This window comes from Podarcis vaucheri (assembly GCF_965113315.1).
Source record: "Podarcis vaucheri genome assembly, chromosome: 10".
NCBI lineage: Eukaryota > Metazoa > Chordata > Lepidosauria > Squamata > Lacertidae > Podarcis > Podarcis vaucheri.
Window position 1 is genome coordinate 37,608,540 of NC_138748.1, and position 490,841 is coordinate 38,099,380.

Below are 490,841 nucleotides of genomic sequence, written 5' to 3' on the forward strand. Positions count from 1 at the left end.
TTTTCCCTCACACAGAGCGCCAAGCCAAGGGGGCACAAAATTGAGAAGATTCATAATTGAGAAGATCCATTTGGGGGCACCAACTTTTGGGCTCACACAGGGAGCCATATTGCAGAAGAACATCAAAATCCAGCCCTGCCAAACTGTAAACACAGCCTCACCTGGCTGAATATAACCACTGTCTCTGGCCTGATTTCTCTGTACTTTCAGAAATTCATTACTTAGCTGTAGCCTGGGCTGCTCACAAACTGCCTACGCCCCAGCTGGAACCCCAGCCTGAGCCTGTAATGAAGTTGGCCAGAATGCCCTGAATGTGTACTACATGGTTGCCTGCAGAGCTGTCTTTCCCATAGGGCTTAGTGGTGCTTTGTGCCAGGGCGTCGGCCTCTCAGGGATGCCCCAGCAAGTGGGGGAGCAGCGCAGCCTCCCCTTTCCCTGCATGCCCACCAGCTGCACCCCACTAACCATAAGGCTGGTGGGCACGCAGCTTCCCCTCCAAGCCTCCGAAGCCTCTGCGGGGATCGCTCTCCTTCAGAGGAGGCTTGGGAGGGGCACAGCTTCACTCCCAAGCCTTTGCGGTGACCACTGTCCTGCAGCGGCATGGGAGAGAGTTGCCCCCCCCCCATGGCTGGCAGTGCGCCGGGGCAACCGCAACACTATCCGTGGTAATTTGGGGGCGCTGGGAGGATATTTGCACCCTGACACCGCATCTGCTAAAGACAGCCCTGGTTGCCTGTTCTGATCTAAAGCCTCACCTACCAGAAGCTTGGTCTGAACAACAAGAACTGAAGCACTCTGCTAAGTGCCTTTTGTTGTTATTCACCCTTTTAAAAAATTCTGCAGAAGTCCACAGTTAGAAGCATATTTTTGGCTACATGCTGGGTACAGCCCTGCCAGGCCACAGGGTGAGGTGTCCTGCTTCAGGGAATAGGAGCCAACTCCTAGGGGTCACATGGAGAAAGCTTCACATTTGCTTAAATTGCACCTCACTTGCCCTTACTTGAGGCCCTGAGGATACACAAAATGCAGCCGAATATGCACATTTCCCAAGGACTGTTGGAGATTAATACACAATGGCTAGGGAATGTACCAAATGTAATTGAGATATGAGCATTCCCCAAGGCCCATTCAGGATTATGCATAATGGCCAGAGGCTGCATGAAATGCTATCAAGATATGCATATTCCCAAAGGCCTGGTATATTGACCAGGAAATGCACACAATTTCCTCTCCATGGGCAGATTATGTGCATATTCTCCAGGGAGTGTATTGAATATGTGCACTAGCCATGGTTCTTAACATTAACCACTCAACTGACAATAAATACATGGGTCAGAGGAACGCAGGGCTCTCTTTCCATGGAACAGACTGCTTGTGTCTCATTCTTCTTAGGAATGAACAACAACTGAGCAGCAAATGAGATTTCCTCTCTATGACAGCAGTCATTTATCTATGGCTTGTATTATTATTAATTGAACATCGTGAAATTTGCAACTGTGAAATGTCCTACTTTTTATTTTTAGACTGCTCTCACTTTAGTACAAGGTCAAGAGGCACATGCCAGCCTACCCTCACATCTCAATTACAACAATAATTTTTGTGATTGATTGAGATATTGATTTCTCCATAGCTATCTGAAAGCAGCTTTTTCCTGTGGGAAGAGCACCAAAGGCAGGAAGACCACAAAGGGATGAGTGAGCACTAGCTCTTATAGTTCCTAGAAAAATCACAGACTCCTCATATTGAGTTGTAATATAATTACCAGAGGGGAATATAGTAATAACATTATTATACTGCATTTGATGAGTTGAATCCTGATTCAGAGGGGATTAGCTTCTAGTTGTCCAAGCACAAACACATAGCAGCAACTGAACAAAACTAATTTCTGGCCTAATCCTACCCAGGAAGTTCAGAAAGATACTGCAGCTGATGGTATCCTAAGCTGCTGCGAGGTCCTACTGAATCAATAGGGACACTCTCCCTCCATCTTGATTCTGGTGTTGGCCATCCACTAGGGTGACCAAGACTGCCTCTGTCCTATAAATGGACCTATACTGAAACAGATCCAGACAATCCATAAGAACCTCGCAAGTTGATTCACCACCGTATGCTCAGGCACCTTGCCCAAAATAGTTTTTTGGTCTCTCCCCAAAATTTTGGAGGATGTGTCCCACCCATCAGTCTTGGCTTATTAATGCACAGCTGTCAGTGGGTATTTACGTGTCTCTTGGAAGAGTTTCAAATTCATGTTTTGCAATGTTAACTAGTGTAAATCCAGCAGTTGCCAAGAGGAATTTTCAAAAAGCAGCTATTTGTTCTTACCTTGTCTTGGGTTATGTGTTTCTGCTTTAAGTAAATTACCTGTAAGACATAAAGATAATTTAATGGCATTCTCATATTGATTTTTTTTTATTTACTATTTTTATGTGCAGCAAAATTGATTTTCAGTCTCTGCAATCATTTGATGTTTAGCTATAAATGGATGCCATTCAGAAAGCTTGCTACTTCTGCTTTCAGTGAGCAGCATCACACAGGGCTCTAAATCTCCTAGGGACACTCGCCTATAGACTTTCCCCCCTTCAATGCAGTAGAAGCTGGTGGTGCTGAGTGATGGGAAGATGGCAGAGAGGACACAGCCCCACTCTTTCCCCACACTTACTTATTTAAATGTATTGGTTTAACCAATTTATAGCCTACATTTTTGAAAAATTGTATCAGAGTGGCCCATAGATAAATTATGCAAATATACAAGAATACACACAGTCACATACTTTAAGCCAAGACAATCAATAGCACTATCAATTATAAATTGACATTTGAATACTGTACATTAAAAGAGTCGAGCATAGTATAATTTTAAAAACAGGTTCACAAATTTCCATGTTCCAGACCATGGTGGTTACATTACACCCCCAGTACCCGTTTTTGCAGAATTTACACAGAAGTAGACCTCCATTGTAGTCCTTCTGTACAGTAATACACAATATCCCGCAAATTTACAGTTTTCTTTCTATACACAAAAAATATACAGAAAGCACCTGGAACAAAAACAAATGCCTCAGAGAGTCTATTGATTGTGCTGTTGGGATGTGCTTTTGTTCAGGACATTTGTAACATATTGGGGTCATTTCTCCTCAGCAAAAACAGATCCAATGACGCACATTTAGGTGCCCAGAGTTTCCATTTTTAAAAGAAAGAAAAAAACCAACTACTTCTGATGCCACGTCCATTGTTTGCTTTTGGAACATTTTCTATCCCCAAGAAAGATTGAAATGTAGCTTGAGTTGGAAAAAACCATCCTGAAAACTTCTTTTTTTGTTGTTAAATGAACAGGTACATATTTAAGGGCCTACTTAAATACTGGGAAAGATTGTAATCATGTGAGAGTCAATGCCTGATATAAAATCAGCAGAACGGGGTGGGTGGGTGTGGGGTGGGGTGGGGTGGGGACCCAAGTGAAGTGTGATAAACCAGCAATAAGAGCCACAGGGCTAAAACTTATTTAGATAGCCTGTGGCATGTTGGAATGCTTGGGTTAATCAAAAGAACAGAAAACATGAAAGACAATTCAGTGTGGTCACCACCACTTTCTGCAGAAGAAAGTGTTCCTTCTGTGACTGTGTTTAGGGCTGAGAAGTCTTTAGCACTTTTTGTCTCACCCACCTTTTGTGTTGCTCCTGGTGCCCACCCCCTCGGTCACTCATTTCCAGTGTGGTCTCTGACCATTTGGCTTAACCTCACACAAAGTTGTTGTTGCTGTTTTCCCAAATGAGTTTCTAGTTCCTGAAGTTCCTTTTTGTGTAATAGCGGTGGCGCTGTGGGTCTAAACCACAGAGCCTCTTGGGCTTGCTGACTGTAAGGTCGGCGGTTTGAATTGACGGGGTGAGTTCCCATTGCTCTGTCTCAGCTCCTCCCAACCTAGCAGTTTAAAAGCACACTAGTGCAAGTAGATAAATAGGTACTGTTGTGGCGGGAAGGTAAACAGCGTTTCCATGCACTCTGGTTTCCATCACAGTGACCTGTTGCTCCAGAAGTGGTTTAGTCATGCTGGTCACATGACCCAGAAAGCTGTATGTGGACAAACGCTGGCTCCCTCAGCCTGAAAGCAAGATGAGCACCACAACCCCATAGTCACCTTTGACTGGACTTAAACTTCCAGGGGTCCTCTACCTTTTAGCTTTTACATTTCACCCCTACTGGCAAACCAAATTTTCAGTTCCTGACACTCATCTGCCTGATCAGTTTCCCTTGCCAGCCCCAGCTGAGTATTTTGTAGCCTGGCTTTCAGGCCCATTTACTTTCTTGTGAGATAGGAAGCCTTTCACAGCACACACCAGCTACAAGCTCAGTGGGTCACCTTAGGCAAGCCGCCATATTTGAGCCTGCAAAATGGGGACAATACCATTAGCCTACCTCATAGGCCTGTTGTAATGATTACTAAAATCGTGTATGTACATTCAGAAGAGCCATATAAAAAGTAACTTTAAATATAACTACTATATAGCAGACTATATTTAATCATATAAAACAATAATATATTTCCACCCAGACATTTTGAGATAACAAATGCTTGCTGCTGTTTTTGTGGCTGGATGCTGTATTTTAAATTGTACTTAGTTTAATATTTATGTTATTTAGTTTTCGTCCTTTCTTCATCATTCTGGCATCCAACAGAATGTCTTAAAGAATCACCACCACCACCATCTTTCTTCACACTGTGGTATGTGAGGTAAAATGGCAATCGATAAAAGCACGTTATTTTCAGGATGTGGCAACTCACAATGGCTGTAGAGGAATCCTATGGATTTAATGGGGTACTCTTGGCTGTGATTAGCATTTTGTTTCACCAGTCTTAAAAGGTTCAGAGCAGCTGCCTGTGATGAACTGCTAGTGGCATATTCTCCCCATCCCCACAGCAGGGGGAAAGGGCACCTCCTAATGTACGGTCAGTGGCATTTCTGTAGCAGCATTTGCTGTGCTGCCTGCTTCCATCTGCCGAGAGGGAACGGGCATAAACAACAGGTGCACACAAGAGAACTCTGCCACAAGCAACAAGGTCGAAGGCAGCAAAATAATCCTTTTTAGAAATAAATAAATAAATGAAACGCTCTGCCAAAAGACCGTATTAAAAGCACTAATCTGTGCACGGACAGCGCTGCCCGTGGAACACACAGAGAAAATAAAAGCACACGAAAAGCACATATTTGTGCGAGACTTCAAACTTTCCACCCATTCTCTTTCACAACAATGACCTTGAAACAGCAGCACAGGCTGTCACCCCTTTGAACATCTCCCAGCACACCTGACCTTTTTCTGCCCAGTCATTTCCCCCCCTGGTTTGGAATATATTTCACCTTTCCTGCCTTGTACTCAAAAAGTCTCTTGGGCTTGCTCTGGCTTTAGCCGCTTGCCTCATGCTACTTGAGCGCTCACATTAGCAGCTGTCAGAGGATCTCCAAATATCAAAATATCATTTTGCTTCTGTTTGCAGGCGAGAGAGAGAGAATCTGTATGCGAACTGTCAATAATAACAGGTGAGCCCTTGACAGGAGAGGAAGAAGGGGCTTAGATCTTACAACATGTATGAAACACCTATAATCACATCCTCTGCCTCTTGTCTAACCATCTTATCAGGATCGCTTTTCAAGCTGAACTTATGAGAAACGTGACTGGAAAATTTTGGCATTCAGTGAAAACTTTGTATTGCTCAATCTTTTTCTGAGCACCCAGTGTGATGTAGTTGTTAGACTAGTTGGAGACCTGAGTTTGAATTCCGATCTTGTTAATGAAGCTCACTGGGCCAGTCACTGTCTCTCAACCTAACCCACCTCACAGAGTTCTTGTGAGGATTAACTGAGAAAGTGGAGAACCAGGCACACCACCTCAAGCTCCTTGGGATAGAAATGCAGGTCAGAAATAAAATGAGGACATCAGACAACATCTGAAAGGGAAAGAATTGCGCAGGGACTTTACATTTGAAACTAAACACGGAGAGATTTGGAGAGCAGTATAAAAAGCCTTGCATGGGAAGAGGAACAATGTACAGACTTGTTTACACTGGCGGCCTTCTGCTTCTAATAAGTCTCCATAAAGTCTCTATAAAGATAACAGTATACTAATAGATAAACAGAGCATTGGTGCTGGTTCTTTATTGCAATTTGAACATGCTGATTAATCACTGTTATTTATCAATGGTATATTTGGGAGGTGGGCTGTTCAAAGACATAATACTTCCTGTGAGGAGTCACCAGCTAAGGAAAGTGGCAGCGTCTCTCGTCCATTTTCACATAGTGCCCGTTGCACTTTAATGAAATGCTTTGGCTATTCTACTGAAAGTATGTATTATTCATCAAATGATGCTGATCAGACCAATAACAGAGAGCCCACGATAATAGCTACTGTTATGTGTTCCTATTATTCACTATACGGGGATCTCATCCATTGTGCAAAGGGATGTCTCATAACTCTTGATGATGTATAGCACGGTGAGTGTGAAGGATCTGTTTTACTTAGCGACTCACAGAATTTAGTACTTCATTAACAATTTCAGTAATAGTGTTGTCAGCGTTATAAAACCAGCCTTGGTTGACTGATGTTTTCTTTCTAAAGTGGCTTTAAATCTGAGAAACCTGCTTCCTCGGAAATGTCACCCTGTTGTGTAAGATCTCTTTCCTTAAAAAAACCCCTCAGCTGTTCATAGGTTGATTCTGCCTTTGCTTTCTGGGCCAGCAGTTGGGCCAAATAGCTGATACTCAGGCTTGCCTGCAACAAAATAGTATTTTATTTTATTTTATTTTATTTTCCCACAAGGATTTTTGCTATTTTCCCAAGTAGCAGACATTATTTTTGAAAATGTAATTTTAAAAATTAGATGCGGCAAGAAGATACTGGTTTAAAACAGTGAAATTTTTCTTGAAAAAGAGGTGCTGGAACTCACCATTAACACCTCCTTTGTTCTCTTATAATGGCAGTGGCACCCACCTGAGAGGTGCAGGAACTGAGTTCTGTTGAGTTCTGGCTGAAAAAAAGCCCTGGTGTTACACGTGTGTGTGTTTGTGTGTGTGTGTGTGTGTGTGTGTGTGTGTGTGTGTGTCAGTGTCATTTCCACAAGACAAGTCAGGACTGACAAATGTATTTTTGTCCTCCCTGTTTCCTTGGATCATGCAGTGAGAGCTCCCCCTCCTGTTTCAACCTATTTTAACTGTCAGATTGAGGTCAGGGTGGAAATGAATCCCACTGCATCCATTCCAACTGCAATATGTGCTAAAGTCTGTTATTTAACGGGAGCATCAAAATGCATTTCAGCTGGCAGCCTAAGCAATCTGTGAAAGGAGTGGTGAGGAAATAGAGCCCCTCCAGATGTTGTGTGACTCCAATTCCCATCATTCGCAGCCAGCATGGCCAATGGCCAGAGATGATGGGAGCTGTAATCCAGCAACCTCAGGAGTCCCTCAGGTTCTTCAACTCTGCATTAAAAATTTGCTTTTCAGATTATAGCCTTTGCTTGACAGTTTACCTTGAGTTCCTCTGATTCTGCCGTTACACAAGGGTAGCCTATGTAGTGCCCTCTAGCTGTTGGCAGACTGCTATCTCCATCCCCAAAGTGAGCAGGCTGGGGCCATCTTGACCTTGCTATGGCATGCTTGGCCACCATATTCAGGGCCAGTGAGGATTTTCTTCCTGCAGACAAACTGGTGTTTGTCTGCCTCAAAGCAATTGTTACAATTTATGGTGGATAAGGCAGATTAGGAATTGGGTTCAAATTTTAGCTAACGGGTACCCTATCAAAGGGGTTTAAGGAGGTATTTCTGTCCGGGAGCCCACTAGGGTAGCACCAGGGCTTTTTTCCAGACAGAATTCAGTTCTACCACCTCTCAGGTGGACGCCATTGCCATTCTAAGAGATTGAAGGAGGTTTCGGCACCTCTTTTTCTAAAAAAAAAAAAAAGTAGCACTGCCCTTACCCCAAGGAGAGTGCTCCAATTTGACATGTCATAGGGCAACCTTCCATCCAGGGTTGACCCAGCTCACTCACCTATCAGCATGCGGGTGGGCTGATACAGAATCCATACCCAGTGCCTACTTGGGTGTAATCAATAAAGCTGTGGCCTATTTCAACCCAAATGCTGGTGTCCTTAGTCTTATTCCTTCCCTGGGGCTGCCTTGACCGGCCTGTGTGCTTCTGCAGCTGGGCACACAATGTACTTTCCGATTCTTGGAGTGGGATGGGAGTTGTCGGAAAGGCCTTTTGTGTCTTCCTGATACAAAGGTTAAATCATGTGGTATGCCCAGGTAGTACAGTTGATCCTATAATTCAGAGGACAGGCCCCATAGAAAAGGCTGAGATAAACACTGTTTTGTTGCCAGTGGAAAAGCAATTAAAGTCCTGAGCATTGTATTTTATGTAACGTTTGTTTTAGCAATCTAACGGAGCCTACACAGTCGCACGACGTAAAATCTGTATTAAAGCAACATGACAATATAAAAAGTGTATCACCACTTCAACCACTGTAAAATTATCTTTATATGCAGAGGCATTTCAACAGCAAAAGGAGGTTCTTCCAAATTACAGGGCAAGCAAACAAGGAAAACATGTGAGAGATAGCTGATACAAAAGCATGCCAAGGACAGATGTTTGAAACTTCCAGATCTACTCCTTGTTTCAGCAAATGAAACTACTCCCTTAAGAGCGAATGGAGTATTGTCCCAGTAACCTGTTTGCCCTCAGCTAGCCCCCACCTGTTTACCTTCTCACTTACAACCAATCCAGGGGGTGGCACTGTCTGTCACGGTGGCGCTGTGGTCTAAACCACTGAGCCTCTTGGACTTGCCAGTCAGAAGGTCGGTGGTTCGCATCCCCACGTTGGGGTGAGATCCTGTTGCTCCGTCCCATCTCCTGCCAACCTAGCAGTAAGCATACCAGTACGAGTAGATAAATAGGTACGCAGTGGCAGAGCTTCATGCTCCGGCACTGGGGGGGCAGGGAGCAGGTGGGGGTGGGGCTGGTGCACATCCTGGGGGCGGGGCATGCCACCCCTGCAGGGGCGGGGCATGCCACTCCTGCAGGGGTGGGGCGCCCAGCGTAAGCAGGGCGCAGCCACGATGGCACCCCACCGGGATTGTGCTGTCAGGGGCAGTGCGCTCCCCCGCACTCCTCTTCCTCCACCAGTGCCACTACAGTGGGAAGGTAAACAGCATTTCTGTGCACTCTGGTTTCTGTCACAGTGTTCCGTTGCGCCAGAAGCAGTTTAGTCATGCTGGCCACATGACCCAGAAAGCTATCTGTGGCCTGAAAGAGAGATGAGTGCCACAACCCCATAGTCGCCTTTGACTGGACGTAACCGTCCAGGTGTCCTTTACCTCCCCTGCCCCCTGTCTGTCAGCTTCCAACTCTTTAGTCTATGCATTGCAGAATTAGGTGGGTCTGCCTCTCACTGACTCTGGCTCCCTCTACTCTTGGCCTCCCACTCTACAGTCCCCATACAGTCCCCATAAATACCAGCCGTCACTGTGTTTCAGAAACTTTTATTTGGGAGCATTTGGAAATCTACTGCACTGCTGTTCAAGAAACCCATTATCTCATGCTCTTCTGGTAATTAAGATATATCCTGCGAAAGCCATTGTTATTGTAACCTTTAAAAATGTTTTGTTGATTCCAAACTAATAACCACCACATAAATTGGCACCAAAGCAGCTTTTTGCATATGTTGCTTTGGATATGTTATCTTTGTTATGCAATTATAATATTTTGGACTAGAATTGGACTGGTGAAAGCTGAGGAAGTGGGCAGAGGTACACAACTGTTGCTAAAAGGAACACAGGCATCTTGCAACTGCCTTCTGAATTTATACCCTGCAGAGAAGGGATAGAGATCACATCCACACTGTAAATTTAAAGCAGTCCCCCACCATTTTAACAGTGTTTTTTTTTTAAATATATTTTAAGGTTTTATTATGTTTCTATATATGCTGGAATCTGGCCAGAGTGCTGGGACAACCCAATAAGATGTGTCGAGTTTAAACAGTAAAATTATCATTATGGAACAGGATGTCCCTATTTTCACCAGAGAAACATGGGAGGTGCATATACTGTATTGGCCCAAATATAAGCCGCACCTTTAAAGGGGGTGGGGAGAGAAAAAAGACAATACCCGAATATAAGCTGCTCCCTTAAAATTCCGCAGACACTCATTCCATAAATGGCAAATGTAGAAGAAAATCCTACAGAGGACCCACAAATGAAAGTGATGAATGACATTAGAATTAATTGCACAACAGTCTCAAGCTCGCAAATCGGCAACAAAACATTTTTTGTTCCGTTTTACCGTATGTCTATTTCAGCGGCGATATCATAAAAGCCCATTTTTGTAAGTTTGTGAATTTAAGTTGCACTTTTAACTTTTCACGGTCAGAAAATAGAGCAAGTGGACATGACTGAACCAAGATGGACTTTCAGGACAAATGGGGGAGGCTTGATGGGCCTCTCTGGGTCTGTGGGCCAGAAGTTCCCTGCTGACAATCCAAAGGCACCTCTGGGGACATTTGTAAGTTGGAAAACTGCAGCCTCTAGAACTGTTTGGAGGGTGTTCCTAAGCAGCCATTCACCGGACAGAGTTCAGGGAACAGCCAAATGAGAGGCGGCCGCATCCCGTCCTTCAATGAAACAAATGAAAATCAGTAGGCAGGAAGAAGAAACAATGTGCAGCCTCTAATCCTTTTCTATAATTGATGGTCTGGCTCAAGGTAGCTAGCTGATTAAAGAGTGGTCTTGATTCATTTCTATGACAACAGCATTCCTTTAGAGGGGTTCTTTCATTTACCTTGTATCTTCAGGGCAATTGCAAGTTTCAATGGAGTTTCAAAGAACACCCCCCCCCCAGCTATTACCTGGCATGGTCCTAGGTAGATCTCCCCATTCAAAAACAAAACCTGTAGCCCATGTTTATAGCTAATTGATCAGTTAATTTTATTATGATTCCTTGCCACCTTCCTGAAGCGTACCTTTGGAAGAGCCAAGGTTTCCACTCTAGTAAACATCCCACCAGAGGAGCCAACACCTAGGGGCCATGGGGGCTACGGCGCCCACAATAAAATATTTGAGGGGGCCACCCCCCCCAAGTTGATGGGCACTCCTATTCAAATGGTGTGTGTGCACTGCATCATGTGGTTGATTACGCAGAGCAAGGCTTATCTGGGCCCCCACAATGTTTTATCCAAGTTAGCATCCCTGCATCCCATGAACAACAAACTCTTAATGTAAACAACTATCTGACTTTTGGAAGGCATCTGAAGGCAGCCCTGTTTAGGGAAGTTTTTAATGTTTGATTTTATTGTGTTGTTAATATTCTGTTGGGAGGCCCAGCCAGATGGGTGGGGTATAAATTATCATCATCATCAAAATGGCACCATCCATGTACAAAATGGAGGCATCAGCAGGCTGGAGAGGACCATGTGGTTTGTTGAAGTACAAAAAAGACTCTGACCTTGAGAACCCTAAAGGATCAAGAAATAAGGACTGAGGGTGCTCAGTAGGCACAAGACGCTGGGAGGAGGGAAATGAGAGCTGTAGTAGGGTGGTGGAATAGAGCGGCTGGGGAAAGGGCATGGCTGGCTGGGTGGCTAGAATCCTGAACAGGAGCATTCCATGCTGCCACAGTTTTTATTTTTTATTTTTTTGCAGACCCCACTTACATCCATTAAGGTAGAACTTTAAAATCTGGGCAGGAATCCTGCAGAGGAGGATTCTGAAAGCAGCCTCGTAAGAAGCTGAGAAAGCTTCCCCATCTACAAATCTGGGGGAAGAAGAAGAAGAACTCCCTGTGCCTAATTAGCTGCCTCAAAATGACAGCTTTGCATCGGGGAGAGGAAACAGTCAGCCTGGTTTTTCCCCTTCCAAGCCCACACCACCCTTTTCCCTTTTCAGTAATCCAGGTTTTTCAGTGCTATTCCTCAGTGCAGCTCAATTTGTTCAATTAACTTATCTCAAGAATAACTTTAGGCTAGTTAAACTGATCTAGGGAGTCTGACAATTAGCTCGAGTGTAGTCAGGCACACACTCTGCTTCACTCCCTCTTACTGTCATATCTTTTTCTAACAGCAGTGTCTTTTAATAGAAATGGAATAGTTGTCACCTAATTACAACCACCACACCTTATTAGCTCCCTTCAGTCGTTCTCTAATCACACAGTTATAATTGTGTGGGATGGGAGAAGCTCTTTGCACATCTCTCTTGAGTCCTCAGCCACAACCACGCACACACGAGGGCTGAAGGTGAGAGCCAGTTTGGTGTAGGGCTGAAGGTGAGAGCCAGTTTGGTGTAGGGGTCAGAGTGTTAGACTAGGACCTGGGAAACCAGGGTTCAAATCCCCATTCAGCCATTACTGAAGCTCACAGGATGACCTTGGGCCACCTACAGTCATACCTCATGTTGCGATTGCTGCGGGTTATGTCTTTTCAGATTGTGTCCCGCGGCAACCCAGAAGTACTAGAAAGGGTTACTTCTGGGTTTCGCCACTCACGCATGCGAACACGCAAAATGACATCATGTGCATGCGCAGAAGCAGCGAATCACGACTCGCGCGTGTGCAGACGCGGGTTGCGTTCCGTTCAGGTTGTGAACGGGGCTCCAGAGTGGATCCCTTTCACAACCAGAGGTACCACTGTATTGTTTCTCAGCCTAACCCAGCTCGCAGAGTTGTTGGGGAAATAATGGGGGAAGGGAACCATGTATGGCACCTTGAATTTCTTACTTCTTAATTCAATTACATTAATAAATGAATGCAATAATAAAATAAGTTCTGACATGGGCAGCCTGTCTATGGAGGCCATAGCTCAGAGCATCGGGTCTGCATAAAAAAGGCCCTAAAGAGCTGCTGTCCGTCACTGTAGACAATGAGCTTGAGGGACCAGTGTTCTGACTCAGTATAAGGCAGCTCCCCGTGTTCATACATGCAGGTTCTCTCTATGATTTGGAACACAGTGCCAACCAACAACAACAAAAGTCTCCTGCATTCTTTATTTTGCAATCATTACCTATCCATTCAGGAGAAGAGAAACTGCATTCTAACATTATGAAATAGGAGAGGCCATTTCTATAAAATTCTTGTTGCTGAGGGTGCAGGCTTTTGGGGGGGGCGGTCCTTACAATTACAGTGGTGCCTCAGGTTACATACGCTTCAGGTTACGGACTCCGCTAACCCTGAAATAGTGCTTCAGGTTAAGAACTTTGCTTCGGGATGAGAACAGAAATCGTGCTCCGGCAGCGCAGCAGCAGCAGCGGGAGGCCCCATTAGCTAAAGTGGTGCTTCAGGTTAAGAACAGTTTCAGGTTAAGAACGTACCTCCGGAACAAATTAAGTACTTAACCCGAGGTACCACTGTACTTTCAAGGTGGCCAAGGTTAATGTGATAAGTTAAAACTATAATATCTGTATACAAATATCTACACCAAACCACCTTAAGCAGCATACAAGTATTGTACAACAGCATTAAAGGTAAAGGGACCCCTGACCATTAGGTCCAGTCGTGACTAACTCTGGGGTTGTGGCGCTCATCTCGGTTTATTGGCCAAGGGAGCCGGCATACAGCTTCCAGGTCATGTGGCCAGCATGACTAAGCTGCTTCTGGTGAACCAGAACAACAGCATTAAGGCTCAGCTAAAAAAAAATTGTCTCAAGGACTCAAATACACTGAAGCATACTTTTAGAAGGCGTGGGAGAATAAAAAGACCTTCGTCTGGCGCTGAAAGTATCTTAATGCAGGTGCCAAGCGAGCCGTACTGAGGAGAGGGTTCCTAAACCAGGGCACCCCCTCGAGAAAGGCCCTTCCCTCTTTAAGCAGGACAACTTAGAGAAGAGTGCGTGGTGAAGAGCTTAATGTAGGGTGTGTGTGGGTGGGTGGGTGGGTGTGGGTGTGTGTGTGTGAGAGAGAGAGAGAGAGAATTTCAATGATACTAACAAGGTGTACCTCCTTCTTTTTCTGCACATAGATTAGATACTGCTCCTACTTCAGTTTTCATGCTTTAAAAGCTCTTTTAGATGTGAAGAGGCAAAAGTTTGGATTCTTACTTTAATGCTTCATATTTAAAATGCACGGTGCATCTAAACAATAAGCAGAATTGCTGAATTTTCAGGAGTGGAGCCCTCTGTTTTTACACTGGATTACGTCCTCTGTGACTAACACCATCAGATGGGATGTCTGGATGAATGTTCACTGCTTGCTTTTATCCCATGATCTGAAAGGCACCTGAGGAAGATAAGGCAAATGGATGGCCTTCAGTTTACATAATAAAGCAATTTTCATTATGATGTAGGATTAAGACAGAACTGTTCAGCTTTCTTTGGAAACGTGAATAAAAACAATTTCAGGATCAGGAAGGTCACATCCAAAACATACATTTAAATCACCACTGTACCACTTTTAATGCCATAGTTTGATAAGGGTGCTGACCTCACAGAACTATTCCCAGCACACTTAACAAACTGCAGTTCCCAGAATTCTCCATGACTGTTAAAGTGGTATAACAATGCTTAAAATATACGGCATGGATGTGTCTGAAATATCTCTGAAATCATTTCCCCTCTTTGCCTTACCTGAACTTCTTCCACAGCCTCTGTCCTCTTAGGTTGCATGGGAACATGGCGATCTTTTTAAAATGGCACTGTGGGAGCTTCATAACATAAACACTTTGGGACACAGCCTCAGTAAAATATGTATGCAATTGTTGATTCATCTTTTTTTAATGCCTAGTTTAGTAAAAGCTTCCTTGCCCTGTTTGCTTGAAATATTCATTAGGGAACATTTTTGTAAACTCATGGTATTCACACAACAAAATACATCTCCAGAACATTCCCTGAGGTCTTAACCTTAACTGAAAAATCATTAGCTGAACCACTAGTAAGGACTGCTATAGAAAGCAAAGATCTTCCTCCCATTTCCATTTCGTTTTGTGTGAATATTTGTACCCTGTTTTTTCCTTCCAAAATGGGAGCCAGCAGCAGGTACATTCCTCAGTTGCCTTCAAGTTTGTGTAAAATGTGGTTGATTAATTAATATAGCCTATATGCAGGTATTTCCTACGTAAATTGGGCCTTCTTGGAAAGTTTATGATAAAGACACATGGGAAGCAGTGGGCGTGATCCTGAGCCACCCATGCTCACATGCATTCAGTCAGTGCACACATGTTGTCTGAACAGGACTCCAGTCTTCTTGTTGGAATATTCAATATTCCTCCTGTATAAAGCTAACTATAAATACCTTTTGCTTCAACTGCTTTTACTGAAAATTAGCAGTAAATTACAGGAGCCCACACCCTTCTACTGAATAGTACATTAGTCCATAAATAGCACTGCTCACTTTGAGGGGGCCACTTGTGAAATTTAGTTCTATTCAAGTTAATAGCATTAGTTCATGGGGCTTTTTATTTTTTTTAAAATTGAGTAAATTCTTAGTTCTGTGCTCATAGCGTTGCACGTATCTGATAAACTGATGTGCTTGACTTCAGCAGAAGAGGTCAAGGGTTTCAATGTTTTTCATTTTCACACCAAATTGCTCTGCACATTCACCCTGGAATAAACGATAATGTGAGATACAGGATGCAGTGAGGGGGAAGCATCAGTACAAAGAAGAGAAAAGCACAAAAGGGAAGAGGGAGAGCAGGAGAGAGGTGGGGGAGGCACTCGGAGTCAGAGCTATTTTTGGCAGCAATTCCCGTGGATGAAAGCATATACCACAGGACTGCTGTTCAGTGGTACTCTCCATTTTCCTGGAAATAGGTCTTCTGTTATGCATTTTCACACAACCTAGGGAGAACTGCCCATGTAACAAATGGTAGGCTTTGATGTTGTAAGGGAAAACTGCAGAAGACCCATGTATCGAGTTGCCAAGGGGAAAGAGTGGGGCTTATTAATTTATTTTATTTATTTAAAAACGGCCACCTAACAGACTATGGGCTTCTCCATAACAGCTCCCACAGTACTTTGTGGATGTTTGGTACATCCTAGCTACTGTAGCTTCTTACATAGCATGCGCTGTGAATGCACAATTCATTCGGACGCAACCCATCTGGATATTTTCCTGTGAAAATGAAATGAACAGGACGGGGATGATTATAGTTTTGTGCCAGTCCCAGGGGGTTTACTCAGGAGAGCTTCAGTTGGGCAACCAGTGTTTCTTCTTCTTAAGCGAAAGAAAGGTTTCTGGTTCGTAAAAGAGCCACTGTGCCTATTCCATTGTTTTCAGAAAGGGAAATTCATAAGAAAAACCAAGTTGTAGCTACAAAAGGATTCAAGCATGTTAGAATAAAGACAGTGAAGCAGGGACAGATGTTGGGTAGCTACAGCCAAAGTATTTTGGCAATCTCGTAACTATTCCTGGAAAACGAAGTTAGGACAGATACCATCCCAACTGATGTACAAAACTTCTCCCTGCTGACTAATCTTTGAGGCCTCCTCTTAACTTTCTAAATTTGCTATGCTCAAAGAACAATAGATAGAATTATAGACAAAACACAACATTTGGGAGACAATCCCTGTTGAAGCGACTCTCCATTTACTTGAACTTGTTTCAGTCTTCTAGGAAATATTTGCAAACAAATTAGGGAGTCCTCAGGGACAGTATTAGGAAGTGGTACAGTGTGGTTTACTTATGGAAGAAATCATCCTGGCTCTCTTAGTTAAGCCCCTCAATACACAAAACAGTCTGTTTCATTTCAGTGAAACTGTGTTCTTTTTTTTCCTACTGGGGATACAAATAATAAATAACAGCCTTATTTAAAGATTGTTGAAATGGGCTCCCTTTCCCTGTTTAGGAGTCTCAGAGCCACATCAGTCATCCTTGGAAAGCTGAGTATGTTATTACAAGGCACAAAGATTGCAAGAAAGCCATTTTACTTTTTAATAGTATAATCGTTGGGATAACACACATGGCTGAAGTAGATTATGTTGAACAACCTGCAATTCAGATAAAACAGATGGAATCGTGGTTTCACAATTTTGCTTAAGAAGGAGTTTATTGGCCTGTGTTTTCCTTTTTTTATTTTTAAAGCTGCATAGCAAACTCTGTGTTGCAAAACACTGTTGTCTTCATGGAATGAGGGGTCATAACATTTCAACCCTTTGGTATAATAATTTTAGTTTCAGCTGAGGTGGGGTGGTGGTGGAAAACAAACCATTAAAAATAAAAGTTGATGGTCCTTTAGAAGAGCAAATGTTGCAGAGAATTCCCTTGGCATACTACTACTACTAATAATAATAATAATACAGTGGTACCTCGCAAGACGAACGCCTCGCAAGACAGAAAACCCGCTAGACGAAAGGGTTTTCCGTTTTGGAGGCGCTTCGCAAGACGAATTTCCCTATGGGCTTGCTTCGCAAGACGACAGCCCATAGGGAAATATCCGGGACAGCGGGGAAGCGCAGTGCGTCTTCCCCACTGTCCTCGGACCTCCTCCGAAGCCGGGCGGTGGGGCGGGAACGCCTCCTCCCGCCGCCGCTGGGCTTCGGAACGCTGCTCCGAAGCCGGGCAGCGGGGCGGGAACACCTTCTGAAGGCGGGCGGGGGGCGAAAGTCTTTGTCCCCCCTGCCTGCCTTCCCAGGGGCTTTTAAATCGCCCCGGACAGCGGAGAAGTCCTCCGCTGTCCCGGGGCGATTTTAAAATGCCGCCCGCCAGCATTTTAAGATCGCCCGGACAGCGGAGAAGTCCTCTGCTGTCCCGGGGTTTTTTAAAATGCTGGGGGTGGGAAGAAAAGCCCTTGTCCCCCCCGCAGCCTTCAGAAGAGGTCCGGGGACAGACTGTCCCCGGACCTGGTCTGAAGGCGGTTTCCCTAGGAACGCATTAATTGATTTTCAATGCATTCCTATGGGAAACCGTGCATCGCAAGACGAAAAACTCGCAAGACGAAGAGACTTGCGGAACGAATTAATTTCGTCTTGCGAGGCACCACTGTAATAATAATAATATCATAAAATAGGTACACTGTGGATCCCAAGCAGAGCTCCCATCCAGGGGCAAAGAAGCTTATTTATAGCAGCTGAGTTATCAGAGAATATATAGAGAGGGAGATTCTGATGAAGAGTTTAGACGCGTATTTTATCTAAGGGTTGTTGTTATTTTTTTGCTATCATGCCTTTGTATTTATTCTTGCATTGTTTTAACTTTTATTGATAAATGCTCGTGCATTTTTGATGTCTTATTCCATTATGTCCATGAAGGACCTATGATTGCATAACTAGTGAGGAGAGAGTGCAGGCTTTGCCAAACTGGTGCCATCCAGTTTTTGTGACTGCAATTCCCATCAGCCCCAACCATGAGGGTACCAGCTCAGCAAAGGCTGAGATAGGGCATCTAGAAGGAGTGGTGCAATCATTGGTGTACTGGAGGGGAAAGAGAGGAGCACAATTGTAGGTTGTTTATTTTAGCAGAGCATGAGAAATATTTGGTGTTGTTGATCATCTTTATAAATGACTAGGATGAAGAAATTGAGGGGATGCTCGTCAAATTTGCAGATGACATCATACCGGGATGGGGTAGCTAATACCGCAGAAGACAGAATTGGGATTTAAGATGACCTCAACAGATTGGAGAACTGGGCCAATGAACAAAATGAATTTCAATAGGGACAAATGTCAGGTTCTGCACTTAGGCAGAAATAAACAGATGCACAAATATAGGATGGGGAACACCTGACTTGACAGCAGTACATGTGAGAAGGATCTAGGGGGTCTTAGTCAAACCAGAAGGTGAATAAACTGGGTAACTTTGGTGTGGCTATGGACTGTCTTCCAATACCAGTTGCTGGAAGTCACAAGAGGGGAAAGTGCTCTTGTCCTCAGGTCCCGCTTGCCAGTTTTCCACAGGTATCTGTTTGTAGAGACATCACCTTGCCAACAAAGGTCCGTATAGTAAAAGCCATGGTTTTCCCAGTAGTGATGTATGGAAGTGAAAGCTGGACCATAAAGAAGGCTGATCACAGAAGAATTGATGCTTTTGAATTATGGTGCTGGAGGAGACTCTTGAGAGTCCCATGGACTGCAAGAAGATCAAACCTCTCCATTCTTAAGGAAATCAGCCCTGAGTGCTCACTGGAAGGACAGATCCTGAAGCTGAGGCTCCAATACTTTGGCCACCTCATGAGAAGAGAAGACTCCCTGGAAAAGACCCTGATGTTGGGAAAGATGGAGGGCACAAGGAGAAGGGGACAACAGAGGATGAGATGGTTGGATAGTGTCTTTGAAGCTACCAGCATGAGTTTGACCAAACTGCGGGAGGCAGTGGAAGACAGGAGTGCCTGGCGTGCTCTGGTCCATGGGGTCATGAAGAGTCGGACACGACTAAACGACTAAACAACAACAATCTGTTTGGCCACTGTGTGAACAGATTACTGGACTGGGCAGGCCATTGGCCTAATCAAGCAGGCCAATGTTCTTATGGGGGAATTTCTATGGCGGCTGCCATGATGAGTTCTTGTACTTTTTACTTGGGCAGCGTCTGGGTAAAACCCCACAAGAAGCCTCTTAACAGTTAAAAGGGGTTGTTTGGAAACTTTGTTCCTCTCTCCAGTCTCTTCCTTGACACCTGATTGTTGTGTGCATCAGGTCAAAAATGGTGAAGAGCATAAATTTAGACGCAGTACATTCCAGGAGAATTGCAAAGAAGGAGAACAGATTTTCTTTCTCCCCTGAAAAAGCAAAGCTAGCAATTTAAAAAATAGTAAATAACATGCTTATTAATGCTATCTAAAGCTCACTTGGTTATTATTATTAGATTTGCTGGGTTTTTCTTTCTTCGTTTCTATGGTAAAAGTGACAGAGTTACTGAAAGAAAATTACTAAGTAATGCCTTGCATGATGATCATCACTGGTGTGCCCACTCCCACGCTAAGCACAGATAATCTTCTAATTCTTTGACATTGTCGGAGTGGACTTTTCCAGAGAAAATGCAATCTTGTCTAATGTGCATGCAAAAATAAGTGCTGAAATAATTAGCAGAAAATGTGAGATCTTGGCTGATAACTACCCAACATTAGGCAGGTGGATATCCCTAGGCTGACTGCTTTACAGCTAGTCGAAAGAATATTTGGGGAGAGGGTAAAAACATGTTTAAATACAAATTGTCTGATTTAAATGGTTTGGGTACTGGGTTGCTCAAATTCATTGAAAAGCAGCAGAAATTGTTTTTTATCCCTTGGACCAAAGGAATATCTCCTCTGACAACTGCTTCTTACAAAGTAGTCGCAGCTAAAATTATTCAGTGGAAAACGTGGGGTCCAAATATTGTAAAGTGGGCTGAGTTTACAAGGAAGATTCACGGAACAAACCAAATGCAACTTCCTGATGAGAACTCATTTTTAATCATATGGAACTCTATCTCCAGCAGCCTGTTATGTCACTTGAAGAGGAGGAGATTAACCATTAAGCTACCACAGTGGTCCTGCTTGCAGTCTGTGTCTGATAGCAGATGTGTACAATCATTGGCAACCTGGGGCCCTGACCATTGGCCATGCTGGCTGGAGGGGGGGCAGGCTGATGGGAGCAGGAGCCCAACAATATCTGGAGAGTCACAGGTCCCCATCTCTTATTTCAAATATTTGTGGATCATGATCAAGTTTTCACGCTGATATTATTGTTAACAAATGTTAGCTTAGTATAATTTTTGTTGTCAAGTATATTTCCAAAATCCTGGCATTGTTATTCTAGAAGCAAAAAGTCATTTTTGCTAAATCCTCTTGTTCAATAAGTTGTTTGGTGATGAGGGGCTAATTGCACTCAATGCTCTGTGCCAATTGGAAGCTAATGAAGCAATACACTTTATATTACAAAGCCTCCACTTTCTAAAAGCCCAATTTTGCCAAAGGATATTCAGACAAAGCCATTTTTGCTATTCATTATATCAGTTCACTTGGCTCACGTTCAGTCACCTTTCTTATTAACCTCCTCAAAACATTAGAGGAATCCTGAAATGTGTTGAACAAAAATGTTAAATATTATGCCTGAAACTGCCTCCCTGTCTCTGTTGATTAAGCAGCCTCCTCCTCCTCCTTCTAGTATTTTCCTGTCCTCTTTATCAGTCTTTGCCACCAGCCACCCTGCCCTCAGTTTACCTACGCCCAAATGCTCTCCATACGATTTACTTTCCCAATTTATAATTTACCGAGCGCTAGCACTGAAATGAACCCATTCAGGTATCCTTTCCCTGTGTAGGGAAAACATGTGAATCTGGGTGGCTTTGAACTCTACGGTTGGCCATGTGGTTGAAGGCTCCATATAAATGTCTCCTGGTATCTAGGGAAAGACTCAGTGATAGGGTCTTCTGCTTGCAAAGTATGAGAAATTCCCCATATCTCCAGTTTCATGGTGATGGAGTCCCTGGGCAACTGTCAGTCAGAACAGACAATAGTGTGGTAAATGGACCAATGGTCCAATTGAATAAAGAGCACATTCACATGTCCATACAACATGTCTAGAGGTTCCTTGTGGTAAGCTTTCAAAGGGGGGCTCATATTATTTCCTGGTTGTCTGAATCCACCATTAGATTCTGCTTGTTGGCAACTCAAGCATAAATATAAAAAGCCTGATAATGTGCATTCTTTGACTAATTTGATGAATCATCCCTCTGAAGAAACATATAATTGTTCCTTTAAAAATGTCGCTATCTGTTTATAGACAGAGATTAAAATCTATTCCTTTCAAGAACACCAGTGATCAGGCGTTCTCTAATCATAGCTCACTGCTTTCGATATATATATATTTGGAAGAAAATGGAGCTTTCTTTCACTCAGTATTTAAGATGCTGTCAATCCAAGAAGACAAGACAATAGAAGTAATTAATACTTTTTGTACCTTTTGTCTGTCTTTGGAACACAGAAGAACTCTGGTGTGTGTGTTTTTAAAGAAAAAGAAAGTAAAATATACCAGTACATATAAAGAGTAATTTATTTATAGTTATAGCAAAACCTCAGAATTATAAACATTTCTAAATAGGCCTGATCTGCTCACACTCTCACCCTGCATTCACGCCTTAAGATCCTGGCAGATGTGGATCTTATAATGTTTCTGTGAATGTCTTTTTCATACTTCTTGCCAAATCTTCATAACTATATCATCAAAAATAAAGATAAAGTTAATTTCATTTAAAAAATATTATTTTGATTGATCCCTCAGTTCAAAGTTACAGATTACTGCATTTCACAAATTAAGTTTGCTACTTGTTTTCCCCTTACACCTCCCAAATCTATTGTTTCCTTTCCTCCCAATTGGCTTTCAGATATCAATTCAACCTTATGCTACTACTATCAAGCCTTGGCATTTAAAATTACTTTTCAATGTATGCTTTTATTTTTCTGAGGTTAAATAATTAACAATGACACAACTAATACAACTAACTGGCGTGGCACCATGCTGGAGATACTGTGCTGGAGTAACTCTGGTTTTCCTAACCAAGAAGCTGGAATAGCAAGCCACTCCACAAGATGAACTGTCCATTAGTTTAGTGTGCAAAATGGGAAGGAACACAACCTTGATGTCTCGTATTCATCCAGTTTGGCTCAAAGAGGACAGAACTGGTATATCTGCCTGGTTTGGAAAGTTCCATGATCAACTCTACCAGTTTAATCAGCAATTAAAAATCAGTTGACTTTTTGCATTTTATAATACTGTTTAATGTTCCCCTGCCCCCCAACCCTTTCAGATAAGGAGTATTTGTTTTTCTTCAAAATTAAGTGGGTTTGGACTGTACTGAACCAAATCCAGTTATACAGACACACATACATGTGTGTACAAACGAACACCAATCAACATAGAGGATGAAAACAATCTAGCTCACAATCTGACAATTACTAATATTCTTTCTCAAAATGGAAAGAAAATCAAAAGCAAACTGTAAGCTTTTATTCAAAGGAATTAATATTTCATCAATATTCTGCAATTGTATGTGTTTTTCTTCTTCTTTGCCCTACATGGGACTTTACAAATCTATTGTTAATTTACTTAAGTGTTTTGAGAGAGAGAGAGCAAGTGAATAGCGCTGAGTAGTTTGATAGTAATTCTATTTGGATCTCATTTGTGTAAGTATGGTCAAGGTGGGGTTGAGGATCAGACTGATGAAATGACACTAGATCATCCAGTTAAAATGTGCAGAGCAAACAGACTGGATTTGACCTAGAGACTCAAGCTTCACATCTTGACTTTTCTCCTTCAAGCTGATGATTAATGGAAGGTGATAGGCTTGCCTGCACTCTTTCTCTAACCAAGTTAAGCCAGTATACAGGTACAGTGCTACCTCAGGTTACATACGCTTCAGGTTACAGACTCCGCTAACCCGGAAGTAGTACCTCGGGTTAAGAACTTTACCTCAGGATGAGAACAGAAATGCGTGCTGGCAGCGGGAGGCCCCATTAGCTAAAGTGGTACCTCAGGTCAAGAACAGTTTCAGGTTAAGAATGGACCTCCAGAACGAATTAAGTTCGTAACCAGAGGTACCACTGTATCAGGAAATGCAGAAGTTGGTGTGTACATAGTGCAACATTGATCTCTAGATTATGTCTATAGCTGCATACACAACTGGGACATTAAGTGTGGGATATTTGGCCATATTCAGCCAATTATCACATCTGAGGTCCAGCTACGAGGGCCTTCTGGCAGTTCCCTCACTGTGAGAAGTGAGGTTACAGGGAACCAGGCAGAGGGCCTTCTTGTTAGTGGCGCCTGCCCTGTGGAATGCCCTCCCATCAGATATCAAGGAAATAAACAACTACCTGACTTTTAAAAGACATCTGAAGGCAACCCTGTTTAGGGAAGTTTTTAATGTTTGATGTTTTATCGTGTTTTTAATATTCTGTTGGAAGCCGCCCAGAGTGGCTGGGGAAACCCAGCCAGATGTCGGAATAATAATAATAATAATAATAATAATAATAATAATAATAATAATAATATCTCAATGTATTAAACTGAGATATGCAGTCCTTTACCTGTTCACTCAGTGCCTTTGCTTCTCTCTTTGCAGTGCCAGTTACCAAAGCAGAAAGGCTCCAATTAACCATAGTTTACTGTTGTGTCCAAAGCATGAAATTGTAGTTACCAGCTTCAAGCCAAGATATTAAATCATGCTTTAAAGTTGGTTTAAAAGCCTGGGCTTGTTCAAAGGTTCATAACCATAGTTTCCTTGTTCTGAAACTATGGTTTAATATTAAGAGATATAATTGTTCGAACCAGCTCTTCACATCCACCTGCTACAGCCTCTTGCATGTAATGGGTGGGTGTGTTTGTGGGTGACTCCTGCATGGAGACCTTTTTTCTGCACACATATAGTTTTTTGCTGAACCAGTGAGTGGCTTCCTTTATAGGCAGGTCTATGAAGTTCATATAAAAAAAGCTGCAAATTTAGTCTGGTTTGTAATTATCTTCACTGTCCTTGCTGAAAGATTTAGTATTTCAATTTACATCCTGGTTCTGTTTTGTGGTCTCTACTGTGTGTATGCTACACAAGGATTTCTGCTTTTTCCGTTTTTTAATTCCCCCCACCATTGAAATATCTACTGAAACCAACAACTAATTTTCCACTTGAACAGCAGCCAGTTGTGAACACATTTCAGTCACTAACCTCAGATGAATTTAAGTCACTGACATAAAGATAAATAGATTCTGTGTCTTGTTACCAGTCCTTGAGCCATCTGTTCTTCCATTTGTTTATTCTCTTCTCTCTTTTCTTTTTTGTCAAATAGAAGATATTGCCTCCAGCTCTTACCTCTAATTTTATGGAGGCCAAATGAATATTTGAGTATCATTTGTCTGATATTTACGTCATGCATGAGTGGTGTTATATATATTGTTGTCCTGCTGCTCTTGTTGCTTTCGGTGGCTTCTCATTTAAGATATACCAGCTGCAGTGATATAAAACGAGACAGAGGTGTTAGCCATGAGCTGTTAAATCCCAACAGAGCTTGAATAACAATAGAAAATAATATATCAAAATACATATGCATTACGTTTTAATGGTGACAAATTAACAATGCTTTCACCCCATTGCTTTTGGGGAAGGGTCGCAGGTCAGTGGTAGAGCATCTGATTTTCATGCAAAAGGTCCTAGGTTCAATACCCGGCATCTCCAGGTAGACCTGGGGGAGACCCTAAGGACTGTCACCAGTCAGTCTAATTGAAGTTGTTGAGGTGGGTTTTTTTAGGATATTGCTCCCCACAAAAATTGTTGGGTTTAACTTGCATTTACCCTTAGGTGCTGAGGAGACAAACTTCAAAGAAACAAACTCTCCATTATTATTGGCATCTCCTTTCCTGGGCTGTCAACCTGTTGCCCCAGATGATGGAGACTACAACATGCAGCAGCAGCAGCAACAGATAGCATGAGAGCTGAGGCCTGATTTGATGAAGTCAACATGCGCGAGGCCCGGCCATTTTGCCTGTCATTCTTAGAATCATTAAAATTAGATGCAAATTTTATGCAACGATTTTATGCAAAGTTTATTGCAAATGGCATACTTTTCATATCGCCACATGGATGACAAATCTATACAGGTGTTAAATCACTCTGTCTTTCATATCTGAAGGCCAGATGAAAAATAAATCCAGAAAGCTGAAATATATGTCAGGAACATTGTAAAGTACAGTACACAGTAATAAACGTTGTCTGTCAACTTTTAAGTTCACAACATATGAACAGGAATACTTGTTGTGTCCAAATATATTTATACCTGATTTAGACCAACTGACATTAACTGAGATTTTACAATGTATTCATCTCAACTGGAAAGAAAACATGCCTGCACTAATGTGAAGGGTGAAACAGATCTTCTGGTCTGCAGTTGAGGGATCCCCGCTCTCAGCCCTCCTCCACCTTCCATGCCTGACCCACCGTGCACCACTTCCCCACCACCACCACCAACACCAACGAACCAACAACTCAGGGGCTGCCAAGGCTCATAGAGAAAGAAGATAAAAGCTTCTAGCTTATTGGCAGTCAGCGCAGCACTTTCAGGACTAGTGACACATGGTCACATTAAACTGTCCTTAGAAGCCACATTCTGCACTGGCTGTAGCCTTCAGACCTCTAAGAGCAACCTGTGTAGAATACACTGCAGTAAACTAGGTAGGAGATTGTCAGAGCATGGTCAATTGAGACCTGAGTATCCCAGAATGGCTGAACCACTACTAGCCAAAGAACCATCTTGGAACTCCATTGACAGGTTGGACTCTTAAGGGTGCTCCAAGGCTATGGACCTGTTCCTTCAGCTGGAGTTCAACCACTCCTAAAACAGTTAAGAAGTAACAAAAACTGTGCTATTCTTTCATGATACCTCAAATCAGCACTGTCTGATCTTAGAACCATCTCTGTTCCTCACCCGGCCCACCAATGTATTAACCATGTTTCAGTGTTCCTTTTCCTTTTCTATGGCTTCCTGTCATCTCATGATAACACCCAACATTTATTCCCTGCTTATGCTGCCAATATATTTGCTTACAACGTTTACAGGTATGCACTTTTCCAAAACAAAAAAACTGGCATTTCCTTAGAGTTAAGCAATTTCTTTTTTAAAAGCTTCCAGATCAACATGGAATATATTTCCAGAAATGACTTCATCCACTGCTGAAATATAATAGTAGTCTCCAGAGAGAAATTAAATTCTGGTTTTAAGAATAGAAAGAATGATTGCATGTTGGTTTATGACAGGGGGAAAGAGAAAGCATTACATCCATTAAAAGTATAAGGAAGTTAAGAGAGCCAAAATCCACCTTCTTGAAATTTGACAAGAGCAATGGGGAATAAATATGCATGAAACACAGTATGCTTTGACAAACATAAAGTATCTGTGATTCACACCTAACTGACTTAATGTATTTCCAAAGCCAAAAAAAGATTCATTTGCTGGAGAGTTAAAGCCAACAACCCAGTTCCATGAGATGTTGTATGAGAAGAGCAACTCTTAGGATGGCGCAAGGAGGAAAGTGGTTTCAGACCTTTCTGGGAATGCTAGGGATTGAACCTTACAGCTTCTGCATGCAGTGCAGGCGTAGATCAGCAATAAAGAACTAAATCACCCAATGACAATGAAAGAAAGTATTTATTCAAGGAAATAAACCACAGCTCAGGCCTAGTGGTCTCAGCAACTCTTTCCAGGAAGTCTTCCCCCCCCCGCTCTCTAAGGCTCCTCCTCCAGTTCCTTCTCCAATAGCCTAAGGCTTCGCCTTCATGCCTATCTTTTTTCTGCATCTTCTGGGAGACTGGGGGGGGGGAGCAGGTCACAGCAGGAGGGGAGATACCCTGTCTTCGTCCACAATCTCTTGACCCTCGCTCCTCTCTGGCCTCTGAGTCTGCACTGTTCTCTTCCACAGCCTCTCCCTGCTCACTAAACCCTATAGCTTCTACTGCTCCTTACACCTTCCCCTCCCAGCCAGCTCCTCCTCCCTCTGAGCACTAATTCCCTGGCTCCCAGACTTCTTCCCCTGGGGGTTTCCTAGGTGGTTCCCTGACTGGTGCCTCCCACACTCCTCTGCATCCAGCCAGGCCATGACACTATGGTCCTTCCTGCAGTACTTCCTTCTGACCCTCCGTAGCTCAGCTGCAATATGCTAGGTTAAGAGTTTGTGTGCATCTGCCAGGGTTGGAGAGTGACAGCAGTGGTTAATCAGGTAGAAGCTTAAGGCCTGCTGAAGCAGACTCCAAATTCCTTCCTGGGCAGGTGCAATGGAACTTTACCCTCTCCTCCCCATATGTGCCCCCATGTTCTCCTCTCTGAATCTGCTCCAGGGGGTTAGGAGAACCCACAGAACAGCACACAGGAGGAGGCAAGCGGAGATCATTTCCTCACACAAGAAGAAATGTTTGCATTGATGGAATGGTTGACTTAGCTCTGCGTTGAATACAACCCATTGGTTTCAAAGGGAACTAACTTTGTCTGCATCCAAACCTGTGGGCTTGAGATGTGGGCTTGCAGTTATTATCCAGTAGCCTCTTATCTTTATCAAGTTTTGTAACTGTTCAGAAATATCCTTCAGCCATAACTCCACTCACCTGGAAAGACCCTCACATTTCAAACAATGAATTGCTGTTTTTCTTTCTTCTGTTGTTGGGTGTTTGTTATCAGTATTTCCAATCTGCTTTTTTAATAATTTTATAAATGTAGTTAGCACAGAATATCATTGTAAAGCATCTGCAGTGCTTGTCAAAGCCAATTGAATGACTGTTATTCTTATTACTATTACGACTAAATGGAAAGCAGCCCCTTCCAAAGTATCTGTATTTTGTAGAGTTGGGCTTGAAATTCAGTATTTTACAGTGAGAGTCACAGCTAGTATAGACCTGACAGCAATGAAGGCCATCTATCTTTTCCCTCCCATTTTCTAAATGCTGTTAGGAGAGGTCCTTTAAGCATCTTTTTCTTCGCTGAAGTTATTTCAGTAACCATTTCAGTGTCTTTGCCCTTTCCTGCTCTTTCCAGTGAATTAGTCAGGTCTCGCTATTAAACGAGGAAGCATAATGGATGCTCATTAAAAGCAGAAGTAAAGCAATTAGTGTACTTAAATCAAAACATCTACACAGCATCCCAGTGGCTTGATTTGGTTTGCCGAGGAGAGTTCGTGTTGCTCGTCTGCAGGTTTTCATCCTCCAGCTACTGTGAAAAGATAATCTCTCCTTATTTTTTCAGCAAATGTCAAGCCATCCCATTTCTGTTTACAGATGAGTGGGTTTCAATCTCGAAATGTTTATTCTCAACCCCCATTACTGCTGAAAGATTTCTTTAGCTACCCTCGTGGAAAGTAAGATTGTCTGCCATTTGTATTCTGAACCAAGCTAAGGGAGAAAGCTCTGGGAAAGGGAATTGCTATATATATGATTGGATTGCACCATTGGGAGCCATTCCAGCTGTCTTGTCAGTTAAAGACTGCACACTTCACCATAGGACAAAATTAATGTCCATGAAGTAAACTGCTCAAATGAACCCTTTTGACTGTAAGACTGCTATTCTAAGCAATCCAAGGAAGTTATATATGAGGGCCAATAGCAGAGGCTGATGCTGAGTTTCTTTGTTCCCTTCCACATTAGAGAACTCTAATGAGTGATTTGTCCATGGAGTTTTCTCAGCAGGGATACTGTAGTGGCTTGCCGGTTCCTGCTCCAGGTGGATCATGTTTAGTCAAAACTCTCCACTATGACCTGTCTGTCTTGGGTGGCCCTGCATGGCATAGTTCATAAGGCAAAGGTAAAGGGACCCCTGACCATTAGGTCCAGTCATGAACGACTCTGGGGTTGCGGCACTCATCTTGTTTTATTGGCCGAGGGAGCCGGCGTTTGTCTGCAGACAGCTTCCGGGTCATGTGGCTAGCATGACTAAGCCACTTCTGGCGAACCAGAACAGCACATGGAAATGCCGTTTACCTTCCTGCTGGAGCGGTACCTATTTATCTACTTGCACATTGTGCTTTCAAACTACTAGGTTGGCAGGATCTGGGACCGAACAACGGGAGTTCACCCCATCGCAGGGATTCGAACCGTCAACCTTCTGATCAGCAAGTCCTAGGCTCTGTGGTTTAACCCACAGCGCCACCCGTGTCCCTTCCAGCATAGCTCATAGCTTCTCTGAATTATTCAAGCCCCTTTGCCACAACAAGGCAGTGATCCATGAAGGAGAATGTCTGATTAATGTGTAGCTACTATGGTTCTCGCCAAAGGTTTCTGGACTCCACCTCCTATCATCCCTGGCCAATAGCCATGCCAGTTAGGAGCTCAGTTCCAACAACAGCTGCTTTGGCTACCTAAGTACATGGAGCTCACAGAAGCTGATCTAAGCCCCAATGCCCTTAAGAGATGGTCAGGTGTTTAAGACCAGGAGGCTTAAAGATTATCGTGCCCTGCATTATTGTGACCATTGGGGAAGACTTTGCTCCTTGTCACATCACTGGTTCAAGACATGTGGCACTCAGACTCTGGAACTCCTCCCAAGATATTGTGTTGACTCTTTTTCTGATACTTTTTAATAAAAAAACAGAGCTGTACTGAAACGCCTGGGAAGTATGAAAACTGATTCCAATTCACATTTGTCCAGAAGGTGTGGATCTTGTTATCTTAGCATTAGAATTCCCAAAGATCTACATATTGAAGTATCTTGAAAATCATCCACCTGACAAGGAGACATATAGATGTTGCTAGCCAAAAAATGCTGCTTTTTAATGTATATTAAAATTACACTGTTGGCCAATGTTGTGCTCAAGCAATGTCCCTTTCTTGTATTCTTGAGTGAGAGAACAACAGATGATTTGGAAGATCAATAATTAGAATTACACCTCTGTACCTTTTTTACCAACATTTTTAACCTTCTTCTACTCATTCACTTTAAATATTACCTACTCTGCATGCTGTGATTTCTGTTCAAATTCTTTCTTTACAATAAAAAAACTAAAATAAATTTGAATATAGGATGTTGTAACCTGATGCAGATATTGTTGGTCCATTTAATATTAAAAGTCTGTTTGGATGCATGGCAAAGTGACACTTAATCCACTGTGCATAAATGAAAATAAAGAGTGATCTGGGTTTCTCGGCTCAGCTTTCTGGCGATTGCAGGGTTACAATCTCTAGCAAGGGATTGCCACGAGACTCTTGCTTCTTCCCCCTTCACACTATTTGCATGATTTGATTGCTTATATATTGTAGTCGTTAGTATAGGAAGCCTTATATTGTGGCTTTGGCTAGGCTTGGGTCGCTATGATAATGCTGTAACAAGTGAAATATGGTCCTGAAGACAAATGTTTGTGGCTTGGCTCACATTGTGGCTCGGTCTATGGAAAAACCACGAATGTCTGGGAGCCCTCAGACAACATTATGGTGCTGTCTAGACTCTCGCTCTGCCGTTTCTCAGGTTGCAATCAGTCTACCTGAGGCCATAGATGAACTGTTTTTGCTAATATGCTTTGCATAGGGCACCTTGAGCTTTGCTTTCCCTTAGGCAAAGCAGAGGCTATTTCGGAGAGAATTTCATTGGGCACTACCGCATATAGCAAAGGTTAAAAAAAGGTAAAGGACCCCTGGATGGTTAAGTCCAGTCAAAGGTGACTATGGGGTGTGGTGCTCATCTCATTTTTCAGGCCAGGGAGCCGGTGTTTGTCCACAGATAGCTTTCTGAGTCATGTGGCCCAGCATGACTAAAGCGCTACTGGTGCATGGAGGACCGTGACGAGTGCCAGAGCACATGGAAACACCGTTTACCTTCCTGCTGCAGCGGTACCTATTTATCTACTTGCACTGGCATGCTTTCGAACTGCTAGGACAGAGCAATGGGAGCTCACCCTGCCACGCAGATTCGAAATGCCGACCTTCTGGTTGGCAAGCCCAAGAGGCTCAGTGATTTAGACCACAGCGCCACCCGCATCCCTTGTACTGCATATAGCATACTTGGTCAAGAATGGTTGCTCACAGAAAGTAATTAGTGTTTCTTCGGTTCTTAAGGCCATAGAGATAATATATCTTTGCCCATCCTCTGATATGCATAGAAACTGAATGAACAGCTTAGATGCATCTTGTAAACAAGCAAGCATTTTAGCAGCGGTGTTGCTGTCCTGATCACCATCTATCTGAATCTCTGCAGCATACCAGGATGGAACAAGGGTGGATGTCACTGCAACAAGTTTGGTATAGTGAAAATGCACTAGCAGGAGCACCAGACTGGCTCTGCTGGTGCATTTCCACTGTGCCAACTTCCCTACTGCCATTCCACCCCTCTCTGGATATTAAATTCATGAAATAATGATGCAGAACAGTCACTGAAAAATATTGCTGCCCCTCTGCATGGCAGTGCATCCCCGGTCCTGAAGAATCTGCATTGGCTCCCAGTACGTTTCCGAGCACAATTTGAGAGTGCTGGTGCTGACCCTTAAAGCCTTAAACGGCCTTGGCCCAGTGTACCTGAAGGAGCGTCTCCACCCCCATCGTTCAGCCCAGACACTGAGGTCCAGCGCTGAGGGCCTTCTGGTGGTTTCCTCGCTGCGAGAAGTGAGGTTACAGGGAACCAGGCAGAGGGCCTTCTCGGTAGTGGCGCCTGCCCTGTGGAACGCCCTCCCAGCAGATGTCAAGGCAATAAACAACTATTTTACTTTTTAAAGACAACTGAAGGCGGCCCTGTTTAGGGAAGTTTTTAATGTCTGACGCTGTATTGTTTTTAATATTCAGTTGGAAGCCGCCCAGAGTGGCTGCGGAAACCCAGCCAGACGGGCAAGGTATAAATAAATATATTATTATTATTAATTATTATTATCATTAGACAAAGGAAACTCCTTCCTCTATCAAAAAGAGAACAAGCAGAAGATAGACTGATAAATATGCACCTCAGTAGAATCTTACAGCAGTACTGATATAACAGTGGGTGATACATTAGATGAGATTATTTCATTCACCATGGAGCATCAGAAAGAGGATTCATCTTCTACCTGGTCATGTAACCCTGGTGCCCTGCCTAGTGATGGATCCCTGGGGTCTGTATTCTTTGTACCAGGATGGGATAAAGTAGTCCCATTTCTACACGGAGAAGCACAGTGAGAAGTGTGAGTTCCACTCATCCTGCAACACCAACCTACTGAGTCTTCCAGCAACACCTATGAAGGGTGTGTGGGTTGATACAGACAAAGTCTTCCAATATGGATCCCAGCATATTGGTAAATTCGAAGTGAGAAGCTTTTGTCACACTTTTCTTTTCTTTTTTTAAAGTGGCCTAGCTCTTCAAATCTGAAAATTAGAAGCACATTCGTCAGGAGGAAAAACAGAAAGGCAAATGTTTGCTAAAGCAACACAACCTGTGGTCACTCATGCAGCATGCTTCAATTTGCTATACAGATTGCTTTTTATTCTTGTCTCTGTTTGAAGAAATTAATTTTGTGATTTCTATTCATCCAGCCTCCTAATTATGCATATGAGACTGTGCTCCATGTAGAATAACCAAACTTGTATGCATTTACTTTTAAGGAAAGCCATGATGGAAAATGGCCGGATGTAATCATGATATTTATGTTGAATTGTAGAGTGCAAGTATAAAGAAAGATAATGGGGTGGGGGGAAAATACTAGGGAAGAATGTTTGGGGGAAAGCATTCAATTAAAATGGCCTTATACCTTCAATTACCTGTTTGCAAGTTAGGGATGGTACTTTAAATTGTTCCTTGTGGTTAAGGATGCACAAATCTGTCAATTTTGGTTTCTCTCAGTACTTCATTCTTTCAGTGTTAAGTTTAGTTCACCACATGTCTGCATCAATTTGCTTTGGGGGGGGGGAGCCTTCATCAGGATACTATGTTGGCTACCCCTGCACTATATTATTCCTCTGTACAGAATTGCAAGTCTGAAGTCTTACCGAAATCATTGGCTCTATTCCCTTTCCAGTCAGTGGTCAGCTTTGCAATCTCTGTGACAGATAAACTGTAGAATCTATTACATGAAGGGTTCAAACTGCTCACTCCATTTGATCAGCATCAGCTGCCACAGGGCAGGCCTGAATTTGTGCTAGGCAAATTGAAGCATCCTACCACGCCATATCTTGTGATGAAATACTAGCAGTCACTAGTACTGACCCATAATAATGCACTTCAACCACTGCAAAATCCTGGGTTAGACTGCATGGCAGCTGCTCTACACGCAAGTGCACTGCAAATATCATCTATAATAAGATTTAACGGACATAAACTTATACAAATATTAAATGATTTATTTCATCATCAATGAAATAATATGAATTATTTATATGTTATCTTGTAGCAGCCCACAGAGCTGCAAATAAATATTGTCAGAAAATAATCAGCATACGCACTACTGGCAAATATTATTCCATCATCTCTGCCGATGCCACTCAAAAAGACAATTTGTTGACAATAATTATATAAATGGCAATGATTTGTCAATGATGACTAATAAAAATGACATGGGAACATATTTCCTAAAGGAATGATGACTTCAGTGTACAAGACAGATAAGTGAACAAGTGAAACTTTCTGCATTTTCTATTTCTGGTGAATCACCAAAACTTGGGAAAGAGTTGTGAAGACTTATTTGATTGTCTCCACTCTCCAGCAACTAGTAAGTCCTGTTTTGACCAAGAGAAATGATTTCTCCATAATTAGCAGATGGCAGCAAGTGAAAAGTTGCACCTGTTGTTTGGCTCAATGTGCTCATTCAAGGCCACCAGTGCCAGCAACCCTGATGGCCATGGACAAGTCTCTTGACCCTTCCTGCTTGAGACCATTCCAGATGCTATCTGAAGTTCACAAAGTAAAGCTGGAGAAAGGTACTGCTGGCTACAATCATGCCTTGGAACCTAGGAACTAAAGGCCAGATCCAGGAGTGGACAAACTACCTGTTGGAACTTTTAAGGCATAAGACATGGAGACAAATGGTAAGTGGAGCCAGAGTCAGTGCAGGCACAGCCAACTCATTCTAGTTTTGTCCTTCTCCCTGTTGAGTGCTGCTGCTGGGAATAAGGAAAGGAAGGTGGCAGACAGTGCTCAGGGCTGCCTCACCCATGAGGCAAGGTAAGGTGACCACCTCAGGTGGCAGGATCCACAGGGGCAGCAGATTCTAATGCAGATCTTTATTCCCTCCTCCTTTCTGATGCAGATCTTCACTCACTCATTCTTCCCTGTTGGGGAGGGGGATATTTTGTAGTTGGCCTCAGGTGCCAAAATGTCTTGGGCTGGCTCTGGTGGTTCCACATTAGCTCATTAGCCTCCACTGAGTGGGACCACTGCAAAACAATACCATTCATACCCAATTCTACAGATTTTATACTGGGCTCTGTCCTCAGGCCTGGTCTCCAAATGCTGGAAAGCTCTCAGTTCCACCACCACCCCTTAAATGTTTGCTTTATCTCTGGCCTAATGGCTCTGCCCTCAGGCTCGGCCCAAGTATTTTTGCATCCAAGAATCAGCAGCCCTGGGGCTAAGCTTCCAGATCTGCCTCTCCAAATGTACCTTTCCTCCTTTGCTCTGAAGACCCTCCCTCTAGACCTGTCAAATGGCCACTTCCTTAGTCATCCCAGGAGAGTAATTGAATCGAAGGTAATTCCAACTGCAGTTTCATTGCAAGAATTCCTGTGGGAGATCTCTCTCCTCCCTGTGTACTCCCTTACTGTATTTCCATAATCAGCAGGTTTGGTTTAAAAATAATCCTGTTTGCCCCCTAACTTCTGAGTCATTTCATTTCCTCTAATTATATGTTGAGACACTTAGTAAATAAAGGGAACAGCATATTTTTTAAAAGCTTTTAAAAGAAGCAACACCCAAAATAACCACCCTAAAAAGTTAATGATGGTAAATATATCAAATACTTGTCAGTATAAGAGCTGATTCAAACATGCAGGTGCTGATGTGATGTAGTGCTTGCATGTGACCCCGCAGCCTCAGAGTGCACATTTGGGCTTTGCTCTTTAGAAAGTGACTCCCACATGATCATTTCCTTCTTTGGGGAAAGCTCCCAACCGAAGGGATTTCCATTTCATTCCCCCCATGCTGAGATTTTTTAAAAATGCAATATAGGGTGACTTTCAGAGACGCAGCCCCTCACATCTGTTTAAGGTAGCCATGTGTCCTGCATAACAGAGGGCAGCCCTCTATTTGTAGGATTGTCCTTTATTGATGTCAGTTAGCCACATTCAGTACAGTGGTACCTCGGGTTAAGTACTTAATTCGTTCCGGAGGTCCGTTCTTAACTGAGACTGTTCTTAACCTGAGGTACCACTTTAGCTAATGGGGCCTCCCGCTGCCGCCACACAATTTCTGTTCTCATCCTGAAGCAAAGTTCTTAACCCGAGGTACTATTTCTGGGTTAGCGGAGTCTGTAACCTGAAACGTCTGTAACCCGAGGTACCACTGTAAATACAAAAGTAACTTCCAAGAAAGCTTGGTTTAATATACAAAATAGAAGTGACAGGATATATAAATACTGCTTCAGATAACAAAAATACAAATTAAGCAGGCAGCAGCCCTCTAAAACACACACACACCTCTCGATCTGAAGAGTGACTCCCTAACTATTTTAAAGTCTACAGAATGTGGGCATGACAATTTTGCCATAAACCCACCCCAGAAGTAGAAGGGGCGGGGAGGAAAGTATACCCGTCCTTAAAGTGAAGCAGAAGGGGGCTGAATCCTGAGGAGTGCTGCATAACTTCTGTTCTGTCACAGCTAGAAGAGTTACTGATTACTGGAAAGTCTGGGGTTTAAATCATATTCTTGACTATTGTCTCCTAGTAGGGAAGGGAGGGTGAAATATACTCAGAGTCCTGTGGCAATTCCATGCTCTTTATTGCAGCTTGTAAAACAGTGATTGAATCCCCCCCCCCAAACCTCAGGCTTTTATATGCATTATTTACATAATTAGTCCCGTCTGATTGGCTGATTCTGCTTCCCTCCTGAAGCCTGATTGGTCTTTTCCTGCAGGCCAGTCAGTTGTTGCATTCTACGATCCTACCAGCCTAATAGGCTGATTAACTTCTTCCTGGATCCTACTTGCCTATTGTTTTAGGATCCAAGGTTGGTACATAACAGAGGGGCTTTGAGATGACGAAATCCTTTCTTTCCCCCAGAGTTCCTGCCCATTTTTCACCTTGTCCATCCTAGTGAGAAATGGCTAAAAACGGCCACCCTGTTTGCTTCTCACTCTGTGTATGCTTTGCTTAACAAAAGGGTGAAAGACTCATGTTAGTGAGTAATTTAAATGACCCTGGCCATCTCTTTGTCTGTCACCTGTAGCACAACAGCTTGAAGATGTCCATTCAGGAGTTTGAAGAGAATTTGCTGGCAGCTGGATTTGCATGTGTTGACCAGCGGTAAAATCCCATTTTAAAGGTGGATTTTACTAGATTATGCATTTATTCACTGCCAAAGTCAAAGTTTATATTCTAATAATTAACAGATTTAATTATTCCACATTGCTAAATGAAACATAATTACTTATTTGGTCCAACTGATAACTTTGTCCATTATGATGAGAAGATGACTTAGCAGGGTATGCTCATGAAAGCAAGAAGCCTGAATGGATACCTCTGATGAGCAGCTTTGTTCCCAAATTTAATAAATTGCTGTTAGTCTTCCATTATATGCTCCAGATTTTATCTTAGATCCTATCTTGCACATTAATTGTCTGGCAAAGGAACTCATGGGTTCAGGCTGGAAAATGATGGTAACATTTTAAATTTTTCGTGCTTTTAGTACTGAAGAAATGGAAGCCCTACATCTAACTGATGAAACAGCTTAGAGGTTCAAAAGGGTAAAGTAAAAAGTAAGTTTCATTCTGCATGACCCACTTGTATACTAATTCCCCTTTGAAATCAAATGAGACTCTAATTTTCTTTTGAGTCTTTCTGCAGCTCATTCAATTCAGTTTACTAATCCACCCAGCTGAAACAATTAAGGAACATGAAAGCACATAATGGAGTTCCTCTTTGTTGGTCATTAAAGTGTGATTTACTCAAACTTAACTCCACACCATCACATATTCTAATATAAAAAGGAAGTTCTTCCAGTTCCACAAACAAATGACATCATTAGGCAAGCTGCTGTTACACAAGACTACAATTCATTAGCTTCATCGTATAATGGACTGTATGATTTAAAAGTATTTTCCTCTTTTTTAAAAATAATAATAATAATAATACAACTTCCTTTGCTGGAATATCTTTATTTTTTCTAACTGGTTATACATGAATATACCGTACATGAGAGAGAGAGAGAGAGAGAGAGAGAGAGAGAGATGTGTTTGCTTGGTTTGTGCACACATATTACACACTGGAAACTGGCTAATATTAACTGCCAACAGCCCTTCCCCTACCACCCCAAACCATTGTGGCTGTGATGTGATGGCACAGAATGTTCACAGAATGCTATCAAAGAGGAAAGTGCAAGATCAGTCTGGATGGGAGAAAAACTCCACATGTATTCTAGGGATCCTTGATCAAAATGCTTTCAGCAAGTCCCAAAATTGCAACTTGATGAGGAACACGCTGGATTATTTTAAACGACATAAAAAGAGCTGCCTCTTACAAAGCCAGACCATTGGTTCAAGCTGGACTGACAAAGGTTATCCATGGTCTCAAGTGCAGCCCAGTCCTTCTACGTGAGACTCTTCACAAGAGAGGCCAGAAACTGAATCCAGGATCTTGTGCGTGCTAAGCCAGTGCTCTTTCATCCTTACGACAGCGTAAGGAATTTGCAAATATCATGCATGATGTGTGAAACTGATTATTTGAATCAATGTACCTATACGATAGCCAGAAATCTATTTTCTCTGTCAGGCTTGGTTCTGGAACAGGCTTTCCCCTCAGCACAAAATGCCTTTGTACTTCTGGGATTCAGGACAAACTTAATGAGACCATTTCCAGACAGACTTGGGTGCTAGCACTATCATTCCACAAATTGCATTGCAGGGTCAATATGGAGTCCATTGGGTACAAGACAGAATACATGTAAGCCACCACAATGCAGAAGGCAGGACTTTTGTGGCCAGGACTACAAAATGAGCAATGCTCTGCATTCAGGCCATCTACTGAAAACAGATTTTATAATGACCAGAGGTGCACAGTCACCCATTTATATCCCATGATGTGTCATACACCACAACAGGAAGTTGACACCAACAGTGTTGTTTCTTTTTATATATTTAATAATATCCAAGGGAAGTATCAGTTAATGTGATCATAACACTAAAAGTAGAGCATAAATAGAACCTCTTTTGTAAAAAGAACCTTATTTCATATGCATATCTTTTCAAAGTCTTTTTTCTTCTTCAAGCATTTACAGCTACCAGCTGAGACAATCACAGCTCTCTTAGACAAACAACAAACTCATGTTTTATTACTTTAATTTCCTAAACAAATTAAACTATGGTAAATGAGAACACATGGAAATAATTTCTGAATGGCTGAGAAGGAATGCAGACTTTAGATTCTGATCAAATGAGCTGTCCTGGACTGCAAATTAAAAGCTGACAAAATGTTTTGCTCAAAATTATGTGTTAACTGCATGTTGAGCATTTCAAATTATTACTGGGTTCGATATATGAAAATGCTATGGCCACAAAATGTACCCGTTGCCATAGTTAATATCAGTGTGCCGCTCAGAAACAACTTATAATTTCCAGCAGCAAAATCCCCAGGTACTGATCTATTTACTTTTTCTTGACATTTAAATCCTCCTCTGTTTTGGTCCTGTGTCCTGCAGGATGTTTAAATGCTTTTCCGCTCTGCATTGGGCATTGGGACAGGGGGACACAGCTCCAAAACAGCAAACAAACTGTTGTATTAATGACTATGTTCCAAAATTTCAGAGGTCCAAAATCCACAGTTGGGCAATATCTTTATTGGGACCAACCAAAATGAGACAAAAATGCAACAAACCTTCAGGTCCTCTAGAACTCTTCATCAGGCATTGCGCAATAATGCAGCAGCTACTGGCCAGTTGCCAATGTCAATGGCGGAGGAACCCTCTCCGGCACCCGGGGCGGGGCAGCCCATATGGAGTGTGCATGTGAGGCATCCCGTATGGACTGCACATGGTCGTACAGGCTGCTGCTTGCATGTGTATGTGTGGTATCCCATATGGAGTGTGCATGCGCTGCAGCCCATACAGTCACCATGCAAGAGGCAGCCCATACAGACTCCTGTATGGATGACACGCGAGAGCGGCAGCCCGTATGGACGCCGCACACCCTCGGCCACTCTACAGCTGTGGGGAGGCAGGGCCCCCCCCCCCCGAGTGGCACCCGGGGTGGCCTCCCCCTCCGCCCCCCACTTCGTACACCCCTGGCCAATGTCCCTTTTCTGGGGAAGGTAGTAGAGAGGGTAGTGAACCTGGGAGAGGCCAAAATTCAAGGCCCCTTGCCTCTTTCCTTCCGTTCTGCTCAGTTCCCTACGTCACAGTTGCAATGCCCTGTGGCGCCCGTTCAGCTTGGCACCCAGGGCGATGGAACTGGTTGCGCTGCCCTGAATCCACATCTACCTAGGACCATCTGCATGGAAAGCAGATGCGCTACCAATGAACTGTGGCTCTTCCCTAGGTTGATAAAGGAAACCTGGGGCCACCATACCTAGTCCCAGCCAATGGGATTGTGAAGGAAGTGGGGTGTATAGTAGAGGGAGCAGGAAGGAGGTTACACATGCTCTATAGCCATACCATAAATGCAATCCAGTGGCAAGTCCCTGCTGGTCAGCCAGAGGAGACAGTAAGTGGGGGATACTTGCCTAATCTGAAGGTACACTATTGCTCCCAGAAGCTGGTCTCTGTTGGCTAACAGCAAAGGGAATAGCTACCTCATAGTGGAGTTTCTTAGGGGTTTAGGGTTTATAAAGCAGACTAGTGCTATATACAGTGGTACCTCAGGTTACAGATGCTTCAGGTTACAGACTCCACTAACCCAGAAATAGTACCTCAGGTTAAGAACTTTGCTTCAGGATGAGAACAGAAATCACGTGGTGATGGCATGGCGGCAGCCGGAGGCCCCATTAGCTTAAATGGTACCTCAGGTTAAGAACAGTTTCAGATTAAGAACGAATTAAGTTCTTAACCCGAGGTACCACTGTACCTTAAGAAATTCAGAGGAGTGTTATAGCCAGAGCTAGTAGTACACATTTTGTCTTCGTTTAATGGAAATGCCCATTAAAATGTGACCATCAATGAAATTGTCAAACATCACCAGGCTTGTTGTCCACATTACTTGTCTGCCAACTCAGAGATACTGGGAAAATACATCTATCTTGCGGCTTTCATTTTCTTGTGCTCGCTGTGAGACAAAGGTGGTTTCTAACTGAATAAATACTTAATCAATGATGAATTACACCCTGCATGACTCTAATTGCTCTGGCTACTCCATCTAATTTAGTATCTAATATAGATTGTCTTGAATTAATCAGCTTGGCAATTTGTTCAATTGCGATATTTTTAAATAGAACAAATCAGCTATCAGCACATATTGTTCAAGCGCATTCAATGAAAACACTGGAAGGTAACATGACATCTTCCAGAATGGTCATCGTACTCCAGGAGACAAGCTGCAAACACTTGCCTGTCCCAGTTTGTGACAATTTGCAAATGAAACATTAGAGGAGCTTGAGAGCTCCATAAATCTACCAATTATTCTTCAGTAGCAGTTGGCACTTGACCTAAATGCAAAGGAGAGCTGGGAATACAAGCGTCACCCAAATTCAGTTCTTTTGAATTGATATGGATTAAAGCCTGGGGCAAATGAAAAGGAACTCAGCTATATCATAAACCCCACTGGTAAGTTCTCTTTGGCAAACTAATGAGTCATTCCTTCCTGAAGATCTGAATTTTCCAATTCCTTTGGGCATCCAGAGAGTGTAGGAGAAAAATATGTCCCTAAAAAAGAATGAATAGAAGCCCTGTGTGTAATTTGGGTGTGGAGAAAGGGTTGCAACTTCTAGCATCTCTACAGAGGCCTGTGGAACTCCCAACTGGCAGTGCACAGAGAAGGCAGTAGTCAAATCGGTGTGCCATTGATATTTGCAGTGTGTAATCAGGAATATTTCTTTTTATGCACTTCTTTCAACATTTTATATACCGCTCAACACTGCAGTTTCTAAGTTTAATGAAGTTACAAAAGAGATACAATAGAGACAACATCAGTTAAAATTGTATATAGTCAATAATACATGGGAGAAAAGGGGGAGGGGATTGCATTCAGTCATGGAGCACACAAGAACATCTGGGGATAGGCAAATACGTCAATTTCAGCCTCTCAGTTTCCCAGTCACATTTCTTCATGAAAAATTGCTAGCATTTTAGTGTGAATTTCTCCTAATATACACATTTGTGTATGCAATTTTACCTGATATACACATTTGTGCAAAACAATTTCCATCAACGCTACACATTTTTGTGTTATTTTCACTAATATATGCATTTATATGCACATTACCCTACTACATGCATAAAAACACATTACTTTGCTGAAGAAATTAACCCCTCTCTTTTCTTACCTCACAGGGTTCTTGTTTGAATGAAATGGTGGAGTGAACACTGAACTCCTAGGCAGAAAAGTGAGACATAAATGTAATTATTTGACCCCTCATTTTTAGACTGCTCCTTTCCCATTTTTTTTGGTAAAGTAAATAAATAAATTTCTCCTACTAGGTTGTGCTGCTAATGTTTCGATTAATGTTGTATTTGTTAATGCTTATAAGCTACCCTATACACTGTTCCCACAGTGGAAGGACAGGTCACACACACGCACACACACACACACAAACACACACACACACTGCTTAGTCAGCTGAGGTCAATAGATTGAAAAACAGACAAGTGTCATGAATGCAATCCAATTTCCCTTCCAATTTCATTAGACAAAAGCACCTACAACATATAATCCAAAACACAGTGACTCCATGCAGAGGTGTTTTTAGGGTAGCATGAGCAGTTCAGCTGCACTGGGTGTTGTGCTACAGGGGGCACCACAACAATGCTGCAGAATGGAGCAAGAGAGGCGGGGGCACTGAATTTTAGCATTGCACAGAGTGCCGATGAAATTTGAGAGCCCAACGTCTTCTACTGGTCCATGGGTCTCTTTCATTTGCTGTGCTGGAGAGCAGGAAGGGAAGGAACTATATACACAAAATAAGGGTCACTCTGTCCTCTGTCACTGGCCGCCATTGATCCTTCCACTGTCCTGATACATTCTTCCAAGTGAAGAAGAGCCTCACTGCTCATTGTAGGGTTATTAGTTTCAGAACAGTGATTCAAGCTGGAGTGAGATCTCCTAGGAGCAGGTGAATATGGGCTAAAAGCACTTTTCACGTAAAGTGCAGAGAATGGGAATAGGAAGAAAATGAGGTAAGATTCTGTTCATGGCTAAATTATGTTGACTGCTTCTGGGGAATCCTGGGGCAGGAAACAAACACATGGACTGAAATGCAGCCATCTTTAAAAATTTGCATTTCTTTGAATTTTGCAATGCGGCTCCCCAGCCAAGTAATGTGTATAAAAATGCATATACTAGGGTAAAGTGTGCTTGTAAAAGTATGTATATTAGTGCATTGTATTGGGGGGAAATGCATCTATTTGTCAAGACTGCTATAAAAATGTATTTATTAAGAGAAATTTGCACTAAGATGTTGATGAATATTCATGAGGATTTTTTTATTTTTAAAAATCACAAATTGCTATGTAGAGAACTGAATTCAAGAGTGTCAGTTTCAATTATCTCGGTTTCGTATTTTTCCAAATTTATTATCCCTAGTCCAAGTGAGTCGGCTCCAGCTAATAATCTGCCCACCACATTTCTGCATGTGCAAATTGTCTTCTAATTCTTAAGACTTTAGTCTGGCATAAAAATGTGCAGTAGGATTTTCTGCAGGAAGAATAATCAGTCCTCTGTTTTGTTGAGTGATGAAAGAATGATGCTTCTGTTGATATTTCTTTTAAAAGGGGGTGGGGTGGCTGGGTGTTCAGTTTAAAAAGAATGCTGGAAACTTAGTTATTCTCCAGGCCAACTAATCTGGAATTTACCATGAATCCAGCCTAAATTAGCTGAATATATATTCCTCCTGCAATATTACTCCCTTATATAGTCTTGCTTATTTCCTCTCTGCATATATTGCACTGTTGTCTCTTTCCCCCTTATTTGTATGTGATAACTCAATTTCATTGCTTATATGAGATTAATCTAAACATTGCATGAATGTTAACCTTATTACGACCATCAGCATTCAAAATGGTTGCCCAATCTGATTGCAAAAACATTCCCTAATATACATTGCTAAATAGGACATGGCAACAAACTGATATTAAAAAGACTTGCTATTGTATTGTATTGTATTGTGATCATTAATAGCTGCACCAAGAAAGGAAAAATACATTCATGTATAATATTATGAATTAAATACGACATATAAAATATTCATTAAAGCCCAGAGAAAATATTACCACAATTAGTTCCTTCCTTTAATGCGAAACATCAGGTTGCCTTATAGGAATGAGTAAAATAATGGGTTATTTAGTAGGAAATGCATTATTGCTGTGTGATACTACCCGCTTATTGTCAAACCAGTTCTCAGACATTGGTATTGGATCCCAATGGTTTTTATTAACATATATGGGGTGAATGCCAGAGCTCCAACTCTTGAAGCCAGGTGGTCAGCAGCTTCAGGTCCAGGGGCTAAGTGGAGCCTTCCAAACCTCTCTGTCCAGCTCTCAGGCCTCCCTCCAACCTATTCTCCTCCTTTCCATGATATAGTCCTGCTCATATTGAATGTGAATTCTAGTGAAAACTTCCATAATGTTCTGCTGGCATTAACTGTGTCCAGTTCTGGGCACCACAATTCAAGAAGGACACTGACAAACTGGAACGTGTCCAGAGGAGGGCAACCAAAATGGTCAAAGGCCTGGAAACGATGCCTTATGAGGAACGGCTAAGGGAGCTGGGCATGTTTAGCCTGGAGAAGAGGAGGTTAAGGGGTGATATGATAGCCATGTTCAAATATATAAAAGGATGTCACATAGAGGAGGGAGAAAGGTTGTTTTCTGCTGCTCCGGAGAAGCGGACACGGAGCAATGGATCCAAACTACAAGAAAGAAGATTCCACCTAAACATTAGGAAGAACTTCCTGACAGTAAGAGCTGTTTCACAGTGGAATTTGCTGCCAAGGAGTGTGGTGGAGTCTCCTACTTTGGAGGTCTTTAAGCAGAGGCTTGACAACCATATGTCAGGAGTGCTCTGATGGTGTTCCCTGCTTGGCAGGGGGTTGGACTCGATGGCCCTTGTGGTCTCTTCCAACTCTATGATTCTATGATTCTATGATTCCCCCCTCCTTTGTGCACCTCCCTTTAGATTACAGTGCTGGGGAACTGCTTCGACTGTCATTATATCAGCACCAAATGTTTCAACTTGACACATTAACGTGGAGTAAAACAGATGGTCTTCGGGTCCTTTTCTATATGAAGAGGAAGATTAGATTTAGCTACTTCTCTCTAGTGTGCCCCTTAAAAAAAACTGCCTGAAGAAAAAAATTGTTTAGAGAAAACTTTCAAAAAGTTTTCTTTCTTTCCTTTTTCTTTCAATTCTCAGGTCTCAAACATTTGTGGGTTATTGCCTTTGTGTTAAACATTTAATCAAATGAAAAAGTGAATATGTAATTTCCTTTGCCAGATTAATGTTGTCACCTCTGAGCCTGGTTTTTCACATTGTTGTGTTTTTTTTAACCTGGTAAAGTCACAGCGACATGAGACTTATGAATCACCTTCACACGGTGAGCATCTCAGTCTGAATATATTCCTGTGTCCGTAAATAAGTCAGCTTCGACATTGTGGTCTTGTCTTTTCCAGGACCTGGCGAATAGAGCAGTGTGGTGTGGCTGATATTTTAAAAATCATAGTAATATAAACAGGAGCAGCCATGCAGTGGGGCAGTGCTGCAGAGCTGCCACCCCAACACTGGCATAGTTGTTGCTTAAGTACACAGCGCTGGAGTGGGGTGGGTCAGAGCAGTGGCGAGGCTGGGTCTCTGTGGGTGCACTCACAGCGGAACTCTGTGGAACTCCAAGCCGTGTGTCCACAGAGCACCACTTCCCTCACCATGCTGCCCCGGTAAGCAGCAGTCAGGAGGACAGACTCGCAGCACACACCCTCCCACTGCACCAGCCACTCCTGAGTGTGAGCTCCATTGTGTTCCCACAAGGAAATAGAAATCTGACACATCAGGACATGGCAAAGCTTGCTCACAATGCTGGATAATAGGACGCTGTCTGACACCAGGTCAAACTATTTGCCCACCTAGCCTAGCACCGTTGGCTGGTTTTTCATGACAAGGTGAGCAATATATATGTTGTCATGTTACATAAGACGACCCACCTTTCTTCAGAAGGTTTCAGGTAGCCTCCTTGTGTATTCATAAATGGGCACACATTACAAATCGGCGTATGACTCCATCCTCAGATACAACCACATGAAGGCGTATTCAGAAGGAATTCAGAAGGAATTCTCATTCTGTAAAAGTTACGGCGGGCTCTCTTTGCTAGTTTTTTGTTGTTGTTTTTAAGCAGAGACAGCATGGCCTTTTGTCAGGGATGCTGCAGTTGTACCTGCATAGAGCTGGGGTTGTTGGACTAGATGATTTCGAAGGGCCCTTCTAACTCTAAAATCCCGCCAGTCTATAAACCACCTCATATTGACTTGACTTCATCAAAAGTAAATGTGGCGAAACCAGCCTCAAATACACCATTCTTTTGCCTCTGAATTTCACTGGAAGTTTGGCAGCAAAAGAGACTTATAATCTGTTTACTTTTCCACAATGGAAAATATTGTGTCCAATGTAAAATATCTTCCCCACAAGCACCTACAGTTGTGCAGAACAGGCTGAACCTGATTTTAACTGAGGCCTTGCCTAAGAAACTGGCATGGCCGCTAAAAGAATAAAAATATTTTCTCCCTCTTTTAAATCTTTGGCATGATTCATTGTGGTAGCTCTCTCGAGCAACCTTCCCCCATGAAGTGCCCTCCAGATTTACTGGACTACAACTCCCATCAGCCACTTCAGCATGAATAGATTTTGTGTGGAGGGGTGCTTAATCAGTACTATGAAAAATATGTTCTTTTTTAGTAGAATTTGGCCTTCCTTTATCTCAGTTCAATATGTGATTTTATATTTTTCAGCTCTCTGCTTATTAAGTGCTATCTGAAAGATAACTAAGTCTGAAGGAAAAGGAACCAATAATTATGAAATGATGACCACTGCATACATTCAGTCTCTTATCTGAATCTTTGTTCAGTACACAATTTGAAACGAAAGCCACAGCTCCAGAATATTCAGTTAGTGCACTTTTCTGTTACACTTCAGCCCTAAACGTATTTACTTGTGAGTTCTATTTTATTTCGATGAGATTTGCTTTAAGTACCCATCCTTAGGCCTACACTTGTACAGTAATAAAGGCAAGCAGAACATATCAGTTCCATTCTGTAATTGTTCAAGGAGTTTGATAGCTGGTTGAATTTTGGTTAGCGGCTCAGATTCTGGAATGTCAAATTTTGGAATGAAACAGCTTCTTCTCAGAACCCCTCCCAGGTGTGAGGGCCTTTGAGAAATTGATACATCACTTTTTCAAAGCACTTTTTTTTAGTGCTCAAAAGTGTACAGAAAATGAAAGACAATAAATAATTCCTATATAATACCACTTAAACAGATTTAATCGCTTTAATCTGCTGCCTTCCAGATGTTCTGGACTTCAGCTCAGGCAGCATGGTCAAAGGTCAGGAATGATGGGTACTGCACATAAAAAAATATCTGGAGGGCAGCAGTTTAGGGAAACGTTAAGTCATTAAGGGAAAAAATTACAACTGTAGCCAGAATGTCATTCTGTATATTATGTTGCATTTTAATTTGATTCCAGTTGGAGAGGAAAGATTTTATTGCTCCAAGAGCAACAGTCCTTCAGTATTTAGGCCTTTGAAAACTTGTTCAACAGCCCTGTGGGGGGGGGACTTATCTATTCTTCTTTGTTGAAGTTCTCATTGTTTCCACTGGTTTGCAATTAATATGCAAATGGAGTTACTAAACTTTGCATCGCTTCTGATGACCTTTCTTACTTGTGTTCTTAAGAAATTGTAGCAGAAAAATCCTTTGATCAGTTGGGATTTTGTATCCGATAATATCGTTCATATGATTTGCTACATATTTCCAAAGATCTTATGCAAAGCCAGGAATCCTTTCAGACAGACACCTCACTTACCTGTTCACCCTCCTGGTCACTGAATGCATGGAGGAGGAACTGAAGCAGACACCATCCCAGACCTGATGACTGAGCCCATCCTAGCCTCCAGGCATTTGGCAGAATGTGTAAAAGGAAATGCTGCATGGGTACAGTTTTATGTAGCCCTTCAGTGGTACATACATGTGGCAGTCAAGGACAGAGTAAGTAGCCATGAACCTGTTCTCCCTTCACAAGTTCAGTATTTACTGTTTTGAAAGTCTGAATGCATCTAGATATGACCCGAAATCAGCTCATGCTAACTTCCAACTTTTGAAATTAGTTGTTCCATATATTGTTTAACTATTTAGTAGTGTATAGTAGAGCCCAACCCATTTCCAAATCTCTCACTCCAAAGAAATCACTCTGGTATTCGGCCTATCCCTTCATAGGCTAGCTCTCTCCTCCACAAATCCTGGCACTCCGAAGTGATCATAGTTCCATGTCAGAGACTAGGCTGAGGAGTACAGCTCTGATGAGGAATGGTGGGAGCCTCCCCCTTCCCCCTGCTCCTGACCAGGATCCTGAAGCTGCCCAGGAGCAGTGGAGCAATATAAATTTGGAACAGTGGATTGCAGAGGGGCATAGTTCTGAAGACAACAGTTGGGAAGAACTGGGGGGGGGGAGGCAGCAAGGTGAATCATAGAATCATAGAGTTGGAAGAGACCACAAGGGCCATCGAGTCCAACCCCCTGCCAAGCAGGAAACAGAAGAACTGGAAGAGAGAGAGCTAACAGACTCTCTCGCTTGAAAGTGTTGAGCCGATCAGTCCAAGTCACATAGAGCAGATAAGGTGGCTACACAAAAAGCACAGTGATTGCGACATCAGGTTACAAGCAGTGGAAGTGACTGGGGGGGGGAGTGGGGGGGAACCTTAATTGGGAGCATCTTTTCTCCAAGATGGACTCTATGCTCTCAAGGTGTGATCATTAAAATATATTTAAATGGTAAGAGACTATTTTTGCTTTGTTCTGATTATCCACGGCCAAAGAGATGGAGGAAGTTGCTTTCCAGAAGCCTGAGCTTCCACAACCAGCTATGGTTTTCTGAAGCCACATTGTGTGTGCCCTAATTCATGACTTTGTCAAGTGGTGCACATTGCAACTGCTAGTTTACATGTTCACACACCTTCAAAGGCAACCCTGAACAAGAGCCAAGAATGAGCTTTCACAATGGGCAACTGTGCTTGGGAATTATGGCTTCATGTTTCAGCTCAGCACTACCCACAGCTGGCCCACCCGTTACCCAAGGTGAGGCAACTGCTTCATGCAGCAGGATCCACAGGGACAGCAGATCTGGACTCAAGGAATGCACTGCCACATAATCCTTGGAGGCTGGATTTGCTGTCATCTCAGCAGCACCCCACCATGCTGTCTCTACAGTGGACTATTGATGAATAGGAGGGGCTGCTGGTCTCTTCCCACCCTTGTTCCAGATGTAGATCTTTATTCCTCCCTTGTTCTTGATGTAGATCTTCACACACGCCTCCTTCCCTGGTCAGGATGGGTGCCATTTTGTGGTTTGCCTCAGGGGTCAAAATGTTTTGGGTTGGCCCAGACACTACCAATTCTGCACATAGTTTGGCTCACTGTAAGATGGCGTGCCAAGCTACATAAGACACCATCTTTCTGTGAATCCTAGAAGACCTGCTCCCTGCCTGGCAGGCCTTTTCCTGCCTACCCAGCAGGATGGGCCTTGACTGACTCCAGCTACAAAAGCTGAGACTGCTGAAGAGGCCAGAGGCCATCTTGGCTGTCTCTTAGTCATCAAGCCTGAGCTGCCATCACCCGCCATAAACCACCATTGGCAGGACTGGCAGCAACAGCAGCAGATACGTTCTATGCTTATGACAGTATCTTATTCTCTTGTTAATTATCTGTTTTAAATGTGCATTTTATATTTCACTTCCTTGTAATGTTTTCTTTTGAAATGTTTAAGATTTCAAAAGTTTGTTTGTTTTTTGTTAACTTTGCTACATTAAATGTGCATTCTGTAGCTGGCCTCCTTTGTAATGTTTTACATTGGTTTCCTGTTAATTGTGCTGTTTTGAATGTATACTTTATATTTGACTTTCTCCAGTAATGTTTTGTTCTGGATTGTTTTACAGTGGTGCCTCAGGTTACAGACACTTCAGGTTACAGATTCTGCTAACCCAGAAATAGTACCTCAGGTTAAGAACTTTACTTCAGGATGAAAACGGAAATCGTGTGGCATCAGCGCAGCGGCAGCGGGAGGCCCCATTAGCTAAAGGGGTACCTCAGGTTAAGAACAGTTTCAGGTTAAGAACAGACCTCCAGAACAAATTAAGTTCTTAACCCGAGGTACCACTGTATTTGATATTTTATAGTGATATTTTTAAACCACTTTGAGGCTTTTTCTAAAAAATATAAAGTGGTATCATGAAATGAATAATAACAGTACGAACTTCCTTCCTGTACACAACTCCCACATGGCCAAACTAAGTTTGTAGGAGAGATTCCTCCTGAAGCTTAACTGCAGCAACAAGTCCTACATAATTTGTGAAGTGAAATAATGGTGCATAATTATGCTGCCCATGGAAGACATCCAGAAGTTTCTGAAACTCCCAAAATTCTAACCTATTTATAACAGTGTGCATTTACCAGTGACATTGATCCATACCTCACTTGATTACTAGGAAAACATTTGCCCACGAGAACTGAAAATATCACCATTGCTTTCTCTGAAAAGCAATGAAGCATTCTGAATTTCCAGATAAGCTTTTCACTGGGGGTTTTATGGCATAAACTCACGACTTCTTTTCAACAGTGCTTCATTTGCAATACAGAAGTAATCTCTCTGTGTGTTTTACTGAAAGGACCTGTTCCAAACCTTGACAGTGTTCTGTATTTATAGTAGCGCTGTGCTAAACCCTGATCCCCTGTTAACATTAAGTTGTTTGCTCTGGATGATAGAGGCATAGGGGTTTTTTTCTGCCTCTTTCGTCAGGAGGGAGAAAACTTCAAATAAATTTATCATTGTGAGATGGTGAGAGAGCAGGTATAGTGGTTACCTTATTAATTTACCAAAGTGGTTGAGAGATCTTTTATGTTGCCCAACACCTACCTACCTACCTTCCTACCTTCCCAAAAAAAAACACAAAAACCCACCTGCAACTTATTTAAGATTCTCCATACATGTTCTCAGTGCGGTGGGCTTCCTAAGTGTTATATTTTTGTGTGCAATTCTGCCAAATCTATGCATATTTGCAAAACCATTTCCCATGCTATAATGTTTTTTCCGCTTATGTGTGCATTTCTATGCACATTTTACTCTAGGGTGTGCATTTTTATATACATTACTTGGCTGGAAACTGCATTGCAAAATTTGAAGAAGTGTGAATTTTGAAGGATGGCTGTATTTCATTTTTCATATTGTTACATAAAGTAAGTTACATAAGTACACCTTTCAATGAGAACTGAATTTCTTCCCCATACCTACTTTCAAAGCAGAAGGTGCCTCAGAGACCAACCTAAGAAGCAGCCCAGACTGGACACCTAGGTAGAATCTACACACATATAAAAAATGCTGTGAAAATGCTTTATAAAAAAAAGGTTTTGAAAAATACATTGAATTTTGCATAGCTCACTGTTGTCATCTAGTGTCGCATTTGTGTATTGCACTTTACAACACATTTAAAACATTTTATTTGCAGCTGTGTAGCTGAGTTCCTGGGACGCGGGTGGCGCTGTGGGTTAAACCACAGAGCCTAGGACTTGCCAATCAGAAGGTCGGTGGTTCAAATCCCTGAAACGGGGTGAGCTCCTGTTGCTCAGTCCTTTCTCCTGCCAACCTAGCAGTTCGAAAGCACGTCAAAGAAGTGCAGCGGGAAGGTAAACAGCATTTCCGTGCTCTGCTCCGCCAGAAGCGGTTTCGTCATGCTGGCCACATGACCCGGAAGGTGTCTGCGGACAAATGCCGGCTCCCTCGGCCAATAAAGCGAGATGAGCGCCACAACCCCAGAGTCGGTCACGACTGGACCTGTTGGTCAGGGGTCCCTTTACCTTTAGCTGAGTTCCTAGTTTCAGCTAACTCCAGTTAGAAAACGTTCAGCTCTCACTGGTTTTTTTAGTCTGTTAAATCTAGAAAAGAAACCCAGCCACTCTGTCTATAAAAGTAAGGCCATCCATGCCTGAAAGTTATTAGATTCTGCCCCACACCAAATCAAAGGTTAATGCAATATTCAGTGGGATTTTCCACCCCACTCCCTTGAAATGCCCAGCACTCTTTGTAACAAATTACCCACTACTGGATCATTTCTGGATTTTATCCAGTTATCAGTGTTTGTGTGTTCTGAAGCTGCAGAGGTAGAAGACTATGAAATATTCCACATATGAATATTACCGCTTGCACAGAAGCATATATTAAGTTTGTCAGCAGTGCCTTTTCCCCCACAGAGAAGTTTCCATATATTGCCGTTTCATAAAATGGGACAGAGAACGTCAGTCGGGGCATGCAGAATATTTTGAATATATTCATAGCTAATAGGGCAAGAAATAGAAAAGGCCCTGGGTTTTGCCAAATGTGGGTTATGGTCCCGCTGGGATTGTCGCAAAGGAGGAGAGTGGCTATAGCCCAGTTACTTCTGACTGGAGATGAACAGAAAGGGCTGCACAGGAGGTAGGTAAGAGGGTGGAGAAGCATGCATTGAATTGCTATGGCAGCCTCCCAATTACCTACCACGTCGCTGAAACTGCTAATGAGGTTCGGTTTAATGTTTGTGAAGTGCAAGCACCGTTTAGCAAAGAAAGCACTACATTGCATGGAAATAACCTCTCTGCTTTGAATGGACTCCATAGGTGGCCACCCTAAAATAGAGGGACTAGATGAAGACCTGGGAACCTGGCACATCTTAATTTACATTAATTAATTAGTCAAGGCAGCAAGCCTAAACACACTTAATAGCAGGCATGTCCAAAAGTCCGTTTCAGGGACCTAATCCGTCCCGCCGGTTGGTTTAATCCGGCCCCTGTGGCAGTTTATTTCCTGGGGTAATATCCCAATATCCCAAAAACACCTCATCAACACCAATCCTTAAAAAAAGCTCAACTTCAACCCTACAAAAAGGTTAACAACTTTGGTTGGCCCAATGGTCAGCCCTCACGGCCCTTCACTTCATCAAATTTGGCTCTCTTTGAAAAAATGTTTGGACATGGATAGGATTTATTTATTTATTTATTTATTTATTTATTTATTCATTCATTCATTCATTCATTCATTCATTCATACATACATACATACATACATATATACCCCGCCCATCTGGCTGGGCTTCCCCATCCATTCTGGGCGGCTTCCAACCAAATATTAAAATACAGTAATACATCAAACATTAAAAGCTTCCCTAAACAGGGCTGCCTTCAGATGTCTTCTAAAAGTTTGGTAGTAGTTGTTCTCTTTGACATCTGATGGGAGGGCGTTCCACAGGGCGGGTGCCACTACCGAGAAGGCCCTCTGCCTGGTTCCCTGTAATTTGGCTTCTCGCAGTGAGGGAACCTATTTAGATTTTTGCTATTTCACATCAACTGAAAATGCTCCTGTTTTGTGTACCATTTGGCCCCCCCATAACATTTTTAGCCATAAAAAGGAGGAATTGCTAGCGTAAAATGTCAGCTGATGGATGGGGACAGCCTTGGCAGAGAGCTGCTGACAGCATCCCTGCACAATTCCACAGAACCCTGTACGATAGTTGCAAACATAATGGAAATTGAAGGTGTTATAACTAGACATTCGCCATCATGACCTCCATGGATTGCTTGTTTATCTCTGTTGACCTGCCCCATGCGGAGGTGGGGTGCTCAGAGAATGAAGCCACCTGATACCATTAAGCAGTATTTTGCTGGAAATGGCAGATCCTTTCCCCCGTGTGGGTTGGAAAGGTTTGAGTTCCTTATGACATTTCTAAAATTAGGCCCTTTGTATGTTCTTCGACTGATTTTTTTTTTCTTGTCCTTTTTAGATTCTTGACACGTTTCTCAAAATAACCAGGGCAACAGCTTTTTGAATCATTTCACTTGGAAATTAAAATGGAAATCTCTGCTTTGAAGCCACACTCATCACAACTGATGCCTTGAAGGAGCTTACGTGTTGACTGCAACTTATATCATTTGTCAGCTTCTAATATTTTGTTTTCAGGTTAGAAAGACAATCGGACTTTCTCTCTCATTTTCTTAAACATAGCCATTGCACATTTTAATTAGAACAAAGCTATTTTCTGCCCTGTAAATTAAAATGTTATGGACTTTACATTTTCCCTCATGAAGAGTACCAGGGCAAGAGAAGCAACAGATGCTGATTTTTGTATCCTATCTTTGGGAAAGCCCCACAATGTATAGCTTGCTTCATTTTCATTTTCATTTTAGGAATTGTATAGACACAAGGGTCTTGCTGGGACAATCAAATAAATGTTTGGGTTAGTTTGCATATTTTGGTTGTGTGCAGTTAACATAATTTGTAAATCATTTCTAGTAATCTCTAAAATACCAAGCTACATTTTATTTGAAGCATTTAAAAGCAAACAACTGAGTTTTTCATGAAGGGGTAGAAAGGGTACTTTTCTTCCCCATAGTGACATTGATACCTAAGGACACAGGAAGGAGGTTTCAGAACAGGGCCCACTTGCTAGGACATTGTATTGGTAAATTCATTCACTTTAGTCTCTGAATCCATGAGACCTAGAAACTTTTTTTAAAAAAATATATCAATCTCGACTCTCAGGATCCTAGCAAGACTCCACAGGCTAAGTGAATACCTTGCAAGATTGCAGGCTAAAGTCCTGCCAAAGTGTATTTTGAAGGCTGAAAGTTCAGTAAACAAATAAAAGGCAGGCGCATAAACAGCCTTTTTAATGTGCTCACTGGAGTTCTTGTGTTCCTGCACTTTATAAACAATATACATGGAAAACGCATTAAAAGGGGTAGAAATAAGAAGTGAATAAGTGGTTATAATAACGGAGATCTCCTACTTTAGGTCACAGCATGAACACATGAATATTTATTTTAAAGGCCACAAAACAGAAAAGTGCCTATGCTTTTATTCTCTTGCATGTTTGCATAATCCCCCAGAGCCCCTTTAATGAAACCAGTCAACTTTTCCTCTATCCCGGACTCTGAAACTTTGACCTGTCGCATTCTTAGTTTTGGTGTTTGCAAGTTCTGTGGAGGAGGCACAACCACGCCGCTTGGGAAGATCAGGGTATTATGGCTTGTATCCTCATGAGTACTGTACCTCAGAGCATGTCAGTCACTAGGTGCTACTGCTCCATGTACTAGTTGCAAGGAAGAAGGCTAGCAGAGGACAGGCTGGGGATGGTGGGAATTGTCCTGTTCATCCTAATGGACAAGCCTCCACTGGCAATAATGTAAGTACAGTGGTACCTCGGGTTACAGACGCTTCAGGTTACAGACGCTTCAGGTTACAGACTCCACTAACCCAGAAATAGTACCTCGGGTTAAGAACTTTGCTTCAGGATGAGAACAGAAATCATGCGGTGGCAGTGGTGGGAGGCCCCACTAGCTAAAGTGGTACCTCAGGTTAAGAACAGTTCCAGGTTAAGAACGGACCTCCAGAACGAATTAAGTTCTTAACCTGAGGTACCATTGTAGTTTTTTTTAAAAAAGTCTCGATTTTTAAATCTGTATTTTGCAGTGAATTAGAGTTTCACAATGTTCGAGACAATGAAGTCAAGTCTCTTCTGTCTCCCTCATGAGGAAAGAAATGCTGCCAGCAGTGCTTAGTACATGCCATCTAGTGAATGACAAGCAGTGTTTGTTTGTTTGTTTGTTTGTTTAATTTATTTGTTTACTGAGAAAATACATTAAACAATGACATACAAATACCACAAATACACATAGAATGCATATGATGCATATAGCCCCTACAAATTAAACAAAACATCTACCCACCCCGTGACTTCCCTCCACCATGACTCAACTTCCCTAATTTTAAATTTGATTATTTCATTGCATTCCTAGAAATCTTCCTCTTACGACCATCTTACTTTTACTCTTTCCTTTAATTTGCATACTTAAACTATACATACTAAACATATACTTTTATTCTCACAACCACTTTACATATTTAATCTATGCATATTAACATATTCTTTTTAGAACAGCATTTTTCCATGTATTCTTCAAAACATTTCCATTCTGATTTTAATTTTTGATTTGTTTGAGATCTTATGACTGCTGTTAGTTTTGCCAACTGTGTATTCACTTAGTTTACAAATCCATTCTTCTTTGGAGGGCACTGTCTCGCTTTTCCATTTGCTGGCTAGAACTATTCTGGCAGCTACTGTAGCATATAGAAATATTCTTTTCTTGTTCTGTGGAATATCATTCCCTATGATGCCCAATAAATATGCCTACAAGCAGAGTGTTATTATCACCTCTCTGGGAGTGCATGAGGCACTTCACAGGCAGTTGCCCAGATTTCACTGCAGTCTTAATAGCAACTACTTTAGCCTCTCTCCCAGCTTGTGACCAGAATTCTGGAGGATTGCAGTGAGGAATAGGAGACAAAAACCTGTATGAACAAGTTAGCCAACAAGACACATGAGTTTAGGCATCACCATTTAAACTTATTCTAAACTTGCCAAATGCGGGTTGTACCAAGTATTATCATGGCTGTCTTTTAAGCAGCGAAGGGGGAAGATACAAAGTGAAGGTGAATATAGTGCATGGAGTTAAATGAAACCACAACCTGTTGTGACCTTGGTCTAAAGCTCAGAATCTGAGGAGGTGAGGCCAGGCGAGGCCAGGGCTGCCATATCATGTTGCTGGGGAACTAGATCAGCCTCCTGTTGCTGGAGCCAATTCAGAGGCTGGTGGTGCTGGGACCCTCATAGATGCTGTTCTCCAAGCCTGACTCAATTGAAGATTCAAGTGCTTCTCCAAGTGCCATGTCTGCCCAAAGGCATGAGGAACACACCAAGACACAGGCCATAGAAAGGGGATGATGTCTGTTTTCAGGCTGGGTGGCAGCAGCTGCCCTTTAATATCCATAGTCTTCAGGCCAAGGAGATAGAGCAAGGGTGGGAAGCCTATAGCCCTTCAGGTACTATTGGACTTCAAATCCTATTAGTCACAGTCCGCATGGCCAATGGTCAAGGATGGCTGGAGCTGTGGCTCAACAATATCTGCAGGGCCTAAGGTCCCCCACCACTGGGATAGAGCCTGGGCAGTGTGGATTGGAGGAAGAGATTCACAAGGCCTCAGTTCCTCTTCACCCTTTGATGGAGCGAGTTGTTCACTTGGAGCTCTCCATGGTGCTGCCACTGTCCTGTGATTCAGAACAAAACGGGGGGTGTTCTGTTTGCCAGGATTGAATGACACTACAATAAAGACTCCTTTCCCTGCAGGACATCCTCTTTCATAGCAAGATCATAAATATTGTGGTGAATGAACCTAAAGAGTAGGAAATCCTTGCAGAACAGATAGAACACAAATACAAATAACTTCATTTGTTTTAAGTATTTAAAGTATTACTTGATGAGGAACCACGTAGGGCATTGCCTCTATGACTTTCCATTCAGAGACAAGAGCTGTAATAGCCTTATTGCAGCCAGCCCCCTTTCTCCTCACAGTCCCCTCTCTGAACATGGCCCTATCTCGCAGCTACACTCAAGAAGGAAGTGGAGGCTAATACAGAAAGCAGGAGCAGATATTGGCTTGGTCCTTCCAGAAACCATTGTAAGAAACTCTAGGTAAGTAAGATTACCTACTCATTATTTTACAACAGATTTCCTTATTCACATCTATGTTTAACTTATGCAATAGAAATTTTCAAGTAATAGTTTCCTCCTCTTCTCCCTGTATGCTGTAATGCATAACCAAAAGCACGACAAGTATCCTGATGTAAATAATACCTTTTATCTGGATACTTATGATTAAAGAAAGTAGGGACTATAGGCAAATTGAAGGGAATTGGGTATGCTTAGCCTGGAAAAGAGAAGAGAAGACTGAGAAATGATATAACAGCCATCTTCAAATATCTAAAGGGTTGTCAAGTGCAAGAGGAAGCAAGCTTGTTTTCTGCTGTTCCAAAAGGTAGGATCCAAATTTAAAGAAAATCCTAACTAAATATTAGGCAGAACTTTCTGATGTTTAGAGCTAGTCTAGAGTAAAATGAACTATCTCAGAAGGTGGTGGACTCTCCTTTGTTGGATGTTTTTAAACAGAGCTTGGCTAGTCATCTGTCAAGCGATTATTTAGTTGTGATTTCTGCATGGGGGGGGCGGTTAGACTAGAAGACCCTTTGGGTCCTTCCAACTCTACAGTTCTATGATTTTATGATCATCATCTGTTAATATTGGCCCTTCATAGCTCAAACAGAAACCTGAAGTGTAAAACCCCCAGATCCAAGAAAAACATGTAGATTGATGGATGTTAACGAAAGAGTGAAACAGCATTCCCGGGATATCATAATGGGTGATATCTAATTATGTCTATCCAATAATGAAATTGGCATCTGCTCATTCAACAGGACTTCCCCTTCCACTCCTTTCCCTATATGTCAACCAAATCTGTTTCAAAAGGTTGAGGGAGCCTCTTGGTAGAAGACAGGAAGGGGAAATCTGCTTGTGCAACATTGGATATTATCCTTAGTCTTATTTTACCAGATATTAGATTCAGTGAATGAAAATGAATCACTCCCTATTAAGGCATCAGTCCCTTTAAATTGTGAGCTCTTTCAAATGCATCTGGGAGTATTTAGGGTTAGCATATACGGTTTCAAAAGCAGCACATACCGAGTGTCCTGCTGGCACGGTTCTTTCTTTCTTTGGGGTTTAGACTGATTCCTTAGGTTAATTTCTTGCTTGAATTAGCAAGACATTAAAAGAGAGAGGTGTGCTGAATAATTAAATTAGATGATATTTTATCATCCTGAAAATGTGAATCTATTTATATAAGCATTATGTTTGCAACACTAGTCAATTGTCTTGAGCAATGAAATAGGGGTTCTCAAACAAGTGAAAAAATGAGATTAAGAACACACAGATACTAGATAGCAAGTTTTTTAAAATAAATATATATATACACAAGGTCCACATTGCATATAAGAGTAGGTCATTTGAATTTCAGCTAAGCACAAAAGCATCACATTTAGGGATGAGGAGATACCCAGTTCTTGTAGTATCTACATTAAGGTGTGAAAAAGTAGCACTTGTAGCTCAAGGAATGCTGCTTTGAAGAAGAGGATTTGCATCAAGGGTTTCTAACCTGATATACTTGGTGAAAGATGCACTACTATGGAGTTGATTTCAATTCAAAAAATGCTTTTGGAAATGAGAGCTTTGGACATGAGTTGAGAGGGAGAAGTGAATGAGTAGAGAGAATGATAGGAGGTGCAGAATCTGCAAGCTCTCCTATGTTCCACGACATTTAAAGAGGCTGGAAAGATTAATCTACATTTGTTCTATACATTCTCTGTCCTTTCTTCACTCATGCTTACAACATGTAAAAATGTCCTAGTTACATACATAACAAAAGTAGTCATCAATAATAAATAAAACATCAAAAATGCACAACCAAAGTCCACACAAATCATAAGATCTAAAATACAAAAAATATATAAATAACAGCAACCCCCCACCCCACAACAATAACCTCTAAACAACACTCCACCCCAGTTCACAGCCTCAGCTTTTGTAGCTGGAGTCAGTCCTTCCCTCCTTCCCAGAACAGGTAGAAAAAGGCCCGAAAGGCAGGGAAAAGGTCTTCCAGGATGCACAGCCACACACTGAACTGAAGTCCACTGATTTTGATAGTCTGTTCTTAGATGTTGGGATGTAGGAGAAATTCAGTTTTGTTCACATTTAAAGGTGAATCTACCTGATCTGCACTTCCTGAAACAATACACAAACCAAAAAACAATCATCCTTCTAAATTCACATTTCTCGGATCTTTTCAGTGCAGTTCTTCAGTTAAGTAATGTGTGCAAAAATGCATGTGCTAGTAAAAATGTGCATAAAAATGCATATCTCACTGAAAACAGGAGACAAAAACGCATTATATTAGGGAAAATGCTTTGAATTGTATATATTGGCAAAATTGCATTAAATGTGTCTGTTAAGTGAAATTTGCTCTAAAATGCTGGGAAATTTTAACAAGGACTTGGTAAACTGATGTGCAAATGTGGAGAACTGAACTCATGATTGGAAAAATGAAAAACCGAAACTAAAACGGACAAATTTGCCAATTTTTAGCCAGATACCACTGTCTGTCTCTAATGCCACTCAGCATTCCATCACACTCCCATGCTGTCAATCCTTCTTCTACACCAGGGGTCAGCAAACTTTTTCAGCAGGGAGCCGGTCCACTGTCCCTCAGACCTTGTGGGGGGCTGGACTATATTTTTGGGGAAAAGGAAAAGAATAAATTCCTATGCCCCACAAATAACCCAGAGATGCATTTCAAGTAAAAGCACACATTCTACTCATGTAAAAACACGCTGATTCCTGGACCATCTGCGGGCCAGATTTAGAAGGCGATTGGGCCAGATCCGGCCCCTGGGCCTTAGTTTGCCTACCCATGTTCTACACATTCTTCTACGTATCACATATTCACGTAGAGCAGGCATCTTCAACTTTTTCAGACCCAAGAACCACTTTTATAACCCATTTCTTTTAACACAGATTTGCATGGTGGTAATGCTCCTGCTGTGGCCCTCCTTGGATCAGATTGCAACCCATCAGTTGGAGATCAGTGGCATAGAGCATTTAAACTATACATGCCTCATTGAAGATAGTTTGGTTTTTTTTCCAGAACAAAAATGAAAGATGTTATAAGTTCCAGTTGATGTCAGTGTTGACTTCTCAATAGTGAGCAGATTCAGAATGACTTGGGCCTGTGTTTTATTCTACAGTTTTGCATGCTGTTTTATTTGTTTCCCATTGTTTCTCATTTTGATCCTATGGAAGAAGCAGCCCAGAAACTGTTTGAGTTAAGAATGAAAGAAAATGTAAAGAATCGTCAGAACAGAGGTTCATACGAGCCTCGGTGCAAAGCTAGAGAAAACCTGGCAATTTGCGAAGGAGTAACGTTTATTTCCACATAGTCTTGTAGCTTTTACTGAACAGTCATTTATAAGGAATAATGAAAAAGAGCCTCTTTAAAAATACATGAAGAGCAAATGTGTTTTCTTTATCAGCTTCACAAATTTGATGCACGTTCTAATTTCTTTCTGTTGTACCTTGCAGGGGTCCATTGATCTTCTGGCGTGGGAGGACTGTTATGGTGGGAGTCTGTTTCCCTCAGCTAGATGACAGCATTAATTAAGTTGTGCTCTGGGAAAATGAAAATAGTGTAGACGCATATTTGCCTCTCTGCCAATAAACACTTCAGTGCTAAAGTACAGGACGTTTTCCACCAAAATCAATTTGATTTGGCTTTTTTCTTTTTAATGCCACTCATCTTTTCTTTGTCAGATATGAAGAGCAAGAGAGTGTTTTGAGTTTTTCAGACTGGGTCTGTGGTTTTATTGTCCTCATTCATGCAAAAGCTTCAGTCCTATAGCAAACTTTGAACCTCAAGGGACTTATTTACATAAATGTGGAAATCAATTGCATGAAAATCAGTTGCATTGACTTCCAAGTAAGTATGATCAGGATTAGAGTCTTAAAATGACAAATTCCACAAATCTGCTTACCTTCCGTGGTCAGCAGCATTGTGATCAGGACACAGCCATGTCTGCGACCTGGGGAAATTGCCTGGGTGGATTCTAGTCTGCCCACAGATTGGCATGGGTTCAGCATGAACACTTTCCTTGTTCTCTTATCATGGCAATGGTGCGCCACCTGAGAGGTGCCAGAACTGAGTTCCGGTGAGTTCTGCTGGGGGGGAAAGCCCTGATTATCATCATCATCATTAGTCTAGATCGTTCTTCTTCTTTTTTTAAAATAGTACAGCAAACAGAACATCAACAAAAAGGAAAAAAGGAAATTGAGAAGGAAAAGAACACAGTTCAAAAACATTGAAAACAAACATACTTGTTGTGTAGTACTTCCTCCACCCACCCGCAGCTTCCCTCCGCCACAATTCGACCTCTTTAAATCTCTATCTCCACATTTATCCTTGCATTCTCCAAATGTATCGTTATTTGTACTTCTTTTATCTCTTTTCTTTTCCAATCCATACATATGCTTTACATTTTTATTCTAAGCATATTAGCATATCTTTCTTAGAACAATACTTTAACATATAATCTTTGAAACATTTCCATCCCTTTTTTAATTTTTGATTTGACTGATATCTTATAATTGATGTTAACTTTACCAGTTCTAAATATTCATTTAATTTGCATATCCACTCCTCTTTTGAGGGCAAGATTTGAGATTTCCATTTAGAAGCAATCACTACTCTGGCTGCTGTAGCTGCATATAGAAAGATTCTTTTTTTTTACTTGCAGTATATCTTTCCCTATCAAGCCTAGGAGATATGCCTCTGTTTTTTTAACAACTGGGATTTTCAACATTTTCTTTAATTCGTAGCCTAGATTGTTCTTTGCTATGCAAGCATCTCTAAGCAACTTACAACATATTTTAAAACATAAGCACCAGTAAACTACATTATAACATTAACATATCACTTCAAAAACACATGCAATTAAAAATAATAAGAGAAACCCAAGAACCACAAAAAGCTTTGGCCCCACACTAACAACAAAAGCAACATTATCCTAGTCCATAAAACATTGTGCGGGGAAGGGTAAATTTTCAGCACGTGCTGAAAAGATATCAGCAAAAGCACCAAGCAGATGTCACTGGGGACAACACTGAGCAGATGAGGAATCACAAATGAAAAGACCTTCTGCAAGGGATGGAAGGATCTGCCAATTTTGGTTCTCTCAGTTTCTGATTTTCCCATTCTTAAATTCAGTTCACCACATTTTGCAACAATTTCTTTTTTAAAAAAATCTAATGGAAATTCATCAGCATTTTAGTGTTAATTTCTCCTAATAAACACATTTTAATATGCAGTATTAAATGTACACATTTTTGTACGCAGTTTATCCCAATGTAATGCATTTTTTGTGTTAACTCTACCAATATATTCATTTTTCAGCATGCTTTCCCTTAATGTAGGAATTTTCAAAAATACATTGTTTAGCTGACTAACTGCACAGTACAAATTTCAAAGGATAGGTTGTATTTTGGTTCACATATAGTTTTGAAAAGGGCAGGTTTGATATATGTGGCTTCAAATGAGACCTGAATCCAATTCCCTACTCCAGGGGTGTCCAACAGGTCGATCGGGATCTACCAGTTGATCCCCGGGAGGTTCTGGTCAATCGTGGTCGATTGTGGGCTCCCTTTCCTTTGCGGTGGCAAGAACTCCAGTCCCAGCCCCTTCCCCCCTCCTCCATTTCCACACGCTCGCTGGAACCTAACACGGAGCTTTCGCTGTGAGGCAGACTGTTTCCTTAGCAATACTTTTGTTAGCAACTTTTCCCCTTTACTAAATTTTGACATGTTCCCCAAAATGGGTCGTTTCTCCCTAAAAAAATGGGATTTTCCTGCCAGAAAGGGGTAGATACTGCCAGTTTTTTATTCTGTGAGTAGATCACACTCTTTGGGGAGTTGGACATCCCTGGCCTACTCCCTTCATACCCTCTCCCTTTCTATCATCCTCTGAGCTTTCCTAAGAGAAGAGCTTGATGTGTGCATGATTCAAGATTTGCTTTCATTGCTTTATCACCTTCCTTTTAAACCCCTCTGCATATCAGCACACTTGGATGATGTCCCTTTTTGAGCTCTTAACTGAAAGATCATTTAAATTTAATCAAGCAAAGCTGACTCTTGTTGCAGCAAGAGGTGCTTGTCTTTTAAGAGTTTATTTTTCCTTCCCCATTAAGAGTAATACGGCACAGCCAAACTGGCTTAAAATATAAACAAACATGCCTTTTAGTCTCAACCTGCTGATTAAAGTTTGCCATTCAAGTAAAACTTTAGTTAATTAATCTACCAATTAAAGGTTTTGGGATTAGTTTATTAACACCAACATGTATTAATAAATCCTTGCCAATAAAAAAAAATTAAGGGAGCAGGGAGCAATCTAATAGTGTAGGCCTGAAACTTCATTCCTTATTCAGGCCTTGAATGAGAAATTAAGAGGGAGGGAGAAAATTCCAAGTGCTCAGAGTGATATTTATTCCAAGCCCTTGGAAATCCTTCCTCAGGGGCATGTTTTTAGCGGTGGTTCTCACTGGATACATGGGATACAGTACAGCAGTCACGACAATATTCCACACGCTGGGATATAGCTAGAAATGCACCTCTGAAGAAGGATTCATCTCAAAACATGTTGAGCTTGGACCCAAGTCATATTCCAAGCACATGGAATATTTCTCTCTATGTGTCTTACAGTAGTGACTTTTTGGTTGGTTTGCTGCCAAAGCCTTGAATAATTTCATACTACAAGCCTCAATGATACGCTTGAAATACCTCTACTCGCATGCCCTCCGACATTTCTCCGATGAAAATAGGGATGTCCCATTCCATAATGATGATTTTACTGTTTATACCCATCTTACTGGGTTGCCCCAACCACTCTGGGCAGCTTCCAGCATATATAAAAACATAATAAAACATTAACCATTAAAAAAACCCACTTCCCTATATAGCATTACCTTCCGATGGCTTGGGGAGTCAGATAATTCCAAAGCCTCCAACATTTATCCAATGAAAATAGGAACATCCTAAGGAAAAGTTGGATATTCCAGGATCAAATCGGAAACCAGGGTGGCTTCTCTAAATCAGGGATGTCCTTGGAAAATAGGGACACTTGGAGGGTCTGTACTTTTCATATTGACATCTACTATGATTATTTGTGCCTGAAACAGTAGGAAAGAAGACAAAGAATCATATGTGCAATTGACTTACTTTAGTTTGGATACCTACTCTGAAAGATCTATTTATTTTATTTATTTATTTGAGACTTTTATATACTAGTTTTTATCAGAATAATCTCAAAGCAGTTTCCACATAAGAACATCACTAAAACATCATACAATGCAATTAAAGCATAGTGGGCAGTTTCATTCCAATAATAATACATACATACATATCTGGGATGATCCAGGCAAAAATAAATCCAAGTTTCATCTTTCAAAAGGCTTCAGAAAATACATGGGTCTTCGTGGGACCGTTCATGTTCCAAGGAGATGGAATTCTATAGTAGGGTGCCACTACAGAAAAGACTCTCTTCTGGGTCCTGCACAAGGCTGCTACAAGTGGATGTCACCCTTAGTCTAGGCAACTGTGTATGGTTTTTTGTTTTTTAATAGCTCTGAATATTTTGAATAGCTTGGAAGGTGGTATTCACTTAGGGTCACTTTGGAAGGGCTTTACCTCGGAGATTCATGTCTGAGTCCCAATCCAAGTCTTCTGTGGAAAGTCACTAATGGCTTTCTATCAACACACAAGAAGCTAGTTGCCATTTTCCCTCTTTTTATTTGACTGATATCACTTGTGTGGAGATGAAACAGACAGAAATGTCAAAGGGTGTCTCTAATTTGTCTCTGCGTGTGAAATGCCAAAATGGGATAAAGAAGGAGGTGAGAGCACTTCTGCAATGCTAAGCAGTTCTGTAAAAAACTTTGCTATACATTTTTTTACCTTGTCTAATTTCCAATTTGCATATAAAGTCTTTTTTATGCATGTCTCTTCTCAGACCAAATTAGGAAAGCTAGCTGTACAGTTTCTAGTATTTACATGCAGAATAACACAGCATCCACTATTTGTTTTCCTTTTCTGATTCCCAGCAAACTAATGGAACAAACTGTTTCCCAATTTCTTAGTTGTGGAGAACATGCCATATTTCATCTGAACCAGTCTTTTATTCCTTACAGGACGCAGGTAGTGCTGTGATCTAAACCACTGAGCCTCCTGGGCTTGCCAATCACAAGGTTAGTGGTTCGAATCCCTGAGACGGGGCGAGCTCCCGTTGCTCTGTCCTAGCTCCTGCCAACATAGCAGTTTCAAAACACACCAGTGCAAGTAGATAAATATGTACCACTGTGGCGGGAAGGTAAACGGCATTTTCGTGTGCTCTGGTTTCCGTTACGGTGTTCCATTGCACCAGAAGCGGTTAAATCATGCTGGCCACATGACCTGGAAAGCTGTCTGTGGACAAACACCAGCTCCCTCCCGACCAACGTGAGGATTGACTTGGGTGTCCACTCAGGAATCCACAGATTGCTGGATTCCCTAGATAATGTATGGAATTCGTATGAGGTGGTCTGAGAGCAGGTAGCCAGCCAATGTGTTAGAAAATAATGAGATAAGAGAAAGAAGACCATCACTGGAAACTGTCTTAAGATCTCAAGAACTCTAACTGTAAGACTTGCTTAACAGAATCTTAGCTGATAGGAATCAGTATTCACTAGGACTAGCTAGATGTGTTTAACCTGCTTTATTTCTGTACGCAAATGTTCCTTTGGGATTGTTGTGTGTGCAGTGCCGGATTTATGTATAGGCTAAGTAGGCTGAAGCATAGGGCCTCTAAATCCAGGGGGCCTCACCAGCCTGCCCTCTTCCCAGTGCCACAGTCTCCCCTCTCCAAAAATTGGAAACCCAAGATTTCATGCAAGGGCAGGGCAACTCATTAGACTCAGGGCTACCCAGTGGGCCCAATTTTAAACAGTGGGGCACAACTTAAATTTAAAATCACCATGGTATTTAACAATAATATCTTAGAGAAGAAATTGTGAATTGTAGAATTTTAAATACCCGTCATCATTCTTGGCTTCACTCAATTTTGTTTATAACACTCTTCCATTTTCTTCTAGTTGTGAGGGTGGGGGTGGGGAGGGGCCTCACAAGTGGAGTAGCCTAGGGCCTCTTTTCATCTAAATCCGGCCCTGTGTGTGTGCATGTGCCTTTTCAGATGGCAAGATCTTTTACCTGAGAATAATCTTCTCCTAGTAAACTTTTAAACTTGGTTCATAAATCCTTGTCTTCTATAATACATGCCACACTTAACAGCCAAACCCTACAATCCCTAGGCAGTCCAAGGTGCTTAGGTTATTTGGTAGAGGCAGTCAGGGGAAAATAAAGACTTTGGATTGGTGGCAGCAGGAAAGTTTGTGGGAAGGGAAGGGAAGGGCAGAGTGGGGTGCTCTGATTGGCCTGATCTCCCTTCCACACATAGGCCAGGGACCTCTGGATTGGAGCAATCACCAGGATGGTGGATATGCTAGCTCTTGAACATCCCCTCTCACAAAGTGGAGCTAAACCAGTCCCCTGGTTCTCCGGAGATAATGAAACATGTAAGACAGCAACTTGCTGGAAAACTCAGTATGAGTCTGACTGAACACAGGCTGGAATACAGTATGTTTGAAGCCCTATTCTGTGGCAGTGGAGGCAGCAAAAAAATAAAAAAAGCTCTTTGGCCTCCATTGCATCAACAAGGAGCTGTCCAGTGAACCAGTGGTCAGGAGTGTTTTATACTCTGGCCTACGTGAAAATAATTTAGACCACTCGACAGCCCGAGTTGTAAACAATTTGCTCTGATAACCAATTTTTGGACAATGTACTGGTGCGTGTGGTGGCATCTCAGCTCCAGAGGTTATAGGAGAAGATTGAGTATCTAAATCCATTTGGGATGGAGGCAGATTTAGTCACCTTGGTGGATGATGTACGCTGGAAACTGGATAGGAGAAGTGTGTCCCTGTAGGTTCTGCTGCACCTCTGAGTTGCTTTTGATACTATCAGCCATGATATCCTTCTGGGCAGCCTTGCTGGGATGGAACTTGGAGACACTGCTTTACAGTGGCTCCGTTCCTTCCTGGAGGAGTGAACCCAGAAGGTGGTGCTGGAGAACTTCTGTTTGATGCCTTTGTCATTGGCCTGTGGGGTTCCCCAGGGTTCTGTTCTGTCTTCCGTGGTAGTTAACATTGCACAATAGAACTTCCCATTCCATTCCTCTTCCTGTGCACCTCTTGTACCCTCCCCAAATTTGACTTAGAGGGTTGAGGACAATCCAGACCAGATTGGGGAGAATGCACATGGGGAGAGGGGAGAGGGAGGGAAAGTTCTGTTGTGCAGCTGAAAATCTTTGCACTAGGAGATCTACTTTGTTGGATACCACCCATAGTTTATAACAGTTGGTTATTACACTAGAGTTTTCTCATTGCATTCACTTACTGTCAGCATTGATTCTGCACATATGGCTCATGGTTTCATGAGGTCAACAAATAATGATATTGAGATTTTATGTCAAGGCCTTTCTCCAGATACAGTCTTTATTCTATTTACACTAGTTCCCAACAAAATTAATGGGTTTTTTGGCAGTTGTACCCTGGTTAAGGGGCTCCAAAGAGGCGCATCTGGTGCCTGTGCTACAAGTCTTTTTGGGTGCCTGACCAAAATGTTATTCCATATTCACCCAGGCACTTCAAGGTTTTAAAGTATAATTATTTGAAGTATCTTACATGTTGCCTTACTATTATTTCTATGGGGATGGAATTGATCCTAACATCCTAAATAGGATGAAGGATGATATATAAACATTTTAAATACCTAAATATTAGCACAGCTGCATTTCTTCAGTCACAGAGACATTCATTTTATTAACTTTGCAGGGGATGCCTTGTCATTGTGAGCCTTACCAGTTCAAATGAGTTATTATGTAATAGCTTTTAGTAAGAAGCATTCAGGAAGGCCTAATTCTGTCTGTATGGCAGATATGGAAGAGGGAGAATGAGAGAAACAGAAAAAAATGGTTTCCTTTTCTTCTTCCTCATTGGCCCGTTTCTTTCCTTTTTCCTTTCTAAATTCTAGATGCCCATGCTTTGTATAAATAAAGAATCCCATTTAAATCTAAAGACATCACCCCAGACGTTGCATGAGCTATCTTAAGCACCCGTCAGATGGTCTTGTTCCCTGCTTTTGACAAGTGAGTTCGGAGACTTCAAATAACTTATGAAAGCTTTGAGTGGCAATTGCTTTTATTTAGTAGGCTAAGCACCACTACCACTCTCATTAAACTGGACAGGCTTCCCAAAAAATGGATCACTGCTAAATAGGTACATTTCAAAGTTTCTGAATGTCATGAAATATTGTTTATATGAGGCTTTTGGGTTTCTGGTTTGCACAGAGGAAAGAGTGGGAAGCTCTGTCCTCGTTAATGAAGGATAAGGTTCTCTTAGCTTTCCTTAAAATTGGAAATGTCAACTTGTACTGCATTGTCAGAATAAGAGGCCAGCATGCATACATTTTATGATAATTGTTACGTGGTGCCAGCTTTGCGTATTTCTTTCTAGCACAGGCGTAGGAGCAGAAGAAGAAAACGCTGCCCACCTTCATGTTTGTATCTTATTTCAGTGCTCAAGATAAGGACCATTTCATTTACTTTCGACAGGTTCGACAGCCACAACGTGGCTTGGAAAGGGAAAAGGTCTTGTAGTGAGAGGGAAAGGTTTGCCTTAAACTCTTTTTCTGCACTTGTGCTTATGCTCTCTCAGTGGCTGTCTCTGGCAAACCTCTGTAGCAAAAATGTTGGCAAACCTGGGAAGATTGGTCTTTTGCCAGGCCAAAGCACACACACACACCCACTTTTTCTTTTTAAAAAACGTCATGGGGCAGGCCAAAAAGGGCAAGGAAGGAATTGTCAGTTTACATTTCTTTGTACAGAAAGTATTGATCTGATGTGTAGAGATTTTTCCTATTCTGCTTAATTCAAGAAGCTTCTGGAAGTTTCTCTGTGTGAAAGAAACAAGCAGAAGGTTCATGATGTTTGGGCTATTCCCTAAGAGAAACTGAATACAGCTGGTTTAAACTGGTTCTGTTATCTCTTTCTGTCAAGGTCATGATGACTATAACAGTGAGGCCAGAAGGAGCCTGGGTTTCACGCGCTCTCTTTCTATCTCTCTCCGCCCCCCTTCTGGTGTGGTATTCTATATGTAGGGTTAAGCTTTAGTCTTATTATAAGTTATTGTAAGTTTAAGTTAAGTCTGCTGCAACTGGATTTCTTATGGACAGTGCCAGTCCTGAATGTATTGGATTTGTGACCATTATTCTCATTTGCGTTCAGTAGAGGTAAAGCTCTGCTGGATGAAATACAATTGCCTCTGGTCTATTTTGGGGAGGAATCCTGCAACGTTTTTACTCTGCTAACTATACACTGGAATCTACTCTGGATCAATACTGAGTAGACTTTAAATGACAGGAATGTCCATCTTTTCATGGGCACGGCAAAATCTATTCATTTTCAGAGATGGGGGGCTTTCCATTATGAGCGGTTATGGCCAAAGGGTTCCATTTCCTTTCCTTCAAAGAACAACAAGAATGCTTTGACACTGCTTCAAAAGCAACAGGGCTACAAGGAGCAGTTTGGCAGCATAACGATGTCCTGTGGTCCAGTGGGAGCAATGCTGCATCATCATGTAGCACCAGGGGCATTGTGGGGGGAGAAAGGTATATGCCCCCACTGGCCAGGACATGGTGCCATTTCCATTGGGCCATTGTGTAGGAGGACATTGCAACCACTTCCAGCTTGGTGATTACAGTTTTGCCACTGCTTCCAAGTGGCAAGGGAATAACTAGAACCCTCCACTGTCTCTTCTCACAATGGAAGGCCCCCAGCTGTCCTCAAATGAACAGAATTAATAAAAAATGGCTGCACGTAAGGGAGGGTCATCTTAGTGCTATTTCCTACATAAGGGTGCTTAAAGAGGTCAATTTAAATTGAATACTGCTGCTGCAAATACAGTATTTCCAAGTATTGCTGGCATTCACCACATGGTGCTAAGGAATCGAATGGTTTGCTTGAATGACTCATACACTGCGATAATAATTGATAATATGGTGTTGATTAGTGTTTTTGTGCAACAATACAAACCACAACTTGAGCTGTTGATATTTCAAAAACAATGGCTGCTCTTTGGGATGCATGAATTATCTCTACAAAGAACATAAACATCCAATCTGGTCAGCCCACATCTGAAAACACTAAGAAAAGGTCATCTTTGCCAGCAACAACTCCTTGTGCAATAATCTTTCTTGGCACTGGATTTTCATCTTTTGAACTCTATGCATCTGACTGTCTGGGTCTTATTTTTACATCATAGGTACCAGGTGGTGATGGTACTTGATTTGCAATTTTTATTTATTTCTTAAACTTATTAGTTAGTTGGTTTTTTTTTACTAAAACTCACAGCAACTTACCGAGAAAAATAAACAAACACATACATCAAATCCAGCATAAACCAAAAACAAAACAAAACAGAAAACTATAAAATGCAACCATATTTTTAAAAGGCAAGATTAAAATATCCCACCCCCTCAAGAAGTCCAAGGATAATTAAAAGCCAAAGTATATCCAATTGTACTTAATTATACTCGATTGAACTTAACTTACTGAGACAACATCAGTTGCCTTGCTTTCATATCAAATCTGAAAAACCTGATTTGCATATACCAAGCATTTTCTAAATGGTATATTTTATTCCAGGCCAACTTTAGGTAAAATTCATAAAATTTATGCCAAGCTTGAATTATTTCATCCTGTCAAATATTTTTAATTCGATCTCTGTACACCTGCTGTAACAGATGAGATGGAGAATCACAGAATGGTCACCAATCATTGGGTAGCGAGATGTAGGAAGATAACCATCAAACCAGTAAGCTACTGTGGATCAGGGGACAGATCTGCACGAATATACCATTGATCCAAGCACCATAAACATTTATCTAAACACCATATGTGCCAGAAGAACTATAAAAATGGATATTAGCAATGCAGGTGACCCCATTCATTCATTTCTCCATTCATATTTGAATGGAGCCATTCATTTTTGAATGGAGCCATTCATTTTTGAATGGAGCCATTCATTTTCTGGAAGCCATTCATTGTTGTGCTCTACTCTTCTTACAAGGAGTTCAGCCTGGGGCGCCGGGTTCAGCCCCCTACTTTATCCCCACAACAACCCTGTGAGGTTGATTAGATTGAGAGTTGTCAGAGAAGAAACTAAGAGGGCCCAAGAACTGAAAGAGGAAAAATCCACTGTTTTCAATAGGAATTTTAGACAAAAGGTGAATGGTAGACAGTGCCCAGGATTTTGATTCATTGTTCAAGAAATCCAATGTTATTGCAAATCTGTGCTCTCAAGCATTAAAGATTTATCATATTCCTTGGTGCTCAAAATATTAGAAGCTCATGAATCTTACATCATCTTACATTTTCCACTAACTTTGCCAGCAACAACTCAGTGTATCATTTATAAATAACTTCAAAAGAAATAGTTGAGCTGACCTGATTGTTCTTGGCCCATAATGAAATTGGTGATGGACTTTTATAAAGATCCCATTATTGAATAGTTACACTTGGCTTGTTTATAAGGGAATGTGGAGCTCTTTGGGAAGACTTACAGTGGTTCTTTTACTTTGTCATATCCAGTGAATGTTTTATGACTCATGCTTTTTCCAAGGGGGGGGGGAATCTATATCTAGATTATCCTCAAGCCATGGTGTGCATTACAGCCCTGATAGTTCTTCTTCAGCTCAGATTGCGATTTCCAGCTGGAAAAGTACTCTTTGCCTGTGCCACTCCTACCTTCCCACTAATTAATAAATAAATAAAATTAGACTTCTGACTCAAACCTGGAGAAGTCACTGTTATTAATCACTTTATTATGATACATGCTTTGTGGTTTAAGGAAAGATGTGCACAAATCTGGAGCAATTTTGCATTGCATGCAGACTAAACTCTGAAAACAGAGCACAACTTTCCATAACTAATATTCAAATATTAATCTGACCAACTGACTTGGGAAGTCAAAGATAACCAAATGTGTTTCTGACACATTGTGTTCTGTAGTCTGGGCAGTGTGGAATATGGAAGGTTGAATATACAGCAGAATGGTGGGTCATAATGTTAGCAAGTGCTGATATATTCCAGCACTGGTTTCTTCTGTCTGTCTATTTCATATAGGAGGAAAATGTTTTTCAATCTACAGGATTGCACGTCAGACTAAAGCAAATGATATGAGGATGTGTCAGAACTCTTTTCAAATGTGAGGGAGAAATAGCTTGGCTTATTGATAGTGAAACCCATGAAACTGTAGTGAAGGAAGCTGCTGATCACCTGAGATATTATTTCATATTGAAGCAAGGAAATACAAAAATAATGGTGCATATCAGTGGGAAAGGAACGGCTTAGAGTGATATTTCTAAGCTTGCAGTAATAAGTGGGCCCTAGTAATTTTTCTTGATAGGTAGATCTATTGATTCAGCTATGATTTAGTGCTGCTGCAGGTAAATCAGTAAATTCACTTCACCGTGTAAAATGGTATGCTATTTTCTGTGTAACAACGACAAAGAGATAAAGCATAAAGAAAAGAGTTACTGCTCAAATGTTTTCAAATAGATGAAATAAAATATTTGATCTTCAGAATTCTTTCCTTGCTTTCCTATAAAAATATTTATGGCAGAAAACATGCACAATTTTTAATGTATCCTGAATTTTCAAGTTAGCATTATATGAAAACACTATAAAAGTTTTTTAAAATGGTTCCAACATCAGCCACTGAAATCCATTTTAAAGGACCACAGCTAAAAATGGCAGCTGGAAACAATGCATTTCTTGGTTATCTGCTGAAAGGTGAGCAGCCAGGAAGCCAGGTACATTTCTATCTTTAACAGAGCTGTTCCAGCATATTGGCACCACAACTGAAAAGGCTCTGTCTTTCATGCCTATCCATCATATAGAGGAACTTGGAGCAGAGACTGAGAATTAAACTAGGAGTCACCATCAATGGTGTTGGGTCAGTGGACACATTTGCCATCCCAATCAATGAAATACAGGAACCTACATCAACCACTACATCTGCACTCACAGAGAGAATCTCTTTGCACCTGTCCTCTGTTCAGAAGTGAAGGGAAAGTGGGTGTCTTATCTTGGTAACAAATGAAATGGTGGCATGTCTGAGGGCCCATGCTCAGTGCAGGAAAGGTCAAGCCAGTGCAAACAGGAATTGAGCTGGAAGAGTGAATAGTTATTGGTGCATAATGGATTTTGAAGTGGGATATATATTGAGTGCCATAGGAGGTCCTTGCAGGCATGATGGTTCCCCCGGGCACTGCCTTGGTTAATCCTTGAATTAGACTCTGAGAACTGAGCAGATTCCTATGGGAGGAGGCACTCCTTAAAGGTATTCTGGTTCAAAGCCATTTAGAACCAGCATTTAAAATTAATTCAGGAAGCAAATAGGTAATGATTGCAGATTGTATAATATTGGTGTTATGCATTCTCATCCATGTGCTCCAATTAACATCCCGGCAGCTAGATTCTACACTAATTGCAGTTTCTGAGTTGTCTTCAGTGGCATGGTTTCAAGTTGGCTTGCTTCAGATAAACAAGAGTTAACATTAACCACAGTTTGCTGGTTTGGATTGGGCAACAAACAATGGTTAAACAAAAATAGACACAAAACTTTCCTTGCAGACATTCAGGAAAAGGGGAAGGACCAGGGATTGCCTAGGCTCATTTTTGGCACACTAAAATATAGTTTAGCATGGCTCCTGAACATGAACATTGTGTGTTGGTCACAGAATTGTAGAGTTGGAAGGGACCACGAGGATCATCTAGTCCAACTTCTGCAATGCAAGAATCTTTTGCCTTATGTGAGGCTCAGACTCAGGCCCCTGATATCAAGAGTCTCCTGCTCTACCAACTAAGCTATAGTATCTGGGTTTTCCATCATAATATAGTTATTGAAGTGGTGAGCCATAACTTGTGATGTTCCTCTTCCCATGCTGACTTTCACTCACTGGATGCAAATTAATGTAGACAGCTATTAAATGCCAGGAAACATTTACCATATGTTTAATATCACAAAATCTGCCACTTATTTTTAATCTGTTTGCCAAATCCAAAGCAAATATAATAATGCAGCATAGTTAGTAAAAAAGAAATGTAATTAAATGCAATGCATGATCACAGATCTGTTTTAACTTCTCTGCGTTACCCATTTTGGTTCATAGCCTAATGAGGTCTTGTCTTCACTGTAACAATTCATACATGGGTGAATTTAATTTTGACTCCAATTATTTATTAGCACGTTAGTGACGGCCCATTGTGTCCCATGTAATTAGCCATGCAACAGTTGCTAGGCCAAGGCTCAATCCCCTGAGCTCATGCCAGCATAGTGGCGCTTCAACAGAATGTGAAAGAAGCTTGATTATAAAAATAGCATTCTAATCTCTTGACAGTTCATATTCTATTGGCAGATACCCTCAGATGCTATGCTAATAAAAGCTGCAGTCTTGCATTTGGTGCATAATAAGAAGGTTGACTATGAAATCTGTGGCAGTCTAGCCTTTGATTTTAAATTACCTTTCTTTGGCAAATGTGAAAGCACTCAGCCTATGGAAACAGCCTCAGAGTGGCTTTATGTGTGTGTTACCACATCATACCCCCCATACACGATGCTCCCCATTTGGTCTGAGCACACACGAAGGGTTTGGATAGCAGCTTTGGATCTGGTCAGTGCATGGATGAAAGACAATCCTTTTGCCACCTTGGGTTCCATGATGGAATAAAGGCAGGATAAATACACAAATAAGTAAGTGTTTCCAGTGCTATGGATAGTCTCTCCAAATTGCACCATTGTCAACTTCTAATCTGTATCCTCCAACTCCCCACCCCCTACTGTTCTTTGCCTTCCATCAGTTGGTGCATAAGGTGGCCACCTCACTCTGCCTAATGGTAGGATGGGACCTGCTGAGATAGTAGAAGCACTTCTGAGAGAAAACAAAATTCTGAAAATGTTCTAGACTCCAGGCAGGAACACAACTTTCCAAAAATTCCATTCTTCATCAAAGGGACGTAGCTTAAATTGGCCTTTAGCACATTTACTGCTATAGAAGGTGCAGCTCTTCTATGGGAGCTTTAGAACAAAATACGTGCTTGAGAATATCTGCCTTATCATGTATGGACAACTCCCTTCCTTGACTATTGGATCTCTACCACATCTAGCCCAGGCCTTTGACATTGTGTCATCACTGTCTGCTGCCTCTGGTTTCTCTCTGTGTGCCTTCTGTTCACCACCGTGGGTGCTACCTTGCCCTATGGGCTTTGATTGACTGAAAGTGGACACTAAGAGACAAGGGCCTCTTACCTATAAACCTATATTTTCAGTGCCATCAAGATACCTTGTGTTGGGATGAAGGAATGCATTCTCATTTTTCTGTTATTAGACCTTTTCTGCACAATCCTATCAGAGACATTCATTTCTTTGTGTGAATTATTTAATCAAAGGAAAAAGGAAGAGATGTTAGAGGAGGGGAAGGCCTGGGCTCTAAACTGGTTGAAATCCATTAGCCCAAATGGGAATGTGTACCTACATTCACAACAGTTCTGTGGGCCCCAGTTGAGCAGCACAATGGGAATATGGATCTGTATCAATATGAAATTTGTCCTGAGAGCTAGACTGTGGCATTATAAATATTAAGTGCGGAATAAACACATGGAAACATATACTCAATGAAGTCATGCTTCATTCAGTTATAACCTCTGCATTCAGGTTATATCTGATCTAGAGAACTGGAATTGCCCATTGGCAAGTGTTTTTTCTAGATTGGTGTCCTGACATGTGCCTTTATAGGATGTTTGGGGGCTATTTTTAAAAATTACATGGCCAGAAGAAGTTTGACAGGTACAGCTTCTGTTGTCACTGCTGCGCTGTCATTATGGAAGCCTTTCTTTCCCACTGTCATGCAACTATTTAAGGCAGAGGTCATCTTTGAGTCAGAAGCTGTCAACCTTAGCCATGAATCTTTTTGTCAAGAGTGGATCTCAGTGCCCTACACGAGCCTTGCATTTGGCATCCCAGGGCATTAATTGCTTTTGAAACTCCAAGTTTAGGTCAAATTAACGATATTCAAATTAATTCATGTTTTGCAAATTACTCAAGTGTCCTTAACTGCTGATTTATTTATTTTTTTAAAAAAAGAAAGTTCAGTAATTACTAAGATCCCATTCTGTTCACTTGACATGGGTCACAGTGAAACGAAAAAGTTGCTTGTATACACTGAGAAAAATGTGTATAAAACATTTGCAACATACAGTATATTTAAAGTAGTAGTAGTAGTAGTCATGGCTTTTCCCAAAGTCTCCTGGGAGCTGTAGTTTGTTAAGGGTACTGAGAGTTGTAAGGAGACCCCCATTCCCCTCCCAGAGCTACAGTCCTCCACCCGCCACCCACATGCCCTAGTGGCCTTCAGTCATTCATGTAGAATGAGAAGCAAGATATAAAATTATACTTCTTGTCCCAGAGTTTTAGCCTTACAACTTGCCAAGCATCTCCCGGCCCTGCATGCTTTCACCCCCAGCAGCTGATAGCCTTGTGACTAAGTCAGTGGTTCTCAACCTGTGGGTCCCCAGATGTTGTTGGACTACAACTCCCATCATCCCTGAGCTCTGGCCTTGCTAGCTAGGGGTGATGGGAGTTGTAGTTCAACAACATCTGGGGACCCACAGGTTGAGAAAGGCTGGACTAAGTGATTTTGCAGTCTCTGCAGCTTGGCTGGAAGAACTGTCCATCAAGGGGGAAGTCCCTCCTCCTGAACAGAATCCAGGGGAGAGAATGGCAGTTGGGAATTGTCAGTTGGGGAAAATGGCGCGCTCTCTCTGTGTGACATATATATAGATTATTACAAAGGTTGAGTGCAGCTTCCACTCTCTGCTGAGTTGTAGCAATATCCCAGGGATTCCAGCCTCTCAGCCATGGCCTTTCCATGGCTGCTGCCACCAGCCTCCTCCCTTGGGCAGCTCATGGTAGCTGCTGGAGAGCAGGCGAGGAAGAGGAGAGGCTGCTGCCACTGAGGCACAGCCCCACATGATGTGCTAGCTCTTGGTCCTCAGATACTCTTAAGACATTTGGGGCAAGCAGAGAGCACAGATGCCATGGGCAGGAAGAAAGGGGGAGTGAAGGGGGAGTGGAGCGGAGCAGAGGACAGCACAAGGAATCCTGATTTTTTAAAATAAAATAAAAAATATTATGTGTCCATATCTAATATTGCCCCTCCCTAAAATTTATTTATTGGTGTGTGTTTTTCCTTCTGTAAATCTACCAAAGAATACAATAAAATAAAATCAGGATTAAGGGTTTTTCTCAGGATAGTGGAGGGCTTCTGTGCAGTGTTCCGCTGGTGTTGTGGTAGCGGCATTCATCCTTTTAATCGGTATTGTTGTGTCTTTGTGTGTAAAAATAGGGGGTTGTGTGTGGAGGTCAGCATAATTCATGCTGTTCCCTGGCTTCTTTCTGCTCCCATTAGAAACCTCCATTTTCTTGGGAGAGAATTTGCTATTAACAAATGTCTTAAGAGTATCTGAGAACCAAGATAAGCTGCCATCAAAAGCTGTCCACATTTTACCTGCTCTACAGTTAAAATTTTCCTCAAGTTTTATTTCTCGTACCTGGTCAAACCAGATAAGAAAATACACACATGAAATTTATATTTTTAAAAAATAATGACAAATTGTACAACGTGCTTCGCAGTTTAACGTGATGCATTTTAATAGGAAAAAACCCTAGAATTTTAGATGACTGTATATACCCCAGTTCATGAATGACTTCAGCAAAGTATATCATAAAATGTTGAAAATGTTGCATTTTCTCCTGCCATGCTTGAAGATTAATAATCCAAATGATAGAAAGACATCTGTGACCCCATTATATAAAGCAGATGTGGAAATGGATGACATTTCTTATTTTAATTACTTTATTTATAATGTAGATAGACAAGTGGAATGTTTTCTTTCTCTGTGAGGTGAATGTAGACACTATTATCAACTTCAGAAGCACTGAGCCAACAAACACCTCTGTGTGACAAAAGGCTGCTGCCAGTCAGTGTAAACAATACAGTGGTACCTCGGGTTACATACGCTTCAGGTTACAGACTCTGCTAACCCAGAAATAGTGCTTCAGGTTAAGAACTTTGCTTCAGGATGAGAACAGAAATCGTGTTCCGGCGGTGCGGCAGCAGAGGGAGGCCCCATTAGCTAAAGTGGTGCTTCAGGTTAAGAACAGTTTCAGGTTAAGTACAGACGTCCGGAACAAATTAAGTACTTAACCCGAGGTACCACTGTACTGAGATAGATGGAACAGTGGTCTGATTCAGTAGAAACCAGCTTCCTCAGGCTCAGTTCATTTACAATGTGATCGTATACAATGTGTTTGGGAGAAAGGTGGGATACAAATACCTTAAAATCACAATTGCGATCATAATAATATAGCATACACGGAGACCCACATTGATGTAAGTGTAGCTAACTCCCTCTACTTTTGAGGTAAGAATTATGCACGTCCAGCCCCCATGCTGATGACACAAAGCTCTACTTCTCCTTTACATCTGCAGGTATGGCAGTGGAAGTGCTGGAAGTCTTGCCTCAGTAATGGACTGGGTGAGAGCCAACAAACTGAAGCTCAATCCAAATAAGATGGAGGCACTGTTAGTGGGTGGTTCCCTAGACCAGATGGGTGGGAGGTTGCCTGCTTTTGATGGGGCTACACTCCCTCTGAAGGGGCAGGTACGTAGCTTTGGGGTGCTCCTGCATCCTTTGAGGCTCAAGTGGCCTAAGTGGTAATAAGTGCCTTCCGTCAGCTTTGGCTGGTGGCCCACCTATGTCCCTATCTGGACAGGGATAGCCTAACGTCTGTTGTCTGTGCTGTGGTGTTCCAGATGTTGCCGGATTCCCAACTCCTATAATTACTGAACATTGGAGTCAACCAACAAGGGTCCGTTTTCTCATGTTACAAAATGTTTTGTAAGGAATAGTTGCTGTCATAAACTGGCTGTCATAAAGCAGGAAGGAGGAAGAGGATTCCAGTGAGTATTCATGGGGCAACAGAGGATGGTGAGGGGGGTGGGGGTCAGTGCACAGGAACCAGAGCAGCAGGAACCAGAGCCAGAGCCAGAGGGGCCCAAATCCCCAAACACGGCAGTCTATGAGACATAAGGAGCGGCGTGTGGTATGATCTAGGAGGCTGAGGCAGGCAAAGGCTGGCCAGGTGGGGCTTATTAGCTCTGGGAGGAAGTGTGTGATTCCTCAGCTGGAGTAGGCTTGGGACAGGTGAGGGTCACATGCCTCATCAAGCCCAGATCCTGCAGTCAGCATGCAAGGTATACAAGGGAAGCAGAGCTGAGGTGCTGTGTCTGCTCAACTTCCCACATTGGTTGGACCACAGCTTGGATGTTATCGGGAGCTCCTTTGGACTGTGCTTGTGTGGGACTAACATCCTAGTGCCCCGATCCCTGGATTGGCTGCCGAGGCGGGAATTTGACCTGACTGGGCTTTGGACCTGTTGGCCTGCCGGATTATGCGCTAATATCTGCTGTGGGATCGTGTGCACTCATGGGACATATCAGGTAACCCGTGGTTCAGGACAGTTGCTGGCAAAAGTAATGGCCTAAAAAGTGTGATGGTTGGGACCCAAGCAGCAGAAATGACCCAGGAAGCCAGCTGCAATCCCTACCACTGTATTGCTCAGGATCAGACCCTGTTTCTTAAGAGAACCCTGAGGAGCATGGAGGATGGTGCAAAAAACAGGGACAGGCTGTTATGAATGCAGAAATCTGGCATTTGGCCTTTAGTGGTTCACGCTACATATAGTCAAAAGAGAAGTGCTGAACATTAAGAGCAGAATCTTGTTGTCTGGATAGCCCAGGTCCTCCACACACACTGTCCAGACTTGCAACCTGGGGAGGTCACTTTGGTGCTGCTAACACAGCAGTTTGACTTCAGCCCCTGGAGGTACACTCCATTGGCTCAGAGACAGAAGGAGGCCAACAGCAATCTGTGTTCATTAGGATTTATGGAAATCAGAGTATGTGTCCCAACCAGGCAGGATCCAAAAGTTTTAAGGAATAATATACTTCTGTTGAAGTAATCAGCAATTGCCTCTGCTGAGACCTGGTTTAATAAAACTTTCCATCTCAGTAGTACAAGACTTGGCTAAGTATTTGTAATTAGAGTGGATTATTAGAAAATAATCATTAATGCTTGTGTGCTCTTTTAAGATCCAATACAAACTTAATCTATCAATAGGGAGTAAATTATATAAGGATATCATTAGCATTTTTATGTAAGATTAAGGGAAATGGTTTTCTTTCCTTTTTTTTTGGAAAGAGAATTATAAAGCAATTGAATAATTGGTGTAACTAAACTCTTGCATCTTTTACATAGTTTTTTTTTAATTCAGCTAATATTTACTTTCACGTGGAAAAAATTGTTACCTATAATGACTCAAATTCTATATCTAGTGTTAAAGTTGTACTTTCCAAAAAGGAGAAAATAGTCATTTTAGAACCATGAAGGTAATCATAGGGCGATTAGCTACCTACACAATCATGCAATAACAACATGTTGGCAGGAACAAAGTTTTCCTATCATGGACTGCCAGTGTCCATGACCTGACCTTCTAAGCTGGCCATCTCAGATGGATCCTTGATTTATCTGTAGATCCAATGTGTGGATCTTGGAGGTTCAACTTTGAAACTCTGCACTCTTTTGAAAGTAGCTTGGAAACAGAAGACAGGAAACTCATGCACAGAAAAATCATTTTTTTCACTGACAAAATTCCCTTTGGCATGTGAAAAGCACTAGATTACTAGTGTATTTGTTTCCAATGTCATTGGCATGTTCTGTACTGCAAAAGTAAAATGCAGCATGCGTTTGGGGAGAAGGAGGAAATGAAATGCAGCTGAAGGGCATAGCTGATGCAGTTCAGATCAGGTTGTCTTGGCAGAAAGGAGTTAAGAGTAAAGAGCAGGTGAACCTAGCCTTCCATCTTAATCTCCTCCAACTGACTCAAAATAAGTAGTGTTATCTTTAAGACTGTCATGAAATTAGGAAATAGTTTGACTTAACGCTGAGGCAATCCAGACTAAATCAGGGTTGATCTGTCTGCCACATTGCACCAATAGCCTATCCTTTGCCTATCCCATCTGCTTGCTTTGGGTTGAATTCAGGAAAGTCATTCAGCATGAAGAATACCTTCTGCAATAGAATGTCTTTTCCTTCTCCTCCCCCAGAAGACTGAGGGAACCCCCAGAGAAGATGGCAACTTCCTATGTTCTTTGCAAAGTCTACTGAAAGAAAAAGCCATCTACTGATGACTTAAAGTCAATTTTGCATTAGGAAGTCAATTTTCTTATACTGATGAATATGTTTGTTAGCAGCATCTACCTGATGGAATATGAATTCACATTTTAGCAAGCAGGTCAACAAAGGAGGTTAACACTTCTGTTGAGTCTTCCTAACTACATGTCCATATTTCAAAAATTTAGCACTTTATCCTGCATTACCCTTGGTTGATATCTCCTTACACATTCTCATATTTGTACAGCTTATTCAAACATTTCTGATATTTGCTAAGACATATCTCCATACCAGATTAAAACAGCCATCTGAATCTTTATTTTTTAAAAAAATGTCTTTGGAAATGGGGGGAAATCTACTCTACTGAACTACTGAGATATGAAATAATAGCATTCACTACATATTATTTTAATCAAATTTTAAATTGCACTTCTGAGCCTCTTCCTTCCATTACTTCTCATTTAAATAATTTTCTCTCTTTCACCAATAAGAAACCACCCTTTTCTGAAAAGTGTACCTGCAAAATCTTGAACCCTCAAACGTGTTTTGATTATGGAACCTCATTTTACTAACCCATTGTTTTTAAACAAACTTGATTGAATTATTTTAAAACAATGATCAAATATAAAGTGTTGTCTTCCAAGACAAAAAAACCCCCATAATGTTGAGTCTTGTAAACAGTCATCCACATGGCCTCAAAACAAGCTTGGAAAGTATTTTACATTACAAATTAATCTCACATCAGTACTGTCCCTTTTATAGCAAAACAGAGTTAGAACATCATCATCATTCGAGACCAAATGCCAGAAAGACAATTTTGCATTTAAATCATATATGAAAGCACACATATTTTCTCAAATACATTACAATAGTCACAGACCCCAAAGTCAGATAGTATAAAATACTACAGCGGAAAGTATGCACTCTCTATATTCACACCATTTCCTCAAAACTCTTGTTAATAAATAGTTTGCAACAACTCCCCCCTCTTTTGCTTTGAAGGATATCCTTTGTGAAACATAATGCTTGGCTATGTAACAATTTTGCAGCAGTAAAAATGAAAGAAGATAGTTTCATCCATCCATTTCCCATATGAATATGTCTGTGGCTTGTTTTGGAGGATCCTATATTGACTTATTAAATCAAAACATGCACAAGGCTTTGCCCATGGTCCATGCTTGTGTAACTATTTTTAATGATTATTTTTATTCACCAAAAGTCTTGATTAAGGGTCTCTAAAGGGACTCACAGCAAATGATTTCTATAGAGGCAAATAACATAGAACTCTCAAATGTTGAACAGCAGTGCATAAGGATTTTACACAAATGATCTAATTTACACAAGTGCTATAAATTAACAAAATAGAGCACCACCCTCCCGAAGTTCAGTTTGAAAAGCAACACCTTGATCACTTTGTATCCTTCTACGAAACTCATCGTGATTAATAAGTTTCAGCCTTGATAAAGTGAGACAGCAGTGGTTTACACTAGCATCTATCCTTCCCTCCTCCCTCCACAGTTTGCTACAGTAATCCAGGAAGTATTCTACTAACCATAGTTTCCTGTTTCTTCCAAACCAGGAAGCCAACCTGTTAGCTGAAGTTGGTTTAAAGCTCTGGATTGTTCCAAACCTGATGACTATCATTTCATATGATGGCAGATTTAGTTGTGAGATGATCATCCAAGCACAGTTAATGTGTATGAATTTTTAAAAGCTGTTGGTGGCTGTTTAAAGAGAAACAGATTCATGTTTCAGGCTACCCAGAGTGGCTGGGGCAACCCAGTCAGATGGGTGGGGTATAAGTACTAAATTATTATTATAATGTATTATGACTAGCAACGACAGTGACCAAATACAGGTGGGTGACACAGTATAGACTAGTTTTTACCCATGCCCACATCTCCTATTCAACCAAGAACCAAAATGAATGTTCTAGCATTTCATTGGTCTTTCAAGGTGCTTTTTGAAATGTCTCGCGCTTGACATCTTACTGATTTCAGGCCAATTATGCAATAGATGAGAGATTCATGATGAATCATCAGTGTATTTCAATATAACCTCCTCCCCACCCAGCCCAATTCACTGTTGCTTTTTAAAAAAGTGTAGGAGAAGTGCTCTTCTGCCAGAACAAAAAATCTGCAATAAGAGTCATTAAGTGTGTAATGTATTCAGCCTCTCAGTGTGACTAAGAGGCAATGTGGGAATTGTGAAAGTGAAGAATAGCAAAGGCAATAGTTCAACTTCATTGATTCACTGGGTGTCAGCTGTTAGAGAAATTAGAAATAGGCATCTGCAAGTGAAAATATATGGGGAGGAAGAATAATGATCTGTGTATTTTGTCCATTACATGCCTCTCTTTTTTAAACAATAAAAACTCTTCCGAGATTGAATACTGTATTCCAACTTTTACTTTCTTTATTCTTCTCTATAATTTGTTCAACACATGAATTCTATTTTTTGCACTCATGTTAATATTTCATTTTGCCTTACTTAAGTCCCTGCAAGTCATTATCTGACTGTTATTAATTACTACTGGCAGAGATCCAATTTAAGGCATTGAAGTTAGGAAAATACTTCCCTCAGACCAATCCACAGCAGCTACTTTGTTTTAATATACAATTGCTAGCTGCCTCTGGTTCTCTGTAGAGCATCTTTCTGGGTGTGGAAAATGATATCCTCTGCTCAGGCCTCTGCTAGCAGAACATTTGCTCTACAGCTGGCTAACTACATCTCTCTCTCTCTCTCTCTCTCTCTCTCTCTCTCTCTCTCACACACACACACACACACACACACACACACACCATAGGTGTCAACTTTCCCCTTTTCTTGCAAGGAATCCTATTCGGAATAAGGGAATTTCCCTTAAAAAAAGGGAAACGTTGACAGCTATGACACACAGACACAGACAGACACACACACACACACACACACACAGAGAGAGAGAGAGAGAGAGAGAGAGAGAGAGAATGGGCAAGGAACAGGGAGAACAGGAAGCTGCCCGCAGTGGCACTTGCCACACTGCATACCTAAAGTAAACATAATACAAAACCTCTTCTCCCTTCCTTAACCACTTCAAATATTCCTCCCTGAAAATCACCATTCCGTTTCATTCCAAATTCATTCCTGAAAAAATTGTACTCAGTATGAACCTGTTTTTACACAACAGTCAGCATACAGTATATTGGTTTATTCATTCTGCTGTTCAACTAGTTTTAACATTTCTGGGTTTGATTCACTTCAGAATTGGGCTTTTGTCTTATTTTACTTAGGTGGATGAGTCTATGATGAACATCTTCTAAGCATGGAGATATCTAAAAGGAGTCTGAAGCTTCTTTAAATTCACAGTTTAAGTTTTCAGAACACACTTTAAGAATTTTTTTTTTAAAAAAAACCTACCATAGACAAATGACAGGACTTTTTTTTTGCTGAAATACACAGAGAATACTTTATGCTTTCTTCCTTAGGTTGGAACTATTTATTTAATCTGTCCAGTCAATCATAACAAGATCTGATTGAAAATGTTTAATTTCTTCTTTGAAAAGATTGCCTCCAAGTGGAAGAGATCATTACTACACTCATCTAAGATTCATGAATTAAATTTAAGGACAAACATTGTTATTTTTGCATTTGATCATTCATTATACACATGTGCACACACAGAGTGCCAGGTAAATAAAAAAATTATGAGGCAATCTGGAGAGAAGACCATTCATTTGGAACAAAGTTATAAGTATTTCTATTATGAAATCAGTCATGGGTCAGCACAATTCAGTATTTGCCAGCTTTCTGCAAGCTTTCATGGAGTTTCAGACTGAGGTGTGGTGAAGTAGTTAGTGTCAGATTAGGACTAGGGAGATCTTGGTTCGAATCCCTGTTCAGCCAGGAAGCTCCTTGAGTGACCTTGGATTTGTCCCTGTCTCACCTAACCTAATCTATGTCATAGGATTGTCAAAATAAAATGGGAATGGGATAAGTACTGTACAGATACACATAACCGCTTGATTCAGGGAGGGCGTCAGAAGAAGTAAGTCACATACAGAAGATGAAATGAAGTTCTATGCTGATTGACAAATTAACAGTCAACAAATCCTTGGGTCCATATGATATAAAAGTTATTTAAGGATGTCAAGTGAAATTGCTGACCTCCTAAGAGAATGACACAATCTATCATTAAAACCAGTTTCCTCACTGGAGGTCTGAAAAGGGGGATGAAAAACCCTCTCTGAATTTGCTACACCACTCATGGGCAACAAACAGGAGACATTTCATTTATCTTTCAGAAAGAGAGATTGTTTTAGAACAGCTTGAGGGGCACTTACTGCTGGCTGCAAACAATGGCATTTTCTCAGGTCTTTCACTTTTGAAAATGTAGTTTTGTGACCTCCTGCAAGCAAGTGGTGGAGATTAATGCAGCCAGCAGGAGCACCACTGCAATCCACACAGAACAACAACAAAAACAATTTAAGCGAATAAAAACAGAGAGAGAAGAAAAATGCCACTGTTTGCTGGGAATAATAAGAACCCTCAGGGTTGACCTAAGAAGGTTTGCTCTCTCAGGTGAAGAATAAAATGGTACTCCCTCCCACATACAAAACTCAACTAGACTTCCAGTTGAATCTTTCTTCGGCGCCGGTGACCTGACACTGCCCTCTGCTCGGTGGAGGCTGGTCTATGAGGACAAATGAGATACTGCCCCACTGACCACAGTTTGTCCTCAACCAGCCCCCACTTGCCTGCCTTCTTACTTATAACAAATCCAGGGTGTGGCTCTGGCTGTTGCCCTCCCTGCTTGCCACCCCGCCAGCCCCACTGAACCTGAGACAACAAGCTAGTTTAGGGTGGCCTAAACTACCCTAAAGGGACGTGGGTGGCACTGTGGGTTAAACCTCAGAGCCTAGGACTTGCAATCAGAAGGTCGGCGGTTCGAATCCCCACGACAGGGTGAGCTCCCGTTGCTCGGTCCCTGCTCCAACCAGCCTAGCAGTTCGAAAGCATGTCAAAGTGCAAGTAGATAAATAGGCACCGCTCCGGTGGGATGGTAAATGGCATTTCCGTGCGCTGCTCTGGTTTGCCAGAAGCAGCTTAGTCATGCTGGTCACATGACCCGGAAGCTGTACGCCGGCTCCCTTGGCCAATAAAGCGAGATGAGCACTGCAACCCCAGAGTCGGCCACAACTGGACCTAATGGTCAGGGGTCCCTTTACCTTTAAACTACCCTAAAAGTATCTGAAGCTTTGCTCTCTGACAGAATGACTAGGAGTGGAAGGAGGCTTAGGAACAGCTAGGGGACTGGTCCCCCAGTATCTGCTGCCTGAGGCCATCATCTCATTTTGCCTAATGGTAGGGCTGGCCCTGAGCACACACCTCCATCCTATAACCCTTCCAACCTCCCCAAAGATTCACTAATAGTTTAAGGGTCCAAAGCTGCCCAGCAGTTTCAGGAGCAAAAAAAACTGGCAAATTATACCCAATGTAAGCATTAAGTTATGACACAAACCCCCAGCCACATATATGATGATGGGCCTGATGATGGGTGGCTAATCAGGAAGAGGAGTTTGGACTGTTGATTGATATTTCACTGAAAATCTCAATAAGGATATTATAAGCCTTTAAAAAAGGCTGGAAATGGGCGACTAAAGCTAAAGCCTCTGGGCTAAGGAGGAGCCATGATTGAAGCTTATTTAAAAGAGAAATTGTGTTGAGAGGTTTTCTCTCTCTCCCTCTTTCATAAGAGCTCAGGGTCATTCAATTAAAATGATTGTCAGCCAATTCAGGACAGAGAAAAGACATTGCTTCTTCACACAATGTATGATTAGCATACAGAATTTGTTACCACCATTTGTAGCAATTGCTCCTGGCATAGATGGCTCAGAAAGGGGATTATAGCCAAAAGTGCCATGGAAACTAGCAGAATATTTCAAAATTTACCAAACACCTTTCTAATCATTGCTGTATCAAGACTATAACTAGTCCTTTCAAAATGGTCAAGTTATCCTCCTCTGCCCTCTTTGAAAAAATAGGGGGGAGGACGGGGACTCTGATATGGAGCAGTGGTGAGGCTATTTTTTATTTTACAAGAAGAGCCTTTGCCCATCTTATTGTTAAGGGTAAGACCTGCCCATTCCTGCCAATTATTTAAATTCCCCTCCTGAAACTATCCTTCCCACTTTTACCGGGGTCCTATCAAAGTAATGGTGCTGGGAACATTCAGCACATCTTACATTTTAATCCTCTGAAAAATGCACCGCACAGAACATATTGTTTCAGCTCAACGCCAAGTCAGACTATCATCCTAAGCACTCCTCTGAATGTCTTTTCCATTGAAATGGTAGACACCTGAACTAGAGCTTTTGAATGCAATCAATAAGACTGCTTTAGAGTAAGTACCCTGAGGATTGCCATAATCTTTTCTCTATAATGAAAAACAGGAAATAGGAATCGATTTTCTATTTGTGGAAGCATTACTGAATACAAAAGATATCGCTCTTCTACACTGATCTATTCTTTTTTACAATTTATTGGCCTTACAGGTTCCAGAATTAAACTCTCCAACCCAACCATGAAACAAAGATTTAGTGATCAGTCTGACAGGGGACAGAATGAGACAGAACGAGCGCACTGAATTTATGGAGTCAGGCTGGATTAATGGAGTTTGTACAGTAAGCTCAAGTTGGAATACATTTGACGTATTTTATTATTAATAGTAGTAGACATCTTGCTTCTTTCATTTGGAGAGAACAATCCTGTCATCTCTCATATGGACCCACAGAAGTCAAATCACACAATTGCCGCTACAGGCCAGATGGAACCTAGTGATTTAGCAATGGGATGTTTGCCACTCCTTTGGCAAGACACCAAGGCTAACAGCCCAGGAGTGAAGGTTACTCACTGGCTATGCAGAGGCTCTGTCCCAAGCAAGGGTGCAATGCAGGCAGGGACCTAGCGAGCCCATAGAGATCATATTGAGAACCTTGACTTCCAAGGTAAGAGGGAGAAACCAGCTGGTACCACGCATTCTGGCCTCCTAGATCCTGTGATTTCTGGATGAAGGTTAAACCAAACTGTACCAGTCCAACTGGCTACTTTCTTGACCTTCCTGACCAAGGCCCATTAGGATCCTTGCTGATACCCACCCAACCTGTGTGTGTGCTCTTCCCCCTATGAGCTTACTCTGGTATAGGGACTAAGACACAGGCACACCTGTACAGTACTGGATACCACATTTACAAGTTGGAATGTGGGCTGGATTTGTATGGGAGACATTGGATTGTCTCCCATTTGAACCTTCATGCACATGAAGACCTTCTTCAGATGTTTGACCTACCCATTTAATGTAGAATGAAGTGAGTGGCAACATGGACCAGGGCCTTCTTGGTAGTGGCACCAACATTTTGGAACTTGTCACTGAGAGCAGGTTTAAAAGAGGCAATCTTATACATTGGGAGTAAGACCCACTGAACACTTCCACAACATGTGAAGCTTTGTCAAAATCAAACTCAATAGCCCCAATTTAATTAAATTTGGCCACACTTAACTCCCACTTCATTTTCAATGAGACTTTTGAATAATTAACTTTCTTTAGGGCCAGTTTATATTCATCAGGATTTAAGCTTAAATGATTTCCTGAATCAATTTTGACTTTGAGGGCACAGAGTTTTAAGAATAGTATCTTTGCCTTTTGCACATCTCTGCAAGCATGTGAACCACACCAGATAAAGACGGAACAGAGCTGAGAGAGCAGAATATACATTTATTTAAGAATCTGGAGATCAAGATCTCTTCTGAACTATCGAGGAATACAAACGCATAGTCCAGTCATTGTATTTTTATGGCTCACAGGAAATACTCAGGTGAGATTCCAGACCTATATCTTCATATATTTGGTTTTTCTGACTACTCTCATCTTCTCCAACTTCCTCATCTCCCATGAAAATATTTACTTGTGGGCTCATAGCCGAAATGGTGGCCATGCAACTGGCATTTGGAAATACCATGTCACAATCATTCTCTCCGGTAGATTGCTGTTGTTCTGATTTCTCTTCTTCTCTTTTGTCGGCAGCAGCTGCTTTTTCCGCCGCTGCCCTTTTCTTCTCCTGGCGCATGTCTTGGTACACCTGATGCATGATAAACTGTGTTGTGTTCCTAGGGGCACGCATTCCTGGTGCCCTCCATCCACACAGATTCATGGGGCGCAGTCTCCCCTTTACAGCTGCATGCATAAATGCTAACAAACGCTGGCTCTTCCGCTTCCGATTACGGCGGTGACTTCTCCCAATCCTACAACATCTGGATTTCCACTGGTGACTTGCACACCAATGCTTTGCTTTCTCCTTCTTATGTGATCTTTTCTTCTTCCAATAGCCTCCCCTTTTCTTCCATGGTCTACCATTCCCAGAGAACGTACCGTTCTTCCGTTTGGAAAAGTGACAAGCTTTGGGCTTCTGCACTTTGGTATCGTGATGGCTACCGTGAGACACTCCTGGATCACTTCTTTCACCATTTTGGTCCCTTCTTCCCATGTTGGGCCATTGTTTGGTATATCCTAGTTGCAGAGACAGCTGCTGATAACACCGCCGTCCCTGTCTCCACATTTCAGGAGATAATTGGGAAGCCTCTTCCAAAAAAATACCTTTCCAACTTTCGTTTTTTTCCTCCCTGGGAGTTTCTCCTTCCACAGCAGCCACTGCTTGTGCTGTTAGTTCTGTATTGTGTGGTTTGTGCCTTCTGCCCTTAACCAGCTGGGCACACACTCCTGATTTTCCAGTAATTTGTTTTCCTGGTCGTTTTCTGTTGCTCCCTCTTTCTTTGTGGCTTTGGTGCCACTGCTCGTAATACAATGAGACCCCGGTGTGAGATGCTGCTTTGACCCAGATTCAGTGGGCCATAGGTGTCATGCCACTAGGGGTGGTAACTTCCTTTCCTCTTGGGAGCCTTGTATAGATTGAATAAAGCATCGTCATCACCCTGGGCAACAGGGAACCAATCATAAAGCAATGGGTGGGGCTGTAACTGGACATTCCGCCAGCTTTTAACAGGGTGGGGTTGTGATAGGTGTTCTTTTGAGAGCAGCTCAGTAGAATCAAAGACTCTTGTCTTCTTTAGGCTCCAGGGCAACTGACTCCACACAACTGTCATGGTAGCCATGTTGGTGTGCATCTTTTAGCCAGACATAGCTTAAGGCAAATACTATTTTCAGATACCCCAATCCAGTGTAACAGTAATCAATAAAGACTGACCTGTGCCATATGACATCTTTAATGACTTCAACATAAGCTGTTACCAAAGATTAAGTAATGAATGAGTTCTGCTTTTCAGAACAGAAGGCAGAAAAACAAACCCGTCTCATGATTTCCCTGTCCAAATTACACAGGGATGATGTGAATAAACTGCCCATGACCCCATATTTAATTTTCTATGTCTGCCATATACCGTGTGTGTGTGTGTGTGTGTGTGTGTGTGTGTGTGTAAATATATATATATATATATATATATATATATATATATCAGATTTCTTTCCGCAGGGCCTGTAAGAGTTGTTCCGCCTGGCCTTTGGCTTGGAGCCAATTTGATTCCCTCCCTCTCTTTCTTTTTTTCTTTCCTTCTCTTCCTGCGTTGAGGCTACATTTTATTTTAATGTTGTAATATTTTAATGTTGTCTTTTAATTTTGTTTTTAAGTTGTAATCATTCAACTTGTTTTTATTATTGCTTGTAAGCTGCTCTGAGCCCGGCCTTGGCTGGGGAGGGCGGGGTATAAATAAATAAAATTATTATTATTATTATTATTATTATTATTATTATTATTATTATTATTATTATTTCAGGACAGTTCCTACAAATGATGCTTGGGTAACAGTCAACGTGTTTCTATCTACCCAAACTACTGATGCAGTAACACTTAACATTCTGTTTTGTGCAGAATGTCTGGGCCCACAAACTGCTAATATCTTAATGCACATATGGATTTTATAGCTAGAAACTCTGTTTCTTATAAATGTATGTATTTGGTTATAGTTAAATTTTAACTTTGAGTTGATAGAGCACACCCTACAGAATATGCCCTTCTTCCAGTTTATCAAAAGGTTGAAGGCAGAAGAAGCTAACTTTTAAATACCCAAAGGATTAACTACAGCCATATTGGGGGGGGGGTTGACTTGGAGCAGACAAGTATCAGGGAGAGGGTTCTCTTAGAACCCTTTCCTTTCCCAGTGCTACTCAGCTACAAGTAGGTCTGCTCCAGCCGGTTTTTCGTCGTCTTGACTATAAATGTGCTTTGATCTATGCATGGAGAAAGGCTACAGGGCAGTTTGTAGCAGAGACCTAGCAGGCAGTATAGGGGCCCCGGAGCCCCTCCTGTTCCTCCCTTCCAGTTGTTGTTGTGGTTTGTTGTTGTTTGTAAGAAAGCTGGTTTGGATTCAGTTTCAAATGTCTCTGTGTAATGTGTAGTTAGGTCTGGAGCAGAATATAAAATAACTCCCTTTCTCAGTTATTGTACGGCATTCCAATTTGGATACAAGCATTTAACAGAGAAGTTGAACAAATTCAAGTGACTTTTCTTCTTAAGATCCATTGTGACCCTAAATCCATAAGTTACTTAACCCTATGTGTTGAAACTGGTCAACATCTGATGGAAATCAATGCATGGCTCACTACAATCAAGGCATGCTGAAAGTCCACTTTAGAACAACATCTAACTCCTTCTTAACCTCTATGCTTGAAGACCTGGATAGTATAGAGTAATTCAAGATAAAATCCGTAGTTTGGGCATTGCTCTTGAGAGCCTTGAAGCATGTGACGAAAGTTACATATTCCAAATAATCAAACAGCGACTCTGCGACCATGAAAGACAGTGCTTGTTACCTCATACTCCAAGATCCTATTCTCTGGAGGCCTTAGGTATTACAACACCCTACGGAACCTGTGCCAAATATCTAAAGGATCTACTACTCCCTTCCCATTGAAGAGCCTTTATGCTCGCAAGATTAACTGCCTTCCCCTCTGTAGTGACCAAAGGTAGATTCTCACATGCCCCATATCAAGCCCATTTGTGTGCCTGCAACCAAGAGGTACCTGATTCAATGGACCACATTCTCTTAGATTGCTCTCTACACAGTAGACCTCGCCAACTGATACTGAGCAAAATGTTGGACCTCCGGCCTGTAACTCTGAGAAGAAGTCAAATGAGGTTTCTCCTGACAGATCAGGACAAAGATATCCCTGCTTTAGTAGCTTCCTTTTTAGCCACAATTTTACCCGAAAGGGTTCCCAATGAACCATCCTTTCAGGGAACAGACAGGGCGAAGCAGAATATCTAAGTGCACACAATCACAGTGTGACCTTATGACCCTTGACAGCTTCACCCTTGTCCTTTTAATTATCCCAGTGACCTGAAATGTTTTAGATTGTGATGCCAATAAAGGTCTTTGATTTGATTTGAAAAATAACTTAATGAGATCCAAAATTGCCACAATATGATCAGAAACACTTCTGTTCATCCCAGGTTCTTTTCCCCTGACTCCCACATTGCTCCGCATCCCGTTGTACACCATCCCACGGCTTTCTAACGTGTTTCCCAATCCTCAGGATTAGCTTCCAGGGGGAAAGGAGGGGCTGCAGTGAGACAGGGTGTGTGTGTTGAAAAGCCCCATCATAAGCAGAATGTTGCCATGGAGCTCAGGATCCAAGTTTTTGTGTTTATGCAGGTAACCAAGCCTATCAATAGTCTATTGATATGTATGCAATAAAGTAAGGTAAAGGTAAAGGGACCCCTGACCATTAGGTCCGGTCGTGGCCAACTCTGGGGTTGCGGCGCTCATCTCGCTTTATTGGCCGAGGGAGCCGGCGTACAGCTTCCGAGTCATGTGGCCAGCAGGGCTAAGACGCTTCTGGCAAACCAGAGCAGCACACGGAAATGCCGTTTACCTTCCCACTGGAGCGGTACCTATTTATCTACTTGCACTTTGACGTGCTTTTGAACTGCTAGGTTGGCAGGAGCAGGGACCGAGCAACGGGAGCTCGCCCCATCACGGGGATTCAAACCGCCGACCTTCTGATCAGCAAGCCCTAGGCTCTGTGGTTTAACCCACAGCGCCACCCACATCTAGGGTTTAATCTATGGCTCAGCTGATGGGGCTAAACCTGCTCCTTCATTCATGGTGGAGAGGGTTATCAATGGATACTTCCCATGATGGTTATGTTCTGCAGAGTCAGAAATGCTTCTGAATACCAGTTATTCAAAACCCCAGTATGGGAGAGTGCAGCAATGCTCTAATTCTGCATGCACGTTTTCCACAGGCATCAGGTCAGCCACCATGAGATCAAGATGCTGGACTAGATGGGCCATTGGTCTGATCCAGAAAGCTTTTCATTAACATCTGCAGGCAGTCCTGTTCAAGGAAGTTTTTAATGGTTGGTGTTTTATTGTGCTTTTAATACTTTCTTGGGAGCCGCCAAGAGTAGCTGGGGCAACCTAGTCAGATGGGAAGCATATAAATATTATTATTAGTTATTAATTTCCCTATGTCATCAAGGCCAGGTGGCAAATTTCACCCCATAAACATTTGAATGCTGCACCCTTTTGCTTTCTCAGATAAAAGGCTGCTATTCACTCTTATGAGAAAAAAGCAAAACACTGCATTCTATTGGAAAGAAATCGAAGTACCATTCCAAACTATGCCGAAAGTTCAGCTTCAGAAACTTGGCCATTAAATAAAACAAAGGCTCTGCTTCTAATATGTTCCTTCATTGATTCTTATCAGCGTGACTGAGAAGAATGACCATTTGAAAAGATAATGAATTATCTCCTTTCATTCTCTATCAGTACAGGAGCTGTCACAAATTCAGACACAGGCTTAATTTCCACCTTGCCTAGCTTGATTCTCCAGACACTTTAGGGAAGCTAAAAAGCATGAGAGTTCTGTAATCCTGATACACAGAAACTTCAGCCAGAATAACTAGATAACTTATCCAGTCTGTTGTTAAAGAGCACCCAACTTTAAATACACACACAAAATACAAATATGAGGATTTGACAAGCTTTATTTATAATATCTCAACACATGATGGCAGTAGTACTCTTTAAAATGGTGATACCAATGCAAGTAAATTATCAACATTCTAAGAACATGATATTATTTGCAAAGATTTTTTTAAAAAAACAAATAAACCAGAGGTTGGCTAAATTTCCGAGTATTTGCCGTCTTAGTTGCTAGTAAAAAAAGATCAACAGTTGTTGACAGAAACCACATGGATAGGAAAAGGAGAGGTCTAAAGATAGATGCATGTGGCTCCTATCATTTCTACTGCACATATGCGTGCAAGTGTGGCTTTGACTTTAATCTGCACCCTGTATTAAGAAGCTCAACTCTTACAGCTGAGGTAATAAACCTTTTGGGCTGGAGGCTGCATTGACTTATGGTCAACCCCTCCAGAGACTGCATGCCAAAGTGCAGGTCGCCAAAATGTAAACGAGTGTGACGATTGTTTCTTTTCTAAAGAAAACTCCAAGGGTTCCCATGCTTTTTATAGTTGGTTGACTATAGGATCAATCAGTTAATATGTATTAATATAGACATTAAAGTATTGTTTTAAAATGTACCAGGACTGGCTTAGAGGGCCACCAAAAAAGCATTTGTCATCATGGCATCGAAACGGGATCCAAAGAAGCCATTAAAAAATGTACATGGCAAATTGTGGGAGGCAGGTCTTAGTAGACTACAACTCTTGGGAACCAGTTGTAGATCGTGGGCTATGGATTAGACATCCCTGTCTCACAACAAATAGATAGCAACATTTGTGATATCTCGATTGAATATTAACAAATATTTGCCCTTGAAAAGAAGCCCCTATTTTGACCATTTTTAAGGGAGTAATGAAAGGGCCGCAGAGAATAAATGCTGGTCCTGTGAGCAAGTAACTATATAGACACCCTCTAGTCTCAATGATCTTGGCAACCAGATCAATGCCTTTGCTCCTGCATAAAATTTTGTTGCATTGTACTGTAGCAATGAAAGTAGAGCAGCAGAATGGGAAGCACTGGCTGGCTAGGCATTGGAGTGAACATCTGAGTACACATTGGAACACATGTAAGAATGCCCCTTTAAGCACAAATCACATTGCTCTCAAATGAATGTTATTTATTTATTCAATAGAAGATTTATTGCTTGCAGCCATAGACCATTGCATATAACACAAATAAAAAAAGAAAACACCTAAAATACAGACAGTGAAAGAGTGAGTCTGCAATAAATCACACCATTCAAAGTTGGAGTTAACACTTTATTAGCAAAAACACAACCTTCACAGACTTGGCTGAGTGTCAGGCCTAATGAGCACAGCAGCTCATCCCTGGTAGTTTTACGCCATGAATCAGTTGCCAAGAATGTGTGCAGCCTGTCGCTGCTCCGTCCATTTCAGCCCAATTCTGGTTCTGGGAAGCAGGGAGGGAGGGGAGCTTGTGGCAGCATGAGGAGGAGCAAACTGCCACACTCAGAGCTTTGGGAAGGTCAGTTGATTCAGTAAGTCCAAGCCATCTATCTGCTCTGACCCTGACTAATTGCTACATTCCTTCTATCTTGCATGTAATCTCAGCCTATTGGAACCAGTCACAGCCAGGACAGGACAATTCTAATTTAAGCAGAACTGACCACTGTAGGCACTGCTCTGTTTTAAGGACAGTATCTTCTTTTCTTTTTTTAAATGTATTTTTATTAAAGATTTTCTTGGTTTACAAAAGTATGTGCAATCTCTCTTTTAATTCCAAGTAACATTTTTTACGGATCAGTTTCATTTGTTGAGACATTAGGAAGAAAAGGGGGAAAGAGGTGGAGGGGGGAAAGATGAGTGGAGGTGGGGTCAGGTGGTGATATTTCTATTTTACTTAATATATGTGGGGTTTTGTGTCAGCATCGCTTGTGCAGGTTCTCTGCTATTCACTTGTGTTCCTTTGGTGGTGAGAGAGGTTGGGGTTGGCCTAGGGTGTGGTTGTTCAATTGTGGTTGGCTGTGGTGGTCTTCGTTTTCATGTGTGAGTGGGGTGGGTGGGTGTTTTGGATCAGGTTAGCCATATTGATTTGTATGTTGGTGGATTTTGTCATTGTCTTGTTGGGCTGTTTATGTGATAAAGGGGAGCCATACCAGGGTGAAGGTGTCTTCTTCTATTTGTCCCCATGTCAGTTTCAGTTTATTGGTTAACTTTTCTAGTAAGGCTGTTTCCCATACTATTTGGTACCATGCTTACTCCTGACAGGTCTCTCCAGTGTCTGGTTATGATGTTTCTGACTGCTGAAAGTAGGTGGGTTATGAGTTCTTTGTGGTGTAAATGGGCAGGAACCTCACCAAAATGCTGGAGAGGGTGCACCTCCACAGGCACATACCTCCACATGTGGTGTGAGTGCCCCAAAATCCAACTATTCTGCACAACAGCCATACAAGAAATATGTAAAATAACTAAGCAAGTATTAGAAACCACCCCAGAATTGGCCCTACTAAACATCTTCCAAGACAATAAGGACAGTATCTTCTAAACTGTCATGGACACTTGAAGTAAGTATTAGGTAGTGTGATGCTAGAGAGGAAAGCATATATGTAGAAGGTAAATACTGACTGAATGTTGGGGACAGAGTTTCTTAGGAAGTAGTGCTTCATATTTGAATGTTTTCTCCCCTTTGGTGTATTAAAATATATGAACAGAAACATTCTGTAAAGTTTCTACAATACACTTGGTATTGCTCTGCACTTATTTCCATAGTGTCAGGAACTATTGAAATATACCATTTCACAGAAGTCTTCTACTGTTGCTTTGAGTTGGTTGGTGAGTTTAGTAGAGAAGCGGGGAATTTTATTTCTTCACTATTATCTAGCACAAAATTACTGTGAAGACAATACACATACTTGGTGTACATTTTTTTACTTATACAGTATAAGGACAGTTTCCATGTTTCCTCTTTAGTACAAAGCAGTGTTCAACATTTTACAAGAGAGTATATTTATTTTTAATATTAATGTTTTAGTAAAATAACCTGATCTGGCACCTAGCTGCCCTCTATAGCAAGTAGGACGCTGGCCTATATGGAGCTTTGGTTTCATCCAGACAGGACTTTTGTTACATTTTTATGAAAAAAATTATGGAAAACCTTTACATATAGAATATGATTAAAAACAAGGTAGCATGGGTCATTTTCTATTTATATACAATTCTTATAGCTTTACTATTATAATTTTAACGTGGATAAAATTATGAACCATGTATCATTAATATTCAGTTTCTCTAATACTTATTCATTCCCTTCTCCTTTCATCATAGTTATCATGTCAGCTATTCTGCACTGATTACAATGCACTGGTTACAATATGGAAGCAGGGTATACTTTAATAGAGAATGAATTAGTATTCAGCACTGTGCGTTACTGACTGCAACTGTTTACTTATTATTTTACACCAATACAACCATATCATACTGTCAGAAGCTTTTGAAGCAGTTTGCTTTAGAAAGCATACTTGCAAAAGAAATTATGTTACATGACATTTTCGTTATGGCCTAAGCCTAAAAAAGGCTCCCAACAGGCAGACGGGGTAGACACATGTACGCATGAGGGGTTTTGCTCAGATTAATGGGATTGCCATCTAGCCTGATGTCTTCGAGAGATTTGCGGATGTAAGAATAATCCTTCATTTTGCAGAAAGTATCTTCATGCATTTCTTGTATATTGTTGTTCTAAAAAGAAAACAAAAGATTTATTAAAGCCAGTATTTAAATTCCAATTTAAATGTCAGTTTGTCAACAATAACCTAATAATTAGTAATAGCGTGCACTGGATTTGGATAGATCCTGGGGCCAAGCAGGATGCCTCAGAGAAATTTTGGTTTTTTTAGAGGTGAAGTGGGATATCAAAGAGGCACAAGTCAAAGCCCCAGGGCTTTGTGATGGTCAGATGAGAAATTGAATCAATAATAATAATAAGTGCAGGGAACTCTGAGTGTCTGGAGGCAGCTGGCAGATGGATGGCAGCTGACTGGTTTAGGTTCAATCATGACAAGACAGAAGTATTGTTTTGGGGGGACAAGGGGCGGGCGAATGTGGGGGGCTCCCTGAAAAACCAGGTGCGCAGCCTGGGAGTCATTTTGGACTCACAACTGTCTGTGGAGGCGCAAGTCAATTTGGTGTCCAGGGCTGCTGTCTACCAGCCCAATCTGGTATGCAGGCTGAGACCCTACCTGCCCACAGACTGTCTCACCAGAGTGGTGCATGCCCTGGTTATCTTCCTGCTTGGACTATTGCAATGCGCTCTACATGGGACTTGAAGGTGACTTGGAAAATACAACTAATCCAGAATGTGGCAGCTAGACTGGTGACTGGAAACAGCGGCCGGGACCATATAACACCGGTCCTAAAGTATCTTCCCTGGCTCCCAGTACACTTCAGAGCACAATTCAAAGTGTTGGTACTGACCCTTAAAGCATAGCTATCAACTTTTCCCTTTTCTTGCGAAGAATCCTGTTCAGAATAAGGGAATTTCCCTTTTAAAAAGGGAAATGTTGACAGCTATGCCTTAAAGCCCTAAACGGCTTCGGTCCAGTATATCTGAAGGAGCATCTCCAGCCCCATCGCTCAGCCCAGACAGTGAGATCCTCCTCTGAGGGTCTTCTGCTGGTTCCGTTCCCTCACTATGAGAAGCTAAGTTACAGGGAACCAGGCAGAGGGCCTTCTCGGTAGTGGTGCCCTCCCTGTGGAACGCCCTCCCTTCAGATGTCAAGGAGATAAAGAATTACACAAACTGAAGGCAGCCCTGTATCAGGAGGTTTCTAACACTTGATGTTTATATATATATATTTAAGATATGCTGTAAGCTGCCCAGAGTGACTAGGGAAACCCAGCCAGATAGGCAAGGTATAAATAATAAAATTATTATTTATTATTATTTTGTGGCACCTTAGATATCCAGACATCAAAATAATGCTGCAGACAAATAGGAGCTCCATTTTCTCTCCACCTCTTGCATATACCGGAATCTGTTCTGGAGGGTGTCCTCCCCGTCTCCAAGCTGATTTTGTGGGAAGGTCGGAGTGTGACAGGATGGGGAAAGGAAGCTACACTGCACACACTGATGTCTGTTGCGTCAGGAAAGCTGAAGTGCTGGATGTGGCCCGATGTGTCTAAGCTTACCCACTATGTTGGGAGGATAGGAGGAGGGAGAACACCAGGATTAGAGGGACCACAGAGGAGGAACTCTGTTGTGACTGACAGGTCTAGCTTGCTATCAGAGGACATGATTTTACCATTGTCCACATTCCCCATGCTATGGGGGGAAGCAGCTTTGCAAGACCATATGTAGGCTGTGCCTGTGAGTACCTTTTGTCTTGAGCGAACAGTGTTGAGTGATTAGCATCATGGACTGATGAAGCTCGCTGCGAAACCTGGATAATATCCGGAGAACAGGTCTCATCTATTTGGCTTCAATTGATCATTTGGCTTTGCATTTCCAGCTAACCACTTGAAGAACGCCTTCTGGCAACCACTCCTACATTTATTGTGTTGTGCTTCCAGTGAACGACTATTTGTTCCAGCTGTGTTATGACATATTTATTGCATACATAACCAGTACAGCAATGAGAGAGACACTGGTACATTCTATGTTTATGAATATCTCCATGCTTGGTTATGCACATTGCACTTTAGTTTGCCCATTGTCTAGTTCGTTTATGAGGGTATATATTTATTCCAGTGAAATTGTTCTTTATATTCATAAGCCAGGTCTGGTGTTGTTGGTTTGTTGTTCAATTATGGTTTAACACCTGATACTTTTTTGTGTATGCATATGTAATTTATGTCTCCAAATTTAAGAAAAGCACGAGGATGCGGAGGGGGAGAGAGCACCTTTGTAACCAATGGGTCCAACTTCTAACAAGAGGAAAAGATATTTAGTTCTTCCTAGCACGAAAGCCCCTGAACCTATTTGTATGAAATTTGGCACACTTCTTATCCAGTAAACACTATATCCAAAAGAATTTATTGATTGTTTTAGCCCACCTGCAGATGAAGAGACTGGAGGCTTTCAGGGAGTGGAAGTGGGATATGATCCAAGTTGTTATCAGTGATGTAAAGATGGTGCAAGTCAAACATATCCTGAAGAAAACAAACAATTATTAATTATTATTATTATTATTATTATTATTATTATTATTATTAAAAGGAGTGATTTCTTTGTTCTCGTTCTGAGCCACACATGAGTACAGACACTTAAATTCAGCCAATCATTTTAAACATCTGTACCAAGATTGATTCTTTTTAGAGATTCAATGAATGTCAAAGCTCCAGTTGTGTGGAACATTCGGCTTAGTGGTTTTATTTGCTTGTTTTCAGGTTTGCAAAGCCTGGCTACTTCAGGCCATAAGACTGAGCTTGACCTCACTGCAGTTCTCTCTTTATCACTGCACAATTTCTCCGTTGTTCTCAGAGCACGGAAGACAGAATCATACCATGCAGCCATACAGCTGCCACCTTACCCTGACAGTGACTTCATGCAAGGTATTTTTTTCCATTTGAGCATTAAATTTGAGTACAAAAATATGGCTTCTGTATCAGTTTTGATGTATATGTGCATGGCACAGGTTGCTTAAAAATACATGCTAGTGGCAAATTTTGATTTAAAAAAAATGTTTTGGTTGTTTTTACTGATAATGTTATTGTTTTATATTTGTAAACTGCTTGGAGCTTTTTCACAATCAAGCAGTGCACAATAAAATAAAATAAATAAGAGGAAAATAATATGTGCCTAATCCATGATCCTTTCTACATTGTCCTTAGAAATTAAGCCTCTGCCACCATGTTGTTTTGCACTGGAAGAGCTATCTCACATCACTTTATGAGAGAACTCCCTCCTGCTCTTATAATGACTCTTTTTATTAGTCAAATAGAGGGATTTTTTTTCAAATTAGTCAGCAGTTAAATACAAAACTCACTTTAAATGCTTCTTGTCTGATTCCTTTGCGACCAAGCCTGTTGTTACTAATATCAATGAATATCAAGGTTGGTGGTAATTCTGGAAGCTGCCTTATCTTGTTATCTCGAAGTATCAGTTCCTGAAGTTGTGGTAGTTTCCTGAAGGCATCTTCATCAATTTCAGATATAAAATTTGAAGTCAAGTCAATCCTTTTTAAGTTGCCTAGTCAGGGAAACCAAAGCAGGCGAAATAATTACAGCATTTCTGCCTGCTTTTAAAGACCAACACCAGGGGTGGGGGTGGGGAGGACAGACAATCACCATTCTTTGGATGCAAATAGTTCCAAATTATAGTTCACAATATGATATTATGTCCAGAAGATGTATGCTACTATGCACTTATCTTTCAGTATGAGAAAGTACTTTGCATTGCATGCAATAAAATAAAGTGTAGTAACCAATAGTAAAGTCATCCATACTTAGGTTAGCAAAGTCATCCCTGTTGACCCTTTTGATTCTGTTATAGCGAGAGTAGAAATGTGTGGTTTCCTTTGGCAAGGGGGGAAGATCTTCGAGTTCACGATCATCACAGTAGACAGAAGTACTTAGGCACATACACAGAAGACAAGTTGGGAGGCCTAAAACGTGAAAGAAGAAACCATTCACTTAGTTATACACTTGTAAAAATTTAGATTCGCCTTGTCCAGAGACACATGGAATGACTTCTGTCAAATCTAACCTGCTGCAAATTCACACAGAGCCATACCATCCTCCAGAGCCACACGGTCTAAGTATCTTGCTGAACCAGTTTATGGTTCTGTTTGAGATTTTGAAAAGCATTTGGCTCCTTTTATTCTAGTGGTTCTAGGCTTAGGCTCATGTGTAGGTATCTGAGTTCTCATGAATAACTTGCCTCTTAGTGTAGCAGAATAATCACCAGTCATGCACTTTTGATAAAAGTTCCACATTTACACTATTTGTGGAGTAATGCATAGTGATATTTTTCAGATACAGTGGTGCCTCGCAAGACGAAATTAATTCGTTCCGCAAGTCTCTTCGTCTTGCGGTTTTTTCGTCTTGCGATGCACGGTTTCCCATAGGAATGCATTGAAAATCAATTAATGCGTTCCTAGGGAAACCGCCTTCAGACCAGGTCCGGGGACAGTCTGTCCCCGGACCTCTTCTGAAGGCTGGGGGGGGAGGGCTTTTCTTCCCACCCCCAGCATTTTAAAAAACCCCGGGACAGCGGAGGACTTCTCCGCTGTCCGGGCGATCTTAAAATGCTGGCGGGCGGCATTTTAAAATCGCCCCGGGACAGCGGAGGACTTCTCCGCTGTCCGGGGCGATTTAAAAGCCCCTGGGAAGGCAGGCAGGGGGGACAAAGACTTTCGCCCCCTGCCCGCCTTCAGAAGGTGTTCCCGCCCCCCACCCCGCTTCGGAGCAGCGTTCCGAAGCGGGGTGGCTGGGGCAGGTGTTCCCGCCCCCCCGCCCGGCTTCGCAGCAGCGCTACGAAGCCCGCGGTGGGGCAGGTGTTCCCGCCCCCCCACCCCGCTTCGGAGCAGCGTTCCGAAGCGGGGTGGCTGGGGCAGGTGTTCCCGCCCCCCCGCCCGGCTTCGCAGCAGCGCTACAAACCCCGGCGGTGGGGCAGGTGTTCCCGCCCCCCCACCCCGCTTCGGAGCAGCGTTCCGAAGCGGGGCGGTGGGGGAAGGTGTTCCCGCCCCCCCCGCCCCGCTTCGGAGCACCGGGAGAAGCGATCTCCCCGCAGCCGCTTGCTTCAAAAGAGAAGACCCGCTGTCCCTGGGGCAAGCTTCATTTTGCGAAGCAAGCCCATAGGGAAATTTGTCTTGCGAGGCAACTCGAAAACGAAAAAACCTTTCGTTTTGTGAGTTTTTCGTCTCGCGAGGCGTTCGTCTTGCGGGGTACCACTGTACTGGGAAACATTATATTGAATATTTCGTGCACTTTGTGTTACACCATTCAAAACTGGGTGCATATGCAAACATGTGTACAGTATCAATGCTCCATTTTTTTGCCCTTAATATTTAATTTAAAAGTTGCAAACCACGCTTTTGTAAATTTACAATTAAATGAAACAAACACACAAGAAGTTATTAAGTGGATTTATTACTGGAGGCAATGTGGCTGTTCAAAACCAACAACTCAGTGTAATCAAATCAAGTGGATTCCCTTGTATATTAGATTGGTCTGGATATGAAAATTGCTGCTTGAATAATCCTAGTGATTCACTACATCTGTAATGTTTTATAGGAAATACTCTTATGAATACTGGAGCATTTTGTCCATACTAGATTTCTCAAGTCATAGTCAGGATGATATCTTCATTTTATATTCTACCTCCAGGATCTGTGTCTTCCCTTTAAAACTTAATAAACCTGCATACACTTAGTTTGGTAACCAGCATGCTTTTTTGATATTTGAGGAAATTGGTTCCCCCCCCCATGAGACTTCAATTTCCTTAGAATTGTTTTTAATTAGCATCTTTCATGCAGAACAATGACATCAGGAAAGGCTTCAACCAACCCTTGAGGAAAAACTGCTTGAAAGCTGTAGATTATTAAATAAAACATCAAACTACTGCTGAATGAACATAAGAAAATGATCTAAAGCATTTAAACCAATTTATGAAAGGGCTTCATTAACAGGTATGTGGATGTAATTGGGAAGAGCTCTGCATTTCCCTATTGCCTTCTGAAAAAGGAGGTAGGATTGAGAAACATCACAAATATTTATAGAAAATAGAACATAATGGTGCAAAATGATGCCATTTTATATGTCTAATGCTGTTAATGTGGGTGTTTAGGATAGACTGGAAAGCAATATTTAACATTACTGGTTAACATTACTGGATTCTTTTTAGTGGGATTTAGAGTGTTTTCCAGAAGTAAGGAATTCAGGGCCCCCCACCTGTTGCTCGAGACCTAAAGCCCCATTGACTCCACTGCCCTTGCTTCTGCTGGTCTCTTTTCCCTTACTGTTCCTGAGCAGTGACTGGTCACCCCTGAACCTGGTGTGAGGCAACCTGTGGTCAAGGAGGTTATGTAGGCAGGGACCAATAAGGTCACGTGAGTGGGACTAAGGAGGTTACATGGAAAGGGCCAAATTGTTCTTGGCCTGAAACTAGACTAGAATCTGTTTCTTACAGGTCTAAAAGGTAAAGGGACTCCTTACCATTAGGTCCAGTCGTGGCTGACTCTAGGGTTGCGGCGCTCATCTTGCTTTATTAGCCAAGGGAGCCGGCGTACAGCTTCCGGGTCATGTGGCCAGCGTGACCAAGCCGCTTCTGGTGAACCAGAGCAGCGCATGGAAACACCGTTTACCTTCCCGTCAGAGCGGTACCTATTTATCTACTTGCACTTTGATGTGCTTTCGAACTGCTAGATTGGCAGGAGCTGGGACCGAACAACGGAGCTCACCCCATCCTTGCAGGTATTTAGCCACCACACTCTCAACCACATTGCCCAGGGAGGAAGTACTAGTATAATTATACTAATTAACCTAAAATTTAGTAACATTATTTTAATTAACATACAACCAAGTTTTAAGGCTTGTTTGACTTATAGGAGGGATCAATGTTGTGTTCTGGGGTGGAGGCTTTAGTTACCGTATTTTTCGCTCTATAACACGCACCCGACCATAACACGCACATAGTTTTTAGAGGAGGAAAATCCGTAGGCATGCCACCCGTAGGCATACCCTCCATAACACGCACAGACATTTCCCCTTACTTTCTAGGAGGAAAAAAGTGAGTGTTATGGTGCAAAAAATACGGTATTTCCTTTTCTCTAGCAACTGACATCTCACTGCTTGGCTCAACTCAGCTCAGCTTCTACCATAACTGGCAAAATAACACAAAATCAGCAATTTGCTTTTCAAAACTGGAAGAAAACAGATTAGATTGCCCAATTTATCTGTCACTCTTGAATGTCCACACACTCATAAACCTGATAACTTCAGTGGGAAGAACGTAGATTCATTCCCATACTGCTTTCCATCTACTGGTGGTAGTTATAACAGCACGACGATGCCTCCCCCACCCCCTGATCACTAGATAATTTAAGAAGTCTAGATGGTAAGGAATCAAGTTTGCGTACTGCAAACCTTTATAGAAAACTGCATTACATATTCCCTGATGAAAAGGCTCCTTAGCTTGTGTTGGAATTATAGGCCCAAATCTAGACAAAGCAGAAAGTCAAAATCATGTCCCTCAACTCTCTCTTACAAACCTTCATGTGTATGGGGACCAAGAACTCCTGGTCCGTGAGGTGAAGAGCCATCAATAAGCTTAGGTGTGGATGCTTCTTCTTCGGGTTCTTCTGGCAGTGGAGAAGGTAAATAAATCTCTCGAGTTACAGATGGTACTACTGTTCCAATCTCTACCTAGGAGACACATACATATTAAAGCAGTTATGTGGTATCGGTATGCAATGTCAATTTTTATTATAATTTGCCGTATATTCAAGTTACCTGGACTTATATTAAAGGCCTGGGAGTCTCTGGTGAGGTTGGAGAAAGAATGTGTCAGTAAGAAAGCATTATTCGCTAAATGCAGGCAGAATGTATGATGGGAAGACTTTTTCTGCTAGCTCAGAGGAAATGTGAAATATCCATATCACATACAAATTAGTACTTTTTACAGCAGGATATATCATTCACCATCTTGCTGCTTTAACCAACCACTCTAGGTTCACATACTTAAAAACCAATGTATCTTTGCAACCCAAATTGGCAGATAACCTGCAGTTTTCATGAAACTTGACACCTTAAGATATTGGGCAGAGGTCACCCTACAAGATTAAATGTCTGGTTTCTGACAAAAGCATCCCACTTTGTATACCTACATGTTTGGGAGACTTAGAATAGCTCTTTGGTTTACGTAGTAAGTATCCAACACAGATTGGAAATAGTAGTTTCAGAATCCTATTTTACCAGTAGATGGCACATACTCCCTGGAACACAACAATATCAGCTTATTTTCTGTTCCATAACTCTACAAATTTATAAAACCGTACATTAACCCACTCTTCTTTAAAATTCACTTTAATTTTTCTTTACAGTAAAGCTTTCTTTCTCATACATGCTAGATTGTTTTCTCTGGAGAAAGCTGGCAACAGATTCTATAAATTAGTAACATATTGCAAAAATAAAATAAAATCCAAATGGTTGTTGTTGGTGGGCTGGTTTTTTTTAATGGAATTGTAAAACTTTCTGTATTCTCAATATACTGAAATAAATTGAGTGAAGGACTGAGTTAATAAATCATTTGCTGGGTTTTTTAGAAAAATCCCCCCCAACTGTCTGAATGAACATTTTCCATGTGTGTTTATGGGGACAACCATTGTTCAGAATTTCAGCAACAGTGCTTGCAAAGCTGCAAATACAAAGAACTTGGTTAAGAACCTGGACCACCTCTCCCCCTATGAACCAACCCTGACCCTGTAAACATCATCTGAGGCCCTTCTTGGTGTGCTTCCTCCATGAGGGCCTGAAGATAGCACCACAAAAACAGATCTTTTATGTGGTGGCTCCACATTAGTGGAATGCTCTCTCCAGGGAAACTTGCCTGGCACCTTTATTACATATCTTCAGGTGTTGGGAGAAAACATTTCTCTGTTACCAGGCCTTTGGCTGATCAACATTACATGGCCCTTTGAATATGTTTGTGGGAGGGTGCTTATTGGTTTGTTTTTTATTGTTTTGCTATGTATTCTGTCTTCTAATGTTGTATTTTTATGTTGTGAACTGCCATGTGATCTTTGGATGAAGTGATAAAAAATATTTTAGGAGTCTGCGTAAGTTCTGTATGCATGCTGAATAAGGTGAACTGGGGTTATTCCAGTCATGATTCCATGTTCCTGACCAGATCACATTATTAACAAGAAAGATCAGGGACCTACTAAGCTTCCGTGTTCTTCCTGAGGTCTTTTTTTTTTTTAATTAGGGTGCTGGAGGAGACTCTTGAGAGTCCCATGGATGGCAAGAAGATCAAACCTCTCCATTCTTAAGGAAATCAGCCCTGAGTGCTCACTGGAAGGACAGATCCTGAAGCTGAGACTCCAATACGTAGGCCACCTCATGAGAAGACTCCCTGAAAAGACCCTGATGTTGCGAAAGATGGAGGGCACAAGGAGAAGGGGACAACAGAGAACGAGATGGTTGGACAGTGTTCTTGAAGCTACCAGCATGAGTTTGACCAAACTGCAGGAGGCAGTGGAAGACAGGAGTGCCTGGCGTACCCTGGTCCACGGGGTCACGAAGAGTCGGACACGACTAAACAACAACAATTTTTTTTCAAGAAGTTAAACACATAAACTTTCCTCCTCTCCTTTCCTTTCTAAGAATCAAAACTAAGCTGACAGAGCCTGAGAGGTGAGGAGGGGTGTCTGTGTGTTTGTGTATCTCATGTTTTGACTGATAGAAAATAATTCACTGTGATTAAAAATTAAACCTAAGGTCACTCAAGTTGCTGTGATTAGGGAAGTGATGTTGAGATAAAAGAGAGAACACACCATGCAACAGAAACAGAACTAATCAAATAAAAGAGAGAACACACCATGCAACAGAAACAGAACTAATCAAAACCTCTCTCACCGGGTTTTGATTAGTTTTGTAATCCTGAAACAGGGAGCAAAGAGGCCAAAGTCACCCCACCCCCTTCAATAGATAACCTGGAATTCCTCTTCTTTGCAGAGAACAGGAACTGCCACCATCAATGCCTTCTTTTGTGACTACGGAGCTAAGAAAGTGTTTTCGGGATATCAGTATCTTGATGAGATGAGATATAAGTTCTTGTCCCTCTAGGCAGGGTGACAAGGATAATGACTGTTATCATATGTGTGTCTCTAAAACACATTGTTCCCATCTGTCATTTTGAAAAGGAGACAGCTTAGACAAGAATGGACTTTGGGACAAATCAAAAGAAGACCAAAAGAACACAGGAAATCAAGGCAGATGTTTTCTTCATGGAGGAAGTCTAGAGGGAGGAACACATTCCAGACGACTTGACCCAGCAGGAGCATTATGCAAAAGTGCTAGCATATGCCATGTAAAAATATGGCAGCTTATCCACTTGAAGAAGCAGACATGATGAGCAATTTACTTTTGATCAAGGCCATATCAGAGAATATCATCTTTTCTAAAAAGATTTTTTAATAGTAATTGCAGCATGTTTAGAAAATACAATAAAGACTGACGAGCTTATAGAAGTGTTTTTACATTTAGGAAGCTATATCTCTTGCAGTGTAACCGTATGCATGTTAATGCTGTGCTTTTATTATGTTGGAAGCTGCCCATGGTGACTGGGGCAACCTGGTCAAACTGACAGGTTATAAGCAATAATTTATTTATTTATTTATTATGATAAATCTCACTGTTTTCAGCTTCCCAGGTAGGTGCACGCAGAACTGAAGCTTCAATTTGTGGTTACTAATTTTATCACTATGGCTATTTGTGTTAAAGATCTACATTTAGATAAAAGCTTTTGCAGCTCTTATGATTTTTCTCTTTCTGAAATATCACTTTATGGCAGCAACAACTCAGGGGACTTGGTTTGGTCTGGAAGAGAGATGAATGACAAGGATTCCACTGTTTTGTTTAGTCATTTAGTTGTGTCCGACTCTTCGTGACCCCATGGACCAGTGCACGCCAGGCACTACTGTCTTCCACTGCTTCCCGCAGTTTGGTCAGACTCATGTTTGTAGCTTCAAGAACACTGTCCAACACTCTTTCATTTCTCACCTTATTCTTCTTTCTTTCTGCCTGTTCCTCTCACTTCTTTCCACAATGGCTCTTTGTTCCACATGCTTTCCCTCTCACAATACCACATGCATATATTTCTTTTCATAACTAAAGAAATCAAAATTTGCTAGGTGTACAGCCATGTTGTGGTGCACTAGTGTAATGGTGCAAATTCACACCAAAATCTGAAAGCAAACAAGTAAAGTCCTGATCTGAAAGGCAGGGCAATACAATCTCTCAACAGACAGATTCAGCTGAAGAAACCAGAAAATGGAACATAAGGGATAATGACTCATGGATGTAGTTTCACACTCCTCATGAATCCTTCATATATTCACCCTCTATGTGGCTGTGCCTTGGGCAAGAACTTTTATTTAATCCATCTAGAATGAACTGGGATGCTCACATTTCTGACATGACTCTTCCAAAGTTAAACACTGCAGAAGGCATTCCAAAAAACGAGAATCAAAGATGTGTTTCCTGACTGCTAAATCTTAAGCTTCAATAAAGTGATAGTTCTGGCTTTGTCTTTTGGGCATCAATCCAATGACAGGTGATTTAAAGCACTGATCAATATGCTACTATGCCATTTCACACAATGAGAACATGTGACCTGGAGGTTACAAGGAAAATCTGTTTCTCATTAGTTTTATCCTAAGCCATGCACTAGTCTGTCTTTTACATATTTGACAGCTCAAACAAGAGTTTAACAAGACAAAGATGTTGCTAGGTTCAATAATGCAGAAAATAGTTTTTTTATCTTCCAAATGTTTGTTTTTGGCAACACTTGAAAAATCAGAAATGTGAGATTGTGATGGGGCAGAGGAATAGTCCATGTGATGTATTATTTTCCCCCCCTCTTTGTTTATTTCCTCTGCTGTTCTAAGACAGCATTTTCTCCAAATAAATATACAGTGGAAATTATATGTCATATATGAAGGGAGTAAAAAGTAAAAAGAGGTTTGCTTCACAGAAACAATTTTCATATATCAGTAGTATATAATTTAACAAAATTAATAATACAGTGTCCCATTAAAAGGTCTCATGAACTCATGACATCAAGACACTTAGTTCATGTGAACAGAAACAGTAGGAACAAGCAATGTATCTGAACTGTATCTTTGAAGAAATAAGATATCCCCATGAAGACTTTTCTACTGAAATCAATGGGACTTAAACTCTTCCTTGTAAGTTTGACCTCGTTATGTTCTTACAGATTCTCAAATAAAGCTGAAGTAACTGAAATGCCTTTAGGGATCTTTTAAAACTTTTGATTGGGTGCTGTTTATGCTTGTCAAGAAGGCAACATTGCTACTCTTACCTAGAATGTCTAAGTGGTGGCCTACAACAAAATGTTGCATTGTGAAGTGGTTGTGTTCAGGGTTCCAGACACCTAAATCTGCTTACACAAACACTGTTCCCCCCCTCCTTGTTTGCCCAGCCTTTAGTCAGTACCCGTTGGGCTGTCGAATTTATTTGGAGGGGCCCGGTTGCTGGGGGATACACATGTACAGCATTTAAGCTCCAATGAATTCTCTTATTTCCCCATTCATGTATATGGCCGTGTCTCTCTTTCGTCCCTGTTGGTATTTAAATATAGCTTCTCAGCCTAACCTAGGAAGTGACCTATCTGTAGAAGGAGCTGGCTCCTCCTACCACAAACATGTTTATTTGTTCTCCTTTCTCAGTCACTCCATTCTAGTCCTCCTTTCCATCCAGTTGTCATGTTTTTCTCTCACTGAACCCAATTCAATGTATTTGGGCTATTATGGAACTCTTTTGGGGAATCTCTGCCCCTTTAGGATATTTTCCTCTAAAAATTTATCATACCTTCAGTTTACGCTGAGTCTAGCAATACCTCTCTTTTGTCCACAAGTAGTGTGGTTTTGGCTACATAAGCATGAGTATGGGGATTCTCAGATATGCAGTAGTACATGTTTCTTCAAAGTCAAATTGCATACTGTGAATGGTATAACGGGGGGAAATAAAGTATTAAATACATTCTAAAAACCTTTTAATGTCCATCTTATGCACTTTCCATTCAGTTTTCCTAAACTAAGCATATATTCTACAGTTTCTTCCAAAGCAGTCTGCTACTGTGTTTTCTGTGGTAAACAGGAATGAAATTTTAAAATGGTTTCCTGAGTGGTTTCTATTAAGTGCCCATTGGCTTACCCTGGCAAAATCCCCAAGCCACCTAAAGTCCTGAAACCCTCAGAAAATTCTGTGTTAATGTAATACCTGTGGAAAATGAAAATTATTCAGGGAAAACACACACCCTTGTTTACATGACCTACACTATACAGTATATGTGAACTTAACTGCATATTGGCCTCCACAGCTGATGGATATGAATGATTTTTCTCCCTTCGGCAATCATTATTTAACCATTACCTTTAGCAACACAAGCCCAAGTAGTTATTTGGATCTGCATCTCCCCCCCCCCCCCCAATTCTAAGCATGACATGATTGTCCACATAGTGTAACATGACCTGGGAAGATATAGTCAATTGCTTCCCAGCCTGTAAAAATGCATGTAGGATCACCATGTAGTATTTTTGTCAAGGCTGATAGGATTCTCTTTCATTCCCCCCCCCCCGCTACAATCAATCTCTTATACCATCACAGCTGAAAATATTTTTCTCTCATTATGTCAGCTTTTTAACTTTACCCCTTTCTGCTATTATTTAGAAAATTTTCAAGGAAGAGAAAATCATCATGTTTAAGTATGCCTTTTAATCAGAATGATTACACAGGAATTTTCATTCTTTTTAAATAATTTAAACATGTACCATCTAAGAGACTTTGACACCCGCCCCCCCCCCCCCCGCCGGTCCATTGCCCTAGTTCAAATTTAATTTCAAGGATTCTAAAGAAGGAGTAGTCATTCCCTTACTTTTGCTGCTTAGCAATTTTCTCTTCGATGCTTCTCTTGATATCCTTGCTTTTTAATTTTATCACATTATGCTAAGGATTGCTTCTATGAAAATAATGGAAAATGCTACCTGAGTCTATGTTCAATGTCCTGTTTTACTGGCACTTAAACTTTAGTAGGGAAGAGTGACTTCATCCAATCACATGTGCTGGACCCTTGCATATCTTGCCGTATTATATCAAATGTCTATCTGGATCCAGTAGGCTATGAATTCATCATTGCAAGAAGAAACAGTCCCAGCCACTTTAAAAGAGGTGATAATTAGATTGTCTTGAAAAACAAACTAGCCTAGACCTATTAACAAGTCCAAGATGGTCACAAATATCCCCTTCCTAAGTAAGGTATTTGACTGGGTGATCTAGTTCTAGATTCTCATGGATAACGCTGATTTTCTATTTTAGTTGGGTTTTCTCTATTTGAGTTGGGTTTCAGGCCTGGTTTTGGAATGGAAAATTTCTTTGTTGCCCTGTGGGATGACTTTTGCCAAGAAGTGTGCAAGGAATAGTAAAAAGGAAAAGGTGACGCCTTTTAAATTTTATTTTATCACACCTTTATAATAGGCATATTTGTTTGGCACTTTTAAATAACTGCACCAAGTTCTTCGCCCTGGCTGGTTTTATGGTGGTTTGCATTTATGCTGCTCTGTTTATGCTGGCTTTTAGATAGTTTCTCTACTGCTGGTTTTATTGTTTTAAACTTTGGATTGTATAATAAAAATGCATTATACATCTTATACATAAGACGCTGCAAACAACTTAGTTATATGGGTAGTATATAAATGTGATTAATAAATACTATCATAAGAGTACTGACACATTAGTTGAGTATAGTACATGTGTCACAATAATACATGTGTCAGTAAGTGCAATTTGCATCTTATTAAATGTGGACTGCAAATAGAAACACCCCTTTCCCCACCTGTGTGAAGGAGGATGTCTTACACTGCTCTGTTATGTCTTATATGACTTGTCTTGTTTTCAGTCTTAGACTCCTGCCTAGAACTACAATTCCCTCTTCTGCTATTCTAGGGTTGGTTCAAGCATGTGAAAGGGAATTCCCATACATCTTCATTTTCAGGCAGGTAGCTCAGCTTACTTGTTCAGGTCTGGAGTGCAATTATGGTAGTCCTCATGATTCAAGGTTTGAATCAGAGCTAATAAAAATGTTTCCACTTTAAGATTTTTATAGACATGGGAATCTTTCAACAGCTACAGGCAAACATGGACACGTTTCTCAAAAGAGACTGATATGCTAACCCCAAAGAAAAATATAAATACTATATTTCAGAAGCTTGAGGAACATTTTGAGGCTCAGCTCAAAAATGAAAATAAGTACAGACTACTCCTCAAATTGCACTCCCTTTCTAGTCTCTTTCTCCTGCTGGACCTAACCATCTCTTCCTTGTTCTTATGTTTATTTTCTTTTAACATTTCCTTTTTCCTGTTGTCTCTGCTTGGCAGCAGACACATAAATTATCTACTTGAATGGCATCTTTCTTTTCCTCAATTCTCTCCTGAACAATAAGCCCCCTTAGGATGAAATATTTTAAAAGGAGCCAAGTTCCTGGAACTTGGAAGCTAAAGAAGAAACGAAAGCCAATATACCACCTCATCTGCAGATTGGTAAACTTCCAGAATTTTCCACTCTAGTATTCTTCTTAACCATGGTAATAGGACAATTAAAGTAAACCCAGACTTCTGTTTAGATCTTCCACCTTCCTACCTGGAAGGATCACAGTGATACAAGAGACAGCAATGTACAAAGGGAGATGTCAGGAGCCAAATTCATCATCCTACAGTTCAAAATCTGCACAAGCTGTCCACTTTCCTTAGCACCTGGAGGATGGCAACAACACAGCCTATCCGAGAAGATACATAACTCAGAGCATTAACATAAAATTCCAGGCATGCATTTTTTAAAGTTTTATACCATTTGTATGAATTTGTAAAAAGAATTCCAGTGTGGGAAGAAGACCTCCCACTGACACCATGGCAAAAATCCTAGACTTCTGTCTTGGCTATAAATCACAAAAAGAAATACACTTTCCTCACAATGTGAAGAAAACACTGGTTTCACTTTCCTATATTTCCTTGTGTAATATAGCCAGATTTTCGTCCCTAAGATGCCCAACATAATATAATGTTTATTGCCCTAAACTGTCAGAAATTGTTTCTCTTTAGCATTCTTCTGTCAATCAGATTCCAGTTGCTTAACTTCACGCACAGAGACTATTCTGAAAGCAAATGTAAAACAAAATTCTCTCATGAATATCAAAACATTTTCAACTACTTCTAAAAAATTGCCTATTTTTTCCTCCCAGGCCTGGTCACTATTGACATTTCAGACAGAATCATAAGCCAATAGGTACAAGGTTAACCAAGCCAGTTGCTATGGCAATGGCCCAGTGCTGTCTATATAAGTGATTAAGGCATGTCAGTTCAGCGTTGCCGGGATCTTGGGTCTATGTGTCAGAGTCAGTCTTTGAGTCTGTCTGTGAGCTGGAGTCTGTGTTATGCCTTGAAACTGGAGCAACAGAAATACTTTGAACTTGTATACAAGCTGTATGTATATATGAACATCTGGAACTGTATTACTGAAGCTTTATCTTCTGCAGCAGTAAACTGTTTTGGACCTTAAGGCGCCTCTACATGGTGACTAGAACTGGGGACAACTTCCGCTACATGGGTACCTCACCTCAGATTTCCAATATTAATGTAATAATAGCTCCTGGCTATTCCCCAAGTGATCCACAAGAACATGAGATGGGCTCAAGCACCAGCTGTTCTAGTGTGTTATCAAAAGACATGATGGTATATCAACAGATTAGGTGATGCCAACAGACCATAGTGCAAACAGGTGAGATAATGGATGTTTGCTTTACTCTATTTTAGCATGCCATCACTCAGTGATTCCCTAATGAGATCCTCCGATATGTACCTACTTCCTGCAGAAACACACAAATTGCTGACTGTGATCTGAATTGTAAACTGAGTCGATTAAACAGAAAATACAAGTACCTCTCAATGTAACCCATTTCTTCTCCCCAACCCACCTAATATAAAAATGTGTTTGTCATCACTACAGTGGTACCTTGGGTTACATACGCTTCAGGTTACATATGCTTCAAGTTACAGACTCCGCTAACCCAGAAATAGTGCTTCAGGTTAAGAACTTTGCTTCAGGATGAGAACAGAAATCGGGCTCTGGCGGCGTGGCAGCAGCAGGAGGCCCCATTAGCTAAAGTGGTGCTTCAGGTTAAGAACAGTTTCAGGTTAAGAACGGACCTCCGGAATGAATTAAGTACTTAACCTGAGGTACCACTGTATTAACAATTGTACAATATAATACATAAGAGAAAAATAAACCCCACAATTTAGAATTACCTGTGCCTGATCAACAGACAGATTTTCATCATAGTCATATAGGCTATCCAGATCTTCCAAACCAACATCATATGTTTCAGAGTCATAAGTTACAGGACTCCTTGTAGGACCAGCCAAAACAGCATCAAAGAAAAAAAAATGCATGAAAATATTTGCAATGGCCTTCATTCTTCAGTCTCCTAGAGGAAGAGAGCATATACGTGATTATTAAAAATATAAATGCAAATATCATATGAAATATTATGCATAGGTTATTGAATACTATTAACTAGAAATGTGATGAGCTAAGGAGTTTTACAAATAATTTGATGTGTGTATACACAGTAATCGGTCACATGAGCCATGATGGAAATCAGGAGAGTGCAACACTTCAGAGAGAAACATTTTCAAATGATACTTATTCTATTTAGACATTCTACTTCAGCATATATAATTGGAATTGTTTGTTAAGTAAACAATATACATACTTGTACAACTGGATGTATAAGGGCAACATTCCCAATTATACACTACTCTAAAAGTGATAAACTTTGGCTCCATGGTTAAGAAGTCCTGATGGGATTCATATTGCCTCCTTTGCGGTCAGTGGACATCACAGGTGCATAGCTGTGCTCCATCGCTATGTTGGTCGAGACTCTTAGTGGGGTGGTTGTACAGAGCAGGTTGAATACATTAGGAAGAGTGATCACCTGGATCCAGAAATCAGAGGATACTCTAGGCCTGCTCTCCCCACTTCCCGCTCAGCTTCTTTCAATACTTTGGATTGTATTTTAGTGTTGTGGTCTCCTGTAAGAGACTGCTACCCTATAGCATCAGGTGCTCCCCTGATAGCTAGGAGTCCAGCACATATACCTAAATAGATACAGTGTGGTTATGGGATAAAGCCAGACCCCCATATGGCTGAAATGGGACTAATCTGTTCATAAGCATGGGCTCAGGCCACGAGATTCTGGGCTAGAAGTACGCTGCCTAAAATCTATACTGCACAATAACTCATCTAGAATATTCTTCCTGGTTCTGCAATGAGTGACTCCAGGTTCATGCACATGTTGTTCCAATGGGCTGAATGCAAGTTCTGGTGGCAATGTGAATGCAGCCCATGAAACTGGATTTTGAACTCACAGAGCCTCTGCAAGCTTAAGCGTGCTGGATTGGGCTAGGTTATAACTATATTGTTTACAATTGTTTTATTGAAATCTAAAGTAGATCCGGAACACTGGTTTGAATTTTGTTTAAAATACTGGCCACTGCCCAACTAGTTAGTCACCCTTAAGCCAAAGTGGAATCAATGTGCTTTGTTAGTTGCAACTAACTTGTGCCAAGCACAAATAGCTTTAGTTGGATAGGAGCCATGTGGTCTGAACATTAACAGTCTTCTCTTATCATTTTAAAGCAATGCACACCAAATTTTAAATACCCCTCCCCCATCCAATTTTCAATCTTCATTGTATCATTCACATACATTGAGGGATTTATATGGGGAAAGTGTGAATACACACACACATGCACACACTGTATTTAAACTGAGAAAGCAGCACATGACTTTTTACACATTTAGAAGCTGTGCTTAAAGAACAGCACACAGTGTATGATATTAGAAATTCATGAGACAATTTGTCTTTTGAGGTTCCCTAGACTGAAACAAACTGATATTAAGCCTCTTGAAAGAAGGCCTTTGTGAAGCAGGTTTACACATGGAGGCATGAAATTCCAATGGGAATGGTGAACAGCACAAGGCGCTCATTTTTCTCTTGTACACTTTCCAGTTTTTTTAGCTACCTAGAAGACATAACCTACAGCCGGCAGACTCTCTTTGCCTATAACCAAGGGTTAACTGTATTGCGTTTTTCAGAACTGATTTATTTACAGTGTTAAAGGTTTGTCTAAAGAGTTGCTCTACAGATATGTTATTATGCTGATAACTTAGGAACCTCTTATACGTCAATGAACTTATTTGGAAATTTTTGTAATAAATAGTATAAGGACAGTCTAACTTGGTTATTTTTTCTGTTTATTTAGATTTCCAAACAGTGTGTTGATTTGTTCATATTGTAGCTTGTACTGTTTTTACTACTGCTCATATTGTCTAGAACTTCTAATTTGCAAAGTAGTTGATTTTTTGTTGTTTACATTCTCACAAGGAGCTCTGAAGTAAGTCCCTGACTATCTAAATGTGTAAATGTAATGCTGAAACTGAGAGACTGTGTCTTTGAACACATGACTGGACCCATGTCTTCCAGATCCAAAACCATCACACTACCCACTGAACATACTGTTTTGTTTTACTGGAAGAATAAGAGTTTGGACCTGGCAAAAGAGGATATTATATCATATTACTATTTTATTGTTTTATTATATAATTTAGATTACATTTACAAATAAAGAAATATAATCTAGCATTTTGGAGCATATTTGGCTGTTGAAGACTACATCTAAAGAAAAAAAACCACACTAATCTCTCTCATATACGGTATATATGTCTCTGTATATGTGTTGTATACACACACACACACACACACACACCTGTAAATCTGCTTGGTCCACTAAAAACTGCTTGTGAAATCTGTGTGTCTCTGTACGCCTTTTAGAGTATAAGCAAAATATTGGAACATACTGTAATTACACTGGCATCTACAAGAGCTGTCAAATATTTTGATGCCAATAATGTATTACTCTCTCACAGGAAGGTACTAAGAAATAGCCATATAAAAATAACATAAGGTACATTTTTATAATTCTAATTCTTCTCAAAATATTAAAATGTGTTGCTTAAAAATAGCTTCTGCTTTTTTATATATAAAAAATCCAGATGCTAATCAATAAAGAAAGAAAGAGAAAACTTACCTTTGGCTCTTGCTTTCTCAAATGGCACAGAATTACTCAATGCAGAGCCTGTGGTATTTGACCCTAACCAATGGCAGTGGGGTGCCTGGTTTGTGGGAGGGTGGTACAGGAAGCTCTAATCCTGAGAAAATTATTGGTGCTTAAACACCTTCATATCACAATTTCTGAAAGAAATCTACGTGCAAAAGCTAATGATGTAACTGGGTGCAATTTGTTTTTGCAGAAAGAGGATTTTAAAACCCATTACTGCACCAGCTAATACATCATTCAGCATTTCCAAAAATAAACAGAAAGCTCTGAACACTTGAGCCTGTGTTTTTTAAGCCTAGTAGTAAAAAAAGGAACAACTAAACACATTGTTATATAGTTTCTGTTAGTATTAATACAATTATTTATTATTTTATTATGCCAAATGAACATTTGGTGTGCAAAGTGTGTTTCAGGAAATATTTACATCCATCCTCTTAACAAGAAACTTGAGAAATACGATAATATTTTCACTAGACATTTGAGCAACTGAAGCTAAGAGGAAATGACATCCTCAAGGCCATCCAAAGAGCTCAGGGCTCAGTCGTTTGACCCAATTATCCCCAAATTAAAACACTGCAATAACTTCAGTCTAATCACCAGAAGGATTTTCCTCTTCGCTAATTATGATTATAAATGAAACCCAGTGCAGTGCATTCCACACAATGCGTATTTTAATCCCAAAAATCGCAACTGGAAATCATTTGGTAGGGTTTCACATGTTTTACCACATTTTAGCTCCTATTGTCTCTTTGCAAGATGCTTTTCACAGTGAAACACATGCCTGCCATACTCAGAAATTGCTCTGGATTGACCAACACTGGTGCATGAGAAGATGCCAAGCAAGCGGTGTTCATTTTGCAGCCCTTGGTAGCTAGCTGACGTTCCCCGGAGTATTCGAAATAAATGTACACATATCTTTCTTCTTTAATCTTTAATCCAGCTAGTGTAGAATGCAGCTGCTAAACTGGTAAGCGTGGCAGCCCTATGGAGCCATCTGACATCAGGCTTGAAAGCACACAGTGACCGTCAGTGTGGGCCCAATTCAAGGTGTTAGTACTAACATATAAGGCCCTACATGGCTTGGACCCAGTACCTAAAGGTGTCTTTCCCAGTATCATCTATCTTGGATCCTAGAATCAGTAGGTGAGGGCTTGTTGGTACTGTTACCACACGGAGATGCCTGTTTAACAATGATCTGTGACAGGGCCTTGTCAGGGGTGGTTCCCCATTTGCAGACTGCCTTTCTAAGTGAAGAGCATCTCTCATTACTGATTTGCAGGATAATTTTTTGTTTAAAACATTCCAATTGACCCTGCCATTTGATGGCTGAAAGACATCCAGGTAACCCTGAGATTGCTGATGGGAGTATATTTTTAACTTTTTTTAATAGAATGTTCATAAACTATTTTTAGTTTTCTTTTGTAATGTTTTCTTAGTGCTTGGTATGCTGCCCTGGGCTCCTTCGGGAGGATGGGCAGAATATAAAATAAATAACAGTGACAACTGTTGCCAGCTTTGTCAGGTTTTGTACTGCACGTAGAACACAGCACCTGCTAGTCTGGTCATCTTTTGGCATCTTTCCCTACACCTCAGTCAGCAAAGTGCCTTAGTGAAGGCATGGAGAGGAACTGAAAATGTTTGTCCACAAAGTTTGTTCCTCAGTGATCCTGGGGGCACAGACTTCCTTCCGAGTAACAGTGACTTTGGTGACATGTTGGTGAAAGGGGCCCACACCATAATGCTGGCAGTCCTTCCGGGTGTAGGAACTTCAGCAACTGGGCTTTTCCACAGCCACTTCTCCTCAGCAGGAACTGTGGCACTTTTGCAATGACGGCCATTGCTCTCTCAAGGCACAGCCTTCTCAATGCCACATCCACCCGCACCCTGGGTATGAGATAGGTCTCCTGCTTCCCTACTAATAGACTAAATAACTAACAAGCTCTCTCAGTTGCCCTGTGATGTTTAGATAAAGGGGGATATAGAAAACAAATAAACAAATGGGCCCCCCTTCTTCCCCCACCCTCTTAACCTAGATGGGGCTGTCATTTCTTAAACGGGTCACAGATTGTATTGGAGAAATACAATTCATTTAACCAAATAGTAGCAAACAGAAGTGTTCAGGGTAAACAAAAGAAAATACACAAGTGCGCCCCATATAAAGAGAAGGCCTTGTAGTATAGTTTAAAAAAACAAAAAAAAGTAATGAATTCTAGCTGAGGCCTAGTTAAGCCTGAACTCTGCAAGATATTTCCTCATCTCTGAGAGGCCTGCTTGCTAAGTAATTATTTTGAGATCTCCCTTTTCTCTCTCCAAAGTACTGTATATTGTTTGTCAACATTGATGCGGCCTTGTCCTTGTGCGAATCCCAAACCAATTCCTCCCCACAACTCAGGCTGTAAAGCATCAAGGTATATTTCCAATGGCTTGATGTAGGTGAACTGTAGGTGACCTCAGACTACTTAAATCACTTTGCAGTTTGAACAAAGGGAGCTTGCACTGAATATTTACTGGATGCTGGTGGGCATTTATGTCTTTTTTAAATCTTTCCCCCTTGCAATCTCATCTCACTAGCTCCCTCAGTCTTAGTTACTTCTCTTTCCTCACACCCAACTCTAGCTCTAACCCTGATAATTCTCCCCTCAGAGTGTACATAACTCCTCCTTTGCGGGGGTGCCATTTCAGGGTGGGAAGAAGAGGGCTTATCTTGCAAGGAAAGGAAACAGGTTACTCCAAACTAGTTTTCTTCAGGAAAGCAGAAAGACAATTGTAATAAATGGGCTTCAGGTTGATAAATGGCTTGAGTGCAGCACAACAAGCAGAATCACCTGGATTCTACCAGCTGAAGCAGTAACTGTGGTGACAAAGCTATAACCGGGTATTTTATTAATTGTATTTAAAGTTCTGAAACATTTATATACATGTGGTGTGGTGCAACTTCCCAAACGTATCCTACATTTAAATATCCAGGAGATAGTGAGCTGCATTGACATTTAATTTCACTACTCAAAGGAATGGCTGCCACATGCACACAAATACACAAATCTTCCTGCAGTGGCTTCACTATTTCATATGTTAATCTTAATTAATCTAGAGTAAGGACTTGTTGACATTACTAATGTTGTTGTTGCTTCTTGCATTTTGCAGAGTATAATGGACAAAATAATCCCAACTAAAGCAATGAATTATTACATGCTTGATGCCAATAGATGACCATGTGGAAGCAATCATTAGGTGGTGCAATTTAAAGTTGTTTCCATGTGGCATCTACAATGAACAGGTTTATCTTCCTTCACAGATGTAAGGAATTAGATTAAAAGAGAGTGTTGGGCTGTGCTCATGACCTGGTTGCCAGAGGAACTAGGGAACACAGCCCAAAGAGATTGTCTTCACAGCTGCCATATATAAGCAGTCAAAGATTAATAACTGTTGGAATCTAAAGAGCTACAGTAGGTGAGGTTCAAAAGAATTAGTTACTTTTTATTTCGCAAGTAGTTATAATCCTGACAACAGCATTAGTAACTATTCCACCGTCTTCAGTTTTTCTATTGGTATGTTCCGAAGCTACACTCAACCAACTTCCAAGTCCTAACATTGCCTTGTTTCCCTAAACCAGGCCTAGTTGAATGGATTTTTCTGGAAACTGGGTTCTGAAAAAGAAAATGCAGTTTCACAAAAGATACCCAATACAGCAGATCTAAAAGGACATTGATTACAGGTAAGAATGTCTACTTCTTGTATTCAAACCTCTTCTTCATTGTAATAGTACTGATAGTGCACCATTGATATGCATGGCACTCACTGTACAGGTCCCTGTCCCACACAGTTTACAATCTAAAATTTAACAAAGGGGAAGAAAAGTGAGATAAACGTGCCTCTAACAGGGAAAGAATATATGCTAATGTATTTTTCACATCCTGGGACTTAGCTTATATATGGAATAAGTACTAAACAATCCCTTAGATACATATTCTTTAGATATGCCACTTCACTATAATTATATGAAAACAGTGTCTTTTAAAAACTAATAATATGGTTGCCTTTTTAGTAGATTGATGATGCTTTCTTGTGTTCAAATGCTTCACTTTGGATGATTTGGAATGAGAAAATCTGTTGCTGTGCTCCATTTTGTTTTGTTTTTACAACCACAGTATGTTTCAGATTATTGAACTGTAGCATGTGTGTGTGTGTGTGTGTGTGTGTGTGTGTGTGTCTGTCTGTGTGTCTGTGTGTCTGTCTATCTATCTATCTATGAATGTATATATTTTTGTAGCTTCAAGAAAACCAGCATTGGGAATAATTGCCTAAATTTAAATGAGTCTATCATGACTTGAAATAAACAGTTTTAGTAGACCAGTTCAAATTCTGCATTTGTTAGGTACTGCAATATTTGGGGGAAATAGTGAGCGTAATTTATGTTGTCCTCTCCCCTCCCCCCACAAAAAAATATATTAGAGGGCTTGGGATATGAATCTGATTCCAGGCTCTGGAATCTGATGGAATCTGATTTGGAATCTGATTCCAAAGACCTAATGTCACTCTGTTTTCCCAAAATCTGCCATATGAAAATATTTACCATCTGTTCCCAGTTGTATCAGTTGTACTTATTGACTATTGTTTGCTTTTGGCTCTCATGGGCAACATCTCCAAACTGGATGACAAAAAATAGTGGGGAGAGGGGATAGCACAAATTAAAATGGCAAGTTCTCCATTCACAACCAATGCCTCATTAAACTATGTGTAATGAAACACTGATGTCATGACAGTCCAGTTCTGCAGTTTGTGAGTCCAAAGACTGAAAATATTTTGAAAGGGAAAAAACTAAGAATTCTGTTTAAGAATTTTTTTCCATCTCTTCATCCAACAACTAGTGATGGCTGGGAGTGGGAGGAACAAAATATCTCGTGTTAGTTCAGTGCATGCTTCTTGGACACGTGGAATACTGCTGTGGTCTGCTGTGTCAACCTCTCCTGCACAGTTGAAGCCCACCATAATTGAGGATGAAAGAAATGGAGGTGGGGGTGGAGGTTGAGAGCCAACCAAATCCATGATAGGTTGGCTATTGTAGATATGCTGGTACTAGGTAGGGAAAATACTGTAATTCAGAACTCAAAATAAAAATTAATGAAGTGTTACTTGTGGAGTTGCATACCATTAGACTACAGCTTCAAAATGAAGTTGTTTGTATCGTTTGGTACTATTAGGTTGAAATCCTAAACATGCTTACAGTAGGCTTTACTTCCTAATAAGCATCATATGATTCTGCAGTTCTGGAATCAGCTGTCTCAACACTTTTAATAGACTTTACTGGTTAAATTAATCAATACTAAATATACATTAATTATATCTCATATGCCACTGAATAAAGATGCATAATATATGACGTAGGTTTTTCCTTTAGCAGTTACTTTTTCTCCTTCAGCCATGAAATATGAGACTCTTTGTTATATAAAACATAGCTCTTGCAAACTTTTCCTTTAGACTTGCCAGTGATAGATGATTTAATTCTTTCCAGCTACACAGTTGGTTGAGTAGAAATTTCTTGCATGTGGTACATAAAAAGGACAGATGGGTATGATCCTAGAGATGTGTGTCCCTTTTTACAACTGCTATGAATATTTTGAATACAAGTTCAAGGGATGCATTAATTACGTGAAGTTGTACCTTGTGATGTGCCATTTGTAATTTACTTTGTTAGACATTCATTTATACTTGAGTTGTAGTTCTTTTGCACCTTTTGCATCAACATATTCTTTAGACACAGCTGTTATTGTTTAAAAAAGTTGCAAAACTTATAAACCTTGCTGTGCTGCATCCTCAATTCTTTTCTGTTGGACTTTCAAGAATACCATTAAGTTCACATAGACAGTACTGCAACCCCCCCCCCAAAAAAAAACCCCAGGAACTGTCGGTGTTGCCTTGAATTGGTCTTATGCATTGTAGTTTCCATTTCTTGCATACAGTCATATAGCAAACATTTTCTATATTTCTGACACAGATTCTTAATAGTGCTTATCAGCATATTTTATATATGGGCAATTCCAAACAGATGGGAATATTGGTTTACTGTGGCAACTTAAAGGCAAACTAACTAAGACTTTCATAGGCAACAGCATGGTATAAGTTCGCCGACTGGAAAACCTTATGCTTTTATGTGTTCTCTTATTCCCCTCCCCAACACAAAAAGCTTGGGCTTGGGTCATTATGTATATCTGCACTTATCTTATTATCTAGTGCAGGATTGACTTTGGGTGGCAAGGTCATCAGTTGTTTCTGTTATAGCCCTATAATCTTGGACAGGACGATGATTGGCTTCTCAGAGTAGGGCTAGGAAACATGTAAAATTTGCAATTGGAGAGAAAGGAACATGGTCAAGTGTTCAAAACTAAATATATGATAAAAACTAATTAGTGAATCACATTTCTTTATTAACATCATCATCATCATCATCATCATCATCATCATCATGTAAAGTTGTTTGACTAAAAATAAATTACTATGGCTACTGTGGCTCTAGTTATGTATAATTTAGCATGCAAATCTACTTTTTCGGAAGGTAAAGATAACATTTACCAAGTAGAGATGAACAGATTTGTCAATTTCAGCTCCCCTTTCTCATTTTTCCAATTTTAAGTTCAGTTTGCTCCATTTCTATGCCAGTTTACATTTGGTTAAATAAAGCCTGCACAAAAATTTGAACACAGTTCATGTGCCTTTCTCCTAACAAAAGCATTTTTTTGCAGATATCTATGTGCACTTTTTCAATAAACAGATACCTAAGGCTGCTTCTGCTGTTCATGTGCAATGATAAGTGAAATGTGTTTGTAGCAATGTTAGTGTTTTAGGGATGTACATAACTTGCATTCATCTTATAACTCTTCCCTCAAAATTCCTTAGATGCTTTGCTAAGGTATACCTTGAAATTTCTTACAGGTGGAATTTACTGGCAATTCTGCTGGTATATCATGAGGGAATAGTACAAGTAAGAAAGTACTGTGTAAACATCACTGCTGGTGTAAAGCCATGCTCCATGCATATGGAGCTTCTGAACTGTACGATTTTACATGTTCATTTTTGTAAAGAGAGATATTTGGCCCCATTTTAACAAAATGAAGCAATGTTGCAGCTGTTAATGTATTCAATATAACACTTTCCGTGAATGAAGAGGGTGGGAAAGAGATTTCTGCTACTTATTTTTATCATTAAACATGCTATCTGGCATCTACAGCAATGCTCTTTTTTTAAAAAAAAGATAACAAAATAAGCAATTATATATTCTACTTTTGCTTAATATGTGAAATGTACTACACCTGAATCTGCAGGCCAATATGTATAGAGTGTAGAAGAAGAATGCCAAAACTTTTATGGAACCCACAGCTAGATAATACATTTGAGTAGCAAAAGCATCGTCTTAATAGAGTGACATTTAAAATAATTGGGACAGGTTGGCTGTACCAAGAGAGTATTTTTGAGAAAGAAAAAGAAGTGATGAAACACTAACAATTAAAAATCAAACTGCATGGGGGGACAGTATAATTGATCGAAAAACACCTGGAAATTCTAACAAGTTTAATGCCAGCAAAACCTGTTTACTAACGCAATAATGCTAACACTAAGCTGTCCTTAAATAACAACAGCATGAAGAAGTCGGAAGCATAACATGAGGTCAAATGGAATTGGAGGTTTGATTTCATTGCCATCCAGGCGGAGATAGCGGAGTCGTGGTAAGTTCCTCTCATAGACATGATCCCCTGGGATAGGAACTGGACATATTTGGGTTCCATTAATACCTAAAACAAAAAAACAAAACAAGAGCATAAGAAAAGTGGTTGGGAGTCATTGTCTTCCCTCCCCACAAAAAACTCACCAAGTAAATATTTTAAATATGATCCTGTAAGATTAGGACTTGTTGGGAAGCCAGAGGAATCACAGTTCAGCATTTGTTTCCTTCTATTTTTTTATCATGGAAGATGATCAGCAGTCACCTGATGCTCAGCAGTCACCAGGTGATGAGGCTGCATGTTCCCTCTTAAAACTTGGCAATATCTTCTTCACTCCTTGTGAGGAGTGGTGTCTAGTAATTTTGATTTGCCTGGTATTTGAATTTTCTAGCGTGATTGTTCTTTGAACTAGAAGCTCTTAGTGTTTCCCATCTGTAAAATGGGTAAATTGTTTTTGGAAGCAATGCCTAATTCTGTCGTGCTATCATGCATGTGTGTGATAATGTGACTCGATGTGTGATTTGTGGTTAGGCTCAGCAGCTTATGGTATGCACTAATTGTTTCTGTTTTATTCTTGTGATGCAATTGCAGTCTGGTTTGCATTAAGCTGATCTTTGCTGGCCCGGTATCATGCTTGGATGGTTTGCTTAATGGTAAGGGATCTGCCAGCACACAAAATATCTGTGTACCTTAGGTCAGGGATGGGGACCATTCTTCTGTTAACATGTATATTCCTTCTGCGGCAATCTATTGTGAATTATAAATCATTATTGTGTGAATCCATCCCTTTGGCTGTTCCCCCAGCTCAATCCTCCTCCTCCTCCTCCTCTGCCTGTGGGCTTCCATAGCCACATGAAGTTAAGCTATGGGCCACAGAGTCTGCAATATTGTCTTAGGTGAACAGAGCATTCTGTGCGCTCCACCCCCCCTTCAGTTAATAAGACCCATTTACATTTTACTTTGGATCTCTAACCATGTGCTAGAATTTGTTTTGTGGGAGCTGACCCTATGTTCCTTGTACTTGATCCTCATCCCATTATATGTGATCACAAATATGAATGCTGAATGCCAAAAGTCCAGAAGTGAATGCTTCCATTTTCGAACACGCCTTGGAAGTCAAATGGCTTCCGAGGCACATTTCTCAAGTTTCCCCATTGAATTTGCTGACAGACCTTTGGTCCTCGGTTTTCAAACATTTTGGAAGTCAAGCGGACCTCAGGAATGGATTATGTTCAAAAACTGAGGTTAGACAAAATAGGGCTTAGTCACTAGCCAATGGAATTTACAGTTTAGATCAAATGTACAGAACTTGTATTTCTGAAATACAATAGGTTCTCATTAAACCAGAGCTGGTCTGGTTTCTTCTTGCTTCCAGTGGCGTAGCGTGGGGGGTGCAGGGGGGGCCGGCCGCACCGGGCGCAACATCTGGGGGTTAGGGTTAGGGGGCGCAAATCCACGGGTTAGGGGGCACAAATCCACGGGTTAGGGGGTGCAAATTACTTGCCTTGCCCCGGGTGCTGACAACCCACGCTATGCCACTGCTTGCTTCTAATACCTATACACTTTTGGACTTGTGAATGCATGTGTGTGTGCATGGGCATGTGTGCACAGCACTGCAACATTTGTGCTATAAACGGGAGGAGTGTGGGGGAGGGGTATTTCTGTGGAAAAAACTTCTGTTTGAGATTGCTGATATGCACTTACTGTCGATCCTGTTGTTGTCAAGATAAAGGTGCTCGAGGTGAACATTGATAGATGGGATTTTGGTGAGTTCATTGTAAGATAGCTGAAGGTCAAGAAGAGATGAAATGTTAAATATTTTGGATGGTAGACCTTTATCGGTTAACTTATTGTTGTTCAGTCGAAGGAAAATCAGTTTGAGCGTTGCATCAAAATAATTTTCTGGTATTGCTTCAATGGAGTTATTGTCCAAAAACAGCTGTATTACATTAGCTGGAGGGGTTGGTGGCATTTTTGTAAGTGAATTTTGAGCGATGTTGAGTAGCATGAGGCTGTTAAGTCCTTGGAAGGTGTCACTTGAGAGAGTACTGTCCAACAGTTTGTTTTGATGTAGATCTAGCGCAGTGAGGTTTTCCATATTGTTGAAGACCCCTGCGGGGATTGTAGTGATTTTGTTTCTTGCCAAACGCAGCTGCTCTAAGCTCAATGGCAATGGAGCAGGCACTTCTTCTAACTCATTATTCTCAAGAAATAAGTAGAGCAGATTTTTCAAGTTGCCGAATACACCCTTTTCAATTCCATTGCTGGTAATTTTGTTGTTGTTCAGATTTATCCATTTTAGTTGTGTGGCATTCACAAAAGATTTCCCTGTAACTGTTTCAATGAGATTGTTTTGGAGGTAGAGATACCAGATTCTTGCTGGGATGGCTGGAATTTCTTTAAGTTCCTTGCTATCACAGTATAAGGCATTTGGGAAACTAGGAGGGCAGAAGCATTCTTGTGGACATTCAAAGCTGTAGAAGGACCAGTCATATGTATCAGGCTGATCATACATTGGCCTGATATTACGAGTCCACACGGTATTGGTCAAGAAGACTACCAATAGTCTGGAATACAATTGTACATTCATAGTTAACCTTGGAGAAAAGGGGAAAATAGTTATAAGAAAGTATACATCTCCACAGTATCTTTTTTCTGAAAGCAACAATGTGCATTCCTTTATAAGGGTGAAATGCTGTCTTGCATGGTGTCACAACTTTTTTCAAGAGAAAAAAGAAGGGTCGTATCTTAAATTCAGGGGGAACTACAAGCTATGACTCTAAGTATAGTATGTTTCAATCTGGATTTCATTCCTTTTCCAGATATGGTAAGTGTGCACACATTCAGTTCATGTTTAAAAGAAGCTAGAGACAGAGCTTGCTTCTCTTACTGAATTTCAGTAACATTTAAAAACTTGCCTTTTTCCAAACTAGGGAGAATATTTAATGTGCAAAAATCACCCAAAACATCACCCAAAACAGAGGTGGCATACAGTAACTGACATAATTGCCTTTATTGACTGCTATCCAGTCCTAGTTTGGTCCTCCATGAAGAAACTCACATCTTCTTTTGTACTCCTAGATGAGAAGGCATATGGATCTTATTTTCTAGGCCTGGTTCTCATCACACACAAGAAAAAGATCAAAGAATATTTTAACAGCTGCTTGCTGGGTATGTTCCCTAGAAGTCTAGAGAGCTGTGTTTGAAAATCTACTCCTCTTCTTCAATCGTTCCCCTGTGCCCCAAATTATTGGCTTTCCTCTTTAAAATGTAAATTACTTAGGAAACAAATTCTCCCTAGAACTTCACTTTTATTGCTTGGCCACGTATTCAGATTTCTTTGTCAAGTTCTTTTTTTAAATTGTTCACATTAAAACTAACATTTTCCATAGCTATACATTAAAAAAACCTAACATGCAAGCCAAGTTACTACAATGCAGTAGTAATTATACAGCAACAATGCATCCCAAATTTTTATGTCTGTCTTGGTTTTCTAAAAGTAAGTATATATAACATTTCAAAAGAAAGAAAGAAAATAAGCTGGATACACTGGTGCAGAAAGGTTGGGGGGGTTTGGAGGGGTTTTTTGGGGGGAAGTATTAAAGAAAATCATAAGTCATAAGCATCACTGAATCAAAGGGAAAACCAATGCCTTACATGGGTTTTGGTTGTTGTTTTTTAAACGGCTGCTTCTCTAAAGTCCAACAGCTGAAAAGAGCTAACAGGCTTTGAAACTGCTGTCCACAAAATAGCAGAATACTGCCTGAAGTAATAAAATAGAAAGAAGAGCAAGTGAGAGAAACTAAATTATTTCCAGAGAAAGTCATACTGGATTTAGCACAATGTCTCTGACATCTTTCTCTTACAAGAAATATATACCAACATTGTTATAATGAGTAACTGAAATATTTTACCTTGTACAGGTTAGGTGATGATTTCTGGTGGCTGTTGGAAATCATTTAAGTACAAAAGTCTTTGTTTCCTTTTAACATTATTTGTAGTCTGAGCTCTTGTAAATTTGTAGCATAAAACCCTAAATATGCAGCAGTAATCCCCAGACACATTACCCAAGACACCTAACATTCTGTTGTTTCTAATTTGACAATGCTTGAGAATCTAGCTTACCTCAGCTTTCTTGGATTCTCTTCTGTTCTTCCTATTGGTCACTGCGGTTAGACTGTAAGAGGTTGACTCAGGCAACACGCAGTGTTTTATGAATACAGCCTAATATATACGCATCAATGACTACAATTGTTAACCCTTAAAATAGCTATGCACCTCAGCACCTTCATGCTAAAGTACAGGAAATCTTGGCTTTCACATCAAACAGTTGCAGCCCTTAAGGTCATTCCCAGAGATGTTAAACTCAAGTTTTAAAAGAATGAATAGACTGGGCAAAAGGAATCATTACTACATATATAATAAAATGTTAATAAATCATTTTCATCTTAATTAGGGAACAAAGCATTAAAACTGTGCCATCTGTTCCTGCGGAAACCTTTTATTTGATTATGATCAAAAACAGATGCAGGAATGTTTTTAAAGATATGATTCTTGATTAGGAAAAGTAAGTAAGATTATTTGCTAAGAAATTCTTTGATACTCTTAGAATAGTTTGATATAATTTGATGCTTATTCTGCATATGTTATTTTTGAATAACTTTCCAGAAATGGAACTGACTTCTGCCACCTGATATAATTTTTATGCTAATTAGTTTTAAGCATAAAGAGTTTTGCAGTGAGAATCATATGTATCCCACATGATACTAATAATAATAATAAAACAAAACATAAAGTGGTCTCCAGATTTGAAGAATCTGTTTGCTTTGAAATTGGCTGATGCAACTACTAAAGTGGGGTAGGAGGTAGTTATTGGAATGGTGCCTCCATGCCGTTACTGATGTGCAACAACTTGCCTGTAGTGTTCTGTTGGGGCACAAGGCACAAGTATCAATAGCACTAGCATGGTACTCACCCAACCTCCACCTGCCACTTGCAAGGGCGCATGTTTCTCTCTACTGTTGGCCAATAACCACAGGCAGATTTTAAGACAAAAACATTACCAATCTAACAACCTGACTACTTGTCATTTGCAAAACATTTTTTTTTAAAGAAACTGTGATTGAAATATTGACAGCAAAATGTGTTTCTGCTTAATTAGTAGGACTTGGGGTGGAATTCAGTGTTGGGCTAGTACAAGTGTTCTGCCTGTACAAGCCTAGCAGCTAACTACCCTTCTCTACCCACTGCATGTTGTTCTGGGGGTTCTCTTAATCCCACGCGCCCCCAACCCAATTTTGATAGTGGGGCGGGAAGGGCCCTGGGGAGGAAACATTCTTGCTTAGGGTTTTTAGTGCTGGGGCATGTTGGGTCAATCCCTCCATTGGTATCTAAGTGCTCCTGTAATGCAAAACAGTTTTAGTTCTAACTCTGTGGCGTTTTGGTTTAATAAAGCATATAATTACAATGTTTTATAGCATTGAGTTCTTCATTCCTCAAAATAGTAGTGATAAAGGAAGAAAACCAATGACAGGTGTCATAGAAACACTTTCAATGTGATCCATGGAAAGTGTGCTTAATTCTACAATCAGGAACATGCTTACTTCAATTCCGTACCTACTGTGTGATTTAATTTCCCAGGTGAGGGTGTTGGGACTTGATTGTTCCCATTAGAACTTGTAGAACGTTTGTGCATCTTTAAATGGACAAGTTCCATGGATTCTAGTGGGGTTAAACTATGCCTAATCTGTCTTGTATTCAGTAATCTTTCTTGTATTCAATTTAATCAGAGAATCATAGAATTGTAGAGTTGAAAGGGGATCCTAAGGGTCCACTAGTCCAACCCCCTGCAATGCAGAAATCTAGACTAAAGCACCCATGACAGAATGCCATCCAACCATTACTTAGGGTCTCCGGAACCTTGATCATCTTGCTCACCTTCCTCTGCACAGGTTCCAGCTTGTCAATATCCTTCTTAAATTGTGGCACCCAGAACTGGACACAGTACTTCAGGTGTGGCCTGACCAAAGCAGAGTAGAGTGGTGCTATTATTTCCCTTGATCTGGACACTATACTTCTGTTGATGCATTAGAATAGTATTAGGGTGTGTGTGTTTTTTGCTGCTGCATCATACTGTTGACTAATGTTGAACTTTTTAAAAAAATCAAACCCAAAATGTGATCATAATATGGTGCCTTGCATGCACTGTATAGAGAAGCATTCATATTTGCACCAAGGAATTGTGCAAGCTTTTGCAAGGATGCAGAGTAAGAGCCAGAATAAATGTGACATTAGGAACACAGGAAGTGCCATATATCTGTTGGCCCATCTATCTCAGTATTGCCTACACTGATTGGCAGGGGTAAAGAGAGTTTCAGACAAGAATCTTCCCCAGCCCTATGTGGAGATGCCACAAACTGAACCGGGGGCTTTCTACATGCAAAGCCATGATCTCTTCCACTGACCTGCAACCACTTACTAAAATGCATATTTGAATTTAACATGCACTACTTCTTCATTTTAAATGCAAATAGCTGCTAGGTGGTAGTGTGTGATCACTGTCAAAATTGTAGCATGTATGGAGGGAATTTTTTTAACCCTTTCTTGTTTTGGTCTTGAATAAAATAGCTACTCTGAAGCTTTTATTGCGGTGGCATGAAATTCCCCATAGGTGCTTAAAGGGACTTTCCTCCTAATAGAAATACGGTTTCGGAATAGTGATCTTTCTCATAGCTGCAGCAGGGGAGGAAACAGTTAAATTCTCACTTCACACATGCTGTGATGCATCCTCTCAACAATGGGTTCTGTTTGCATTTTTAAAATTTGCACATAAATGCAAATACACTTTTAATGTCATGTCTGGTTTGACCTCTATTGGTTCATTTAACACAGGTTTGTCAATTGTCTATTTTACATACCCTCATCTTTATTAATAAGGAACACTCTAGTTTGAGCCTCTGGGCATATTCTTGAGGGAGGATGCAGCGTTGCAGTCTAAGTGTGAAGTCACAATGGAAAAAACTATGGAAGTTTGCAGAATATGTACAGACACCTAAGATGTTATGTATTGTGATAGCTACACATTCCGGACAAATATACATTCATTTAGTGCTATATAAACATTTCTAATAAGCAGACTATTGTTAACAAATGACCGCTCCCCACATCAAATGGGGGTGCCTTCTATGTGATCATGTGCAGCCCCCCGGATCCCAGTGCGACTCCTGGTAGTTCGGGCTGGCTTCATCCTCCCCAGGCTGGATACCTGGAGGTCTCTGCCTACCTCAGCCAATCTAGATTAGGGTCATCATGTAAGGGGGAAAAAAACCTTTTTCTGTAGAAATATGGGATGCCTTAGTAACATATGTATCAGAAACTGACTGCGACATGCACATTTTTTTGTGTTGTTAGATTAGAAAAACTAAATAAAAGCATTTATTAGAAGGATGCAGCAGAGCAGAATGTTCCAAGGACAACCAATCAATATGCCCAAACTTCTACAAAAGAACTCAGTCAAGGAAAGAATTGGAGGTGAATGCTCCCACTTCAGATGTATTTGGAGCACATCCGAACAAGTTTAATCTGAAGTGGTCTGAACCAAAGCAGCTGGAACTGCTTTGGAGATTTGGAAAGGTTTTCATTTTTAGGGTCCTTCCTCAGGTTGATACTTTGATGTAGCTCCCACATTTGACTCGGTGTTATCCATAAAGTGAAAATGCGAGGTAGAGTGGGTGGGGTGTAATTCTGTGACAGACAGCTTTATTTTCCAACCAGGGAATGACTTTACCAGGGCTATTTTTTTCGCTTCCTGTCACAGTGCTTTTGGAAGGATGTAAACGACCATGATAAAATACTCTTCTTTGCTCTTTGTGACTGGCAGCAGCAGTGCACAGGGTGTTTGTGGCTCCCGGAACTGTTTTGAGAACCATGACTTACAAAAAATAAGACATTTTAGTGCCTCTTTTGCCATTAGTATCACATTAAACACCATTAAGCATAGTATTTTATTTTTAGTACATCTGCTTTGCTAGAGAAAAAGTAGCTTAAGTAACTTTTCCTTACACTGAATTAGGTCTCACTCAGTAGGTGATTTTCCTGCCATCCTATTTGAGATTTGCTTAAAAAACCTACAACCTAGAGATGCCAGGATTCAACCAGGGACCTTTGCATGCCAAACATGTGCTCTACCATTGAGCTACAACTCCTCTACTACCAATTTGAAGGGTAACATCAACAGGCAGGAATGAAAAATAAATTAGAAACACAGTTGTATAGAAACTTTAGCTATTGTTTTATCAATTTGGCTGTGATATTGACCAGCTTTCTGGGAAAAAAATTATTCATTGTTATTCTAAATGAAATACCAAATCTGGTTTGAATTTGTGCTTTTATGGGTTTGTCTAGTACTTGTATCTAGCAGATGGATTATTTAGAGGAAAATGAAGCCACGAGGCTCTTTTACAGAGTCTGGGACTTGATAGTTCTAAAAAAATGTATCCATCATACACTAGAAACAGAGGCAGTGGGTATTAAAAGTGTGGATTCTACATCATCATCATCATCATCATCATCATCATCACTTAATTATTAAAAATATCTCTAAGCAGGGTACAAAAAACTGAAGCAACAACAGACAGCTTAAACAAAATATTACAAAAATACAATTACCTATAAAATGTACATCCACAAAAGTCTCACAACAAGGAGTTCATGGATACAGCAAATATCACCCTAGTATCTCACTCTACTTGTTTTTTATGGGCAGGCCTAAGGTAGATGGTACTTCCTGAGGCTGCCAACAGCTGTGTCCCACTCAGCTGCATTCTCCACACTCTGTTCCAGGTACAGAAGATTTATTGAGTTTCCCAGGGGGTCCTAAGGATGGAGAAAGGCTCTCCCTTCACGCACAGCTCTTTCTTCACCCTCTGTTTCTCCTCCTCCTCCTCCAGATCCCATTGAAGCAGTTAAAGCACCATAACTTATTTGTGTCCACCATCCTTAAGCTCTTCCTACCTCTTCTACCAGAGGTCTGCCAACAGAAGTTCCACACATTTAGCCACAACTGCTAAATGATTCAGAGGGAGTACACTTCTGGATGCAACATACAAGTGACAAAGAGGCATCTTTGAAGGCGGGTCCATTAGGGTGAATGAGGCACTGCCCCACCAGGCTCAAGCAGCCCCCATCCTGCTGTATTTGGAGCCCAGAAGGAATTTGTCTTCAAACAGATTGGCTCCCTTTGCAGGTTTTGCCTTCCTGATAGCAATAGTCACAACTTTGGCAGAGGGAATCCTAGTCTAACAGCAGGTGGGGGGTGAAGTGGTGTGTCACCCCAACCTCAGAAAAGGCGTGTTAGAGAGGTCTAGATCAGGCCTAGGCAAACTCAGCCCTCCAGATGTTTTGGGACGACAACTTCCATGATCCCTAGCTAACAGGACCAGTGGTCAGGGATGATGGGAATTGTAGCCCCAAAACACCTGGAGAGCCGAGTTTGCCTAGGCCTCGTCTAGATGGAAGTCTCTGTCCAAAAGCCAAGGCATTTGGCTGATGGTCCATAGAGCTGCCTTCAGCAGCCTGGGAGGGCCATCTGTGTAGGTCTGCATCTTGTGGATAGCCCATTAATCCTAGGCTCGACCCTGTCATGCCTCAGCCCTACACCAGGAGGCTGAGAGGGATATACACCCAATGCTTAAGTCAAATCCCACCTCCATCTGGAATTGATAAAATTGTGACCAGTTTTACAATACCAGAGTGTTTTCTTGTCCAGTTTGTTCACTTTCTTTAATGCCTTGATCCCTGGGGAGGGTTCACTGTGCATGGGTCTGTAATAATATTGTTGTTAGTGGAATTTGCATCCTACCTTTTTTCTGGTGTTTGAGCTTCAGAGACTTGCCAGCAATCACTTAGTAGGATTGGATTTATGGCTGAACTTATTTAATTTTTTTATCACCCTTCATCCTAAAATTACAGGACAGTTCACAGCATAAAAGTACAAAATGAGAACATAAAATACATAAACAAAAACAAACCAATAATCCCCCCTTTCACCACCACCCCAATTTAAAAGGTCATAGAATGTTAATCAGCCAAAGGCCTGTTTATAGAGAAACATTTTTGCCTGGCACTTAAAGAAATGTAATGAAGGTGCCAGGCAAGTCTCTCTGAGGAGAGCATTCCACAAATGGAGCCACTGCAGAAAAGGCCCATTCTCATGTTGCCTCCCCCCGGACCTCTCATGGATGAGGCTCATGAACAAGGGTCTCAGATGATGAATGCAGGGTCCAGGTTGGTTTATATGGGAAGAGGCCGTCCCTGAGGTAATGCAGTCTTGGATTGGAAGCTGTACCTATCAACAAATATCCTGCATCTAATAACCTGTGACATCACACACACACATTTTCCCCGTATGATGTGTCTGTTGGATTTTGTTTCATATTTGAAACATCACTAGTGACACCAGTCTGGTATTTTATAATTCTGAGTTGCCTTGTTTGTTGCACCTGCTCCAGGAAGGAGCACTCTGCCCTGTATTAACTGGAGGCTGCAGCAGTCAGCTCTGTGGCAGCCGAGTTCGGTTTCTAATTGATGTTTCATAATGAGTCTGTGTATAACACCAGTAATTTTGACAATCTGCTATAGTCATTCATTATTGTACACAAAAAGAACATGTTAACTTGGCTGCTGTTAATACATTTCCAGCTTTATTTAGCATGATCTATAATGGTCTTTTTAAACATATTATTGCTGTTTCTTTACCATAGTGATTCCATAATGTTTTTGTGATTCTATGCAAGTGCTTAAGAATTATGTTTCTTTTGGCTGTATAATTTAACCAGGCTGGTATATCAATCTTGACATACCGTAAATCTGTTTCATAATTTGCACAAGGACCTGGTTGCATTGTTCACAATGTAAAAAGTTGATCCTGATTAAATTATAAAATAGATAACCAAATGTCTGCAAGTGTCTCTGTAATTTCTATTCATTTAGCAGAAATACCTATGTCAATTGGCAATCTAGACAAATAGTAGAATATATGGTTGTCTAAATCATAGAATCATAGAATCGTAAAGTTGGAAGGGACCAAAACCCAAACCCATACAATGCAGGAATCGCATCAAAAGAATGCTTAATATATAATTTTGTGAAATTGATGTCTCTGTTTGGCTCACAGAAATTTCAGTGAGCACTGGATAACCAGGGGTAAGAAAACTGTGCCCCTCCATTGGTTACTAGACTTCAGCTCCCACCACCCGTGACCATTGGCCATGTTTCCTGGGGCATTGGAGTTGCATGGGAGTTGGAGTCCAACAACATGTGAAGGGCCACAGGTTCCCTAACCCTGCTTTGATGTTAGAAGCATCAAGGGCAGGAAAGCTGCACTCAGTACCACACATTTATATATTTGTTCTCAGCTCTATGTCTCCTTTGGATACTATGCTCCCTGAGTACTTGAAGGACCATCTTTCACCAGGCAAACCTGCCTGTACATTGAGGTGCTATTGATGGTCCTTCTCCAGGTGTCTTCACCTTTAGAAACTGTGGCACCTCTTTCTTCCCCAATGCAACATATTGCTGTACCCCAGAGCACTGGGATATGAGTATACTCCTGCAACATTACACTCAATGGGATTCCTACTGTTAAGAAATATGAGTTTGTATTATATTTTACTGCTTGACCTACTGTACAGTGGTACCTCAGGTTAAGTACTTAATGCGTTCCGGAGATCCGTACTTAACCTGAAACTGTTCTTAACCTGAAGCACCACTTTAGCTAATGAGGCCTCCTGCTGCTGCCGCGCCACCGGAGCACAATTTCTGTTCTCAACCTGAAGCAAAGTTCTTTACCTGAAGCACTATTTCTGGGTTAGCGGAGTATGTAACCTGAAGCGTATGTAACCTGAGGTACCACTGTATTCTTATGCTAACGTTTTATGGGCGAGCATGAGGAAGGAGGGAGATGCAGCCCAAGATAGGCGAAGAGGTGGTAAGGGAACACCTAGCTACTTTACACGAATTCAAATTTCCAGGGCCTGATGGGCTGCACCCAAGGGTACCAAAGGAGCTTGTGGATGTAATCTTTGAGAATTCTTGGAGAACAAGTAATGTCCCTGCAGACTGGAGGTGGGCAAATGTCCCCATCTTCAAAAAGGGGGGGAAGACCCAAGTAACGGGTAAGTCTGATGTGACATTAGAGGTTTCAAAGTATCTGGGCCTGTTGTTTTTCAACATCTTTGTAATTGACTTGGATGAAGGAATTGAGGGGATACTCATCAGTTTTGCAGATGATACCAAACTGGGAGGTGTAGTTAATGTCACAGAAGAATTGTTATAATCAGGATTCAGTATGATCTTAACAAAGTGGAGAACTGGGCCCATACTAACAAAATGAGGGTGACCAAGATGATCACGGGTCTGGAAACCAAGCCTTATGAGAAATGCTTGAGGGAGTTGGGTATGTTTAGCCTGGAGATGAGGAGACTGAGACGAGATATAATAGACATCTTCAAATACTTAAAAGGCTGTCACATGCGAGATGGAGCAAGCTTGTTTTCTCTTGGTCTGGAGGCCAGGACTCAAACCAATGGGTTCAAGTTACAAGAAAGATTCTAGCTACTGGAAACTCTCAGAACATTCAAGAATCCATCAGATTCCGTAAGTCTCCAGGGGTAGAACATCTTAATAGTCCACCTGCACAGGTCAAGGTTGTTGCTGTGAGATAAAACCTTAGGCTATCTAACATCACACTTGAGACCACTTCCACCACTTCAGTCAAGGAAGCTATTGGAATGCTAGGGCAGTCTCTGCATCTGGGACCTTCTTATCGTTTCTGCCATTGTTTCTGGTCTCCAGTCCAGTAAAACTTGTATAATAAAATGAATTTGTCATTGGAGTTGATTCAGAATTTCCTGCTTCTAGTGCTGCAATAAAATAGGTTTCTGCCATACAGTGTGGCTAGTCTAAATCCTCCATGCAGAACTTGTGTAGCTACATTTGAAAGTATTGATGGCAACCCTGCACACATTTGAATATGCTTATGTCCCTCTGAGGGACGCAGGTGGCGCTGTGGGTTAAACCACAGTGCCTAGGACTTGCTGATCGAAAGGTCGGCGGTTCGAATCCCCGCGACAGGGTGAGCTCCCGTTGTTCGGTCCCAGCTCCTGCCAACCTAGCAGTTCGAAAGCACCCCAAAGTGCAAGTAGATAAATAGGGACCGCTCTCCAGCAGGAAAGTAAACGGCGTTTCCTGTGCTGCGCTGGTGCTGGCTCGCCAGCTGCGGCTTAGTCACGCTGGCCACGTGACCCGGAAGCTGTCTCTGGACAAGCGCCGGCTCCCGGCCTCTTGAGCGAGATGAGCACGCAACCCCAGAGTCGGTCACGACTGGACCTGTTGGTCAGGGATACCTTTACCTTTTACCTTTATGTCCCACTGATTTCCTGGGAGTTCTATGAAGGTTATTATGAGAGTATCCTCTTATCCATAATTCAGCTCATTGGAATTAGATACAAGGCACATGGTAGATAAGTTTTGTTATGTTTTGTTTTTAAAAAAGAACTTTTAAAACTATGAAATACATAAAACAATTTATTTGATGGAGTTGTAGTCTTACAATAATTCAGCAAAATATAGTGTATTTTTTGGTTTGTTTTCATCTGCACTTACTGTTTTCTAAAAATGTAAACATACATTGACAATAATTTGCACTCAGTATTTTTATTTGCTATGTTTTATTTCTACAATCATGTTAAATGTAGCATGCAAATAACTGAATAACAATAATGGTGTACATGTTTGACTGTAAAGTAACAATTCCATTTTAAAGATTTAAACAAACCACACCAAAACATTTTTTACTGATTAAATATAAAATGCGCTAACAAAATAAAAACCTGGAAAATGTTGCTTTTTTCAATTCTTTGCATAAATCATTGTTAACTGGGGTTTTAAAATATGTTTTTGTATGTGTTATCAATTTATATAGCTATAATGATTTATTGCTTTCCTGTGTAATATAATCACAACAGGAAAGCAAATCAAAGGAATAAAAGTGGATGAGAACCTTTGATTTGAATATAGGAAAATAATGTACATATATTGGTCCAGCCCTAAAGTACTAAATACTCTATCTAGATCAGAATATGCCTGACTTCTGCAAACCTGAGTTAGGACTGCACACCTGAGTAGGACTGCACACAAGGAGTGGTGTGTGTTTATCATGCATGTACAGTGCTTTTTAAAAATATCCTTTTCAAACTCAGGCTGTACTTGTCTAGAAAAGAAACATGAAAACAATTTTGTCCACAATCTATGGGGACTTCCTAGCTTTACAAAACTTTGACCTCACAGATTTTCTAGAACAGAAGCATTCTTTTTAAAGGTGGCCAGGCTGCTTGTTAACAAGCACAATTGACATTCTGCAATACGGCATTCTAGCTTTAAAGTGTGGTAAATTGCGAAAATGGAGACGGCCACTGAATGAAGTAATGCACAAATCACTCCACGGTGATATCAGCAGCCATTCGGAGACAGCTGTACATTTCTTGAGGAAGATCAGATCTTGTGAGATTATTTGCATCCAAACGCAGATGTCTGACCCTTGAGTAGGCTAGCGCTCCAACAACTTTGCAAAAGCTGCTCACTGGAAATTCTGTAATATCAAAGGCACATTATTAGTAGCAGAATCATATACAGTGGTCCCTTGGGTTAAGAACAGCTTAGTTTATGAACAACTTGGATTAAGAATGCTGCAAACCTGGAAGTAGGTATTTTGGTTTGTGAACTTTGCCTTGGAAGCAGAACATGTTCTACTTCCTGTTGAGTGTGTTCCATTTGTAAATTGAGTCCCCCGCTGCTATGGGAAAGCATGCCTTGGTTTAAGAGCGCTTTGGTTTAAGAACGGACTTCCAGAACGGAGTAAGTTCCTAAACCAAGGTACTACTGTATCCCCCAAGTGGTATTCCCTGGAATGTACCAAGATTTTGTATATTGAAGCATATATTGGCTATTGGATTTGTCTTCTTTGCAATAACATCATTATTGTGGCATGTGATCATCTCATGAGTCATAGTCAAAGGGATCCATGTCTGTGTTCTTAGATTCATAGCTAATTATAAAAATAAATGAATTAACCTCTGATATTGTATTATTTTAAGATATTTTCTCTACAACACATGAGAATTATGCAATTCCTCCCCCTGCTGCATTAAATTATAATTACTATCAACAACTCAGTATCTCCTGAAATTCTTGGAAATTAGTGAAGTTTGCTAACAAATACTTCAAACTGAGTGCTAGTGTATTTCATTTTGTAGATAAATTGGAAGGGGTAGCAAAGTTATTAAATGAAGATAATTATTGCAAAAGATTGTGGAAACAAACTGGTGATTAACAAATTTTGGCCATCAGAACAAGTTTTTTTTTAAATTATTACAATTTTAGAATTCTAAAATCGGTCTCCTTATAACAATTGTAAATGAAAGATTTGCACTAGATTTGAGATAAAGAGACAGGGGTAAATTTATAGAGTAGATTTTGTAATTTTAAACTCGAGACCTCATTTGTGGTCCATTGTGGTCTGGAAGGTTCCCCTCAATCTTGTATGGGGTAGATTAAAGAAGTGCTCCTTTAGGGAGAGATTTGCTCAATTGAGACTGAAGGTCTCATCAGAGTTTTAGCTGGCTGGTAATGGTAACTGAAACTAATACTTCCACTCAAAAATTTGGTTTTATCTTTGCATTCTTTGGCACTAGTTAAATTTCCATTGCCACTGAGGCCAAACTAGACTTGATGCAGCAGTGGTTGGTGGGGCTGCACAGGTGGGACTGTGTTAGTTGAGCTCTTGACTTCCCACTGCCATGCATCACTGGGCCTGCACCATGCTGAGCTCCCAGCTGCCTTGCCCCCACCCTCCACGGCCCTAGCAACCAGCAGTGATGCAAATCATTGGGCAACCAGGTGGACAATGCAGCCCCACGTGCAAAGTCCCATCAAGTGCTACTGGTTTGATGACAAATCCAGGTCTGTTAACCCAGGTGGCTGCCACACAGTTAAAAGGCAGCAGAAGCACACTGTGATTTGGAGAGGAGAAGTAGAGGTAAAGCTAAGGTTTTTTACTTTCTCAACAGTTGTCTGGCCACTACAAAACTGATTAAGAGCTGATTAATCTGATGAAGCATACCAAAATCAGATAAAATATACCAAAATACAGATTACAGACATTTTAAAGAAGAATGGCATGAAGCAACTGAAAGCATTCAGAGTAAGGTTAATCCAATCATATATTACTGTCCTGCAATGAGAACATCAGTCTGCCCATAAAATGTGGAGAAATGTTTGAGTAGGAACATTTTTTATTCTTATTCTTATTTGACTGCAAGGTGCAGATTGATGTGATACCTTTGCTTGATCTCACTGGAAACACCTGGAGATTTTAAAATGATGACCTGTTGATGTATGGATGCATGAATATGAAAAGAACTTTCTATACAATCAACCATGGGTTGCCTTGCTGGGATGGGAGACCATTTTGCAGTGACACAAGTCCTCTCTTGTCTGTAGGTCTCGGAGGATAGTGCTTTGAGGATTTGTGTTCAACCCATTGACTGAGGTTCCACAGGGTTCAGTTTCATCCCCTTTGCATTTCAGAATCTTCATGAAACCACTGGGAGAGATTATCTGGGGATGGGTTTCCATCAGTATGCCAATATCTTCTTTCAGTTGTATTCTGGTGAAAAGGTTCTTACAAGGTACTCCAAAACACTGGTTATGTGGAGCTAGGGTATCTTTTCTCTCTATGTCCTGGAGCAACAGAAGACATTGTTCTTTAAACAAGTTTTTGATTCTGTTGCTGCTTAACTTACTTTATTGATTGATTGTTTTGGCTCTTTGATGCTGTTTTTAGTCTGTTGTGTTTTTGAGATTACAGTATTGTGATTTTATGCTTTTTATATATATTGTAAGCTGCTTTGAGCAACTCCTTTTTGGGATACACATTTTGTATAAATAGGAATAAATAAAGCATCTGCTTCATCAGGAGCTCTTTAAAAGTGTGTCAAATATCTATCATCTAATACATTTTATATATATCAAGCACTGCACTAATAATCATGGTCAAGCTGCTATATTTAAGCTGTCAGGCCACCGTTCATACTGGCCATGTGCAAATTTAGCAGTGTTAACAGTTACTAAGAACTGAACACTGGCTGAAGCTGGTTCCTGGTTTGGTGCTGTAGTCTAGACAAGCAGAAGACTACTGCTTAACTTCTATTCACCCAATAACCAAGAGGTTGTATAAGTTTAGTGTTTATACATTACCTTGGGTACCCATAGGCGCACATTGTTTTTCAGAGTCTTCTAGTCACCCTTTCCCAACTCTTATTCTGAAAACTAATAGCCACAAATGAAGAGGACCAATAGTGGCTGCTTGTTTCTTTACTGCCTTGCCTCTTTCCAAGTCTTCTTTTTTGCTTTTGCCAAATTGTTTTCCTTTTACTATGACTTATTACTCCAGCAAAGAAATTTCAGTGAAGCTCATCTACAGTAGGCATGTTCCTTGTGTTGATTTTTTCAAAACAAAATTTGACACCTCTTCACCCCATGCTAGTTTGATCATGCCATTAAGAATACTTTCACTGGAATAAGGATGGAAAGTGTTAGTCGCCCATTCTGTGTTATTTGAGTTCTCATGCATCTGTTGAATACCACAGTGTTCCCTTTAGATAGTTATAGCTTTTTATTTATTACTAGTAGCAGCAATAGCAACATTACAACAACACGTTTCTTGCATATTAATGGACTTCTTTTCAAATAATTTTCACCTAGTGTTTGCTTTTTAGGCCTATTTCTGGAGTCATCACTTAGCATCCTATTCATTAGATGGGTTTTTGGTTTTTTGTGTGCAAATTCAGATCATAAATGGGTGATAGCCAACATTAGTCATAAAATAGACCAATTGAAATCAGTGGACTTAAGCCCACTGATTTCAGTGGGCTTAGTTTGAGTATGACTAATGTTGCATATCACTCAATATCATTAATTGATTTTCCCATGTCTTATGCACTGTCTACTCTGGACCAAAGTAACTAGTACTTATTGGGACTGGGTACAGCCTCCTAGCCACCTCATGACCTCAATCCATGGGTTCTGAATCAATGAGACCCACACTGGGCTAAAATTGGGACCACCTGCCTAGCCCTGGATCTGGTCCCAAAGTAGTTGGGGGGGGGCTTATGTTTAATTTGGGGTGGGTTTTGGGGGGTGGTTGTGTGTGTGTGTGTGTGTGTGTGTGTGTGTGTGTGTGTGTGTGTTTTAAGCCCTAATCAAACATACAGCCAGAAGGGCGGGGGGTGTTCTCTTTCCTCCCCTCCCAACAAATAGCAGGGGGTAAATTCTGTGGGTATTCCTCTGCAGGCAGCTTCTTTGGAGCCCCATTGAAATTCATGGGAGAGCAAGCTGGTGTTCAAATGAACCCTAACAATTAGAGATGGGATTGTGCAAACAATTTTCTAAGTGAACTATGCCTACTTATGTTGCAGTAGAATGGATTTATGGTTTTCATAGATGATAGATAGATAGATAGATGATAGATAGATGATAGATAGATAGATAGATAGATAGATACGTTGAAGTATATCACAATTAGAAAAGAAAGCCAAAGGGGGCTACCAATCAAAACACCAGGTTTGTTTTGAAAGCAATGCTTCCCACAAGAGATGGTACGCACCAAGTTCATGCCACATTATTAATTGAATACAGGTTATAAAGACCACCTGCTTTCTCCATCTAGTGCATGTATTATCACCATACAGTATTGCTTAGGACAGCCAGAACTACTTTTCTGAAAGAAGAAAAACGTCATTTTTGTCACCAGGTCTGTTGTTTTCCAATGTGTCACCTTCAGGCAGGTTTCATTCATCTCCTCCAGCTCTTTGCTAGGTGAGACAGAATAAATGAAACTCCTGTTTGTGATGATTACTTGAGCCAAAGTATTAAAAAGATACAACTTCTGAGAGCTGAGATTTCTGGTAATAGTAGGCAGAAGAACTATATTTGAGCTGATGAAAGATGGACAAGTATGAAGCAAAGGGAAATGCAGGAGAACTGCAGGAAAGAATTTTTGATAACTATCATGCTTTTCATTATTTGGAAAGGCTATTTATGAAGAAATAATCTATTTGTACATGTGGGTATATATTTTTATTAATGGAAAGTATACCTATTTCTGAATAAAGGCATCTTTTGATTGGTGTAGTAGAACATTTGTTCACCAGTGAATATATTTTTTATGAAGGGAATGTCAGATCCCACTGCTCTTAATTCTAATTCTTCATATTATTATTTATATATTTATACTACACTATTCTCTATTTTGATACTGGTTTTGTTGGTTACAAGTTGGCATCCCAATGTGCATGTCTTGTAAATTTTTTGACATCATAAAATACACAAGTGCTGTATTTTAGCAGAACTATATTCAGGCAAGAAGGTTGGTTCTTCACTTCTGTGGAAATATAGCAGGGCTGGCCCACTATGACGTAGTGGCTTCTGCTAAGTTCTTATGAGTTCTTGCCAAAATATAATGAGATCTTGTAAGATCTCGTGCTCTGCAAGATCTCACTGGAACCCATCCTCACTGCTACTTTGTGGGCGCTAGCATGCAACTCAGGTAAGGGAAAGTTTGGCAGAGATAGGGCTTCAGTGGTGGAACCTTCCCATTTCTCCTCAGGTGGCAGAATGGGACGGGCCACCCCTGACCCTATAGTTACCTCTGTGAGGAAACCAATGTATGAATGCATCCTGGCAATAATATCACTCCCTGTAAGGAATACTAAGCAGTGCAGGCAGGAGGGAGTTCCATAGGTCAAACTTAAGGACACACCTGTTATTTAGCTAACATTTCATTGCATCACCTTTACCTTTTTTCAAAAAGGGAAACATTACTTACTGTTTATCTGATTGACTTGGAGGTAGTAGTTTTCGAGATGCTCATTTACTGTTGGAATGCTCTTCAGCTGATTATAGGAGAGATCCAGCTCAACAAGGGTAGATATATTGAAAGCATTGCCTGGTATTCCAGAATCTGTCAACTTATTGTGAGATAGACGTAAATACTGAAGATCTTTAAAACCCTGGAAATACTGATCAGGAATGTTGGAAATCTGATTATTGTCAAAATATAGCATCATTAAATTAGGGGGCAGTCCCAAAGGCAGTTTAGTAATCTTATTAAAGCTCAAGTCAAGATACAAAAGTGCATTTAGGCCTTTAAAAACTCCAGAAAGTGTATCTTCAGACAGTTGGTTGTGCTGTAGGTGAATGACAGTCAGATTCACTAGTCCTTCAAATGTGTTGGGATTGATTTTTGAAATCTTGTTATGAGTGAGTTGCACGTCATCCAGAGTATTGGGAAGTGGTCCAACAGCTTCAGTTAAATTGTTGTTATTAATATGAAGTTTTTTCAAACTCTTTAGCTTGGCGAAGACTCTGCCTTTTATTTTTGAATTTTCCAGGTGGTTATGATCTAGGATTAGCCACTCCAGGTCTGTTACATTATCAAAAGCTTTCTCTTCTATGCCTTCAATCATATTATGGCGGAGATACAGGTATTTAATTCCAGGAGGAATAATTGGGAGACTCTTCAGTTTAAGATTGTCACAATACATGGCTGATGGATAGCTTATAGGGCAAGTACATTCTGGTGCACAGACTGCTGTTGAGTGATCAAACATTGAAACAGCATAACCATAATCAGGCTGTGGAGCATAATACCCATCATAATCATATTGACAGAAGATGCCACTAATCAAGAAAAGGAAGAAAGGAAGAGAATTCAGATGCATCTTTGCAGTGTGTGTTGCTCCTGTTGAGGGGAGATAAAATGCATACAGTTACTTGACTGGTGATTACAATGAAGCATATCAAAATAGTAAAAACAGAAGTTCATTTTTCTATGAAGGGATCTGTATGAAAGTATAGTGAAATTCGGTGCATTGTTAATAATTATGATGGATAGAGAAATTAATATAGCTCAGAATATCTGTGTTCATATTCCAGTCAGGGATTGAGCCAGTTGGGATGCTTTGGGCCTGTCAATGTTTCAATGTAACATACCTGTCCATGTGAAGATAAAATGGCATCACCCATGTATGATGACCATGGTGCAAAGTGGAAGACAATGTCATACATTATCTGTTACAAGAACTTCTTAATACATGTCCAACATTCAACATAGATATCACTTTCACATAACCATCATGTGCTAGACCATTTTCTTGCCTCAGTAATGGACTGGATGAGAGCCAATAAACTGAAGCTCAATCCAAATAAGACTGAGGCACTGTTAGTAAGTGGTTTCCTAGACTGTATGGGTAGGAGGTGGCCTGTTCTTGATGGAATAACATTCCCTTTGAAGGAGCAGGTATGCAGCTTGCAGGTACTTCTGGATCCTCGAGGCTCAGGTGGCTTCAGTGATACAGAGTATCTTCCATAAGCTTTAGCTGGGGGCCCAGCTACGCCTCTATCTGGACAGGGATAGCCCAACTTCTGTCTATGCTCTGGTAATCTCTAGATTAGATTGCTGCAACACATTATATGTGGGGCTGCCTCTGAAGATGGAAACTTCAACTGGTGCAGAAATTAGCAGATAAATTGCTAACCGGGGCAAGAAGGTTAGAGCATATAAAGGCAATCCTGGCCCTACTGCACTGGCTGCCAATTAGTTTATGGGCCCAATTTAAAGTTCTGGTTTTGATCAGAAAGCCTTAAACAGCTTAGGACTGCAATACCTCAAGGACTGCCTCTCTCCATATGAACTGACCTGGACCTTGTGATCATCATCTGAGGCCCTTCTTCATGTCTCCTCCACAAGAGGTCCGGAGATGGCAACATGAGAACAGGCCTTTTCTGTGGTGGCCCCTCATTTAGGGAATGCTCTCTCCAGGGAGACTTTGTTACATATATCTAGGCGCCAGGCAAATTGGCTAATTAAACAATCTATTGTCTTTTAAACTCTGTGGGGCAGGTGTTGCTGTTTTTGTTTGTTACTATGGTGGGTATTGGGACATGGGTGGCACTGTGGGTTAAACCACAGAGCCTAGGACTTGCCGATCAGAAGGTCGGCGGTTCGAATCCCTGTGACGGGGTGAGCTCCCGTTGCTCGGTCCCTGCTCCTGCCAACCTAGCAGTTCGAAAGCATGTCCAAGTGCAAGTAGATAAATAGGTACCGCTCCGGCGGGAAGGTAAACGGCCTTTCCCTGTGCTGCTGTGGTTCACCAGAAGCGGCTTAGTCATGCTTGGAAGCTGTACTCGGCCAATAAAGTGAGATGAGCACCGCAACCCCAGAGTCGGCCACGACTGGACCTAATGGTCAGGGGTCCCTTTACCTTTACCTTATGGTGGGTATTTATGTGCTTTTAGATTGCAGACTTCCCTGTAATCCTTGCACGAAGGGTGTTACATAAATTTAATAAATAATACTGTATGTTATGAACATACACTTTGGCATGCATTCATGTTGTTGGATCAGACTTTATTGGGGGTGCGCATGTATATTTGTAATATTTGTAATAATTTCACTAGGAAATCAGAAAATATTAGGAAATGGATGGATAATACATATTGGAAATAGCAAGTCTTACTGTATTTTTGTTTAACATGTTTCATTTGAATATGCTGGTTAACACATGCACTAAAGCACGTTCACATACTGGATGGAACATGTGTCTTTCATGTAGTTCCTTATTTGTTACATTTTAGGTTATTATAAATATATTTGACTTCAGACTTTTCCCAAAGCAAGAGTTCTTTGTAGTAAACGTTGCTGTTGTTTCATAACATACACCTTTTTAGGATACCTCCACAAAGTGGGATACTTTATTTGGGTTTGATGGGGATAGGCTACTTGAGCACTTCAGCTGTTTACCTTTGAAATTCCACAAGTAACAATTGCATCTCAAAACTTGGGAACACACTTCAGTCTGACTGTCAGTAGTATTCCAGTCATTAGTGCAGGGAAAATGTGGCCAAAACGTATCTGCACAACCTCAGAGTGGAATCAACTGAAAACTTTTATGTGGTCAATTGTCAACTTAGTACTCATAGGAGCTTCTGTAAGTCCATACTGTTCTCAATGAACAAGAGTTTGTTTTGGTAGGGGTAGCCTTGGCAGAGGCATACAGGATAGGTTGACATAGAAGTGAGATAGAAATTTGGGGAAATGTAGCAGAATGAGTAGCACAGAAATTTAGGAAATCAATAAATAAATGCTGCCCAGAATATGGTCTGAAGGCAAATGAGGCCATCATCACCTTGCTGTAACTAAGCAAGTCTGAGTCTGGTCAGTGTCTGGAAGGGGGGATCATCTGGGAACCTCATGTATGCCCCTTGGGTTCTGTGATGGAAGAAAGGCAGGATATAAATGTAAGAAAAGGAATAAATGCCTCCATGGAAGCTAATCTTTGCAGTGCAGCTTCCACAGCTGCATTAGATTTGGACAGCCATAAGCAAATTTCATGTTCTCATGTTACAAGTGCATATTCTTTTGCCACTTGATTTTTTTGCCTTGGATAAATATGCCTAGCAACATCTTAATGGAATGGCTGGATCGTTTGTGTGCTGCACATGAAAATAAAAATTTAAAAACCTATTGCTTGTACTAATTACTTGTGCAGCAAAAGCTTTTTTTGCCCTAGGCAGTGATCATTCTGAAACACTGCATCCTCTCCATCCCAGAGAAATTTTAAAATATTGCCCTTGAGACCATAACATATAAATGCACCTTATTATTTAGCTGAAGCAATTTATTTTTAAAATAAAACATTTCTTTGTAGATCTTTGAGAGAACTAATAGTTGGATGTACAGAAAATGTTGGGCCTTGGTATGTATTTATGAAATATAATTTATTTATTCAGTGAATCCTTGCAAATTAGAGGTAATTAGGACCTTGGAAGTTTTGACAAGATAGAATTTGGGAAATGAAAGACATATGGATGAGATGGTTGAGCTTCCATTGGAGATACTGGAAAATTTTCATTGATTTTAGTGAAGTTAGACAAATACTGAAACAAAAGGTTTTATATTTTAACTCCTAACCAATATATTTAAAAGATCTAGGATGGCATAGTATGTGGATGACTCCTTCAAGATTTCTCTTTAAAATTTGACTGACAGTTCATCATTGTGCTTTGTAGTCCTAAGTATTACCATTTCACATGTGTGTGAATCAAGAATTGGGTCATTAGTAAACTGGTACTTTATGAACACTTCTCTGACACATATATTTGAAAATCTTCTAAAAATCTCCTTAAAATTTCTGTTGCAATCATTACTTTGACATTTGGTATCTTCTTCCATGAAAAAAAAGAAGCCTATTACTTTGCAGTAAGCAAGCAAATTACTTGTGTGCTAGTTTTAAAAGTTTCATTATGAAGACTCCAGAACATATGCATGAAACAGGGAAGCTAAACTGTAAACTGCTGCACACAAAACTCTCCAGCATATAATATTTTGTATGGTCTTCTTTCATGCATCATAATATTCCAATTATAGTGGAGTCAAATTAAGCATATTGATTTAAATTTTCAAAATTATATTTATTTAATTTTGTTAACATAGTAATCAGTAGTTGGATATATAGAAATTTCCGTTTGCTAGGATTTACCCCCCTCTCAAAGGCTTGGTCATTTGTACTGAATGTCCCTTCTCGTAGAAGCCAACATGTTCTACAAAGGAGTACAACAATAACCCACAAAACATGTGGAGCATTTAAAAACAAACTGTGAAGGCAACTGCACAAAAGCAACTGTATTCAGTTTGCAAATTGGCAAAGTTGTGGCATGTTCTCGTTACTGCTTCCTTCAGCTGTTTGATTGTTAGTGTTAAAGCATGCGAGAGCACTTACCTTTCTGACTTGAAGCTGCTTGCTTTAATTCCCACAGCAGATTCAGTAAGGGACTGGATCAACCAATATATGCTATAAACAGTGTCAGAAGGTAACTGGCTGCCAGATCCTCTGTGATACAAGGGCTTGGGGGGAAAAATCCTAGTCACGCTGTTGTCTGAGGCTATGTCATCATGGGATTCTGGTGGTGCGGTATGTAAAACTGCTGCTGTCTAATCAAGTGCAGGTGGACACTGAATTGTAAAGGACAACCCATCTGTTCTCCCTGTGGAACAGGATGGAGATAACCCCTTTAAGGAACCTGAAAAAGTTCAAGCTGACTACCACAGCATGAACAACAGAATTATAAAAGGGGGAAAACCAATTTTAAATAATGCTCAAATTGCAAACAGACATTGCATTTTCCCTAGCTCATTTTATAGCCTTCAGCAAAATCTAACAAATAACTCTCAAACCTCAGTGTAGCCACAGTTCTTAAGCCAAATGACTCGTTCCTTTTTTCTTGTTTTTCTTTCTGCTAAGTTATGCACAGTACATAATGGTTCAATGAAAGCCTTAGCAGTGGAAAAAATATATAACCCCAAATGGTGAAACTACATGAGGTTTTTCCTTTACTGTACTGTAAAAAAAGTATTAGTAAAAGGGAAGATTGGATATGATGGGTCTGGTTAAATATACATCTAACCATAAACCATGTACATTTTATTTTATGGCTTAACCTAAATATTTATATAACAAAAACTCTCTCTGTCTGTGTATGTGTGTGTGTGTATGTATGTATGTATAATGTTGAGATAGAAATAAATGGTTGGCAGCTTCCTTAAAATTATACTAACATTTGTCCCTTTTAGGACTTAAAGACATTCAGAATCTGGAAGCAATCAACTGAGTGTTGTCTGTTTCTTATTTCATGGATACTGTTCAAGAATGCTTCCTAAAGCTTGGATGTGAATGCTATTGAAATAAGACACTGCCAAATATAATGCTATAAAAATAAGGAAAATAATTGGCAAAACTTTAAATATTCTTTCTGGTTCCAATATATCCAGAAAATTCCCATCAAAGATCTCCATTTTGTCTGAGACACATTGCTCCTTTAAAAGAGCGATCTTTACACCAACTGGTTTGGTGAGGGACAAGGAAGACGGGGCAAAGCATGATTCTTTCAGACAATCTAGAACAAACTTATTATTGCATCAGATAATTTTTTTTTACAGATTGCAGATACCATTGGTGTGGCAGATGTATACAATAAAATGCCTCTGCTTTGTGTATTAATAGCATAATAACTACATTTATCTTCATGGGCTCTCCCGCTTTGATCTTATGCTAAGTTTACCTTGTCTGCATAGGGTGTTAGACAATCAATCACCCTAGGGCTATCTCTAATGTTGGTCATACTTGGAGTAGACCTACTGAAATTAATAGACCTTAGGTAGTCATGTCCATTAACTTCAGTGTGTCTACTTTGAGTATGACTAACATTGGAGGCAACCCATAGTATTTAGACTTGCGTTTAGACTGTTGCTTTATATAAAGAGAAGATAATTTGAGAACAACAGTTCTTATAAATGTAGTGATCACTTAGTCTCTACTCTCGCCTGAATGCTGTATGGCTGCTTTATTGTATTTATAATGCAATAATGTTCAACATATTCTAAAATAGTTGTGATTATTTTAACTTAGGTTAGTTGCCTTGAAGAAATGAAGAACAATAATGGTCTAATTCAATTTAAATAGATAAAAAAACAGAAGCAAAAAGTGTGTGCAGCATATCAGCCACCACATATCAGATCTCCAGGGCCTAGCCAATGAGAACTTTAATCACAAGCTTCTATCAGAAACTTTCTGACAGAACCGCAACAAACTGTTAGGTCTGCACACATCAAGCACCTGATCCTTTCCATTAGTTTGGGTGGACTTAGAATGAAGATACAAGTCAAAGCTATGGTGTGAAAAATTGCCATAAACCCAATTTTCTAGGGAATCTGCAGCAATACAGTAGTAACTCTACGTCATTTCTGTGGACATGTCTATTACGAGTAGTTAAGAGGGAAACTGGGCAACTCTAGCTTCAGTCCCAGCACCCATTGTTGACTAATGCAAGCCTTTCATCAGCTCACCATAAAGGTAGGTTAAGGAGGTACCTGTTTGGCCATCCTGCCCACCCCGGTTGCTTTTTGGAAGGGTGAAGCCAACAGAACCCAAGATAATGAGGAGGGCAGTAATATGAGGTAGGTTGGCTACATGCCCTACATCCAAAGGTGCCTCCAAGTACTTGTTGGTGGGTAAATGTTGTTATCTGCCCACACTACATGACCACTCAAGTTGTGACAGAATAGCAGTTAGCCAAATTAAATAACACCATTTTCAACAATAAAGAGCAGCATCACATAAACAAAACAAAATGTTTTATTGGCCAATCATAGGGCACCAAAAATTCCCACTCAGCCCCCAAGTGAGGCACATAACCAATCCCATGACCATGATTTCCAGACCAGACGTAGCAAATGCAGTGGGAATCTAAGTAGTAATGGTAGCTCTCCCACTGAGGAGGACTGGACTGTTGTGAAAAGAATTATTAGATACTTAAAGGGAACCATGGATTGTATACTTAAACTGCCAACAACTATCCAAAACTTCTAGGTTACACAGATGCTCTCTGCACCAGAGACAGAAAGGATTACAAATCAACAGGTAGATTTCTCTTTATGTTTGGAAATGGTCCTGTTTCCTGGGCCAGTTGTAAACACTGATCTGTAGTTTTGTCTTCCACAAAATCAGAATACATAGCTACAATTGAGGCATGTAGACAACTGGTCTGGATTGAGCAACTGGCCAACTAACTATGGGCTTTAGGTTGTTTGTCCAGTTTCTCCAGGCCCTCCAGCTCTTTTGGGACTACAATTTCCATCATCCCTAGCTAACAGGACCAGTGGTAAGGGATGATGGGAATTGTAGTTCCAAAACAGCTGGAGGGCCAAGTTTGGCCATGCCTGATTTAGGAGAACCAAAGCTGTTTGAAATTAGTATCTCAAAGTGGGATTTTATTTTTCCAAGAATCAAACACATTGGGGTAAAATACCACTATGTGTGTGAGGTAATACAAGATGGACTTGTTGAGTTGGCATATTGTCAAACCAAAGAGATGACAGCCAACATTATCATCAAGCCACTCCGAAGAGACAGTTGTGAGAACCTTCAAGCCAAGATTCTGGGTGGTTTATTAGTATTGCATGCAATTGTTTATATTTGCCTGAGAAGAGGTTTGTGGGAAATTCAGCATCATATTAACCAGCATGCTCAGCTCTAGTTAATGCATGAAGGGGTTAAAACCACAGAGTAAGCTGTTTTACTGAACTCAGCTAGGTTGTGCCCCCTTACCTCTGGTGATGAACAGGTAGGAAATTTATTTGTTCACTTTCTTTCCTCTGTTTGTTCTCTTCCACCATGTGAACCAACCAGATAGGGCACCTCAACTTGATTGCTCCAAGCTCAGACCGAGTGTTACGAAACTTCTTACCATATTTTGTAACCCAATTTTTCTGCCCATGAATCTGTCCTTTGAAAGTCTGTAAATAACAACCATTTTTACTTACCAAACTGTATAAAGCAAAAGTGCTACAAATGACTTAAAACAGGATATTTAAAAGGTCTATAAGCATATATTCTTATGCTTCACTTTGCTGCATGTTTGTGTTTTAAAACCTCTGCTGGGGATCTTTCTTACTGCTGAGTATTCTGCCTCATGTTTGGATCTAGGAATCCAATGGATTCTCCTTCATTTAACCAATCATAAACCGACACAATCAACCAACTATCTTGAGTAAGTGTCCTGATCATACCTAGAACAATGAGAATGAGCAACTGGATTTTGGGTTTTTTATTGGCAAAGCACTTAATTGCATCAGCTTATAAAGTGCAAGTGATATACACAGCACTCCCTACTAACTACAGTTGTATCTTGGTTGCCGAACACCTTGGAACTCGTACGTATTGGCTACTGAACAATCGAAAACCAGAAGTGAGTGTTCCACTTTTCAAACAATTTTCCGAAGCTGAACATCCGGCACAGCTTCTGATTGGCTACAGGACGTTCCTGCAGCCAATCGGAAGCCATGCCTTTGTTTTCGAAAGGTTCTGGGAGTTGAACGGACTCCTGGAATGCATTCTGTTCGAGAACCAAGGTACCTGGTTAGGCAACTTACCAGCAGACCTGTGCTCCATCTTCAACAGCTGGAGCAACACTGTGGCCCTGCCCACCTGCTTTCTTAAACCCCCTTGTCTAACATGGATTACACAAGCACCTGAAAGCTCATCAACAGCAGTTTCAGCTGTTCCCATCACCCCCTTGAGCATGGAGACAGCGGATTGGAGTGCTCAGAAAGGATCCCAAAGATACAACTCTCTCTGGGAGTGTTGCAGGCTCCTCAGCTGCCTCATGGAACCCCACAAATCATTGGTCCCCCCCCCTTGATTCTCTTCCTCCCCACATGCTTCCTTTGCCCACACATCCTCCCACTATTTAGGCATCAAAAACACTTTTTTTGTATTGTTGCCATAAGGAAAAGTATAGAGAAGCAACTATATCAGAACTACATGCAACTGTATCTCCTTGGGTGAAGTCTTACCAAAGTCTTTATTCAAAATGGCACCTGACACTCAAAAAATGGAGAAGAGCACCACCCACTCCTCGTGATCCTTTCTGCTAATTTGGGCAATGATATCTTGAGTAGAGTCTGAACGTATAGAGAGTAACTGCAGTGGGATAGGCATTCTAATATAAATTATGTTATTGTTAATGAAGGATGAATGACTTGCTTTTAGGTGTCAGCTTTCCTATTAGTGGTCACTCACATGTAGCACTGGGTGATGGTAATGAGTCAGGGAGGGCAGGTACACTTAACCAGCTGCTACTGCTGAGCAGTGTTCGAAAAAGAGGATGCCTTCCATGTTGTGTTGGTTTCTTCCTCCTTCCCTTTTCATTTTGTCTAGCTCAACCGAATGCAGCATCACACCATCTGCCTCTATCTTCTTCCTCAGGACCTCCCCAGCATAGAAGAAATGAGAAAGCGGGAGAGATGAATTATTTTCTCTTCTTTACAATTTTAGGGGAAGGAATGCACTTCTGTCTTCAAGTTTAGGCTACACATTTCCATTTCCTTGCTAAATCATTGAGAAATGAAGGATAAACCCTGGGATCGGATGTTGGGTTGCTTACTTGAATGAGCAAATAAAACATAGCTGCAAAAAGCTTCAGTGTACTGTGTGAAATTTATCAGTTTATTCTAAATTGTTCTGCAGTCATTGGCATGCAGGTATTAGACCATCTTCTGCATTGGACTGTTTTCAAGGAGCATCACTGTCAATTCGGAACGGTGCTAATCCCCCATCCTCTGTGATATCTCACATCATTTGCCTGTTCCCTAAACATATTGCAATCTTAAATACTGCTCATAACTCTTAACATTTAAAAAACTTTTTACCCATTTAGAACTTTAACATCATACTGAATCATATAAATGTTCCATGAAAAACAATCTGCCTCCAATCGTGCAAGGCATTCATTATTTTTAATGGGAATGTTCCCAGACTGTCATTTTGCTTGTCTGATAGCCACACTTTACTTGCATTTCAAATGGAAAGTATTAGAGTACATAATATAAGTGTTAGAGAAGTTGTGGTACTCTTGGACATGTTTCTTATTCCTAAAAAGGAAATGGCAGCTTTGGAGATTTACAAAGTGGTACTCCTAGTACAACCTATTAACAGACCACAAGAGTATTAATCTGATCCCTGTATCTTTTTTATGGGAATTCAGAATTACTCATTGCATTGCTTCTTTCTTGAAAATGTCTAAAACTCCCTAATGTTATCCCATTTCTCCCCTCTCTTTATTAATGTCTAATTTCACAATGTTTACAGAAACAGGTTTTCTTATTCATTTGTTGAGAAAAATTGTGTGCAGAAAGCTTCTAAAGAGCAGGAAGAGAGATATATTTTGAATGTGAAAAGGGCAAAAAGATTAGGGGCGGATCCAGTTAACCCAGATATGAGGGAAATCTGCACGCTTAGAGTTGCATATGCAGAAGAGGGCCTGGTGAGATCTGTGGCAGATTCAAATAGAGTGAAGCATGTGTCAGAGGTGAATTTACTGTATGTGAAACTATGGGTTGTGCCATGTGGTTCTTGGCTACATTAACTGTTTTTTACCAACAAAAAAAAGGATCTGGATTTCAGTTGGCATATATTAGTTTGTCAAAAACCATTTAGCCCTTATTTATTCATTATGAACAGTCACATAGAGAAAGTAAAAGATGCTTAGAAAATACAATTTCATATCTTCAACTTCAGAGAATAAAAGTGGTATAGGATAAATTGAAGCAATGGGGAGAGGCAGACATCTTATTTTTATCACACAATCAGTGCAGGAGGGCTTGTGTATAAGAGCAGTCTGTAAGTACCAGGGACATGGGTGGTGCTTTGGTCTACTGAGGCTCTTGAGATTGCCGATTTGAAGGTCGGTGGTTTGAATCTGTGTAATGGTGGTGAGCTCACATTGCTTTGGCTCAGCTTCTGCCAACCTAACAGTTCGAAAGCAAACCAGTGCAAGTAGATAAATAGGTACCACTGTGGCAGGAAGGTAAAAGGTGTTTCCACTCACTCTGGCTTCCGTCACGGTCATTTGTTGCACCAGAAGTGGTTTAGTCATGCTGACCACATGATCTGGAAAGCTGTCTGCAGACAAACGCCGGCTTCCTCGGCCTGAAGTGAGATGAGTGCCACACCCCATAGTCACCTTTGGCTGGACTTAACCATCCAGGGGTCCTTTACCTCTACCTTTTTACCTGTGAGTATCAGAAGAATCTGTCGATGAGGCTTTTAGCTCATTTCTCATTTGGTTTTGAATCCTGCAACAATTTTGGAACAGTGTATTTCTCACTTATAAATTTAATGATTAAAGGACATTTCCTTCAAAATCTGATATGCAAAATCTGATATGCAGGAAGAAGAGTTTTAGAAATAAATACTTGCATATACTGTACTTGCTTTTCACTAAAATCACTGACACTTAACAAAATAATTTTCCAAGTCACAGGCAAGATTTAGAAAATAATTTTTGTGATACAATTATTTAGGTATGATATATAGGTGTTTAATATGATTTAACCAGGTAGATCACATTCTAATTCCCAAACCAGTTTGATGACTCCAGAACTGGTGGATTTCCTTCAGAATACCCCTTCCCCAATATCCAGCACCTAGTTAGAACACAAGTCTTTGTTTAATTTGCCTGCTTTAGGGGAAACCCAGCCAGATGGGTAGGGTACTACTACTACTAAATTATTTATTATTTAGAAATGTAAATGTAAAGTATGCAAATATAATGATCCATTTTATGGCCATCTACTCCCTTTAAGTTCTTCAATGTATTTCTTTTTGTCTCCTAGGTCCTATTACAGAATATTAAGAAAGTAAGGAAATTAAAATGCCCAATTTGCATGACAATAGGTGGTAGTCTGCTGTTTTACTCAGAGTAGACCCATTGAAATGGATAAACATGACTACATTAGGTCCACTAGTTTCAATGGTTGTACTCTGAGCAAAGGTTAGTTGCCTGCTTACCCTGTGCTGTTTTTCTCTTTTCACGTCTTAATATACATGTAAAGAATTGGAAGAGAAAAATGAGCCAGGTGTATCATTCAAATCATCCAAATTTGGATACATGTGAGCAGTATATTTCCTTTCTTCTGAAGGAACTCTCATTTTAAATGTTGGTGCATTTGGTGAAAACAGCAAGGTAGTGAATTAAAATTATCTGAAGTGTGAAACATCCAGGACTTCTTCCAATTCCGGGGGGTGGGGGGCGGGCACACATTTTGTGGTAACTGTACAATCATGAATGTATGAATGCAGAACATGATAATGTTCATTATTTTAAGACACATCTATCTATCCCATCGTTCATGGTGAATGCAAGAAAAACATCTGATCACTAGAGGCTGCTGGGACACAGTGTAAGCAGTTAACTGCCTGGCCTTCTTACAGGATAAGGGTGCTCAGAAGTAAGAGACAGAGGGAAGGGCTCTCCTCATCCTATGGCCTCATTTGTTTGTTTTATTATTGTTTCCATCTCTCTCTCTCTCTCTCTCTCTCTTTTACACACACACACAAACACACAAACAAAAACAACAACAACAACAACAACTTGGATATCCTCAGTTCTACCTTACCCATGGGACACGGGTGGCGCTGTGGGTTAAACCACAGAACCTAGGACTTGCCGATCAGAAGGTCGGCGGTTTGAATCCCCGTGACGGGGTGAGCTCTTGTTGCTCGGTCCTTGCTCCTGTCAACCTAGCAGTTCGAAAGCACATCAAAGGGCAAGTAGATAAATAGGTACTGCTCCAGCAGAAGGTAAACAGCGTTTCCGTGCGCTGCTCTGGTTCGCTAGAAGTGGCTTAGTCATGCTGGCCACATGACCCGGAAGCTTTACGCCGGCTCCCTCGGCCAATAAAGTGAGATGAGCACCACAACCCGAGAGTCATCCGTGACTGGACCTAATGGTCCGGGGTCCCTTTACCTTTAGCTTACCCATATCCCACCTGTTTCCACAAAAACTCCCAACTCTAAGCCTTACCTAGATTTACATTCACCATTACTGTTCAGACCTTGTTACATAATTTTAACAGTTAAACATGCTTTGTGTCTATGTTTATATTTCTTTGTTTTCATCAACTTTTTCTGCTAACTCAAGATCTTATTGCATTTCTTCAAGAAAATTGTTTTCTTTTCCTTTCCTTTTAAAAAGCAGTTGCTAAATTTGCATTAATTACATTAGATTTTGGCATGTTGCTTTATATCAGTATACTCCGGGTAGGGACGCGGGCGGCACTTTGGTTTAAACCACTGAGCCTCTTGGGCTTGCCGATTGGAAGGTTGGCAATTCGAATCCCTGCAATGGGGTGAGCTCCCATTGCTTTGTCCTAGCTTCTGCCAATCTATCAGTTTGAAAGCACAGTGCAAGTAGATAAATAGGTACCGCTGCCTGTTTCTGTGCACTCTGGTACTCACCACGGTCCTCCATGTGCCATTCGTGGTTTAGTTATGCTGGCCACATGACCTGGAAAGCTGTCTGTGGACAAACACCAGCTCCCTTGGCATGAAAAGCAAGATGAGCATGCACCCCATAGTCATCTTTGACTGGATGTAACCTTCCAGGGGTCCTTTACCTTTACCTATTGTACTCCAGGTAGGAAGGGATCTCTCAACCCTCCATTTTTTCAAAATTACAGTGGTGCCTCGCAAGACGAAATTAATCCGTTCCGCGAGTCTCTTCGTCTAGCGGTTTTTTCGTCTTGCGAAGCAACCCTATTAGCGGATTAGCGGTTTAGCGGCTATTAAAGGCTTAGCGGCTATTAAAGGATTAGCGGATTAGCGGCTAAAAGGCTTTTAGCGGCTTAGAAAAAGGGGGGGAGCGAGAAAAAATCGGAACACTTGCAAGACGTTTTCGTCTTGCAAAGCAAGCCCATAGGGAAAATCGTCTTGCGAAGCAGCTCAAAAATGGAAGACCCTTTCGTCTAGCGGGTTTTCCGTCTTGCGAGGCATTCGTCTTGCGGGGCACCACTGTATCTGAGAAAACCCTTTACCCCCTCAAAGATCTCTTTTTGCTGTTCCCACAGAACTACCAGGTGACTGTTCTGCTGTTCTCCCCCACACACCTTAATGCTTTTTAAAAAATAATAATAATCATAGTATTGTGGATTTGAATACTGCACCTAAATTACAACTGCAAACAAAAACAACCAATTTCCATAATGATATTAATTATTCTAGTGTAAAAAGTCCAAATTTCATTTGGTATAATAGAAACTGAAGAAATTTTGAGGAGTTAAGAGTTTATTTGTTACTTTCTGGAATAACCTTCTTCATGATATTAGTGGAACACCACTCATTCCCAGCAACTGGTGATCGGAATTTGAAACCAGCATGGGTAGTAGCCATTGATAACCTTCTCTTCCATGTATTTGTCTAATACCCTTTTAAACACACCAAATCTGTGGCAGTAAGATCCATAATTTAAATATATTGTGAAAAAGCACTTCCGTCAAGGCCATATCCAACATTCTCTGACAGAGTTTAAAGGTACACAACAACAGAATCCTACACAGCAGTTGCACTAGCAGAGGCAGCAGCTGATTCTTGTTGTGCAGTCTGTTCCACAAGAACACCGGTAGTTGGTAACAACGTGAAACAAGTACAGTATACTGCTATCCTATTCTTGGCCTGTTTTCTAATAAGGTGAATAGAAGTCTGAGATACCAATCTTCATTGAGAAAATATCCCAAGGGAAATGATTATTTTCCCCATCTCGCCACCTCTGTTGCTTTATACCAGAAGAAGAGTTTTCTGTTGACTCATCTTGTTTTACCCTCAACTGATGTCCCAAAACATTTATCTGGTAAGCTCTGTATAGCTCTATACAGATAATCTGTATGCTCCATCAGCTCAGTAAGTTCCCTAAGGTATCTAAAGCATTTTTATCAGAGAAGCCAAGAGCAGGGATGATAGGAGGGTGGCCACAGGGTGAGTTTTCTGGTGGTTGGTGAAAAATATTAAATAAATTCACAGTTGTTGTCAACATGTTGAATGTTTCACTAGAAGGGCTGAGACTCTCTTCAATTTTCTAGCAGGAGCCTTAGCAAAGAGATATATTTTGGATATCCTTTCAGCTTTATTTATTTATTTGTAAAGTTTTGAATTGTATTATATACCATACTGAAATACTATTTTACTTTAATGAGGGGGATAATGGAAATCAAGGAAAATCTCTTACCTCTTAAATGCAAAACCTTCTCATATGGCCAAACTGTGGTTAATACGATAAAAAGAAAATAGTTTATGGAAACATAACCCTGCCATTTTTTTACTTCTTTCATAAAGGTGAATTCCTCTTTTCTTCTCCAAATGTGTTTTAGTATCTTATTAATAACCAGAGGTGAACATTTTTTCTTAAGATTTTCTCTTCAGAAAAAAATATATTCATATGTATTTGAAAAGATATATGTAAAAACAATTAAGATAACCCATGTTAACTTTAACTGTTGCTTTTTATAATAGCTATTAGTTTTCTGAAGCTATTCTGACATTGTTTTGTACAGGAGAGGCTATATAACACACAACAAGGTTTTGGAGTTTGCCAGTACTGTTTAATATAAAAACATACATACATTGAAAATATTGTATTTTAGACAATTAAGAGGTATCCAAACTTTTCTTTGACATGTGGAAAGATATATAGTTAACTTTGAAGACAGTGATCCCAGAAATATACATCCTTATTTTGGTATGCTTGCCACTAACTGAAGCCAGTTATAGAGATGAATGTAGAAGGTTTGCTTTCAGATGACTTTTAAAAGAGAAGACTTCTAAATCTGCTCATCAAGTTCTGGCCAGTTATATATTCTCAGATGTAATTCTAGATACTGCTGAAAAGGAAGTCTGCATATCTCTCTACATTCTATTTTAAAAGGTTGTTGAAACTCAAATGCTGTGAAAAGATGAAAGTGCATTGTTGTATTTAAGAGCAATGAATTAATGTTGTGGGCTTATGCCTGCTTAAATTTACACATGCCTGCAGTTTCACTGCGTACATCCCCTTGAGTGGGTTACTGCAGATGCTCAGATGAATGGAAATCATATGGGTATATTGTTTGGTGGCTTATGACACAGAGAAGTGGTAATGAGAGCAAGGAGAAACAAATTGCTCCTCTACAAGTTAGCTGTTGTAGTCCAGAAATAGCAGCATCCAGGGATACAATAACTCATGTATTTTGTGCAGCAGATGTTTCCTAATCTTGCATAAAATTATATTTAGGATATTTATAAATGAAAACTTGAATATATTAAGAGAGTATTTTAACCAAGAATGCTAACAAAAGCAACATTTTAATATTGCTTATGTTATGTAAGCACACTGGTACCTACATTCAGGTTTTATTCCTATGGAGTTTGGTTGAGTCTTCAGTTGACTATTCCTGCCCCACACCAAGAATAATATATATATATATATTGGAAGTTTCATTTCCTTTTCCTCCAAGAAATCCCTTTGTGTTGTTGTAAATACCACCATCTATATAATTTCTAATTGTGAAAAGCATGACAAATATTTACCCCAAATTTCATGCACAGTGGAATACTGAAATCTGTTGCGCTCAGCTAATTGATAGAGACCACAGAAATATACCACATGCTGGCAAGGAAGTAAAACATAGTAAATTCAGCAATTTTGTCTTGGAATGATCTATTAGGTTTTTGCTTTTTTTTTTACATACATAATAATATCCACTCTGCAGGTAAGTTTCCAGTATTTGGCTTTAATGTTAGCAAACATTTTAACAGGCAACAGGTATTTCTAGCAGAAATGCATTTGTGCATCTATTTGTAATTTCCAAGTTGTATTACAGATCGTTCATAGATACAGCGGAAGGAGGATGGCTGGATTTCCCAGTACTGCACAGGGTTGCTAAACAGACTCACTCCTGAATAAGAAGCCTTTTTGGTGTTGTATCCAGGAGGACAAAAATCATTGGGACCAACGGCAGCAATTTTATTGTTGTGAAGGTAGACCACCTGGAAAGTAGAAACATTGTAGAAGTGAGACAGGCTATTGTGTTGCAGAAACCTAACATGGGTCATTTATCATCATTTCTTACATCGATTTCCACATACGTAAGCCAAAATCATTTTTTAAAAATCATCCCTTGAGCAATCACTGTAACCAGAGTAGAAGAAACTTGCTCCCACTCATTATTAATACTTCACTCTGCCCACCGGGTAACACACTAAAGTTCCCTGCACATAGCTGTCAACTTTCAGATTTGAAAATAAGGGACCAGCAACCTCAAAAATAAGGGATCAGCAGCCTCACCTGTCCCGGGGACAGTCTACGGGATATCTAACAATCCGGGATAGCAGGGGGAAGCAGTGGGAAGCGGCGCTGGAATAAGGGAATTTCCCGCAAAAAAGGGGAAGGTTGACAGCTATGTCCCTGCATTGTGTTGACATCTTCATATATTTGTTGCCATCCTTGTGATACTACAGGAAGACCAGAAGGCAGAAGCTCTTTTGATCCTCTTATATACATTTCCAAAGCATATATAAGTCCTATGCAGGAGTTATTGTGCTTACACAATTGGGTTGTGAGGGGCATATGTCCCAGCCCCATTCTCCCAACTTTTCCTTTGATTGCATGCACTTAGAAGCTTCTTTGTGTCTGGGAACACTGATAATGCAGATGTTGTTATTGCAGGAAAACTTTTAAGTGTGTTCAACCAAACCTGCTTAAAAACTTTCTTCAGACCTTCCCACTCAGTTCGGGAATGTCAGCAATGGATCGGTTGGAGATGAGGATATTGGGAAGTGGGGACAGCATCCCCCTGCACCCATGGTTTAAGCACAATTACAATAGCACCAGAGTAGGGCTGTAGACTTGAACAACCCCAATTTATCACTGTTGAGGAATGCTCTCTGTTACACATGTGGAACAGTGAGTGACACTGAGAATAATGTGGCCAATCTCTGCTTGTCTGCTGCAGTCCCTGCTTTCCCCCCCTGGAGCGACTGGATTACAAAAAGACTATTGATATTGTTTTACAACAAATGAAAATAAGATACCTTGTAATGCAGATATTATCACTAGATCAGTAGCTAAGCAAAGTGGGTGGAAAAACATAAATGAAAATGGTTTTTTGTCCACCTGGTAATTAGTCTTATGTTATCTGTTATATATTAATTTATATATGCTTTTATTCCTATGATGGAAGTGCAAATAGCAAACATCAGGTTCCTAGGTGGTGTCCCACCCAGGTAGCTAGCAGACGCAGACTATCCTGTGTTAACTTCAGGAAGGTTACTATAACTTTCAGAAAGGTTGTTGGATAATGGCATTCAGACCAGTTGTTACATCCCTACATGCACCATTACTTCATATAATTAAAAAGGTTCATCAGAATGATATATTACAGCTAAGCATTTATGTATTAGTTAGTGAATGGAGGAAATGCAGTTTACTGCCCTATTAGATTTTCCAACATCTTTATTAGATGTAGGTACTACTGCCAGTCCTATATTGCCTGTGAGATATACAATAATTAGAAATGTTGTATATCTCAGTCTTATGGTATACTTTACCTGTACATATTTGTGTTCTCCAAGCCCAGGAGGTACTTTGGCAAGCTCATTGTGGTCTAAATGTAATTCTCTCAAATGTGGCACGTTAGCTAGAGAGCCATTATCCAGGCTAGCAATGTTATTGAAACTGAGACCAAGCCTGCAAGAGAAAAATATTGTGCAAGCTGTAGTGAAATAATAATAATAGATAATTGTTTCTGTAGATTCATCGCACATTAAACACCTTGTAAGTTATTATCTGTATTCTCTAGCCATGCCACAAAACAGGAAAATAGTGCACAAGTTGCAAGAGCCAGTGTGGTGTAGTGGTTAAGAGCAGTAGTCTCGTAATCTGGGGAACCGGGTTCGCGTCTCTGCTCCTCCACATGCAGCTGCTGGGTGACCTTGGGCCAGTCACACTTCTCTGAAGTCTCTCAGCCTCACTCACCTCACAGAGTGTTTGTTGTGGGGGAGGAAGGGAAAGGAGAATGTTAGCCGCTTTGAGACTCCTTAAAGGGAGTGAAAGGCGGGATATCAAATCCAAACTCTTCTTCTTCTTCTATACTAAAAAACATGTACTATAGTTACATTTAATTCTATTGCACATGGCCAGTTGTAGTCATGTATTGTGCCTACATAGGCTTATTACGAAGCTAATTTCACATCATACAATTATCACTATGTGCACAATATATCAAATTAATAACAAGGTAAAGGTAAAGGGACCCCTGACCGTTAGGTCCAGTTGCGGACGACTCTCTGTTTGCGGCGTTCATTTCGCTTTATTGGCCAAGGGAGCCGGCATACAGCTTCTGGGTCATGTGGCCAGCATGACTAAGCCGCTTCTGGCGAACCAGAGCAGCGCATGGAAATGCCATTTACCTTCCCGCTGGAACAATACCTATTTATCTACTTTCACTTTGACGTGCTTTCGAACTGCTAGGTTGGCAGGAGCAGGGACTGAGCAACGGGAGCTCACCCCATTACTGGGATTCAAACTGCCGACCTTCTGAGTGGCAAGCCCTAGTCTCAGTGGTATAACCCACAGCGCCACCCACGTCCTTTAGTAACATGGTACTTAGTACCATATTATTTTAAAGTTAGATTTTAGTACCAGATAAGATTGCAATATCTCTATACATATTGCTGCAGCTAGAGATACCTGTATAACAAGAATATCAATGCACGCCAAAGCAGGTGGGAGGTTGCTTTGTGTAGTGCAGCATAAAAAAATAGACTTATTTGTGGAAATTGGGAGAACCCAGCAATATAGATGTAATTTTTAAGAACTGGTTCTTTACACTTTGTTTTTGTGGTAGCATGTATACAACTCCAGGAAATATGTATTCCAGTCTCATATTAGACATTTACTCAATGAAGGTAGGGCAAACCACATTAGTATATGAAAATTGTTCATTTAGTATTTTTTAGCCTACCTTGAAGACTATTAAACACAGAAAGATGAAACAATTTAAAGCTAGAAAACTAGCTAATGTAAAATTCAATACATTTTCAGTAACGGCTTCTTTTCTTGCCAAAGTGCTTGGAATGATCCAACTCTAAACAGCCTGAAACTTGTTAACAGATGCAGTGAGCTGTGGCTGTTGAAGGTTTAGGCTACCAGTTTTGCATAATGCTGGGCATTTTTATAAAATAATAATTACTTAGCCAAATTGGTGAGTCCTTTTAGGCTGTCTGCATCAACTTTGTTGATTTTGTTGCCATCAAGGTGAAGTTCTGTCAGAGATGTGGGAAGACCTGCAATAAAAGATGGAGAACATGTGTTGCAAAGACCCGTGAAAGGTAGACTGTATACAAAAACACATTGCACACAAAGCTCCTGTGGGAGTCAGTGGTCACTTCATTTCAGGGGTGATGAGGCATGTTTGGCCTTTACTATAAAGCGTGTTCTCCTTCATAGAGAGGACGTGTTGCAGTGGGGTCTGACAGGCCACCCCTCTGTTGTTGGGCGGGATAGTATGGCTGAACATCCGCAGTGATTGGGCGGTTGGGTTACTGGGCAAATTTTGCTGTTGCCATTTAGGGGGACAGACTAAAGGTAATAAAATCAAGTCATGCAGCACTGACTGGGCTCTATAGCTGCGTGCATCGTTCACTTATATGGGAAGGAGTAAATGTGCACTTTCTGGTTCATTTAGGGCTGCCATACGTCCAGGATTTCAGAGTGTCCTAGTTTTTACTTTTTGAAATATGGCAACCCTAGGTTCATTATGAAGGAAGAATCTGAATTTGCTCGCTGTCCAAGAAGGTCCTAGCTGCCTTGTTTATCAAGCTTTTTCTTCTCTGTATAGCTACTTTTTAGACTCTCTTTTTTGGTCTTGCTAGAATGTGACAATGTGGTTTTCAGATAGACAGACTGCTAATTAGTTGGAGATTTATAAATGAAAAATAGAGTGGTACAAGATATGGATGGATCACTATCATTATAATATTTTGCAATTGCACGTGTTCCATCCTGTTTCTATGTTTATGTGATTTTTTTTTAAAGCTACCAATTAATATATGAATATGTATTATTATAAATTATGGTAGCGCATCTTGTTCAGTTTTTTGAGTCAAGAACTGTACTGCAAAAGTTGAAGAGAAAATCTGAAGGCTAATTATATTATGATCTGGAGTTCATGAGGAGCAGATCAGGTCAGTTCACACTGGAATTCACACAAAATAAATTCCTTATTTACTCCAATCAGTTCAGCATTGACTCTGTCCCTCTTCATGTCCAGCCTATGCAATGTGCAGAGCAGTGTTTCCCAAACTTGGGCTTCCAGCTGTTTTTGGACTACAATTCCCATCATCCCTGACCACTGGTCTTGCTAGCTAGCGATGATGGGAGTTGTAGTCCAAAAATCAGCTGGTGACCCAAGTCTGGGAAACAGTACTGTTGGTCAGTGGTTCACCCATACTTGTGATTGTAAACATATTCCTAAAATCATTCCTAAATCTTAAAAGCAGAATGTAAATGGGATATAATAAAGGCTGACCATGCAGAATGATGGAATTAATCTCACAAGTTTAAATAAAGAATAAGTATATGCATACTTTATATTACTATGCTCTGCTTCTCTGTGGGAAGGTCCGCCCTCCTAAGTGTGAATGATAAATGCATATTTGATACCACATAGCGTACTTTTCCGTGTATAATGTGGCCCCATGTATAGGACGCCCCTTAATTTTGGGAACTCCAATTTAAGAAAATGACCCAGAGTTGTGGAGCTTTTTGGGGGGAGGATGGCCCTAAGTTGTTGAGATTTTGGGGGGAGGATTGGAGTTGTTGAGCATATACACAGAAAAGTACGATATATACTTTCAATTTAAACTTGAGTGTCTTTTGTTACTGTATTCTAAAAGTAAAGTAATATTCTGCATGTGATGCATTATTTGCATTCAACAATTTTTAAATATTTTTTACAATTTACACAATTTAAGATAAAAATATAAAATAAAGTTCTTCATAATATTCTGGCAGCGATGCTGTACACAGGCTCAGTTTCCCAAGTAGTGTGCTTACCTTTAGGGACAGTTGTTATATTGGTATCTGAAATACGGATGTAAGAGAGTCTCTTCATCCCTTGAAAGCATCCATTTTCTACACCTGAGCTTTTTAATGGATTGGTACCCAGTTCTAAAAATAAACAACATTGACAATTCTTAACCAACAGATTAATACCCCTCCCTCCTTAATTCTTCTCTAATTGTGTTAAATTGGCTGCACTGTACTTTGCGAAATAATTCCAGCCTTACTTTTAAAATAAAAATCACATTTAGTGTTGTGATACCTCTGTAAAGGTTCTTTATAAGAAGTGATAACATTCAGCTGGTAAATTCATAGGAGTTTTCTTTTACTTGATTATATTTTCTGGGTGAAAATTTCATTCCATAAAAAATTGGAAGCTGGAGATTTTAACAGCCTAGCTGAACACTATGAGACAAATGTTTACTTCAACTCTTCCTTTTGATTTCTCTCAGTTACACCCTCCTTTATAATGCCCAACTGTTACCAGTGAAAAAAGGGGGAAGGTTATTATCTAACACATGGTCTAACACATGAAAAGTACTTTAGCAAACTCAGTATGAACCAAAACACTTGATACGCCCAATTACACTTCTCTTTTTCACATTCAACCACCCACTGTTACATCCCCCCCTTGGAAGTGTTTACATCAATAATAAAATTAAGAAATTTCGTAGTCTGGATTCTGTCAAATTCTACTGACTTTGAATTTTACCATCTTTCATCTGATAAAATCTTATCATGGTCTCTATCTGTAAGCAGCGATGCATACCTACGACAATCATATTACTTAGTCCATTGAAGACGGCTTTTCTTAGTTTGTTTATTTCATTTTCATGTGCTCGTAGCTCCTGCAAGCTTTTAGGCATGTTTTCTGGAAGTTCCTTCAAATTGTTTTTGGAAAGGTAAAGTCTCTCCAGTTTCTTGAGTGGAGCAAAAGCTCCCGGGCTGATTTTGCTGATTTTGTTGTTAACAAGGATCAATGCCTGTAAAGCAAGAAACAATAAAATAGAACTTTGTTAATGCCACACATGGGCATACTGTTAAAGGAAGATACAAGTATCCACTAAAGATACAAACGTCCATTAGAATGATAATTCTCTATGTCCTACAAGTTTGTACAGTCATACCTCAGGTTACAGACGCTTTGGGTTATTTCCGAGTTTCAGAGGTCGCGCATGCGCAGAAGTGCTAAATCGCACTATGTGCAGAAGCGCCAAATCACAACCCGTGTGTGCATAGACGCGCCGCTGCGGGTTGCGAACGCTGTGGGTTGCGAACGTGCATCCCGCACGGATCACATTTGCAACCTGAGCATCCACTGTAATGTGATTTGGCCTTCATGTTTAGGACTGTGACATGGGGAAGGGGGCCTTTAACTCTCCAGCTGTTCAACTGGAACCTAGTGCATACTCTGAAAATATGAGTTTACTGTACTTTGGCTTTGCTCTGAGAAATGACTGCAGTGTCACTGCAAGGAATCGGATGAAGTCACAGTGGTACAAACTAAGTACTGGGGGATGCCCCAGTAGTTCCCTCCAAGTACTGTATCCTCTCCATAGTAGCTGCTGTACAGAAAAGTTATCTGGGCTTAAGAAAATGCATAAAGGATCATGTAAATACAAGCCTTAATAGCCTCTCCCGCTCAATGTCTACTATATCTATAGTTATTTAACTCTGGACAGAAGTTGAGGTTGCCTCCAACAAGAACCTTCTTCCATTAATTGAATTAAACCTACATTTACATTTCCTGGGAATCATCATATTTCTCCACAAGGGATGTCTCAGTCACTTGTCTGAGAGTTATGACATCCTTGTCACCATGCAGCAGGAAACATATATTGACAGTAAAGACTCAGTACTTAAATTAATTAACAATTAGTCCCCCTTCTGTCCAGCCCTGTCTTTAGAAAGATTACCCTTTGGGTTAAAGCCAATCGATGAGATTTTTTCCTATGTGGGCATCTCTCAGTCCCTACTTAGTTCAGTTTTCTTCACAGGAGATCACTGCCCTGATCCATTTTTTGGGAAACTTCCAGGGAGCTGCATCATATCACTATTTTTCAAGACACTCCAACCCTATAGATGATTGTGGGAACTAAACCGCCTCACCTTTAGCTAGATAGCTATCCTTATTTCCTCTCCACAACTTCTTATTTTTCAGCTGTACTTGTTTTTCTGTTTTACATTAGTTAGGACCTTTGCAGGAGGAAGTATCATTACAAAAAGAAACATATTTTATTTTTCTATTTAGGGGAGGGTTTCTCATAAGCCAGGGTGATATCTGCCTAAAGGGAAGCCTAAGGGTTGAATAGATTATCAAGTCTGTCACAGAAGACATAATAATTAATCCAAGTGTGCTTGACCATTGGGAACTTCCATAACGCACATTGACATGCAAGCATCTGTTAGGAATCTTGGTTGTGATTGTGCACATAAAGGCAATAGTGAAAATTAGAAAACCATTTATATCTCCTTTGCTTGCAACAGCTATTTACATCTCATTCATTTATTATTCTCCTGTCTTCCTTATTTCTTCAGTCATGTTCTCTCTGAATTCTCACACTAGTCCAGTTCTAGTCATTGACATTCAAGCTTTTCCCCCTGGTGCATTTAGGCCTCCATCTATATTGTGCCTGGTTCCCATCTATATTCCATGTAAGGTATTCTTTAAGCTCCATCTCTGTAATAGGAACATTTTAAGCTTATGGTTCAGGGAACATGGGTTTGGGTAGACTGTGACTCATAACAACTGACCATCTTTCTATATTTCTTTGCCAGCTATTCAAGCTACAAAGCCATTTTACTTATTACCTGCCATTTTGTGTAAATAAACCTTATAGTCATTGGAACTGGTTTTGTTAGTGTTTACTAATTTTCTGCAAATAAGCAAAGCAATGTTTTGCAGCGTAATCAGGTCCATTGCAATAACCTCTGTGACATAAAATTATTTCCTCTCCCAGGAGTGATGGTTCTGTGAACATAAAGGAGCAGATCTTGTAACACACACACACACACACACACACACACACACACACACGTAAACATAAATGTACACGTCCTAATCAGAATTCCCATGATTGTCATAGTTTGCTCAGAATTTGATTTATATAGCTCATACAGGACTAACCAGTTTTTTCATAATGAAACAAAGTACTTTGGTTCTTTAGATTTAAGGCTCAGCACATACATTCTGTGTTGTCACAACTATTCATCTTGCACAAGTTCCGAATTGATGCTATGTCTGAATCACTCAAAAAACCTCAAAATTCAAGCCTCTCAGATTATCACATAAATTTCTTGTGTGTAGAACCAAAAAAAGTGTTCCTTGCTCACAATTTGTGTCTACTTGAACTCAGACTTGGAATATGTTTTAAATATCTGGTCTGTGTCTTAATATCTAAAGTGCCTTTGAAAATGTGAAGAGCAGGCTTTCTCCATCACTGAACAGCTATAGCTTTTATACAGTCTTCTCAAATACTTAGGAACAAACTACACATTGCTTTAAATGTAAGATCATTATTAAGAAGAACCCCGCAGGATCAGGCCAAAACCCCACCTAGTCCAGCATCCTGTTCTCACAGTGGCCAACCGGAGGCCTAGAGAGAGACGGTACCTGAAGCCAACAATATTCTCTTTTTAAAGGTGCAAGGGGTCTGATTATGGAGGGTTTAACTCTCTATGTGCTGTAGTATCAATGCTGTTTGATGAGAGAGAAAAGCTATTGACTTCTCTTCATGCATGCTGTAGACCTGATTCTGACTGGATCCCACCCATAGCTGCTATTAAAAAAATACAGTACCAACAGGCCTTAAATATGATCACACATTCAATGTATTACATTGTTTGTCCCTATGGATCCAGGGCAAATGGCATGGCTTTCATGCAGTCCTTAACCAACACTTTTATTTTTAGCAGTTATTGCCCCCTCCTTTGCCATCATACTGTACAGTCAAAACTGCACATCATTGTTAGTCTAGGAAAATATTTTTACTCATGATCCCTTCTCCTCCCTGGTCCCCAAGGAAGTCCATTCCAGATCCCACACCTGCTTCTTTCTAGTTACAAAAGGTAGGCATTTTCCTGAGTAAGCTCCCGGACAGGAACTTTGATTTCACTGTTCTGTTCTCCCTCAGTCTCTGAAAGGAGGCTGGTGGCAGTAGCCAGACATCTGTGAGGTGGAGGGGAAGTCGATCTTCTGAAATGAATGGTTAGAACTAGTAGGAGATCAGAAAGTGAGCTTCAAAGAGATATTTTTTAAATGGAGTGCTCTCTTCCACACACACACACACACACACACACACACACACACTCCATAGCTAGGTGACCAACCTATTAAATAACTACAGGGAGGTGACAGGGTTAATCTTTCATCTGTTCTCTGTCCCCTTCCTTCTTGACACACCACTACAACCACAATATAATGTAGTATATAAATTGCATTCACTTCCTATGCAAGAGTAAACTGAGGCAAAGATTGATTTGCTCACTGCCACATAGTCACCAGAGCCTAAATCACTGGACTACAGTAGCAGTCATCTGGCCCTACTATGTTATGTGAACCTTACTTCTTGTGTACCTGTTTCCTCTTCAGACTCATAAAAATATGAGATTAAATATATTTACATTTGGAAAGTGCTTTGAGATGTTTGGAAAGCAATAATTATTCAGGAATAATGTTCCCTTGTTATTTTGATCAGTGGAACACAGCTGTAGAGCATATTTGCTCACTGAATGCATTATCTTACTTGTAAGAATGGAAAAACAGATGGTTCAACTCTCTGTTTTGATTTCTAGCCATTCTAAATCCTTTCATAATTAAACTTATGCCAGCTATCTTTAAAACGTGCAGGAGGAAAAGCTGAACATTTGCAAAGATCAGAAAATATATAAACAGCTGCAGGGAGGGAAAACATGAAGAAAAAGCAAAAAGAGGAGAAACTATTATTTTGAACAGTTCATGTGTTGTATATTTTCTCTCTAGTGTATTTGATTTCCTGTTCATTGTCAGTAAAACAGGAGGTATGTTTTGCAGATGGCTCCACTGTGTATATGATAGATGTGCATGGTTTTAATTTTGTATACTAGCCAGGAGTGGCCAGATCTCTGAGAGGAAGAGGTCACTCAAAGTTCAGCAGTGCTAGCAGAAAGCCTCTCCCAAAAACATTTACTGTTCATTTAGCTGTGGACATATTTTTCTCTCTTCAACTCAGAGCTACAAGGACTACCACTGAGATATAAATGACCAGTCCATTTTAATACGAATCTCTGAACATTGTTGATAATGTTCTATATATGTTTATACACCACCACAAACAGAAGCTGCTTAAAATAACACACACCCTTCCCCTGCATGCAGTAGGAGCTTCAGAGCACTTTTTGTTGCCAGGGGTCAGCAACTAGATTAGGGACTTAGAGAGCTGCAGGGCCACCAGTACAAGGTGAAGGTGGCATCAGGCACATTGCTGGGTCAGCCGGGATCTGATGCAGTGATTGGGCCTAGATCAGAGCCAGCAATGGCGCCAGCTTGGAATCCAACATCCTTTGCCAAATCAGCCCTCCACCCTGAAATGACTCATTTCAGGGCTTTCTGTTGTCTGCCACTGGTGGGGATCCCACTGCTGTCACCCATAAGTTCAGTGGGTGGAAAGTGGTGCTACACACCAGTGGACTATTCCTGGCATCATTCAGTATGCAAAGATAGCGAGGGTCAGGCAGAGGGACACCTCTACCTAGTCTAAGCACCCTAGACCCCAAAGCCTGATTTAAATGGGGTGTGGATTGCTCTTCCAGTCAGCAAGCTAATCTTGTGCCACATACTTAGTTGACTGGTCGCTCACCTATCCAAATGGTCCCAAACACCTTTACTTTATTATTACTATTATTTATTGAATTTGTATACCTGCAGGTCTCAGGGCCATTCACAACCCAATAACCCTGACAACACAAAATAAAAACTCCCCAAAATAAAAACAACCCAATAATATCCCCTCCAACTCACACCCTCTCATCACTGCTGAACCTAGTCATTAGGTGGATGAATTGATGATAAATACAACTTTTCCTTCCCTTCCCACTACTTTAAATTAAGGTGACCACTCTGGCAGGAAGGTAAACGGTGTTTCAGTGTGCTGCTCTGGTCATGCTGGCCCTATGACCCGGAAGCTGTCTGTGGACAAACGCCGGCTCCCTCAGCTAGTAAAGCGAGATGAGCGCCGCAACCCCAGAGTCGTCCACGACTGGACTTAATGGTTAGGGGTCCCTTTACCTTTTTATGGGAATTCCATACCTTGATTTTTACTATTTCTTAAACAAATTACTAACCATCTTCTAGTGGTTAGTAAAACCACTCAAAAGGAAGTTCACAGAATAAACACGTCAAGCATAATAAGCACCAACCAATAAATACAATAAATTGCATTTTCAGAAGCAAGCTGCAAATAAACCCCACCCTCAAACCCAAAGTGAATGAGTAGAAAAACACCCAGAGCCACTCTTGTCTTTAGCATTACTTCACTTATTTGACAGTGGATTCTGGTGAGAGATGAACTTATGGCAGTAACACATGTAGCACTTGAGCTGCTAGCATACCAAGTAAATAGTTCCAGATTTAGCTGGCTATCAAACACAAACTCCTCCTATCCTAAGGAGAACATATAGCAAAGAAGCCAGGTGGGAAAACTTGAGAGGAGGGATTTGCCTGGACCAAGGCTGCTAGACATGCTCATGGCAATTAGAGTACTAAAAATTAAACTGGAATGGGAAAACAGGGATGTAGCCCATATGTTACTGCTAGGCAACCACACAAACATCTAATAATCCTGGGGCACAGTAAAATTCTTCAGCAGTCTGGGTGAGCTCAAAAAGAAAAGAAAGCAGTGACAGTTACAGTTCTGCATGAAGGAATTCTCTTCACACAAATGTTCTTCCAATAGTTTATATGACTAGTCTTGGTGAAATCTCTCTGGGATTTTGTATTTTGCAATTGTAATTGTTTGAGTCATCTTGAGTTCAGTCTTGCATGGAATTTGTGCCAAATCTGTCCAAATGTTAATTTTTTTTAGATCCATTACTTCTTTTTGCATAATTAATTCATTTATAATGTTTTTTGGAGGCCTTCCCCCCCTTTTCCATCAAGCTGTGTTGCTGGTGGCAGTGGCCTTTTAGTCACAATATTGAGTCCCTGGAAGGAAACAGAACTACTGTATATAATTCCCTAAAGATGTTACTGTTACCTAAGGCCAGCACAACATTTCAAAAAAAATTGCCAATTCATCATTTCTCAGTTAGCTGCTAAGCTACAGGTAAAGCAACCAGTCAAGTGCCTGCCCTCATCTCACTCCATATGCTTCTCCCTGACTGTCCAGTGCATGCCGACTCCTGTGGCTCAATCCAACATATGATTAACTTGGAAATTAATCCTGCTCAGTACAACTGTGTCCCTAACTCCCAATAAGAGTGCATAGTTGGTTGTAACTCTGGAAACCAGGGCGATGAGGAAGAGAAGTCAGCAGTCTAAACAATAAGAAACACTCAGTCTGAACAGTCAAAACATACTGAATTGAGGGATTATTCTGCTCTGAATCTAGCTCAAAAGCAGCCACAAATATACTAACCAGTTTTAATATAATGGATAGTACATTTTTAATCATGTTTGCTGGGTTTTCCTATGCTGAGGATGGAGAAGTAAAGCCACAGGGATTTCTTGCTAGTCTCACCATATGCCTTGATCCCTCTGCCTTCCAAGCAGACCTTCAGACAAAGGTCTGTCCCAAGCACTAAGAGCCACAATGAGCCCACCTCAAAGCGTAAAGGCCTTTGTACATGCTGTGGTCTGCTGCAGGTGTCCTCTATTTTGTTTCTGCTCTTCACGTGCCTCTTCCTATGAAGAATGCAGCCTCCACAGAGGCCACTGCTGCTCCTGGGCATCAGTGTTCAGTACTAACACAGTGCTTGAGTGTAGCACCTCTACAAAGGCTTGTAGGCATAAGGGTTCCTATAGGCTCACCTCAACCCAGATCCATCAGGCAGTATCAGTAGAGACCATCTATTCTGTGCAGGCAACAGCCTCTGTAGAAATCAACAGGTGCCAATCACTAGCACCTTGCATCCTTTGTGCAGCCATGTAAACCAGGTTCTCTCTTCATCCTTCTATATCCACAGACAGCAATTCACATACTATCCAAAATGATTCCACAGAACTCCTTAGGGGTTCACTCATTTTTAATCATTTCATACAGATCCCCATTTGGTATAAATTTTGATGTGTTTCCGAATATCTCTAAATTGAGATATTCAGCTCAGTTTTAAATTATTGCACAGCTGATGGGTATAATTTGTCCACACTCTTACCATCTGTCCTGTGGATGACAACTTTGTCCAAACTATGGGGACAACTGAAATATTAAAACAGGCCTGCTATGGGCAGTACTGCATGTTGATTTTGTTGTAAGAAACTCATTAAGTCTGGAAGTAAGATATGCATGTACATGTGTCTGGGAAACATAGAACAACCTTATTTCTCAGGTGCATGCATTGCATATACAGTTATTTCACATTGGTGTTTCCTGCAGCAGTTCTAATAGGTACCATTAGATGTTTTCAATGGTAGTTGAGGAACCAGGAAAATAACCAAACTTCTGCTGTGTATTCAGATATATTGGTGTTGTTTTTCATTTAGGCACTCCTAGCCACTGAGGGACGCGGGTGGCGCTGTGGGTAAAACCTCAGTGCCTAGGACTTGCTGATCGTAAGGTCGGCGGTTCGAATCCCCGCGGCGGGGTGAGCTTCTGTCATTTGGTTCCAGCTCCTGCCCACCTAGCAGTTCGAAAGCACCCCTAAGTGCAAGTAGATAAATAGGTACCGCTTTATAGCGGGAAGGTAAATGGTGTTTCCGTGTGCGGCGCTGGTGCTGGCTCACCAGTGCAGCCTCGTCACGCTGGCCATGTGACCCGGAAGTGTCTTCGGACGGCGCCGGCTCCCGGCCTCTTGAGTGAGATGAGCGTACAACCCTAGAGTCGGTCACGACTGGCCCGTACGGGCAGAGGTACCTTTACCTTTACCCTTAGCCACTGAGGCCACCTGAGCACTCCAATGACCATGTAGAAACCAGGACCTGCCAACCCAATCCTTCCAGGGCAGGCTATCACTCCACATCCTACTACTAAATCGATTTCAGAAACAATTGCATCCACCCATTGCTAAGATCGCAGAAAGGAAGGTTGTCTCTTGCAAATACCTGTTGTTTGCTGTCTGATGTTGCGAGAGAGATATCCTTTAAGTTTAGAACATCTAAATTTCTTGTTAGGCTTTACAGGGGAGATGGGGGACGGGAAATGATTTATCCACTAGGGGTCAGTGAGTAGAAATGTAAACCATTATTATTAGCAGTATTCTTGTTGTTGTTAAGCACAATTCCCCTATCCCTCTGATATGCTCCAGAAGGATACTCTGGCCACCAATAGGAAAAAGCACTGAGAGGAGAAATAGCAGGGTCACATCCACCCATCTCTCTTCTGATAAATGTCATGAACCAGGGTAGCCAAGGCAGTTTCAGGGCCATGACCAGACCTGAACCCATTGTAATGAATGCACCTAGCTTATTCCTGCTCATTAATGTCAATAGATCTACTCTGAGTAATACTAAATTGACTATAACCCACAATTACAGTAGCAATAGTGGCTTAGTACATAACCTTTATATGTTTATATGCAAAATATTTCTATAGTACCAACAGCAAGGTAGATATTATTCCAGGTCAGTCTCTGAACCTACTGGAACTGATCAAACATGTGACTAACATGTAATGTGTATTTCACTGCAACTTACATGAAGATCCTTCAAGTTCTTGAAATCTCCATCTTTTATTTCAGTAATTTTATTGTTCTGTAGGTCCAGTAGAGTCGTATCTGGAGGGAGATCCTTTGGAACTTGATCCAGACCTGTAATGGGATTTTAAAAATAGCAATTAATAAGAACAAGATAAAAGTCCTGCTGGATCAGAGCAAAGGTCCAGGTAGACCAACATCCTGTTCTTATAGTGGCCAACTAGATGCTTACAGTAAGCCCACAAGTAGGATCTGAATGCAACTTGTGACTTGTATTCAGAGGCATATGGTCAACAGTGGATGGAGAATATAGCCATTATGACTAGTGGCCACTTATAAGGTTAAATGGTTAACCCTGAATGGTTAAGTCCAGTCAAAGGCGACTATGGGATGTGATGCTCATCTCGCTTTCCGGCCGAGGGATCCTCTTTGAATTTATCTATTCTTCTTTTAAAGCCATCCAAGCTGGTTACCGTCACAACATACAAAAGCATAAAGATGTGTTAAAGAGGGTCAATAGTTACTTATATCTTCATTATTGAAGCAGAGCAACTGATTTCAAGCTTTCACTACCTAAAAATTGAAAAGATTGATAACAACTGCTACTCTGAAATGGACAAGTGGTTCATCTACCTCAGCATTCTGTCTTTGATAATAGCCAGTTCCCTCAACGAGGGTTAAGACCAGTGTTTCCCAAACTTGGGTCTACAGCTGTTTTTGGACTACAGCTCTCATCATCCCTAGCTGGCAGGACCAGTGGTCATGGATGATGGGAATTGTAGTTAAAAAGACAGCCGGAGACCCAAGAATGGGAAACATTTGTTTAGATGAAAGACAGACAGATCTCTCTCAAGTTTATTGCACTATTCTCTTATTAGGGATGCCGGTGGCGCTGTGGATTAAACCACAGAGCCTAGGACTTGCCGATTGGAAGGTCGGCGGTTCACATCCCCGTGACAGGGTGAGCTCCCTTTGCTCGGTCCCTGCTCCTATCAACCTAGCAAAAGTGCAAAGTAGCAAGTAGATAAATAGGTACCGCTCCAGCGGGAAGGTAAATGGCGTTTCCTTGTGCTGCTCTGGTTCGCCAGAAGCGGCTTAGTCATGCTGGCCACATGACCCGGAAGCTGTACGCCAGCTCCCTCGGCCAATAAAGCGAGATGGCGCCGCAACCCCAGAGTTGGTCATGACTGGATCTAATGGTCAGGGGTGCCTTTACCATTATTCTCTTATTCTGGGGAAGTCACACAATGAAATGTAAAAATATCATAAACATCCAGTTTGCTACCTTGTATCTTCAACTGTTCACAGTAGTCTGGTCCTATAACAATTCATCTGTAGTTCTTTTCTCACTTTGGTCCTTAGCCAAGGCATCATTGATCATCAGTGCCATAGGAGTTATTCGTTTATTCCAGGGTGCCCTCCAGAAGTTGTTGGGCTATAACTTCTGTCAGCCCTAGCAAGCACGGCTCATAATCAGAGCTACCTCTTACTTATTCTATTGAATTTTGAATGAAACCAGTCCTACTGATACCCCCACCCCCACCCCCATTGAAGTAAAATAGTTTCCCTTTCCCCACCAATTCAAACAAGCAGTTTCTTCATACAATGTCAAGTCAAGCTTTAAGTTCACTGCTTCAAATTCCAAGTCCTCCATGTTCTAATTATGGTCAGTTAAATCCTAAACTCTAATTCTGGATGACAGTCAGGGACCCGGTCTTGGAAACTTTCCAAATACCATGTTCTGCTGACTTCAGCAAATATGAAGTGCTTGAAGAAAGGCCATGTTTGGATTCAGTTCCTTGTCATACATCTAAAAAGAATAAATTGTATGTAATCAACGTAGTCAGACCAAAAACATGCCTCATTTGATTTGTATCCTTCCACTAAAGTACAGAGCTGATCACTGATTGTAATGAGTAAAACATCAGAATATAATTAAAGATGTTTAGCATTATTTTTACATTCAGGCTTTTCCACATATCAGTGCTCTCATATTTATCCTCATCTAAAATGTCCAGGCTATTAAATTTATAAAAACTAAGACAATTTTAAATGACTCCACTGCCATTTCTTTTTTTGAAACAGAAACTATATACAGAGCGTTGTTTTTACAAACAGATTCATTTCTGTTCTGTGAATGCCCGAAGAACATCAGTCAGTTTAAATTAAAAACACTTGTGATACCATTTCATATATGTGGCTTAGGTGAAGGAAGAAAATTAAAATTATTTCATATTACCAGTGGCGTAGCGTGGGGGGTGCAGGGGGGCTCGGCCACACCGGGCGCAACATCTGGGGGTTAGGGTGCGCAAATCCACGGGTTAGGGGGCGCAAATTACTTGCCTTGCCCCGGGTGCTGACAACCCACGCTACGCCACTGCATATTACATAGCCCTATCTAAATTAAAGAACACTGTCACCCACATTTGCTTTTCTAACTAAAATATCTTGTAAATATGCATATTCATTCTGTCTGTCCTGTTAGTATAGAAAGTTTTCACAGAAAGAAAGAATTGCTCAGTACTGCGATATGTGCCCATTTTTGACACTAGCCCTGAAATTCATAGTCATGACTAACTTGGGTCAATTAATTTAAATGGCTACACAGTTTTTAAAACGCAGAGGCCCAGAATAATATTTCAAAGGCCTGGATGAAAAGAAAGGTATTCACTTGGCACCAAAACTGAAAGGTGCCTCTGAATGGATCTTAAGGTTCAAGTAGGTACATATGAAAGTAAGCAGAAAGACAGGGTAGTGAGGAGTCTGGGCAATTTATATAAAATCCACAATTTATTTCAAACAAAGCTAACACTAGAAAATACAATAGAAGTACAAGCTGAAACTTTTGAAGGTAAGACTAGATTGATTTATGAATAAAACCAGAGGTAGAACCTTAGCCTTATCTTGATTCATCTCTCTCTTTTTAACTTCCCATATTCAGTCTATTGCCAAGTTATGTTACCCTACCCCCCTTACATTATTGCAAACCTATGGTCATTTCTCTCTGCTCACTAGTGAAAAGTATGGTTTGTGCTCAGGTTTTCTCATGCCTTGACTACTGCAGCCTTCTTATCTCTGAATGCCATATGTCAGCCCTATTTCTATCCATAAGTTTATGAATAAAATAATTTATTTATTTTAACCAAGAAATCTTACTGGCTTACTGTTGGTTTATAAGTTAAATAGAACTTCAAAGTCCAATTTGCATGAATTCTGAAGCTTGCAAAGGTTGACTCATAATAGCTTGCTGTTATAGATTCCTTGTTGCAGGAGCTGATAGAATTGCCTAATGTGTTTATATAAACCCATACTTTTGGATTTACTTATTGTGCTTAGGTTTAAGAGAAGACTTATTGCCACTACAAGTTTGCATAAAATTTGCATTTTCTTACAGAACTTGTTGCAAGCACAACTTGAATAAGCTTGAATTATTTCATCCATCTGGACTCTTAGCAAATTAAAACATGCGAAACTGATCTAGCAACAGGAAGCCATATGGCAGTGATTGATTTTCTTGAAGATTTCTCCATTCATTGCTCATACATGACTCAGCCTGGGCCACCGAGCCTATAAATTGCCTTTGTCGTTTATATCTTTTGCCGAATATATTCTGGAATGACTAACCCTTAAAATGTGTTCCAAATAATAAGACCTTTTGATCCTAGTATTTCATAACACCATTTCCACAGCTGAAGTTATCAGAAATATTGTGTAGCAGTGTATACAATTATGGTAGCATTTGTAAATTTCCATTACTCAGAGTACTTGTCCTGTCCCCTGACATGAAACTGCATGCACAGGAATAACCCTTTATATCTCATATCTCTGTTTTAGACTGAGCCAAGCATCCAGGTAGCACAAATTTCCTACAGGCTGGTGCTACTTTCCAAGTTGGGAGGATGGAGGCATGTGCCTGAACCTTGGCTGCAACATTAGTTCCTCCTTGTGTGTAAATGGCTGGAGTCTTTCCAGGAGACCCCATATGACAGTTACCTCCATTTATCTTTCCATCAAGTTGCTTCTGTGCAAAAAATGGTACAATTCCTGTGCCCTCTGTTTCACATGAGGCATGAAGTCTTGATTGCCAACAACTTTCCACCACATGTGCACGTTGCAAAATGTGTTAGTGGTTCATGACGAACACCACATGGGATTCATGTGGTTCACTACACTGAAGTGATGCCATGTATTAAATTTCTGTTTGAGTGTTTGGACATTCTTTCAAAAGCCTAGTATGCCTGCGGTTTGTTCCTCAACAACCCTAATTGCTATGTGATACAAATGTGATACAATTCATTCATTTTATTTTATTTTATTTTATTATTTTATTTTATTTTTTGTTTGGGAAGGAATGGCAGACTGGTAGAGATGGGAAGGTGTGCTTCCCCTGTTCGTTCCCCCCATATAGTGTTCTTGGAAAAAACTTTTAAACAAGCCATTGGCATATTGATTGCAAAACCCTAACAAAGCAAAAAGCTCATATGACTCTTCCTATGTGATTTCTATAACAGCAAATGGGTAGACTGTATGCCTCAGGTCAACTCTTCAGCAATGTAGGCTTGATTGCTAAATGTGCTGGAGAGTTTTAAAAGAAAGTATTCAGAGAAGTTCCTTTACATGCACAACACATGCACAAAGTATATTTTCAAATTTATTTGACTCTTCATCAGTTTTTCAAGTGCTGGCCAAATCAAAACAACACTGAAACTCTTTCTTCTGCTGCTAAAAAAAAGACTTTTGTGAAAGATCCTCAGTATTTTCATTTGTGCAGCATCACCCTGCTTTTTGTGTGGAGGGGTAGTGGTTGGTGGGCGTGGTTTGGGAAACATCTGTTCTGCACCTCTGACCAATGTGAGCTGTCGGTTTGCAGACTCAGACCGAAGGATATAAATGACAGAGAGATGATGGTACTGAGTCCACTTTAAATACAAATACAAAAAAGCTACAAAAACTTGCACTATCCAATAATAGTGACATGTGACCAAACATGCAGACAATCAGTTACAAATTTGCTCTTAAAACTATTGGAGCAAACAGCAACTGTACCACTATATATGATAAATGTGAGAAGATGTTTTGATTAAACCACAATCTTCCAGTGCAGAGATTTTGACTCCATATATGCTAACAAAGGATGTACTTAATGCACATATTTTTATTACTGAATTCAGGGATGGGAAACTGTGATCCTTCAGATGTTGCTGGACTCCAGTTCCCATCAGCTCAAGTCAGCCTTACCAGTGGTCAGGGAGCATAGGAGTTGGAATCCAGCAAGATCTGCCTCCTGAGTCTTAAGAGGCTGGAATGTTGTTTGCAATAACATTCAGTAATGCATGGGTGGAGAGAAGAGAATCAATCAGGAAAAGTAATTATCCACCCAAATTGCTGGGCATTTAAGTAGATATTTAAACAGGCTCTCAACTCAGCTAAGCAAACCATCCAAGAATATTTTCATATTTGATCATTCAGTCCAGAGGGAATTTTAGCATAAATAATATGTTGTAAAAAGCTTGTTGATGGGATATAGTAATGTTATCTTGTTCCACCCTTGCACACTAGGGAGGATGAAGTCTGGATAACAGTCAACTTGAATTCTTACAGCATAACAGAATTAATTCAGCCAGCATTCTGAGGCTCCAACAGCTAGAGCAAAGCAATAGTTTGTCTGGTGTGAAAAGCTATAGAAAATGAAGTCCCTATTCGGACATGTTAGTACCGTAATTTAGAATCTAGCAACAATTTGGGATGTGAGTGAGATATACCATACATATATGAAGTATATTCATGAAATGGACTGGGATTAAAACCCTCAAAATGGCACCATTTATCAGTGGACATAGCTCAATCTGAACCATTTCCATCATTAATGGGTTGGTTTTGAGATTTACGAACAATGTCCAAAATGTTTGTTTCATTAAACTTGTTTTGGACATACACAATCAGTCCGTAGTAATGGATATTCTTTACCTGTAAGTCAAGGAAATTAAATTTTGATTTTACTGGCCTACTGAAAGCTAGAAATGACAATATTTGTCAATTTTTTGAGAACTGTATGATTCAAGTTGTGATTAGCCAGTCATCTCTTTTGCTAAACAGATTTCTAATGGCACAGGATTGATGGGGAATGTTTTTCTAAATGGGAGCTAATATTTGGGAGATCTCAGCTTTGAGAAGGTGACCTCTCCTCCAGCTGAGGGGAAGTGGTTGTTGAATGGTTATATGTGTGTCATAATAGAAGCAGTTTCTAACTGGAGCACAGAATTGGAGCCTAACCAGACATTACTTTAATAGCATAATTAGCAACCAAATTTTTTAAATTGATAGTTGTGAAAGGGGGGTGATTTTTCATAAGGGTTACGGAAATTAGGGGAGGCCAGTTTTAAACTTCCGTCCTCAGCTGCAATCCTAATGAAAATCACATAGCTTAATATTTAAATAACAACAACAACCAAGCATAGTTGGCAATCACACTATTAAAGTAATATTTTGTTTGCCCCTTTATTGAAGGCTAAAAATATATTGGGTTCTGTGTAACTCTGGGAATCATATGTTGGCAGGAGCTTTGCTGTTTGCCTCTCCCAACCAGCCAAATATTACAAAAAGCATCATAAATATATCTCTTCCAAAAAACCCAACAACATCCAGTAGCTTCATAGCATCAAGGCCGTCAGCAGATCTCTTCAGAAGAATGTGAAGGACTATGCAGATGGAATAAGTTTGGTGTTCATTGACTCCTTTTGAGTTCTGGTTTCAATTTAGAAGACAACTGATCAAAACAGAAATCTGTCCTGTTCCAGTAATTGTCTCAGAATTGTGTTTCTCTCATATAAATAAATGGTAGCTGTTCATTGCTGCAGTACACATCCCTTCCATTATTTATGACAATGTCATTGACATCTCCACTTACAGTACTTAAAACTGCGCTGAATTTTTAACAGGCCCGACTGAAAATTCAAAGCATACCCAAAGCTCTAGTTCAGGCACAATGTTGCTTATTTAGAAGATACAGGTTGACTATATAATTGTAGAGGCATGCATTTTCATATAAGGAAGTGATAGGATAATTAACTTCCTAGAAAGAATTCCCCAAAAACCCCAGACAGAGAAATAAAATTGTCAACTCAACAGGAAAAACAGTCATCATAGAAAAAAAAGAAAGAAAAAAACTTTTGCTCTTTTGATCCTTAACTTTTCCCACAATTTCTAAGTTTCATGGGGTTTTGTTTCCTTTACTTGGGATCTACTTCCTTGCCTAGATGTTTGACCTTTGCCCATTGCTTTGCTTCCTCTTCATGTCTGGAAAGCATCCAGTACACAAACATGTATATTTGTATTTGTCAATGAAGACTAAAATAGTTATATTTTAATCAAACTAGAATAATTAAAAGCATTACTGTTAGTCCCAAATTAAAGCCAATGTTAGAAAATGTTAGTCCACATGCTCATATTTCCAAGTTAAAACTTGTAACAACCAGTTTTATGTGGCCCGTGTAACCTATTGATTAGGAAATAGAGCGAATCATAATTTCCTCAAGAAATTATGAGTAGCCGAGTTTGGTACTCAGAATTTAGATTTACCTGGATTTGTAATATAGGTCTGTGTCACCCAACCATATTTAAAAAAGGGTAAAGGGACCCCTGACCATTAGGTCCAGTTGCGGACGACTCTGGGGTTGTGGCTCTCATCTTGCTTTACTGGTCGAGGGAGCCGGCATACAGCTTCCGGGCTTATTATGATAGAACATTGACAAACTGGCATTTCCTTTAAAGAGAAATGCCTGTGGTCTTGAATGAAAGGCAGCGTAAAATGGACGGAAAGCAAATGACTACCACTATTTCTTTCATGGTCTACCACCACAAAGACCCTGTTTTTCAGCTGATCTATTCTCAGCTGAACTCTCTCTCCTTATTTTCCTTGTTGTTTTCGACAAGACTATCATACAGATACTATCACAACAATGGCAAAATTATAGTGTGACAGGAGAACTCAGTAACTATGTTGGTGTTGATACCCAAAAATAGCTTAAGTTGTCATCGTGAGCCAGCATAAACAAACATTTTATGAAGCAATATTTCATTTTGCTCACCTAAATCAGAGCACTGCACAACTCGAAGGTGGCACTGGCAGCGGAATGGACATACTGGGCCTTGCAGTGGAGGATAAGTATCTGGAGTATCTGTAGTTCCAGAACCTGCTTCATCTTCAAGCATAAAATCAAACAAGCCTTTTTGGTGGAATGGCTTAGCCAAGCAAAGTGGCAGGAGTAGAAGGAAGAAAACGGCTACCTTCATGGTTTATTTCATCTATTCAAGGTGGCAGCTGTGAATCTAGAAGTCAAAAAAGGAGAAGCAAAGATTTGTAAATTGGTGGCATTGTGTTCATACTCATATCTTTCACATAATTATAATCGAAACAGTTTTTGGTGGAGTTGTGCTGAAGTGTGTAAATGCGATGGTAAAGGTAAAGGGACCCCGGACCATTAGGTCCAGTCGTGACCGACTCTGGGGTTGCGGCGCTCATCTCGCTTTATTGGCCGACGGAGCCGGTGTACAGCTTCCGGGTCATGTGGCCAGCATGACTAAGCCGCTTCTGGCAAACCAGAACAGCACACGGAAACGCCGTTTACCTTCCCGCCAGAGCGGTACCTATTTATCTACTTGCACTTTGATGTGCTTTCGAACTGCTAGGTTGGCAGGAGCAGGGACTGAGCAATGGGAGCTCACCCCGTCGCTGGAATTCAAACCGCCAACCTTCTGATCAGCAAGTCCTAGGCTCTGTGGTTTAACCCACAGCGCCACCCATGTCCCGATAAAGCATTACCCAGATATAATTTATGTAGAAAACCAATAAGTATTTATAAAACAGAGATTCACAGAGGAACACAGAGTCAGTTCTGTGCACAACTGTCTGGATAGTTTGATTTGACTTGTATTTATTAGTAACAAACAGTTGTGTTAGGATTCTGCACAAAAATTAAGGGAAGAATTATTTGCCAGTTCTTAGTCAAGATAGCAAATGGACTGAATTGTTTTTTCCCCATTGTCACGGTTAGCCTGAGGCTGTGAAACTTATGATAGTATTGGGAAGGGAGGGATAATATTCTGTTGTTGATTATTTTTTTTTAAGCCCAAAACTTGCCAGGCTGGCAATATCATGTGAAAGGAACCTTTAGTTGCTTAAAGTAAATCCTGTAAAGCATTTTAAGGGAAAAGGTTGAATTTCAAGTTTGTTATTTTTGGCTTTCTTGTCTGTATATCAAAATATAGTCCAATTTTAAACCATCTGCCATAGTACTACAGGTGCCCCTAAAACTGATAAAAAAATGACAGCCTGGCACCTTACATCTAATTTTGACATTCAGCTGGATGGCCTTTACCTGAAGTTTCAGGTATCTCAAGGGGGGTGGTACAGGAAGAGGCATGGCAGGACCTTGAAGCTCCTCTGCTGTTGTTTCTTGACTCAGATGCAATAACAGAAAGGATTGGGCTATCTCTGCTGTTTCGTAGTTGTGTGCAATTCCCCCCCCCCACAAGTTTTGTTTTTCTATAGTACATTTTTAAACTCAACAACATAGCCTCACAGATGTATGCTGCTTATTGTCAGCACCCTTAGGGCTAATTCATGTTATGATGACCACTCATACCATTGTGGCTCAAATGCTCTTTCCTCATATCTGGATCCCATCCTATACCAGTAACATCTGTCAAAAGAAACCACACAGGATGAACTGATGACACAGTTATTTCCCACACTAGCACTGCCAGAGTGGCATTGGTATGGAAAGAAACCATGTCATCTACTTGCTTGCTGTTTATAATAATTGCTTACACCATAAAACCCTGCTGTAGGGAAACAGCCCCCAGCCTGCATTGTCAATATAGAAAATCAGCCCAGTAAGGGAGGGTTGCAACTCATCCTGTATAATACAAGATTGCCCCATGTTTTAATGCACAATTTAACATCCTGTGTTGATTCAATACAGGACATCGTTTGTCCTGTATTTCCTGCATGTCTGTCCTGCTCTCTTGTTCTTGCTCTTTCTTGGCCAAGTTGGGAACCCTCTCCAAATGACTGCCTCCGTTCCTACAGGGAAGGCATTGCTGGCTTGGATGGAGAAACCGCCTCTTGCTTCTTTCCTTTCTTTTTTTCTCATCGCTCCCTCTCTCATCCCGCCCCCAAGGATGAGTAAACAATGGGGCAAGGCTTTCATGTTGCTGCTTCCAATTCCCTTCAACTCCAGGGTGGGTTGAGGCGGTCTTCCACAGGGCTGCAGCCTGGGAGTGCCAGGCCTTGTTTCTCAGGGAGCAAGAGGGTCTGAGTGGGTTTGGTCAGTGTAGACTAGAAGCCCCAGTTCTGAACATAATTATCTGCATGATATTTGAGAGAGGAGGGTGGAGGAGAAGTAGCTCCCCAGAAGGCTTGCTCCCCACCCCCTAAAATTTTCTCTCTCTTTCAGAAATTTAACATACTCCTCATCAGAATATGCCCACCCCATTTGCTTATTTTTTTGCCCCAGCCTACATACAGTAGTGTATGTGTGTTAAAGGTCATGAATTTAAGCTCTGGGTAGCAAAGCACAGACGTATTTACACATCCATGTGCATGTGACAAATCCCAGAGGGGTTGTCCTGTTAGGCTGCAATGTAATGGATTGTGCTGAAGTCATTTCAGCACCAGGTGTGGGGGGACTTCACCTATCAATCTTGTCCCCATCCTGTCCTGTATTTTGCCAGAACAAAGGTGGTAATCCTACCAGTACGACACCATGCCCCAAGTTATAAGGCCTCTATTGGAAGGCTCTTACAACTTAATGGAGAACAAACAGCAATGATACTCCACTGTGCATCCCCACAGATCATAGCTAGCTGTAGGCTCTTTCTCCCAGCATGAACCAGGACAAAATCTTTTCAGTTTGCCATTATGAGGATGAGGATGACAAAGCTACTGTAGCAGAAGTTCTGTAAGATGGTTGCAGGTTTGTAGATTTCTTTGTAGTGAGAATGGGAGCAGAATTTTTAGTACTGAACTTTACTACTGAAGTCATTTGGGTGGTATTTTTATTTTTCTATGTAGGTGCGTGTGAATTAAAGCACAACACAATGAAGCAATGAACTTGGTTTTATTTTGACCTTAACCTTCCTCAAAGGAGTTCTGGTTTCCATACCATATATACCCTCCCCACCCCCAGTATATTTTATTCTCATGATAGCCTTGTGAGGGAGGTTAGGCTGAGAGATATTAACGGGCTCAGAGTCACCCAGTGGCGTAGCATGGGTTGTCAGCACCCGGGGCAAGGCAAGTAATTTGCGCCCCCTAACCCGTGGATTTGAGCCCCCTAACCCTAACCCCCAGATGTTGCGCCCGGTGCGGCCGCCCCCCCTGCACCCCCAACGCTACGCCACTGGAGTCACCCAGTGAGCAAAAATGTGGACCCATGCCTCCCTGATTCAACCCAACACTTTAGAATGATACTGCAACACACTGGCACACAGGTCTCGAAGTCTATTAACTCTACTTGAAGTTAAAAGACCTTGGCATGTTTCCAGATTAATAATCTAATCCTGAGGAGTATCATAAGGGACAAATGTTCTAGCAAATCCAAATGTGAAACATAAAATAACATAAATGGTATTTTATTTCTTCTCCCAGTTAATCAGTCAAAAGGATGGTTTATATGAGCTCCTATTCCCCTGTTGCTAAAATGTTACGATTTTTTGAAAATATTTCTGTGCCTTAAATTAGAGTCTAGAATGAAGTCTGTAAGGGTTTTGTTTCGTTTATGAAACCTGTAATATTTTTTGGTAAATAATCAATTGATCCTATCGGCCATTAGGATTCTCACTTTAGGGGCATAACTGGCACATGAAGAATGTCATGGTAATTCCATGTAAGTCATTGTTGAAAGATGATTTACAAAAGAGGCACATCCTTTGCTTATGTCACTTAAGTCACAAATGATGACCCACATAATGTAAAAGGCATTTTTAAAAACCCCTGATTAACAATGATATTCTGAAAGATCTCAAAGGAACTGAAGTTCAAAGGAACTTCAAAGGAACTTAAATAAATCTGATGAACATAGCAGCCTAAAATAAATGAAAAAACTCTGTGTCTGCCAACTAACGATGGGCCTTATCCTTCAGTAATTGCTGGAGTATTCCTTCCACAACTATTCTGTAGCTGCAGAGAGAAAGCCCCATTGAACCTTGTGAGACTTACTTTTGAGTAAGCATGCATAGAATTGTTCCATGTATTAGTCCAGTTATTTCTGAGAACAGCAAATAAGGCTTGAGGTTATAGTGATTCTTTTATCGGATCAACTAACAGACAGTTGTAAAAGGCATGTAAATAAAAACCCCAGAATAGCCAGAAAAAAGATATACAGACAAACAGCAAAATAAACAAACCATATGGGGAGAAGGATTGTGAGATGATACATATATATTATATTGAAGGTGGGGATGGGTGGGGTGATTTAATTCTATACTGAATTATGCTGTGGTATTTCTTTCTAGGAGTTTAAATCTTACACAGCCTGATCCATAAATCAGTTGATCCAGAGTCCTAGGACTGAATGTTTGGCGTAACTAGTTTGCAGAATAAAAAGATGTCTATACTATTTAGAAAATGGAGAGAATAAGGACTTTTCTAAAAAGAGAACTACAGCTCTATCTCAGTTTCATCTACTTCAACAGCAACTAATATACTGCATTTCTTTTCATAGCAAATACTTTTCTTAGAACAGATGAGGTAAAGAACATGCTACAGGGCACATTCAAGATTTTGAAAGCATGTTTATTTCCATTTTAAAACTGTATGGAATGCCTGCTTGTTTATCTTTAGTTTTTCCAGTCAAGAAACTTCTTGTCTTAAATATGCAATCGCTGTTTACATATGCAATATACCACTCTGCAGTGTTTAGAAAGATGTCTGCTACTCTGGGCAAAACATTCCTCCACCACCCCTTTAACTTAAAACAAATACCTTCTGGTTTTCAAACTACAAAACATGAAGTTTCTGTTTTCCTCCTACAACATCATATACTTCAAACTTTGCATTAGAGCAAGAAAATGCACAGCTGGAAAACTCGGAACATACAAATCCTTACAAAAATACAAAGAAATGGCCCCAAATGTAAAAGAATGCTAGGAAACGTCCACAGTTCTCTAGAATGCTCCCAAATAATGCAGATATAACAGTACTAAACATCTCTTTTTAGAGCCACTTCTTTCAGGCTCCCTGTTTCTCCTAGCTTTTACAGAAGTTTTACTGTACTGGAGCAGAGTTCAGGATAATTATTGAAAGCCATACCTTTTAATCCAGGGATTTGCAAAAGGCGCCCTCAGAGCTGAGATGCAATTAAACTGAAATATTCAAGCCAGGCAGAAGAAGGTGCAGGTGTGGAAAGGAGGAGGGGTAGATTACTGCTCAGTTGTCTGTCACTTGGTGGAAAACCCTCCTGCGTCTTCTATTCCATAGCACAGTTAAAAAAGTAAGGTTTCCCTCAATGAACAGAATCCAAGCTGACACCCACAGTAGATCATATGGTAATGATATGTCTCCTGTATTGTAGCCAGAAACTTTATCAGCCCCCTTTTCCCCCTTATTTCTTTTTCATGTGTTCAGGATCCTAAGTGCTTTTACAGATCAGCACAGAATGCTTTGCTTGATGCCATTTTTTTCTTATTTCCGTCATTTTCTTTAAAAATCACATATTTAGTTAGATGGCTTTCTAACTTTGAGCGATCATTTTCTTTCGTGGAAGAAAAATGTCTAGAGAGAGCGAGAGAGACTTCTGGTTTACAGTAGTGTATGAAACCCAAGGAAGTGGAAGGAAAGTAATCTCTCAAAGTTAGTAAAAAAAACAAAACCACACAGATTTACAGGAGAAAATAAATGAGTTAGCCTTAAGTCAAATATTTCTGCAGGTACCTTTTGGTTTACAATAGGAATAAAGTAAGCAAGCAGACATGCCTTTGCTGTGCATACATAATCCCATGATTTTGTACTTTTAAAAAACAAGTAGGACTGGAACTTGCAGTCTGTATCTTTATTAAGATACTAATGCACGGTGCAATCCAGTATATGTCTATTCAGATGCAAGCCCCAATGTGTAAAATGAGGCTTGCTTTCAGGTAAATGTGTATAAGATTGCAACCTTTTCTGTATGACACAGAAATGTATCATACTGACAATTTTAAAAGTGCAGAACAGAAATAAAAAATACAAATGGGAGATTTTTAATAATACATTTTTACTTGTTTTGTGATCCAGGATCACAACTGTTACATGAAACATTTTGTACAGATGTTGCAATGTGGCTTCTCACACTATACAGGAGTTATACATATATGCTCTAGTGACGTCACCTACAGTAACTGGTGGTTAGAGCAGCCTATAATCCCATGTATACCTTGGAGTCAGGCCCATTAAACTCAGTGTGAGTTACTTCTAAACAAACTTGCATCAGACTGGGATACAAATGCCAAATGAACACATGGAGCTTCCTTCTGTTCTTACCTTTTTTGCTTAAAATATGTGGGTTTGAGTTGCCATGTTTAAACTTGTAACTTTCTCCCTCCCCTCAGGCTGCAACCAGGTGCAAGTGCAGTGTCAGTTAAAGGCTTTTTAGGAGAGAGATAAGTTATTAGACTCGTAAGAGACTTTTAAATCTTACTTGCTTTGTATTCCTGATTGAACACCAGAGACCTAAAAGTCATTGAGTTTGTTCTCATTCCTTCCTACCAAAAGTAGGATTTAAGAACAAGTCACATTTAGCACGACTTGATTGCAGTATAGGGTTCAAATCAAGGGCGTTGTTTTAAATAAGGCATGCTACTTAAAGTAATATTTTAGAAGTGCTATGATTACTTATCCATCTTTTTAACAAAGCTGAGTCAATTTAGGCATTCCAGGGAGCTGATAGTCCCTTTGTGCTACCCACTGAGAACAATAGTTGGCAATTCTTTCAGATGAGACATTGTGGTGTACATGATTGCTTTTGCCCTTATATATTTCAACCGTCTAGCAGAAACTAATCCTATTCAGATGAGCCACTCTTAGGTTCACTGACATTGCGATGGCTTCTTAGCAATTTCAGGTATTCAAATCCAGGTCACTTGCTATGTCTGGTGCTCGGAAATGTTTGAAGCAAGACTTTTGATTGACAGGAGGTCAGGCAGTGGGTCAGCTCTGAACCTCCTCAATTGTCACTTTTCCTTTAGGTTCTCTTTAACATCTTCCAGCAAAATTCTTGCACAAATAACTGAACTTTCTATGTCACATGTGCAAGTTATTCTCTATTTAATGGGGCCTTTCCCCAGGAAAGAATGGAGTTTGAACACATATCCTTCCTACCTCCTACTTTGCTCAGCCCTTGGAGCACTTTCAGTGTGCCTGAACTGGGACATTGACTCCCTAGCCTTCCCGCTAGTAAGTAGAGCACCACTGTCAGTGATGGTTAATAAAGAAGTATTCAATAGTTGCCTATGATGGAGGGGCTCATAGCATTAACACCCTAATAAAATCTTGCTTCTTTCATAGCCACAGCCTTGGATCCCAGCAGAAATCAGGCATGGCTCTAATTCTCAGCTGCCCAGCCTACTTCTTGCTTCTACATCTCAAACACCTCAACTCTGGCTTTTGTCCTTCTAACAAACAGGCAGCTAAAGGAAGGGGGCCCAACCATTTTCTGTCTGGCACAGGGACACTTCCTTTGTTACCTTAATGACCCATATTTAGCGGGCCATTACCAAGAAGCTATTGAATCCTTGTTGGATCCAGGAGTTAGAAGAAACACATATGGCCTCCTCAACCACCCCCAACTCATAACAATACATTAGAATCCACAGTTTCATTTAAACTGACCATCCTATATGTGTGTGGTGAAGCTGGGAATATTTCTCAGAGTTCCTGGAATTTTCCAACTCTTTTGGAGAAAGCCCCCCAAAGGAAATTCTCAGGGGGGGGAAATTCTGATAATTTTTTACTTCAATTACTGTTGTTTGATCTACCTTCTCTTCCATATTTTTTTGAACTGTCAGTGAATAAAACAAGTAAGATTTGAAGCTATGGGAAACATATTTTTTGAAAAGTGTGTGTTTTTGAACCCTTATATTGTAGGGTTTTCTTTAAGCATTTGTGCTTCTTGGGTTGCCTTTGTATTTTATTTTTTATTTTTACTGTGTTTATTTGGAGAATCATGCCTGATTTCAGGGGGTTACAAGCAGGATTGTGGGGGGAGAGAAAGATGTCTGAGTAGGGTTGTAGGAGTAAGAATAAATGCATAGAGTGGAGGGATGAAGGTAAGTGGGAGCCCTTGTTTGATGGACAAATGGACATGGCCCGAGTTCATTCTCCAAATGTATTTATATATATATTTGCAATATCAGTTTGTGCTTGCATTGTGATAAAGTGCTTAAAGTATTGAACATAGATAGACCAGGGAGACCCAATATCAGAGCACTGCTCAGTTCAAAGCTTGCAGGGAGGCTATAGAGACCAGTCATCTCTCCTCCTAACCCACCTAATAGAGTGCGTGTGATGATTTAAAAGGGTGATCATATAATGGTAAAGGGTAAAGGACCCCTGGATGGTTAAAAACAGTCGACTGTGGGGTTCGGCGCTCATCTTGCTTCAGGCCAGCGTTTCTCTGCAAACAGCTTTCTGGGTCATGTGGCCAGCATGACTAAACCGCTTCTGATGCAACGGGACACTGTGAAAAGAGCAAGAGTGCACAGAAACAACATTTACCTTCCAGCTGCAACAGTACCTGTTTATCTACTTGCACTAGTGTGCTTTCGAACTGCTAGGTTGTCAGAAGCTGGGACAGAGCAACAGGAGCTCACTCCGTTGTGTGGATTCTAACCGCCAACCCTCCAGTCAGCAAGCCCCAGAGGCTCAGTGGTTTAGACCACAGCGCCACTCGCTCCTGTTCTGAATTCCTTGGGGGAAGTGGGGGATAATCAGTGCTTTTTTTCTGGGTGAATGCAGGAGTACGCATACCTCTATACATTTTGTGAATCTAGGTTTGGCCTCATTGAGGGGCAATATTTCAATATGAGTAGGAAAATGAGAGTACCCCTAAACATTTTTAAAGAAAAAAAGCACTGAGGATAATCTTTTTTAAAAATTGTGTTGTTTATCTTAAACTCCTCCTCCCTCCATGGCCCATTGTGATTTCTATAGCAAGTGAAGAGATGCCTCATAATGGTGCATGTGCCATATGAAATAGAAGCTGGGAGGACAGAGAGGCATTGTTGCTTTTTACTAATTGTTATCACTCCATTTTGTTTCACAGGTCTTAACTAAAGCAAGTAGTATTTTTCTCCTGCAGTCCTTTCAAAGTCCTCAGGAAGCATCTTAAGAATGTTTCAAATTGAGAAAGTAAAGTTACTGAAGTTAACACAATAAAACATGCACAAAATGTTTCCATTAAAAATACTGGAGACAGCAGAAAGGTTCTACATTGGCTGAAATATTATTTGGACCTCAAAGGGAAGGTTTAGTCTGTCTGGAAACTTTTTTATAGCTTCTCCTGTGAAATTACATCTGAAAAGCTCTTACTCAAAAATGAGACCACAAAATGTACTTGTGTTTATAATTAAAGCACTGAGGATAGTTAAACTGAATTGGTTTGTATTTCAGGTCTAACTTTGTTCTAAGAATGTATTTTATTTCATCAAGGAAAAATAGAATTGTGTTATTGCTTTATGACAAAGCTTTGCACAACTTTGATTCGTATAGCTTGGGGACATATTAGTTTAGTTTAAGACTTGTGTGGGCTTGTTTGATGTAAGAATTCTCTCCTATAAGAATTCTGCCTCCACTATAAAAAAAAGTGGATTTTGTTAACTCCTGTTCTTCCCACCTGGTTGTGAGCAAAGAGATTTTTTTTAATGTTACCTGACGGACAATAAATACCAGATTTTGATGTGTGGAAAGAGATAAGCCATTGATGGGGGTTTCCCAATTGGAGTTCTGTCCACCAGACATCTTCTAAACCTCGTAAACTCCCTGCTTCCATAGGAACCTGATTTTAAGATTAGTCTCAGAGGTCTTGTTATTTGTCCTGTCCATACATGGGATCAGCATGAGACTCAAGGCCTTCTTGGTGGTGGCACTGAGATAATTCCAGAATCTGTAGTGGATAACTTCTGAGTTCCCTCTTTGTCCATCTTTAGATTAGGAATGAGCAAAAAAATCACCTCTTCAGTCTTCATGTTATTTCTGGGTGGCAATATTAGGGTGGGGAGCATTTTGCCAGATATTTTCTGGGGAGAAGTGGAATCTCAGTTTGGATGAGAGTGAAAGCAAAAATGCTCAGAAAACACTCTTCTGTTCAATTTTGGCTCTATTGATCTTAAATGAAACTCTGTTGTTAGTTTATATTGGTGGCTGAATGGGATAATAGAGGAAGACTGGAGTAGAGGTCAAGCCTGTTGCTTAGAGAAGGCTGGGATCCATTGTGTAGCCCTAGTGCAAATGCGAAACTCTGTGAAACACCTAGTGATGTGGCTCAGTGATTCTTAAATCTCATCTCTTCTCCATCTGCTCATCTCATCACACACACACACACACACACACACACACACACTTCAGTTCCATAGCTACTTTATGAAACGGCTCAATAGCAGGTGTTTGTTTCTGAGGCAGGGACAGTTTCCCATTCTAGATCCGCCTTATACCTTGTAGGGAGCTTGCAACTAAATCCAATTTGCCACTGCATTTGTTTAACAGAATATGAGACAAGGCTCTAAGGGGGAAATTGGTATGAAATCCTTCAAAATGTTCCAAGCATCAGCTTCTCGTGCAGATTAAGTTATATTATCCACACTGTATAAATCTTTTTGGGTAGAATGGGAGCTTTGTAGTAGAAGATCCCTCCATCTTTCATGTAAGTGACTGCAAGCAAATGTTCTGTCATGTGGAAGGTGATGCAACAGGGAGCAATTTAAAACATTCTCCTCGTGGTGGCTACTTTCCTATACAAAAGCCTTTTAAAAGCACAAGATAGGTGGCTACAGAAACATCCCAGGGATGGGGTACACATCGTCCTCTGGTTGTTTTGGACTCCAAATCCCATGAGCCCCAGGCAGCAAGATCAATGGCCAGGAATTATAGTTGTTGTTGTAGTCCAACAACAGAGATTCTCCATCCCTCCTTTATCCTACACTCTTTAACAATTGGAATGCTTCTTGTTACTGCTCACCATTATCTAATTTCCAAATGAATCCATTGGTAGTTTGGGACTCTCACGTGAGCTACAATGGCCTATGAGTAGATGATCTGAACTTCTTTCGTTCCTTGTCTGTCAGCTAGGTATATCCATCACAAAAATTTCCTTAACTTTTTGTTTTAACATAAGGTGGTCTTTTAGCCTCCAGATTTGATTCAGGAGCTCCTGGGTTTGGCAGATGTATATATGACTTACTGAACCTGACAATTTCGTCTCGTTCTGCAATGTGTTAATCCTGAGGCTTGCAATAGGAATCTTTGTTTCTAGTGAGCTTTGCTCATCACTGTCTAGGAGTACATTATGTGAACTGGTTCCACAGGTTCCATCTGTGGAGCATGATATTTTAAGGCAAGATGGTGGGGAATATGTGACCCTCCAGACATTGTTGTACAGCAACCCTCACCAACCCTAGCCAGCATGGTTAATAGTCAGGGGTAGTGGCGATTGTAGTCCAGTGATGCCTGGAGGGCCACAAGTTCCCCATCCCGGTTTCAATGGAAACTTTGCCTCTCATATCTACCTACTTCAGATTTGCAATAAGGTCAGCTGTCTTACAAGCATCTGAAAATAAATGATCTGGAAGCAATTTTCTGTACAGACATCAAGAGTGAAATGATTGGCAAACAAACATTTCTTCAAAGCTCTTTCTACGGACTGTTGATAATGAAGACTGAACAATTTGCTATCTGTTTTGAGGTAAACATAAATGTCTTGATCAAAATCTCTGGAGGCGTAAACAAACAGAGAAGCAAGATCCTGAATAGCATTGGGGGTGGGTGGGGGAGATGGCATGTAGATGTTATTGACAGCAGAGAGCTGGACATTTCACCATCTGCCTTGAGCTTGACCATCAAAGTAAGAAAAGTATTGGGATAGACCCAGCTATGATCAGTCATTTCCAGAAACCCTTCCAGCTGATTCTACTGAAGGGCTTTTTGAAATCCACAAGGATGGAATAAATATAAATAAAAATCCAGACTTGAGTTTTGCAAGATTTCCTAGTACTGTCTTCCTGTAAATAAAAACAACATTACAGTTGATGTAATCCTGCAACACAGTTCTAGCAAAGACCTTCATAGCAACGATGTCTGTTAAGCAAATTATTTTTCAATTCTTACACACATTATTTTCAGTGTTTGAACAGGGCTGTTGTCTGTTTTGCACCACATTACTTTCATGTCTGCCATACCTACATCCACAAGTATGTACCTTTCAAACCACAAAGCCACAGAAATTACCAAATGTATAGACTTGTTGAACCCAACCACAAAAGAGTAGACACAAATTTATTTTAGGGCTACAATTTTTGTGTGTGTCTGAATCAGTCATGTGATTATCCTTTGTCCATATATTTTTAATTTTAATTTGTGCTGAAGATCCACACAATCCGTAGCCTACCAAACCACATGCAAACATGCAACCAACCAGCCACGTAAAGCAACCCACCAAGGCCTTCCAATACTGCAAAACATGGCAAATGATATGGCTGATCATCTGTGCTTTGCTAGTTGGGTAACAGTGGTGCAGGTTTGATATGTTTTGTGTGGATGTGCAGCTTACGCAGGCTCTCCAAGTGGCAGCAACCTCCTTTCTCAAGGTGCCCCTCTGCTCCTTACTGATAGAAGTAATTAGGATCAGCATGTGAATGATATGCAAAGGGTAGGGTTACAGAATCATTATGGAAGTTGGAACTTTTTTTGTAGTATTCAGGTGATCTGCTATAAAGGGAGCACAATCAGTAAACAAAGTCAATGAGCATTTCTCACAGGTTTCTGGACAGTTGTGGCACATAAAGTGGGGCAGAGTGGGGCAGAGCAGGAGATGAATGGAGTGTTTTCAGGCTTTTTCAATGGGTTTCAATTATATGTGATTTCATCAGCGTGAGGAGTGCCTCGGAACGTAAACCCCACGTAAAACGGGGGAGGCCTGTAATAGATTTTGTAGATTACAAGTTAGTGGGATCATGCAGTAAACTCCATGGTTTAAACCATTGCACATCTTTGAAATTTCCCTTAGCATGTTCCTGTTCTGCTATAAATACTTTGCCTGGTTGGTACCAGTTTTTAATAGAAATTAGTCTTGTTACATCATTATAATAGTGTTTAGTATTTTGTACATTTATCCATCCTTTATTAACATCAAGAAGGTAAAGGGGGGGGATCATTCTGCACAGAACCATTATTCAGTAATATAAATTTTGTTATGGTCGCTTCCCAATTGTATAATGTTGTGTAATTCAGTCTCAATGAGATGTTAATAAAAAAAATATTATTTGTGATAGAATGTTAATTTTAACTCTGGCTGTTCTCCTGAGCCATGGTAGATTATTAATCTTTTGTTTATAATCTTTTTCAATTATGGTTATTAATATATTAAGATTATACTCTGTGACTGATTTGAGGTCAGGATAAGTATCCAGCTGGCTTGTCTTTCCATTGTAAATTGCATTCTGTTTCAAATTGAAGTTACTGCTAATCATTCTTACTTATCTAAGTTTATTTTGTAACCAGATGCTTTGCTGAATAAAAATAGTGTCCATTGGTTGTTTGAAAGAGTTAATCGGGTGGGTCAGGGTTAAGGCAATAGCATCTGCATGCATCATCTTAAGTTCTATATGTCCAAGTTTAATTCCAGAAATGTTCTTTGTTGTTTCTGATTGAAATTGCATATGGTTCCAAGAAAAGAGCAAAGAACAGAGGAGCAAGTATTGTGTGTTTTTACCTGGAATGGACTGATGGAAGCTGGGAGCCAAAAGGCAATGCTTTGAAAAGTAAAAATAAAAACTGTTATAAAATATTAGAAAATGACATATTAACGATGACTATTTGGGTAACTACTTTAAAAGTTCAAGCAAACTATGTTTTTTCCATTCTAACAAACAAGAGCAAGTTTAGCATCCAAAAAGTAGAAGAAGCTGTTTTGGGAAGACAAATGGAGAGGATGATTGATAAAAGGGTAGAAAAAGCCTGTAATTCACTAACCACTTAAGCTGACATTCTTGTACTGAAGCTGGCTTTAATGCTCTTGAAGACTATAGTGGAAGACAGCTGTCTTAAATTAGAAGCCTAATGCTATCGGCCAGATTTAGCTGCAGAGGTGTGCACAGACGTATACAGCACTTTTGGCCTTGAAAAGGTCCTTGCTATAGATGCACAAATGAATTGATAATTTGGCACAGGATAACAGATGACCTGCCAACCTTATCTCCATTTGTGTTAAAAAATTACCATAAGTAGCACTTTCATTCCAATGTAGGTAGCCAAGGAATGCACTAATGGAGGGAGTGTAGGCCCTCGTTGAGCATGGAAAGTGAAGTGATGTTATACACCTGAAGGGGTTTTCACTTATCCTGTTCTCCTGACAATGTGCATCTCTCAAGCTCCACTCCTGGAATCACGCATGACATCAGCCCCACTTCTGACACATTGAGCATGGATATCTAAAGAGGGAAGCATGCTTACATAGAGTTCTACACACATTGGTTTCCACATGGTCTGGATCCCTGCCACAACCAGGGTTCCACATCATGTGGAAACATATGTACATGGCCTCTACATATGCACATGTGCCCTCCTCAGATGTCCACGCTCAATACATAGAGTTGGAGTCAGGGAGATGCATCACATTGGGGGTGGTGTCCCCACCTCCTTAATCTCATGGAATGCCCACACATATAATACATGAAGGGGCCTATAGTTGTGGTTAGTTTTAGCTCTTTTGTGATCTTGGGGTTTTGCTATCCTATGTACAGTCCTATACAGCTCTACCCAAAAGTAAGATACATTGAATTCAATGGGAATTACCCCCTGGTATATAGGACCATAACGTTCGTCCTACTGAAACTGAAGTCACTTTAGTTACCTTGCAATTTTTATTATTATTTCATTGTTAGGTATAACAGATGAAGCACACATGAAACTCTTTAAAGGCACTTTCATGGCAAAATGATATAACTTATACTGAAAGCTCTACTCATTTTTTGCTGAGAAAGGAATTCCAGACATGAAGACTGAATGCCTAAGAATGCCTTTCTCAAATATGCTGTATGAAAGTTCATAGCTTTAATTCATTTAAAGTTTTTGACGACCAAGTAATTGTGTATCTTTAAAATAAGGTTATAACAGCTGTTTTTCTTCTATTTCAGGCACCTGCCCAAACAGCTCATTAATCCAAAGTATACAGAAGTCAGCAGGATTTACCCCACCCCCATCTGCCTAATTTAATTCAGTGAACAATAGATCAGCATCCTAGAGCAGTTTCACAAGGTATGGCATTGATAAAGCATCATTGGATAAAACTACAAATTTCAATCTGGTATACAGATATCTAAGATTTTGCACTAGAACAGCAGGTTAAAGGCCTTTCCACACTTACCTTTTATAGTGGCATTAGTGGGGAGTGCCAGACACTGCCCATAATTAGTATATTTGTGTTTTTGTAATGGATGAGACTCTAGTCATAGAACTTTTCTCAATTTGGGCTCAACCTGCCATAAATGGAAGGCAAAAAATGCACTAGCTCTCCAGTAATAGGAATATGTAGCCAAAGGAACAGATGGTCTGCTGAAAATTTACTCTTAAAAATGTCAGATCAAACAGCAACCATACCTTTATAAATGGTAAGTGTGAAAAGGTCCTAAGTCCTACAAGTTGCCTGTTCTTGTACAACTGTGTTAGGGTCACTGGGGAATGAACTGGGAACCTCAAAATTTCTGAAGCTGGGCATCACATGAGAGGTATACTGGGGTGTATAGGTTCTCAGGCCTCAGAGCCCCCCTCAAGTGCATGGGCAGCATTGGCTCCTTCAGTTGGCAGGTGCTATGGGGTCTCTTGAGGCCAGGCCTTGGATAAATACTGAGAGCCAAGTCTTGTGCCCTTTCAGAGTGGGGTTATATTGCTTGCTGCAGGGGTCAGCAACCTTTTTCAGCCGTCCACCGTCCCTCAGACCTGGGGGGGGGCAGACTATATTTTTGGGGGGAGGGAAATGAACGAATTCCTATGCCCTGCAAATAACCCAGATATGCATTTTAAATAAAAGCACACATTCTACTCGTGTAAAAATACCAGGCAGGCCCCACAAATAACCCAGAGATGCATTTTAAATAAAAGGACACATTCTACTCATGTAAAAACATGCTGATTCCTGGACCCTCCGCGGGCTGGATTGAGAAGGTCAATTGGTCGCATCCGGCCCCCGGACCTTAGGTTGCCTACCCCTGGTTTGCTGTATCTAAAAGTTGGCTGAACCATCCCAACTTTCCTTTTCTTTTTTGGCAATGTGTGGGCCATGAGGCAAAAAGAAAATGCCCTCAGAGTTTAGGAGTAGGAGACTTAGGTGTGGATGGGGTGGCTTACCTTAATTTTGACAAAGTAGTCAACAGAGGGCCCCCCATCCCTTTTTACACTTCTTATAGAGCTTTTAAAAAATCCCAAAAACTGTTAGTGGCAGTAAAACTCGCTAAAGCCTCTTGAGTTGTGTTTCCTGGGCCAGAATGCCCATTAAAGCATTGGTTTGTTGTGATTAAACTGTTTTTCCCTGGGGGAAAAGGATGGTTTCACCCTGGCTTTAAAAAAAATGTAAGTGAAAGGTTCCTTGACCATCTCATCAGGAAACTGTGATATGTCAAACCCGCCATGAGAACGTGTGTGAAATTCACCACCCGAAAGCAATAATTCCATGAGGGAAATGCATTGTAGGTAGCCTACAGAGGTAAAATAAATGCATACTTGAATGCTTTTACCTTTACTACTTGAATGCTAGGGAAATCTTTCTATTATTGATCGGTTCTTTGAGGCTGTTACACAAAAATGTTAGATGAAACACAACTCCTGGCTTAGCTGATTGGTAAACAACAACAAAAATGTGTTCAGAAGGACCAAATTATTTCAAGTTTTCCTGTGTACAGTACATGAAAGCTATTAGATAACGTTTTTGCTGTATTTATTCTGATCTCTTGGCGGCCAGAATGATTGATGGTTACCAAAGTAGCTATCCATTTTGCTGACAATTGCAGTGTTGGTTAAACCCTTGGCATCATTGGCTAGTACTTTTTGCAATTCAGCTACTGTCTTGAGTATTATTAGAAACCATTATTTTGTGAAATACAGTATTTTGTAAAGTACAGTACAAAATGCACATGCAGACATGCAGTAGCTTCCAGTGGGAAGGATCCATATATAGACTTCCACAGAAATGTTAAGAGCAGGTCAGCTGGGGGTCTAATGTTGATCCTCTTGTTTGCATTTCTACAGTAATTCATATCAAGTGGAAAGGTGTGCAGCAACTCATTTGTAAAACTGTCCTGCCACTTTACATGGGAATGAATGTTCTCCAGGAACTTGGAAAGATCACATTTCTCACAGTTATGTGCTGCTTCTTTCATTCTGAGTAGGATTGTAGCCCTGTTCACAAATTGGGCAAACTGTACAATAAAGGTACCATGGGTTTGTGCCCACCCCACCCACCACTGAGCCTAGCTCATTTAAATCAGTAGAATATAAAGGGCAATAAATTTGTCTTGTACACACTGAGGGCAGAGCCATACCATACATTTAAAGCATATTCAACACACATTTAAAACCTGCAACTTTCCCCCAAAGAAACCTGAGAACTGTTGTTTGTTAAAGGTACTGTAAATGTTAGGTCTGTATGAGGGGGGGCGGTCTTCAGTTCTCATAACTGTTTGGCGGAAGTCATGTGATTTAAATGTGTGTTTGATTTGCTTTATTTTTTTAAAAAAAATAATTTTTATTAACAGGCCAATCAGATCACATTCATTCCAAATCACATTAGTTCCAAATTACACAGCCAAATTTTTAAAATTTTGTTGGGGGTACCCATACTTCAAGCTCCGAAAGGGATCCAAACATCACTCTTACTGCTGCTTTAATTACACAGTTCTGTCCAGATAGTCTCTTTGTTATTTTCCTCATCTTGTTGTTGTTATCATATATTCCTTTCTTTGTGATCTCTGATAGTCTTCACAAGCGGGTTAAAAACAAACATATCCTGTGTGGATTTTACGCTTCCCCAAAAGCCATATCACATAAAGAACAGACACCATTTCCACACCCCCGTACAAAACATTCCCGCAGTCTGTCCGTTGATTTCCACAGGCCTGCCAGTCCATCATCAATTTTCTCAGGGGGCCCTGCCAGGTCAAATTCACATTCCGATAACCATGGTCCTCCTCCCCCTCGTCCTCCTGTGGGCAGGCCTGCTGTAACGCATCTCTATTTGTAACTGCGTCACAAAGCTTTCCTTCCTTTCCCGATGTTCCCACAAGTCCTCTCTTTGATAAGTAATTTATTTCCACACAGTTCTTAATCTCCTGCATGTGATCAGTAATTGCAACGATTCTTTCTCCTGGGGGGGGGGGGTTATTGGGTACTCACATAAGACAAAAAAAGAAAAGTTTTTTCCTCCACCCCTTTCAGTTTCGCTCCAACATACCAATCTTTTAATGATGAGTCTTCTCTTGATTTATTGTCCAGCCCGTCGCTCCGCTTCACAGAGATCCCATTAATTAGCAGTCTTTACTCCCAATCTTCACTTGAAGTATGTGCATTTGCTTCTTTTTCTAATTGTTTATTTTGAGCTCTACAACTATCTGCGCAATCAGAGACAGCGTCCGGGAGAGCCGGACCCACACAAGGGTTTTGTGCCTAGTGCCCTCACCCCCTTCTTTCGAATCCGGGGGTGATATATGGCAACAGCAGGCAAGGCAGTGTTCCCCATTCTCTTGGGGTAACAAAGGGAGGCTGCATACTCCCATATCAGCCTCTTAATTACCTCGTGTGAGCCAGAGAGATGGTATTGTCGGCCATCTTCCAATGCGCCCCCTAGCGGCCCCGTGTGTTTGATTTGCTTTAAATGATAATGTTGGATGTGTTCACAGAGTCTGATTAGGAGAAACCTGAAATGTCTTGCTTGAAAGCTTTCAAGTTGCAATGGGGAGTGAATTTTAGAGGATCCCTAATTTTGAAGGGAGGTGGGCGATTTGTAGGTTGAGCAAAATTATTTGAAAGGTTTAGTGGTGATGGCAGTCTATATCTATCTATCATCTATCTATCTATCTATCTATCTATCTATCTATCTATCTATCTATCTATCTATCTATCTATCTATCATCATCTATCATCTATCTATCTATCTATCTATCTATCTATCTATCTATCTGTCATCTCCTTCCTTCCTTCCTTCCGCCACCACAGGCAATAGAGGCAGAGCTCTTCTTCAAAGAGGTGGCAATCAGTAATGGCTGCCATCCCCCCTCCCTCTCTCAAATGCCATGGAACAATTTACATTGTGTATTTTTTTGGTGAGAAGGCATATCTATTAAGCTGTGCTAAAACATCTGCAGCTGTTACCAATTGTAGCCTCATGAGCTTATGAAAGAACCCCCCCCCAAAAAAAAACCCCACACCCACCATTTGTTGCCTATGAATGGGATAGAAAAGGGTAGACTTTAGCTCTGCTCTGTGTATACAATTATGACCCCCTCATCTTTGCAGCTGGGTGGGGTTAGAATATAGTGGACATGTCCATGAACCAACTTCCTCTGGTAGGGGGACTTTGCATCAGAGAAGTCCCCATTACTGCAGTTGAAAACACAGCTGATGGAACATTACTGCTGGCAGGGCTTGTTTTTATAGGGAACTCACAGGAACTCAGTTCCAGCACCTCTCAGGTGGGCACAATTGCTATTCTAAGAGAATGAGGGATTTGTTCATGGTGAGTTTCAGCACCTCTTTTTCCAGAAAAATGGCACTGACTATTGGCAGTGTTTTACTTTCTGTTTGAAACAATTGTCTTCCCTGACTGGCAGCAGCTCTACAAGTTGTCATATACAGAACTTTCTCAGCCCTGTTCCCTGGGGTCCTTTAATCTGGAAACACTGGAGCTTTCTTCATACAAAAAGGGTGCTCTACCACTGCATTGTAGCCTCTCAGAGTATTCTGCTTATCCCAATTGATGCCAATGTTTAACATTTATTCCAGTAATGTAAATATTTGAACTGCAAAGCTTTGCTGTTTTAATATTCCAAATGCAAGTAGAGCATTTCAACCAAATACAAGCTCATAAAAATGTCAGTTTCATTAGAATTTAGAGTCAACATGCATGGTACACAGAAAAGTAAGAATTTTTGTGACCATGATTTCTGCTAGTTTCCAGGAACAGCCAATGAGGTTGTGCAGACACATGTAAGCAGCAGGAATAAATGGCCACTGCTAAGTCATGAGTGATGACCAAATGGGTGACAGCTCTGGTGCCCATACTGGAAGGAGAAGCAAGATACCAAGGGAAGCAGAGGTTGTATAAAGTGATGGAAACACATAACTGCTGAGAAGTAGGAAATTTGAGTAAGGGCTGTTGCTGTCAACATTGCACTGAGCACCTCTACCAGCTGCACATCAGCATGGTGCTTACTTTTTCCAGCTTCCTTCTGCTTCTACTTTTATCTTGCATCTCCTGCTAGGTAATAGGTTCCTTTCCCTCTTTTGGTTGCCCTCAGCAGCAGCAGGTTATTGCTGTTTCTTAACCTTTCAGTGCAACACTTGCCAGCTGCTGCTCAGGACAGCTAATTCTCCAGACAACATCCAGAAAGTCTGTTATTGATGTTCATCGCTGGTCTGTTAGCATATCCTCATCATTTGGACTGGTGGAGATGGCTGTTTCCCATTAAAGGAAAAGAGAAGTGATTAACTTAGTTTTAATACACTTCCCAGAAAACGAATATATCTGTAACATTTGTCCTGGGACCACACGTTTCTTCACAATCTGTTTCTGATACATTTGGGCTTCCTATGAGCGATTTCCAAAGGAAGTAGGCACATTCTCCTTCCTCATAGTTCCATTCATGGACTATAAGACACACAACCCCCCCCCTTACCATCGGATGCTATACAAAAGAAATACAGTAGGTAAAATATGTGGCGTTTAAATTCAAAATTTTCTTTTTAGTAGACCATTTGAGCTAAATCTGCCACATTGCCATGTTTTTCATTACCTTGCTTGCTTTTTCCATGGCGTTGAGTCCATAATTTCATAAACATAAGGAAACTAAAATATTTTGGCTCAGCATTTATAGAAGACATGAGCCATTAATTGTGTGATGCTGTTATTTACCCTTAAGAGTTTCAATATATATTGTATCATAGAGGTGAGTCAGAATTTGTTTGGGAAGGCATTCTCCATCAGACCCATGGTCCTGGCAGGAAGTGATGTTTGTGAGCATGCAGTGGAATTTCATTCCAATTAGCAACAGTGAAGCTTATGTCTCCAGTGAACCCTCCCCACCAGCTCTTCACTTTCTCAAGATTAAATATTTTGCTGGGTGGGGGATTGACAGTGAACCAGGGGCACATTTCTCCATTCCTTATTTCTGTTTAAGAAAGCTGAGAAAGAAGGGGTAGTTTTCTTGGGTGGGGGGTAGGAACACTAACTGAATCAAGCTGAGGCGAGTTCACTCATTGCTAATATTCAATATCAAATTCTGCTTTCAGGTGATTCATTTGGTTTTTTTGACACTATGATATTATTAAAATGATACCATTAGAGGATATTGGACTCCTATAATAGGAGAATGTAAGCAGAGCCTGCTGAATCAAGCCATAGGTCTATCTAGTCTAACATCCTGTTCTCCCAGTGGCCAACCCAATGCCTATGGGAAGCCTGAAAGCTGGACCTGAGCTTGAGAGCACTCTCCCAGCAACAGCCATGCAAAGGCATGCTGCCTCCAACAGTGGAGGCAGAACATAGCCACTGTGGTTAGTAGCCAGTGGTAGCCTTGTCAGCCATGAATCTGTCTGATCATCTTGTAAAGCCATCCAATATGGTGGCTATTGTTACTTCTTGTGGGAGCAAATCCCATAGTATAACTATGGACTGTGTGAATAAATAATTTCTTTTGTCTGTTCCTGAAACTTCCAACATTCAGGTTAATTGAATATCCTTGAATTCTGATACTATAAGAGAGGAAGAAAAACGTTTCCTTCTGCTTTATCCACACAGAGGGAACAGCCTAAACTGGGGGTCTCAGCCAAAAGTACTTTTTGTTTTTGTGAATGTGAATGCTCGGCAGCGTCAGACAGCCTGAGGAAAGAACCAAAGGAGTGACATAGTGCTAAGAGCTTTGGAATGCTGGGGGTGGGGAGAGAGAACAACTTTCTGCTGGAGAGACTGGGAAGTGAAGTGAGAGAAAAGAAAGGTGGCTGAGGAGAAGAAAATAAGTTCAATCTAAGTGGAAAGAGAAATCATGATCTTTACACTGATACATACATGTTTTTGTACACATTGCTAGGCTGGAGGACCGCATTGCAAGATTTGGAGCAGTGTGAATTTCAAAGAATGGCCCTGTTTGCACATCATTCTGGAAAGTGTGGACTAGGTAAGTTCAGCTTTAAATGTGTACTGAATCATATGGTTGCCTCATATCTGTTTCCTACTGACTCTGGTCTTGGCCATGCCTTCATCTGCGTGTTTACATGGTGCGTGAAAGGACTCTACATGCATACAGTTGTAAGCACATGGAATTTCTCCATACAAGGGACCCCATTGGTCCAAGCTGTCCATGTGTAGAGCTTCATCACATACCCCATGCCCAGATGACTGGGCACATCACCACCAGGTGCATGGGCAGAGGAAGATGAAGCTAATATTTGCAGCCCCACAATACCACTCATATATATTTTCCAGGCACATCTGAATTCCCCTTACATGATCTGAAATATACTCAGAGTCGAGAGTGGATTTCATGCTCTTTATTCAGCTCATAGTGGTGAGGAGGAATGGAAGTTCCCCCACAATATCTGCTTTATATACATTATTTACACAATGGGCTGCACGTGATTGGCTAATTCCGGGATTCTCCTGTAGGCCAATCAGGTTGTGGTTTCACTTCCACCTGGAGCTAGATTGGGTGGCTCCTGTGGACCAATCATACTGCTGCATTGTTCTAGGACCAATCAGACTGCTGCATTTTGGATCCTATTCAACTCAGTACATAACATGATCCTTGCTTGGCTTGACCATGTGACCAAAATGTAGTAATCCAAAGCAAGAACGATGCTGCCCCTGTTAATCAGTGACCACAGCAAGCCTCAATGAGAGCCTCTAAACCAAGGGAAGGAGGGCTGGGAAAGTTTACTCTACTTGAGGAAAGGAGGAAAGAATTCAGGCAAGATGGTGGCCCATCCTTTTAAAGGAAGCTAGCACTCTCTCCTGAGATATTGCTAGGCTGCGTGAGATGCAGGGCCCCCAAGATCTTGCAAGAAAATTAAACCCCTCCTATTCAACCATGGTGGCAGCATCAGATGTTGCAGTTGTTGTGAGCAGTATGTTATTATTGTAAGCTAAAACTGAGAAGCATGAAAATGAGTGATTGTGCAGGGGTGTGCTATAGCAATGGATTTATGGGTGTTGATCCCAGTTTAGGACCTAGTGGTTTCCAGTTTGTAACCCTTTGCTTGACACTTGGCTAAGAATTAGTATTTTGTCGAGTGCACCGAATTCTGTTTGCCTCTTCTGCTCAAACTGAGAAAAGTATTACAATGGAAGATGGATTTCCCTGATGGCATATTTTTAGTTGTACAAGTACGAGCCTGAAGCTAAGCCGACCATGATCCAGAGAAATGTTAACACATACCTTATGATAAGGCTGTTTGAGGAACTGGCCTAATCCGTATCTCCTGGACTACTTTACATGCTACCTGACAGACATATGCATATTATGGATGTATTTAAAAGTGTATCACAATAAAATGTTAATCATTCGTGAAATAAAGCTTCAGACATGATAATGAAGCAACAGGAAAAAGAAATAGAAGGAGAAAAAGCTCCAGGATGTTTATTCTAATTTATGTAATCACTGTGGATGTTTCCTAGGATCCAGCCTATTGCTTGTGTGGCAAGAAAAGGAACAGGACTGTAGTTTATTGCCTTGTGACATAGACTTTCCTCATATTTCCAAGAGGAGCCCTGCTTTTTCAGAGTTTGCATGTGCACTTTAGACTTCTAACACAGAGACTTAGAGGAGTCTTTCCTCCCCAACATTCTGGTCACGTTGCCTTCTTCATTCGTCCAGCATTCTTTCATCTTGTACTTCTTGGATTTTTTTGTAAAGAATGTCATGAAGTGACTTGCTAAAAATGCATTAAGGGCCCTTTTAAGGAGATGTTGTGTTATCCCATATTAGGGAATGTACTCCAAGATCCTATTCAGAAAATACATATTTTTCAGATAATAGTTTGCAATGAAATTAATTGCCTGTGCCAATCTACAGTAGAGTGGTTTGTGCATTTGATTTATTTATTACCTAACATTACAGTATCAATGTGACTTGCACTGAAAGCAGGCAAACTTCAATATCAATGTGACATATAAGAAATATAACACAGCTGTGCCACTTCAAATGATCACACAGGAAAAAAGCTGCCTACCCCAACAACCTTAAGCATAATTACTAATAAAAAAATTAAATTTAAATTGCCATTTAAATTTCTACTGCGTATTGGTCAGAGATTAAATGTGCTTCATTATGCATCAACACACCTTCAAAGACAAGCAGGTTTCCATTTTGTATGTGATGATGGCATAGAGAGCACAGGAAGAGCAGATGGTTCGTGCCTGTTCATCTGCCAAACAAGAAAATTCACATCACCCTCATTAAAGAAATATGTGCCCTTCCAATGCAAGGACAATCTGCACATCTCCTGGGTAGGATAGAGCGATGGCTTGATTTTACATAGAGGAACAGGAAGTGAATCAAGCGCAGGGCACTTGAGTCAATGGCTTGTGACTGAAGTGGGTTGCTAAGTCTGATGTGAAAAATGGACAGTGAGAGAAGTCTGCAAACTGCTGTCTCTCCATCTCCACACCTTTTCATTCTCCCCCAAATACTGTCATACAGTCCCAGTATCACAGAGTTCCAGTTCAAATGGTTTTTTAAAAGGCAAGCCATATTGGTTACGCCACTCTAGTGAAGTTTAGGTCCTCTAGTGAAGTTTTGTCCTGTAATCTCACAAGGGTGGGAGATCTGATGAAACATAAGCTATACTCAGTTTGATTCTTTTCTGTTATGCCAAACCACTCCAAATTTCAGAGAGAGCAGGAGATAAACCATATCCCAAATATGAAACTCTTCACGTTAGCTCTTCACACAGCTATCACATTTTTAAAAAAACTGTTACCATGAAGTCTATCTGGGACCACAGATGTTTACTTAATTATTTGTTTTATTCAGATAGCATGACCTGCTTTTCAGTTGAAATTACATGCCAAAATAGACTACTATCATGGCCCGCCCAGATAAGGAAGGGACATGTCTGATAGTTAATTCCTTATTGGCAAAAGAAACACAGCAGTTTTCATGTTGTTCCAGATAAACATGCTTACACACTTGTAGCCTCTAGGCACCTGTCCACGGGTCTGGGCCCTATGGAGCAGTTGCAGCAATAGTGGGGTCCCTCCCCTCCTCTGGCTTATATCCCCTCCTTTGGGTTGCATGCCTGCAACCTAAGATGTCTCCTGCACAGAAATGATTATTACCCCTTCTGGCTCTAGAAGACAGTGGGCAGAGAAAGGTCGGGAATCTACTGACCTATCGTCCCTCATCTGACCTGTCCCTTCTTCTTCCGCCACCATATCTTGCACACCTTCTTTTGCCTTGGGGTGCCCTGATATTCCCTCCTTCCCTGGATCCTGCCTTGCGGGTGGCGTCACCCCCCCCCTAAATCACTGGTCTCCTCTCCTGGGTCACTGCCCTGGTGCCCTGCACATGCTCTTCAGAGCCCTGCCCGTCCCTGACAACCAATAAAGCCTAAAATAATCCGTTTAAAACAACATGGTATCATTGTTCAACTCTGTCCTGCAAGCAAAGAAGTTGACCGAGCTGGGGAGTTTCCATCTCCCCTATCAGTTCTGCTAGACTTTGGTTTCTGTGTATGTGTGTGTTAGAGAGAGAAAGAACAAACCATTAGTACCTCCTCCATGGTAACAGTACAAGTGATAGTGGAGTGAAGTGGGGACTTTTGATCGGCATGCACTAACATGCTGGTTATTGATATGAATCCATAGTTTATTTTTAACAATGGTTTAATTTGATGTACACTGTAAGTTCTTTATAAAAAAGTAGGTTTAAAAAAAGAAGAAAGAAATAGAAAATTTGATATGCTGTATTTAAAGAAGGCAACATAGATAGTATCTTTGGCTACCTAAATATTAAGCCATCCCTTAAGAGACCTATTTTATGAAACAGGTACCTTGTGAAAATATACATTAGAAAGATTTTCTCCAGATGGTAAGTGCAAAATGACCACTCTTCCCAATACCATCAAAGCTACCTCTGACTCATTTTGTTGATTCCATCAACCAAACCAACATCAGCCGGTCACTTAAAATAAGTTTATAAAAGTGTTCAAGGTTCACTCATTGCTGAATCAGGCTATGTTTACAGAACAGGAAACTTTAAAAAATAAATTTGCCTCCATAATTCTACGGAACAAGAACCTAATCAAAAGCAGCCTTACAGCTGGGTGTGTTGCCTGCTTGCCAAGTTCATATTGGCAACAGCTCCTAATAAAATATAAATGCAGTGGTTATCTTTTGTTAGCATGGGAAAGAGACATATCTGAAAGAGGAGCAGCCAGTCACAAAAGTCTTTTAAAATGAATCTGAAATACAGACAGAGCTGGCCCAAATTACTTTTCTGCTTGAGAATCAAATCCCTTCAGAACAAACATCTGACTAAACATCAGGAAGAATGGATGATTTAGTTGAGAATTCTGCATTGCAGGGGGTTAGACTAGATGACTATTGGAGTCCCTTCCAACTCTACAATTCCATGGTTTTGTGACAAGATGGTGCCCCCATCTTGGGAGAAGAGTGATATTACATCCACATTTTTCTCTAATATCTGTGGCATAGGTTGAGTACATGTAGTTTTCTACATGAAGTCCATTTTCTGTCATTTATCAGACGATGCTGATTGCATGCATTGAAATGACTTTCATGGGGAAAGTGCTTCACCAGCCATGGCAGAGCGCTGCAACAGTGTTGTCAAGTTGATAAATGACTGAAAAAAGGCTTCTTGCAGAGAATCAAATCCCTTCAGAACAGTCCCTTCATTGCCTCACCTCTCTCTTTCTCTTCCTACAGTTGTCTGTGAGCACCTGAAAACATCTGGTTCAGCTCTTATTACAAATTCAACTTCACTGAGCACAAAAAGAACTAAGCAGTTCTTAGCTGCTTGGGTTGCTCACGTTCTTGCATTGTGGACTGGATTTTCCCTTTTAATACAAAGGGAAAATAGGCTACACAGAATGTTATGAAGTAGGTTATATAAAGTTCATAAGATGAAGAAAGCAGCTGTTGCTTTCAGGCTTCTAAGAGCAACTGTTTCAAACAACTATAGATGCATAGAGAGGCTAAAGAGATATTATAGGAACTAAAATGCCATGAGACCTAAACCACATGCTTAGTCAGTCCATCAGGTTAGCTTTGGGGGATCCTGGCTTCATGAACAATGGAAATCCTCTGTCCTCACCCCCACCCCGACACACACACTCAGTGTGACTATATAGCTTCATTTACAGTTGTGCACTGCAAAATTCTTCCCTTCTTTAATGCCTTCTCAGGTTGAGCTGCACCAGCAAGTATCATAGATGCAAGATACACCTCACACTTACTGGCCATATTCACACCAGAGCTACAATTCTCGGTTCTTGCTGACATCCGCCTGTCTCAGGAGACATCGGAGAAGTGTGCCTTTAGGGGTGAAGTCAAACTGTTGGAAGGTTACAATGCCTTCTGTGGTTGTAGATATTGATACAGGAGATGTTTCGTTGCAGCTGGGGTAGATGAAGGCATCTGGTTTTGCTGATGCAGATGCACCATGGCATTTGTGCTCCTCCCAGTGGCCATTCTTCCTCTGGTCACTGTTATGGATGATCACCGCAAGGGATTCCCACATGGCAAGGTTGATGTTGCCATTCTTCATGTCATGTTTGCAGACATCTTTGCAGCATGGAGATGGTCTGCCAACAGGCCTGGTTCCTTTGGCAAGACAGGTACAGCTAAGGCCCACCTCTCCAAAAGGGTATGGGACAATATGATGTTAACAACCAATACCTATGAAGGTCTACCAGGTTTGCATGTTGAGGCTGTCTCCTCCTCCTCCGCAAGGCCTGCCAAGGTGCTTTGGTGCATCCCTTTGAGATTGCTAGTGTGCCTTCCTGGAAGGCACCTTGGCGATTGTCAAAGGGACATGCCAGGGCAGAGGTGTGACCCGTTGACAATTGCCAAAGCGATCCCAGAAAGTGCTCTGGTGCTTGTCAGCAGGGTTGGGCTGACTCACACCAGGGTGCCAGTCTTAATTGGGACATTCTGAGATTGGTTTCTGTTATCCGGGATGTCCCACTGAAAACAGGACAGTTGGAGGAGTATGGATTTGGGAAGTAGTGATGAATTAAGTAGTCACCTTTCAACAAAACTGGTCCATGTGGTGGCAGGAACTAGACTTCTTGGGTAAATATGCACTTCTGGCTTCAGCTGCTCTTGTTCCAAACAGAGAGTATAAATACCAGTGCTGGCTAACATGGTGCCCTGTGCATCATCACTGGCCATAGCCATGCTGGCTGGGGCTGATGGGAACTGTAGTCTCAAACATGTGCCAGCTTTACAGTTCTCTGACACTTGGACATCTACCCATTCTGCAGATGCTCTTAGCTTTGGGCACTTGACCTTATGATCTTATTTACAATTAAATAAATGTAAAAAAAAAAAGCTGCATGCCTTTGACTTTTCCTTGGAAGTAAGTAAGTTTTGGCTTTCTTTTGAGTAAGCATAAGATTGAGTTCTTAGAATGAAATGCAGAACAAGCTCTAAACTTAGTATGTATAAATTGACATAGGCTATTGAGGCCAAAACAAATTTTGTAATCTCTTCAATGCTCTAAGCCAACTTAAAACATTTGATTGAGGCTCAAACTGTGTTGTGCCCTGACAGCTAAACAAACATGCAGTTCTATATCGCTAAAAGGCTTATTGGCAGAAACAGAACAATGCGTAGGCTGATGTGTCAGGAGAGCTTTCTGACAGAAAGCATGCTTTAAATACCCTGTTAGCAAAGTAGTTGAACTCTGTGACATGTCAAAAACATGAAGAAGTTCAAGGGGGAAAGATGTGAGAACAAGCCTTTGGGAAACCACTTTAGCTTATGTAGAATTATTTGGGGCAAGGGGGTTGAAAAATAAATCACTTGAGGAAGAATAAAGTTAGAAATATGACTTGAAATGCATACATTGTTTAAAGGGGATGAAAAGAAGACAACTAAAGTCTTATGTTTCTTTTCCTTTTCAGTAGAAGCAAGCTATTTTTATCATTATACAATGCCTAGTTTCTGTAGATTCAGATATGGTAGATTCCCTACTATTACGGATAATAGCAATAACAATAACAACAACAACAACAATAATAATAAATCATAGCATGTTTAGAGGGAGATCTTATCTCAGATATTCACTGGGTCTACTAGCAGAGGACCTATATTTTATAGTTAATCATTAATAACCAGGAAATTTTTGACGTGAACATTCAGCCATAATTTAATGCAGCCTCTAACTTGGCAAGATTCCCAAATCAGCAGATGTTTCTCCTTTATATAGCACTAACAGGGTGTGACTGGCAATGCCTGGGAATTTTCAGACCCTCCCCCCCAAAAAAATGTGATTTTAGAATACATAGTGTAATTTGTGAGTTTGTGCCCATCGTGCCAAAAATCGAGTGAAGTCACACCAAAGTCATACTTGGGCTCATCATCTTGATTCAAAATGGCACCTGGCATCCAAACATCAGTGAAACACCACCAACCCCAGTGGCAGCTCTTATGGCATCAAATTTCAGAGCGCCCTGAGTGACACCCTCCACCTCTCGCGCTCCATTCTAAATCATATTTGCAGCATCCCCAGCAGTGTCCCCAAGGCTCTGTGCCCAGTGTGACTGAACTAAATCCACCTCTCCCTCACTTCAGAAAACCTTGTGATGAGTTTGGAAATTATATATTGGGAGGTGACCAAGCCTGTGCCAAAAAAACCAGGTGAAGTCACACCAAAGTTATTGTTTGGTTGCCATATTGAATCAAAATTATGCCCAGAATCCAAATATTGATTAAGACTGCCATCTCCACCTTAGGAACCGTCGTGCCAAATTTGGTGATGATATCTCAAGAGATGACTGAACCTGTTTTTCAAAACCAAAGCATAGAGTAACATTGTACAATGCAGGCCTAAAATAGGAAAATAGACAGTCACTGTGAGTAGAATCGTAACAAATTCCAGCTCAGATAGAAAATAATAACAGAAATTCTCTGGGAATGAAACTGGATTATGCTTTCTTCTGATAGAAGCTTATGAGTTATGATGACAGGACCCATAAATATCTTGCTTGACGTATCACATTGTCAACAAAAATGCCTTTTGATTCACACGGAGTAAGTTTATATTCTCCTTTGTCTTCAGCCCACATTTCCTCCACAGTGTAATGCACAGGTGAGAAAGAAAGAAGACAATCCTTGTTCTCAAAAGAGTTCACAACTTAGTGGCCAGATAGTTTGGACAGATGTGATGCAGGGGAGGAGGTAACAAATCAACATTAAATAGAAAAGAAGCATGATCTGCTACCATATTTCCAGTCTATGTCCTATAAATTGGACTATAGAAATTGTCCATAATGTAGACAATGCATCTGACACTATCAGATGAATTGCTGCCAAGACCAAAATACTTGTTGTCTTTGTTCCAAATGATTTGCAACTGCAACATGTTCTCTGATTTATTTCCGAGATTTATGTGGCAGCAGTCATCATCTATTTAAGATGAAAGAAACAGGAAGGAAGGTGGTGGTGGAAGTATTTGTAAGATAGATCCTGAACTCAAACTTTACTCAAACAGAATATGAAAGAGAAATGGGAGGGAAAAGATGATTTGCTTGTTGTCTTCAACACTCAGAGTTGAGAAACTATTTGTTTAGAATCATAGAGCTGCAGGAATCCTTTATCCAAAGTAGGGACCCTGGGATTAAGAGTCTCATGCACTACCAACTGAACATTGATTGCCTTCTGCTTTCACAAAAAGACACATGACTCCCAGTTGCTACTGATTTTGTTTGGATGATTTTTTTTTAGCTTTTAGTTTGTATTTGCTTAAAACTGAGGTGAAAACAACATTAAGCATCATGGGAAATTCAATGACATTGTGGCACAATAAGCATCTTATTAAGGTCTTGTGGCAGGAGGGTGTTCTAGAGCAAGCACACTGATCCCCAGTCTCCTTTTCATTACCCAAATGTTATTGGGTAATATGATACATATAATAAGTCATTTCTATGAAAATGTGGTTCCCACTCTGTTTTTGCTTCCTCTTTTCTGTGGCTGTGTAAGTGGTCATCCTACAACATGGGGAGGGCATGGCTTTGCATTGGTGCAAAATGCACCCCCAGACTGTTTCATGCAGTCCCCCAATATCTGGACAGGATAACTGCAGGATAACTGTCTGAGGGTTTTTTGCATAGCCCTCAGCCGTCAGAGCATGGCTATTGCCTGAATTTACGTGGCATAGTGAGTGTGTCTTGGAGGCAAAGTACGTGAAGGAATGTATTCCATTGGCAGTAATTCTATCTCTGCTCCCTGTGAGTAAGAGTCAGTCTGTGTTGGTGACATAAATTTCCACACAGAACATTTTTGTTAGTTTTGGAAGTAAATGAAAGGCTGCTTATTTCATTCCATTCTTCCACCTTGAAGGTTAATCCAGATTTTAAAGAGATGTGTGAGGTTAAAAAATAGAAGCAAAAAGTTTGCACTTAAAAAAAACAATTGTCCTCCCCATTCCTGTGGGTTTTCTTGCTTCTTTTTGTGTACACCCAGCTATAAAGCATTAGTCAAAATGTGATGTTTTGTAAATGGCTAATCTTGTCTTTTCATGTCAGTCCCTTAATTTATCAGCATATTTTCTGTTTTTATCTGACAGAGAAGAATACCAGAGCTTTTGCTTTAGATTGTGGGGCACCGTTGTATGGGAGTATCCTTGCTGTTATTACTGTTGTTCTTTAAGGGCTATATGGACTGTTTGAAGTGCTAAAGAAACAAACAAAAGAAACTTTATTGTGGGCCAAGGCAGGACATCAAGACCCCCAAGCTAGACACAGTGCCATTTATGCAACTAGCAACTGTTTGAATGGCTTTAATTGCAGGTGTGAAGCTTTAAACAAAATGTTCTAAATTAATTGAAGGCATTTGGGGGGCTTTAAGGAAAATGAAAAGGATGGCTGCACATGGAAACAGGTTCCCAACATTTTGAGAGAGAGGTTTTTATTGAGGAGAATGCCCTTCAGTGCTTCTTTAAAAGAGCAGTAAAGACTACTGCACTTGTAACTCAGCTAATTTCCATCTCACCTAGCATATATGCACCATGGGCAATGGCAGCTCAAGATTGAGTCTGGTTCATCTTGCCACATCCCTTATGGAATTCCATTACGAGAGAGGCCAAAAAGCCCTGCAGGCTGGGCATTTATCCTTGCCCCAGGCACAGTACCAAGCACCGCTACTGGTCAGTTGGCACTGCACCCAGTGAAACGCTCCCTAAATTTCTGCTGCCATTGGCCAATTCAGCAGCTAGAGGATGATCCAGCCTACAATAGGCCAGTTCACAGGGGAGGCCTGAGGCCCACTGCCAAGCTGCCCACCCGATGAGGGCAAACAGATTTTTCAGGGGAGGGGAATCATTCAGCACAGCTGAGACCTGTTCTCTCAGCCATTCACTATTTACACCAGGAGTCTCCAACCTGGTGCCTATGGGTGGCACGTCACCTGCAAAGGTTTTTATTGGTGTCCTTGGACAGGTGCCCTAGACTCTGAACTTTTATTTTAAAAATTAAGTCTATAGCTCTCCTAGAAAGAAAGCTATGGGCCAAAATTGCTTCTAGGCAATTTCTGTGAAATGAGAATGGTGTGGCAACTTTTCATATTTTTTCTGGTGCTGAGGAATGCTCCCTGTTGCTATTAGATAGCAACAGCATCAGTGTGTGTGTGTGTGTGTGTGTGTGTGTGTGTGTTGTGTGTCAGGATCAGTGGAAAATAGCTGATTTTTCATGGTAAGCATAAGGTTGTTGTTCTAATTATGTCATTCCCCAAGACAGCCATATTGTGTTATGTTATGCCCCCTCCATGGCACCCATTTTGTGACTGGCACCCCCAGCACTCTAAAAATTCAAAATGTGCCCACTATTCCCAAACAGTTTGTTGACCCTTGATTTACCTAATGCACTTTCAGAAATGTTGGTCCAGAGAAACACAGAAAAATAGGAAGCTGCCATAAACCAGGTTAGACCATTGTCCATCTACTTTGTATTGTGTACACCAACTAGCAGCAGCTCTCCAGGCTTTCTGGCAGTGGACGTTCCCAGGGGACTGAACTGAATCTGCATGCAAAGCAGATGCTCTACCACTAATAATAATAATAAATAATAATAAATTTTATTTATATCCCGCCCTCCCCAGCCGAAGCCGGGCTCAGGGCGGCTAACAACAATAAAACAGTACAAAGGTACAACATAAACAACATTCTAAAATCATTCATTATAAAAATTAATTAATTCAATTAAGCATGAACCCATTTCATTCAGATTTAAGCATGTGTATCTTGTTCATTGAAAAGAATGCATTTGAAGATGCACAACTGGAACTAAATCTTGCCTTCATCTCAAATTATGGCCTTTTCTTTTTTTAATATTTTGAAAAAGCGATCTTATGCTGAAATATGGTGCTTACTCTACATAGGATGGCAGCCAGTAGCAGATGGTGGGGTACGGCACAGCGGTGCTTACACGACCTCCCAGCATGTGGATCACAGCTGCTTGCAGGGAGAGAAAGTGAGAGGGTCAAGGTGGCAGGGAGTTCAGCCCTGTGCGGGTACACTGGATGAACCAATGTGGTGCTCCTGCTGGTGCGTTTGCACAGCGCTGACCTCCTTCCCCCTTGCCCATTCCACTCTCCCTCCCAGTAAGTAACAGCAACCCACCTGCTAAGAAGTCAGGTAAGCAATACCCCATCACTCCAATGAGTTCTAGGTCTAAGCATCAATTTTGATGAAGAGCTTTATGTATCTGCAAGTTTGATTCGAGTAGGATATTGTCTCACTTGCTCTGTGCATTTGAATTATTTTATAATGACTAAAAATAAATACATCATTTTATGCACTTTTATCATCCCCCCACAAGTTGAGCTGCTAACTGCAAATATAGATTCCCAAATGAATTCAGCAGACTTGGCTTCCGAAGTTGGTTGTAATTCATAACCACCTCATGTTGGGGGGGAAATGTTTAAAAATATTTGGAACTATTGAACAATTAGATATGTGAATCTGGTCTTCACGTAAAACAATGCCAGTTCATATTCACCAGGTGGTGTGCTTCAGATGAGAAATCTTTTTCTTTTAAAAAGGTTATTGAATATAGATAAGAAAGAATTAAATGGTGCCATAAAAGCTTAAAAGGTAAGAAACACCCCCCCTTTTGCATCCATTTACATAGCCTTGGTATCATTTCCTGTGAACTGTGTTATGATGAAGCTTCAAATACTGCTTTGAACATTTCTGTGGTTTCTTGAATAAATATCCATAATCCAGTATTGTATGCTCTTAAATTTTAGGCATGTACTTTTTTGAAAAGCGATAAAACCTAATATAGTTCAACAGGGGAAAGATAAAAAATGTAACAACAGAAGAATGGCAGTCACTGTGTTGCAAATATAAAAGAAAAAAAGAGCAAATGACTCCTCAAAGTATCAGACTATAAACTGTCCCAAAATGGTAGGGCAGGCATGGCCAAACTTGACCCTTCAGCTGTTTGGAGACTACAGTTCCCATCATCCCTGACCATTGGTCCTGTTAGGGATGATGGGAGTTGTAGTCCCAAACAGCTGGAGGGCCAAGTTTGGACATACTTGTGGTAGGGGTTAAACCTCTACATGCCCCCATCCAACTCTAGCTGCACTTTTATTTAAGAGAATAGTTATATTTCATTGCTGTAAAAAACCAAAGGAACTCTAAGCGATGGCTCCTGCCTTTAACTACCTCTAGGAATGAGGGAGAGATTGGATTCTGTTCATTTCTAAAGATGAACCTACTTCATTTGCACTTGCAAACCAAAATACACCCTCCTTTGAAATTTGCGCTTCTCTGAATTTTGCAATGCAATTCTCCAACCAGTTCTCCACCTTGCACACCCCCAAACTGGTTCAATGTGGTGATGGAACAACCTCCAGAAAAAGCACATTGAGGGAAGAAAGAGGAGATTGTTCCACGAGGCAAGCAGAAATGCTTGCACTGGTGGAACATTTGTAACAATATGACATTGAATTATTCCCACAATTGGGGGGGGGTTTGGGGGGGTTACTAAAAACTAGAAAAGCTGCAAGGTTTAAGCAGCAGTGACTTATGCAGACAGAAAGAGAATAAAATAAATACTCAAAACAGCAGGATAAAATCACTTTGAATAAAACCAACTATATACCACACAGTAAGACAGACTAAAATGCTTCAATAAATGTTTAAAGGTCATGATCTGTTGCCTGAAACTTAACTGTGGGTGCAAAGGAATCTTCCTAGGGGGTGTGGTATGCCATAAGTGGGGCAGCAATATATATAAATCAGGTATTCTTTCTTCCATTCATTTTTGTTAATAGTATTGAGAAAACCAGTTTTCTCTTAAATTTTCTCTTAAAAGGTAAAGGTACCCCTGCCCGTACGGGCCAGTCTTGACAGACTCTGGGGTTGTGCGCCCATCTCACTTAAGAGGCCGGGGGCCAGCGCTGTCCGCAGACATTTCCGGGTCACGTGGCCGCCGTGACGAAGCTGCTCTGGCGAGCCAGAGCCGCACACGGAAACGCCATTTACCTTCCCGCTAGTAAGCAGTCCCTATTTATCTACTTGCACCCAGGGGTGCTTTTGAACTGCTAGGTTGGCAGGCGCTGGGACCAAGCAACGGGAGCACACCCCGCCGCAGGGATTCGAACCGCCGACCATGCGATTGGCAAGTCCTAGGCGCTGAGGTTTAACCCACAGCGCCACCCGCGTCCCTAACTTTTCTCTTAGATTCTTACAAATTCACTCATGATCATATGTGACGTGTAAGATGTTAGTTTAATTGGACTTTCAGTTGGTCACTCAGTGTTGCATTCAGTGTAGAACTAAGTAGCACTTTGTGAGAGCAGAATGACTTGCCCTTGTGCAACAGGACTCCCCCTCCCCAATCCTCCCCCAATTTTAAATCTGGGAGTCATGTCTATTTGTGAAAGCAGAAGGCAATAAATGTCTACCTTGATACTCAGTGTTTCTTCCAACTCTGATTCTGCCTTATGGAGCATCATTCCCAGGGGTACTGCAAGGGCAAAAGGATGGCTGTGCACATGGCCCATTAATGAGATGTAATTCCCTAATTCACCTCTTGTGAATGGGGTGATGAATTGGGGTGGGTGGAAGCAATTAGTTGTAGTCCTAAAATTGGCCTTTTTTCACTCACCAGCTTAGAGTGCACTTTCCTTCTCACAATTCATCTAGAGAAAAGAGTGAATCCTAGTTTGACACCATGCAATGTTAAAGTACAGCAACACAATCCTAAAAAGGAACTAGAGAGTAATTTCAGACCTGGAAGTCTCTCTTTATATTTTATAATAAATATAAATTTTATTGTTTTTAATTAAAACGTTTAAGAATTAGTTTTGTGTGTGTGTGTGTAAAAGATCACATAGATCAATACAATGAAATGTAAACATTCTTACTTAAAATACAAACTAGCAGTAGTCAAAACAGATTACATTAATACAAACATACAAAGCAAACAGCCTAAACAGCCTAATCCTAAACATACCCCCCTTACTGCCACAATTGCTTCAGCTTCATAAAATAAGTTAATTTTGTTCAAGATCCTCAAGCAGTAATTGAGAGGTTTCTCTTTAATTGCAGGTGGTGGTATTCAGATATGGGCTATAAGTGCTTTCCCATTTTTTTTAAAAAAACAATCATTTGCTGAAACAACATTTATCTAACTTTTTTTGACTAAAAAGTGCTGGCAAGTCACCAAAGTACAGACAAATGCCTTCACGTACAAGCAATTACTATTGTTCCAAATTTAATCCTTTTTTTTCCTCCTCCCCCCCAAATATCAACAAAAGCAATATGAGATGTTTCAGAATAGGATGATGCTTGAGGCAAAAAAATAAAAGTGGGCTGTGTTGGCAGTCCACAGAAGAAAAACGTGAGACCACCTAGTTAGAGGGATTGTTGCCTTTTAATCCTACTAGCAGAACAAATGCAAAAGGGGATCAATTGGCAGCTCTGGAGAAGAGAAGCAAATGGACAAATGCTACAGTCTGGTTATATGGAACCTCCCTGGTGAAAGAAAAAGCCAACGTGGCTTTTGCAAGAAAAAGCCAACGTGGTGCAGTGTCAGACTAGGACCTGCATACGCCAGGAGTAAGCAACATGCACACATGGGATTTCTTCCATTCACTTCTAGGGAAGAGGTTGCACCATGTGCACACGCAATGTGTGCATCAGAGGTTTTCTTCCTGCAGTAAGTCATTGGAAGGAGGGGTTCTTTTTATTCAAAAGTCAATGGAAGCTGGCATTTGCAAGGATGTACTGTATTACTTTATCTGCATTTCTCCTTGCTCTAGCCTAAGGACTTGGGGAAGTTAGAATTTATTATTTTTGCACATTATTTATCTTGACAACACATGAAATACATTTAGCTAAGAAATAGTGAGCTGCCTGTGGCCACACAGGTCTCAGAGCTATGGTAGGCTGGATCAGCATTGCAATGTCAACTTTTGCTGCAACCCTCTACAGATCTCCCAGAGAATAAGGCTCAATGAACTCAGTGAGGATTACTTATTGGTAGATACACATAGAATTGCACCGATTCTGTCCACTGCAGCACTTGCTTCAATCCAGCTCAGTCTTGTAATAATCACATTTTCCCCTTGGCTAAGCAAATGGTGTTCCTAAACATAGATTTGCCTTATGTTAGTTTACACCAGAATAGACTATCTAACCACCTACTGGTAGGACCAGGGAAGAGGAGAAACATGAAGTTGATCTCATAGGATTTCGGGGAGTGGTTCTAAATATTGCTAAACTGCAAGTCCTGTCATCCCTGATGATTGGCCATGCTAGCTGGAGCAGTATATGCAGGGCACCACCTTGGCATCCCTGCATAGTAACTTTGCAGATATTACATTGATGGGAAGAAATGACACTACAGATGTATAAAGCATGACTGAACCTAAGCAATTCCTCACTAGGAATACCTGTAATGGCAGAATGCTGACATGCTTAGTGGTCATGAATTATCTTAAGCTGTGTGGCACAACCCCCTCCCTCCTTTCCAACACATGGAGTGTCTACTTCCTGACTCTATGGTGAAGCCAGTAATGACAAAAGTCCATCTAAAGCTAAAACACAACTGCCTCTTGGCTTCCAAATGGCAGATGGTAAAAAATATACCCTAATTTCTTTTGCAGGGTGCATTATCCCAAGTTTCCACTCCATTATGTTGAAAACAGACCACACTGTATTTACTGGTGGCTTTGCTAAAATAACCCTTGTGCACATTCTTCTTAACAATTCACTTTAACTGCAGCAAGGAAAGGGAGGCTGATTACAAAGCCACAGAAGCTCAGCCTACAAGAATGTTGACAGCACAGTGCTGTATATAGAAATCCATTGCATGGATGTAATGAAGTTGCAAAGCTGAGTGAGGGTTTGCAAACTGCCCTTTGCAATGTTATTTTTCCCATGTCTCTTTCCGTACCATATTATTTCCAATCTCCACATCAGATGATGGACTGATTCTGGTTTACATTGTGGGCTCTTCTTGACATAATGTTTGGCTAGTTGAAGTGGCTTTTTATTACCATACATCTAGAAAACTTACATAGACATTGATAATTTGTGTAATGTTTCTGGGCTTAATGTTCAGAGTCATAAGCATAACAGTGGAGATCTTTGATTCGTTTTGGTTTCTGATTTGTCCGAAATTTCTGATTATCTGCTCAACCTTTGGACTATTTAGCTTTTTTTCCCCTCAATCTAAGACACTCTGGAATTAAACTCTTAAACTGCTTGACTCCTCTCATTGGGCCAGTTCAGCTGATGCTTGAAAGGTCCACTCCAGCCCTTTTCGCTGGCTTCACCCTGGCTCTGGCCATCCATGCAGGAGAAAGCTATCCAAAATGCAGCCCATATGAATGAATTCCTACAGGCATTAACCAAAATTGCATGATTGGTTCCCAGATAAATACCCAAGAATCAGCCGTGCAATTCTGGCCAATGCTTTACGTGGGCCCCACTTACACATGTGGGGTTCCTGAACATAACAAGAGGGATTTTCTCTATACCCCCAAGCTTTTGACAATGCTGGTCACATAGCTACATTTTAGACATTATAGTAGAATTATGGAAGCCACTCCTGAATGACACTCCTGTAATGTTTAAAGACCTGCAGCTGTGGGTCAGTGGGTCCTTCTTAGCATCACATCATTGCCCTTGGTCCTGGTCAGGTGGTGGTTTTTGTTAAGCCCATGTGATTGGCCCTGAGCACATGGTTGTGAACCTTTGAATTACAGCAAGACTGTGGGATGACCCATATGAAGACAACCTAAGACCATTTAAAAGGTACATCAATTCACAACAAAGCAAAGGCATATATATTATGCAAGTAAAGGGCTCTTTGTCAGTTACTTCAGCCTTTAGTACAGTTTCCCTTGCCTGAGTAAACATATCTGAGCTGTTTTAATAGTGTGTTTCAGGAAAACAGATCATATCAATCAACTCTAAGAAGATTCTGCAGTCATTGTCACGAAGGCTTTCTCATTCCATCAAGTGAAAAAGGCTGGGTAAACTATAGAGCTTCTCAGTTCTTGATTTCTCAGCTGAGACCATTAAATTAAGAATTTAATTTTTACAGGATTTGAAAGATGTGAGTTATCCTTTCTTAGGAAACCAGATGGGAGACTAATGCAGTGTATTTCACAAGCCACTGAGCAATAACTGTATGGGATCTGCTTTCATATACTTTTGACACAGTTATATTTGAACCAGTAACCCTCAGTCTGCATAGCCGTTATGATTCCCTTGAGCCATCTAGCCTGCTAAGTGGTTTACCCTCGGATGCAATCTGATGTTGCAATGAATTGCAAAATATGGGTGTTCCAAAGCCAGGATGAATGGTTTACAGCCATTTTATTTCATATGGTTTCAAGCAGATCTCCATGTGCTGGTCTTTGTGGCTTCGCCTGTCCTCCTCCTTTGCTTTCTTTTGCAATTTGCTTACGATCATTCCTCAGGCTTATCATTAAAAGCAGACAGCATTGAAAGAGTTTCAACCAATTTCATAACACATTTTACATTATTAAGACTCAAAACCACAATCTGACCCAGTTCTGTTGAAAAGCGAAACTAACTTGATTCCATGTGGGTAACGCTGTAGGACTCTGATGTGTAGACTTTGGGCTGGGGGCTGGGGGAAGAGGGAGGAGGGATAACTTGATCATGTTTTCTCCCTTTCAGCCCCTTATGAGGAATGCTTTGGATTATTTACATTAGGGAGACACACAACTCCACAAAAATGCAGTTTATATTTGATAGATGGCTGCTTTGTGTTACCAAGGAACACAATCTGCTTCCAGAGATCTGTTTGGTCTTTGAAGATACAGAGATTGTCTCCTGCTATGGCCCCTCCTATCTGAGTAAAAGCCAGTAATGCCCCTTCCTCCTTCCCAGTTTAGAAAATCATAAAATACAATTCCTTTGCCTATAGAGTTTAGCTGTGACAAAGCTTTTCAGATCTACTGTCAGAATACTGGGACTTGAAAGGTACAAGCTGGCTTATAAGCCTGTTGAAATTCTGTATTAATTAGATGACAAAGATGGGAAGAGGCTTTAAGAGAGAGAGAGAGAGAGAGAGAGAGAGAGAGAGAGAGAGAGAGATGAAAAACAGCCCCACTCAGTGTTATCAATCAAATTAAAAATAAAGCATGGGCGGAATACATCAGGCATGTCTCATTGCAAACAGGAAAGCTCAACTTTTAACTGGAATTTAAACAGCAGTCTGTGCCTTGCAGAAACACACGCAGTAATGTCAGACTCAGCAATGTCCCCGCTGATGTTTACAGCTATGCTCTGGTGTGTGGAAATGTAGAAAATCAGACGGTGGGTCCGCTTGGCTCCCCTGGCTCCGAGACAGCGAGCAAAAGAAAAAGACAGACTACACAAGCGCCACCTCACTTTCAGAGGTGTAATAGCAACAAAAAGGATGCTCAGCTTTTGCAGCATGCATTTTCTTAGTATGCATTGTGCATTCCAACAAAGTTGTTGTTGTTAAGGAAGATATTTGCAAGTAATGTATTGATTGATGGTGTTTTGTTTTTTCCCCTCGCTGGAAAGTTTATTGGTGTTTGATGAAGAGACAGAAGTAGGCTACATGGCAACAACACCACATCATTAAAGGAAATACCTCTAAATTCGCCAGTTATTGCTGAAGTAACAGAGAGCTCTTTTTGCATCCAACTTCGATCCTGTCCGCATTTTATTGCTGCTTTGATCTTCCACTCCATTTGCGGCTATTTGCAGGGGGTGCAGCAATTCACAGTGTGATGACATCAGATTGCATGTGCTGTCTTTCTAGATAGAGGCAGGGCTGTTGCTGAAAGTGCCATAACATTTCGTTCTGGTCCAAGAGCCCTCCTTCCATTGTTTTGCTATTGTAATGTTCCCAAGGTGCGGTGCTGTGAGAGTCACTTTTCCATGGCTTTGTTCCATGGGGATGTTGTAATGTTGAAAAGCCCGCAGCCACGTGGCCAGGCATGATGATCATCATATGGATGCTTCCCACCAAAGTGGATCCCAAAGAGAAGGAAGGTGCTGATGCCATGGGAAAGATGCCACGTGGTTTAACATACCCGCAGGGCTGCAGGCCTTTGAATATTCAAAACAGAGCAGAGGAATGAAGTCCAGGAAGAGTAATTCCCATGGTGCTGTTTTAGGGTAGAAAAGCCAAGAGACTCTGAAGCATTTCCAGCCTAGTAGAGTCAGTATTTTATAACCTTGGGGATGCATCCGTCTTTAAACAGCCCTGAAGCTTTGAAAAGGTTGCAGCCCCAATTTTTACTGCTTTCTTCATTTGTTTAAAACATGTAAATAAATGTTCATCACAATACCTTCAAGAGCAACTTACTATAATAACCAAATCTATAATGGATAACCTATAGTCATATAGTTTAGATTATCCATGGAAATTCTACTTTTGGCACCAAAATGTGTTGACCCCCAAATGAGCATGTTTACTATTGCCCCTTCAGTCCAGAATGTCTTTGCCATACGTAAAGCAGCAACCATCATTTAATTCAGACATATCTTTTTGATCGGGCTTTCCCTGATCCATAAATTGGACCCCGTTTTTACTTGTTGGAATGCCTTGTTTTCCTGTTTTTATATGTTTCTATATACTGTAACTGCTTTGCTGGTTGTTTGCTGGTATTTTTGTTTTAATTATGTTGTTTATTGTTTTTATGTTGTACACCACTTAAGTGGTTAATGAATACTTGAAACAGAATAGAATTAAAATTAAAAAGTGATAGATGACGACTGAGAGAAACAATATTTAAAGTGTGTGGAGATAACAAAGAAAGGTTTTGCCTCATGCGTAAAGGCTTTGGCACCAGGTTATCCTTCTCAGCAGGGTCGGATTTAGGTTTGATGAGGCCCTAAGCTAATGAAAAGGGACGCGGGTGGTGCTGTGGGTTAAACCACAGAGCCTAGGACTTGCCGATCAGAAGGTTGGCGGTTCGAATCCCCGTGACGGGGTGAGCTCCCATTGCTCCGTCCCTGCTCCTGCCAACTTAGCAGTTTGAAAGCACATCAAAATGAAAGTAGATAAATAGGTACTGCTCCGGCGGGAAGGTAAACGACGTTTCCGTGCGCTGCTCTGGTTTGTCAGAAGTGGCTTAGTCATGCTGGCCACATGACCCGGAAGCTGTACGCCGGCTCCCTCGGCCAATAAAGCGCGATGAGCTCCACAACCCCAGAGTCGGCTACGCCTGGACCTAATGGTCAGGGATCCCTTTACCTTTAAGCTAATGAAGGTAATGGGGCCCTTTATGTGTCCAGCTGTCCTTTGTCAACAACAAATTGTCACTGTTTTTGTGCTGAATATATGCTGTAAGGTAATTTATGGACCTAATAGGTATCTAAAGCTATTTGCACATAACAAATAGGAGCTTACACAACACAAAACACTGTTGCTGTATGTAGCTTTTACTTTGTTTTTTTATCTTATATTTTGGAAATGTACATCCAGGTTTTTTTGTCCTTTAAACTTTTTTGGGGGCCCCCAAGAGAGTGAGGCCCTAAGCTGTAGTTTGTTTAGCTTATACATAAATCCGGCACTGCTTCTCAGGGAGGACAACGTTTCAGTTGGGGGGCTGGTACTGAAAATGTATCCTCTCTAGTTGACATAGGTCTCACCTCTGAAAGAGGAGTGGCTCATGGCTGAGCAAAACATGCTGTTTGCAGTATTCACTTGACAACTGCTTTTTAAAAAAGACATACATGTCTAAAGTTAGAGGAACCAAATCATCCATATAGAAAAGCATGTGAATCTTATGGCAGCAGTGGGGTCAGGGGACCTTGGGTCTGTGAACTGAATGTGGCCTTCCTGGCCTCTGTATTTGAACCTCAGTACTCTCTGAAGACTACTGTTTTCCTGCCCAGAAAGGAATATGGCCCATGGGTGGGGTACATTTTTCAAGCCCCTGTCTTACAAGTTCCAGCTAAAGGGGGGAAACAATTCTGGGCCAGAAAGCCATGAGGGAGATTGCTAGGCGAAAGGCTCTTTCAGCATTCATCCTGATTTGCTTACACAAAACTTATGTGGTAGTAAACTATGTCTGATCTTGACTGAGCATCCATGCTGCTTTGTTTATGGGGTGCTTATACTACAATGAGCATTCATCCTGATTTTTGTGTGTGGTGTTTACAAGTCTTCCCATTCATGATTTGTTCGTCCCACATATTTCAGTGCATTTCCTCATCACTTCCCTAATACAAAAAGTCATTTTTAAAGGGGGGAGGGATTTGTTGCACTAGGGCAACAGAGCACTTTAATCAACTTTAATTGTGCAAACCTAAATTTTCAGTACATGTCAGAATCCCTTCCGTAAAATAGTGGTATTCTATTTTTATATATATATATAATATTTTATTAGGTTTTATCAGTAGAAAAGTTTAGAAAAAACAAAAAACAATGCAAAACAGATACAAACTACAAGAGTACAAAACTACAAAACAGATACAAACTACAAGAATACAAAATACAAAGATACAAACATTAAACACAAAAAAGAAAAAAGAAAAAACACATATAAAAGAAAAAACAAAATTTCCCTCTTTCTTAATCTCTCCACTTTAGTTAACTTATTTTCCTGACTTCTTCACGTCTCCCATTTTTGTATCCCTTTTAAATTTAGTTCAGCAAATTCATAATCTATTAGTTTATCTATTATTAATCCCCTCATACTTTTTGCCTTGTTGCTAGAGCCCCTTCAATTCATTTCAATGTCATCACCATTCAAAAATTTTACAATGTTTCTGCAAATAAATTTTAAATTTCCTCCAATCTTCTTCCACCGACTCTTCTCCCTGGTCTCGGATTCTGCCAGTCATTTCCGCCATCTCCATATAGTCTATTAGTTGCATCCGTAAAATAGTGGTATTCTAGAGGTACTCTTACTTTTTCTAAGCTAATGAAAACCTTTACATAAAATGTGGGGGAACTATGGCCCTTAAGATGTTGCTGAACTCCCATCACCCCTGGCCATTAGTTAGGCTTGCTGTGGCTGATGGGAGTTGTAGTTCAGCAACATCTGACGGGCAAAAGTTTCATCAAACCTGCTTTACATAGTTTTCAGCCATGATAGGTGGCTATCCTCAGATTCTTTTGGTTCAGCATAGATATATTTGTGGAACCAGTGCGATAGAAGGTATTCCACATTACATCTTGTTTTGCTTTTTGTTTTTGGAAGCCCATTTTAAATTTCTGGATACTGTGTTATTGGCATTATAGTCAAAACCACCCAAGGAAAAATACATTGTCAGATACTGCCTTTTTATGATTTATAGGGTGTCTCTGTTTGTGCTGGTTGCTGCATATATATATGATTTCAGGCAGAGATAGCTGTAATATGAGATCCTGATTTAAAGATAATTTTATTTTATTGCTTTTTTGCTTTTTTCTCCCTTATCGTTTTATTGTAGTTGGATTTTTTATTTTATTTTTTATAAAAACAACATGATTCTGACTTTTATTTGATGTGGTTTATACATATAGCATTTTTAGTATTTGCATGTGCAAATGTGATTTGCTGCATACCCTTGAGCCAGTTTGAAGTTTTGCAAAGGCTTTTGGCCATAAGCAGTAACAGTTTGAGCTGACATATCTGATTTTTCCTTCATGAATCACAGGTGCTGCTAGGAACCTTTGTACTGCCAGTGGGGCCTTTCCCCCACGAGGTTCCTAGCCTTGTGGGGGATGGACTGCTGTTCTAATTGCAGTGGGGAAGGGAAGAGATAAGCCCCCACCTTGGGCCATCTGCAGATAACCATATAGAGTTATGGTGCATTTGGAGGGCCCCTTAAATAGTTGACTACATAAACTTTGCTTTGTGTACCTTTGAGAATTCATCGGCCCTCATTTTTTCTCAGTGTGTGGGCAGGAGGATATGGGAAGAGTTTCCATTTGTCATTCCCTGAATGATACAGAGGAAAGATTCCAGCTGTCACATACCCTCCAACATCTCACAGAGGAAAACTGGAATGCACATCTTTGGGAGCTATGTTCTTGCAGGTGCCAGGTAACTCACATGAGAGCATGGCCCTCCAAAACGGGCAACTTTTGGTGCCGCACACCTGCAGGAACTAAAACAGGGCATCCTGGGATGCAGTCAGAAACTGGGGTGGCTTCTATAATTCCGGGATGTTCTGCTCAAACTGGGACAGTTGATGGGTGTGCTGACATTCACTTGGAACAAAAGAGTCATACCAGCAGACAGGAGGAGAGGGATTGATATGAGTTCCAGAGAAAGAATGGGATGGGGGAAGGAATATAGCTGCATCAACTTTCACAGCTCCTGGACATTTCAAGGAACATATCCTCCACCATGTCACACCCCTCTTCGTATAAAAAAGGTCATTCTCTAAGACCTTCCCAAACTGTTTTTATGGATTGCTGAAGCTACTGCTCCATTGACTGTATGTGGCACTCACTCACTCTGTAACAGACTTCCTTCCACTGATGTTGTTCTTTGGGTTAAAGATATACAGCACTAGAAAATTGCCCTACAATAGGATATTGACAGTTTATTGAATATCCTTTGTGGTTTTAAATGACTATTGTTTGCCTTTTGGTTTGACTCATTTTAAATAGAAGTCATTTTAAAATCACAGGATGAAATCTGGAATATAAATCAAGAAACCTCAGCAGCAGTTGCAGAGTGGAAAATGATGGGTCCTGTGTGACATGGTGCCTTATGGTTCCTGTGCATGCATTTAAATACATTTACTAAATATGTCCCCTTGGAAATTTAATGCCTAGATACCCGGGGAAATGACTGAAGCCTGAAGAATGACCACTAGCAACTCCCACTGAAGTGATTGAAATCCAGAGAAAGATCATTCTAGCAATAAAGGGTTGTGGTTGTGACCTGCCAATGCCCCGGACTCATAAGTGAAATAGCCTAAAGTGGGGAGCACCCTCTAAAAACCATTGAAATGCCCCCTTGGCTGCTCTCTGTACAATCCATACTAAAAATACTGTATCCGAAAATATCCACAACTGGAATTGACACTCTGGGGACAACTGGGAGCTGGAGGATGTGCAGGAAAGTGGTGGCTGCTGCTCATCAGCTGTTAGGCAGGGATAGTGAGCAGCATAAACAAGGCTGTGCTGTGCCTTTGTTCTCTCTGGAGCTTCCTCTGCCCTCACTGACATATATTTGGGCTCCAGGGAGGGTTTCCTCACGAGCCACAAGCACTGTCCTGTTCTCTCCTGCCATTTCCAGGTCTGAATTGTTTTGTATTTCCCAGTGCTGCACATACACACAATCAACTTGTGCATCTTTGTATAAGTGGGGGGATGCCTGTACTGTATGCTAAGCTTGGTAACAAAAAACTAGTATATGAAATGCTTATAGGACACATGAATGGACAAGAACTTTCTCTCTCTCTCTCTCTCTCTCTCTCTCTCTCTCTCTCAAACAAGCACAGAACAGCAAAAGGAAACTCCTGCTTCACCCTAGATATAACTTAAAACTGTGTAATGACACTTTCCACACATATCCCTCCCTCCTCATTTTTATGCGAGAATTAAATAAGTTTCATAATAGAGAAAATCCCATTGCTACAAGATAAACCTGATTCTGTATATAACTCCCAGCAATGGTAGTGTGGCAAGCCAGTTCCAGCATTCCTATGAGGTGAATCCATTCCTCAGTTCAATACTAAACTAATGCACAAATCATGGGGAAACAAATCAGAGATAACTATGCCCTGGCATTGATTTTTATCTTTCAAAGTACGTCATTCATTGTTCCCTTTGGGTTGTTTCTGATGGCAGACCTTCCTTCATTTGAAAGGCTAGACCTTGTGAAGTAGTTTGAAAGCGATCAGAGAGACAGAGCCTCTGGGGGTGTATGCTGTTGTTTCAGGAGCTGCACACCTCCCACACAGCTCTGCTTAAGAAGTCTCTGTAGTATCAGGTGAGGAAAAGCCTGTCCAAGGCTTTTTGAACGTGTCATCCATACTGTGAGAACAAAAAAGGCAGACCTTATAGAAAACACCTGTGGAAACGGAAAGCAATTTAAAACCAGATGAGGAGATAAAACTCCAAAGGTGGATGTTTTACTAGGCTTCTTAATTCTCACTCGAGTTTCTGTTGTGAGTTTTATGAGAAATAGTTGCTGCGTTTTCTTTTCTTTTTGGTAATGAACTTTTCTTTTGATTGGGAGGGTCCTAGAGGACCATAAGGCTGTATTGGTGCAGCAGAGGAATTCTGTATGCACACATTGTTCATCATTTACAATTCACAGAAAATGTATAGAGCACCTCACAAATGTTTCCTTTTCACTCTTGCAGACACTTCAAGGGGAAACTGCATGTATCACCAACCAAACATCTGTAAGCAACAACTTCTCCTTGCTTCCAGTTGAGCATGCCCTTCTGGTCTTAAGAATCTAAAAATGTTAATATAACTTAAAGATGGGGAAATCAACATTAATTCCCCCTTTTCTTCCTGTGTGTTTCATTTCTTTTCTTTAAAGCTTACATCTTGAATATCTTCTTTCAAGTGCATTCACAACAAAAACACAACTTTTTATATACCTTGCAATCGATAAGTGTTCAAAGTACTGGCAAACAAGTAACATTGGACTGAAAGAAGGTATGGGCCTGAATGTGGTTTAAATTTATTAGGAAATGAAAATATTATTAGGAAATGCTGAAAATATACAGCACAGAAGATAATAAAAGTATCTTAGTGTCATGAACTGGCAGGACAATGGGGAGAAGAAGAGGGTGCCAGTGAGGTGTGTAGCCATGACTGGTACACACTGGGGCAATCTGAGGGTGGAGAAGCAGAGATTGGGGGTGTAGAAAGCACTCAAGGGGTGACAGAGGATGGCAAACAGATGGAGGTCAGTTAGGGCTACCATAGCCCTGGGTAGCACCTGGGTAGAATTTTCAGAAATTAGTTAAAATGTCTGGGGAAATCTGGGGTGTATGGCAGCCCACATCAGAAGTGTTGATTTTTTTGACAAATTTCCAAAAAAGCTCAACAACTTATGTGTCTGGGCTTTCACTTTTTGAAATATGACAACCCTAGGTCAGTGCACAGGAACCAGAGGAGCAGGACGCATCACCAGAGCAGCCCCCGTCTCAATGAACATGGCGGGCTCTGAGGCATAGGGAGCAGTGGAAGGGATGCTCTAGGAGGCTGTGGCAGGCAAGGGCACACATCCCAGCTCCCTAGCTGGCCAGGTGGGGTTGCTAGCTCTGGGAGGAGCTGTGTGATTCCTCAGCTGGAGTAGGTATGGAACAGGTGAGGGCCATCTGCCTCATCAAGCCCAAATGCTGCAATCAGCAGGCAAAGTATGAAAGGGCAGCTGAGCTGAGGTGCTGTGTCTGTTCAACTTCCCATGTTGATGGACCACAGCTTGATGTCCTAGGAGCTCCATGGAAATGTCCTTTTGGGGATTGAACTCTGGACTGGCTTCAGAGGTGGGAATCAGGCCTATTAGACTCGGCCTGCTGTTTTGAACCTGGACCACGTTCCCTGATCTGTTGGACTTCTGGAGTACTCATTAGCATTTGCCAGCAGGACTGGACGTCATATATGCTGGATACAGATAGGTAGCCGTGTTGGTCTGCCATAGTCAAAATAAAAAAATTCCTTCCAGTAGCACCTTAAAGACCAACTAAGTTAGTTCTTGGTATGAGCTTTCGTGTGCATGCACACTTCTTCAGATATCTGTATCTGAAGAAGTGTGCATGCACACGAAAGCTCATACCAAGAACTAACTTAGTTGGTCTTTAAGGTGCTACTGGAAGGAATTTTTTTATTTTGATATATGCTGGAGTTCTGGACACACAGAAATGGGAAAAACTAGACTTGTGTGATATTGTTTCAAAGCCTCAAAGTCATTTGCTCTGTGCTTTTATTATTCTGATCCTATAGTGTACAATGTTTGAAGCCTTGATGGAACTGACATCGGGGAGATCTGAGTTCAAGTTAATACTCGCCCATAAGGCAACTGGGTAATGTTTGGCCAGTCAGTGTCTCTCAGCCTTCTATCTTCATAGGATTGTTGTGAGGGTAAGGAGGGGGCATGAATACCCCCTTGAACACTTTGGGGAAAGTAGGATAAAATTGTAATAAATAAATAATAAAAATGAATAAGCTTTACTAAGACATTTCGGTAGTCATAGGTGTACAGATGTTAGAAATGAAAACATAAAAACATTAATGCTACCAAACCTTTTTTTAAAAAAAATGTTTTTCTTAAAGATTTTCTTAGGTCATAGTCTTTTCTGCCAAACAAAGGTTCCATGTTAGGATACAAGAACACACACCCTTTTCTGCTCAAGGGCCACATTCTCTTGAGCAAACTACCTAGGGGTCACATGGCAGTGGTGGCCAGGGCCAACCCACACTTTTTCACATTCACCCATGCATGCACATCCATTCATGCTCATACTTTCTTGCAACCAGTGTGGATGGTACAAGATCAATGTAATGTGACCTGATTGATTAGCTCCAGTCAAAATGCCAGCAGCTGTACTTCGAACCAGTTGAAATGATTTGCTGTCACTGTCTTTTGTTAGTTCTCCACAATTTATCTTTTTCACTTTTTAAAGTAGGGAAGTCTGTGGGCTAGTCTTTTTCACAGAAACTTGGGTGGTGTGAACTGTTCCACCTTTCCCGGTTCTGTTGAAGCTATGCACCTCCCATCAGAAGTGCATTAGCCCAAAGAGCAATAAATGTGACTTAGTCTGACCAAATGTAAGGGGAAATCTGAGTTATAACAGCTTAACCACAAAATATGCAAGAGAGTATACATTCCAAGCCCAATGTTAGCTTTGAAATTAAAATGTGATTACTATTGCTGAGTCGTCTGGAAAAGGGCTAAAATGAAATTACTCACACATTTGTGATTTTGTTTTTGCATATATTTAAAAGGAGGCTTTAAAAAACATTTTTTCAACTCTCTTGAACTTTTCACTCATTTTCATTCATGCTTTGAAAAGTGTGGTGATTTAATCCAACTGGCTGTGTTGACCCAAGTAATGTTATTTACTGAAGGACAACAATGTCATCAACAGTTTGTGACATAGCATACTGTTGTCCTATTTACAGCACATTATCTGATGTGTTCACCTGTCTTGTGTGACCTTGTTTGAGGAAGTAATATAAGATGGAGAGATTTTATTTTATTTTTTTAATAAGTACTGTGGGGTATGGGTAAGGCACTAAACAGCACAGGAAAGTTGAAGTTTGGTTTACAGATGAAGTTTTATATATAAATCAGTAAATTATACCAAACTTTTGAAAATTCATCTCGTCTCTAACTTACACTTTGGTCTTTTAGCTAACATACTAGTAACAAGCAATTCAAAGATAGCTGCAATGTGTTGCCTCCAGATATTGTTGGACTACAACTCCCATCATTCCTGATCATTGGCTAAGGCTGATGGTGGCTGATTCCAACATCATCTGGCTGGCATCCCATGACCTACCCCTCCTCTAGCTACACTCCCCTAAGGGAATTGCCAACATGTCTCTTCTCAAGAAAAAAAAAGAAAAAAGAAACTTTGTAGATTCCAAATGTTGACATATAAATATTTTAAATACATAAAAATAAATAAGACATATTTCTAGGAAAAATCATAGCTGTTTCCTAATTCTGCTGGATCTCTGAGGCTCTTGATACAATTGATCATAACATCCTTCTGGACCGTCTATAGAGGAGCTGGGGGCACTGTTATACAGTGGTTCCGCTCCTTCCTGGGCCGTGTCCAGAAAGTGGTGGTGGAGGATGAGTGTTCAGACCCCTGGGCCCTCGCTTGTGGGGTGCCTCAGGGTTCCATCCTCTCCCCCATGCTTTTTAACATCTACATGAAGCCGCTGGGAGAGATCATCAGGGTGTTTAGGCTGGGTGTCTATCAATATGCGGATGATACCCAGCTCCACGTTTCTTTTAAATCGGAACCAGTGAACGCAGTGAAGGTCCTGTGTGAGTGCCTGGAGGCGGTTGGAGGATGGATGGCGGCTAGACAGAAGGTGAAACAACAGCTGAGCTAACAATTCTGAAAACCCATCCACACAAAAGTTTATGACTGCATTAGTTGGTGAGGTTCTTGAACATGTTATGTCACTTTGATGAGCAAAGATATTCACAAAAATAATTTGGATGGACAGGTCCAAATACATTAGCTGTAAATGTCCCTGCAGTACCACTGAGGCTTGCTCATAGCTCCACCTATTGGAGAAGCAACTACTCTGTCTTAAGAGCAGGGGCGTGCAACTTGCAACACAAGGATGTGACGCTCTGATTTGATTTTGTGGGGTGCTTAGCCTAGTTTCATGTAGGTGGCAAGGAGAGGAAAATAGGGGGAAGGGTGGCAGAAAAAGTGGGAGAATGGGGTGCTTCACACACTCTGGCCTACCCACTTTTGGTTCTGGCCTCTCTGGCTTGTGGATCACTGGCTAGCTGCAAGCAGTTGGGGATAAAATCACCTAGCTCTGTGGGCCCAGTGTTATGAGATTATTTCCAGTTGTAGTCTGATGATGTGGGCAGAATGATTGCAGTCATTTGATCACATGGACCCTGGACTTGTTGGTTTAAGATCGTTTGAGTGGGGTGGCCATGTGGGTTCTGAGTGTAATGAATGCATTGTTGCATGATAATATGGTGCCCACTTCCCTTAAAGAGGCTGTGGTGCATCTGCTCTTAAAAGCTCCAGTGCTATTTGTTTTGGCATACTGTTCACCTACCACACATACACATGGGCAGACAGAAACACATGCATCTTTCTTAACTGATCCAAATTAAAAAAAAAAACCCACAGAAACTTATATTTAGATTGTAATTTAATGTTAATTTAATTGCTTAAAAGCACAGTAATTTTTAGTTTCCCTTTTTATGATTTGGATAGCATTTCAAAAAGTTCTGCTGTTCCTTTCCCAAAGTCATTTGGTATTTTCCCAAAGTCATTTGGTATTTTTTGCCTCTGTGAAGTATTTCTATCTAGGGTGAATAGGGCAAACCAGCTAAATTGATTCAGAGGTCAAAGGTTAATCTAGGGTTAACATTCTTTCATAATTGCATTCCACTTTCAACCGCCCCAAACAAAACCCTGAGCACACCCCAATTTAGCATATATATGTTTAATAAAAATAGACAGCCTGAGAGCCTTTTAGACCCAGAAATGTATGTTCACATCAGGTTCGCTATCCCCCCCCCCAAATGACAAAAACCAGATGACTCTCTGCATTGTAAGTTCATACTAGCCCTATTTGGTCCTTCTTTCCCCCCCTAACTTTCACATGAGAGGGAGAAAGTAGGGGCAGGTTAGCAAGCACCACCAATTCCAGCCCATCACATACCTCACCTTTGCAACCCTCCACAAATTGTAGAGTGCCGTTCTGAAGTGAAGACCCTTCGCCACTCATGAAGAGACAAGAGAACAAAATTTGGCAATCATGTCTTTCACCAGAGAATCCTGAGAACTGTAGCTGAGTGAAGATTTTGAAAGTTCACTTCAAGATTACTCAAAGAGCTACAGTTCCCATTATTCCCTGGGGAAGGGAAATTACTATTAAACTACTTTAAATCTATGTTGCAGATATGTGCAGGAAACAGCAATAAAAGGAAAGCAACTGTCTGCTAAGGAAATGATCAGTAGCTGGGGATGTACTAAAAAGTTCAAAGTCTAACATCTTTGGTTTCTTCAGTACATTGCCTGCTCACAGATTATTGTGTTGACAATAAAGAAAAGCAGCAGGTAAATGGAGGCTCCTTTCTGTTTGGGAACTTTGTCTCATTTGAGAGCCCTTCATTTCTGAATTAGCAGTGGGCATTACATACCTGAAGCTCTGATGCAGCCTTTCCCCACCTGATGCACTTCCATTATTTGTTAGACTACAACTCCCATCATCCCTGACAATTGGCCATGCTGATGGGTTGATGGGTCTTGTAGTCCAACAACATCTGGTGAACACCTGGTTGGGAAAGGCTGCTCTAATGTCGAGAAGGTTGCATGGGTGGGCTGCATCCAGTCCAGTCTGCTAAGGCCTTCCTTTTCCCTCTTACCTTCAACGTCGAAGCATTCATAGTGGATCCCGTCAGCATTACAGGTGAAGCATTGACTGCCTCTAATCTATGGTGCTAATTAATTCATTTAATGAGTACTGATTTATAATAAAAGCAATAATGACTGTTCAATCCATTACTGCCGTTATTATATATTAATGCACATTAAATTAATGAATGAAACCATACACATTCCATTACTTTTTCATAAGTAAATATATATTTGTTGTATAACAAAGGGTTCATTATGCTTTTCCATATAACTGTGGCTGATTGACTTGAAACAAGCAGAATATAATATATCTTTGCTCAAATTGTTTTGATAAAAGATGGTTAAGCTTTAAAATTTCCTCCAGTATTTCCCCTCTGAAACATCCAAAATCCCCTCTAGGGATTATAGTTTTTATTATTTCCCCATACATCATTTTTTATAATCATTCCTATTGCTGATTATATATGCCTCGGCACATTTTGCAGCTTTCACTACACCGTAGGCAAAATTCTTCTTTTATTGCTGCTATTTTTTTCTGCTTTATGTGCCAGAAATATCCACCTGGAAAAGATAATGAATACTGAATATGATCATACTACTTGCACAGATTAAAATTGCATTAGGCAAAGAGAAATGTCTCAGCTAAGCAGGTTTGAGCTAATTTAGACAAAATGTGGATTTCTTGCCCCCTGAGCCTATGTTAGATTTCCAAAGTGTTCATTTTAACAAAAGGAAGTTCCTAGTGCTCATTGTTGTGGAAGAAAAGCCTAAAATATGCAGGGAACATGTCAAAAGTTATGAAATGACAAGAGCCCTTATAATCAGCCATGACTATAGCTGCTCTCTATGCTTTGGAGGGGGGAAGTATGCAGTGGGGAGCCTGCTGTACTTGTGTGGCCTCCATGCATGGTTTAGCACTCTTACCCTGTTGGGCTCTAAATCACATGGGGAATGTTCATGAGCAGGCCATTTAAAAATAACTGAGTGCCTGTAGTTCACCCACATTGTAGCCCCAAAGCGCTTCAGAGGTCCCCACTTCAGTTCAGGGCACCTCAGACACATCCCACTTTGCCTTGGACAAGCCCAGAAGCCCAGTATTAACAAAAAAAGTGATATAGTTTAGTAAACACTGCTGGTGTACTTAGAATACAGCTACTAACAGTGTTTAAAACAAGACTCATGAGTTCATTTCAAATGCTTTTTTTGCATAATATACAAAATGTATGTTTACATTTATTACAATGTATTTCATATTTGCAATATCTTGAAATGCCTTATTTTTTCTCTTTCATAGTTATAGTTTTAGTCTATTTTTTATATACCACATTTCCCACAAACACATCTGTTCTCAAGGTGAAGCCTAAATACAGTAGTACAGTAAGTAACCATGAAATCTAATAAAAGTTACAGTATGCAATGTAACACTAAAAAAAATAACAATTAAAAGTTCACTGGAAATATATAAAAATAAAGCTCAGGTAACAATATCCAATAACTTCATATCCAAAAGTGGCCCCAAAGCTGATGATATTGGCACCTTGAAACCCACCCACCAATCTTTAATAGTTCCAGAGGCCATTTTCATTAGAATTCTCTGACATCCCTATTTACAGATTGGGGGGGGGATTAAACAGGCCACTAACATGTTCATTAGGCAGGTGTAGATGTAGAATTAAGACCCCCAGTTTCAGAGTCAAACCCTGGAATTTTCCAATCAAACACTGAAAATCAATAGAAGCATAGTATTGGAACGGTTCTAAACAGTATGTGACTTGTGCATACAACTTGAGCTCTACACTTTCTTACTTTAAGGTATGGTTAGGATCACTTCCCAATGTGCCACTCTTCCATTTTCCCTACTCCAGTCACTCCCAGCACTGCAAAATTAAGAGGAAACACCCCTGTTCTAATTCTAAGAGTTAACCAAAATACTGATGCACAAAAAGCTTTTCAGTTCAAAAGTGATTTCAGAATTTCCAGCTTGTCTGCCAGGAAGACAGCATTGTATTGCAATTTGCAAATCCTGGACAAGTCCCCTAAACTGAGAAAAAGGTCAAGCTTCCATAAAGGACATGCCTTTTCCATTACTCAAGTGAGGTTTCAGTGACAGATATAATTCCCAACTTTGTATCTTTATTCCCAGAAATGGATTCTCCACATATCTATATTTCCGGCTGAGCAGGCTGTTGTTTCAGCTACTCTACCTTTACCCCTCAGTTATCTTCTCTGCCTTAAGTGTTAGTGCTGCTGACAGTGACATTAATTTTCTGGATTTCAGAAAGTCAATCTTTGCTTATTTATTGAACTCTGACTCTCTTCAAGGATCTCACCAAACATCTTGATTTCTTCTATACTTCTGCAGTGCTTGATTCTTTTTAAAACTTCAGTTTAGCTCACTTAACTACTCACATTGTCAGGCCTAGTTCCTTTGGGATCCATAACTATTTCTCTATTTGGCTTTCCAAACACAGGAAAGTTCAGATTATTTTCTGGTCATCAAATGGACCAACTTTCACCTCATTCAGCCATCCTTAATATCTCATTCTTATTTTAAAGGTCTACCTTAGGTCTACCTTTAAAGGTAAAAGCCTCAGCGCCTAGGGCTTGCCGATCGAAAGGTCGGCGGTTCGAATCCCCGCGGCGGGGTGCGCTCCCGCTGCTCGGTCCCAGCGCCTGCCAACCTAGCAGTTCGAAAGCACCCCCGGGTGCAAGTAGATAAATAGGGACCGCTTACCAGCGGGAAGGTAAACGGCGTTCTGTGTGCTGCGCTGGCTCGCCAGATGCAGCTTTGTCACGCTGGCCACGTGACCCGGAAGTGTCTCCGGACAGCGCTGGCCCCCGGCCTCTTGAGTGAGATGGGCGCACAAACCCCAGAGTCTGTCAAGACTGGCCCGTTCGGGCAGGGGTACCTTTACCTTTACCTTACCTTAGGTTAGATGTCTAAATATTACTTATAAAACAGCTTGGGATAGAGACAGGAGCAGCTATTGTGGCACTGGCAGTGCAGATTCGGCCTCTGGGCAGCTGCACCACTACCATTTACCAGAACAGTGCCGTGAAACTAATCAGGTGCACTTGTGCTACCCAAACCTTGCCATTGCCCTTCCTCAGCCCCACACTTTCCTGGTAAGCATCCACTGCCAGAATACCAGCTCTGCAGCTGTGCCATGCCATTTTGGCTGCTCCTGGATAGAAATCTGAATGTTCAAGTGTCTGGGAAGAAATGGTCTATGTAGCAACATTAAAAACTCTTCAGTCTCTTCTGTTCCATAAGATTGTTTTCTGAGATATGAGCTTTGGTAGATCAAATGAAATATCAGAGGCAAATTGGTTTATGAGCTGGGAAAGCACTGCAATTAGTGAAGGTTTTTATGTCTTTAGTGGAGTTGTAATACGATACAAAGATACTGGAAACAAGTTCTGGAGGTAAATGATCAAGGACCAGGGGGCCACACTTATTTTGGATCATAAAATTGTTTTGCTTAATAGCTTGGATAATTCTCTACACATTTCTGTAAGACTTATGGCTCTGAATCTGTCTGTAGTGGCAAAAAAAAAAAATGTAATCAAAGCCCTAGAAACTAGAGAAATTGATGGCTGATACTGTTCAAAAGAGAAATGCTTCAATATTATTAGGAGTTAAGTGAGCATCTTTACTGTAATGTCCTTGTTCATTTCATTCTATAGGACTAAAATTTGTTTCTGTAGAAACCTTGCTTTATTTATTTATATTATTTGACACCTATTTTCCCTGCATTCAAACAGATGTATGCGTGCACATGTATACAAAAGCAAACAGACACGTACCGTATTTTTCGCTCTATAAGGCGCACCAGACCATAAGGCGCACCTAGTTTTTAGAGGGGGAAATCAAGGGGGGAAATCTTATTCCCGCCCCCAGTCCCAAAGAGCAAAGAAGCCAAGACAGCTAACGGGATCCATCCTGCTCGCTGTCTTGGCTTCTTTAGCCGCACGCAACCTCTCCAGCCAGGAGAGTGCAGCCTCTCCCGGCTGAAGGGGCTGCATGCAGCTATGGCAATACCCCCACGTCCCGCAAAAGCCCACAGGAACCGTGCACCCTTTAAGGAGGGAGGAGGGAGAGGAGGGAGAAGGGACTGACTGGCCGCGTCAGTCCCTTCTCCCTCCTGGGGAAAAGCCTGCAAGAGTCGCGCGGAGCTTGTGTGCGGCTCTTGGGGGCTTTTCCTGCCTGCCTCCCCCCTGCATTCACTCCATAAGACGCACACACATTTTCCCCTTTTAGGAGGGAAAAAGTGTGTCTTATGGAGCGAAAAATACGGTATTTTTGACAAAGATGGAGATAAGCTGGCAATGGGAAATTTTGATGGCTTACCAAAGGGGTCCTTGCAGCACAATCCTGTACATATCTGTTTTCAATAAGGCTTACTCTCAAAGTGTGGATATTACTGCAGCCTTAAAGACGGAGAGCCCTTAATGTCCTAGTTCAGCTTTATCAGGCAGACTTTTATTATGGAGGGGGAAACAGTAAGGCACAGATGTTTGCAATACATTTTTAAAGAATTAATATATGGAATTAGACAAAGTATATAGCTTAATATCTTTTCACAAAAGCACTGTTTCTTGGGATTGAGTTCTAGAGTGACAGGCAAATGAAGTGAACTGTGAAGTTCTAAATGGCAGCAAAAAGCAGTTGGCTGCTAACTTTGGAGATTCAACTCATCATTCGGAAAAACTTTGACAGTAAGAGCAGTTCAGCAGTGGAACAGATTCCCACGAGAGGTGGTAGACTCTCCTTCCTTGGGAGTTTTTAAAGCAATGGTTGGATGGCCACCTGTCACGGATGCTTTAGCTAAGATGTCTGCATTAGAGGGGGTTGGACTAGATGACAGTTGGGTGCCCTCCAACTCTATGATTCTTTCAGTATTTGCTCCAAACAGGCTTATGAGAGAACTTCAGGTGATGAATGCAATTTTGTGTAGTTTTATTAGGTGCTTAGAAGTAGAACACCAAAGAGTTGAAAGCATGTTATATCAGCTTTGTCAAAGTATTGTTATTATTTTAAAGCATCATGCCTGGTCTGTATCATTCTCCATCCTCCTTGTGTTCTTGTAACACAGACAAGTAAAGATATTTCCAGGAAATCTTAGCTGAGAAGGCTTTTGCGAAACAGTCTGTCTCTTCTAGTTGATGCTCTACAAGCAAAAAGTAAGTGATATCAACAAGGACAGATGATGGAAATAATCCAGAAGAATGTTAGACACACCTAAGTCCCACTGAAATGAAGTGTTAAGTCCCTTTGACATATTGATTTCAGTTTGACTTGACTTCCTCTCTTTTAAATAGGAACTAGTGAAGGCAATGAAGGTCCTGAGTGAGTGTCTGCAGGCGGTTGGAAGATGGATAGCAGCTAACAGACTGAGGTTAAATCCTGACAAGACAGAAGTACTGTTTTGTGGGGACAGGAGGTGGGTGGGTGTGGGGGACTCCCTGGTCTTGAACGAGGTAAACATGCCTCTGAAAACCCAGGTGTGGAGCCTGGGAGTCATTTTGGACTCACAGCTGCCCATGGGTCAGTTCTGCGTCTAGGGCAGCTGTCTACCAGCTCCACCTGGTACGCAGGCTGAGACCCTACCTGCCTGCGGACTGTCTCGCCAGAGTGGTGCATGCTCTAGTTATCTCCTACTTGGACTACTGCAATGCACTCTACGTGGGAGTTAGACTACTGCAAGAGCGGAGCTGCATGAAGGAGATGCCATAGTCTTAAAAATGACACACAAATATGTACAACACATTTATTAAAATAAATACCAGATACTAGTAAAAATTCTTTTCATATGTGTGTGTGCAGGGAAGGGGGCAACAGGATTCTAACATGTGAATGTACAAATGGTATGTGTGTGGGATCTTTGTGCTTGATTGAGAACCCTTCCAAAGTCAGGGTCCCTGATTATGCAAGCATTTGTACACTTGTGGGCTCTGCTCAGACCTGGAGGGCAAAGGCAGATTCAAAAGATGCAATCTCCCTCCATATGTGGAGTTGTTGTATGAACAATATTGATTGGATGCGATCAAATCGCTGTCACTTGACCAAGACTATAGATTTGACCAGATTTAGTTGTTTGCATACAGTAATTCACCATGAGTTGGTTTGAGTCTGGCACACCCTATGCCTTTTGGCAACAGTGGAAGTGGAACACATTAACAGATATGGGATTATGCTTTATCTTTATTTTGCATTTAGTTCTTAGTTTGAGTAAGGAATTGGAACACACCTGGCTTTGTTTTCATCATGTTCTGTTATCTCTTACTCGGTCTCTCTTTTTTTCTTTTGTGTCATAATGTAAGACTATTTCTCCTCTCCCGACACATCAGCTATAATGGACCATTGTCTGCAATTGACAAACTCCAGCCTATGAAAACTTATGCTGCAATAAATTAGTTGATGTTTTAAGAGCTTTATCTTTTATTGTTCTGTGACATCATGGCTGTTCAGCCAATGCCTAACACTTGAAGACTACAGCTGATTTTTGGCTACATCTGAAAGCAAAACATTTGCAAGTGTTTGTGTTTTTTTAAAAAAATAAATAGGCTCCACAGGAAAATGAGGTTTTCTCAGATATTTGCCATGGATGCAACAATATTTGTAATTCTATGGGGAAATTCACCATGGAGCAAATCCCTGCAAACTTACACCCCATTACATAAATATATCCAATGTCAAATTTGCCAATTTACCACCTGTTCATATGTATTTCTGATTTTCAACTGAAAACTTCCATATTAATGAAGTTAATAATTTACATAATTTTATCAAAAGGAGTATACTGATCTTGTACATGGGTTCATTGATTTTTGTCAGTATTATTATTAGTTCATCTTCCCAGCATCGTGGCTTCTATTCCTGCACCAATTATGTTTATTCAGCAAACTGCTATTTGACAGAATTTGATAGTTACCAACTTTAGCTCTTCATTTCTTCTCCAAGAAGGAGTGCTGATGCCCAAAGGAACTATTTGGAATGGATTTCTCCTCCTTGCAGGAATGGAACAATTTTAAGTTTTATATTATTTTACATGACCACCTTCTGCCAATTCCTTTTCCAACTGCACTACAATAGATGGAAGGAGATCCTATTTTCCTTCTCTCAGCTAAAACAAGCCTCTTACATACCAGTGTGGAGTTGCTCAGATTTCTACAAGTTAGTTTCCAGATACACATCCACCTAAGTTAAGCTTTCAAATGGTACCTTTGATTCCAATACAATGAAGTTTGATAAGATTAATTAGATTTTTGTTTAGCATCCTGTCACCAACTAGGGGTGCTCCCTCTCTGATGGTGGATCAGCATGTCCACCAATTCCATGGGCCCAAGGAAGCACCAGGATTACGCTCATGATGTAGCAAAGATAGTTAAAAACATAGTCATTAGGGAAAATCTTTCTTACCTTTGCTTTGTTCAAAGGATGAACATGTCACTCTTAACCATTTCAGTTGCTTTAGGAATAAGGTGGGGCATGATCTAGCCAAAACTAAGCACTTTGAAGTTCTGTTGATGAAACATGTACTTAAAGCTCTGCCACTGAAATTAATAAGACTTCAAAGTGTATTTGCATGCCATATATACCTGAAACAAAGAGTTGGAAGATTTCAGAAGAAATGGGGGAATGAATATCTTACAAAAACAAAAGGACACCACCCAGGGGTAGATTTTTTATTTTGTTTTGTTTGTGTAGGAGCAAGCTGGAGTAATAAATCAAGTAAAATTGAGTATTAAGATATTCATGTTGGCTCAGTTTAAACCACTGAAAATGTGATCATACATTTGAGAAGTGATAGCAAATAGGCTTGTACATGTTTTTTCCTTCTGCATGTTAGGACTTTGAATATTTGGCTAATGCTTTATCATGGCTGAAGTTGAAAGAGACTAGGTATGTGTGTGAAAGCATAGAGGGGGTTTACAAAATGTTTCTACAGGCACATGAAAAGGAAATCCAACACACTTAGTAGGAAATGTTATCTTAGGTAGGTTCAAACCATATAGTCTTGTCCAAGGCTAAATCTTGCAACGTTTCCACTATGCCATTCAAATAGCTTTTTGTAAATAGTTAAACCACTCTTTTAATACTAATCTGTTGCAATATTCGTTTCTTGAAGTGCTGAAAATACAACATCTTCCCCATATGAAAACACATGCTTAAGACTTTCAACCAAGGAGATCTTCTCACACAAAAAGCCCCTTTGAGCATCCTTTGTTCTATTTGTGTGGAAGTTTGGATTTTATGAATGCAGGATGGCAAGTCAGGCTTTTAGATACAGTGGTGCCCCGCAAGACGAATGCCTCGCAAGACGGAAAACCCGCAAGACAAAAGGGTTTTCCGTTTGTGAGTTGCTTCGCAAGACGAATTTCCCTATGGGCTTGCTTCGCAAGAAGAAAGCCCATAGGGAAATCTCCGGGGACCTCTTTTAAATGCTGGCGGTGGGGAGCAAAGCCTCCCCTCCCCTCCGGACTTCAGAAGAGGTCCAGGAAGGCTGGCGGGGGCCGAAAGGCTTTGCTCCCCACCGCCAGCATTTTAAAAGCTGTCCGGGATAGCAGGGAAGCGCTTCGCGCTATCCCGGACGGCTTTTGAAGGCAGGCGGGGGGGAGCAAAGACCTCCAGGACCTCTTCTGAAGGCTGGCGGGGGGCGAAAGTCTTTGTCCCGCCTGCCTGCCTTCCCAGAGGCTTTTAAATCGCCCCAGACAGCGGAGAAGTCCTCCGCTGTCCCGGGGCGATTTTAAAATGCCGCCCGCCAGCATTTTAAGAGCGCCCCGGACAGCGGAGAAGTCCTCCGCTGTCCCGGGGTTTTTTAAAATGCTGGGGGTGGGAAGAAAAGCCCTTGTCCCCCCCCCCCAGCCTTCAGAAGAGGTCGGGGGACAAACTGTCCCCGGACCTGGTCTGAAGGCAGTTTCCATAGGAACACATTGATTGATTTTCAGTGCATTCCTATGGGAAACCGTGCTTCGCAAGACGAAAAACTCGCAAGAAGAAAAAACTTGCGGAACGAATTAATTTCGTCTTGCGAGGCACCACTGTATAGAGTGCAGTCACAACACACATTCACTTTACTTGCACAAATTCAATTATACATGCTTGGCTCAACTGGTGGCAGTGGCCTTCCCAGTGATGGTTGCAGCAGAGGACTGCACAGGGCTTCCCTCACTTCCAGCAGGCAGTTTTTGGCTATGCATGATTTTGTGTTTGTGTGTTGCCTCTGGAAAGTACCATATTTTCCCATGTATAACACAAGACAACACCTATTTTTTGAAACTCCAAATTAAGAAATGGGGGAGATTGCCCAGAGTTTTAAGCTTTTCTTGAGGGGGATTGCTGAGAGTTGTTGAGCTTTTTTTTGGGGGGGGGGATTGCAGAAAATCACTCCCCTGCCTGACCAACACTGCCTATCACAACAAATCATCTGCCAGCAGCATTTGCCACAGCCACCATTCACCCGCCCAATTGCCACAGCAGCAACCAATCAACAGCAGGCCTTGCCACAGCCACCAATCACCTGCCCAATCGCCACTGACAATCTCCTGCTCACAGGTGCAACCATTCACACATTCCCCCTCTGAACTATCCATGTGCAAGACAACCCCCAATTTCTAACATTTTGTTATAATAGAAAAACATCGTCTAATACACAGAAAACTACGGTAAAACTCACATGAGTTGTGACTGTACTGCGACAGCCCTGCCTTGCTTAGCTGGATCAAGATAATACCTGCAACATGTCTCATGGCCAACTTAGGATTTTGATATGGTTGCCAAACATTATTATTTCTAGTTGTACAACTAGAAACACAGCCTTATACCGGTTCAGATTATTTGCCATCAAGGCCAGTACTGTCTAATTCAACCCACAGCATGTCTCTATGATCTCAAGCAGAGGTCATTCCCATCAGCTTCTTTTATCCATTTCCATCATCTATCATACCCTTTTAAGTGAAGTTACCAGGGACTGAGTCGGGGACATTTTGCATGCAAACCATGTGTTTTAACCATTGGAGAATGGCCCTTCTTCATGCTGGCATGATATATATCTCACCTCAAACAATGTTCAGAATTGAGTGCAATAATCCTTTGGATTTCACACTTCTCCAATTTTCGTAATGCAGTTCTCAGCTCAAATAATGGACATGCTTAAAAACAAATATTGTAGAAGGTTGCTCTTTGAGCTCAAATACATGTTTAAATATATGGATTTCTTTTTAAAAGTCACCAATTGATGCAGAAATGTGACATAAAAACATATGAAGCTGTCACAGACTGGAAATAGAATCAACCATCCACCCTTTCCTCCTAAAATCAGAAAAGGAAGGTGATGTCTTATCCTTTGGTTTGATCTCAAAACCAGGAATTCAGATCTATAATGCCTCCATCCACAGAGGTACCATTGAATTATTGTGGTTAAGAGTCACTGACAGACAGATCTATTTCCTATTAATTTCTTAGATCCACTTTCTAAGTTGCCTAAGCTTGTGGGCATCATCATGTCATACACAAGCAGTGGCGTAGCGTGGGTTCTCAGCACCCGGGGCAAGGCAAGTAATTTGCGCCCCCTAACCCGTGGATTTTAGCACTGGAGTCTCGGCCCCCCCCCCGATGTTGCGCCAGGTGCGGCAGGCCCCCCCTGCACCCCCCACGCTACGCCACTGCTCCCACCACAAGTCTTCAGGACAGCCATCCGAAGGCTGGCGCGGGGAGAAGGTCTCTCCGCCCCACCGCCAGGCTTCGGAGCTGCCTTCCGCTTAATTCCCAGCAAGCAATTAGCAGGCTCGCTCCACCTCCTCCTCCTCCCGGCTTTGCTGCTGCTGCTGCGCGGCTCTTTTCCTCCACCTACGGCGCGCTACGCCTTGGAGAGGTTCCCACTTCCTCGAGGGGGGCCGGCCAAACGTGCCCCCCAAAATGTTGCGCCCGGTGCGGCCGGCACCCCTGGCACCCCCCACGCTACGCCACTGTACACAAGTAAATCCTATAACTGAATACGTGGTGAATCTGCCGGTTCTTGTTCTCCATGAAATTCTAGTGTGCTTTGCAAATTCAGACTCCTAGGTTCTGCCCCATGCAAAGGCTGGCCAATAAATGCTCTCATCCTACTCCCCAGGTGCCTTTCCCCAAAGAAGATAACTTGATGATGTGTGTGTGATGTAATTTGGCAAGCCCCAGAGAAAATATATATCCTTTTAGGCAATCCAAATTGACTTTGCAACTTAGAAGCATTTATGTTCCTCCCTCCTCACTAATATAGAAAGTGACAATGGAAATTTGAAGAAACAATCCTTCTCACTATTACAAATGTACACATGGTGCAAATTATGGTTTATATACCTAAGCCATTAAACATACTTTCTTGGTATACTTTACCCAGTACAGCTGGGTGTGCCACAAATGGTTTACAAACACGTTATGCACCAATGAGTATATAACTAAACTATGTAGATATTATAAACATTTCCATTTTCATCTAGCAGGTTTTTTCCTTAATTGAGCTAAATTGATTAAGACTTATCAGTTTAATAAACAGATTGCCCTGCCAACTTCTGGCTTTCCTTCCCAGCCCTTTGTTTACAGCACTTCACTGCATATTACAGTCAGATCAGATTTATTTATATGGCGATAAACACATTGTAACTGGAGTAACAGGCCCCAAATTACACGTACCAAGAAGCATAATACAAACAAGACATACAAAACCTTCTATCCATCCAAAACCCACTCTGAGATCAGAACTCCTATCTTGATAGCCAAACTTAAAAAAAGGATACCCTCTTGACCTCTCCCTTCATACAGAATTCCAACATAATGCTGATCTGGCTACCAGGTAAATGCTTTTCAAAAGGGCAAAGATCTAATCCTTCCTAATGCCATTATATTATATGCAATAAACAAAGGGATTCCTACCAGATCTCGTCACAAGAGGCATGCTCTTTCTTCCAATGGGGTCTGGCTAAATCAACCCTCCATTAATGCTCCTGGCAGGAAATTAGGGTGCACCAGTATAAATTCTCTTCACAATTTAGGGAAGGTAAGAGAGTTTAGATACTTGTTGATCTGAAAAGATTTCCTGTCATCCAAACACATATGTCCTTAACTTGTTGTGTGCTCAGTTCAATCCCCAGCCCAGTATAGCTGAAGGAGCGTCTCCACCCCCATTGTTCTGCCCAGACACTGAGGTCCAGCGCCAAGGGCCTTCTGGCAGTTCCCTCACTGCAAGAAGCAAAGCTACAGGGAACCAGGCAGAGGGCCTTCTCAGTAGTGGCACCCGCCCTATGGAACACCCTTCCATCAGATGTCAAGGAAATAAACAACTATCTGACATTTAGAAGACATCTTAAGGCAGCCCTGTTTAGGGAAGTTTTTAATGACTGATGTTTTGATGTATTTTTAATCTCTTGTTGGAAGTCACCCAGAGTGGCTGGGGAAACCCAGCCAGATGTGCAGAGTATAAGTAATAAATTATTATTATTATTATTATTATTATTATTATTATTATTATTATTATTATCATCATGATCATCACCACCACCATCATCATTATATTACACCTCTACATTATGCACTCATCCAGAGCACACCTTCCAGGTGCATCGCCCAACCCCACCTAGTCCTCAAGTTTTCATTCCACATTCATTGCCCCTCTTTAACAGCTGCCATTTTCAAATGATTGTTATAGTGTATTGGTTCCAAAAACTGCAGAAGGTCAGCCGTGCAACTGATATCATCTATCTTGTTTTCTGATACATCCTGTAAATACCTTTAAGGAGCTGACCTAAGCTTGTTTCATGGAGGGTTGAAGTGTGAGGGGGACTTTGCATATTTGGCAAATTTTTTATCCCCTAAATTCAAGGAGAGGAAATTTGTGTGAATGGAGCTCCATTCACAGAAGGCCCTTCCATTCACTCAGTTTTGAGTGATTCACGTCACCATGAAAAGTGCCTTCATACAGCCCTAAAGAGAGCAAAATATATTGCCCTGAAAAGATGCTAGTGCCCTCTTCATTTTTCTAAACAGTCTAAACATGATGTGATCCTGGCTCTCACTGATTTATGAGGTGTTCAGACTAAGAAGATTTGCTTTGTGGATCCCTGCATGTGAATATGTTTACTGAAATGAAATAGCACAGACTCATTTTGTGAAATATAAAAGTTATGTCCACTAAAATGAAATGCTTGCCAAACTGTTTAATGAAATATTATGATGAGCTTTAAATAAGTAAGAAAAAAAGATATGTTCCACACACTCAGACTATCTGATTTTAAGTCACTTCCAGTATTGGATAAATGAAGTCTATTTTGAGAGGGGAATTTTGGGAGTGGTTTAACAATCAGTCCCTCTTCAAAGGGAACTTTGGGAAGTCTAACTCTATGAGAAAATTAGAGGTCTCAGAACCCTTAACAAACTACAGCTCCCAGAATTCTCTGTGAGAAGCAATGGCTGATTGAAGTGTTATCATAATGCTTTAAACATATGATGTGTACAGCCCATGTTTAACAACAGCCATCAAACCCTGCACTAGCATACTTGTTGACAAAATATAAGCCCAGTCATCCCACTTACACTTGTCAAAATGGACTTGAATAAAACTATTTAAAATATTCATAGTTCATTATGCTTTTGTTTTATAGCTTCTGAAGTGATATCTGCAATCAGATGGTTGATGTTCTTACATTCCCATAAACAAAACTGACTAGCTTTGTTAACTACTATATAAAGGCCAACATTATTAGGGATGTTTTCTTGGAGTAATTGTTACAAAATAGGCAAAGCAGCAATTAAAAACCGATGGCTGTTCAAGACCTAAGGGCCAGAAATCATGTAACAATAAATGGGTCACTATACCAAGTACAGTAAATCTAAACTGCTCCATGAGAAAGAAGCCTAGACTGTTAGGCCCCATTCACTAGCAGTTTAGGCTGAAGTTCTTCCATTTTCTTAAAAACTCCCAGGAACTTCAACAGAGATAAACTAAATAAATCCAAGCACTCTAAGTTTAACTGTCTGCTAAAACAAGCTCTTTTAGTCAAGTACATTTCCTAATCAGATACAGGGATGTCCTTTCTCATGTTCATGTTGCCTTTTTAAAAAAGACTCTCCTATTACCTATAAGAGAAAATGGAGAAGGTGATTCAATAAATTCAGCAGGCACAAAGGGGTTTAGAAAGAAATCAAGTACTGCCTGCCATCTAGTGTTCTGACAGAGGATGTGAATACAGATTCTTGGGGGGGGGGGTAGAAGTGCATGGCCTTTTTTGAAAACAGCATATTCCCTTGAAGAATTTAGGAATTATGAACATATGAAACATCCTTATACTGAGAACAGCAGTGTGTGTGTGTGTGTGTGTGTGTGTGTGTGTGTGTGCGCGCACACACACACACACACACAAACATTATACATATAAAAAAGATTTACATATGCAAAGTATATGTGCTATGCCCGAGCAAAGTATCCGTGCAACAAATGAACCCTTCTTTTAATGATACCACATTTGTTTCCATTCTATGCAAGATGATGTTAATAAAATATACATTTAGAAGAACCTCAGGTGGGAGCATTTTGACAGTGGATGCAAGACCAACCTTGGCTTCTATATTGCATGTTCAACTGCTATTTGTATTCTTTCAACCTGTGTACAGCAATATATTTTGTATGTTTTAGCCTCTCCCACTATGTAGCTGGGATCATAATGGTATCAATGGGGCAACCTACAAAACAGTAATCGTGTGCAGTAGTTTATAGTACTGAGTATTCAAAACTGAGGGAGCAATGGTGACACCAAGTGGCCAGTAAGACTGTGTACTTAATCAAACACGGTTATGTTCTTCTGCTCAGTGTAAAAATGATTTAAAATATTATCAGTGTTATACCATGGATAAAAATAAATAGGATAACAGTGCATTTAAATTGTGCAGCTTAACATTTCTAGATAAGAGTACTAGGGAACATGTGTGCCTTAGTGTAAAAAAACTCTCCCCCCCCAGCTTTAAAAGGCAGTATATATTTCTGTGTATCTCCCTCCTCCCTGGTTTCTTGGCACGTGCTACTCTATTAAAAGCCTAACTAATCTGTTTGTTAATATTACGCCTACGTACATTTTAAAGGCTCCTACAGGAAATCAATATGGTGATATTTAAGAATTGTCGTGTTTCTTTTTATGAGTGGTAGGCAGGCTATGATTGATTGGAAGATTTTGGGACAGTGATTTGTAATCAATTACCAAGAATTACTCTCTCCCAATTTTTTCATCATAGCAGCAATAGAAAGGCCTTTCCCCCACTATCTAAAATTAGGCTGCTGAGATGATGAAAGCTGTAAGATGGGGGTCCAGGAGAGGATTATTGTGTGATAGGCAGGACTGTGAGTTCGGTTCCGGTACTGAAAACCAATTTCTGGTTTGAGCATGTGCACAGAGGCATCATGTTCCTTAATTCTGTGTTAAGGAATTCCCTGCCCCTTGAGCCACTACTTTGCACCTGGCTTTGACTGGGTTTCTATTAAAGGAGGGAAACATAGTTTCTGCAAGCCTGAAGTCAACCATCCATCTAGTTTCTCTAAATCACCGCTCCAGCAAAATTCAGTTACAACCTACTCCAACTGGCAGCGACAGTCTTTTCCGACTCATATTGAAATACTGCCCCTCAGTGAGGCCAAACTTAGATTCACAAAATATTTAGGGGTATGCATATCCCTGCGTCCCCCCAGAAAAAAGCACTGCTGACACCAGTCCCACATTGGGCAAAAATATTCCTGAATTGCAGGGGGTTGGACTAGATGGCCCTTGTGGTCCCTTCCAACTCTACAGTTCTGTGAAGATCAATAGAGGCCACATAATTTACCTCCTCCAAAGCACAAAACATAAACAGACAGGCATAGGACCCATCTGCACTATATGTTTAAATCAGTATTATACCACTTTAATCCAAAGAATCCTGCAAACTGTAATTTGTTAAAGGTGCTGAGAATTGTTAGGAGACCCCCTATTCCCCTCACAGAGCTATTATTCTCAGTGTGGTTTAATTGTCAGTGGCCTCACCTCTGCTTGATTTTCTTTTCCTCTCCAGTATTTTACTTTGTTCATTGTTATATATTTATCTGATATTTTGACTAATTTCTATCATGGATTTTTATGCATTTATGCATTTCTTTTTTTCTGTATGATTCCAACCACCTAGAAACCTTCATTTAAAGTGGAACAAAGACACAAACAAAAATAACCTGAGATCTATAACCCAGGGTTCTTTGTATGGTACAAAATTTGACCTAAGTACTGCTGATTCCTGGAAAACCAGAAGGCTGTAAATAAAGCGATCTGCTTTGAAAGAGCTGATCAAGCTGTTAAAGGAATAAAATAATGAACCACACAGAGAAACATTTATTTCCACAGCAAGCAAAATATCATATATAGCCAGTGGCAATTTCTGGAGCTGAGGATGAAATCCCAAATATGTTTGGAAAGTCATAAGAACTGGTGTGTGTGTGTCACAAAGTTGTTTTTTTCAAGAGGCCTTCAGGTCAATGTAGTCAAAAGAACAGATTCAGTGAGGGGGAAAGGTCACCAGGGCATCCATAAGGCATACAAAATAGGAATAATTATAATAATCTTATTATTGAAACCAGACCGTGTAAAGTATAAATGGTGTATTGACTCAGAAAAGCTAGTGTACTTACATCAACATACTAAGTACTGCACACTTGGTCTTAATAAAATTTTCACCTATTTCACTACAGGAGATTATAATAATCCTCAGTGTAGTTTTTCAACCATGTGCTCAGTTTTTATGGTCCACTTTACAAAAAGATAAAACAAGAAAATAATTACAACCACACTAACATCTCCCCTAGATATTACCATTGAAATAAATGAATAGCACAATTAAGCTGGAAAACATGGCTTTTTAAAGCAAAATTTATGTGGAAAAAACAACCTGACCCACCTACCTGTTTGATCTGCTGACAACCTCTGACAGTCAGATGCATCTCAGTTAGCCAAATCATATTTTACTCTCCTGGGATTGCTTTTGGCAAGCTTTTTCCACGTGGGAGGAAATGTGTTAGGGGGAAAACACATCAGTGAAACTTCAAAGCAGCAGCTTAAGGTGATCTTTTCATTTTCTTGAATGACGAACTGGCTCTACAGTGCGGCTGAAGAGCATGCTGTGCTCTTCTTGCCTAAGGTGCCTTTTAGCCTATGAACAAGGTAAATTAATGGAAATCACACTGGAAGCAAGTAAAATGTTCTGGCAGAAATGCTTGTATACCTCGTCTCAAGCATCTTTTGTACTCCTCTTCAAGTTTGGCTCTCTCCAGTTGATTTGGTCAAATAAGAACCAATGTCTAGATGCATAATGACTGTGTGGAGGTTGGGGCACTACCCCGCACCTCAGTGTGAACAAAGATTCTGCAGCTCTGGCAGTTCTTAAAGCTGATCACACACACACACACACACACACACAACTTTTCTACCTTTCCTCTAGGAATAAAGCTACAAAAAAAGGGGGGGGAAAGCAAATGACCACTATTGGGGTTCTCCCATTAATAGCCTGGGTGACATGCAGGTAGGTTCAAACATTATCAAGCCAGAAACTGGCAGCCCGTATAGGTCAGATTAAAGACTTAATACTGCTTCAGAACAATATGTTGTTTTAACAACTCTCAGCTCGTCTCTGTTTAGTACATTTGGAATTTGGGGAGTAGGGTAGGGGGAAATCACGTGAGAGTTACTAGCTTGCCTGACATCTTTCTGGCTTGATTATGAACAGGTCTTATAAATGAATCAAAATGGTCTGTTCAGCTTGGTATTGTCTACAACAGCTGTCAGTGGTTTGCCATGGCTTCCCCAATCCCGGTTGACAATACCTTCCTTATGGGAAGCAGAATTTTCCATGAAGGTGGAAACTTGATTTGACAATTGGCCAGCTGAAATAATGTGCCTCCTAAATAATAAATACTTCCAACATTTTACACCTAGAATTTATTTAGCAACTGGAGACACTTACCCTCATTTATTCAAATAGGGAAGAAAACATCTATTGTACTCACACTATAAAGTCTTCTGCCAAGCTGCCAGTTTCAGAACCCTCTTCAGCCACGAAATTCACTGATAGCTTTGGGGTCGTTCCTGCCCATTAATCAAGCCCACTTCACTGGGTTGTAGGAGGATGAAATGAGAATACATTGTAACCAACCATGGATTCTCAGGGGGAAAGAAAGTCAAAAGTTAGTAAGTTCTAGTAATGCTTCCCTACTGAATGTGATGCTGCAAGTCTTAACACTGAATGTTCAACATATAGCTGTGCAAGGTATTTTCCATTTTCCTTTCTCCGAAAACTGCACTGCACTGACAATACAGTGTTGAGACTTGCAGCATCTACGAGTTCTGTGTTTCCATTCCACCTCCCTCGTCTTTTCTGCCATTGCCTTATGATCGCAAGTATTTGTGACCTACAGCTGTAAGGGCTTGAAGCCCAAAGCACACAAAAAACCTCTACATATGGCATCACTCTCTTGGCTGATTGACTGAGCTGCATGTAATCTAATGTGACTGATATGCTCAGATGTGATGTGACACATCTCCGGGCAGGCTGTGGTGCTGTAAACCATTTTATAAGTCAGTTTAATTAGAACGATGAGCTTCTTAGTAGGGGGACCCTACATTACATCAACGGCCACTACCCCAGCACTGGGACACTATAATGCAGTGGCAATCCTATGCGACTATCAGCAGCAAAGCTGAATCACAAGGATAGCTCTAAAAGCAAAAACTGGTACACCACCAGCTTCTACAAAATCCTTGGCAGCTCCTTTCACCAACTACTGTGATGCTTGCCAATCATGAATCTTCAACAGCCAGAACACCTAGAAATTTTGGGTAATTAAGCAGCATACAGTATAAGTAGCTCAAACAAATAAATATATCGGTGGCAACTGCTGGAGCATTAGGCAGATGTCACAGAGCCTAGTCCTTCAACACTGCAAACTCAGACACACTGCTAGGAAGGGCACCTTGGAGAAGAAAAGTTGTCCCAAGCAGTTTTGGTTTTTATTTAGAAGAGCTAAACATTTCTCTTTATAAATAAGTTCCTCAAAACTCATTCAGAACCATGTACTATGGGGTGCTGTCCTCTTTGTTGCTGTTGTTCCTATACTGAAAAGGCCCTAGGTGGTGCTGTAGCCCAGTGGGAAAGTTTATGCTTAGAATTCAAGAGAGATTGGGTAAGATCCTTGGCTATAACCTTTCCAGGGAAAGGGCTGGAGCGAAGCAGGCTGGCTGCAGCTCTCCAGGATTTCAGGAAATACTGAGACTAGGGCTTTTTGCACACAAAGCAGGTGCTGTACTGCTGAGCTCTTCCCTGTGGACTGGAAGAAGCAGGACTCCAGACCACCGAGTAAGGGAGAGCTAGGATATGCAAGCAGTTATAGACCTTGGAATGGTTTTACAAGTACTTTCTATGCAGAAACAAAGGAAAAGTCCATGGCTTGATGAATAAGGGAGGAAGAGGTTGCATGTGACTGACTTTTCTATACTGGGTGGAAAATTTTATTGCCTTTCCCCTTTAGGTCTCCAGGTAGCCCATCAATAGGTATATATTGAAGCTTTGATCGGCCTGGAACTGTGTGGATAAAGGTTGTTTATATCATCTGGAGCAGGCATCCCAAACCTTTGGCCCTCCAGATGTTTTGGACTACAATTCCCATCATCCCTGACCACTGGTCCTGCTAGCTAGGGATCATGGGAGTTGTAGGCCAAAACATCTGGAGGGCCACAGGTTGGGGATGCCTGATCTGGAGGGTCTACAGTATCTGAAGAGAGGGTGGGAGACTTCTCTGAACCAACAGGATATTTGTACACTTGCAGCCAAATTCACCCTTTGTGACTGCTCCTGTGCCAGATCACCTTTTCATGCAGAAAAGGAGAGAAAGAGAAGACTTTTTGAGTCAAGGTTAAGGGAAAGCACTCAAAATGGCATGGGAATGAAATCTCATGGCCCCAGCGCCCTGAAGTCCTTATTTCTAAACCTGAAAACATGGGTGCTTTCCCTAAGGGAGGGGGGATATGGCTCCACTGATTGCTATGGAGAGTCCTCTGCATGCAGATGTTGCACCCGGATGAGGAAGGATGATAGTCTATGTTTTCACCATCTGTCAACATGATTAGAAATAGTTTCTTGCTACCAATCCTTTGGGGCAGAATTTTAATCTGATTGCATATACAGACATAAGAGAGAATAAAGGCAAGATATACCAGACCATAGATTTAAACCTCTAAGCAAAGGATCCTGAATGGACTTCTCCTTGCTCTCCTTCCTGTGCACATGAATCTGTTTTCTCTCAGGTGTTTTAATCTTGCAAATTCATTTCCCCCCCTCCAATTGGTTTGCTCAGCAGTGATGATTATGCAGGAGAGAAATGGCAAAGGGGGTCAGGCAGCAAATGAATGAGGAGTGAAATCTCAAAAGATGCTAAATGAATATTTATGCAGCACGATCTTCACTCTCACATCACAGCACATAATGGGATCAGCAGAATTCCTGCTGGGTGAGCTGACTCTGTGAAAACTTAGTTTAATCTGTACATTAGGCGGACACCCCACAAGCCAAGAGAGAGCCTTCAACACCATGTGAAATATTTATTAAAGATTCTAATTTCGAAATGTGTCTCTATTCCAATAGGTAATAGGAAGGGGGAAGAATCTTGCATAATAATTCAAAGCTAAGGAAACTGAAGAAAAATGAATAGCTGGAATGATTTTCTGGCCTTGTGAGCGTTTATTAATCTCAAGTATTTCTTTAAGCAAATTAACTTTTATTAGCCGTTAAAACATGTTGGCCTATGCCTTTAAGCTAGGGTAGCATTCACAGGAACAGGTTCAGACATGGAACATGGTGCAGCTGCTGTGTGTGTTTGTGAGTGAGTGAGATGGGAAGTAAGGAAGGAGGAAAAATCATATTGCAAACTCCTGATGCCTTAGGTGATGTGTCCAACAAAGATAAGAACTTACATCTAATGTTTATTTTATTAAATTTATATCCTGCCTCCCTAGAGGAAAGAGCCCAAGGCGACATCTTTGTTGATAGCACCACTTTCTAGTTGTCGCTGAATAACACAGGCAAGTTTCAAGCTCTGCATATACATGTATATTTGGATCAGATTTTCCTATGGTTTATTCAGATGTGAACCTCAAAGACTGGCCCTCCTCTTGATTAAATCCTTTATGAGATTATTCACAATTCAAATGCAATAGCATAATAATGTAACTGAATTTTACCTGTGCTTATGCTTATTTAATAGGTTTGTTTTTAAAAGATATATTATTGTTCCCTGCATATTGTTCTTGTGATATAAGGATGGGATATAAATATTGTTGGAAAAACAAGCATCCACCCAGTTCAACCATAAGGGATAGTTGGAGTTAGAGTATTTGTTTTCAGAGGAGGAAGAATAGATATACAGTGGTACCTCGCAAGACGAATGCCTCGCAAGACAAAACTCGCTAGACGAAAGGTTTTTCCGTTTTCGATTTGCCTCGCAAGACGAATTTCCCTATGGCCTTTTTTCGCAAGATGAAAACGTCTCGCGACTTTGTTTCCTTTGTCTAAAAACAAAGACATGTTTTGTTTATAAAGTTAATTTATTTTCCCTTCAATTTTTGAACTGCTCTTTACAGTATGTGTGACTTTAAAGAGCAGTTAATAAACTGTTGTTGTACCAAATTTGGCTTTGTTTGGACTTTTTTTGACCATAGGAACGCATTAATTGATTTTCAATGCATTCCTATGGGATTTCGTGATTCGCAAGACGAAAAATTCGCTAGACGACAAAACTTGCGGAACGAATTAATTTCGTCTTGCGGGGCACCACTGTACTACTGTTTCCCTTTGTCTATTCAAAGACTGAATGACAATGGATACTTAGTTTCATCTCAGCAATGAGTCTCAAGTTTAGACTCAAGTCTTAATCATTTGGTAAAACTCAGAAGAGGGTTCTCCATATGTTACCTTGTTTCATTTTCTGCTGGATGTCCTTTTCTTTGCAAGTGGATTGTTATTTTCATAGCATGGTCATTAGTGATGTCACAAGCACTATCCATTAGGTGCCATGAAAATCACATAACCGGACAACCCAGGTAATGGCATTCTTACCTATGTTACTATTTATAGTTACCATTGCATCCAGTATCAGGGAAAGTTGCTCATGAGTGGGACCATGTCACTGTGCTCATGTCCTGCCTGTGAAGAAGAGTTTGGATTTGATATCCCGCTTTATCACTACCCTAAGGAGTCTCAAAGTGGCTAACAATCTCCTTTCCCTTCCTCCCCCACAACAACCACTCTGTGAGGTGAGTGGGGCTGAGAGACTTCAAAGAAGTGTGACTGGCCCAAGGCCATCCAGCAGCTGCATGTGGAGGAGCAGGGACGCGAACCCGGTTCACCAGATTACAAGTCCACTGCTCTTAACCACTACACCACACTGGCTCTGAGCTTCACAGAGGCATCTGGTTGGTCACTGTGAGAAGGAGATGGTGGACTAGAATCCGATGTTGTTGTCCTGATAACAGTAAAGTAAAAGCAGATTTGAATGAATGTTTTCAATGCATTGTTGGTTTAGGAGAACCGAGATTTGCTCTCCAATACGATTGCCCTAATAAATATAATTATCCATAGAGACTACACCCTCCAGATGCATACTATATAATGCCATTGTATGCAAAGATGAAGGTGGTCATCCTTTCAAATTGATGCCCTTGAGTAGAGAGGTAAGTCAGTAATGGGAATGGCCAGTAGCTAAGGGTGCAAGCCTATTTGTGAGGTGGTGGCAGTGACCATACATTAACCTCATGTTTATTTCCCACAGCTCTAAAAAGGGAATTAGACAAATAGACAAATGAGGCTACCAATGGCTACTAGATACAGGTAATTCTTCCAACTTTTTTTTTAAAATATATGCAATGTTTTATATGTGTTTTTATTGTATTATGAAATTGCAGTGGGGAGCCTGCTCTTCTCATTTATGCTAACTGCGTATTTTAGGAACCTGGTTTTCCAGACTTGTTAGACACGTGGGGAGCTTGCACAAATAGTTCCCTACTGCAGAGAGTCACCCTCTAACTTGTGGAGGGCAATGGAGGGAACACAAAACAGGATGCTTGTCCCCATATGATATTATGTGGTGATAGGAACACCTTCTATAGCTTCCTGACTAGGGCAGACAGCTGTACAGCAAGCTACATCTGCCCAGATTCCCCCTACTACAAAAGTGCTAAGAGACGCAGAAGTCCTGCACACTTTTGCATTGGGCCCTCTGACTGGTGTGTTAAACTAGTAGCACTGGAATCCTTTTGTCGACATTTCTTTATAATTATACAGACTCACTTCCTCTGTCCTGACCCTTCTTGTGGGCACACCTGTGAACCCAGGCTGTGTACATGCTCCCATTTACTCTGCACCCAATGTGCTCCCACCACTAGTCTGGGAGATGGTGTATGTACATAGAGCATTAGCCACAATCCAGATTGATCCTGTATCTATCCTGCTGTTCCTAATGAAATGGTGTGTTTTGATGCGTTTTCCCCAAACCAGTTTCAATTTGCATTGGGACAAAAGACCTAGATGCTATCATTTCCTAATTCTGTCATTTGATAAACAATAACAATAGGCTTTTAGATGACCGGTGTTTATCCCGTCATTTATCTTTGCCACAATATTATAAATACACACAACTTATATAAAATATAAAATTTTATGACTTAAAAAAAATAAATGTACATGTTTTATGCAGCCCTGATACCAGAAAAGAAGTGCTTCTGTTTTACTTCAAATGCTTCAGTTGCATTTTCGTAAGTGGGGGATTGGGAAGTTGTTATTTTCTTTTGTTTGTTTGTTTTCCAGCGTGTTTTTTTTAAAACTATCTCATTGGCTAGCACTGAACGGTTTGAGCTGTATAAATTAGGGAGACGTGTCTTTGTGTGCATGTGTGTTGCCAACTCACTATTCCAAATCCTAAAGTGTGGGAGTGTGGATAATAGTGACAATCGAAATGCAAAACCATAAAACCATACCTTTGCAGATCTCCATAAATATTAATGCTGATGTTTAGTGATCTTGCTAATTTTATTCTTTTCTGTGCCTGCACTTCCCTTTGAAAAAAGCAACAGCCAGAAACATCTTTCTGACAATTTTCTTCCGCTAAAAGCTAGCAACAAAGGTCTCTAATACTTCAGATTATACTCAAGGGCTAAGATGCTTTTACTAAACATAAGGAACTGTTTGCTTTTATTCTGCTGACGTTCATTTTCCTATCTTTCATTGTGAAACCGGCTGAGCCTGTGGGCATGTGTGGATGGAAGATGCTAAAAATAGAAAGTGCAGCCTAACAACTGGCTTCTGATTGGCTAGCGACAAAATCTGCCTGGCCTATGGGAGCCGCTGAGAACAAAAGCAATTCAGCCTGTGTTTGTGTGAAGCGCTTTATCCACGTCAAAGAGCTCCCGGCTGTAGAAATTATTTTGGTTGCAGTTTAGCAAGGTAATAATCAGCTCAGCCCGCCCGAGAAGGTTGAGGACAAAACAAAGGCGTATTAGCATCTACAAAGCACAAATGTTTGGCAATACAGAGCTGTGAATCCTTGGAAGTTCCAGGAAGGAGAGGCAAAAAACCCCGATGGATTTTACAAAATGCATGCACAAACAAAAGACTCAAGAGACTTTGTTGCTTCCACCCCCCCCCTTTTTTTGACCCCTCATAGCTTTTTCAAAATCACTGAATATTTCTTTGCAGCTTTCTAAACTCATTTACCCAAGGTTTTTTTTAAAAACACACACACAAGAGCAGCTTGGTGCCATGCTGTGACTTGTGTTCTGTAACCAACAAAATTGCCATTAGTAACTATGGCAATATGAAAATCCTGCAGGACATTCAGTTTGCTTTTCAGATGGGATAAGCATCAACTACACGGCCGAAATGGTTCCACTAGAGGCCACTGTTGGCCCAAAAAACCTCTAATGCTGTCACTCGGTGAAGCTCAAGTGAAGAAACTCTACAGTTGCTATTGTTCCAATGGCTTGTGCACATTATCTCAAAGAAACAAGACTGAACGCTAAGGTGTATCGCTGCTTAGGTTAAAAAAAAAATTCCCACAGAATTCTTGCCAGCGGATTTATCAGATGTGGAAACAAGAGCAAGGAAGGTGACTATGAGCTGGAATTTCCCCTCTCTTATATATGCAAATGAAGATCCTATCGGCAAGGGAGAGCCACAATCTTAGCCAACCACCCCAGCCATCAGACCGGTCACACTGCCGGATAATCTAAAGCTTAACTCCTTTCTGCAGGTTGCAGTGGGATAGTCAAAACAATGAAGGGCCAGTCCCACTTCTCTGAAGTCTCTCAGCCCCACTCACCTCACAGAGTGTTTGTTGTGGGGGAGGAAGGGAAAGGAGAATGTTAGCCGCTTTGAGACTCCTGAAGGGGAGTGAAAGGCGGGATATCAAATCCAAACTCTTCTTCTTCTTCTTCTAGTGGCAAAATATTACAGAGAGGGAGAATTAGCTGAAGAATTGAGAGGCACAAGCCTTAGGAACATATGATGATTGGAAGCTGCCCTACACCACACCTCAGACCATTGATCAATCTAGCTCAGTACTGTTTACACTGGCTGGCAGCAGCTCCTCAAGGGTTTCAGGTGGGAGTCTCTCTTAGCCCCACCTGGATATGCTGGGGATCAAAAGCCTGGGGTGGTCACATGACATGCATTCCATGAGCTTCTTGTTGTTGCAGTTCCTCTTCGCAATTCTTTCTAGGTTTTGGCGCAGAAGCTGCTTTGCTCTCCCTGTCAGGGGAAGAGACAAGAGAAATGTGTCCCTGTTAATTTTCATTGACCTCTCAGCAGCTTTCGACACCATCAACCATGGTATCCTTCTGGAGCGGCTGTCTGAGTTAGGGGTGGGTGGCAGAATGCACAGAAAGGTATACATTTCCTACTTTTGATTCCTGAGTAAGCTAAAGCTATCCAATATAAGAAGCACAGAGGAAGGCAGCACAGCAGTATTTTTTAAACACGTGTTTTTATGGGCATTTTCTTTCTTATACATTGTTTTGCTCCTCCTCTGTCCTCTTTGGGCTCCAGGGAGGGTCTCCTTGCAAGCCACAAGGACTCTCCAGTTCTTTCCCACCATTTCCTGGTATAATTCTATTCATTTAATTATTTCTCAACGCCACATATATATGCAGACATGCACATGTAGAACGCATATACACGTGGGGGGATACCTGTATATTAGAGAACCACCAACTGGAATTTCTTTTTAAAGGTATAGTTTACTTATTCCAACATTTGCATTTTGGACACAGTGGTAGAGACCCAGGAATCTTTAAAGGATATAGCCACACTGTGACCAAACACTGGCACCCATCTACTGTATTAATTTGTGGGCATTCATTTATGGTAATAGTAAAAATGCTTAATACTAAATGGATGTGGATTATAAACATTTAACAGCTAAACATAAAGGTGTCTCATTAAGCTATAATCTGCTTTTTAATAAACAGCAAGCCAAAGCACAATAAATGTGTTTTGTCACTGTGCATGCAATAGCACGATGCTAAAGTAAGAAATTGATGCTTTTGAATTATGGTCTGGAGGAGACTCTTGAGAGTCCTATGGACTGCAAGAAGATCAAACCTCTCCATTCTTAAGGAAATCAGCCCTGAGTGCCCACTGGAAGGACAGATCGTGAAGCTGAGGCTCCAATACTTTGGCCACCTCATGAGAAGAGAAGACTCCCTGGAAAAGACCCTGATGTTGGGAAAGATGGAGGGCAGAAGGGGACGACAGGACAAGATGGTTGGACAGTGTTCTCGAAGCTACCAACGTGAGTTTGACCAAACTGTGGGAGGCAGTGGAAGACAGGAGTGCCTGGCATGCTCCATGGGGTCACGAAGAGTCGGACACGACTAAATGACTAAACAACAACAAAAAAGTAAGAAAATAAGGCTGAATACCCTTCTAGCCCGGGACGTGGGTGGCACTGTGGGTTAAACCACAGAGCCTAGGACTTGCTGATCAGAAGGTTGGCGATTCGAATCCCTGCGACGGGGTGAGCTCCCATTGCTCGGTCCCTGCTCCTGCCAACCTAGCAGTTCAAAAGCACGTCAAAGTGCAAGTAGATAAATAGGTACCGCTCTGGTGGGAAGGTAAACGGCGTTTCCGTGTGCTGCTCTGGTTCGCCAGAAGCGGTTTAGTCATGCTGGCCACATGACCCGGAAGCTCCTTTGGCCAATAAATCGAGATGAGCACCGCAACCCCAGAGTCGGCCACGACTAGACCTAATGGTCAGGGGTCCCTTTATTTTTACCCTTCTAGCCCAGCATCCTGTTCTCACAGTAGCTGTCCAAATGCTTGCAGCTGCACTCAGGACCTGAGTGTAACTCTCCCCACCTCTGATACTCAGCAGCTATGATTCAGAAGCATACCCCTTCCTGCTGTGGAAGATAGAGCATATCCATCATGGCTAGTAGTCAGTGATAGACTTAACCTCCAGGCATTTGTCTAATCCTCTTTTGCAGCCATCCATTGCTACATTTAATGGGAGCGAATTCCATAGTTTAACTGTGCACTATGCGAAGAAGTACTTAACTTTTGTCCACCCTGAATCTTCCAACATTCAGCTTCGTTTGAGTTATTAAAGATTCAACTGGTATAGTATGTAAATACCTATGATGGGATCAGACATACTGGATTAACCTTTCTACCTTTGTTCAGCTGAAAACACTAAGCGGTTAATACATCATGGATGTGCACAATTAAATTGGGTCTTTGATAGTGAATAACTGAGCTCATGTGCAAAATGAGAAGACTGACATTTAGACATAACGTTGGATGGAGAAATCATTCCGTCTCAGTTGAGTAAAATATTTAAGTAGAAGCTTATACTTTGCTCAACTGAGGTCTCATAGTCCGTTGTGGAACACTTATTATTTCCTTGTGACATATAGCTGAAGAGCTTACAGTGGATGAAGCCCAATGAATTTTATTACTGCATTCTGTATATCTGTAAGAGATTCTGGGAATGAGGCTTTACTCAGTAATATTTACTGGGTGACCTCAGAGTTGGAGAGCAATCTGAAGCCCTAGCTGGGAGCAATGGGGCAGAATGGAGTGCCAGATTACTGCTGCATCCAGAACGCTGTGACTTCAACTGACAGGGTGGGGAGCTGGCTATTTCAAACTGCTTCTTTTTTCTGTGCTAGGCTGGGTCCAGGCTTGTGTGATGGACTGGTCCAAACTGGGTCCTTCTCTAGGAAATGGGTTCAGCTTTGGATCCAACAGATCCATTACCAACCTGATATGATCATTTTGGCAACAACAACAAAACCACCCCGAAATCTCCATCATAATTGATCATAAACTAAACATGGATCTGCTGCAAGCACTTTTAGCACTTGAGAGGGATCTCTACCCCAAGATTCCATCTCAGGCCTTGGTTTCTTTTCTGATAGCCACTGCCAGAATGGAAACAGCAGTCAGGTGGAAAACAGGGGCGTGTCTTACTTTGTAATCTTGGTTCATCCATATATGGGAAATAGCATTCAAACACTTGTCTCAGCAAAGCAGGGCAGAGCAAGCAATACAAATTTCTAAGTACATGGTATTTGTTTATTGAGTATATAAACAAATCAGCCTCATTGCTTGCAGCGGTTCTCAACCTGTAGGTCCCCAGATGTTGTTGGACTACAACTCCCATCATCCCTGAGCTCTGGCCTTGCTAGCTAGGGGTGATGGGAGTTGTAGTCCAACAATATCTGGGGACCCACAGGTTGAGAAAGGCTGGCTTACAGCCTCCCATGACACATGTTTTGCTATGGAAAGTCTTAATTCAGCAATGACTTACCATTGTGTGTCCCTTAATTATGACAAATGTGACTGACAAATTGACAAACTATACTCCAAGTTTTGTTTAGTTTGTGTTTATGGTTCTTCTGTAAAAGAAAGTGTAATAAAATACATTTTTAATTCAAAAAATGGAGGTGGGAGGATGTTATTGCACCAGCTGAATTCAGCTCGTCTTGCAAAACAAAACCACACTCCAGACTTACTCTTATGAGCATCCACTAGCCATAACAGTGGTTAGATCAACAAGTCTGATGCTAAAATACACATCTATTTAAATCCGCTGATGATTCAGAACAATCAGCACATTTGAAAATGGCCAGCTAACTATGAACTCAGTAATATGATTCGAAGCTCTACAAATAATAATAAAAAATAATAATAATAATAATAAATACAATTCTGCCACAAAGGAGAAGACTGAAAAATGTACAAATTTAAAATTGTAATGTATTTGTGTGCTGAGATTTCGTGGTGCTCTTTGTAAGATTTATTAACGCCTCGAGTGATCCTTTTTAAAAAAACATTGTTCACTGTTTTCTGCTTTCTGCATCCACATAAGCCCTGCTGCTGGTTTTAGATTGTTCACCCATTGCATCGGTGGTTGTCCCCTTGGTCTTAAAAATTGTAGGGTCTCCATACTAACACTGCTTTAACCCATCAGCCTAAGTCATCTCTTGTCACATATCCTACATATGTCCATTTTAACTTTGTGAAGCTAAAGCTGAGTCTGTGATATATATATGCTTGAAAAAATGTATTCCATGCAAATGGAATTCTTACAACTCCTTAATGCAGCAATAAGATTATTTTCATTGCCCACTACAGAGATACAGCCAAACCCTACTGGCTGGAGTTCTTGGGCAGAAAAAGGAATGAATTTGCTACCAGATCTGATCCAGGTGCATAGAAGTAATAAAACAGATAACTATTTTTATTCTAATATATTGCATTTCAATATATCAACCATTTAATACATACTCAAGTATATTAAAGATAGACAAAGTCCACATTTACTTTACATGCAAACGTAGTACTAATGTAAAGATACTAGTCTAAATAAGCAGAGTTAAAGACTTTGTTCTCTGAAAAGTTTGTGGTAGTCTGAAACCTCCCTACTTGACCGATTGAAGAGCCAAACTTAAGCATGCCAGATATGGGGAAAGTTAGAGATAACAGTGTTGTGTGCATTGTACTAAGAATCTATTCGGAGAATCAGAGAATTGTGGAGTTCGAAGGGACCCCGAGGCTCATCTAGTCCAACCATTAACATGACTGGATATATTTTCAGAAATCAAATAATTGATGCCAATTCTATTTTTTCTTTCTACTTTCATAAATCATACACTGAACAATATATCTGTATTTTTAACCATGCAGCTTTTTAAAGTTTTGGTCTGCATTAAACTGTCATCTTTGTCAGAACTCTACAAGCATGTCACAAATAATTAAAAGCCTCTCCAAAAAACAATTTGAGATTCATTATCGATCAAGATTCTGCCTCCTCAAAAGAAGGCTATCATTTTCATGGCAGTCAGAAGACATGTCCCTTTGAGGAGGACGACACTTGGCCTTACTCCAGCTATTGATATTTCTAAGTGATTAAATCTGACCTCAGTGTTGCCTGCCACACCAAGAGCTCCTATTATATGTTCCATCTTTAGGTAATGGGTTTTGGCAACTGCCTGTCTTTAATCCACATAGCTTCCTGCTTTTGACTGAAATAATGCACAGCCTATAAGCATCCAGTAGTGGGATCAATTTGTTAAATGAAGTTTTTGGAAGTCTCTGACTCCTCTAGAGAACCTGTCACAGGACAGGTCACACACCTTTGCGATGGACACAGAGCCACTGCAGATGTTCCAGAGAAACCACAAGAAAGGAAGGATATGTTGTTTGCACTTAATCCTCCTAATTTCTTAGTGGGTGGCCACGTCCTACGGTGGGAGGTGCACCTCTACTAAAATGAAGGAAAAGACTTTGCCTCTTCCAGTTTCACATAACACCCAGAATGCATGAGGAGACAAAGAACAAGCTTGTTTGCCTCAAATAAAGCAATAAAGTAATTAAGATTTTTTTAAAAAAATGCCTTTCATGACATCAACTATTTAAAACATCAAAGAATGAATGTGTAGATTCAGATCAGAAAATGATTAAAGAGAAGGGATTTAAAAAACCTAAATCAAATTTAAACCTAAAACCATTTCAACAAAACCAAATAAATTCAGATGCAATTACAGATATTCCACTGCCTCCTCTAATAGCATTCTCAGCAGTAATCAGCATCTGAAATATCCTCCAAAATAGAAGTTGGCAATTTCCCTAAAACTGTGGAAAGAATATATCTATAAGCTTCCCTGTAAGTAAGCCTCCCTGGACATGAAATTTCCATAACTGGAGCACCACTACTAAGAAGGCTTGAGATCTTACCATCTCTTGCTATGCCTCTGATGCTTCCTTTCTGCCCACTTATCTGGAACATGGAAAGTAATTAATTCTCTGAGCAGTGTTCAGTGTGTCCTTACTTATCCATAGAGTGGTTAGAAATCAGTGCTCCAGGGACTAAGTGAGAGATTTCCTAATCCAACATGAAGCCATTCATAGCTGTGTTGAAGATCAAACAACACATCTCAGACAGAAATTCCTTTTCCTTCTATTGTTGAATCATGAGTATATTATAGAGACGCCATCTTAATTTCTTTGCTCCTATATTTCAGATATTACTACTAAGTAAGATTTGCTTTGAGTGTCCTTATATTCTGGCTGCTGAATGTTCCCCAATACTGCATTCTACACTATTTATGCACATATATATTTATCTTTGCCTGATTATTAATCTGTTCTCTGTTTTGCTCCCATGGTTTGGTAACATGGTTGCCTCTTATTAGCACATGACTTCAGACTCAAATTATTCCTCATGTCCTTAGACCGTGACTTATCATACAATCCCTACCTGTGTGAATTTCGCAGTTGAATTCTCAAGTGTTAACTGACTCCTAAACCACCCCTTCTACTCTTCTTTTTAAAAAATCCCATATATAATAAAAAACAGAACTTGGATATCATTAACCATGGCATGAACATATTGTAGATCAAATGTATACAAGCAGAATAGTTATGGAGACTCGCTTAATTTGTCTAAATATCATTTTCCCTTTCAAACAAACATCATGCACTGTGGAAGTCAAAGTTCAAGGTATAATTTCTTACTTGGCAATATACTATTCTACAATTTACAAGACTTCCTGAGCATTTACTTCTACATCACAACTAGTTTTGTGCTCAATATTTCTTCCACATTTTTTCAGCCATGCAATTTATGAGAAAACCAATAGCATTTAAGAAATATAAAAGGGGACAGAAAATGTCAGAGAAATTCTTATGGGTATGCCACTTGCTTCACTTTCAAAGTGGCCAAGCGTTGTTTGTGAGTGTCCTACCCATTCTACAAATCAGCTCTCTGGCACTCTGCATCCCCCCGGGTGCTTGTGTTTTCTAAATACGCCATGGCATCCTTAACTGGGATTTCCTGTAAACACAGGAAGGTGAGGAAGCTGCATGCAGAGTACCTGGCAGCTGTTTTACAATTGAATCTTCCTGTTTTGCTTTGATCTTTCAAGAAGTAAGTGAAGTTTTTCCTTCAAGGTAACTTCCATTAAAAACAAAACAAGTGATCACACCAATCTCAAGGAATTCACTAGCCAGCTTCTGGTGCTTCAAATGAAACTCTGAAGAAGACACTGGACATTTCCAGACTGAATCCCAACCCTAAAAGAGTGACAATCACATACCAACAAATTCAGGTAGCACAATTATAACAGACTGGGAGGTTTTGCACAACAAACCAGCTTCCTCCAAAGATTGAACTTTTTGCAATAAGCAAGGTGATAGGAAGATGCCCTGGAAAGTGTGGGATAACACCTGCTTTGATACACCATTGTGTTACTTTCCACAAACAAATAAGAACACATACTCATGAAGTAGCCATTGCTGTCTAATTTCCCTGCAAACAGATCAGGATGAATGCTCAATAAATAGGTCACATGGAAGCACCAATTTTGAGGTAGCTATGGTTTTGTTTGTTTGTTTGTTTGTTTGTTTGTTGTATATCAGGAAATGCAAGCAATTAGAGAAGACGTAGAGTGCTGAAAAAATGTTTATTGGAAAGAAGCATTCGCATACCAGCCAGGGCCACCTAGCAACAAGAAAATAAGCTCAACCAAATGTGCACTAGAATCCTGAAGGAATTCAAAAGCTCCTTGAGAATGAAGGAACAAAAAAATAAATAAATAAAATAGAGGCCTCTTTCACAGGGGAAGGGATCTTTTACAAAATTGAGGAACAGGTTTTGGCACAGCACTAATATAAACTAAGGGCATGTAAAACCCAGAGGCAACCTGATAATTAAATTAATTGCTCAGTTGTCATGTAGCCAACACACAAGATATTAAAAAGTCGAGTGTCTGATTCCACTTCATATGCACATGCCCACACAGTGTATTGTCTTAAAGTGTGTGCATCGTTTGGAGCTCTTTAGCCAAGTGTTATTTTATAATGTGGTTAAGGTACTTGCAGGGTTTTTCTCAAAGACTATTCCAAATCTTATCATTAAGCCACTATAAAACATCAAAAAAACAACAACACAAAAACCTCAAGCTAAATTACTTTGTATACAATACTTATTATGTCTCACTTCAAAGCAGATCTCACATGAAGATCATATATATCAGGAAAGGAGAGGTCAGGGATAGGGTGGTTTATACTGAAAGGAGGAAAAGGCATTTACAGAACAGAACGTAGGTGTTGGGGGGACAGTAAGCTGTTATATTCTTGCCTGTTTAACTCTATATCTAAAGTTGTCTAATATAGAGTAGTCACTTGAAGCTGTAGAGAAGGAAATCTTGTTCCTTCAGTTTTGCAGTTAATGCGTCTCCTCCTTTCACCATTGCATAGGACAGCATTGCTCAGCGTGGTGTTCTCCAGATGTGGTGGACCACAACTCCCATCAGCATCAGTGTGAAATGGGCTGCAGTATAGTGTGTCTCATCACTACTGGGAAAACCATAGCTTTAACCCAGTAGTGATGTATGGAAGAGAGAGCTGGACCATAAAGAAGGCTGATCACCGAAGAATTGATGCTTTTGAATTATGGTGCTGGGAGAAGACTCTTGAGAGTCCCATGGACTGCAAGAAGATCAAACCTCTCCATTCTTAAGGAAATCAGCCCTGAGTGCTCACTGGAAGGACAGATCGTGAAGCTGAGGCTCCAATACTTTGGCCACCTCATGAGAAGAGAAGACTCCCTGGAAAAGGCCCTGATGTTGGGAAAGATGGAGGGCACAAGGAGAAGGGGATGACAGTGGACAAGATGGTTGGATAGTGTTCTCGAAGCTACCAGCATGAGTTTGACCAAACTGGGGGAGGCAGTGGAAGACAGGAGTGCCTGGCGTGCTCTGGTCCATGGGGTCACGAAGAGTCGGACATGACTAAACGACTAAACAACAAAAAAGTGTGTGTCAGTGATGAAATATTGCAGTGATTGTCTTAGCCAACATACAGCTTTATGGCAACCATTTTCTAATCTTAATTACAGAGTCTCTGAATGTAGCATAATTTGTGCCAAAACTAGTTGAGACATGTAATTTGAAAGAAGTATGGCATATTGCTCTCAAATTTACTTTGTGCAGTGATTATTTTTTAAAGGCAACCTATTAAGTGACACATTTCCCCTGTTTTGAAAAACAGAAATGGACTTTTAATGCCTATCTAGCCAGTCAAACGAATGTGTGTTTTCTGTATAACAACCAAATGAGAATCATTATCAGCAAACATTGTTTGAGGTAAGCTCAAAAACCAAGGCAATGTGATATTTGAGTTAGCTTCGCATGCAAAAAAACAACAACCCAGGTTGAGTTCCTGGCATTTCTCAGTACAGAGAGTTTCTGAAACCCAGGACAATTGCTGCCAGTCAAGGAAGCAGTAAAATGAGCCAAATCTGCAAGTAAGTAAGTTGCTATGGACCTTTGCTTGTGAACATACTTGTGAATAGAAATTGCAAAAGAATCGGCCATAATAAAGGGAATTGCTAGATTAATTCTTTGTAAGTCACCAGAAGGCCACAGGTTTCTTATCCCTGCTATACAATACAATCAACATGAAAGAAAGAAAGAAAGAAAGAAAGAAAGAAAGAAAGAAAGAAAAGAAAGAAAGGCCAACTCAGGACATGTTGTGTTAAGCCAGGACACTCTTAATGTGCCCTTTTCATATCCCCTACATCTGTGCATCATGCCTGGTTAATCACCATATTGTGCTTATTTCTTAGGCAGTTCTTATACATGCAGGCCCTACTGACATTTTTCAGTTATTACTAGGAGTTATTTTGCAGCCTGCTGTGAGCTGTGATGCAGTGGCTGCTGCTGCTGCTGCTGCTTAGATGAAGACATAGTTACGAGGTGGATTTCAGCCTAAAGGTATACATATGTTACTGCTGCAAATAACTGTTTGGGGAAGCAAGTTTTGCTACTGATACTTAGTCACATTGCCATTAGCAATAACTTTTTGCTGCCTTCCAAAGAGTTTCTGTCACTGCAGGCTGAGAGGATAAATGTCCACTCTTCAAGTTTCCGTGTCTAGAGCACACCACTTGTTGTTGGTCTTTTCAGATTTCCCTGATGGGCAGAGGCTGTCCTTTTGGCTTCAGCAGACAAATAGGGTCCACATTTATTGTTAGACTACAGCTCTACAGTAACCATCCCTGCCTGTTGGCCATGCAGGCTGGGGCTGATGGGAATTGGAGTCCAACAACATTTGGAAGTCCACACATCCAAGATATAGAGAAAAGAAGCATATCAAAGGCAGTTCTCTAATCAGCTTAACTGCAATACAATAAAATCGCTAAAAAGAAATAATTGCATTAACTCTTCAGGCTGTAAATGCTTAGAAAGCGTTGTTTGCACGTGGTCCAAAGTCTTAATTTGTTTTACCATTGTGCAAATATTCATGGAAGCAGAAACTCAGTTTCTTGTTTTTAAAAGCCTTCCTTCTGCAAATGACAACATGCAGAAAGTTTTATAGTCTTTATTTGGTTCATGCTCACAGCAACCAGGCAAGATGGAACACAGGAATCCCAGGCTTATAAATGAAAAACTGGGAAAACATTCAGTAACTTAGTTATTCATACAATTTTATGCCGCTTTTCCTCAAGAAAAAGTTCACAAAGTGGTCCTAAAAATCCAACTGCAACATTAAGCAATACAATACAATTGATGAAATTTAAACACCTGAAACAGAAGCAATGTGATAAAGCATACTATAATATTAAGTCATCATAAAACTGACAGAATCAGACTGCATTAAAATGTAAAAATCTGTAGATTGGATCAGCAACTTGTCCAAGGCCAACTCATTTCGAACCCCTTTCAAAGGCTGTACAAAAATAGTAAAGTATTATGTGTCCTTCATGTTTTTGGAATATGAAGATTCCAAAGAGTAATAGTGGTTGAAATTACTATAGTCTCATCTGACCTTCCCGTTCCACAGTACAAAATTCATTAACAATATATTCTGAGAGGCAGTAGCTCAGGTGGCTTTCAAATGAGTTAGAGAAATCCGCTTGATCATCATGAAAGCTCACGGATGGTTCCATGCAGAGTGGCAGTATACCTTTCAGTAGTAGATCCTAGGAACAAATGATGGGATGGCTCTCACTTGCATTTCCCATCTGTGAAGTTCCAGAGCCATGGATACAAAATGCTGGATCGATGGACTTTGATCTAGGTGGGCAAACTTTTGTTCTACTGAGGGCTGCATTTCATTGGGAGTAATTTATCAGGGGCTACAGTAAGCAGGGCAGAATCCTGCAGAGGGCAGGACCAGAGTCAAAAGTGTTTAGCACCACCCTTTTCCTTTTCTTTATCTTGCTGCCACACTCATTCTCTCCCCCCCCCTTCCTCCTCATTCTCTCTACCCCTCATCCCTATCCAGCAAGATGCCACTGGAGGGACCAACTGCAAGTCTGAACTTGACTTCTGAAAGCTACAGGTTGCCTCCACCTGGTATAAACGGGGTCTTTCTAAAAGCATTTATTATGATCTGCTGGCTGAATATCAGGGAAGAGTCATAACAGGTTTACAATTTAGAAGAAAATATGTGCTTGAAAACCAACCCATTCATTTCTGCTAAGGGATCAGGGATCCTATGCTTTCTTTTTTGACTCAGTGACCCCAATTTTATGGCCTTTTTCATATGCATGCTGAATTCAAAATACCGCCAGTACTTTAAAAAAAAACAAAAAACACACACCTCTTAACAGGCTTTTCAGTCATGTGAGGACAAAAGTCATATTCACAGTAACCTTAGTGCTCATTAGTGGAAGAAAGGGGAAAACATGCATAATGTCAGCTAGCACCACGGCTGCAAGAAAATTAGAAGAAAGGCAACATTGTGTCTGAAGCTTATTAAACTGCAAACTTTTTCCTCAGCAATCAAGGCAGTGCATAGATGCAAATGAGACACTTACATAATGCTATTATACTTGAAGTGTGACTAAAAAGCTGGACTGATTAAGTTACTATGCAAAGTTTGGAGCTATTTTACTTTCTCCCTTAAAGCAAAACATATTATGCATATTAACTGTTTAAAATGGACCATTCTGAAATTGCTCAGAACCAAATATTTCTACATTGAAGTGGCTCCCATTTTAAGTTTTGTTTATTTTTTCCTAAGCAGTAGCAGCAGAGAGCTGAATGAACATCCTCTCTAAGCATCTTTTCAATTTCACAGGCTGGATTTCAGTCTAATCTCAGCAAGGCACAAGTGTGCCCAAATGGATTTCTCAAACTGCACTGTGCCTTACGTTACTCAGATTTCAACAGCCTATTGACAGTAAGACAATTTCTATTTTCAGACGAGTACTCTGCATCAACATGCACCATGTGTCACTAAGGTCATGGTCCCCCACACAATTGCAAATTAAATGTATGAACCTCACAGTTTACAATGGCCCTGTTAACTGTCGTGATAACCGGGGATGGACGTATGTGTCAAATCTTAGCTTCTCATTTTCTAATCTTAAAATAAGTTTGCCACATCTTCGTATCACCTTGTGAATATTATAGGTTACTGACTCATCCTTCACAACAAGGTCCCAAAACCGGTTACAACTATAATGTGTAATTTTACCTAATATGCACTTTTTGCAAGCAGTTTCCCCAAAGTGTAAAGCATTTTCACAAATTTGTTTTTTCTTCTTCCAAATTTCCCCTTGATATACACCCCCCTTTTTTGTTAAACTGCATCACAAAATTCAGAAAAGCTTGTATTTCAAAGGAAAGATTGATTCAGTTATTTTTGGGAAGGCATGAATTAAGCAGGTTCACACTGAAATGCTCACCAAATTGAACTTCTCCCCTCATCTCTACTGATAATAACACTATTTTAATAACGTCAACTCTGGTCTATGGAGACATGGGTTTAAGAATCAGAATTTTGCCTATGTGAAAACTCAGCTTCCTTTTATAAACTGGGGGCTACGACATCATCAGTAGTGGCTGAGTGGGAGGTATATGAACCCCAGTCTCCCAGGTCCAGCCCTCTAACCAAAACCACCACACTGGCTCTCAAATTGAAATCATTCGAGAGTAGGCGATATCTTATAAGAGTTAACATTTTTAAAACCTGTTTTTAATTTTTTTTAAGCTGAGCTTTAAATTGTGTTTTTAAAAATTATTTTCTTATAGTTTTATTGATTTATACTGCATTTTAATTTTACAGTCTCCCCACCCCACCCATTTTTGTCAGTCACCTAGAGAACTTGTTATGGAATGGCTATAAAAATATGGCTGTTGTTGTGTTGCTGGCATTGTTGTTGTTGTGAATATAATCTCTGGCTATATTGATGCATTTGTTACTGAGAGGCACCCAGCAGGCATACGGCTGCGATGCTACTAAAATGAATATTTCTGATAAGATGGGTTAATTGTCAGAATAATTTGTGCAAGAGTAGCTGATTAATCCTTCCCCTGTGCCTCGCTGCAGATACTTTCATTTTCCTCATACCTTTAGCATTGCTCTATGAATGGCCCCCATTTTTTACACAATGTTCTGTTCTGATTACCATCTCCATCCCACAAATGAAATTCTATAACAAGAGGAATTGGCATTACAGTGCTGCTATAATTCATTCCCTTGACAGAGACAGAAACGAGAACTGACAATGACACAAAGTAAATCCATTCCTGTTCCAATACCTCAGATTGCAACAGAAACCAGAAGATAGCATAATTTTAACCCATTCATATTGTGACAGAGATGAGAAATGGTTCAAAGCAAAGCCATCTTCTTTGACTTTAGAAATGCTCATACCAGAAATAAAGATCAACACTAAGCTGTTATTTTTACAAGGCCTCGCAACTGCACATGTATCCCAGTGGCAGCTGGTGGGCTGGAGCTGCAGAGCTGGTCTCCCAACAGCAATGTTGCTGTGCTTCTCTAGACTGCACTGGGCGGTGATAGGGCAACAGATGAATCTTTGGCTGAACCAGGTCTCTCATGTCTTTGTTTAGATCAGTGGCGGATTTAGGGGAGCACAACCAGTTTGGTCACAATGGGTGTGAATCCTAGGGGGTGATGCAACTATTATATAGAATGGAAGGCGTCGGGTTGGGGTGCATAAAATTTTGGGGTCTCGCAGAGCACCGCTTAAATTTGAGATCCATCACTGTTGAGATTCCTGTATTGCAGGGGTTGGACTAGGGAGTCCCTTCCAACTCTATTCTATGTCCACTCTAGTCTAGGTGGTCAAATATGCATTACAAAAAAACAGCAACCAGGAAATGCATCATCAAAAAAGAGGATACAGATTTGCGTTAACATTTGCATATGCTAGTTTATGCACATTAGAAATATAGTACATCTCACCATAGTGAAGGAGACTATGGGGAGGTGACGTATCTGCCTGCTCAACCAAGTGTTGATGAGCAACTTTAAATCCCCTGCTCTCCCATTTTATGGATCTTTATCTTCAAACTGGCCTTGAACCACACTCCCCTTCAAGTAGAAGACTGGCAGACAGCCTAAGAGATACATAGACTTCCACCTTTCCACTGTTCAGTCTTCAGTTACTGGTTTTGCATGCAATGGATCAAGCGAAGGAAAAGTTATTGCACACTGGTTGTTTGCATTCCCGGGGGGGGGGATGCTTTTACCATTGGCAATGATCTTCAAAAACAATGTGCACTTTATCTCTACAAAACCAAAAGACCACACCCCAGTCAACAGGCTGCCAAAGCGTCAAGAGAAGATCCATACTGGGCATTTAACAAAAGATCATTCCCCTAGCTGTGTTACCACTGGCCATCTCTTTACAGAGGTTTAAAGACTCTCTCAAGGCAAATCTTAAAAAAAAGTAGTATAAACACCAACAACTGGGAAACACTGTCCTGCGAGCACTCCAATTGGAGAAGAGCCTTTACCAAAGGTGTCATGGGCTTTGAAGACGCTTGAACTCAGGACGCAAGGCAGAAACTTGCTAAGAGGAAGGCAGGCTTGGTAAACCCTCACCATGATCAACTCCCACCCAGAAACCTATGTCCCCACTGTGGAAGGACGTGTGGATCAAGGATTGGCCTTATGGACTAACTGTTAAAACCATGTTCATGGAAAACAATCTTACTTGGTTCCGAGTGATTGCCAAAGAAGAAAACCACTGACCAGGAGTGCAGTGCAAAGATGGCCAGCTGATCAGTTAGCTGGGCTTTGCACATCAGCTGAAGCTGCCCATGTCCAATGTGCTTAAGTGACAACAATAACGCTAAAATAATTTTGGGTGCTCGATGGGACTGATCATTTCTGTCAGTCTGAAGAACTGTGAAGCATCTTCTGGAACAACAAAGTGAAAAATGTCCAGCTGTATACCAATTCCAACAGGAAGTAATATTTCAGAGGAGCTCAGCTTTGGGAAAAAAGCACATGTTGGCACATAAAAGGAGGCACAGGAGAGCCTTCTAGCTACAAGAAAGCAACAACAGATTTTGCTACATATTTTAGCAGCGGCCCCACACCATGCCAGCAAATAAAAAACAACTCAGAATAAAAGGAACAGAAATGATGCTTTATTTTACAGCTGATGCAAACAGCTGTGCCAGCTATGCCTATTTGAGGGAGGCATAGAGGCATATGCTTTCTATTGGTAATGATACTACTGTGCTACAGTAATCACTGGCCACAGTAATCACCCTTATGATCAATGGCCAGTGAGTGCAAAATTCAGAGTGCAAAATCCTAGCCTCCAATTGATTCCGAGATAAAATACAGGAAAATCATGTGGGCTAACTTCTTTTTTATGTTGAGCCAAAAAAGAAGCTCCAAGCAAGCCTTCTATTTTGCCTGCAGCACTCCCGAAACTGAGCAGACGTAGAAAGCGGATTAGAAAAACGAGAGGATGAAAGGGCATTAGCATGATACAGAGAATATATCCTCCAAATGGAAAGAGTTACCACTACCTCCCAATATTTCAGGTTTTTCGGTTGCTGGAATTTATTTATTTTTGTAAGATCTGCATGGGTCCATAAGAATAAAAAAATAGATATGTTAACTGTTTGTGGCTCGTTTAGGGGGGAGGACCTCGTTCTCTCTTGCTTCTGTTCATTTTTCTGATTTGACAAGAAACTTCTGGCGATACTTGAATATACATCGGAACCCATCCAGGAAAGCAGCTTACTTACCATATTGATAGCCTTAGGCACTTGCTGATTTCTTACTAACCAATGCATAAAATTATTTTTAAAGCAGAGCACAGCTTTAAACAAATATTAGATGTAAAATCTAGGTCACCCTTTCTACTGAAGGGCATATTAAGAGATTTCTTAGATTTTTAAGTTAAATACAGTTTCTACCACATGACTTTGTGGTTTGAGCTAGTTAAATATGTCACAGTTACAGTGATCTAAAAATCAGGAATGTTTAGTCAACATGAGATTTGAGTTATCTTAAACATTTAGGATTAAAAAGGTTTTTAGCATTCCCATCCTTGGAGTCTTATTGTTGCAGCCCAGTTTCCCCCCAGGACATTTAAATGAGGTGAAGATTAATGAACAGTTCCAAAACCAGGATGCAAAGACCTATTTTATACATGTAGAAGGATTTGTGCATGGCCTAGTGGGATTTCTGACTTTCCTCCCTTGGAACTGCAAACTCCTATGCTATATAAAAAAAGCTATTTTTCAGATTTCACTCAGCTCACATCCTCACCATACATTTAAAGCACACAAAAATCACCCTAGAGAATCCTAGCACTGCAGCTTACCCCTCACAGAGCTACAGTTCCCAGCCACCTTACCAAACTACAGTTCCCAGGATTCTTTGGGGGAAGCAATAGAGTCATAGACTAGCAGAGCTGGAAGGGACCCCAAGGGTCATGTAGTTCCTCTCTGCAATGCAGGAATCACAACTAAAAGTCATGTGCATTAAATGTATGATGTAGTTGTGACCCTTGTTACAAAAGACATTTAGCATGTGAAGCTGGCAGCATGATTCTGGTAGATCATGTCCCCCCCCCCAAGCACTTTTTGGGCACTGTACCCCAAAACAAGTAGTAGAATCTGTTGTACAACCTCAGAACTCCACCAGCTTATTCTGCCTTGTGTGCAAACTTAACTTACAGATGCAGGACATAACCAAGGAATCATTTTTAGCATCCTAGTCTGTATCTAATTTTCAGCTGCTTCTTCTCTGGAACCTGCATAGAATTAAAAGGAAGCACTTAGCCCCAAAAAAGTGAGCGGCCCTTTGAAGCTCAGCACAGAGCCATTGTAACATTTGACGTGGATGCCATTTTATCAACCCATTTATTTATTTTTAATCTATCTTTTAATTAGAGCCAAAATGCTTTTTATGAGAAATTTATTAAAAATTAAAATATTAATGAATTAGAAAGAGCTATAGCTCTAGAACACTGTAATGCTGTCTGCCACCATTTTTCACAATGTTTAATGGCAGTGACCAGAAAGATTGGCTTTTCTTTTAAATTAACATTATATGAGAGCTGCAACACTATGACAACTCTGTGCTGAGCTGTGATAGGCAAAATGACCTGTTAGATCACTCCCCACATCAAAACCACATCTGTTTAAAAAGATGGATAGGTAGCACTAATTGCATCTGCCCCTGTAAATGTGGTGCTACACTTCTGTTCACCTGCAAAATAAATAAATGAAAACGAAATCCATACAATGATTAGATGACAGCCTCATGCGTGGTTGCCTAGTAAAAAGAGTGAACAAAGCATAACTGTTTTCATTTATCTGCTGCTTCCATGAAACGCTCAGACCTCGACCCAGGCTTTGGCAATCCAGAAAACTATGTTATACTCAATTGTACCAGAGGATCCCCCTAAATCACTTCTGCTTCCAGAAAAACTGCCGCACTGGGTCCAATCCATGCATTTATTTTTGATATGGCAAACAAAACCATAATGGTACTTTAACTTGTGTGTTATTTTGTGGTAACTATTTGTGTTTCTGAATATTTTCCACTGTTGTGAGATATGAGATTTGCCACAAGCAAATCTTGACAGATGAGTCACCAAACTGTAGTAAATTTCACCCTCATCAGGCACATTTGGAAGAAATTTTACCTTGTAAAAACAGTGCATGAAATCACATAAATTATCTGGCCCCAAACAGAAAGTGTGAACATTAAGTCCACTCCAGATCAGCTCTACCCATCACAGTGATTTTTCAGGCCCTCGATAACAAAATATCCCCAAAGGAGTTCAATATTTACCTGTAGGCAGAGCACAAAGAAATGCAATAAGAAAGCCTTCCTTCCACATGCACACTCTGCCTGTCATATTAATGAGAACCTTACTAGCATTTTGCATTGTCCTCTTACATTGTGGTTTTGAAATTCAAGTCTATCCAGGCCCTCCTGTCGTAAAATATGCATTTGCTGAATGATCAAAATTGCTACCAGAGGGTACGCTTTTAATGTGAGAATTAAACCTGAACTTACTGGACTTAACAAAATGGCATATAAAGTTCCCTAAAAACATGATTAGGTTGAACATGATGTGGCAACTGAATTTTCAGGCAAAAATATAAAGACATTGTTAAATGACCCTGTGGCACTATATCTGTGTTTTTAATTAACTCAGTGGAAAGGGGTAATTTGAAAGGCACTTGTTACAATGGCTGTACCATTGCCCCACAGAAAGTTGTTTAAAAGGCAAAGATTTAATGGCCCAATTAAAATTAAAGTAAATGCCTAAGGCCATCACAAGTGTCTGTCCAAGAAATCAGATGCTACACATCTTTCTTAAAGGATATTCAGCTTGGAATTTTAATTTTGCTGCTTTCTTGAATGAATGCCCCTATAGCCTGACAACAGAAACTTAAATATGTTTACTCTGAAGCAGGCTCTACTGAGTTCAGTGTCTAAAGTACTAAAGTGGATGAATATACAGCAGGCATCATAATATTTCACTGGAAGCAGAGCTTGTGTAGAAGGCTTCTAGAAACCCCTGCAGAGGCTCCCAGGTTTGTGTGGCGGGAGGAAGAAACAGGAAAATGGAGAAGCTGCAACAAAACTGTGTCCAGTGTATCATACAAGATTCATGTACCCAGGGGAAGAATTCCATCTTGGAAACAAAATCGGGTGATTTGGAACTGCAAAACTAAAAATTTGGATAAGGAAGATTTCAAAAGAACAGAGATGCTGTGTGTACTCCAAATACTCATGGAAGTTCACAGCACAGAACTGAAATGGTACTGCTACTTTAAAATTGCTTATTATAGTTGTTGGCACATTAAAAGTTTATCTCCAAGGTAGCTTTGTATGCTGCTTCCTCATCATATTTCAGTGTTAATTTATTTGCATTAACTAGCAGGTTAGATTCATCAGCAAAGTAAGATTTGTGTCTGTCCCTTATATTCCTTTTAACAACAGCTTTTTATGTGCCAGTCATGCTAATTCAACATACTTGGCACCTCTTAGCCACACAGGGATTTCCTGTTCATTGCAAAGAATTGGAACCACCATTTGCAGTACTGGAGGCACAGTCCAAAATAGCAGTTGTAGTACAAACACACCACAGTGTTTGACCTTTTTCCTCATGGTTTAGTACTGCAGTGGAACTTAGGAATGGGGGGGAGGGGGGAATACCAGCCTCACTGGATTTCCAGAATGAGGCCAGGACCTACTGCTTTGGGGCAGGCTCTCTGAGGGCTCTGGGAATAAAGGGAAGCCGCTAGGCATGAATGGGAAGCTGTGTCTCATTTGCCTTCGGCAAATGAAGCAGGTGCCTAGTGCATTCCCGTGCAATATGCTAGACCCTGCCTCACATGCACATCTCAGCATGTGGAAGAGTCAGTGTTGTGCTTGGAGAGTTTGACTATGACCTGGTCAAACCCCCGCCCCCTCCCCCCGTAGCCCTGAAGCCCACCCTGACCCCACAGAGTTCCTGGGAATATAACATGGGGAGGAGGGAACCATGGACGCCACCTTGAATTCTTTGGAGGAAAGGCAGAATTTAATTGCATAATTAAATTTAAATATGGATGCCCTTAAATTGAAGGAGGGAATGGTAATAAGAACATTCTCCTTGCAGGATCAAAGTTCTTTGGGGCACTAGTAAGCACTGCATACCTTATTCAGCGTACATTGTCTAAGGAACCTTCCACCTAACTAAACAGAAACCACCAAGTCCTGACCCACAACTGCCCATACAGTGGTACCTCGGGTTAAGAACTTAATTCGTTCTGGAGGTACGTTCTTAACCTGAAACTGTTCTTAACCTGAGGTACCACTTTAGCTAATGGGGCCTCCCACTAACGCTGCGCCACCGCCGCATGATTTCTGTTCTCATCCTGAAGCAAAGTTCTTAACCCAAGGTATTATTTCTGGGTTAGCAGAGCCTGTAACCTGAAGCGTCTAACCCGAGGTACCACTGTACTCCATCCCCTGCTGCACCTGGTTCCACTGGTGGGAGTGGCCTAGTGGGACTTGCAATGCCCCACCCCTGTTTTAAAGGCACCAGCCACTTCTGCATTTCTTCTTACGCATTTGTCGTCCATGCTTTGTATGTCTGTGTCACAACTGAGAGCATTAATCACATGGATGAAACAGAGTTACATGTTACAGTTCCCGTGTGTGACAATGTGTTTAATATATTTGCCAATATACTGCAGTAGCCGGCATATGAAAATGTTCCTGCCTTCCCAGCATATTCTCGTCCCAGCACACCAGATAGACGGCTTTACAGGCACATGATCATAATGCATAGATGGCCCTCAGGGTCCCTTCCAACTCTACAATTCTCAGATAAACATCAAATTAATATTATGCAAATTCCTCTGGAAACTCATATAGCCTTCATCTGGTACACCATGTGAATTTCTGTGTGCGTTTCAAAAGCATGTGATCTGGACATTTGCCATACTTTAAACTGAGAATAAATGACAAGTTACTCCAACAGAAGCACTGAATCCTGTCCAAAAATAAAGTAAAAAAATCAATTATTTGTGGTGTCAGGAGGTTTGTGACAAACACTGACTAATATTGTGAATGATATAGACTAGTTTCCTTCTGCTAATGTTTTTGCAATTACATTTTCTAGAGGTAAGGAAATTCTGATTTACATCTTCTTGGTTGAGTAAGATATATTCCTGACTTGCACTTATCCCCCTGTCTTTCTCACTTGGCACATGTCTGTTTTTATGCATCTGATGCAATTCACCTTGCAGTCATTCCTTGCTTTGAATTCAGGGCTCACCTTTCATTAGATAATTGGAACAACTGTCCCCTGTGCTGTTCTAGAAACCGATGCTCAGCAGCATCCTATCTGGCACCTCTGCTCCTCATTACAACTCCCCAGATGTTGCTAGCTCAGAGTGATCAGGGCTGGCAGACGACTGCAGGGTGTTCACTTGCAGATTTGCTGAGAATATGGGAAAAGGCAACCCTGGTTCTGAGGATATTGGGATAGCTTTTATACCTGGGCTTCTTCACCCCAGCCTGGGAACTTTATAAGCAGCTGCAGCTAGGAAGGTGGCTATCTTTGGGTCACTATCAATGAGATAGTGGGGCTCTGGTGACTCCTACTTTCTTTTGACATTTTGGAGGAGCTGATTTTGCTTTTAGGTTGCGGGGAGGTGAATGAATTTGAGTTTTGGAGGGTTGATTTAAAGATGTTATCCTGATAGATTAGCCACCTTTGGCATACTGTGGTGTCTGGATTAATAAAAAAAGAGAAATAATAAAATACTATACGTAATATGCACCTGAATGTTGATCAGAACACTGCTTGAAATAAGGGAAACAAGCACTGAACCCTCCCTCCTCTGAGAAACAATCTTGATGAGATTGTGCCTAAGGGCATAATCACAATTATTTTACTGCGATGTTTTACGAGCATGCACTTAGCAAAACAGTAAAAAAAAAAATTGAACTAAGTATATGTAACAAGGCAGATTTTAGGAGAAGGTTATTTCATCAACAAACACATGTACATTGATAAATAACACTGGGTGGGGGAGCTGCAAATGGTTTAGCACATGGAACAAACACCAATGGTGGGGCTGTTCAGTATGCTCCTGCTCCCAATTTGCTCTACATAGTGGCTACAACACATGAAGAGGTAATATGTTCCTTTGTTCACATGTATTCTGCATCCTTTCTTCCTTGCCTCTTCCATTCTGCCCTGATGCTACATACCTTCCTTTGATCATGCAGAGTGATTTAGCTGCTTGTGTTCTTTGTTATACAGCAACTTCCACTAATAATGGCCAGGAAGTTATACCAAGGTGGAACCTGGCTACTACTAGATTTTTCCCTTTTGCTTTCATCTTCATAATGGTTGAAATACTGTTACAAAAGGCCTATGAATGAACGGGGATGGAGAGTAGATTATGCTCATATGTGTAAAACGTATCTGTGTGTGCATTTGTCTAAACACACAAGAACACAAAATGTGGACAGGGAGAGAGGCACAAGCCTCATCCCCACTGAATGCAAGTTAATGTTCCCTACAGATCTTTCCCATGCGAAACAGGGAATGTTGGGAGTCTGAGGAGGAATGTAATGTGCGTGAGGAGTTAATATTTCTATCCCGCTCTTTCAACAACAAATGTTGAGCTCAAAGCGGCTCACAATAATCACAAAAGCATTAAAAAACACACCATTACAATCACTGTGCTATCAAACACAAACACATATAAATAAAGCAAATAGCAAATTCATCAACATGATTAAGAAAATTCAGTAAAGTCATGTGTCAGAGTTGCTCCCCGATCCTAGCTCACAGAGGATCACGCTAGCCAGCGATCATTAAGTAAAAGTCTTTATTGAGTTACAGTTTCCATTCTCAAGCTGCTGCGTGCAACTCTACGTCTTATGGTTAGATCGGCGAAGCTCTGTCTGGGTCCCCGCCTCCTGTACACCAACTTAATATCCTAGCCCTGCTCCACCTTTTCCGCCTGACTGTTCTCCTCTGGGTCCCTCTGCCCCCCGGGGTCTCCTCCCTCCGAGACTCCTCCGACGCCGACCCCCTGGACCCTTCTGTCTCCTTGCGCCGGGCTTTAGGACCTGGCTCCCTCTCCGGGCTGCCTACTGCGTCACTTCCCTGTGCATTTGAACTTGGCGCGCGCGCCCAACCTTCCACTTTCCGTCTGACCGTTTCTTCGCTCCCTGATGGAGGTGTGGCCACTCCTGACTCGTGCCCTCCCTCCTGTTGTGAGCTGCCAGCGCTTGATCCCTGGCCCTTCCTCTTCCCTGCTCTCTGGCGGTGACGCTGGTCCCGATCTCCAACTGCTCCCCTCTGAGTCCCCTCTGGCTCTATCTTCCTGGGGTGTCCCCCTAGGCTCCCCCCTTGCCCTGGCCACTGGTGCTCCTTTCTGTGAATCTTCTGATTCACTGGAAAGACTCGGAGATCTCGGGTCGTCGTCATCACTCATCTTTTCTTCTGCCTCCTCCTCCTCGCTCTCTGTTTCCTCCCTTGCCCTTGCCTCTGCTCCTGAACCCCTGACATCATGGTAATTCAAAACATCAGAAAATATAAAAAAATCATTAATTAATACCATTCAATAAAGTCCTATCAGAAAGAGCTGCTGAGTACCAATAGTTTCCATGCACTCCACTGCCACCACCTGCAACTAGAGCATTAATTTGCTCAGACAAATCCTTTAACATGACTTGTGGGTGATTTTCTGGACAGGGGTGTCCAGATGCAGGCCAGCTTTAAAATGTTGGAGAAAAGCCGGCCTTGTGTTGCTTTGGAGTCCTTCAGCCAGTGTGATGAAGTGGTTAGGGTGCCAAACGCTTAGAGTGTGGTGACCCAAGTTGAAAACTCCACTGAGCCATGAAGCTTTCAGGAGCTCAGCCTACTCTTGAGTAGGACCCTGGCAGAGACACATGCCCGACTGGCATGTTATCTCCCTCCTGGTCATTCGTTTGGGAGCTTCAAAAGCTTCCTTCTGCCTGAAAATCACAGCGACCGATGCCAACAGACACCAGCACACTTAGGGATCTGCAGAGTCTGCGCAGTTCGCGTGACAGAACTCAGCATTTTCGCTAATCTGCTTTATTTACATATAAACACACATGGAGCACTGCAACATGGCTCCCCCTCACTCTAGCATCAGACAGCAAAGGGAAAAAGAACAAAGGACAATAGTCCCACTTCACGGAACACATCTAGTCATCTAGTCCAACCCTCTGCAGTGCAGGAATCTTTTGCCCAACAAGGGGCTTGATTTAGAATCTCACACTCTATAGAGCTATCTCCCTAGGTATAAATTAAACGAATGAATGAATGAATGAAAAAGCCTCAGGCTCCCAGATCACTGCATTGGCTCTCTGCAGGGCAGGGGTACCGGAGGTGGTTCCCTCCAGAAGTTCTGGACTGCAGCTTCCATCAGCCCTGCTGACTGAGGCTGATGGGAGTTGAGGGTCCACAATATGCAGAGGGCACCATGCCAGCTTCCCCTCCTCTAGGCTATTCAGGGGACCGTGAATGGACCTTTCACATTGACAGAGGCAAGAGATGGATTGGGCCTTTCCCTCCCTGCTCCTGGAAAGTGCTTATGTACAAGCTCATTTACTTTCATGAGCAGCTCTTCTGAATTCCGTGTTCAAAACTATATGTCAGCAGCAATGGCGGTTCGGCAGCCCTAGTGAGGCATGTGTGTTTGAACCTGAGGGTGACAGGAGAATAATTCGAAATGACTTAATCTAGCTTCTGTATTATAAAGTAGGAATGTAATATAAAGCACCGAGGTAAAATGGCTAGCCAGCTGAGCCTGGTATTTTAAAGTAATAGAGGGTATGCACCAGAGCGACAAGAGTCGAAGTCAGGTTAATGGTGATGGCAGGAAATAGACTGCAATTGAGGTATGAGTGATTGGCCAATGCGAATAAGTACGTGATTTGGAGGAATAAAGAGGAGTGTCTCCACTGCCAATGTTATCAGGTTGACAGCAACTGGCCCCAAAACTATCTGGGGATGAGACATTTCACTTAGTGGTAAAGGGGGGAGATCTCTTAGGCACCCCTTTTCTTTACTAATAAATATGTTCCATCCACCCCATCTTAAACTGAAGGACTTCTGACAAAGGTTTTTCTTAAACCACCTTGCCACCACTCTTCAGCTCCAGCACACAGCTGGCTTCTAAGTCAAAATTATTTTTAATATCAGCTCAGAATACCTATTAAAGGTGTGCAATTTTTGCAGGTTCTGTTGACTAGATACAGGTTTCCACACTGCATCTTATTTGTTTACATCTCTTCCCCAAAACGAGGAGTTTAAACTCTCCAATTTCAAAAGTAATTCATTTCCTACAAAGGGCAGAAATAAGCCTCTATTTTGCCTTCTCTATTACGTTCTCCTTTTTGACGCTTGTCAGAAACCCCAAACCTACCCTTTAGTATCCTCATGGACCAGCCTAAGCTATCCCTTGTCCTGGGATCTCAGCAACTACTATTCCTGAATAACTCCAATTTCAATATTAACATTAGAAATCCTCCTAGTTTTGGTGAAATTTGGGAGGAATGGAAAAAGTATGGCAGTGTGAATGAACAGAACAATAAGACAAAGGACTGGTAGAAATTTGCCCATCCCTAGTAGAAAGCAGAATGGAAGTTCCTTCCCTTATCTTTCTACCCCCTGTATTATCTATTGCTACAAAATGCAAGGTAAAATAACTTTGCTGTGTTGCAGCTGCCGAAAATTAAAGGGCGTCTTTCAAAGTGCTGGAATTTTACTGACATTTTAGATTTAAAAGTCCCGCCCTGCCTTTTCTTTAACAAATATTTAAATAAAGAATTTCTCAGTTAGGACCCTGCAGACATCTATTGGGAAAGTTCATTCCTTCACAAGGTGGCTATTCATATTCTCCATTCCAACTCTCTTCTATGGGGCAGTCATACATTTTGCCAACGACAGAAAATAAATGTAGTTTAGAAATATTGGTGCTATACCATACACAAGGTCAAAGAAGACAAGAGTAATTTGCAACTACTAAATTGCTTGATGTAATACTCCGGCGTGATAATCTTTAAGAGGAAGCTTTGCATAAGTCAAAGGTCTTCAGAGCAATATGCAAATCAAATCCTACCACTTTCCTAAATCCTTTTAATCTAGCACTTAATCTCAATAATGACCCAGTTCTTGGAAACTTAACTGAGCTCAGCCTCTTAATCACATTATTCAGCTCGCCCTTCACAAAGTTTGAAAGGAGATAGATAACAAACAAAGCTAAAAAAAAACCTTGATGAAATATCATCATTAATTTGGCTGTGTAAGAGTATTTTATTTACTGTGAACAGAGTAGGGGGAGGGTGTTCCCTTGAAACCAAAGATAGGGACATAAGATGAGCCCTGCAGGATCAGGCCAAAGCTCCATTGCTATTATTCTCATAGTGGCCAAACAGATGCCCATGGCAGGACCTGAATACAACAGCATTCTCCCCACCTGTGACTCCCAGCAACTAGCATTCAGAGGCATACTGCCTCCAACAGTGTTGTTGACAGAGTTTACTTCATTTCATTTACTTATTCATTGAATTTCTATAATGCCCTTCATCCACAGGGCAGTTTATAATACAAAAACACAAAATTGCATAAAATAGTAACACACACACACACACACACACACATACACACACCCATGAATCACCCTGCGGAGCCAGAGGAGGGCTCACAGAGGTTCAGATATGCAGGAATTCCAAAGAAATCATCAGAATGGTCAGGTCTATTAAAGAAGGGGACAAACTTACGGCAAAGGTCCAAAGGCTCCCTGCTTGGCCTAGCTCACAGCATTCCATGAGACAGCCTCCACAGCGAGGTCTTGTCTACACCAAGGAAACATACTCACAGCCTTTAGAAGCCCAGGCAGGCCACGTCACATGGGAACACAGGTGGCTGTTCATTACCTCCCCCTCTAGCTATGCCTGGGGCCTGTGGATACATCCAAGCATGTGAAACACATATGAGCTCAGTGCTACAGCTGCTACCAATCATCTTGACCATCAATATGCTGCAAGGAGGGCTTCCAGACCAGCTTGCCTTTTGGGGTCAACACCCCCAGTTTAAAAGGCCATAGGTTGTTTAATTAGTCAAAGGCCTTGGGAGAAGAGGGGTGTTTTTGTCTGGCACCTTATTGTTTAGGAGACCATAGAATTGTAGATTTGGGAGGGAGCCCAAGGGCCACCTGGTCCAGCCCCCTGCAATGCAGGAATCTCAACGAAAGCATCCATGACAGACGGGCATCCAACCTCTGCTTAAAAACCCCTAATGAAGGAGAGTCTACCACCTTTGGAGGGAGGAGGGCAAGTGAGAGTGTGGCCTGTGGAGAATCCTAGATACCAGGCAGAGAAGCCAGGAGGGCCACATCCCTGGGCCTAAGGTTCCCCAGTCTCCCCTAAAGCACACAGTGCAGTATAGTGGTACCTCGGGTTAAGAGCTTAATTTGTTCCGGAGGTCCGTTCTTAACCTGAAACTGTTCTTAACCTGAGGTACCACTTTAGCTAATGGGGCCTCCTGTTGTTGCCGCCGCACCACCATTGCATGATTTCTGTTCTCATCCTGAAGCAAAGTTCTTAAGCCGAGGTACTATTTCTGGGTTAGTGGAGTCTGTAACCTGAAGCGTCTGTAACCCGAGGTACCACTGTACCTAGAGTAGGAGGGGTGGGGAACCTATGCCTTCCAGACCACCAGCCATGCTGGCTGGGGCTGAGGGAAGTTCCCCTGCCCCTGCTGCAGAGGGCAGCAGCTGTAATTTTCATACCTGCCAAGTGTCCTGGAAAAAATGAAGCATCCTGTTTATTAATGCAAGATTGTGGTGGCCATTTTGGGAGGCACCTGGGGGCGGACAGGCAAGATTGCAGCACTGCTCACATGACAGGCCCAGAAGCGCATTGCAGAAGACGTGCATCCTGGTTTTTGACCTGAAAAATTTGGATGGCATAAATTCTGCAGTGCTATAAAAAAGGTGGAAGCAATATGTTTAAAATGCAATTGCAGGAAGGCAGGCCAAAAGGCCTTTCTCTACCAAGCGTTTCATGTGGTTTCATTCTCTGCTTCCTCGGTGCGTCAAGCTCAGAAAAGCAGCCAAGGAGGACGTGAGACCTGGAACAAATTCATTTCTCACCTATACAACTGCAAGTGGTGCTTCTTTCACAATTATGGCTGTCTCCCCCCCCCCCCGAGCACTCTTATTTCTTTGTGAGGTACAAGTAATAAAAAGGAAGGATGCCACACACACACACACACACACACACACGTTCAAGAAAATGGTGTGTCTTAATGATCATTTGAACATCTTAGCAAAATGCATCGTCCCTACTCCCAGAGCATGTTCTTTTTTGCCCAACAGCAATTGCAGCCATATGTGAATGGAAACATCTTTTGCGGCAGGGGAAAAACAGGTGGTTGGCAGAGCAGGCATGAGCCTGCTCCTAATCGATACCACCATGCTGGATACTGTATGGCGCTAATAGAATCTCTGGGAATGAAAAGTGTGTGCTTCAGCTAATAATTCAGCCCGTTACGATTCAGATGTTGGAAAGAGAAAAGAAAAATCTAATCAATACAGGGAAATCTCATCTGTGGTTTCCATCTGCACAAACTCTGAAGACTGCACTTTCTTCAACATGAAACAATGGTGGCACATGGAGGGTCAGGCAGGAAGGCAACTCGCACGCCATCTCCACCCAAGAGAGGGAAACCAATTCTTCCCTGATGCTGCCGTTATGATTCTGATGGACACACACAATTTTTCAGCCTAAAAATGGCTGTGATTTGGAAAAATACTATCTGAGTTTGGGGAAGGATGCAGACTCATATCTAGATGGGCAGAGCCCAAACCTTTCATTTTAGAAATTCACTGATGAGTTCGCAAAAGAACAAGGTAGAAATAATAGTGGCAGCATTTTCCTGCATTCCTGTGTATTTACTATATATCCCTTGGTAGAAAAGGGATTAGTTGGAAGCAGATCCCCACAACTTTTTTTGCAGATTCTCTGGAATTTCATGTGGCTCAGAGCTACCTTGCCTGTCTTGCCCCACCTCGCAGCTGCTGTAGCTTTTAATGTGTGCATGTAAGGAAATGGTTAAAACAGTTTATTGTAACACATATGTAAGCCGTCCAATATTTCTCCTCTGAATTCCCAAATTAAAAAAGCAAAATGATTTATTACAAAATAGATACTTATTATACAAAGAGACTCACTGTCACTTGTCCAACCCTCCCCCCCGCTCTGTCACAAAACAAATGAATCTTTTTAATTAGAGAATGTTTTGGTTACAAATAAAAGTATTTGCAGGGAAGCAGAGTGTATATCCTTCCTGTGGAAATAAGGTGCATGCAGGGGAAGTTTGGACAAATAAGGAGCAGTATGTAGCATTAAAGTCCTTTCCAGGGAAGGTGGTGGCAGGTTAAAGTCCAGTTAAGGAGTGTTGAGAATGTGGGATAACCAGCCTCATATAACCAACATGCTTAGTGCAATTAGTGCACAAAGGGGTTAAAACCTAGACAGCATCTTAAAAAGCAGAGACATCACCTTGCCAACAAAGGTCTGTATAGTTAAAGCCATGGTTTTCCCAGTAGTGATATATGGAAGTGAGAGCCGGACCATTAAGAAGGCTGATCGCTGAAGAATTGATGCTTTTGAATTATGGTGCTGGAGGAGACTCTTGAGAGTCCCATGGACTGCAAGAAGGTCAAACGTATCCATTCTGAAGGAAATCAGCCCTGAGTGCCCACTGGAAGGACAGATCGTGAAGCTGAGGCTCCAATACTTTGGCCACCTCATGAGAAGAGAAGACTCCCTGGAAGAGACCCTGATGTTGGGAAAGATGGAGGGCACAAGAAGAAGGGGACAACAGAGGACGAGATGGTTGGACAGTGTTCTCGAAGCTACAAACATGAGTCTGACAAAACTGTGGGAGGCAGTGGAAGACAGGAGTGCCTGGCATGCTCTGGTCCGTGGGGTCACAAAGAGTCGGACACGACTAAACGACTAAACAACAGCAAAGCTGTTCTGCCAGGCTTAGCTATGTCACATTCTTTACCTTGGGATGAATTGGGTAGTCATGCCTATTGTTGTACCCCAGTCCCAGACTACCTGTTCAGCTTAGCAAGTAAAGAGGTTTGAGCAGCTTGCTGTAAGCTCAGACTGCACAACAAACCACTTCATATACCTCGCTGTAGCTAAACTAAGTTTTACTGCCTGTGTGACTTTTTCTGAATGCTGTATGAAAAAGTACAGTGGTACCCCGCAAGACGAATGCCTCGCAAGACGGAAAACCCGCAAGACGAAAGGGTTTTCTGTTTCGGAGGCACTTTGCAAGACGAATTTCCCTATGGGCTTGCTTCGCAAGACGAAAGCCCATAGGGAAATCTCCGGGGACCTGTTTTAAATTGCTGGCGGTGGGGAGCAAAGACTTTCGCCCACAGCCGGCCTTCAGAAGAGGTCCTGGACCTCTTCTGAAGGCCGGCGGGGGCAAAAGTCTTTGCTCCCCCCGCCTGCCTTCCCGGGACAGCGGAGACTTCTCCGCTGCCCCGGGCGATCTTAAAATGCTGGCGGGCGGGAGCGAAGCGTTCGCTGCCGACCCCCAGCATTTTAAAATCTCCCCGGGACAGCAGAGAAGTCCCGCCCCGCTCGGGATGGCGGCGCAGAGCTGTCTGCCGTGCCGGGATCAGCGCGGGCTCTGCACGGCCATCGGGAGCCGGGGGAGAAGCCCGCCCCGCTCTGGATGCCAGCGCAGAGCTGTATGCCGTCCTGGGACTGCAGGCAGATCTGTGCCGCCATCCCGAGCGGGGCGCTAAGTCCCGCCCCGCTCGGGATGGCAGCGCAGAGCTGTCTGCCGTGCCGGGATCAGCGCGGACTCTGCACGGCCATCGGGAGCCAGGGGAGAAGCCCGCCCCGCTCCAGATGGCCGCGCAAAGCTGTCTGCCGTCCGGGGACTGCTGGCAGATCTGCGCCACCATCCCGAGCGGGGCGCTAAGTCCCGCCCCGCTCGGGATGGCGGCGCAGAGCTGTCTGCCCTGCCGGGACTGCCATCCCGAGCGGGGCAGGAGCCTCCATAGGCGCGCGTCACCTCTCCAGCCGGGGGAGGGTCGCAGGGGGCTGCTTTAGCCCCGCGTGCGCTCTCCCAGCTGGAGAGGTGACGTGCGCCTATGGAGGCTCCTGCCATAGGTGCGTGTCACCTCTCCAGCCGGGGGAGGGTCGCAAGGGGCTGGGGGGAGATAGCGATCTCCCTGCAGCCCCTTGCTGCAAAAGACGTCGGGGGAAGCGGGGAAGCGAAGCGCTTCGCTTCCCGCTTCCCCCGGACCTCTTCTGAAGCAAGGGGCTGGGGGGAGATAGCGATCTCCCTGCAGCCCCTTGCTGCAAAAGACGTCGGGGGAAGCGGGGAAGCGAAGCGCTTCGCTTCCCGCTTCCCCCGGACCTCTTCTGAAGCAAGGGGCTGATCTCCCCCCAGCCCCTTGCTTCAGAAGAGGTCCGGGGGAAGCGGGAAGCGAAGCGCTTCGCTTCCCCGCTTCCCCCGGACGTCTTTTGCAGCTGTTCCGAAGTGGGGAGGGGGGCGGGGACACCTGCCCCAGCCGCCCCACTTCGGAAAGCTGTTCCAAAGTGGGGAGGGGGGCGGGAACAGCTGCCCCAGCCGCCCCACTTCGGAAAGCTGTTCCGAAGTGGGGCGGGGGGGCGGGGACACCTGCCCCAGCCGCCCCACTTCGGAAAGCTGTTCCGAAGTGGGGAGGGGGGGCGGGGACACCTTCTGAAGGCGGGCAGGGGGCGAAAGTCTTTGTCCCCCCTGCCTGCCTTCCCAGGGGCTTTTAAATCGCCCCGGACAGCGGAGAAGTCCTCCGCTGTCCGGGGCGATTTTAAAATGCCGCCCGCCAGCATTTTAAGATCGCCCCGGACAGCGGAGAAGTCCTCCGCTGTCCCAGGGTTTTTTTAAAATGCTGGGGGTGGGAAGAAAAGCCCTTGTCCCCCCCCCAGCCTTCAGAAGAGGTCCGGGGACAGACTGTCCCCGGACCTGGTCTGAAGGCGGTTTCCCTAGGAACGCATTAATTGATTTTCAATGCATTCCTATGGGAAACCGTGCATCGCAAGACGAAAAAACCGCAAGACGAAGAGACTTGCGGAACGAATTAATTTCGTCTTGCGAGGCACCACTGTACATGAATCTGACCTTTGGAGAGTTTGTAAGTAAGTAATTTACCAAAAAGCAGAAGCAGTAGTAACAGCACTTAACCTGAACACCCCTCCCTTTCCTGGGCTCCAAGTCACATAATCCAGAGCAATTGAAGTTTTTTTTTATTTAAAAAAACAACCTATTGTGCCAATCTGTGACCCATTATAGAATCAGTAAATGAAAGCTTTTAAAGTTAGTATGAGCACCGCTGTCTCTATTATACAATCAATCAATCAATCAAAGCTGTAAAAGAAGTAGGTAATAGTTGCATCATTAAATATTGTAATGATACAAACTGCCACGAATTCTGGCCTTTTTGCAACACCCCACACAAAATCCAAAAGAAACTTTGTAACTGGGTTTAAAATTGAAACGTTTGCCATGATCCATCTTTTTCACTCACCACCTCATCAATGGTTGAAAGCTAATCTGATTGTGTGCCAAGTGCTCTTTCATAGATGCACATTGCAGCAATTATGTGCCCAGGGCAAATATGGGTCATGTGAATTGGTTTTCCATTTTTCTCAGGGACAAAGCCCACAACATGAACCTTGTGGTAGCTTTCATCTGCAGAAAGCCATCAGCAGGACACACCCTGGGTACAGTCAGTGTATAGTAAGTGTGATCTCTCCTATACTTGCACAATGCTTTTGTGTACTTAATCCTGCAAGTTGGGGTTTCCCTCTTCCCTCTGCTCAGGTTCACTAATTTCAACTCATTTCTAGATTTTTAAAACTCAGTGGGAAGATTCCATTTCCATCACCTCATCATTATATTCGGGGGGAGGGGTTGGCAAACTTCACAGCAGGGCAGTTCATCTCAGAGGCATCTTAAACTGTTTGCAGTGGTGAGGAGGGGGGATGACATCAGTTAATATTAATAAATGGACAAGTCCCATCTGTATGCATATCAGCGAAGACGCTTGACATTGTTTACGGGTATAATACAGAGCTACATGCCTTCTTACTGCTGCCTGCTAGGCCTTAATTAGGTAGTCAATTCCAGCAGATAATTTAGAGTCCTACACAACATAAAATTGTATTGTCAATCACAGATATTCAGTTTGGGTGCTTAGCAAAACATGTTCTCTTCTGAGTGCTAAGCAAAAGCATGCACTTTCAAAAGAAGAACATTGTTAAATCCATGTTGAAACTGTTTGTAATGAAAGGTTGGCAAAGTCCCCCATCTCTTATTTGTTCCAAGCTAGTTCAGAGAATCCTTGCAAAAAAGCTGGGGTAGTTTGGAGAGGCCAGGTCCACTCTGAATTCTTCCGTGACAACCTCAGCACTCAGGTTCTGCTTTTGGGTTTCCTATGGACATCTGGTTGGTGACTTAGAAGAGGTTTCTGGGACTAGATGGGCCACCAGACTAATCCAACAGGCTCTTCTTATGCTCTTAGGTTAAGAATGGCAGTAAAGAAAGTCCAATAATGATGATCTGTGGCCAGAACAAGGTAGTTTGGAGCTGCTAAAGCTAAGGCAAGGTTCAGCTATGTTCCATCACAGGCACAGTGGAAGGGTGTCCATAAATCCATTCCACTTTGCACATGCATCATTTTAAAATTTCCAACCATGCAAACCAGCCCCATCTTTATTTTTTCCTAGAACAAGATAGGCTCTTATGGCCAATCTGAGAGATTTAAGCCATGATTCAGCAAGGTAATTTGTCTTCTTTCAAAAGAATGAGTCACCCGGCCTTGAAGAATTAAGGGTTTAGCGAAGCCTTGCTTCTGGACTCGATCAAAAGACAAGTGACGTCAATAGCAGTCTTGCCATTTACTTCAATGAACCTGGGTGTGGGTTCTGTGTATTAAGCTGTTTGTACAAAAAAAACACACCACCCACCTCCAAAACAACAGCAGGCTTTTATTCAGGGGTTGAGGAAGTCTCTGTGGGTAAAGTAAACAAGAACTCTCGCCTCTTGCAAAACAGTTTCTGCAAACTACAGGATGTGGACAGAGTTGTCCTCTTTCTAGCTCCATCGTCATATTCTCTGTGCATACATTGAAAGCACATCCAATGTGCATTTGAAGCACACGACGTCTCCCAAAGAATAATAGGAACCATATCTTCCCTACACAGAGGTCCAAGTCCCTACATCCAGATTCTTTGAGGGTAGCCATGTGCTTTGAAATGTGAATTGGATGTGCTTAAATGTATGATGTAAATCTGACCTTAATTGCACTGAAGTGCATGAAAGCTACCTGGTTTGCTTTCACTTGGCTCCCAGGAGGATCACAACAGCATGCTCCAGCAAATGTTTACTCAGAAGTAAACCAGAACACATTTAATGGGAATTACCAAGGAGGACATTTAAAATGGACAGACCCAGGAATTCTTTATTAAAGATATTTCAGAGATTCCAAAAATAATGATGGATTAGGTTCCCCAGGCACAATGTGGATTGAGTTTGGCTAAAGTGGGTCATTTTGCATACAGTGTTGAGTACTTTCCAGACTTCAGACTAGAGATGAATGGGCCCATTAAAGTCCAGCCCACCCCCATTTTCAGGAAGATTGGAATAGTGGATATTTACAGGAAAATCCGCCTAGAAACACATTTAGAATAAACATTTGCAAGGTGCTCCAAGTGGTCAACTTGTGTGGTGCTCTAAGGGGTTGTATGCCATCTCTGTTCCCCTGCCCCAAATGGTTTGCTTTAAAACTGTGTATCCTGAGCCGCTAGCATGACACATGGTGCTCCAGTGCACAGTTTCAGTGTGCGTGGCAGAAGTCCCCCAGGAGTGACGGGACATGACAGCATTCCCTCTATGTGTCTTGAAAACACATAGCAGCAAGGAGCCCCCAACACGAACTTTTCAAGCTGAGGTTGGCTAGATGCAGATATTTATTCTTTTTGTAATCTGCTCTGAGGTTTTGTTTTGTTTGTTTTTAGAGTCAAGCAGTACCTATTTTTTATGACATTCAGGGGCCAATGAACTTTTAAAAAGAAAAGAGGAAGGAGGTTTCACCATCAAAGTAGAGGCACCAGCAGCATCTCTCTCTCTCTCTCCTTATTTAACTGTAATATTCTCAGCTGTTTCATGCAGCAGAAATAGCAAGAGTCTGCAGTCACCATATCCTTCCATCACCCCACATTTTGAATGAAAGTATTTCATGATGGAGTCTTTCCAGATGCATGGCAGAGGCAGGGTGGAGAGACAGTGACTCCCCCTGGCCAGTGCCTTGCCTGCTCTTATATTCCTGGCCCAAATGTATAACTTGCTGTTGAAATGGAATACACAAGATGAAACAGTTAAATCAGTTATGATTAAGTGGGCACAGGATATTGGTCATAATATTATGTCTGCTGACTGGGAAAGGTTGTGGAACACTGGTATTAAATTTACGGCATGTAGTGCTTTAAAGGAAAATGTTATGAAAATGGTCTATAGGTGGTACATGACCCCAGTTAAGCTAGCAAAAATTTACCATTTGCCTGATAACAAATGTTGGAAATGTAAGGAAACTGAAGGTACTTTTTATCATCTTTGGTGGACATGCCCGAAGATTAAGGCTTTCTGGGAGATGATATATAATGAAATGAAAAAGGTATTTAAATATACCTTCCTTAAGAAACCAGAGGCCTTTCTCTTGGGCATTGTCGGCCAATTGGTGCCAAAAAAGGATAGAACTTTTTTTATGTATGCAACAACAGCAGCAAGAATACTGATCGCAAAGTATTGGAAGACACAAGATTTACCCACCTTGGAAGAATGGCAGATGAAAGTGATTGACTATATGACATTGGCGGAAATGACGAGCAGAATTCGTGACCAGGGAAAGGAGACTGCGGAAGAAGACTGGAAGAAATTCAAGATTTATCTTAAGAACTATTATAAACTTGATGAAGCTTAGAATGTCGAGATTTTACAGAGAGAAAGGGTTGCAGTAATATAAGATTAGACTAAGAAAGGACTATGAAGAATTAGGATGGGAAAGAACATTTATAAGTTGCTATAAAATTTGGACATGAGGATGCAGAAAGGGGAGGTATGGGGAAGTCCGAGGAAAGAAGTCTATGAAAGGATATTTTGAAATTATATTTGTTTGTTTGTTTGTTTTTCTTTTATGTTTGTTTGTTATAAAAACTTTTGTAAAACTAATAAAAATTTTATAAAAAAAAAAAATATATATTCCTGGCCCAGGTGTAGGAAGCAGCACAGGACAGGCCAAGGAAGAAATTGGTATTGGGTTAAAATAGTCCACAAAATTTATTCATCACAGATGTAAGCAAGCTATGGCAAAGGCCTTGGGTATGTATCTGGAATCAACCAGCATCAAATCAGGGTGATCCTATCATGACTGCTGTTTGGATGGGTGCTATGGCCCATCAGCCCCCATGTCGGCTTCTGGACAGAAACACAACTTCCTGGACCCCTTTAGTGGGGTACCTAATAGTCTAAGGATCCAACCCAATGCCTTATCTGCCAAGAAGTTGTGGTGATTGCTACGAGGCAGGTGAAAACCTTCCAGCAGGCCCAAATTGTCTGCAAGAAAAATTCCTCACTGGCCCCAAATACGGCGACTGAGTATTCAAGGTGTGCTTATAAAACCAAACATATCAGTGGCCATCCAAAGCAAAAAGGAGCCTGTACCTATATTGTACCATTAACCCCGTCTGAGTTAGCATGACAGTGATGAGTGGTACAGGCCTTTGTGAAACTTGGTGAAATACATGATTTATGAGGGCAGCCCAGTTAAAATGGAATGTCAATCGAATTCATTTGTTAATACAATTTCATGTACATGTAGAAAAATGACAAAAACATAATCAAGTGTCAGAAAGTCAGGGTAAAACAATATGCATCAAGAAATGTAACCGGGTAGAAGAGATCTCCTGTCTTTAACTTCACTGTCATTTAAACAGGGGAGAAAAGGCATGGCCTGAATGATGATAATAAAAACTCAGTTTGACATAGATGTGCAGTACGGGCACCCCCCCTTTTAGGTGGGGGTTACATTCCAGGCCCCATGAGCATAAGTAAAAATCGCATAAATGGGGAGCACCCTCTAAGCACATTTTAAACACCCTCTCTGCCAGTCTCTCTACAATCTGGACAAAAAATACTGTATCCAAAAATGTCAACAACTAGAATTAAAGCTCTGGAGCTGGGAGGAGACTGGAGGATGCGTGTAAAAGCGGGTAGCTGCTGCGGCAAACACTGATGCAATGCTTGTGCGCACCTCACCACCACCTTGCGCTTCCTCCTTCAGACCCAGTATGCAGAAGCAACACAGGCAGCTGGAGTTCAATTGAGAGCCACTGCTTTAGCCAGCTGCCACCCCCTCTGCTCTCCAGAGACCCACTGGGTCATTTCAGCACCAGCTGCAAACCTTTTAGCTCACCCAGGCTTTTAAAAATACCTCTGTGTCTATGGATCTATTGTGTGTGTGTTTTTAGTTATTAATAGTTTTTATTGTTTTCAGCATTGTATTTTAACTGTTGTATTTGTTGTCTGAGCCACTCAGAAAAGTTCTCTGCCATGGGGGCAGCTATGGGGTTAAACTAAATAAATGCCAGCCAAGCTCAGTTTTCTTTGTGATGTATGTGCACAACAGAAAGGATGAAGTATTCTGTGTCAGAGGCAGGACCAGTGCCATAGCACCAGTTATTTTCCACAGAGTCTGCTAAGAGGAATCGTGGCCAGTGTGGTGGTGTGAGTAGGGTGCCCTAGATCTCCTAGCTTCCCAACATTGTAGGTCGCTGCCACTTACCAAGAAGAGAAGGGGTGAGGTGCAGGAAGCTCAGTGTGGAGCAGTGCATGCCAGTGGAACTAGTCTGATGCTCCTGCGACTATGTGCTGCACCCATTTTTTAGCTGCTGCTGCTGCTGCCCTTTCTCTATCACTAAACACACAGATTTGCACTGAACTATTCAACTATTCAACTAGAATTCAACTATGGTTCCCAGTAGTGATGTATGGAAGTGAGAGCTGGACCATAAAGAAGGCTGATCTCCGAAGAATTGATGCTTTTGGATTATGGTGCTGGAGGAGACTCTTGAGAGTCCCATGGACTGCAAGAAGATCAAACCTATCCATTCTTAAGGAAATCAGCCCTGAGTGCTCACTGGAAGGACATATCATGAAGCTGAGGCTCCAATACTTTGGCCGCCTCATGAGAAGAGAAGACTCCCTGGAAAAGGCCCTGGTGTTGGGAAAGATGGAGGGCACAAGGAGAAGGGGACGACAGAGGACGAGATGGTTGGATAGTGTTCTCGAAGCTACCAGCATGAGTTTGACCAAACTGCGGGAGGCAGTGGAAGACAGGAGTGCCTGGCGTGCTCTGGTCCATGGGGTCATGAAGAGTCGGACACGACTAAACGACTAAACAACAACAACAACATTCAACTAGAAAGTACCCAATTCTAATCTCCATAGATAAATGTATCCCATAGGTGTTCAAATGTTCAATGGAATATTTAGTCTGAGGCACTCTGACAACAATCCACCTATCTGGGTTTTCAGGCTTCTAGCATTAGCAAATAAACACCTATATGATTTTAAAGGCTCTTTTTTCTGTGTACATTTTGGTCCAGTTGTTTTTTTTTAGAAGAGAGAAAGGATGGATAGATATAGATGTCTAAGCAGAACAACAGCACAAAAACTTTTCAAGTACTTTTTCTAGGCAGACATGCAGGTTTTTGTTAGCTCCAAGGGTGAGTAATATAATAAGTAATTAGTGTGATAACACATTAGCATAATGTTCCATATGGTGTTATTCTTGCATTTGAACATGACAATTATACTTCAATAAATTAAGTGTGGCTGGTCTGCCTTCCTCACCCAGCATGAAAATGCTGAAAATCTATTACAATTGAACTTACTGAAGTTCTATTGCAGATTGTGGCTTTTGGTTGTTGTAGTAATTTCAAGAATGTTTGGAAGCCTATTATAGACACACTCATTTGAGGTTTAAACTACTGTGTTTGCATGCCCTGAGAATTGTAGCTCAGCACCTATAACAAATGACAGCTCCCCGAATTCTTTGGGGGAAAGCATGATTGTGTAAAGTGGTGTGATAGGGCCACAGTTGCAGCAATAATCAAATTAACAGATCCATTAACTTCCTTGACTTTCTCGAGAATGGCACGTGATATCATTGGATCCCTTCTCTTCCCCAGCCTTTGCTGTCACCACAAAGCTGATTCTAATGATGGATTTGGTAATTTCTTCTTTTCCAGGTGGCTTGAGACCTCAGCTGAAGTCTCAACATGATGATACATTCTTTCCCCCCAGAATGCTTTCTCATTTGTCAGTGGCTGCAAGGCGTCTTATTAATCTAGAACAGAGATGTTGGTAGAAGCATCAAAGCTGGAAGACTTTTAGAGTGACACACTGAAAGGTAAAAGAGAAGGTTTTATTTGCCAGGCCTGCTTAGAGGTGCAGAAGTTTGCCTCTGCCAGCATGCCCTTGAACCATCCCAGACATACCCTCTTTGGAGCTCTAGTGATGTCAAAACTCTGGAGTCAGTTTGGCCAGGGATATGTAAGTTGCTGCAATGGCAGGAACAGGGGGTCCAACATTGGATGTCCTTCTCTGATGTCAGAGAAGAACCCCTGATCCACCCTATCAGACCCCCCCCCAAGTGTCCTTAGTCCCTATCCTCTAGGGACAGTCCCAGATTTACAGAAGCCATCTTAGTTTCTGATTTGATCCTGGAATATCCCATTTTTATTTATTTTTTATTTTATTTATTGAATTTATATACCCCCCTATACCTGGAGGTCTCAGGGAAGTTCACAGAAAATATTACAATATATGAAGTCAAAATAAGAACAAGGACCCAATAACCCACCCACCCCAAAAAAAGAGCCACAGTTTAAAAGGGTATAGGATGTCGGATGTCAGTCCGGTCAACCAAAGGCCTGGTTAAAAAGGAACTTTTTCACCTGGTGCCTAAAAGTGTATAATGAATCCACCAGGCCAATTTCTCTGGGAAAGAAGTTCCTTAAGAATTTTTCCTCAAGACGACCCAATTTTCATCAGAAAAATGTTGGAGGGTAGGTCATATGGTCCCTGAGAGACCTTCTAAGGGGCCACTAGACTGTAGCATCTCCTTTTACAGTTAGAAATTCTTGCAGTTTGCCAGTAATGTCCAAGTTTTACCAAATAACACAACACAGGGAAAGAATGCCTTTTCTCCCAGGCTGAACACATTGCTGTTTCATAAACTGAAATCAGCTAAGCTACGGAGAATTTCGAATATTTCCTTTATATGAAGAACACAATGTATTTTCCTCATGAAAACTCGCATAATTAACATGCTTATGAATATGTTAGATGAAATGGGACTGCATTTATGCAGACATCACTGAGAATCACGCATCTTTTACAAGGCCTGTCATGACTCTGTTTTCGCACTCGGCTCACATGCTTCAGCACGTCTTTAAATTATCTAGGGCACGTCACATGACACCTAAGTGTGAAACAAGCATTTTCTCCTCCCAGGACCATTATTTTCATTTTCAAAACACTAATTTGCAACAAATGGCAGGAGCAGAAAAGATGTGCAGCATCATGAGGTTTTGGCTCAGGCATTTTAATTTGGAAAGTGAGTTGAGAATAATGTTCAATGAGCTCTCATAACCCAAAGTGCTAGTAAAAGCTGTACAATGAGGAATTTAAAAAAACTAAAAAGAAAGATGGCATGGGTATAATTTGTGCAGAGAGACGTTTGTTTGCATGTAGTCCTCCCAACTAAAGCTATCATTAACCTATACGTTTATTAAGTGCCACTGCCTAAGGATGCCATTCAGCATTTGTAAGCAAATGTGGGGGTAATATGTACACAAGATCTATGAAAATAATAGCTCATAGCCAGAGATGAAAGGACACCATGACAGTCATGGAAAATTGAAACAAGGTCTAAACCTCTTCAGGGCATGTTATTGATATTTTGTAAGGGTTACATAAAGGGAAGCATGAAAGAGAAGTGTGGGAAAAGAGAATCCTAAATTGATACGGAACAATAAACCCTTTGGAAGGCAATAGAAGCTGCAGTTTGGATACGGCACAGACAATATGATCTATAGTAATTCAGTAATTAGATACATGAAAGCAAGAGAGGCCCATATAATTACATTTTGGAGGCAGTGAGGAAAACAATTGTTTGTCAGGGCTGATAGAGATTTTCATTGTCTCTCAATTACATAACTGTTTCTCATTTTTATTTCTGCAGCCTTGTAGCTACCTGAGTTATGAAGCCAAAGGAGCAGCTCTTGTCTACAGGGCTCAAAATTAAAGGACTCTGGTGAATAAACACTTCGGAAAGCAAGGAGAGGGAAAGAGCAGGAGAGATTATTTCCCAACTTTACTTGCAACATCAGTGCCAGTGGGATAAATTTAACTAGAAATAATAACAGCAAAGCATTGTTTGGAAATCTCTAAATATATGAAAGTAAATATATGAACTGATTTGCCAGCATCGCAACATCATAGCCAGGTAAGGAGAAGTAAGAATCCCAAGGGATCTATGAATCATTCATGTCCCCTACTCCCAAGGAGGTGCCTTTGAAGATAATTTAGAATAGGTTGATTATTCAAAGTAAAGCACAGCTTAGAGCATGGGTAGGCAAACTAAGGCCTGGGGGCCAGATCCGGCCCAATCGCCTTCTAGAATGTGTCCTTTTATTTAAAATGCATCTCTGGATTATTTGTGAGGCCTGCCTGGTGTTTTTACATGAGTAGAATGTGTGCTTTTATTTAAAATGCATTTCCGGGTTATTTGTGGGGCATAGGAATTCGTTCATTTGCCACCCCCCCAAAAAAAAAATAGTCTGGCCCCCCACAAGGTCTGAGGGACAGTGGACCGGCCCCCTGCTGAAAAAGTTTGCTTAGAGGGTCCACTTTAAAGTGAAAACATCCACCCTCTCTGAAGGCTCACCTCTGTGCTCCTTGCCACTCCTTAATATTTCCCCTTCCCAATGCCAAAAACATAGTGTGGGGGATAGGGCATAGCGTGTGTTAGAACCACAGCATCATAGAGTTGGAAAGAATCCCAAGGATCCTCTAGTCTAACCCCCATGCAATGCAGGGATCTCCACAGCACACGGGAGACCTCAAAGGACCACACTTTGGCTGCAATTAATGCACAGCTTTGAGGACTTCATTTTCTGCCAGAGATCACAGTGGTTGTCAAGCTCTCTGGTGGAAATGATAATCCATGCATCAGTTGCTGATAAGGAGGCAGTTCAGTGGGACTCTCCTGCGTTGAGGAAGCCCCCCATCCCTTCTGCCTTCAGGGCTAGCAGCCCAGAAAGAGTGGCCACAGCAAAAGAAGAAGAAAAAGGCATTTGCAAATGCATATAAATCATTCAGGGACTTCTTAATACTTAAAACAGTGATGCAGAGCAATGTGATAATAAGATTGTACCATCAGAGAAATGCACTAACAAATCAATCCTAAATCTCTGGCCATGCTCTTTTTACCGCAGCTGGTGCTCACAAGGAATAAATTGTTTTTATTCCAGCAGTGTGTATTTTGAGAAAGGTGATGCTATCAGTATGATAAAAATTACTGGATACAACTTGTCTAGAGCTGCTGCAGTTTTCTGACTCAGCTTTGGAGGAGAAATAAACTCCAAAAAAAGGAGAATCCTCTCAAAATAACCTCCCCATTTCCCCTTCTGCCCACTACAAAAATTCTATGACCAATACAGCGAGAAAAATCCTTGTAAGACAGTGGCAATTATACCAGCTGTCAAAAGCTCCCTTCAGACACAGCACTAAGCCATGGCCTAGTATTCTGAGAACAAGCCTAGCTTCCACATACATGTACATGCATCCTGTCCCTCTCCAGGGTGGGTGTGAGGAGTTCAGAAGCTTAGTGTTGTACATATCATAAACTGTGGTTAAGTGTGGCTAATGAAAACAAGCCAGTTTATAAACTATGGTTTGAAGTTGACTGGTTTTCAGTAACTATAGTAGTTTCTTTGGTTTCAGACAACATGGCAGGTTCCAGTTTTTGTTTTGTTTTGTTGTTTTTAATGGAAGTGTGCCAGCTTATGAGGGGGACATGAGCCGGGGCAGTGGGTAGCCTAGCTCACACAACATTGCACATAATGGTTTAGCGTTCTATGTGGACCAACCCACAAAGCAGCTTCATAAGCTGTAGGATGTTTCCATTATGACAAAGATAATGGCATACAAATGAATTAAGGGAGGGAACATGGAAAATTGAAAAGAGGAAAAACAAACAAATGCAGCATTCTTGTACGAAGGCTAGTCCATCATTTGCACCAAATGTCACTTGTTATTTGTATTGTATCCTCTTTATTAGCCTCTCCATTAAACGGATAATGAAAATCAGGTGCCAATGTGAACCTGCATTTATCTCAGATATGTCCTCTGCTGAGCAATTAGGGTGACTTTTTGGTAATTAGTTTTGATCTGTGATTTGAGGTCTGTTACATATGCAAAACAGTTTCAACAGGCAGTCATAGAAGCAGTTAAGTAGCATTGCAGCAGGAGCATATGGGTGAATTAATTCTCTGTGAGAAAACCTGGAATCAATACTATCAGCCAGAAACATGTTGTGTCCTGTATTTATTTCATTATCTCCAAATTGTGCTTTATGAACCCTGTGTGGCGAGATGGGAGGTCTAAGGGGGGTGGGGGGGGAGAATCATCCTGATGAGACAGGGAAGGAAGACAGAGAGAATTCTGCCAATATCTTTTTTTAAAGAGCAAGGAGCAATAGCTCCCTTTTTATCTTATGAATTTTGTTGGTAGGGATGAAAGACCTTGCTAGCCCCATAATGAATAAGATTTCAGCATATGTTTGGCAGAAGATGGGGTGGGGGTGGGGATCCTAGATAAAATACATATTTCAGTTCCTTTTTAGGCAGCAAAAAAATAAAACTTTCCAGAAGACGGCAAATGTTTGCCTTGAATTTATTTAATTTCAAAATAAAAATAAAATAGCTCCCACCACCCAAATTCAAAACAATCATTGAAGACCTCCTTCTTGTCAGCCTCTCCTCCATTGCTCTGAAGCTTCTGTGTGTCAATTCACACTGGCTCTTGGGATGTGATTCCCAGTCAGCTGCAGCACTTTGGGATCCTTGTGAAATTCCTGGTATGCCTTTCAGGGTCAGCCTATTGCATTTTTCTGCCTGAGCAAAGGATAAGATGGCTGTCATTCCATACAGAAGCCCACTAGCCTGCCAGTTGTATCATATCCAGCATGGTCAGAGTGTTAGACTAGGACAGGGTATCCCAAACTTGGGTCTCCAGCTGTTTTTGGACTACAATTTCCATCATCCATGACCACTGGTCCTGTTAGCTGGGGATGATGGGAGTTGTAGTCCCAACAACAGCTGGAGACCCAATTTTGGGAAACCTTGGAGTCCAGGGTTCAAATCCCCAGTGAACCAAAAAACTCACTGGGTGATCGTGGGCTAGTTGCTGCCTCTCGGCTGAACCTACTTCACAGGGTAGGTAGTGAGGATAAAATGGGGAGTGCGGAAGAACAATATACATCACTTTGAACCCCTTGGAAAATTTAGCAGCAGCAGCAGTAGTAGTAGTAATAATGTTCTGGTGCCACAGGCCTGTATCCCCCACCACACCTGAGGGAAGTAGATTAGCCGTGCAGAACAGGCCATGTGGCCCACAAAGCTTTGTACCCCAACACCTGAGGTGGACGCTTCATCCCTGCTGAATAATAGGACTGGGTCAGATTCCACAGCTATTTCCCACTCATTCCCTTAAGTGCCTTGGAATTCTACTGCTTAGCTCATAACTGGTATTCTCACTAGACTTTACACTTGCAATCCACGGAGGTAGCAATAGTAGCCGAGGCCTGAGCCAAAGTTTGTGTTCCTGCATGATGCAGAAGCCATTATCCATAAGGAAATACCGGGAAGGCTTTGCCAGGGAATATACACACCCACACAAAAGTTGATTCAAACAGATCCTTCTTCCTTTCAAAACTAAGTTCTGGTTTTCATCTGCTTTTCTGTACTTTTCTGAAATCTGGCCATCATATGGTCCCGAGGAAAATATAGTGCAGGAAATGGCTTTTGAAATCAATTAACTACTAGGCCTGAAAACATTCAATATGCTTTCAAAGAGAAATCTCTCAGTTTGCTAATCCCACAAAAGAACAAGAACTGGCTAACAAGCCCTTGTCTGTACTCATACGCTGCAACATTCTACTGTCCCAAATTGTTAATTGTACACATTTTATACTATGAAAGTCACAAGAGAACCAAGGGTACCAAAACTACTGGGTTAATGCCTCAGTGTTTATAGACTTTCTCTCCCCATGAAGCAGCACAGAATCCTAGGACTGGACTGGGTGGAAAAGTAATCCAACTCCAAGCCCTTGGAAGGTGATCAGGGTTGTAATTTGGAGAATGGACACACCACTTTTTTATGCTAGATCAACACTCCCCAAAGGGGAGTGTTGATCTAGCATTGTTTCTTACAGGAACAATGCCTATTTACCAGAAACAGGTAAGACAATATTCAGTGTGCAATCAATCAACTGTTTTTTGCAGGAGAAATTGTATAAGCAAAGGAATATAGAGATGAAAATAACTGATTCAACTCTAAACCATACAGAGCTGAAGAAATAATGAGCCACTGTCAAAATTGTAATTGTGCAGGGTATTTCATAACATGAAACTGTCTCATCCATTCAAATTGATGACCAGTTCAGGCTATAATTAGAAATCACACATGTTCTTTGTTGCACATGAATGTGCTGTGTGCTATGTTAATCTCTTTTGCTTTGCTTAACCACACAGTGACCAACTGATGTACAATCATAGAACAAAGAATGGTTGATTAAGCAGAAAATTCAAGAATCTAGTCTCCAAATTCTGTCTCCAATCCTATGCAATTTTGCTCATAATTGCACCTCACTGTGTCTAATAGTGTTTAGCACCCCGTAATTGTGCATAGGATCGGAACCTTCGTCGCTCCCCACTTAACATATTTTTTCATCCATCCATCAAATTGAATTCATTAAATAGCTGTCTACTGCAGAATGGCTTTAGTCACTGAAATAATGATGAATGATCCATGCCAGTCATTTTCTTCTTCGTTGCTAATATTCAGAGCCATCAAGTGGGCTTTTGGTTAAGGCTTTGTGATGTTTTATAAAGGGACACGGTCATTCGCAACTAATGAATGAGCATTGGAACAATGTGGAAAGATTGAAATGGTGAAGTGATAATTAAAAGTATCTGAGGGTGCTAGAGAAGAAGCAGACTTCAGAGCAGGAGACTGATCAGGAGTGTGTGTGTGTGTGTGTGTGTGTGTGTGTGTGTGTGCTTTCAAAACCTCTGAGTCATTCTCTCTCCTAATATTTTTTTTAGTGAGCAAATGTCAGTGGAACACAGCATTTCAAAACTTACTAGTGCCTTTTGCCACTCATAAATAACAGCCTGCTATTACAAGGTAGTTATTTAGGACTGCGGGCAGCAAGGGCAGATGAGAAAGTTCTGTAATTGAATGGCATAGATCACTCTGCATGAAGCAAATAAGCTGCCCCCGATGTGCTCTTCTCCTTAATGAAAGCCTGTCGTCTGCGTCTTGAGAAAGGCATGTGCTCTCCTGTAAGGATAAAAAGGAAGAGCCAATGTCCCCAGGAGGCATCAAAGGACAGTTAAAGCAGTTTCCCAAACTTGGGTCTCCAGATGTCGTTGGACTACAACTCCCATCATCCCTGACCACTGGTCCTACTAGTGCCCCACACTTTTGGCAGGGATTAGTTCCTGAGTGGAACCAATCTTTGCCAGGCTTGCATTTGGTGCCAAATTTAAAGGCACTAGATAAAACCACAGTTTGCCAAAGAACGATCAGGAATGCACTCTAAGGCTCCTGCCTGTTCCATCTTTACCTGTCTGACACTTGATGGCATATATGGTATCAGGTGTGGGGTGAGTGGGCACGGCTTGGGCTGGCTAGACCCAATTAGGCACATGGTTCAGAACCTGCTCAATGCTGAGGAAAGGGAAATGATTTTCCCCCTTCACCCCAAAATGTTAGCTTCTTTGTGCAAGCTAAAGTAGAAGCTTCATAACAGAAAACATTAAGAAGGGTATTTGAGGAAATGATGTGGGTGAGTTTGCCTGCACTTGTGGTTGCTTGGTTACTTGGTGACACATGCCCATTTCTCACCAACAGCACTTCTTTCTTCTCCTTGGGTGTCAGGCTTTAGATTTATTAATACCCAGTCCTTCCTCCTTTCCTGCAGCCTTGATTGCCTTTATCTCCCCAGGACAATCTGCAAGTTGTTCCTGCCATCCTTGGTCATGCTGGCTCTTCAGTTTAGATAAGACCTTCAGATAGTTTCACGGCTGAATCTGACACATAAACAACTGTGTGGGATGTTAGAAGCACTGGAGCATGAGATAGCGAAAGCCCTTTTTACGCTTCTGATGTTAGTGCTTTGCCATGATCAATGAGAATTTGAAGATGGGGAATGGAATCCTTGTTTGGATCACATGACCATTTTGTATTCCTAAACAAAGAGAGAGTATGTGGTCTCTTATTGACAGCCATGGCGTCATAGGCCCTCCCTTGCTTCCTGCACCTGTCTTAATGTTTGAGGGGGTGTGGGAATGGGGGGGGGTGACATAATAATCTATGGTGGCTCCAGGGTCACCCATATCCACTGCCAGATTTGAGACAGCAAGAAGCACATAAAATATTGACACTCTTGTTGTACCTGCACACACACACACACACACACACACACACTCCTACCTATTACTTTTGGAAAGTTGATTTCTCACAACTTGAAATCCTGTTCAGCTCACAGTATTGGAGCCAAACTCAGTGTTCAGAAACACCACGTGGTCCACCTACCTACCTACCTACCTACCTACCACATTTATATCCCATCTTTCCTCCAGGGAGCTCATGGTGGCATACAAGGTTCTCTTCTTCCCCAGTGTATCCTCACAACAGCCCTGTGAGGTATTAGGATAAGAGATGGTGACTGGTCCAAGGTCATCCAGTGATGGCCGAGCAAAGGATTGAACCCTGTTCTTTCAGGTTCCAGTCCAATGCAAAAACCAGTACGCTGAACACCACCGCTTCAGAAAGCAAGTGGGGAACTGACTAGTAGAATGTTGTATGTTAAAAGCAAGTCTGTGGAAACCATAGCAGAGAGAAAAATATAGCACAGGCTTCTGTGCTTTGCTATATACAGTATGAACAGTATTCCATATATGTAAAATACAATCTTGCTTTAGGCACTGTTTGCTTAAAATCAGAATAGCTGTGCCATTCAACAATTCTAAGCATGTAGCTCAGCTTGTTTGATTTCATCATAAACTCTCAAGTTAGTGTGCTTGAGCTCTTTGCCTAAATGTCCTAGAATAGTGCACAATTTAATACTGAGCATATCTAATTGCATTTCAGCAACATTAATACTTCTGGCATAAACCAAGCCAAGTCAGAGAAATCCTAGAGTCGAAACAGGTCATTTTCTTGCCTGAAGGACTTCCTGACTTTTGCCTGTTTTCCGTGAGATCATGACTGTGATCTAAATGCTGCTTCAGTCTGTGAATTGAATTTTCTTTTAATTTGAACATCTCTTATATTCATTTGTGGTTTCTTTGCCTTCATCAATCAATCCATTAGCCCAAGTAACTTCCTCTGCTTCCAGAAGATATCCCTGGATTATGTCATGATTCAATTCCCCACTGTCCTCACCAAGCTAATGTGTTTTCACATGTGAGAAGGATCGCTTACACAGAGGAGTGAGATTCAGCCAGGAAGATATGACTTCCATCTGCCATAAGCCTGATTCCATTTGCAGAAATCAATCTCCTGCTGGATGGTTTTGAAGCCACGGTGCATGTGATAGCCAGGGCAATGGAGAGTGCAGTGATTTTCTGTCAGGATAAAAAGGGAGAGCAAATTTCTCCCTGCTATCAGAAAGCCAAGGTGACTTTCCTTTTTGGTTGCACAAAATCCAAAGTGGGGGAAGCCGAGTTCCATAAGACGGACTGAACCCAGTAGAAACTTTGATTAGTTTTTCATTTTAAAAACCTGAAGGTCACAGGAGTATGTGACTCTTGCTCCTGCTCCTACTTTCTGACTGAACAAAAAAGAGTTGAACATTTACTGTGTGCTTTGGAAAGTTTTCTGATTGCTTTGTATTTAGACACCACTCAAGATATCATAACCAAATTTTTCATTATGGTTCCTTCGATTAAGGCACAGGTTTTCATCTATGTTTGGATACAAGTGGATGCCATTTTGACGCAAGATGGCAAAAATTTACAATTTTTTTGCAGTGTTAACATATCTTCAATGTATACTCCTCTCCCCCCCTCCCTTCATAATGTATCCATGCTCTATCAATTGACTATCTGATGCTCTTAAGGTTTTAAGAAAACTAATTCCGAATGACTAAAGCGAGTGCTTTTTTCCTGGGGGGACACAGGAGTACGCATACCCCTAAACATTTTGTGAATCTAAGTTTGGTCTCATTAACGGGCAATATTTCGATATGAGTAGGAAAATGAGAGTACCCCTAAACATCTTTTTAAGAAAAAAGCACTGACTAAAGCATTTAACATGCTTCAGCTTCACACTGAAAAGGTGAGTTATTTTTTTAAAACACAAGCCTCTGTGGTCAGCAATATATCTTTTATAACATTATTCATTGCTTTTTCTAAAAATTCATGTTTTCTGGAAGACCAGGAGTGAAACAAGTGGTAATGGAAAACGAAATTGAATAGATGGAACCTCATTAAGCACAAAATTACTCAACAAAACCCATCCTGAATCAATTAATCACAGTGTATCATTACTTTAATTTTCTGATACTGCTACAATCAAAAGAGCAGCCATTTGCATAGCTTTTTATATTAATAAATGCAAGTACATTTGTTTATAGCTATTGAAATACATAATTTTAGACACATTAATTAAATCCATTCAGCCTTCCTCTGCAAGCATTAAACTGAAAACTAAAGCAGCCAAAATTGGGTGAGCACAACAACAAAACCCATTTTGCTCATCATCCTTTTAATTCCCTTGCTTTTGAAAGAGAATGCTGAAAACAGGAAAGATGGAGGTGGGTAGACGCATTACGCAGAAGAGCAACAGTTTTAGGAATGAACATTCATGCTTTGAAATGGAACTCAGCAGTACATGAACTATGGAAGCCACAGAGTGACTGGGGAAACCCAGCCAGATGGGTGGGGTACAAAAAATTTATCATTATCATTATCACATGGTCGTATAACATGGGAAAACAATTAAGATACTAGTGGCAATCTTACTGGATTCCTTCTGTTTCTTCTCACAAATAACAAAAACAAAGGCTCTCTTCCCTTTCTCCTGTGCTTGCTTCATCAGTGGAGGAAGACACTGTGTCCACCACCAACTATGGATGAACTGATCTTGTGCTATACCCTGCATTGCCACACATGGGCAGAGACAGTTGGGCTTTATAATTCTCACCCAACAATGGCCCCTTCATTCTGCTCATGGTGTCCACCCAACTGGGATGAATGTGAGGTGACTGCTGCTATTGAGGGCATAGTACAATTCCCTCCCCCCGTTGGATGTATAGATCAGGGGTGAGGTGCCTCCAGCCTGTGGACCTAAATGGGTCACCTGACTACTTTGGCCAAGCCACATGCACCTGCTGGTCACTGACATCATCAGGAATGGGCAGGTAAAAGGGCAGCTGGGCTGAGTCCAAAGGGGCTTCTGAAGAACCAACAGTTGTCTGATATTCAAGAGGCTCTACACTTGAGCTTTCAGAAGTTTTGCACACCCGGCTTCTGAAGTGCTGAAGCTGGCTGATCTCTGGGACCTCAAAGCACAGTGCAGGTTTATTTGTGAACCTCTTGCAAAGAGCTCGGGATGCCACTTTGAAGTGTCAATGATCAGCTAATTGCCAGCTCTTCAAACCACAGTGTGCAACAATGGAGTTCTGCACAGCACTTTGACTTCCAAACAACCAGATGCTCTCTCCCCAAGGTTTCTTGCCTCTGCCTAGAGCGTTCTCCTGGAAACAGCTGCCCTAGGAAAGCTCTCAGAACTGGTGGTTGGGAGCTAGACAGGTGGAAACAGCCATCCCTCGCAAGCAGAGTGAGTTACAAGAACCTGGTTCAGAGTTGGAATATACACAGAAGGGTTTAAAATTTGGAGTTAAGCCTTGTCCTGTGCTGCTTCTGCAAAGGGCACATGTAAAGGCTCATACATGATACCAAGAGTCCTTGCAAGCATGGGCCTCAGCCACACATTCAAACCTACACATTTAGTTTATGCACACCAAGAGGCACTGCAGATGAGCAAGCGTGCAGGCAGGCACCAAGTTTGCAGATATGATTCCTCCTCCCCGGTGCGCTTGTTGTTTGCATGTTCAGACACATGAGGCTTAGTTTATTTGCTCCGTGCAACAAGACGATTCAAGCAACAAAGTGATTCATTTTGCTTAATTTAAGGAGTTCATAACAGCACATATGCATACATATTGCTAATCATGATCAGGTATAAAAGAAGTATACAATATATTCCAGACAACTGATTGATTGAACTTTAAAGTTTTGATTCCCACAAACTTTAAAGCACTTTATAATTTGGAATTGAAAAACATGTGCCTACATCAGGTCTTTAAGCATTTGCTCTATATGAAGTATTGTGAAACTGTGGCGATTGTCCATAAAAAACATTGGTAAACAGTCTAATACTCTCATAGTAGCTTCTCATAAACTGTCATGTTTCTCTTGTTGTGTATTTGCATGCAAGTTTAGGATGATAATTCAAACATTAATATTTATTTTAAAGGTTTGTGCACAGAAATTCTCAAGGATCATATTTTATAGTTGGATCTTAGTTGTCCTTTTCCTCTTATGGGGGAAAAGCTGCAGAGCATTGATTAAATGGGGTATGTGCATGTGTCTATGCAGTGTCTGTATTAACTCTGGACTATGTGATCTCCATCCTATTTTAGCTTCAAACCAAAAATGTTTACAGGGGAAATGTTTTCATATCATAAAAGAAAATCATAGCGGGGGAAATTTCTGCCTCAAATATATTCAGTTGTGCATGTTGTATTCTGTGGTGCTGTGCAATTTATAGTGTTTAGAGGCTGTCTCCATCTGAATGGGAAATATTGGGTCTTGTTATCATAAAGACTACTGCATACTGTTCCCAGGAGATTGACTCTCCCACATTCAAGAGAATGTGTATCTTCTGGAAATGTGCATGAATCAGAAGAGCCCTAAAGAGTGGGTGGAGTTGAGGAGCAACGTGGTTTGTTGTTGTTTTTTACTGAGGCAGAGAAAGGACAATCATCCCATGTGGGCATAAAAGTAGTATGCAAAATGGACACAGGATACTGGAAAAACTCCATCTTCTTTAGCCAGCAATGAGCTCTGAACTGTGGCTGCATGAAACTGAAAAATAGATTTATGGGTGCTCGATAGCAATCATTAACTGTGTAAGAGTTTCGATTCAATGGATTAATGTGTGTTGAATGTCTGCAAATGCATATAATTATATAACATGCGTGGATCTGGGTTTCTTATATTGATGGCCTGCTTTTGGACCCAAATGCTCTCAAAGGCAACAATTCCATTCCAAAGGCTTAGGGCACAATCCCAATGGTCCCTGCAAAGGCATCCTGTGGTATTCAGAATATTTCTCCCTCTGAAGGCTTCTCCACACTTCTGCTGCTACTATGTCTGAGCAATTTTCCACTTGCCCCATGCTTTCTGAGCATAAGTCTGAGCAGTTTTGTCTTTGCCCCACTGCTTTCCCCCAGAAAACTCACTCTTTAGCACTGGATCGGAGAAAATCCTCAGAAAACCCGATTGACGTTTGCTCTGATCCAGCAGTAAGCAGCAGGTTTTCAGGGGAAGGTGATGGGGGCAAGCAGGAGTGTGGATGTACCCTGAGCAGAGCAGGAAGGCTACTCTCAGAGGAGGAGATCCATCCTTAGAAGCACACCCTCTTAGCCAGCATTGAAAATACTGGTGCTGGTGCTCCCCAAACTCTGGACCAATCGCCTGGTGTAGAACAGAAAGTGCCTCCTAGAATGACTGGGGAAACCCAGTTAGATGGTCAGGATAATAATAAAATTATTATTGGCATTGGTATTGTCCTGGAGAAAACCTCCTTAAAAGTGAATGCAGGGGGAGGCCAAAAGCAGGGAAAGAAAATATGAAAATCCACTCTCCGTTCATCTTCTACCCTGCTAATGACAGAATGGCAGTGCTTGGGTATAGTTCCCTCTGATCTAGTAATATTGCTCTGCCTTCCATTTTGAAATGCATGATTGTGGTATATGCACATGCATGCACACACACATGCATATTATTTTCACTTATTTATTGAATATTTTGTTAAATTTATATCTTTCTCTTCCTCCCAATAAAGCCAAGGGCAGCAACATTTACTGGAATATTTAATCAAATAAAGCCAAGAAGGTTGCAGATTGTCAAAATATTATCCTTATTATGGTCAAGTTAATTCTTCGTTCAAATAAAAGTATGTCCATCCAGCAATCTGCAATGCAGTAATGTGAAACCATTCCCTGTTTCCTTTTTTTTTTTTTAAGTACTCTTCTTGGAAAAGAAAAAAACCCACCGTGATAGCCAGGGCATTAAACCGCAATCAAGATATGCAAATGCATCCCTAAATGTGATTTGCTTGGAAAGAGAAATTAATCTAAGCGTTGTCAAATAAACAGTGTGAAATATAGATAATTAAACACCAAATTAGCAGTTGTAGCCTCACGAGAAGGTTATGCAACTTAAAAGGTCCCCCATCTTGAGGCAGAATGTGGCCACCTAATATCAAAACACTGAGTGATGCACAACCCAGGCGAGCATCTCAAAACAACAGACTTAGTCAACTTTTGTAAGTTATTTTCCAAGAGTGTCAATAATATGAACAATATGCTGATAGGGTACGTTGCTCTGTTTGTCTATACAGATCATTGGGTTATTGCACAATATGAGATGTTGGAATGCAAACAGATTGACTTCAGTGCCAGACTAGGCTAATTCATACTGAGATGCTGAAACCATACATCCAAATAACACAGAAAAGTAGGTAGAATTAGCACAACGACAGCTATCCCAATGTGCAGCACAAGAAATTGTTCCACTAATGCAGTAAGGTAGTACATGTATTATGTAGTGGCAGAGAAAATATGGGAAACTTTTCTTGGCAAAAACAGTCTTGCTTGCCAAATGGAGCACATGGGTCGCAGGCTCCCTCCAGCTTGGCCACACAGAGCTACACAGAGCCATGACTTTCTAGAGCAATAACCTGATGCCAGAATGATCTTAGGTGGCCCATTTTTGCATAGCACTGCCAATGATCTTAGGTGGCCCATTTTTGCATAGCCCCAACAATCAATGGCAGACTTTGGCACCTCAAATTTCAGTAGCACACTGTGATGCCAAAATCTGGTGTCCCCTTCGCCTCTCTCCTTCCATTGGACTTCATAATTGCAGCACCTGCTGCAGGATCCCAGAAGCTCCGCATCCAAACCGGTCAAAGCTCAATGGACCACATTTTACAAGCTTGCATAGCACACTGCCCAGTGCTTTGCTAGCCCCGACATCATTGTGAAGTCAGGTGACTGGTGAGCAGCTCCACCCACCCATCAAACTTGGCCCACAGGGTTTAAGGAAGATCAGACTCCAATTCACTGGTTGGATCCAGTTCCTCATGCCCAATATATCCAATCAAGCATGATGTTGTTTCTTAAATTAATACACCTGATGTGTTTGTGTATATTCATATATTTATCTGCCAAGTTGAAATGCCACATGGAGTCTAACTTCAAGTTGGGTATTGCAGTGTAAATTAAAAAATAAGAACATAGCAACAAACATTTGCTCCAGAGGGAGAGAGAAATCACTGATGTGAAAATGCAAACGGTTGATCCAGTGCTAATTATTGCCTTTATATAACAGTTTGTTGTGGTTCTGTTGAAGGTGTTTCTGAATAAAACAAGATATGATAATGACACCAGGGATCGGGTCCCCCGTAGGGATAGCAACATTACCCAGTAATACTGACAGCATGTTCTGTTACCATTACTAAGGAAGATAATGCCTATCAAAACGTATGAGTAACATGTCAAAAGACATGACTCCCTTCAGGGAAAATTTTTAATTAAGAGAAAAATATTAGATAGCTTTGAAATCCTGCGATGGGCAACCTTTGCTCCCTTACTACTTACCTTCAGTCATGTTGAATATAAATATGGCAATTAGACCCCTTTATAAACAAATGTCAGGAGTATCCTACCTGCTAGTGGTTGACTGCAATGCTGTCCTTTAGGGGCTCCAGCCCACAAAAGGACACATGGACCTTCTGTCTCTGAGCCCAAACTGGTTGCGTATGTCCCTTGCCCTCCAAGGCCTGCCACATTCTAGAACAAAACAAAGCAGAACAAAAAACGCAATCAAAATACATTTTGGTAAATGTCAGAAACTCTGTGAATGTTGGCATTTCCTGATAATTCTAACATTTCAGGAAGCCAGTAGGACATGCTGACTTTCACTGGGAAATTTCTCCGCTCTCCCAAATGCCTTTTGCTAATGTTCAGCTTCCACCCCAAAGTCGAATGATGATATTTTGTGTGGTCGTTGGGTAATGTCCAAAACACACCTTATGACACAAGCCTTTCTGACTGTGTTGCACGTCTCTAGCAACCCTTTTACTCAGCTAGTCCCAGTCTTAAGATTAAAGCAACACCAAGAAAATGTATGTTTTACAAATGAGACATGCAGGAAAACATTGCTCCTGTTCAGGGTTTCATACACATTGTAAATTTTAGTCGCAGAGTCTAAACCCGATGCAAAACCTTATGAATTACTGTGTTACTGAAATGTTTTGGAACAGAAAGGTTAAGCCAGTTTGAGCTTTAGATGAGAGGTGCTTCCTTCTGCTTCCTAAGGAATATTTTGCAGTGAGCCGGGAGAGGGGAGGGGGGCTTGGGAAGAAGGGAGAGAATTGGCATCACTCTGAGAAGGTCATCTAAATAAATCATCACTAATGAGGCATCTGCCATTTAGAATAAAGCATCATTGCCTTGTCGCTGTGCAATTTCTTACTAAATTAGTTTCCACATATGGCATCAGGTCCAATCTTTTCCTGCCATCGTTGATGCTTTGCGATCACAAAACAGGGCTATCTATGGAAACAAGGCTGTGGGCATCAGTAAACAGATAAGGGCTGTGTCTCAATAGAAAGCATTTGGAAAAGCACTCCTCTCTCTGCATTCTCCCCATCCTTCATGACTCCCTTCCATATAAATATGCAATCAGCTGCACTCCCACCCTCACCTCCCCAGGGTGCAGAGAGCGTGTATTTGCTACTACTGCTTTGTCACACTTAGGAAGTGAGAGGGGCTTGGACTGATTACAGGGCTCCCTGCTTCTTTTGATGTCGTGGGTCAAGTAGGAAGAAATTAATGCAGCCCCAGGGACACTCTTGCTCTCCTGGTCAATTGCCCCTTGTCCTGCCATATTTTGCCAGGAGTACAAAACTAAATTCTCTACAAACATTGGAACAGGGAGGAATGAGAATTTGTTGTATGCACTTCTTTCTCTCTTTTTTTAACAGAGGCATGATTTAGGGTACATTTTGCTTTGGCTCTGCATTACACAATTTTTTAAACACACACACATACAAAGAGAGAGAGAGACAGAGACAGAGAGAGAGAGGGGGGGTGACACAGCTGAACTCTAAACACAGGCTAAGTAATAACAAAGTGGCTTTTTTATTACCTAATACGACACAGATTCCCCTAGGAATAGGTATGTGGCCTCCAGGAACTCAGCAAACTTAGCGTAAATATGCCTCACTGCTGTGTGGTTCAGAGATCCTTATTATCAGTGTAAAAAAGAAAAATGAAAAAGGTCAGGGGCTTTGAATTAAATGTTTGTTTATGCATGTCTATCCAGGCATGCAGAAGTTGGCATGTTTTAATCTCTTTCACTATTCATTTTAATTATTTTTAAATATTTTAGTTGTTTTAAACTGTTTTTATTGATCATTTTAATACTTGTTACCAGCTTTACTACTATCAAGTGCCATGTAAATTTTGTTAGATAACAAAAATACCAATTTCCAGTTTCTATCAGATCCCACTCATCCTTAAATTCCCTAACCTGGCCCCACCCTTGAAGCTTTTAAGCCGGGGACACTCAATGCATTGCCACCCAGGTGTTATTAAGAGTCCAACTCCCATCAGCTTCAGCCAGCCTAGTTAATGGCCAGCAGTTGTAGTCCACCAGCATTGAAGGAGCTTGCTATGGTGTGCTCCACCCAGTCTATAATTGGGAATGTGGCATAAATAGCTTATTCCACAGTCCCTGTCTTTTGTGGGCATGAAGATGCAGCCATCATTATCCCAGTACATATATCTGAAGTTTTGGAGACTGCTGTGTGATAGGAATTTTATGGTCTTAGATATATGGTAATGTTCATAACTGCACATACATAGATCAACACAGGAAGACCAACCTGGAACCATTTTGATTCCTAAACTGGCCAAATCCTTTCTCTGCAAGGTTAACCTGGAAAAGCCTCCCCATTGTCTCTTTCCTCACAAATCCTGTCTCAAAGATATGAATAAGGTGTGAGCCTGTGACCTGGCCCAGGAAATAAGTATTTTACCACTACAAAAGAATGGCCAGGCTCCCCAGGAAATCCAATCAAGTAACCTGCTAGACAGGAGATAAACAACAACAGGAGAAAAACAACATTAAATTTTCTGTGATGTAGGTGGGATGTATCTGAGGGGTGGTCTTAGGTTACACCCCTTCTGTGATGTATGCATAATGTTTCTGGGGGTGGTCTTGATCTAGAGGATGGGAATTTCAAAAGTCTTTATAAGCCCTTGCACAGCAATTTTGGGGGTCCTCTTCCTCTCCTGCGTGTGAGGGGAGTACCCTGTTGCAACAGATTAATAAAGATCAAGCTTACTAGCTGCTTTGCTTCTCAATATTCTCTGGTTGGCCTCTGTTATTTTCTCCTACCAATAGGGAACCTATGTAAGGACTCTATATGGGCTCTTGGATACCCCATAAGGGAAAAGGGCATATTTTTATTTACAACAGCTGTAACCTACTTCTAGGGCTATTTGATTTCTCTGCTCTCTGGCTCATAGCAGACTTCACTGGAGGTTCTGTGGGAAGTGTTGATGCTGACAAACCTTTGTAGATACAATTACATGGATGGTCCCAGCCAATCAGGGATTACATAGTGAATAGCACAAAGCCACAATGCTACCGTATGTAGCCATTTTATTTTTTTTGCCTTATGGCATCATTGCAAATAAACAAAAGCAACTGAGAGAGAAGATAATCGCTGGGAATACTCCCAAATAGGTGCTTTTTGACCATGACACATGTTCACAAAACACATTCAATTATTTCAACTCAGCCATTGATCTCCCCACCAACAGCACCAATGAGGAAGGCATGTAAACATATCACAGTTTGCTCTCTGATTAACTATTAGACTACACCTGACTGATAAGTCTTTAGAGAACTACGTCAGAGTTTGGAGGACAGTGTGTAGAGATTGGAGTGCCAGAAGTTAATCATATTCTTCCATTTGCCTTTTTTTCTGCCATGGGGGGCAATGGGGGGGAGGGGGGAATAGCAGCATGACTGCCCCAACACTAGTTAATAACATTCTTCTCAAAGTCAATATAAATGTGAAACCAGGCATGCAAAAACTGGGATCTCATACTGGTCTTTAGAAGCATGCAAATCCCTTGAATATTAAAACCATGCCCTCCCCACAACATGTCTCAATTTGATAAATTGCAGGTTCACTATAGCTCAAAACAAATAAGCAAAATCAATACCTTACTTAATTTCAAGGTTGAAGAACTTTAGACATCACAGGATTGTGGAAATCCATGAAATATTGGGAAAGTGAAATCAAACGATGGTTTCATCTCTGCAAATTCAATGGTTTGGCCTGGTTTGAATAATTGCAAGCATTCAAGAACTGACATGTTACATTCCTGTAAATCATGTCTGTATGTGTGTGCTGTATTTATGATCAGCTAGAACTACAACTACGCAGCTGGATCTACCATTTCTTCCCATCTCCATCCTTTGTTAGCTTTTCATAAATGATCTCCAATGAAGAATAAATGTTGGGCAATGTGAATAAAGGTGAAAGTAATGTTGAAAAGTCCAGGGGGAAGTATGACTTCTTTTGTTCTTACAGCAAATAATAAAAATTAATTAAAATTCAGCAGGCATTGAAACTCATCTGCCACTGCCACTCCCTTTTGCAATAAGAGAGTAATAACGCTTTTCCGATTTGTATTTTTGTACTGGGGCTTTTGTTAAGAAATACTTAGGAAAAGCACCACATATAAAAATTTGAGATTCATATAGATCTATCAATCCTAGGTGCTATTTAGCTTATTTCCTCTTATTTGCAAGGTTTTTCATTTTAAAAAAAAATTTAAAGGTAAGGTAAAGGTAAAGGTACCCCTGCCCATACGGGCCAGTTGTGACCGACTTTAGGGTTGCACGCTCATCTCGCTCAAGAGGCCGTGAGCCAGCGCCGTCTGAAGACACTTCTGGGTCACGTGGCCAGCGTGACGAAGCTGCAACTGGCAAGCCAGCACCAGTGCCGCACACGGAAACGCCGTTTACCTTCTCGCTATAAAGCGGTGCCTATTTATCTACTTGCACTTAAGGGTGCTTTCGAACTGCTAGGTGGGCAGGAGCTGGGACTGAACGACAGGAGCTCACCCCGCCGCGGGGATTCAAACCGCCAACCTTACGATCAGCAAGTCTTAGGCACTGAGGTTTTACCCACGGCGCCACCCGCATCCCTTTAAAGGTATCTCCTGCTTATTTCTCAATGCAGCAGATGAAACAATAAACATCCAACACAGAATCCCAATTTTGCTATTAAAAACCAAAAACAATGACCATAAGTTGTATCCAGCATTACTCATACTCAGTAGACGCACTGAAATTAATGAACACAATTAATTTAGGACCATTAATATCAACTGCTTTGAGCAAAACTTAGTCGACTACAACCCACTCTCTGGGAATAGTAGTCGAAACAGAAAAACCCTTTTTTCAAAGGGCAAGTTTTTGTTTGCCACCTAGAACAATGGCGTGTGTGATCTCAGTAGGAAAGACCTTGCACTGGGATGGGGGGAGCCAGAACAGAAAAAGCCCCCTAGCCTTTAGCTGCCAAGCTTCGTGTGGTTAAAGAATCTGGAGTACAGTGGTACCTTGGTTCTCAAACACCTTGGTTCCCAAACTCAAAAAACACAGAAGTGTTCTGGTTTTTGAATGTTTTTTGGAAGCCGGACGTCCAATGTGGCTGTCAGCTATTGTTTCCAGGTTGCCTGCACCAATCAGAAGCTGCGCCTTAGTTTTTGAACATTTCGGAAGTCAAACGGACTTCCGGAATAGATTAAGTTTGGTGCTTTTGTTTTTGCTATTTATTTTGCATTTTTGTTTTGGAGGCTTTTTCAGTTAATTTGTTTTTGTGAATGTGTGGAACCCAGTTTGGCTACTGATTGATTGATCTGGGTGGCTGGGGAAACAGATAAAAGCCCCCCATCCAAACAGTGACTATCATCAGTGCAGGTAAGAAAAAACATTAATTTTTATTTTTATCATCTACAATACTGTCTTATTTATTTTATAGTACAGTACAATGATTATTGCTTTCATTCTATGGATCAATGTTCTCGTTAGATAGTAAAATTGATGTTAAATTGCTGTTTTAGGGGTTGTTTTTAAAAGTCTGGAACGGATTAATCCATTTTGCATTGCTTTCTATGGGAAAGCGTGCCTTGGTTTGGGAACTCTTTGGTTTTGGAACAGAATTCCAGAACGGATTTTGTTTGAGAACCAAGGTACCACTGTCGTACCTTAGACAGTGACAGGATAGGATTTGTGGAGGAAAGTGGTCATTAAGATACCCAGGTCCCTACCCATTTAGAGCTTTAAAGGTGAAGATTAGCACCTTGAATGGAACCAGAAAACAAGCTGTCACCCTGTGTAGATCAAACAATAATAATATGGTCAAAATACTTCACTGTGGTCAACACACATCATTTGTGTCAGTGGACGTTTCTGGACCCTTTTCAAGGGCAGCCCTACGTAGAACACACATTACAGGAGATTAATCTGGAAGTAATTACAACACGAAAGACCATGACAAGGTCTGGGACAAGGTTTTGTAAATGGAAAAGGACGCTCCTTCCTTGAAACTTTTGTTGTTGTTGTTAAGCCTGGAGCCTATCCCTCTGGCTGTTCTCATGGGAAGGTTTTGTGATGTAACATCTTCTCAGGGACATTTCTGAAAGTGCTGCAGCGAGGCTAGACAGCTGCAGTCCCTTGTGCTGCTGGCAAGCAGTCTGAGAAGCTCAAAGGAAGGAAAACAGCAGTGTAGGATACTGCCGTATGGTGAATCCGACCATTGATCCATATAGCTCAGTATTGCCTGTGCTGACAGATGTTATCTCTTAAGGGTTTCAAGCAGGAGACATTCCCAGTCCTTACCCAGGGATTGAACCTGTGAAACTTCAACACGCAGAGCACTGAGTCATGACTGTTCCTCAAGCAACAGAAACAATGAAAAACACATGTAGTCTTATGCAGCTCTTGAGTACGGTATACACCAAACCTTCAACTCCAAACCTTGCCATTTTTCTTTACATTCACCCACTTCACCCTCTGTGGGGGGAACAAACAACCCTCAGAAGAAAGGGGCAGTTTTTGGTGCACCTTGGATCATTCAGACATGAGAAATATTGTGTTAGTTTTCCCAGTTATTATGCTAGTGCTTCTGTTCTATTTCCTAATGTTTCTTGCACACTGCAGTGCTGTTTGCACTGTGGAACGATGGCTTTTCCACTGATATACTGATCTCTCATGCTAAATATAAGCCACACCAGTCGTGTGGTGTGACACAGCAATGAATGCCACCAGACAACATCGCTACACCTCAGCCTTTCCACACATATGTGCTTCTATTCACCCAGTATTCACACATAAAAAATGGCAGGAAAGAACTAGATTCTGGCACACTGCCCCAAATTTCATCACTTTACTCCCACAATTTTCTGGGTTAACAGGGTTGCAAACAGATTTTTCTTTCTTCTTCCTGGAAGTAATTAACACGCCAATAAGTGCTAAACCTCCACTATATGCTGCTAGATTTCTGGAAGTGGCTCTTGCGGTCATGTTAAAGTTCAACTATAATGTGGAAATTAACAGTTAGAGAAATGAAATAAACTGACGTGCAAATGCAGCCCTTTACTTATTTCTGTTCAGAAATCTAGCCTTTTCTAGCCAGTCATCTTCTTTCTCTTCCTCCCTTCCTCTCGAGGTCTAGCATATATTGCTTCTTTCCTCAATTAATCAGCCAGATCACCCTATTCAGTCATCTGGGAGGATTTTAAATCTCAATTTCCTAAATGAAAAAAATATATTAGGGGGAGGGGTAAGCTTAGCAGTTCATCCTTCTTAGCCAGAAAGCAACATTCAAAATGAGCTTCAGATGGCTTGGAATAATTACGGCCAGGCTTCAGTTTCACAAATGCTCAAATTACTCGGTTTATGTATCATTTAGATTAAAATATTGTCCAGAAGGTACTGAAGACACACCCTGATCCCCCTTCACATTTTAAGCCTGTATAGGTGACCATTATGTGTCTAATATCTATTATTACATGCTGGGTGTGCTTATTAGAAGGGTTCAGTTCAACTATATTTGTCTTGAGCATACACTAGTAAACAAATGGGACTTGCAATAAAATGTTGACAGCGCAAAGTGCTCTGGATCAGGATTCCAGCCAGCCAGACTTTTTGCGGCGTACTAGATTTCTTCCATGTCCCCAATTCGTCCCCCTCAACAGAAACGAAGTGCTCTGTGGCCAACTGACTAGTGGCAATTCAGAAGTGGGCAGGCTAGCAGGCAATGCCACATGACACACACAGTTCTGCCTTCCAACACCACACTGCTACTGCGCTGCTCACCCAGCATTCGCCGCCTGAGGCAGCTGTCTTACTCGGCCTAATAGTAGGGCCGGCCTGTTCCTATTAAGGGAGTTTATCTGACCATCATGGTTGAGAAATTAACTTTGAGCACATCTACACCATGCATCTGAAGCGCATGGCTCCCCTATACCAAGAATCCTGGGAGTTTGTTAAGGGTGCTGGGAACTTTAGCTCTTTGAGGGTAAAAACTACAGTTTCCAGTATTATTTTGAGGGGAAGGAGCCACGGCTGTTAAAGTGGTACAAATACGCTTCAGATGTGTGGTGTGCATGTGATCTTTGGCTCTTCCAAGATTACAAAGCGGGTGGATTCCTTCAGCTTATTTGCATCCGGCTTCCCAGCAACCTCCACTTTGCACCTGCTTGGCAACAGCGCGTGTTCTAAGACAGGAATCAGCAGCACAGCATTTAGTTCAGCCTTAGCACCCTGTTACGGTTATTATGCAGATAAGCAGAATGTTTATGAAAGAGCTGAGGAAAATGCATGCATAGAATTAAAACTTCCTGCCTGAGTCCGAAATGCTTTTTTGAAGTTAATTGAGAACGGCTTTGGACGTTAGAGTGATTATAATTCTTTATTTCTGCTTTGTAAATAAAGTCAGTTGTCGGGGGGGGGGGTTAGGAGAAGGTTGAGAAAAAGTGAAACTTGAAATATTGTTTTACCTGTCTAAGGCAACTTAGTAAATATTTAATTACATTACTTTAAATAGTGGTAGGTTAAAAGAAAGGGGTGGAGCAACCCATAAAAATGCAGTTTGTTTAGTACTTTGATCTTTTTTTTATCACACTCATCTGCCTCTTTCTTTTTTATGTATTATTTAGTTAGCTATTCAATTTATATCCTCCACGAGAAGCCCAGGGCAGAAAGCAACAAGTGATAAAGCAATAAAATAAATATTCAAAACAATTCCCAGTCTGGGAAAGATCTCATCTTAAAAGCAGGCATGTTCAAAGTCCGGCCCGCTGGTCGATTTAATCCGGCCCCTGTGGCAGTTTATTTCCTGGTGTAAAATTTTGAAAAAAGCTGAACAACTTCAATCCCCAAAAATGCTGAACAGTGTGGTGTAGTGGTTAAGAGCGGTAGTCACGTAATCTGGGGAACCGGGTTCGTGTCTCATACAAACTTTGGGGGGAAATCCCCCCCCCCCAAAGCACAACAACTTCAATCCTAAAAAAAGCTCCACAACTTCAGGGTTAAATACTTTAAAAATCTCAACAACTTTGGTTGGCCCTCACACCTGTGCACTTCATCAAATCTGGCCCTCTTTGAATAAAGTTTTGACACCCCTGGCTTAAAAGGCTTGTTGAGATAGGAAGGTGTTCCGTAGGTGCTGAAAAGACAATAGCAATACTATCTGTCTAATATTCAAGGGGAGCTGATTCCAAGGGGCAGGTCACTAAAGGCCAGACTCCAACATTGTACAGAGCAGATCTCCTGATAAGATGTTATCTGCAGAAGGTCCTCACCTGCAGAGCACAATGATGAAATGGGCATTTAAGGAGTGAGATGATCTTTCAGGTATCTGGTCCAAAGCTGTACAGGAATTCATATACCAAAACCAGCTTGAACTTAGCCCTGCAGCTAATGGCCAGCCAGTCCAATTCTTTCAACAGCAGGGTAAGACACTAGCAAAATCTTACCCCAGAAAAAAAATGTAATAAATTTTATTTAAAACAATAATGAAAGGTGAGCTGGCATACTATGCAGGTGAGGGAAAAGTAGTATAGTAAAACCCACAAAAAGTCTGAGAAATCTCAAACTTGACAAAGAATTGAGTGTGTGTGTGAGAGAGCTTAATACATGCAAAGCACCATATGTCAAATAATCCTACCTCCATATGTGCTTTGATAGGTTCTGATGTGGCTTTACTGACACAGAAAGCAGTCTTGCAGTGGAAGAGAACAATCACAGTAAATAATATGCTCTCAATATGCTGTGACAGTAAAAAATGGGAAAGGCTTGTTAAGAATTCTTAGAAAAGGGATTAAGAAGTATCATGATAATTGCACAAAGAGAGGGTGTGTCTGAATTTGGAACAGTCTGTACATTTATGATTGCCCATTTCCAAATGGATATATTGGAAATAAAGAAGGTAACATAAATGATCCAAGGGAATCTATCAGTTCTTAACTAACAATGCCATTCTATTCTTGTCTACCCAAAAGTAAGTCCCCTTATGCAGAGCTCTGCAGCCTAAGAATTAGGATGTGTGCTCCAGCACATCCAACAACATCTGGAGGGCCGCAGACTCCCCACTCCTGCGTCAAACAGTTGAGAATGGTTGCTTTGCAAATAAGGTTAGTGAAAGGAGAATGTAATGTAAGATGGTATGGGAAGTGTGACTGCAGAAATATGCTTTCTTCTCTCTCCCACACATGCACAGATACAAGAACTCAAGGTCATCAAGTGAGAACTGAGAACATATGGAACTCAATGAGCGAGGATGTCATGATGGCCACAAATAAACATGGCAATAGCTTTTTTAAAGGATTAGTTGTGTTAATGAAGGATAGGTCAACTGGGAGAAGAACACACAAGTACTGATACCAATGTAGTTTTTTATTTATTTTTGTCTGTAAGGTCAGAGTTATGCTATAGCTTTATGAGAAAACTGGCAAAAGATATAATCCATTTTCATCACTGCCTTCTAGTCATAATTGTTAGAAATGCAATCTCCATTTTCATTTATAAGAAACTGGATCGTGTTGATCCCGTAGGGGAAGACAAGCCTCCTGGCAAACTTCCTGGGGAAGGCTTTGCCAACCTGCTGCCCTTCAGATGTTTTGGACTGGAACTCCCATCAGCCCAAGCAAGCACAGTTTAGGAAAGCCTGTTCTAGGAAATGTGGCTGGCCTCTAGGGACAAACTGCTGAGGTAGGTAATTGGAAAGGTAACAGCCTTCCATGTATCCATATAAGATGTGCCCCAAAGGAAGGATGAATGCACATAATTCCGAGGACAAGGGCAGCCAACGTGGTGGTCTCTAGATTCTGAGGACCACAACTCTCATCAGCGCCAGCCAGCATGGCCAATGGAGTTGCAGTCCATGTGGGCAATTACTGTCTGGGAAAGCCCCATAGCAAGTGCAGAAAACCTCTTGTCGAGACCTAATAGCTTACGGATGCCCCATTCTTGAACTTTAAATTCATATGGGATGTTATGTGAGAATGTGTAACTGGCTTGAATGAGTCCAAAGGGTTGAAATGGTCCAAGTGGCACTTGAACGCACATCCATCTGGCTGTAACCTTAGGCTGATAAAAGGTAGACTGTTGGAGTGTTGTTCCATCACAAGTCACCTTGACAATACTAATGGAATAGGCTGTCTAAAGTCCTGCTGAAAACCTAGGGTCGCACTTTTCTCTAGCCCATAAGCTCCATGCTCTATTCATTCTTCTGTAATGGGTGTTATTAAAAGAAACTTCAAATGCATCTCTCTTAGCTAGTGTCCTCTCCTGTCTTGTGTGCTGCTGCTGATTGGAATTTCAATTAAAATATATTTCTCAATTATATCTATTATAATAAACTATATGAGCACGTGTTTTTGCATCCTCCATTTATGCCTAATTAATCATTCTAGGACTGCCAGTACAGGGAGCAGCAAAGTCAACCTCGTCTGTGAGAAGTACTAAAAGCAAGACATATTTATTATGCTTAACTGCTTAAATTATAAAAAGGCCACGCTCACAGCTCAGTGGGAATTTGTGTGTGTTATGTTTGCAAGTAAGTGCTTTCCCTGATTGACTAAAGAAGCATCTTAAAGTCTTTAAAGGATAACAGGGCTCTGTTGCTGAGTAACTCACTTAAAAAAAAAGTTAATTAAACTTTTGGTCTGATACACTGTTTCCTACTTGGAACAGACAAGGTATTGCTTCACTTGGAAAACTTAAAAGTGGAAACTGCTTCCCCAAAGCTGATAATCTTTCTTATCAGATTAATACAACATTTATATTTAGAGTGAAACAGCAACAACCCAATATTACAACGAATGGCTGACAACTCTACCCAACCCCCCAAACTGAAAAAGGCAGGATTTAATATGGAATGCTAACACAAAAATTATGGCAACCAACCAGTTACTAAACGAAAATGAACACTCAATCCCAACCAACCAACCAATGACCCGACCCTCATCTCTCTAAATTAAAACAGTCAAGATTTCATATATTACACTTACACAAAATGGTTTCAAAATAACTAGCTATCAACTGACCCAGTATTCTTTTGTCCCCTGATTACATCTTCTAAGGTCACAGGCTCACCTTTAATCAATGGACAATTTGCATACATTTAGATTACTTTGCGTATGTTACTACATTATAGCTGGTTTTAACTCTAAGAAGTGGCCGCCTTGGTACACACAGGGCCCATTGTGAAATAATATAATCCCATTTTCCCCATTTTCAAATGTAGATTTATATCCCCAAAAGCATGAGCATTTTCATTGCAATTTATAGTAGCTTCCATGCAGTAGTTATAACAAGCAGAATGTGTGAGGAGAAAGAGGAGAAATGAGCTCATAAAAGCCTCTGAAAAAATATACACTCCTGATCACATGCAACATCGGGCCTAATTCTAAGAGAAGAGACATAAAGAATCTCACTTGATGGGTCCAGAAAAGACTATGCTGCAGATATGACTGCATGCAATTGTTTATACACTCCTTTGCAGAAAGTTTTTCTACAGAGAAAAAGGTCCCCCTATATTTTTCCTTCCTCTGCAATCATTAGACATTGACAGTACTCAAGATTGCTGAGTAGTGGGGGCTGGGGCTTTTGGGGACTGATAGGTCAGAAGGCAGAAAGACTGTGTGAAGATGAAGCCAGAGCCAATGACAGCTGCAACCAACTAATTCTACCTTTGTCCCTGTCTTCCTGTCTGCTGATTTCTACAAGGGCAACACTGAGACTAAGGAGGAGAAGGCTGCGAGCCAGTGCAACCTCCTGAAATGATTGTAAGTAAGAAGGTAGGCAGGTGGGTGGGGATGCCTGGGCCAGCCCAAGACATTTTGCCACCTGAGGCAAGCCCCACCCCTGCCAGGGAAGAAAGGATGTCTGAAGGTCTACATCAGGAACAAGGGGGTGGGGAGGGAGATAAAGATATCCCTTGGGAACAAGGGTGGGAGGACACCAGCAGCACCTCCTATTTGACAAGAGGGGGTGTTGCTGAGGAGATTTGGCCTCCAAGGAACATGCTGTATAGTAGTTGCACAAGGCAAGACTCTTCAGAATCATGTGGAACTATATTGTTCTTGCCAACACAGCAGAAGGCATGGATGTAATGTTGATGGTTCTCAATCAAGATGTAGCAGGTGCTGCACGTAGGAAATGTAGAGTTCATTCTTATATCTTCCTCATGCATTCAAAATAATGTACGGCAGCTTAAACTAGAGACAGAGGCCATACACAAATGTTCATTGCCCCTGCCCTCAGAATCCCTGCTCACGCCTCGAACACCCCCTTTCTCCCCATTGTTCCTGTATTGAGTGGAAAGGTTTGAAATGGGCTTGTAAATGCTTTGTTATTCTTCATCAGTTTCTACTTTTGAGCAAGAAGCTGCTGCTCTTTAGACCAAGTTAGAAGACAGAGGGTATCTGTCAGCAGTCATCAAATCAGCAAGGAAGATCCATCTTCTTTAACAAATTTTATGTACCACTTATTAAAACAAAATACCTCCAAGTGGTCTACCATCGATAAGATAAGAGCTTTTTGTTCCTTGTGATTGTCTGCAGAACAATAGGAAAGTCTCAGTTTTGTAGTCTCCCTTCTCATTTTCTTATTAAAAGTTGATAAAGAGAAATGTCTCAAATATGCCAAAATGAGGAAATGTTTTATTGTAAATAGGTACCTAACACATTTCAGCATGATTGCCTTATCAAGAGCTTATTCTCTTATTTCTTTGCAACTTTAACCAAGAAAGCTCTGTTACGAAAGAATTTGCATGGCAAAAGCGGAACTTCCTGGTTTATGTGCTGACTAAAAGTTAACACAGCTTTATTAATAAATATTGGTTTATTTCTACTAATACTTATACAAGAGCATGGGTGCAACTATGCCCACGGGACATTATTCATGTGGTCATTGTGTGCTTTGTAAACGTACTCCTAAATACAAGTCCTTCACTAATCCTATGGATAAAAGGGTTTATTCTGTTTGCAGTTTCTCAACCTCCTGCAGCACCTCCAATCTTATGTACACTACAGAATGTGCATGTCACAAACTCTACATTGAAAAAAATGGAAACCCCCTTTTAATCAGTGTCTAGTATGCGCAGATAAAGTTTTCAATGGGCCTAATTAGTTCTCTTTGTATACAGAACATGTGTTAAAAAAAGTGGGAATCAGTCTGTCTCTTTGTTATCCTTGCATATGTTTACTCATGAGAAAAACCGTTCAATGTGGTAGTACATATTTTCCCCCTTTCCTTCTTTCTTTAAGGTGCATTGCTCAATTCGCCATCTGGAACTTGTTAGCAGTTCTATAAGGAAGACTTTCTTTCTACATTCAATCCTCCTCATGGGGCTGCATAGACTGCTAGCATTCCTGCAAGCTGATTTAGTCATCTGAGAGTGTTTGAAAGCTGAAGGTGTTTATTGGATTCATTTTCAGAATGGCAACTTAGATTTGTTGGTCTGATTTATTTATTTTTAAGGATGTTGGCACAAACACTTGTGTCTATGTAAATCAAACACACAAGATAATTTACCTGTCAAGGAGAGGCCCACTCCTCCCACCCCAGCATTGCATCTTGACATGTTCCTTTGAATGAACGAACTGGGCTGTTGCTTTAAATGGGGCCAAGTTACTAGGGCACTTTCCTGGCAGGTGGGTCAATGTTGCTTCCCGGGAGAGGCGAGGCAGTGGGGAGGTTGGTGTGGTGCAAAAAACTAGCAGGAATGCCAGATTGGCTCTGCCCATGGGTACAGGAAGCATCTGGAGTCTCCTGGAAACCTTACGCATATTTTTCTGAGGAAGGCAGGAAGATAAAAAATGTGGCAAACCAACTGAACAGTGCCAGGACATATGAGGGAGAACAGCAGTAGCCTATTATGGCTGCATTCTATACACATTTACCTAGGAGTAAGCCTCACTGAATTCAGTCAGACTTCAAGTGATGCAGGAGATCTGGGTTTCCAATAATCTGTTTCTTTCATTAAAAACAGTCATAATGTAGTCATATTTGGACCATTGGGGAAGAGTGAATTAATTGCTTTCTCCATGCCTTATCTCCCAACTTAATTTCCCCCTTGAAGCTATTAACAGTGGAGGAGGAAGGGGAAGTACCATGCAGTTTATGTAAGGGAAACTGCATAGGGCAGTTCTGACCTATCAGTACCCTGATCCAAAAAACCATGGGTTTTGAATTAAAGGAAAGGACACAGGTAAATCCATCCTATGTAGTATGAATATCTGAGTGGGTGTTTTTACATATTATACGTTGACATTGTCAATCAAAGTTTAGTCCTTTATTTATTGTTAGCTTTACTAATCAAGTCTCCAATTCTTCCCCATGGCTTCTTGTAGCAATGGCTCCGATTTCTGGAAAGCCACGATAAGCAAATGTGGGCTTTGGCACGGAATTAAATGCTAAGCAAACATTGGAAGCAATCCACTAAGCACAGAAGCTGCCCATCTGTATTCATTTCCATGGGGGTCTATGCAGGGCAATGATGTCTGAACACCAGTGGTGCCCTGTGGATTGCATCAATGGCCTGGACTCGTTAAGAGTGATGTTGCTTAATGCCAGCAGTGACAGAAACTGCCTTCCAGATGACTTGAGTCTTTGTAGGTCAGTTCTCTTCAAATTAGGTCTCTTCCTCAAGGCCCATTATCTTAAATTGCAGGTGATATAACCAGTAATGCCAGCTACTAACCCACATTTCAGTAATCCCATTATGCTTATAGCAGAGGGCTAAGTGTCCAGGTAATTGCAATGTAATGGTATGAAATGAATGAAGTAAATATTGTTCACTTCTCCCATTCTGAAGGGTTCTCATGTTCCATATTCTTGTTCTTACGATTCCTTCCCCTCCATGAAAGCAATTCCTTTGCCGTTGTATCAGAATGGTATGAACTATGGGTGGCCTTGTCTAACTTTGGAAATACTCCTGTGCAGTGGCAGACCTACAGTTTTGGAGCCCTGAAGCTTGAACTGTTATGATGACCCCTTTGCAACCAACAACAAAGTCTGGGCAACCACTGTTATCTTATTCAATGGGGTGGCTCCACGACAGATCACCACAACTTAAAAAAAAGTTGATTACTATATCCTGCTACATTAACTACTTCCTCTCCTTCCTTGGAGGTTTTTAAGCAGAGGTTCGATGCCCGTCTCATGGATGCTTTTGCTGAGATTCCTGCATTGCAGGGGGTTGGACTAGATAATGACCCTTGGGTACCTTCCAACTCTATGTTTCTATGATCTCAGATTTTGATTTAAATTGCTGTACAGTGGTACCTCGGGTTACATACGCTTCAGGTTACAGAGTCCGCTAACCCAGAAATATTACCTCGGGTTAAGAACTTTGCTTCAGGATGAGAACAGAAATCATGCTCCAGCGGCGCGGCGGCAGCAGGAGGCCCCATTAGCTAAAGTGGTGCTTCAGGTTAAGAACAGTTTCAGGTTAAGAACGGACCTCCGGAACGAATTAAGTACTTAACCCGAGGTACCACTGTACTGGATTATCTCACATGTCAAAGTCACTGGTGTGAACAAAAGTTTCTTATGCCTTACAATTTTCAAGTTTTTGCAACTCAAATTGGATCTACTCGACCCATTTTTTAAAAAAGCAATGTGGAGTAAAGTAACTTCTGGAGTCCCTCTGAGATAGGGGCCCTGAAGCTTAAGCTTCATTAGTTTCACAGTAGATCTGCCCCTGCTCCTGTGCAACTGTTGGTGTGCTGCAATCAGGGCCATAGCTACTGGGAACTAGTCAGGTTTTTAGTCCGGGGTGAAGCCCCCATTAAAGCTCCCAGCCTGTGTATGTGTGTGTGTGTGTGTGTGTGTATGCAAATGCGCATGGGGGTTCCAAACTGGGTCTTTGACCGAGGGAAAATAAAGCCTAGTTTCACCCCTGGTTGCAACCACCTTTACTTAGGCCTGGAGGACAGCCGTGACCCAACGAACTAGTCACAGGCCTATTTGGCACCTTTCATAGGCATGAAACCCACAAACTTTGTGGGCAGGTATAGGCTCTGGAACAGTGCTATTTTTCTAGCAAAAGAGGTGCCAGAACTCACCATGAACACCTCTCTTGTTCTCTTAGAATGGCAATGGCGCCCACCTGAGAGGTTCCAGAACTAAGTTCCAGTGAGTACCTGCTGGGGAAAAGCCCTGACTACTACACGGGGATGGAGGGGAATTTGATTCCATTCACATTTAAAGATGAACGTTCCAAAACAATACACAAACACATCTTTCAAATTCCAAAATATGTGCTGCCCTTCTCCAGCTATGTAATGTGTACAGAAATGCATATACTAGGGTGTGCATTAAAATGCTTACATTTGTGAGAGTAGCATGCAAATGCTTGACCACAGCATTGGGCAAGCTTGACCACAGTAGTTTACTCCAACGCTGGATTACTGCAATGGGCTTCCCTTTGAAAACTGATGCAGAAATGAGGGCAACTGAACTTAGAATTGGAAAAATGAGAAACTGAGAGACAGACTCGCCCATCCCTGATTACTAGTTAGTCTAAACTAGCCCATAGTGGTGGGAGTTTCTCATGGCTTTTGTGATTTCTATTAACCATAAAACAATTATACAGAATTGTGAGAACCAATGTAGAGGCTCTGAAACAAATGCACAACTATAAGAGTCATGGAGAGAAAGAGTGAGAGAGAAAATGAAACATTTCTTCTTCAATTTACTTCAGCAATGCCTTTTTCACAAGAGTGATGTATAAGGAATTTTTGTATGTTCGTTTCAGAATTTCATCCATACCCATTACTGAAACTCTTACTTGGTTTGCCTTTCATTTGTCAAAATCTAGTTTGCTTCATGTTTTATTCATTAGTAATTACTTTGTTAAAGTACTTGCATTCATCTTGAGTTCTTTCTTTCTCTTTCTCTCTTTCTTTTAATTTTTGCAAAAGCAATGGTGGCAGTAGTGCAATGAGCTGTCTTCTGTCTCAGCAGCCAGCACCCCCATTCCCAAGAACACCTCAGAACAACATCCAGAGCATCCTAGGAAGAACAAAATGGCAGCCACCGGGAGTGTCCAGTGTCAAAAGTTGAGTCAAAAGAAAAAGGGAAGTTGAAGACAGTCCTGACACCACAGCAGAACCACAAATGGAAGAAATTGGTTCCCAAACAAACTCATAGAATCATAGAATCATAGAATCATAGAGTTGGAAGAGACCACAAGGGCCATCGAGTCCAACCCCCTGCCAAGCAGGAAACACCATCAGAGCACTCCTGACATATGGTTGTCAAGCCTCTGCTTAAAGATCTCCAAAGAAGGAGACTCCACCACACTCCTTGGCAGCAAATTCCACTGTCGAACAGCTCTTACTGTCAGGAAGTTCTTCCTAATGTTTAGGTGGAATCTTCTTTCTTGTAGTTTGGATCCATTGCTCCGTGTCCGCTTCTCCGGAGCAGCAGAAAACAACCTTTCTCCCTCCTCTATGTGACATCCTTTTATATATTTGAACATGGCTATCATATCACCCCTTAACCTCCTCTTCTCCAGGCTAAACATGCCCAGCTCCCTTAGCCGTTCCTCATAAGGCATCGTTTCCAGGCCTTTGACCATTTTGGTTGCCCTCCTCTGGACACGTTCCAGTTTGTCAGTGTCCTTCTTGAATTGTGGTGCCCAGAACTGGACACAGTACTCCAGGTGTGGTCTGACCAGAGCAGAATACAGTGGCACTATTACTTCCCTTGATCTAGATGCTATACTCCTATTGATGCAGCCCAGAATTGCATTGGCTTTTTTAGCTGCCGCGTCACACTGTTGGCTCATGTCAAGTTTGTGGTCAACCAAGACTCCTAGATCCTTTTCACATGTACTGCTCTCAAGCCAGGTGTCACCCATCTTGTATTTGTGCCTCTCATTTTTTTTGCCCAAGTGCAATACTTTACATTTCTCCCTGTTAAAATTCATCTTGTTTGTTTTTGCCCAGTTCTCTAATCTGTCAAGGTCGTTTTGAAGTGTGATCCTGTCCTCTGGGGTGTTAGCCACCCCTCCCAGTTTGGTGTCATCTGCAAATTTGATCAGGATGCCCTTGAGTCCATCATCCAAGTCGTTGATAAAGATGTTGAATAAGACCGGGCCCAAGACAGAACCCTGTGGCACCCCACTAGTCACTCTTCTCCAGGATGAAGAGGAACCATTGATGAGCACCCTTTGGGTTCGGTCAGTCAGCCAGTTACAAATCCACTGAGTGGTAGCATAGTCAAGACCACATTTTACCAGCTTCTTTACAAGAATATCATGGGGCACCTTGTCAAATGCCTTGCTGAAATCAAGGTAGGCTACATCCACTGCGTTCCCTTCATCTACCAGGCTTGTAATTCTGTCAAAAAACGAGATCAGGTTAGTCTGACATGACTTATTTTTCAGAAATCCATGCTGACTATTGGTGATCACAGCATTCCTTTGTAGGTGCTCACAGACTGTTTGCTTAATGATCTGCTCCAGAATCTTCCCTGCTATTGATGTCAGACTGACTGGGCGGTAATTATTTGGGTCCTCTCTTTTCCCCTTTTTGAAAATAGGGACAACATTTGCCCTCCTCCAGTCTGCCGGGACTTCGCCTGTTCTCCAGGAATTCTCAAAGATGACTGCCAGTGGTTCTGAGATCACATCTGCCAGTTCTTTTAATACTCTTGGATGCAGTTCATCTGGCCCTGGAGACTTGAATACATCTAAACTAGCCAAATATTCTTGTACTATCTCCTTAGTTATTCTGGGCTGTGTTTCCTTTGCTGAATCATTTGCTCCAAATTCTTCAGGTCGGGCATTGTTTTCTTTATCGGAGAAGACTGAGGCAAAGAAGGCATTGAGTAGTTCAGCCCTTTCTGTGTCCCCTGTTTGCATTTCACCATCTTCTCCTCTGAGTGACCCCATTGTTTCTTTGTTCTTCTTTTTGCTACGAACATACCCATAAAAGCCTTTTTTGTTGCTTTTAACCTCTCTAGCAAGCCTGAGTTCATTCTGTGCTTTAGCTTTTCTGACTTTGTGTCTACACGTGCTGGCTATTTGTTTGAATTCCTCTTTGGTGGTTTCCCCCCTTTTCCATTTTTTGTACACATCCTTTTTTAATCTTAATTCAGTTAAAAGTTCTTTAGATAGCCACCCTGGCTTCTTTAGGCACCTTCCATGTTTCCGTCTCATTGGTATTGCCTGACGTTGTGCTTTTAGTATCTCCCTCTTAACAAACTCCCAGCCATCATGAACTCCCTTTCCTTTTAGTATTGTTGTCCATGGGATCTCACCCAGCACTTCCCTAAGTTTTATGAAGTCGGCTTTCTTAAAGTCAAGAAATTGAGTCCTAGTATGCTTGGCTGCTCCTTTCCGCTGTATAGTAAACTTCAGAAGAGCATGATCACTCGCGCCTAATGATCCTTCCACTTCTACCCCACTAACCAGGTCATCAACATTGGTTAGGACCAGATCTAAAATGGCTGTTCCTCTTGTTGCTTCTCCCACTTTCTGGACAATGAAGTTGTCTGCAAGGCCAGTGAGGAATCTGTTTGACCTTATGCTCTTGGCTGAGTTTGACGTCCAACAAATATCCGGGTAATTGAAGTCCCCCATTACTACTATCTCCCTTCCTTTTGCATGCTTGGCCATCTGTTCCAGGAAGGCATCATCTATGTCCTCCGTTTGGCTTGGGGATCTATAGTAAACTCCCACAATGAGGTCTCTGTTATTCTTCTCTCCCTTAATTTTGACCCAAATGCTCTCACTTTGGCTTTGAGGATCTAAATCTTGGATCTCTTCACAGGTATACACATCCCTGACATATAACGCCACTCCTCCTCCTTTCTTGTCTGGTCTGTTTCTCTGAAATAGATTGTATCCCCCCATTATTACATTCCAATCGTGGGACTTATCCCACCAGGTTTCAGTGATGCCTATTATGTCATATTTAGTTTGCTGTACCAAGAGCTCAAGCTCATCTTGTTTATTTCCCATGCTGAATTTTAACAGGGAGAAATGTAAAGTATTGCACTTGGGCAAAAAAAATGAGAGGCACAAATACAAGATGGGTGACACCTGGCTTGAGAGCAGTACATGTGAAAAGGATCTAGGAGTCTTGGTTGACCACAAACTTGACATGAGCCAACAGTGTGACGCGGCAGCTAAAAAAGCCAATGCAATTCTGGGCTGCATCAATAGGAGTATAGCATCTAGATCAAGGGAAGTAATAGTGCCACTGTATTCTGCTCTGGTCAGACCACACCTGGAGTACTGTGTCCAGTTCTGGGCACCACAATTCAAGAAGGACACTGACAAACTGGAACGTGTCCAGAAGAGGGCAACCAAAATGGTCAAAGGCCTGGAAACAATGCCTTATGAGGAACGGCTAAGGGAGCTGGGCATGTTTAGCCTGGAGAAGAGGAGGTTAAGGGGTGATATGATAGCCATGTTCAAATATATAAAAGGATGTCACATAGAGGAGGGAGAAAGGTTGTTTTCTACTGCTCCAGAGAAGCGGACACGGAGCAATGGATCCAAACTACAAGAAAGAAGATTCCACCTAAACATTAGGAATAACTTCCTGACAGTAAGAGCTGTTCGACAGTGGAATTTGCTGCCAAGGAGTGTGGTGGAGTCTCCTACTTTGGAGGTCTTTAAGCAGAGGCTTGACAACCATATGTCAGGAGTGCTCTGATGGTGTTTCCTGCTTGGCAGGGGGTTGGACTCGATGGCCCTTGTGGTCTCTTCCAACTCTATGATTCTATGATTCTATGACATTGAAGTCCATTAATCATTCCCCCGTGTCTCTTATTTAAGGATTTTTTCCTCCCACCACTAGGTCCGCGTGCTGTTTGCTCCATTTGGTCTATGACATCTGGATGATCATCTTCATTAATTGATAGGCTCCTACCTTCAGGAGCACTGTCTCCCTCCCCCACATTAGTCAGTTTAAAGCCCTCCTGATGAGGTTTCTGAGATTTTTGGCAAAAACATTTCTCCCAACCGTTGTGAGGTGCAGCCCATCACTTGCCAGAGGTCCATCTTCAAGAAACTGCAGTCTGTGATCTAAGAATCCAAACCGTTCCTGTTTACACCATTTGCGAAGCCAGCTGTTCACTTCCACTATTTTCCCCTCTCTCCCTGGGCCACGTCGTTCAACTGGGAGGACAGATGAGATGACAATTTGTGCATTTAGTTGCTTCAATTTCCTGTCGAGAGCCTCGTAGTCTCTTTTGATCTTCTGGAGGCTATTGCTTGCAGTGTCATTGGTTCCCACATGAACCAAGAGGAAGGGGTATTTGTCAGTGGGTTTTATGATTCCTTGCAGTCGTTCAGTTACATCTTGGATCTTAGCCCCGGGGAGACAGCACACTTCCCGAGACATCTTGTCAGGCCCACAGATCACTGCTTCTGTTCCCCTCAGTAGGGAATCCCCTATCACCACTACACGCCTACTCTTGGGTTTGGTCGGGGTTCTTCCGTGAGCTGTCCGTTCCAAGGTCGCCTGCACATTCCCTGAGGACTGATTTTGCTGCTCGTCTTCATATACCTGATCGACTGTAATGAGGGAGAGATCCTCAAATGGAGTCTGCTCTTCGTCTTCCATGCTAGGGGAGAGGACCTCAAAACTCAAAACTCAAAACTCCTCTGCATTCATTTCCCAACATATGGAAATTGGGCTGAACGGGTCCTGTTCTGTTCAGTTTCCCACTCGTTCTGAAATAAATGCACACCCTTCATTTGCAGTATGCTATTCTATTTCTTGTAACCACTGTAAGGCTCTCTTCACCGTGGAGCAGGGGTCTGCAACCTGCGGCTCCGGAGCCGCATGTGGCTCTTTTACATCTTTGCTGCAGCTCCGGGGTGGATACTAGCGAGGGGAAGAGGCGCATTGTGCGCCCTGACACTCCTCACTGTGGCGGGCACTGTACTGGCTGTGACATCGCATGGGGGTGGTGCGTGCATTAGTCACGCACCATCCCGACATCACCTTCCCGCCCGCTGTCAGATCGTGGCTCCGGAGATATATTTGTTTTAAATGTCGCAATGGTTTTGCGGCTCCCAGTTGTTGTTTTTTCTTCGGAAACGGGTCCAAGTGGCTCTTTTTGTCTTAAAGGTTGCAGACCCCTGCCGTGGAGCATGGGAGCCCTTTCAGTTCTGCACCACAGTGGTATGTGGGCAGAAAGCGCTGATTGCACTGCTCTTTCCATGCCATGGGCCACCCCTGCAAGGTTCATGGTGTTCACGTAAAGACCTCATTCTCATTCCTAATATATATAGTTAAAACAGCCTTCCTCTCCAAAGGCTTATAAAAAATTAAAAAGGATCGATAAAGTATGCTTTGGAAGAAAAATGGTTTGTCTAGGCAATGTAATTCTCATTATCCAAATCTTCTGAAATGAAACCTCCTGGGGCAAAGGGCTGAGCAATTTGGGGCATATGCAGCTTATTTTCAGGTATATAAGCCTTTTGGCAGTCACATTTAAGTGGTGTTTGTTTTGGTTCGGTTTGTTCTGCTTCCACATTCATTCGCAGGGTTTACGAGAAAAAACTTCATGTTTCTGTGGTGAAGCCCAGAAATAGCTTCATTTGCTTTGTGCTCTCCTTTCTCACAGGCATTTGGCAGAGCGGTTCACATGGCTAAGGAGGGGCATGTTTCTGAATGAGAGGTCTAGCTCATGGCAGCAACAGAGCACTGCTGCTAGCATATTTCTCTCTCTCTCTCTTTCTCTCTCTATATATAATATCCCCTTTGGGTAGTAATAAGTTGCAAACGTTTATGAACTTTAGTTACTGGAATCGAGAGGAAGTTACCCATAGGTTATGCAGATCCTCATATACTGTTGTTGTTGTTTACTTACCACCCACCCACAAAAACCACATACAATATTGTTCACAAGTCCACAGTCCTCTTCAAGCATTTACAATTACATGTGAGAACTCGGACTGGATAGGGGCAATGATGTGTGTGTGAGAGTGTGTTCTGGCTAGCCACCCCTGTCCAGGAGTGGCTGGTGTGGTGGGGCAGTGCTGTGCAGGCCATTCCACTGTGTTGGCTGCTTCTGTCAATATCCCCATGCACACTGCCCCCGCCCCTCCTCTCCTGATCTCCACACATTTAGGTCTGCATTGAGATTCGAACTGCATGGTTAGTGTTAAGTTGTGGGTGAACATATCAGACGACACAGCGATTCTTCAAACAGCCCTTGTTTATTCATAGGCCAGAACAGAACTGAACTGAAGAGTTCAGCCAGCCTGCTTATATAGAGCTCCACTAGAACGCAACAGTAACCATTTTCTGTAACTATCCAATCACTGAACATCACTTTCAATCCCTTATTTGCATATGTGGACCTGAGTGAAAACTATCTACAGTATCCCCCTGCTGGCCCAGGGTGAGAACTTCAGTACATAACAGTTAGGGTATTCAATAGGGACAAATGAAGGTACTACACTTAGGCAGGAAGAACCAGCTGCACAGATATAAGATGGGGGGGGCACCTAGCTTGCCAGTAGTACATGTGAAAAGGATCTAATGGGCCGTAGTGGACCTCAAGCTTGAGTACCTAGAATGTTAGGGGTTGAACCTGGGACCTTCTGCAAAGCAGATGCTCTCTCACTGAGATATGTTCCTTTTCTCTTGTACATAGGATACTAACCAAGCTGAACTGAACACATCTCAGAAAACCCCTTTTGCAAGAAGGTCTGAACTAGAGCCTGCATGTGGGGACATTGGAGCAGGGCTTTTATATGTGCTCTGATCCACTTCAAGCCCATATACAGTCACTCAAACAGGGTTCTGGTTCACACAGAATGGAGGCTGTGCCAATGGACATTCATTTCACTGAGAAGTGCCACCATATGTAATCTATTTTGCATGCAAAAAAAACCCAAAACCCCATACACACCACCCATGGGCACCTCATAATGAGAGAAGAGAAGCTGAAACCCAGCAAAATCCTAAAGGAATTCCAAAGAGTCCTGGGAATGAGGCGGAAAAAGGGACACCTTTTCTGCAGGGAAAGAAAACTTCCAAGAAATTAGAGGTCAGGTTTTGGCAAAGCGCTAGTGTAATTAAGCAAGCAGTGCAGTAAATCACAGGCTACATAATGTCTTTTAAATTGGTTTCTAATAACACATGGCCCTTGTGAAAAGACACTTAGTGCTGGTTATTATTGCTATTGCTAATATTATTAATATTCATAGTATGGCATTCAATTAAGTTTTACTCAGAGTATACTCACTGAAGTTAATGAAGGTGACTAAAATAGGCCCATTAATGTCAATTTGTCTACTCTGGGTAAAACTTAGTTGAATGCCACCCATAACACCACCACTGTTGTTGTAAACCATCTATGCTTGACTCTCCTTTAACTCGAGCAGTAACTGCTTATGACAGGAATGGGAGGGTTCCATCTTATCTTTTGCTTCAGACAGCCAAATGTTTTGGAACAACCCTGCCCTCCCAAAAAATCTCACCCTCCCCTCCCCTAGCATGCAGACTGCGTTGCTTGCAAACATCTTGTCAAAATACTTCTCAGTCATGGCCAGAGTATTTAAGAGATGCTTTCCCTCCATCCTTGCAACAACTACAAAATCCTAAAGAGCAATTTGTTGTTGCCTTTTGTTTCTGTACGGGTGGCGCTGTGGGTTAAGCCACAGAGCCGAGGACTTGCCGATCAGAAGGTAGGCGGTTCGAATCCCTGCCAGGGGGTGAGCTCCTGTTGCTTGGTCCCTGCTCCTGCCAACCTAGCAGTTCAAAAGCACGTCAAAGTGCAAGTAGATAAATAGGTACCGCTCCAGCGGGAAGGTAAACGGCGTTTACGTGCACTGCTCTGGTTCGCCAGAAGCGGCTTAGTCATGCTGACCACATGACCCAGAAGCTGTACACCAGCTCCCTTGGTCAATAAAGCGAGATGAGCGCCACAACCCCAGAGTCGGTCACGACTGGACCTAATGGTCAGGGGTCCCTTTACCTTTTTTTGTTTCTGTACAGCCTTTCTCCATGATTTTGTTACATTCCATTTTTTTAGGATGATTTCCAATAACAATGACAACTGTACGAATAAATACAATTATCACTAAATAGTGCAGAACATGCCTGCAATGATGTGTCAGGAGATTTTGCTTCCAAGTTCCCATTAGCATGACATCCCATTAACATTATATGAGTCTGATGTATTGCAGTCGGCCTCGCCATAGGATTATTACAGGAAACTGGATGTTACTAGCTCAGGCAGAGAGAGCTTCAGGCAGGCTTCCATAGCCACATGGAAAACCTGGGAGTGGTGCGGATGGCAGCAGCATTTGGAAACCTCATAGCCCAAGGACCCATACCTCAAATTCAATGGGATCTTTAAGTATGTCCATCATTTCATGTGCCCAAATAACATTTGCCCACCAGGGAGTCTGCTATATAGTCTTGCCTCAGATGTTTTTAGCAACTTAAGATCTGCGGAGGCTTTTAGCTTAATGGAGGTTTACACAACCTTTTGCCCTACGGTTTAAATGTCTCCAGCCCTGGTGGGCCTTGTGGTAAGTGAGGGTTTGGGTGTGTGCTGGGAAGGATAAGGATGAAGGAGAGCCTTCATGTATGTAGCAGTAAATGTAAAAATAATGCAGTATCCAAAAAAAATTATAAACGCAGCCTGAATGTTCCAAAGCTTAGCTAGGTTTTGCTTGGTTAGGAGTCAAAACCAACTGCTCTCTGCTGTATAGGACCATTTAAGCTGCCCAGATCTTATAGGCAGATAGCAGACCTCCTCCATATGAACTTGAAGAATCTGGTGCACTGAATCTCAGTGATTCTCAAAGCTGGTATAGAAATCCATTGGAGAGATCCATTGGGGAGTTGAGGGTATGTGAATGCTACTGGCTGTCGGTGGGGGACAGGGGACAGGTTAGTGGGTGGAAATCAGCTGGTGCAAGAAAGTAAAACAGGTCTAACAGTGGTGCCCAATGTGCTGCACTGCACGTCCCATCAGCTTCAGTCAACATAGCCAATGGTCAAGGGTGATGGGTGATAGAGACGGTCCATAGCATAGGGAGGGCAGCATGTTAGTTGTCTTTCTGGGTTGAAGGGCAGAACTGCCAATTGGGTTCTACACAAAGGGAAAACACGACTGGCAAAAATTCAGATAACCAATGCTGGGCTTATAAGCATTGCTAGTAAGCAATCCAGACTTGAAAGAAGACACGCAGAGGAGGGTATCTTTGGGCCTTGCATTTGGATTTGTAATTTTAATACAAATCCACCCAGATACAGATCTTAATTGAAGGCAGAGGTTAGGATAATTTGCGGATATTTCATGATTACTATCGTGACAGGGTTGCCTCCCAAGCAGGCAAGTATCTTGTGGAAATCAGCCTGCAAGAACACAGCATGTGCAGGGAAGCAACACACACAGCTGTGCTGGGAAGGGGGGGGGAGGAAGGAAGACGTTGACAGGGAGGGAGCCTCGCTTCCTAAGAAGAGCTGTCTCAAGTAGGAAGGGGTCTGCACACGCGAACCTCACCCAAGCCCAGCGGTTCCCCACCGTCCCACCCCTTCAGCACAGGGTGGAGCACATCACAAACGGCAGACTTTGAGAAGCAACTTCAAAGGTTCTCCCTGGAGGATTTTCCCGTAACAGAATTGAGAAACATGAAAATACCAAGCCCTCTTGTTTTTCTTTACTCACTTAATCAGTCACATTGCTTCTTCAAAGGTTAATTGCTATTTTTTATGCAACGTACATCCCCTCCCCTCAATATATTTCCAGTTTTGTTTGTCTTTTTTGTTTCCTTGCCTACTTGGATTGATTAGGTTGTCATGCCGGAAGGCCAAGAGCACAATTGTGTGCATGTTTACTCAGAGGTAAAGCCTACTGTGCTCAATGGGCCTTACTCATGGGGTACAGTTGGATAGGATTGTTATGGGATCTACAAAGATTTGCACTCACTGATCACATTATTTGAACTTTTATATACTTTTAATCTATTTAAAAGTTATGTATTGTTCTTTGCAATTAACCTCCAGGATGTTTCTCTCTCTCTCTCTCTCTCTCTCTCTCTCTCTCTCTCTCTCACACACACACACACAGAGAGAGAGAGAGAGAGAGCCCACATGACAAAAATCTATACACAAGCAATTTGTTCCCAATTGACTCTTATAATAGCTTTTGTGTTGCTCTGCAAAGCCACACACATGAACATTCACTTTAACATGCTTTGCCATGCTAAAATGCTAGCCTTAATTGGGTGTGTTTGCGTGAAAGAAATGGCGTTTTAAGCTCCTGTAAGATACAGCACAAGACAACTGTATACGCAACCAAGTCTTCACAAAAGAACAGCTCTTTGAAATGCTCAGTGAACTAGATGGAGATTAAATTTATAGACATTCTATTTCTTCATTAATTCAGAGATCAATCCTGGTTATGGGGAGCCAGCGAAAGTTACACTGACTTAATTTAAGCCAGAGTAAAGTATGCCAGATCCAAACCCTGGGCTGGTCCCAGTCTGGCATAGTGAAAAGAAACCATGAAAACAGAGATCCATCTCAGCCAGCATTGCCACAAGAATGGTGCTCACACGGGAGAATTCCCAAGCACCATTCTAGGTAGCTCATGGGAAGAGGCTCTCAACCGCCGGCCCAGGAATGCAAACTAAGAGGGCACATGTGGTGTCCCTAGCAATGCTCAATTCATCAGCCTATCAGCACAGGCCACACATTGTGCACTCCAGGCATGCGTACCGCACACTTTACCAATCACATAGCCATGAGCACCAACAGCATGGCACATATCAACCAGGTAAAACAAATACAGGTGGAGCACACCAACACATCCCACACTCCACATGCTGCCACTGCCTGGGCTACACCATAGAATGTGCAACACACATGGGGAGATGCCTGTGGATATTTTATTGAAAGCACCCTATGAAATACACACAACAAAGGCAGCCATCAGACAACAAACACACAGCCCTCCCCAAACCCCAAAACAAGCCCACCTGCAGCAGGGATGATCCCAGACCTTGGCAGCAGGCACTGCCTCCTTGTCTTTAGGGAGAGACAAATCCATAAATTTTACTTTCTCACGTTTTCAGCCTGAAGTTTTCCCCATTTGCAATTTTAAAAAGGAAATCCACATGAACATTCACATTTCTCCTAATATATGCATATTTGCATGTTTGACATAATATAAACATTTCTGCAAGTATTTCCCCTAAAATAAGACCATTATTTTCATTATTTTCACTAATATAGACATTTCCCCCCTAGTATATACTTCACTGTATAACAGTTTTGGTTGGGGAACCGGATTGCAAAATTCAGAGATGTGTGAATTCTGAAAGATAGCTGCATTTCAGTTTGCATATTGGCCCCATGAGGGCAAATCAGGTTGATTCCCATTAAAATACTAAGTGACCCAATTTCTCCCCCCACCTCTACCTTCTCCTCGCTGTCTCTTCTACTCTCAGCAAAGCGCTTGCTGACAGAAGGGGAAAGATCACCCTGTGGATGGGGCAAATGTTAATGAGGCCCCCAACACTTCTCCAAAATGGGCATGAGTTGAGGTGAAACACTTCACAAAAAGCGGCCCCTATTTCAGCTAAGCCTTTGATAGGCTATGCCTCCCATTACTGAAGAATACTGTATTTGAAACCTGGAATTCAACGTATGCCCAACCCCATCTGTCACTCAAGCACTGGCAATGTCTACCGCTGCATATTAAACCGTTGCGCACAAACACAGTCAAAAGGAGAAATGTATGCTGTTCCTTATGTGAGCCAGTGTTTGCAAAAGTTGAATCTGAAGGAGGAGGAAAGGCTTGTAAAGGCATGAAGTGTATTTTCAAAGCTGGCAGGCTTGCCAAATACTTTTTTGCCAAATACACAGCAACCACTTAACGGATGTAGAGAGGGGGAGAGGGAACCTCAGTCCTGAGGGCCAAATCCAAATCACTATCTGGCCCTCAGGATTCTTATCAGGTCACACACATGTCCAAGTCACCCCCCCCCCTCACCCTGCTCTGCACCCTCTTTACCTGGCTCAAAATTGTCTTTGAAACTCTGATTATGCTTCTCACTTGCATGGATGGAGGGTATTTGTGCTAGCCAAATGTATGAAGGTACAAGCCACATTCATTGCTCTGCCCACATTTGCCTCTAGCCCTGCCATCAAATGGAACGTAGCCCTCAGAATGTAGCCACATTCTGAAAAAGTTCACCTGCTCTAGTTGCAGAGTGAGTAGCCCTCGGAAGTTGCGTTTGCCTCGTCTCTGGTGGAAATAATACTCCAGGAAGGAGCTTTGTTGATTATTCCCCCCCAGGTGCTTCTACCTCCCCACACCTAACAGCACTCTGGATCCATGTTTACAGGAGCACTCCTGTCCCTCCTGTGAGGCAATTGCCTCTCCCTGGTAGTGCTTTGCATCGACAAAAGACCCGTCAGGCTTCATTACGACAGTGTAACTTGTAGTTTGCCCCTCAAATGTTAAGGCTTCACAGCCATGATTAAGCTTAGAAGAAGCTGGACTTGAAAAAGCTGGCTAAATTGGTTCTTCTTTCCAGTGGCGTAGCATGGGTTGTCAGCACCCGGGGCAAGGCAAGTAATTTGCGCCCCCTAACCCATGGATTTGCGCCCCCTAACCCATGGATTTGCGCCCCCTAACCCTAACCCCCAGATGTTGCGCCCGGTGCGGCCGGGCCCCCCTGCACCCCCCACGCTACGCCACTGCTTCTTTCCAAAGAATTATGTTCCCATAGAGCCCTAGTTTTAACCAGTCTCTTTTTATTTTCAGTTCTTTATTTTCCACTAGCTTGAGCAACCTTCTCTAACCCGGTGCCATCCTGATGCTTTGGAACACAATGCCCATCATCCCTGACCACTGGCCTGTCTGAGGCAGGAGTCTAAAACAGCAGCTAGGGGAGAAAAAACAGTCTTGTAATTCAGCGGAAGGGGCGATCCATGTGCTACTGATCTGTCAAATATGTTGTTTCTGCAGAGGTATTACCTATTCTGCACCCCCCACCCCACACACCTGCCACAAATCTCTGTCCCTGTGTACATAAAGACTGCATTCTTATTACACGCTGATGTGGCTTCATCACTTTGGGTTTTATGCCGTTCTCCTTGGCAGCAAGAATAACTGATTCCTGTGTGTTCCACTGAAGGAGCCACGTGATGCTGATTCTCTCATGCACTGCCATGGAAATGGGAATGGAAATAGCTCAGGTGACCATGTGAGGTGGACCCCTGCCAAGCAATTGCATTTAACAAGAGCTGGAGATAAAGGGAGCACGTGGACCGTTCAAAGAACTCCAAAGACATGCATTCACAGGCACCCACACACACATAGACAGCCTTCCTCCACCCCTTCAACAGCCCTTTTGATATACTACAGTTTTCCTCACTTTTTTTTTATTTTAAAAAAAAATTATTCGTCTCCGTCAGCATGTTTGAACCAACAGCCAGGTTGGGCAATCCTTCCTAGAAGATTTAAATACCACTGAGGCCAGATTTCTATGATGCAGGAGTTCTCACACTTTGTCACAGCATGCCTCCCAGCGTAAACCTCCTCACAAGTAAATCAAGGTGCTTTCACATTTCACAGGGCAACCTCCCCCAAAGAGGCTCACCTGGTGCTTTTGTTACATAGTTTTAGGTGACAGGCAAAAACATTCCTCTTCACCCAGCCTCTGGCTAATTAAACAGCCTTTAGCCTTTTAAACTTTCTTTTTGAGGGGAGGGGTGTGACATACACTTACTACAATACCATATGGCATGAAACTCACCTGAATTTTGATGTGTGCTTACATAATGCCCCCAAATGAATCTTCTTTGCTATTATTCTTAATTACTGTAATTTACACAGATCCCTTCTTCGGTTATCTAACACTGTTTCTATGCTGGAAACTGCAAAGGGAGCTATGTAACGTCAGACACAGGCCACAACAAACCAGTCCAATTAAACAATCATGTTGCGTTTGGTTACTCCTATCGTATATAGATCTGTATTTAGTTCCAGCTTATTACAATATAGATTGATGGACCTGATGGCAACATAATCTAGGTAAGTGAATACCTGCTTCCTGATAGGGATCTAGGAGTCCTAAATTTAGGAATTTGGAGATGGAGTCCCTGTGTCTGCTCATACTGATGCAAGGCTGCCTCAGGTAAAAAGGGTGTTGTCATACACTTTGCATGACCTATGGATCAAAAGACAGTTGCCGCACATTTTGTGGCCCATTAAGTATACTACCTTGTAGCCTGAAAAACTGGCTTGCTTGATTTTGTGATAACTCTGTAAGAAATGGCTGATTGTCGTTTTTCTATGCACTGAACGGACTTTTCTAAATAAACAAAATTAGTTAGGTTCTTGTAAAAAAGCTACAGCAGGGATGGGCTCCCTTTTTTATTACTGTTTATGCATATTATAATTTCAGATGTTTAACCCTAACACTTCCTCCCCAAGGGGAACCCAAGACTGCTCACAGCAGTAAAATTACATGAAATGATTCAAAACATTATGACAGCAGTTAAAACCAGTGGAATAAAAACTTCATAAAACTGTCAGCCAAAAAGCCTGGACACATTTTTCAAAAAGTATTTACATATTTCATGAATGCAGGTAAACAGATCTCTGCATGCTCAGAAATCTGCACAAAGTTCTGAGCTGTTGTCGAGGAGGGTGCACAATGCCTGTCACACACTCTCCAGTCCCCTATTAGCGCACACTCAGACACAACCCCTTTCACACTCACACACCCATCATAGACACAGATTCTAGAGCCTCTGGGAAAGAACCAATAAGCAGAATTCTGCTTACAGAAAGGATGCTCAAGGTCACTATTAACCGATTCCTCATCCTCCTGCATCCCTGGTCTAGGGCATAAAACTGCCCACATAGTGTCAGTTGCTTATATCATTGTGGGAGAACAAACCCCCAGGAACACAAGCAGAAGGTTTGATCCTAAAGGACTCCTCCCTGCTCAGCAAATGTCCTTCCATGAAGGAAGGTAGTAGGGTTTAAAAATAAAAAAGCTGCAGCTGTGTTGAACTACCTCCTATGCCAGTTTGGGGGTTTGGAGGCTTCCTTAAACCTCTGGAACAGATTTTTGGGAAGTGTGGGGGTTGGGGGAGTCAGCTGAAATCATATCCGGCCCTACCATTTGCAGGAACCTTCAATTATGGAGGGATTAATTCTGTGCATGGAGGAGCACCATAGGATCTAGCTGTTTGTGTGGGTGGGCATGCACAAATGCTCCCATATGGAGGCAAGCTTGCTTGGTCAAGTAGTCTATATGGAGCAGTGGGGTGGGAATCCAGCTAACTAGGCATTCAATTAACTGATCTTATATTCAGGGGGGGGGGAAGCAGGAGGGAGAAGAGGGAGGGAATCATTTATTTATGCTGTTCATGTTAGGGCCATCATTTATTCATACTGTTGATATAGTTCTTTCATCAGCTTCATATCACAGTTGATCATACATCCAAACAGTGCCTGGGTCTAAACACCACCATCACCACCAAAAAGGAAAAAAGAAAAACGGAGCCAAAAATCCGCAGCACTTTAAATGTTGCTTTTCAACACACACTGTGCAAAGGTGCGTACGTTAGGCCAACAAACACATCCACACACATATACACAAAGTGGCAGTTCAACGCTTCTGGGACCGGAAAAGAAAAGGGAAAAAAAACATGTATAATTCAGTATTCTTGTCTCTCTGTAGGCTTTATATAGCAATTTAACTAAAGGCAAGGGGGCTTTCCGAGTGAACTGAAATGGAATGAAAGAAAAGCCAGGCATGGAATTGTAAGGAAGGAATGTTCCTTCTTGCGGCCATCTAGTCTAACCTCCTGCACCAAGGTATCATGAGGAAAAGTGCAAGCAAAGTCCACCCAGATGTCCTGCGTTCTACAGCCATGATTTTATAAACATGGTTTCAGGCAGTGTTTGCAGTACAGTATTTCTAATATATTGATGCATGCCACTCCAGTTTCTGAATGGTGAGAGATTCCAGGTTTTCCCAGGGTTTGTGTCTCCTTCAGAATGAGGGACAGAGGAGACTATGGTGCCTCTATGATAAATGGTTCATTCACACATATATGAGCCTATGATGGAGAAAGTGCAGAGCATTCACATCCCCAAAGGGTCTTGCTTCTCCTGTAGCCACAGCCTTGGATTCAGACAGAAATCAAGCACTGCTCAGTCTCTTCTGTTTTCCCAGCCTGCTGCTTCCAGCTTCTAGCTCCCATAACTCAATTCTCCACTCTGGCCTTTGTCTGTCTGTGAGTTGAGGGAAGGGAACCCACCCACAGCACTGAACCACTTCCTTTGTTACCTTAATGACCCATGCTTATAAGGTTATGTTCTTTGTTGTATATTTTGTTGGTGTAAACTTGTGCATAGTAATATAGAAAAGAGGTATACAAGTTAAAAGTGAAATGAAATACTTAGGCTGTTACCTCACAAGGAAGCTAGCCTGGCTATTCCAGGAATTTGAATCCTTTCTTAGATTTTAACATTTTCTGGTTCCAGGAATTAGAAGGCTATTGGCATGCCACCTACTCCTCCCTTCCCAAACTAATAACACTATATTTTATACCGCGTGGGTTCGTTCATACTGATTTCAACTAGCATGTCGTGAAACAGAGATACAGGGACGCTGCCTCCCAACACCAGCATCACTGCTGCTTACTTGGGACAGCACTGGGGCAGGGCGAGGAGGCGGAGCTTCAGTATCAGCAGGTTGGCTCCACCCCCACCCCTCTACTATGGCTTACGGCCTATTTGACTTTAATTATGCCCGGTCACTGTGGCAATCTAACTCATAACCCCCATCCTGAATGCACTTATAACTAAGGCACTTATAACTAAGCACAGCTTTCAAATTATGGTGATGCCAAACCGCCAATTATCATGGTGACATGTTCATACACAACAAGCAAGTGAAAACTAAATAATGTAAGCTAGGTGGAAAGATGTTCAGCCTAGATACTGAACATTGCATTTTAGACTGAGGCAGCAGACAACCAAAGGTATGGCAGATACAATTAAGTAGATGTAAATAAGTACCACCGATAAGAAGTGCACAAGTTAGAGAACATATATACCTGTACACACTGCTATTTTTCTAGAAAAATCATAGAATCATAGAATCATAGAGTTGGAAGAGACCACAAGGGCCATCGAGTCCAACCCCCTGCCAAGCAGGAAACACCATCAGAGCACTCCTGACATATGGTTGTCAAGCCTCTGCTTAAAGACCTCCAAAGTAGGAGACTCCACCACACTCCTTGGCAGCAAATTCCACCGTCGAACAGCTCTTACTGTCAGGAAGTTCTTCCTAATGTTTAGGTGGAATCTTCTTTCTTGTAGTTTGGCTCCATTGCTCCGTGTCCGCTTCTCTGGAGCAGCAGAAAACAACCTTTCTCCCTCCTCTATGTGACATCCTTTTATATATTTGAACATGGCTATCATATCACCCCTTAACCTCCTCTTCTCCAGGCTAAACATGCCCAGCTCCCTTAGCCGTTCCTCATAAGGCATCGTTTCCAGACCTTTGACCATTTTGGTTGCCCTCCTCTGGACACGTTCCAGTTTGTCAGTGTCCTTCTTGAATTGTGGTGCCCAGAACTGGACACAGTACTCCAGGTGTGGTCTGACCAGAGCAGAATACAGTGGCACTATTACTTCCCTTGATCTAGATGCTATACTCCTATTGATGCAGCCCAGAATTGCATTGGCTTTTTTAGCTGCCGCGTCACACTGTTGGCTCATGTCAAGTTTGTGGTCAACCAAGACTCCTAGATCCTTTTCACATGTACTGCTCTCAAGCCAGGTGTCACCCATCTTGTATTTGTGCCTTTCATTTTTTTTGCCCAAGTGCAATACTTTACATTTCTCCCTGTTAAAATTCATCTTGTTTATTTTTGCCCAGTTCTCTAATCTGTCAAAGTCATTTTGAAGTGTGATCCTGTCCTCTGGGGTGTTAGCCACCCCTCCCAGTTTGGTGTCATCTGCAAATTTGATCAGGATGCCCTTGAGTCCATCATCCAAGTCGTTGATAAAGATGTTGAATAAGACCGGGCCCAAGACAGAACCCTGTGGCACCCCACTAGTCACTCTTCTCCAGGATGAAGAGGAACCATTGATGAGCACCCTTTGGGTTCGGTCAGTCAGCCAGTTACAAATCCACTGAGTGGTAGCATAGTCAAGACCGCATTTTACCAGCTTCTTTACAAGAATATCATGGGGCACCTTGTCAAATGACTTGCTGAAATCAAGGTAGGCTACATCCACTGCGTTCCCTTCATCTACCAGGCTTGTAATTCTGTCAAAAAACGAGATCAGGTTAGTCTGACATGACTTATTTTTCAGAAATCCATGCTGACTATTGGTGATCACAGCATTCCTTTGTAGGTGCTCACAGACTGTTTGCTTAATGATCTGCTCCAGAATCTTCCCTGCTATTGATGTCAGACTGACTGGGCGGTAATTATTTGGGTCCTCTCTTTTCCCCTTTTTGAAAATAGGGACAACATTTGCCCTCCTCCAGTCTGCCGGGACTTCGCCTGTTCTCCAGGAATTCTCAAAGATGACTGCCAGTGGTTCTGAGATCACATCTGCCAGTTCTTTTAATACTCTTGGATGCAGTTCATCTGGCCCTGGAGACTTGAATACATCTAAACTTGCCAAATATTCTTGTACTATCTCCTTAGTTATTCTGGGCTGTGTTTCCTTTGCTGAATCATTTGCTCCAAATTCTTCAGGTCGGGCATTGTTTTCTTTATCGGAGAAGACTGAGGCAAAGAAGGCATTGAGTAGTTCAGCCCTTTCTGTGTCCCCTGTTTGCATTTCACCATCTTCTCCTCTGAGTGACCCCATTGTTTCTTTGTTCTTCCTTTTGCTACGAACATACCCATAAAAGCCTTTTTTGTTGCTTTTAACCTCTCTAGCAAGCCTGAGTTCATTCTGTGCTTTAGCTTTTCTGACTTTGTGTCTACACGTGCTGGCTATTTGTTTGAATTCCTCTTTGGTGGTTTCCCCCCTTTTCCATTTTTTGTACACATCCTTTTTTAATCTTAATTCAGTTAAAAGTTCTTTAGATAGCCACCCTGGCTTCTTTAGGCACCTTCCATGTTTCCGTCTCATTGGTATTGCCTGACGTTGTGCTTTTAGTATCTCCCTCTTAACAAACTCCCAGCCATCATGAACTCCCTTTCCTTTTAGTATTGTTGTCCATGGGATCTCACCCAGCACTTCCCTAAGTTTTATGAAGTCGGCTTTCTTAAAGTCAAGAAATTGAGTCCTAGTATGCTTGGCTGCTCCTTTCCGCTGTATAGTAAACTTCAGAAGAGCATGATCACTCGCGCCTAATGATCCTTCCACTTCTACCCCACTAACCAGGTCATCAACATTGGTTAGGACCAGATCTAAAATGGCTGTTCCTCTTGTTGCTTCTCCCACTTTCTGGACAATGAAGTTGTCTGCAAGGCCAGTGAGGAATCTGTTTGACCTTATGCTCTTGGCTGAGTTTGACGTCCAACAAATATCCGGGTAATTGAAGTCCCCCATTACTACTATCTCCCTTCCTTTTGCATGCTTGGCCATCTGTTCCAGGAAGGCATCATCTATGTCCTCCGTTTGGCTTGGGGATCTATAGTAAACTCCCACAATGAGGTCTCTGTTATTCTTCTCTCCCTTAATTTTGACCCAAATACTCTCACTTTGGCTTTGAGGATCTAAATCTTGGATCTCTTCACAGGTATACACATCCCTGACATAGAGGTGCCAGAACTCACCACCTCCCTTATTCTCCTATAATGGCAATGGCACCCACCTGAGAGGTGCCGGAACCCCTGTGCTGTACATCTTAGAAGGCCTAAGTGCTTACATTGCATTTATTATGGGACTGATCAGTGCTGTTTTTTATACAGGAAGGCTGCTAGGAAGTCATTTGCACAGGGCTCCCTCAACTAGATTTTACTCTTTGATCTGTGTCTGTTGCTGGTCAAGCAAATCAATATAATCCTAGAACTGGCCATGTTTGCATCATGCAGGGTCAGTTGAACCCAGATTGCAGCCAACAAGTTAGAAAAATGCCTCCAAGATGCCTCTATGATATTTTGGGTGATGTTAGGTACTTTAACAATGATGCTCTAATGGTATCTAAACTTATGCAGTTATTGGTCCATAAGAGTCAGCCATCATTACATATAATTGAGTTGATAAGGGGGAAATGGAATGTGTGGTTTGGTTATGCTTTAAACTCCCTGCGATGCTAGGCTTCTCCCAATCAGATACATAATCTCTATAAATATAAAATTCATGTTTTAAAATATAGGCCTGTCTAATCTCGAGCTACCAAAGATGGTGGGGTACAGTGGTGGATGCAGGGAGAGATAGTGGTTCTCTAGTAGACAAAGTAAGGCTGAAATCTGCATGTAGCCTGCCAGCGCTTTTCTCCAAACCATGCAGTCCCAGGCTGCTTCCAGCCCACTTCTAGCTGAATTTCTACTTAACTAATTCTTGCATAAGTAAAAATCTGCATAATCAGATCTGACAACTACATATTTGTTCATTTAATCATCACCCGTGACCTGATGTTTCAGAGGTTTAGGTTGCAAAGCAACATACAATGCAGAAAGTGCATTCCGGTGGACTGTACATGCCAACAACTGCTGCAGCTTTGTGTTTTATGAGGCCTGTGCAGGTTGCCTGCTGCTCTCAGGGATAGTGGAAGATGCTGGCACAGGTGCTGTTCCCCAGTGTTGAACTACGATTCAGTTGCCACTCTGGTTGGTATTTGTAAACAGAATGGGAGGCACCATCCTGCCCTTCATCTCAGGCAGCAGAATGTCTTGGGTTAGCCCTGCTGATATCCAGTTTCTGCACCTTCCTCTGCTCAGGACTTGTGCAAGCTGTCTCTGTAGCTGGCACATATGCATCTCTATGCTGACAGCATTGTGAAAGGAGACCAGAGAAAGTACATATCCCATTCCAGGACAGGACGAGAAGATTGCAAGGTTCACTCCCACCCCCACCACCAATTGTGGTATTTCTAAAGTAGACTCTCATCTATGAGCAACTCTCCTAGGAATCTCGGGCTTTTTAGTTTAGAACAAAGGCAAGTAAGGGGGCACATGATAGAGGTGTATAGGATATTTGTATGCTGTAGAGAAATTGGGTATGTAGAAGCTTCTCTCTTTCTCTCTCATCAGAATGTTGAAGGAATCAGGACAGACAAAATAAAGTATTCTTCATGCAGTGCATAAACTAGGGAAGCTGGTATCACAACATGGAGTGATGGCCATCAACTCAGATGGTTTTTAAAAAGAGAATTAGGCAACTTTGTGGAAGATAAGTCTATCTGGTTGGCTATTATGGGAGCAAGCTGCTAGATGGGCCATTGACCTGACACAGCAGGGGCTCTTACGTTCTTATGAATTTTAAGTGTTTAATTTAAGGTTATTTTTTAAAATACTGTTTAATCAATAGCTCGTGGCAACAACCTATCCATTACAAACAGTACTTTTCTTTTGCTGATGTTGCTTTTAAGCATTTCAAACATTTGCACAATCATGAGTGAAAGAGGCTTTCACAACATCATCATTGGCAAATTGTATTTGCACATGTCTGAGGAAGATATCAGTAAGCAGCAGCGTGCCAGGTCATATTGTTCCTTGAGGCTGCAAATCATCCCCCTCCCTGGTGGATCAAAACAACCGCATGAAGAACTGCAGAGCTAAGAGCACCAAAGAAACATCATCAAGGACAGAAGCACTTTTATTTTCAGCAACGGCCTTTCTGTCTGCTTACGACCCCAGCTGCAAGTACACTGTGTACTTCGTAGGGTTGCTTTCATGATTACTATGAAGAACTCAAGAGCCCGAGCCAAAGCGAGAGAGATGCAAACATTCATTCTGGCTGAAAGGGACAGGATGCACCATGATCCTGCCACCTGATGTACGAGGGCACGCAGAAGATGTGCAGGATCCTGGGCAGAACTGTAAAACGCATGCACCTCTGAAAGGCAAACACAGAGCAGGAAAGTCGCATTGGGAGACACTGATGCCAGAGGCATGCCAGAGGGAGGGCAGGCACAATTGTTTTGTTACACCATGCCTTTTGAGGTATTAAAAGTTTTGTTTCTTTCATTACTGATTTGGAAGCAGTCCACACATTTTTGTTACTCTTGTTTGTTTTCTATGAATTTCAATGGGAGACCCAGAAAGTGCTCTTCTCGTCTGTCACTGTTTTTCATCCAAATGGCATGGGGTTTTCTGGTACTCTACTCCCCCACTGCCCAAGGATTAGACCTGTGACATTTCAGGACAAAGGGCCCCCATTTATGAGAAACTAAAAGGCACACAACACAGCCTAACAGAGACAGCCAACATGACATGGTGCCTCCAGGTGTTGTTCAGACTACAAATGCCCTAGGGAGCATAGCCAATGGTCAGGAATGGGAGGGTAGTCCAACAACATCTGGAGAGTAGCATGTTGGCTACGCCTGTCCTAACTGCCATGTGAATGAAGCAGAACTACTAAGTGGCACAGCAAAGGAGTAACCAGGTAGACAGATAGATGCTAATCTTAAGAAGCAAGGTGGAGGAACTTAGGTGCCAGGTAGTCTGAAGCCATAGGAGAGAAACTGAACTGATTTTGTGTATAGGAAACACCATAGGGAACCACCAGACAGCGAGAGAAACAGCTCAAGGAAAGTAAATCACATGTCGCTCACTTTCATAAACTCCCTCCCCTTGCTTGCCTTTCACCACCATGACTGGAGAGTTCTCTGTGGGCAATGAGGGCAAAAGGCCTATTACATTGTTGGAGACCTGTTGCGTTGGTACAGAATGGTCAGGTTGGATTATGCCTGCTGCCTCTTCACCCCCTCCCAGTAACCTTTCTGTGAACTGTAAAAGGTAAAGGTAAAGGTACCCCTGCCCGAACGGGCCAGTCTTGACAGACTCTGGGGTTTGTGCGCCCATCTCACATCTATTGGCCGGGGGCCAGCGCTGTCCGAAGACACTTCCGGGTCACGTGGCCAGCGTGACAACGCTGCTCTGGCGAGCCAGAGCCGCACACGGAACGCCGTTTACCTTCCCGCTGGTAAGCGGTACCTATTTATCTACTTGCCCCCGGGGGTGCTTTCGAACTGCTAGGTGGGCAGGCGCTGGGACCGAGCAGCGGGAGCGCACCCCGCCGCGGGGATTCGAACCGCCGACCTTTCGATCGGCAAGCCCTAGGCGCTGAGGCTTTAGCCTGTGAACTGTACCGGCGCCCAATTTAGGTAAAGCAGCAAGCTGGAGAGTCAGAGAAGCGTTTGAGAGCAATGTCTGAGTTCTGTTTGAATCCAAGGCTGTGGCTATCAAAGAAACAAGACCTTTTGGGGTAATTCTGTGAACCCCTCAGGTTGTATGTATGTGTAAATAAACTACAGTGGTACCTCGGGTTACAGACGCTTCAGGTTACAGACACTTCAGGTTACAGACTCTGCTAACCCAGAAATAGTACCTCAGGTTAAGAACTTTGCTTCAGGACGAGAACAGAAATTGTGTGGCGGTAGCAGGAGGCCCCATTAGCTAAAGTGGTACCTCAGGTTAAGAACAGTCTCAGGTTAAGAACGGACCTCCAGAATGAATTAAGTTCTTAACCTGAGGTACCACTGTATGTCTCATAAAGACACCATAGTCTCCACAGTGCCTCATTTCCAAAAGGAAACATGAATCCAGGATAAGCACCTGGAACCCCTGGAATCTTACATCACTCAGCGATTGGGGTGGTGTGCAACAATATTAATAGAAGATTCACTCAAAAGTCATTAATTTGTAGTACCTTTTCATTTTTACAAGTAAAATAAATGAGATTCGTTTGATTAATTTTCCATTCGTCAAATGAATGTACATTCCTGTTTATTGGTGCACCTTGCACCTCTAGTCCACACCTTGGTTCTAGTAATAGTAGTTATAGGCAGAATTGCACTGTCAGTAGACTGTAGGCCAGGTGCAGTCTTTGGCCCACTCCCAGAAGATACCTAAGCATTATTAAAATCTCTTCTGTCTCCATCTTAAAACCACAACAAAATGTATTATGCAGCAGCACAGAGCCAGTTTTGTGATCCTGACTCTGATCCTCATTATGCTACTCATATCGCTTTCAGGTTGGGAAAGGGCACGTACACAAGTACAGAACAGCTCCAGTCCTCCATGTTTTCAAAATAAGAACAGATCATTTATTTTTAAAAATCCACTTTGATGAAATTGCATCCACATCAAGAAGCAGAAAAGTACACAGCCACTGGATTGCAGAAAGCGGGGGGGGGGGGGAGAGAGAGCCATGCTTATCTGAATGCTGGATTTCGGGCAAAATGGCTGTTTTCTATGTTACGTACTACATTGGTTTGATTCACGCGTTTAATAAAGAGCTGCATCAGAGGCAAAAATGCCTTCTTCCTGTTGTGTAAGAGAGTGAACTCACAAACCTTCATTGATTTTACTAATTAAAACAAAGTCTGTGCCATTGACTCAAACAGCAGTAGAGTAAAGCCCAATGAAATCACGCAGGGGCTTTTCATTGATTTAATTGAGCAGTGGCTCAGGGCAGAACACTAAGCTCACTTTTTCATTTTATGTTTCTGTTAACGATGTGAAAACAGTGGCATGTATAGCAGTGCTACAGAAATTATTTCAAAGCTACTCCATGCTGACTCAATTGCTTTCTCTTTACTGTTGTCAACTGCTTGTGTTTTGAGTTTTAACGATAGGTTTGTACATAGCAGCTGTGTCCTCCAACTGCTTACCAGCAGCAGCACTCTGCACCTGCTGCTTGAGGCAGCTGCCTCATTCTACCTAATGGTAGGGCCAGGCCTGATTATCTTGTTTGTTATGGGGAAACAAGAAGCGTTGGAAGATTGTGTGTCCTGCTGCTATGTGGCAATGCAACAGCTGCTGTGGACACTCTTTACAGAAAAGAGAAAGGAGAAGCTTGCAGTTCAGTATTTAACAATGATAAGCAGTCCATTAAATCTTGAATATATTTGTAGAAGCAACACATGACAAAGATCTCCAACCATTTTCTGGCTGTCAGCATCTGCTACAGTTGTGCTCTGAAGTCATAAGGGGGTGTGAGCACAGGTTTCTAGACTAGCTGGGCCATTGGCCTGATCCAACAGACTCTTCTTATGTCTTACATAAATGCCAATGAATGTCTCAGGGGCAGAGATGGGTTCATTATACCATCAGTATTGGGAATGAGCCTGCCATCCTATTGCTAATCCTGTTCTTTCTGCCAGTGCAAAATGAAAGTGAACATTGAGGGATCATTATATATGCCCACTGGTATGCAGCATTCTTTTGAATTATGGTGCTGGGAGGAGACTCTTGAGAGTCTCATGGACTGCAAGAAGATCAAACCAATCCATCCTGAAGGAAATCAGCCCTGAGTGCTCACTGGAAGGACAGATCCTGAAGCTGAGACTCCAATACTCTGGCCACCTCATGGGAAGAGAAGACTCCCTGGAAAAGACCCTGATGTTGGGAAAGATTGAGGGCACAAGGAGAAGGGGGCGACAGAGGACGAGATGGTTGGACAGTGTTCTCGAAGCTACCAGCATGAGTTTGACTAAACTGTGGGAGGCAGTGGAAGACAGGAGTACCTGGCGTGCTCTGGTCCATGGGGTTATGAAGAGTCAGACACGACTAAACGACTAAACAACAAATGCAGCATTCAGCAACTACATTATAAAATACAAACACTCACAGAAATATCAGCATTTTCTTGCCTCTCCTTTGCTCATTCCAGATCAAGCAAATGTCAACAGAGGCAACTTCCTGTCTTTGTATATAAGAGAAGGGGAGATGCTACAACTCTCTTTCTCTCTCTGTTTACCACATATTACCATCCACTCTTCTACAGCCTAGCGCTTCTGAAATTACAACTTTATCATAGATGGTTAGATCTATAGCCAATGTAAAAGGTGCTTACTGATAACTGTTTTATATTTTTCAGTTACTTTTTCAGTGTCAGAGCAAACTTGATTTTGCATTCATTTAAGTAAGTCCTCCAGTCTTGAAAACCTTCCCTTCACAAACAAATGCTAAGCAAACACTTCTGTTGCAAATCTCAGCTCTTTCTATTCATTGCATCGTTTGGATAGGAGCCAGGGGTCAAATCTGATATTTTTCCATTCCGAGTATAATTACCTTTTTCTTTTCTTTCTTTACAGCTATATGAAACACTTTGCAACCACCATTCCACTTTGCAACAATCGTTGAACCCCAAACCACACATAGGGAGGGAGCTCTGTGCAACTTCCCCTTACGGTCAACCTTTTACAAAAGTAAGCAAGCCAATAGCAGCTGCAATCATATGCAAAATATGAGAAAGTGGAGGAGGCATGTGTTATTTCTCTACCAGCTGCTTTCAACTCTCAAAATTGGCCTTATTGTTTCCCACTCCAAAGAAAAAGGGTATATCGCACATACTTTTTTTCCTTCATGGGCAGAAAAGCAGCTTCGAGGCGATTGATTTAAGAGGGAAATGGTTGGTAAGGAAAGGATTAAGCACCTCCTCCCCACCTGCCCTCCTTCTTCTGGACTTGACTGCCCAGCACCAGCTCTTCTGTGTAACATGTAGTTTGCCCTGAACTTTGCAGCTCTGAAGAGTTCCTGTCTGGAACATCTTCATGAAGCCAGTATGTCTGTGTTATTTAACAAACAGAAAACGTTGGGAAATATTTTGGCATATTTATGTCACCATTGCTCAGCTGACATTTTTCAGAGACAGCAGTGGAGAACACACAGTACTTGTGCATAAAACCCATTGATAAAGGGATTTGTTCTGACTGCAGAGGTGACAAATTGTTAACTTTAGCACTATTGAGGGAAATCTTTTACGGCAGATGTCTTGTAGTGGCAGCTGTGGTTAAAGGTTACCTTGATCCTAGAGAATGCCACCTGGTTATGTCATTACATGCTCAATTTGTTTCCGTTTACTTCGGCTGTTTTTTGTGAGTGTGTCTGCGTTATAAATTTAAACCACTGACAGTCCTGTTTAATTCTCACAGCTCATAAGCGAGCAATCCTGGTAACTGTAGTTCTGAGAAGACACAAGGGATCTGCAAGAAAGAATCATCAGTGTGTTCATAAAGCTACAATTTGTAGCTCTACAATTCTTAGAGACATGGCACAATGGCCATGCCAATTCAACCAGCTTTAGACTGGTTGGTGTAAGTAAGCCGTAAATGTGGCCCAGAAGGTAGAATTCTGTCCTTCAACCTGTTTGCAAATCCCTCCTGAACCGGCTTGCTGGTGTGGATTAATGGTGAGAATGTTAGGCTAGGACCTGAGATACCAGGGTTCAAATCTTCATTGGGTCACAAAGCTCACTGGGTGACCTTGGGCCAGTCACTGCCTCTCATCCTAACCCACCTCACAGGGTTGTTGTGGGGATAAAATAAGGAGGGAGGAACCATGTACACCACCTGGAGCTCCTTGGAGAAAAAGCTGGGATAAAAATGCAGTAGAATGGATAAATACATTTTATTTTCAGCTATTGAGAAGCCATCAGGATGTGAACCACAGGCTGTTTTAGCACAGTGGCTTGTGAGCTGCAAAGCAAAAAGTCCCAGCTCAGAATCTCATCTCTGCTATGAAATCTGGCAACATTAGGCAGCCCACTGTTTCTCAGCACCAACAACCCATTCACAGTGCAAGGAGAATAATACTGATCCACTGTATACGGCTGCTCTAAGAATAATGGAGGCGTGGACAAATGTGAACTGCTTTGAACTTGAAATGTGCTTTATAAATGCCCTTTTAAAATAAGGCTCAGTTCCCTGTATGAATTATTGGATTCACTTTCAGATGCATGGTGGCAGGAATGGTATTCCCCTGGCCAATGAGCATTCAGTGATATGTGCTGGAGATTTTGTTGCATATTCAAATGGGTGCACATAGGTTGGGGAGGCTGCTGCCACAATGCCACTCTCCTTACACAGATGCATTCATAAAAACCCTGAATGTCTGAGAAAAAGGTCTTACATGCTAGCTGCTTTGCAATTATTCTTGGTTGTCATAATGTTTAAATATGTTGATAAAACCATCTTCTGCTCAAACCACTTCTCAGCATTTTCCTGCCACCCTGAAGAATCCTACAGCTATCACCCAGATCCTGCATAATATTTTAAAGATGTATATCTTGCCAATACAAGTATATAAATCAACAGGTGATGTTCAGAGTCTGTCTGTGGGTTGAGTTAATATACTTTTTGAAAATTGGCAAAGAATTGCTCTTTGGCATGGCCTTTGTCGTCCCCAAAAGTATCATATCTAGTGTGGGCTCATATGAATTACCTGTATATTTTTGTTTCAATGCAAAATAGGCTGACAGATGAGGGATTAAAGGCTTGAAGCACAGCAAGAGCTACTTTTGATCATTTGAAAGCATTCAGATGTATCATTGCTCGTTCCAGTTTTATAACGCTGATGCAACTGCCATAAAGCTCTGTGCATGAAAAGCTGATCTAAGATTCCCATCTATTTATTTATTAAGACCATTTCTCTGCCTCCCAGCAACCAAATTCTCTGGGCGGCTTACAATAGTAATATAAACCTTTTAAAAAAATCAGAAGAACAAAATATAGCCCGTTAGAACAAAATATATAATGCGACACTCAAAAAGGAAAATCTAGCAGCAGAGAATTAAAACAAACTCCTAAGGAAACCTAACAATATTTCAAGGCAGTTTTAAAATATCTTTAAAAGGTTTTAAAGGTAATGAGGTAAGCCACTCAGCATGAGGTCAGCCTCTCGGGGGAAGCATTTCACAGCTGGGGCACCACAACCAAAAGAGGTCTTCTCCTCAGTGGCTACCTGACACACCTCACTTGGTGAGGTCACCCAGAGAAGGATCTCTGAAGATCTATCAAGGTCTGCATTGCTAGAAGCATTGCTTTAAATAGGAAGCAGCCTTCGGGGGATTTGAAAGTTCAAAGCCATCACTTTGAATCAAGCCCATAAATGGATTGGTAGCCAGTGCAGATGACAGAGCCCTGGTGTTATATGACAGAAATGTCCAGCTTCTTGTACACAATGACCCCAACACCAGTAGTAACAGATGACAGCACAAACATTCTAGCATTACGAAGTTAATTGGCGCATGCTAGCAGTGTTGAAGTGTTCATCTGAACATGTTCAAAAATGAGGATGGCGACAGGGTTGTGTGCACAAGCTCCACCTCATACATTCCTCTGCATGTCAGCCCTGCCCACTCAATCCTTGACCTTCATGTGTTAGGAAGGCTGCAGGGAGCTTTTACTCGCATTTGCTTAAACACACAATGAGCCCTCTGCATTATTATTATGAACCCTGGTAAGACACAGGGAAGCTGGAGGCAAAGTATATGGGGTCAGGTGTGCACAGGGACAGGGGGGCGGGACTTGTGTGTCCACCTCGGCCCCCATTCTCACGTAACCCCTGCGTATTCAGGCATATGTGCTGCAGTGAGATAGAAAACTGTTTCTCTGATTAAAGCCTAGGGACAGGGACGAAGAAGCTGTGGCCCTCCAGATGTTGTGGGACTCACATCATCCTCAGCCAGCATATCCAATGGTCATGGATGATGGGAGTTGTAGTCCAAGCTGCCCAATGATACCTGGAGAGCCACAGGATCTTCAACCTTGCCTTGGGAAACAGAACTGAGCTTCTTGGTAAGTTGCAATGTGGTGCATTGTTCTGGAGTGGAGAAGCTTAAACATTTAACCAACCTCTCTCTTGAGACGTGTGTGAGAGAGTGTGAGAGAGAGACAGCAGTCTCTGCTGTGATGTTAAACATGCCTTATCTCTGGCAGAGATCTGAACTGATTTCAGTTTTGTTTTGTATTTTCTACAGGTATTCACACTTGCCTCTTTTAACTCCGTTTAACATTATCAGTATGTGACAGTTCCACCACTGTAGCAACAGGAAGTGCCAGAGAACATTGTGTTCTTGCAGCTGGCTAAATAAAACATGTTCTTGTGAGGGAGCTTCAAAGAATGGAAAGTTTGAAAAGGAAATGGAAAGATGTCTTCTTAATGGCAACACAACTGTCATTTCAATAGGGGGAATCTAGATGCTATGCTTTGTCCAGCTCATAGGAGAAAGCAAAGTTCTTTAGGGCACGTGTATTTTTCTATTCTCATGTTTCAGATGAACTGGATTTCATTTTTAACAAAATAACAGAATCAAGGAAGCAGGTCAAACAAATGCCATTTGATTGTACTGCTAATATTCAGAAACATCTACATAAAATAATATATTGTATAACCATATTTCAAGATAAATACAGTCATTATTACAAGAATGAGATCGTACTAAAAACTGGATTCCTTCTGTTCTATAGTTCTGCACATCACCTATTTTAAAATAAAATAAACAAATGCCATCCTCTTCTACTGGATCAGCGTTCAAGTCTAAAGAAAGGTTTTATACTTCCAGGTCAGGGTTTCACTTTCCTTGCTTAGTAAGCATTTAGAGAATTAACTTCCATGAAAACAAAGTAAAAAAAAAAAGAGCCAGTGTACTTAGGGCTGGATATTATTTCATTTTTATTCAAAGAACAGCTATGCTGCTTACTGAACAGAAAACATCTAAGTGGTGTACAAAGGACAATCTAAACTATACATTTAAAAATACCCATAAAAGAAGACATTAAAACCAAGTTAGCATAAAATTTTAAAATATAAATAAAACCAGCAATATAAAAACAATTATGCATAATAAAACCACATATTAAAATTACATGACTGGGTAGGCTTTGTGAAACAAAAACACTTTTAGGGGGCTCCAAAAACATTGCAACAAAGGAGTCAGCCTGACATTAATGGCTGGAGAATTCCAAAGGGTAGGAACTGCCATGTTTAAAGATCAATTCCTTGCAAGCAAAGAATGAACGATATGTGGCACTTGCAGATTGAAGCAGTTGTGGTTAATAACAGCCTTGGTCACCCTGAGACAGCAGAAGTGAGACTCTGTTGGTTGTCCTTGATCTCTCAGCAGCTCTTGACATCATTGACCATGGTATTCTTCTGGAGAGGCTCAAGGAGGTGGGAGCTGGAGGCACTATTACACAGCAGTTCTGCCCCTACCTACAAGGCCACCACCAATGGCTTTCAGGCGTTGGGGTCCCAAAAGGCTCCATTATGTCTTCTATGCTACTTAACATCTCTGTTTGCTGTCATCTGGGGATTTGGAGCCCAGTGTCACCAGTACGCAGCTCTATCACTCCATTCCAGCAGAATCAGGTAAAAGGTAAAGGTAAAGGTACCCCTGCCCGAACGGGCCAGTCTTGACAGACTCTGGGGTTTGTGCGCCCATCTCACATCTATTGGCCGGGGGCCAGCGCTGTCCGAAGACACTTCCGGGTCACGTGGCCAGCGTGACAACGCTGCTCTGGCGAGCCAGAGCCGCACACGGAACGCCGTTTACCTTCCCGCTGGTAAGCGGTACCTATTTATCTACTTGCCCCCGGGGGTGCTTTCGAACTGCTAGGTGGGCAGGCGCTGGGACCGAGCAGCGGGAGCGCACCCCGCCGCGGGGATTCGAACCGCCGACCTTTCGATCGGCAAGCCCTAGGCGCTGAGGCTTTAGCCCAGGAGAGCCTGCTAAATTGTTGGACAGGTGCCTCAGCGCAGTGATGGACTGGATGGGGGTGAATGAATTGAGGCTGAGTGCTGATGAGGTGGAAGGGCTGGGGGCAGACGGTTCCCATGTCCAGGAGTGAGATGTAGAACCTTCCTTTGAGGAGCTGTGCTCACCCCTGAAGGAACAGCTTCACAGTTTGGGAATACTCCTTGATTCCAACTTGTCAATGGAGTCTAAAGGGGCTTCTGTGGCTTGGAGTGCTTATGCCCAGCTTAGACTAATTCACTGTTCTTGGGCTTAGGGAAGCCTGGCCTCAGTTGTCCATGCTACGATGTCCTCCCATCTGGACTACTGTAATTCACTGTTCATGAGGCTGGAGTTTGGAGAACGCAGCTGCTAGGCTGGTAAGTGGGGCGACCCTATCAGATCATTTGTGATCGGTCCTGAAAGTGCTGCACTTGCTGCCAGTGAGCTACCAGGGCAAATTCAAATTGCTAGTACCATAATACACAGCCCTAAACAGATTTGGATCCAAGTACTAAAAGGAACATCTTCCCCAATATCAACCATCTCAGACTCTACATTTGGCATGGGAGGTGGTGGTGCCACCACTATGGGCTACCCAGCTTGTGTTGACCTGTGAGAGGGCCTGTTCAGTGGCTTTGCCTGTTTATGGAATGCCCTCCATGGTGAGGTGTCTCCTTGATTATTGTCTTTTAAGAGGAAGTTAAAAACTTTCCTGTTTACCCAGGTGATTGATGGCTGAAAGACACTGTTCCTGTTGTTGTTTAGTCGTTTAGTCGTGTCCGACTCTTTGTGACCCCATGGAGTAGAGCACGCCAGGCACTCCTGTCTTCCATTGCCTCCCCCAGTTTGGTCAGACTCATGTTTGTAGCTTTGAGAACACTGTCCAACCATCTCGTCCTCTGTTGTCCCCTTCCCTTCTCCTTGTGCCCTCCATCTTTCCCAACACCAGGGTCTTTTCCAGGGAGTCTTCTCTTCTCATGAGGTGGCCAAAGTATTGGAGCCTCAGCTTCACGATCTGTCCTTCCAGTGAGCACTCAGGGCTGATTTCCTTCAGAATGGAGAGGTTTGATCTTCTTGCAGTCCATGGGACTCTCAAGAGTCTCCTCCAGCACCATAATTCAAAAGCATCAATTCTTCAGCGATCAGCCTTCTTTATGGTCCAGCTCTCACTTCCATACATCACTACTGGGAAAACCATGGCTTTAACTACACGGACCTTTGTTGGCAAGGTTATGTCTCTGCTTTTTAAGATGCTGTCTAGGTTTGCCATCGCCTTTCTCCCAAGGAGCAGTCGTCTTTTAATTTCGTGACTGCTGTCACCATCTGCAGTGATCATGGAGCCCAAGAAAGTAAAATCTCTCACTGCCTCCATTTCTTCCCCTTCTATTTGCCATTTTAAAATGTGTTTAACTGGGTTTATTAAAATGCTTTTTTAAAAAATGCTTTGTTTTATTTATATATTTGCCACCCTGAGCATCTTCAGGAGGAAAGATGGGATATAAATTGAATAACTAAATGCTAGTAATAAATGAATAACCATGGAACCATTTTGAAAATGTGGGTTAAGCTATGATTCAGCTCCATCAGTATTTCCCATTTCTCCAGTTTGGTTCCAGTTCAGACAGTAACTTTCGGGGGTGGGAGAACGGTTCAATAGCAGGCTCAGCCTCTTAGAACTACTTCAAATTTATTTCCTGTGGATTGATGTCATCCTGTTACGTTTGGAATGGAACTATCAGGGCCAATCTGTGCTGTTTGAGAACAACTACTTATTTAGAAACAGTGATTGTACAATTTGTCCTGGGTTCTTGTGTCTATTCTTCCTTGCATACAAGCTTGAAGGTAGATGTTCTACTACATTTTCTTCCTAGTTTGCTTTCAAAGTTGGTTGATCTGATAAGACAGCAATAAGTATCCAGCAATCCATTACCGGCTGCATTTCTTAAACTTCCTCAGACAATAAGCTCACAATTTCACTTAATTATTCAGAAATTTTGAGATTTCTACACTGCTATCATACTGGCTCCTGAGCATTGGCAAACATTAGATGTTGCACTAAGCATTTTTATACAAATAAACTCCCAAAACAGGAAAGGCAGCCTATTTATTTTAGTGTCACTACACAGGAAATAAGAATTCCTTTTCCAATGGATTAAATAAATCTTTGGCAGGACATAGTTTGTCTGTGACAAGATAGATTTCTATTTACAACTTTTGGGGATTTGGAAAAAAAAAGCATATAATCTTGTTATTTTATCAAGCAAATCACTGAAAAACAATATTAATTTGAACAAGATGTATAGAAAGATGCTGGCTACATTTAGCCATAGCCAGCGGCAGTCTCTCTGATTTAAACCCCAAAAAGAAAGAAAAATAACAGAAGCAATTATGTCATTGTTACCTTTTCCTCAAGCAGTACAACAATAATTCTTTCAGGGTTACTTTTGTCAAATGCTGCCTGAGTGCGTATTCATAATTCATCTGTTTACAATAATTAGCAATGTTGCCAAATAAATAAATAACCCCCAAAACATTTGCCAAGTAAATGAAGGAAGGTTTGGAGGGAGCGCTCTACAGTTTTCATGTCATTGCCATTAACTTAGTTTCTCAGACTTATTATTACATTTTCTTACGGAACACTTCATGCCTTTGGCAGCCACAATGATGGAAGGACATTATTACACAATGCATGATGAATCCTTCAGATCCATCTGCTGATTTCTCTTCCAATTTGTACATTAATAAAATTCCATGGGTCTCCATAGAAACACCTGGCCTTTTAAGAAGTCACTTTTGTTACGGAGCCCTGGGAGAACCCATGTAGTCCAGTCACGGACCCCTCTCCCTCCTGTAGCTGCTGGTGAACAATATCTTGAGTTCTATCAACCAACTGTCCTCTCCCTTCTTTTGAAGAACCCCAGGGTAGGAAACAAATATTCCCCTTTCCCTGTTAAATTGTTCAGAGGTAAGACTGAAGAGGAGACACTTTAATCATCCTCAGTCTTCTCCAGGGTCAAGGTAGATCCTCAAAATCCTCTCTCCTCACTCCTGCTTTCTGGGGGGTTCCAAAGAGGCCATTCTTAGGCTCCATGTATACTTAATGGTATTCCTGGACTTGATCCAAATTTCCATCTGCGAAACAATTCTGTTGCTCAGACCAGCATAAGTCTAATCCATTTCAGTAGGCCTTGTGCTGAAATGGTGCTTGGGAGAATCGAAAGGACTTCATTGGTATCTTTTGGGATCCTTCTTTGTGGGAAACAACTCCAAACTTAAAATGGATTGAGTGTCACGGAAAGTGACCGTAAGTACTAGCATAGAAGGAAACCTGGAGCTAACTAGAAGACAAGGCAGGAAGAGAAGGACAAAACAGATGAGAGTAGTGATCTCAGATCTTGAGGCTAGCGTTTATAACATACTCACACTGATATTTTAGCAATATTTTCCCAAGTGCCAAAAACTAGCTGATTGTCAGCGCTTGAGAAACTCTGCGCACAAGGCTTCTAAAACACAAGTGCTGACAATCTGCTGATGGGAAACATTGCAGAAGGAGCTTAGCAAGCCCTGCTCTTCATGTCACCCACGTGTTCACAAACAGCTGAATGTCAGTGCTTGGGAAGAGCTGCACACACTTTTTTGCCTGTGTGGTTTGATTTCAAACCATGCTGCAAAAAATGGGGCAGCTGACCTCACTGTCAAACCTGGCTTGTAAGGGTATGTGGAGATAGAGATCCAGCCAAAAGGCTGAATCCAGGTTTCCACCCCAGTTCGAAATGAATTGTGATACCCTGTACTTTTGCATTCCATTAAGAACACAAGAAGAGCCTGGTGAATCAAGCCAATAGTCCACCGGGTCCAATATTCTGTTCTCATTGTGGCCAACCAGGTCCCACCTTTTCATTACCCCCACCTTTGCAGCTAAGTGCAGATATACCTGACAGCAGAGGATCACATTCCCTCCATCTGATGAAGCGCACTCTAAATGCAAGAAAGCCTATTTCATTAAAATGGTTCATCTTCAGTGTAGCACAAAGTTTTTTATCGCAACACAATTTTATTCTCGCCCCAACTCTCTTGTATTTTTATGTTGTGAAGTGCTGTGATCTACATATGGAGGCAGGTATACAAATGTAATAACTAATAATGATAATAATTTAAATCTAGCAAGAAAAATAAGTGAACGTGAACTGAGTACATCGGCTATAACTTTGGTTTACTGTCCTACAATAGGATTGTGTGACAGGATGTGCAAAAGAGAGGACAAATGTGTCTTCCTGATATTCCCGTACAATGTAAAAGGTGAAGAAGACATGGGACTTGCAAAAGATAGGAGGGGGAGACCCCAAGAACATATCTTACAAATAATTTCAGAGGCTTTAAGAACTAATTATGCAGAATAGACGAGCTCTGGCAGGTACTGGCAATAATTATACGATGCAACCAATTTAAAATGCTGAATCCTGAGGGATATGGTTTTGTGATACAGCATAATTATACTTCCTCCACATGAAAGTGCAGTATTCATTTCCCAGAGCACTCAGCCAAACATAAATATCATTACAAGGTCTGATCCAGTGTTTAGTGAAATCCACAGACATGCTCTAGAGGGCCAAGAATCATATGGAATAAAAACCTCAAATGCTGCAAAAAGTATTAACAGAGTGACCTAAGAACATGCACATACAGTTATTTAAAAAGCATATAATGGAGACTCTGTGCAAAATGCAATCTGATGAAAGGATATCAGATTATTAGATGATCCAACCAAAGCATAACTAGATGCCTCCAGGAAGCCCACTGGATCCTATGGAAAAGGTCAGCTGTGGAAAGCCTGTTGGGCCTGAAGAAAGCAGCCACCCTTTCCTGCTGCAGATCCAACTTTAGAATTTAGCTTTTATAATTCCTAGAGTGCAGTAGGGCATGGGGAGTGTTCTTAGGTATTTCTGCAGTCAACGGCAGCAAAGGAGGCAGAATAGCTGGCTACATACAAGCCTCACTTTGCTAAAATGTCATCCAAATTATCCTTTGGCATGTGCATAGTCTGCAAATGTTCAAAATTTCCTGAAGTCTAAAGGCACTGGTTGCAGACAAAACATGGATCACCAATTCTGGCCTGTCTAGCATAACTGGAGACAAGGAGGATTCTATCAAGGCAGGTCACGCTTATGTTCCTGTTTGATTCTAGTTTAGATCATTGATCTGAATTGCAGGAGGCCTTTTGTGATTTTTTTGGTGAAAGTTGAAAGAATAAGGCTATGGCTCTTTATCTTCTAACTAACCACGTGCAAAGGAGGGGGAGGGGTCCACCCATTTGGCTTCGCACACAAAACCCCTTTCCTTACCCCCCCCCTTAATGGCCCATCACCCAAGCTATCACCTCAATACAGGTTCACATTTGAACACTTGCTGGATCCAGGGGTTAGAAGCATCTCACATACAGCATACTTCTTCCCTAACCAAACTTACAATATAAAAACACAAAAAGACATAACATAGTAACAAACAATAAAGAATAAACCCCTGCAGTTTAAAAGGTCATAGAAAAAGAATGTTTTTGTGTGACCATGCTGGCTACAGCTGATGGGAGTTGTAGTCCAATAACATCTGGAGGACAGCACATTGTTGACCCCTGGCATAGGCAATACTGAGCTAAATGTACCAGTGATTTGACTTAGGACAGGGCAGCTTCCAGCATTCCTATAAAGGGAAGTGTCATGGGTCAGAGGTAGGCCTGACTCCTTCTCATGTCAGCAGCAGTCAAAAGTTTGCAGGACTTACTGACTGCGTAAGACATGGATGGTGAACTTTGGAATGCAATCCGGTGCATATTCATGTGCAAGTAAGCTTTGCTGAATACAGTGGGGCTTGCTACTGAATAAACATGTGCATGAGTGGTAAGCCACCAAGAGAACTGTGAGGAGCAGCAACTTTGAACTGGGTGGGAGCAGAAGCGTCCAAGGGTACCCAAAGCCAATTTGCTGTCTGAATAATTTTAAAAGATGATATTATGCTCCATTGTGCTGGACACAGAGGCAGGCACTGGGAATCTATAACTAAACCCAGGACACCATCCTGCAATAAAAGCCTTATAGAAGCTGAGAGATACTTGTGAACCATGGGCAGGGAGAAGGATGGGAAAGCAGTTTGGGAGAGTCAACAATTTTGGCAAAACAAATGAGAGAGGCATCCAGTGCAAATTTGGAAGGATGGAGAGGGGACTTCTCAAAGTTACACCCAAATCTATCACACCATTAAGCCCACAATTTACTTTGGCCACATCAGTAGTCTCATCGCTTAGTTTTAAAGTCATGCTAATCTTTTGCTGAGATCAGGGGTTTTAAAGAGTATGCAAAAGCCAAGCATGCAAAGAGGAGTGCATGTGCTCAGTTTAGAATCCAGAAGAAACTGTATAAAATCAATGCAAAAAATAGCTTGACGTGCATTATTTAAAAGATTAAGGGTTCCGAAGAAGCAGAGCTGGCCATTAATCAACATTTTTACCTGCAGCTGTTTGGTGGTCTAGAAATGCCATTCAGCATATGGCATTGTTCTGTGTTTCCAGGAGAGGAGATTCCCCCAAACACTTTAATCTGCAAGAGGGTCATTCAGATATCACAAAGGGGGTCATTGGTAGAAGAAGAAGAGGAGAAGGAGGAGGAGGAGTTTGGACCTTTCACTCCCATTAAGGAGCCTCAAAGCGGCTAACAATCTCCTTTCCCTTCCTCCCCCACAACAAACACTCTGTGAGGTGAGTGGGGCTGAGAGATTTCAGAGAAGTGTGACTAGCCCAAGGTTACCCAGCAGCTGCATGTGGAGGAGCAGGGAAGTGAACCCAGTTCACCAGATTATGAGTCTACTGCTCTTTTTTTATATATATATAAATTTTTTATTGGTTTTACAATTTTTTTTAAACAATACAAACAAATAAAAAGACATACAAACATGTATAATTTCATAACCTTTTTTTTCATAACCCTCATTTCTCGGACTCCCCCATACCTCCCCTTCCTGCATCCCAATGTCCAAAATTATTTCAACAACTTCTAAATAATTTTATCAAACATATGTCTTCCTAATCTTTCCTTCAACTTAATCTTAAATCGCTGTAATCTCCTTTTCTTCTCAAAACCTCGACATTTTAGCATTCATCGACTTTATAATAGTTCTTAAGATAGATTTTAAATTTCTTCCAATCTTCTTCCGCCGTCTCTTTCCCCTGATCGTGGATTCTGCCAGTCATCTCAGCCAGTGTCATGTAGTCCATCACTTTCATCTGCCATTCTTCCAGAGTGGGTAGATCTTGTGTCTTCCAATACTTTAATATAATAATAATAATAATAATTTATTATTTGTACCCCGCCCATCTGGCTGGGTTTCCCCAGCCACTCTGGGCGGCTTCCACAGAAACCCAAAAAACACTAAAATATCATACATTAAAAGCTTCCCTGAATAGGGCCGCCTTAAGATGTCTTCTGAATGTCAGGTAGTTGTCCATCACCTTGACATCCGATGGGAGGGCATTCCACAGGGCGGGCGCCACCACCGAAAAGGCCCTCTGCCTGGTTCCCTGTAGCTTCGCCTCTCGCAATGAGGGAACCGCCAGAAGGCCCTCGGCGCTGGACCTCAGTGTCCGGGCAGAACGATGGGGGTGGAGACGCTCCTTCAGGTATACTGGGCCGAAGCCGTTTAGGGCTTTAAAGGTCAACACCAGCACTTTGAATTGTGCTCGGAAACGTACCGGTAGCCAATGTAGGTCTTTCAAGACCGGTGTTATGTGGTCTCGGCGGCCGCCCCCAGTCACCAGTCTAGCTGCCGCATTCTGGATTAGCTGTAGTTTCCGAGTCACCTTCAAAGGTAGCCCCACGTAGAGCGCATTGCAGTAGTCCAAGCGGGAGATAACTAGAGCATGCACCACTCTGGCCAGACAGTCAGCGGGCAGGTAGGGTCTCAGCCTGCGTACCAGGTGGAGTTGGTAGACAGCTGCCCTGGATACAGAATTGACCTGCACCTCCATGGACAGCTGTGAGTCCAAAATGACTCCCAGGCTACGCACCTGGTCCTTCAGGGGCACAGTTACCCTATTCAGGACCAGGGAGTCCTCCACACCAGCCCGCCCCCTGTCCCCCAAAAACAGTACTTCTGTCTTGTCAGGATTCAACTTCAATCCATTAGCCGCCATCCATCCTCCAACCGCCTCCAGGCACTCACACAGGACCTTCACCGCCTTCACTGGTTCTGATTTGAAAGAAAGGTAGAGCTGGGTATCATCTGCATATTGATGAACACCCAGTCCAAACCCCCTGATGATCTCTCCCAGCGGCTTCATATAGATGTTAAAAAGCATGGGGGAGAGGACGGAACCCTGAGGCACCCCACAAGTGAGGGCCCAAGGGTCTGAACACTCATCCCCCACCACCACTTTCTGAACACGGCCCAGGAGAAAGGAGCGAAACCACTGTATAACAGTGCCCCCAGCTCCCAACCCCTCTAGACGGTCCAGAAGGATGTTATGGTCGATTGTATCAAAGGCCGCTGAGAGATCCAGCAGAACTAGGAAACAACTCTCACCTTTGTCCCTAGCTCGCCGGAGATCATCAACCAGTGCGACCAAGGCAGTTTCAGTCCCATGATGAGGCCTGAACCCTGATTGGAAGGGATCCAAATGGTCCGCATCCTCCAGGCGTGCCTGGAGTTGTTCAGCAACCACACGCTCAATCACCTTGCCCAAGAATGGAAGATTTGAGACTGGGCGATAGTTGGCCATACTGGCCGGGTCTAAAGATGGTTTTTTAAGAAGCGGTTTAATGACCGCCTCTTTCAGCGGATCTGGGAATGTTCCCTCACAGAGAGAAGCATTCACCACCCCGCAGAGCCCATCGCCCAGCCCTTCCCGGCTCGCTTTTATAAGCCAGGATGGGCAAGGATCAAGGAGACAGGTGGTTGGTTTCACGCGTCCAAGCAGCCTGTCCACATCCTCGGGGGTAACGGATTGAAATTGATTCCATGCAACTTGACCAGACAGGGCTCTAGCACTCTCCCGCCCCAGCCCTGCTCCCACGGTGGTGTCTAGCTCCTTCCGAATATGAGTGATTTTATCTGCAAAAAACTTTGCAAAATCGTTGCAGGAGATCTTGGGGTCTTTACAAGGCCCCGGTGGTAAAGGTGGTTCCGTTAAATTGCGGACCACCTGAAAGAGTCTCCTGCTACTATTTTCTGCAGATGCAATAGAGGCGGTGAAGAAAGTCTTCTTCGCCGTCGCTATCGCCACTTGGTAGGCTCGACGTTGAGCTCTAACCTGTGTCCGGTCAGATTCGGAGTGAGTTTTCTGCCACCGACGCTCTAGCCGTCTCAGCGATTGTTTCATCGCCCTCAGCTCCGAAGAAAACCACGGGGCTGTCCGGGCTCCATGCAATCGGAGAGGGCGCTTCGGAGCCAGACAGTCGATAGCCCTGGTTAACTCCGCATTCCAGCGGGCCACCAGGGAATCAGCTGAAAGGCCATCAACATGGGATAAAGCATCCCCTACCACTCTCTGGAAACCATTTGGATCCATTAAGTGGCGGGGGCGGACCATCCGAATTGGTCCCACCTCCCTGCAGAGGGGAAGGGTCGTGGAGAAGTCCAGTTGCACCAGGAAGTGATCTGACCATGGCACTTTGCGATGAGTATTCTTGCTGCTGTAGTGGCGTACATAAAAAAGTTTCTATCTTTCTTTAGCACCAATTGGCCGACAATGCCCAAGAGAAAGGCCTCTGGTTTCTTAGGGAAAGTGCATTTAAGTACCTTTTTCATTTCATTATATATCATTTCCCAGAAAACCTTAATCTTTGGACACGTCCACCAAAGGTGGTAGAAAGTACCTTCAGTTTCTTTACATTTCCAGCACTTATTATCGGGCAAATGGTAAATTCTTGCTAGCTTGACTGGGGTCGTGTACCACCTATAGATCATTTTCATAATATTTTCCTTTAAGGCATTACATGCCGTAAAGATTATGAGTCTACTGCTCTTAACCACGACACCATGCTGGGTCGTCGTCCCCCCCCATGAAATATACTGGAGTTTCCCCAGAAAGGGTAAATCCAGATCAAATGTAGGATACAACTGGCATTTTGATGAAACAAAAACAACTTGCATGATGAGCAATGATCCCTCAATAAATACCTGGTAAAATCATAGCTGTGAGTTCAACCTCTGCCCTAAAGTTCTCCTTGGCAGCTCTATCCATTTGGTGTTTTCAGATGGACTGTCCTCCTTTTTTCACCTTTTTTCTTTTTGCACATTCTTTTATAATTTACAGATCCACAGACTGCCTTGAAGGTATTGCACACAATTTGAGGATGAACACAGGCAACAACCAATTTATGCACAATCACATGCGCGCACACTGCGCCAAACCCGGAAGTGACCCAAAAATGTCACTGAGAGGGCGGAACAGGAGCAGAATGGGGCAGAATGCTTTATGGAGGCCCTGCTAACGTGGGGGGGGGGCAGAATGTAACCCCCACACAAAACAAGGATTGCCTGTATCAGAAAACAGTGAGGCTGCAATCCTAAACACACCTAGGGCTTCATACCACTTGATATTAGTTATCCATTACCTCTTGCACTAGTGAGATGACAGTTTCATTTTGATCTGACAGAAAGCTGCATCCACATGTGTGCATGTATGTATGTGTGTAATGTATTGCTATAAATTAAAATCAAACTCAAACTTACACATGATTGTTTGTGACACAAATCTCTTTTAATGTACGGCTACCAAAAATGTGTCTAATCTAGCTTTTATTTTTGCTACTTTTTAAAAGACACCAGGTAAGATGTAGGTGGTTGTTGCTGTTTTTTAAAAAAAGTTGATTGAAGACTCCCCAGTCCCACAAGGAATGAAAGAAAATACATTTACGGAGAGAAAAGCCTGTAGATCAGCTTTTTAATTATTTTGCTGTTGTTGTTTTTCTTTTGGCAAGGAATCGAGTTTCCCAACTGTAGAAAGTACATCCAAACAGCATCTTGCTGGCTATCTGCCATTTTTTATGTAAACCAGCATACACCTATTTTTGGAATTGGAGAAGTCATTGTTCGGATGTTATAATCAGCAGTTCAACTAAAACAATGCACCTTGCAAGCATGGCAGGAAATGGGGGTAAATACTAATTACTGTCATTTTCTATTTCACTGTGAGTTGGCAGCACTTCCTTCTCAGATTCTGCTGGCCCCCAGCTCTTACAAAAATAGAAATGTTAAATTTCTGTATAGCTGTGAACCGTCTCCGCCCTGTTTCGAATCTGGCATATAAAATGAATGTTCTCTCTTCTCATAATGTTTATTTATGCTAAAGATAACACAGCTAAGACCTGTGGAGCCCCACCTCTGTTGTTCATTGGTGACTCATGGTCCTGAGGACAGAGAGCTGTAGGGGATCACTTTCTAGCAAAGGTACGTTTACAGGTTTGAGGGTGAAGAGAGAGAAAAGTGTGGCAAATTTTCAAGGTGTCCCATTTCACTACCTTGCAAACATCCTGGGTATATTCTGGGCCTCAGGATTCATTAAAATAATAATCCTTAGCATTTACACACCATTCGGAATGGCCAATGTGCTTCTTGTATGCTATTTCATTCAGTGCTATTTTTCATGAAAAAGAGGTGCTGGAACTCACCATGAACACCTCCCTTGTTCTCTTATAATAGCAATGGTGCCCACCTGAAATAATTCTCTGGTCTCAATTATGTTTACCATAGCCTGCAAGGCCATTAGCACCATAGTGAAGAGCGGGTAGGTGGCATAGGCCGAGAGACAGTGGTCTGCTGTAAAGCCCACTTGGTGACTTTATGCTGAGTTGGTATTTTAAATGGGGATGTCCTAGTTCATCATCCCTGTACTAGGGATGTCCTGGTTCATGGGGATGTCCAGTTCATCATCCCTAGTTTTCATCCCTGTACCTACCACAGCACTGATGCCCTTCCATTTGTTAGCATATCACATCACACAAAAACAGTTTCACAATTACACAATAAAACTTGGCTGACAAATTCCGGGAGGTTTGACTAAAGCAGACGTAAGCTCTAAGAAAGCCTGTAAGGTTTCATGAGATTCCACAATGGTCCAGAATGTTCTAGGACAAGTGTCACCAAACCTTTGAGGCCTGAGGGCACATTGGAAGTTTGAGAGAATGACACATGGGTAGGGTTGCCATATTTCAAACAGTGAAAATCCAGACAGAAAACAAAAAACCCCACCAGAACTCCAAATTCCAAATTCTCTTCGAATGAAAGTTTGCATTGGAAAGAAGTATGATATCAACGACTAAATGGGAAGGAAGAGGAAATGGATATAGTTGGGTATTTCCAGAGCTATCTATGTTACCAGGCTCATATCTCAGGGAATTGGGATTGAAGCCTTCATTAGGGAACTAGAGAGACGCTCCAGGACCAAATCTTTGCTCACAGTGCATGACAATAGAATGTTTATAGCTTCAGTATATAATAATGTTTTTGTAGGCTGTTATCATTAAAATGATAAATGTGTAAAAAAAAAAATCCAGCACACGCATTCTTCCATGAGTTTAATGAAATGCTAATGTAATGGTTATAAATACATGGAATTATAAATGACAGATCTTAGATAACAGTTTCCAACTGCTACACACTGTCACATAAAATTTGATGAAGTACCTTAATAATGAGGCGGCTTGCCTATTAGATTACAAAGACCGTTTTATAGCTTATGTCACTTCAGCAGTGTCCCCAAAGATTGATAAGTATCTTCTGATATAACCATAAGCATTTTATAAGTGCAAAAGGTAAGCACTTCCAAGAAAGCAGGGCCAAATTAATTAAAGATATTATGACTTCCCAACACTTAAATTTTTTTTATCAAAGGTTCTGTTAGTTAAGCACACTGAGCAACATAGACCTAGGACATGGTCAATGGCAGGTCCACCATTATGGGCATTTGAAGAGCATGGAAGAAATAAAGAAAGCTGCATCATCTTGTTTGTTTTGGTTTTCCAGCATAAGGTAGATGAATGAAACAGGCAGTCGACGCCTCTGTATACTAATATATATCCTCCATATATCTGTATATCAACTCATTAAATTGTGTGCATTTGAGTACTCTGGGATCCGGAGACTGTGATGAGACAGGGGAGTAGGAAATGCATCGTTGTGTTTTCCTTGTGCAACTGGAATTGTGTCAGGGGAAACACCTGAACAGAGCTATAGAGGAGATGAGAACAGCATCCAGTGAGAAGCAAAGGGAAATCTCACAGCAAGTTTGGAAAAGCAGTCTTCAAGGTCAGTTACGTGCTTCCTTCTCTCACCTCAAACAATATATTTTAAGGTTGTTTATTGGGGGGGGGGAATACTTCAAGTGGCATAGAATATAGCTGTGTGCAATTATTGTGCTCAGAGAGGAATTTAAAAGATTAAGCATAATTCCTGCTGGGGTTTAAGCCAGTAATTATAAATAGAGTTGGGACTTATTCTTGCAGCGTTGAGCACTCCAGGCTAGGTAAAAGCTCTTTGCTCTTTCATCTCATTTTCCATGTGCAGTGAAGTTTTTGTATGTTTGTGTGGAGGGACCTTTGGTCAAATGACACAGGTATATCGGATCATCTGCTCTTTGCAAGAACTAGGCTTTAGGGCAGAATGACACTAGGTGCAGGCGATGCATGATTACAGCTCCTGACATTAAAGGGGGGCAGGGAGAACAGGCAGACTTTTTTCATGTCCATGTGATTAAAACTTTTAAACATAAACCTGCATTGCCTAAAAAGTATGTAGAGTGGTACCTCGGGTTACAGAGGCTTCAGGTTACATACTCTGCTAACCCAGAAATAGTACCTCAGGTTAAGAACTTTGCTTCAGGATGAGAACAGAAATTGCGTGGTGGCAGCGGGAGGCCCCATTAGCTAAAATGGTACCTCAGGTTAAGAACGGACCTACGGAACGAATTAAGTTTTTAACCCAAGGTACCACTGTATTCTTCTTGCAAATATTTTGTTCCTGAAATATTAAAGCTAGGACACCCAGAAGACTTGGCCATGGTCTTTAGCTTTGAATGAGATCTTAGAATCAGAGCCATGAGGTGTGATGAAGCAGAAGTGCCAGAAGAAGGTGGCAGAAGTGCCAGAAGAAGCACCCCAGTGGGTGCCCCACATGCCCTCCTGCTTCCACCACCACTGGAGAAGCAACCCAGGCAATGGAGGCTTCAGCAATGGCAGGGCAGAGCAGCAGTTCTTGCTGGCCTCCCCCACCACTAGGGGGTACCAGCACCAAAGCCTTGCAAAATGCCCCGCTCTTGTTGAGAGTCTGGGCAAGAGGCAGCTGTTCCAGTGCACTGTGTTGCACCCTGGCAGGGAGTCTTTCCTCCAACCCAGCAGCGAGGCTTGGCAAAGGCTTTTCCTTAAGGAAAAGCCTTTGCTGATTTATTTCTTCCTGCCCAGCAGGGTGGCAAGAATATTCAAGGGTGTCTCCTTAAGAAAAAGTCCTTACAAACCCTCACCATCACGCCAGTCAGGGGCGAGGAGTTTCGGCAATGGCTTCTCACGAAGGAAAAACCCTTGCAAAGCCTCGCCGTCAGGTGACAGGAGAGAATCTGCAATGACCTCCCCTTGATAAGCTTGGGCCCCCTCCCATACCCAGTGACAAGGCATTCCAAGGGCTCTTCCTTGAGGGGAAGCCCTGGCAGAGCCTCATGCCCCTAGCTCAATACAGGGGCAACTGCAAAGCATTTAGCCTCAGGTGCCAAAACATCTCAGGGTGCCCCTGGATCTGAATTTTAAAATGTGGCAAATACATCAGGTGGGAGATGAGGGACACAAAGATGCCCAAGATATCCATAACATCATCATCATCATTACAATTTGCAAAAAAGTGTTTTTAATAACAACAATAATATATTAAAAAATGCCCTATACCCATAGAGCTCAGGGCAGTTCGTAACATGTCCGTAAGAAGCATGGTGGGTGTGCTACTTTCTCACACAAAAAAGTGAAGAATGGCACCTGTATATCTGGCACCATATCTCTGGTTCCACAAATTTTATAAACTTTCGCTCTTTTTAAAAAATGGAAGTTGGGGGTCCAGAAAATGTGGTTTATCTCCCTGTGGTCACCCATGAGGAATTTAAGTTTATTATTCTTTCATTGGCCAAGGACCATCGATGGTGACATTCCAAGCGAAAAGAGAATGCACTTGACCTGAAGGCATGAGTTAATTGCTATGTTCTCAGATATACATTGCTGGAACAAAATGACAAGAAGCAGCAACAAAGCGAAAACATCAGATTAAATATTTGGGAGGAAGATAAACAAGAAACTCAGCAAGACCACCCAGCTTCACTCAGGGTAAAATGATAAATGTTGCTCATACAAATTAAATGGGGGAAGACGAGTTCATAAAAAATAATGTGGGGCAAGGGGCTTTTTGTGCCTTGAAATCCTTGAATTGCAAAGAAATAGAAGATACACCAGCAAGTTGACATAATTTCTAAGGTCATGTAGTGACAAATTTCAGTTTTCTATCATGAAGCGTTATCTCTAAATCCCACTGGCTTTGGTTGTATTTCTCAGAAAAGCTATGGTGATAATATAAAATCACCCATGGCCAAGCATATTTCAGTTTAATTTGACTCAGAATGCTGATAACACTCACATGGTGCTTGTACATCACAGTCATCACTGCACTCTGGATATGCTTCTAAAGAAAACTGGAAAAAGCATTATTTATGTACTTGATTTCTAAATGTATCCTCTGCCTGAGGGCCCTTGGGCATGTGTGTACAATAAAAATGCATAATAGTTAACATCCCTCCCTGACCTCCGGAATAGGGATGAAACATAATTAAAAACCAAATGGAATTAAATCTGCAGAGATCCAGTTTTTACATCGCAACACAAACAAAAGTAATTTTGACACTGGGTGGAAGATTTCCCTTCCATACAGTCTTTTCACTGACATATAATACATCTAGAGGCATATAACCTGCTCCCTTTGTAAAAGACAGGTTAAATGTTCTTTGTAAAATGGTTCAGCTACAAGGGCAGAATTAACTGTGACGGCAATTTCACATCAACCCAACTGAAATTATATTGTAAAGAAATCCTCGCCATTTCCTCGTGTGTAGTGAGCACTTATCCTGCTCCATTTATAATTCCCACCATGGGAATTTTGAGCACGCTCTCTCTCTCTCTCTCTCTCTCTCTCTCTCTCTCTGTGTGTGTGTGTGTGTGTGTGTTTCCTTTTTCTGTAGACAAGCTCCCAGGTGGCAAAAGATCCGAAGTTCCAGGAGTTTCCTCTAGCATTTCTGTTCTGGCACAAATTTTAGCTGGTTTATATGTATTATTATTACTATTCATTTCATTTCTATACTGCTTTATAAAAGCAGAATAGATCTCAAAGCAGTTTACAGCCTACATTAGAACACCAAATAAAACAATGCAGAACAAAAACATTACCAAAGAAAGTCAAATATAAAGTATACATTCAAAGCAACATAATTAGCAGGAAACTATCCTAAAGATTTCAAAAGAAAACATTACAAAGGAGGGCAACAGCAAAATGAACATTAAATGCAGGAAAGTTAACGACCAAAAAATTTATCTGTAACATTTTTAAAGGAAACATTGCTAAAGGTAGTGAAATACAAAATGCACTTTTAAAACATCATAATTAGCAAGAGAATAAAATTGACCTGAGTGGTCCTATACATAAAGTGTACATAAAGTGTTGCATTTTGGAAAATCCCCTCCTTCATATTAATCCTTCAAAGGAGTGTAGGGTGGCCATGCCTGAATCCATTCCCAAAGGGCAACACTTTTAAGGGTGCAATTCTATGGGTGCGCATTCCAGAATAAACCCTGTAGAATGCTGAGAAGTTGTGTACAGGATCTCTTATTCAGTGGGACTTATTTCTAGGTAAGTGCACATAGGATTACAGTTCAAGATGTGTTAAAAGTACTTTCAGTATTGTGTTTCAAACAACCAGCACAGCACTTCAGTTGATGGGGGATTTGAAAATTCTCTACCCGAAACTCGACAGAAACCCAGGAATTACATGTTAGTGAAACTGTGCATATTCTCTTAGGAGCAGGTTCAGCTAAACAATCTTGCACTCAGAGCCAGCACAAGGTTTTCACTGCGTCTCCTCCCTCTGCATGTCCACCATGCCCCACAAATTGACTGTGGGGTCAAGGAAACCCCCTGAACAGCACATGGCGGTAGGGAATATTGTTTCATCTGGCAAACAAAGATGCTTACACTGGTGGAACAATTGTATTACTGCAACATTGAATTCCACTCTAAATGTTTCTAAATAATTAAAACAGCAGGATTCTTGCTACTTTTAATTTGAAATTTAATTATTATACTGACTCTTTCTGTGTGTGTACACACACACACACACAACACTGCAACAATGTGTACTATAGAAATTTAAGCAGAAATGCTGTGAACATGATTATTTCAAATATTTTTGAATATCTGATTATTTCAGATTGTCAGGGGGAATATCAGCACACAACAATGCTCAAATTTATTAGAATGCCCAAGTAAGATTCCTCAGACATATACTTGCCATGGCCTATATTAATAGCAGAATTGAATTACTTTAGTTTTGTCCTTTGAAGTAATTCCCCATGAGAACTGGGCCCAAGAGAGTTCCTAAGGGGATGGATAAGAGCTCACAACTGTAATTCTCCTCCAATATTCCAAATTAAATTATTAATCGTCATCATTATTAGATAGTCTTCAACTGAGGATCAAAATATAAAATGGGTGGACAGTCAAATACCAGCACCTTTGCTTGATGTCACAAACAACTAATTCTTCTAAATGTATAGAACAGCCTTTCACAATATTACTGAAAATGTTTTATCTCACCAAATTGGTTTTTGGAATTCCGTAAAATGCTAGTGCTAGCGTATCTTGATCACATGCACACGAAACCACATGTGGGGGGTGGGGGTGGGGGTAATATACCATACCACTTCACATTTTTGTGCAATAATCCCTAAGTGGTTTAGAGAGATTATAAAATCAAAACACACTAAAGTACAAATAAAGATCAGAATTCAATAAATGCGTTTCAAGTTCTTCATTCAAAATAGAAAGGAAACAGCTGAACAGGATAAAATTCTCAAAAAATTCTGGAGATTCGTTTTTGCAAAGCCATTGCTATCCAGAGCCCTGTTTTGAAGTCCCCACACACTCTCTTATGTTACAGTGTCAGCGTGGGAGCTGTCATATTGACACCCCTTTCTCATGACTGTTGAGGTAATGCTGGAGGAGCCTGCACAGTTCCCCCTACGCAGACCAGTGTTGCCCCGGTTTCCTAGAGAGGAAGTTCCAAGGCACGAGGAAAAACCACATAGGCTCCTTTCACAAGACCTGTGGCTTTCCTTGTTATTTCAGGAACCCCGGGGGACGGGGGACGGACACTGCACTGCAACAACTCCTGTGTCACTAAATGTGTCACCGCGCTTCCCAATTCCTTGATTTGGAATGTGAACCTTTGTGACTCCATGGTCGCTTTCAATACAAGGTGAGAGTTATGATCCTCCAAGATAAAACTCTGAGCCAGAGAATTACCTGGTGTGGGAAGTCATCATGCCCATCCCTTATTTGAGGTGAGCATTGCAAGACCTTGAGACTCGCCCCGAGCTTGGAGGGTCGAGTCTTGGCAATGCCACTAGTAATAATATTATTAAACCTCTATTAAATATTAAACCTGGAGCTAAGCAAGTCAAAGGCTGAAATCCAGGTATCCAGAGGCATACAGAACACCTGTTGAGCTCACTCTCTGCATCGTCTGTGAATTATTAATCAACTTCTGCGCAAATGGAACTGGATTTTGTATAGCAGAATATGCTGTTAGCTCACAGAAAACACTCAGTGACATTTAAAGCAGGTAGTGACCATGTTTCTATTTATACCCAACAAACCACTTTCCTAGCATATTACACCAGCAGTTTCAATTTAACACGTATGTAGAGCACAGGCACAAAGGAGGAGATGGTTGGTTTGACAACAACGGTGACCTAAGTTGTAGGTATTACTCCAGAGTGGCTATTTGTGCTTGGATAACATTCTTTTGAGAGAGAGAGAGAGTAATGCTTTTACCTGAAGAAAGCTGTTGTGAGAAGAAAATCAAGAGCACGTGTGAGAACTGAAGTGTCATTTTTTGGGGACAGAGAACACTAGCCAGGCACACAATAAGATGGGGGGGGGGTGCAGTGTGTGGCCTGTCTCTTTAAGAGACATGCCTGGTATATAATAGAAATTCCCCTCCCATCTGTGGGTGCGGTTCCCTCTTTGGTTACCTGGGAACTACAATAGTTGCAACCTTAGTTTTGCCTATGCAGCAAGTCCCACCTCTTATGCTGAGTTTCTGAAACTGATAGTGTTCAAACACTGGGTTTTTCCAGGGTGGGATCTGCATATACATTTTGCAAGTGCTTTGTCACCAGCATACTGCAAAAGAATTGCATATTTATAATCTGCATAATTATTAAATTATGGTGTATTAGTTTTCTCAAAATAATTCATCTTGCTAAAATGACAGCCAGATTAAGCAACTGCTACTGAGCTTTCATTAAAGGCTTCAATTCAATTCAATTTGCCAATAGATATTTATGAAAATCATTGTTTCTCCCTTATGCAGTGCCTAATAAGTCATAATAGTTATTAATTTCTACTGAGGCCACCATAATTGGCTAGATTAATCAATGTAAAACATTTTGAGTGATTACAATGAAGCCCTGATTAATTGAGCAGTGGATCTAAAAAAAGGGGGGGTTAAATGCAAATTCTTTTAAAAAACTGTGGATAACAATCTCAAGCTTAGAAGACACATCCCTCCTGTGTGACAGAAAAACAAGTATCCTTTACTATGGGGGTGTTTGGTGCATACATTTGTTTATTCTCTAAAAACAAACTATTTCCCCCAGCTTTAGTAAGTTTGTGTGTTTTTGCTGTTAGCCAGATTTCATTAACCAAAAGTTTGAAAGGACATTCAGATTACTTTTAAATGCAGAATCTGATGCATGTTTACTTAGACGCAAGCATGATGCATTGAATGGAGCTTACGGTAATTCCAAGTGAGTTTGCATCAGGTGACAGCCCTAATTTATTTCCCCCTTTTTCATTAAAATAATATTTTATTTAAAATATAATTACAAATAATGAATAATTAGTTAACACAGAGCTATCCTATGTACCTTGGAAGAGGAGCTCTGCAGTTCCTCTCCACTGACATGCCAGCAAAGAGGAGACTATGTATAATCCTATTTTTACACTCCTGCCAGCCATCAACTTTGGGTGGTAGTGTAGGACTACACTCTTAATTCCTTATGCCCCAAATCACAATCTATACATACATATATTTTAGTTCTCTATAAATTGATTATGCTTCTGTGGACCTTCTTTAACCCTTATAGAAGCGGTATTCTTTGCCGTAATGGCATAATTTCTGCCTTTCTCCTCCTTCAAGATGTCTGACTTCTTCATTTTGCCTTGTGTGAACTCTCATGCTCTGATTATTGCAAGGGAATTATTTCATCAAGGGAGGGGAAGAGCTCCGAAAGAACCTTGCTTACTGCTTGGCCACTGACAAAATGAAATTCACTGTGACGTTGCCAAGTGCATGGATGAAACTAATCAACTCCACAGCTGCCTCACACAGAGGAGACTTTAGCCACTCAGCAATTCCCCATCATGTACGTACACAGGATTATATGAAACCCTGGCCTTCAAATGATAAATCTGCAAGCAGGACCTTCGCTAACGTCCATTTCACAACACAGAAACATTGACTTATACACATATTTGGCCTGGACATGCCTTCCTTTGTTCTCATTCTAGAATCCCCAAAATGCAATTGCTGGAAAAGTTGCCAACTCCAAAGGGTAGAAAGGCCAAATAAAGAACTAAGAAATGAGAACATGGTGGGCTGAGACTTCCTTCCTTCCTCAGAGACATAGGAAACAGAGAGAGGATATTGGAGGAGGCTGAATTATATGTAGTTTTGTGGATTGTGTTTTGCATATTGCTGACAAGACAACAGCTATGTGGAGGCATAACATGTGCTAGAACAAACAGAAGCTGCAGGGTGATCTAAGAAGCAAGCAATCCATGGGCCGAAATCTTGCTCCTGGAATTCATTCTCACACAGTTCTACTGTTGGAATGAATGCTGAGGACACCATTCTGCTGTTGCTTGAAGATATATCGGCATAGGATGCCGCCCTGTGCCAGGCCAGACCATTTCCCCATGTTGCTCCAACTGGCAGAGTCTGATCCCTGCTTGGCAAGGCCAGGGATTAAACCCAGGACCTTCCGCATGCATGGCATGTGTTCTAGCACTGAGCTATATATAAAAAGATTAGTACAGCAGTAATAGCCCAAATGATGATGCTAATAATAATAATAATAATAATAATAATAATAATAATAATAATATTTCTGTCCTGCCCTTTCTTCCAAAGGAGCCTAAGGTAGCAAACATCAAAATGTTTAAGCAATAAAATTTATATACAGTAGTTGCTGCCTATGGATGTTTCAGGGTAAAGCCAGGCCAATCAAGTGTGCAGGAAGTATGGTCATGGTAAACTCCACTAGAAGCTGCTATTATTGAGAAGCAAATGATAAGACAGAGCTTATCAACAGCTGCCAGGTTAGCCAAGATAATAGAGGGAAGAAAGGCTGGGATCGCAGGGGTTGAGCAGTACAGTGGTACCTTGGGTTACAAATGCTTCAGATTACAAACACTTCAGGTTACAAACTCCGCTAACCCAGAAGTAGTACCTCAGGTTGAGAACTTTGCCCCAGGATGAGAATGGAAATCGCGCGCCGGTGCGCAGTGGCAGCAAAAGGCCCCATTTGCGAAAGCGTGCCTCAGGTTAAGAATAGTTTCGGGTTAAGAATGGACCTCTGGAACAAATTAAGTTTGTAACTCAAGGTACCACTGTCATGTCCTAAGACCTGTGTGAACTGTCCCATTAGATATTGGAACACATGTTGAGTGCAGACCCTCAACAAAGCCATCTCCCCATTATGATGTGGCCCATTTCTCTCCTGCCTCCAACTCAGTGATACCTGCTGCTATATATGTGAGTCCATTTCCCCTCTCAGTTGCCCTTAAGTGGTGGTGACTGATCATGGCAGCCCACTCCTAAACACACAAGACACCCCAAGTACAGCCAGAACCCATGGCCCTTTGGATGTTGTTGGACCATTGGTCATGTTGATTAGGACTGGTGGGAGTTGGAGTCCAATGTTTGGGAGGACCACAGGTCCCCCCATCCCTGAGCTACAGGGTGGTTCTTAGCATATGCATGTTCACTTGGCATTGCAAGATTAGGTGATATCCTCCACAGGTGAGTAGGTGAGTAGCCACAGATAAAACCCAGCAGACAAAGCTTTCATTTCACCTCAAATGAATTAGAGTAAAGTCAGTTCACATATTCAGCTGCCAGTCACCAGATGTGAAGTAACCAAGGGATACACTTTTATCCTTTGACGTTCAGAGAATGAGATGTTATACATTCCTGAAGAAAATTTAATCACTGTTGCATATTTGATTTCACAGGCTGCTTGACAATCAAGAGTTTTGCTGCTGTTGTAAAGTTGATTGCTCACATGCATTTGTGTTAGAAAAATAAATCCACCAGGATATATGAGGAATAAATAGGTCATAAAAATGCCTGGAGACCCACTTTGACAGCTTTGCAACCTTGAGATATGCAAGGATACCACTCTACTTTCTAAAATCAGGAGCTTATGTTTCAGTGGACCCACCTCGGGGAATGCATTTTGTGAGATTTCTTCACTTGGAAATTTGGCAAAGTAGTCAAAATAGAATTGCAGAGATAGCTAGTATCATAAATTGCTGCAGGGGATGCAAGTTTGTGTGTTACGTCCACTCGCTAGTCAATGGGATGGAGTTTTTAATTTGAACTTACAAACACATACACAAAAACCTTCCACAAACATTAGAACAGATGGAAATCTTTTATTCACATTAATGTTATATCCCAGGTGGACTTTTCGAGCGGAGTCTGCCACAGAAATTAACAGGGCTTCAGTAGTTTTAGGCTATCTATGGGTAGGCTGGATGAATGTAGATGCTGTCCACTTCTGACAGCTGTTAAGCATTAGAATTTCATGTTGTTGTTATTGTTGTTGTTGTTGTTGTTGTTGTTTAGTCGTGTCCGACTCTTCATGACGCCATGGACCAGAGCACGCCAGGCACTCCTGTCTTCCACTACCTCCCCACAGTTTGGTCAAACTCATGCTATGGTAGCTTCGAGAACACTGTCCTACCATCTTGTCCTCTGTCGTCCCCTTCTCCTTGTGCCCTCAATCTCTCCCAACATCAAGGAATTTCACAGAACCCTCTAAAACGGTTGAAACTTCTTTTCAGTATGGGACAAAGACTTGACATGGAGATTCTGATGATGAATAAAGAAGATTGCTCCAGGAGTTCATTATTTTTCAAATGACCATCCTAGACAGGGAGGCAGGTAGCCAGCAATGCATTTTTTAAGGTTACACAGCAAACCTATAACTGCATCATGATCAAAACGTGAGCTATACACCAGACACAGTCCAACTACTACCGACCTTCAAGACTACCACTTTCTTTTACTGAGCACAGCTCCACGGAAGGGGAGACTGACAACCCTTATAGGGGGGGGGCTCATGATGTAGTTTCATAAGTATGATGGCTCTTTCTGTACACTGTTAGCATGCAGCTTCTGTGGGAAGCAGTGTCTCATGTGCTCCACTGACATCCACATCCTCGAGCTAAAAGGATTTCACCCCACAGATCTCTAATATCAACTGCATATAGATTAATATGAGTGCATGTGAGTGCATCTCGTCTTAAGAGAGTTGTTCATGACTAATAGTTTCCACACAGCTCCCAGGCCTGGGACCACAAGACACTAGCACTATGCTGATTTTCCCCCCTGTGAGTGTTTTTGCAGTGAAAAACACAATCTCAAGGAAGGCAGAAGCCCCTACCTCCATGACATCCACCCCTGGCCACAGATTTCTTAAAGGTTGCTAACTTCTTCAATATGTAATCCTAGCCAATCAGTGATTATGTAGATTTATTTATATATTTAGCGGATTTCCATACCACTTCGTTAACTAGAACTCTCAAAGCTGCTAATAAATCACAAGAGATACACCAAGAACTATTTTATATATAAAAAACCAAAACAACTAAGCCTCACTGGAGTTGGTGAAAATTGTGGGCAGGGCAGGGCAAACCCCTGGTACTGTGTTCGCTTGCCTGCCTGCCTCCTTCCTCCCTTCCTTCCTTCCCTCACTCCCACCCCTTCTTTTTCTTTTCCAGCAGATTTGTTATTCCAGGTTGAGGGCCACTTTCAAAACCCAATGCTTTGCATATGAATTGTTCCTTTAAACATGTATGGGTCAAGAATCTGTTCTTTATATTCCTACCACGGCTGCAACTCTGGGAAACGCTCATTAAACTGATCTATATGGTAAAAACAGGAGAATCGTGCCATATGTGATGGCCTGACAGTTTCATAAGACATAAATCTAGTAATTAATGAGTGAAGTGTTCCATGCTCTGCATGTTGTAACTTAATAATAACCTTCTCTAATAACATATAGCTTCCCTGTATCATCTGGTAAATCTAGCTCAAACAAGATCAAAACATAAAACTATTGGCAGCATGTATCCTGGCCAAACCAAACCAAACCAAAAAGAGAAGGAGGAAATATGAGGAGAAAAGAAGTTTAGCGGAGAATGTAATAGAAACCTCTTCCTTATGCTGAGAACTCTGATTTTATTCTGAACTTTTAAATATACAAAACAGATATTCCTTCACAAAGCCTAGACAACTGGCATTGGTGTGTGTGTGTTTAAAGAGAGATATTATTATTATTATTATTATTATTATTATTATTTCCATGCTACCTTTCATCTAAAGATAACAGGGTGGTTTACAATATAGAAACACAAAAATAATGCCATAATAATGGGTGAAAACATTAACACTCTCCTCTCAACACAGTTTAAAAGGCTATAGATCAGGCATAGGCAACCTTCGGCCCTCCAGATGTTTTGGCCTACAACTCCCATGATCCCTAACAGGACCAGTGGTCAGGGATGATGGAAACTGTAGTCCAAAACATCTGGAGGGCTGAAGGTTGCCTATGCCTGCTATAGATTCTTAATTAGCCAAAGGCCTGGAAGAAGAGGAATGTTTTTGCCTGGCTCCTAAATATATGTAATGAAGGTGCCAGACTAGCCTCCCTGGAGAGAGCATTCCACAAATGGAGCCACCACAGAAAAGGCTCATTCTTGTGTTGCCACCCTCTGGACCTCTCGTAGAGGTGGCAACACGAAGAAGGGCCTCAGATTATGATTGCTAGTACAGTCGGGCCAGAATTGGTGTCATATGCACAAACCATCTCGCCCTGGTGAGCAGACTCACTGCTGAATTCTGCACCAGGTAAAGTCTCCAAACTGTCCTTAGAGGCAGCCCCACGTATAATATGTTGCAGTAATCTAACCTAGAGGTTACCAGTGTGTAGAAGACAGAGGTTAAGCCATCCCTATGGGTGAGGTGACTTCCAGGCAGCCTACTTATTTAACACTCACCCCAATGTATTTGTCGGGAGATGAGTTGATGCATCAAAGCAAGTTTTACCCTACACTTTCCAGCACGTTCCCCCCATCACTTGCCTTATCACAAAAAACTCCACCTTTTGCGGAAATCAGTTTGTTATTCAAGACCTCTAAATCAATATTTCTTTCTCTATAAAAGTATATACATACCACTCTTTCACAAAGAGATAGAGTATGGTGTCATGGTTAGAATGCCAGACTAGGAGACCAGGGTTCCCATTGCCACTCAGCTATGAAGCTCACAGGGTGACCTGTCTCTTAGCCTCGCTGAGTTTTTGTGAGGATAAAATAGGGAAGACGACAACCATGTACACTGCTCTTAAGTTCCTTGGAGCAAAGATGGGATATAAATGTAATAAACATGTCTCATAGTGCAGAACACCCTTCCAACAGAGATGCAGGCAACACAAGATGACTGACCTCTGGTTGAGTCCAGTAACAGGATGGCAAGCAAAGACAATGACTAAGTACCGTGAGTCAAATGGGAAGTAGGCTGAAGCAATATTCTTGGGAAAGGGAGCTGTTAAAGGAACTATTTATCACCATCAAACTGAGAGAGAATGAAGTTCAAAACTGTGATATTGTTTATCTGAAGGGTATGGAGTCGGAGCCAGAGGCAGAGCTGGATTTAGCGCACTGAGGACGGTTCCTCCGCCAAGATGAGGGGGCACAAAATATGCCACAACTTTGATGTGGTGCACTTGAGAGGATGCATAGAACAGAAGGCGAGAGAGAGGAGGGCATGAAAATAAGAGATACGGTGGGGGCTAATTTTGCCCTTGCTCAGAGTCCCATTTGACCAAAGTCCACCCCTAATGTAGCCCACTCATAAGCAGCTTATCTATGCACCAATTCTGAATTGTAAATCCCCTATTTGACAAACCATTAGCACTGTGGATTCAACTGCCCCATTCTCCGTGCAAAATAATGTGTACCAGCAGGGAGAGCAGAATCCATCCCTTAATTAACTGGTGGTTCAGGTACAAGATCAAAGTCTCCCATGAAGCCTAAATGAAAAGAGGTAAATTAATGCAGGCATGGGTTTGGGGTTTTTTTAATGTAGTATTTCCAAACAGGTTCCAACCTGGCAATAAGCAACCATTAGGGATGTGGAGGTCAAGGGAAGTGGAGGTCAGCTGCCTCAGTCAACTCCCTCCTAGGGTTGCCAAGTGACCAAGGGGAGTGAGGCACAACTAGCCCTTCTTGCTCCTCTGCCAGAGGTCTGATATGAAGGAAGCCTGGGTTCAACCACTAGCACATAGAGCATTTAACATGTCTGCTAGTGATCCACCCATGTCTTTAAAGTGGAATGTGGGGTGGAGTCTGCAAATGCCCATATCCCAGTTCATTCAAAACATTTGGTGTGCTGAGACACAGTCCAGTCCCAGGGTTGGGGCTAAGCATGTGGGAAAGGATAGGCTCGAAAATGGGCTAAAAATTAAAATTATAATCCAATGATTTTCAAAACACGCATACTCAATTTAAGGAAGCAGAACTTCTTTCTGCAAGTAGCCGGGGGGGGGGCATCTGATGAACTTGAAATTAGTTGGGGAAGTGATCACACCCAATGAAGAGTTGGTACCACTGGGCCAGTGTCCCCCACCCCCTGGGGGGGTTCACTACTCTGCCTCATTTCACTTCTGTTTACCTTGAGAAAGGAAGGAACCAACAGCAGCAATGTTTTTAAAGAAGCCAGTGTAGCTGGCATCTGCTGCTGGTGACAGCTGGCATTTTAGTTTCCTCCCAAGTGACCCCATCGTAAAGCCACTACGGGGTAGCTATGTGGGGTCCCTAGAGGCAATGGGGATGGATAAAATGCTGGGGGCCAGCACCAATGTTTCACTTGTATGCTGCCCTCACCTTTTTGCTACTGCCAGGCTGTTAGCTCACCTATCACGAGAGGAGAAGAGCTGAGCTACTTTCACCTGGGGTACCTACCCAGCAGGGTCGTTCCTCCACCACTGATGGTGCCACCTGAACAGTGGGCAGCTGTGCTGGCTCCTCTGGTGCTGCTATCCCTACCTGGGAAGGAGGCGGCCAAGGGCCTCATCAAATCCAGCAACAACTATGAAAGCAGTGGCAATTTTCTATATTCATTATGAACAGCCGTTATTCCCTTCCTTTCCAAGACACCTTTTTATATACTTCTTCATGAATCTGACTTTCACAAAGGCAAATGTGTGTTTTTAAAAAAAACCCTCACACAGAAGTTCTGCTTTGTGGGGGAGTAATTAGAAGCACTCCTAAAGAAATTACCTGTCAACCTTCTTTTCACTGGGAAACTGGGGGAAGTCAATCATGTAAGACATGTGAATATAAAATTATCATAATAATAATGTTTGTCCCGTGGACAGCTGTGAAGCCTTATTTAACTCTAAGCAAAAATAGCCTCATCCACCCCATATCTCTGTTTGCTTATCTGCAATGTAAGCAACTCATTTTTATGTCCATGTTTGCCTTTAAAGCAGCATGTGAAGCAAAAGCTTGCTTTAAAAAAACCCAACAATTTGAAGCTTTTGATCTGTGTCTCTCAGGGTCTTTCAAGTTTGGAAGTTCCTCCCTTTCTGAAACTGATCGTTCAAGTCCCAATATGCATTCTGAGTGACTGAGTGAGTGATTTTTAATTTATGTATGTGTGCTGCTAACAGGGGTGGGTGAATCCCAGTTTAGATTTCTCTCCATTTCTTTTTTCCCCCAATCGTAAATTCATTTTGCCCTTTTTCCTCATCAGTTTGTAATTTAAAAAGAAAATGCTGGTGGCAACTTGCCCGTATCACTCTCTCAGTGGCTTCATATAGATATTAAAAATAGCATTCAAGGCTATTTAATATCCACCCTCTCACACCATGAACCATGCTCTGGACCCAAACAGTCAAACTCCCTCTGCTCCATTTAATAAGCCAGGATGAAAGGGCATGTGTGCAGGTGTATCGCTACCAACACCTTATCCACACCTGCTGACTGCATAAACTGAAGCCTATCCCACAACACATTGCTATGGCACTGGATGCATCATCTGGAACTGCAGTAACTGTAGATTCTCATGTTGTACCAACTGAGGTGAGTCCAAAGTTGAGCATCTTGAGTCAAGGTCACTCCAACTTTATAATCAAAATGTGTACCACTTGTTATCACATTTTGATTATAAAGTTGGAGTGACCTTAACTCAAGATGCTCAACTTTGGACTCACCTCAATTGGTACAAGAGAATCTACAGTTATTGCAATTCCAGATGAGTGCTCCAGTTGGAGAACAGCCTTTACCAAAGGTGTCATGGGCTTTGAAGACACTCGAAATCAGGACGCAAGGGAGAAACGTGCTAGGAGGAAGACACACTTGGCAAATCCACACCGTGATCAGCTCCCGCATGGTAACCAATGTCCCCACTGTGGAAGGATGTGTGGGTCCAGAACTGGCCTCCACAGTCACTTACGGACTCATTGTTAAAACCGTGTTTATGGAAGACAATCTTACTTGGCTACGAGTGATCGCCAAAGAAGAAGAAACAAAATGTGTAGCCAGTTGGTCACAGTGGGTCCTTGAATGCTCCAGAGGTCGCCGCCGCCGCCACCACCACATTGTATATTGTATCTCCACAAGAGTCTTGCAACAAAGGCAGTGAGATTTACCCAAGACCAACCATGTGAGCTCCATGGCCAAGCATGATTTCTTCATGGCAAAGCTGGATTTCTCGCTTCAAAATGCAGCGTTCTAACCACCATGACACACTGATTCTCATCATGGTATAGTTGGAAATTATTCAGAATGCAGAAGTCAGCAGAACTCGATAGGCTTTGTGGTTCCATGAGCAGTAAGAAAATACAGAACTAAATTTGAATACTGAGGTAGGCAGAAAATTAAGAAAGAGTAGCAGCATTTGTTCTGGAGAAAGAACAAAGGCGGTGTTGGTTTTTTTCTTTTTTCTTTTTAAAAAGAAGCCATTGGCTATGAGCCAATAAAGCAGCCTGCACATGTGCAACTGGAGCTTCCCCAGAGCCAGATGACAAAAGGAAAGAAATGTATATGATCACAAAACTCTGTCATAGCTGGCTATTGACACCTTGTGCGCACACACTTGGGATTCTAGATCACGGGCAGTGAAATCCGTGTAGAAATCCCTGGTGACTTTAAGACCGTGAATTTGAGTAAATCCTCAGTGCCACTTTTTCATTCTTTATCAGTTCCAGATGGGGAAAAACAAATAGTTTAATCTGATAGATATAGAGTAGGGTAATAAAAACACGGTTAATTCGTTTTGAAGGCTTTTTTTGTTTTTTGTTTTTTTACTAAACTTCTCTATAAAGCGCATATTCTGCTTAATGGCACCCTGTCCTTTTAATTCCCCCACTGCTGACTATGCTATTATGGTACACTCTCATTAGAACATTAATAGGATCATGCAAGTTTTATGTGAGTCTTCAGTGCTCTGGGCCACATGAGAGTCACGTTGTAAGTTACATATATCAGTTAATTACATCCCCTTTAGCCACATTGAAAGCCTTCCTGTAGTTTATCTTATCCTTCTACAGTATAGTTGAGTTCATTTGAATCAGGCAGAGAATTTTCAATATTCAGAATCTAATTTAATGAATGTTGTGCCTGTAAATGCAGAATGCCAGTTTTTAAGATTACTGTATGGATGACTTCGGTGTTATCTGACCTGATTTTTAGTTCAGAGAGCTAAAACTTAAATCTTACTAATGAATATGCGTCTTCAGGACATGATAATTTATGAATGGCCCTACTGATCTTCCTTTAAACAGCACATTATACATGAAATTATGCTAGTCCAAATCCCCCAAAGACCTTGAAAGTAGAAACAAAGTCAGGTCCAGTCCAGGAAATGTGTCAGTCCAAGATGCAGCAAGATGGGACACAAAATAGAGACGGGCAAAATCTCCTTATGCTGGCTCTATTCAGAATCATCTTCGTGCAATGTTTAGAAGTAGCTTGTCTGTTTTCTGACCTTACCCGTTATGTTTGGTACATACATGCAGTTCTTGTTGTGAGCATATATACCATCATATTGCTCACTGGGAATTGTAATTCCCTTTCCCCTTTCCACCAGGCATGGGTAGAGAGGTGCTTGGAAGTTCAATTGCTCCATTCATAAGTAAATACACCCAGAAACAAGGCAAGGTTTTTAATGAGGACAGTGGGGAGGAGAAACCGCCACACAAAAGGCAAGCAAGTAATAATCAACAAGAGTTTCATCAAATATAAATTGGTGTATGACGCCACAGTATAGCAAAACTAAGAAGGAAGACACATTTCTTCAAAAAAAATGAATTTTCTGGAAGGCTTTTATTGATTCCTGGAAAAATAAATTACTGTGATGAGTCAGGCATACACTACCAGCTGTGTCTTGCAGGGAAAATGCTGAAAGGTATTCAGCTTGTTATTTATACAGGGGTAAGTGCCATGAAGCCCACTTACTCATTCGCTGGGCCTGCTACAGAGTTACGAGGGTTTCTTGTGCCTAGGACAGTCCTTAAATCCACTAAACACCTGGGTTTGACAATATGATTCTCATGCACCTCCTCTTAAATGAGTTATAGCATAACTGAGAAGTTATGTGGTACACAGATGCTTTTTAAAAAGACAAATAAATAATGCATCTCAGGTGTCACAAGTCAAAATAGCTGGAAAATATATAAATTGAAGGAGATCCCCCTTTTTCCTCCTGCCAGACTGTTCCTTGTGCCCCAGGCAACAAACCTCAGGGCCTATGTGTTGGCTGGCTGTATGGTATATGACTGAAGACAGTGTCTCTGGGCATCAACACAGAGTTAAGAAGAGGGGAAGCACTAGCTTTTTGTTACAGGCACATTATCTAGAAGCTATTTGTTAAACAGGCTGTAATATTGATTTGGTCTGGAAATGGACTGTTGGAATGTGTTTATTTTTATACTGACTATGTTTCTTTTCTTCTTTCTAATTCAAGCTGGAACCTAAGAAAATATCTTATTCCAGGTCAAACTATTTGTCCATCTATCCCTTTGGTAACCAATAGAGTGGTACCTCGGGTTACATATGCTTCAGGCTACATACGCTGCAGGTTACAGACTCCGCTAACCCAGAAATAGTGCTTCAGGTTAAGAACTTTGCTTCAGGATAAGAACAGAAATTGTGCTCCGGCGGTGCGGCGGCAGCAGGAGGCCCCATTAGCTAAAGTGGTGCTTCAGGTTAAGAACAGTTTCTGGTTAAGAACGGACCTCCGGAACGAATTAAGTACTTAACCCGAGGTACCACTGTATAGTACTCTCCATATGTTGTTAGGCTAGATCCAAGGTAAGCAGAGTGGAGCACTCCAGGCATTGTTGAACTACAACTCCCATCAGCTGCAGCTAACATGGCCAAAGACCAAGGTTGATGGGGGTTGTATTATAACATCTGGAAGGCACCATATTGGATGCCCCAGATCTAGCCTATCTAGACCACTCTGGCTACCAGCAGGTCTCCAGGCTTCCTGGCAGAGGACTGTATCACCTGCAATCTGAGCCCTTTGACTGGAGACACCGGGGAGAAGCAACTGATGCCTTCTGCATTCAAAGCATGTGCTCTGGCTTTGGATTCTTTGACTGCCGAACCCTGAGCATGAATACACAGAATCTTATTTTGCATTCTCAGCAGGAGAAAGAACTTCTGGGGAGAAACTGCAGGCATAGCAAATGAGTCCTTGTAATACAGCAAACATTACAAAATGAAGAAGTGTCCATACCGAATAAGGCGATTGCGCACTTGGGTGACATCATCGCTTTCTCTCTGCTACAGTTTTCTCCAACATAAGCAGGAAAAGCAGAAGTCTGATAACAGTCAAGGGAACCAACAGTTATGGGGGTCATCAGAGTCTCCATCACTTCCAGTCAATTATGCACAATGTACAGGAGAACAGAAGAGCCCTGCTAGATCAGACCAAAGTGCAATCTGGTGCAACATCCTGTTTCCCCACAGTGGCTATCCAGATGTCTCTGGGAAGCTCCCAAGCCCAATATGGAGACAAAAGCCTTTTCCTGTTTTGCTCAACAGCAACTGGTACTCAGTAGTACATTGTCTCTGAAAGGCTGCATAAAGCCACCATGCCTAGTAGCCACTGAGAGCTCTAGCCATTCCTAACCCTCCTTTAAAACCATCTGAGCTATTGGCCCTCACCACATCTTTTGATGGCAAATTCCAGAAATAAATCAGGCATTGTACAAAACAGTACTTTCTTTTTGTCTTTTCTGCATGTTCTGTCAATCAGCTTCACTGGATCACCCTGGGGGATCTAGTGAGAGGGAAACAAGCATTCTGTTCACAGCATGCATATGATCTCTGACCACAAGGTCTAACCTTGCTAGCCTTTTGCAGCGCTGGATCTAGGGCAGTGCAGGCAGTCTCCCTGCACAGGGCGCCAAGAAGAGGAGGGAAAACTATTGAGACAATCCATTTGGGAGAGCCAAACTTTGGCCTCACACAGAGCACCATATTACAAAAGATTACCAAAGTCTGCCCCTGCCTTTGCCTTCCTATTTAAAATTCTAGAACAGATTTTGCTCCTTGTGTTCCTGGTGACAACGGACAGTCAAAAGTTAACTGAAATGACACTGGTAGTTCCGGACAAAGAGGGAGGTGTTGCAATCTGACTTTGCCAAGATTTCTTTTTTTCCTATCATCAACCTCAGAGGTAGCCTGTTAATTTTGGGCTACAACTTCCATCAGTCCCAACTAGAACTGCCAATGGTCAGGAATTACGGGAATTGTAGTCCACAACATCTGAAGAGCACTACATTGACTACCCTTAACCTACCCAGAAATATAAGGTCTTATTCATTACAACTTTTGCATAACATTTCAGGAACTATTTTATAATCATGCCATTATAATCTACACAAGAGTTCAGGCCAGTTGTTTCAGCCAGACGACAAAGCTTCTCTGTATGGTATCCATTAATAGGCATTTTTTAGTTATTGCAACTCAGAAAAGTTCTCATAATAATTAAGAAGAGTTATTTCTTATTCAGGACATGTATACAGTACTGCATAATTATCCAGTCAAATGTTGCTAGGAATAGCTACTCACCAGCTAAAACATGGTTTGAGTTCAACATGTGGTTTACTTATTCCATCCAAACTCAACAAAGTGTGTCATTGTAATCTTTCCCTTCCACTTCCCCTTTTGTTTCTAAAAATGTAGAAACAAAAAAACAATGCTCAGATAAGATGCCTTATCTGGCTCTGATACTTTCCTCATGTTTCTGTTTTGTAGCCAGCATTAAAGCATTCTCTTTCTGAAAAGGGGCTTCTTGCATTAAGTTCTTTTCAATCAGCAACTTGCACTGTATTATCGGATGTGATCTAAAAACTGCAGCACACACAGAGAGAGCGCTGAAAATAAATGGCAGCCACTGTAAAATCAAACAGAGGTTTCCTTCCAGGAACTGGTAGGATTCTTACCCCAAGTGTTTTAGTACTACTCATCTTGGCTGTGAGAGCCAGAAGACTGTTCCCTGCCTTGTAGGCCTTTCCCTGCCTGCCTAGGCCCTGACTGACTCCAGCTACAAAAACTTAGGCTACTGGGGAGCCCATGGACCATCTTGGTTGACTCTTAGTGCAAACCCAGGTCACTGAGCCTGAGCTTCCACAACCATTGCCTCCCGTGAACCATCATTGGCAGGATTGGAGCAGCAGATATGTTCTATGCTTTCTTCTCTTGTTAATTATGCTATTTTAAATGTGCATTTTATATTTGACTTCCTTTAGTAATGTTTTATTTTGAAATCTTTAAGATAATATTTTAGCTTCCTGTTAATTATGCTGCTTTGAATGTATATTTTATATTTGACTTTCTTCAGTAATGTTTTATTCTGGATTGTTTCAGCTGATGTTTTAATATAGACTGCAAACTGCTTTGATTTTTTTTCTTAAAAATATAAAGCAATACAGAAATGAAATGAATAATAAAATTATTTAGAAGGTTCTTTTCATAAAAGCATAAAGGAAGGAAAGGGAACTAAAGATCTCCTTTGAAATCAAAACTTATTTGCTGAAATCTGTAACTATTCAGATAGGTAGCCATGTTGGTCTGACACAGTTGAAATATTTAAAAAAAAATAAAAATTGTGCAGTAGCACCTTAGAGACCAACTAAGTTTGTTCTTGGTATAAGCTTTTGTGAAGAAGTGTACATGCACACAAAAGCTTATACCAAGGACAAACTTAGTTGGTCTCTAAGGTGCTACTGCACAATTTTTTTTTTTTTATTTCATCTGTAACTATTGGTCATGATATAGCATTTGGAAGATAAATGTTTCAGCTATTTTTTGTGATTTAAAGATGAATAAAATTATTTAGAATTTAAGCCTACAAGCATCATCTGCACTTAAATACTTTTATCTGAAATGACGTTACAATAATTATCATTTTCGTTTTGTTTTGTTTTTATCATCATCATCATCATCATCACTACTGAGTTCCAGTTCAGGATATTTCGCAATGGTATATACGAGGGATGGAGGTAGTTTCTGGGAACCTCTTGTTTGTGATCAGCACTGCCAGCAAGCTATGTTTGCAAAGAATCACTTTAATATCCCAATTCTCCCTTTGGAAAGATGTCCTTCCCTGTCACATATCTGAGGCCACACACGACAGGTATATGGGAGGTTAATATGGCTTTGAATGGCATCACAGGCACAATTAGGACCCTTGACTGACCTATTTAGGCCTGTGGGCCAGATGGCTTCCCCAACCCTGTGATAAATGGAATCAACTAAAACCTCACCATACACATGACAAACCACCCAGTGGAAAATAACGATCTTTCATGTCCATGGTGGCTAGAGATGTATCACAGCTTACTTACTGGATTTTCTGTGTTAAGGGAGAATCCAAGTCAAACGTATGGGCGGGCGTATCAGTAATGAAGATGTTGTGTGGCCAACACAAAACACATCCAGCATGTGATCGACTACATGGAATTGGCAGAAATGACTGGCAGAATCTGAGACCAGGGAGAAGAGTTGGTGAAAGAAGACTGGAAGAAATTTAAAGACTATTTACAGAAATATTGTAAAATTAATGAATGTTAGAAGGATGTTGGATAGAAATTAAGGGGTTTCCAGCTGTAATGCTTTAGGAGATACGGGAAAAAAGGTTTATAAATGGGTAAAAGCTTAATGGTAAGGATTTGCTGAACTAACAAATTGAAGTGGAATACAAAGAAGGGAGGTATGAGGAGGTCTGGGGAAATAAGCGTAAGGAAGATATGTTATGGAAAATTATTTGTTTTTTAACTGTTTTTATGTTGTATTTTGTTTCTTTTTATTTTTTATTTTTTTCCATTGTTATATTTTAAAAAACTTTAATAAATATATTTTGGAAAGAAAGAAAACAAAGCACATCCAGCATGAGCAGCACCAAGTTGACAATAACTCCCCTCCATTAGTGTAGGATTTGGAGCACAAAGAACAAGAACTGTGTCCACACTCAGTTTCCTCTCATGAATGCAGGGGTAGGTGGGGAATCACTGAGATGAGGCCTTATTAAACGTTCCTCAGATAAAGGTAAAAAATGGACCTCGAAAATTCAAGGTGCATTTTGCTACACAATACTTAGGGCTCATGAAAGAATTGTGCTCTAAACACCTGACTTTTTATTCTATCTTCTGCCTGTAAAAAGAAAAGGGGGGAGCCTCAGAATCTTTGAGTTCATTCATTCCATATATCCCTACATCTTTGCTCCTTTCAGTTGCCTCCTCAAAGAAATTACATCAAGAGACCTCCCCTGGTCAGTACTGTCAAACTTCTTTGAACAATGAAATTTCAATCTGTCGCACACAAAGCCAGATGCATCCGCCGCGCCAGTGTCCTGGTAGAGAAATAATAGCAACTGCCCAGCCAGGACAATAGAATACTTTCCCGTTCTAGGTGATCGGCTGTCTCATTATACAATTGTGAATAACAATAATCCCTGACGGTCTCATGGGTGACATTTCTCTTTCCTTATCAGCACTGCTGCATACACCAGTGCTTGATGATACCACCAGCATAAAGAAAACGACGCCCACCAAGCTGTCTATGTAGAAGTAAAAATGATGTATTTATTGAAAAGAGAATCAGCTGGTGATATATATATATATATATATATTTGCTTTCGTAGATTTTCACGGGTACAGGAATGCAGGTTTTGGTGTCTTCGGGTGTCTTCCCGTGTAAGAGTCGGGGTGTCTGTGCGACGTTTCGACGAGGTCTCACTCGTCATCTTCAGGCTGGTGCTTTCGGCTTCTTGTTACTGGAACAGAGCAGAGTCTGGTGTTTGAGTTCCTATAAATACTGTTGAGGGGTGTGGTGTATAGCCTCCAACGTTCTGGGCAGAGAGGAAGTTCCTAGATTAGTGTGCCTTTTCTTCTTTTGTTCCTTAATTACTTGAGGGATATCTTGGGTGATTTCATGAGTGATATTCTGAATACCACTGGGTGGGTCATTAAGTGTAGATTAGTTGCTAAAGCTTTCGTGTCTTGACCTCTTGAGCTTGTGAAGAGTTTTTCTGAGAAGATGGCTGTGCTGCATTTAGTTGTGCTCTGGCTTGGCTTCGTGTATAGGGGCGAGCTGTGGTTTTGTGCCTTGTGCCAGCCAGATCTGTGTAGGGATTGCAGGGGGGTGCAGCATCCGGAGGTGCCACTATAGTTTGGCTACTGGATGGAGTCTGTAATATGTCTGTGGAGAGGGTCTGGGTTTGGGTCTGGTGTGGTTGATTGGTGACGGCGTTCTGTGTGCCTCTGGTTCTGGTGTCGGTTTTTGTGGGGAGGGCTAATTTCCAGATGTCTGGCAGGCGGGACGTGTCGTCACGCTTGTTCATGTTGTGAGGGTGTTTCTCTATCTCGATGGCTTCCATGATTATTCTCTTGTGGTGATGTTCCATGTTAAAGAGCAATTTGGAATCTGCAAAATTAATTTCGTGTCCTGTTTCTTTCATGTGTTGGAAAAGAGAGGAAGTTTTTTCTTCTTTTTTGACGGCATTCTTGTGTTCTGCGATACGTGCATTTATTCGTCTGTTTGTTTGTCCAATGTACGTGGCTGGGCAGACTTTGCAGGGTATTTCATAGACCCCTTGGTTTTCCAGCTGGATTTTGTCTTTCTGAGGATATTGGCTATTTTTTGGTTGGTGCAGAAGGCTGTTTTGATATTGTGTTTATGGAGGATTTTGCTGATTTTGTCTGTAGTGCCCTTGATATAAGGAAGGAGGGCCATGCCATTGTTTTCTTCTGTGTCTTGGTTTTTGGGGGGTGTTTCTTTTTGGATTAGCTTCGTAACCCTGTTTTTCTGGTATCCATTGGCGATTAACACATTTGAGAGATTCTGTAACTCAGTTGTCAAGTGGTCTTTGTCAGCCAGGCGTTTGGTTCTGGAGATGAGAGTCTTGGCTACGGAGTTTATTTGTGCAGGGTGGTGGTGTGATTGTGCATGTAAGTAGCGGTTGGTGTGTGTTTTTTTCCGGTAGATAGCCAATATCCTCAGAAACCCAAAAGACAAAATCCAGCTGGAAAACCAAGGGGTCTATGAAATACCCTGCAAAGTCTGCCCAGCCACGTACATTGGACAAACAAACAGACGAATAAATGCACGTATCGCAGAACACAAGAATGCCGTCAAAAAAGAAGAAAAAACTTCCTCTCTTTTCCAACACATGAAAGAAACAGGACACGAAATTAATTTTGCAGATTCCAAATTGCTCTTTAACATGGAACATCACCACAAGAGAATAATCATGGAAGCCATCGAGATAGAGAAACACCCTCACAACATGAACAAGCGTGACGACACGTCCCGCCTGCCAGACATCTGGAAATTAGCCCTCCCCACAAAAACCGACACCAGAACCAGAGGCACACAGAACGCCGTCACCAATCAACCACACCAGACCCAAACCCAGACCCTCTCCACAGACATATTACAGACTCCATCCAGTAGCCAAACTATAGTGGCACCTCCGGATGCTGCACCCCCCTGCAATCCCTACACAGATCTGGCTGGCACAAGGCACAAAACCACAGCTCGCCCCTATACACGAAGCCAAGCCAGAGCACAACTAAATGCAGCACAGCCATCTTCTCAGAAAAACTCTTCACAAGCTCAAGAGGTCAAGACACGAAAGCTTTAGCAACTAATCTACACTTAATGACCCACCCAGTGGTATTCAGAATATCACTCATGAAATCACCCAAGATATCCCTCAAGTAATTAAGGAACAAAAGAAGAAAAGGCACACTAATCTAGGAACTTCCTCTCTGCCCAGAACGTTGGAGGCTATACACCACACCCCTCAACAGTATTTATAGGAACTCAAACACCAGACTCTGCTCTGTTCCAGTAACAAGAAGCCGAAAGCACCAGCCTGAAGATGACGAGTGAGACCTCGTCGAAACGTCGCACAGACACCCCGACTCTTACACGGGAAGACACCCGAAGACACCAAAACCTGCATATATATATATATATATATATATATATATATATATATGAGCTTATTTATCCACTACAACTTTATGGTGAAACCCAATGAAATGCCGTGCAGAGGCAGCAGGCAGGTCTTGTGATGAGGCATCAGTGTATTGACGCCGGCAAAAGATGACAACTTATCCCCAGCTGTACTATGCAAGGACAGTGCTACTCAGATTAGAGCAGGAAGGAGGAGAGAGGTGGATGGTCCCATCTGGTTTAAATCTGCAGTTCTTTATGGGCCCTGGTGGCTTGTAGAAGCTGTGGAAATAAATTATGAGAGCACTATTTATGTCTAGTCATAGATCTGTTTATTGATGTATAAGTAGCTTCTCCAAAAAGTAAATTGCAATAATAAATTCAACCATGAAACACAGGGAAGAATTCAACATAGCACTAAGTTTAAATCCCTTAGCAGTGTACTGATTGCAGAATGACTTGTGTTAGCGGGGTGGCTTGCGCAAGAGAAGGCAAAGGAAACCAACACGGTTCTCATGACTGCTTGCACAACAGATTTCTGTAGCCCCGGTGTTTCCCTTTGCACAACCTATTCTTTCTCTATATATTTTTATTGCTTCTTTTATTCCTTATGTTGTATTTCATTGGGTTACAATCGGAATTCCACCGAATCCTACAGAATTCAAATTGTGTGTTCTGCACAGACATGTCATGGGCCACTGGAATGAAATGAGGCTCCCTACACCACAATCTGGAAACCCTGGCCTTAGAGGGCACCAGAAGGTGGCAACACAAGAATGAGCCTTTCCCCCAGTGGCTCCCTGTTTGTAGAATGCTCTCCCCAAGGAGGTTTACCTGGAAACTCCATTACATTTCTTTAGACATCAGGCTAAAAACATTTCTTTTTAACCAGGCATTTAGCCGATTAAAATTCTATGGCTTTTTAGAGGGGGGAGGTTATTGGTTTGTTTTTGTGTTATTATGTATTTTGTATTCTTATTTCGTCTTTTACTGTTGTGAACCACCCTGGGGTCTTTGGATGAAGAGCGGTATAGAAAATAATAAATAATAATAATAAGAAGAAGAAGAAGAAGAAGAAGAAGAAGAAGAAGAAGAAGAAGAAGTCTTGATCATAGCACTTAATCTTTACCCTATTTAACCTTCTCATGCAAATTTAAGCAAATATTTTTTTTCCCATCTGACCTCTCAGAGGTTGATCATTCTGCATTAAATAATCTGAGAATTCACCATGCTGGTTTAACTATGCTGCAAATCCATATCACACTGGTAAGGGACAAATTATCTCACTATCAGTGAATCCTGGGCACATTTACCCATAAGTCAATGCCATTTAATTAGTGTGAGAGTAAAGGGTTGCAGCTCAGGAAAACTATGTGGAAACATAATTTTGGTGCTACTATGAAAAGCACTTTGTGAGAATATTGCCATTGAGAAAGTATACTATACCCTCCATTAAAAAGACAGTGTTATATGAAAAGAAAGCCATTTTGAAAAGATAAACTAAAGGGTAGTTCCTGAAATACATCTTGGCACCATTTCTTGGAGGAGTTGTTTCGTTGTTCTGAAACCAATTACATACCTCAAGAGCATCATTGCCAAAGAGATTCTATGAATTATGCAGCAACCCTCATCTATAGGAACAAATAGAAAACCTGATAGCTCTGGAATAAGGCTTTACAATACCCAGGGTATTTGCATATGAAAAACGTGTAGATTAAGTTTTAAGAAGTGTTTGTTGCCCACATAATTTCATCCCTCTTTTATGCTTTTCCTCTGGAGAAAGTGTTTATTACATGGACGGGAGGAACCACTGTCCTAAAGTGCTTGGGGCTGCTTTCATAGCATTAGAAGCTGCTTGGAGGAGGAGAGTTTGGATTTGATATCCCGCTTTATCACTACCCTAAGGAGTCTCAAAGGGGCTAAGAATCTCCTTTCCCTTCCTCCCCCACAACAAACACTCTGTGAGGTGAGTGAGGCTGAGAGCCTTCAGAGAAATGTGACTAGCCCAAGGTCACCCAGCAGCTGCATGTGGAGGAGCGGGGAATTGAATCCGGTTCACCAAATTACGAGTCCACCGCTCTTAACCACTACACCACACTGGCTCTCACTGGAGCCAGTGGCGGAGGAACCCTCTCCGGCACCAGGGGCGGGGCAGCCCGTACGGACTGCACATGTGCAGCATCCCGTGCGTGCACACTCTGTACGGAATGTCGCACATGTGCAGTCTGTATGGGCTGCCACTTGCGCGGCGTCCATATGGGCTGTCGTGCGAGCGGCCTACCGTACCAATTGCACATGTGCGGCAGCCTGTACAGTCGCCATGCAAGTGGCAGCCCGTACAGACTGCGCTTGTGCGGCGACTGTACAGGATGCTGCACATATGGACAGTGCACGCCCTCAGCTACTCTACAGCTGGGGGGAGGCAGGGGCCATCTTGTCAACCCCCCCAAGTGGCACCCAGGGCGGCCTGCCCCCTCCGCCCCCCGCTTCATATACCCCTGACTGGAGCAAGACATTCCTAACACTAGGTGAGTTACTTGAGGCAACAGACCTCCTACCATAGTTCATTACAGGTCTAATTTCATAAGGATACATGGATATAATGGCATTTTAGAGTTTTAAAGGTAAGAGCTCTCATTGCCTACAAGATGAAATGTATTGATTGTTTATGGTCCCCAATAGCCAAACTGGAGCGCTTCAACAACCCCACACACTCAAACAAACAACAACAGCAAAGTATCATCCCTCTCAGTCACTGCCCTTTCCCATGTAGAGTGGGAAGGAAAGCTGTGATCACAGTGGTACTTGCCTCCAATCCTCCCCCCAAAAAAACTTCTTGCAGTATGAAGACTAAGTCCTTCCTTGTGTTAACATTGCTGACATCCACAGCAAATACCTCTGAGCACCTGAGAGCTTGGGCTGAACCACTTCAGAGAACATTATTCTACTGGGAGTTTGACAGGCTTTGAAGAAGCAAAACTTGGCTGAGATACCTTGAAGGTCACTAGAGTGTCAAGTTGACCTACATGCTCCAGCAGAGAAGGAGAGAGCACTCAGGAGCAATCTACATATCTCAACTTTCCGCTGTGCGACAAGAGTCTCAACAGCAGCACCAGCAGTGCCAGCCAGAAAGTCCCCCGGAGCATTCAGGAAGTCATCAGATGCTGTAAGCCTCCAAAGAAAGACCATCTCAACAGGGCCCCTACCACTGCAGTCTGAAGTAGCTTCAACCACCCCAAACATATAGAATAAAAAGTATTGCTGAAGCAGAAGGAACACGGCCTCCACAAGGGCTGCTGATAAAAGACAGAGGAGTGGGACCAGGAGAAAAAGTGATGGCTCCACCTATTCTGTCCTCTGGCTCCAGTACAGTTTGCTGCCCTGTCTCCACCAAGTCCAACCACCACCGATGCAGTTGAATTTCTACCCACACTAAGAGTCCCCAAGCCCCTCCCCTTCCTCTGCCACCACAAAGTCACTTTGTGCAGATCCAGGCCATTGAAACCAAGCTCCCACAGCCGACAGTCACCCTGAACCACCATTGACAGCAAAAGCAGCAGATATGCTCTATGTTTAAGTTAACATTTGATTCTCTTGTTAATTGTGCTGTTTTAAATGTGTATTCTATATTTTACTTCCTTTAGAAATAATATTTTATTTTGAAATGTTTAATAATTTGTTTGGTTCATTCTCTTGAGTTAAATGTGCATTCTACTCTTGGTGTCTTATTTTGAAAGCTAAGATGGTATTTTATTTTCCTTAATATCATATTCACTTTTAGCTCGAAACACACCTGATCAGTAGCCAACCCAGGTGCCAAAAATGACCAGGGAAAACTTTTAACCTTCAGCTTGCTGAATTTGATGGTTTTCCCAATGACATTAACTCCCTTGTACGCCCATATCTCATCCATACTTCATATGTTGAGAAATAAAAGAGTTAATAGGGAAAGAAAACACCTCTGTCTGTGGTCTTGCAAATATTTAGTCAATAGGTCCATTCATAGACATGTGGAAGGGGGAGAGGGGAGAGGGAATAACTGACCCCAAAATGTATACGTAAACATATCATCAAAGATAATTGGAGTGCAGAATTACTGTTTACTTGCCCACTCATGAAAGAAAATTATGGTCCAACTTACAGTCAGTCCATGTCCTGATTATAAAATGCTGATAAATTGATAGATTAGATCTGACAATCCTGTTTCTTTAGTTTCTACTCTTTCAACTCCCAAAACTCCTAACATGTTTGATAAAAGGCTGGTGCTTTTTGTCAAGATAGGACAAGCTAATATATGGGTCTGCTGTGCTCACACTTGTTTGTCTCTGATACAGGAAGGGTGAAAGGAATAGACAAGGCTTTGGGTATGCTGTGGTTTTACATAACCATAGGGAAAGCATGCAATTGAGTTCTGGACACAAACTCCAGCAACTTGAGCCCTTAACTTGCATATTTACATTTTTTGAGATGGAAAGCCAAAACCATTATCCTTTCCATGCTCTGGGGGCCTGCAGTTATTTCCTAGAGTGGTTTCTAGTCCCATTGTGGAAATTTTTCCACCTCAGCTTCCAAGACATTAGCCTTTTTAGCCCAGATGCCAGAAGGGCAGGATTTGGTGATATCAATAAATCCAAGCATCAATTTTCAATAAGCTGGATTCTGTTTCAGAGCCTAGATTTTTGCCAGCAACTGAAAGTCATTTGATTACACCATCCAGCATAGTTTCTTGTGAGAAGAGTCAGTGCATTAGAGACTGCTGAAGAGAGACGAAAAGTTCCATATTAACAGAGAGATTCCTTAATGCTACATTCAGCCCTCTAATAGCATATCTTGCTTTTAACTGAACTATGGCTGTACACACACCATATATTTAAAGCACATCGCTCCATCACAAAGAATTTACTCCTCATAGACCTACAATTCCCATGACCCTTAATGAACTACAGTTCCCAGAATTCTTGGGGTAAAGTTCCATGTGCTTCCTCTTTCCTCCTCCTTCTCTGTGTAATGGGGAGGAATAGGAAGAAGCACAATAGCTCAATGGTAGAGCACACAGTTTGCATGCATGGTTCAATCTCCAGCATCTACAAGTAGGGCTGGGAATGTTTATTGTCTGAAAACCTAGAGACATGCTGCCAGCCAGTGTCCATAATACTGAGCTAGATGGACCAGTGGCTTGATTCAGTATAAGTCAGTCCCCCATGTTCCTAACAGCAGCAGCATCTAGCTATCTACCTATCTAGATATTTGTCACCCATCTGACTGGGCAACTTCCAGCAACTTATAAAACCACAGTAACTTCAACTTGCTCAGAACACAGGACTGCGTGGAGAATTTGGTATCATTATCATAGAACTAGTGCAGATGCAGAAATAGAAAATGTCAAAATTGGTTTGTTCCAGAGCCCTTCTGGTAAAATGGAAGCCATATAAAAACCTTTAACATACATCTTCTTGATTCAGTTTCAGTAGTCACTAAACATGTTTTACTAATGCTCTCTCTATTTGACTGTTTTTGAAAGCCTAAACACCTCGTGCATCACACAAAACTGGAATGAATATAATATTTTCACAACATACCCATCTTTCTTTACACAGAAACTGAATTTTCCTGGATGCACAATACCAGCACTCTGATTCATAGATAGCCATAAACTGCATCTCAAGCCTGAGACATCTCCCTTCCAAATATATAAAGGTCACTTGTTTCACATTTTCTACTTCTTCCTATTGAGACACTCCTACGTTCTGCATACTTCTCATGTGGTGTAGCGGTTATCTGCCAGAATGAGTTACCGTACCTTTCAAGGCTCACAGTTCTAGGTCAGAAAAACCTCTATAAATAAAACAAGGCTATATACACACTACCACATTGTATATATCAGTGTGATGCAACACAGGAATACTCTTTGTTTCAAACACTCCACAAAGGGATATATCGCCTGTCAACAGAGCTGTAATGATGCACAAAAAGGAAATGTGTGGGAAACATTTGACAGAGGTTGTTTTGGTGGGTCATGAACACTTTCCTGTAAATAGGACAGGCACTCCATGGAGTCACTATGGGTCTGTCCAGACAACAGCATCTCCCAGTAAAGGCAGTCATAATTAAGAAAATGAGGGAAAGTATTATACCAGGCTAGAAGACATTCAAGCTATCTTAGGGGACTACTATTCCCATCATGCGTAAAAACCTGTTGGCCTGTTTTGAACAACTGGCACAGCATTCCTAGGGGTTATGTAGAATAGTTCTTTTAATCTCTTAAGAAATGGGACTCACCTGCTAAAGTACGTCTTCAATGTGGAACTCAGTCTTGATTTTCTACTTTGCATGTCCATCTTCCTCCTCTTTAAAAACATCCTATCATTGAAAGGACAAATAGGACAGGTCTATCAGTCAGAACTATTAGCTAGGATTAGGGATGAAGAAGAATAATAGAATTGTAGAGTTGGAAGGGACCCTGGGGGCTATCTAGTCCAACCCCTGCAATGCAGGAATCTCAACTAAAGCATGACAGATGACCATCCAACCACTGCTTAAAAACCTCCAGTGAAGGAGGCCCACAACCTCCTGAGGGAATCCATCCCACTGTCGAACAGCTCTTACTGTCAGAGAGTTCTTCCTTATGTTTAGTCAAAATCTTCTTTCTTGTAACTTGAATCCAATTTGATTCAGTTTGCATTTAAAGCCCGGTTTATCAAATTTGCACTTTCTGGAACAATATGGAAACCAAAACACAGCCTTCCTTCAAAATTTGCACTTATCCAAATTTTGCAATGCAGTACTCCAACCAATCAGTGTTTACAAGAATGCATATATTAGGTAGGAGTGTGAATCAAAGGGAACATATTGTTGAATAGAACACAGAAAATGTATATTAGGAGAAATTGCTTCAGAAATGTGTATGAGTCAAAACTGCATACAAAAATATGTTTATTAAGAGAAATTCACACTAAATGCTGAAGAATTTTGATGAAGATTTTTTTTAAAAGTAAAATTTGCACATCACTGCAGAAATGTGGAGACCCAAATTTAAGACAGGAAAAATGAAAACTGTAATTGACAAGTCACTCCATCCCTCATGAGGATAGCTAAATGGCACCCTCCCTGACAAAAGCCTGCTTTTATTCACCTGGATACCAATTGCTGGAGAAAGCTTATTGCCTCTTCTCTCCATCAGATTCTATTGCTTTCAGCCAATGGCCATTGAAGTGTTCCAATAAATAATGATTGATTCTGGCAATGCAAGCTTCCAGAAGTTACATTTAAGAAAAGAGTAAAACTTAGAAACAATGAACAGCATGAAAACCTAATGTATCAATGTATTCATCAAATTAAAACATAATGATGTCAATTAACTGTGAAGTCTGAAATAGTTTTTGTTTGGATTTTTGAAACTGTACAGAATGTAAAAAATAAACCCCTCGGGCCCCAATTGTAGACTTCCTGTCAATATCTAAATGGGCATCACTACTGGAAATAGGATACTGGTGATGTTGGGCCTTTGGCTAAACCTGCAGGGCTCTTCTTATCTTCTTAAAAATGTTTTCAGGTTGCTTGAAAACGGTTAACACCAAACAAAAGAGGAATTGTGATTTCACAAGTGATGAGGCTGAGGAAAAACAGCTGGTGTACAACACAGCAGCTTCTTAATTTAAACAACAACAAGCCCACCAGACACAGGAACTTCGGATAGTTTAACAGTAAATAAAATAAAATTAATAATAATAATAATAATAATAATAATAATAATAATAATAAACAATTTTATTTATATCCCACCCTCCCGGGCTCAGGGCGGCTAACAACAATCAAATAATCAAACAATCAAATAATCCAACATTCTAAAAACATTTCATTATGAAAATTAATTAAAAATTGATGGCAACCGTTAAGCAAAATTCTGTGCAGGTTGCCAGAGGAGGGAGTCAGGCTGCGCCCTGACCAAAGGCCTGGTGGAACAACTCTGTCTTGCAGGCCCTGCGGAAAGATGTCAGGTCCCGCAGGGCCCTAGTCTCTTGTGACAGAGCGTTCCACCAGATTGGAGCCGCAGCCGAGAAAGCCCTGGCTCTAGTTGAGGCCAGCCTAACCTCTCTGTGGCCTGGGACCTTCAGCATGTTTTAATTTGCAGACCGTAGGTTTCTCTGTGGGGCATACCAGGAGAGGCGGTCCCATAGGTACGAGGGTCCTAGGCCATATAGGGCATTAAAGGTTACAACCAGCACCTTAAACCTGATCCTGTACTCCACCGGGAGCCAGTGCAGCTGGTATAGTACCCGATGAATGTGATCTCGCAGTGGAGACCCCATAAGGAGTCTCGCCACGGCATTCTGCACCCGCTGGAGTTTCTGGGTCAGTCTCAAGGGCAGCCCCACATAGAGCGAGTTACAATAATCCAGACTGGAGGTGACCATCGCGTGGATCACAGTGGCTAGCTCAGGGCGAGAGAGATAAGGGGCCAATTGCTTAGCTTGGCGGAGATGAAAAAACGCTGCCTTTGTTATAGCTGTACCTCCATAGAGAGGGAGGTATCGAAGATTACACCCAAACTCTTAACGGGCGGTGCTGGCACTAATTGCACCCCCGCAAGAGATGGGAGTTGCCCCCTCAATCCCATATCGTCCCATCCCAGCCAGAGGACCTCTGTCTTCGAAGGATTTAACTTCAACCGGCTCCCACGTAACCATCCAGCCACAGCTTCCAGACATCTGGTCAGTGTGTCTGGGGCCGAGTCAGGATGGCCATCCATCAACAGATAGAGTTGGGTGTCATCGGCATACTGATGGCAACCCAGCCCAAAACTCTGGACAAGCTGGGCGAGGGGGCGCATAAAGATGTTAAAAAGCATCGGGGGGAGTATCGCACCCTGAGGCACTCCACACACCAAGGAGTGGCGCAATGACAATTCCCCAAGCGCCACCCTCTGTCCCCGACAAGAGAGAAACGAGCGCAGCCATTGAAGGACTGTGCCCTGGATCCCCACGTTGGCAAGGTGGTGGTCCAGGAGTTCGTGATCGACCATGTCAAAGGCTGCTGACAGATCTAGAAGAATCAGCAGCCCTGACCCGCCTCAATCCAGCTGCCTGCAGAGATCATCTGTTAGGGCGACCAGAGCTGTCTCGGTCCCATGACCAGCGCGGAAGCTGGACTGGAATGGATCCAGAGCCGATGTTTCATCCAGAAACCTACCAAGCTGTTCAGCAACCGCTCTCTCAATCACCTTACCCAGGCGGTAATTGGATAGATCTAAGGGATCTAATGATGTTTTCTTTAAGAGCGGGCACACCACTGCCTCCTTCAGTTCCCCTGGGAACATCCCAGTGCCAAGGGACAAATTGATGATATCCCCCAGGGGGGCCCGCACCTCGTCTGGACACACTCTAATCAGCCATGACGGGCACGGGTCAAGAGGACAGGTGGTGGGCTTTCCAGCTCGGAGGAGTCTGTCCACATCGGCTGGAGATATCCGGACAAAGTGGTCCAATACTGGACCCGAGGACAGTCGAGGGGCCTCCAGTTCCTTTATTGTATCCAAATTGGCAGGGAGGTCATGGCGGAGCAACAGGACCTGCTCCGCAAAAAAGCTCGCAACTACTGTTTTTTAATTCAATCCCGCCTTGCTGGCTCAGAGCTAAGACAAGTCCTAAGCAAGGAGTTGCCTAGAACTATGCTTCAAATGGACAATGGAAGAGTTCAGACACTATACATGCAAATGCATGTCTCAAATGCCTTTCCCAATTAGACGCACCCATTCAGTTCCATTGAAATTATCCTCAATGTTTTCTATGGAAAAACTGCATTGCTTTAAAGTGCCAGGCAAAATTCCTGGCCTGTGAACCTACAGGCAGGGAAACATACATTTGTATGTACAGTGCTAAGGTGTGTTAAAACTCTTGTATCTTGCAATTAATCGGAAATGGAAGTGGAAAATGTTTTCCAGCCCAAAGTCTGTTTTCGCTCATGGGTAACTTTCCAGAAGCTTCAGGCCAGTAGTGGGAAGGGCAGAGGCAAAAATTGGTGTGGCTAGAAGCAAGAGCAGGCAGAGCGATGGATAAAAACTCTTTCCTTTGAACAGTAGGCTACATTCCAGCCACACAAAAGTCAAAGGTTTCTTCTGCACACACATAGCATCCGTCCTCTATCCAGGTAAGCAAGAGGAATTATCCCAGTTCAAGAACATGCTCCACCCAGGCAAAACCAATCCAGGGGGGCACAGAGGCAGTGAAAGGTCATAGACACATAATTGGAAGGAAACACGAGGATCATCTAAGTTCAGCCACTGCAATGCAGGAATCTTGCACCCAGTGTGGGACTCGAACCCACAGCCATGATATTAAGAGTCCCATGCTCTACCAACTGAGCTATCCATCTTAAGCAGAAGGGTGTAGCCTGGGGAAAGTCCCAAGGGCTGGATAAAAAGACCTGATGGACTGTCTTTGTCCTGTGGGCCTGAGGTTCCCCCATCATTGTAATAAATATTCATAAGATAATATTTAAAAAGTGATTATAGTTTTGCAATTGCAGCTTTGCACAGTTTTGTGGGGAAAGTAAATAAATTGGGTTTCCCCCACTCTCCATTTTTTAAATTTGTCCTCCCACGCACACACGTGCACAAAGCTGTGGTTGTGTCAGTAAAATAAGTTGTGAGTCACCTGTATTAGAAGAAATGTGTGCTAAAATGCTGACAAACCTTTATGAGGAATTTAAGAGAGAGAAAATCACAGACTGATGCAGAAATGTGAAATATTGAACTTAACACTGGAAGGAGAGAGAAAAAACCCTCTGGGAAACCAAAGTTGACCTATTTGTCCATCAGGCTAGTCACAAAGTTCTAGATGCAACAACTGTATTCCAAAACAGATTGCACAGTTTTAATGCAGTACTGTTTCAGGTTATGAATGATTTCTAAATGCCAATAAGACATACACTAAAATAGAGCACAGCATTGTTAAAAGCCTCAGGAAATTATTAGAATTATCATTACTTTATCAAATCAATCACGAAGAAGAAAATCCTCTCTCAGCAATCACTAACATCATTTTGGTCAAACAGGCAGAATAACAAAACAGTGTAATGTACGTTTGATATACAGCAGCAAAATCAACCACTGTGTAAATAATGAGATATTGACACAAAAAAGAGCATGTGCGAGCACACCACAACCACAGAGTCAGAGGATGTTATGAGTACATTATGAACCTTTACTCAGCTGTCACTATGCCCCACTGTTCTTCCTGACAGGTTATTTTTGTAATTGTAGCAGAACTCAGTGTATGTACTGTACAGCTATAGAAAATACCTTTCACCTTGCAAACTGGATTACATTAACTTATGCAACTGCTCTTTCAGAGCAAACGATCCTGCATTATTCAGCCCTACTCTGCTCCATCCTCTACAATGGGGATGGGGAAGCCATGGTGCTCCAGACGTTGTGGACTCCAATTCCCATCAGCCCCAATAAGCATGGCCAATAGTCAGGGGTGATGGGAGCAGTGGTCTAGCAGAACCTAGGTCATCCCTGCTCCACAATAAAATATTCTGCACCACTTTCCTTCAATGCTAAGGCAAATGGAGGAATACTTTCATACTAAGGTTTTTCAGTTATTAACCGCAGCCCAAATTTTGCCCACCAAGAATGCAAAGTGACTCACCAGCGCAGGCCACAGTTAGGGGAGAAACAGTTATTTTTAGAAGTAGGGGAGCCAGCAGGCAAGGCACCACTAGGAAGGTCTGGGTGGAAAGCAATGAATGACATCAATATACATGAAACAGGAAGGGTTACGCATAGGAAATGTTTAGTATTGCTCTGCATTCTCACATTCACACTAGGGATGGGTGAATCTGTTGATTTCAGTTTGAGAATTTTTTAAGTCCTAGCATAAATTAGCATTTTAGTGATTTTTTTTTCATAATATCCATAATTTTTGCATGCAATTTTGCCTACCAACATACAAAAATTTGTGCCATTTTTGCAAAACAACTTCCCTAATATGTATTTTTGTGTTATTTTCACCAATACATGCATTTTTTTATCTACACTTTACATATAGTATATGCATTTCTGTACACATTACTTGGCTGGAGAACTGCACTGCAACATTTGGAGAAGTGCATTTTGGTTTGCATATTGTTTTGGAAAATGAATTGGGTAGGGTCACCTTTAAATGAGATCCAGGTCAAATTTCTCCCCTATCCCTAATGCATGCTAAAGATGTTTACTGTATATTAATCAATGACACCCAGTGATGACAAGCAGAGGAGTAGTGCTTGGGGGGAGGGCATAGGAAATCAAAGTGGGGGTCTGCAATATCACCATTTTTTCTCAGTAGGAAGGAATGCACCTTTATTTCAAGGGAGTAACTTCCAAGAAAAGCAGACCATTCTTGTAAAGGCAACACACTTGTAGAGAAATAAAACAATCTGGACATGAGTAAAGTGCTTTAACAAACTTACCCCATTATCCGCCCCCATTCAGCTTATGCTTTTTCTTTTGCTCTGGGAGAGGCCATTCCCAAGTTCCAGGTGAGAGTGGTCAACATCCCTTCCTCTAATTACCTAGCAACAGTGATTAAGTGTCCTTAGCAATGGTGCTGCCTGCCTAAAGCATTACAGCTGTGTTTGTGTTTTGTCCTCTCACTTTCTTCAGAAATGTCCAATTAACTTCCTTTAAAAATAAAAACAAAAACCCTAAGAATCTGGAAGCTCTGCTAGGCTCACCAAAATCCAACCTCTTCTACCTATCCACTGTCAGCCCTGCCCAGAAATGGAGGAAACGTTTGCTCATTGCTGACTAGGCTGGCTAGCTCTGTTGTGTAGTCGGCTTCTCCCAGTGCTTCACAGACTATGCTGCTGGGAAAGGCTAGCAAAGCAAAGACAGAAGCAGCTAGCCCAGGCCATGCCATGCACTGCAGCAGTTATCACACATGCACATAGCTCAGATCATGTGATGCACACCAGCATCTGCACTGAAACATTTGTTTGACATCTAGGGTAAAGGTAAAGGGTCCAGTCGCGGACGACTCTGAGGTTGCGGCGCTCATCTCGCTTTATTGGCTGAGGGAGCCGGTCATGTGGCCAGCATGACTAAGCCGCTTCTGGCGAACCAGAGCAGTGCACAGAAATGCCGTTTACCTTCCCGCCAGAGTGGTACCTATTTATCTACTTGCACTTTGATGTGCTTTCGAACTGCTAGGTTGGCAGGAGCAGGGACCGAGCAACAGGAGCTCACCCCGTCACGGGGATTCAAAACGCAGACCTTCTGATCGGCAAGCCCTAGGCTCTGTGGTTTAACCCACAGCGCCACCCACGTCCCATTTTGACATCTAAGAGTACTGAGCAAATGGTGCTGAGGTGTTGAAGGACAGGCACCATGTGGTCTGCCCTTTATTCCTAAGCTAGCTTGCTGTCCCTCCGATGCAAAGGACAAGGCTGTCCTGTTGCTAGCGTTGAAGTAAGATTCAGCTGCCAGCCTGGTCTCCATCTAGATGTCAAACTGATGCTGGGGGAGAGAGTGCTTGATGCTATCTTGTCTTACACCTCAAGCAGCAAAATGTCTTGAACTGGCCCTGCCCACGGCTAGTGGGCTGTGTTTAGATGAGTTACAAGACACTAGGATAGATCTCCTTTCTTTTCTTTTATTTTTTATGCTTTTACACACACCTGGGGGCAGAACTTTCATATGACAACTGCCTAGAGTGCGCCATGCCAATTGGCAGGAAAACAGCCCGTCTCCTGCTTAAAAGATAAATGACTAATCAACAGCATCCTTCATGCTCAGCTTCACACAGCTTTGTTTATCATGTATTATTTATTGGAGAGCTGAGATAGAATTCTGGAATGATTAACCTTTACATAGCAAATGGGGCTTTGTATATCTGCGCAAAATTAAAAGGGTCCTTCAAAATGCCTGGTGAAAACCAATATGCTTAGTGGGGGAGGAGGGGGTAGAAAGAGGGGGTATCCTAAAGCAGAGAAATCTCTTTGCAGATCATTGCTAATAGAAGTTCATTACTTCAAGTACTAATGAGCGCCAGTGCAAAAGAGCATTTTCTGGTGATATTTCTTTATGAACCTAATAAATGGACTAGAGTAGCTAAGTAAATGTAGGTTCTTTAAAAACACCACCACCCTGAACATTAAGATCACCTGGTTGGTCAAAATACAGTGCAACATCTGTACATCCCATGTTTGCATGCTGCGGAAGCAAGCAGTGAACAAACCTTTTAACAAATTCTGCAAACTGCTTAAATTCTGCAAGCAGAAAACAGACTATGTTGAAGTTCTGCTTGCCGTCATACAGTACTGGAAGCATGACATGGACCCCTTCTGGTTTCTGAACTAGAACAGACACTAATTGAAACATCTTGTATGTCAGGAGGTAGGGAAACTTTTTCATCCCAAGGGCTATATTTCTTCCAGGGTAACTTTCTGTGAGCCACATACCAGCTCTGTTTAGGGCATGGGGTAAAAGTGGATGGAGCAATGGATTCTTTGTACAGTTGGATTTGTGCAGTTGGCTGCATTCCAAGCACACGTCAGAGGTTTCTACACCCATATATTCAGGCCTCTTCAGCTAAGCATGTAAGAGGTAGTATCACTGTTCAGGGACACTTCTCAACCAGGTAAAAGCACTCAAGGAGGGCACAGACTGGGCTGGAGAGGTATTGGCGTAGGGAAAGACCTGAGAACCAGACAGATTACCCAGGTGGTCCACATTTGGCCCATGGGTTGGAGGTTGCCCACCCCTGTTATATACCAATGCCCAGGTTTCCAGATGGCGGATGAGAATAATGGCAGTGAAGGCTGGAAGAGGAAGACCAGTCAGGGTGACTAAACTAATTTGTAAGAGTTTTGATGAAAAGCAAGTTACGTTCCCTCATAAACTCCACCTGCTTTTCACCTCATAAAATTTGAGAAATATATTTAAAAGTAAAACATATGTGAAAATAAAATAAAAGTAATGAGTAAAACCTCACACACAAATAAATTCCTGGAGCCTGCTTCAAAAAGGAACAAAATAAAAACCCTTCCATTTAAATGCATGTGTTGGATTAAGACTTGCAAAGCAATCCTAAACCCCAACTGGCAGTACAGGGAAGAAGCAAAATGGTGGGAATACTTGTAGTTGTATCTCACTACTTGTCCAGGGAGTGTTAAAAACTACACCTAAGCTGATCATACAGATTTGAGCTTTCAGTTTTCCAAACACCAACCATTCAGAATTTCTAGCCTTTGGATTTTGGCTTTGGAGCAATTACATGATGTAATCTGTTGATGATAGCTGGCCACAACTGGTCCAAAAACAATTTAAAATTAGAAGTTCAGGGGGATAATTATGAGGATAGCAACTGAAAGCTGATCTGGACGAAATTACACCTCCAACAAATAGGTTTTCACATAATTGTGATTATTCTAGAAGCAAACCCAGCAGAAATACTTCTCTCTCAAATTGTTGTTTATGACCAACACCATGTTTGCTAACTCTGTCTTTTGCTTTTCTTCATGGCAACATGTAAAGAGATTAAATGGCAGCCTACTGGTAAACCATCTAACTGTGATGGCTGCATGTGCTCTACTCCTTTCCTCAATGAGGATGAGGGCTATAGATGAAGTGGGAGTAAGGGAGAACCAGGTCAAGTCTCCACACCATGAGGTTTTCTTCAAAGAGGATCAGTTCCCAAATTCAACTTTCCTGTTATCTTCAATAAATGAATAACTTGAATAGCCCACCCCCATGCCTTCCTTCATTCTTCTGAATTTCCTCTTGGGAGGGAATGTTCAGCTTCTCTTCTTCAAGCTTCATTTAAATCCTGGTGGTGGCAAACTGGCGAGGGTTGATGTTGCTCTCTAGCCATTGCCTTGGATGGATCAAAACCATTATATCATTCCTATCACGCATTACCCCTGACAACTGTAAAGGGGCCTTTGGTGACATTGGACAAAGCATATATTCTGTTACGTATTTGTTTTACATGCATCTCATATTTTGTCAAAGGATATGGAAGAAACAACAGGAACCTCAGCAACTAGGTGTATGGGGTATAGAAGTTCTAGGGAGAATGTGCCAAGTAGAAATGGGTCTCCTTTTGCAGCATTTATACAGATAGTAACAAAGATACATTATGGTAATGGTTGGAATGTGCAAATAAGGGGGCTTTCAGGCATTATCACAAGGTCAGGCCTAAGCTGTATGAGTCAGGAAATTTCCACAGACGGTTCTGAGTGCTTCCAATGAAGGGATTATTCCTCCCTTTGAACTTTACTTTGGTGTCATAAAAAAGGGAAGTATCTCTGGCTCACTTGCACTTCCTCCTCCAGTGCATCTAAGAAGAAAGGGACTGTTTATTTCACAATTTAAAGAAATGTGGTTAAGGTTAACTTAGGTAAAGGTAAAGGTAAAGGTACCCCTGCCCGAACGGGCCAGTCTTGACAGACTCTGGGGTTTGTGCGCCCATCTCACATTTATTGGCCGGGGGCCAGCGCTGTCCGGGGACACTTCCGGGTCACGTGGCCAGCGTGACATCGCTGCTCTGGCGAGCCAGAGCCGCACACGGAACGCCGTTTACCTTCCCGCTGGTAAGCGGTACCTATTTATCTACTTGCCCCCCGGGGGTGCTTTCGAACTGCTAGGTGGGCAGGCGCTGGGACCGAGCAGCGGGAGCGCACCCCGCCGCGGGGATTCGAACCGCCGACCTTTCGATCGGCAAGCCCTAGGCGTTGAGGCTTTAGCCCACAGCGCCACCCGCGTCCCCCAAGGTTAACTTAAGTTACATGAAACATTTTGCACAGATTCTTGGTATCTTGTACTTTCCAAGTGGTATAGAAAGGAAGACCCCCAAGAAACTGCTTCTCTTTTTCCTGTATCAGAACAGTGCATCAATTTCCTGGCAAAACTAGTGTGGTACCACTCCGATTCCTCATTTTTCAGCTAAAGGTCTAACAAACTAACAAACCTCTGCAGCTAAAGGTCTAACAAACTAACAAACCTCTGCAGTTTGTTAGACCTTTCAGCTAAAGGTCTAACAAACTAACAAACAGGATGAAGAGGAACCATTGATGAGAACCCAAAGGGTGCTCATCAATGGTTCCTCTTCATCCTGGAGAAGAGTGACTAGTGGGGTGCCACAGGGTTCTGTCTTGGGCCCGGTCTTATTCAACATCTTTATCAACGACTTGGATGATGGACTCAAGGGCATCCTGATCAAATTTGCAGATGACACCAAACTGGGAGGGGTGGCTAACACCCCAGAGGACAGGATCACACTTCAAAACGACCTTGACAGATTAGAGAACTGAGCAAAAACAAACAAGATGAATTTTAACAGGGAGAAATGTAAAGTATTGCACTTGGGCAAAAAAAATGAGAGGCACAAATACAAGATGGGTGACACCTGGCTTGAGAGCAGTACATGTGAAAAGGATCTAGGAGTCTTGGTTGACCACAAACTTGACATGAGCCAACAGTGTGACGCGGCAGCTAAAAAAGCCAATGCAATTCTGGGCTGCATCAATAGGAGTATAGCATCTAGATCAAGGGAAGTAATAGTGCCACTGTATTCTGCTCTGGTCAGACCACACCTGGAGTACTGTGTCCAGTTCTGGGCACCACAATTCAAGAAGGACACTGACAAACTGGAACGTGTCCAGAAGAGGGCAACCAAAATGGTCAAAGGCCTGGAAACGATGCCTTATGAGGAACGGCTAAGGGAGCTGGGCATGTTTAGCCTGGAGAAGAGGAGGTTAAGGGGTGATATGATAGCCATGTTCAAATATATAAAAGGATGTCACATAGAGGAGGGAGAAAGGTTGTTTTCTACTGCTCCAGAGAAGCGGACACGGAGCAATGGATCCAAACTACAAGAAAGAAGATTCCACCTAAACATTAGGAAGAACTTCCTGACAGTAAGAGCTGTTCGACAGTGGAATTTGCTGCCAAGGAGTGTGGTGGAGTCTCCTACTTTGGAGGTCTTTAAGCAGAGGCTTGACAACCATATGTCAGGAGTGCTCTGATGGTGTTTCCTGCTTGGCAGGGGGTTGGACTCGATGGCCCTTGTGGTCTCTTCCAACTCTATGATTCTATGATTCTATGAAACTTCATAGTGCCTTGACCCAGTTTTCCTTTTACAGCCAGCAAAAGTCCCATCTAGCTAAGGAAATGAAGGAGATGGGGCTCCATTTCCCCCCCCCTGTTCAGCCATTTCCACCCCTCCCCCAAAGCTCAGAAAAACCATCTTTTGAAAAAATAAGTTGGATGGCTGTACAATTTCCCCAAGTGTACATGGCTTGTTGCACTACTATTCTGGCCAGTAATGATCTGGATAGATGGCTCTAACCATTTATTTAATTATGGCCTGTTTTCCCTTTCTTGGAATCAACTCTATCACTTTAACCCTTCATTTTATGAATAGGGTTGGCTTCATAACCTACCCCCCCCTTTTGTCTCTCTCCTAAATTGCAGGGGAGGGAATCATAATAACTGTAATGGTGGGAGAAGACAGTATTTAACCATTCACCACCACCCCAATGGTCCCAATGAAAATCTCCCCCTCCAACATTTGCCCACTTGGTGACATCCAGATAGAAGTCTAGACTCAGAATTGCTGTTCTGCTTCCAGCTTAAAGCAGAACAGAATGATTGGGTACTGCTAAATTGTCCATGTCTGCAAGCACCCTGAGGCAGTTGACCATTAGCAGATTAAGCTGGCAGCAGATTCTCTGAGGAAAAGTACGGTAGTCATGTATCAGGAAAAAGCTATGAAGAATTTAATTTACAACAGAAATCTTTTACTTTGCAGTACAATGCATTTGTTTTTGTACATCTTCAGTCTCTGGGAGACAAGTGGGGTAACAATGTTCTAAATAAATATATAACCCCAGCATGACATGAATTTCAAATTAAAAGCATATCCTTTGTCTGTGTTGCTTTCCTGACAGAAATGTGCTTTCTACAATCTGCTCACTTCCACCAACACAACATTACAGAGAGAAAATTACAAGTTGAAAAGGATGGTGGGGGAGAATGCAGAAATGCATCCAGAAGTAGCATTGCTACTTCTGGGTAGATTTCTGCATTCCCCCACCCCAGCCTCCTCCTTTTCAACTTGCAATAGTCTTGCTACTTCTGCCTGAAAATGTTTCCTTTCTTCCATGAATGTGGCAGATATGAAGGCTGCCAGGGTGGGGGACAAACCCTATTTTGCCAAATGAAGTGGGCTGGTTTTAGTTTAGCATACAGTGGTACCTTGGGTTACATACGCTTCAGGTTACAGACACTTCAGGTTACAGACTCCACTAACCCCGAAATAGTACCTCGGGTTAAGAACTTTGCTTCAGGATGAGAACAGAAATTGTGCGGTGGCAGTGGGAGGCCCCATTAGCTAAAGTGGTGCTTCAGGTTAAGAACAGACCTCCGGAACGAATTAAGTATACGTAACCAGAGATACCACTGTACTTCACAACATCCTCTTCACTGTATCTCCTAGTTTTGGGCACAGGTTCACTTGAAAATTCTTTAATGGATGTACCGTACCTGGTTTTGGGGAATGCATACCTATAGAGTTTGGGACCAGGATAGCTGAAAGATCATCTCACTCATTATATACTCAGTTGATCATTGTGCTCTACAGGTGAGGGTCTCTTGTAGTTAACATCTTTTCTGAAGGCCTGTTCTGCACAAAGTAGGACTTTTAGTCCCGCACATCATAGGACTTTTAGATGGGTGCCATTTTGTTGGCTTTTCAGAATCTACTGAAGCCCTTCCTCCCAGTCTGCATCTGTCTTGAAATTATTTTTTAAAGATTTTTAAAATTGTTTCATCTCTTGTTGCTTGCTGCCCTGAGCTCCTTTGGAAGGAAGGGTGGGATGTAAATTTAATAATTAATCAATAAATATATAGATGAAACATTGCAGTTTGCTGTGAAAATATTACGCAATACTAGTTTAACTGAGAATTCAGCTTCGAAAACATAACACAGAACAGATGTCATTTTAAAATGTTTATGTTAAAACTAAAGAGCAAATAACCGCCCTGGGCAAAATTCTGCTTTCCAGTGAACATCACATGATACAGGTTTTCTTTCCCTGTTATACACATGCTTAAGCTTCCCTTGGAATTTTGCCATTGTACAAAGAGTAGCTCATTACTGCAAGCAAATTTCCACAGAGACTCTAAAAAAATCTCCCTTAGTGTGAACGAAGCTCAGTGTCCCAGAGGAGGCGCATGAAACAGAAATGGGAAAGGATGATGTGAGGGCCGCAGACATTTTGCAGTGATGTGAAGCCAAGCTATAGCTTAGTTCAGGTTACTGCAGTAGCAGAACCAGGGGAGGAAAGCAGAGGCTATGATCTAATCTCCAGGATCTTGCACACTCTCACAATCTTGCTAAGACATGCAAGACATGCCCTCCTGCCTATCAAAAGCTGACAGGATATCTCTAAACTTTATCAAAAACATGGTTCTTCCAAACCAGAAGAAACATGTCCTCCAACTCAAGAATGTGATTTCTTGCTACCACACACATATACCCTCCTCAAGCACTGGAAACAGAGTCAAATGGACTATTCCTTGATGTTTTCTGACATGCCAACCTAAAACTAATCAGGCAAAATAATTTTCTAGACCTCTGAGATATAAATTCATGTGCAGTGATGGTAAAAGGCTCTGATAATAAGTGTGCTATAAACAACCATGAAATTGGAGGTTAGCATTTTCTTCTTGTGATTCATGCAAGCTCCGCTAGAGCTTTTAAGCTCAGCCATCTGTACGGAAAATTGACCTGAAGCAGGTAAAATGAGATTACATTTATTCAAGAGCCCTAGCTGAATGATTCAATATGGGCACAACTCAGTCCAAAAGAAGCCCCATTGGTTTCAAGTGGGATTGTGAAGCCTGTGCCTCAAGCTCTCCCACTGGCTAGATCAGGGCTATATTTGATATGGCCAGTCCTATTCTTGGATATTGTCAGGTGGTCTGATCTAGGATTCATTTTGTAAAATGTGTTAATTGTGCAATAAAAGCACTTTTTAAGCCAAAGCATTGCAAATATCCAAAGCAGCTAAAATATATAACGGGTGAGCAGAACTTAAAATGCATAAACACTTAAAATGCACAAGACAACTAAAAACTGCTGTTTTCTATGTGCCTACACTGTAATAGTGGGATACACAGGTAGGACTCTCTGGAAAGGTGATTCCAAAGCTGGGCTGCCACCTCAATAAACACATTGGCCTGAGCCTCTATAGAGCTTTCAATGTATGGTGTGAATGTGGTCTAAGTCTCTGAGTACCAGTTACTGGGGAGCAACAACTGGAAAGGGTTATTGCCTTCATGTCTTGCTTGCTGTTGTTGGACAACAGTTCTTATCGTCCCTGAACAGGACAGAGTCCAACACTGGGGAGGGGGAGGGAATGCCCATTGGCACTGGTAGGCTGGAAGGCAGAGAGGCCAGCAGTAGGCAGAGGCAGAGATGATGACAGTTTGAGCAAGATGCAGTGAGAAACAGAGGCAACAAATTCTACTCTTGTCCCCATCTTTCCCCCTGCTGAGTTTTACAAGGGCAAAACTGAGTATGAGGAGGAGGAATCTTTAAGTAATAAAGCAGGAGGGCTTGGAAGAATAAAAATGGATGCTGATGGGGCACTGCCCCATTTCCCCTGATGGACCAGCCTCCACTGGAGTTTAGAGGGTGCTAGACTGGGGAAAGCTGATATAACCACATGTTGGGCTTCTTGGTTAGATGGTCCATGTTCCCTTATGGGGGCTTAGATACTCCTCTTGTGGGTTGGCTCCTGAGTTAATCAGATTACTAACTTCTGCTATGGCTTCTGAGGGAAAGGGAAGGGAAGGGAAGGGAAGGGAAGGGAAGGGAAGGGAAGGGAAGGGAAGGGAAGGGAAGGGAAGGGGACAGCCAACCAGGTCCCCTTTTTGTTTTTGGCAATTGCATTTTTGATTTTGTCAACTATCTTGCTGGTGTGATGTAACATCAGCGTTGGGGGATGGGAGTGACCTCTGTGCAGACAGAGTGAAATCGGTGGAAGTTTGGCTGAGTTCTCAAGGGAACCAAGAATTGCTCATAAGTGTGCTATTGTCGTCCGACATATCCTAGACACGATTGCTTACCCTTAGTCATTTACTGAGCAATGTCTGCAAACAGGAACAACTACCAAGTATTCATTTTTCAGATAGAGGTTTTCAGTTTAAATAGAGCTATTTTTCTCCTCAGTGGTACAGCTTCACCGAAGAGACGACTTATCTGAACATATGTAGCAGCCGATCTCTTGAGGAGTTCAATAACAAAACCACTTTTTAAAAAAAACAAAAGCAGAACCATCCTGCTCACCAGCCCCCACAGTCATGTGATTTAATAAACAAACACTACTAACTGAAAGACTACCAGCTGCTCTAGCTTGAAAAATAGACAGTCATCTTCGACATATTGTAACTAACACACACACACACACACACACACACACACACACACACACACCATGCATTATGAAAGGTGGTCAGTCCAGACCTGTGGTCCCCTACATAATGGAATCAGGACCCCATGCTAAACAAGAGCAAAGTCAAAAGCACAACAGTAGTATAAACAAATAGGAACATAACCATAACCAACAGCCACCCTAAAAGCTCCCTGGCAATTCCACAGCCAGAAGAATGCTAGCAGGTGACACACTGGTGCATGGGAGGCACCAGTCAACACACAGTGATGGCAGAAATGCAATAATGATGGTCAGAAATCCATCATCTTACAGCCTCCCTTGGACAACACACACCCTCAGCAATTCCTGTCGGAGGCTCCAGTTGCTCATTGGTGAAGAGCCTACATGTAAAACCTATAGGTACTATACCCTTATCGGCTCCTAATTTAGCTGGAGTCCTCTGCCATGGCTGGGGGGTGGGATGTCCATTGGGAATGTGTTTACTTATGTCACCTATTTTGCAGATGTAACATTACATTGCTGCTGGCAGAAGGCACCACCTCTGACTGAGGATAGGATTGTGATATAAACTGCAGCTCCTTGCCATGCTTCCATCCCAGATGTCTCATTTTTGCCATAGAAAGTTAAGAAGCTGCCTTATACTGCATTCATGCAGCTAAGCACTCTGTACACTGACTGGGGGGGTGTATGACTGTTATGTACTGAGTTGAATAGGATCCAAATTGCAGCAGTCTGATTGGTCCTAGAACAATAGGATTCAGAATGCAGCAGTCTGATTGGTCCAAGAACAATGCAGCAGTCTGATTGGTTGGCAGGAAGCACCCAATCATGCTCCAGATATAAGTGAATCCACAACCTGATTGGCTTACAGTAGAATTCCAGAATTAACCAATCATGTGCAGCCCATTGTGTAAATAATGTATATAAAGCAGATACTCTGAGGGGACATTCATTCATTCCTCCTCACCACTATGAGCTGAATAAAGAGCATGAAATCACTTTGCGACGCTGAGTATATTTCACTGGCGACGAGGATGGGATCCCGCTGAGCTGACTGCCACACACAGCACCGTAGCACCGCCACCTGCCGCACCGCTGCCTCGCACCGTGTATCCTGGCTTCAGCTCCGGGACACAAGGAACTCAGAATGGCAGCCAACTGCAGCTTCTCGCCATTCAACCCAGCATCTGGAGACTGGGAAGCATACGCCTCCCGTTTCACCTTCCTCCTAGAAGCCAAAGGGGTCACCGCCGAAGAAGACGCCAAGAAGAGGGCGATACTCTTCAGCGTCTGCGGAGAGGAGACGTTTGAAATCGCCCGGGCTCTCCTTGCGCCTGAAGACGTCGCTACTGTTCCATACAAAACAATAATGGAACAGCTGAAGGGGCACTTTTCACCGCAGCCCTCAGTGGTGGCTCGTCGAAATGCCTTCTACGCAAAGCGACAAGCCCCTGGGGAAACCATAACTGGGTTTGTGACCTCTCTCCACCAAGCCGCCCGGTTCTGCAACTTCTCAGAGCTGGAGAACATGCTTCGTGACCGCCTCGTCGGTGGCCTGAAGGATGAGAAGCTGCAACGACGCCTCTACGCTAAGAAGGACCTAACGTTCCAGGTCGCTCTGGAGGAGGCCCTGGCAACAGAAGCTGCCAAGAGGTCGACGCAAGAGGCACGGCCGAGCCTGCCACCCCAACCAAGGGTCCACCATGAAGACCTCACCGACGACTCAGAATCTGACAGGGAGGAGGTGCACCGAGTACAGCAGCGCACTCAAGCAGCGCACACACCACAGCTGCCTCGACGAGAAGGAGGAAACTGTGCAAGCTGCGGGGAGAGTCACGAGAGGAGGAGCTGCCGTTTCCGCAACGCAGAGTGCAGGCAGTGCAGAAAATCGGGACACATCGCCCGGGTGTGTCGGGCTCGGCCCACCCGACGCCAGGCATCAGATGACCAATCCAAGAGCCCCAGGTCCCGGGGCCCAACGCACCAAGGCAACTCGACGGAGCTCACGGACTGCCAGGTATACCAGTTGCCCCACCCCAACGTAGAGAAAATTTATGTAGAGGTACAGATAGAGGGGACCCCATGCCGCATGGAGCTTGACACGGGTTCAACTCTATCCATAATCTCGGCAAAGACCTTAAGGAAACTGTGTCCTACTGGGGGTCCCAAACTCAGGCCGGCCCCATTCACCCTACGGGACTTCCAGAAACGTAAGGTCCCCACAATGGGGGTGGGGACCTTCAGGGTGCAATTCCGAGGGCGGACGCGGCAACTGGACTTGCTTGTGGTCAAGGGCCCCTACATTAGCTTACTGGGATTGGCATGGTTTGGACCACTGGGGCTAGCCATCACCGGGGTGAACCACACTACCTTACAAGTGGACGTGGACGCCATCTGCAAGGAATTTCCAGGGGTTTTCGATGGGAAATTGGGACAGTATACGGGCCCCCCCATTGCTCTACAGCTTGACCCCGCAGTACGACCGGTCAGGCTCAAGGCCCGCCGGGTCCCGTTCGCCCTGAAACCCCGTATAGACGAGGAATTGGACCGCCTCGTGGAGCAAGGAGTGCTGGAGCCGGTGCCTAATGCCCCCTGGGAAACTCCAATCGTCACACCCGTCAAGCCTAATGGTTCGGTCCGCATCTGCGCAGACTGCAAATGTACCATAAACAAGGCCCTCACAGCCCATGCATACCCAGTGCCAGTGGTCAGCCATGTCCTTGCCACCCTGGCTGGGTCGAAAATTTTTGGCAAGCTGGACTTGGCCCAAGCATATCAACAACTGCCAGTAGATGAGGCCACAGCAGAGGCACAGACGATTGTGACGCACAGAGGAGCGTTCAGGGTAAAGCGGCTGCAATTCGGTGTCAGTGTGGCACCAGGCATATTCCAGAATCTAATGGACTCGCTCCTTAAAGGGATTCCTGGCGTCACCCCCTTCTTCGATGATGTGTTGATTGCCGGGCCCACACCAGAGGAGTTTGAGGACCGCCTCCGCACCGTTCTGCACCGTTTCCAGACGGCAGGTCTCAAGGTGAAGCGGGAAAAATGTCTACTAGGAGTGCCTCAGGTGGACTTTCTGGGATTTATGGTGGATGCAGAAGGGGTCCACCCGACTGGGGACAAGGTACGGGCCATCTGTGATGCCCCAGCACCCAAGAGCAAGACTGAACTTCAGGCCTTCTTGGGACTATTGAACTTTTACCATTCCTTCCTTCCCCACAAGGCGGCGGTAGCAGAGCCCCTACACAGACTCCTGGACAAGCGGGCCCCTTGGGTGTGGGGCCAGTGCCAGGAGGCCGCATTCCTGGCAGTCAAGGACTTGCTTGTCTCAAACTCGGTCTTGGCACACTTCGACGAGAGGCTGCCGGTGGTGCTAGCATGCGACGCCTCACCCTATGGCATTGGCGCTGTCCTGGGGCACCAACTCCCGGATGGAAGAGAGGTACCGGTGGCATACTTTTCCCAGACACTCAATGCAACCGAGCGGAACTACTCACAAATAGACAAAGAGGGTCTGGCAATCGTGAAGGGAGTAAAAAAATTTCATGATTTCTTGTACGGGCGGCCCTTCACCGTGGTGACTGACCACAAGCCGTTGCTTGGCTTGTTTGCCCCCGAAAAGCAGACCCCCCAAGTGCTGTCTCCTCGCGTCCTCAGGTGGTCAATTTTCCTTGCCAGCTACCAGTATGCACTGATTCACCGCCCGGGGAAGGCAATGGGCCATGCGGACGCCCTCAGCAGGCTACCACTACCGGAAACAGGCTCCGACCCAGCACCTGCACAAGAGGTTATGAGCCTGGAGCTGCTTCCCGACCGCCCCATTCAGGCACAAGAAGTTGCACACCATTCCAAGAAAGATAGGGTCATATCCCGGGTCCTGGACTGGGTGTGGAGGGGATGGCCCAGCAGCAGCCCTGGGCCAGAATTCGCTGGCTACACAACCCGCAAACATGAACTGTCGGCCCACAAGGGGTGCCTGTTATGGGGAAGCAGGGTCGTTGTTCCCCAGCCCCTCCGCAAAAGGGTCCTCACAGCCCTACACGAGACACACCCAGGGGTAGTAAGAATGAAGGCCCTTGCCAGGAGTTATGTGTGGTGCCCGGGGATTGATGGAGAGATAGAGGCCTGGGTCAAACACTGCCAGGCCTGCCAAGAATCCCGCCCAGATCCCCCAAGGGCCCCAGTCCAGTCCTGGGAGTCCGCCCGAGCACCATGGTCACGCCTGCATGTGGACTTCGCTGGCCCCTTTCAGGGGAAAACATTCTTCATAGTGGTGGACTCCTACACCAAATGGCTGGAAGTCGCACTGGTACCGTCCACTTCCACATCCGCAGCCATCCGGGTACTACGCAGGCTGTTTGCAACCCACGGGCTCCCGGACACTCTCGTCTCAGACAACGGGACTGCATTTACGTCAGGAGAATTCCAAACCTTCACAGTGCAGAATGCCATCCGCCACATCCGTTCGGCACCATTCCACCCTGCCACCAATGGCCAAGCAGAACGCATGGTGCGGACCACCAAGGACACCCTTCGCCGCATGACGCAAGGGGATTGGGAGTACCGCCTTGCCACATTCCTCCTAGCACAGCACAGCACCCCCAGCTCAACGACTGGCCGGAGCCCGGCTGAACTACTAATGGGTCGGCGCCTTGCAATCAGATTGGACCGCCTTCACCCCGATAGAGCTCAGGATGAGGTAGTGGTGGGGGAAGGCAGGAACCCCCGGACCTTCGAGGCCCAGGACCCAGTGTACGCAAAGAATTTTGGGGCAGGCCCAGCATGGGTACCCGCCACAGTCACCAGGGTCACTGGCCCCGTGTCGTACGAGGTGCTAACGGATGGGGGGCAATGCTGGCGCCGCCACTGCGACCAGATACGGCGACGATTCCCAGGAGAAAACCAGGAGGAGGACAGATCAGAGGAGTCCCAAGGGAACAGAGGGGCAGTGAGGCCCATAGACCAGGAGGGGCCAGCAGGAGAGGCAGAATCAGAGAGGACCCGCGAGGCCGAAAGGACACCGGAACCAGAACCACGACTGAGCGAGCCGGTTGTGCCAAACCAAACAGGCCCATCACAGCCAGCATCCTTGGAACACGAGCCAGAACCTGAACCCCGGACCAGGGAACACCACAGGCCGCAACGCACACGTAGGCTGCCGGCGTACCTTGAGGACTATGAATGCGACCTCCCGGGCAGGACTGGAACTTAGAGGGGAGGGGTGTTATGTACTGAGTTGAATAGGATCCAAATTGCAGCAGTCTGATTGGTCCTAGAACAATAGGATTCAGAATGCAGCAGTCTGATTGGTCCAAGAACAATGCAGCAGTCTGATTGGTTGGCAGGAAGCACCCAATCATGCTCCAGATATAAGTGAATCCACAACCTGATTGGCTTACAGTAGAATTCCAGAATTAACCAATCATGTGCAGCCCATTGTGTAAATAATGTATATAAAGCAGATACTCTGAGGGGACATTCATTCATTCCTCCTCACCACTATGAGCTGAATAAAGAGCATGAAATCACTTTGCGACTCTGAGTATATTTCAATGACTCTCCAGGCTATCAAAAACAAACCCTTTTCTACTTGAGGTTGAACCTAGGGGTTGAATCTGCTCCACCACTGAGCCACGTCTCTTTCTCTTAAAAAAAAAAAAAAGGTGGAAAAGTATTGCAACTCAACATTAACTCAGTATTCCAGCAGAAAAGTTTCTGCCCATGCAACATGGTTTATTGTAGTAATTCTATCCTCATGCTGCTGGTTTAGATCAGGAACAAAGCTTCCCTGGTGGCAAATAAATGAGCCATGGGAAAGCTACAGAAGAGAACATTTCACAAGTTTGTGTTAAAAAGAAAAACAGAGGAGAAATGTATATAACAAAAAAAAATATTAAAAGCTGCTTGAAAGGTGTGGAATATGTTGAACAATCTGCTTCCAGTCATCAGCTGAATGATAAACTCTTAGCAACAGAGCTTGTTTTGCTGAGATCACAGTTTCTTCCAATTTTTCCAAATGTAGAGTTTATATGAGCAGCTAATCTCCCTGCTGTTGCAAGGAGACATTTTCTTCTATGTTTTCATCTGAAATACTCTGGATTGTATCCAACTCAGGAATCTCTGAAATAAATGGATTTAAGTTAGCCGTGACCATTGGTTTCAGTGGGTTTACGCTGTGTGACTTAGTTGGGATCAACGCATTGGTGGGGAGGCATCTAACCAGTCCTGTGAGCAGCAGCCCTGCACAAAGACTTCTGCTTGTACAACAGGGCTTCCCTCCCCTCTCCTGCTGCACCCCAAAATTGGCTCTGGGGGTCAAGAGATCACCCAGAACAATATGCCTGAGGAGGAGAGGGGGCATTGTTCTGTCTGGCAAGCAAGAATGCATGCATGCCCAGAAGGAACAATGGGAAGAGTGTGACATTAGGTTCCACCCATTGTTTCTAATTAGCCATTCACACACACCTCCTTCTATTGGTGGTTACTGAAACCTCAAAAAGTGACCAGCTGCTTCTTCCATGGAACAAGTAGGATCCTAAGCACAATTATTCAGAAGCTGGTCTTAATAAGGATAATGGGGCCTTGCTCCTCACTAAGTGAGCAGCCTGAACCTGACCTGTTTCTTTATATCATTTACATCCTGCCTTATCAGTATCAACAGATAAAGCTTCAAAATACACTGAAAATGATAATATCAGGCATAATTAATCAACAAATTCAAAATTAGAAATGCAGTATCCAGTACAGTGGTACCTCGGGTTAAGAACTTAATTAATTCCAGAGGTCCGTTCTTAACCCGAGGTGCCACTTTAGCTTTAGCGGGGCCTCCTGCTGTCACCACGCAATTTCTGTTCTCATCCTGAAGCAAAGTTCTTAACCCGAGGCACTATTTCTGGGTTAGCGGCGTCTGTAACCTGAAGCATCTGTAATCCAAGGTACCACTGTACTTAAACCACGAGTATTATAAACATTGATCATCCCAGATTTCTGAAATGCCTCCAAAATAAGAGTTATATAAATTATTTCTGAAAATACAGCAGCATAGGTCATTGTAAGGCAGGTAATGGGCAGAAAGTTTTAGCCGCATACGCAGCATTGAAAATGGTTTCCTGCTCAGTCGACAGAGCATGAGACTCTTAATTTCGGGGTCATAGGTTTGAGCCTCACATTGGGCAAAAGATTCATGCATTGCACGGGGGGTTGACTAGACGACCCTTGTGGTCCCGTCCAACTCTACAATTCTATTATTCTTCCTCTACATTTTATAGATTTGACTATAAGGCACCTTAAACTGAACTCCCCAAAATGACCTTAATAAGCCTCAAGCAGGCAATCTCTGAGAGATAAACTCAACGTAAGCTATGAAGAAGGTAAGAAAATTACATCTTAAATTAGACCTGGAAGTGAACAGCCCATGTTGCTGCTGCAGAATGAAACTGAACATGCTCATACCTCCCTTCCTCCAGGATCATTCTAGGTCTTGCAGAAAGCAATGCTGGTGGAATTGGAGCACATTTGGGTGAGCCACTGGCAATAATGTCAGTGGGCTGCAACATAAGCTACTTCGGGCCTTTATAACGCATTACCCATCAAACCTAATTTGGAGCACCATCCGTTGAACTGTAGCTTGACAAAAGTAGCAAAGCTGAGAGATTTGCTGATCCACAGATTGCACATCATATACATGGTTGGAGTGCAGTGCTCACCTTTGTGGGTCACAAGTTGTGAATCACTGGAAGAAACAGCGCAGGCCTGTGCAGTTCATGACCCACAAAGCTGACTACCATCAACAGCCACGCATGATGTCCCACCAATGGCTTGGTAAATTTCCTAGCTTTGCTACCTGAGGCAAGAGACAAAATGGTGCCTCCTTTCCTCATTCCAGCAGCCTGTCATCTGCATCTTACTTCAACACAGGTGAAGGAACATTACTCTCTGTAGTGCTTGGAGGCAGCAGGATAGCTATGGGGTCTGATAGGACAGCCAATGCTGTACCCAACCAATACACAAATCTAACCCTCAGGGCAGGAGTGGGGGACTTGAGACCCTGCAGATGTTGTTGATTCCAGTTCCCATCAGTCTCAGACAGCATGGACAAAGGTCAGGGGAGTTATATTCCAGCAACATCTAGAGGGTTACATATCCCCCATCTCTGCCAGAGTTACCTTGCAATACTGGCAATTGTGTACTCTATGTTCTGAACAACGAAGGACATTTGATATGAGTTTCTAAGAAAAAGCCTGAGCCCAGTTCATAACAGTTCTTAATTGTTCAGTGCTTAATCTAGTACCATCTTCTGAGAAATCATCTAAATTGCAATTAGTCATTAGGCAGATTCATCCTCTAGACAGCTACACAAGTGGGCTTTTGGTTTGCTAATTTTTAGCTGTTGCATTATCCTTGTTTATGCCATTTTTTCAGGCAGTTTGCAGGAGATGGTAAAAGCAGAACTGACTCTTTTATACATATATATATATATATCAACATTTGTGGTAAGCAGTGAGACACAGCAGTGTTGCAAGCAAAACACAGTTGCTCAACTGCACTTGCTAGTGCAATTACTTTGACACAAAATGAGTCCTTCAACATTCTCTGTAGATAAGATCAACAAGAGCCAGTTAACCTGCTGTTCCAGCTGGTAACAAAATTTGTTACCTTTCTCTTGAGCTTACATAACATACTAGCAATGAATATTAACAGCAATAAAGCTTGTTTTTCCAATTACTGCCAAGCACAAATCAAGAATAGAAACAAAATTGCTTTGAAAAATGGGGAGTTCTTTACCATCAATGTACTGTTGTCTAGAGTTGGAAAAAGGTTGAACCAAATATGAATACTTTATTCCTTTACCTTCCCCAGTTTTGAAAATGACTCGGTCTGAGAACTGCCTGTCTCTTCTGGGGCAAAATGTTTATGTATGTCATTAAATCAACAGCCCACAGCCTATTCTCCAGGGTATCCCTGTGACCAAAAGGTGGTACAATACATACAAGAACATACCCCATCTTATTTCATTTACACTTTGCTTAGAATAGTCATGCCTGATGGAAAAGTTACTGGGTTCAAACTTAAATGAGTAGTCCAGCCCAATATAAGATATAACTTGGCATACTGTTCTGTCAACAGAGAACCTTTTCCCCCACCCAAGCTTTCATTTCTTTTCCTAGTTATGTTTTGTGAAGAAGAAGAAATAAATTCAGTGGTCATGGCTGCATTTTGTTTTGTTTCTTTGACTTTGTTACTAGTCAATGTAAGGATAAAATGGAAAAGATGTGTCAATTAAGCTATCCTTTGGCCCTTGTTTCACTACATCCTTATCAGTAACTTTGCCCATCCCTACCACCCTCTGCTAACCCAAGGACTACTGTTATCTTAAAATTCTCCACCAAGAATTAAGTAAGTGTAACAGTATGTGCCCACATTCCTCCTCACCCCATGGAGGGACCCTCCCTCCCTCTGTTGTTTCCTCATTGTCTGTTTTAGATTATAAGATCTTTGGGGGCAGGGTTCTGTCCAGGTAACTCCTTAAGGCACTCTGCTTACTGTTATTAATAGTGCATATATGGTAACGTTGTTGGTATCCGTCTGTCTCAAGAGATAATGGAGTGCACATTTGGGGGTGAAGTCAAACTGGTACTGGTTAGCAGCACCAAAGTGACCTCCCTGGGGCAGAAGCCTAGGCAGTGTGTCTGAAGGTCCTAGGCTGCCCACACAACAAGACCTCCCTCTCAGCCTTGCTGATGTGGTCAAAAGGAAAGCAGAGCAATGCATTTGGCACCAGCTGGGCTGGACCATAAAAAAGGCTGATCGCCAAAGAATTGATGCTTTTGAATTATGGTGCTGGAGGAGACTCTTGAGAGTCCCATGGACTGCAAGAAGATCAAACCTATCCATTCTGAAGGAAATCAGCCCTGAGTGCTCACTGGAAGGACAGATCCTGAAGCTGAGGCTCCAATACTTTGGCCACCTCATGAGAAGAGAAGACTCCCTGGAAAAGACCCTGATGTTGGGAAAGATGGAGGGCACAAGGAGAAGGGGACGGCAGAGGATGAGATGGTTGGATAGTGTTCTCGAAGCTACCAGCATGAGTTTGACCAAACTGCGGGAGGCAGTGGAAGACAGGAGTGCCTGGCGTGCTCTGGTCCATGGGGTCATGAAGAGTCGGACACGACTAAACGACTAAACAACAACAAACAACAACAACCGGCTGCAGGTGGTGCTGGAAGGAGGCATACAAGGCGCCAGCCAACCATCTTAGGGACTCCACTCCAGATTAGTGTATGGTTTACTCCTTAGCCTTTTCTTCTCCTGAATATATTCTGCAAGGCAGTGGAGGTTTAGGATCAGATATGGTAATAGTGATTATAATAATATTTTGTGTACAGACAATGGATGTGCTTCTTTTTAACATAGAAACTACCACAATTGTGGTATATGAGTTTAAAGTGTTGATGCCACATTATTTCCACTTGGGAGAGAGTTTTCCCACAAGTCAAAGTTAGGAATCTAGTATTCCTAAACTGAAATACATAAGGATTTAGTTGCGGAGTTTCATAAAACTGGGCCCGCAATACAGAATGCATGGTTCCGGGAGGATGTGAATTGTGCATCTGAGCCATGACAGACCACTAACTCAGTGATTCGGGGGGGATATAAGGGTTCAGACGGTCCCAGAGGAATTCTGGGCCCAAGTTGTTAAGGGCCTTGTACATTCATACAAGAACCTTGAACCTGGCTTTGTAGCGTATGGGCAGCTGGTGCAAGCTAACACAAGCCGTTATCAAATTGTAAATTCACAGTGCAGCTGGGAAGGTAGGAGCATGTTTTTCCACTTGTATCTTTTATGATAACAATCTTATGCACACTTACTTGGGCCCAGTTTTAACCCAGTGGAACTTACTTCTAAGACAACATGCATAAATTCAGGTTGCACAGCTGCAAACACACTTGCTTGGGAGCAAGATCAATTAAATTGGGCAAGACTCACTTCTAAATAGGTAGGGCAGGATTGTGCTGTGAGTGTTATTCATTTTCTTATGTCAGCTTTGTGGCTGCTGTAGAAGGCTGCATGGTTAACGGTATCAATGCTGACTAATCCTTTGCTAAGGCATCATTTAGAATGATGACAGTTATGTGGTAAAATGATGTTTTCATCACAGCTCAAGGTAATCATGAGACTGGCACCAGTCTGTGGTCAAAACCAAACATGATGTTAGTCACAGCACTCAACATGACCAAGCTTTTCTCTAATAAATAAAATAATAATAATAATAATAATAATAATAATAATAATAATAATAATAATAATAATTTATTATTTATACCCCACCCATCTGGCTGAGTTTTCCCAGCCACTCTGGGCAACTCCCAATCAAGTGTTAAAAACAATACAGCATTAAATATTAAAAACTTCCCTAAACAGGGATGCCTTCAGATGTCTTTTAAAAATAAGATAGCTGCTTATTTCCTTGACATCTGATGGGAGGGCAGGCGCCACCACCAAGAAGGCCCTCTGTCTGGTTCCGTGTAACCTCACTTCTCGCAATGAGGGAACCGCCAGAAGGCCCCTATACAGTGGTACCTCGGGTTAAGTACTTAATTCGTTCCAGAGGTCTGTTCTTAACCTGAAACAGTTCTTAACCTGAAGCACCACTTTAGCTAATGGGGCCTCCTGCTGCTGCCACTGCGCCACCAGAGCACGATTTCTGTTCTCATCCTGCAGCAAAGTTCTTAACCCGAGGTACTATTTCTGGGTTAGCGGAGTCTGTAACCTGAAGTGTCTGTAACCCGAGGTACACTGTAGTTCTGGGGGACAAAGCACAATCCACAGGGAACTTATGCTTTATACTAAGTCACCCCAGTGGTCCATCTACCTCAGTCCTGGCTACACTCACTGGTAGTGGCTCTCCAGGGTTTCAGGCAGGGGTCTCTACCAGCTCTAAGGAGATGCTTGAGATTGCACTTGGGACCATCTGGATACAGTGCAGATGTTCTGCTTATGAACTGTGGCCCTTCCACTGGTCAAGCCTCATGGAATCCCCCATAGGGGAAATTATATTGTACTCTGGGTGAAAATATTCATTTAGCAGGGCAAAGAAACTCAAGATAATTATTTTCTGTTTCATAATCTTAGCCTTTTGGTGTAGTCTCCGACTCCCACATCATATTTCTCCATGGAAGTTGTAACATGAAGAACGAATAGATTTTAGTGGAGGGTTATAAGGGAAATCCATTACCAGTCAGCTACAATTTACAGCCAGGTTTCAAAGGAAAGCAAAAGCATAATCTGAGTGTGGGAAGTGCCAAGATAGAAAGACTTTTTAATTAAAACTAGAAACATTCACTGCATCCTAAGAATAGAAAATGTATTTCAAAGTATGTGTCAGAAACTCAGAGATGCAACAAATAGGTCATTCTTATTCTTTTTCTAAAAAAAGAAAATATGAAGGCAACAGTTTACAATCACCAAAGAAAGGAATGTAAAGAAAACATAATATACAGATTTACCAAGAAACAGTATCTCTCTCGGTGTGATATTAACAGCCAAAAATCCCTACCTGCCAATAACATCCTCTATAAAGGGAGACTATAAAGGGAAAATAGAAAAAGAACCATCTTAACTGTCTGGGGCCTGCAATGGAAAATGCCTTTAGGGGTGCCAATTTGATAGCTTCACAGAAAGAGGAAATGACTTGTTCGTAGCCAAAATAACTGAAGACCCAACAATGCATTTAGAAAAACTAGCAAAGTCATTTTGTGTGAGAAGGAAAACAAAACTGGAAAGTACTTATGTTTTCCTTAAAAATACTGTTGTTGTTTTGTTTTGTTTGTTGTTTTGTTTTGTTTTGTTTTGGATACTCCCTCACACATTGGTTGACATCTTCATACTGGGTAGAAAGGCTGGACTGGAAAAATGTTGTTGGGAATATCTATCTGTGCTCCTGCCCATAGTGCTATTTTCAAAGAAAATGTTGTGAGGCCTAGCCAAAGGAACCTGAATGGTGGCAAAGCGCATTATCATACAAAGATTTGGGGAGCTTCCATGTGAACTTGGTTTGGATTTGCATTTTCCTACTTCTATATATAGATACTGACTCAAAGAAGAGTGTCACCCGGTGCTAGCCCCCATATTTTTTTCATACAGAAACTGAACATTCAGAGGACAGACCCCACTACATTAGAAAAAGGTGGGAATTGTATTTCTAAGTGCACAAATTCATTAGCATCTAAACATGCATGTTGCAGTGGGTTGATGTCACCGCAAAGTTGCGTGAAAATCAAAAGGCAGTTCAAGCATCTCTTGAGAAAACTGTCAGTGCTCAGGGCCGTTTCACATTCCTGCTCAGAAGTCAGTTCCATCAAGAAAAAATCTGAGCAATTTCCACACACGTGGATAGTATGATGTGACACTCCTACGTGAGATGTTTGCTGCTGTATTGGTTATAAAACGTTATGATCGACACAAGAGAACTGAGCAAATTGTTAACACGTGCAAGGCAGCTTTCAGAACTGTTGTACATCCCTCCCCTTTCAACTTTTTTGCTAAACTTTGTCTCTTGACAATTTTCCAAGCTACATAAAATGGTTGTAGAAAGAAAGACCCAGAATACTATTTTTAATGGCAGACCTCTTGAAAGTTGTCCAAGGTAGTATATAAAATTCCGTTCTATGGCCTCAGGATTAGACGACTTTGGTGTATGTTCCTAGCATAGGTGAAACTGCTTGATAGGCCATCCACACAACTCACCATTGTTCACTTTCCCAGGCAAATTGAGTGCACTTTTTCTCATGTAGGAAATACTTGATAACAACAAATTCTTAATAGGGGTGCTTATAATGGAACTGCAGAGATTCAGAGTAGAAACTAACTATTTATGCTGGGAAATATGATATAATATCCTTATAAGATCAGAGCGTGTTGATTCAGTTGTAGGATTTGACCTCCAGATGGCTAAACTTAGATTACAGTTAACTAGAACAAATATTTTTATTATTTTCCCCCAGTAGCTGGATATGTCTTAAATTTAAATAGTAAAATGTTTTCTTTCCCCACTTGAGAAAATAAATTTTCTAAATTTAATTTCTGACACCACTTCTTTTGTGGCTTTAGGAACTATTTTAACAAACTTGTCCCAACATGCGTGCATTACTCATAGCATGATAAAACACCTGTGAACACACCAACATGGCACATGTAAACCCACCAAAACACTAAAATAATGATTTGGGGGGGGAGGGAACTCCAAAGGTTTTGTGGAGGTTGATTGGGAACTAAATAGAGTTGTCCCTGGTCAAAGAAGACTAGGGTGACTTGTGGTGTTTAAAATTAGTTTCAGAAAACAACAAACCATCAACCAAGAAAACAGGGATAGTGGTTAAAACCAAGTATAAAAACATTATCTACTACATGCAACAAAAGCCTGCCAGAATAAAATGCTGAGTAAGTGAGACAGGAGGAAAATGGCAAATCACAAGGCTAGAAAATTCATACGGTAAGTGTAGCTACTGAGAAGTCCTCCTGTCTAATTCACTTCAAACATGCTTGCACCCTAGATGGGACACAGATGACCTCAGGAAGTGGGCAGCTTTTCTGGAAGGGACAGAGTTGTGTGTCATCTGCACACAACACAATCTTAATCCCTGGATGATTTCTCAAAGAAGTTCTGGGTAACATGGTGGGAGGGGAGAGACAATCTTCTGGACCGTATAAGCAAGTAGCCAAGGTGCAAAGAAGGGGTTCTCTAACATCATTTCTGGAACTTTCCTCAAGGAAGCACCAGAACCACCACAAAACAGTTCCTCCTACTCCCATCTGCATCACTAAGTCCAGGATACCAGGTTCAATGGTACTGAACACTGCTGAAGTGTCTAGCGGAAACAACATGATCTCCCTGTCTATGAAGGTTGTCTACCCAATTTACCAAAGCTATCTCAATCCCCAAACTAGTCCTGAATCAAATAAAAAAATGGGTCTAGATAGTCTATTTCATCCAAGAACCACTGGAGCTGAGATGCTACTACATTCTCAAAAATATTGCTCAGGAAAAGCAATTTTGGAGTAGCTGGTAATGATCCAAGATAGTAGGCTCTAGAGAGGGCTTTTTTTACCTTGGTCTTACAACACTAGCTGGAATTTTTCTTGCTCTGGGGAATCATTCACCACTTTCCTTATCCACTCCACCAAGCATCCTCTGACTCCTTTAATCAGCCCAAATGGGCAAGGATTAAGTGCACATGTGGTTGATCTCACATTACGAAAGATCTTATCTTCCTCAGGCTGTACAAATTGAATTGTATCCATCACAACCAGACAAATAGGTGCCAACAGTACACTCTCAGGATCAGCTATAACCATGGCATCAGAGTGGATGCAAGCAACTTTATCCACAAACTGTCTAGCGAAATTGTCCCAGCAGGCTGCTAAGACCTCATCTTCGATTTTCTCTAGTCCTTGATACAATATACCTCTTACTATTCAAGTCAGCTCAGCAGGACAAGTCTGTGCAGATGTAATAGTGACAATCCCCTTCATGGATCACTGCCTTGCCGTGGCGAAGGGGCTTGAAGAACTCAGAGAAGCTATGAACTACGCCGAGCAGGGCACACAAGATGAACAGGTCATAGTGGAGAGTTTTGACCAAACGTGATCCACCTGGAGTAGGAATCGGCAAGCCACTCCAGTATCCCTGCCAAGAAAACTCCATGGACAAAGACAACAGGCATATAAAAGTTATGACACTGGAAGATGAGCCCCTCAGGTCGGAAGGTGTCCAACATGCTACTGGGGAAGAGCGGAGGACAAGTACAAGTAGATCCAGAGCTGATGAAGCGGCTGGGCCAAAGCCGAAAGGACGCTCAGTTGTGGATATGCATGGAAGCGAAAGGAAAGTCCAATGCTGTAAAGAAAAATATTGCATAGGAACCTGGAATGTAAGAACCATGAACCTGGGTAAGTTGGATGTGGTCAAAAATGAGATGGCAAGAATAAATATTGACATCCTGGGCATCAGTGAGCTAAAATGGACGGGAATGGGCGAATTCAGTTCGGATGACTACCATATCTACTACTGTGGGCAAGAAACCCGTAAGAGAAATGGAGTGGCCCTCATAGTCAACAAAAGAGTGGCGAAAGCTGTACTGGGATGCAGTCTCAAAAATGATAGAATGATCTCGATACGAATCCAAGGCAGACCTTTTAACATCACAGTAATCCAAGTTTATGCACCAACTACTGGTGCTGAAGAAACTGAAATTGACCAGTTCTATGAAGACTTACAAAACCTTATCGAAGTGACACCAAAGAAGGATGTTCTGCTCATTATAGGGGATTGGAATGCTAAAGTAGGGAATCAAGAGATAAAAGGAACAACTGGCAAGTTTGGCCTTGGAGATCAAAACGAAGCAGGGCAAAGGCTAATAGAGTTCTGTCAAGAGAACAAGCTGGTCATCACAAACACGCTTTTCCAACAACACAAGAGACGACTCTACACATGGACATCCCCAGATGGGCAACATCGAAATCAGATTGATTATATTCTCTGCAGCCAAAGATGGAGAAGCTCTATACAGTCAGCAAAAACAAGACCTGGAGCTGACTGTGGCTCAGATCATCAGCTCCTTATAGCAAAATTCAAGCTTAAACTGAAGAAAGTAGGAAAAACCACTGGACAGGTAAGATACAATCTAAACCAAATCCCTTATGAATACACAGTGGAAGTGAGGAACAGGTTTAAGGATTTAGATTTGCTGGACAGAGTGCCTGAAGAACTATGGGTGGAGGCTCGCAACATTATACAGGAGGCAGCAACTAAAACCATCCCAATGAAAAAGAAATGCAAGAAAGCAAAGTGGCTGTCCAACGAGGCCTTACAAATAGCGGAGGAGAGAAGGCAAGCAAAATGCAAGGGAGATAGTGAAAGATACAGGAAATTGAATGCAGATTTCCAAAGAACAGCAAGGAGAGACAAGAAGGCCTTCTTAAACGAGCAATGCAAAGAAATAGAGGAAAGCAACAGAATGGGAAGAACCAGAGATCTGTTCAAGAAAATCGGAAATATGAAAGGAACATTTCGTACAAAGATTACCATAATAAAGGACAAAAGTGGTAAAGATCTAACTGAAGCAGAAGACATCAAGAAGAGGTGGCAAGAATACACAGAGGAATTATACCAGAAAGATATGGATGTCTGGTACACCCCAGGTAGTGTGGTTGCTGACCTTGAGCCAGACATCCTGGAGAGTGAAGTCAAATGGGCCTTAGAAAGCACTGCAAATAACAAGGCCAGTGGAAGTGATGGTATTCCAGCTGAACTGTTTAAAATTTTAAAAGATGATGCTGTTAAGGTGCTACACTCAATATGCCAGCAAGTTTGGAAAACTCAGCAGTGGCCAGAGGATTGGAGAAGATCAGTCTACATTCCAATCCCAAAGAAAGGCAGTGCCAAAGAATGCTCCAACTACCGCACAATTTCACTCATTTCACATGCTAGCAAGGTTATGCTTAAAATTCTACAAGGAAGGCTCAAGCAGTATGTGGACCGAGAACTCCCAGAAGTGCAAGCTGGATTTAGAAGAGGCAGAGGAACCAGAGACCAAATTGCAAACATGCGCTGGATTATGGAGAAAGCCAGAGAGTTCCAGAAAGACATCTACTTCTGCTTCATTGACTATGCAAAAGCCTTTGACTGTGTTGACCACAGCAAACTATGGCAAGTTCTTAAAGAAATGGGAGTGCCTGATCACCTCATCTGTCTCCTGCGAAATCTCTATGTGGGACAAGAAGCTACAGTTAGAACTGGATATGGAACAACTGATTGGTTCCAAATTGGGAAAGGAGTACGGCAAGGCTGTATATTGTCTCCCTGCTTATTTAACTTATATGCAGAATTCATCATGCGAAAGGCTGGGCTGGATGAATCCCAAGCCGGAATTAAGATTGCCGGAAGAAATATCAACAACCTCAGATATGCAGATGACACAACCTTGATGGCAGAAAGTAAAGAGGAATTAAAGAACCTTTTAATGAGGGTGAAAGAGGAGAGCGCAAAATATGGTCTGAAGCTCAACATCAAAAAAACGAAGATCATGGCCACTGGGCCAATCACCTCCTGGCAAATAGATGGGGAAGAAATGGAGGCAGTGAGAGATTTTACTTTCTTGGGCTCCATGATCACTGCAGATGGTGACAGCAGTCACGAAATTAAAAGACGCCTGCTCCTTGGGAGAAAGGCGATGGCAAACCTAGACAACATCTTAAAAAGCAGAGACATCACCTTGCCAACAAAGGTCCGTATAGTAAAAGCCATGGTTTTCCCAGTAGTGATGTATGGAAGTGAGAGCTGGACCATAAAGAAGGCTGATCGCCGAAGAATTGATGCTTTTGAATTATGGTGCTGGAGGAGACTCTTGAGAGTCCCATGGACTGCAAGAAGATCAAACCTCTCCATTCTGAAGGAAATCAGCCCTGAGTGCTCACTGGAAGGATAGATCGTGAAGCTGAGGCTCCAATACTTTGGCCACCTCATGAGAAGAGAGGACTCCCTGGAAAAGATCCTGATGTTGGGAAAGATGGAGGGCACAAGGAGAAGGGGACGACAGAGAATGAGATGGTTGGATGGTGTTCTTGAAGCTACTAGCATGAGTTTGATCAAACTGCGGGAGGCAGTGGAGGACAGAAGTGCCTGGCGTGCTCTGGTCCATGGGGTCACGAAGAGTCGGACACGACTAAACGACTAAACAACAACAACAATAGTGACAATGGAGAAAATATTATTTGCTGCTGTAGTCACCACAGCATAGAGCTCATCCTGAGTCTTCCTCCATTACCAGTGAAAATAGTCATCCCTGAGACTGCATTGTCCCAAGTTCCCTGGGGTGGGGAACCTCAGGCTGGGGACTAAATGTGGCCCTCCAGAACTCTCTGCCTGGCCCTTGAAATTCTCCCCAGGCCACGCACACACCCCACAAGCCCTCCTATGCACCTTCCTTGACTATTTTTATCTGGCTGGAATATGTTCTAGAACTCCAATAATGCTGCTTTTTTTACCTGGATGGAGAACAGAGAGTGGTATGGGTGTGTAGAAACATGTTGTCACACCCTTCAGCCCAAGATCCCAGGGCGTGTTACAGCAATTAAAAACAGTTTAAAACAAAATTACAGAAATAAGGTGGGAGATATAAAAAAATATACTTCTCAAGCCAGGGTAAAGACTAACCTACTGTACAGAACTAAAATTCCCAGTTGTTGCTCCACCTACCATGTGGCTACCAGGTGGTTTCTCCAAGGAGAATGCAGCCCTCGAGCTGAAAAATGTTCCCTTCCCATCAGTTACATTTTACCCCTCGTCTGCAAAATTGAGCCCAGAATAACAGGTGCTCTGACTAGAAATTATTGATAATGATATCAATCAGTGTCTGGACAGTTGAACAATCCTGCCTAGAGGCCTTCAGATAACACTTCCTGAAAGTTTACATTTCCATCCTTTTGTGCACCTGGATCCAAAGCCCAAATTCTCTAAGGGGAAAGGAACAAGACTGAAATAAGCAATTTTAGACTGTTCCATTGGGTCTTTTGCAGCATTTTAATATTCAGGAAAACAGAAGTATTAGGTATGGAATGTGAGTCTCATGGTCTATGTCGTCAGGTGCAAAGAATGTTTGTGACCCAGTATCTCCTTGCCCCAAGCTTCCTAACAGTTCTTCCTGGTTATTGGGGGCTCCTTAAAATACATCTTTCTTTGGCATCATTTAGAAATGAAATCTAATGGTAACCAACTGGATATTTATACTTCTTTTTGTGCATAGCATCATCTAGAAAACAGGTTTTTATTAAATCAGGGCACAAGATGCCTAAATCAGTAGGTTGAGCCTGTTCACTTTCTGTTTTAAGGCTCAAATATAGTATCTGCTTCCCAAGCCACCTTTAAATTTTCCTGGCAGACAAAGTTTCAAGTACACTTCACTCCCCAGACAGCCAATCAGATGTGACAGGAAGGTCATTAAAGAGCTTTAGTGAGACTGCTTTGTGGCAATGGCTGTTTCTCAAACTATTGTCAGTGACTATTATAGTCACAGAGCCATGTGTACACCATACTTCTTTGTTTATTAAAAGCATTCATAGTCCACCCTTCAACCAACAGTCCCAGGTTAGAAACAAACAATAAAATCAACACACACATACGAAAGTCTCCAAAAAGGTACCTCTGTTTTCTCATTGAGAAAAATGAAAATATCACTAGCGGTGTTAAGTTATGGCTTCCTGACAGAGCCACTTGCCACAAGGTTGATGCTTAAAAAGCATTCTCATCATGGTGAATTTTGCAGTTGCTCTCTCACTCTCTCTCGGTTTACCACATCAATAGGCCTCATTAAGGCATGGACTAATCAAGGCCTGTGTAGGTGTGCTAGCTGGAGTCAGTACATTCAGGGGCATTCTGAGGCGGGGCAGTCCGCCCCGGGTGCCATTCCAAAGGAGGGGTGACAAATGATAAGCAGCACCTCCTGGAGCACTCACTGCGCACCTCTCAGGATGCATGACATGCCCCCTAGGACGAGCGCTGCTCCAGGTATTGAAGCAGGTTGCTCCGCCTCTGAGTACAGTGAGCACCACTAGCACAATGGGATTTGGAAAACACTCAGAATGATGGCAGTGGGGAGGAGAGGAGAAATTGTTCTGTTGGGTTGTGCTGACAGAATCATTGGAAGAAAGTAGCACCCCAGCGTTTTAACTAGGGATGGGGAAGACATTTGAGTCATTTCTCACGTAAAGGAGAATTTGCCTAGCTCACATTCTCCAAAGCCATACAAGACACAAAACATAGCCATGATCCAGACTTTGCAATCCTCTAAATTTCGTAGTGCAGTTTCCCAGCCAAATAGCCAAATAATGTGAATAAAAGTCCATATTAAAATATTTAAAACTCTGAGTTGAGGAAGGGGCACCACCCACTGGTTTCTTAATGGCTTGCCACCTTTCCTTTGTTCTCTTAATGGTCCATCACCCAGGTGATCTCCTGAACATGGGAAGCTGGGTCCAGCTCCCCAAGCCTTGATTAAATTCAAACACCTACTGGATCCAGGAATTTAGGCGAGTCTGGCACCCACAAACCTATAACAATATAGGATACACAAAGCATCTCAGCACAGTGACTGCAAACATTTACACCAATGAATTTACCTATGCTGCCAGCATAATATCTCTGAAACACTGGCATTAAGTTATGTTATGCCTGCTGGTGCAATGGTTTTATGTCCCACCATAAGCAATTACATGCTAGCACAGCAAATCTTGGGCTCAAGCTGTTAAATCCATCCTTAAACTACGGACTTTGATGTAATCCTATTGCTTACTTTCATTCAAAGGACTATGTTGAAATACCTTATACAAACTCTTATCGTGCAAACATTTATGCACTTAGAGAGCATAGTAACTACCCATTTTATGGTAGAATGTTGCATGTTTTATGGGCAGCAATGCAAACTGAATTATCTTTGGCTGTAAAACTTGTAATATTTATTACGGTCAAAATAAAAAGGGAAGGGCACTCAATTTTCCTCTAAAAATCCAGGATTGGGGAATACAACCCTTACAAATAAGTGAGCCTATTGCATCCCTGGCTCTGATCAGCAGAAGCCTTTACTGTTCTGAACCCCTGGCCTACCTGGCAGGAAGTCAGTAGGCCAAGTCCATAGTTCAAGGTCCCAGAGTCAATCCACACAAGCAAAGTCCAAAAGTTCAAAGGTCAGGAATACAGTCCATCCAAGTAGCCAAGTCTGAACTCCAGCAGTCTGGAGTTAAACCCGAGGTCCAACAGCATCCAAGTCAAGATCCATCAAAAGGGCAGTTGAGCCCACATAGCTTCCCTTTTGTCCTTTGCAGGCTGATTGCAGCACCTGGCCTCGATGAGGCAAATGGCCCTCACCTGTTCTGCCTACTCCAGCTGAGAAATCATACCCCTTTCCCCAGAGTTAGCGAGCCCCACCTGGCCAGCTAGGGAGCTGGGCTGTCTGCCATTGCCTGCCTACTATTCATTGTTGCTTATGCCTCAGAGCTTGCCATGTTCATGGAGATAGGGGCCCCTCTGGCTCTGGTGAAGGGTCTTGCTACTCTGGTTCCTGTACACTGACCACCTCCTCCTCTGTCATCCTGTGAGCATTTCCTACACCAACCTGTCCTTCCTCATCCCCAGCTTGCCCCAGTTTGTCCCAGTCCTGGCTACACCCCTTGCCGGGATCCTATGCCTCCTTTTCCTCCTCCCTATTGTTCTGCCAGTTCATTACATTTACAGCACAAAGGTCTAAAAATGTGATCACCAGCCCATCTTCAAATGTTCCCTATTGAGGCAGAGAGGAAGTTATTTAATACATGCTTGGATTTTGCTTCTCATTCAGCTGGAAGTAGACAGTTTGAAATAATAGGGGAGGAAATTACTTAAATTTAATGCAATTTAGAAAAAGGTCACATTTCAGCTTCTTTTGTGTTTGAGGCATTTTATGTAAAAGTGTTTTAAATAAATCCTAAAGGCTAAAATTCCTGCAACTCTCACCTCTACTAGAACACAACAAAGTACCAGTAAGAGCAGCGTTAATGGGTCTGAGTCTATAAGGTTTTCTAGAATTGTATATGCATGTATATTTGTAAACTGTATTCATTGTAAAGGTTGGCTCAACTGCTGTATAAATTGTACCCTTTTAATGTGCAGATAATGCAATCTAGAATTCAAGCTCCATAGATTATACCCCCCCTTTTTTAATTTGGTATAGTTTCAGCAAGGGTTGTATTTTTTAAAAAAACCACAAAGCTGTCATAAGACAACATATTAATTCTAATAAAGGATAAAATGTTATCCACACAATGTAACAGTAACAATTTTAAAAGAAAGGGAGAACTAACTCCTGAGTTACTACCAAGTAGATAGATCTGATAACATCCACAAAAACTTTAAATCAGAGGAAATGGAAAAAAGATGTGATCGTCTGAAACAACAGGAATTATTATGAAATTGTCAGTGATCAATAAACACAAAACAATCAATATTTGGACAGCTTTATGATGTATGAATCTGGCATATCCCCATAAGCAATGAACTGGAACCAAATTCCTATAATTTTATTAATATATTTTGATGCATGTACAGGCTGCTGAATTTTCCAAAAAAGCTCTAAAAAGTATACAATATTAAAACAACAATAATTTCAATAAACATACAACAGACAACCAATAAAACAGCAATATAAAAACACAAAAACAAATAACAGAGAAATTAAGGGGATCCAAATGCAGAAAACAATGTCTGGTCTTATGAATTGGGGAAAGCATGGGCAAAAGGAGAAGAGTTTACAAAACATCTGAAACAATTCTTGGTTGCTCTTTTATGTATGCAAGAGGGAAGAGTGTTCCACTGTATGGGGGAATTAGCAGAAAATCTAATGAATTCTAGAAGAAGTGTACCATGTTAAATGCTTCAAAAAATGTGTGTGTGATAATCCAGGGGGTTGTGAGAGTAAATTCTATACAGTTTTCATGGATCACACCACTGCTGCCCACATCATGAAATTTGGGGTAGTATTTCGGCACACAGTTCTTTCCCACCATTTTTGTGCAAACATCCACTAGAGTTAATGAAATTTAGCACAACATGGTGGTGTAGCTACTTAAGACTTGGTTCCTTCAACCAACCTTCCTATGAAAACAGTTTATAGTTTTTATAACCTACATGCTGTATGACCTGTTTTTTGTATTTCTGTTTCATTGACGTGTTCTGCTTGATTTTATTTGCTACGCTGTTTTGGTTTCAACTGCAATTCTGCACACCGCATAGATATATATTCTATATGAGCTTGCAGTATTAAAGTGGAGTATCTGTTATTATTAATATAATAATGTGCAGAGTAAAAACCTCCTGCATTCTAGGTAAGGACAGCTGACATCTGTGAAGAAAGAGAGGAAATTCACAAGGCCTTGAATGTTTTGAACAAGCCATAGTTTTAAAGCCTGCCTAACTTTTTAATATATAAATTACTGTTCTGCCTTGCTTATTCTTGGAAAGTGAAGACAGTAAACCACGGTGAATCCACTTTCCCACTGCCTCTACCACCCCACCTCCATTCAGCACCAAAATAAAACCCCACCTACATCAGCCTGTCCAAAAGCTGCGTGGCAACCAGCCTCTTTTCTTTGCCCTCTCCTTGAGACTGACACTGCCTTGGTGCTGAATAGTCTAATGGGAAGAGTTCAGTGCCAGGTCTGCACTTTCCCAGCCATTAGCCAGCTGCCACTGCATTTCATTATTTTGAAAGGGGGCTGGGTGGGGGAGCTCTGCATCAAAGCCATTTCCAAACAATGGGGTGGGGTGGAAGTAACCCGGCCAGGACAACACTCTAAAATGTGTGTGTGTGCGTGTGTGTGTGTGTGCGTGTGAGAGAGAGTCTGTCCCTGTGTGTGTGTGTGTGTGTGTGTGTGTACGTACACAGTGCCATCTGGAATCCGGAGCCACAAAGACCAGGCAGACCAGCAGGAGGGAGAAAGCCCTTACACACCCTGCTTTGTTTACTGGTGTAACAGTTAATCCTGATAAACAAGACGACCTTGGAACAAGTGCCTGTTATCATTGCATACCCATTGTTTTACGTTAAGCAGAACTGCAGCAAACGGGGGCCGGGGGACAAAGGTAGAAGGCGGGACCTCCTATGGAAACAAAGGAGGCAGACCACGAAGAACAGCCTTTGATTGGCTTCTCTGCTTGGCTAAGACAGAAAGAAGACACTCCGCCTTCCCCCCTCCCACTTCTGTTTTTTTAAAAAAACCCTCTCTAAAGCTGCCTGCAAAGCAGCCTAGGTACTTGGCATGACAATGCCTAGAGCTACTATTCGTCTGTTTCACTTGGCTGGGTTCCTTGTCTGATCCACAGCTCAGTAGTTCAAAATCATTCTCATTCTCTCTCTCTCTCTCTCTCTCTCCATCCTATTCACTGCTTGTGGCACGCAATCATAAAGATAACGTGGGCTAATCTGCTAGGAGGCTTACCGAACCTGGTAGAACTCGCCACACATGGGAACTCGCCACATATATGGGATTTTGTATAGATACTGCAGTGAAACCGAAAGAGAAGCTTACAGTTACGATTTTTGTATGTCTGTTTGTTTGCTTTAAATGGCTCTAGCCTTACGGTTGAAAATATGCAACGTATGTAGAAGGATTTTTGTAGTTCCTTTTAAGAGCTGCTACCTCCATAACCTTATTGATGGACGTAAGAAGAGTCCTGAAGGATCAGGCCAGTGACCCATCTCGTCCAGCATCTTGTTCTCACAGTGGCCAGCCAGATGCCTACAGGAACCCCACAACCAGTAGCCAAGTGCGAGAGCACACTCTCCACTGTGGTTTTCAGGAATTGGTATTCAGAAACATTACTGCTGCCAGCCATGGAGGCACAGCATAGCCTTATCTTCCATGAATTTGTGCAATCCTCTTTGAAAGCCATTGAAGTTGGTGGTCATGACTTCCTCCAGTGACAGTGAGTTCCACAGTTACTTTTCCACTGGGTGCTGAAATACTTTATTTTATCTGCCCCGAATCTTCCAACATTGGGCTTCATTGAATGTCCATGAGTTGAATGTCCATGTGTTAAGAGAGAGGGAGAAACTTTTCTCTATCTACTTTCTCCATGCCATGCATTGTTTTATAAACTTCTATCATGTCACCTCTTATTCAGCTTTTCTCTGAACTAAACCCCCCACCCACCCAACACTGCAGTATTTCCTCATAAGGGTGTCTCTGTGCCCTTGAGCATTTTTGTTACCCTCTTCCGGACCTTTCCCAACCCTACAATATCCCTCCCAGCTGCCATAGCCCCTGGGTTCACTTTTTGTTACTAGTGGTTTATTGCTACATTTCATACTTTGGTACAACAGTGCATTTTTTGCTGGGAAAAATGCTTCTTAGTTCAACAAAAAATCAGATTGTGAGTTTGAAATAAAGCTATATTTTAAATAACAACGTAGTACTGAAATGGCAGCTCTTGGACATTATCTCAGCAATCTGTTTAACAACAGTGTGAAATAAGCCAGTATTATTATTCAGTAGAAGAGGAGCCTACAACAAAGAAAGATTGAAGTGCTGTGTTTAAGTAATCAATGTTTGTCATTGTAGTTATACTGCTTTCATCGTATTAATATATAACCACAAACACTTTATGCACGTTTTCCATCTGTATTGGTTACAATTATTCTTTCATTGTTCTTTTTAAATCTGTTGTGATATACAAAGGTAGTACATGCAGCTTTCAGAATTCCCAAACAAAATTGCATACAAATAATTTTATCTGTAGAATTCCCGGAAGGAGGACCTGAGAGGTCTGAAATGCATTAGGCATTTTCTTCTACCCCTTAGCTTCCTGTCCCCTTCTGCAATATGGAGGTAAGAGTACTGGTGGTGTCCTGCCTAAAAAATTATAGCTGAGCTGAAATGAGATGTGGGTGAGGGATTCCTTTGACTCATAGCTCTTCATTATTACATTCCATCAGCCCCAAATACATAGATTTTCATATATACTTATACTGTCACTTCAGATAGTTTGAGATGGGAAAGTGCAGATGGGAAGAACTTCACATCCAGGAAATTCTGCAAAGCAGAATGGGGGTGGGGGGTGGGGGGAGATGTATGAGCTGACTCCACATTGAGTATCCATAGAGCACGGATGGGGAACCTGTGCTCCTCCAGACATTGTTGCGCTCCAACTTCCATAATCCTCAACCATTGGTCATGCTGGTTGGTGCTGATGGTAGTCCAAAGACATCTGAAGAGCCATAGGTTCACCAGATAATAATAATAATAATAATAATAATAATAATAATAATAATAATATGCCTGTGATAAAGGGATGCGGGTGGTGCTGTGGGTTAAACCACAGAGCCTAGGACTTGCCGATCAGAAGGTTGGTGGTTCGAATCCCTGCGACGGGGTGAGCTCCCGTTGCTCGGTCCCTGCTCCTGCCAACCTAGCAGTTCGAAAGCACGTCAAAGTGCAAGTAGATAAATAGGTACCACTCCAGCGGGAAGGTAAACGGCGTTTCCGGGTGCTGCTCTGGTTTCGCCAGAAGTGGCTTAGCCATACTGGCCACATGACCCGGAAGCTGTACGCCAGCTCCCTCGGCCAATAAAGTGAGATGAGCGCAGCAACCCCAGAGTCGGTCATGACTGGACCTAATGATCAGGGGTCCCTTTACCTTTACCTGCGATAAAGGGATGCCCCTTCTCCCTTTACCCTGGAAATGTGGGAAAGGAGTGGAAGTCACTCGGACTTCTTGTTGCACTATTCCCACATCACATGAATTGGTAAGTATTTCATTTCATTTATGCACTCAAGAGAACTGGTAGTGGCATTTTGCTTGTACATATGTGTTGTATTGTGGCTAGAAAGCACAGGTCCTAGTGGTTTTCCTCTTGTCCGGCCACTTTCCGGGGCAAAACCTGCTCTTTAGTGCTAAATCAGAGCAAATGTAAATCTGTGAAAAACCTGACTGACATACAGTATGCTCTGATTCAGCATTAAATAGCAGGCTTTCCCAGGGGGAAGCAGCAGCACAAGCAGAAATCTGGATTAGCCCTTAGATGCACACTGCAGCATCATTAGCCCTTTGGATTTGTCCCTGTGACGACTCCTCTTTTGTATTTCCTAGATGTAGTGAAGCCCTGAAGCTCAAAAGTGCCTTCTCCTTGTAACCTAACAGCTGGATTTCTTTTGCAAATGAATTTGGGAAGAGGAGGAAGAAGAAGAAGAAGAAGAAGAAGAAGAAGAAGAAGAAGAAGAAGAAGAACACTTTGGCAGTCAACATTTAAAAATAAATCAAACTAGCCTCAAAACAATAGTCATTTCCTGCTATTTTGTAAAGAGCTGTGGGAAACGGACAGGAAAATGCAGCAAAAATAAGACATTTTCTACTAAAAGGATAAAGAGAATAGACTTGTTTAGAGCCAAACTGTATGACTGGATGTCCCTAAAGGTTTGCTTTTACTTTGAAACCACTGTAGAGTGGCTTCTGTATTTGATTCGAGGAGGAGCTCAGGGGGAGGGAAGGGTTGCCCTTTCTCTTGTGCTATTTTCTTGAACCAAATTCCCTTTGCAGCTATGCTTAGCCCCCTAGGATGGCTTACCTATAGGCAATGGCATCAAAAGCAGTACACTATTATGCCACTTTGCATATAATCCATTAAAATGAAATAAGAGTAAAGACTATAAACTTTTCCTACGTGCCTCCAAGTGTCTTTTTCTCATTTATGTATGTACAAAGGATAACTGCTTGCGGTAATAATACTTCCATTTCCTGGAATATGACGGGGGATTTATTCCAGGGACTGGCCATCTCAACGGCCAATTCTGGAACACAGCCTCATAAGCTGCACAGAACTAGGTTTTACCAGAAATGCCTACCTAGCTGAGAGACTTCCTCTTCAGTGGTATTGATAGACTACCAGTAATATGTCTCTGGGCAAATGCAGCATGAGCTTTTGCCTGGGCAATGGAACAAGGTACTTTAAGGGATTTCAGTTCATCCTGCTCTTGTTCTCTCATGTTCCACCTTCTTCCATTGTCCATCCCTTATGTCCAAGCCTCTCTGCCCTGACTTTTCAATCATGACCAATCCAGAATGATTCTTCCTTAAGTTCTTTTGCTAACTCCTGTGTGGCTTTGGGTCCCTTTCCTTCTTGCTGCAATCTTTATTCTATTATTAATGTCCCTGTCAGGAGCTTGGCCTACACTCGAGTAGGATCCTGGCAGAGACACATGCCCGACTGGCATGTTTTCTCCCCCCTGGTCGATCGTTCGGGAGCTTCAAAAGCTTTCTTCATCCCGAACATCACAGCGACCGATGCCAACCGACACCGGCACACTTAGCGATCCGCAGAGTCTTCACAGCTTTGCATAACAGACCTCAGCAACTCAGCATTTTGGCTAGTCTACTTTATTTACATATAAAAACATACGGAGCACATATAAAAACATACTGCAACATGGCTCCCCCTCTCTCTAGCATCAGACAGCAAAGAGAAAAAGAACAAAGGACAATAGTCCCTCTTCACGGAACACAGTAACACAAACATCCTGTCTCCGTCACTTCCCACTTTGTGGAGTCAAAACATATACTGTCATGTGAAAGAGAACAATCCCATGACTGCAATCATGGAGCAGGAATTCTAACAGTCCCAACCCTGCCATTAATAAGATCACCCTCAAAATGCAGTATTCATTTGAACAACAGGGTTAACCTGTTATAACTAAAGGAAAAGAATCAAGAACATGATCTGCATGATGAGGTGTTACACACCCACACCCACTTACATATAAACATAAAATTTATACACTGCTTGGTTGTTTTTTAAAAAAAAACCTTAGAGTGGTTTACAAAAAAAGAGAAAACACTAAAATTATCACAAAGAAAAATTATCAACAATAATTTAAGACGTTCAAAAAGTTAGATCAAAAATGGACTAAAAATATATTAAGGTTTACATCAACTTTCTAACCATCTGCGCCGGCTTGTCTGCCCAGGACATAAACATTTCCAGGCAGAAGATATGCATTTTGTATGACACTAACAGTGCCATTCTATACATGTCTACTCAGAAGTGAGCCTCATTGAATTCAATGGGATTGGCCTGCAGATAAATAAGTGCAGGATTGCACTCTTAACATAACATACAAAAGATTCCTGTACTGCAGGAGGTTGGACTAGATGATCCTCCGGTCGGGGACAGAGGGTGGCGCTTGGGGGGGAATTGTCATCGCGCCACTCCTTGGTGTGTGGAGTGCCTCAGGGTGCGTTTCTCTCCCCGATGCTTTTTAACATCTTTATGCGCCCCCTTGCCCAGCTTGTCTGGAGTTTGGGGCTGGGTTGCCATCAGTATGCCGATGACACCCAACTCTATCTGTTGATGGATGGCCATCCTGACTCGGCCCCAGATACACTGACCAGATGTCTGGAAGCTGTGGCTGGATGGTTACGTGGGAGCCAGTTGAAGTTAAATCCTTCGAAGACAGAGGTCCTCTGGCTGGGACGGAGCGATATGGGATTGAAGGGGCAACTCCCGTCGCTTGCGGGGGTGCAATTAGTGCCAGCATCGTCCGTGAAGAGTTTGGGTGTAATCTTCGATACCTTCCTCTCTATGGAGGCGCAGATTACAGCTATAACAAAGGCGGCATTTTTTCATCTCCGCCAAGCTAAGCAGTTGGCTCCTTATCTCTCTCGCCCTGACCTAGCCACTGTGATCCATGCGACGGTCACCTCCAGACTGGATTATTGTAACTCGCTCTACGTGGGGCTGCCCTTGAGACTGACCCAGAAACTCCAGCGGGTGCAGAATGCCGCGGCGAGACTCCTTACGGGGTCTTCACTGCGAGATCATATCCATCCGGTGCTGTACCAGCTGCACTGGCTCCCGGTGGAGTACAGGATCAGGTTTAAGGTGCTGGTTTTAACCTTTAAAGCCCTATACGGCCTAGGACCCTCGTACCTACGGGACCGCCTCTCCTGGTATGTCCCACAGAGAAATTTACGGTCTGCAAATAAAAACACCCTAAAGATCCCAGGCCTCAGAGAGGTTAGGCTGGCCTCAACTAGAGCCAGGGCCTTCTCGGCCACGGCTCCAACCTGGTGGAACGCTCTGTCACAAGAGACTAGGGCCCTGCAGGACCTGACATCCTTCCGCAGGGCCTGCAAGACAGAGCTGTTCCACCAGGCCTTTTGTCAGGGCGCAGCCTGACCCCCTCCTCCGGCAATCTGCACAAAATTTTGCTTGATGGTTGCCATTAATTTGATTTTAATTTGATTTAATTAATTTTATAATGAATGTTTTAGAATGTTGAACTATTTTGATTGTTGTTAGCCGCCCTGAGCCCAGCTTTGGCTGGGGAGGGCGGGATATAAATAAAATTTATTATTATTATTATTATTATTATTATTATTATTATTATTATGATCCCTTCCAGCTCTACAATTCTATGGTTCTAGTACAAAATCTAACTGATAGAGCAGGGGTACTGGTTTGTTTGTTTGTTTGTTTGTTTGTTTGTTTGTTTTGAGAGTGCAGTTCCATATGGAGGGATTTCCCTGGTTCATCTACAAGTGCAATATGATGTATGCATAAAAATTTCCATCAAGAGGAAGAGCCTTATCAACTTTCTCTAATGCTTTTCTTAAGCCACAATTTGACTTGGAAAATAAATGTTGCTCTTACCTCCCATGGACATCAATAAATTACAGCTACTATGTGCAAAATGTGCCTGTTGGTTTCAGAACTGTTGCAAAGGTCAGGAACTATGTGTTGATGGTGCTGGTGGTGTATTTTCCACAGATAATAAAGAAGTTACAAGAGAGAGAGAACTGGTAAAAATTCTGTTGAGTCAGCCAGCAATTAGAAATGAGCCAAAAATCCAATCACACCTTTTCTCCCCATTAGTCATTAGTAATAAAATTCAGATTAAAAACTTATCTTGGACATGTCTAGGCTGATGTCTGCCTAGCGCTATTATTAGGAGGTACCTACAGACTGAGAGCAGAATCCACTCCCGCCAATTAAATCACAGACCTGGACTTTGCACAGCAAAAAAGAAATTGCAGAAGGCCAGGTCTCAGAAACAATGAAGCAAACAAGGGGAAATAAAACAGAGTAAGTCTTCTTATTCCCTAGTCTCTTAATCATTAATAAACTTAACCATTCCAGATTGCATCCTTCTGAAAGTGTCATTCCTAGAACTGAGCATAATGCTCAGTATGTGGTCTGAATAGTGCAGAATAAAGTGGAACTATTACTTCTCATTAACTTGGAAACTCTGGTTCTATTAATGCAGCTTGGAATGACATTTGCCCTTTTTCGCACTACACTGCTGGCTTGGGATAAACTGCAGTTCCAAGATCCTTCTCACTGTGAAGCCCATCCTGCCCCCCCCCCCGTACCTGTTTGTTTGGTTTGGGGCTGGGGGCAGGACTATTCACAGAGCATTTAGACATTACTGTGCCCAATGATCAAAATGTCTGCCCTGGTATAAGGCACTAAAGCAGCTCCCTATATTCCTATCTAATATTTTCTCTCCCTTTAATTTAAACTGAATTTTACAAAATCCAAGAAGAAAGTTGTGCAAATGCACATGTGCCCTTGGAAATCAAAATGGTGCGTGACAGAGAGAGCAATGGAAAATATTGTCTCCGTGTATTGTTTCAGGTGGAGTGATGTAAAAAAAACACACACCAAACTTTCAGGTCTGATTGTTTTCCAGCTCACTAGATGCCACTGCAAATTCCTAACCTTTGTAGAAAAAGCACCAACCGTGCTAAAGTCAAGGTCAGTGTTAAAACAACACTTTTAATGTTAGCAGTTAATGAGTAAAGACATAGAGCTGTGATACCACAATACAAGGAAACCAAAATGAAATGAAAGGATGTGAATTCTTTGACAAACACTCTACACACCACACCAATTTCCTCAAGCCATTTTAGTTTTATGTATATAGAAATTAGGACAAGAGTTCACAGAGTATTGTTTTCTGAGCCAAACCTTCTGTTTAGAGGCTCAAGCACCCATTCCTACCTAGTGGGGAAAAATTCCTCCTTCATAGTAATTTGCCTACTGCCATATTTTGTAAGCCAGTTTGAGACATTTTATTAAAAGCTATGAACTAATAATAATAAAAATAGTTTTCATATGTTACATTATTATTATTATTATTATTATTATTATTATTATTATTATTATTATTATTATTATTATTATCTTCTCAGGTCCTTTACCATACACACATACACACTTTTAAAACCTTAGCCATACCCAAATTTTGTGTTTTTTAGAAGTTGATTCCACTGCTTCCAATCCCACCAGGCCAAAGGTTTCAGGAGGACTCCATCCTACAGCAGAAATATTTAAGTATTTCTCAGGGACACTCTTCCCCTTCAGGGTTCCACTTTGGTGTCCAAATGGCATTGGCACAAAGAGTTATCATTCCGATTTGGCCTTATGGGCTGGCATTCCCCTTCCCCTTCATAGGGAATTATGTAGCACAGGGAGACTGCACACCAACTCCCATCAGACTGTGAGGCTTTTTTTCAAGGTAGAAAAGCAGATGAATTCCTACCACCACCACCTCCATTTTCGTTTGAACTGTCTGGCTTAAAGGACAAGTATTTGCGCATAACGTAATAATAGGTTATGACAATAGATGTCACTCTTATGAATGGATTCAGAATTATAGGATGCAAAGAGGAATTCCTCCTCTACCATATGTATTCTGAAGACAGCTGAAGTACTTAGTAAGCTTCAGGTTTTGTATTTAAACCAGAAGCTTCTCTAAATCAGCTGAACTACCTAATCGACTTAGTCTGCATTCCAGGAGAGTGGACGTCAAATGCCCAAGTGGTTCCATACTGTCTGGAGCTGGAGCATGGTATGATATGATGTGAAGCCAGGACCTGCTGAAGCCTGTCCAATCATTCCAGTATTGTCTCTTACTTAACAGGGTCCTTCTCTCCCAGCACCGCCAGCAGCCTCAGTCTCTGCTCACGACTGATATGTCTTTGTTTCTATTTTCTCAGCATTTGAGGATTTTATATCTACTGGGTTTTCTTTTAACTTTCAGGATCTGGCTCTGTTGGGTAGTAAATGGCAGGATGCAACCTCTTCTTACACTATGAATCTCCCAAATGTGATATCACAATTAACAACCGAATTAACAAGGTCAACATCTTATGTGGCTATTCTGTACACCAAGAGTGGATAACCTTAGTCCCAGGGGCCTAAGGCAGCCCTCCAGACCTTTCTATTTGGCCCTCAGTGCTCTCTCCAGACCACATCATACCCCAACTACCCAGACTATATCCCACACTGGTCCTGCTCCGGTGTTTCCTTATTTTTGCTTGGTTGGAAGATATCATTGAACTATGATAATACTTCTATCTTGCCTGGATGGACAGATACTCATGTAGAAACCTCTCGCTTCTGCATGGTTGGAGTGCAGCTTGCTGTGAAAATATCAGACCCACATCTGTTTCCTCACCCACCACTGACATGTGGTTCCTGAAGATTGCCCACAAGGGAACACAGCCCTCAGTGCCCAATCCCTGAGTTTCATACACACATGAAAGTCAAGCCCAAGTGCCTTTCAGTAGCATCTCTTTAAGCTGGTCTTTGTGGCTCAAACATAAGTCAGAAAAGCATGAGACATCACAGTGAATGCTTAATTTGACGTTATTTGCCTATGGGGATAAGAGGGAGGTTCTTTTTGGCTGAGGCATGCTATAAATCTAAAGCACATCCATTAGTTGCCCGTGACCTTAGCACAATGTGTTGCATGTTGTTGTTGTTATTGTTGTGTCACTTGGGGCACCAAGGAGGACATATAAGGGCATGTGTGTGCCCACAGACACCACACTGACAACTGCTTAAGTAGGGAATGCACACCTCAAATTCAGCTTGATTGACCTCACATAATGCTTGCAACTAAGGTTGCAATCCTATACTCAGGGAATAAGACCCATTAAACACAATGGTGTAGACATGTATAGATTTGCCCTGTAAAAATCCTCATGGCCCCTTAGGGACTAAAAGATGAACTGTAGCATGATCTTTCATAAGCAAAAACCCACTTCCAACAGACGCACGAAGCTCACCTCCAATGCCTTTGCCTTAGAAGTTCATGCCACAACAAATGTCTTAAGGCAAGGCTCTCCAGATGTTGATGTCAGCCTCAGCTAGCATGGCTAATAGTTGGGGACTGTTATGTACTGAGCTGGATCCTAGAACAATAGGATCCAGAATGCAGCAGTCTGATTGGTCCGCAGGAGCCACCCAATCCAGCTCCAGGTGGAAGTGAATCAGAGACCTGATTGGCCTGCAGGAGCAGCCAATCAGGCTCCTGGATGAAGTGAATCAGCAACCTTATTGGCATGCAGGAGTAGCCAATCAGGCTTTTGGAGGAAGTGAATCCGCAACCTGATTGGCCTGCAGGAGCAGCCCAGAATTAGCCAATCATGCGGGACCCATTGTGTAAATAATGTATATATAGCTAGACTTTTTGGGGAAAGTTTCATTCATTGCTACTACAAGTTGAATAAAGAGCATGAAATTCACACTCGACTCCGAGTATATTTCAGGGACAGTGGAATTGTCATCCAGCAACATTTGGAGGGTAGAGGGTTCCTCACCTTTGCTTTAAGATGTCACATAATTTGTTGGGGTTTTTTGCCACAACACACTAACAGTTCTACTCTTTTGGAACAACAATGGCTGGCACTGAATTGATTCAGCAGCAAAGAACATGGGGAAAACAGCATGGCAATCATCAGTTTCACATATTTGGCACTTCCTTGTGGTAGATTCCAAGCCGGTGCCACATTAGACATGTCTTATACCCAGAGAAGAGAAGAAGGTTTGTTATGATATGGAGGGAACGTTCAAAAGCCTAAAGGGGAAAAGGTTAAGAAAGTTTCTACTCAAAAACATGCCTCCCCCCCATTTATCCCTTGTGCAATACTCCCACTCCATTCTTTTTTAAAACAAAAAATCTGGCTTGAAGTGCCATCTGACACAAAATAGCAAGTATAAACTTTCCAGAGAACTAAAATAAATCAAATGGTTCAAAAGGCAGAAGCAAGCCTCAAACTGCTGCTAAATATTTTCCCCACTTAAGTAATTAAATACAATATTTTAAGCTGCTTCAGATTTCCTTCCTGTAAGAAAGATGGGACAGGAATATTTCAAATGAATATAAATAAATGCATAAAATTTTGATGGCATGGATGGTGCACTTAATGTGGTAAGCTACTCCGTGGACTTGGGTTTTGCTGGTGGGGCAGCTGAAAGCGAGAACAGCCTCAACACAGCTTTTGTTCTATACTGTGTACTTTAGCATTTCAGTCAAAAATTTCGTCAGTGTGAACAGTCTTTGCAAGCCTTTGTTTCTGAAATCACTTCACATTTGCGTCCCCTTCCTGTTTCCTTTGTTGTTGTTCCAAGATTTCCCTCTCCTCTTTTTCCTACTTGTGCTTGAACCTCTCTTTAGCAATACTTTTTGCCTCCATAGGACACCCTGTCTCATGATTTTGCAGACTGCAATTTTAAACCCTTTCACATTAAATTGCCTATGATTTAAAGCTCTTTGGTGCACAATATTAGAGGATTTTTTAAAAATTTAAATTCTTCGCATATATAAAATCAGCTACCGCTCTTGTTGTTAACATATGAACAACTCAGGTTACAAGAAAGATCACATGTGCCTGTATAGACCCATAAAATCACTTAGATAATCTGGGGGGGGGGGGAGACTCCTTATAGCACCACAACCTACTGAGTATCATTGGCCATTTTGCCCCTGTACTGTGGAATGTCTTTTCTGTGCCGTTAGTTAAGCAGCACCTATCAGTTACTTCAGACGTCTTACAAAAACTTGTTTCTTTGCCTGGGCTTTCCCTGACCCAGAAGATTGGACTTTGTTTTACATGTCTGAATCTTCTGGATTTGCTTCCCTCCCCCTTTTATATGGGCTTTGGGTGTGACTGTGTGCCTTACTGCTTTTACGTTGTGTTTTCATGAAATATTGTTTGCTTTTTTAAAACTGGATGCCACTTACGAGATTTTTGAAATTTTGTGCAGTTTATAAATGCTTTAAAATAAAACAAACCCTTCCATCTAGACAAACAAGAAGCAGAACCACATTTCAAGGCCACATTCTGGTTAACAAAAGCATGCAGGGAAGGATGGTGAAGGGAGTGGTTTGTAGAATCATAGAATCGGAATAGACCACAAGGGCCATCGAGTCCAACCCCCTGCAAAGCAGGAAACACCATCAGAGCATTCCTGACATATGGTTGTCAAGCCTCTGCTTAAAGACCTCCAAAGTAGGAGACTCCACCACACTCCTTGGCAGCAAATTCCATTGTTGAACAGCTCTTACTGTCAGGAAGTTCTTCCTAATGTTTAGGTGGAATCTTCTTTCTTGTAGTTTGGATCCATTGCTCCGTGTCCCCTTCTCTGGAGCGGCAGAAAACAACCTTTCTCCCTCCTCTATATGACATCCTTTTATATATTTGAACATGGCTATCATATCACCCCTTAAGCTACTCTTCTCCAGGCTAAACATGCCCAGCTCCCTTAGCCGTTCCTCATAAGGCATCGTTTCCAGGCCTTTGACCATTTTGGTTGCCCTCCTCTGGACACGTTCCAGTTTGTCAGTGTCCTTCTTGAACTGTGGTGCCCAGAACTGGACACAGCACTCCAGGTGAGGTCTGACCAGAGCAGAATACAGTGACACTATTACTTCCCTTGATCTAGATGCTATACTCCTATTGATGCAGCCCAGAATTGCATTGGCTTTTTTAGCTGCCGCGTCACACTGTTGGCTCATGTCAAGTTTGTGGTCAACCAAGACTCCTAGATCCTTTTCACATGTACTACTCTCAAGCCAGGTGTCCCCCATCTTGTATTTGTGCCTCTCATTTTTTTTGCCCAAGTGCAATACTTTACATTTCTCCCTGTTAAAGTTCATCTTGTTTGTTTTGGCCCAGTTCTCCAATCTGTCAAGGTCGTTTTGAAGTGTGATCCTGTCCTCTGGGGTGTTAGCCACCCCTCCCAGTTTGGTGTCATCTGCAAATTTGATCAGGATGCCCTTGAGTCCATCATCCAAGTCGTTGATAAAGATGTTGAATAAGACCAGGCCCAAGACAGAACCCTGTGGCACCCCACTAGTCACTCTTCTCCAGGATGACATACCCATAAAAGCCTTTGTTGCTTATGACATACCCATAAAAGCCTTTTTTGTTGCTTTTAACCTCTCTAGCAAGCCTGAGTTCATTCTGTGCTTTAGCTTTTCTGACTTTGTGTCTACATTGATGAGCACCCTTTGGGTTCGGTCAGTCAGCCAGTTACAAATCCATTGAGTGGTAGCATAGTCAAGACCGCATTTTACCAGCTTCTTTACAAGAATATCATGGGGCACCTTGTCAAATACTTTGCTGAAATCAAGGTAGGCTACATCCACTTCGTTGCCTTCATCTACCAGGCTTGTAATTCTGTCAAAAAACGAGATCAGGTTAGTCTGACATGACTTATTTTTCAGAAATCCATGCTGACTATTGGTGATCACAGCATTCCTTTCTAGGTCTCACAGACTGTTTGCTTAATGATCTGCTCCAGAATCTTCCCTGGTATTGATGTCAGACTGACTGGGCGATAATTATTTGGGTCCTCTCTTTTCCCCTTTTTGAAAATAGGGACAACATTTGCCCTCCTCCAGTCTGCCGGGACTTTGCCTGTTCTCCAGGAATTCTCAAAGATGACTGCCAGTGGTTCTGAGATCACATCTGCCAGTTCTTTTAATACTCTTGGATGCAGTTCATCTGGCCCTGGAGACTTGAATACATCTAAACTAGCCAAGTATTCTTGTACTATCTCCTTAGTTATTCTGGACTGTGTTTCCTCTGCTGAATCATTTGCTCCAAATTCTTCAGGCTGGGCATTGTTTTCTTTATCGGAGAAGACTGAGGCAAAGAAGGCATTGAGGAGTTCAGCCCTTTCTGTGTCCCCTGTTTGCATTTCACCATCTTCTCCTCTGAGTGACCCCACTGTTTCTTTGTTCTTCCTTTTACTACGGACATACCCATAAAAGCCTTTTTTGTTGCTTTTAACCTCTCTAGCAAGCCTGAGTTCATTCTGTGCTTTAGCTTTTCTGACTTTGTGTCTACATGTGCTGGCTATTTGTTTGAATTCCTCTTTGGTGGTTTCCCCCCTTTTCCATTTTTTGTACACATCCTTTTTTAATCTTAACTCAGTTAAAAGTTCTTTAGATAGCCACCCTGGCTTCTTTGGGCACCTTCCATGTTTCCGTCTCATTGGTATTGCCTGAAGTTGTGCTTTTACTATCTCCCTCTTAACAAACTCCCAGCCATCATGAACTCCCTTTCCTTTTAGTATTACGGTCCATGGGATCTCACCCAGCACTTCCCTAAGTTTTATGAAGTTGGCTTTCTTAAAGTCAAGAAATTGAGTCCTAGTATGCTTGGCTGCTCCTTTCCGCTGTATAGTAAACTTCAGAAGAGCATGATCACTCACGCCTAATGCTCCTTCCACTTCTATCCCACTAACCAGGTCATCAACATTGGTTAGGACCAGATCTAAAATGGCTGTTCCTCTTGTTGCTTCTCCCACTTTCTGGACAATGAAGTTGTCTGCAAGGCCAGTGAGGAATCTGTTTGACGTTATGCTCTTGGCTGAGTTTGACATCCAACAAATATCCGGGTAATTGAAGTCCCCCATTACTACTATCTCCCTTCCTTTTGCATGCTTGGCCATTTGTTCCAGGAAGGCATCATCTATGTCCTCCGTTTGGCTTGGGGATCTATAGTAAACTCCCACAATGAGGTCTCTGTTATTCTTCTCTCCCTTAATTTTGACCCAAATGCTCTCACTTTAGCTTTGAGGTTCTAAATCTTGGATCTCTTCACAGGTATACACATCCCTGACATATAACGCCACTCCTCCTCCTTTCTTGTCTGGTCTGTTTCTCTGAAATAGATTGTATCCCTCCATTATTACATTCCAATCGTGGGACTTATCCCACCAGGTTTCAGTGATGCCTATTATGTCATATTTAGTTTGCTGTACCAAGAGCTCAAGCTCATCTTGTTTATTTCCCATGCTTTGCGCATTAGTGTACAGACATTGAAGTCCATTAATCATTCCCCCGTGTCTCTTATTTAAGGATTTTTTCCTCCCACCATTAGGTCTGCATGCTGTTTGCTCCATTTGGTCTATGACATTTGGATGATCATCTTCCTCAATTGATAGACTCCTACCTTCAGGAGCACTGTCTCCCTCCCCCACATTAGTCAGTTTAAAGCCCTCCTGATGAGGTTTCTGAGATTTTTGGCAAAAACATTCCTCCCAACTGTTGTGAGGTGCAGCCCATCAAGGGTTGCCATATTTCAAAAAGTATAAACCAGGACACCCCAAAATTGACTTGCCTAAGATCCAGGAAATTCTCCCCAGATGTCTAATCTGGTAATGTCCAGGAAAATGCAGAACGTATGGCAGCCCTAGGTTTGAGAGAGGGGGCATGGTCTGTGGAGACTCCCAAGGACTGGATAGAGGGGCTTAGAGGATCACATTCAGCCCTTGTGACTGATACATGCTCATTATTTGCAATAATCCTAAATGAGCCTTGTAAGTGGCAACATGTGATATATATGTCATGCTGCACAATACTTTCTGCCACGTTGTTTGTGAGTGCACATTTATATGAAAGTGCACTGAGATCAACAAGCCTCCGGTTCCACTAAAGAGAATTATCATCCAAGGAGCCAGTAGAAGAAGCTGAAACCTGAACAGCCACAGGGAAATAGGAAACTGGTTTCTGCAAGGTCAAATAATTTAACCCGTTTTGTATGCCCTGAGTGACAGAATCTCTCCAGTGTTCTGCAGCCGTTTAACTGGACAGGCCAGGGATGAATTTAGGACTTTTCATATATGAAACATGAACTTTGTACCCCCTAGCTATGGTCCCGCTCCATTCAGTGTATTTAAGTCCGCTTACAAAACAAATATCCAGATTCCCAAGAATTTCCCATCCCAAGAGCAAATAAGGACATGCAAGTGGAAGTGTTTTACCAGAGACACGTGAAAAAAATAGGGACAGTTTGAGAATATGAGCCACTAATCAGAATGGGCTCTCAAATTTTAGACCAAGGCTGGGGAAGCTGTGGCCTTCCAGATTATGCTGGACTTCTGCTCCCATCACTCTTGACTACTGACCAGGCTGTCTGGGGCTAGTGGGAGTCGGAGTTCAACAACATCTGGAGGGCTACAAGCTCCCCAAACCTGTTTTAGAGGAATGGCTTGGAGGATTGCAGCTTGTTACTGCAGTCCTACAATGGGACTATTCTGTTAGTTTTGAATGACATCTAAAATGTGCAGCACCTCTTCCTTGCAAAAACGGGCACAGGAACCAAATTCTCATGCCATTTATTCTCTGCAGTACAAACGTCATTTAATGCACTTGGTGCCAGCACATTTGCTGCCATGTGTTCCCTCACTGCGTTAAAAATGGTATGCCCGAATGTTTGCTCAGCTCTGTTGTGCAAGAAGCTCTTCAAACATTTGCTCAAGATCTGTGTGGCTTTTGTCACATGCACAGTCGCCTTCAGACAAAAGACACAAAAGACAAGAAGGGCTTTATGCTCACTGTGCTAATGCTGCATGCACAGATTTTTCCCTCTTTTGCAAAGGGTCACAAGGCAAATTCATGCCTCAACTTGAAACAGAGGGCACAGAAAACAACTAAAACAGAGAAAGCAAAACATCTTCCTTATGTGGGAGACTTAAGAATTTGGATCTTTGGGGCTTAGGTGTTTTGTTGTTGTTTTTAATGATCAAGCAGAGAAACGATAGAAATTTATGAGAAGGGTTGGGGAAGGGCTGTAACAAGAGTAGAACATCTGCTTTGCATGCAGAAGGTTCCAGCTTCAACCCCCAGCATCTCCAGATAGGGATTGGAGGGATTCCTGCATGAAACTCTGGTGAGATGCTGCCAGTCTGTGTAGACAGTACTGAGCTAGATGGACCATTAGACTGACTCAGTATAAGGCAGTTCCGTACTTTTAGTCCGCATGCATGATTAGTGTAGAGTCCATTTCTTAAGTCTTTTGGCCTGTAGGCTCAGGGTGGGCAAACATTCATTCAATTCATTATCAAGCTCGCAGTATTTTGATGGCCACTGGCATGCACAGCTTTCCCCCCGTTTCCCTTTTTTGTTTTAAAGAAAATGAACTTTCAGGGCTGGTAAAAGCTCACCATGAAATAGGTTTCCTGGCTTCAATTAAAATCCATGTCAGAAATGAATTATTGGATCCTTCCAGCAATCCTTACAGTTCTCCAAATTCGTCCACACTAGTCTCCGTTCCTCGAAACATTCCCCACCTTCCTCTTTTCTTACCTTTCAAGTGGTGGCAGGAGCAGCAGCAGCACTCAAAAAGGGGGCTGGAAATGGAAATGGCGAGCACTTAATGCAAGTGCCTTTGGGTCTAACTGCAAGGACCCACAATGAATGCTCACAAAAACGTAACCTTTTTCATGCTGAATGATGAGATGCTGGCACCAGGCTACATTCAGCTAGGCTGGTTTTGGATTGAGATACACTTGAAAATCATTGTGGACCTGGAATAGAGTGCAGAACTTAGACCACCCTAGCCCCAAATATAGATTTAGATCCCTCTCCATAATTTCCCACTGTGGCCTTTAACAAGCATTCACCAGTTTCTAGTTTGCAAAATGTCAGTAATGGCAACCTAACTCAAGGTTTTGTTTGGAAGGACCAATAATTGAAAATACTTAGGACACACAGTATGATAGAAATAAAAGAAGCAATTAAAAAAAAATTAAATGTTGAAACTGACATTTTTAGATTGCGTATGCAGGATGCGCCTATTAAAATCACATGGCCGTGGTCCATTTTGAGTATTTAGGAACAGCTTGTTCAGTTTTTGAAGCCATTCCTCATAAACTCCATTCAACGATGCCACCTGGGAGATGGAGCACTAAGTGATTGGGTCAGGCTGTCTTGCTGCTCGAACTCATGAAATGCAGTAGCCATTAAAAGCTCTTTTTAAATTCACACAAATCTCGCTAAGACAAATTGCCAAAAAATTCTCTGAACGCTCACTTACTAATACCCATTAAGATTTCCAAAACACAACAGAATAATAAGCCTTTTGTGCAGAACAACAAGATGCCCACAACAAATACTCTAGCCTCAAGAATACTGTAATTTAGGAGAATAGGATTAATGTTCCCTTTTGTTTTAATATGCTATTTGGCTCCTTAGGCACAAAGTCCATTTATTTACCATTGTATAGGATGACACACTTTTCATCACTTTTTCATTGCTGGGACATTAACTCATTTCAAACAAAGAATTAATATTGAAATCCTGTGCCAACCTATAAGCATTGAGTTCAGTGGGACTAATTCCTAGGTAAGAATATATAGGATTGGCAGCCTTAATTATCCTGCCAACCCTCAAAAGGAAAACTATATAAAGCCCAGAGGCAACATAAGCAACAAGTTAAATGTTCCCTTTCCAACAATGTTGCAAATGCTTAGATCTGAGTCTCACATGCTCTCACCACCCAATGGCTTTACTTAATATCACCCAGCTGGATGTGGGAACTGAGGCCACTGGTGCTTGAAGTTGTTGGGCAATAAACAAATTCCAAAGACCTTCCTTATTCTGTCTATGCTTTCATTTTCACAAAAGCATGTCAAGGACAAACTCAAAAAGGCTGGGCTACCTCCATTGAAGCAGCAGTTTTATCACCTCAGCAGAAATGTGGAATGTATGCCTCAAGGAGGGAGCAGCTTAGTGCTCTGTGTCAAAGGGTCTTCAAGCAATTTGCATGACTATTTTTGACAAGATGCCATGTGATAAGAGTGTGATAAGACAGGGGTTGACAATGGATTTTGGCCCAGGGGACACATTTGGAATTTTGAGGAGGTGCCCTGGGTGACAATCACAAAATGGCTGCCATGGGGGTGGGGACAACATAAAACGACTGCCGCATCTAAAACAGCAAAAAGAGACAGGGCCACAAAATGGTGTGGGCACGCTCCCCCATCAGTCATCCCCCTCCCATGGAAGAATGCTCGCTCACGAAAAGCTCTTTGTACCCCTCCTCTGTTCAGAATTGAAGGGAGAGCAGTCAGTGAAATGTGGGCATGTTTAAGGAGGCATATTCAGTGTGGAAGAGGCTGAGACAGTGTAAACAAGAACCAAGAAAGAGACAGAAATAGTATCTGATACACTATGAATTTTTGAGGGGATATTTGCTGAGGTGCAATGGGAGGTACTGGCAGCCACACTGGTACCCATGATAAGTACTGCATTGGGGATTCCAACTTCTGAGTGAGGTGCTACTTGGGAAAGTGTCTCCTTAAAAGATAATGACCATGTCCATGTGTGCTGGCGTGAACTTTAAGATTCACACACACTCTCTGCTTCCCTTTCCTTCAGTACAGTCACAAGGAGCAGTCTGGAAGCTTTTAATTCCAATTTTGCTTAACAAAAGCTTGTCATGTCCTCTGGAACTAGCAAACAAACTGTGGTTAATCTTAACTATAGTTAGTTTCAAGCAAGTCAACCTCAAACCATATTTTATGCAGCTGATTTGTTTAAATCAGTCATGATTAAGTTTAAGTTGGTTTAAATTAGCCATAGGTTACATTAACTACAGTTGTAGATCAGGACAGCATATATCACATCCATATTCTACATTTAAAGCACTCTTATACCACATTAACAGTCATGGCTTGTCCTCTCCCACCAAATCCTGGGAACTGTAGTTTGTTAAAGGTCCTGGGAATTACAGTTCTGGTAAACAGTGGTAAGAGGAACCTCCAAATATGATCATTCACAGTAACTGACAATTTAAATGGCCCTAGTGTTTAAGTGACCACAGAGAATGGAGATGTAGACGTTTTAAGACTACTCACAACTCTACATTTTTATGTCATGCTTTCTAACACCAGGTTTACTTCCCAGCACTCCCAGTTTAAAATCTCATGTAGCAGGGCTAAGGCAAGCCTTGCCAGAGCATGCATTGTGGTAGATTTGAGTAGCCATAGATGCAATTCAATATGGCAGCTCCTTATATCCTTGAGAAAGTGATGCTGCCATCTTGGAGGTAGGATTACTTCTAGGATGGCCATATGGCCTATGTTACTAAGGACAGGACTCTATCTGAAGGGCTGCCTGGTTCAAATTCCTAACATGGGAGACTAGCAGGGGCCTTGAACTTGCTTATCAGCAACTAGCATCTGAATAGCAAACTGAACAGGCACTCAAGTCGTCCATTCACATCTTCTCCATGATGCCCAAATGCTGTATATTTCTATTTAAGTTATAGTGATTATTTCTAAATTTGCATCTGAGCAAATGCTATGCAAAATGTAGCTATCTTTTTTGCCCATACATTAGTTTTGGCATTTTTTTCCTTTTGCAAACTTATTCTCCTCTACTATCCATCTAAAAAAAAAAAATCTCGCCCATGAACTAGAAAAGCAGCAATGAGGAACTTCAGAGGGATTAAATTCAACACATTTTTTTTAAAAAAAGAGTGTTTTGTGTCTAATGTGCCATATTAATATGTTATCTGTTGCTGTTTAATGCCCGCATGTTGGATCAAGCAAATAAAACAGCATTTGTGAAGTACCATGAGAAACTGAGATTGATTTGAGACAGGCCAGAAAAGGAAACCATTGCCTCAGATCTCAACACTGAAAGAGCTCTGTGAAAAAGCAACGAGAAGGCACAAGAAGGAAATGTAACTGTCACTCCTTAGTTCATAAGCAAGCTTGGTAGCTTAATTATTGTGCAACTGCAACTGAAATCAGATACAAAGCCTAAAAAACAAGCTGAAAAAAGCGAACTGAGCAGCTCTTGTGAAAGTCCAGCACAGACCAGAGCAAACAAACACACCAAGGCTGGAACTGGCTAGCGAGAGGTCAATCAGATCACATGTATGATAAACACAAGAGAAAGGGCCCGTATAATTTGGTTGGCATCACTAAATGGAAAAACAGTCTTAAGAGGCACTTGCTGCAGGAAATGTTTTGCCTTATTCCAGCTTGTGGCTTATTCCAAAGCAACAGGATCTCAACCCAGGTAACTGTAGATGGATCGAGATATCACAGCAGCCCTGTTTAATACAGACACTGTGAGTACGGGGACAAGGTTAGCTTGCTCCCACATCTCTTAAGAGAGAATCAAGCTGCACAAAGAACCCAGGGGAATATTAAAACATATTGACTGTTCACACAAGTGTCCACATCTGAAATTTCAGTGTTGCTGTAGTTTTCAAGAAGATGGTGCATCCAGCCATTTTTGCACTATCTCCAGGTTCTTGTGGGGTCCTTGCATCCAAGATGATCGTTCTGCTTTTCCCCATTTTGCCCAAAAGCACGTAAAGATGATGATGACAATGGCAATGCACTTAATAATGTACTAAGTGTTTTCCATTTTCAATGCTTAATCAAACCCAGTCTCAAAACAGCTAAAATTAGGAGGAACTTCCACAGCTAAAGCAAGCTTATTTCCAAGTAGCACCTCTTATTTTACGCATTTGTTAAATATTTGCTTGTAGAAAACAAACAAAAAAAAAATTTAATAGTGTGTGTATGGGAAACCCCCAGCCCTTATATGTGCACTCACTGATCAATTGGCAAGGGAAACTCATGGTAGAGTCCTGACAAATGTCTCACCCCACCCAAGAAAAGTCTTAATAGTTGCATCAAAAAAGTTTCAGCATGTGTGTGAAATGAGTGAGGCTAACTAGTACTGTCACAACTGTGCATCTTCAGTAAGACTTGCATAATGATAACAACAACAACAAACAACAACAACAACAATTTATTTGTACCCCGCCCACCTGGCTGGGTTTTCCCAACCACTCTGGGCGGCTTCCAACAAAGATTAAAAATGAATTAAAATGTCACTCATTAAAAAATTGCTTCTGTATTGCATCTGTTAAAATGATGGCATTGAGTACACAATATGTGTTATTATATAGAACTGTATATTCATTAAAAAAATGATGCTCGTCTCTGCTTCCCTTGAGTTATTAATTAGTTTGTAGTGCTCTAAGCATCTGTTTTGAAAGTTTTGAATTGAATAGCAGCCCAAGCTGGAAACAGTAATGCTCTATATTTCCAACATACAGCTTTCTTCCATTTCCTTCCTTCAGATGGGTTTTTTGAATAATTAATAAATAAATAAGTGCTCACCTGCACCTGTAGTCCCCAAACAGAGAATCTGGCACCAAGATGGAGCCCCTTCCTTGTACAACTGCCATGACTCATTTACTGATGGCTGAATTAACTGCCAAGATTGGTAGCTCTGTGGGGAACAGCTAAAATCTGTTGCTTAGCACAGTTTACATGGGTTAAACTGGAACATGAAGTTATAAATGTTTGTGTTTCTCAGCTTTTCAGATCCGACAGAAAGCTGCAGTTTAGTACTCTGACATCATCTGGGGAGAAGTAAAATAAAGGTCAGTGGGGAAAACTTATATTCAGGGCAGGCTCCAGATTTTTTGTGGGGGGCTTGGGGAAACATAACATCTAGTGGGCCTCCTCCTCCATCTGTGGAACTTGCTTGGCTACCCTTTTATTTTATTTTAAATGGCTTTCCAACCTTAAGCCAACTAAAGAACCATAAGAAAGGAGAGCAGCTCGGACCCTGAACTTGCCCATTAACTATATATACTGTAGCTCTATTTAAATTGTAATAATTATTTCTAAATGTGACATATGAAACATACAAAAACTGTATGCTAATTGTCCTTTGAGGGAGGGGAATATTATGGCTTATTCCAAGTTTCTGAGTTTTTAAGGCGAGGGAGAACTTTGCAGAGTAGCCCTGTGTCACTTGAATTCTGAAACCCAAAGCAGCTGCCCATACTGCTATTTGTTGAGGCCAGCCTAGAAATTACTGAATGTTTATTGGAAAAAGGGACAGCTTTGCAGGAAGACTGTGATACCAGCAGAAACCATCCCAAGAAACAGGGATGGATAAGGGCAGAAGACATGGCTAAACAAAAAGTGGCAAGTATAAAGGCAACATGGGACTCTTGAGAGTCCCATGGACTTCAAGAAGATCAAACCTATCCATTCTTAAGGAAATCAGCCCTGAGTGCTCACTGGAAGGACAGATCCTGAAACTGAGGCTCCAATACTTTGGGCCACCTCATGAGAAAAGAAGACTCCCTGGAAAAGACCCTGATGTTGGGAAAGATTGAGGGCACAAGGAGAAGGGGATGACAGAGAACAAGATGGTTGGACAGTTTTCTCCAAGCTACCAACATGAGTTTGACCAAACTGAGGGAGGCAGTGGAAGACAGGAGTACCTGGAGTGCTCTGGTCCATGGGGTCACGAAGAGTCGGACACGACTAAACGACTAAACAACAACATAAAGGTAACAAATATTAGCCATATTATGCAACTGTATTTTTACTTTATCTTTTTAAAACAGAAACATTTTGATAGTTGTCCTTGAGGTTTAGTTTTTAAAATAATAATAATAACTTGAAATTTCCCCAGAGCACTTACTGTTTTTCCTCTTCCACATAGATCAAATGTGATTCGCACCCTTCCCCTTTTAAATAGAATGTTTACCTCCAAAGGGAGCTGAGGAAACAGCTGCATTACAAGGGAGAGACAGTTAATGATGTGAGGGAGCAGACTCTAGTTGGACTTTTCATAAGCATTTGTTTTCATTAACACCTATTAAATACCAGGCACCAACTGACATCTGGGATGACTGTTGCCTTTAATAAAAATTTAAAAAAAGCTGTAGGAAGAGTTCCACAAACATATTACAAAGACTGACAAGCCTTTGTCAAGGCATTCATCTGTAATAAGGGACTCTTTTGAAGAAAATAATCAGTGCAGTATCCTTGAAAAAACGTTTGAGACCACAGATCCATGGACATTGGCACTGATTCTTCCATTCCTCAAGGTTGTGTCCAACGCTTGTCCCAGCACAGTAGACCCATTGAAAATAATGGACACAACCCTTTTAGGTCCGTTAATTTGAATGGGTCTACTCTGACTAGGACAAATATTGGATACAGCTCTCAATTTCCAGTTTAGGCACTTGAGACCCATAAATACCTGAGAGCCAGCAGTATTTGTGATTAGCTTCCACAGAATTAGAGGAAACCCCCAAGTTTGCACCACCTTGATCTGTAGTTCTTGAACCTCCTCTTACAGATCAGATCAATCTCCGTGGGCAATGCATGGCTACTTGGACTAGTGCTACTGTACTGAAAATTTATGGGGCCTTTTTAGATGAGGAAGAGTGAGCAGTCAGGGGGGCTGGAGACTGCTGAAGAAATGTTTACTGGGAAGAAAAATGCATGCATTGCTTTTGGGGACCGTGTAACCATCCTGGTAAGTTCACAACCCTGCAATGACAGAAACTGTAAAAAGATCTTCAAACACTATGAGTATGAGACAGAAAAACAAACACCTCTCCAGCAGAGGAAGAACACTTTTGAGAAACTGGAAGACAGACTTCGGCACAGCACTAACTTGGACTGTGAAGTACCTCAATGGCTAGTGCTTTCTTGAGCCCATCTGCCTATGCCAGTACCATAACGAGGCCTCCATGCCCTTGAAGCTTTCCATTTCTGAATTGTTCTTTCTGTTTCTAAACGTACATGTTGCTTGTTCCTTAGACAGAACTACTAACACACATTCTTGCTCTCTCAAGGCAGCTTGTAACAAATCATAGCAACAGCAAATATCAAACTACAAAGAAATAAACTGGCAGCAGCTAGCAGAATAAAGCAGCAGTAATCAATAATACAAGGGGGACTAGCCACTATTTCAATCAGCAGAAAACCAGGAAATATGAAGATTAGCTGAATCCAAAAGAGCCTTCTTAAAGCCAGGTTGCTGCCTGATTCATGAAAACACCCAAAATTGGGGCTAGTGGGCCTCCCTGTAAATGTGAATCCTTAAGGCTGCTGCCACTGCAAGACAACATCATTGGCCCCAGACTGTGGAAGCACATGGAGAAGGATCTCAGATTTTGTACCTAGAGAGCACAGAGAAGGCCATCCTTAAGGTACCCAAGGCCCAAGGTGATTAGATATTTAAAGGTAAGACCTAGCACCTTAAACTGAGCGGAGAACCAGTGCAGATTGACTGAGGAGTATTAGTCTGGTATTGGTCAATCAATTCCTATCAGCAATCTGGTGGTGATATTTCTGCTTCAGTTGAAGCTTCCAAACACTTTAAATACAGCCCCATGGACCCAGAACACATTGCAATAGTAGTTTCCCAGGCCCTGCTACCAAGTCTAGTCTAGGTATATTTAACTTAAAGCCAATATGGTATAGTGCTAGAATGTTGGACTAATATCTGGGACACCAGGGATCAAATACTCACTCAGCCATGAAGCTCACTGAGTAACTTGAGCCAATCACCATCTCTCAGTCCAACCTGCCTTAAAAAGGTGGTTGTAAGGATGAAATAGGGAGAGAAACGTGGATGCCATCTTAAGCTTCTTGTAGAAAGGTGTGATACAACTATACCAGGCATCCCCAACCTTCGGCCCTCCAGATGTTTTGGACTACAGTTCCCATCATCCCTGACCACTGGTCTTCTTAGCTAGGGATCATGGGAGTTGTAGGCCAAAACATTTGGAGGGCTGCAGGTTGGGGATGCCTGAACTATACTAATAAAATAAACTTAATATTTTTTTTTCTCCTATTGATCCCCCTTCAGCTTCCATCCTGTACCTCTGTGGTTTCCTATCTCAAATTATAGACTGTAAGGTCCTCAGGGCAGGAACCTGGGATTTTATACTCTTTAAAGTGCCATGCACGGTATCTTAAGAAAAGACTCCTTGCACAGGAACCTTCCATTCCCCTTCAACTGAGTTCCTGCTCTGTATCCCCCCCCCCTTATGAACTGAGGTATATTGAGCTGATATGTTTGGCAGGACCTTCTTGGTGGTAGAGCCAAGCTATGGAACTCCTTAACCCAGGAAGGCTTGTTACTTCTCCCCTGCCCATCTTCAGATGCCTGCCTAAAACACTGTCATTGCAGCATGAATTCAAGTTACATGGCAACTGAATTGTCCTATGAGCTATCACTTTATGATTGTTTGTTTTTATTGCTTGGCACTGCTATTTTGTATTCTTATCTTGAAGTACCTTATTACTGATTTGTTGTTAGCTACCTTAGACTTTCTGTTATGGGTGGGAAGACAGAATAAAAGCATTTTAACAAACATATTTAATTATCTGAGTTTGTGGTAAAACTATTTCCATGACCAGTCAGAAAGGCCAAATGCAAACCAAGTTAAAATACAATGTGGTACAAATGCCAATTTTATTACCAACTTGTCAAGAACCTGTGAAGGATTGTGATAGAAGTTGTAAATACATCGGAGTCCAAACCTCCGCTGAGCCACAAACTCACACCGAATCATATTCTGTTCTGTTGCCATTATGCAGACTGGGAAATAACAGTTGCCTATTTCCCAGGATGAATTGGATGAACGTAAAGTATTATCTATAGTAAGTACAGTATAAATAATTGCTTTGATTCAATATTATAAGAATGAAAACAAAGCATCATAAGAATAAAACAATCCAGATTCTAGTTTACGTCAAACAAGCTGAGACGACAGGTCAAATGCTGACATTTGAGGGGAAAAGGTGTTAAGAAAGGCCATGACCCAAACAGAATGCCAAATACCTGTAAAAGGGTACACAAACAAGTTGAAGGATTAGAGGTCAAGTGGATGATTACTAGAAGACAGAAGTTTCTTTCACTGTGAACAAGCACACACAATGTCCCAGCCTTATACTGTTGCTGAAGTTCACCTTTTATAAAATGCCCTGCTGTTCACTTGCTGAGGCCTAATTCAAACACTGGCAAATGAATACCTAATGCATGTGTGATGGTTGCGCATACACTGTACCTAAACTCATATGTCTTGCTGATTCTGCAAAGTCAAAAATCTAATGCCTGGGAAGTGGTATAATGTCACAGATACACTATTCCTACTTGCATTCAGAGTTCCACAGGAAGAGGACAATTATTTTTTAGAGACATCCATGCACCCAAAAGAGAGCCATGATTAACAAGAACCCAAGCACTGAAATAAGCTGCTTAAAACTTCAACATCTTCCTTAAACTTATTTTTGTCTAGATATTATATTTGACCAATGATATGAGAAGCCAGATATGATATAGCTGATATGCTTTACCAGCAGTAGAGCATGCCTCAGACAGTTCTTGGGACTGTGCCCACTAGGCATAAACCATTCGAAACCATTCATAATAAAACCCCCTCCCCGACAGGGAAGAGCTACATCAGGAACAAGGGGAGGGGGAAGAAAGATTGACATTGGGATCTGCTCACCTCACCGTGCCTCATCGGTGGGCCGGCCTTGAATAAAGCTCTACATCAAGATCTGAGGCAGTCACCTTATGGGTGGGCTGGGCCTGAGGAAGATAGTAGCATTGGAACTAAAATCTGTTAAGATACAATGGGCACAATCCAAAGGCAATTTAAAGGTAAAGGTAAAAGGACCCCTAACCATTAGGTCCAGTCCTGACCGACTCTGGGGTTGTGGTGCTCATCTCGCTTTATTGGCCGAGGGAGCCAGCATACAGCTGGTTCATGTGACCAGCATGACTAAGCTGCTTCTGGCAAACCAGAGCAGTGCACGGAAATGCCGTTCACCTTCCCGCTGGAGTGGTACCTGTTTATCTACTTGCACTTTGACGTGCTTTCGAACTGCTAGGTTGGCAGGAGCTGGGACCGAACAACGGGAGCTCACCCCGTTGCGGGGATTCGAATCGCCGACCTTCTGATCAGCAAGTCCTAGGCTCTGTGGTTTAACCCACAGCGCCACTCGCGTCCCTAAAGGCAAATTAGCTTTGTCCTAAATTTAAGAGCATTCCATGCTGACATTTTTCAACTGTATGTTTTGAGCAGATGGGTCTGCCTGAACAGAGGTCTAGCAATGGATAACTGTTTATATGTGTGCAGCTGCAGCTTGCTTTCTGTTTCCATATCTAACAAAGCTAAACAGTATCTGACCATATTGGTTGTGAAAGTCACCTTGCACCCAAGCGCCCCCAGATCCCGTGTATACAGTGTGGTTGCTACATTACTAATTAGGGTATAAATCCAATGTTTGTATCTGTATTGGACTTTAAATTGTTTTTATGTGTGTTTTTATTGTTGACATTTCAATTGTCAAATCGCTTTGGGATGTTTTACGGGAATCGAGTCATAAAATAAATAATATTTTAAAGCTGCTAGTTTAATATCCTGCTTCTCACACGACCTTGCTACCACCCAGGAATGTAGGTATAACAAACAAAAAACCTTCTGTCACAAGTTTAAACATTAATAAATCACAGTTTCTTATTGCTTTTGGTCTGGCTATTTATCCCTACAATCTATTTTTGTAAATCACAAACTCTTAACTGTACACTTAACATGCTTTAAACTTTTCCCTAGCATCCTATGAGGAACAAAGTAGAAATTTGATTAGTTTGAAGAAACCATGGCAAAGAGAGAATTCACCTAGAACCCAGCTGTATGCTTGTCCATTTCACTGATTTTGCAAGTCTTGCCCTTCTGCCTTGATGTTTTTATGCAGCATCATATTTGTGGGAGTGGAAAAGTCATAATTAGCCATCAGAAAACACTGTACTTTCTTCATAGAGTTCCTATTAATTCCTCATTACCAACTCTTGTAGTCCTGATAAGTTATTTATGCCGCAGCGATAACATTGCCAGTTCATTAGAGGCCAAGTTTTATACACCAAAGAACCTGCAACTATGAACTGCAGCAATGATGAGTGAACAAAAGTCCTACAAAGCAAACAAACAACTGTGGACTGCAGACCTGGGGAAATGGTCAATGTGCAGTTGTTCCTGCTGCATCCAGAAAGGCCAACAACTATTTTTTGAAATGAACTAGTCACTACACGGTGACTTCGTTCCTCAGGATTCACATTCACAATTGCATGAATATGGAGGAGCTAATCTCCCAGTGACTTCTATATAAAATACATAAAAAGGAATAATAGTTCACACACCACAGATTTGAGAGGTATTATTAAGATAAAATATTATTTTGTGTGCTGTCTAGAGGGCATTTATAAAAACTCTAAATGCTTATTATTCAGGATTAATTCAGCCTGTATAAAAAGCAACTGCTGGATCAATTTCCAGAGATTACAAATCAAGATACATATTCCACACTATCAAATGAATTCTCAATCACTTACAGTGACTACTTGTCCTTCAGCATGCGTTGAGCCTCATTTTCTGCCTGGAAATGTGTGGCAAGCTGTTTGGCCATAAAGTGGGGGGGGGGGGGAGGCAGAAAAACTCCCTCAAGACCAAAATCAGAGTAGGCTGAGCTGAACAGAGAAAAGAGACTTTCACTAGAACCCTAAAATTTAGGGCTTGGATCAAAAGAAAACATAAAAGTGGGCCAGGTATTTCAAAGGCTGATAAACTAAAGCGAGTGTTTTGTAAACGAAACTCAAAAAAATGCCTTTTGCTTTCAAACCATTTCTAAGCCCAACTCTCGTTTGAAGAGGTGAGTCACCATTTTGAGCACTGGCATCAGAAACAGCAGGCCTCTTAGTTACCTCAACTGCCTGGAAGTCTCAGTTGGCAAGAGATGTATTACACATCCAAACACACAGATGCTAAAACTTGACTTGTTTCTGGCAGTTACCTGTGTTTATGAGAAAGGATAGGCTATTACTGAAGTTTTAGTTGTGGAAAAAAAACCTAACCACAGCTTTTAGCTGAGAGTGGCTAAGGAAGGTCACCTCCCTTCATAATGGACATTTCAGAAGTGTCATAATTTGTCCTCTAGCCATGCACAAAGTCTGGTAAGACTGTGTCATCTAACATTCTGTGGTCTAAATATCCACTGCTACCTCACAAAGACATATTTAATATCATTTTCCAAAAAGATGTTAGGTAGGGTAAGCGTTCTAATGCTTTAAGGCAAGTGGAGAACCTTCAAAACTTATCATTTCTGAACATTGCACATGCTGGATGAAGCAGATAGCAGTTGAGTTTTATTCTTTTTCTTTACCTGTGGAATTTTTATTGATATTGAAAAATAAAATTTGATATCTCGCTATCTATATCGTTGGGTTCTAACAACATATGGAAGACGCCCAATTCTGCTTTAAAGGCTACCACTTAGAAACTAAATACTGATCCACTGACTGAATAAGTCTTTAAAAAAACAAATATTGTCTCTTATGTTCATGAGGCAGCAGAACAAGCAACTGTCTCACCTAGAGTGAGCTGGAGCAGCAATGGCCTCAAAAGCATAACAGGATGCTTTACTTATTCTGCCAATAACTTGTGCTGTTCAATCCTGTACACGTCTGCACAGAATATGATGAAACTCACTCCCAGCTTAAGTGTGTATAGGATTGCACCCTTAAACTGACTCTGAAGTCAAACAAGTAGTAGGGGGTAGATCATCACTGAATTATGAACACAGATTGTTATAAGGACTGCCATGTTTGATTAGCCAATTGATCAAAGGGTTTTTATTTGATTTGAAAACAAGGTCCAATTTATCAGCCACATATTTATTTTTTACTATAAGCAGATATATAAAAACTACAGTTGGTGTCACCTTATAACACTCTCCTATGTGAGAAAATCGGTACCTCTAAGGCTAGGCCTGCTCCCATCACCTAGAAATAAAGTATGACTTTTCCTTTAGAACTATTGTATTCGTATAAAGATTTGTGTATATATAGTCATCTGGCTAAGTAAAACTTATGCCAGCTGTGGCTTATGGGAGTTGTAGCCTAACAACACCTGGAAGGCTCCATGTTACCTATCCCTGCACAACTTTATTTCACACTTTCCCTCAGTTCTGAAGTTGCTGGGTCACCTTGTGTTAATAAGCTTCCTCTCAGAATGAATTTCTGCATCTGAGAGAAGTTAACAGCAGTCTACCTCTCAGTGTTCCTGTGAGATCAATTTAAGACTGCACTGCAACTTTGCAGGTTAGAATTATACTATTCTGCTAATGTTTGGTCCAAAAGTCAGTTTTATAGTGATGGCACTACTCTTCAGCATAACAGATGAGCTTTTCCTGTGGTTGACTAGGTTCTGTGCAACTATACACCACATAGTTTGACAGTCTCAAAAGCTGCTTGTTTTAAATGCAAATGCCTTGTTACTGGTTTTTTAAAATGCTGCTAGTAAGATCTGTAGTCAAGAGGAATATTTACTCAAGCTGTGAGAGACAAAGTGAGGGTCAGCTCTACAAGTTATGCAAAAGCTCTTAACAAGGGTCATGAACAAAGTCACCCAAGCCTTAAAAGGATTCAAAATGTTAGCCATCACAGGGCCTGCTCCAAATTCAATATCACAAATAAGCCTCCTGCAGCAGGTGTAGCAGCCACTGTGTACAAGCAGCCAACCTGACAAAAGACGAGACTTATATTGCTTCCATGACTGCCAGAATTGACATCATGAAGGCAACCAAATGCTTCAGGTTCCAAAGCTTGGTTAAAAAGCAAAGAGAAAAGCATAAGCATGCCAGATCAAGCAGAGCTGCATCTGCAAGTCTTTCATGCGCAAAAAAAGGAAGCTGCAAAACAAAATAGTATTTCAGTCACAGGAAACCACTGTCAATGTACTTTCAATTACTACTTTTTTCCAAAAGGGGTTATGTGTTCTGCTTAAGTGCAACCACATATTTGCAATCTTTCAAGCTGTTTCAAATAAGCAAGGTTTCAGAGCAAGCATTGGCTCACCAAAGATGCAAACTGTTTACATAAAGCAGCTGTCTTCAGTGTTATCAGAAAAGCACCTTTTCCCCCTAGCAGCTGACCTACTTAGCAACTAAAACCCATGCACAAATTAAAAAAGGGTTGCCAAGACAAATGCCAACATTTTTTTTTTTAAAAAAATTAAATATTGATAATAATTACACTTCAAGACAAGCACATAGGAAGCTGGACCTATGAAGGCCAAAAGGCTCAAGTATGTGACAGTGTTCATTCCCTATACGAAAAGTTCGTAACGCTCTAGCCCAATTTTACTATGATCTTCAGGTAAAGTGAAATTAATTTATTAATTGCTTAGGAAAGAGTGGCACTCACTGTTGCCTACAATTAAAATCAGTAGAGCTTTATAGAAATAATACACTACTGGAAAGGACCAGGCTGTGTGGGCATTTTAAAGCTAATGAAAAGTTGTGTGCGAGACCATGAAAATGTAGCTCTTTCAAGCTCATGTCATAATTCAGCTTCTACGGGTGCTTAGGAACTTGCTTTCCAGCGTAGCTTGGCCATGGATAATTGGCATTCATGTAGTGCTTAAGTGAACAATAACCCTCAGCTAAGAAGCTGAAGTGCATCATCTCTACAGATGGCTATGGCATTTCCTCAATACTTAGAATGGGTTCAGGAACATGTGGCCCTTCAGATGTTGCTAGACTGGACTTCCCATCAGCCACAGCCAGCATGACCAATAATCAGGACGATGGGAACTTTAGTCCAGTGACGTATGGAGGGCGACACATTCTCCACCACTTAGAAACTGAAGGAAAGTTGAGGAAAGCAAGTTACACATGTATCAAATGATGAGCTGTGGGAGTTCAGACCACCCTTCAGCGTTTGATTTTTTTTTTTTTTTTTGAGAGGGTCGATAATTTCAGAAGCTAGGACTATGCCTATTGCTTACAGAATCCAAGCTAATAGATTTCCTAATGTAAACAACCATGGACTTCCCACAGTGTTATGATCAATATTGTTAGGTTACGTCTGAAACAGGAACAGAACCTCTGGTCCTTCAGATGATGTAACTCCTATCATCATCTACAAGCATTATCAGTGGTAGTACAACATCTGGAGAGACAGATTTGCCCCCATCCCTCATCCAAGTCATAAACTAACAATTTGGTATGGAGGTAATCCAAGATTACTAGCCCTAAAATGGGACATTTTTTAGATTTAGCAGGCTCATCATGCAACATGAACCTCCCACAATAGGAAATACTTTAGCAGTGTGCCAAGCCATATAGGATGGACGCAGATGGATGAGACAGGATGAAACCAGCCATGGACTAGGGGAAGGGCCATTTGCATCAGCAGCCAGGAAAAGGATATAAACTTGCAGGATACAAGTTTATAAATTCAGACTTTCGGCCCAGTTCTACACATTTACTTGGAAGTCCTGCTTACCTCCAAGCAAAGTGCCTAATATGTCTGCCTT

At 41.8% G+C, this 490,841-nt stretch overlaps 4 protein-coding genes and 5 long non-coding RNA genes across 19 annotated transcripts; 3 read left to right on the forward strand and 6 right to left on the reverse strand.

The window, feature by feature from the left end:
• Positions 1-58,800: 58,800 nt before the first annotated feature.
• On the reverse strand, positions 58,801-66,271 carry LOC309542318. The gene is made up of 3 exons (XR_014224195.1): positions 64,372-66,271; positions 61,393-61,573; positions 58,801-59,590 (listed from the first exon to the last, which is right to left on the reverse strand). It is a non-coding gene; the product is annotated as an uncharacterized lncRNA (long non-coding RNA).
• Positions 66,272-87,009: 20,738 nt separating this feature from the next.
• On the forward strand, positions 87,010-104,438 carry LOC309542313. Of its 2 annotated transcripts, XR_014224190.1 has the most exons (5): positions 87,010-88,224; positions 88,376-88,504; positions 94,138-94,251; positions 101,203-101,367; positions 104,292-104,438. It is a non-coding gene; the product is annotated as an uncharacterized lncRNA (long non-coding RNA). The 2 variants fall into 2 exon arrangements; XR_014224189.1 differs by having other exon boundaries at positions 87,010-88,504.
• EPYC (epiphycan) lies at positions 96,107-122,088 on the reverse strand. 4 transcript variants are annotated; one of them, XM_082241035.1, is made up of 8 exons: positions 120,279-120,377; positions 118,699-118,873; positions 115,855-116,033; positions 106,026-106,179; positions 102,261-102,419; positions 101,802-102,004; positions 100,870-100,965; positions 96,107-98,556 (listed from the first exon to the last, which is right to left on the reverse strand). In XM_082241035.1, exons 3-8 carry the CDS (start codon positions 116,020-116,022, stop codon positions 98,386-98,388), a joined length of 951 nt encoding a protein of 316 aa, XP_082097161.1. In that variant the 5' UTR covers positions 116,023-116,033; positions 118,699-118,873; positions 120,279-120,377; the 3' UTR covers positions 96,107-98,385. The 4 variants fall into 4 exon arrangements, with proteins under 4 accessions (XP_082097161.1, XP_082097163.1, XP_082097162.1 ...); XM_082241037.1 differs by lacking the exons at positions 118,699-118,873; positions 120,279-120,377 and adding an exon at positions 122,070-122,088; XM_082241036.1 differs by lacking the exon at positions 118,699-118,873 and having other exon boundaries at positions 120,279-120,409.
• LOC309542303 lies at positions 119,881-339,910 on the forward strand. 6 transcript variants are annotated; one of them, XR_014224163.1, is made up of 16 exons: positions 119,881-120,069; positions 122,342-122,443; positions 202,257-202,377; positions 209,415-209,501; positions 263,936-263,994; positions 305,836-305,996; positions 307,833-308,096; positions 320,573-320,688; positions 328,130-328,272; positions 331,827-331,958; positions 332,379-332,535; positions 333,240-333,382; positions 334,555-334,613; positions 336,096-336,243; positions 337,182-337,446; positions 339,799-339,910. It is a non-coding gene; the product is annotated as an uncharacterized lncRNA (long non-coding RNA). The 6 variants fall into 6 exon arrangements; XR_014224164.1 differs by lacking the exon at positions 119,881-120,069 and adding an exon at positions 120,517-120,616; XR_014224167.1 differs by lacking the exon at positions 119,881-120,069 and adding an exon at positions 120,623-121,006.
• On the reverse strand, positions 125,133-130,736 carry KERA (keratocan). Of its 2 annotated transcripts, none has more exons than XM_082241028.1 (3): positions 130,572-130,736; positions 128,151-129,043; positions 125,133-126,515 (listed from the first exon to the last, which is right to left on the reverse strand). In XM_082241028.1, exons 2-3 carry the CDS (start codon positions 129,034-129,036, stop codon positions 126,349-126,351), a joined length of 1,053 nt encoding a protein of 350 aa, XP_082097154.1. In that variant the 5' UTR covers positions 129,037-129,043; positions 130,572-130,736; the 3' UTR covers positions 125,133-126,348. The 2 variants fall into 2 exon arrangements, with proteins under 2 accessions (XP_082097154.1, XP_082097155.1); XM_082241029.1 differs by lacking the exon at positions 130,572-130,736 and adding an exon at positions 130,361-130,533.
• LUM (lumican) lies at positions 140,018-151,638 on the reverse strand. The gene is made up of 3 exons (XM_082240903.1): positions 151,343-151,638; positions 146,389-147,303; positions 140,018-141,093 (listed from the first exon to the last, which is right to left on the reverse strand). The coding sequence occupies exons 2-3, from the start codon at positions 147,281-147,283 to the stop codon at positions 140,939-140,941; spliced, it is 1,050 nt and encodes a 349-aa protein (XP_082097029.1). The 5' UTR covers positions 147,284-147,303; positions 151,343-151,638; the 3' UTR covers positions 140,018-140,938.
• On the reverse strand, positions 162,531-192,427 carry DCN (decorin). The gene is made up of 8 exons (XM_082238630.1): positions 192,187-192,427; positions 186,962-187,202; positions 178,876-178,988; positions 169,819-170,032; positions 169,044-169,157; positions 167,179-167,272; positions 165,536-165,674; positions 162,531-163,975 (listed from the first exon to the last, which is right to left on the reverse strand). The coding sequence occupies exons 2-8, from the start codon at positions 187,164-187,166 to the stop codon at positions 163,781-163,783; spliced, it is 1,074 nt and encodes a 357-aa protein (XP_082094756.1). The 5' UTR covers positions 187,167-187,202; positions 192,187-192,427; the 3' UTR covers positions 162,531-163,780.
• LOC309542309 lies at positions 245,194-485,028 on the reverse strand. The gene is made up of 5 exons (XR_014224182.1): positions 484,979-485,028; positions 416,845-416,925; positions 321,902-322,025; positions 248,494-248,672; positions 245,194-246,241 (listed from the first exon to the last, which is right to left on the reverse strand). It is a non-coding gene; the product is annotated as an uncharacterized lncRNA (long non-coding RNA).
• On the forward strand, positions 267,917-269,443 carry LOC309542321. The gene is made up of 2 exons (XR_014224198.1): positions 267,917-268,174; positions 268,446-269,443. It is a non-coding gene; the product is annotated as an uncharacterized lncRNA (long non-coding RNA).
• Positions 485,029-490,841: the final 5,813 nt, after the last annotated feature.

Excerpts from the sequence above, each read along its gene's own strand:
- EPYC (XM_082241037.1), bottom strand. The coding sequence starts at position 116,022 with ATGAAGGCCATTGCAAATATTTTCATGCATTTTTTTTTCTTTGATGCT. Across the intron at positions 106,180-115,854 it reads TGTCTGTTGATCAGGCACAG|GTAGAGATTGGAACAGTAGT; the intron begins GTAATTCTAAAT and ends TGTGTCTCCTAG. Across the intron at positions 102,005-102,260 it reads GGATGACTTTGCTAACCTAA|GCAACTTAAAAAGGATTGAC; the intron begins GTATGGATGACT and ends TTCCCTGACTAG.
- KERA (XM_082241028.1), bottom strand. The coding sequence starts at position 129,036 with ATGAATGTACAATTGTATTCCAGACTATTGGTAGTCTTCTTGACCAAT. Across the intron at positions 126,516-128,150 it reads TGACAACAACAGGATCGACA|GTATTAATGGAACCCAAATA; the intron begins GTAAGTGCATAT and ends TTTTTGTTTTAG.
- LUM (XM_082240903.1), bottom strand. The coding sequence starts at position 147,283 with ATGCATCTGAATTCTCTTCCTTTCTTCCTTTTCTTGATTAGTGGCATC. Across the intron at positions 141,094-146,388 it reads CCAAGTCAATCAGATAAACA|AATTTCCAGTGAGCAGCTTT; the intron begins GTAAGTAATGTT and ends TTGATATTACAG.
- DCN (XM_082238630.1), bottom strand. The coding sequence starts at position 187,166 with ATGAAGGTAGCCGTTTTCTTCCTTCTACTCCTGCCACTTTGCTTGGCT. Across the intron at positions 170,033-178,875 it reads AGAACTTGAAGGATCTTCAT|GCATTGATCCTTGTTAACAA; the intron begins GTAAGTTGCAGT and ends CTTGCTTTACAG. Across the intron at positions 167,273-169,043 it reads TATAACAACTGTCCCTAAAG|GTCTTCCCACATCTCTGACA; the intron begins GTAAGCACACTA and ends CTTTTATTGCAG.